The sequence below is a fragment of the Podarcis filfolensis genome (assembly GCF_964270895.1).
Source record: "Podarcis filfolensis genome assembly, chromosome: 7".
Classification (NCBI taxonomy): Eukaryota; Metazoa; Chordata; class Lepidosauria; order Squamata; family Lacertidae; genus Podarcis; species Podarcis filfolensis.
Genome location: NC_139603.1, coordinates 87,315,677 through 87,892,392, shown reverse-complemented (window position 1 = coordinate 87,892,392; position 576,716 = coordinate 87,315,677). Strand labels below are relative to the sequence as shown.

Below are 576,716 nucleotides of genomic sequence, written 5' to 3'. Positions count from 1 at the left end.
TGGGGAAGGGGGGCGGATACTATCCAGAGGCTGTGAATCTGTTCACTTTCTCTCTTCTGGTGTTTCTTCTGCTAGCTGTTCCCCATCCAGTATTTCCCAGCTTCTGCCTTCTGAACTGTGCCCCTCTGCAAACCGCTGTTCCAAATCTACACTGTCCTCCTGCTTCTGGGAAGATTCAGGATCAGGATCGGGGCGGGGGGAAGGATCCCACCATTCTTCCTCAGTGCGGCTCTCCTCAGCACGGTCCCTGACACATAAGGTCACAGAAAAGGCCCCACCCAACACATTGTTCTTTTAATAAAAAAGAAATCTCCAGACTAGCATCACTTAAGGTAAGGTAAAGGGACCCCTGACCATTAGGTCCAGTTGTGGCCAACTCTGGGGTTGTGGCGCTCATCTCACTTTACTGGTTGAGGGAGCTGGGGTACAGCTTCCGGGTCATGTGGCCAGCAGGACTAAGCCACTTCTGGCGAACCAGAGCAGCGCACGGAAACACCGTTTACCTTCCCGCCGGAGCGGTACCTATTTATCTACTTGCACTTTGATGTGCTTTCGAACTGCTAGGTTGGCAGGAGCAGGGACCGAGCAATGGGAGCTCACCCCGTCGCGGGGATTTGAACCGCCGACCTTCTGATTGGCAAATCCTAGGCTCTGTGGTTTAACCCACAGCACCACCCCCATCCCCAGCATCACTTAAAGGCAGTGCTAATTATGAAGGCAGGCAGGCACCATCGAATGTTTTGCACCCAGTGCCCCGGGCAAAGCTGTCTCCCTGCTGGGTGTGTGTTTGGCGCAAGGATTTGTCATTGCCCGAAATCCAAGGTGACTGACCTGAAGAAGCCGAACAAGACAAGCTGGTCAGAGGATAATGCTATTGGAGACAAAGTAGAGAGATCTCAGGTGTAGGCAGACTGTTCCTTGGCTGCTATTGAGAATGGGAACCTTGGCTTCACACAGAGAGAAGGAAATGTCCTTTAGAAGGGACTCGTTCATCAGAAGATGACATTTCCTCCTCCTTATTCCATTCATGTTTCCGCCTCGCCTCCGAGGAACTCAGGTTCTTATCCTCACAATAACCCTATGGATATAGTCAAAACAAAACAAAAAAAAAATTTCCTTCCAGTAGCACCTTAAAGACCAACTAAGTTAGTTCTTGGTATGAGCTTTCGTGTGCATGCACACTTCTTCAGATACACTGAAACAGAAGTTGCCAGATCCTTCTATGTAGTGAGAAGGTGGGGAGGGGTATTACTCAGAAGGGTGGTGGGAATGGGTGATTGGCAGATAGCTGTGATGAGCCTGTTGACGACTCTTAATGACTGCAATAGGTCTTACAGGAAAAAGCAAGGGGTGAGAAGGTGAAAAATGGCTTTGTCATGTATAATGAGATAAGAATCCAATGTCTTTGTTCAGACCAGGTCTCTCCATGGTTTTAAGTTTGGTAATGAGTTGCAATTCATTAACTGGGCCTATGGATATAGGTCAGGCTGAGTGTCTCCCCCAAAGTCACCCAGTGAGTTTCATGAACCACACTGGATCTCTCATGTCTTGGTGTGATGGCCTGGGATTCGGACACGAAACCAGAGGAAGATGAAGCAAAATGGAAGCCCAGAACGAAAGAAGACCCCAACTTTTATTAGTTACTAATCCCCGAAACTACACCCCTAAAACTACATCACAACTACATCATTGATACATCACAAAAAGGAGGAGTTGAGGGAGGAGTTGTGTTGGTAATCTGAGTGTCCTGTCACCTGGCTGGTTCCCCCTTTCCCCCTCCCCATGAGTACTTTCCGGGTGACAAAGGGGAGTTTGCAGTTTCCTGCCCCCAGAGGGAAGAGCTGATCATTGTCCTTTGTTCCAGTCCGTGCTGAATCCACTCCTATATGCAAGTTCTTTGTGACTTTGATGGTCTTCTGTCTAGAACCATCAGGGTTGGCATAGCAACTGGGCAGGGTTCCTGTGTACGTGCTGGTATGCTCAAGGGATTATGGCTGCCCTGTACCAAACCTTCCCCATTTTGTAGTCCTTCGTGGAGTAAAATAAAAGTGGAACGGTGCAGATCCGATGTATCGTTGATTTTCTATGAATTTATAACAGAAGTGTTGCATATGTTGTGTGTGTGTGTCGAGTTTGTACAAACTGAATGATTGGGTGGTGGTGGTTCCTGCGACAGATGCAACAGGAATGTGGGGAAGGAAGGGTTTAGATTTCTTGCGCACTGGGGATGGTTTTGGGGAAAGCCAGCCCTATAGAAAAAGGGGTGGGCTCTACTGGAATGGAACTGGAACCAGACAGCTGGCAGCAGCGGCGGAGCAAGCCAAACAGGTGCCCGGGGCAGCTTGCATGCCCTGCGCCCAGGGGCGGGGCCTGCCACCCATGGGGGCGGGGCTAGCCGCTGCAGGGCAGGCCAGCTGGGGCAGGACCCTCCGTGGGGCCTCGGAGGAGTCTGTCTGCCTCCTGTCACTCAGGCCCCCTACAGCTGAGGGGGAGGCGGCGGGTGGACCGTTTGGGGCAGCCAGAGCCTGTGGGCGCCCAAGCCACCACGTCACTCCCAGGAGAGATAATAATAATAATAATAAAATTCATTTATACCCCGCCCTCCCCGGCCAGAGCAGGGCTGAGGGCGGCTAACACCAGTAAAATTACAGTAAAAACATAATAGTGGGGAAAAACCCCAATTTAAAATACAGGTTAAAATGCAGCCTCATTTTAAAAGTAGCCCATAGATCAAAACCATAAGGGGAAGGAAACATAAGGGTCAGACTGGGTCCAAACCAAAGGCCAGGCAGAACAGCTCTGTCTTGCAGGCCCTGCGGAAAGATGTCAAGTCCCGCAGGGCCCTGGTCTCTTGTGACAGAGCGTTCCACCAAGTCGGGGCCAGTACTGAAAAGGCCCTGGCCCTAGCTGAGTCCAATCTAACCACCTTGCGACCTGGGACCTTCAATGTGTTGTCATTTGTGGACCTTAAGGTCCTGTGCGGGGCATACCAGATGCGTGGCTCGGACACGGACAAAGTGTTGTCGTTTGTGGATCTTAAGGTCTTCCGTGGGGCATACCAGATGCGTGGCTCGGACAAGCTGCAGGCCCGGTGGTGAGTGCTGCCCGACATTTTGTCACCCCACTCAGTGGTGACACCCAGGGTGAACCGCCCCCACCGCCCCCCTTCCTCTGCCCCTGGCTGGCAGTCAAGATCAAAAAGGATGCAGAACAGCTTTTAAATTAATTTCAGGATGAAATGCAACAGGCCACGGAGAGCCTCAGGCTGGCAACTCATCCCTTCGGAATGAGAGCGTCAAGGCCTAAAGTTGTTCTACTAAGGATAGGGTAGAACATGACAATGGGTGTACATGAATATGTGTACCTTGCAAGGGGTGGTTCCACCCACACATGCACACATTTCAAAACTGACACCACATTTTCTGTGTTTAACCACAACAGATGGCATGCTCTACCCAGGGAGGCATGCCTGACACCCTCTTTGCCCAGTTTTTGGTGCTCAACAAAGACTTTTCTCTTTCCCTGGGCTTTTGGTTCTTAATCCGTCTCTTAAGGGCCCTAAGGAAGTCAGACTATCCTCCACCAGGGACAGGGCCTTCTCAGTGATGGCTCCGACCTGGTGGAATGCTCTGTCCCAGGAGATCAGGGCCCTGCAGGATTTAACCTCCTTCCACAGGGCCTGTAAGACAGAGCTATTCCGCCTGGCTTTCAACTTGAACTTAGCCTGATCTTTTATTCCCCTTCCTTCCCTCCCTCTCCCCTTTTTATGAAGATTACCCGCTCTGGGATCCCACAGCTAATTCTCCCCTGGTCTCCTCGCTGGCCCAAATAGGACTAATTTAGCCAGCTAGCCCTGGGGATCATCTAATGTTTATTGGATCGATTTCCCCCCTAAATTGATTTTTGATTTTATTGTTATTCACGTTTCATACTGTATTTTATGCTGTTTTTTGTAGCATCAATTAAGTGTTTAAAATTTGTTGTTAGCCGCCCCGAGCCCGGTTTTCTGAACCGGGAAGGGTGGGGTATAAATAAGAATTTATTATTTATCAGAAGGGTGGTATCGTGGTCTCTCATAGTGGAGCTATAGTGCTGCCTTTGTTCCTTAACTGTATTTTTATCCTCTCTTTGTATTGCTGTGTTAATTAGCTTTTTATTGTTGTTGTGGAACAGTCTCTTTTGGAAGGTTGTGGATTCTCCTTCCTTGGAGGTTTTTAAGCAGAGGCTGGATGGCCATCTGTCATGGATGCTGTAGCTGAGATTCCTGCATTGCAGGGGGTTGGTCTAGATGACCCTAAGGGTCCCTTCCAGCTCTACTATTCTTTAATTCTAACTACAAATCCCATCATCCACCAGGCTAAGGAAGGCTGCCGTGGACTGATCCTTTTGGGAAGAGACTGCTAAACACTGGGAAGAAGGATATTCTATCCCTGTAAGCTGCTCCTTCCTTCAACAGCAGTTGCTAAATGTAGTGATGTATGGAAGTGAGAGCTGGAACATATAGAATGGATGCTTTTGAATTCTGGTGATGGAGGAGACTCTTGAGAGTCCCATGGACTGCAAGAAGATCAAACCTCTCCATTCTGAAGGAAATCAGCCCTGAGTGCTCACTGGAAGGACAGGTCCTGAAGCTGAGGCTCCAAGACTTTGGCCACCTCATGAGAAGAGAAGACTCCCTGGAAAAGACCCTGGGGTTGGGAAAGATGGAGGGCACAAGGAGAAGGGGACGACAGAGAACGAGATGGTTGGACAGTGTTCTCGAAGCCACCAGCATGAGTTTGACCAAACTGTGGGAGGCAGTGGAAGACAGGAGAAGAGAGTCGGACACGACTAAACGACTAAACAACAAGAACAACATGTTAGGCTGAAGGGTCTGTAGTGCAAAACATCTGGACCACTTCCCCTTATTCAGCCCCTCCCATTTTCATCTACCACCCTGAAACCACTTGATTTGTTCCAAAACAAGAGTGTCATTTTCATTTCATTAATGAGGTGGTTCCCATGAGGCACCATGAAGTGATTCTTCCATATTAAGAAAAGCACACACGGAACATTTGCAAATGTGGAATCCAACACAGATACCAGCATATATAATTTCATTCCTTGCATAACCAGTCTCTGGCACATGAAGAACAATTTATCCTCTTATTCGAGGCTGACGTAACCTGTTTGTAGCCATCAAGGCTTCCACTGGTGAGAAAACCAGTTCTGGAACTCTCTGTTTTCCCAACAAGTGAAACTTGGAAATCAGGGAGTCAAATGAATGTGAAGAAACCAGTCCTCACTTCCGGGCTCCAGGACTTCATTGTGGCGTTAAATGTCCAGTTTGTTCCTAGAATTACTTTTAAATGGAAGGATTAGAAAATAGCCACTGTGGTGCAGTGGTCAGCGTATTGAACTATGACCGCAGAGACTCAGATTCAAATCCCTGCTCAGTCAGGAAGCTCGTCTGGGGAATCAGGCATGGTGAGATGGAAGGATCTACTCGGACGTGGTTGTTGTTGTGGTTTAGTCGTTTAGTCGTGTCTGACTCTTTGTGACCCCATGGACCAGAGCACGCCAGGCACTCCTGTCTTCCACTGCCTCCCGCAGTTTGGTCAAACTCATGCTGGTAGCTTTGAGAAAACTGTCCAACCATCTCGTCCTCTGTCGTCCCCTTCTCCTTGTGCCCTCCATCTTTTCCAACATCAGGGTCTTTTCCAGGGAGTCTTCTGTTCTCATGAGGTGGCCAAAGTCTTGGAGCCTCAGCTTCAGGATCTGTCCTTCCAGGGAGCACTCAGGGCTGATTTCCTTAAGAATGGAGAGGTTTGATCTTCTTGCAGTCCATGGGACTCTCTAGAGTCTCCTCCAGCATCAGAATTCAAAAGCATCAATTCTTCGGCGATCAGCCTTCTTTATGGTCCAGCTCTCACTTCCATACATCACTACTGGGAAAACCATAGCTTTAACTATACGGAACTTTGTCGGCAAGGTGATGTCTCTGCTTTTTAAGATGCTGTCTAGGTTTGTCATTGCTTTTCTCCTAAGAAGCAGGTGTCTTTTAATTTCGTGACTGCTATCACCATCTGCAGTGATCATGGAGTCCAAGAAAGTAAAATCTCTCACTGCCTCCTTTTCTTCCCCTTCTGTTTGCCAGGAGGTGATGGGACCAGTGGCCATGATCTTTGTTTTTTTGATGTTGAGCTTCAGACCATATTTTGTGCTCTCCTCTTTCACCCTCATTAAAAGGTTCTTTAATTCCTCCTCACTTTCTGTCATCAAGGTTGTGTCATCTGCATATCTGAGGTTGTTGATATTTCTTCCGACAATCTTAATTCTGGCTAGGGATTCATCCAGCCCAGCCTTTCGCATGATGAATTCTGCATATAAGTTAAATAAGCAGGGAGACAATATACAGCCTTGTTGTACTCCTTTCCCAAATTTGAACCGATCAGTTGTTCCATATCCCGTTCTAACTGTGGCTTCTTGTCCCACATAGAGATTTCTCAGGAGACAGATGAGGTGATCAGGCACTCCCATTTCTTTAAGAACTTGCCATAGTTTGTAGGGCGATCCAAAGTGAATCTGGTCAGGATTATAAATACCTGTGGGCTAACAATGAGAAATAGTGGGAGCACCAGGCACACAATCTAATCACGACACATTGGACCGGAGTTCCCCCAAACTTCTCTGAATTACCTTATATTTGCATTCCTGTAAGGTAAAAGGAAACATCAACAAGAAACATCAACAACCTCACGAAGAGTCGGACAACACCAACAACAACATCAAAAGGTAACAGGCCCTTACTCAGTCCTGATCACCTGGAAGTGGAGATGGGCGAATCTATCAAGCTTCTCATTTTTCCCATCTCAAATTTTGTTCTCCACATTTTCACAGCAGGCTGCTGCTGCTGCTGCTGAAATACAGTCCTCATGACAATTCACAAGCATTTTAGTGTGAATTTTTCCTATTATACACATTTTCATATGTGGTTTTTTCCCCCAGTGTACACAGTTGCACGATGAATTTTCACTATGCATTTTTGTATGTTTTTTTCACACACACCTTACTCTAGTATATTCATTTTAGCACAGAGCTGCATTGCAAAATTCGGGGAAGTGCGAATTTTGAAGGCCATCTCTGTTTCGATTGATATATTCTTTCAGGAAGTGCAAATGAGGTCAATTCTGCTTTAAAGGCAAACGGAACTGAATCCCTCCCGCAGTCCTATAAGTGAGCCTCAGGCGCCTACAGATGTATGTGTGCAGCCCATCTTTGCAAATATACAGTGGTATTTGAGGATGTTCTAAACATACATCGAAATGCCCTAAATTTCTGTGTTTTAGGGTTCTGTATTTTACAATAATGCTGCTCTCCCAATTTCCCTGCTCCCCAAGGCTGGGTATTCCATTTGCTTGTGTGACATTTTGTTCTGTTCTTTACTTGGAGCATTTGTACCCTGCTCTTCAGCCAAGCAGATCCCCCAGAACAGATTACATGCAACCAAAACAAGACAGTCAAGAACAGAGGTTGGCAACCTTAATCGGAGGATGGGCCGACTGACACTCCGTCTGCCGGAGGATGCGCTGGATCGGGTGCGCACGCGCGCTCTTTCGGGTTGGAGGAGTGCCCATGCGCGTGTGCACACGCTATTTTGGGTGCTTCTTTGTCCCACATGTGTGTGCACACACTATTTCTGGCGCACATCCGGGTCGGAGGAGTGCCCGTGTGCATGCGCACAGGTGCCATCAACCCGGAAGTTGGTCTCCGTGCTGCGCCATACCACGGTGCGCCACAGTGCGCTGCGCCGGTAAGAGCAGGTTGGGGTGGGGGGGAGGGGTTGCCATGGGCCGGTTAGACAAACCTCATGGACCGCTACTAGCCCATGGGCCTTAGGTTGCCAATCCCTGGTCAAGAACGTCTACCACTTGGAAGATTGGGAAAGGTTGTGGAAGAAAGGGGTTAAGTTTACTGCATGTACGGTTCTAAAGGAAAACATTATGAAAATGATGTATGTTGTTGTTCTTTAGTCGTTTAGTTGTGTCCAACTCTTTGTGACCCCCTGGACCAGAGCATGCCAGGCACTCCTGTCTTCCACTGCCTCCCGCAGTTTAGTCAAACTCATGCTGGTAGCTTCGAGAACACTGTCCAACCACCTCGTCCTCTGTTGTCCCCTTCTCCTTGTGTCCTCCATCTTTCCCAACATCAGGGTCTTTTCCAGGGAGTCTTCTGTTCTCATGAGGTGGCCAAAGTCTTGGAGCCTCAGCTTCAGGATCTGTCCTTCCAGTGAGCACTCAGGGCTGATTTCCTTCAGAATGGAGAGGTTTGATCTTCTTGCAGTCCATGGGACTCTCAAGAGTCTCCTCCAGCACCAGAATTCAAAAGCATCAATTCTTCGGCGATCAGCCTTCTTTATGGTCCAACTCTCACTTCCATACATCACTACTGATGTATAGATGGTACTTAACCTCAGTAAAATTAGCAAAGATTTACCATATGAGTCATAATTTACATTGGAAATGTAAAGAAAAAGAAGGAACCTTTTACCATATGTGGTGGACGTGTCCAAAGGTGAAAGACTTCTGGGAAAAGATATATAATGAATTGAAAAAAATGTTGAAATATACATTTATTAAGAAACCAGAAGGCTTTCTACTTGGAATAATAGGAATGGAATTACCTAAAAAAGATGTTAGATTGTTTCTGTATGCCACAACCACAGCGAGAATTTTACTTGCCAAAAATTGGAAATCACAGGAAATAGCAACAGTGGAAGATTGGCAGATGAAGATGTTGGTCTTTTTGGAGCTGGCCGACCTTACTGGAAGAATCCGCGATCAGAAAGAGGAGGAACATCAAGAAGAATGGAAGAAATTGAAGGAATATTTAGTAAAATATAACAATATAACATAAGTGGAAATACTTGCGAGTACTAAATTTGGTTTAGGATTAAATTATGTTGAATTGTATAAAATGATGGATTGAGAATATTATGAAAAGAAAGGAAGTTAGTAATTTGAACAAGTTAATTTTATTAGAAAGTGGATATTGGAAAGTTGCTAAAATTAGATTTAATGAAAATCAGTTAGGAAGGATTTGAGGAAGTCACCCAATAATGGAGTGCAATTTGGATTTTTAACTGTAAGAAGCTTTGAATGTATGTATGTTTTTTTATTTGTTTGTTTGTTATTTTGTGTTATGTTAAATTTGGAAAATTAATAAAAACAATTGAAGAAAAAAAAAAAAAGAACGTCTAACGCTGAGAGTTTCCAGGGATCTTCTGCAGGCAGATCTCCTGCTGAGGACCTCAAGCCTCTCCCCTTTGAGGTTGTCACCTACATGTGATCTCCTCCCTCTCTTTCTCTCTCTCCTGCATAATGATGAATTGCCTTTGGTGATCTCACAGGCTCACACCCATTCCCACACTGACCAACTCCTATGCTCATTCCTCAGCCAAGTGTGTCCCTCCCCATCTTCAGCTTCTTGAACCCTAAAATTATTGTGACCATGGCAACAAAAGGCAAACACCTCAGGGGTGTATATAACCATAGTGGCCAGCAGTCTGGGATACAGTTCCACAGATCACTGCAAAGATGAAGACTCTGCTGGTTGCCTTGCTGGTGGCGATCTTATGCGCCGGAAAAGGTAAGGCACATTTCTCACCTTTGCTTAGGAAAAGAGCTGCAGAAAAGGACGGGAGACTTGGAGACTCATAGAATCGCAGGATTGTAGGGTTGGGAAGGATGCAAAGCACCATCTAGTCCAAACCCCTGCAAGCCAGGGGAAGAGCATAAGGTGTAAGCATCAGAGCATTATAATCTCAGGGCTGTGGGTTCAATACTGTGATCTACAATCTAAAAGGGGGACCTAATATATACTGCTCAGACCAGTGACTCGTGTTTAATACTAAATGCCCCATTAAAAAACCCACACCTAAATTTTTAACACCATGGAGAGGTTTCTACTGAAGATTTACAAGGATATGGATGTATAAGAGGAACCCTGCTGGCTCATATCAACGATCCATTTGATCTATCATGCTGTTTCTGTTAGTTCCCAGCCAGATGTTTTCAGGAAAGAGGGCATGAAGGCAACAGCTGTTGTCCTGCCTCAGCCACCGGCATCCTGAGGTATACTGCACTAACTCTGGAGGTTCCATTTGGCCAGTGGAATTGTAGGAATTAATTACCGTAGGCATTGGTGTGAAGAAAAGTCTTCTTTTTTCTTCCCATCTGTCTGATGGTGTGGGATTTAGAGGGCAAGTCAGATGAGGGAAGGTGGAAGGGACTGTGTGAATGAAGGCTTGTGTGAGTAGCCTTTCAGAAACGTCTAAAAGGCGATGGGAGAAGAAGTGACCACATCCCACTCAAACAAAGGATATGCAATAGACTATTGGATTAAATAACAGAAAAGTAGGTTTAGGTTGTCCCTAGCCCAGCTGAATGTTGGAAGATTCTTATCCCTGCAGAAAAGTTTCCTAAGAAAGTTTGGCTCGCCCAGACACGCTTCAGATACACAGGGTGTACCTGTGGCAGGAACAAGTATCTGTCTAATGCGCCATCATGCTCTCCCCTGCCCCGTGCATAGAACATGTTACGTGATCTGACATTAGTGTACGGAAAGCTGTGTATATGAACAATCTGCCTAGGCGTTCCAGCCACCCTGCGGGGGGTTTTTTGCGTCAGAAAGATTGTAAGGGTGGACAATTCACATACAGGTATGGCTCTATGTCTGTGGATGTTGAACGGCACGCATTTTGCACAGTGTGCCGAAAAGTTGCTCAGGAGAATGAAATTTCTCAAGACATGCATAGCCTTCATGCTGGGCCCTTTAGGAGGAAAATGGGGGAAATTAGGGATGTGATATTTTTGGATAATATGTTTTGTTAAATTTCTAATAAAAAAATATTAAAAAAATATATTTGAGGTCCCATCCTCCAAATTACAATCCAATAGGATTGTAAGACTATAGCTGGGAACGGGTGGGGACACATAAGCGGACTAGATTGAAACCAAACAAACAGTAAACAAAGGAAGAGATTTGGGTTGCAAAACTGCCCCTCTGGGCTTCCTGTGCGCCAGGGGATGGACCCCTCTCCCAACATTGCAGGAGAGAGACAGAGATGATCAGATAATGACAGGGGAATTGCATTTTCTGCATTCCTCTTTGGTTGCAAGAGGAATCTGGCTCTCACCTGGTGTCTGGCTGTTTGGCACTCGCTTCCCCATGGAATGCGAGTACAGACAAAGGCACTGGGTGCATGGAGCATTCTGGCTGCCACGACCCCCTGATCCCGTTCCTGGAAGCACAGGTTATCCTACTAATTGGGTTTTTAAAATTGGAGTAAACCACAGGCACGTGCTAGAGATGATGAGATAAGAAACTGCGAAAACAACCCAGCTACAAGGATTTTAAAGGTTTGGCTTGAGAGGGGATTTCATTCGGTGAAAGAGACGATGAGGGGAAGGGAGCACATGGCTTGCTTATATTAAAGTTTTTCTCTACATTTATGATATGGCAACCCTCCCAGGAATGCAAGTTAAAAAACCCCGCATCTGTAAAAGCGAGGGTGGAAGAAATTGGAATATAAATATTTAACAAAACTGGAACTGTGTGTGTGAGAGAAAGGAACTGAGAGAGAAGGGGGGGGGGACATTACGCTTTGAAAATATGGAGCAAAGTTTTCCCTAACGTCCGTTATCCACAAAAGAATGCTTTTTGAGATAAGGATAATTGGCCATAAATCAGTGGCAGGGAAGAAAGGAGTCTACCAGCTGCAGGAATAGAAGCTACGTGAAGTCTGGATTCAGACCATTCTTTCTAGGCTGGGGAAATGGTGAAGATGGCTTGTTTACTGGGAGCCAAATCATGGGATGAAGCAATGCAGTGACTCTGGAAACTGAGATAACCGCTTCACCCGAGGCATGATGGGAACCATTACCACTTGTAGAAATGAAGGCTATAACATCATATATGGATAGGAAAATATCATGGGGTGTGGGAACTATCACATGCAGGAAAGAATAAGGATTACATTTAGAGTTCCTCTCTTGAAACTTTATAAATTACCTACTATACCAGCACAGATGAAACCACAAGATTGGAGCTGTTATATAAGGGATTATTATATCTGAATGGAATGGAATGGAACTTATTTGGAAGGCAGAAAAAATGTAGAAGAACGAAGCCATCAAATGTAGCACATGGAGAGGCCAATTTGATTAAACTGTATAATTTGAACAATTGGCATTAATAATTGTATTAACTGGATAAAACTGGTATTGTTATAATGAGGCTGTTATTGGAAAATCAATGAAAACATATTTAGAAAACGAAAAAGAAAAACCGCCCCTCCATTTTGCCAACATGTCAGGGCTGTGAAACAAACCATTGGTCATATTTGGCTTTGTGACGTCCATCAGATTGCTTACAATATGTCACCAGGAAGCCTATTCAGAATGAAGGCAAAGTTTCCTGCCCTCACTTGGATTTGGCTTCCTTGGTCCATCGTAACTTCTCACAGAATCCTTCAGCTGCAGGGCGGTGTCAAGGTTGCCCCGTACATTTTAATAAAAGCCAGAAAGAATTACAAACTGAGAGCTGTAATCCTGTGGGAACTGAGGTGGGCAGAACCTTGCTCTGTGAACATGTCAATACTTGAGAATAAATATGCAATGAAGTGTGCTTTGTGGGAGTGGCCTGGCCTGTTTGTCTCCTACTTTTCTGCGGTTGTTCGCTGGGTGCATAGAGCAGCCTTTGTCCTGGGTGGGGCTGATGATAGACATAGTACAAAACATCTGGAAGGCACTAGGCTGGAAAAGCCTGCTTTTCTTTATTCTTATAATTCTTATAATCATTATTGCTATTATAATATAATAATAATAATTTATTATTTATACCCCGCCCATCTGGCTGAGTCTCCCCGCCACTCTGGGCGGCTCCCAATCAAGTATTAAAAACAATACAGCGTTAAATATTAAAAACTTCCCTGAACAGGGCTGCCTTCAGATGTCTTTTAATGATAGGATAGCTACTTATTTCCTTGACATCTGAATGAGGGAACCGCCAGAAGGTTATGTCACCCCAGTCAGATGGGTGGGGTACAAATAATAATAATCATAATCGCTGTGGTCTAAACCACTGAGCCTCTTGGGCTTGCTGATCAGAAGGTCGGTGGTTTGAATCCCTGCGACGGGGTGAGCTCCTGTTGCTCGGTCCCAGCTCCTGCCAACCTAGTGGTTCGAAAGCATGTCAAAGTGCAAGTAGATAAATAGGTACTGCTCTGGCGGGAAGGTAAATGGCGTTTCCGTGTGCTGATCTGGTTTCACCAGAAGCGGCTTAGTCATGCTGGCCACATGACATGGAAAAACTGTTTGCGGACAAACGCTGGCTCCCTTGGCCTGTAAAGCAAGATGAGCGCCGCAACCCCAGAGTCATTCGCGACGGGACTTAGCTGTCAGGGGTCCTTTATAATAATAATAATAATATTCAAATAGTCCTCTAACCAGGAAACACCTGCCCCAATAGAACAGTCTGAATTTGGGCTCTGGAAGATCTTCATCCTCTGGTTTGGGTGAACGTCAGGATTCAGAACGTGGGAGCAACCAGTTCTCCATGGGACCTTGAGAAAAACACCTGGGCGTTCTATCCGATGAGGATCTCTTAGCTAATTTTGGAGGTATCCATACCTCTAAGGCGCCAATGTGGAAGCTGTGGTTTTCCAGATGTTGAATGACAGCTCCTGCTATCCCTGACCTTTGACTGTGCTGGCTGGGACTGATGGGAGTTGAGGCGAAACAGTATCTGGAAGAGCAAAGTGTTCCTCGCTCCCTGCTCTAAGGCGTGTTGCTTCGCCCCAGGGTGCTCACAGCCTTGAAGGTCACAGCCAGACTGAGACAAACGTTGATTTATGTTCACCTGGGAAAGAGATGCCTTTGCTTGACTTTTGCTTCTCTGTTTTCTTTCCGCACAGCCCACGCCTTTTTTTGCTACAGGTGCGAAAACGAGCCTTCCAACTGGAACTGTATGAAGGCAGTTAAGTGCGCAGAACAGGACCAGTTCTGTACCACCATCACTTCCACGTCAGGAACGGGTAGGTAGCAAACCTTTATTATATTCTCTCTGAAGCTACAGTCCCTGAGCGTGAGGTGAAGCCCTGTCCCTCAAGGTTGCTAGCCAAGGGCACTGGCAGTATGACAGATCACTCTTCTTCCTAGGCTGGGTGAAAAAAGGGCAAAAACAGGTTACTGACTGGGACAGAGTGACGTTTGCAGCTATTGTTAAAGTTGCAAAAAACAAAGAGCACAGGTCTGAGGGAGGGAGGAATTTTTGTAACAACATTGGTTTTACCAGCTCCGTTCAAGGCATGACGGATAGCAGCAACAACCGAGAAAAGACAGCCACAACATTTTATAAAGACAGGAAGAAAGAATAGGGACGGAATAAATGTCACACACAAGAAGAACAATGATATAGTATGAGGTCTTCACTTATAAATTGTTGAATGTGTTAACACAAATAGAAGTTATATACAGTGGTACCTCGGGTTACATACGCTTCAGGTTACATACGCTTCAGGTTACAGACTCCGCTAAAATATTACCTTGGGTTAAGATCTTTGCTTCAGGATGAGAACAGAAATTGTGCAGCGGCGGCACAGCGGCAGCAGGAGGCCCCATTAGCTACAGTGGTGCTTCAGGTTAAGAACAGTTTCAGGTTAAGAACAGACTTCCAGAACGAATTAAGTTCTTAACCCGAGGTACCACTGTATATTGCAGCTGTTGCATAAGGGATTACTAATGCCCTCCCACCAGATGTCAAAGAGAAGAACAACTACCAGACATTTAGAAGACAACTGAAGGCAGCTCTGTTTAGGGAAGCTTTTAATGTTTGACGGACTACTGTATTTTAATATTTTGTTGGAAGCTGCCCAGAGTGGCTGGGGAAACCCAGGCAGATGGGCAGGGTATAAAATACCCTGAATGCTAATGATGATGACTGGAATGTAAGGGAAATCATTAAGATTTTGGAACGCAGAAACAAAGTAAATAATCAAACCATCAATTCTAGCATTTGGGGGCCACCTAAATTACATAATTGGGCATTTGTATGATTTGTATTAGGAATTGTATTATAATCTGGCAATGTTATAATGAGGCTATTATTGGATTATTGTAATTGGAAAACTAATAAAAATTATAACCCAAAAGAAAGAAAGCTAGCCATCACCTATGGCCCATCTGCAAGCTCCGAACCCAGCTGCCATTGCTCCGTCCCAGCTCCTGCAAACATAACAGTTCGAAAGCACGCCAACACAAGTAGATTAATAGGTACCGCTGCTACGGGAAGGTAAACGGGGTTTCCGTGCACTCTAGTTTCCGTCACAGTGTCCCGTTGTGCCAGAAGCGGTTTAGTCCTGCTGGCCACATGACCCGGAAAGCGGTCTGTGGACAAACACCGGCTCCCTTGGCCTGAAAGCGAGATGAGTGCTGCAACCCCCTAGTTGTCTTTGAGTGGACTTAACCATCCAGGGGTCCTTTACCTTTTACCTAGTAAAGGTAAAGGGGACCCCTGACCACTAGGCCCAGTCGTGGCCGACTTTGGGGTTGCGGCGCTCATCTCGCTTTATTGGCCGAGGGAGTCGGCGTACAGCTTCCGGGTCATATGGCCAGCATGACTAAGCCGTTTCTGGCAAACCAGAGCAGTGCACGGAAACACAGCTTACCTTCCCGCCAGAGTGGTACCTATTTATCTACTTGCACTTTGACGTGCTTTCGAACTGCTAGGTTGGCAGGAGCAGGGACCGAGCAACGGGAGCTCACCCTGTCGCAGGGATTCGAACCACCGGCCTTCTGATCGGCAAGTCCTAGGCTCTGTGGTTTAACCCACAGCACCACGTGCCAAATAAGCAAATAAAATCCCCAAACGACAGTTTGAAATGTCGTGACTTAAAACTCAGGGAGCATCCTCACGGTCTTTATTTTAACGATGGTCTCCAGACATTTTGCTGGGCGTGGAAAGACTCAGCAATGGGAGCTCACCCTGTTGCGGGGATTTGAACCGCCGACCTTCTGATCAGCAAGTCCTAGGCTCTGTGGTTTAACCCACAGCGCCACCTGTGTCCCGTAGCTTTTACCTACCCATGTATAATCGCCCCCTTTCATTCCTGTCCTCCAGGCAAGAACGCCGTGTACCAGCTTAGCAAGAGATGCACCCCGACTTGCACGGAGAACTTCATCGACACAGGCCTGACAAGTGTTTCGACCAAGTGTTGCAGCCATTCCTTCTGCAATATCAGCGGGGCCACCAGTGTCAAAACCAGCAGCCTGCTGATGGCCGTCGGAGTCCTGGCCAGTTTCTTTTACATCTTCCAATCCGTCTTGTGAGGAGGCTCTGCAGAGCAAAGGTCACAGTTCTCCTATCCAAAACTGTCAAATGTCGCTCCCCTTTCCCTTGTTCGAGATCAAGAATCCCGCCGTGGACAGCAAACGCCACCCCACGGAAGCATCGCGGAAGAGCTTGCTCACCTGGATCATTGCCCTGAACGCTAAAATTCTTGACTTCTTGCTTGGTACTGCAGAACGTGGAGTTCTCTCCACCTGCCCAGAAACCTCTTGCTCCTCTTTGGTGCTGCAATGCACCATCTTCTCCTCCCCAGTCCCTCGACAAAGCAGCTGATGAGTCTTCTCCTTCATTTGGCCCCCCCAAAAAGCCTCAGGTCATTCCCAGACAACACCTTTTCTGACTGGTTTGCACAGAGTTCGGTTTGCAAAACCTTTGCCATTCCCAGACAACCCACGTGCAAAATCAGTTTGCACAAAGTTTTCGAGGAAGTTAAATAATATCAACTGTTTGCGTTTGTGGCGGAGGGGAGATCAATTGACGTTGCATCAAGCAAATGCCATCTCATATGTTCCTTTATCATTCCTCGTTGCTTTCCTTATTGAAGGGAGTCCCGGGGGGAGCGGATTGGTTGCAGAAACCGATTTTCATTTTTCTGCCGGAGTTTTCTTTTATGTTAGAAGAGCAAAAGGCTGGAAGAGCCGCAGGTCTTGGTGAGCTCAGAGCAGGTCTGCAGCACCGGCTCAAGCTGGTTCCACGATCACCTTTCCTAATTTCCCCAGGCATTCAAAGAAGTCTATTTTTTCTTAAAAAATGTGTGTATGTATTTTGGGTGGTGGTTGCTAGAGATCTCTAATTTAAAAACAGAGGCTGTGCCAAGCTACAGTTTCTGGGGATTTCATTAGAACTGAGATCTTTTGTTGTAAAAAAACACCTAACAAATAAATTAAATAAAAATAAACCAGCCTCATAGTAACTGGACCAGGCCAGCCCCCATTGATTGGCTGGGCACAAGATCAGAAGTTGGGGTTGGCATTTGTTGGGTGGGGAGGAGGCAGAAGCAAAGGGAGCCATCAGCTGATGGAGGTGGAAGGTACATGCCCCAAACAGGATGTTTTTAAAAGTCTCTCCCACTTTGCACCTTCCTCCACATTTGATGTTCTGTTCTGCGCCTGTGATTTGTAAAGCTGGAGCACATGTTAATAAAGTTTTGCCATTTAAGATCTGCAGCCTCAGTCATCATTGATAATCTGTTTCAGTAGCCATTGCAATATTATAAACTGAAGAATAGAATAATAGAATTGGGTTATTGCTTTTGATCTTGCTGTGAACCAAAAATCTCCAAATGAATCTGAACTTCAGTGTCTAAAATCCCTGATAGAAGACAAGGCTCCTGAGATCACGTTAAAGGCAGCCAAATTCTGTGTGATTGCCATAAAACTTAGTGAACAAGCTGTGCTATCATAATGATTAAGGTTTTAAATGGTAATTTTAGGTTATATGTTAATGACTAAGTTTTAATTTATATATATTTTTAACTGTTGCTATATCTAATTGCAAATTCAAACATATCCCTATCGTGTTTTATGACTTCCTTGGTATTGTATGTGGGCTGGAACTGGTCTGTGACCGAAACAATAAATTCAAATATTCTGTTTCAGTAGCCATAACAATATTATAAACTGAAGAATAGAACAATAGAATTGGGTTATTGTTTTTGGTCTTGCTGTGAACCATTCTGAGACCTCTGGGCATAGGGCGATGTATAAGTTGAAGAAATAAGAAATAATAAAAATAATTGCAGAGTTGAAAGGGATCCCCAAAGGTCATCTAATCCAGCCCCTTCCAATGCAGGGATCACAGCTAAAGAATCCCTGGCAGATGGCCATCCAACCTCTGTTGAAAAAACTCCAGTGAAGGAGAGCCCACCACCTGCTGAGGAAGTCCGTTCCACTGTGGAACAGCTCTCACTGCCCAGAAACTTCTTCCTAATGTTTAGTCGGAATCCCCTTTATTGTAATTTGAACCCGTGACTTGTGTCAGGCGGCGGAGGAAACAACCCCACAGCAGGCTTCCAGGAACGGATAAGGCAAGGAAAAGTCCTTACCACCTGCTTTTTAAATCAATATTTATGGACAGAGGCTTGGAACTCAGCCTCTTGGAATAATGGCGTTGTCCCGAGTGACTCTACACCCCCTTTTACTCCGACTTCCTCGTTCATCATCATCTCCTCTACGGGTGGCGCTGAGGGTCCTCTGCTTCTGAGCCTTTTGCTCTCCTACTTTCAAGGCTCGCCGGTTTCTGGGAGATGGAGGGTCTGGAATGCTTTCTGAAGGGACTGTGTCCATCGGTTGTTGCCCTCCTGGTGGTTCCTCTTCCTCCTCCTCTTCTCCCATTATTTCCCAGCTTTCCCGTCTCCATCTCCATCGTTCTGCCCGGTTGCTGAGGTCCAGCGCCGAGGGCCTTCTGGCGGTTCCTTCCCTGCGAGAAGCCAAGTTACAGGGAACCAGGCAGAGGGCCTTCTCAGTGGTGGCACCTGCCCTGTGGAATGCCCTCCCACCGGATGTCAAAGAGAACAATGAAGGCAGCACTGTTTAGGGAAGCTTTTAATGTTTAACAGACCACTGTATTTTAATACTTTGTTGGAAGCCGCCCAAATTTGGCTGGGGAAACCCAGCCAGATGGGCAGGGTATAAAGAATAAATTATATTATTATTATTATCTGCTTCTGAGCTGTGTGGACCAATCAGACTACTGCATTCTGGGTCCTATTGTTCCAGGACCAATCAGACTGCTGCATTCAGAATCCCATTGTTCTAGGACCAATCAGACTGCTGCCTTTTGGATCCTATTCAACTCAGTACATAACAGAATGTCTGCTGGTGCTACACTACTCTCAATGGGATGTGCATTCCCAACCCCAAGTAGAAAATCTAGAGGAAAGTGCCAGTACTTTTGAAAGGGAAACACCCCCCCCCAAAAAAAATAATTGTGAGGATATCAGAAAGACTCATGGACTTTTCATGACTGCTATTTTTACGTATTATTAGATCCAGTTTCACATGGATCTGTGTGCTCGAATGAGAACCAGAGGGTCCCTCCCCCAACATCATTATTTCTAAGAATTATGGAATAAACATGAAAATACATTTAACGCCTCCTACAAGTAGGGAAGCGTCTCCTCCAGACTGGGGTTTTCATTTGGTATATTTTCTGTAACATCTCATTGACCCATAAACTACTGCATTAAAAAATTAAAGAAAGGGACCCCTGACCATTAGGTCCAGTTGTGACCGACTCTGGTGTTGCGGCGCTCATCTCACTTTATTGGCCGAGGGAGCCGGCGTACCACTCCCGGGTCATGTGGCCAGCATGACTAAGCCGCTTCTGGCGAACCAGAGCAGCGCGCGGAAACGCCATTTACCTTCACACCGGAGCGGTACCTCTTTATCTACTTGCACTTTGAGGTGCTTTTGAACTGCTAGGTTGGCAGGAGCAGGGACCGAGCGACGGGAGCTCACCCTGTCGCAGGGATTCGAACCGCCGACCTTCTGATCGGCATGTCCTAGGCTCTGTGGTTTACCCTACAGCAGCACCCGCGTCCCTATTATAGAGGGTTAATTATAGTGGCAGGTTAATACTGGGCCATTTGCACATCTTTGTGTCTTATTGTATTTTCTGCAGTGCTTCCCCCAGTGTTGTTTCACGATTGCCATTTGCTGGGGCACTTTTGCACGGGAGACCAACAAAAGCGGCACAAGCTTTGCAGTGTGGAAAGTTACAGGATGTCAGCAGAAAGTTATGAGACAAGTGCAGATTGGAAATAGTTACAGAAATTAGGAGGGGTACATCTTTAAAGTTGTTAAAGGTAAAGGTAAAGGTACCCCTGCCCGTACGGGCCAGTCGTGTCCGACTCTGGGGTTGCGTGCTCATCTCGCTCTAAAGGCTGTGAGCCGGCGCCGTCCAAAGACACTTCCGGGTCACGTGGCCAGCATGACGAAGCTGCAGCTGGCGAGCCAGCACCAGCGCAGCACACAGAAACGCCGTTTACCTTCCCCCTATAAAGTGGTCCCTCTTTATCTACTTGCACTTAAGAGTGCTTTCGAACTGCTGGGTGGGCAGGAGCTGGGACCAAACGACGGGAGCTCACCCCAACGCGGGGATTCGAACTGCCGACCATACGATCGGCAAGTCCTAGGCGCTGAGCTTTTACCCACAGCGCCACCCGCGTCCCAGTTAAAGTTGTTAAATGTTACAAATATTATGCATAGATGTATGCTTTCGACTTGACAGCTCAGGGAAGTTATCTAGCTTTAACAATCATATAAAGTCAGCTCCTTTGCCAGTTTCCTCCATTTCAACACTATTTTGCCCTTGGAAAAATGACTCTTTTCCCTGCCACCTCCTCAAGCGTGAGGACATGTATACACACCTCCTACCCCAGGAAGTGCCCAGAGGTGACAATTGCTGAGCTGGTTGTTGGCCAAGGAAAGCCTAATCCCACCACCAGACTTGCAAAGGGATCCAGACATGCAAAGGAAGTTCTATTGTACTTCGGGTGGTGGGACTTCAGAGGTGTTTGCCTGTGAGTCTTGCCCTGACATGTCTGCTTATGCCAATCTTGTACCAAGGACTTGTCTGGACATGTTTGCCCAGGTTAAACTAGTGTAACCCCTGTCTACCCCTCCCCTTTTGTGACAGGTCAGTGATGTAGCAATGATGCTGTACGAACTGTATTCTGGGATATGGTGGAAAAGTTATAAAAGTCCTTGTTACCCCAAAATTCTCTTTGAACCTGTTGCACAATAAACTTTGGTCTACAGCTATTTGCTCCGGTTGGTGGCTGGACTCCTTCCTTTATTCTGCAGGGACCCGCGGGCTCTGCCCAACGAGCTGGGTGACTGAGCAGCCTCGCACCTAGATTTTTCCATAACAGACTGAGCCCCCTAGGTCCACAATCAGTCAGAGATGAATGGATGGAGGCAGGATGCAGTGAAAGCAAAGCAAATTTTATTTTTCTCTTGCAACAGAGTTCCCTCCCCTCCTTGCAAGGAGGCAAGAGAGAGCCGGGACCCAGAAGAAACATCTCTTTTAAGGGTTTTGCATTTTGGAAGTGGAGTAGAAGCCCATCCCCTCTACAAACAGACAGAAATTACATCGCACAGAAGGTGGGGTTACTGTGGCTCAGGCAGGCCAAGGTGTGATATTCCTGAGGATTTAGCAAGTTTTACATTGTTCCAGACACTGTTTATACAAAACATTAGCATTTAATAAGAGAATCAGGATGCACGTCAGACATCCCTCAATGCAGAGTATCTGGGCAAACAATGACAATTAATACAAAGGAGGTTCATAGATATAGGAGAGGAAATCCTGCAGGGACTTCCCCTGATTGCTATCTGCCTACCTGCTCTCAGGCAAGGGGGAATAAGGAGGAAGAGGAAATATTGAGAGCCAAGATGGCTTTTGGATTGCTCTCCTATACTATTTTAGACGTATGGTTTACTGTATGTATGTGTGTTTACCTTGTGCAATTATCAACATTTATTCTATATTTAAAGCCTTAGAATTCCTATAAGAATGTATAACCCCCCTGCCAGGTACCATCGCTGAGTACAAACCATCATGAATCCACAATATATGGCTCCATTTATTCAATGGATTGACGATTTGCCACTTAAGAGCAGTTCGCTTATAGACATGGACCAGGGTTTCCCAAGCTCGGGTGTCCAGCTGTTTCCAGACTACAACTCCCATCATCCCTAGCTAGCAGGACCAGTGGTCAGGGATGATGGGAATTGTAGTCCCAAAAAACAGCCGGAGACCCTGACGTAGACTTTGCATGGACAAATATAACAAAATTTGAAACTCGGCGATACAAAACGCAGTAGGTTAAGAAATCGCTAACAATTGCTGCAGGAATATGCGATTTTATTTTTCTTCTTTCGTTTCTTTTGCTTAAAAAATGCAGAACCTTTCATGTAAAGAAAAGAATTGAATGCATGCTGAACAAGGTGCCTGGAGGAGGCCAATGCTTGCCTGGTGTTGCAGGGTCAAAATGTAGCCAAAAGGGATCATTATACTTTCTTTGCAGAACACAACAGCTGAGCCCAGAGATAGCGGCTTACTTCATGGGCATTCCACACTGGCCCTTCCACTTAGCGTGGACCAGACACTTTTCATTTCGGGGGCCACAGGTTGCACCAGTTGTGTTTGCAGCAGAAGACCGACTTGGGTGCGCTGCTTGAATTATTGCTTTCGGTGGGACATGCCTGGCCACACTTCTTGGTGATGAGAACCTTGGCACTGTCACCTTGAGGCAGGAAGGAAAGGAAAAAGAAAACTCATGTGAAGCCCTTGCCCAATACAGAATCCAAGCCTAATTACAGATACCGACATATTCATTCTCTGCTGTCTCCACAACTGCCAGAACTTAGCTTGTAAGCTCCTTGCAAGCAGGGACCTAGGTGTTTTGGTTGTGGTTCATTTGAGTTTTTGACTGCCTATGTTAGTCTGTAAAAGTGCATTGATGATCCTAGATAAATAATTGCCGTTGTAATGAAGATTTGTCCCGAGGGCAGCATGAATGGGGTGGTGGTGGCCAGGGCCAGATTTTGGTTTGATGAGGCCCTAAGCTACTGAAGGTAATGGGGCCCTTTATATGTCCAGCTGTCCTTTGTCAACAACAAATGGTCACTGTTCTTTGTGTTGAATATATGCCAGCTGGTAATTTATGGACCTAATAGGTATCTAAAGCCATTTGCATGTAACAAAGTATGTATTTTATCATTATAATTGTTGAACTGAAATACAATTAAGAAGTATATTAATAATAATAATAAAAAGGTAAAGGACCCCTGACAGTTAAGTCCAGTTGTGAACGACTCTGGGATTGCGGCGCTCATCTCGCTTTACTGGCTGAGGGAGCCGGTGTTTGTCCGCAGTTTTTCCGGGTCATGTGGCCAGCATGACTAAGCCGCTTCTGGCGAACCAGAGCAGCCCATGGAAACGTCGTTTACCTTCCCGCCGGAGTGGTACCTCTTTATCTACTTGCACTTTTGATGTGCTTTCGAACTGCTAGGTTGGCAGGAGCTGGGACCAAGCAACGGGAGCTCACCCCGTCGCGGGGATTCGAACCGCTGACCTTCCGATCGGCAAGCCCAAGAGTCTCATTGGTTTAGACCACAGCACCACCCGCGTCCCTGTCTTCCCTCTACCCATCCCAGGATCTGTGCATGTGGAAATTGCACAGAATTTCCGTAGGGTTTTTGTTTGTTTGTTTGCTCAAGAGGGCAGGCTGGTCTTGAGATCTGTTCAAATGTGCAGCTAAGCAGCTGACCGCAGGACTCACCTGTTTCGTCAACATCCCTCATTGTTAGACATGCATTTTCATTGTCATTGCAAATAGTCATTTGCAGGCACTGCCAATTAGAGGGCTGTCTTTCGCAAGTGAAACAAATAATCGAATGAGCTGCAAAGCGAAGGGAGAGAGGGAGATAAAACTTTGGGGGCAGGAAGTTCCTGGAGAGCACAATCACTTTAAGTACTTGCTTTTAGCTTTTTAAAAAGCAACAACTGATAACTTCATTGTTTTCTATTTTTTGTAAACTGATTTGAGGATGTGTTTCCCCCTATTTTGGCTTCCTTTTAATAATAATAATAATAATAATAATAATAATAATAATAATAATAATAATAATAATAATTTTATTTATATCCTGTCCTCCCCAGCTGAAGCCGGGCTCAGAGTGGCTAACAACAGTAAAATGATAAAACATTCTAAAATCATTTCATTATAAAATTAATTCCAATCAGGTGAATGGCAACCTCCACCTTAGCCATGACGAAGAGCTGGCCTTGCAGGGTGCAATTTTTTTATTTTTTAAAAAGCCAGCAGGGTGCTCCCCCCAGCCCTCCCAGGCTACCCCCCCCCCGCCATAGCACAACCATATTTTGAAACTCTATAGCGGTTTCGTATTATGTGGCGCCAGTAGGTGGCATCATCTTGCAAAACGATGTTCCAAAGTCCTCCCAGGCACACTGCAAAGGAATTGGATCGTGGTGAAAGCAGTTAGTCAAAACCAGGTCAGCATTTGTGATAGGTCAATGCAAGAAATTCTTGGCTGGGTAAACAGCAAACAGCAGCTCCTTCCGCCTTTGAGGTGTTGCCAATCAAAGGTTGGCTTATTCTTTCAGAGGCTCAGCCAGTCCTCCTCCAGTGAGCACAGTTTCCTCCACCCCGCACTTTCAGGAATAAGCAAAACAGACCCAGTTTGAAATGAATGCCAACACGATTTCCTTATGGATTTAGCATGCTGCATTGCAAGTAAATCCCACTGAAGCTAAGGATAGATTTGTGAATTTGGGTTTCTTTCAGTTCCGATTCTTTCCCAGCTCTCCACATTTCGGCAACAATTTGCCTTTAAAAATGTCCTTGCCATATTTCCTCATCTTTTAAGTGTGAACTTTCCCCAATGTTTTTGCATGCAATTTTGAATGTACGTATTTTTGTGAGCAAGTTTCCATATATTGAATTTCTCTGTGTTATTTCCCCTTAATGTATGCAACAGATTATTTGGTTGGAGAACGGCATTGCAAAATTCAGGGAAGGGTGAATTTTGAAGGACAGCTGTGTTCTGGCCCACGTCTTGTTTTGGGAAGTGCAAACTAATAATAATAATAATAATAATAATAATAATAATAATTATTATTATTATTATTTATGATTTGTACCCCGCACATCTGGCTGGGTTTTCCATGCCACTCTGGGCAGCTTCCAACAAAGACCAAAAATACACTAAAATGTCACACATTAAAAACTTCCCTGAACAGGGCTGCCTTCAGATGTCTTCTGAATGTCAGGTAGTTGTTTATCTCTTTGACATCTGATGGGAGGGCGTTCCACGGGACGGGCGCCACCGAGAAGGCCCTCTGCCTGGTTCCCTGTAGCTTTGCTTCTCACAATGAGGGAACCGCCAGAAGGCCCTCAGATCTGGACCTCAGTGTCCGGGCAGAACGATGGAGGTGGAGACGTTCCTTCAGGTATACTGGGCCAAGGCTGTTTAGGGCTTTAAAGGTCAGCACCAACACTTTGAATTGTGCTCGGAAACATACTGGGAGCCAATGTAGGTCTTTCAAGACTGGTGTTATGCGGTCTCGGCGGCCGCTCCTAGTCACCAGTCTAGCTGCCGCATTCTGTATTAATTGCACTTTCCGAGTCACCTTCAAAGGTAGCCCCACGTAGAGTGCATTGCAGTAGTCCAAGCGGTAGATAACCAGAGCATGCACCACTCTGGCCAGACAGTCTGCAGGCAGGGAGGGTCTCAGCCTGCATACCAGATGGAGCTGGTAGACAGCTGCTCTGGATACAAAATTGACCTGGGCCTCCATGGACAGCTGTGAGTCCAAAATGACTCCCAGGCTGCACACCTGGTCATTCACAGTTACCCCATTCAGGAACTATGCTCTCCTTAAAATGCAAAGCAAACCAACCCCCCCCCCAACTTTGGAATGGAAACCAGCAGCCTTAATTTCCCTGCAAAAACAGCCAGGGTCATTCTATTAAAGCAGGAAGGCTGTCTTCGGTTTCCCAAAGCACCATTCTGCTCTCATGCTTCGGTCAGGGAGGAGGGCAAGAGAGGAGCTTACCTATCTGTGTGCAGACAATCACCGCACCCAACAAGGAGAGGAGATAAGACGCCTTCTTCATTGTCGTTGCTCCAGCCGACTCTGAATGATCAAGTTCTCCTTTGGAGAGGTTATTTATAAAGGGACAAGTCTGCTCTAGAATCCCCAATTATCTGCAACAGGGTGTGAGCTGTTTGGAAGAAATTTTCCATTGTGGTCCAAAGGAAAGCCCAGCAATACACTTGGCACCAGCTTGGCGTCAGGAGTTACGGGAAGCAGGCGTGCAAGATCCTATCCAACTTAGGGACTCCACGCCGGATTTTTGTGGGGTTTAATCCTTGACGCAATGGTTCCCAATGGTGCCCTTGACCAACTACATTCTGTCTGTGGCTCCCCTGTGGGAGCCATGCACAATGGGGTTTCCATTTCAGGACATGTGTGGGTGAGGATTCTCCCGTTCCGCAACTGCTCTACCACTTCCCGGTGGTGGTTTTTGGCGTGTGTGTAAATGGGAGTGCATGTTCTGATGGAAAGCAAAGCAAGGCCACGGCTCTGTAGGGCCAAGTTGGTGAATTCCACCTGGCATTCCCAAGTCTGCCTTTCCCGAAATTAGTGTGTGTGTGTGGAGGTGGAGAAGATCAAGATTAGGATCAGAAGCAGAAGTGTTTTGTTATTGCAGGGAAGGAGAGAAGCACGCATTGCAACACCCTTTCCCGCCAGATAAATGCCAGTGGATGGAGTCCTTAGCATGTTTGCCTGGAAGTGAATTCCACTGAAACCAGTGAGAGTTACTTCCAGGTAAATATGGCCAACTTGCCAACAACCTTGCCAACTTGCCAACAAAGGTCCGTATAGTTAAGGCTATGGTTTTCCCAGGAGTGATGTATGGAAGTGAGAGCTGGTCCATAAAGAAGGCTGATCGACGAAGAATGGATGCTTTTGAATTCTGGTGCTGGAGGAGACTCTTGAGAGTCCCATGGACTGCAAGAAGATCAAACCTATCCATTCTGAAGGAAATCAGCCCTGAGTGCTCACTGGAAGGACAGATCCTGAAGCTGAGGCTCCAAGACTTTGGCCGCCTTATGAGAAGAGAAGACTCCCTGGAAAAGACCCTGATGTTGGGAAAGATTGAGGGCACAAGGAGAAGGGGACGATAGAGGACGAGATGGTTGGACAGTGTTCTTGAAGCTACCAGCATGAGTTTGACCAAACTGTGGGTGGCAGTGGAAGACAGGAGTGCCTGGCATGCTCTGGTCCATGGGGTCATGAAGAGTCGGACACGACTAAACAACTAAACAACAACAAAATATGGCCAGAGTCAAGCTATTAAAGGTAGAACACCTCTGTTTGTCTAAAGTCCTTTATGTACTGCTTTTCATCAATACAACAACAACAACAATTTATTATTTATACCCCGCCGATCTGGCTGAGTTTCCACAGTCACTCTGGGTGGCTCCCAATCGAGTGTTAAAAACAATACAGCATTAAATATTAAAAACATCCCTGAATAGGGCTGCCTTCAGATTTCTTTTAAAGATAAAATGGCTGCTTATTTGCTTCACATCTGATGGGAGGGCGTTCCACAGGACGGGTGCCACTACCAAGAAGGCCCTCTGTCTGGTTCCCTGTAACCTCACTTCTAGCAATGAGGGAACTGCCAGAAGGCCCTCGGCACTGGATCTCAGTGTCCGGGCTGAACGATGGGGGTGGAGATGCTCCTTCAGGTATACAGGACCGAGGCCGTCTAGGGCTTTAAAGGTCAGCACCAGCACTTTGAATTGTGCTCGGAAATGTACTGGGAGCCAGTGCAGGTCTTTCAAGACTGTTGTTATGTGGTCTTGGCTGCTGCTCCCAGTCACCAGTCTAGCTGCCTCATTCTGGATTAATTGCAGTTTCTGGGTCACCTTCAAAGGTAGCCCTACGTAGAGTGCATTGCAGTAGTCCAAGCAGGAGATAACCAGAGCATGCACCACTCTGGTGAGACAGTCTGTGGGCAGGGAGGGTCTCAGTCTGCGTACCAGGTGGAGCTGGTGGACAGCTGCTCTGGACACAGAATTGACCTGCGCCTCCATGGACAGCTGTGAGTCCAAAATGACTGTGTCCTTCAGTGGCACAGTTACCCCATTCACGGTTAGCAAAAATGAAATAAATGCAATCAAATAAGAAACAGCAGCAGCAGTGTAAAACAGTGAGAAAGGATTGTGAGGGTTGCTTTGGATGATGTCTGTGGATTTGGGGTCTGCAAAATGGGAGTCTGCAGTGGAAGGAATGGCTGAAGTAGCCAAGCCGGTCCCTATGTTAATATAATGGACCTGGGTGTGTCTGTTGAGCATCCTCTTACATGACTAAAGTGTTGCCTGCGTTGCCATAGAAACGACGATCTGATGATGCTTCCAGAAGGAGGAAGTAGGCCTTTATCCCTCACCTGTTGGAGGTCACTTTGTCCTAAAGGCAGGAAAACAATAGGGCAGGGGTCAGCAAACTTTTTCAGCAGGGGGCCGGTTCACTGTCCCTCAGACCTTGTGGGGGGGCGGACTATATTTTGGAAAAAAAAAAATGAACAAATTCCTATGCCCCACAAATAACCCAGAGATACATTTTAAATAAAAGCACACATTCTACTCATGTAAAAACATGCTGATTCCTGGACCGTCCGCGGGCCGGATTTAGAAGGTGACTGGGCCGGATGTGGCCCCCAGGCCTTAGTTTGCCTACCCATGCAATAGGGCATTGCCAGTGAAGTGACTGTGCTGTTCTAATCTGCTTTTAATAATGTTTATTTGTTTTTGTCATAGTATTTTTTCGTACGTGTCTTTGGGACTTCTTTGATGGGAAGAGCTGCACAAATCCAACAAGCGAGAGGAAGTTTATGGCACTGGAAACCACAAGATAATAATGCCTTGTTTTAAAGAAGGCGAGAGAGAATAAGTTGTTCTTACATGTGTTTCATATGTCTCTTCCCTCTGATGTGGAAAGCTTGCAGTCAGAGATATTTTGTTGACACCTACACATTGCTACCTCCTTAATGGGGGCACCCGAATCTCCCAGTCTCAGAAATGGTTCATGGATGCTGGCTGAGTCGGAGGGCATGTCTAATCTGTGGAGAAATTTTCTGGGATTTTTGTGCCTTGGGGAAAACCACATGACTGCTGATGAATGTGGGAAAGGAGACAAAAGATTGGATAGAGCACCAGGACGAAATGCGGCAGATCACTTTCTGAATTGGCAAATCACAGGCACTTCCAGTCACCCAACACTTCAGTGAAGTAACAGAGGAGGCTGACATCAGGAGCCTTGTTGCATAATAATAATAATAATAATAATAATAATAATAATAATAATAATAAATTTATTTATATCCCGCCCTCCCCGGCCGAAGCCGGGCTCAGGGCGGCTAACAACACCAAAACAGTGCAACATTATAAAAACATTATAAAAATTAATTAAAATCAAAATTGATGGCAACCATAAACTAAAGTTTTGTAAAGATTGCCAAGGAGGGAGTCAGGCTGCGCCCTGACCAAAGGCCTGGTGGAACAGCTCTGTCTTAGACAATGACAACTTAGTCATTAACGAACCCTGTGATTTAATTACTTCAAACAGGGAGCTGGGAAACAAGGTTGCTAGCATCTAATGGTTAGAATCACTTCTGAGGCTATGTTGCAATTTGAACACATGGTCAGGTTTAAGGTGGCGTGTGCAAAGGAGGAGAGTTTGAGCCAGCGCAACAGAGAAGAAACAGTCCCAGAATTACAAAAGCCATCCCAGATGTGATCCCAGAACATCTCTACTTTCCTCGCCAGTGCTTCTGCCACCAAGCTCAGGAAGGAGGATGAGCAGGTGCTTGTCCCGATTGACAACAGTGGTGGCAACTGTGGCTGCGTGGGAGCATACCCTGGGCTCTCCATGGCCTCTCCATTGCTGCTGTTGCTGGCCTCGTCCCTTGGACAGCTTGTGGAAGAGCAGGCAAGGAGGAAGAGAGGCTGCCATCGGTAGGGCCACCCTGGGCAGGAAGAAAAGGGAAGCAGCATTCACATCTAATCATCTGCTGGTTTCCCTATTTCATCTTATCTTTCCTATATACGACATAAATTTTTCCCATTCTTTTTGAAATGTTTCCTCTCCCTGTTGCCTAATTTTTCCTGTTAATTTGGCTATTTCTGCATATTCCATTACCTTCTGTCTCCATACTTCTACTGTTGGTATTTGCTGTTGTTTAACCTCCTTTACAAGGGACGCGGGTGGCGCTCTGGGTAAAACCGCAGCGTCTAGGACTTGCCGATCGCATGGTCGGCGGTTCGAATCCCCGCGGCGGGGTGAGCTCCCGTCGTTCGGTCCCAGCTCCTGCCCACCTAGCAGTTCGAAAGCACCCTTAATTGCCATAGATAAATAGGTACCGCTTTATAGCGGGAAGGTAAACGGCGTTTCCGTGTGCGGCACTGGTGCTGGCTCGCCAGTTGCAGCTTTGTCACGCTGGCCACGTGACCCGGAAGTGTCTGCGGACAGCGCTGGCTCCCGGCCTCTAGAGTGAGATGAGCGCACAACCCTAGAGTCTGTCAAGACTGGCCCGTACGGGCAGGGGTACCTTTACCTTTACCTTTAACCTCCTCATCTTTAGTATGCCAATCTCGCGTCTAATCTTACTCCTTTCTAGAATTTATATATTGGCGTGTGATCTTCTCTTTGTAAATCTACCAAAGAATAAAACATTTCCACCTCAGCAATGTTGGAGGGTATGCAGCCGTGGTGATGCATTGCTCAGAGGCTGGGTCTGTAGCCCTAGCACCTGAGGCAGTTGAATCACACTGGGTGGGTCAAGGATTGCAGAGGTGTCTGCTTTTCAAAACTGCAGAACAAAACACACCTGTCTTCTGGATTAAACTCTTCCTTATTTGCCCTCATCCAGGCAATCATGGATTCCAGGCGCCTGTTCTGAGCCACACCTGGCGACGGAGCGGACACAGAAAGAGAGCCCTGTGTCATAATGAAGCCACACTCCAAATCCCTGACAACATTGCCTCTGGCCAGGTTGATGCTGCCACACCTGGAAGGAGAGAGAGACGATGGATTCACATGCTCTTTCCTCCTGCACACACTCTCACCATCAGCACAATTTTTGCATTCCCCTGGGTGTGCTTCATCTTCTTCTTTGGCGATCCCTCGTAGCCAAGTAAGATTGTCTTCCATAGACACAGTTTTAACAGGGAGTCCGTAAGTGACTGTGGAAGCCAATTCTGGATCCACACATCCGTCCACAGTGGAGACATAGGTTTCCGGGTGGGAGTTGATCACGGCGAGGGTTTGCCAAGCGTGCCTTCCTCTTAGCGCGTTTCTCCCTTTTGTCCTGAGTTCAAGAGTCTTCAAAGCCCATGACACCTTCGGTAAAGGCTGTTCTCCAGTTGGAGCGCTCACAGGCAAGAGTTTCCCAATTGTTGATGTTTATACTACAGTGGTACCTCAGGTTAAGTACGTAATTCGTTCCGGAGGTCCATTCTTAACCTGAAACTGTTCTTAACCTGAAGCACCACTTTAGCTAATGGGGCCTCCTGCTGCCGCCACGCCGCCAGAGCACAATTTCTGTTCTCATCCTGAAGCAAGGTTCTAAACCCCAGGTACTATTTCTGGGTTAGTGGAGTCTGTAACCTGAAGCGTCTGTAACCTGAAGCGTATGTAACCCGAGGTACCACTGTACTTTTTTTTTTTTTTAGTTTTGCCTTGAGAGAGTCTTTAAACCTCTTTTGTTGACCACCAGCATTACGCTTTCCATTTTTAAGTTCACAATAGAGTAGTTGCTTTGGAAGACGGTCATCAGGCATCCGCTCAACACGACCAGTCCAATGAAGTTGATGTTGAAGAATCATTGCTTCAACACTGGTGATCTTTGCTTCTTCCAGTACACTGTCATTAGTTCGCCTGTCTTCCCAAGTGATGTATAAAATTTTCCGGATACACCGTTGATGGAATCTTTCGAGGAGTTGGAGATGGCGTTTATAAGTGGGAGCCAAACTCACCTGCTCAGCTCAGAGTTACTGGGCGACCCCCTATTCCCCTCTCAGAGCTACAATTCCCAGAGTTCCCCAGGAAGAGGGATTTGCTGTTAAACTCCACTCAGGGAACTGTAGCTCTGCGAAGGGATTAGGGGTCTCCTGACAATTCTCAGAACCCTTAAAAAAAAAACCCCTGTTGAAGGGGCATATTACAATATAATTGTTGTATTATCCCAAAGGGATACACCAGCCAGAGGGACAGGGTTTGTTGCTAAAATGTTACCGTGCAATTGGGCCCCTCATTGGAATGTCTAGCCTGGGCAGTTCGAGATAAAGAACAAGGATTTATTGTCATACCAGGATAAGGGAGGTTGCAGGAAGGAGGGAGGGGAGACCACAACCTTACATGGTAATAGGAACTTATTATAAGTTTCGATTTCCCAGAAATCAGGTGGTTTACAAGAAATCAGCTGGTCTTCTATTCTGCAAAGTATAAAAAGCTGGCTCGCTCAGAATTCGGGGGCAGACCTTGGGTAACACTTCTCTGTACCATTACTTTGTCATGACAAAAAAAAAAAAAAAAACATTTTACTGCTGTCTAATTGACTCTTTGAAGCGATTTCTGATGCTCCAAGATAAAGGAACAAAGAAAAACTTCCAGGTTCCCTTGCTGGAACCATGGCTGTTTAAAGAGGTACCATTGTGCTTCAACTGTATGGTGCAGATACGGCCTTTGTCCTGTGGCCTAGAAAATGTTCCATAGACTTGTGGAAGCTTTTGCCAACACAGCGCTACCAGAGGCTGATGGGAACTGTAGCCTGAATTGTCTTGGGCAAGGCTGGCATTAGGGATTTTGACCACCTCAGCCGGGTTCTGTCCAGCCAACGAGAATATAAAAACTGCTCCCTTCCCTTCCCATCTCTGATGCTGAGGCTGCTATGCAGCCAGGGAGCCCGCTGGCAGGTGATTGGCAGGTGATTTGCATCATCTCTGCCCCCACACAGGGATGCCGAAATCCACGAAGCATGTCAGGGCCCGCTCACCTGCAACCAAAGCCACCCCTGTTTATTTCCACCCCTTCCACGTCCTTGCAACAGGCGAGACTTCTTCATGAACTGGGCTGGAATGCTGGATGCTGGCAGACACTCCGCTTGGGGAGAAAGTTGGCTCAGTTCACACTGAAAGGCAAACTCAGTTCACGTGCCCCTGAACAACAAGCAAAATTCACCCTCCTCTGAATTTTGCAGTGCAGCCCTCCAGCCAAGAAACCTGCCCAAACATGGATTTACTAGGGTAAAGAATGTGAAAAATACATATAATTGTGTGGAGATAATAATAATAATAATAATAATAATAATAGTAACATAATAATAATAAGAAGAAGAAGAAGAAGAAGAAGAAGTAAATAATAAATTAAAAATAATAATACAATTTTATTTATACCCCGCCCTTCCCAATTCAAAAAACCGGGCTCAGGGCGGCTAACAACAAATTTAAAACACTCAATTGATGCAACAAAAAAACAGCATAAAATACAGTATAAAATGTGAATAACAATAAATTCAGAATTCAAAAATCAGTTTAGGGGTAAATCCATCCACTAGACATTAGATGATCCCCAGGGCTAGCTGGCTGAATTAGTCCTATTTGGGGCAGCGAGGAGACCAGGGGAGAATTAGCTGTGGGGTCTCAGAGCGGGTGATCTTCATAAAAGGGGAGGGGGAGGGAAGGAAGGGGAATAAAAGATCAGGCCAAGTTCAAATTGAAAGCCAGGTGGAATGTCTTACAGGCCCTGCGGAAGGAAGTTAAATCCTGCAGGGCCCTGGTCTCATGGGACAGAGCATTCCACCAGGTCGGAGCCATCACTGAGAAGGCCCTGGTCCTGGTGGAGGATAATCTGACTTCCTTAGGGCCCAGGACCTCTAAACTATGGTTATTCATGGACCTTAAGGTCCTCTGCGGGGCATACCAGGAGAGGCAGATTAGGGCAGGGTTGGGGCATCTCAAGCCCAAAGGCTAAGTGTGCCCCTACAGGCCTCTCTGGAAATTGAGTCCTTGGGGTGAAGGAGTTCAGGCTGAACTGCAGGTCACTGAATGCTTAAAATTGATTTTAGGCTGGAAATTACTGCGGGAGAATAAATCAGCTGTTGGAGAACAGATTGCACCAGCTGGGCCTAGAGAAACAGAATGTAAAAAATCCTGGATAACTAATAGAAGCAGGAATTCTCAAAATCACTCCGCACCTCGGTTTCTCCTTACATCATCATCATCAACCTTTTATTCGACCGTCAGTCAGAAAAAAGTACATTTGTCAATACACAGTTAAAACATCCAGGAAGATTTTAGAACTTAGCCAACACTAAAATGGGCTAAACAGATAGCCCCATGGTTTCTCCTTACAGCTTATACATCTACGGGGAAATCCCTTTAGAAATATCTTTGAACAAAGAGTTTTGGATGTTACAACTTCTAGCATTGCAAAGTGGTTGGCATGTGCCAGTTTTCAGTTACTAATGTGAAGGGTACATTTTGTTACCTGTGAGGTTGGCGTATCGAAGGGCTTGCACACGGTTATGTTTTGAACAAATGGATGCGATGATAACATTAGGTAGATTCTGTGGTGTCCCAGCTCAAGAGAGGATGTGTGTTTGCGAGAAACCGGGCAGATTATATGCTTGAATGTCGACTGCATGCAGACATCAGAAATAATAATAATAATAATAATAATAATAATAATAATAATAATAATTTTTTATTTATATCCCGCCCTCCCCAGCCGAAGCCGAGCTCAGAGCGGCTAACAACAGTAAAATGATACAACATTCTAAAATAATTTCATTATAAAATCAGTTCAATTCAGATTAATGGCAACCATTGGGCTAGAGTTCTGTGAGGATTGCCAAAGAAGGGGGTCAGGCTGTGCCCTGGCCAAAGGCCCTGTGGAAAGATGTCAAGTCCCGTAGGGCCCTGGTCTCTTGTGACAGAGCGTTCTATCAGATCGGGGCCACGGCCAAAAAAGCCCTGGCTCTGGTTGAGGCCAGCCTAACCTCCCTGTGGCCCAGGACCTCCAAGATGTTTTTGTTTGAAGACTGTAAGGTCCTCCATGGGACATACCAGGAGAGGCGGTTCTGTAGGTACGAGGGTCCTAGGCCGTATAGGGCTTTAAAGGTTAAAACCAGCACCTTAAACCTGATCCTGTACTCCACCGGGAGCCAGTGCAGCTGGTATAGCACCGGGTGAATGTGATCCTGCAGCGAGGACCCCGTAAGGAGTCTCGCCGCGGCATTCTGCACCCGCTGGAGTTTCTGGGACAGTCTCAAGAGCAGCCCCACGTAGAGCGAGTTACGATAATCCAGTCTTGAGGTGACTGTCGCGTGGATCACAGCGGCAAGGTCAGGGCGAGAGAGGTAAGGAGCCAACTGCTTAGCTTGGCGGAGATGAAAAAATGCCGCCTTCGTTATAGCTGTAATCTGTGCCTCCATGGAAAGGGAGGTGTCGAAGATTACACCCAAACTCTTAACGGACGGTGCTGGCACTAATTGCACCCCCACAAGAGATGGGAGTTGCCCCCCCCATCCCATATCGTCCTGACCCAGCCAAAGGACTTATGGTTACTTAGGTCCCATTTTGTTGGCATCCGTCTGTCTTGGGCGACAATGGAGAGATGTGCATTCAGGGGTGAACTCAGCGCCTGCTGTGGCTGTAGAGACCGATAGGGGAGAGACATGTTTTGTTGCAGCCGGGGCAGATGAAGGCGTCCGGTTGCACTGTAGACAGGATGTCTGCACTCCTCCCAGAGATCATTCGTCCTCTGCTCACTGCTGTGGATATACAACCTGTCAGTCTCCAGGCACTGCGGTCATCTGCAAGGGATTCCCACACAGTGGGGTTGATGTTGTCAGCCTTCGGGTCACTTTTGCCGACATCTTTGTAGCGCAGAGTTGTTCTCTTTTAACCAAACAGCATGAAATCATAAGGGGCAGTGCAAGGTGAATCTCTCAGGGCAGAGAGTTCAACAGTCCAGTGGTTCCCACCGAAAAGGCCCTTTGCATTCTTCCTGCCAAGGGAGGTTCGCTTATGGTAAGATTGGGGATGGATGGATTGGTCCGTTTCAGTTCTCTCTGTTCTCATTTTTCCAATCTTAAGCTCAGTTCTCCACAAGCCCTCATGAGCACCCATCAGCATTTTAGTGCAAATATTTCCCAAACATTAGGAAGGACTTTTTGATAGCAAGAGCTAGAAGGTGATGGATGCTCATTCCATTTTTATATAAGTACATTTTAATAGATTTTTTAAACATATCAGTTCCAATAGTCATACAACATATCTTCTCATCTTATACAATATTTTAGACTTCCCCAACACCTCTGATGCTTTCCCGTTCTTTATCACTTACTCTGCATTTTTTAATTTCTATATTGCATTTAATTGTCCTTAACTAATAATTATTTTCATAGTATTTCTTGTAATATTTCAGATAATTCACCTTACAAAACTTCTTGCAGACCTACTAACGTAATCTGTTCATCACAATTACTTTTCAAATACTGTACTTCATATATTTACTCCAGTCCTCTAAGAATCTCTGATCCTGCAGATTTTGAATCCTTCCTGTTAATTTATCTAATTCTGCATAGTCCATCAACTTCATCCTCCATTCTTCTTTTGTCAGTAATTCTTCTTGCTCCCATTTTTGTGCCAATAATATTCTTGCTGCTGTCTTTGCATATAAAAACAACTTACAAACCTGTCTATTAATATCATCAATTCCAAGTAAAAATGCTTCTGGTTTCTTAATAAATGTATATTTCAACATCTTTTTCATCTCATTATATGTCATTTCCTAGAAGCTTTTCACTTTTTTACACTCCCACCACAAGTGATAAAAAGTTCCTTCCTTATCTTTACATTTCCAACATTTGTTACTTATTTTATACATTTTAGCTAATTTTACAGGGGTAATATACCACTTATACATCATCTTCATCACAGGATGCTCCTTCCTTTTTAAACAAGGGTTGGATAGTCACCTATAGGAGATTCTTTAGCTGACATTCCTGCATTGCAGGGGGTTGGACTAGATGGCCATTGGGACCCCTTGCAACTTTATGACTCTGATTCTAAGTCTGCTCCCCTGAATGCCAGATCCTGTGCATTGCACATGGCTGCTTTGCTCAGGTCCATGTGGTGTAGTGGTTCAGAGCAGTGGACTCGTAATCTGGTGAACCGGGTTCGATTCCCCACTCCTCCACATGCAGCTGCTGGGCGACCTTGGTCCAGTCACACTTCTCTGAAGTCTCTCAGCCCCACTCACCTCACAGAGTGTTTGTTGTGGGGGAGGAAGGGAAAGGAGATTGTTAGCTGCTTTGAGACTCCTTAAAAGGTAAACGGACCCCTGACCATTAGGTCCAGTTGTGGCTGACTCTGGGGTTGCGGCGCTCATCTCGCTTTATTGGCCGAGGGAGCCGGCATACAGCTTCCGGGTCATGTGGCCAGCATGACTAAGCCGCTTCTGGCGAACCAGAGCAGCACACGGAAACGCCATTTACCTTCCCGCTGGAGCGGTACCTATTTATCTACTTGCACTTTGACGTGCTAGGTTGGCAGGAGCAGGGACCGAGCAACGGGAGCTCACCCCGTCACAGGGATTCGAACTGCCAACCTTCTGATCGGCAAGTCCTAGGCTCTGTGGTTTAACCCACAGTGCCACCCGCGTCCCTCTTGAGACTCCTTTGGGTAGTGATAAAGCGGGATATCAAATCTAAACTCTTCTTCTTCTACATTCCCAGACTCCTGAAAACCTTCCGAAAGATGGGTGAGCAATGATGTGTGCACCATCACACCCCTGGCAACCCCTCAGCTGCCTCTGTGTTTTGGTGTTACGGGCAGTTCTGAAAGGATGCAATGACATTGCTTTCTTTAACTGGAATTTCCTGCGAGGAGCCTGCCAGGCAGGCGAGACATTGTCACCTTGCACTATTTTTCAGATACCGTATTTTTCGCTCTATAGGACGCACTTTTCCCCCTCCAAAAATGAAGGGGAAATGTGTGTGCGTCCTATAGGGTGAATGCAGGCTTTCGCTGAAGCCTGCAGAGCGAGAGGGGAGACCCTGCCGCCAGCCCCGCAAGCTCCGGGGACAGTGGGGAGGCGCAGCGCGTCTCCCCGCTGTCCCCGGACCTGATCTGAAGGCGGGTGGCGGGGAGAAGAGCGCTTCTCCCCGCTGCCTGCCCCGCAAGCTCCAGGGACAGCTGGGAGGCGCAGCGCGTCTCCCCGCTGTCCCCGGACCTGGTCTGAGGGCGGGTGGCAGGGAGAAGAGCGCTTCTCCCCGCTGCCTGCCTCGCAAGCTCCGGGGACAGCGGGGAGGCGCAGCGCGTCTTCCCGCTGTCCCCGGACCTGGTCTGAAGGCGGGCTGCGGGGAGAAGAGCGCTTCTCCCCGCTGCCGGCACCACAAGCGCCTGGGGGGGAAATAATTTTTTTCCCCTTTATTTCCCCCCCAAAAAACTTGATGCGTCCTATGGGCCGGTGCGTCCTATGGAGCGAAAAATACGGTAATTCTGCGGGTAATGAAAAAACCCTGCGCTTCCTAGCAGAATAAGGAAGGGAGCCAGCGGAAGCCAATAACTTTGCCTTCCTCCAGGGCATCAGATAGCCAGCCACTGCCAATACACTTCAGGGGATGAACAACCAAGAAACCACCCTTACATTTATTGGAACATCATTGCCACCCTCCCACTCCAAAGTCAGAAGCAAAGGCCTTGAAGCTTCACTCTTCCAGTGGACAACCGATGCAAGGGACAGGAGGGGGAGCGTCGTAGGGCGCAGGGGGTGTCGGTGCTGATGGAGGAGGCGCACTTCAAGGTGTGGGATGAACTAGTGACTAGTGGGGAGAGGAATGCAGCCTGAATGCTCGTCGTCATATAACCTCCCTGCAAGCAAATCAGAACAAAATGCTCAATAAAGACTGGGCATAGACTAACCGTCGTATAAATTTTGTGCAAGCAAAATCTGGCGGAATGCTCAACGAACTGATCAACCGGAGGAGACCTCTGTTGCTTTAAATCTGAATCGTCTGCTTTACTGATGGGACTTGAACTTGTTTATTCATCTCGGCCATTCTGGGGTTAGCTTACAACAGGAATACCTCTAAAGCTGCCAAAGAAGAAATATTAAGATATTAGAAACTTTTATTTGTTAAAACTTTTTATTTATTAATTAAGCCGGAAGGTACTTTATCCTGCCTTTTTCTTCTGGGATCTTTAAGTAGATATCTTCATTGGTTGTTAATAAACTAACAACAGAATCCTATACCTATCTACCCAGAAGAAAGTCCCATTGAGTTCAATGGAGCATATTTTGAGATAAGGACTTGTAGGATTGCAGTCTCAAAAAACTTTAGCTATCTGGCTGACAATCTATTTCTTGTGACGTCATCTTGGGTTGCTACCTGGAATTCAGGTGAAATTTAAGGCTGGATTTCATTTTAGTGATCCCATTGGCATTTCCATATTTCCATTTCTGCCCAGACCATATAACACCTGTCTTGAAAGACCTACATTGGCTCCCAGTACATTTCCGAGCACAATTCAAAGTGTTGGTGCTGACCTTTAAAGCCCTAAATGGCCTCGGTCCAATAGATCTGAAGGAGCGTCTCCATCTCCATCATTCTGCCCGGACACTGAGGTCCAGCTCCGAGGGCCTTCTGGCGGTTCCCTCCCTGCGAGAAGCCAAGTTACAGGGAACCAGGCAGAGGGCCTTCTCGGTAGTGGCACCCGCCCTGTGGAACGCCCTCCCAACAAATGTTAAAGAGAACAACAACTACCAAACTTTAGAAGACGTCTGAAGGCAGCCCTGTTCAGAGAAGCTTTTAATGTTTAATAGACTATTGTATTTTAGTGTTTTGTTGGAAGCCGCCCAGAGTGGCTAGGGAAACCCAGTCAGATGTGCGGGGTATAAATAAATTATTATTATTATTATTATTATTATTATTATTATTATTATTATTATTATTATTTCTCTCTTTCATATTATAAACGAAATTTTTTTTCCCCTTCCAGTAGCACCTTAAAGACCAACTAAGTTAGTTCTTGGTATGAGCTTTCGTGTGCATGCACACTTCTTCAGATACACTGAAACAGAAGTTGCCAGATCCTTCTATATAGTGAGAAGGTGGGGAGGGGTATTACTCAGAAGGGTGGTGGGAATGGGTGATTGGCAGATAGCTGTGATGAGCCTGTTGACGACTCTTAACGACTGCAACAGTTCTTACAGGAAAAAGCAAGGGGTGAGAAGGTGAAAAATGGCTTTGTCATGTATAATGAGATAAGAATCCAATGTCTTTGTTCAGACCAGGTTTCATATTATAGGCATTCTTTCCCTGGCCAAACATGTTTGCATGTGCAGTATTATTTTAAAACTGTGTCTTAATAAAGCCCTGGGAAGGCGTACATGGCCTCGGGCTAAGCAGGAAACCTTCTTGTTCCCTTTTGCTCTTTCAAGGTAAAGGAACCCCTGACCATTAGGTCCAGTCATGGCCGACTCTGGGGTTGAAGCACTCATCTCGCTTTATTGGCCGAGGGAGCCGGCGTACAGCTTCCGGGTCATGTGGCCAGCAGGACTAAGCTGCTTCTGGCGAACCAGAGCAGCGCACGGAAACGCCGTTTACCTTCCTGCCAGAGCGGTACCTATTTATCTACTTGCACTTTGACATGCTTTGAACTGCTAGGTTGGCAGGAGCAGGGACCGAGCAACAGGAGCTCACCCTGTCGTGGGGATTTGAACCGCCGACCTTCTGATTGGCAAGCCCCAGGCTCAGTGGTTTAACCCACAGCACCACCCGCGTCCCCCTTTGCTGTTTCAAAGAGCCCCCCAAACTGAGCCAGATTCCTTCTGAAAATCCGTGTCATTTTGCAACAGATGGAATCCAACAGGCCACGCTGTGTCCTATTAAAAAAAACCTGCATCTATAGCCAAGAAAAGCAGACTGCCATGTGGCACTCAGTTCACATCCCAGGTCACAAGAAAAACAAGCACAGCGGGAATTTCCAGCAAAAAAAAAAACACCTGTGAGCAATCAGATCCTTCTCCCTCTGATGGCACCGCCCAAAATAAGCATCATATAATGTCAGAACTGCCAGCTGTTCCTTTTCAGCTGGTTAAGACCTTGCCAGGATGAAGACTTTCACTGCCGTACTCTTGGTGGTTGCAGCCCTATGTCTGGAGCAAGGTGAGCTTCGCTGGGGTTGACCCAAGGAGAGGTGGGGGGATTTTGAGAAGAGGCCTGGGAAACATATTTGAATAGTTATAGGCATGGAGTGCACCCTTTGTTGTTGAGGTGCTGCAATGGAGAGAGAGAATGCCCACTGCTGAAAACAGGTTTTGGAGCTGCTTTAAATTCTCATCTCTTTGCAGGTAGGGAAGAAATTGACTACTTTGCATTTTAAGAGAAGCCACTCGTTTGCACTTCTAGGACCAATGCGTGGACCAAAGCACAGATTATCCATTGCAATTTGCACTTCTCTGATTTTTGCAGGGTGCAGTTTCCCAGCCAACGAGTGTCAGCATTCGTGTGCATCAAAATGCATACATTTGTGGAAATAACGTGCAAAAATGCTTCATGCTGGGGGAATTGATTGCAAAACTGTGTACACCGGGGCAAAAAGTGTGTTTATTTTTTATTTTGTTTGTTTGTTTTTGTTTTATTTATTTCAAAACCAAAAAAAATTGCAAACATCAGATTCAAAATCCATGTTCATTTTCTAACATAAGCCTATTACATAGATTACCTAAATTGAAATATATCTAATTGCTCTAGGCTTCCCTTTGCTGTATGTGCCGGTAAATACAACGCAATTAACAATTTATATTATAAATGATATTATAGGTTCCCTTATACTGGGGCAAAAAGTGTGTTTATTGGAATAAATTAGCACGAAAAAGGCCAATGAATTTTCATGAGAATCATTCTCAATATTGCTATTTTGCAAATAGCTGCAGATATGTGGAAAGCTGAATTTAAGAATGCAAAGATGAGAGAATCGGATTTGACAGGCTTGTCCATCCTTAAGTGCAACTGTTCTGCTTGGGAGCTCCTGGCTGAAACTTAACATTTCTAACTGAAGAAGAAGCAATCTACCTAAATCTGTTGACAAACCCCGTTACACAGGCTCTTAAAACATCTGCCTTTTAGTGAGTGGGGGTGGTCGATGTTCAACCTCGTCCAGCTTTTTCTATTCCCAGGCAGGCAGCCCTGCTATCTAAGAGTTTTTCACTGGACTTAGGGCTTTTAACCTGCTGTTGTTGTTGTTTAATCATTTAGTCGTGTCCGCCTCTTCGTGACCCCATGGACCAGAGCACGCCAGGCACTCCTGTCTTCCACTGCCTCCCACAGTTTGGTCAAACTCATGCTGGTAGCTTTGAGAACACTGTCCCACCATCTCCTCCGTCGTCCTCTTCTCCTTCTGCCCTCCATCTTTCCCAACATCAGGGTCTTTTCCAGGGAGTCTTCTCTTCTCATGAGGTGGCCAAAGTCTTGGAGCCTCAGCTTCAGGATCTGTCCTTCCAGTGACCACTCAGGGCTGATTTCCTTCAGAATGGATAGATTGGATCTTCTTGCAGTCCATGCAAGACTCTCAAGAGTCTCCTCCAGCACCATAATTCAAAAGCATCCATTCTTTGGCAATCAGCCTTCTTTATGGTCCAGCTCATCCATACATCACTACTGGGAAAACCATAGCTTGAACTATACGGACCTTTGTCGGCAAGGTGGTGTCTCTGCTTTTTAAGATGCTGTCCAAGTTTGTCATTGCTTTTCTCCCAAGAAGCAGGCGTCTTTTAATTTCGTGACTGCTGTCACCATCTGCAGTGATCATGGAGCCTAAGAAAGTAAAATCTCTCCCTGCCTTCATTTCTTCCCCTTCTGTTTGCCAGGAGGTGATGGGCCCAGTGGCCATGATCTTCGTTTTTTTGATGTTGAGCTTCAGACCCTATTTTGCGCTCTCCTCTTTCACCCTCATTAAAAGGTTCTTTAATTCCTCCTCACTTTCTGCCATCAAGGTTGTGTTATCTGCATATTCTTCCGTCAAGTTAAATAAGCAGGGAGACAATATACAGCCTTGTCGTACTCCTTTCCCAATTTTTAACTTGCTAGCTATTGGCTATTTATTGCTACTGAGCAGTGGTTATTCTGTGACTCGCTCAGACTTCAGACAGGTAAGCAGGCAGAGGGCTCTTTGCATCAACCAGTAGCAGCTGCAATTTCCTTACAAAGCGCAAAGGAATATAAGCAAGCGCCAAATAAGCAAATAAAATCCCCAAAGGACAGTTTGAAATGTCGTGACTTAAAACTCCGGGAGCAGCCTCACGGTCCTTATTTTAACGACAGTCTCCAGACATTTTGCTGGGCATGGAAAGATGCTGTGCTTTGCACATTTCTCAATGCTGCTGAATGGAGGAGTGCTGGGAAGGTTTTCTTGCAAACTGGATTATGTAGATTAAAGTTCTACAGGTAAAGGGTGTGGCTTGGAGATCGAGCACCTGCTCTGCATGCAGATGATCCCTAACCCAATCCAATTCAATCCCTGGTGTCTCCAGGTAAGGCTGGGATAAACCCAGGAGGGTCACTGTCAGTCAACGCAATGCTGAGCTAAGATGAACCAGATGGTTCAACTCAGCCTAAGGCAATTTCCTCAGCTCTTCTTAATTGAGGTTCCCACTCCGTGCCCAGATCTTAATTTCCTTTCCCTTGATAAGAGAAAGCTTGGAAAACCTGCTCAGCCCGAGGCTCGAGCTGTTGTGTTCTCTCACACCTTGTGGGTTGTTTGTGATGGTGTGTCAGATGTTGAGTTTGCAGGTCTGTGACTGTCAATGTATGGCTACAAATGGCAGGAATCATGTCTGAAATCCTTTGGGTCTAACTAAAGCTCAATAGTGGTGATGCCCAACAGAACATTCTTCTAAGTATGCTATGCTTCTACATATTCTAAAACAGGGGTCAGCAACCATTTTCAGCCGTGGGCTGGTCCACTGTCCCTCAGACCATGTGGTGGGCCGGACTATATTTTGAAAAATAATATGAATGAATTCCTATGCCCCACAAATAACCAAGAGATGCATTTTAAATAAAAAGACACATTCTACTCATGTAAAAACACGCCGATTCCTGGACCGTCTGCGGGCTGGATTGAGAAGGCGATTGGACCGCATCCGGCCCCTGGGCCTTAGTTTGGCTACCCCTGTTCTAAAACAACATATTAAAATACAGTAATGCATCAAACATTAAAAGCTTCCCTAAACAGGGCTGCCTTCAGATGTCTTCTAAAAGTCTAGTAGTTGTTGTTTCTCTTTAACATTTGTTGGGAGGGCGTTCCACAGGGCGGGTGCCACCACCAAAAAGGCCCTCTGCCTGGTTCCCTGTAACTTGGCTTCTCGCGGCGAGGGAACCACCAGAAGACCATCGGCGCTGGACCTCAGTGTCTGGGCGGAACGATGGAGGTGGAGACGCTCCTTCAGGTATACTGGACCAAGGCCGTTTAGGGCTTTAAAGGTCAGCACCAACACTTTGAATTGTGCTCAGAAACGTACTGGGAGCCAGTGCAGGTCTTTCAAGACCGGTGTTATGGGGTCTCGGCAGCCGCAAGGCAAGAGGTTCATACCTCAACGGAAGCTACAAAGAGGTGCCTGCCGTTGGCACACCTTTCCCACAAAGCGTTTACAGACAAGGTGGGGCGATCTCACCCATCGGACTCTGTCACCCTCTGTTGCGATCACACATTCACACTCTTGTCTGGTGGGTGGATCTCATCCCACCTACGAAGGTGCTGCCTGGCTCTCAGTGACAGGACTATGTCCCGCCCCATCGCCTTCCCCTCTGACTCCACTTCCTCCTGTCCAGCTCCTCCCTCTGGCTGGGCAAAGTGTTCTACCCTCCTCAGTGTGGGTCTGCACTCCACTGGAAGGTCCAAAAAGAGATCTAGAAGATCTGCTTCTCCCTCTCTGACATCTAGAGTCACAAAGGGAGAGCACCTCTCCCTCATCTCTGGGTACCAGCCTTCCAGCCCTCCAATCCCTCCTCCTCTTTCTCCTCCTCCTCTAACGGCAAGGGGTGATGGAAGCTTTAGTCTGGCAATATCTGGAGAGCTAAAGGTTCTCCAGACCTGCTGCAGAGTTTTTCTTCAGCTTAGAAGAAGGATGCTTAAGATGGGGCAATGCCGAGGTGTCTAGAAATATACATGAGTTTGGGTCATAGTTGGAGAAGAGCACTTCTGCCCCTCTTGATACCAGAATCCAGGATCAAGTGGCCAAGCACGATGGGAACTGTGGTCCAGCAATATCTGGAGGGTTGCAGATGTTCTACATCCATTTAGACAGCCTTCATCAACCTGGAGTCTTAGGGTTTTTTGTGTGTTGATTTTATTGAGAACTACTATTATACACCTGTATTAAATGGAAACGGAAGAATGGATGCTTTTGAATTCTGGTGCTGGAGAAGACTCTTGAGAGTCCCATGGACTGCAAGAAGATCAAACCTCTCCATTCTGAAGGAAACCAGCCCTGAGTGCTCACTGAAAGGACAGATCCTGAAGCTGAGGCTCCAATACTTTGGCCACCTCATGAGAAGAGAAGACTCCCTGGAAAAGACCCTGATGCTGGGAAAGATGGAGGGCACAAGGAGAAGGGGACGACAGAGGATGAGATGGTTGGACAGTGTTCTCGAAGCTACCAACATGAGTTTGACCAAACTGCGGGAGGCAGTGGAAGACAGGAGTGTCTGGCGTGCTCTGGTCCATGGGGTCACGAAGAGTCGGACACGACTAAACAACTAAACAACCCATAATTGTGGACCCAATCCTTTGAACTACTCTGCCAACAGACTCCTTTGGCTTTCACTTTTAAGCACCTACTGAGAACCACTTAATTCTGTCTGGCTTACGCAGGCACCTAAGAATGCATCTTTGCACAACAGTTCCCCGCTTTCTGGTTTCAATTTTTTAATAATTTTTTTATTTAACTGTTTCATGAATTTGACCAAACTGCAGGAGGCAGTGGAAGACAGGAGTGCCTGGCGTGCTCTGGTCCATGGGGTCACGAAGAGTCGGACACGACTAAACAACAACAAACCATTCAGTATTCCATTAAAACTTGTTCACACTGTTGACTAAACAACAACAAAATGGAAACACAAATTACCCAGCAATACTCCAGAGCAGACAGAAGGACTACAACTCCCATCATGACTTTCTGGTAGGAGCTGATGGGAATTGTAGTCCAAAACATCCTGAGGGGGCCAGGCTGGTGGCGTCTGCACCAAAATGGCACAGCTGACTCTGGAAGCCCCTGCAAAAGTTGTACTGAGGGCAGGATCAAAGGGTTGCCTGTATGGCACAGCATGTCGAAATATGAAGCAATGCTTGTGGAAGGTCTGGTTGTTCTTGTATCTCAGCGTCTCTTCGTGAGAGTGAAGTTTATGGACTGGTCTCGTGGCTTGGAGTGAGTCAGCTCCACCACTAAACCTCACCCTGCCCTCTCTCTTCCCATAACTCAGGCACCCCGAAGCTCAGGGGCCCCATTGTTTTGAAGTTCTTTCCCATCAAAGAGGCACCTCCCGCCTACTGGCATCACGAGAGCACCCAGTATCACCCTAATAATCTCCGACTTGCCAAACACCCAACTTTAAAAAGGAGGGTGGCGCCCAAAACAGACCGAGTGCCTCACAGGTAAACAACTTTAGGGAACATAAGGGATGGCGCAGCCAAGGGCTTGATGGTGAAGAGATAGGGAGAATTGTTTCACAGAGGGAAAAACTGATGAGTGGTAGAACCAGGACAAATCAGGAAAAGGCCCCCCCTTCTTCCTAATTTGTAACTGCATCTATATAAATCGTTGCCACAAAGCATTCTGTGGCATCAGTAGAAGTATAATGTCTAGAATCAAGCAGTAGTACCGCTCTATTCTGCCTTGGTCAAACCACACCTGGAATAGTGGGTCCAGTTCTGGGCGCCACAATTTAACAAGGATGTTGAAAAGAGGGAACTTGTGTAGAGGAGGGTGACCCAGAAGATCAAGCGTCTGGAAAACAAGCTTTATGAGGGAGCTGGGGATGTTTAGCCTGGAGCAGGGGAGCCTGAGAGGAGATAAGATAGCCATCTTCCAACATCTCAAGGGCTGCCCCATGGAAGCTGGAGGAAGCTTGTTTCCTCCTGCTCTGGAGGGTGGGACTCGAACCCATGGCTTCAAGTTACAAGGAAGGAGATTCAGACTAAACATCAGGAAGAATTCGCTGAGAGTAAGTGGAATAGACTATCTCAGGAGGTTGCTGACTCTCCTTCCTCGAAGCTTTTTAAGCAGAGGTTGAATGGTCATCTGCCATGGATGCTTTACCTGAGATTCCTGCATCAGAAGGGGTTGGACTAGATGCCTCATGGTGTTCCTTCGAACCCTATAGTTCTATGATTCTATGAAAGTGTGGATTTAAAAGGAACTTAGAGAAGTTCATGGCCAGGGGGAGAGTTCTATCAATGGCTATTAGCCATGTGGCTAAATGAGCCTTCAGAGATGGACAGCATATCTCTAAACCTGGGATTAGACTACAACTCCCATCATCCCTGGCCACGACTGATGGGACTTGGAGTGCAGCAACATCTCAAGGACTACAGATTCTCCTATTCAAAGGGTGGCTGGGAATGGCCACTTAGTTTTCCCAAAATGCCCCTCAGCAAGCTGGCATTGGGAGCATTGTTTGGAATTAGAATGGCAGCTGAACCCAGTTACAGATAGGTAGCCGTGTTGGTCTGCCATAGTCAAAACAAAAAAAATTTTTTCCTTCCAGTAGCACCTTAAAGACCAACTAAGTTAGTTCTTGGTATGAGCTTTCGTGTGCATGCACACTTCTTCAGATACACTGAAACAGAAGTTGCCAGATCCTTCTATATAGTGAGAAGGTGGGGAGGGGTATTACTCAGAAGGGTGGTGGGAATGGGTGATTGGCAGATAGCTGTGATGAGCCTGTTGACGACTCTTAACGACTGCAATAGGTCTTACAGGAAAAAGCAAGGGGTGAGAAGGTGAAAAATGGCTGAACCCAGCCGCTCTGAACCCCCGACCAGGAAATATTTTTAATAAAGGGAGTCCCAGGACAGGTGCCAGTAGAGATGTTGTGGTCCTGGCAGTGGCCCAGGGGTCCGCAGTGCTGATGCCAGCCCTGGTGCCCCCCCCACACATCCAAAGAATATTCGGTAGAAATCCTGTAGCTATAGCAACCTAATACCTCCAACTTCCCCACCTCTTTTTTTTGCAGTTTTGTCCTTGCACTGTTACACGTGTGAAAAAGCAAAATCCCACGAGGAATGCAGCAAGAAAAGGTGTTCGGATATGAACAGATATTGCGTGTCATTGGCCCACACAGGTCCTGGTAAGTTTCATGATCTGTTTGCAGGAAGGCAGAGAGAAAAAGGAGCTGTACTCCATCGGCCTGGCTGGCTGGAACTGAAGATTTGATAATAATAATAATAATAATAATAATAATAATAATAATAATAATATTTTTTATTTATATCCCGCCCTCCCCAGCCGAAGCCGGGCTCAGGGCAGCTAACAACAATAAAATAGTACAACATTCTAAAATCATTCCATTATAAAATTAATTCAACTCAAAATGATGGCAACCATTAGGCTAAAGTTCTGTGAAGATTGCCAAAGGAGGGAGTCAGGCTGTGCCTTGGCCAAAGGCCAGGCGGAACAGCTCTGTCTTGCAGGCCCTGCGGAAAGATGTCAAGTCCCGCAGGGCCCTGGTCTCTTGTGACAGAGCGTTCCACCAGATTGGGGCCACGACCAAAAAAGCCCTGGCTCTGGTTGAGGCCAGCCTAACCTCCCTGTGGCCCAGGATCTCCAAGATGTTTTTATTTGAAGACCGTAAGGTCCTCCGTGGGACATCCCAGGAGAGGCGGTCCTGTAGGTACGAGGGTCCTAAGCCGTATAGGGCTTTAAAGGTTAAAACCAGCACCTTAAACCTGATCCTGTACCCCACCGGGAGCCAGTGCAGCTGGTATAGTGGTATAGTATATTGATCAATTAAATTGTCAGTTTTGCATAGTGAGAAAGACAACGTTGACTTTTTAATGACCCTTTAGTCTTATTTGTTTGCGGGAAGGTCGGATGGGATGGGCTATTCCAGGAGATTTCGTTTTGGTTCGTTTGTGGGGAGATTAGATGACGTTGGCCATTTAATGAGCATTTGCACTGATTTGTTTGCATTGCTACCAAGCACATTCCAGCACATTCTATGCATCAAATTCCAGCAAAAAGCCCAGTCTTTTGGGAAAGGGAAACCTCCCAACCGTTTACGATTGCTCAGCCTGAATTTGCTGGCATGTGACTGAATCCCACCTGAACATAGTAGTGTTGTGGAAGTATCTATGGATAGGATTTTAAAAAAATTTATCTCCTTTATTGAAAGATAAAAAAGTACATAATCATAAGTGCACAGAGTAAGATAAGACACAAAGGAAGAAGCAGGAAAAAAAGAAATCGCACCCATGTAGAAAACAAAACAGAACGAGAGGCGGGAACCTGTATACATTACAAAAAAATGCTATTGTCATTTACTAGACCTAAACCTATTACGGTATTTTAATGAATACCAAATTAAATTTGCCCATGGCAAGCCTAGGTTTGTATGCAACTTGTTCGTGTGTAGCGAGTTTGTACATATATTCAGTCCAATCGTGAAGCCTCATTTTTATTTTTCCAGTTCATCGAAACCTGTCTTTGTGCCGTAGTAAGGCCACGGGTGGCGCTGTGGGTTAAACCACAGAGCCTAGGACTTACCGATCAGAAGGTCGGCGGTTCGAATCCCCGCGATGGGGTGAGCTCCCGTTGCTCGGTCCCTGCTCCTGCCCACCTAGCAGTTCGAAAGCACGCCAAAGTGCAAGTAGATAAATAGGTACCACTCCAGCGGGAAGGTGAACGGCGTTTCTGTGCGCTGCTCTGGTTTCGCCAGAAGCGGCTTAGTTATGCTGGCCACATGACCCAGAAGCGAGATGAGCGCCGCAACCCCAGAGTCGGCCACGACTGGACCTAATGGTCAGGGGTCCTTTTACCTTTTTTAAGGCCATGGTCCATTTATAGTGTTTATTTGTTAGATAACCATTCAAAAGGATAATTTCCTCTGCAAATTTAAGATTATTCTGTAAAGTCGTGTTGATTGTCTCTATTACCTTCTGCCAAAAATTTATCAATATGAGACCTTGTACAAACATATGTTTTAGAGAAGAATTATTCCTGTGACATCTCCAGCAGCTAGATGTCTTAGATAACCCTTTCATATAAAAGCATACTGGAGTCCAGTAAATTCTAAATATTATTTTGTGTTATATGGGTCTTAATTTGAGGTGCAGAGAACCCTTGTTATAGAACTTAACAGTTTCCCATTGTTTAGTCGAGACTGAGATCCCCAATTCTTTATCCCATTCCTCTTCTATTTATTTATTTTAATTTATTTTAATTTTTAAAAAGAATATCTTTATTGATTTAAAATAAATACATTTATGGGAAGACAGACAGACAGACAGACAGACAGACAGACAGACAGACAGACAAACAATCAAACAAACAAATAATAGAGAAGTCAAACAAACAACCACAATATAAGAAACAACAAAATTAATATAACTAACATCATTTATATCCATTCCTCTTTTAATAACTGCGTATCAAACTGGTTTGCTACTAATAAACATTTATATAAGACAAAAGTGGGGTTTTTAATAATGATGATGATGATGATGATGATGATGATGATAATAATAATAATAATAATAATAATAATAATAATAATAATAATATAATATTTGTACCCCGCCCATCTGGCTGGGTTTCCCCAGCCACTCTGGGCGGTTTTATTGCTACATAAGAAAGTGGCTGTGGATAGGATTGTGCGGTTTTAAGTCGGTGAAATTAATCTCCAAACAGGGTTGACTATTGCCACTGAACCCCACAGCAATTTCTCATTCTCCCTCCCTTAAATCCTCTTGTTTTGCAGGCAGTGAGTTTTCCGTGAGCAAGTGGTGTGCAGACGTCTGCCCAAGCAACTTTGAGATCAAGGGCGGCCAAACGGGCATCGAGACCAATTGCTGTGTTTCCGATTACTGCAACAGCGGTGCTCCCAGCAGCGTGAAAACCAGCTATGCTCTCATGATCATGGCGATACTCGCCAGCTTTGCCTGTATCTTCCGGACGGGGCTGTGATGGGGCTGGGGGTGGTAGAGATCGCCAAATGTCTTTTTGGAAGCTCATGGGAAGCACTAATCTCCACGTCTTTTTTTTTTACAAGGCCTGATTCTGGCTTCGCTGAGAGCTATGCTACAAACATGATACGGGATGCTATTGCCTTTTTTTGTACGTGATGGAGGCGGGGGGCCGCCATTTTCTGTAACGCTCGCCAATGCGAAAAAATAAAAACCTCTCTGAGTGCCACTAAGGTTTACAACAAAGGGGGGAACCTTTTTTATGGGGGGCCATTCAAAAATACGACCTCCCCTACTGCATTTTGAAGTGGCCCAGTCCAAAATACAACCACCCTGCTTCTGTATAATGGGTTGAGTGACTCTTCGAGACTTCTTGGTCTTTGTGTCCAAAGTCTGTTTCGGGGGCTTAATCTGGCCCCTGTGGCAGTTTATTTCCAGGGATAAAATCCTAAAAAAAACCTTTGGCCCTCACGGCCCTTCACTTCATCAAATCTGGCCCTCTTTGAAAAAAGTTTGGACCCCACTGCTGGCTTAGACAAAACTGATTCTTTGTTTCTGACCTTGTCCTCATTTTCTTCTGAATCTGTGTGTAGACTCAGGTTCCCATGGCCTGTTTTTTTCTCAACACGACACAAATATTCACACAAACACAAACACACACACCCTCTTCTTTTGACATTGCCTTGCAGGGGTACCAACTTGAATAAAATATGGGGGGGGGGGGCAGGTGAGCCTCACCCTGCACAATCGATCACAAGACACAGCACATTCACACCATTTGAATGGCAATGCCCATCAACCGGGAGGGGGGGCAGTCCCCTCCAATAATTTTTCGGTGGAGCGAAAGGGACGAGACCCTTATAGGTCCAATGTTGCTTTGCAGTGGACTTATTATGCTGGCAGCATGTTCCTTTGCCTTACTAATGTCTTCCCTCCACACTGGGAGGGAGAAATTTGTTCAGTTTGCATTTGGATACAAAATTCCTTCATCTGCACCTTCCCAAACCACAAACACATGAACCGAAAACTAGCATCTAGATCAAGGGAAGTAATAGTGCCACTGTATTCTGCTCTGGTCAGACCTCACCTGGAGTACTGTGCCCAGTTCTGGGCACCACAGTTCAAGAAGGACACTGACAAACTGGAACGTGTCCAGAGGAGGGTAACCAAAATCGTCGAAGGCCTGGAAACGATGCCTTATGAGGAACGGCTAAGGGAGCTGGGCATGTTTAGCCTGGAGAAGAGGAGGTTAAGGGGTGATATGATAGCCATGTTCAAATATATAAAAGGATGTCACATAGAGGAGGGAGAAAGGTTGTTTTCTGCTGCTCCAGAGAAGCGGACACGGAGCAATGGATCCAAACTACAAGAAAGAAGATTCCACCTAAACATTAGGAAGAACTTCCTGACAGTAAGAGCTGTTTGACAGTGGAATTTGCTGCCAAGGAGTGTGGTGGAGTCTCCTTCTTTGGAGGTCTTTAAGCAGAGGCTTGACAACCATATGTCAGGAGTGCTCTGATGGTGTTTCCTGCTTGGCAGGGGATTGGACTCGATGGCCCTTGTGGTCTCTTCCAACTCTATGATTCTATGATTCTATGACTATCCTTCAAAACTGGCATATCTCGAAATGTCGCAATGCTGCACAGGCTACGAGAAAAAGGTACAAACAAATTCATGGGTGTATGAAGTGGGGGGCGGAGGGGGCGGGCTGCCCCAGGTGCCACTCTGGGGGGATGACTGTTAGGAGCTCAGCCTACACTTGAGTAGGACCCTGGCAGAGACACATGCCTGACTGGCATGTTCTTTCCCTCCTGGTCTTTCGTTTGGGAGCTTCAAAAGCTTTCTTCAGCCCAAACATCACAGCGACTGATGCCAACAGACACCGGCACACTTAGGGATCCACAGAGTTTGCGCATCATGCGTAACAGACCTCTGCAACTCGGCATTTTGGCTAATCTACTTTATTTACATATAAATACACACGGAGCACTGCAACATGGCTCCCTCTCTCTCTAGCATCAGACAGCAAAGAGAAAAAGAACAAAGGACAATAGTCCCACTTCACGGAACACAGTAGCACAAACATCCTGTCTCCGTTACTTCCCACTCTGTGGAGTCAAAACATACAACATCATGTGAAAGACAACAATCCCATGACTGCAATCACGGAGCAGGAATTCTAACAGTGACAAGATGGCCCCTGCCTTCCCCTAGCTGTAGAGCGGCCGAGGGCGTGCGCAATCAGTATGGGTGCTGCTCGTGCAGCGTCCCTACGGGCTATCGCTTTCGCATGCCATCCATATGGGCATCTATACTGGCTGCCTCTCGCACGGCGACTGTACGGGCTGCCGCTCTTGTGCGTCGTTCATATGGGTGTCCGTACAGGCTTCTTCTTGCACAGCGACCGTACGGGCTGCTGCTCTCGCACACCGTTCATACGGGCGTCCGTATGGGCTGCCTCTCGCACGGCAACTGTACGGGCTACCGTGCATGTGCAGTCCATACAGGATGCTGCACATGTGCACTCCGTACGGGATGCTGCACGGGCACAGCCAGTACGGATGTCGTGCGGGCACCACCGGGCAGTTTGCCCTGCCCCTTGGCGTCCTGCCTTGGGTGCCAGAGAGGGTTCCTCCGCCACTGGACAAATGCATTTGTTGGTGAAAAGAACAGGCAAAATGCATTATCTGTTGGGAAATCGCTTGCCAAAATGTGCCTGTTTGGAGAAAGCTGGACTAAAACGCTGGTGAGGACTTTAAAGCGAAAGCACGAATAGGTGCGGGAATGTGGCAAACTGAATTTGAGATTGGAAAAACGGGGAACTAGTAAGAGCCTTCCTTCTTGCCTTCCTCGTTGGTGGTACCCCACCCTTTAGACATCAGGGAGATTCGGGGCTGATTTTAGCATCACGAACGGACGTGCGAAAACAGTCATAGAATTGTAGAGTCGGAAGGGACCCCAAGGGCCGAACCCCCTAGTCCAGTCCTTGGGATTGTGAGCCTTGACGCTCCAAATCTTGCCTACCCAAAGTGGGACAGGTCATGGCTCCGTGGCAGCGCAGTTGCTTTGCATGCAGAAAGCCCTGGCATTTCCAGATTAGGCTGGGAGAGGCCAGCAAGGTAAGCAAGTGATAATACCATTTGCCCAAGGAAATCATAATGCACATTCCATTGAAGAAAGCTGCCCTCTAATGGGCAAAAACAAAGAGCCGGATTTGGTTGTTTGGAGGAAAAGCCGCCCTGAAAATCAGGCATGGATTTGCTCAGGAATTGGGTCCAGACAAAGTGTTGAGATCCTTTGAATCACACACAACGCTTCTTTTGCGTCAGGCAGGAGCTTACTTAAATCTTCCTGTCCCTGCTCTCCTCTCATAATCTCAGGGCTGGGGCGGGAGAGTGCTAGAGTCCTGTCTAGTCAAGTTGTGTGGGATCAGTACCAAACTGTTACCTCCGAGGATGTGGACAGGCTGCTTGGACGAGTGAACCAACCACCTGTCTCCTTGATCCTTGCCCATCCTGGCTTATAAAAGCCAGGGGGTGGTGGGGTGGTGAATGCTTCTCTCCGTGAGGGAGCCTTCTCAGAGCCGCTGAAAGAGGCGGTTATCAAACCGCTTCTTAAAAAACCATCTTTAGATGCTGCCAATATGGCCAACTATCGCCCAGTCTCAAATCTTCCATTCTTGGGGAAGGTGATTGAGCGAGTGGTTGCTGAACAACTCCAGGCACGCGTGGAAGAAGCGGACCATTTGGATCCCTTCCAGTCGGGATTCAGGCCTCATCATAGGACTGAAACTGCCTTGGTCACACTGGTCAATGATCTCCGGCGGGCTAGGGACAAAGGTGAGAGCTGTTTGCTAGTTCTGCTGGATCTCTCAGCAGCTTTTGACACCATCAACCATAACATCCTTCTGAACCATCTAGAGGGGCTGGGAGCTGGGGGCACTGTCATACAGTGGTTCCGCTCCTTCCTCCTGGGCCGTGTTCAGAAAGTGGTGGTGGGGGATGAGTGTTCAGACCCCTGGACCATCACTTGTGGGGTGCTTCAGGGTTCCATCCTCTCCCCCATGCTTTTCAACATCTACATGCAGCTGCTGGGAGAGATCATCAGGGGGTTTGGGCTGGGTGTTCATCAGTATGCGGATGATACCCAGCTCTACCTCTCTTTCAAATCGGAACCAGTGAAGGCAGTGAAGGTCCTGTGTGAGGGTCTAGAGGCGGTTGGAGGATGGATGGCGGCTAACAGACTGAGGGCACAAGGAGAAGGGGACGACAGAGGACGAGATGGTGGGACAGTGTTCTTGAAGCTACCAGTATGAGTTTGACCAAACTGCGGGAGGCAGTGGAAGACAGGAGTGCCTGGCGTGCTCTGGTCCATGGGGTCACGAAGAGTCGGACACGACTAAACGACTAAACAACAACAATACTTTTTTCTGTGATGTATGTATGTTTCTGGAGGTGGTCTTGGACTCCAGGGCTGGCAATTTAAAGTGTCTATATAAGGGCAGACACACCTTGGTTCTGGGTCCTCCTCCTTTCCTGCATGTGAGTTGCAACAGTTCAGTAAAGATCAGGCTTACTAGCTGCTTTGCTTCTCAATATTCTCTGGTTGGCCTCTGTTCTTTCCTCCGACCGATGGAGAACATACAAAGGACTCTGTAAGGGCTCTTGTGTCCCCCATAAGGGAATAAATTTTCATTTATTACAGGAGTAAACTCTACACAGATCTAAAGTGCAGCCCTTAAGGCAGTTGGGTGGCGCCTTGTACTCCTCCTTCCAACAACTCATACAGCCAAGCTGGTGCCAAAGTCTTGCTCTGAGGCCAAGAGGGGGGAGGGTCCTGTCATCTGGGTAGCCCAGGACCCCCAGACATGCTGCTCAGGCTTGCACCCTGGGGAGGTCACTTCAGTGCTGCTAACACAGTGGTTCACCCCTGGAGGCACACTCCATTGCTTCTCGAGAGAGACGGATCCTGGCAACAGTGATGTCCCCTCTCCCCACCAAAGAATGTCTCACATAGTGTCCTTCTGGGAGAGGCATGGCCATCCAGGAATGTGGTCCGATCAGCAGTCAGGCTTTGTTGTTGTTTTAAATCTCACATTTAATGTTAAGCTAAGGACAGACATTTTACAAAACCCACACAATCTCTATAATCATGGGAGAGGGCACTTTCACGCCACTCCAACTTCCCGAATTCTAATAACTTCATTTGGGCCAAAGTTTGGTCCAGCACCCATCCATTATCCCCTCTCTCCTTGCCAGGAGCTGCTAAGGCTGTAGCCAAGAGCCCACAGCGCCCCCTTGTGATGAACCTCCAGAGTTACAGGTTGGACTTGGAGCATCTCCCTTAAGCCATAAAAGATCCCTGGATCCTGAAGCGGTTCCACCTGGCTGGATTGGCCATTGGCTCACCTCGATGCGAAGGGCTTAAAAGCTTCAGGCTGGGGTTTTGACTGTGCAATGAAGGGGTGGTTTTAGGGCAGTGCAAGACTGGGTGCTGGCCAGCAGGTGGTGCCAAAACAATGTTGTAGAATGGAGCGGGAGAGTCAGGGAGTGCTGAATTTAGGCACTCCTGGCAAATAGAAGGGGAAGAAATGGAGGCAGTGAGAGATTTTACTTTCTTGGGCTCCATGATCACTGCAGATGGTGACAGCAGTCACAAAATTAAAAGACGCCTGCTTCTTGGGAGAAAAGCAATGACAAACCTAGACAGCATCCTAAAAAGCAGAGACATCACCTTGCCAACAAAGGTCTGTATAGTTCAAGCTATGGTTTTCCCAATAGTGATGTATGGAAGTGAGAGCTGGACCATAAAGAAGGCTGATCGCCAAAGAATTGATGCTTTTGAATTCTGGTGCTGCAGGAGACTCTGGAGAGTCCCATGGACTGCAAGAAGATCAAACCTATCCATCCTTAAGGAAATCAGCCTTGAGTGCTCACTGGAAGGACAGATCCTGAAGCTGAGGCTCCAAGACTTTGGCCACCTCATGAGAAGAGAAGACTCCCTAGAAAAGACCCTGATGCTGGGAAAGATGGAGGGCACAAGGAGAAGGGGACAGCAGAGGACAAGGTGGCTGGACAGTGTTCTTGAAGCTACCAGCATGAGTTTGACCAAACTGCGGGAGGCAGTGGAAGACAGGAGTGCCTGGTGTGCTCTGGTCCAGGGGGTCACGAAGAGTCGGATAAAACAGTAACAACAACAAATTTAGGCAGTGCTGAAAGTTGAGTGCCGAAAGTCCGCCACTGGGCAAGGGGAATATTTACTGGGGCTCAACTTGCTTTGTTTTGTTCCCTCTGACTCAGTTCGGAAGGAAGGAAGATGTTGGGAAAACAGGGATTGTTTGAAACTTCAGAACGGTGAAAAGGTCTCGGAATGGGCCCTTTGGAAAATAGTGGGCCCTTTGCTCCTGCCCCCCTAAGTCAGGCACATTAATTTCAATAGGTCTACTCTTAGTAAAACTTTGTTGACTACCATTCCATGTGTCTGGGGCTTCAATCCGCCGCTCTGCTATTGACAGCCATCCAGATCCAAAGTCTTTGTAAAGCTGGAACAACCCTCAGGACAGGCCAACACCCCATAGCGTATCAATATTGCTTAAATAATGCATCTCTTCAGGGCTGTAATTTCCTGACATTTTGGAGCTTGACAGAACATGCAAAGCCCTTCATGCAGCCTGTTAAACTGGGAGATGGTCTGCTTGTTTTGTTAATCAAATTAAAGTCACATCAACACAGTCACATCTGAGTTTTATAAATAGCTCGTGTTTACATCTTCTGAGTTTCGATACAAGGTGTGGCTTTTCCTATTGCAACACTAAAGCGATAGGAAAAGAGCATCTCTGGGGAGAACTGGGACAGTGTTTTGCTGTTCCCAGCACCGCAGGAACAGTCAAACTAGATGATCCTGGAAGCCTCTTATGCAGGGATTGGGCACCAACTATCTCTCACTCTTGCTGCTTAGCCACTGATGTTTAAAGGTAGACTGGTCCTGAATATAATAATAATAATAATTAATTTATACTCCGTCCATTTGGCTGGGTTCCCCCAGCCATTCTGGGTGGCTCCCAACAGAATTAATGATAATAATGATGATGAAAAAGAGATAAAACATCAAACAATAAAAACTTGCCTAAACAGGGCTGCCTTCAGATTTCTTCTAGAAGTCTGGAAGTTGTTTTTCTCTTTGACATCTGGTGGGAGGGCATTCCACAGGGCGGGCACCACCACTGAGAAGGCCCTCTGCCTGGTTCCCTGTAACTTTGCTTCTCGCAGTGAGGGAATCTCCAGAAGGCCCTTGGAGCTGGACCTCAGTGTCCGGGCTGAACGATGGGGGTGGAGATGCTCCTTCAGGAATACTGGACCGAGGCCATTTAGGGTTTTAAAGGTCAGCACCAACACTTTGAATTGTGCTCGGAAACGTACTGGGAGCCAGTGTAGGTCTTTCAAGACCGGTGTTATGTGGTCTTGGCAGCCGCTCCCAGTCGTCAGTCTAGCTGCCGCATTCTGAATTAGTTGCAGTTTCCGGGTCACCTTCAAAGGTAGCCCCATGTAGAGCGCATTGCAGTAATCCAAGCAGGAGATAACTAGAGCATACACCACTCTGGTGAGACAGTCTGTGGGAAGGTAGGGTCTCAGATGGAGCTGGTAAACAGCCTCCCTGGACGCAGAACTGATCTGTGCCTCTATGGACAGCTGTGAGTCCAAAATGACTCCCAGGCTGCGCATCTGGTCCTTCAGGGGCACAGTTACCCCATTCAGGACCAGGGAGTCTCCCACAGTTTGAAGACTGTCGCGATAGGACTCCCACCTGCCTCAAGGTGGAACAAGATGGAAGCTCCGAACAAAAGAGAACCCAAACGTTTAGGAGCTGCTAATCCCCATGTTACCTCATGAAAGGGGAGGTCTGGTGGCAGTAATCTGAGCATCCTGGACCCTGCCCCATGGTTCCCCTTGCCCTCCACCAAACACCCATCAAGTGTAACAAAAAATATATTTACATTTCCCTGTTTCCCAGCCAAGCTAATCACACCCTTTTGTCTTCATCTGGGTTTGTTATTTCTGGAATGGCTACCTGTCTGGCACTCAGGTATCAGGATGCCAGGAATTATCACTCAGGCAGAGGGGCTGCTGAGTAGCTGAGCTCACATGTCTATATGAATTTCTGAAGTTTTCCCAGTGAGCCAGTATATAGATACATTGATCAGTGAATTCTTACATTTGGTATCGTGCAGCAAAGACCCTTTGAATAGATAGAAAGAAACTGTGATGAAGTGTTTTGTGGGGACAAATCACAAAAGTCACAAAAGTGATTGTGCTGATTTTGGTAGTGGGCTGCATGTGCATGATATCTGCTTTGGGGTACAACCCCCCCCCAACCTATACATAAATTCCTGCAACACCCTTAGCCCTCCATGAATTTGTCTAAGCCTCTTTTCAAGCCATCCAAGTTGGTGGCCGCCGCTACCTTCCTGTGGCAGTGAGTTCCGCAGCTGAACTACGTGCAAAGCGTCTCCTTTATTGTGGCCTGAATCTTACCATCTTCGGCCCCTCTGAGGGTGAGTTCAGGACTGTGGAGGGGAGGGAGAGAGGAATTTTCAGGGAGGAAGAAGCAGGTCTTTGGCCCAGGGCCCAGCAAAAAGCAAGCCCAACCAACCCAACTACTCAACCAGCTCGTCCGCCTCTCAGATCAAGGGAAAAGGACTTCCTTCCTGATACAGCTCAACCTGAGCACCTCTAATTTTAGAAATTAAGTCCTGCTTCCTCGCCCTTCCGCTGGGACTCACAAATTGCGAGGTCGCTCCTGGCAGAAAGTGCTGCCTGCCTGCTGTCTCTGTGGGCGGTTGTATCGCCACTTTTGCAATGGGATTGTGTAGGAGGCTTTGGAAACGGTGAGTCACAGTGGCGCGTGCAACACATTGTGCAACACTTCAGCTGCTCCGATCTCAGGGTTGCGAAGCTGCGGTCTGCAGCTCAGGATACAGGTCCTGGGTTCCGCTCATCTTTGAGGGTGTCCGGCACGAACTTACAAATGGAAAGCGTAATGCTGGTGGTCAACAAAAGAGGTTTAAAGACTCCCTCAAGGCAAATCTATACTTTAAAAATGTTATAAAAGCACCGACAATTGGGAAATGCTGGCCTGCAAGCACTCCAATTGGAGAACAGCCTTTACCAAAAGTGTCATGGGCTTTGAAGACACTTGAACTCAGGATGCAAGGGAGAAATGTGCCAAGAGGAAGGCACGCTTGGCAAATCCACACCGTGATCAACTCCTGCCCGGAAACCAATGTCCCCACTGTGGAAGGACGTGTGGATCCAGAATTGGCCTCCACAGTCACTTACGGACTCACTGTTAAGACCGTGTTCATGGAAGACAATTGAGGTTGAATCCAGACAAGATAGAAGTACTGTTTCTGGGGGACAGGAGATGGGTGGGTGTGGAGGACTCCCTGGTTCTGAATGGGGTAACTGTACTCCTGAAGGACCATGTGCGCAGCCTGGGAGTCATTTTGGACTCAAAGCTGTCCATGGAGATGCAGGTCAATTCTGTATCCAGGGCAGCTGTTTACCAGCTCCATCTGGTACGCAGGATGAGACCCTCCCTGCCCGCAGACTGTCTCGCCAGAGTGGTGCATGCTCTGGTTATCTCTCGCGTGGACTACTGCAATGCACTCTACGTGGGGCTACCTTTGAAGGTGACCCGGAAACTACAACTAATCCAGAATGCAGTACATGTCTGACTCTTCGTGACCCCATGGACCAGAGCACGCCAGGCACTCCTGTCTTCCACTGCTTGAAGCCATGGGTTCAGTTTCTACCCTCCAGAGCTGGAGAAAACAAGCTTGCTCCATTAGCCCTTGAGATATTTGAAGATGGCTATCTTATCTCCTCTCAGGCTCCTCTTTTCCAGGCTAAACACACCCAGCTCCTTCAACCATTCCTCATCAGGCTTGGTTTCCAGACCCTTCATAATCTTGGTCACCCTCCTCTGCACACATTCCTGCTTGTTGATATCCTTCTCAAATTGTGGCACCCAGAACTGGACACAGGACTCCAGGTGTGGTCTGTCCAAGACAGAATAGAGCGGTACAATTACTTCCCTTAATCTGGACACTAGACTTCTGTTGATGCAGCCTAGAATAGCATTGCCTTTTTTGCTGCTGCATCACACTGGGGACTCATCTTAAGCTTGTGGCCCACCAAGACCCCTAGATCCATTTCACATGTCAATCTTTTCCACGCATTCGTATGAAGCTTCAGCAATATTGATGGTTTGGCAGTGCATAGCAGAGGGATCCATGCTGCGAAACAGCTTCACTGCAAAAGTGTTTCCACTAATAGGTTCTGCAAGGAAGGAATTGGCCATACCAAGATATTTGCTAAATAGGCAGGTGATTCTTAGGGTGTTGCATGATGCCACGACAAGGACACAGGAAATGTGCAAAGCAACGCAATGCATCTCTTTGGAAAACATTAGGAGGGGACAAAGTTTCCGGGGTGGGAATCTGATTAGAGTCTAAAATGCATGCAAAATGAGCACAGCGGCACACTCCTAGCAACATTAACTGGAAAGGAGACAAGCATCTCAGCGCTGCTGAGTAAATGGCAGGGCAGGAAATTAAACCATTGCCTGTATTTAGACCCACATGAGCAAAACCGAACTTCTGGGTGAGTTGCAGTTCAGTGGTTTCACGCCTGAGTTTGCCTTTGAAGTTTTCCTTGACTTTGGTGAGAATTGGGCACACCCGCATTTTCCTGCGGTAAATGCGTAAGAATGTAAGACACGCCTGCAGGATCAGGCCAATGGCCCATCTAGTCCAGCATCCTGTTCTCACAGGATGCCTATGCGAAACCCGCAAGCAGGATCTGAGAATCAGAGCCCACTCCGCACCTATGGCCGGCAACTAGTATTCAGTGGGAGTGGGGTTATGGGTTTGTTTTTGTTTCATTCTGCATTTTGTGTTCTCATTTTGTGCTATAATAATAGTAAAAATTTATTTATACCCGCCCTTCCTGGTTCAAAAACTGGGCTCAGGGTGGCTAACAACAAATTTGAAACACGTTAAAACACTGAATTATAAAAGCAGCATAAAATACAGTATAAAAACACGAACAACAATAAAATTCAAAACTCAATTAGATAATCCCCAGGGCTAGCTGGCTGAATTGGTCCTACTTGGTCCAGCAAGGAGGCCAGGGGAGAATGAGCTGTGGGGTCTCAGAGCAGGTGATCTTCATCAAAGGGGAGGGGGAGGGAAATAAAAGAACAGGCTGAATTCAAATTAAAGGCCAGGCGGAATAGCTCTGTCTTACAGGTCCGATGGAAGGAGGTTAAATCCTGAAGTCTCATGGGACAGAGCATTCCACCAGGTCGGAGCCATCACTGAAAAGGCCCTGGCCCTGGTGGAGGATACTCTGACTTCCTTAGGGCCCGGGACCTCTAAACTATGATTATTCATGGACCTTAAGGTCCTCTTGGGATGATGGGCAGTTGTTCTGAATGACAGAGCCAAAGGAAGGCTCTGGGCAGGGCTGTCTTAAGCATATGCGGTGCCGGGGTGCAAAGATCCACCTCGCGCCACCCTCCAGTTGCCCAGTCCCAGGCATGTAGGAGGGCGGGGCCGCCTGGCCACCTCAGCGTCTCACTGGCTCGGTCGCCCCCAAACTCGTGGCGTAGAGGAGAAGAGCCCGCCGTGGTGCTCCGACCAACGGGTGGGCTCTTCCCCGGACTCAACTCTCGGGCCACGGACTGGCGCCCGGGTGCCCTGCACCCCTAGCTCCTATGGGTAAGACGGCCGTGGCTCTGGGAGTCACAGTGTCAGGGTCCGGTTCATGGGTGATTGAAGTCCCGGCAGGGGACATCAGGACCATAGCTGTCAACTTACAGATTTGAAAATAAGGGACCACCAGCAGCCTCGAAAATAAGGGATCAGCAGCCAAAATAAGGGATCAACAATTACTTTGATAAAATAATAATAATAATAATAATAATAATAATAATAATAATAATAATAATTTTTATTTATACCCCGCCCTCCCCAGCCAAGGCCGGGCTCAGAGCGGCTTACAAGCAATAATAAAAACAAGATGAATGATTACAACTTAAAAACAAAAATAAAATACAACATTAAAATAATGGAACATTAAAATATTAAAATGTAGCCTCATCGCAGGAGGAGAAGGAAAAGAAAAAAGAAAGAGAGGGAGGGAATCAAATTGGCTCCAAGCCAAAGGCCAGGCGGAACAACTCTGTCTTACAGGCCCTGCGGAAAGAAATCAGATCCTGCAGGGCCCTGGTCTCATGAGGCAGGGCGTTCCACCGGGCCGGAGCCAGTGTTGAAAAGGCCCTGGCTCTGGTTGAAGCCAATCTAACTTCCTTAGAGCCCGGGACCTCTAGGGTGTTGCTATATGTGGACCTTGAGGCTCTCCGTGGGGCATACCAGGAGAGGCGGTCCCGTAGGTACGAGGGTCCTAGGCCGTGAAGGGCTTTAAAGGTCAAAAGCAGCACCTTAAATCTGACCCTGTACTCCACCGGGAGCCAGTGCAGCTTGAAAAGCACTGGGTGAATATGCTCCCATGGCAGAGACCCCGTGAGGAGCCTCGCTGCAGCATTCTGTACCCGCTGGAGTTTCTGGGACAGCTTCAAGGGCAGCCCCGCGTAGAGCGAATTACAGTAGTCAAGCCTGGAGATGACTGTCGCATGGATCACTGTGGCCAGGTCGGGGCGGGAAAGGTAAGGGACCAACTGCTTGATGCGGCGAAGGTGGAAAAATGTTGCCTTGGCTGTTGCTGTAACTTGCGCCTCCATGGAAAGGGAGGCATCAAGGATTACACCCAAACTCTTAACGGAAGGCAATGGCACTAATTGGGCCCCTGCAAGAGAAGGGAGTTGGTCCCTCATCCCCATGCCATCCAGACCTAGCCATAGGACCTCTGTCTTCGAAGGATTTAGTTTCAATCGGCTCCCACGAAACCATCCAGCCACAGCTTCCAAGCATCTGGTCAGTGTGTTCGGGGCCGAGTCGGTGTGGCCATCCATCAGCAGATAGAGCTGAGTGTCATCAGCATATTGGTGACAGCCCAGCCCAAAGCTCCGGATAATCTGGGCAAGGGGGCACATAAAGATGTTAAAAAGCATCGGGGAGAGAATTGCGCCCTGCGGCACTCCACACACCAAGAAGTGGCGTGACGACATTTCCCTCCCTAGTGCCACCCTCTGTCCCCGACCAGAGATAAAAGAGCACAACCAGTTACGGGCTATGCCCTGTATTCCCACATTGGCGAGGCGGTGGTCCAGAAGATCATGATCGACCATGTCAAAGGCTGCTGGCAAATCTAAAAGGATTTTGTTGCATGCAAATGGCTTTAGATACCTATTAGGTCCATAAATTACTATATAGCATATATTCAACACAAAAAGCAACAATTTGTTGTTGACAAAGGACATAGAAAGGGCCCCATTACCTTCAGTAGCTTATTTAAGGTACATCATCAATAAGGGACAGCAGCGGGACATGGCAGTGGGATAAGGGACTGTCCCGCCAAATAAGGGATGCTTGACAGCTATGATCAGGACCGGGGGCAAGATGGCAGGGTGGGAGGAGGAATGGGGGTCCAGAGAGGGAAAGGAAGGAGGAGCTATAATGTCGCAGATGATTAAGGAGAGCCAGAGGCCTGCTAAGATGGACATGAAGGAAAAGAAGAATGAAATTATGAAAATTTGGTTTGAATGGAAGAAGGAGGAATGGAGAGATCTCCTCATGTGGAGATCTGAAGACTTATGGATTACAAACCTGACTAAAGTGGAAGCTGGAGTTACTGGGACATTTGGACTTAAAAGAAGTAAGAAACAAGATTTGGACTACAATTTTAAATATGGAGGTCTGGCTGGAAGAAACATGGACCTTATTGGGACAGAGCTTCTCCGAGATTTGGTGTTTAATATAAAGGACTACCAAAAAAAACCGGCAGAGAGGAAATGAGAGAGACTTAAGAGCCTCGGATGTGAGGTCACCAGGCTGTACAATTATACTTTGTTTTTATATATTTTTGTTTTGTTACTTATATTAAAATGGGGAACTCGTGAAAGGGAATTGGGGTCGACCTTAGAAAAAGATATTAAGAATAAGTACTGATGTATAAAGAATGAGGTTTATGTTAAAATTGGTTAATTAAAAGGATTTAAATATAATAAGGTAAAATTTGGGGATAAGAACTTGCTGAACTAAAAATTGAATTGGAATACAAGAAGGGGAGGTGTGGGGAAGTCAAGGAAATATGTTATTGAAAGAAAGGAATGTAATTATATGTGTGTTTTCTTTTTTCTATTTTTATATTTTTTTCTTTATTTTTTGAAAATTTCAATAAATATCTTAAAAAAAAAAAAAAAGGAATGGGGGCCCAGAAGCCAGGAGTCAGGAAGCCAAGGATCCGAGGGTCAGGAAGCAAGGAGTCACAAAGTCAGGGGTCCAAGGATCAATAAGCAAGGAGTCAAGAAGCCGAGGTTCAAGGATCAGGAAGCAAGGAGTCACGAACTCAAGGGTCCAGGTGTCAAGAAGCAAGGAGTCACAAAGTCAAGGGTCTGAGGATCAAGAAGCAGGGAGTCAAGAAGCCGAGGTTCAAGGATCAGGAAGCAAGAAGCCAAACGCAGCAAGGCAGGAAGCGTGTTGCTGCGGCAAAGAGCCGAAGGGAAATGCTGACCTTATATCCCTTCCCGGCTCTTGCCACCAGGTGCAGTGAGTTACCAATCAGCCTCACCTGTGTGGCCGCGCCTTGCCTCTTCAGAACAAACTTAGGAAGGCCCCAGTCCTGCAAAGTCCTATTGGTCACAGGGCCTGGCTCCTGCACACACTCCTATGTCAGGAGTGCTCTGATGGTGTTTCCTGCTTGGCAGGGGGTTGGACTCGATGGCCCTTGTGGTCTCTTCCAACTCTATGATTCTATGATTCTATGATTCCTGACACACAGGGTGCACAAGTCAGACATCAGAATGGCCAATTCTAATGCTTTATTAAGAGAGGTAAAAACTTGCAACAAGTCAGCCTGCCAGCTCTCCAAGCCTTCTCTGACAGAGACATGGGATGGGCACCACAGCGAGGAGATGGCTTGTCTCCATCCAGGCAAAAATGTGCCCATTCTTTATACACAGAGCAACATAGGTCACATTGCTTGGCTCTTCTCATTGTTCCCCTCAGCGGCGGAGCAAGCCGATCGGGTGCCCAGGGCAGTGTGCATGCCCTGTGCCGGGGGGGGGGGGCAGCTGCCTGTGGGGGCGGGGCTAGCCACTGCAGGGCGGGGCCAGCTGGGGCAGGACACTCCGTGGGGCCTCTGAGGAGTCTGTCTGCCTCCTGTCACTCAGGCCCCCTACAGCTGAGGGGAGGCGGCGGGCGGACCGTTTGGGGCAGCCGGAGCCTGTGGGCACCCAAGCCACCACGTCACTCCCAGGAGAGATAATAATAATAATAATAATAATAATAATAATAATAATAATAATAAATTTTATTTATACCCCGTGCTCAGGGCGGCTGACACCAGTAAAATTACAGTAAAAACATAATGGGGGGGGGGGACTCAATTTAAATTACAGGTTAAAATGCAGTTTAAAATGCAGCCAGGTGGAACAGCTCTGTCCTGCAGGTCCTGCGGAAAGATGTCAAGTCTCGCAGGGCCCTAGTCGCTTGTGACAGAGCGTTCCACCAAGTCGGGGCCAGTACTGAAAAGGCCCCTGGCCCTAGTTGAGACCAATCTAACCACCTTGCGACTTGGGACCTCCAAAATGTTGTCATTTGTGGACCTTAAGGTCCTCCGTGAGGCATACCAGATCCGTGGCTCAGGTGTGCTGCAGGCCCCGCGGTGAGTGCTGCCCGGCATTTCGTCACCCCCCTCAGTGGTGACGCCTGGGGCGCATCCCCCACCGCCCCTTTCCTCCGCCCCTGGTTCCCCTTCCCCGGATAAGAGTCCAGGTGGCAAACACACAAACACTGCAGATAGCTTTCCCTTCTGAGCTCTGAGCCAAGCATCCCAGGCCCACAGAGGGGCAGGGCCAGGGCCTTCTCAGTGATGGCTCCAACCTGGTGGAGTGCTCTGTCCCATGAGACCAGGGTCCTGCAGGATTTAACCTCCTTCCGCAGGGCCTGTAAGACAGAACTATTCCGCCTGGCTTTCAATCTGAACTTAGCCTGATATTTTATTTCCCTTCTCTTCCCTCCCCCTCCCCTTTTTATGAAGATTCCTCGCTCTGGGATCCCACAGCTAATTCTCCCCTGATCTCCTCGCTGGCCCAAATAGGACTAACTTAGCCAGCTAGCCCTGGTGATCATCTAATGTTTATTGGATGGATTTTCCCCCTAAATTGATTTTTCATTTTATTGTTATTTACGCTTTATACTGTATTTTATGCTAGTTTTTTTGTAGCATCAATTAAGTGTTTTAAATTTGTTGTTAGCCGCCCTGAGCCTGGTTTCCTGAACCGGGAAGGGCGGGGTATAAATAAAAATTATTATTATTATTATTATTATTACTTGGGCCTTTTCCAGCAGGCAGGTTGATTTGTGCCACAATGTCACCGAGAGAGAGAGAGAGAGAGAGAGGAAAACACCAACCCCATTGGCATGAGTTGTTTTGCAGAACATCTAGTGCATTTTTCAGCTCCACCCTTTAAAATTAAGATGGCTTATGTAAGATAGCAATAAGGCCCAGGGATTTCCATTAGGCATTTGTTATCTGTTTGGCAACTCCAGATGTACAGTCATCGTCCTGTGAGTTTCTCCACGCCCTGGTGTCAACGGCCAAGAGTGAAGAGCGACGAAAGGAGAGCTTTGCATGCAATTGTGTCATGCAGACCATAAGGATCATAACATTGTTGATCTGGAAGGGATCCAAGGAGCCATCTAGTCCAGCCCCCTGCAATGCAGGAATCATGGTGTTGTATTCTCTGAAAGTTAACACAGAATAGCGAGAAATGGAGCTCTCGTAAGCTCTCATTCCTTCCTAAGAATGCACTTTCTTACTTGTGTGTCTTCAGAACTAGGGCTGAGCAATATCTGGTTTTCAGCACTGCGATATATCACCAACTAAACATTGTGATGTATCATAGGGTTGGCATATGTCTGGAATTTCCCGGACATAGCCTGTATTCATCCCTTGCTAGCAGCGTCCGGGCAGAAATTGCTCAACACCTTTTGTGTCCAGATTTTCACTTTTTGAAATACGGCAACCCTAATATATTGATATTCACTGCTTGGACAAGTGAAACCAACCACCTGTCTCCTTGATCCTTGCCCATCCCGGCTCACAAAAGCGAGCTGGGAAGAGCTGGGCAGTGGGGTCTGTGGGGTGGTGAATGCTTCCCTCTGTGAGGGAGCCTTCCCAGACCCGCTGAAAGAGGCGGTCATTAAACCGCTTCTTAAAAAACCATCTTTAGATGCTGCCAATATGGCCAACTATCGCCCACTCTCAAATCTTCCATTCTTGGGCAAGGTGATTGAGCAAGTGGTTGCTGAACAACTCCAGGCACGCCTGAAGGATGCGGACCATTTGGATCCCTTCCAATTGGGATTCAGGCCTCATCATGGGACTGAAATGGCCTTGGTTGCGCTGGTCAATGATCTCTGGTGGGCTAGGGGCAAAGGTGAGAGCAGTTTCCTAGTTCTGCTGGATCTCTCATGCATCATGATTTGCAATATGTTGCCAGGTCAAAAACGATGAAACCGATTTCAAACCGGTTTGGGACAATATATCAATATATCGCCCAGCCCTATTCAGGACTACTATTGAAATAATGGACTTGAATCCCACAGGCATCTGGTCTGGACTAGATGGCCCACTGGCCTCAACCAGCAAGGCTCTTCTGTTCTTAAGTGAGTTGTCCTTATGTGTGGAAAGGGATGATTAATTCATCATCCTCCATCCACAAGGATTAGGGCGTTGTCCCAGAAACTGAAAGGCCTCGAGGTCACAAGGAGATGGACGTAAATAAATGCACCCACAAATAATAGACTTGCTATGGTACTCCTAGCGAGGAAGGTAATTTTAGGGACTGCACATCTGGAAACATTTAATGATGACTCATGTGCTATGGCTCAATTCATCCCTCCCCATAGCAATCATTCAATAGCTGTGGAAAGAATGAGCTGGATATTTGGAGCAGAACAGGAATTTTCCTGCTTGGGCTCAGCTCCCCAGGAACATGCTCAACTTCGTATGTTCTGGGTAGGCCCAATAATTGTGTCTCTCCGAGGGAATTCTGACCCAGTGGAGCAGTTAGGAGAGGTTAATTGTTATGTACTGAGTTGAATAGGATCCAAAAAGCAGCAGTCTGATTGGTCCTAGAACAATGGGATTCAGAATGCAGCAGTCTGATTGGTCCTAGAACAATAGGATCCAGAATGCAGCAGTCTGATTGGTCCACAGGAGCCACCCAATCCAGCTCCAGGTGGAAGTGAGAGAGACCAGGAGAGGCGGTCCCGTAAGTTCGAGGGCCCTAAGCCATCTAGTCCCGCCTCCTGTTTTCACAGCGGCCAACCAGATGCCCCATTGGGAAGCCCTGCAGCAGGATGCGAGCGCAACAGTGCTGTCCCCTCCTGTGGCTTCCAGGAGGCAAACTGGCATTCAGAGGCAAACTGCCCCCTTCCAACCTTGGAGGCAGAACACAGTCATTGTGGCTGGTAATATACTGTATGCACCGTGCGGATTTCTCCCCGTTTGCATTTTTAAAAATACTTTTGAATAACCACAACAATTTCCTACTGGGCAACAATCGAAACTAGTTCAAACCATCTGTCGCTTGTTGGAATTGCTTCGTGTTTCTGCCAAAAGTGAAAAGAAAGAGATTTCCCACTGCACCGGGCCGGCTTAAGCATATCTGGCGCCGTGGTGCAAAGCACCCTCTGCCCCCCACCATTTCCCAGAGGATAGATAGATAAGATAAAACTTTATTCGCATTAGCTAATGGCCATGTTGTTGTTGTTTCGTCATTTAGTCGTGTCCGACTCTTCGTGACCCCATGGACCAGAGCACGCCAGGCACTCCTGTCTTCCACTGCCTCCCGCAGTTTGGTCAGGCTCATGTTTGTGGCTTCTAGAACACTGTCCAACCATCTCGTCCTCTGCCGTCCCCTTCTCCTTGTGCCCTCCATCTTTCCCAACATCAGGGTCTTTTCCAGGGAGTCTTCTCTTCTCATGAGGTAGCCAAAGTATTGGAGCCTCAGCTTCACAATCTGTCCTTCCAGTGACCACTCAGGGCTGATTTCCTTAAGAATGGATGCGTTTGATCTTCTTGCAGTCCACGGGACTCTCAAGAGTCTCCTCCAGCACCAGAATTCAAAAGCATCCATTCTTTTTTTTTTTTTTTTTTTAATAAATTTTTATTAAGTTTTCGCTTTCCAAATAAGTTCGTACAACCATGTTTACAAATTTCCGATTTTTGAACTTCCACCAACACATCCCTCAATCATCCATTTTTTTTTACCTTCACGCATTTTCTATATGCTATTGCCAATTTTCTATTATCTTACCTCACTATTTCTTTTTTGCAATATACCTTTTACCATCACAAAGCCTCCTTAAAACCCACTAGCGTTGTCTGTTCATCACAGATAGTTTTCAGATAATCAGTAAACTTTCCCCAGTCCTCGATGAATTTGTGGTCTTTCTGGTATCTAATTTTTCCAGTCATTTTGTCCAATTCTGCATAGTCCAAAAGTTTCGTTCTCCACTCATTCAAGGTCGGTAATTCCTCTTGTTTCCATTTTTGGGCCATTAGTATTCTTGCCGCTGTTACTGCATACTGAAAAAGTTTATAATCACTTCTATTAATCTCTCTTCCTGTTATTCCTAGCAGAAAGGCTTCTGGTTTTTTTACGAACGTATATTTAAGCATCTTTTTCAGCTCATTATATATCATTTCCCAGAAACCCTTTACCCTCTTGCATTCCCACCACATATGATAAAATGATCCTTCTTTTTCTTTACATTTCCAACACTTGTTACATGTTTTAAACATTTTTGCTAACTTTACGGGTGTAATATACCATCTATATACCATTTTCATAATATTTTCCTTTAACGCCATGCATGCAGTAAATTTCATATTTTCATTCCATACCTTCTCCCAATCAGCCAACTGTATATTATAACCGAAATCTCTGGCCCAGTGTATCATTACCGACTTAATCTCCTCATCTTTTGTTTGCCACTCCAAAAGTATTTTGTACATTTTTGACATTGTCTTAACATCATTGTCGATTATCTCTGTTTGAAATTTCGATTTTTTCTCTGTATATCCTCTCTCTTTAAAGTCCTTTTTAAACATTTCGTTTACCTGAAGATAATGCAACCAGTCATAAACATGATCTTTAACTTGCTCATATGGCTTCATTTTCCATTTCCCCCCCTCTTTGATTGCTAACTCACCATAGGTAATCCAATTCTCTCTCATATTAGTTTTCTTTACACTCATTACCTCTAGTGGTGACAACCAGTGTGGAACTTTCGGTTCCAATATATTTTTATACCTATCCCATATTTCGATTATGGAGCTCCTGAAAATATGATTATCAAAACCCTTGTGGATTTTCTTCTTCTCCAGCCATAAATAGGCGTGCCAACCAAATCTATTATCAAAACCTTCTAAGTCTAGTAATTTGTTGTCTTTTAATTTTATCCACTCCCTTAACCAACAGAGACAAGACGCTTCATAATATAGTTTCAGATCTGGCAGGGCAAAACCGCCTCTTTCCTTGGCATCTGTTAGTAACTTGAATTGTATTCTAGGCTTTTTGCCCTGCCAGATATATCTTGAAATCATTCTTTGCCACTCTTTGAAGATCTTTGTTCCCCTGATTATAGGGATCATTTGAAACAAAAATGACATCTTTGGAAGCACACACATTTTGATCGTTGATATTCTGCCCCAGAAAGATAATTTCATTCTACTCCAAATTTCTAAGTCTTTCTTAATTCCGTTCCACACCGGTATATAGTTGTTCTGATATAAGTCAATACTTTTTGGGGTTAACCAGATTCCCAAATATTTTATCCTTTTAGCCACTTCAATCCCTGATTCTCTTTGCATTTCTTCTATCATACTCTGGTCCATGTTTTTGACCATTACTTTAGTTTTCCTCTTGTTTAACACAAATCCGGCCACTCTGCCAAATTGATCTATCTCATTTAGCACTTCATTTAAACTGTTTTTGGGGTCTTCTATCGTTATTACCAGGTCATCGGCAAAGGCTTTAACTTTGTATTCATTTTGACCGACTGTCACTCCTTTTATTTTTCCATTATTCCTAATTGAACACAAGAGGACCTCCAGAACCGTTATAAATAACAATGGTGATAGAGGACATCCCTGTCTAGTACCTTTTCGTATCTTAACTTCTTCTGTAAGTATATTATTTACAATCAGTTTCGCTCTTTGTTCTGAATAAATTGCCCTTATTCCATTATAGAAATCACTTCCAACTTCCATCATTTCTAAATTTTTTAGCATAAATTCCCACGATATATTATCAAAGGCCTTCTCCGCGTCCACAAACATTAGTATGGCTTGTTTCTCATTCCTGGCAGTCAAATATTCTATAATATTTATTATATTTCTCACATTGTCCTTCATCTGTCTGCCTGGGAGAAAACCTGCCTGGTCTACATGAATAATTTCCTGCAGAATCTTTTTTAGTCTTTTAGCTAATATTCCAGAAAAAATCTTATAGTCTGTGTTCAGCAATGAGATCGGCCTATAGTTCTTCACTTGTGTCAAATCGGAATCTTGCTTAGGAATAAGTGTAATAAAGGCATCTTTCCACGTTTCCGGAATGTCTTGTTGTTTCAGAATATTATTCATAACTTCCTTCAATGGTACTGTCAAGGTATGCCTCAGTTCTTTATAATAACTAGATGTAAAACCATCCGGTCCTGGTGCCTTTCCTTTTTTCAATTCTTTTATGATCTCAGTTATTTCCTCATTCTCAATTGGAGCATTCAGTCTGTCTTTCTTTTCTGTCGGGATCTTTTGCACCTTTTTTTCTCTTAGAAATCTTTCTATTTTCTTCATGTTATTCTTTTCTCTATTGTTGTATAAATGATTGTAGAAGTCCAAGAATCCTTTCCTAATACCTTTGGGATTTTCTACCTCTTCTCCATCCACTATAATTTTGTTAATAGTACTTTGTTCCTTTCTTTTCTTAATTTGCCATGCAAGCCATTTTCCTGATTTGTTGGCGAACTCAAAATTTCTTTGTCTTAACTTTTTGATATTCCATTCCACCTCTTTGTTTATAATCATTGCGAATTGCGTCTGCAGGGCTTTGATGTTTTGTTTTATTTTCAAATTATTTGGTTTCTTAATTAATTTTTGTTCATTATCCATTATTTGTCTCAGGATTTCCTTCCTTCCTTTCTCTCTATTCTTGTTTTTGATCGCATTCTGTTGGATGAAGAACCCTCTCATTACCGCTTTGCTTGCGTCCCAGACCACGCTCATGTTTGTACCTTTATTCATGTTGTCCAAAAAGTATTCCATCAACTTTTTCCTTGCCTCTTGAATGATTTTTTGGTCATCCAAGAGATAATCGTTAAGTCTCCATCTGAATGATCTTTCTTCATATCCTTTAATCTCCATTTTTATTGGGTTGTGGTCTGAGATTGTTCTTGGCTGAATTTCTATTTGTCGGATTCTTTGCGTTAGTTCGTTAGAGACCCAGATTTGATCGATTCTTGACATTGACTGATTTGGCTCCGAATAAAACGTGAACTGTTTCTCCAATGGGTGTCTAAGTCTCCAGACATCAATTAAATTGCAATTTGTTGTCATAGTAAAGAAAGTCTTAGGTAGTTTTCCTTCCCTACTAACCTCTTTTTCTCTTAATCTATCCATTTCCAAAGAGACTACTCCATTCATATCACCCATAATTATCATTTTTTGATCCATGTACTCAAACAACTTTTCTTCCAAATTTTTGTAAAAATCAGTCTTATTTCCATTAGGTGCATAGATCCCGACAATTATTAATTTTTCGCCCTGCCAATTGACCTGTATTGCAATTATTCTTCCTTCTTCATCTTTAAAGATTTGTTGAGCTTCAATGTTTTTCTTTACATATAATACGACCCCTCTCTTTTTCCCTTTGTCCGAGGATATAAAGTCATTTCCCAATCTATTATTGATCAAAATTTTCCTGTGTTTCTTTGCCACATGAGTTTCTTGGAGACAGATGATGTCCAAATTTTTCTTTTTTAAATATTGTTCAATTTTGTTTCGTTTTTTTCTGTCGTTCATTCCATTAATATTCCAACTCCAGAGTTTAAGAGCCATCTTTTCTTCCTAATTAAAATTAATTTAATTTATTATAATCTGTCCTCTTCTTGGTTTTCTCCATCTGATTCCTCATCCGTCTCTCCGTTCTTTTTCTCCTTTTCTTCCGGAAGCTTCATCCCCAGCGAACCAACTCCTCCTACCGCTCCTTTTTCTTCCTCTTCTTCTTCCATTAATTCCTTGTAGCGCCTCTGAAATTTGCTTGTTTCCTCCGGACTTACAAGTCTATGTCTCTTGCTTTTGTAGACAAAGGAAATCCCCTGAGGGAATTCCCATTTAAATTCGATCTTATTCTTCTTGAGAATTTGGACCAATGGCTTATATGGGTCTCTTCGTTTCAACAGTCTGACTGGAATGTCTTTAAAAATAATTATGTAATTCCCTTCAATATTCAATCTTGTTTCTCTGTTTTTTTGAAGAATTAAGTTTCTCATATCTTTATCTTTAAAAGTAATCAGACAATCTCCAGGCACTTTCCTTGATTTAGTTGTTCTTACTCTCATTCTGAATGCATTCTGAACTGATCTTTCAACTTCTTCCTTTTGCACTTCCAGCCATTGTGCTATCCCTGATACCAATTTCTCTCTAATGTTTTCACCTTGAGTTTCGGGGACAGCTCTCAGCCTAAGATTCACCTCCCGTTGCCTCAATTCGTTCATGGCAATCGCGTCCCTTATTTCCTCCTGTAACTTATTTACTTCCGATAGTCCTGCCTTTATTTTTTCTTCTTCCCGTTTCACATCCTTCATTTCTGCTCTTGTCTTCTTCATTCCTTCCTCCAAGGATTGTGTTCTCTTAGAAACTTCTCTAATTTGGCCTTTCAGTTCTTTTACAGTTTCATCAATTTTTTGATCCATTTTCCCAATTCTCGTGTCTACCTGTTCTATTCTTGTATCCACATGCTCCAGTTTATCCTCCATATTCTTCTCACTTTGTCTAATTTCTGCAAACATTTTCAATATTTCAGCCTTAAAATCTGATTCTGGTTTTGACCCTCTTCTTTCTCCTGGTGTTCCTCCCTCCCCACCCTTTTTCGGTAGATGAGACATTCTCACAAATATCAAAATTTCAAATATCTAAACCCCCCCCCCCACTTCAATCTTATATGGGCTGAACCTCAATACAAATGTGACACTTATAATCAAATTCTGTAATGCGTATAAATCTCACTTTAAATTGTCTTTTTTACGCTTACTTAAGCTTATAAAATTTTTCAGTCCAGTCAATAAATTTGAGGAAAAGTAGTTATCTGGAAACACAAGCCTTTCAAATATATTCTTCTTGCCACCAATTAGGCTAATCCTTTTAAGATGCGAAATATTCCTTTTCTAAATCGATGTTTGTCCCAATTATAATCCAATTATATCGCCAAAAAAAATAAAAATAAAAAAAGAAGAGTTATTTAAATTGTAAGAGTTATAAAGATTCCCCTTTCTTCTGCCACCAATTAGGCTAATCCAGTTAGTGTAAATGCTTGTAATCCAGTTGTAGTCCTGATTGAGTCAAATCCAAATATAGTGAACAAAGTGGAGCACGCGAAAAAAGAGAAAAACAAGTTGTAATTATCCTTCTGTCCACAAGGGGCCCGAAGCCACCAAAAGTTAGGGGATTAAATATGTATGTATTTCCAAATAATAGATTGTTAATCCAATTTACCACTGGCCGTTAAATGCTTAATCCAAAAGGTCTAATATTCGTTGCAAAAAGAGAAAACAACATCAATGAAAAGAGTTCCTTTTTTTAACGAAAGTACAAAAGGGCAAACAAGGCGTCCGACATCGTAAAACAATGGAGTCGTAGACTCCTCTTCTATTGCGCAGTTTTTTATGAAAGTAAAATTGCGATCATTTACTCAGCTTTGCCTTTCACAATTCCAAAGAGGACCCTTGGTGTAACAAATTCAAGTCCTCTGTCTCCCCTTTTAGCTTGGTTTCTTTTTAGAATATTTTGTATCTTCTAAAGAGTTAGTTTTAACAAGTCTAAATGGGGAAAAGAAACAATAGCCGCGAGCGGCAACTCACTTTCACTTTTGACAGCTTTGCATTCCCGATCCGTACGAACTGATTGCGGATAGTAGCCGGTCTCGTAATTGCTTGGTTTTCACCCGAACCTTTCCTTGTAATTCGGGTTATTCTTTTTCATCTAATTTGGGTCCGAATTCCTTGTTCTCGAGAGTTGAGCGCTTCCCCTGCAAGCTCGGGGCTTCGTTTTCCGGAGTTAGCTATGGCTTCCCTTCAGCCCGCTTACCCTCCCCGCCGCTCTCTTCGCTCCTTTTGGGAGTTACCTGGCGGCCGGGTGGTCTGCGTTTCGGCTCTTGCGGGAACCTGAGTGTCTGGACACCCTCCAGACACTACTTCTGGGGGTCACTGCGCCCTGTGACCCCCTCAAACCTCCGAAAAACCCGGGACTCTCCGCTCAGGAAAAATCCCCGCTTGCGCTGGAGTCGCTCTCAACCGGAAGTCCCCCAAAAGCATCCATTCTTTGGCGATCAGCCTTCTTTATGGTCCAGCTCTCACTTCCATACATCACTACTGGGAAAACCATGGCTTGAACTGTACGGACCTTTGTTGGCAAAGTGATGTCTCTGCTTTTTAAGATGCTGTCTAGCTTTGCCATCGCCTTTCTCCCAAGGAGCAGGCGTCTTTTAATTTCGTGACTGCTGTCACCATCTGCAGTGATCATGGAGCCCAAGAAAGTAAAATCTCTCACTGCCTCCATTTCTTCCCCTTCTATTTGCCAGGAGGTGATGGGCCCAGTGGCCAATGGCCATAGCAACAGTAAAACATTACAGTATACGCAGAAAAGGAAATGTGATATAAGAGCACAATTTAAAGTCCTGAATCAGCAGTCAGTTAGTGGCCCTTATTCTGATTGCCCCTGCTATGAACCTAGCAACCTTTGTTTAGGGAAGCTTTTAATGTTTAATAGGTTGTTGTATTTTAGTGTTCTGTTGGAAGCCGCCCAGAGTGGCTGGCGGAACCCAGCCAGATGGGTGGGGTATAAATTATTATTATTATTATTATTATTATTATTATTATTATTATTATTGCTTTGGTAGGGCCCATAGTGAGTAGGCGTTGTGGGGATAGGCCACAAGAGTGAAGGTTTTGATAGACTGTTTTAAGCCAGGCACTTTTATGGGAGTCTTGAAGTACTAGGGATAGTAAACCGGGGGGATTTGAGTTTAAGCGGAGCCAGAAGTTAAGAGCTCTTTGCCAAGTCCGTACTTCTACTAAAGGAAGGCTTGCCTCCAGTTGCAATGATGCGTTTGGGACGCATGGCCATTTTCCAGAGGAGGGTGGTGCTGCCGGCAGAGGCTGGACACGGCGCCTCCTGGCTCAGCTGGACGCTTTGTGCCGCGGTGGCCACGGCAGACGGAGGCTCCGCATGCAGCGCTGCTTTGGCATGGCATGGCGGAGGCGGGCAAGGGCGGCAAGCTGATGCCACGTCCAGCCTCTGCCTCTTCCCTGGCGCCCTCCAGAACTTGGCACCCTGGCACCCGCACCACTAGCCTCTATGGCTCAGACGCCCTTGGCACTGCATTTCGTTAAGGGACACAATGGTTTTAATTTGAATTGGCACCTGAACAACTTTGATGCTATTCCGCATGACGTGGAGCCAATTATTCTTTTTACTATAAATACAGGAGGCGGTTTTGCAACCATTTGCATTGTTTTCCATTGGACAAATGTAGCACATAATTTTGGAGAACTGCGGATCACATATGAGAGCTCTGTTCTGGCCTGTGCCTTATTTCAGGAAGTGTGGATCAGGTAGCTCATCCGATGAACCTCCACCATCCCCCTTCTGTTTGTTTGCCACTTAGCACAACCCTAGGTAACCCCCCCGTCACCCCAGGGGGGCAGTATCACCAACTTTGGGGTCTCCCTATATAAACAGGTTGCCCAGAAGCACCCTGAGAAAGCTTGGATGTGTCAAAGATACCAGGAGTTGATTCCTGAATGTGAACGGAGAGTTCAGTTCTGCTACTGCCAACGCAGTCTTTGGGCTGAGCTAACACAATAACCCCTGACCTAGTATTTCAGGAATTTTGCCAGCCAGTTTTGCGAGTTTCATGCTCGGCTCCCGGATCAGTAGCAATTCTGTCAATCTCAGAGGCAGGGACTGGTCCCCAAGGTCACCCAGCAAGCTTCACGTGGGGAATTCGAACCCAGGTCTCCCAACCTGACACTGTAACCACTACACCACACTGGCTTTTGCACCTAGTGGCAGCTGGTGGAGCCTAGTGCCTCAAGGATTAAAAACAAAACAAAAGTAGACTGCACAAGGCTGAATATTGCCAACATCTGTTTTTAGATTTACTGCTCTGTCTTTTGGTTATCATGCTGTCTCTGAAAAGACATTCGCTTTGGTGTTTTTTAAAAAATGATATAGTGGCATGTACATGCTCTATTAGACTTAATATAAATGGGATTACCTGGCAAAAGCAAGCTCACACCTTTCATTGAGTTTTTATACATACTTAGCATACATATGCAAGAGGGTTGCTTATAATTATATTTTGGGGATGATTCATTTTCTTATTTAGCCGCCTTGTTTAATACTTTCTGGACATCCCATGATCATGTTATAAAGTAGTTGTGTTCTATACTGTGAATCAAAGCACTGCTAAGGGTTGACTCCTTCCGTTTTCCAATGTATTTCTCATCAATAAAAAGTTTGGTTTGTAGCTCGAGCATATTTTAATTCTGGAAGTGTGGCCCAGAGTGGGGGGAAAAGCTTGAGAACCACTGTGTTAAGTGCTTTGCCGTACTAATAGTAACACCTTGAACTTGGCATCGTAGCAAATTGGCAACCGGTTGCAGATCTCTGAGCCACAGGTGTTACATGCTGAGGAGGCCTCACTCCTGTCAGCAATTATGCTGCAGCATTCTGCACTAACTGCAGCTTCCGGGGAAGCCCCACAAATCCACAGACACTCCAGGGACCACCTGAGCAAAGCTAGAGGACCACGGATGATGACCGCTTGCACTTGTAGGTTGCAACAGAACCTCTGGGAGGTGGAGATTGTCTCTGAGTCTTCAATTAACGAAGAGAATATTGTTGTTGTTTAGTTGTTTAGTTGTGTCCGACTCTTCATGACCCCATGGACCAGAGCACGTCAGGCACTTCTGTCTTCCACTGCCTCCCGCAGTTTGGTCAAACTCATGCTGGTAGCTTTGAGAACACAGTCCCACCATCTCCTCCGTCGTCCTCTTCTCCTTCTGCCCTCCATCTTTCCCAACATCAGGGTCTTTTCCAGGGAGTCTTCTATTCTCCTGAGGTGGCCAAAGACTTGGAGCCTCAGCTTCAGGATCTGTCCTTCCAGTGAGCACTCAGGGCTGATTTCCTTCAGAATGGATACGTTTGATCTTCTTGCAGTCCACAGGACTCTCAAGAGTCTCCTCCAGCACCAGAATTCAAAAGCATCCATTCTTCAGCGATCAGCCTTCTTTATGGTCCAGCTCTCACTTCCATACATCACTACTGGGAAAACCATAGCTTGAACTGTACGGACCTTTGTTGGCAAAGTGATGTCTCTGCTGTTTAAGATGCTGTCTAGGTTTGTCATCGCTTTTCTCCCAAGAAGCAGGTGTCTTTTAATTTCGTGACTGCTGTCACCATCTGCATTGATCATGGAGCACAAGAAAGTAAAATGTTTCACTGCCTCCATTTCTTCCCCTTCTATTTGCCAGGAGGTGATGGCGACAAGGCAGTGATCCACGAAGGAGAAAGAGAATATAGAAAGGGTTTAATTTGGAGAATATGATATTAAGGTATAATTAAAAAAAGCAGAAGTGAATATACAACAAACCAGAGGAGGAAAATTGAGGGAAGTAGCAGGGGGGAGGGAGATATTTTGTTTTGTTTTAGATGTTGTTATTCTGATGAAGATAAAAATGTAAAATTCAATAAAAATTATTTTTTTAAAAAAAAGAGATTGTCTGTGTGTCCTTCTGCAATCCTAAGCAGCACAAACGATTAGTACCCAGTATACAGCTTCCCGTCTGGATTGACTTGTTACTCCTGCTGTCTCCCGGAATCTTTTCCCATCACACAAAGTGTGGCTCAACAGGTGTTGAGTCATCCTGTTTATTTGTTGACTTTTCTCTCCCGCAAGACATTCCTCTCCTTCCCCCTTTCACAATCCTAGCGCTGAATCCTGGTTAGTCAGACTAGGGAAAATCCCAGGTCAGCTAAATATAAATCAAAACAATGTGTTTTGGAATTTATGGAAGCGGAACAGTAGACCTCAATGGTTGAGCAAGGAGGGTTCCAAACCAAGGATTAATTTTCGTGGGTAAACAATTGGCGTCAATCCAGTCCTGTTGCACACACTGCCAAAAAGAAGAAAAAAACCCATAACCCATTCCCCCCCCAAAAAAAATCATTTTTGATGTTTGGTTTATTAGCTGCGCAACCAGCAATTATGAACTTTGAGAGCACTATATAAACAAGACGCTATGGAAAAAATTATGATTCTCAAAGGTGAATAATAAATAAATAAATTATACCCCACCCATTTGGCTGGGTTTCCCCATCCACTCTGGGCAGCTCCAAGCAAAATAGTAAAAACACGATAAAAGATCATACATTAAAAACTTCCCTAAATAGGGCTGCCTTCAGATGTCTTCTAAAAGTCAGATAGCTGTTTATTTCCTTGTATCTGATGGGAGGGCATTCCACAGGGCAGGCGCCACCACCGAGAAGGCCCTGTAACCTCACTTCTCATATTGAGGGAACTGCCAGAAGGCCCTTGCGCTGGATCTCAGTGTCAGGGCTGGATGATGGGGTCCTTCAGGTATACTGGACTGAGGCCGTTTAGGGCTTTAAAGGTCAGCACCAACACTTTGAATTGTGCTCAGAAACATACTGGGAGCCAATGTAGGTCTTTCAAGACCAGTGTTGTGTGGTCTCAGCGGCCACTCCCAGTCACCAGTCTAGCTGCCGCATTCTGGACTACAGTAGTTGTAGTTTCCGGATCACCTTCAAAGGTAGCCCCACATAGAGCGCATTGCAGTAGTCCAAGCGAGAGATAACTAGAGCATGGACCACTCTGGTGAGACATTATTTTGAAATATACCCATTGTATGGAACTTGAGTATGGGACAGCGAAAATGGATTCTACATGCCCTAGTGGTGGCCAAGAGACCGATACTGATGAACTGGAAGAACAGAGATCTGAGTCCCCTTTACCAATGGCTTGACAACATGACAATATTAGCAACCTATGAATGAGCTGCTTATAGACACAGACTTCCTTTGGGTAAATACAATGGAATGAGTTTACACAGAATGTATTAGGTTATATTATTAGGTTATAATATTAGGTTATTGACAACTATATGCATATTAGGATAATAAGATTATATGCATCTGTATATTAAATGTAATTTCCCCCTCCTTTTCATTCTCTCACACGTTTCCCCTTTCTTTTCCTTTTGTCACGCTATCTTTTTTAAACATGAAATCCTTCAAATAAAATATTAAATAAATAAAAACTTTGTGAGCTCAATGGAATTTTGGTTAAAAATGGATGGGGATTTTCAAGCCGTTTAAAGGGTCACAATTTTGCAGTCCAGGCTGAAGAAGGAATTCCAAGGGGTTTGATGCTGTTGTAAGAAATTTGGGTTTGGCTTTTGCAGCCCAGCTCCCTGTGAAAATGTTAGGATTCTATGTAGCCAATGCTGGCTGGTGTGGTTAGTGTAAATCACATGAGACGTCTGAGAAGAGTGTGGGAACGGAAGACTGTCTTATGTCTTCAATTTTAGAGTGTTATTGGACTGCACTTTCGCTTTTCCTGTATGCTTTCTGTTTCTGCCAGAACACAGACATGATCGTGGATTCTCTGTATATACAGTGGTACCTCTGGATGCGAACGGGATCCGTTCCAGAGTCCCATTCGCATCCAGAGTAGATCGTAACACGCGACTGCGCATCTGTGTTTGTGTGGATCGTGTTTCACCGCTTCCGTGCATGCGCGTGACATCATTTTGAGCCTCTGAGCATGAGCGAGCGGCGAAACCCAAAAGAAACCCAGAAGCACCCTGAAAACGTTCAACCTGAAGCAAACATAACATGAGGTATGACTGTATATATTATTAATACAGTGGTACCTCTGGTTACGTACTTAATTCGTTCCGGAGGTCCGTTCTTAACCTGAAACTGTTCTTAACCTGAAGCACCACTTTAGCTAATGGGGCCTCCCGCTGCTGCTGCGCCATTGTCGCGCGATTTCTGTTCTCATCCTGAAGCAAAGTTCCTAACCCGAGGTACTATTTCTGGGTTAGCGGAGTCTGTAACCTGAAGCGTCTATAACCCGAGGTACCACTGTAAAACGTAGTTTAGATCTACAGATCTTGCTGTGTGATGCCAGAAGACTTGTGTGCACTTTTCACATGAGAAGTCTCGCAGAGGGGTACTCTGGAATGAAGGGACATGCCATTCCAGAGACGCTCAGAGGTACTGGGGGTCTGCCGGCGCCTCAGGAGCGTTTGCCCCTTGAGGTCCACTATTGGTCAGAGATACAACCTGGTAACAGGAGGTAAAGCTAAAGGGACCCCTGACCATTAGGTCCAGTCGTGGCCGACTGGGGTTGCGGTGCTCATCTCGCTTTATTGGCCGAGGGAGCCGGCGTACAGCTTCCGGGTCATGTGGCCAGCATGACTAAGCCGCTTCTGGCGAACCAGAGCAGCACATGGAAACGCCGTTTACCTTCCCGCCGGAGCGCTACCTATTTATCTACTTGCACTTTGATGTGCTTTCGAACTGCTAGGTTGGCAGGAGCAGGGACCGAGCAACGGGAGCTCACCCCGTCGTGGGGATTCAAACCACCAACCTTCTGATCGGCAAGTCCTAGGCTCTGTGGTTTAACCCACAGTGCCACCTGCGTCCCTTAACAGGACGCAAGGAATTTTTTTGGATCTGTTGCAACACAGTGCCCCCCCCTCACCTTGCAAGGAGGTGAGGAGCAGCCCTGAACAAAGGTGTGTAACATATTTTAAAATCTCAGGAAATCCGTCTCCTTTGACAGAAAGATCATCCCAAAGCATAACATAGGTAAAGGTACCCCTGCCCATACGGGCCAGTCTTGACAGACTCTAGGGTTGTGCGCTCATCTCACTCTAGAGGCTGCGAGCCAGCGCTGTCCGCAGACACTTCCGGGTCACGTGGCCAGCGTGACAAGCTGCATCTGGCGAGCCAGCGCAGCACACGGAACGCCGTTTACCTTCCCGCTATAAAGCGGTACCTATTTATCTACTTGCACTTAAGGGTGCTTTCGAACTGCTAGGTGGGCAGGAGCTGGGACCGAGCGACGGGAGCTCACCCCGCCGCGGGGATTCAAACCGCTGACCATGCGATTGGCAAGTCCTAGGTGCTGAGGTTTTACCCACAGCGCCACCCGCGTCCCTAAAAAGCATAACATAAGCGTCCCCAAAATGTCAGAAGAAGGAGTTACCCAGAGAAATTTGAGGACGTGAATTCCTGCCTGTCAACCAAGATCCCTGTTTATGAATCTTCCCAGTCTGTCTGGTACGTTCACACACAAAGGTGCTCTGTTTGCTTTTGACATACACCTGTCAGACCAGTTTTTCTGATACTTGACCCAGGGAGGAATTCCTGCCTACGTGACTGGAGAGGGTCTTCGAGGTCAACCAGGGTTTAAAACACAGCCACCATATTGCTTTCAGGCCCCCTGTGCTGCTTCAGCCCATGTTTCATTGATAAATCAGTGTCTCTCATTCATAAAAAGAGGCAAAATAATCAAGAGACTCCCCTGCAGGCTGATTGACATATAAATAAAGTTCCATTGTACATCTGCAGGCAGACCCTTGCTGCAGCACCTCTAAGCAGTGCTGGATTTATGTATAAGCTAAACAAGCTATAGCTTGGGGCCCCACTCTCTTGGGAACCCCCCAAAAAAGTAAAGGGGGAAAAACTGGATATACATTTCTAAAATATAAGATAAAAAACAAATAAAATACAGTGGATGCTCGGGTTGCGAACCCGCAGCGTCTGCAACCCGCAGCGGCGCATCTGTGCATGCGCAGGTTGCGATTCGGCACTTCTGCACATGCGCGACTGCCGAAACCCGGAAGTAACCCGTTCCAGTACTTCCGGGTATCGGCAGTCCACAACCCGAAAAAACGCAACCGGAAGCATCTGTAACCCGAGGTATGACTGTAAAATCTACATACAGCAACAGTGTTTTGTGTTGTGTAGGCTCCTATGATGTAAGTCATGGGCCCCACCTGCTAGCCTGCTCCCTAAAATATCACGGGTTTGCTCATTTCTTATATAGGGTGCCTACATTCTGCATGGACTGGTTGCAAGGCAACATGTGCAAGTGGCTTTAGATACCTATTAGGTCCATAACTTACCATATGGCATATATTCAGCACAAAAAAACCCAGCAGCAATTTGTTGTTGACAAAGGACAGCTGGACATAGAAAGGGCCCCATTACCTTCAGTAGCTGAGGGCCTCATCAAACCTAAATCCAGCCCTTCCTCTGAGGGATTAAGGTCTCTTTAAACCTTTCAGAAATCTTGGGTGTGTTCTGCATGCTTCTTAGTGTTTTTGAACTTGTGGGTTATGCACTGATGTGCATGTAGCCTAATATTATTATTTCCTGCAGCTGGGTTTGCTTTGAAGCATTCCGCAGCTGGAGGCAGCCATGATTAGGAATGCCAGATGGGAGGGGAGACTGATCCGCTGCTCGGATCTGCTCGTGGGTTTTCCATGGACGCATCCAGTTGGCCACTGTGAGAAGAGGAGGCCAGATTAGATGAGCCATTGACTGGATCCTGCACACTCGCCTTATGTCCTTAGCATTACAAGGGAAGCAAACTTGCTTTTCAGAACAAGTAATAATTAAAAGAGTTTCAGCGACGTCACAACCCTCCTTCCTGAAACCTCCTCTCTGAGGTTGTGTAGGAAACCAAGCCCTTTGCTAGATTTCTTGGAAGGTTGTGTGGCCTTTTCCGGTGGTTCCAGAACTTGTGGACATCCAAGAAAACCGAATGTGGGAAGATTCAGGACAGAGAAAAGGGCATCATTTAACTATGGAACTCACTTCCCCATGAGATGGCTTTAAAACCAACTTGGAAGGTTTTAAAAAAATATTATTTGATTTTACAAGTGTAAAATTATAACAATACCAAATACATATCCATATTTAGAGATTTCTCTGAATCTCCAGACTTCCCAACATCCCCTCTATGAGTCCTTTTGTCAACCTTTTCAACTGCATATTATTCCACAATCTGTGTTTTATCTTTCTCCATATTGTCCATGATAAATGCTACATTACAAGTGTTATTAAAGGGTAAAGGGACCCCTGACCATTAGGTCTGGTCGTGGCCGACTCTGGGGTTGTGGCGCTCATCTCGCTTTATTGGCCGAGGGAGCTGGCGTACAGCTTCCGGGTCATGTGGCCAGCATGACTAAGCCGCTCCTGGCGAACCAGAGCAGCACACGGAAACGCCGTTTACCTATTTATCTACTTGCACTTTGACGAGGGAGCCGGCGTACAGCTTCTGGGTCATGTGGCCAGCATGACTAAGCCACTTCTGGCGAACCAGAGCAGTGCACGGAAACGCCGTTTACCTTCCTGCCGGAGCGGTACCTATTTATCTACTTGCACTTTGACGTGCTTTTGAACTGCTAGGTTGGTAGGAGCAGGGACCGAGCGACGGGAGCTCACCCCGTTGCGGGGATTCGAACCACTGACCTTCTGATCGGCAAGTCCTAGGCTCTTTGGTTTAACCCACAGCGCCACCCGCATTCCTTACAAGTGTTATTAAAAACCTGCTAACGTTTTCATCTGCTTACAGTGGTCTCTTAAATAATTCCCTCCCCCCCATTCTTTATTGAAGTTTTTGTTTTCTTGGCTCCTGAGCTTTCCGGTCAGTTTTGCCATTTCGGAGTAGTCTTAACAGCTTGGTTTGCCATTCCTCTCTGGTAGGGACTTTGTCCTCTTTCCACCTGAGCAAAGCTAGAGGACCACGGATTATGACCGCTTGCACTTGGAGGTTGCAATTGTTAAGCTCTAACTTAAAATGGTTTTTTATTCATAACAAACTTAATAATGCAAACACATTGGCATTTGGCAATAGCAAAAATTCCTTTAGACTCATAATGAGCAAACCAGTGATATATTAGGGAGCAGGCTAACAGGCGGGGAGCCCATTACTTTCATCATAGGATCCTACACAACACAAAACACTGTTGCAGTATGTAAGTTTCATTTTATTTATTTTTTATCTTATATTTTGGAAATGTACATCCAAGGTTTTTTTCCCTTTAATTTTTTTTGGGGCCCCCAACAGAGTAAGGCCCTAAGCTATACAGTGGACACTCGGGTTGCGAATGTGATCCGTGCTGGAAGCACGTTTGCAACCCGCAGCACCCGGAACCCGCAGCACCGCGTCTGTGCACACGCGGGTTGCAATTTGGTGCTTCTGTTCCGGTACTTTCAGGTTTGGCGCGGTGCGCAACCCGAAGCATCTGTAACCTGAGGTATGACTGTACAGTGGTACCTCGGATTACAAACACTTCGGGTTACAGACTCCGCTAACCCAGAAATAGTACCTCTGGTTAAGAACTTTGCCCCAGGATGAGAACGGAAATTGCATGACAGCAGCAGCAGTGGGAGGCCCTATTAGCTAAAGCGGTACCTCAGGTTAAGAATGGTTTCAGGTTAAGGACTGACCTCCGGAATTAAAGTTCGTAACCAGAGGTACCACTGTAGCTTGTTTTTGTTGTTGTTTAGTCGTTTAGTCGTGTCCGACTCTTCGTGACCCCATGGACCAGAGCATGCCAGGCCCTCTTGTCTTCCACTGCCTCCCGCAGTTTGGTCAAACTCATGCTAGTAGCTTTGAGAACACTGTCCAACCATCTCATCCTCTGTCGTCCCCTTCTCCTTGTGCCCTCCATCTTTCCCAACATCAGGGTCTTTTCCAGGGAGTCTTCTCTTCTCATGAGGTGGCCAAAGTCTTGGAGCCTCAGCTTCAGGATCTGTCCTTCCAGTGAGCACTCAGGGCTGATTTCCTTCAGAATGGAGAGGTTTGATCTTCTTGCAGTCCATGGGACTCTCAAGAGTCTCCTCCAGCACCAGAATTCAAAAGCATCAATTCTTCAGCGATCAGCCTTCTTTATGGTCCAGCTCTCACTTCCATACATCACTACTGGGAAAACCATAGCTTGAACTATACGGACCTTTGTCGGCAAGGTGATGTCTCTGCTGTTTAAGATGCTGTCTAGGTTTCTCATTGCTTGTTTAGCTTATATGTAAATCTGGCACTGGCTATTAGCCACGATGGCTCTGCTCCGCCTCCACAACGTCAGAGGCATCAATGCTTTTGAAAACCACAGGAGGGGAGAGGACTCTTGTGGTCGGATTCTCCTTGCTGGTTTCCCATAATGGGTATCTGGTTGCCGACTGAGAGAACAGGATGTTGGACTAAGATGACCCATTGACCTGATCCAAAAGGCTCTTATGTTCTTATGGTTGTTCAGCTGATCTGCCCCCCCCCCCCGCTATGATTACTCTCATTTGAATTCTCTTTTCTGCTTTTTTTGTTGCTTTGAAAACCCTCACTTATACAGTGGTACCTCTGGTTGTGAACGGGATCCGTTCTGGAGGCCCATTTGCAACATGAAAAGAGCGCAACCTGCAGCAGCGCTTCTGCACATGTGCATGATGTCATTTTGCATGTCTGCGCATGCACGAGCTGCGAAACCCGGAAGTAACCCTTTCCGGTACTTCCGGGTCGCCGTGGGACGTAACCTGAAAGAACGTAACATGAAGCGGACGTAACATGAGGTATGACCGTAAATACTCTTGTTCTAGGATTGCATCTTCTGTTCTTATAACAGGCCAGGAGATTACAGGTAGTCACTTGAATCTTTTCCCAACTAATGGGCAGTTTGTTTTTTCAGGCTCTGCTTGTGATAGGAGGTCCATAGCTTAGAGCAGGGGCCAGCAAACCTTTTCAGCAGGGGGCCGGTCCACTGTCCCTCAGACCTTGTGGGGGGCTGGACTATATTTTTTTGGGGGGGGGGAAATGAACGAATTTCTATGCCCCACAAATAACCCAGAGATGCATTTTAAATAAAAGGACACATTCTACTCATGCAAAAACACGCTGATTCCCGGACCGTCCGCAGGCCGGATTGAGAAGGCAATTGGGTCGCATCCGACCCACGGTCCTTAGGTTGCCTACCCCTGGTTTAGAGGCAGGGAATTTGCCTTGAACGCAAAGGACTCAGGTGCAATTCTTGACATTTCCAGCTGGGATGGGGGAGAATCCCTACCTGAAAACCTCCTGCCAGTTAGTATCTCAGCTTACATACACTTCAGGTTACAGACTCCGCTAACCCAGAAATAGTACCTTGGGTTAAGAACTTTGCCCCAGGTTGAGAACAGAAATCGTGTGCCAGCAGCGCAGCAGCAGCAGGAGGCCCCATTAGCTAAAGTGGTGCTTCAGGTGAAGAACAGACCTCCAGAACGAATTAAGTTCTTAACCCGAGGTACCACTGTATTGCAGAGAGAGAGAGAGAGAGGGAGGGAGGGGGGGAGAGAGAAGGAATACTGAGCCAAATGACACCAGTGGAATAAGGCACTTTCCTGTAATCCTGTTCTGATTTTGATTTTTTTTTAAAGAGAAAGGCAGTGTGGTGTAATCGTTAAAGTGGCAGACTCTGATCCAAGAGACCCAGGTTTCAATCTCCACTGCCCTGCAGCCTAACCTGCCTCACAGGGTTTTTGTGAGGGTAAAACAGGAGCAGAGAACCACGTACGTCACCTTGAGCTCTTGAGTATTGTTATGTACTGAGTTGAATAGGATCCAAACTGCAGCAGTCTGATTGGTCCTAGAACAATAGGATTCAGAATGCAGCAGTCAGATTGGTCCTAGAACAATGCAGCAATATGATTGGTTGGCAGGAACCACCCAATCATGCTCCAGATAGAAGTGAATCCACAACCTGATTGGCTTACAGTAGAATTCCGGAATTAGCCAATCATGTGCAGCCCATTGTGTAAATAATGTATATAAAGCAGATACCTTGAGGGGACATTCATTCATTCCTCCTCACCACTATGAGCTGAATAAAGAGCATGAAATCACCTTGCGACTCTGAGCATATTTCACTGGCGACGAAGGTGGGATCCCGCTGAGCTGACTGCCACACACAGCACCGCAGCACCGCCACCTGCCGCACCGCTGCCTCGCACCGTGTATCCAGGCTTCAGCTCCGGGACACAAGGAACTCAGAATGGCAACCGACAGCAGCTTCTCGCCGTTCAACCCAGCATCTGGAGACTGGGAAGCGTATGCCTCCCGTTTCACCTTCCTCCTAGAAGCCAAAGGGGTCACCGATGAAGAGGACGCCAAGAAGAGGGCGATATTCTTCAGCGTCTGCGGAGAGGAGACGTTTGAAATCGCCCGGGCTCTCCTTGCACCCGAAGACGTCGCTACTGTTCCATACAAAACAATAATGGAACAGCTGAAGGGGCACTTTTCGCCACAGCCCTCTGTGGTGGCTCGTCGAAATGCCTTCTATGCAAAGCGGCAAGCCCCTGGGGAAACCATAACTGGGTTTGTGACCTCTCTCCGCCAAGCTGCCCGGTTCTGCAACTTCTCAGAGCTGGAGAACATGCTTTGTGACCGCCTCGTCGGTGGCCTGAAGGATGAGAAGCTGCAACGACGCCTCTACACTAAGAAGGACCTAACGTTCCAGGTCGCTCTGGAGGAGGCCCTGGCAACGGAAGCTGCCGAGAGGTCGACGCAAGAGGCACGGCCGAGCCAGCCGTCCCAACCGAGGGTCCACCACGAAGACCTCACCGACGACTCAGGACCCAACAGGGAGGAGGTGCACCGAGTACAGCAGCGCACTCAAGCAGCCCACATACCACAGCTGCCTCGACGAGAAGCAGGGAACTGTGCAAGCTGTGGAGACAGTCACGAGAGGAGGACCTGCCGTTTCCGCAACGCAGAGTGCAGGCAGTGCAGAAAATTGGGACACATCGCCCGGGTGTGTCGAGCTCGGCCCACCCGACGCCAGGCATCAGATGACCAATCCAAGAGCCCCAGGTCCCGGGGCCCAACACACCAAGGCAACTCAACGGAGCTCACGGACTTCCAGGTATACCAGTTGCCCCACCCCAACGTAGAGAAAATTTATGTAGAGGTACAGATAGAGGGGGCCCCATGCCGCATGGAGCTTGACACGGGTTCAACTCTATCCATAATCTCGGCAAGGACCTTAAGGAAACTGTGTCCTACTGGGGGTCCCAAACTCAGGCCGGCCCCATTCACCCTCCGGGACTTCCAGAAACGTAAGGTCCCCACAATGGGGGTGGGGACCTTCAGGGTGCAATACCGAGGGCGGACGCGGCAACTGGACTTGCTTGTGGTCAAGGGCCCCTACATTAGCTTACTGGGATTGGCATGGTTTGGACCACTGGGGCTAGCCGTCACCGGGGTGAACCACACGAGCTTACAAGTGGACGTGGACGCCATATGCAAGGAATTTCCGGGGGTTTTTGATGGGAAATTGGGACAGTATACGGGCCCCCCCATTGCTCTACAGCTTGACCCCGCAGTACGACCAGTCAGGCTCAAGGCCCGCCGGGTCCCGTTCGCCCTGAAACCCCGTATAGACGAGGAATTGGACCGACTCGTGGAGCAAGGCGTGCTGGAGCCGGTGCCTAATGCCCCCTGGGAAACCCCAATCGTCACACCCGTCAAGCCAAATGGTTCGGTCCGCATCTGCGCAGACTACAAATGTACCATAAACAAGGCCCTCACGGCCCATGCATACCCAGTGCCAGTGGTCAGCCATGTCCTTGCCACCCTGGCTGGGTCGAAAATTTTTGGCAAGCTGGACTTGGCCCAAGCATATCAACAACTGCCAGTAGATGAGGCCACAGCAGAGGCACAGACGATTGTGACGCACAGAGGAGCGTTCAGGGTAAAGCGGCTGCAATTCGGTGTCAGCGTGGCACCAGGCATATTCCAGAATCTAATGGACTCTCTCCTTAAAGGGATTCCTGGCGTCACCCCCTTCTTCGATGATGTGTTGATTGCCGGGCCCACACCAGAGGAGTTTGAGGACCGCCTCCGCACCGTTCTGCACCGTTTCCAGACGGCGGGTCTCAAGGTGAAGCGGGAAAAATGTCTACTAGGAGTGCCTCAGGTGGACTTTCTGGGATTTATGGTGGACGCAGAAGGGGTCCACCCGACTGGGGACAAGGTACGGGCCATTTGTGATGCCCCAGCGCCCAAGAACAAGACTGAACTTCAGGCCTTCTTGGGACTATTGAACTTTTACCATTCCTTCCTTCCCCACAAGGCGGCGGTAGCGGAGCCCCTACACAGACTCCTGGACAAGCGGGCCCCTTGGGTGTGGGGCCAGCGCCAGGAGGCCGCATTCCAGGCAGTCAAGGACTTGCTTGTCTCAAACTCGGTCTTGGCACACTTCGACGAGAGGCTGCCGGTGGTGCTAGCATGCGACGCCTCACCCTATGGCATTGGCGCTGTCCTGGGACACCAACTCCCGGATGGAAGAGAGGTACCGGTGGCATACTTTTCCCAGACACTCAACGCAACCGAGCGGAACTACTCGCAAATCGACAAGGAGGGTCTGGCAATCGTGAAGGGAGTAAAAAAATTCCATGATTTCTTGTACGGGCGGCCCTTCACCGTGGTGACTGACCACAAGCCCTTGCTTGGCTTGTTTGCCTCCGAAAAGCAGACCCCCCAAGTGCTGTCTCCTCGTGTCCTCAGGTGGTCAATTTTCCTTGCCAGCTACCAGTATGCACTGATTCACCGCCCTGGGAAGGCGATGGGCCATGCGGACGCCCTCAGCAGGCTACCACTACCGGAAACAGGCCCCGACCCAGCACCTGCACAAGAGGTTATGAGCCTGGAGCTGCTTCCCGACCGCCCCATTCAGGCACAAGAAGTTGCACACCATTCCAAGAAAGATAGGGTCATCTCCCGCGTCCTGGACTGGGTGTGGAGGGGATGGCCCAGCAGCAGCCCCGGGCCAGAATTCGCCGGCTACACAACCCGCAAACATGAACTGTCAGCCCACAAGGGGTGCCTGTTATGGGGAAGCAGGGTCGTTATTCCCCAGCCCCTCCGCAAAAGGGTCCTCACAGCCCTACACGAGACACACCCAGGGGTAGTAAGAATGAAGGCCCTTGCCAGGAGTTATGTGTGGTGGCCGGGGATCGACGGAGAGATAGAGGCCTGGGTCAAACACTGCCAGGCCTGCCAAGAATCCCGCCCAGATCCCCCAAGGGCCCCAGTCCAGTCCTGGGAGTCCGCCCGAGCACCATGGTCACGCCTGCATGTGGACTTCGCTGGCCCCTTTCAGGGGAAAACATTCTTCATAGTGGTGGACTCCTACACCAAATGGCTGGAAGTCGCACTGGTACCGTCCACTTCTACGTCCGCAGCCATCCGGGTACTACGCAGGCTGTTTGCAACCCACGGGCTCCCTGACACTCTCGTCTCAGACAACGGGACTGCATTTACGTCAGGAGAATTCCAAACCTTCACAGCGCAGAACGCCATCCGCCACATCCGTTCGGCGCCATTCCACCCTGCCACCAATGGCCAAGCAGAACGCATGGTGCGGACCACCAAGGACACCCTTCGCCGCATGACGCAAGGGGATTGGGAGTACCGCCTTGCCACATTCCTCCTAGCACAACACAGCACCCCCAGCTCAACGACTGGCCGGAGCCCCGCTGAACTACTAATGGGTCGGCGCCTTGCAATCAGATTGGACCGCCTTCACCCCGATAGAGCTCAGGATGAGGTAGTGGTGGGGGAAGGCAGGAACCCCCGGACCTTCGAGGCCCAGGACCCAGTGTACGCAAAGAATTTTGGGGCAGGCCCAGCATGGGTACCCGCCACAGTCACCAGGGTCACTGGTCCCGTGTCGTACGAGGTGCTAACGGATGGGGGGCAATGCTGGCGCCGCCACTGCGACCAGATACGGCGACGATTCCCGGGAGAAAACCAGGAGGAGGAAAGGTCAGAGGAGTCCCAAGGGAACAGAGGGGCAGTGAGGCCCATAGAGCAGGAGGGGCCAGCAGGAGAGGCAGAATCAGTAAATACAGAGAGGACCCGCGAAGCCAAAAGGACACCGGAACCAGAACCACGACTGAGCGAGCCGGTTGCACCAGACCAGACAGGCCCATCACAGCCAGCATCCTTGGAACATGAGCCAGAACCTGAACCCCGGACCAGGGAACACCCCAGGCCGCAACGCACACGTAGGCCACCGGCGTACCTCGAGGACTATGAATGCGACCTCCCGGGCAGGACTGGAACTTAGAGGGGAGGGGTGTTATGTACTGAGTTGAATAGGATCCAAACTGCAGCAGTCTGATTGGTCCTAGAACAATAGGATTCAGAATGCAGCAGTCAGATTGGTCCTAGAACAATGCAGCAATATGATTGGTTGGCAGGAACCACCCAATCATGCTCCAGATAGAAGTGAATCCACAACCTGATTGGCTTACAGTAGAATTCCGGAATTAGCCAATCATGTGCAGCCCATTGTGTAAATAATGTATATAAAGCAGATACCTTGAGGGGACATTCATTCATTCCTCCTCACCACTATGAGCTGAATAAAGAGCATGAAATCACCTTGCGACTCTGAGCATATTTCAAGTATAAATAAAGGTAAAGGTAAAGGGACCCCTGACCATTAGGTCCAGTTGTGGCCAACTCTGGGGTTGCAGCGCTCATCTCGCTTTACTGGCCGAGGGAGCCGGCGTACAGCTTCCGGGTCATGTGGCCAGCAGGACTAAGCCACTTCTGGCAAACCAGAGCAGCGCAAGGAAACGCCGTTTACCTTCCCGCCGGAGCGGTACCTATTTATCTACTTGCACTTGACGTGCTTTCGAACTGCTAGGTTGGCAGGAGCAGGGACTGAGCAACGGGAGCTCACCCCGTCACAGGGATTCGAACTGCTGACCTTCTGATCGGCAAGTCCTAGGCTCTGTGGTTTAACCCACAGCGCCACCTGTGTCCCTGAGTATAAATAAATGCATAGTAAATAAATAACCCCCCCCCCAATGACCTGAGGACAGGGTAGCTTTTGAAGCCCCTCCTAACATACCTAACATACTCCTAACATAAAGCCCTGCTTTATGTTCTCTTGCCATTCAACATAACCGTGGGATTCTGGCAGGGATTCCTCAGCTGCGGGCTGAACTAGATGAGCTTTGGGGGTCCCTTCCAACTCTACATTTCTATGGTCCTGTGGCCTTGGAAAAAGTGGCAGACTCTCCTTCGTCGGAGGCCTTTCAGCAGAGGTTGGCTGGCCGCCTGCCTGGGTTTCCGGAGCCGTGGTTGCAAGGGGGTTGGGCTGGATGACCTTTGGGGGTCCCGGCCAAGCCTGCCATTCCGTGAGCTTGTGCGCATTTGCTCTCCCGCTGCGCTGCCAGAGCCCTCCTGCCCTTTCCCCTTCTCTGTGCCTCCTTGCAAAGCCACGCAACGCGTTTGGCCACACACCACCTTTTGAAATCCTGGAGCGAATGCGCTCTCTCTCTCTCTCTCCAGCCCTGAATACAGACAAAATGAGGACCAGAGCTAGAAGGAGTGTGCGCCTCTCCCCGTCTCCTTTGTTCCTTCCCCCATTGGCTGAATGTCCTACTGTTTTCGCCCTCATCTGCATTCTTTTCATCGTCTGCGAAAGAACTGGAGCAAAGCGCAGCCGCTTGGAATGTCCCTTTGGAGAGCTTTTGCGCCCTCCTCCTCCCTGTGGTTGATCCGGGATCCCGGAGAGTGGTGAGTGGCTGCAGAAACCTCCTCCTCAAACCCACACCTCCCTGACCCCTCCCCTGCCACCGAGCCCTTATACAGCACCCTCGACGCGAGCAGGCAGCTCCTAGCGCCGTTCCTCTGACCCGGAGAGAAGTCCTTTCTGCTCACCTGCCCGCCGGGACCGCAAAGCGCATCATCACCAAGGATGAAGGCTTCCTTCGCCGCGCTGCTGGCAGTTCTGCTCTGCGTGGAGAGAGGTAAGACTTCTTTCTCCTTTTTGTAGGTTTGCCTAGCTCAGTACGGTCTGCACTGGCTGGCAGCAGCAGCCCAGGGCCTCAGGTGGGGGCCGTACAAGACCCACACCGCATCTGGAAGAGCTCAGCCGTTTTAGAGTGGCGGCAACTTTGGAACTCCCTGCCTATAGATATCAGGCAGGTTTCTCCCCTGTTTTCTTTCCACCTATATTCTTTTCTTCGCCTGCCAAAGACATTCTTTTTTGAGACAAGCCACGCCAGAAGATGTTTAGGAAGCTGGTATGAGTTTTGTTTTCGTCTGTTGCAGTTTTAACTTTCGGCATGTTTGGAATCACGGCTGTAATTTTTTTCCCTGGGATGGTTTAATTGCTTTGCCTATTTTTTTTCCCCTGAACCACCTTGAGGCTTTCCCCTACAGTCAAGCGGTGTGCAAGTTTTATGAAATAAATAAATAACCCGGAGATGCCAGAAACTGAACTTGAGACCTTCTGCATGCAAAGCAGATACACTCTGGCACTTTGTCCACTAAACAGACAAGATTCTAGTCCTCATGGGATTCATTTACAGTCCATCTGACTGTGTTGCTCCATCCACTCTGAGCAGCTTCCAGTTAATTAAAACAGGGCTGGTAGCTATAGACTCATAGACAAAGAATTGTAGAGTTGGAAAGGGACCACAAGGATTATCTAGTCCAACCCCCTGCACTGCAGGAATCTTTTTGCCCAATGTGAGACTCGAACCCACAACCATGAGGAGTATGCTCTACCTACCGAGCTGATATGTAGGACTATGTAGGAAGATACCTTATGCCAAGTCATACCATTACGCCCAGCGTGGTCTCAACTGACGAGCAGCGCCAATTGAACCAGGGACCATCTGCATGGGGTTGGACTAGATGATCCCCAGGTGTCCCTTCCAACAATTCTGTGATTCCATTCAGAGCAAAAGGGTATGGCCCTTCCCAGATAGGAGCTCGGGAAGCTGCATTGCACTGAGCCTGGGAACCTTTGTCCCTCTAGCTCCGTATGGGAGCCTCTCACTTGGATTTCATCTCAAGCCCCACCTAGAGGTCTCCAACCTGGGATCTTATACAGCTGTTTGGCCATTGCCCTTCCCTTCATCATTTTCCTAGCCAGGTCTAGATGAAAACTGGCGGAGAGGCTGCCGTTTCGTATTGTGTTGCTTATTCGTTACTATGATCTCATTCGTTAAATTTATGTGCTCGAAGATCACGGATGCGTTTATATCTCACTATTTTCACTGAAATCATAGAATCATTAAGGGAACCCTCCTGCAATTCAGGAACAGGCTGTCCCATGCGGGGAATCGAACCTGCAACCTTGGCGTTATCAGTACCACGCTCTAGCCAACTGAGCTATCCAGGCTGATATTAATTTCTCCAGGGAGCTTGAGGTGGTGTTCATGGTTCTCTGCCACCCGCCGCTCCTCATTTAATCACCACAACAACCTTGTGGGGTAGGGTTCAGGACACAACACCCATGTGCCCCCTTCACTCTAAAAAGCAGCTCTGATAGCACCCCACAGAGGTCCACACACCCCTTCTTCACCCCTCCCGCCTCCTTGAAAGTCTCTCTCTCAGGCTACACAGTGTCCTTGAATGTCCACAACGCCTCCTGATTGTCCAGATAAGAGAGGGGCGTGTGTCGAAACCCGAAGGATGAACCAGAGGGAGAATTGGCATGCATTTTGCCCCTGGCCCTGCCCAACGCCAGCATGCAGCCTTCAAAAGGTTTTCCAGAGGCAAATGTGGGCTCCGGGTTGCAAAAGGGGCCCCAGCCCTGTCACTGGGAACAGGATAAGCTCAAACAAAGGGGTCAGCTGTGGCTGCAGGCAGCTCAAGCCTCTGGAAGACAATAATGCCACACCCTGGATTGTCCTTTGTTGTCCGAGGAAGAGGAGAGATGACTAAGAGGTGCCTGTTTTCAGCTGGGAGTTATGAGGTCAGCTGAGACATCAGCAGCAATGGGGAGGGGGTTTTCTCTGCCATTATGCCGGCAGTATTTTTCCTGGCTTGCAATGAGCTCATTGCTTGTAGCTTCAGGGCTTGGCAAGGATGGTTGGCTTGGCTTGGGTGGTTTGGGGGTGCAGGGAGAATGCAAAGTCCTCGACTGAGCGCACAGAAACATCATTCCCTTCCTTTTCCATGCATGTACTTTTCGGGACCACAGATCCTCCGCTAAACAGCTCGCGGCGAAAGAATCTCAGCCAAGCCGTATAACATAGATTGCACATTAAAAAAAGATTCATAAAATCTATCTGCAGCTTGATCATAGGAAAAAGCCTCAGATAGACCTCTATGAAGTTATCACTAAAAGAATCAGCAACCATAATTTAAAGCACAGAGGAAGTTTAAACCACAATGGAATAGATTGAAACAAATTAAAAGGGAGTGCAAACTTTCTAAACATCTCGGTAGGCTGGTCTCAATGCAAATGTCTTCAGCCGAAAAGAGAACATTGGAGTCTGCCTGATATCAATAGGCAGGGGGTTCCAAAGTTGCCACACTGAGTTCAGGTGGGGCAATGCGTGAAATTGATTCCAGCTTGTTTAATAAGCCTAAGGCCTGTGAAATATACTCAGAGTCGCAAAGTGATTTCATGCTCTTTATTCAGCTCATAGTGGTGAGGAGGAATGAATGAATGTCCCCTCAAAGTATCTGCTTTATATACATTATTTACACAATGGGCTGCACATGATTGGCTAATTCCGGAATTCTACTGTAAGCCAATCAGGTTGTGGATTCACTTCTATCTGGAGCATGATTGGGTGGTTCCTGCCAACCAATCATACTGCTGCATTGTTCTAGGACCAATCAGACTGCTGCATTCTGAATCCTATTGTTCTAGGACCAATCAGACTGCTGCCTTTTGGATCCTATTGTTCTAGGACCAATCAGACTGCTGCGGTTTGGATCCTATTCAACTCAGTACGTAACAGCCTGGCTGAAGAGGAATATTTTCGCCTGGCGTCTAAACATATGCAAAGAAGGCACCAGGTGAGCTTCCACGGGGAGATCATTCCACAAATGAGGAGCCACCACGGAAAAGACCAGTACTCTTTTTGCCACCCTCTTCTGAAGGAGGCACATGAAGAAGGGTCTTGGAGGATGATCTTAGGGTTTGGGTAGGTTCATATGGAAAGAGGCAGTCCTTGAGGGATTGCCGTCCTGAGCCGTTTAATTTTTTTTTTTAAAGATATTTATTGAAGTTTTACAAAAACATAAGTTTACAAAATGAAAAAAGGTCATATAAAAAGAAAAAGATACAAAAAAAAGAACATAGAAAAATACATGAAAAAGAAAAAAAGGAATAAAAATACAAAATACAAAAGACAAATAACTAAAAAAGAATTAAAAACAAATCCGTTTTTTGTAACTTTGAACTCATTAACTTATTTCCTTGGCCTCCTCACACCTCCCCTTTTTGTATTCCCATTTAAATAATCAAATCAGCAAATCCTTACCCTCTTTCGTTTATCTTAACTCTGTATCTTAACATATTATAACTCTATATTTTCATCCATTATCAATTCATTTTTGCATATTCTTATTAACTTTGTTGCTAATGCCACTTATTTTCAATCCAACATCATTTTAACATTCATTAATTTTACAGTATTTCTGAAGATAGTCTTTAAATTTCTTCCAGTCTTCTTCCACCACGTCCTGAGCCGTTTAAGGCTTTATAGGTCAAAACGAGCACTTTGAATTGGGCCCGGAAACTAATGGGCAGCCAGTGCAGCCAGACCAGGATCAGTATTATATGTTCAAACCATCTTTCCTCCGTGAGCAACCTGGCTGCCAAATTCTGCCCCAGCTGAACCGTCTTCAGAGGCAGCCCCATGTATAACACATTGCAGTAATCCAACCTGCAGGTTACCAGAGCATAGATGACAGGAATTAGGCTGTCTCTGTCCAGATAGGGATGTGGGTGGCGCTGTGGTCTAAACCACTGAGCCTCTTGGGCTTGCTGATCGGAAGGTTGGTGGTTCGAATCCTCGCGACGGGGTGAACTCCCGTTGCTCGGTCCCTGCTCCTGCCAACCTAGCAGTTCGAAAGCATGCGGTGCAAGTAGATAAATAGGTACCGCTGTGGCGGGAAATTAAACGGCGTTTCCATGTGCTCTGCCACCTGTCATTGTCCTCTGTGTCTGCAGACACGAAGTGCAAGTAGATAAATAGGTACCGCTCCAGCGGGAAGGTAAACGGCGTTTCCGTGCGCTGCTCTGGTTCGCCAGAAGCCGCTTAGTCCTCCTGACCACATGACCCGGAAGCTGTACGCCGGCTCCCTCGGCCAGTAAAGCGAGATGAGCGCTGCAACCCCAGAGTTGGCCACGACTGGACCTCATGGTCAGGGGTCCCTTTACCTTTACCCATCTGACTGGGTTTCCCCAGCCACTCTGGGCAGCTTCCAACCTATACGAAAACATAGTAAAGCATCAAACATTAAAAACGTCCCCGTACAGGGCTGTCTTCAGATGTCTTCTAAAGGTTGTATAATTACTTCTCTCCTTGGCAACTGATGGGAGGGTGTTCCACAAGGTGGGTGCCACTATCGAGAATGCCCTCCCTGCTTGAGAGTTTCAGGTGGCATATGCTATGCCCCACATGCCCTTCAACTCCTCCTTGCTGCTTCTTATCACCAAACCTCTCTCTATCTCTCTCTCCCACTCTGTTCTCATGCACACCAGTTGTTGTTGTTTTGACATCTCCCCAGCACCAGCCTCCAAACAGGTGCTCGTTAAGTCCCGCAATCGCCGTCTGAGGTGTGCTTCTTGCAAAAACATCTGCCCACAGAACTCTCCTGCCCGGAGCAGGCTTGCTGATTGAGCAAAGACATCGCTCTTGTTTTGGCTGTCTTCGACGAACGACGTTGGGGAAATAGTTTGTTTGGAAGCCAGTCTAGGAAAGTGAGGCCTACTCAAGAGGGACCCTGCTAACAGCTGTGTTGTATGGCTTCACACTTCCTTGGGAGGTCAGATGAGAATTCTCAGTTTATAGGATACTTTTCTCCCGGGGGAAAGCAGTGTTCGATATTGGCCAGGCACATTGGCCAGATAAAGCAGTTGGTCCCTTACCTTTCCTGCCCTGACCTGGCCACAGTGATCCATACGACGGTCACCTCCAGGCTTGACTACTGTAGTTTGCTCTACATGGGGCTGCCCTTGAAACTGTCCCAGAAACTCCAGTGGATGGAAAATCCTTTTACCACCTTACAATTCCACCACATATGATAAAAGGTGCCTTCTTTTTCCTTACATTTCCAGCATACATTTGAGCATGTTTTATACATTTTTGCTAATTTACTAGGAATTAAATACCATCGGTACCTCATTATCATATAATTTTCTTTCAACGTATAACATTCCGTGAACTTTACGTCCCATTTCCATAACTTTTCCCAAGCTATAAGCTGTATATTATACCTTAAGTCTCTTGCTCACTGATTTATTTTTTCAGGGGTGAAAACAACTTTGATCCTAGGGCAACTGGGTGCAATACAAAGTGGCGTTCTGGTGAGGCGCCTGACACCTGTCTTTTTAATTTTCCCAGAGGCACTCACCTGAGTTTTAATACAAACAACAGCAACAGTTCACCCCAAATCTCAGAATAAGCTCTGATAGGGATGGGGGAGAAATTTGAGTCACTTTGCATTTAAAGATTAAAGCACATAAATTGCACATTGCAAAATACAAATGTGGATAACGTGCACATGTCAGTGAAAATAGCATATGGAAAGACACTATATCAGAGAAAATTGCTTTGCAAAATAGCTAAATTAGGCAAAGCCGCATACACAAATATGCACATTAGGAGAAATTTGCACTTAAAATGCTGATGAATTTTCATGAAGGCTTTAAAGAAAAACAGTCTAATAGTTTTCTGATGTGAACTCCCGAAAGCCTGGATTTGCATCTATCCATATGAATGAGCATATTTGGGTCAAGGGCCTGTTTAAGTACCTTGCAACACCCCTTGTATGTAGCAAGGCCGGCACAGCGCCGTGGCAAGTCAGGGCAAACTGGATGGGCCAGAGATGTTCCCCTGGTCTGATGGAAACTGAGGCAGCTTCTTGTGCTAATGTGCTTCGGAGGAAGAGCAACTGCCTAGAAAAAAAGGGCTTGGAGGCGCTGGATAGTTTTCACTATCCTTTGGTAAAAACAAAACAAAACAGGACTGATGTGAGAGCAGAGAGCGAGTTAAACTGTGGAACTCACTGCCACAGGAAGCAGTCATGGCCGCCGATTTGGATGGCTTTGGACAAATCCATGGATGGGGAGAGGGCTACTGATGGCTACTAGCCAGGATGCCTATGCCCTGCCAGTTGGAAGCAGCGATGCTTCTGAACAGGGCCGGATTGAGGTTTGATGAGGCCCTCAGCTACTGAAGGTAATGGGGCCCTTTAGATGTCCAGCTGTCCTTTGTCAACAACAAATTGTCACTGTTTTTTGTGTTGAATATATGCTATATGGGAATTTATGGACTTAAGGTAAAGGGACCCCTGACCGTTAGGTCCAGTTGCAGACGACTCTGGGGTTGTGGTGCTCATCTCGCTTTACTGGCCAAGGGAGCCGATGTACAGCTTCCGGGTCATGTGGCCAGCATGACTAAGCCACTTTTGGCGAGCCAGAGCAGTGCATGGAAACACCTTTTACCTTCCCGCCGGAGCGGTACCTATTTATCTACTTGCACTTTGACATGCTTTTGAACTGCTAGGTGGGCAGGAGCAAGGACCGAGCAACGGGAGCTCACCCATCGCAGGGATTCGAACCACTGACCTTCCAATCAGCAAGCCCTAGGCTCTGTGGTTTAGACTACAGCGCCACCCGCTTCCCTCATTTATGGACTTAATAGGTATCTAAAGCCATTTGCACATGTTTCCATGCAACCAGTCCGTGCAGTATGTAGGCACCCTATATATAAAGGTAAAGGGACCCCTGACAATTAAGTCCAGTCAGAACGACTCTGGGGTTGCGGCGCTCATCTCGCTGAGGGGGCGGCCGTTTGTCCGCTTCTGCAGACAGTTTTTCCAGGTCATGTGGCCAGCATGACTAAGCCGCTTCTGGCGAACCAGAGCAGCGCACAGAAATGCCGTTTACCTTCCCGCCGGAGCGGTACCTATTTATCTACTTGCACTTTGACGTGCTTTCGAACTGCTAGGTGGGCAGGAGCAGGGACCGAGCAACGGGAGCTCACCCCGTCGCGGGGATTCGAACTGCTGACCTTCTGATCGGCAAGCCCAAGCAGCACAGTTGTTTAACCCACAGCGCCACCCGCATCCCATCCTAACATGGGGGTTGAGGTCAAGGCGGCGGCCGCCCCTCTGCCACCGCCATCACTGCAGCATCAACGTCCCAAACATGTATTGTTTGTTTATTTAAAGTGTCCCCGGATTCATTGGAAAAAATCTGGTACCCCTAGACTAGGTGGTCCATTGGTCTGATCCTGCAGCTGCTTCTCATGTTATTATAACTCTCAAAAACGACAAGGAGGCATAGGTATTCTTACAAAGCACAAACCAAAGGACAGTGTTTTCTTTCCCTCCCTGAGCTTTTGGAAACAAATGATGCTCCTTCGCTTCATGCAGAGTTACAGCAAATCTAATCTAATCCCCTGTGAGAATTTGTCAGTGTGGCATGTAAACTTCTGAGTTACACAAGACCATTCCGCAGAGAGCATGGCGCCCGACCTCTTTTAACTTGTTTAAACATTCAGCCCTGCATAGGATGGTGTGTGATTCGAAAGTTCACGCACCACATTTCAAAACCTGGTTTGTCTTAATTAATAGATCTGTTTCGCATCCCTGTGGGTTTTGTCCTAATCGCGTTGCATCCACACCCTTGCACAATTACCAAGTGATGGTGCCGACATCCAATGATGAATTGCAGTTGCGGAATGACCATCAGAGCTCAAACAACTTGTACCGTGGTTGCAGATTGCATCAACTGCTCTCGACTGCCATGCTTTTCTTTCTTTTTTAAAAAATATATTTTTATTGAACAGTTTAAGAAACAGCTCCCCTCTCTGGTTTCTTAGCACATATTGTGCTCTGCATATTATAAAATTGTACATACCATTGCCTTATCTGTCATGTTTTTAACTAAAAAATTGTGGATGTTTATTCAAAACCTGCCAAGGAGTCCAAATCATTTTGTTGTCTGCCATGCTTTTCAATGAGGGACATTCTGTGTGAATTGTCCTGTGAAGAGCCCTCAAGTGAAATAGACGGGGCATTGTTAGAGGAAAAAAGAGTGAGCTAAATTAAATTTAACTAGCTAAATGAACTACTTGACTCTTACCTTACCAGGAAGTCCTGATAACTAGATTTCCTCCAGAAAGAAATTACCGTATTTTTTGCACCATAACACTCACTTTTTTCCCTCCCAGAAAGTAAGGGGAAATGAAACACAAAGAGGGAAAGGATTTGCTGAATTAACCATGTGAATTGGAATACAAAAAAGGGAGGTGTGAGGAGGTCAGGAAACAAGTAATTGAAATATAAGATACGAAAAGATTTATTTGTTTTTTAATTGTTTTTTATTTCCTCATGTATTTTTCTTTGCATTTTTGTATCTTTTTTCTTTTTCTTTTTCTTTTCTTATTCTGTAATTCTCTTTTGTCTGTAAAATTTCAATAAATATTTTTTTTAAAAAAAAAGAAAGTAAGGGGAAATGTCTGTGCGTGTTATGGAGGGAATGCCTACGGGTGGCATGCCTACGGATTTTCCTCCTCTAAAAACTACGTGCGTGTTATGGTCGGGTGCGTGTTATAGAGCGAAAAATACGGTAATCTTTAAAGAATAATAGAATCACCTCTACTCATGACCACAATCCGTTCCAGAGGCCCATCCTTATGGCAAATGTATATACTGTGTGTGTGTGTTAAAAAGTTTATACAGTATACAGTGGATGCTCGGGTTGCAAACGTGATCTGTGTGGGATGCACATTCACAACTCGCAGCGTTTGCAACCCGTGTCTGCGCATCTGCACACACGCGGGTTGCGATTCGGCACTTCTGTGCATAGCACGATTTAGTGCTTCCGCACATGTGTGACCACCGTAACCCATTCCGGTACTTCCGGGTTTCAGCAGTCCGCAACCCTAAAAAAACGCAACATTCGCCATAAGGAATATACTTTACATTGAAATGTACATTACATTATTTTACATTAAAATGTAACACTTTTATTATTTTTTGGTATATTTTAATGTAAAATATATTTTGGCTGGTGTTTTTTTTTTTTTTAAATAAAATGTTGTATTAGTATATGTATTATTTCTGTGGTTGATGTGTGCAGGATCCTTGAAACGACAGCAATGAACAAACAGTGATCGGCGTACTGGGAATCAGGGAAGCATTTTCTCTCAGCCAGATTGGCTAGTAGCCTTGGCAGCAGGTCAGGTTATTTCAGAGAAGACGCCAGGCCCAAGTGGTTTCATAATCGTTGAAGAGCATTACTGCCAAATGACATTCTAGAACAGCAGCGTGATTCACTGTCTAGGTTGGACACGCTGCCACCTGCAGTTGGAATAGCAGTATTACAGCTAACTCTACACACAGCCTGAGGATTGGCTCTGTTCCTTGAGCCATCTGAAAGTAGTTGATTTGAGGGCAACTTACTGTCAACCTTCTCTTTGCATGTGGTATCATGCATCATATGTTTTACTGGGGTGGTGGAGAGAGAGAGAGAGAGAGAGATGGACTGTGATTAAATAAGGTTCTACTTAAGGGTCCATCGTTCAGTTACAAATCCTCCATTATTTCCTCGATGAAAATAGGGATGTCCTATTTAATAATAATAATAATAATACCATGTCCATCTGTCTGGGGTGGGGTGTGGCTTCCAACATATATATAACATTAAGCATTTTGTGCGACATGGGTGGCACTGTGGGTTAAACCACAGAGCCTAGGGCTTGCCGATCAGAAGGTCGGTGGTTTGAATCCCCATGACAGGGTGAGCTCGCATTGCTCGGTCCCAGCTCCTGCCAACCTAGCAGTTCGAAAGCACATCAAAGTGCAAGTAGATAAATAGGTACCACTCTGGTGGGAAGGTAAATGGCGTTTCCATGCGCTGCTCTGGTTCTCCAGAATCGGCTTAGTCATGCTGGCCACATGATCCGGAAGCTGTACGCCGGCTCCCTCGGCCAGTAAAGCGAGATGAGCGCCGCAACCCCAGAGTCGTCTGCGACTGGACCTAACGGTCAGGGGTCCCTTTACCTTTTAAGCATTTTAAAACTTCCTTCTACAGGGTTGCCTTCAGGTGTCTTCTAAAAGTTGTATAGTTACTTATCTCCTTGGCTCTGAGGTCACATAGCCTCCAACATTTCTCCAATGAAAATACAGGCGTCCCCTCCAACATTTTTCAGGTGAAAACAGGAACGTCCTACCATACCCTCCAACGTTTCTCCGATGAAAATAGGGGAAATGTGGGACATTCCAGGATCAACTCAGAAACCGGCTTCTGTAAATCCGGGACTGTCCCTGGAAAATAGGGTCTGCGGTTACAGCTTGCTGGTATAATAAAGGACACCTCACGGTTTATACAATGCTTTCTGAGCGTTCAAACACAGGGCACGCATAATGACAGTAATCATTCCTTACCAGAACCCTGTAACGTAGGACAGTATCATTATCCTCACATTTATGCATAGGGAGTGCACATCAAGCAGTATTTATATGTCCCAATTTAGCAATGACGAAGTGTTAAAAGGTTTTGGGATTTGTAGGCATCACATGCGGGCAATGCCCAACCACCAGCGCTATGAAGTCATGAGGACAAGTATGTTTCACTCAAAAGGAAAGAAGGAAAGCAAGCAAGCAAGCAAGCCGAAAATGGACCTCGGTTTCAATAAGCCTGAGAATTTTGTGAGCATTTAGTTGCACCATCCCCATCTCAATTTAGCTCCCATAAGGGATGAGTAAGACAGGAATGCCTGGCATGCTCTGGTCCATGGGGTCATGAGTCGGACAAGACTAAATGACAACAAAATGAATTCATTGGGAAGTAGTTTTTATTAGAATTTTCCCAGTGTGTTTCCCTCTATATATGTTAAAGCTATGGTTTTCCCAGTAGTGATGTATGGTAGTGATGTATGGAAGTGAGAGCTGGACCATAAAGAAGGCTGATCGCCAAAGAATGGATGCTTTTGAATTATGGTGCTGCAGGAGAGTCTTGAGAGTCCCATGGACTGCAAGAAGATCAAACCTCTCCATTCTGAAGGAAATCAGCCCTGAGTGCTCACTGGAAGGACAGATCCTGAAGCTGAGGCTCCAAGACTTTGGCCACCTCATGAGAAGAGAAGACTCCCTGGAAAAGACCCTGATGTTGGGAAAGATGGAGGGCACAAGGAGAAGGGGACGACAGAGGACGAGATGGTGGGACAGTGTTCTCGAAGCTACCAGCATGAGTTTGACCAAACTGCGGGAGGCAGTGGAAGACAGGAGTGCCTGGTGTGCTCTGGTCCATGGGGTCATGAAGAGTCGAACACGACTAAACGACTAAACAACAACAACAACAACAATGTCTTAGCTTGCTTGCCTGTGTCTCCCCTTATTCTCTTCCTTACAATCAACATTAAGAAGAGCTTTTTGACAGCAAGAGCTGCTAGATTGCGGAATGAATGACCTCGGAAGGTGGTAGACACTTCTTCCTTGGTGGTTTTTAAGCAGAGTTTGGGTGGCCATCTCTGCCAAGCTAAGGAGTTGGCTCCTTTCCTCTCTCGCCCTGACCTTGCCACTGTGATCCATGTGACGGTCACCTCCAGACTGGATTATTGTAACTCGCTCTACGTGGGGCTGCCCTTGAGACTAACCCAGAAACTCCAGCGGGTGCAGAATGCCGCGGCGAGACTCCTTACGGGGTCCTCGCTGTGGGAGCACATTCACCCAGTGCTCTACCAGCTGCATTGGCTCCCGGTGGAGTACAGGGTCAGGTTCAAGGTGCTGGTTTTAACCTTTAAAGCCCTATACGGCCTAGGACCCTCGTACCTACAGGACCGCCTCTCCTGGTATGTCCCACAGAGGACCTTATGGTCTTCAAACAAAAACATCTTGGAGGTCCCGGGCCACAGTGAGGTTAGGCTGGCCTCAACCAGAGCCAGGGCTTTTTCAGCTGTGGCCCCTCTGGTGGAACGCTCTGTCACAAGACACTAGGGCCCTGCGGGACTTGACATCTTTCCGCAGGGTCTGCAAGACAGAGCTGTTCCACCAATCCTTTGGCCAAGGCACAGTCTGACCCCCTCCTTCTGTAATCCTCATAGAACTCTAGCCCAATGGTTGTCATTAATTTGATTCTGAATTGATTTTAGAATGTATTTTAATTCATAGATTGTGATTTTATGTAAACTGTGTTACTTTTACTGTTGTTAGCTGCTCTGAGCCCGGCTTTGGCTGGGGAGGGCGGGATATAAATAAATTATTATTGTTATTGTTATTATCTTTAGCTGAGATTCCTGTGATTTCTGGGGGTTGGACTAGATGACCCTCAGTGGCCCCTTCCAACTCCAAGCTTCTATGATTCCTGCCCCTGCTTTGCGGTCTGTACCTAAGGAGCGTGTTTTGTGTTCCATTCACAGTGGCATCGCTGACCTGCTTCCACTGTGAGAACGAGGAAAACAATTGGAACTGCCTGAAGCCAAAGACCTGCGGCGACTCGGACAAGTACTGCGTCACAAAGTATTTCGGTGGAGGCGTCGGTGAGTGCCGCGTAGCTTCGTCAACTTCTACCATTCTTGCCTTTCCTCTAAATTGAAATGTCCCAAAGGCGGCAACCTTTTGATTACTTTTACCTGGCCTATCTGAGTGAATTGCCTAGGGCACAGACCTCAGAGGGGTGCGGTACTGACCTTTGAGGGGGCCAGTTTTATGCAGGTCCGATTTTGTTCTCTCTTGCAAATTCCTGATATATTTTACTTTCATTTTGAAAAATTTTGTCATTTCTATCAGTTTTTGCAAATTGAAAATTGGAGCTGTCCAGAGTGGCTGGGGACATCCAGCCAGATGGGTGGGGTATGATGATGATGAAGAAGAAGAAGTTAGAGTGTGTGTGTGTGCGTGAGCAAGCAAGCAATCTTCAATCTTTAAATTAAATCATCCAGTTAAATCTTTGCCATTCGCTATATCGGTGGCACTGTGGGTTAAACCACAGAGCCTAGGGCTTGCTGATCAGAAGGTCGGCGGTTTGAATCCCCGCGACGGGGTGAGCTCCCGTTGCTCGGTTCCTGCTCCTGCCAACCTAGCAGTTCGAAAGCATGTCAAAGTGCAAGTAGATAAATAGGTACCACTCTGGCGGGAAGGTAAACGGCGTTTCCATGCACTGCTCTGGTTTGCCAGAAGCGGCTTAGTCATGCTGGCCACATGACCCGGAAGCTGTACGCTGGCTCCCTCGGCCAATATAGCGAGATGAGCACCGCAGCCCCAGAGTCGGTCACGACCGGACCTAATGGTCAGGGGTCCCTTTACCTTTATATCAACCTCAATAAAAAATTCTTTGAGGAGTAACAGCTGTTTGGCAGCCGTTTGACTCCCTAAGGGAGGTGTGGCCCCTCCTTCCTTAGAGGTGTGTGTGTGTTTGTTTGTGTGTGTGTGCAAGCAATTAACCTTGTTTGGGGCATAAAATAGTGTTTCACCAGCCCAAGTCACACCTGTGCATTACAGTAGTATCAGCAGGCTCCCTCGGGCTTTAAAGTGACATGAGCGTCACAACCCCAGAGTCGTCTGCGACTGGACTTAATGGTCAGGGGTCCCTTTACCTTTACCTTTGGTCATAATGGCTGTGGTCCTCTGAATAGCAGCCGCTGGGAACCACAGGAGGGGAGAGGGATCTTGGGTTCGAATCGCGGGTTTCCCATGGGGGGCATCTGGTTAGCCACTGTGAGAATAGGATGCTGGACTAAATGGCCACTGGCCTGATCCAGTAGACTCTCCTTATACAGTGGTACCTCAGGTTAAGTACTTAATTCGTTCTGGAGGTCCATTCTTAACCTGAAACTGTTCTTAACTTGAGGTACCACTTTAGCTAATCGAGTATTAAAAACAATACAGCATTAAATATTAAAAACTTCCCTAAACAGGGCTGCCTTCAGATGTCTTTTGAAGATAAGATAGCTGCTTATTTCCTTCACATCTGAAGGGAGGGTGTTCCACAGGGCAGGTGCCACTACCGAGAAGGCCCTCTGCCTGGTTCCCTGTAAATTGTCTTCTCGCAGCGAGGGAACCCCCAGAAGGCTCTTGGCGCTGGACCTCAGTGTCCGGGCAGAATGAAGGAGGTGGAGATGCTCCTTCAGGTATGCTGGACCGAGGCCATTTAGCATGAATGATGCCACACTGTAAAGGAGTTTTTAAATATTCTGACTGTTTGAACTGTCTCCTTGGGCCATCTTTTTTTTATATATAAAAATAACTGGACCTCTTTCTTTCCTTCCTTCCTTCCAGGTGACAACAAGAAGCAGTCCATCAGCAAATACTGCTCTCCCATGTGCCCCCAAGGAGGGATCGACCTTGGCGTCATGGCCTTTTCCATCAAATGCTGCGAGTCCGAGCTGTGCAACTTAAGCGGGGCTGTCGGCGTGAAAAGCAGCTCCCTGATCGTGGTTGCGGGCACCTTGGCCAGTCTGCTGTACATCTTTGGAGCCAAGTTGTAGATGCAGAAGGCGGGAAGGACTTCACCTCCAGGGAGAAACCCAACCTTTCCCCCCACGTGCAAAACTGTGCTTTATAATGCATGCCTGTTAACTTCATTCTCTGCCCAGAGCTGTCTTTCCCTCTGGTCTCCTCAAGCTGGAAAGATGAGCTGCAGTTCAATGAGGAACATGGGTGGGTCGGTGGGTGCTTCCTACTCACGAGTAGGCCCACTTGCGGGGGGGGGAGGCAACCCAGCCTCTCACTAGAAACCGGGGCAGTGAGTAAAGCAGCTTGTGGGCTTTACCTACAAGTTGGTTTACTCCAGAGTAAACAGCCATCGCATGCCAAGCTTGCAAGGATGATACGCCACATAATTATTAATCTGTATTTTTACTGTTGGAAACGGCTTGGGGGACAGTTAGCGAAAAGTGGTCTAAAAATCTAATAAATAACTTAACGTACACATATAGATGGCAGGAACATTGTATGTTTTTTTGGGGGGTGGGGAGGGTTGGGGGAAGTGCTAGAAAACCTTTTCGCTGGAACATATCCTGAGAAAAATTGCTAATATGGACATCACACAGACTCCAGGAAGGATTTTTGGGGTTAGCTTGGGAAGGGTAAATATCTTCCCTGAACAGTTCTGCCCTCTTGAGGCTGTGTTTATACATGCACAGCTTGGTGGGAAATAAAGAGATTGTGAAATAAATACATATAAATCCCTCTTGGGCAAAGTGTAGGCAGTCAACCTCAAATAAAAAAAAATCAAAGCATCTCTAATTCTTTTATTTTCTGTCTTTCTTTTTTTTAAAAAAACCCTTGCACCATTAATTTTGCTTTGTATCAAACCAGGAATGTTTGCAGGGCAATCCTAAATAGGTTTACTCAGAAGTAAGTCCTGCAGCTTTCAATGTGGACCAGGTTTGGCTGCTTAGGAAAAGTTGTTTATCTCCATGGTGACCTGAGGACACACAGACACACTTGGCCCAAGGGAGAATCATGTTATTCAAGGAAATTATTCTCCTCTGGCATTTTATATTCTATACTGTTATGGAAAAATATAGGAGCGAGGCTGCTCAGTCACTCAGCTGGTCGGGCAGAGCCTGTGGAATAAAGGAAGGAGTCCAGCCACCAACCGGAGCAAATAGCTGTAGACCAAAATTTATTGTGCAACAGGTTCAAAGAGGAATTTTGAACCCCGAGGATGGAGTGACAAGGACTTTTAAAAGTTTCTATCTTATCCCAGCATACAGTTCATTAAGCATCACTACATCATTGCAACATCAGAAAAGGGAAGGGTTATACATGGGACGCAGGTGGTGCTGTGGGTTAAACCACAGAGCCTAGGACTTGCCGATCAGAAGATCGGTGGTTCAAATCCCCACAATGGGGTGAGCTCCCGTTGCTCAGTCCCTGCTCCTGCCAACCTAGCACTTCGAAAGCACGTCAAAGTGCAAGTAGATAAATAGGTAACGCTCCAGCGGGAAGGTAAACGGCGTTTCCGTGCACTGCTCTGGTTCGCCAGAAGCGGCTTAGTCATGCTGGCCACATGACCCGGAAGCTGTACACCGGCTCCCTTGGCCAATAAAGCGAGATGAGCGCCACAACCCCAGAGTCATCGGCAATTGGACCTAATGGTCAGGGGTACCTTTACCTTATACATGATTAACATAGGAGAAATGTGTTCGGGCAACAGGTGGATACAGGATATGTATTGGGAAGTACATTCTAAGCACCTACTACAAAGGGACAATAGAACTTTGGTTTTCATAGTCCGCCACCTGGGCAAGTTCGGAGGAGTGCCTTTGCTCAGCGATTGACACCTATGAGTACGTGACCTCCCGCTTGAGGGATTATGGCAGGGACCGAGTGGTTTCCAAGTCCTTGGCCAATGAAGCAAATTGGCGGTGGAATGAAGGAAACTGGGAAAGGAATTGATTTTATGTGGTTTTTAAAGCTAGGTAACTTCCCTGAGCAGTCAAGTCGAAAGGATACATTTATGCACAATATTTGTAACATCTAACAACTTTAAAGCTGTGCCCCCGCCTGTAATTTCCATAAAAACACTCTCCTCTTTATGAAGTGTATATTTTTTGCACAAAGCTCTCTGAACCTGAATAAAAACAACAATAAACGACCCAAACCGCACATGCAATTTATCTGTGTTTTTTGGTGGATTTACATATGCAGTTTATTTTCACGAGGGTTTGATTTTGCAAGCATTAAAAATATTCTTGCACACGACCCCAACTCCTAGGGTTCGGCTTCCTTGGAATGAGGCTAGCGGAGAGCATGGCCCCTTTCGGATAGATCATTTTATTTATCATGATAAAGTAAAGGTAAAGGGACCCCTGACCATTAGGTCCAGTCGTGGACGACTCTGGGGTTGCGGCACTCATCTCGCTTTGCTGGCCGAGGGAGCTTCCGGGTCATGTGGCCAGCATGACTAAGCTGCTTCTGGCAAACCAGAGCAGCGCAACGAAACACGGTTTACCTTCCCGCAGGAGTGGTACCTATTTATCTTTGACGTGCATTCGAACTGCTAGGTTGGCAGGAGCAGGGTCCAAGCAATGGGAGCTCACCCCATCACGGAGATTCGGACCACCGACCTTCTGACCAGCAACTCTTAGGCTCTGTGGTTTAACCCACAGCGCCACCCGCGTCCCTATAATTTTTATCATGATAACACAGTATAAAAACAAAGGAACAAAAAACGGTAACAGCAAAATTAATGTTGCCAACATTAAATCTTGGCCCCAACAAAACCACCTAAACAATATCGCCCCATAAGAGTCTATAGGGTTCCTGAGAAGTAGGGATGGTCTCTGCCCTCTTCAGCAGCCTCGGTAATTGCAGCTGGAATCAATCAATCAATCAAACAATCAATCAATCAATCAGAGCCTCGCCCTCCCCAACAAGGTAGAAGGAGGCTAGCAAAACAGGAAGCTGGTCTTGCAGGACTCACAGTCAAGATGGTGTCTTTACATTTATATACAATCCCAACCTGTCCTCAGCTCTCACCTGTGGCTCCAAGAAGCTGTCAGCACCTGACAGCTGCCACACCCTGGAAACGGCTTCAAATGATCAGCTAAACCAGTTGAGGGGAGCTAATAATAATAATAATAATAATAATAATAATAATAATAATAATGTATTATTTGTACTCCACCCATCTGGCTGGGTTTCCCCAGCCACTCTGGGCGGTTCCCAACAGAATTACAGTGGTATCTCGGGTTACAGATGCTTCAGGTTACAGACGCTTCAGGTTACGGACTCCACTAACACAGAAATAGTACCTCGGGTTAAGAACTTTGCTTCAGGATGAGAACAGAAATCGTGCTTCAGGGCGCAGCGGCAGCGGGAGGCCCCATTAGCTAAAGTGGTACCTCAAGTTAAGAACAGTTTCAGGTTAAGAACGGACCTCCAGAATGAATTAAGTCCTTAACCTGAGGTACCACTCTAATGATAACAAAAATTAAAAAGTGATAAGACACCAGACATTAAAAACTTCCCTAAACAGGGCTGCTTTCAGATATTTTCTAAAAGTCATATAGTTGACATCTGATGGGAGGGTGTTTCACAGGGCAGGTGCCACCACTGAGAAGGCCCTCTGCCTGGTTCCCTGCAACCTCACTTCTCTCAAGGAGGGAACCGCCAGAAGGCCCTCGGAGGAGGACCTCAGTGTCCGGCCAGAACGATGGAGATGGAGACGCTCCTTCAGGTATACTGGGCCGAGGCCATTTAGGGCTTGAAAGATCAGCACCAACACTTTGAATTGTGCTCGGAAACGTACTGGGAGCCAATGTAGGTCTTTCAAGACCGGTGTTATATGGTCTCGGCGGCCACTCCCAGTCACCAGTCTAGCTGCCGCGTTCTGGATTAGTTGTAGTTTCCGGGTCACCTTCAAAGGTAGCCCCACGTAGAGCGCATTGCAGTAGTCCAAGCGGGAGATAACCAGAGCATGCACCACTCTGGCGAGACAGTCTGCAGGCAGATAGGGTCTCAGCCTACGTACCAGATGGAGTTGGTAAACAGCTGCCCTGGATACAGATTTGGCCTGTGCCTCCATGGACAGCTGTGAGTCCAAAATGACTCCCAGGCTGCGCACCTGGTCCTTCAGGGGCACAATTACCCCATTCAGGACCAGGGAGTTCTCGACACCTGCCCGCCTCCTGTCCCCCCAAAACAGTACTTCTGTCTTGTCAGGATTCAACCTCAATCTGTTAGCTGCCATCCATCCTCTAACAGCCTCCAGACACTCACACAGGACCTTCACCGCCTTCACTGGTTCTGATTTAAAAGAGAGGTAGAGCTGGGTTTCATCCGCATACTGATGAACACCCAGCCCAAACCTCCTGATGATCTCTCCCAGCGGCTGCATGTAAATGTTGAAAAGCATGGGGGAGAGGACAGAACCCTGAGGCACCCCACAAGTGAGAGCCCAGGGGTCTGAACACTCATCCCCCACCACCACTTTCTGAACACGGCCCAGGAGGAAGGAGCGGAACCACTGTATGACAGTGCCCCCAGCTCCCAGCCCCTCTAGACGGTCCAGAAGGATGTTATGGTCGATGGTATCAAAGGCCGCTGAGAGATCCAGCAGAACTAGGAAACAGCTCTCACCTTTGTCCCTAGCCAGCCGGAGATCATCAACCAGTGCGACCAAGGCAGTTTCAGTCCCATGATGAGGCCTGAATCCCGACTGGAAGGGATCCAAATGGTCCGCTTCTTCCGGGTGTGCCTGGAGTTGTTCAGCAACCATGGTGCCTTGTATGCCTCCTGGCAAGTCTTGCAGCCAAGCTGGTGCCAAATGTCCTGCTCTGCTTTCCTTTGGACCACATTAGCGAGGCTGAGGGGTGTGTGTGTTGCCATCTGGGCAGCCCAGGGCCTCCAGACACACTGCCCAGGCTTGCGCCCCCAGAGTGGTCACTTGGGTGCTGCTAAAGCAGAGGTTTGGCTTCACCCCCGGAGGCGCACTCCACTGTTTCTCTAGAGAGAAAGGTGCCAACTGCATTCTGCATGGGGTGAAGGAGTTCAGGGCGTTAACACCACAACAGATCTTGCTTCTTCGGTTAGTCAGAGCAAGTCTGCAGCTTCTGGCATTCACCCACACAGCTCTGTCCCAGCCTATTGCGGGCACATGCCCTAACCCTGTCTGTGGTGCCTACCCCTTTACCCCAAATGATGAGACAAGAGACCAGAGTATGGGTTCAAATGGGCCACAACTTTATTGAGCTTCAGAAGTGGGAAACTTGGCACAGGCCTTGGCAGGTAACCCTCTCAGCCCGCCTGGCTGAGGATATGCAGGCAGATAATAATAATAATAATAATAATAATAATAATAATAATAATGATTTATTTATTATTTATACCCCGCCCATCTGGCTGGGCCTCCCCAGCCACTCTGGGCGGCTTCCATAAAAACCAAAAATACAGTAAAATATCACACGTTAAAAACTTCCCTGAACAGGGCTGCCTTAAGATGTCTTCTGAATGTCAGGTAGTTGTTTATCGCTTTGACATCTGCTGGAAGGGCGTTCCACAGGGTGGGCGCCACTACCGAGAAGGCCCTCTGCCTGGTTCCCTGTAGCTTTGCTTCTCGCAATGAGGGAACCGCCAGAAGGCCCTCGGCGCTGGACCTCAGCGTCCGGGCAGAACGATGGGGGAGGAGACGCTCCTTCAGGTATACTGGACTGAGGCTGTTTAGGGCTTTAAAGGTCAGCACCAACACTTTGAATTGTGCTCGGAAACGTACTGGGAGCCAATCTAGGTCTTTCAAGACCGGTGTTATATGGTCTCGGCGGCCGCCCCCAGTCACCAGTCTAGCTGCCGCATTCTGGATTAGTTGTAGTTTCCGAGTCACCTTCAAAGGTAGCCCCACGTAGAGTGCATTGCAGTAGTCCAAGCGGGAGATAACCAGAGATGAGGTCCAGCGAGAGGAGACTGCAAAGCGCAAACTTACACAGCATGCCCTTCCACCGACCTCGTCCCAGGAGTTTGACCTACATGCCGCCGCTCTAGGGCCAGGGACTCCCGGTTTTTGCCCTTTAACGGGCCCTGCAAACGTCGCCACATGGGGAGGGAGCATGAATGCATCCCCCCCAACTTGATGTTAGACTAAAGGATACCTTGCTAAGGCCTAAAAACCGCCAAAGTTATGACAAAATTGCTACGGGGAAGGCGAAACCTGCCAATGCAGGGAAAATTCGTTCCCGGTTCTGAATACCGTGGTACCTCAGGTTAAGTACTTAATTCGTTCCGGAGGTCCGTTCTCAACCTGAAACTGTTCTTAACCTGAAGCACCACTTTAGCTAATGGGGGCCTCCTGCTGCCGCCGCGTGGCCGGAGCACGATTTCTGTTCTCATCCTGAAGCAAAGTTCTTAACTTGAAGCACTATTTCTGGGTTAGCAGCATCTGTAACCTGAAGCGTATGTAACCTGAGGTACCACTGTACAGCAACCATCTTACGACTGCAGCAGCGCCCGCTGACCTGGAACGCAAAGTATTAGTCTGTAAGGAAAGAGTCATTAACTTGAAGATCGTTGACCTAGGATAAAATTATGGAAGCAAGAAATTATTAATTTGAGGGAGGGTGATCCTGGAAGAAAGAACAGCAAAAGAGGCTTGAGCTATGGAGTCATCCTCTTTTCTTTTGGCCTTAGACCCACCCCTGGCCGGCTGCCCATTGTCTTCCCTGGCCGAGGGCAGGTCAAAGGCCGGCCCAAGCAGGTGGGTGGCACCTGCCCAGGTGAGCCTCGCTCGGTGCCGCAAACCCCGCCCACCTGTGGGGAAGGGAGGGCGGATATTGCTTTCCATCAGGTCTTGCAGCCAAGCTCATCTTTTGAGATGCGGATCAGAGCATTGCCGAGGTCATTGTCCTACAAAGAAACTTGTCTGACTGGTTTCACAGCCTCTTCTGTTAGATTCAAACCCTTCCTGGTCCAGCACAGAGCTACCTTACTTAAGCATCTCTCTTTGCTCTTCCAGCTGACTCGCCCACAGCAATTCTCCCCATTTCCCCCTTGGTGTCGTTTCTCAACTAATTGCTAATTGGAACCCAGCTCAGCCCTTTGAAGGGAGGTACAGAGATGAATAATTTTTATTTATACCCCGCCCTCCCCAGCCAAGGTCGGGCTCAGGGCGGCTAACAAGCAATAATAAAAACAAATTGAATGAATACAACTTAAAAACAAGATTAAAATACACCATTAAAATATTGAAACAGTAGAATATTAAAATGTTAAAATGCAGCCTCATCCCAGGAGGAGAAAGGAAAAAGAAAGGAATCAAATTGGCTCCAAGCCAAAGGCCAGGCGGACCAACTCTGTCTTACAGGCCCTGTGGAAAGAAATCAGATCCTGCAGGGCCCTGGTCTCATGAGACTGAGAGTTCCCCCAGGCCGGGGCCAGTGCTGAAAAGGCCCTGGCTCTGGTTGAGGCTAATCTGACTTCCTTAGGGCCCGGGACCTCTAGGATATTGCTATTTATGGACCTTGAGGCTCTCCGTGGGGCAGACCGGGAGAGGCGCTCCCGTAGGTACGAGGGTCCTAGGCCGTGAATGTGGCCCCCCCTGGTCTTCCTCTGCAAAGGAATGAGGCATCTGATCATAGCCTGCATTTTTAATCAAGGCTTATATTTTGATCAGATTCCTGTATTCTAAAAATGACCTTAAAGAAATATATATTTGTAAATGTTTGTATCTCTCATGCCAGGCAGAAACCATACTCTGGCAGCTGTTTATCTTCTTGATCAAGGGCCCCCCTGATCTATAGCAGTGTCTCAGGGTTGTAAAAGGAAATTAAAGCCTGGGAACAAAAGGTCACACTGACCATACAAATTATAGAATACAATCAAGGTTGCAAAAATAGTAATTAATTATTGAGCCTCCCATTAAACTTGAGCCACATCTTCCTGGGGTTGAAGAGGCAAGAGCTGGTGCAAGCAGCGGCTGGCTGGGGAAGAGGCCTCTCTCTCTCTCTGGAGCTGCTTTAAAGCTTCAGAGAATTTAGAAAACTTAGCTTAGCTTTTACTAAGTTCCCTTTCTTCTAAAAAAAAAAACTATATATGTATGAAATATATTGGCTTAAATGTAATTATGCAAAGGATTTAGAAAGTAAGAAATCATAGAATCATAGAATCATAGAAGAGTTGGAATAGACCATGAGGGCCATTGGGTCCGGACCCCTGCCAGACAGAGAGACGCCATCGGAGCACTCCTGACATATGGTTGTCAAGTCTCTGCTTAATGACCTCCAAAGAAGGAGATCTTTCATTGATAATGTGTGGAAAGATGAAATGTTAGTTAAGGCGCCTAGTCTAGGGCAAAAGGTTATCTGGTAATTAAGGTGCCTTGTAGAGGTTAATGGCTGTTTGCCAATTATAAATAGAAGGAAATATAGCTCTTTGTCTCCCATAAAAGGTAATAGGAAATGGGTGTATCTTTTATGATTGGTTCTAGCGAACAGCCAATAGGAATTTTAACCAGGCTGATTGGACAGAGGCAGCCAAAGGAGGAGCAAGGGGGCTGAGCTGAGGGAATATAAGTGCTGGCCATAATGACAGGAGGCCAGGCCAGAGCTTGGTAACCATATACCACTGTGCCTCACATTTATTTGTCTGACAAATAAATTATTATTTTAATTTCTCTATTGCTGCGTTGAATATTTCATTCCAGCTAAGCGTTAACCACAAGCAGGGTGCTACAGGAGCTTGCTTAGGCAGTTCTCCAATCCTCTCCAATAACAATATGAAAGGATTGCAAGAGATGAAAAGCAACATCTCTAGGTCATGACTGCAAACTCTGTGTTTGTGTGTGTGTGTGTGTGTGTGTGTGTGTGTGCGCGCGCACACACACACACACACACACACACACTTAGAATCATAGGTACCTAAGGGTCATCTAGTCCAGGGGTCAGCAAACTTTTTCAGCAGGGGGCCAGTCCACTGTCCCTCAGACCTCGTGGGGGGCCAGACTATATTTTTTTTTGGGGGTGGGGGGAATGAAGGAATTGCTATGCCCCACAAATAACCCAGAGATGCATTTTAAATAAAAGGGCACATTCTACTCATTCTAAAAACATGCTGATTCCCGGACCGTCCACGTGTGAGTGTGGATTTTAATCCCATTCACCACATTGTCGGTTTCCTTTCTCTTTGCGGCCCCAGGCACCTGTTTCCTGTTTTCTTGTCCTGAGTAGAGATAAGCGTGGTGTCAGTTCCCTAAAAAAAAGGTTGACAACTCTGGGGAACTCTTCCTTAAAAAAGATCAACAATATTGAGGTTTCTTCCCCTAAAGAAAGGTCAACAACTCTGGGCAACCTGGGGTGTGTGTGTGTGTCGGGCGGATATTTGCACCCCGGCACCGTATTTGCTTAAGACGGCCCTGTTTGCAGAGTTGCATCAGTTTCCCAGAAAGCAAACAACATCCACTTTTTTTTAGCATGGAAAGAAATGCATTGGGGGGGGGGGCGCGGAAATACCCCAACTCTTAGCAGTGCTTGATTTATAACATAGAACACAACTACTTTGTAATACGATCGTGGGACATCCAGAAAGTATAAAACAATCCAGCTACATGAGAATCACCCCCAAAATATAATCACAAACAAGCTTCTTACATATGTACCTTAAGCATGTATACAAATGCAGTGAGGCATGAGATTCCTTATATGGGTAATCTCATTTATATTTGTTCTAATTTGAGACAAAACAATTACTCATCTCTTCCATCAACACCAAGATGACTTTCTCTTTTCTGATCTTTCATATTTGTCAGAGTCGAAAATCCCTGTTCACAACAATATATCATTGAGAAGAGCCAGTGCTCTTGAAGAGAGGCATAGGTACTGTTTCTGGTTATATAGCTAATAATAATAATAATAATAATAATAATAATAATAATAATAATAAACTATACTACACTACACTGAAATGTTTCTTTGATTGTCCTTGAATCTTGTGAAATATATATAAATCTAATAAATGAATAAAATCAAGAAAATATATTGGCCTTATTTTCAGCTCTCCTACTCCCCTATATAGCTCACATAACCCCTCAATTCTCACTTTTGTCCTCCTTGCTATCTGCGGGTTGAGGGAGAGCTATTTGCCCCTTTGTTCTCTTGACACCTCACTAGGCTAGCCTGACTTGATGAGGTTTTAACACTTGCTGTATCCAGAGAATCGCAGTGCCTGGCACTCAGCTTAACACCCTAAGTCTCAATTAAATTCTAACACTAACTGGATCCAGGAATTTGGAGAGGTCCAGCACCCCTGAACCTGTAGCAACATCATCATTTAAACTGTCATTCCAAAAATGTAAAAACAAAAGCAATCCCTCAATAACTATTTTGTTTCTTATTGTAGCACCCTGCTTGTGGTTAACGCTTAGCTGGAATGAAATATTCAACGCAGCAATAGAGAAATTAAAATAATAATTTATTTGTCAGACAAATAAATGAGAGACACAGTGGTATATAGTTACCAAAGCTCTGCCCACTCCAGCCCTGATGGCCAGCACTTATATTTCCTCAGCCCAGCCCCCTTGCTCCTCCTTTGGCTGCCTCTGTCCAATCAGCCTGGTTGAAATTCCTATTGGCTGTTTGCTAGAACCAATCATAAAAGATACACCCATTTCCTATTACCTTTTATGGGAGACAAAGAGCTATATTTCCTTCTATCTATAAATGGCAAACAAGTAGCCATACATCTTACATTTGCCTCAACAAGGCACCTTAATTACCAGATCACCTTTTGCCCTTATTACCCTATTGCCCTATTGCCCTATTCACTCCAAAACAGATGGCTAAAAGAGATGGCTCATTCTGTCTTAAACAGATCTCGGGTTCACATTCTCACACACCATCAATGAAATAAGAATCTAACATAAGAACCTAACATTTCTTACTTTCTAAATCCTTTGCATAATTACATTTAAGCCAATATATTTCATACATAACATATATAGATTTTTAGAAGCAAAGGCCTTTTCAAAGTAAAAAGGAACTGAGTAAAAACACTTTCCAAAAGCAACCCCTTAAATTTACACCCCCCTTTCAAGCCAGCTGCTGTTTCTATTAGCTCTTGCCCTTTAACCTTAGGAAAATGTGGCTAAAGCCTAATGGGAGGCACATGGTATTATTTTCTGTTAAACAATAAATCCTACTATTTACTAACTCTTAATTAGTGTTTTTGCAGCTTGATTGTATTCTGTAATATGTGGGGTCAGTGTAACCTTTTTGCTCCCAGCCTATAATTCCCTTTTACAACTTTGAGAATTTTGGCTCCTGCTATAAATCAGGGGGGCCCTTGTCCAGGAGGATAAACATCTGCCAAAATCCTTAGCCAGCTGGTCTTCTGCCTGGCATAAAAACACACAAGCATCTGCAAATATATTTTTTAAGCTCATTTTAAAATACAGGCCTTGATCATATGCCTCATTATTACATATGGCGTTTCTCCCATATCATTAAGATTAAGTAAAGGGACCCCTGACCATTAGGTCCAGTCGTGGCCGACTCTGGGGTTGTGGTGCTCATCTCGCTTTACAGGCCGAGGAAGACAGTTTTTTCTGGGTCATGTGGCCAGCATGGTGAACCAGAGCAGTGCATGGAAATGCCGTTTACCTTCCTGCCGGAGTGGAACCTATTTATCTACTTGCACTTTGACGTGCTTTTGAACTGCTAGGTTGGCAGGAGCAGGGACTGAGCAACGGGAGCTCACCCCGTTGCGGGGATTCGAACCGCCGACCTTCTGATCAGCAAGTCCTAGGCTCTGTGGTTTAACCCACAGCACCACCCACGTCCCTCCATTAAGATTACGTAATCAGTGGCAAATCAGTATCAACACCTTCAGAATAAGTATCTAAAGGAAACTCGGAATATTGCAGCCAATACTTGTTCAAATAATATTCAACACTTACGTAAGAAGGGTTTTTATAACCATTCCGAAAGGCCAAAGCATTTCTGATCTCCAGTCCCGATTTGGACCAAATGCTCTGTGCCCCCAGATAGGGCGTTGCTTGCTTCCCTATAGCATCTCCCTGGCAGGACCAGATTTAGGTTTGATGAGGCCCTAAGCTACTGGAGGTAATGGGGCCCTTTATATGTGATATTTTAGGGAGCAGGCTAGCAGGCGGGGCCCGTGACTTACATCAGGGGTCAGCAAACTTTTCCAGCAGGGGGCTGGTCCACTGACCCTCAGACCTTGTGTGAGGGTCGGACTATATTTTGAAAAAAATATATGAACGAATTCCTACGCCCCACAAATAACCCAGAGATGCATTTTAAATAAAAGCACACATTCTACTCATGTAAAAACACCAGGCAGGCCCCACAAATAACCCAGAGGTGCATTTTAATAAAAGGACACATTCTGCTCGTGTAAAAACATGCTGATTCCCGGACAGTCCGCTGGCCGGATTTAGAAGGCGATTGGGCCAGATCCGGCCCCCGGGGCCTTAGTTTGCCTACCCATGACTTACATAATAGGAGCCAACACAACACAAAACACCGTTGCTGTATGTAGGTTTCATTTTATCTGTTTTTTAATTGTAGGAGGTGAGGACAGGTGACCCCACCTAGGCCCGAAGTCCCCCCCCAACCAGGCCTCAAAACTGTCCAAAATTCCTTTTGTCTTCTAAAAACGCTCAGAGAAACGCAAGAAAACTTGGGAGCATTCCATTATCTAAGATGCATGTCGAAAAAGAAACATAAAAGAATTAAATGATACAGACTTCCAACAGATTTATAGTCCTCAAAAAACCGAGCTGAAGAAGGCGTTTACTCCGAAACAGGGCCCTGTCCTGGTCACCACTACTGAGTCGTACATCTGATTCACACTCCGGATACTCCTTTTCGGCCCTATTTGATTCTTTATTCCTTATTCTGATTCTATATAATATGGACTTCTTTTGATTGCCATTGAGACTTGTACAAAATAATTGTTGTGTACTGGTATTTCATGTACCTCTATATTATATCACTACATATTTGAAACTACATTATTCCTGTATTTAAACGTTTTACCTTAAAACTATCGTACTTACACGTTGTGTTTAAATTTACTATCAGCTTCAAACTGTTATTCTTAGCAGAATATACACGTTTTTCTTTTCAACTCTCGAGTAGGAATTATTCCTTATATTGAAACTTGTGGCCTGAGCTCTTGGCATATCCTTTTAAGTGTATTTCTAAAAATCCAAAACAGCTTTTCTCTGCTCTTCTCTGCTTTTCTCACAAGATGCTGTGGCAAGGGCAAACCGTTACTTTTTATCAGTACAAAAAGGCTTCAAAAAGCTAATGAATAGACTCTGCTCAAAGCAGGCCTGAGAACTGACTTTTATCTCATTCTAGTTGCAACTTCTTGGACATGCTGAACTGTTCTCATTCCCCTTTCCTGGGAAGAGTCCCAAGACAGGAGCTTTCTGTTCATGCTCAGAGGAACTCATGGTCAGGACTCCTGAGGGAGGAGAAAGGGGAGGGAACTAGAAGGGGAATATATACTCTGTGCATATGACTGTGAACTTGTGCATGCTTTTTGTGAACTATCACACTTGCTCCTTCTACCAGTTCATGGGTGGTAGAAATAAAAGCTTTTTCCCTGAACCTATTCCTTGAGTGTCTGTTGACTCCCACTTCCCTTTCCCAGGCGCAATATTTTTCCCACCCGAGGGCAAAGCCTCATAAGGCTACATCATCTTATATTTGGAAATGTACATCCAGTTTTCCTCCCCTTTACTTTTTTTTGGCCCCCAAGAGAGTGGGGCCCCAAGCTATAGCTTGTTTAGGTTATTGCATTTTAGTGTTCTGTTGGAAGCAGACCAGAGTGGCTGGGGAATAAATAATAAATTATTATTATTATTATATCTCATGCGTAAAACGGCACTGCGCCCAGGGCGCATTTTGGAAAGCTTTCGTTTCTGGTGAAAGGGCACCTCGGCAGCAAGAAACGAAAGAGAGATGCGAAGCCCAGGAGGTGGGTTTGGGGTGGAACAACAAAATTTGAAAAAAGCTTTGCAGCCTCCGCCAAGCCGCCTTGGATTTGAGGAGAAGCTACACGTGGGTTGATCTCATCCGGCCCCTCCGGCGGTTTATAAGCAGCTTGCGCCTAAATTGCTGCGCGCTGGGCAGCTGCTGCAAGACGGCAGTGTCGCTTGGTCCGCTGTTTTCATTTTATATTTTTGCAACCCAGCGCAAGAGTTTTCGCCGCTCCTCCACCCCGGAGGTGAGATCCCTTTTTTGCAAAAAAAGATAAGGGGAAAAAAGGAAGCGCGGACAAGACTGCATCCAAGATGAAGGCGTCTTTTGCAATCCTGCTGGCCGCCTGTCTCTGCGTGCAAAGAGGTGAGGCCTTTGCATTTTCACGAGACAGGACGCGTTTAGGGTTTCTGACCCCCCCACAATACAAAATCAAGTTTTTCTCCCCCCCCCGTCTCCCCGCCCAATATCAATTTAGGTTATTTTTAAGGGTGCCCGTTAGCTGCTAGCATGCGTAGCTGCCGCTTCTGCCTTTATCTCTGCAAAGCGGGGGGAGGATAGCTTGCTTTTGCGGCCGCCCTGAGTCTGGTTTGCGAAAATGGGCGTTGCAGGGGCACGTTAGAAGAGCGCAACGTGCGCCGCGATCCTAAACCTCTGGGAGGAAGCGCCGCTGGATTGCACAGGAATTTCTTCTGGGTAGGCGTGGCTTAGGGTTGCGCTCAATCCTAAGGGTGCCGCCCTGACCCCATTTGCCTGGGATTGTTCTGCGGTTCTGTGCACGAGGTAAATGAGAAAGGAGGCCCACCGGGCACACCTGGGTCTGCTTTCGAGTCAATGTGCGCTTCATACAGGGTGGCGTAGTGGTTAGAGTGGTGGGTTAGGATCCTGGAGACCAGAGTTGGGGAGGAAGGGTGGGATGCGGATTGGGCCGGAAGCAAAAGATTAGGCAGGAAAAGCCCCCTCTGACGTCAGACACGTCTACCTGTGGTGATGAGCAGGGAGGCACTCAGCACATGCTCAGAGACGTTCTCGGTACAAGGGCTTTGCAAGAGTCGGGGGAGGGGCGGTTGCTGGGAATGGTACCAGGAACCCCCCCCCCAAAAAACCCCATGGCACTCCTGGAATGTCATTTTTGGATGGAGATGGAGAAGGGGCTGAGTTAATTTTAATCTCGTGTATTCTTTTGAAACATACAGAATTTAAAAGTATGGATGTGAGTTTTTCTTGATTTTCTTGCTTTATTTTTCTGTAAACTCTTGCATGCATGGGATCAGGGCCGGGAAGAGAAGGTGGCAACCCCTACAGAGTGCCAAAAAAATCCGGGAATGGGGGGAAGGGGGAAGCAGTCCACGAGGTCTTTCCCACCCCCTTTGTCTGAGGGTCTGGATCTTTGCCAGGGCCTCTTGCAAGCTCTAAGGGCCTCTTGCAAGCTCTGGAAGAGAACTCCGGGTTTTGTGGTCGCTCCCATTGTGTGGTACTGTGGAATTTTTCCGGGATGATGTAAAAGCTGGGATGGTACAGAATGGGAAGGAATGCCTTCCAGCTGTTTTGGGACTACAACTCCCATGATCCCTAGCTAACAGGACCAGTGGTCAGGAATGCTGGGAATTGTAGTCTGTCATTTGAATTAAACGGATGTGCCAGAGATGCATCGGAGCAATATTTTAGAGCGGAAACATTTATGGTTTTTTCTTCTTCCTGGAATGCCGGTTCCAGGATTCTGTAGCTCAGTGCCTGTCCCAGCTAGTCCTTTGCAACGGGTAAAATTCTGCAGATCCTTTTTGGGCTGCTGGCACCATCCCTTTCCCTCTCCGTGAATATCCCTTCCCCATCCCCCACGTGATTTATGCCCTATTCAAAACAGCATTGTAAAAAACCCAGAGAGCATGAAAACCAAGCCTGTACTTCCCACAAGCCCTGACCTGCCTTTTCCTACTGTTAAAAAGCTTTTGCGTTTCAATAACCCAATTACCTGTAGTCCTTCAGTCATTCTGGTCCTTCCTGGTGGAGAGGATACAGATGGCTAGCAGTAGCCACTATGGCTTACCTGCTTACAGGTTTTTCCACAGGCATCTGCATGGCCATTGTGAGAACAGGATCCTGGAGTCCAGGAGGGGGCAGTGGCCGGATCCAGCAGGCTCTGCTTACATTCTTACATTCCGTAATTGAATGAACAGCTGCAGAGTTGTATCTCAAGAGGAATCGGGTTCCTCTGGCGAACAATGGAAGTATTCTGTATTTATTTTACTTGTTATAATGGAGGTCAGGTCCTGGCAAGCCCGCCTCTCTCGCTTTACACGGAAGGCAGAAGAGGCCTTTTGGAAACTGCATTTCTTAACCAGGCAAAGGGGATGAAGATGGGGATCCAGCTGTTTCTTTGGGGAGATTACCCACCATCACTTACCTGCTCATTGAGGAACACCAGGTTCCCTATGAAATTACCGTATTTTTCACTCTATAGGGCGCACCGGGTCATAGGGTGCACCTAGTTTTTTTGGGGGGGGGGGGAATAAAGAGAAAAAAATTTATTCCCCCCCCCCCCCGAGCCCCAAGAGCAAAGAAGCCATGACAGCGAGCGGGATGGATCCCGCTAGCTGTCTTGGCTTCGTTTTTAGCCTCGGGGCTGGGGCGGGGGAAGCCCCCCAGAACAGGTCCGGGAGCAAAGGCAAGGTTACACTCAACCTCGCCATCGCTCCCGGAGTTTGCTGCTATCCGAAGCCCGGGGAGTGTGGCTCTGTAGCCCGCTGCGCACCCCAGGCTTAGGGCAGCTACCTGCAAGCCTGCGGCGCCCGGCGGGAACTCCCGCTGGGCTCCCAAGACTTGCGGATAGATGCCCGAAGACCGGGGTGCGTGGCGCTGCACTCCCCGGGTTTCGGGCTGCAGGCTGCTGTCCGCAAGCCTTGGGCGCCTGGCGGGAGCGAAAGCCTGCATTTGCTCCATAGGCCGCACACACATTTCCCCTTCATTTTTGGAGGGGAAAAAGTGTGCCCTATAGAGCGAAAAATACGGTAGTTTGAGATTATGTCCCACCGTTCCTTCCAAGGGTGCCCAGAGCTTCAGGTCTCTTAATTTTGATCTGTGATCAGGAAAGTGATTCACAGATGGTTTTTAACTCTGGAGTAGGCTTGCTAAAAGGAACCATGGAAAGAGAAGAAGGGAAGTCATTCATATATTGAGGATGTAAAAAGAGTATTTTAAATTGTAAAATAGAATGTGTGTGTGAAAGTGAAACAAGAGGAAAGCACTGGTGTGGTATAATAATAATAATAATAATAATAATAATAATAATAATAATAATAATAATAATAATTTAATTATTATTTGTACCCCACCCATCTGGCTGGGTTTCCCCAGCCACTCTGGGCGGCTTCGAACAAAGACCAAAAATACACTAAAATGTCACACATTAAAAACTTCCCTGAACTTCCCTGATGTCTTCTAAAAGTCAGATAGGTGACATCTGGTGGGAGGGTGTTCCACAGGGTGGGTGCCACCACCAAGAAGGCCCTCTGCCTGGTTCCCTACAACCTCACTTCTCGCAGGGAAGGAACCGCCAGAAGGCCCTCGGCGCTGGACCTCAATGTCTGAGCAGAATGATGGGGGTGGAGACGCTCCTTCAGGTATACAGGACCGAGGACATTTAGGGCTTGAAAGATCAGCACCAACACTTTGAATTGTGCTTGGAAACAATGTAAATCTTTCAAGACCGGTGTTTTGTGGTCTTGGCGGCCGCTCCCAGTCACCAGTTTAGCTGCTGCATTCTGGATTAGTTGTAGTTTTGGGTCACTTTCAAAGGTAGCCCCACGCAGAGCACATGGCAGTAGTCCAAGCGGGAGTTAACTAGAGCGTTCACCACTCTGGAGAGACAGTCTGCGGGCAGGTAGGGTCTCATCCTGGGTACCAGATGGAGCTGGGAGACAGCTGCCCTGGACACAGAATTGACCTGTGTAAAGAACGTCAGGGCTTGATGGCGCATGGGGCGTAGTTTTGGACACCAGTCACATGCCGCGGGCACCTTCTTCCCCCGAGACAGTTTAGCAGAACTGGGAGGAAATAAGGGGGGAGTATAATAGTTTACTAGGCAGAGTAGAAAACACAGAAGCAGCACCTGAGCTGCCTGCCAGATGTTGCTGAAATTCCTCCCATCATCCCTGCCCATGCTAGGAGTCTACAGTATCTGGGGGGCAAGCTCCGGGAGCGGAGGCAAGGCTGCCTGAAACCCCCTGAGTGTGGGGGGCTACTAGGTGGCGCATCGGAAGATGGCTGACTATAACATCTCTCCGACCCACACGAGGTAATTTGGAGGCTATGATGGGGGTAATTAGCCTCCTTAACCCCCCCAGGATTGTGGGGGGGACGGCCCTTGCCTGCTGTGCCCTATACCACCCCCGAATTTGTGGGGGTGGGGGCACTAGGCACAAAGCCCTCCTGTGGGATTTCGGCACTCCTGGACGCCGTCCCTGATTCGCGCCGCTAGTTTGCAAGAATCTTCAAAAGAAACAATTTGGACGAGATAAATTGCACCTGCTTCAAGGAAAAAGGGGAGTAAAGAATGCTGATAGAAGAGATCTCTGATAACAGGACAAAAATAAAATATGAGAAGATACGTCAAGATACGGTATGACTGAGGGGGGAGGGGGGGAAAACCTGCCTTCCTTTTTCTTATGTGATTTAACAAGAATCCCCTCCCCTAATGAGTCAGAAACTAAGGACTTAAGCTGTGGATTTAAGGCTGTGTGGAGATAAACTTTCGAACCAAAGCAATGTTTCAAGATGAAGCTGGAAAGCTAAGAGTTTTGGAATGACGCAGTTAAAAATGCAGTCGCCATTTTGGGAGGCATTGTTGGAGCTCTTGGGTCTGGGAGGAGAAAGAGAGAAATAGAGTTGTTTACATATCGTGGATCAACTCCTCGGTGGGACTTAAGAGCGACAAATGCCAAATTCATGATGGAAAGAGCGATGCTATCTACGAAGGAGATATATGGAAACCATCTGGACTTAGTGGAGGAACGGGAAATCCACACAGGATTATTATTTTGCTTATCGGCTTAAGGAGACTAACAGAAGAGATCGTAAAGGAAAAATGGAAATTATATGAACAAGATATGATGTGGAAACACCAAGATAAGACTGGATAGAATTATGAATTTTGTCTGGACTGATTGGGACTGATTTGGACATTAACGCAGTAATAAGAAGATGATCTGAATCCCCCTTTGGATCTTGAAGTATGGGTTCCCCCAACAAAATTTAAAAATTTGGCTTTGTAATTTGGAATTTATGTGATGTGATTTAATTTGATGTGATTGGCCAGTTAATAAAATATATATTTTTTTTAAAAAAATGAAACCCCCTGAGTGTAGCGGCAGTTCGCGCTGCGCTCAGGGGGCTTCAGGCAGCTATCCGCAAACCTTTGGAGAGCAGCGGGCGTTCTCGCTGTGCTCAGAAATGGAAGGGGCTCCGTTTCTCCTGCCGCTTCGCTGAAGGGGCGTTGGAGCAGAGAGGGTGAGAAATCCCACCCCCACCTCCGTTCTCCCCCTCCTATGGTCCGGTGCGTTGTATAGAGCGAAAAATACGGTATGTACTCCTTGGAGAAAAATGCAGTGGGAGATAAATGCAGTGAATAAGCTCTTCTGCTTACCTGCCTAAGAAAACTGGAGGGACCAGCCACAATTGGACCCACACCAGTTGCAAAATGCACCTGGCTAATTTTGAACGCTGCTTGTGGGTCAGTGGTGCATTTCTGGTGATATACTTTGGCAATCAGGGTGGGTAAAAATCAATGATTTTTTTTTTAAATTAAATTGGATTTTTCCTAATTTAAATTGGATTTTTAAAATAAAATGCTTTTGGAGGAAAAATCTTCCTAAAGATAGTTTTCTGTTTAAGTTACATTATAGTCCAAAGGCTATTCATTAGGAAATAAGGATTTGTTTTAAGTTTTTCATGTATGTTAAAGTTCCGTCTGTTTTTTTTTAATTGTTTAACCACATCACTTAACAAACATGGATACTATAATGTTATTGTTTTAGTTAAATAAATTGTTTAGATTCTCATTAAGGAAATGATTATTTTTCTCCTCCCATTAAAGCACAGCAGAAAAGTTGTCCAAACGCAAAGTTATTAAACCTCACAATAATTTCCTAATTATCTGTCTATGTATTTATAATAGTATAACCAAATCAGTAACTTTTGATAGAACTGCAAAAACTACTCTGAAAATTTATTCTTCCAAAAACGAAACCTTCATCTGGTTGTAAATATTAAGACGATACCAGCAAGAATGAATCTTTCTGTAAAAAAATGATTTAAACCAAGTCTTATGGACTAGTGATTTAAATAGATTTGATTTAAATCAAATCCACCTTGGCTGGAAGGGGAAGTTAAAAAGGTGTATAAACGTCAAAACAGTTGAGTGAGTTGTGGGATGAGTGAAAGCGCCTACAGCAGGCATAGGCAAACCCCGGCCCTCCAGATGTTTTGGGACTACAACTCCCATCATCCCTAGCTAGCAGGACCAGTGGTCAGGGATGATGGGAATTGTAGTCCCAAACATCTGGAGGGCCAGAGTTTAGCTGTGACTGGCCTACAGTTTCATCGTGGGTTTGCTTACTCAGACGTAAGCCCTGGCAACAAGAGGATATGGCCGAGTTGGAAGTGGGAAACTGTTGCATCTAATTTCGGGAATGGTTTTAACTGTTTTTCAGCTTCGTCGCTGGTGTGCTGGTACTGCGAAGGAGCAGAATCGAACTGGGGCTGCTGGAGATGGCAGATTTGCTCGGATTCAGAAACCTCTTGTGCCACTGTCTACGTTGGTGCAGGACTGGGTAGGTGTATTTTAAAATAGGGGCGCTAGGGTTGCTTTACCAGGCAAGGAGATTCTTGGGTTAATAGGCTGTGGGGTTTTCTGTCTTTTGCTACAATCAGCCTTCATCACTTGATGGATAGGCAAGACTTTCCCGATGGAGACTTAAAGCCCGTCTAGTCCTGGATAGGGGTCTTGGTTTATTTTGGCTGGCAGGCTGGAGTCCCCACTTCTCATGGGCCGACCTGTCAAGTCCAAGGGATGCGGGTCTAAACCACGGAGCCTCTTGGGCTTGCTGATCGGAAGGTTGGCGGTTCGAGTCCCCACGATGAAGTGAGCTCCCATTGCTCTGTCCCAGCTCCTGCCAACATAGCAATTCGAAAGCACACCAGTGCAAGTAGATACCGTATTTTTTGCCCTATAGGACGCACTTTTTCCCCTCCAAAAATGAAGGGGAAATCTGTGTGCATCCTATGGGGCGAATGCAGGCTTTCGCTGAAGCTTGGAGAGCGAGAGGGGTCAGTGCGCACCGACCCCTCTCACTCTCCAGGCTTCAGGAAGCTATCGGCAAGCCTGGGGAACCCGCGGAAGTTCCCGCAGGGCTCCCTAGGCTGCGGATAGCAGCCTGCTGCCCGGAGCGCGGGGCACGCTGAAGCAGAGCGCCCTGCGCTTCGGGCAGAAATCCGCAGCCTGCTGCCCGGAGTGCGGGGAGCGCTGAAACAGAGCGCCCCACGCTTCGGGCAGACATCGGGCAGCCCCACAAGCTCGGGGGACAGCGGGGAGGCGCAGCGCCGCCATCCCGCTGTTCCCCGACCTGGTTTGGAGGCTGGCGCAGGAGAGACGCGCGCTTCTTCCCAGCGCCAGCCCCACAAGCTCGGGGGACAGCGGGGAGGCGGAGCACCGCCATACCGCTGTTCCCCGACCTGGTTTGGATTCCCCAACCTGGTTTTGGGGGTGAAATAAAGGGGAAAAAATTCCCTTTATTCCCCCCCCCAAAAAAAACTAGGTGCATCCTATGGGACAAAAAATACGGTAAATAGGTATTGCTGCAGAGGGAAGGTAAAAGGCGTTTCTGTGCACTCTGGTTTAAGCCACAGTGTTCTGTTGTGCCAGAAGCAGTTTAGTCCTGCTGGCCACATGACCCGGAAAGCTGTCTGTGAACAAACGCCGGCTCCCTCGGCCTGAAAGCGAGATGAGCGCCGCAACCCCATAGTCTCCTTTGACTGGACTTAACAGTCCACGGGTCCTTTACCTTTTACCTGTCAAGCACCCCACATGTTGTGGGGTGACAGTTCAGCCTGTGCCAGAAACTCAGATATACAATCTAATTGCCAAATGGCACCTTATACCTGGGTTACGGTTGCCACAATGGATTGTCTAGGTGGCACCTTTTCCCAATGAAGCTGCTTCTTCTTAAAAACTTCCCTAAACAGGGCCGCCTTCAGTTGTCTTTTAAAAGTAAAATAGTTGTTTATTGCCTTGACATCTGCTGGGAGGGTGTTCCACAGGGCAGGCGCCACCACCGAGAAGGCCCTCTGCCTGGTTCCTGTAGCTGTGCTTCTCACAGTGAGGGAACTGCTAGAAGGCCGTCGGAGCTGGACCTCATGACCTGGAAGCTGTACCAATAAAGTACAATAAAGCGAGATGAGCGCCACAACCCCAGAGTCGGCCACGACTGGACCTAATGGTCAGGGGTCCCTTTACCTTTATCCTATCTCCTCCCAGCCTCCTCTTTTCCAGGCTAAACATACCCAACCCCTTCAACCATTCCTCATAAGGCTTAGATTCCAGACCCTTCATAATCTTGGTCACCCTCCTCTGCACACATTCCAGATTGCCAATATCCTTCTCAAATTGTGGCACACAGAACTGGATCCAGGACTCCAGATGTGGTCTGTCCAAGACAGAATAGAGTGGGACTGTGACGTCCCTTGATCTAGACACTAGGCTTCTATTGATGCAGTCTAGGATAGCGCTAACTTTTGCTGCTGCTGCTTCTGCATCACACTGCTGACTCACGTTAGGCTTGTGGTCCACCAAGACCCCTAGATCCTTTTCACATGCACTGCTAGTAAGCCAAGTGCCCCCCATCTTATATTTGCGCAGCTGGTTCTTCCTGCCTAAGTGCAGAACCTGACATTTGCCCCTACTGAAATTCGTTTTGTTGGCTACGGCGCAGCTGTCCAATCTTGAATCCCAATCATGTCCTCCCTGCTATTAGCTACCCCACCCAGTTTGCTGACTCTCCTGGTATGCCCCACGGAAGACCTTATGGTCTTCCAACAAAACCATCTTGGAGGTCCCGGGCCACAGGGAGGTCAGACTGGCCTCAACAAGAGACTAGGGCCCTGCGGGACTTGACATCTTTCCGCAGGGCCTGCAAGACAGAGCTGTTCCACCAGGCCTTTGGCCAAGGCACAGTCTGACCCCCTCCTTCGGTAATCCACACAGAACTCTAGCCCAATGGTTGCCATTAATTTGATTCTGAATTGATTTTAGAATGCATTTCAATTAATTGATTGTAATTTTATGTAAACAGTGTTACTTTTACTGTTATCCGCTCTGAGCCCGGCTCAGCTGGGGAGGGTGGGATATAAATAAAATATTATTATTATTATTACTGATGGGCATCCTCTGTTGTCTCGATTTCTTCCTTCCAGCTGGTTATTCGTCACAGTCCATCACCAAAGGCTGTGTTGCGGTTTGCCCACAAATGGGGGTCAACCTTGGCTTCGCAGCCACATCCGTCAGCTGCTGTTCGTCTTTCTTATGCAACATCAACGGAGCCAGCAGCGTCAAAACAAACCACCTGATCTTGGCTGCTGGGATCGCCGCCAGCTTCTTCTACCTCTTTGGACCCAGGCTGTGATTTTTTTGAGAAATATTTGCACGCAGAAGGAGTCTGCTCAGCCTTCTCTGCCGAGAAGCCCGAAAATAATGTGTTTTTCAATGGCATATAATTCCATTGCTTTTTAACCCAAATGAATCTGTGTCTCTGCACTTCGTATTGGTCTTAAGAGGAGAGAGACCTTTTCACTTCTCTTTTTTTGGGGGCGGGGAAGGGAGTGGGGGGGGGGAATGAGATGTTTTGTATGGCAACACTGCCCCCTTGAGGCTGCTGGGATTTTTGCACACCCTGGTGAGGAGCTGCAGTTTGTTGGGGAAATAATTTTGCACGAAATAGAAGCCAAAAACTCCGCTGAACAAAACATTCCTAATCCCTATGGGGGGCTTTAAACAGGGGCCTTAAACTGTGTTTTCCGCTTGGTGGTTCACCAGGAGGCAAAATCGACTGGAGGCGGGGGTGGGAAAACACCTCTGATGAAATCATTTTTTTTTTTGTATATTCTGAATTTAGATCCAGTTTTTTGCTTGTCACATTTCACATAAAGAGCAATGTGACATGCACAAAGTGTTTGGATTTGGAGCAGGGATTTGGTTATTTTTTTGTTTTGTTTTGCCTGTTAAAATTTTACATTAAAAAGTGAACACTGTCTAGACAATTTTGCAAGCTATGTGGGTTTTCGACACACGGTTCTCTTGTGCTTTCTGAACTTTAATAAATACATTTTGGTTTTTACCTTACTTCATTTCTCTCCCTTCTGTTTTCCTGTCACAGCATGCCTCCAGTTGCATGTAGTGTGTTTTCCTGAAATAACTTATGTTATTAATTACTCACCCTTAGGTTCCAGGGTGGATTACAACATCAACGTACGGTTTTGAAAACCATCACAAAAATAAGTTGGGTCCTAAAAATAATGCACCTCAAGTGTCAAAAGCCATGATCTCCCACATTTCATAGAACCAGAATTGTAGAGTTGGAACAGGCAAGCAGCAAGGATCCTCTGTTCAAACTCCTTGCCATGAAGGAATCTCAACTAGATCATTAGGAAGAACTTTGAAATTGGGGTCTGGCAATATCTTAGGACCAACCAAATGTCACAACATGGTTGCCAGCTATTGCCTTGTGTGTTTGTGTGTGTGTGTGTGAGAGAGAAAGCTACACGCTGAAGTCAGCCTTATAATCAAGATTGTCCACTGTAGAGAAGATTGATTCAGTTCTTTAAAAAAGAGGACTAAAAACTTGCGTTTTAGCTGTAGTGCAACGAAGGAAGCGGGGCTAGTTTTGTGCTCACTTGCAACCTTTTTGAGTTGGGGAGTAGAACAGGGGTTGGCAACCCAAGGCCCATTGGCCAATAGCGGCCATTTTAATAATGGCTTTTTATTATACTTTTTCATGTACAGTTCCCGAGAACTCTTTTGATGTTTTCTTTATGAGGAAGCGGCTTAGAGAACCTTTGTTGTTTAGTCGCTTAGTCGTGTCCGACTCCTCGTGACCCCATGGACCAGAGCACGCCAGGCACTCCTGTCTACAAAAGTAAATAAATATAACCTATCGGTGTTTCAGGAGATAACAGAAATCACTGGGTTAAGGCTGACCAAAAGTCCAGAGGTAGTATTAGTATCAATTTACAATGGGTGTGGAAGGTTCGCAGGCTATGAAGGACTTGCTCCCAAATTTATTGACAGCTGCACGAAGTATTATAAGCCAGGAATTGGAAGGGGCAAGAAGAATATAAAATGGAAGAATGGTATAAAGAGGTGTGGGGTATAGCTATTAATGATAAATTAACATGTGCCATTAAGGTAAGACAGGGAATATGCAGGAGAAGTGATTTTGAGGAGATAATGGAGAATGTTTGTAGAATTTTGTACTGTTAAAAACGGAAAGGCGTCAAACCATCGCAAGAGGTGGTCAAATTTTGGGAGGTTGGGTAGTTCCAATGGAATGGTCTCAGTGGAGGGGTGCACATTTTTATTCTTTATTTATGATGATTTGTCAAAATAAATAAAAACTGAATCTATTGGGGATCTTTTCCTCTGACGTTTCCTCACTGAGGTCGGCTGCTCCTGACAACATTCGTTCCAAACATTCCACCAACTATAGTTCCATCTCCATTGTGACACCCTTGTGCTTCTCCCACTGTGCCTCAGCATCTTGCAACGATGGCAGGAGGGTATTGTTCGCCTTGCGCTTTCATTCTCCAGGATGCTAAAACACACACATAGTTGGAACAGGCAGAGCTTTTCTTACCGTCCCCCCGGTTCCAGCAGGACGTTAGCTGCCAAGTCCTGTTCCGGGGCGTCTTGGCGGTGGCTGTCTTCAGAAAAGACACGGCTGATTGACAGGTAAGAGGGCTGGGGTGGGAGCAGAGGCAATCCTGGCAGATTTCAACCTGTCTGTAGGTTGATCTCTGGCTACAGATTTTAATATATTTGTTGTTTAGTCGTTTAGTCGTGTCCGACTTCGTGACCCCCTGGACCAGAGCACGCCAGGCCCTCCTGTCTTCCACTGCCTCCCGCAGTTTGGTCAAACTCATGCTGGTAGCTTCGAGAACACTGTCCAGCCATCTCATCCTGTCCAACCTCATCTCATGCTTGTGACCTCCATCTTTCCCAGCATCAGGGTCTTTTCCAAGGAGTCTTCTCTTCTCATGAGGTGGCCAAAATCTTGGAGCCTCAGCTTCAGGATCTGTCCTTCCAGTGAGCGCTCAGGGCTTATTTCCTTCAGAATGGATCGGTTTGATCTTGCAGTCCATGGGACTCTCAAGAGTCTCCTCCAGCACCATAATTCAAAAGCATCAATTCTTTGGCGATCAGCCTTTTTTATGGTCCAGCTCTCACTTCCATACATCACTACTGGGAAAACCATAGCTTTTACTATATGGACCTTTGTTGGCAAGGTGATTTCTCAACTTTTAATATTATAATATGTTATAATATTATATACCAACTTTTTTTTATATTGGAACTTGTAGTCTACCTTCAATCCAATTGTCACAGCAGCTTAGAACTGGAGCATTTCTGTTAAAACTGGAGGCACAGCATAGCCATCTTAGCTGGTGGCTATTGAAAGCCTTCTGTTCCACGATTTTGTCCAATCCTCTTTGAAAGCTGTCCTAGTGGGTGTGCTCCAGTGGCAGGGAGTTCCATAGTTTAAGCCCTTTTCTTTTTCCTGCCCTGAATCTTCTAAACATGCAGCTTCACTGGATGTCTTCAAGAGAGCGAGAAGAAGTTTTCTCTTTCCACAAGAGAGTGATTTTGTAAAGGAATAAAATTCTGCGTAATTTTTGTAAAGGAATACTTCTGAATATTAAAGGAATATTCTGTAGCAGAATTTGTGCCTGTGAAGAACTCTCCAAAGGGACCACTAGGTGGGGTTGTTGTTTGACTAAAAGGTAGTTTTCGGGTATCCACTGTTAATTCAGAATATGCAATTGTCTGTTCCCACTTCTTATGCGCTGACTCTGCCCAGGGATTGGCAGGGAGACTTAGAAGTAGGGGCTTGATGGAAATATCCACCCCTTTTGGTGTTTGCAGCAACTGGTAATCTCCAATAAAAATTATTGTGATGCATTGGAAGCAGGAAAACAGGCAGGGAGGTGGTCAGACTTTTGAATGACGAGGGAATTTAAGGTGTGCTAAAAGAGGGAACGCGGGTGGTGCTGTGGGTTAAACCACAGAGCCTAGGACTTGCCGATCAGAAGGTCGGCAGTTCGAAACCCCGCGACGGGGTGAGCTCCTGTTGCTCGGTCCCTGCTCCCGCCAACCTAGCAGTTTGAAAGCACACCAGCGCAAGTAGATAAATAGGTACCGTTCCGGCGGGGAAGTAAACGGTGTTTCCATGCGCTGCTCTGGTTTGCCAGAAGCGGCTTAGTCATGCTGGCCACATGACCCGGAAGCTGTACGTCTGCTCCCTTGGCCAATAAAGCGAGATGAGCGCCAGAACCCCAGAGTTGGTCACGACTGGACCTAAAGGTCAGGGGTCCCTTTACCTTTAAAAGAGGGAAAGGGGGATTGCAAAGAAACTGAAGCTGCATAATAAGAACAGACAAAACGAAGCAGCAACAATGTGATACAGCGTTCACCTGCAGTGATGAAGGCAATGCTTCTGTGGGAATGTTCAGGGTGGCAGGAGAGGATATATTGTTTATTAATATCCTTCCTAACTTGTGCTAGCAAGTTCCTTTACTTAGTAGAGTTTACATGCCCCTTTTACATTCACAGCAGATAGCTGGTTGCAGGCTCGTGTGAGCCTCTCACAATTATACAGTTCAGTCTGTCTCCAATTGAATTGTACGTTCCTGGTAAGTTCCCTTGAATCCCTCTTAAAAGAATAAATACATCACAATCTTATTCTAAGTCAGTAAAAGAAGTTTACTTACATCAGATCACAGTTGGATTCCGGAAGGCAGATTTAGTTAGAAATATGTACATGTGGTACATATCAAAGCTAGAGAGTTCCAGAAAGACATCTACTTTTGCTTCATTGACTATGCAAAAGCCTTTGACTGTGTCGACCACAGCAAACTATGGCAAGTTCTTAAAGAAATGGGAGTGCCTGATCACCTCATCTGTCTCCTGAGAAATCTCTATGTGGGACAAGAAGCTACAGTTAGAACTGGATATGGAACAGCTGATTGGTTCAAAATTGGGAAAGGAGTACGGCAAGGCTGTATATTGTCTCCCTGGTTATTTAACTTATATGCAGAATTCATCATGCGAAAGGCTGGGCTGGATGAATCCCAAGCTGGAATTAAGATTGCTGGAAGAAATATCAACAACCTCAGATATGCAGATGACACAACCTTGATGCCCGAAAGTGAGGAGGAATTAAAGAACCTTTTAATGAGGGTGAAAGAGGAGAGCGCAAAATATGGTCTGAAGCTCAACATCAAAAAAACGAAGATCATGGCCACTGGGCCCATCACCTCCTGGCAAATAGAAGGGGAAGAATTGGAGGCAGTGAGAGATTTTACTTTCTTGGGCTCCATGATCACTGCAGATGGTGACAGCAGTCACGAAATTAAAAGACGCCTGCTCCTTGGGAGAAAGGCGATGGCAAACCTAGACAGCATCTTAAAAAGCAGAGACATCACCTTGCCAACAAAGGTCCGTATAGTTAAAGCCATGGTTTTCCCAGTAGTGATGTATGGAAGTGAGAGCTGGACCATAAAGAAGGCTGATTGCCGAAGAATTGATGCTTTTGAATTATGGTGCTGGAGGAGACTCTTGAGAGTCCCATGGACTGCAGGAAGATCAAACACATCCATTCTTAAGGAAATCAGCCCTGAGTGCTCACTGGAAGGACAGATCGTGAAGCTGAGGCTCCAATACTTTGGCCACCTTATGAGAAGAGAAGACTCCCTGGAAAAGACCCTGATGTTGGGAAAGATGGAGGGCACAAGGAGAAGGGGACGACAGAGGACGAGATGGTTGGACAGTGTTCTTGAAGCCACAAACATGAGTCTGACCAAACTGCGGGAGGCAGTGGAAGACAGGAGTGCCTGGCGTGCTCTGGTCCATGGGGTCACAAAGAGTCGGACACGACTAAACGACTAAAGAACAACAAACGTATATGTGGATCTACTCCATGTGGGGGAATAATCCCAGTGCTTCTGCTAGCTGAGATCTAGCAGAGCAGTCCTAGCTAAAAACTGGTCAAACGAAGAAGGAAGTCAAAAAGAGGGAGGTGCGCTGCGTGACTCGTCCTTTTGTTACCTGGACAGGTTAAGTCATGCCCACCTTCTATCACATGCAAAAGGAAGGATGCTCCAGCCAGGAGGAACAGGAAGTTTCAAATGGTGGGACTAAACATTCCCTCGCCTGTCTTCTCTAGCATTACAAGGAATGTTGGACTTGACTGCCTCTCATGGATCACATCCCACAGCTTCTGAATCTCTGTTGCTGGGGGGTGGGGGTGGAGTAGAGGTTGGGAGAGAGCACTTTTGCATTGTTGGGCTTCCCAAGCGCCCCCAGTTGACACTGCAAGACGTGATTAGCTTTTGGTCTGATGGTAGAATTAGACCCAAGTCCCATCTGCCTCAGCATCCTGCTCTCAGCAGAATGTTTTTAAATGGTACCATCTCCTTTTGCATTCCAACCGTCCTGGCTGCATGAATCACAAAGGAGAGAACTGTGTACAGTGGTACCGCGAGTTAAGTACTTAATTCGTTCTGGAGGTCCGTTCTTAACCTGAAACTGTTCTTAACCTGAAGCACCACTTTAGCTAATGGGGCCTCCTGCTGCTGCTGCACCACCACCGCACGATTTCTGTTCTCATCCTGAAGCAAAGTTCTTAACCCGAGGTACTATTTCTGGGTTAGCGGAGTCTGTAACCTGAAGCGTATGTAACCCGAGGTACCACTGTACAGTCATAGCTTGGATCCCGAACACCTTGGCTCCTGAACGGCGCAAACCTGGAAGCGAGTGTTCTGGTTTGTGAACGTACTTTGGAACCCGAACATCTGCCCCTGCTTCTGACTAGCTGCAGGAGCTTCCTGCAGCCAATCAGAAACCATGCCTTGGTTTCCCACCGTTTTGGAAGTTGAACGGACTTCCGGAACAGATTCCGTTCAACTTCTAATGTACCACTGTACAGTCATACCTCTTGTTATGTTTGCTTCAGGTTAAATCTTTTCAGGTTGTGTCCCGCGGAGACCTGGAAGTACCAGAAAGGGTTACTTCCGGGTTTCGCCACTCGCACATGCGCAGACGCTCAAAATGACATCATGCGCATGCGCAGAAGCGTCAAATTGCGACCTGCGCACGTGTAGACACGGGTTGTGTTCTGCTCATGTTGCGAATGGGGCTCCAGAACGGATCCTGTTTGCAACCAGAGGTACCACTGTATTTACTGGCTTAATTGTTGACATTATTATTTTATGCACCAAAAGAGACTCCTCAAGGCAGGCTGCTTCATCCTAGCGGCGGAGGGAGAAGCAAAATGATGAAGGTTCTTCCTGTCCTACTGTTGACCACCATCTTGTGGACTAAAACGGGTGAGTCTTTGACATGACGGTCATTTACTCCTGGAACAGCCTCCTTAGCTTGGAGAGGAGAAGACTGAGAGGTGAAAGGATGGCAACCTTCAAGTATCTGAAGGGCTTTTCACGTGGAAGATGGAGCAAGCTTGTTTTCTGCTGCTCCAGAGGGAAGGACCTGAATCAATGGATTCAAATTACAAGAAAGAACATTTCAACTAAGCATTGGGAAGAACTTTCCGAGGGTAAGAGCTATTCGACAGAGGGATGGACCAGCTCAGAAAGCGGTGCACTGTCCATTATTTGAGGTTTTTAACTTTGGAGAAGCCATCTGCCACTAATAATAATAATAATTATTATTATTATTATTATTATTATTATTTTATACCCCGCATATCTGGCTGGGTTTCCCCAGCCACTCTGGGTCACTTACAACACATATAAAAACATAGTAAAATTTCAAATGTTAAAAACCTCCCAATACAGGGCTGCCTTCAGAAGTCTTCTAAAAGTCAGGTAGTTGTTTATCTCCTTGACATCTGATGGGAGAGTGCCATCACTGAGAAGGCCCTCTGCCTGGTTCCCTGTAGCTTTGCTTCTCACAATGAGGGAACCGCCAGAAGGCCCTCAGCGCTGGACCTCAGCGTCCGGGCAGAACGATGGGGGTGGAGACACTCCTTCAGGTATAGTGGGTTGAGGCCGTTTAGGGCTTTCAAGGTCAGCACCAACACTTTGAATTGTGCTTCGAAACATACTGGGAGCCAATGTAGGTCTTTCAAGACCGTTGTTATGTTGTCTCGGTCCAGAATTCTTTGGCCCCGATTCCTGCATTGCAGGAGGTTGCACTAGATGAGCCTTGGGGGTTCCCTTCCAACTCTACAATTCTGTGATTTTTGTGGGCATCTTGGAAAGGAGCACAAGGACATGGTTTGGCCCAGCAGCCCATGGTTGGTTGCTCAGATGCCCTCTTAAGAGACCTACTGGGGAGAGACCTGGGGATCCCTGGTCACCGTATTTTTCGCTCCATAAGACGCACCTGATCATAAGACACACCTAGTTTTTAGAGGAGGAAAGCAAGAAAAAAAAATATTCTGAATGAAACAGTGGATGTATGATTCTTGTGGTTCATGCTGTGGCCACAGACATGTGATTTGATGGTGAATTTGGGGTGACCCAATGCAAAGATCCTGAGGATCCATGTGGATCTGTGCTTTGTAACCACATTTTTGCACCATTGCAGCCCCAGGAAACAGTGGATACGTGATTTTTTTTGGTGCAGGCTGTAGCCATGGACATCGTATTGTGTCGTAAAATCTTTATTGGCATCACATGCAGCATCCAAAACAAATCAATACAGAATTACCACTTCCCCAGTGGCACAAAATATTTGCTAAAAGAAAGGAGGCATTCGCTCCATAAGACGCAGACATTTCCCCTTACTTTTTAGGAAGAAAAAAGTGCGTCTTATGGAGCGAAAAGTACGGTAGGTTGTTCTGGTACTTAGCCTGCTTCATTTGAAAGTCCTAGCAAAGACAGACTTCTCCCCCATCTTTACTGTGTGTGTTTTATTTTATTTTAAAAAGTTGCTTCTTCCTTGCAGCTTCTTCCCTGGAATGTTATACCTGCAATGAAACGAAATATTCTGGTTGTGACACTGTTGTGAACTGTTCTACAACAGATCGCTTCTGCACGCGTTACACTGGTACGTATGGGGAGGCTGAGTGCAGCCATTGTGCCTAGTAGCCATCAGTAGCCCTCTCCTCCATGAATTTGTCTAATTCTTTTTCAAAGCCATCCAAGTTGGTAGCCATCACTGCTTCATGGGGAAGTGAGTTCCATAGTTTAACTATGGATGCATGAAAAAGTATGTTATTTATTTGGCCCTTAGTTTTCCAGCGTTCATCTTCCCTGGATGCCCATGGTTAGGAGAGTGGGGAAAAAACTGTCTCTCTCCACTTTCTCCAGGTTATGCATTATTATGTTGCCTTTTGCTTGCCTTTTCTCGAAAGTCAGTGAAACAATAAAATTGTAGCTTTCTGTGGGTTAAACCCACAGAGCCTAGGACTTGCGGATCAGAAGGTCGGCGGTTCGACCTACTGCTCTGGCGGGAAGGTAAACGGCGTTTCCGTGCGCTGCTCTGGTTCGCCAGAAGCGGCTTAGTCATGCTGGCCACATGACCCGGAAGCTGTACGCCGGCTCCCTCGGCCAGTAAAGCAAGATGAGCGCCGCAACCCCAGAGTCAGCCACGATTGGACCTAATGGTCAGGGGTCCCTTTACCTTTAGCTTTAACCATGGCCCACGCGGGTGGTGCTGTGGGTTAAACCACAGAGCCTAGGACTTGTTGATCAGAAGGTCGGCAGTTCGAATCCCTGCGACGGGGTGAGCTCCCGTTGCTCGGTCCCTGCTCCTGCCAACCTAGCAGTTCGAAAGCACGACAAAGTGCAAGTAGATAAATAGGTACCGCTCCAGCAGGAAGGTACACGCCGTTTCCGTGCGCTGCTCTGGTTCGCCAGAAGCGGCTTAGTCATGCTGGCCACATGACCCGGAAGCTGTATGCCGGCTCCCTCGGCCAATAAAGTGAGATGAGCACCGCAACCCCAGGATTGTCCGCGACTGGACCTAATGGTCAGGGGTCCCTTTACCTTTACCTTTAACCATGGCCCTTTCCCATCCTCTCCCTTTTAGAAACAACCTCTTCCACCGGCTATGCTGTGGAGCAACGCTGCTCCAACACTTGCTTGATTGCCAAGGTTAGTTGGCCATCACTGTTTACTTTCACCTGCTGTCAAGAGGACAGGTGCAACGGCACAGCGAATGTAAGGTTTGGCATGTTTATGCTGGTGGTGCTGGTTGTCATCAGAGCTTTGATTTGACCAGGAACTGAGACCCCAGGTGGGCAGAACGGAACTAAGGCAAAGCCCCTGCCCAGAAAGCAAGTCGTCTATCTCGGCGGCCAGTTTTAGCCAAGGCGCACAGAGTAATCCCACCACCAAAAAGGCCCTGTACCTTATTTTTTTTATTACTGCTGTTTTGCCTTCTGGACACTCTATTTCAGGGAGTAAAGTCTAGTACCACCAGTGTCAGACTAATGTACCAAAAGCTGGACTTCTGGGACAGTTTGGAGGCTTGGGTCAGCTTGTGGCCATTACCTCATGTCTGATAGCTCATGCCAAAAGAAAAAAGAGTAATGAAAAGACTGAACCCCTTCCAGGGAGATTTTAATCGTTATTCAGAAGAAAGGAGAGTTAAATGACAAACATCCCCAAGCAAAAGTTACATGGCTCAGTAGCTGAGCTTTGTGGGGATCACTGGACCTTCGGGAAATGAATGGACACTAAACAGCAGCAAACTCTTCTAGAGCCAGCGTCGCCTTTTTGTACTTTTAAATGATGTGTGAGTTTTTCAGAAACTGCTAATAAAAGCTTTTTGTCCCATATATCTGAGGGGCTTCTTTTTGCTTCTTCCCAGTTCTGAATTCTGAGTGGTCTTGCGGCTACGGACATAATAATAATAATAATAATAATAATAATAATAATAATAATAATAATTTATTTATACCCCGCCCATCTGGCTGAGTTTCCCCAGCCACTCTGGGTGGCTTCCAATCGAGTGTTAAAAATAATACAGCATTAAATATTAAAAACTTCCCTAAATAGGGCTGCCTTCAGATGTCTTTTAAAGATAAGATAGCTACTTATTTCCTTCACATCTGAAGGGAGGGCGTTCCACAGGGCGGGCGCCACTACCGAGAAGGCCCTCTGTCTGGTTCCCTGTAACCTCACTTCTCGCAATGAGGGAACTGCCAGAAGGCCCTCGGCGCTGGATCTCAGTGTCTGAGGTGGATGGTGGGGTGGAGACACTCCTTCAGGTATACAGGACCGAGGCCATTTAGGGCTTTAAAGGTCAGCACCAACACTTTGAATTGTGCTCGGAAACGGACTGGGAACCAATGCAGATCTCTCAGGACCAGTGTTATGTGGTCCCGGCGGCCGCTCCCAGTCACCAGTCTAGCTGCCACGTTCTGGATTAGTACGGTGGTACCTTGGGTTAAGTACTTAATTCGTTCTGGAGATCCGTTCTGGAGAACCTGAAACTGTTCTTAACCTGAAGCACCACTGGAGCACAATTTCTGTTCTCATCCTGAAGCAAAGTTCTTAACCCGATGTAATATTGCTGGGTTAGCGGAGTCTGTAACCTGAAGCGTCTGTAACCTGAAGCGTATGTAACCTGAGGTACCACTGTGTTTTCGAACAGTCACTGTTGGTTTTTGGATCCCTGTACCACACTTGAATCAGTGCCTGAATGAGCTTCTCCATAGTCGTACAGTCTACAGCACAGAGGCGACTTTTGCATATAGTCCACAAATTCTCATTGGGATTTACGTCCGGGGAATTCCCTGGCCAATAAAGTACCTGCGTTTGCTGCTCTGTCATGAATTCCTTCACCACTTTCGATGTGTGACAGGGGGCTAGGTCCTGTTGCAATATCCCAGTACCATCAGGACACCTCTTTTCCAGCTCTAGAATAACTCTCTTTCGTAGAACCTCAATATATTGTGGTGAGCGCATCACTCCTATTGGCTGCAGGCTTCTGACACCATAATGATCAACTGACTTTTCGTGTTTGTTTTGAGCACAGGATGACGAGTAGGAGAGAAAATACGCTTTGTTTCAATTAATTTGCACAAGGATATAGGATATAAGTAATGGGCCCCGCCTGCTAGCCTGCTCCCTAAAATACCACTGGTTTGCTCATTTCTATATATAGGGTGCCTACATTCTGCATGTGCAAATGACTTTAGATACTTTTTAGGTCCATAAATTACCATATAGCCTATATTCAACACAAAAAAGTGGCAATTTGTTGTTGACAAAGGACAGCTGGACATATAAAGGGTCCCATTACCTTCCATAGCTTAGGATCTCATCAAACCCCAATCCGGCCCTGACCACGATACCACTTTAAACTGTCATGGCTTCCCCCAAAGAATTCTGGGATCTGTAGTTTGTTCAGGGTGTTCAGAGTCCTTACGGGAGTTCCATTCCCTTCAAGGAGGCTCCATTCCTGGAGTAGTTCTACAATCAACCTGTCTTCACAGGGAACTCTGGGAATTGTTCGTTTTTTGCCCAGGTGTCTCCACCTTGCTTATTGTATTTAATCGCAAGCGAGAGGAGTAAAGCTCCTGTCAATCAGAAGAGAAAAAGAACAGCAGGTCTGCAAAGGGGAAAAAAGAAAAAGGAATTCATCGTTCAGCCGGTTTCAGGTAAGTTGCATTGTGGGAGTCATAAAGCCATGGCAGAGGCTTGTAATATTGCAGGGTGCCCCCAACCTCGGCTGACTCACACTCTGTGCCTTACAATGTATTAGAATGTATTGACCTTATATGGTGATGGGCGTAGCAAAAGCCATGACCGGATGAGGTAACGTGAGACATTGGCAAACGGCCATGCAGCTGGGGAGAACAAAGGAGAATAAAATCGGGGGAGAGCGGACGAGGGAGCTGCTCTTAGCATCCTGAAAATATAGCTGGCTCTCTGTGTCTTTTTTCTATGCTGTGCACCATCTCGTGACGGCTGGACTTCCGTCATTGCATGAAACCGCCCAAGTCTTAACATTATCGTATTGTTCTGGGTAATTCAATACGAGAAAAATACCCCAACCGCCCATGTCAGTTCGCACTGTTGGTAAAAGAAAATGACAGCAGAGATGCTGTTTTCGTGGGCCTTCTAAAGCTCTGCGGGCGAATTTGCCTGTCATCTCTGTGGAAAGGTGTGTTCAGAATAGTGGTTTGTTTGTTTTTTGAGGATTTTAACAAAAAGGTTATTACAAAAGAAAAGGTCATCAGGCAACATATATGAATATAATCAGGTGACTGGGGATTGGAAAATTCATCAGCCAGCTCTATGAATAGCAAGAAGCCTTGCACTTTCCTTCATCGGGGTAGTGAGCAGTCGTAGGTCAAAAATACTTGTAAATGATAAGAAGATGCTATTAGCCAATAAGGCTAATAGGGACCAGCAGCCAAAATAAGGGACCTGCAGCCTCACCTGTCCTGCAATCTGGTCCAACTCATGCTGGTAGCTTCGAGAATACTGCCCAACCAACTTTGTAACCAGAGGTTCAACTGAATAGAATCTGAATCACATGCACCACATGGCCTATGCAGCCTCAGCTTCAGATGGCTCCCCGGCCTGGCTTTGCACTGCAAAGTTTGCAGCAGCACGTGCAACAAAATGGCGTCCAGCGTTCAAAAACCCCCTCAGCTTGCATTAACTAGCCACACACAAGGCTTGCAAGCTCCACCCCCACAGTCGTTCTTAGACTTCTTATTGGGTGAGCAACACAGACAAGCAACACAGTTGGAGCCTCCCTCCTCCCTGGCCGGCAGGGAGGGAGGAAGAGGAGCTGCTTCCTTTGAAATTTAAGGGACATCCTTTAAGGGACATTTAAGGGACATCCATCAATAAGGGACAGCAGCGGGACATGGCGCTGGAATAAGGGACTGTCCCTTCAAATAAGGGACACTTGACAGCTATGCTGCTGACATCCTATTATTTGCCAGTGATTAGGGGGTTCCTCAGCACCACAATGACTGAATCTCCACGCAGGAACATCTTGGAGATGTAGCGGTCCTTGTTGACAGGTTTCAATTTCTTCTTGCCTTTCCCACTCTTGGGCACCTCTCTCCACATCTCCTTAACGTTTTCCAACACCATGTTGCAGTGCCTGTCAAAGGCTTTGACCCGGCCAAGCGGTTTCTTGTTGTTTCGACAGTTGATTAGCACCTGAGTATTGTTTTTTACGGACTGGGTGAGAACAGAAAGGGGCCCCGTGTTGAACTCTTCCTCCTCCCTCTTCTGCAGCTCCTCTGGGGTCATCTCACTCTTGGGCTTGTTTAAAAGGCTCAGGGCTGGGCCCTTCTCATCTTCCTAGCCATCGACTCACGCGGTGAACTGCTCCGTCGCGGGTTTGCAAATGTGAGCGCCTTCCCAGGCTTCCGCTTCCGGGGCATTTCCAAACCTGCCCGGCCGGCCCTTCGTGTTCAGAACAGTTGACACGGACCGTATCCTAGATGGTGTCTTGGACTAATATCTGGATTTTCATTGCAAGAAAACAAAGCCCAAATCAAAGAGGTCCTCACACTGGCTTACTAGTAGCACAGGTGAAAAAGATCTATGGGTCTTAGCAGACCACAAACTGAACAGGAGTCAGCAGAGTGATGCAGCAACAAAAAAAGTGAATGCTATTCTAGCCTGCATCAACAGAAGTACAGTGTCCAGGTCAAGGGAACTCATCGCACTACTCTATTCTGCCTTGGTCAGACCTCACCTGGAGTTTTGTGGACATCACAGTCTAAGAAAAATATTGACAAGCTGGAAGTCGTGCAAGGTATGGGAATGTTCAGGGAGGCAGGAGAGGATATATTGTTAATATCCTTCCTAACTTGTACTAGCAAGTGCCTTTTCTTAGAAGAGTTTCACATTCCCCAGCGAATAACTGGTTGCAGGCTTGCGTAAATCTCTAACTATTAGGTTCCTGGTAAGTTCCCTTTTATCCCTCTTAAAAGAATAAACACGCCACAATCTTGTTTAAAGTATAGAAAAGAAGTTTACTCACATTCAGTTCACATTTGGATCCCTGAAGGCAGACTTAGTTACAAAGTATATAAATGTGGATCTATCCCATATGGAGATAATCTCAGTGTCCTCTGTTAGAAGCCAACAGAGCATCTCTAGCTAAAAAGCTGCTCCAATGATGGAGGAAGTCAAAGAGAGAGAGAGGGAGCTACATGCCTCGTGCTTTTGTTACCTGGACAGGTAAGGTCACGCCCACCTCTAGTCACATGCAAAGGAAGTATATCCCAGCCAGGAGGAAACAGGAAGTTTTCGACTGGCTGGACCAAACATTCCCCCGCATGTCCACTCTAGGAAAACAAGGAATGTTGTACTTGACTGCTACTTATGTATCACATCCCACACAGGGAAGGTGACCAAGATGGTGAAGGGACTGGAAACCAAGCCTGATGAGGAATGGTTGAGGGAATTGGGGATGCTTATGTCACGGCTAAAAATTGGCCACTATTTCTGTAATGCTAAAAGAACTACCGTAAGTCAGCATGAGTCAGCGGCCTACAATCACTCATGCAACCTTTCACCAAATTGTACCTGTATATATGGAGTGGTCGGTGTTAGTGTTGGGTGTGGGTTGGTTGGATGGTAGAAAGCTGGTTGTGTTTGGTGTGTGTAAAAGCTGTCGGTCATGGTTGGAGAAGAAGACTTTTTAAGAATAAAAGCAGCAATACTCTGCAAAAATACACTTTCGAAAAGACTCTTTTGTGCCAACTAAGGTCCGAGGACTAGGCAAAGGAGTAAAAAGGAGGTCAGAACCTTTTCTTTTTCAAACACTGGCAGCTTAGCCAGGCGACGTGATAGCCATTTTCAAATCTCTGAAGGGCTGTCACATGGAAGATGGAGCACTTCTTCTCCTCCTCCTTCTCCTCCTTCTCCTCCTTCTTCTCCTTCTCCTCCTCCTTCTTCTCCTTCTCCTTCTCCTCCTCCTCCTTCTCCTTCTTCTTCTTCTTCTTCTTCTTCTTCTTCTTCTTCTTCTTCTTCTTCTTCTTCTTCCTCCTCCTCCTCCTCCTCCTCCTCCTCCTCCTCCTCCTCCTCCTCCTCCTCCTCCTCCTCCTCCTCCTCCTCCTCTTCTTCTTCTTCTTCTTCTTCTTCTTCTTCTTCTGTACCAGAGGGTAGGACCTGAACCAACAGATTCAAATCCTAAGAAAGGAGATTCCAATTCAACATTAGGAAGAACTTTCTGACAGCAAGAGCTCTTCGATGGCAGTGGAACGAACAATCTTGGAAATCTTGGAAGGTGGTGGACTCTCCTTCATTGGAGGTTTTCTTTTTTTTAATATAATATATTTATTAAGGTTTAGGAATTTATATAAAACAGAAAAAACAGAACAATAAAAAACAAAAACAATAAAAATACATACAATCCAAACAGAACACATACAAAACAAGTATAATTTCCATCCCTTATATTCATAAAACTTACTTTCCCGACCTCCTCATAACCTCCCCTTTCTGTATTCCATTCTCTAATTAAGTCAATTCAGCAAATCCTTTCCCTAATTTCTATATAATTTTTAGCCTTTCTTTTCTTAATCACATAATCATTACAGCTTTTAACCCCTTAATTTCTGAATCAACATCGTTCTAGCCTTCAGTAATTTTGCAATGTTTTTTAAGATAGTCCTTAAATTTCTTCCAATCTTCTTCCGCCGTCTCTTTTCCCTGGTCTCGAATTCTGCCGGTCCATTGGAGGTTTTCAAAGAGAGGTTGGATGACCATCTGCCAGGGATGCTTCAGTTATGATTCCTGCATTGCAGGGGGTTGGACTAGATGACCCTTGGGGTCCCTTTCAACTCTACAATTCTATGATTCTCTATGATATTCCACATTGTCTATGAGGTAGCGGGCTTGGTGCTTATGAATGGACTTGTGGATTATTGCGTAAATTTCTCTGGTTATAATGCTAGCCCCAGGCTGTAACGTTCCTCTTAAACTGCATGACCTTCTTTGTTACAGAACTGCTGCAGTTTATTTTATCTGATCCTGTTGTAAACCACTTTGATCTATGCCACCGTATCACAAAAATATGAGTATTTAAGTAAATGAATAAAAACAAAAACAAATAAAGAACAATTTCGATAGAAAGAGCAACAAAAACAGCCAAAGTGTACGGCACAAAGCTTTGCATCAAATCTCAATAAATAAACCAGGGATCAATAAATCCCTCTGCAAAATTTGAAGCTCTGTTTGCACTGGGAAGCCACTGATCCGCTCTGATCTTTCCGTACCACCTCAGTAAAAATGATTCGTCGTATCCGCTAACAGGATTCCAGGAAGCTATCGCTGGGCATGAGATGCAGCAAAGCAGCTTTACACTGTGAGGCACTATTCCCAAACCGTGGATACACAGGATAAAAGCTTTAGGCGAAATGTTATGAAACCATGATCGCAGTGCAGCAAAAAGCTGCCCTCTGGCAGTTGCAGAACAAGAAAGGCCAATCTCTGAAAATTCTCAGTAAAGGCACAGGAGATTTAGGCTGACTCAGCCAGAGAAGGAAACATTTTTCAACCCTGAAAGAGTAGGGTTGCCAGACCTCCCCTCTAGGGCCGAACTGATGCCCCCAGGTAGCAGCGGGAGGGCTTGAATCCCCAGGTAGAAGAGAACACATTGTATTTCTTTGGTTTTTTTAAAAAAATAAGAAGACAGTGCCCGAAGCTTTCAAGCTTCAGACAGGCAGGAGCTGGCATCAAATTACTGCCTAGTGTCAAGAACTGAAGCCTCCATCTTTGCCTGGCTCCCTCCTGGCAAGTGGAGGGTTAAATATCCAGGTGAGCGAGGCAGCCTTTAACAATAAAAACAGTTAACAAGAAGATTGTGCATGTAGCTTGCAAGTTTTAGTTTGGCAAGAACCAGCAGAAAATTTTATATATATAAAATTCTTATCATGGCGTGTGGATTATGGAGGTGTTTGGTATGTCTTTTTCTCTTCTTACCATCTACAATTGGTTTTCATTGACAAGCCTCATTAAGAAACTTGTCTTTTTTTAAAAAAAAAAGAGTACAGATGGACTTCTATTTATAATTAAGTATTCAACTGCACAGCTTTACTTAGACTTGAAAGACAAAAGAAGAAACAAAGATGGCGCTTGTTAATATGACGCAGCACAGAAAAATGAGAATTCCTCCCTTTTCGAGAGAAGCAGGAAATATTTGCTGGCTGACTTTGTAATGACTGGAGATAACAGTTTAGGACAACGTATAGTGCAGCTGTTTGCAGAAGTTTTTCATTATGAGCAAGAGAGAAGGCTGAATGGATGTCTAGCAGCCCCCCCCTCTAGGGCCCGGAGGGGGGATTGTGCGGTCTCTGAGAGGCTGATCGATCGCCAAATGACTTATATCTGTGGAATACAGCTCATTTACATTGCATTATTGCAAACAGTATGCTTAACAATTTACAGTAATAACTTAACAATGTGGAAGCTACTATGTTATTAAATCTCAGATGAAAAGCTTGGACAACAGCTCGGATTGGAAGATTGGAATGGAGTTAGGGAAAGCTGCGCTGGCAAATAGACAGTTGAAAAAATATACCGTATTTTTTTTGCTCTATAAGACTCACTTTTTCCCTCCTAAAAAGTATGGGGAAATGTGTGTGCGTCTTATGGAGCGAATGCAGGCTGCGCAGCTATCCCAGAAGCCAGAACAGCAAGAGGGATTGCTGCTTTCACTGCACAACGATCCCTCTTGCTGTTCTGGCTTCTGAGATTCAGAATATTTTTTTTCTTGTTTTCCTCCTCCAAAAACTAGGTGCGTCTTGTGGTCTGGTGCGTCTTATAGAGCGAAAAATATGGTATATACACAAATAAAGCTGTATTCGACAGACAAAAGGATATATGATTTCTGCCATTACTGAGAATTGTAGAGCCAGGGACGGAGAACTTTAAAGCGTTAAGATCAGAAAGCGGATAATATGAAAACAATGAGAAGAGGCCGGAATGAAGATTTGGAGATATGCTTCAAAGGTCCAGACTATGGGGAGCCCGGAAAAAATAATAATGACAATTTGGACTATAATTGGTCATCATTATTATTTTTTTAAATAGTTTATTATTTTTAATTGGATTATGATTCAGATATGTTGATTGGCTGTTTTTATTGGGAAATCAATAAAAATGATTTTAAAAAACAAAACAAAACAAAACAGATTAGCTGGTTTGCAGAAGCCAGCCTAGGGATTCCTTGTTTGGCACAGTTCTGCAGGTTGTACATTCATCCATATCCCAGCTAGTCAAAATCCTACCATTAATTAATTTCTAGGGTTTGGGGGGAAGTCCCCCAATCTATAACTATATCTTCTTTCTCCACAGTTGGAGGTAGTGATGCTCCAGTTTTTTACAAAAGAGAGTTCGTTGTATATTATATCCCCAAATTCCCTTATTTTCCTCTTAAAATTAATAAAGCAAATGGGGGGGGGGGGAATTATCAAAGCATAAAACAAATGTCTGTGTGGATCACCGAAAGGCAAAGAAACCAAGGCCCCAAGGCGGAGCAGGAATTCAGAGAGACCCCTGACGGGTTAGGTAGCAGATTCCTAGCAGATGTGGGGCAGAATAAACCAGGCAGGTGTGTTTGCTTTTGGTTTCAGGTAGCGTAATCCTCTCCAGACTGAAAGGGAACTTGTTTTTTTTCGGCACAATATTATTTCAGAGAGGAGGGACATGATAGGTTGGGGAAAAAACAGCAACAACCCACCATTGCCGAGAGAGTAAAAGGCAGAGAATCAAAAGTCTGCCTTTGTCCGGGCTGTCGACCGGCAAAACTGGAATGCTGAGATCGTGAGGCATTGCTCAAGAAGCAGGATGAAGGTGTTTCTTACTGCATTGCTGGCTACTCTTTGGTGTGCTGAGTTTGGTAAGGCCCCTTTTATTTACGCAGATCCATTTTTTGATGTTTCAGTTGGCTGAGAGTTAAATTGAGGGATGTTTAGCCCTGGAGAAGAGGAGACGGAGAGGTGTTAGGAGAGCCATCTTCAAATATCTGAAGGGCTGTCCCATGGAAGATGGAGAAAGCTTGCTTTCTCTTGTTCTGGAGGGCAGGACCTGAACCAATGGCTTCGAATCGTAGGAAAGGAGACTCAGACTAAACACCAGGAGGAGTTTTCTGAGGGTAAGAGTTGCGGAACAGACTCCCTCACAAGGCAGTGGGCTCTCATTGGAAGAAGAGCCAGTCTGCATTCCCTTGGAACTTTGTTGTTTAGTGGTTTAGAGTCCCATTAAGTTAAATAGGGTTTGCAGACCGATCCTATACAGTGGTACCTCGGGTTAAGAACTTAATTCGTTCTGGAGGTCTGTTCTTAACCTGAAACTGTTCTTAACCTGAAGCACCACTTTAGCTAATGGGCCCTCCTGCTGCTGCCCCTGTGCACGATTTCTGTTCTCATCCTGAAGCAAAGTTCTTAACCCGAGGTATTATTTCTGGGTTAGGGGAATGTCAGAAGTGTAGATTTTGGTGAATTTTCTTAAAAATAGGTCAAAAACTTCAATGGCTTTTGATTGAGAGTTTGCAAAAAAACAAAAAAAGCTCAACAACTTTGGGCAACAACAACAACAACTTTTGCGCCTGGATATTCACTTTTTGGAATATGGGAATCCTCGGCTAAGAGGAGGAAAGCCTTTTCTTTCTGGTTCACCTCTGGCAGCAAAATGTCTTGATCTGGCCCTGCAGATCCCTTAGTGTTTTCATAGAGGCAAGACAATATCTCTCTGCTGCTGCTCTGAACGGAGATTGCATCTACTCTGCTGAGATTGTTTTAGTAGGCAGAGCAGACTATTGGTGATTTTGAACGTGGGACCCTTCTGCATTTGAGGAAGATGCTCTCATTACCACTCAGCTACAGCCCTTTCTTTTTATTTTTAATTTTTGCCTCAAATCAGAAACTCTGTGAATCCGGGACTGTCCCTGGAAAATAGGGGCACTAGGAGGGTCTGTAAATGTGAACTGAAATGCAAGTTCCCCCTCCTGCTTAGCACTGAGTTAAGTTGTTTTATGCTGCATTTTGTGTGAGATTTGGCTAGCCTTTTCCTTTGACGTTCTTAGGAGTCTCCGATTCATCCAGTGTGCAAGGAAGCTTACGGAACAATTAAAACCAGCAGAGTAATAAAATCCTGCCCACACAAACCACAAACTAAGCAGCTCTAACGATCTGATTCAGAGCTTGGCACACAGATTTTCTGCTGGGTGTCAGCTGTTACGTAAATCTTCAAGGAACCATTGGGTTGCACAGGTGCTGTGGACAGAGTTGGCCAGCTGGAAATCCTCACTAAGGCGGCCAAGAAACACCTGATCTCTCCGCAATACCTTTAGATGCGATGGAATGCTAAAAGAAAGTTTGTTTTTAACAATATCCAAACCATACCCGGGCCCAGTTAAGCTAAGTTTCATCTGTGTCCACCTTACGGGGTCTTGGTGTTCAGAACAAGGGAGGGATTCATTTGGTCCAATCCAATGCTCCGAAATGTGCTTGTGGACAAGAATGCAACTTGCAGTCAAGTTATGCATTTCTCTGGATTTTGCAGTGCACGTACAGTGCTCAAAAAGCATGCACAAAAAGAGTATCTTACACAACAGGTGTGCATAAAATGTGCATTTCATTAGCGAACCATAGCTGTCAACTTACAGATTTGAAAATAAGGGACCAGTCGTGGCCAACTCTGGGGTTGGAGCGCTCATCTCGCTTTATTGGCCGAGGGAGCCGGCGCACAGCTTCCAGGTCATGTGGCCAGCATGACTAAGCCACTTCTGGCGAACCAGAGCAGCGCACGGAAACACCGTTTACCTTCCAGCCGGAGCGGTACCTATTTATCTACTTGCACTTTGACGTGCTTTTGAATTGCTAGGTTGGCAGGAGCAGGGACTGAGCAACGGGAGCTCACCCCATCGTGGGGACTCGAACCGCCGACCTTCTGATTGGCAAGCTCAAGAGGCTCAGTGGTTTAACCCACAGCGCCACCCACGTCCCTCCCTTGTCTTACCTTGGTCCTGTTGCACCCCTTCCCCAAACACTTATCTTGAAATAGAAGAAAACTGCACAATTAAAGGGACCTCTAAGCCGGCTCTCAGCTTTTCAAAATTGGAAACAGGTTTGAGCATTGAGCAAGAAAGTAGACCTGCAGGCAACTCGTGTTAGTAAAGATTTTTCTGTCGCCCTTTCCCCTACAGCCCAGGCTTTGCGGTGTTATTCTTGCCAGGAGCCGATAACGGCTGTAAAATGCATGAAGGTGGACAACTGTTTGCAGAATGAGACCATGTGCAAGACTACCATGTACTCGCGTGAAGAAGGTGAGAGACTTGGCTGCGTTCTCCTTCCACTCTCTGAGAGAGCCTGCCTCTGAACACCTGGGCTGGGGTCCCCAAATGGGAGAGCATGGTTGAACTCAGGTCCTGTTTGTGGAGTTCTCATGTTGGCATTTGGCTAGAAACATAAGAAGAGTCTGATGGAACAGTGCAATGGCTCACTCAGTCCAGCATCCTGTTCTCACAGGGGCTGAGCAAATGCCCGTGATAAACCCGCAAGCAGGATTCGAACACATAACAAAATATAATTTTTTATTTATACCCCGCCCTTCCTGGTTCAGAAAACCGGGCTCAGCGCTGCTAACAACAAATTTAAAACACTTAATTAATGCAACAAAATACACTCTAAAACATGAATAACAATAAATTCAGAATTCAAAAATCAATTTACGGGTGAAATCTATCCAATAACCATTAGATGATCACCAGGGCTAGCTGGCTAAGTTAGTCGTATTTGGGCCAGCGAGGAGACCAGGGGAGAATTAGCTGTGGGATCCCAGAGCGGGGAATCTTCATGAAAAGGGGAGGGGGAGGGAAGGAAGGGGAATAAAAGATCAGGCTAAGTTCAAGGTGAAAGCCAGGCGGAATAGCTCTGTCTTACAGGCCCTGTGGAAGGAGGTTAAATCCTGCAGGGCCCTGGTCTCATGGGACAGAGCATTCCACCAGGTCAGAGCCATCACTGAGAAGGCCCTGGCCCTGGTGGAGGATAATCTTGACTTTCTTAGGGCCCAGGACCTCTAAACTATGATTATTCATGGACCTTAAGGTCCTCTGCGGGGCAGACCAGGAGAGGTGGTCTCATAAATACGAGGGCCCAAAGTCACACATGAGTAATCTACCCTCCTGCAGTTCCCAGCGAGTGGTAATCAGAAGCATTGCTGCCTCCAGCTGTGGAGGCAGGACATTGGCATCATGGTTAGTAGTCATCAACAGCCCTTTCCTCCATGACGTGGTTGGCGCTGTGGTCTAAACCACTGAGCCTCTTGGGCTTGCCAATCGGAATGTTGGCGGTTCGAATCCCTGCGACGGGGTGAGCTCCCGTTCCTCTGTCCCAGCTCCTGCCAACCTAGCAGTTTGAAAGCACACCAGTGCAAGTAGATAAATAGGTACCTCTCCGGTGGGAAGGTAAACGGCGTTTCCGTGCGCTCCGGTTTCTGTCACGGTGTCCTGTTGCACCAGAAGCGGTTTAGTCCTGCTGGCCACATGACCCGGAAAGCTGTCTGTAGACAAACACCGGCTCCCTCGGCCTGAAAGTGAGATGAGCGCCGCAACCCCATAGTCACCTTGACTGGACGTAACCATCCAGGGGTCCCTTACCTTTATCTTAATCTCCATGAATTTGCCGAATCCATTTTTAAAGCCATCTAGTTTGGTGACCATCACTGCCTCCTGTGGGAAGAGTTCCATAGTTTGTGCTGTGTGCAGAAGGACCTTCTGTTATCTGCCCTGAATCTTCCAACATTCAGCTGTGCTGGACTGGGGGCGGGGGCGGATCTTGGCCACATCCAGCAGTTTTCTTCTTATATAAATGGTCTAGATATAAGGCTATCGACAGGGAAGGACATGGTGGACCTAGAATCATCTGGTGCAGGATATCAGTAGCTACTAGCCACAAAGGCCTACCTTGACTATTGGAGCTAGTATTACCAGCTGTGAGGAATGAGGATGGGGGTCTGCGTTGCTGTTGTGCTCAGCTCCTGCGCTTCTCATACAGTCTTCTAATTCCCAACATACCCACCCAGCCTCCAAACCACCTCCTTGCTGGTGCACAGTCTGAAGAGGTGCTTTCTTATCTCTGCAAGAGTTGGGTTAGATCTCCAGGTCTTTCCCCAGAGAATCCTAGCACTGCAGAGTTGGAAGTTGCATTGCATGATTTTAAGATTCTGAACCCCCTTGTTCCCTTACCCCATTGGCAGGGTATCCACAGCCTCCACCTCCCAGTTGTGCAAAAATTCACAACTGCACAGGGGAGGCATAGAGGACCGTGTACCTGCTGCACTGTAGTAGATTTTGGAGAGGGGTAGACGGCAGGGGCTGATCTGTCTTGCCACTTGCATTTGCAGTGTACCCATTCCAGGGCGATTCAACCGTCACGCGGTCTTGTTCTTCGAGGTGCATTCCGTCCGACGTGGATGGGATTGGCTTGACTCGCCCGGTGACCTGCTGCAACACGGATCTCTGCAACCACGATGGGGCAGCCAGCGTGCAGATCAGCTACATCACGGTGGGGACCTCAGCTGCTTCCTTCTTCATCCTCCTCCGACCTGGACTGTGATTCAGATGGCAAAGGCAGAAGATCTTGGGGTGTGTGTATGTGTGTGTGCAAACGACAACAACTCCTTGATCAAACCCCGCTTGGCTTTGCTATCTCAGTCGGGCTGTGTACCTCTCTCTTCTCCTGCAATGGCAGTCTCCTCTTCTCATCAGGCGAAGAAAAGGGGGGGGGGTGAAAATGCTTTGCGCTATGAAAAATCCTGGCTGGCCTGCTCCTCCTGGCTGAAAAGAGAATCAGAGACCTGATGCTTAAGTATTTTGGTGGTGCCAGTCAGCCCTTTGCTCAGCTCATTGTCTCTGATTCTGCCTTTCGTGGCTCACCCCATGTTTAGAAAACACAGTTCCAAGCAGTTTCCCCCTTGCCCCACTCCTTTCCCAGGGAAAACCTGCTCTTTAGCTCTAAATCAGAACAAACAGCAATTCATGGAAAACCCAAATGGCTTTTGTCTCTGATTGAGGACTAAAGAGCAGTTTTCCCCAGGGAAAGGCAACGAGACTTTCACATGACTTGTATTTTTATCATATTGTTTTCAAGTTAATTACCCCCGGATCTGAGAGCTTTTCTCATTGTTCCATGACTGTGCCTTGTGAAAACCCTATCTTGCCCACTGCACTGAAGCTCCTTTAGCAGCAAAACCCTTCTTTGGATTTCCTGTGCATCCGATAAGATTAAGGTCAGAGTTTCGCAAGGCCCAGCTGCGGAGCATCGAGAAAATCTCCCGGACTTGGGGAAAGGAATCGCTACAGAATGCAATAAAAATGCAGGTCAAGCGGAGGTGTGGCTGAACAATTAGTTTTAAAGATGTGCCTTTATGCGCACCTGATCACGGCTCCCAATAGCCAGGCAGGATTCTGAGAGCAGCCACCAGAACTCATCTTAAAATTCCCTTAAAATCTTCCTTCTCAATGTGAGGCTGTCTGAAATGGATCCGTTGCATGTAGAGACATTGGGGACGGGCTTTGCATGATTCTCTTTTTATGCATGAAGTACCCTTCCAGAAACCCTCTCCTCTTTATCAATCATTTATCCTAACTTGTTGCATGACGCTTATGCTGAAATTATACGATGCCCCCGTTTTTGTCGAACGCCTACCGCGATCTGTTTGCAGGCAGCTTATACAACAATGAGCAATCCATCCTGATTTACTTGTGTAGATAGATTATATGTCTCCTTCGGGAGGTAGGGCAGGATGTAAACCGAATAAATAATAAAAAATTCCCATTGATCAGTAAATTATCCCACACTGTTTCATGCGTGATTTCATCAGTTTCCTAACTACAAAATCTTTTTTTATATGTAAAAGTGGACTGGATAGAATTGTAGAGAATTTAATAGAATTGTAATAGAGGGACCTCTGAGGGCCATCTAGTCCAACCCCAGCAATCTCAGCTAGAGCATCCAGGACACATTGGCATCCAACCTCTGTTTAGAAACCTCCAAGGAAGGAGAGTCCACAGCCTCCCAAGGGAGACTGTTCCGCTGTCAAACAGCTCTTGCTGTCAGAAAGCTTTTCCGTATGTTTAGTCAGAATCTCCTTTCACTTGAAGCCATGGGTTCGAATCCTACCCTCCAGAGCAGGAGAAAACCAGCTTGCTCCATCTTCCATGGGACAGCCCTTGAGATATTTGAAGATGGCTGGCGTATAGATGGATTTGTTGCATCAGAGAACAATCACCCACTTTAATTGCAGAGAACTTCATTCCCAGATCAAGATTTAATCCATCGCGCAAAACACTGACAGTCCAGAGGCGATCTAAGTTTCGTGTTTTGTGATGTCCTTCACAGTTTTCACTTTTGCGATGGCTCAGTTGCTGCCCTCTGAGCTTTCCTTACTGAGCCTATACCAGGTGTTTCGGCAGGGGGCCAGTCCACTGTCCCTCAGACCTTGTTGGGGGCCGGAGTATTTTTTTTTTTGGGGGGGGGGGGGAAGAATGAACGAATTCCTATGCCCCACAAATAACCCAGAGATGCATTTTAAATAAAAGCACACGTTCTACTCATGTAAAAACATGCTGATTCCTGGACCGTCCGCAGGCCGGATTGAGAAGGCGATTGGGCCGGCACCCGTGTGTGGGTTGAACATAAACTGAGCAGAGTTTAAATTCCCATCTGTAGCAGAAAAATGGAAAGTATATAGAAATAGGCTGTGTAGCCTTCCTTAAAGTAACTCCAGCTGCAACTCATGCTGGCTCCCTCTTTTCTTGCCTCGCTTAACAAAGAATCAGGCAACAGACTGCGAAGTAAGTTTAAATTATGATTTACTTACTGATAATCATGCATTGGTTCTCATGCATTCTCATGCATTGGCCTAGGACCCACGTACCTACGGGACCGCCTCTCCTGGTATGCCCCGCAGAGGACCTTAAGGTCCACAAATGACAACATTTTGGAGGTCCCAAGTCACAAGGAGGTTAGATTGGTCGCAACTAGGGCCAGGGCCTTTTCAGCACTGGCCCCCACTTGGTGGAACGCTCTGTCACAAGAGACCAGGGCCCTGCGGGACTTGACATCTTTCCACAGGGACTGCAAGACAGAGCTGTTCCGCCTGGCCTTTGGTTTGGACTCAGTCTGACCCTTATGTCTTCCCGCCCCTTATGGTTTTCATCTATCGGCTACTTTTAAAATGAGGCTGCATTTTAAATTGCATTTTAACCTGTATTTTAATCCGCCCCCCAATTATGTTTTTACTGTGATTTTATTGGTGTTAGCTGCCCTGAGCCCGGCTCTGGCCGGGGAGGGCGGGGTATAAATAAAATTTATTATTATTATTAACAGCAACAGCAGAAAATTAAATGGAGACAAAATACTTATATTTACAGTATAAGCTGTTCAGGCATGTGCCTGAGACTGGAGCAGGTATCTGCTCCCATAGCTGGTAAAAGAGAGCGAGGAAAGAGGAACAGTAATTTCTTATCTGATTCCTTCCGCTCAAGATAGGAGGGGAAATGACATCACACAGAGCCCTCTCTACCAACGACATTTCTATGGTCAGAGTGCCTGCCTATCAGCAACACAGATCTTTTGTCTTAACCCCTTCTCATGCTAACTAGGAAAAATATGCATTGTTAGATTGGGCTGCTAATCTCCCACAAAAATGCTTAAGGTACTTCCCGGCCATTGAGAAAGCTGTTATTTGGTTTGAATGAAGTCCAAGACAGCAGGATTACCAAGAAAGCCTGAAATTAGATATCTGTACAGAGTTGATGAGATGAGATTTCCATTGTAATAGATCCACTGGGAATGTCCGCTGTCTGTAATCCTGGAGAGCAGCTGCCAGTCAGTTCTGGATGGAGCAGTACTTTGACTTGGTATAAGGGAACTTACTCTATTTAATCCTATGTTGCATCTCCATAAGGTTAATGTGAGCCAGAGTTGCAATAAAGAAGGTATCATGGCAGCGGGTTGGACTGGATGACCCTTTAAGGTCCCTTTTACAATTCTTTAATTCAATAGGTTAGTTGCCTGTAAACTGCTGTTCAGCTCTGACAAGATGCCGTTGTCTGCTTTGCACCGAAGAACTGATGACCTGGGACAGATCAGTTGGTAGAGCATAAGACTCTTAATCACAGGGTTGTGGCAAAAGATTCCTGCATTGCAGGATGATGATGATGATGATAATAATAATAATAATAATAATAATAATAATAATAATAATAATAAAAAATAATTTATTATTTATACCTGCCAACCTAGCAGTTCGAAAGCACATCAAAGTGCAAGTAGATAAATAGGTACCACTCCGGTGGGAAGGTAAACGGCATTTCCGTGCGCTGCTCTGGTTTGCCAGAAGCGGCTTAGTCATGCTGGCCACATGACCTGGAAGCTGTACGCCGGCTCCCTCGGCCAATAAAGCGAGATGAGCACTCCAACCCCAGAGTCAGCCACGACTGGACCTAATGGTCAGGGGTCCCTTTACCTTTTACACACACACACACACATATAATAAATGTTCATAAATGTACCAAGCAAACACGTACATAAATATATAAACCACATGTCTGAAGCAGAACAGGAAAACAGCCCTGAAACCATTTTGTCTCTCAAACTGACCAAATGATTTCTCTGCAAGGTCAAGGAAAATGGAAAAGCCTCCCCATTGTCTTTTCATTCACAAATCCTGTCTTAAGGGTATGTCTGTGTATGAAAAGGGTGAGCCTGTGACCTGGCTCAGGAACTAAGTATTTACTCAGGCTCCCCAAGGTATCCAATCAAGTAAGCATTAACAGGTAACCTGCCAGACAGGAGGTAAACAACGCACTCAGATTTCTGTTGTAGACCGCCCTTTCTGTGATGTATGTATGATGTTTCTGGGGGTGGTCTTGGACTCCAGGGTGGGCAATTTAAAATGTCTATATAAGGGCGGGCACACCTTTGTTCGGGGTCGTCCTCCTTCTCCTGTGTGTGAAGGGGGCACCCTGTTCCAACACTTTAATAAAGACCAGACTTACTAGCTGCTTTGCTTCTCAATATTCTCTGACTGGCCTCTGTTATTTTCTTTGACCGATGGAGAACCTGCAAAGGACTCCACAAGGGCTCTTGTGTCCCCCATGAGGGAATAAGGGCAGATTTCCGTTTATTACAGCAATTATTCTTGCTGCCTCAAGCATGTCGTTCTCACCCTCTGCTAAGCCTTCTTTTATAACCGTCCTTTTGGTAGTCCCAGCTCTTCCTCCGGTGTCTAATGACAGAAGTATGTGCATTTAAATCCACCGGATTAAGCATTGTGAAAGAGCACCTGCGCATTTGTGGACCAACCTGCTATTTACATTGCTTGGTCTGACAGACTGTCCCACCTGCAAGAGCTCAGGTAAGGGCAGTGAACATTTGAGGGTGCAGAAAAGCTTCCTTGTTAAGACGTTTATTTATCGGGACAGAGCAACTTTTGCAACCGTTGCTAAAGTTCTCGGTGCAAAACAACGAAGCACGGGATCAGGGCCAGACTGAGGTTTGGTGCAGCCCCCAGCTCCTGAAGGTAATGGGGCCCTTTGTATGTCCAGCTGTCCTTTGTCTACAGCAAATTGTCGCTGTTTTTTTGTGTTGAATATATGCTATATGGTAATTTATGGACTTAATAGGTATCTAAAGCCATTTGCACATAATACGTATTTGTCAGGGGCTCGGGAGCAAGAGCACAGGGGAGAGAGGAAATGGAGAGCGAAGGGGAAGAATCCGAGGGCAGCGTAGGGGAGTATGACAGTGGCCCGAGAGATTCCATGAGCTTCTCCAGCGAATCAGAAGATTCCCAGAAGGGGGCGCCTATGGTCAGGGCAAGGGGGGTCCCAGGGGGGACGCACCAGAAACAAGGAGCCAGCGGGGAACCCCGAAGCAGCAGCGGGGGATCAGGACCAGTTTCCCCACCAGAGCGTAGTGGGGGGGAAGAGTCACATGTGTCAGGACCAGCGTCTCCTCCAGCGGGGAGAGAAGATGAGTCAGGGCTGACCACGCCTCCATCGGAGAGTGGGGGAACGGAGGGGAGGTCAGTTGCAGCTAGCCTCCCCGAAGGGGGAAGCAGTGACAGCAGCAGTGAAACGGTCAGGAGGAAAGTTGCTGGCTGGGCGCGCGCGCCAAGTTCAAATGTACAGGCGCGAGGGACAGCAGGAGACCCGGATGGGGAACCAGCTCCTAAAGCCCGCCGGAGGGAGGGGGAAGGCTCAGGGGATTCAGCGTCAGAAGAGTCTAGAAAGGGCGAGACCCCGACGGACAGGCGGAACCAGAGGCGGAAAGAACAGAGGAAGAGGTGGAGCAAGGCTAGAGTCTTAAACTGGTGTCTGGGGGGAGGAGACTCAGACGGAGCATCAGCGGTCTGAAGTTTGAGACGTAGAGCTGCACGCTGCGGCTCTGGAAGTGAAACTGAACTTCAATAAAGACTTCCTTACTTAACAACGAAGCGGCGTTGGTCCTTTGTGAGCTGGGACCTCGGGCAGCTCTGACAGTATTTTATCAAAGTAATTGTTGAACTGAAATACAATTAAGAAGAAGTATATTAATAGTGAAATACAATTAAGAAGACGTATATTAATAGTGAAATAATTATTAAGCTCTAACTTACAATGATTGGGGGCCCATGACTTACATCATAGGAGCCTACACAACACAAAACACGGTTGACTGTATGTAGGTTTTATTTTACCTGGTTTTCATCTTATATTTTGGAAATATACACCCAGTTTTTTCCCCTTTAATTTTTTGGGGGGCCTTTAGGTGCCAGGCAAAAGCGTTCCTTTTTAACCAGGCCTTTGGTTGATGCCCTTTTCAAAATGTGGGGTTTTTTTTGGGGGGGTCGTTATTGGGTTGTTGTTTTTGATTCTATATTTTGTGGTTTTATATTTTGATTTTGTTCTGTGAACTGCCTTGAGAACTCCAGGTATAGGGCGGTATATAAATCCAACTATTATTATTATTATTATTATTATTATTATTATTATTATTATTATTAATTTCTGCAGCATCTTGCACTAACTGCAGTTTCCAGATCAAATACAGTGGAAACCCCACTAAGAGCACATTGGAAATGCAGGATGTGTTTCTGGACTCACCCAAACAACCAATTTATTGAGCATTTATCCTGCTCTGCTTGCACAAAACTTACATGGAGGTGAGACTACACCTTTGCTGAGCATCTGTTTGCGGTTATGGGCAGGTTATACAACACTGAGCTTTCACCCTGATTTCCTTGTGCTGTGTTTATACATCTTCCCACGTATGATGTTATCTGTTCCTCTCAAGCTTCTCAGGGCATTTCAGTCACTTTTCTAGCTGCAGAAAAGTCCTTTGAAAAAGCGGATTTGTTGCACTAAGCTGACACAAGCCACCTCTGTGACGCAAAACGAATTTTCCAGTTGTGCGCTTGGATCACTCCTGCAAAAGCAGCAATGTCTTGCACCTTTTGCTCAATCTCAGAAACCCGTTAGAGTTCATGCGAGAAATCAATAATCCTGGCTCTTCACATTTAGGCTGTGTCTACATGAGTGGCTTCAAATGCTGTGTCTACATGAGTGCGCATTCCTGTACACGCCAGAGAGGGGGTGCAGAGGTCTCTGGCATTCAAACTGCGGCTGCGAGTTTCTTCCTCTAGTGGTTACTGGGCTGCAAAGCGCAGAGCTCAGCTCCCCTAAAGAGCACAAGTAGCTTAGGCAGCGAGTTCTCCAAGTTATCATTGCAATCAAATTAATGCAGCACCATGGGGCTTTGCAGAGCACGTCTGAGCCACACTTTCTCCCCAAAAACTTTCCCTGCCCTATTAATTTACAGTGGTACCTCAGGTTACAGACGCTTCAGGTTACAGACTCCGCTAACCCAGAAATAGTACCTTGGGTTAAGAACTTTGCTTCAGGATGAGAACAAAAACTGTGTGGTGGCAGTGGGAGGCCCCATTAGCTAAAGTGGTGCTTCAGGTTAAGAACAGTTTCAGGTTAGGAACGGACCTCCAGAACGAATTAAGTACTTAACCCGAGGTACCACTGTACCTCATTTAGACCATGGGTAGGCAAACTAAGGCCCGGGGGCCAGATCCGGCCCAACTGCCTTCTAAATCCGGCCCACGGACAGTCCAGGAATCAGCGTGTTTTTATATGAGTAGAATGTGTGCCTTTATTTAGAATGCATCTCTGGGTTATTTGTGGGGCATAGGAATTCATTCACCCCCCTCCCCAATAGTCTGGCTCACATGGTCTGAGGGACAGTGGACCGGCCCCCTACTGAAAAAGTTTTCTGACCCCTGAACTAAGGCATGGGTAGGCGAACTAAGACCCGGGGGCCGGATATGGCCCAATCGCCTTCTAAATCTGGCCCACAGACAGTCCGGGAATCAGGTTGTTTTTACATGAGTAGAATGTGTGCTTTTATTTAAAATGCAATGACAGCCCTCTCTCCACCTGTGTTTCCCCAGTAACCAGGACTCGGAGGCATATGGTCGCCATCTGCGGAGGCAAAGAATAAAAATCATAGCTAGTAGGCACTTGTTATTTATTTTAATTGGTGTACCCCACTTCTCACCACTTGAGTCTCAAAGCAGCCCTTTCCATCTATTGCCACAAATGGTTTATTTCCCTTCTAAAGCCACCCAAGCTATCCTATGGTTGCAAATTCCATACAGTGGCGAAGCTAGCTTCATCGGCGCCCGGAGCGGCAGCCATGCCGTGCACCTGGTGTGTGTGGGGGGGAGTGTCTCCACCCCCATCATTCTGCCCGGACACTGAGGTCCAGCTCTGAGGGCCTTCTGGCAGTTCCCTCACTGTGAGAAGCCAAGTTACAGGGAACCAGGCAGAGGGCCTTCTTGGTGGTGGCACCCGCCCTGTGGAACGCCCTCCCACCAGATGTCAAAGAGAAGAACAACTACCAGACTTTTAGAAGACATCTGAAGGCAGCCCTTCAATAGTAGTCACCCCCTGGATGACACCTGGAGCGGACCCCCCCCCCCGCCCTCTGCCAACGTGGTCCAAAGGAAAGCAGAGCAAGACGTCTGGTGCCAGTTTGGCTGCTGGATTTGCCCAAAGTACAAGGTTGGACTTTGGATATGTTCTAATCCTCTTTTAAAGCCACCCACGCCGGGGGGCCCCACCACTGTATCCTGTGGGAGGGAGTTCCATAGTTTAACTCCACAAACCTGATGAGAAGCAAAAAGGTGCAAATGGGTGAAACATGGTGGAATTTGCCCCGGAAACCCCCCAAAATAGGAACAAAGAAGACAAACACGGTAGCACCAGCCCATATTTATTTAGCTGCGTTTACGTTACATGTAAAATTTACCACTGTTCGTTGAAGGTACCACAGTAAGAGGGAGACTGGCAAGGAACCTTTTTAAAAATGGAATACTTTTTTGTGGGGAGATCTCAGGTCATTTGCAAGTCAACTGAAGATATGCTTGGGAGAACATGCCTGAAGTTGTATCTTCTAACTCAGCTGTACCAAACTGTGTCCCCTGGTATTGCTCCAAACTCCCATCAGCCCCCAGCCAACATGGCGGCTGGACAGGAGTGATGGGGAGTTATAGCGCAATATCTGCAGGGCAACGACATTAGCCATCCTTGGTGTAACTTGCTGCCTAAATTTACCCTCCCACATAATCTATGCAGGTGAGACTTCTCCAACTGCAATTTCACCCCCCTCCTCCCAAATCTGGCTCCCTCTGTGGTCAGTAGGGAATTGATTAAATTGTGCAGGAAATGGTACCCGATTTTTATCATGTTCCTCTCTGTTTTCCTCCCTCTGCTGGGCTGAGAGCTCTCGCTTCAAGACTGCAAACCGCCTCAAACGGAAAAAAGCAACGTATCAGTGCAAAAGAAAATAAGTTAAATAAATAAGACTTGAAGACAGTGCTGATTCCCTCCTGTGCAAAATGGTTGATCCTTCTATTCCACTAGATTAACTTTTTAAAAAAACAACCCCTTTTGAAAACCACCAATCAATCTTCAGCACCGAATAATTAAATACAGTAACAATAAAGAACAAACAACAATTTTTCCTCAAAGCTATTTTAAACCACGCTGGTTTCCTCCTGGTTCACCAGAAGTACGGGGAAAAAATCTCTCTGGAACAGAAGAACCATGTAGAATGAAATAAGTCTGTGCCTGTTTTGTATATTTGGTGCTGTGAACATCAAACCCTGATTGTCTCTGCTGTATTAAACTGGTGCTAGCTCATGCAAGGCTGTGGGAATCAGATGTGCTACACGGAATTCCCTTTCAGCTAAGTCAGGCTTCCTCAAACTCGGCCCTCCAGATGTTCTGAGACTACAATTCCCATCATCCCTGACCACTGGTCCTGCTAGCTAGGGATCATGGGAGTTGTAGGCCAAAAAAACATCTGGAGGGCCGAGTTTGAGGAAGCCTGAGCCAAGTCCTAATACTGGAATGTCCCCCACTTCAAGAAAAATCAGCTGGCCACGGGTGGGGCCGGCCTGGCACAACTCTTTCTGCTAGGAGGCCTACAAGACCTTCCAGCAGAAAGAGTTGAAGGTCTTGTGTGGTCCACCTGGACTCTGATGGATGTACACCTGTTTCCATTAAACACTGGAGGGATGTGGAACCTGTGACCTTCCAGATCTTGTTTGGAGCTCCAACTCCCATCCGCCCCAGCCACAATGGCCTGGGATGATGGGAGATGTAGTCCCAGGAACATCTGGAGGGCCACAGGTCCCCCACCTCCGATTTCAAGCGTTTGCATGAAGCCAGCCGTGTGCGAATGCGAAATGGCAGCAGATCCGTCACAGTAGATTGGGGTAGCCAAAACGATGCTCTGCAGATGTTGTGGACCCTCATCAGCCTCAGCCAACGAGGTGTGCTTTAGTTCAACAACATCTGGAGAGCAACGTCGCTGGCTCCAGTTTGTAAGCAGATGACAACCCAGGCTTCCCCGCAAGACTTAGGTTGCCCATTTATACTTTGGTTTCTGCAGAGCCCTGGATCTGTGGTGATCTCAAATCAAGACGTCAACTGGGTTCCCCTTTCTTAGACCCAAAACACATCTCTCCTAGGTTTTCTGGGCCATGATGGTCACCACAGAACTATCAGGGCTGGCTTTCGTAAACAAGAACAGGTTAAGAACAGGGGGACGGCATTCCTGTTCTCGAGTAATGCCCAGTGGATGAGGACAGGATCGCGACTAAATCCAGTGCTATACTATGGTTGGGTTGGCGTGACTTTATTTCCCTGTGCACGGCTGCTGACAGGGTAGAACCATAAGATTGCTCCATGTGGTCCCAATCCTTTGGGTCTGATTATCAAATTGGCTGGCTTTGTTGCTGCTGCAGTGCAAGAACTTTGTATTTCTCACGGTAGCTGTAAAGGGAGTCTTAATAATCCTCGGCGATTCCGCAGGAAGGATCCCGCACCGAGGTCATAACGGGTTTGAGGTATCCCATTACTCTTCCTTGTTGTTTTCCTGCAAATCGCTCTCTGCCCGTAACTTTTGGCTGTTGACTTCATTGTATTTCAACCAGTGTAGTATTTCCTCAGGAAGTTCAGGAGACTCCACCTATAAGAGCAGAGAAAGAAGGGGATATTATGCCATCTATATAACATCTTCGTGATGTTCTGCCTAAGGTTATAGCGTGCTGTGAATTTACCGCCTTGAAACTAGCGAAAATGCATAAAGTAGGGTCACCGATTTGTTGGAGATGTAAAATAGATGTGGGGTCATACTACCAGACGTGGTGGACTTATGCAATCATTAGGGAATTCTGGGATAATACAGTGGTGCCTCGCAAGACGAAAAGAATCCGTTCCGTGAGTCTCTTCGTCGGTTTTTTCGTCTTGTGAAGCAAGCCCATTAGCGGATTAGCGCTATTAGCGGCTTAGCGGATCAGCTGATAAGCGGCTTAGCGGATCAGCTGATAAGCGGCTTAGCGGCTTGGGAAAAAGGGGGGGGAAAGGGAAAAAAACCCGCAGGAACTCGCAAGACATTTTCGTCTTGCGAAGCAAGCCCATAGGAAATTCGTTTTGCGAAGCACCTACAAAACGGAAAACCCTTTCGTCTAGCGGGTTTTCCGTCTTGCGAGGCATTCGTCTTGCGGGGCACCACTGTATCTATAATGAATTTAAGAAATTATTCAGACTTACCTTTAAACCCCCCCCCCCGAGATATTTCTTTTAGGCATTTTACCATTAGAAATTAAAAAGGACATAAGACCACTGTTCATGTATGCCACAAAAGCAGCAAGAATTCTTGTGGCGAGGAAGCGGAAAAATGAAACAGTACCAACAATTACAGATTGGCAGATACTCATGTTAGAATATTTACAACTAGCAAAACTGACGGGAAGAGTTAGAGGAGTATTGAACCAGAAAATATTTGGAGAATGGAGAATATTTAAGGATTATGTAAGATCATATTGTACCAATCACACCATATTAGCAGAACTTGAGTGATATTAGCAGAACTTGAGGAGTAGACGGGAACAATATTAAAGAATATAAAACTGTGCGGAAAAAACGACAGTATAAACAGTACAATGAGAATTTATAGCTGTCAACTTTTCCCTTTTCTTGCGAGGAATCCTATTCAGAATAAGGGAATTTTCCTTAAAAAACGGGAAACGTTGACAGCTATGCGAGTGATTGGAAGACTCGTTTTGTCAGAAGTCTTTTTTAGTTAAGTGTTTAATTAAGTATTAATTAGGAAGATTAAGGGGTTTTTTATGTATGTAAATTTGCTTTTTCTATTCTTTTCTCTTAATTGTTTCTTCTTTAATTTTCTTTTTGTAGTGTGAGATTGTAAATTCTTTGTATAAGTGTGTAATTTAAATTAATAAAGATTATTTTTTTTAAAAAAAAAAGAGCAGAGAAAGAAGATGAAATAGGCCTAGGGGGCAAGGGGTGGCGGAATCCAATATGAATCCGAGGAACAAAAGCTGGTTTTCATGTGGGAGGGGGGAAAAAGACACAGCAATCCAGTTCTCAAAATCTGATTTCTAAACGTGAAAAAAGAGCCAAATTTGGTAACGAAATCGGAATGACTGCCACGGCACTTTCAGATATCTGAAATTTTTGAAAAACCCTTTGTACATGTTTCATCTGTTGTGTAATGATACTAACGACCAGGTTGGGCGCGGTTGTGGGATGGGGACATAGATTTCCCCTGGATCTGGCCGTTGTGCTGAAGGCGAGGGGTTTTCTCGGGCTGGGGGGGGGGACCCTTTCCAGCTTCCCCAGGCCCAGGATCACAGCTTGCCTGTCTATATAATAATAATAATAATAATAATAATAATAATAATAATAATAATAATAATAATTTTTATTTATACCCTCCCCGGCCAGAGCCGGGCTCAGGGCAGCTAACACCAATAAAATCACAGTAAAAAACATGGTAGGGGGAACCCCCCCCCCAATTTAAAATACAGGTTAAAATGCAATTTAAAATACAGCCTCATTTTAAAAGTAGCCGATAAATCAAGACCATAAGGGGAGGAAAACATAAGGGTCAGACTGAGTCCAAACCAAAGGCCAGGCGGAACATCTTTGTCTTGCAGGCCCTGTAGAAAGATGTCAAGTCCCGCAGGGCCCTAGTCTCTTGTGACAGAGCGTTCCACCAAGTCGGGGCCAGTACTGAAAAGGCCCTGGCCCTAGCTGAGACCAATCTAACCACCTTGCGACTTGGGACCTCCAAAATGTTATTATTTGTGGACCTTAAGGTCCTCCGCGGGGCATACAAGGATTTGGCCAATGTTGTCGGACGTAGGTAGAAATATAGATACATAAAAGAATGCAAATTTGGCACTGTATCTCTCTGTTTGTTTGCTTAAAGAAGGCCGATTTCCAGGGGGGCGCCGAGCAATTTTTTTCTGGAAACGTGGCAGGAGGCCAAATAATTTTGGGAACCTCTGCTCTAACCACTGCACCACAGGAGCCACTCACTAATTTTTTGCAACTCACTGCCGTACAGCTCAAGATTTCCTCATTTATATACCTGCCAGCTAAGAGATCACTTCAAGAAACTGACAAGGCAGGCTTGAGTCCACCAACATTTTAACTAAGTAGTAAACCTCATAACAGGGTGGATAAAAATAAATGATTTAAAATTTAATTTTTTTTATTTTTTATTTTATCTTTTTTAAAAAATCTTTTTTTTTATTTAAATCAGATTTTAAAAATAAAATGCTTTTGGAGGAAAAATCTTTCTAAAGATAGTTTTCTATTTAAGTTACATTATAGTCCAAAGGCTATTCATCAGGAAATAAGGGTTTATTTTAAGTTTTTCATGTGTACTAAAACTCAGTCTAATTTTTTTTTAATTGTTTAACCGCATCAGTTAACAAACATGGATACATCTATTATAATGTTATTGCTTTAGTTAAATAAATTGCTCAATTTTTTTTTTAAGGAAATGATTATTTTCCCCCTTCCAATAAAGTTCAGCAGAAAAGTTGCCCATATATAAATGGTTGACTTTTTAAATCTCACAATAATTTCATAATTACCTGTCTATGTATTTCTAATAGTATAACCAAATCTGTAACTTTTGATAGAACTGTAAAAACTACTCTGAAAGTTTATTATTCCAAAAATGAAACATTCATTGGTTTGTTAAATATTAAGATTACACCAGCAAGAATGAGTCTTTCTGGGGGGGAAAAGAGATTAAAATAAAGTCTTACTGACTAGTGATTTAAATCAAGCCTTACTGACTAGTGTTTCAAATCTTGATCTAAATCGTGATTTAAATTGATTTGATTTAAATCAAATCCACCCTGCCTGTTAAGTCTTTAAGGTGTAGTAAGACTGTTTGCTGTTGTCTTTGTCCATGGAGTTTTCTTGGCAGGGATACTGGAGTGGCTTGCCGGTTCCTCCTCCAGGTGGATCACATTTGGTCAAAACTCTCCACTATGACCTGTTCATTTTGGGCCGAAGAATTGATGCTTTTGAATTATGGTACTGGAGAAGACTCTTGAGAGTCCCATAGACTGCAAGAAGATCAAACCTATCCATTCTTAAGGAAATCAGCCCTGAGTGCTCACTGGAAGGACAGATCCTGAAGCTGAGGCTCCAAGACTTTGGCCACCTCATGAGAAGAGAAGACACCCTGGAAAAGACCCTGGGAAAGATGGAGGGCACAAGGAGAAGAGGATGACAGAGGACGAGATGGTTGGACAGTGTTCTCGAAGCTACAAACATGAGTCTGACCAAACTGCGGGAGGCAGTGGAAGACAGGAGTGCCTGGCGTGCTCTGGTCCAGGGGGTCACGAAGTGTCGGACACGACTAAACAACTAAACAACAACAACAAGAAGAAGACTGTTTACTGTTTCTATAATCCTATGTTGCAGACTTCTGGCAATCCACTGGGACACAGCAACTTACACATGGGTAGAACGGGGACATGCGCATAAGAGTGAGCATGCAATGGTATTCTCCCCTGAGCATCTTCCAAGAGCCTTATTAATGCAATTTCTCCTTGCCAGAAGCTTTGTAAATTACATAGCTGGCTCATTCGTAACTACTGGTAATTAGAAGGTTGTTTGTCTTCTCCTATGAATTCTGCTTCTCTGCTCATGGTGATATCTGGGAGCTCACGGTTTGTCCCTGACATGCTAGCTTTCTAGGTGAAAGGCATTTGCGGGTGGTGGTATTTTAATCTTTAATTATACAGGATTTATGCAATGCATCGTCATCAAAAGGAGAGTCTGTAAAAGAACATTGTTCATGTACGGAATAACGGCGGCCAGAATTTTAGCAGCAAGAAATTGGAAAAACACGGAAGATTGCCAAATCCTAATGGTAGAATATCTGCAGCTAGAGAAAGCGACAGGAAGGCTAAGAGGCCAACCAAAACAAAAAGTCTTTAAGGACTGGAGAATCTTTAAAGAATATTTAGAAAATTATGGAATAAAAGGAAACATCTTAGCAGAATTAGGCTGGTCCCTGTATTGTATAAATATAAGTTTGCAGGTAAGTAAAAACAAACTATATAAGAAATATGTAACTGTGTGCTTTAAAGTAATGGATAGATAAAGTACAGTGAGATTAATTGGAAGTCATTTTTAATTTTCTTCTCTATAAGTTTTATAATTGTTTTCAGTACCAGGAGTATACATGATGATATGATGATAGTTATATTAATCTTATAGTGTGGTGGTTTGTTTGATTCTTCTGTTATTTGTTTGTTTGATTGCATGTTTGTTTACTTGTTTGTCCGTCTGTTTTTTCATAAATGTATTTATTTTAAATATATATATATATATATGCGCGCAGAGGTCAGCAACCTAAGGCCCATGGGCCGGAAGAAGCCCCTGAACTGCCCGCTCAGTGAGTCCCCGCGTGCTGCACTAAACTGTTGCAGCGTGGTGTGGGTGCTCTCTTCCGTGGCTCCAGAAATCGCTTCTGCACATGCCCAGACGCCGAAAATTGCTTCTGCGCAGGGCAAGATTTCAGGCGTCTGGGCATGCGCAGAAGCAATTTCCTGGCCCATGGACGATCTCCACGGGAGTGATCCGGCCCATGCCCGGTAAGCCTTGCCGACCCCTGATCAAAACCTCGAAGCTGTTACACAAAACGTTAATACGTGCGTTATAAATGCTGATGGAATCAGGTGTCTAGAACATGCTTCCCTGAAAATGTTCCAATTAAAAATCAGCAGTTTTAGAAGGACCTTGGATCGTCTTGGGAGTCGAAGGTTTTGGCTCACAAACACCGCAAACCCGGAAGTGGCTGTTCTGGTTTGCGAACGTTTTTTGGAACCCGAACGACCGACGGGGCTTCTGATTGACTGCGGGAGCCTCCTGCAGCCAATCGGAAGCCGCGCTTTGGTTTCCGAACGTTTTGGAAGTCGAACGGACTTCCGAAACGGATTCCGTGCGACTTCCTTTAAATATATTTTTTATTAACATATAAAACACATACATATACATTTACACAATACACATACACAACACACCACCTAATTTTCATAACATAAAACATACCTACATTACTCTATATAACACCTACCTATACTGTACATTTCAACATACCTACACACCTATCCCACACGGACACCCACCAAGTGACTTGACTTCCAGCCGTTCTTGTTACGCTACTTTATTTTTCCAACTAGCTTAAACGCATTTCATTATTTCTTTAATCTCTTCTTTTATCTTAACTTTACTCTCCTTTCACTCTAATCCTTTTCTGGATTCACTCAAGATCTGTCAAAAATTCTACTTTTTCCACACAAATTTTGATGTATTCCTTAAAGATAGCCCACTCCTTATTCACTTTTTGTACCATATCTCCTCTTATCCTCCCTGTTTAGTTCGGCAATATGGAAGTATTCCATCATTTTAGTCTGTTTTAGTTGGGACGCTGCTGCTTTTCCAATTTTTGGCAATCAATAACCTTGGTGCCATAGTTGCATACATAAATATTCTGTTCGACTTCCAATATACGACTGTATACATTAAAAAAAAGGCCAGCAGGATTTTGGCATGTTTGGATCCTAATGGTGCAGCCGTACTTGTCAATAGTGGGTATAATTATGGCCTCTCTACCCTTCCCACTGGGGACACAGGTGGTGCTGTGGGTTAAACCACGGAGCCTAGGACTTGCTGATCAGAAGGTCGGCGGTTTGAATCCCCGCGACGGGGTGAGCTCCCATTGTTCGGTCCCAGCTCCTGCCCACTGTAGAGGAATCAACACAAAGTGTTCCCATAGTTTTATCTATGGAACACCCTGCCACAAGAGACAATGCTGGCCACCAGCTTTTAAAAGAGGGCTAGACAAATTCACAGAAAAGAATTCTTATGTCCCCATGCATGTTGAATTGTCTGAGGAGATCGATGGAAACTTTAAATTAGACAGTCCGTATTTCTGCCCTGGCTCAGCTGAATTTGCTCGCACATACCTTTCGAATTGGTGGCATAATAATAATAATAATAATAATAATAATAATAATAATAATAATAATATATTATTTATACCCCGCCCATCTGGCTGAGTTTCCCCAGCCACTCTGGGCGGCTGAGATTTCCATAGATCAACCATACTTGGAGTACCTCCTCTTGTCTACCCTGAACCTTATTTAATTCCATTTATGACTCCCTTTCCATAAAATATCTGGAGGCAGTTTCGCAATAAAAAGCATCAGCAGTAAAAGACGATTACCCGGTTCCACAATTAGAACAATTAAGAATGCTTTCATATGTAAAAATAAAAGTAATTTAAAATCCAGTTCGGAAGCCAACCGAGATAAAGGTCTTCCAACATTCAGCTTCGTCGGAGGCAGCAAGGCTCCTGAATACGAGTCGTTGGTCACGGGAGGAGAGAAAATGCTTTTGTGCTTGAATCCTGCTTGCAGGTTTCCCTTTGGGGCAGGTGGTTGGGCAGTGTGAGAACAGGATCAAAGAGAGGCCACTGTCTTCCAATGGGATGGGTAAAGGTAAAAGGTACCCCTGACCATTAGGTCCAGTCGTGGCCGACTCTGGGGTTGCGGCGCTCATCTCGCTTTACTGGCCGAGAGAGCCGGCGTACAGCTTGCGGGTCATGTGGCCAGCATGACTAAGCCACTTCTGGCGAACCAGAGCAGCGCACGGAAACGCTGTTTACCTTCCCGCTGGAGTGGTACCTATTGATCTACTTGCACTTTGACGTGCTAGGTTGGCAGGAGCAGGGACCGAGCAACGGGAGCTCACCCCGTCGCGGGGATTCGAACCGCCGACCTTCTGATCGGCAAGTCCTAGGCTCTGTGGTTTAACCCACAGCGCCACCCGCGTCCCTTAGAGACTAACTTAAACTGCATGTAAAACCAAAATCGCATTTGGATAGAAACTGTTTCTCAGGCGGCTAGTCCAATCTTTATAACCCTGTACCTTCTTCCAGAAGGCAGAAGCTGAAAGAGATCATTTCCGGGGTGCAGACTATCCTGCGCTATCTCTGCAGCTTTCTTATGGCATCTGGAAGCGTAGATTTGATCCAAGGTGGGAAGAGTGCACCCAATTATTCTCTCCGCAGTCTTTACAACCCTGGACAGCATATGTCGGAGGATATGGAGTTATGCAGTGCTTTTTTTCTTAAAAAAAAGGTTAAGGGGTACTCTCATTTTCCTACTCATATTGAAATACTGCCCCTCAATGAGGCCAAACTTATTAGATTCACAAAATGTTTAGGGGTATGCGTACCCCTGCGTCCCACCAGAAAAAAAGCACTGGAGTTATGTGACCCCCCTGAGCCAAGGACATAAGTAGCTCTACAATCTTTAGAAAACATCTAGAAAACATTATACAGTAATGAAGCCAGGCAAAAGCATTCACCTTTAACCAGGCCTTTGGTCAACTGTTATCCAACGCCCCTTGTTAAATGTGTCGGGGAAGGGGAGAGTTATCAGGTTGCTTTTATTTTGTGTATTTTGTGTTTTTATACTGTGCTTTTATCCTGTGAACTGCACCTGAGACCTGCAGACATAGGGCGGTGTACAAATTTAATAAATAATAAAAAATAATAACATTATGTTTTTATGTTAAGTTGGAAGCCGCCCCAAGTGGTAATCTTTCGTAATATGGTGCTCTGTGGGAGGCCAAAATTTGTCACCTCAAAGGGATCTTCTGAATCATAGAAACGTACCGACCGACATTTATCTGATGAAAATTGGGACATCCTATTTCATAATAATAATAATAATTTTATTATTTATAACCCGCCCCCATCTGACGAGCCACTCTGGGCGGCTTCCAACATACCGTATTTTTTGCTCTATAAGACTCACTTTTTCCCTCCTAAAAAGTAAGGGGAAATGTGTGTGCGTCTTATGGAGCGAATGCAGGCTGTGCAGCTATCCCAGAAGCCAGAACAGCAAGAGGGATTGCTGCTTTCACTGCGTAGCGATACCTCTTGCTGTTCTGGCTTCTGAGATTCAGAATATTTTTTTTCTTGTTTTCCTCCTCCAAAAACTAGGTGCGTCTTGTGGTCTGGTGCGTCTTATAGAGCGAAAAATACGGTATTTAATTTTTAATGTTTTGTTATGTTTTTATATAACTTCCCTGAACAGGGAAGATTGTATTGTTATCTCCTTGACTCAGGGGTTGCATAATTCCATACCCTCCAACATTTTCTCTGATAAAAATAGGGACATCCTAAGGAAAAGCAGGACATTTTGGGATCAAATCAGGAACCGGGATGGCTTCTGTAAATCCAGGACTGTCCCTGGAAAATAGGGACACTTGGAGGGTCTGTAAAAACCATTTCAACTGGCCTACTATTCCCTGGGTCTTCCTGAATAGTGAATTTGTAGGGGCCTGCAATATACTTCTTCAGATGCGTCAAAGCACAGACCAAGTGGAGCAGCTTAAGAAATTAGGAATGTGCTGATTTCCCTACCATTGTAATGCACTGCTTCAGATGTTGTACGATTTCTAATCACACTTCCATTTCTTATGTATTGCACTGTATCGTATTGCGGTTTGCACTCCACAGAATCCCAAATTGCAATACGGTATAATTCAATATAAAAAAACAAATGAAACAATGGAAATACTGCGGCAGAACTACTGCAAGGCATTATACGTAGGGCTGCCTCTGAAGACAGTTTGGAAACTTCAGCTGGCGCAGAATTCAGCGGCCAGGTTGCTCACCGGACTGGCAAGACGGTTTGAGCATATTACACTGATCCTGGCCCGACTGCACTGGCTACCAATTAGTTTCCAGGCCCAATTCAAAGTGCTGGTTTTGACCTATAAAGCCTTAAACGGCTCAGGACCGCAATACCTCAAGGACTGCCTCTTTCCTATGAACTTACCCGGACCCTGAGATCATCTTCTGAGGCCCTTCTTCGTGTGCCTCCTCCTCGAGAGGTCCGGAGGGTGGCAACACGAGAACGGGGCCTTCTTTGCAGTGGCTCCCTGCCTGTGGAATGCTCTCTCCAGGGAAGTTCACCTGACACCCTCATTATACACCTTTAGGCCTTAGGCAAAACATTCCTTTCTAAGCAGGACTTTGGTTGATCCGATTTACATCCTTCGCCTTTTTAAAATGTGTGTGTTTTTTAATGGGGGAGTGCTATTGGGTTGTTGTTTTTATTTTTATTAGGTATTTTATGGTTTTATATCTTGATCTTATTCTGTGAACTGCCCTGAGACCCCCTGGGGGGAAAGGGTGGTATATAAATTCAATAAGACAAACAAACAAACAAATAACGGTGCTAAATGTTTGTTTTTAGTGAATTATTAGGATCTGAAGAACAATTTTGCACCCACTCGGCCTGCCCTAGCCCATGGACGTAGCCAGAATTTCTAATTTGGGGGGGGGAGGGGGTTGTAGAATTTTGTTTGGGGGGCAGATCCACAAATATCACTGAAAAGCACTCCATTATCTGAGGTTCAGGGAAGCGGGTGGCGCTGTGGGTTAAACCACAGAGCCTAGGGCTTGCTGATCAGAAGGTTGGTGGTTCGAATCCCCGTGAAGGGGTGAGCTCCTGTTGCTCGGTTTCTGCGCCTGCCAACCTAGCAGTTCGAAAGCACGAAGTAAAGGTAAAGGGACCCCTGACCATTAGGTCCAGTCGTGACCGACTCTAGGGTTGCGCGCTCATCTCGCTCTATAGGCTGAGGGAGCCGGCGTTTGTCCGCAGACAGCTTCCGGGTCATGTGGCCAGCATGACTAAGCCGCTTCTGGCGAACCAGAGCAGCACACGGAAACGCCGTTTACCTTCCCGCTGGAGTGGTACCTATTTATCTACTTGCACTTTGACGTGCTTTCGAACTGCTAGGTTGGCAGGAGCTGGGACAGAGCAATGGGAACTCACCCCGTCGTGGGGATTCGAACTGCCGGCCTTCTGATTGGCAAGTCCTAGGCTCTGTGGTCCCTAGCGTCACCCGCGTCCCACGAAGTGCAGGTAGATAAATAGGTACCACTCCTGCGGGAAGGTAAACGGCATTTCTGTGTGCTGCTCTGGTTCGCCAGAAGCGGCTTAGTCATGCTGGCCACATGACCCAGAAGCTGTACACCAGCTCCCTCGGCCAATAAAGCGAGATGAGCGCCGCAACCCCAGAGCCGTCCGCGACTGGACCTAATGTTCAGGGGTCCCTTTACCTTTAGGTTCTGCCCCAACCCCAAAAGCAGCTCAGCAACTTTGGCTGCCCCCCAGTAACCCAAATCCTGGCTAAGCTCATTCCCCCGCCCGGTTCCGACTCACCTTCCTGCGGCAGAGGATCTCGACGGCTTGCGCAGGGCTGGCCCCCACCACGTGCAGCCGGACGTGGAGCACGGCGCACACGAATCCGTCCCGTGCGCGCACGAAGCGCTGCTCCAGGACGAAGGCGCGCGCATCCCAGCCCAGCAGCCTGGTGCGCACGTCGAAGCGCTCGAGCAGGTGCAGCGAGCGGCGGTAGCGGCACGTCGAGGCGGCCAGCACCGTGTGCGCGCCTAAGCCCCGGACGGCGCGCAGCAGCCCGCAGCGGGTGAGGTGCGCCAGGCGCGCCAGGTCCGCCTCGCGCGGGTAGCGCGCGTTGTTCATGTGCACCAGGCAGTCCAGGTCCGACGGCAGCACCCGGCTGGCGAAGCTCTGCTCCTCCAGCAAGTCCCACACCGTCGGCAGCGCCCAGCGCGCGTACAGCAGCGTCACGGGCACCCGCAGCAGGTACCAGCCGTCCAGCAGGGCGAACAGGGCGGCCAAGGCCCCCAGAGCCCACGCCAGCTCCGCCATGGCGCAAAGGAAAGAGCTGGGCGCGCCGTCGAGGCGGTGCTTGCAGAGGAAACCGGCTGCGCGCGTGGGAAGCTGCGCTTGCAGCCGTCTTGCGAAGCCGGCGCTGGGGAGCGAAGGTCACCGGCGGGGATCCTCCTCCTCTTCCTTCCGCCGTCTTCCGCCCTCCTCCTCCATTGCGCGCGGAGCCGCCTCTCCGGCTTCCTGCGCAGGTTCAGCGTCTTCCTCGGCCGGCCTTATGTAACGATGATGCTGCTTGCTCGCTTGCACGAGTCTGCTGGACAGCTCCCCCTTGCGCGCCGCCAGCTCTCTGCAAAATTATTATTTTTATTTTTTCAACAGTTAAATGCCATGCAAAGAGACACCTTCCAGGAGTTTTATAATATGTGAAACTTATCATATGCCTTTTCTTGCGGTTGTGCTGTTTAGCCATTTTTTAATTAGGTTGTTAATAGAAAGTGATTGTTTTACTACCCAGACACTGAGATCTTCTTTTTTAAAAATCATTTTTTATGGATTTTCCAGTAAAAACAGCCAATCAACATATCCACATCAATATCCAATTAAAAACAAGAAACTAAAATTAAAAAAAGACCAAATTGTAATCCAAATTGTAATTATTGATTTTTCAGGAATCCCCATAGTCTGGACCTCTGAAGCGTATTTCCAAGTCTTCAGTCCTGCCTCTTCTCGTTGTTTTCATATTTTCAACCTTCTGGTCTTAATGCTTTAAAGTTTTCAACCCTGAGTTCATCTTTTGAGGCCCTTCTTCGTGTGCCTCCTCCTCGAGAGGTCCGGAGGGTGGCAACACAAGAGCAGGGCCTTTTCTGTGGTGGCTCCCTGTCTGTGGAATGCTCTCCCCAGGGAAGTTCGCCTGGTGCCTTCTTTATACACCTTTAGGCTCCAGGCAAAAGAGTTCCTTTTTAACCAGGCCTTCAGTTGACCTGATTGACATCCTATACCCTTTTAAAACGTGGCACATTTTGGGGGGATGTTATTAGGTTATTGTTTTTATTCTGATTTTTTATATTGCAATATTTTCTGTGAACTGCCCTGAGACGTCTGGGTACAGGGCGGTATATAAATTCAACAAACAAATAATAAAAATAAATAACTGATGATTCTTGTCATTGTTTTACTGATGATTTGTTAATTGTTTTATATGATTTATGTTGTGATGTGCTACGATGTTATCATTCATTGTATGTAAGCTGCTTTGTGACTCGTGTGAGTGAAAATCAGCATAGAAATAGAATCAACCAACCAGTTTATTACGGTCAGAATCCAGCAGTTTAAAAATAGCTAAAAATACAACAATTTACAAGTTACAATAATTATAAGAATAAGCCAGAATAAGATCAGGGAGACAAGAGTCGCTGAACAGCACGTTAAAACAACTAGAATTATAAGTATTACTAAAGCAATCCTGTTGAAGACTGGGGAAGAAGAAACACAAGATTTCATAAACGGAATAGTAATTGTGCCTCTATAAGGTTTGCATAGAAATATAAGCATTCAAATGAAATGAAGAAACATGGACCCCGTTCTTTAACGATGTTAGTGACCAAAATCAAGACCTTGTTATATCAATAGCTCCATCTTCTCAGTGGAGGTTACATTAAGTAATATGTTTGAATGTTGAATGCGTTGTGTGTGTGTGTGTGATGATGGATACAGAACATAATGTGATCGACAGACGGGATTCTTTAAAAAACACTTTTATTTAAATCCTTAAAACAGCCAATTCTAACAAATAAGGTAGACTAAAACATCGGTTTACAGATGCTAACAGCATTGCAACAAGAAAGGGGCAAGTGCTGTAGGAGCAGAAATATATTTATTTATTCGCAAACCGTTCTCAGTTTTCAAGCACCGCTCGTCTCCCGAGTGATCCCTCTTACGCTGTACTTGAGGCGCTCAGACCCCACTTGCGGTTCAGGGGTCCTGCCATCTCAAGCCCACCCTGTAAAACAATTTTCCCATGTCTTTTCAGGGACACCTGGAGCGTCCCTGTCACAACCTATTTCAGAAATCCTTCTCTTCCAGAAATCAGATTGCAAAAGGTCGTTTCCTTCCATTGATATTTAAATCACACAACTTGGTTAGGGAGGAAGCAAATTTATATCCATATCACCACCCTTGTTTATTTATTGCTAAGGACATCTAGCACTCTACGCATGCAAAACGGTTTTGCAATCCTGATCTGGCCCGTCCTTGCAACAAGGGCAGGGTAGGCCTTAAAATAATTTTTAGCGTTTTTAACTGCTAAGCAGGTTACAGGCTGAAGGTGTGCTGGGTGGTGATTATACAGCCCTGATATCCACTCTCTTGTGCAATTATTTCCCCGAAGTTTTCTTGACCCCTTGATGTCTGTTTGAAGGGAGAACGTCAACAAACCTTTGGAAACAGCCTGGAAATTGCTGAAGTTTTCCTGCTCTAGATTATATGGCCAAGGTTTTTTTTTTCTCCTTCCCCTCTTCTGTTTCGTGGCCGATGTTCCTCCAAAATCCACCCGCCCTCTTCCTGAAGCCTTACAGTCTGGTCCACAGGAGGCCGAAAGCGAGGGTAGCTATAAAAGCCGTGGCAGAGATTGCGGCTCTGGCCTGTTGCCCGGAGCCAACGTTGCAGAGGTCGGTGTCACAACAGTAGACCGGGCGAGTTTCACCGATCCCATCTGGCTCCGAAGGCACGCACTTTTTGGCGCAGGATTTGGTGACGGTGATGTTTCCGAAAAAGGGGTATCCTGGAGGGAGAATGAGAGAAGGTGGAGAAGGGAGGCTTTTCAGTGATGCTGTTCTTCAAAGCAAGGTAGCTCAGTCGGTAGAGCATGAGACTCTCAATCTCAGGGACATGGGTTCGAGACTCACGTTGGGCAAAAATATCCCTGCACTGCAGAGGGTTGGGCTGGATGACCCGTGGGGTCCCTTCCAACTCTACAATTCTGTGATTTTATTGTAATTGATGTTGGGAGGCTGTTCTTTGTTTAGCCGACGGCTTGCCAAATGTCCCGGATGACCTATCCGAGGTCAGTTAATAAACAGGAGCTAATAAACAGGAGATGCATTCCTGATGGCTAGAAATCTCTCTGCAACCTTGGAATGCAATGCGCACCACAGTTTGGGACGGGAATGGGGAGGCAGAGAAAGACTGAGATAAGGGTGCGTTGGCGAAAGCATCCCAGGTGCGCGCTGGCTCAGTTGTCAAGGCCATGTGTGCCTAGCTTGAATATTAGGGGGTGCAAATCACAAGTGGGCTTAAAATATATAAATGGATTAATTAATCACTTAGAGCTTCTTACACCCCTCTTATGAGCTCCTGTAGTGCGCCAGTCTCGTAATTTTTTTTATATTTATGATTTTCAGTTTTATACATTTCAAGAATTTTACCTTCATTTTAACATTTTAGAACTTGACTTCCCTCTTTCTGCGGTTCCTTAAATTTATTTTTAATATTTCCCGCATATCCAAATTAACTTAATTTGACCGTTTATTCATCTGCTTTAAATATATAATAACTGCAGGTTATTACAATAATCCTGCCCATGTGCTTATCTGTTTACAGGTTGTTGTTTGTTTTTTGTAAATATTCAATAAACCATTTCCCATTTCTTTTATAAAAAGCTTGCCGTCTTGACTTCTTATTTAACCAGTGTCGTAATGAACATTATTAGATTTATATCACAACTCTCCTCCAAGGTAGGCTAAGCTGAGAGACAGTGAGTGGGTCACCCAGTGAGTGGGGATTTGAACCCTTGCCTCCCAGGTCCCAGTCCGACACTCTAACCACTACACCCCACTGCCTTCAATGGAGGGAGGCAACACAGTTTGTGAAACTGCCCTCTTCTGTTGAGATGAACAGATCCTGCCCAGAGTGGATCACTTGCATGCAGCCAGTGGCTGCAGGATCAAGGAAGATACCCCGAGCACCAGTGGTTTTGAATGCAAATCATCAAAGTGATTCTTTAACTGTGCTTGGAGTGGGTTGGGCTAGATGAGCTTTGGAGGTCCCTTCCAACTCTACGATTCTATAAAAGGCCAGTGCAGGAACAGAGGAAAGGGTCACTTTAGGCCAGCCTTTGCCAACTCGGCGCCCCTTCCGCAGGGTTCTGGGCTACAACTCGCAACAGCCGGCGCAACCAATGGCCAAATGGGATTTGAGGTCCGAAACCAGGGTGCCCCTGGTTGGCGGAGGGCTGATCCAGGGTTTGGGTTGTGTCCCCACGTCCTTACCTGAATCCACCGAGTGCACCGTTATCTTGCAGTGTGTGCTGTCTGCGGAGCAGTTGACGAAAGTCAGGCAGTTGCTGAAGTCGGTGGGTTCTTGGCAGCTATAACACTGCAAACAGAGCCCTGTAAGAGGAGGAAAGGGAATTGGCGCGCCAGACTTGGAGCTGCGTTTTCACCTCCGGCGGAGGGGCTTTGGTTCTGTCTGCACTAAACCATTGAATGTGCCAAATCGCTGCAAGGACTGTCAGAAACTGCCATACACTGAGTCAAACCACATTGCTGCATCAAGTTCAATATTTCCTACACTGGCTGGCAGCTGCTCTCCATGGTGTCAGGAAGGTTTCTATTCCCTGTGCTACCTAGAAATTCAGGGGAATGAACCCAGGAATTTCTGCATTTAAAGCAGCTGCTCCACCACTGAGCTATAAATCTATCTAGGTCAGTGTTTCTCAACCTTGGGTCCCCAGATGTTGTTGGACTACAACTCCCATCATCCCTGAACTCTGGCCTTGTTAGCTAGGGATGATGGGAGTTGTAGTCCCAAAACATCTGGGGACCCAAGGTTGAGAAAGACTGATCTAAGTAAAGGTAAAGGACCCCTGGATGGTTAAGTCCAGTCAAAGGCGACTATGGGGTTGCGGCGCTCATCTTGCTTTCAGGCCGAGGGAGCCGGCGTTTGTCCACAGACAGCTTTCCAGGTGATGTGGCCAGCAGGACTAAACCGCTTCTGGCGCAAAAGAACACTGTGACGTAAGCCAGAGCACACAGAAATGCCATTTACTTTCCCACCACAGTGGTATCTATTTATCTACTTGCACTGGCGTGCTTTCGAACTGCTAGGTTGGCAGGAGCTGGGGCAGAGCAACGGGAACTCACTCTGTCGCGGGGATTCGAAATGCCGACCTTCCGATCAGGAAGCCCAAGAGGCTCAGTGGTTTAGATCGCAGCGCCACCTGCGTCCTGGACAGATCTATCTAGTGAGCCCTGATTCATGAGTCGTAAGTTGAAGCTTTCCTTTGTCTTTCATCCTGAGACATCAAGCACCAAGAAACCATGGGTTCATGCCATGGAGGCTTACTCAGATTAGAACCACTGAAACTAATAATTCCAGGTGGATCACGTCCATTAATGCCAATGGGTCTACTCTGAGTAGGACTAACACCGGCTACAACCCCATGTTCTTTCCCTCTATCAAATCACAGACTGAAAGTTCTTATTATTACTAATAATTAATTCCGTTAATTCCCCTGTCACGGAAGCCAATCAAGAACTTACTTATGAGGAACCCACAGCTTCACAAAAAAGGCTGAGCCCTATCAATTCTATTGTTGTTGTTATTATTAATATTATTAATATTATTAATATTATTTGTATTATTTGTATATCTGTAGATCTCAGATATACAACAGATCAACAGAAATACAAGATAAAAAACACAAAATACATAATGAAAACAAGGACGGGACGAAACCAGTAACCAACCCACCCCTCCCACTTTAGTTGTGATTTCAGCACCGAAGGTGCCTGGGCTGCATTTTAAATTGCATTTTAACCTGTATTTTAAATTGGTTCCCCCCCCATTATGTTTTTATTGTAATTTTACTGATGTTAGCTGCCCTGAGCCCAGCTCTGGCAGGGAGGGCGGGGTATAAATAAAAAATATTATTATTATTAGGCTAAAACAGGGGTAGGCAACCTAAGGCCTGTGGGCCAGATGTGGCCCAATTGTTTTCTCAATCCAGCCCACGGACGGTCCGGGAATCAGCGTGTTTTCAAATGAGTAGAATGTGTCCTTTTATTTAAAATGCATCTCTGGGTTATTTGTGGGGCATAGGAATTTGTTCATATATTTCCCCCAAAATACTGATTAGTCCGGCCCACCACATGGTCTGAGGCACGGTGGACCGGCTCCCTGCTGAAAAAAGTTGCTGACCCCTGGGCTAGAAGACCCGTTGGTTCCCTTCCAATTCTACAATTCCACGATTTCTAAGAAATCGTAAAGGTAAAGGTAAAGACCATTAGTTCCAGTCGTGGCCGACTCTGGGGTTGTGGCGCTCATCTCGCTTTACTGGCAGAGGGAGCCGGCGTACAGCTTCGGGGTCATGTGGCCAGCATGACTAAGCCGCTTCTGGTGAAACCAGAGCAGCGCATGGAAACACCATTTAAGAAATCGCAAAGCACCCCTGAGATTGTACAGAGTGCAGCTCCAGATTCTCAATTCTTGGGTGGCCACGACACCTCCTTGAGGGCAGGGTTCAGCCTCTCTTTCCTTCACACCACCATCCCAGTTTCACAGCCAAGCCGCCGGGAGCACCCCTAGATAGAAATGAATCTTACCAAGTTGTAAGGATGCCAGAAAGGCCAGCCCAACAGCCAGGAATGCTTTCATCCTTGCAGGCAAACTCTGGAGGGCTTCTGAACACTCCCAGGCGGCTCCTCTGCGCCCGTTCCCAGTCCCTGCCGGGCTCTGCTGGGACCTTATTATATACCTGGCCACAGCCCTTTTCCTGTCCTGCGCTCAGCTGTGCTGTCAAGGAGAAAGGGCTCTCTCAGTCGCTGAGAAGAAGATATGCCTTTGTTTGCAGCCACACCTCCTCCACCCTCCACCCTATTCTTCTAGGGACATGCCCAGGAGCGAACAAGAGGGAACAGAGAGGTGTCAGTCAGTCAGAAAAGAAAAGAAAAAAGCACACAGGCTTGATCTGGGACAGAAGTAGACCTGAAGGGTTACCTGGAGCTCATTGTTGGAAATCTGGGCAGACAGTCCTCTCTGAGTCCCATAGCTGTCAACTTTTCCCTCTTGCGATGAATCCTATTCGTAATAAGGGAATTTCCCTTAAAAAATGGGAAACATTGACAGCTATATCTCTGACGCACCTTCTTGTCTGCTGGGTTCTTGGGCCTCTGACGGTGCAAAAGCCATTTGTGGTGAGGGTTATCAATACCGGTGAATTTTTCACCTTTCCACTTCCCCAAATGAGGGGTGCGAAAAACTGGTAGCATGACTTTGGCCTATTTTGGTCAAATCAATGCAATTTCGTTTTGCTTGGTATGTAAAATTGCACCGATACCATTAAAAATGATTGCCCCAGTACTTGCAGTTATGTATTGTTACTGATTGATTGATTGATCGATATTTAGGATTTTGCCTGACATTTTAGGAGGGAAAAGTAAAAGTCTTTCGTTTTGTGAAAGCTGTTTCTGTGTGTCTTCGTCAAACGTAGACTCACCAAACTAGATATTGTGCAATCATCAAAAAATAAAAGCAGATTTGAATTCCTCAAACCCCCAAAGCATATTTTGCAAGAAGAAATTTGCAAATGCTAAGTTTCGGCCCCTGAAATGAGACACTCTATTAATGCAGCCTTGTTAATGCTGCGTAGAGGCGATATTCTGAAAATATTGGCCCGTTAAGATTATTATTCCATCACTGTGTTCAAGGTGGTGAATGCGGATGGGTCAGTTTCGTACAAAATCAGAGCCCATGGAGACTTCATACAGTAGACGAGTCTCGAGGGATGGAAATGTGGAGATGAGGGTTTGGCGAGCAGAGGTGGGCTTTTGGTGGCAGAAGTATCTCGAGGGGATGAATGCAACACCCAGGCAGGACAATTCAGTATAAAATCAGAGCCTGTGTACATAAGAACACAAGAGGAGCTGTCTCCTGTTCTCACAGCGGCTAGCCAGATGAGGAAACCCCCAAGCAAAATTCAAGCACAAAAGCATCTGTCAGCTCTTCTGCATTCCAGAAACTGGGGTTCCCTGTTCTTTTCTTTTCCTTTTTATAAATACATCTTTATTGGTTTAAAATACAATCTTACAATAAAGGTAAGCACAACAAAATTAAGCACAGAAAATAAAAAGAAGAAGAAAAAAGAAAGGAGGGGGAAAAAGAGAGAGAATTCTCCACATCAAAAAGTACAGAAAGTTTAAAAGTAACTAGAAAAGAAAAAGAAAATAACAACTAAAAGCACCAGATATTTATACAACATCATGTCTTATCCAATAAAGTCTTCCAATCGTTCTCATTATACTTTTTCTATTGTCTTGATTTAATTACACAGTTTGTTTTATATCTTTTCCCATCAGAAACTGGGATTCCAAAGTATTGCTACCTCCTTCTGTGGAGGCAGAGCATAGCCATTGGGGCTGCTAGCCATCAATCACAGAATTGTAGAGTTGGAAGGGACACCGAGGGTCATCTAGTCCAACCCCTTGCAATAGTCCCCTCCCCCTCCGTGAATTCACCAAATCCTCTTTTAAAGCCTTCCAGCTTGGTGACCGTTTTTTGCATGTGTACAGAACCTAGCAATCTGCTGGTAAACCAGGAGAAATTTTCATTGGCAAGTTCCCACTGTGGCAGAGGCAGCTCAGACCTGCGGGTATAGGGCACTATAGAAATTCAATAAACAACAGCAGCAGCAACAACAACAACAATAACAACATACTTATCCTGGTATGTCCCACGGAGGACCTTACGGTCTTCAAACAAAAACACCTTGGAGGTCCCGGGCCACAGGGAGGTTAGGCTGGCCTCAACCAGAGCCAGGGCCTTTTCGGTTGTGGCCACGATCTGGTGGAACGCTCTGTCACAAGAGACTAGGGCCCTACGGGACTTGACGTCTTTCCGCAGGGCCTGCAAGACAGAGCTGTTCCACCAGGCCTTTGGCCAAGGCACAGCCTGACCCCCTCCTTCTGTAATCCTCACGGAACTCTAGCCCAGTGGTTGCCATCAATTTTATTTGAACTGATTTTATAATGAATTGATTTTAGAATGCTGTATTATTTTACTGTTGTTAGCCACTCTGAGCCCGGCTTCGGCTGGGGACAGCAGGATATAAATAAAATTTTATTATTACAGTGGTACCTCTGATTACGTACTTAATTTGTTCCGGAGGTCCGTTCTTAACCTGAAACTGTTCTTAACCTGAAGCACCACTTTAGCTAATGGGGCCTCCTGCTGCCACCGCGCCACCGCTGCGCGATTTCTGTTCTCATCCTGAAGCAAAGTTCTTAACCCAAGGTATTATTTCTGAGTTAGTGGAGTCTGTAACCTGAAGTTTATGTAACCTGAAGCGTATGTAACCTGAGGTAACACTGAATGATTATTAACAATAACAACGTGGGTGTACGCGGCATGCTCCTAGGTGTAACTAAGACTGCAGCCTTAAGCACACCAGACTTTTTATTCCATTTCCCCAGGGCCTTCAAACTCTGCTGGTGCTTTATATTTTTTCGCTGCTCGTTTTTCCCAGCCTGGTTGTACGGTAATAAATCACTCCATCCTAAGCACTAGTCAATCTTTTGGGCCGAGATGGGGAGACGGTGGGAATAAAAAGAAAAGTACTCTTCGCTCTTGGCTGAGTTTCTCTCGAAATGTTTTGTCTCGAAACGACACACCTTCCTAGGCCTCAGGCCAGAAAAAACTCCTTTTTTTGGGTACATTTTTGTCAGGGCAGGGTGATGTGGAGAGATAGAGGATAAGGGCCCCACCTGAGAGGGACACACCTCTCTCACAAATACCTGTCCTTTTGTCAAGGCTTTGGTGCTCATCTGCTGTGAACGGCCTCTCCTAAACCCAAAGCGACATGCCGCTACGAGGACAATGATTCACTAGGTTCAATATTTTTACAAGTGCTTCTGGGTGACCTCGTAAAACGCCTAATTTTGTGCCGATTCACGGTGATTCATGTCCCCAAAAGCAACAGGTAATAGGCTCAGGGTGCAGCAGACTGGAGTCCGCAGCAAGTTCTTATGCCGATTCACGGTGATTCATGTCCCCAAAAGCAACAGGCAATTGGCTCTGGGTGTAGCAGACTGGAGTCTGCAGCAAGTTCTTATGCCGATTCACGGTGATTCGTGTCCCCAAAAGCAAGAGGTAATTGCTTCAGGGTGCCCCAGACTGGAGTCCGCAGCAAGTTCTTATGCCGATTCACGGTGATTCAGGTCCCCAAAAGCAAGAGGTAATTGGCTCTGGGTGCAGCAGACTGGAGTCCGCAGCAAGTTCTTATCCAATCTCCACCGAAAATATGCAGAGCAGCAAAGAGCCTGCAATAATTTTTTAAAATTTTCATTACAAATTTAATTGTTTTGGTAGGAAAGTGGGAATATCTAAATTAATGGTTCTTATTAGTCTGAGTAGCACCGAGTTAAAAACAAAAGAGGAATGTAAATGGGCAAAATGGATGGTAACTGCAGCCAGACAGGTTATACCAAGTAGGGGTGAGTTAGGGGTGAACCAATGGAGGAAAAAAACTGAATAATATTATAATTTTAGAATATCTAACTGTGAAGATACACAGAATGAAAGGGATTAAGGTCAGTGAGAAAGAGGAGGATTGGTTTGAGAAGATATTGAATTGTTTGGGTAGGTGTGAATAATTTGGGGTAATTAAAATGTTAAAAGTTAAATAAACCTTGTGGAGGGAGAAGTGTTAACGTATATAAAATTGTACATATGGTTGATTTGACTATGTTATTATTGATTATGTATACCCAATGTATCAGCTGCCTGGGGGGTGGTGGTTCACTGTTTGTGTTTTGGTTGTTGATAAAAAATAAAAATTTTAAAAAACAAACAAACTTTATTTTAAAAATAAAAATAAAAAAGAGCAACCAAGTGTTGTCTTCTGGGAGGAATGCATGTACAGATGTTAAGTCTTGCATGCAGTCGTACACACGGCATCAAAATGGGCTTGGGAAATACTTTACGGTACAGATTCAAGTCACATCCATGCAAGGTCTGCTTCAGTTCAAAGTGTTAAGATCATTTCTCCATATGCCTTTAGCATATGCGGCACCAGAGTGCAAAAAACTGCCCGGTGCCCCCAATTTTTTTTTTTTTTGGGGGAGGCCAAAGTTGTTGAGCGTCTTTTAGGGGGGCAGCTCAGAGTTGTTTGGGGGGAGGCACACAACCAAGAGAACATCTTAAAAAGCAGAGACATCACCTTGCCAACAAAGTCCATATAGTTCAAGCTATGGTTTTCCCAGTAGTGATGTGTGGAAGTGAGAGCTGGACCATAAAGAAGGCTGATTGCCGAAGAATTGATGCTTTAGAATTCTGGTGCTGGAGGAGACTCTTGAGAGTCCCATGGACTGCAAGAAGATCAAACCTCTCCATTCTGAAGGAAATCAGCCCTGAGTGCTCCCTGGAAGGACAGATCCTGAAGCTGAGACTCCAAGACTTTGGCCACCTCATGAGAAAAGAAGACTCCCTGGAAAGACTCCCTCTCTTTTAAATCAGAACCAGTGAGGGCGGCGAAGGTCCTGTGTGAGTGTCTGGAAGCGGTTGGAGGATGGATGGCGGCTAACAGATTGAGGTTGAATCCTGACAAGACAGAAGTACTGTTTTTGGGGGACAGGAGGCAGGCAGGTGTGGAGGATTCCCTGGTCTGAATGGGGTAACTGTGCCCCTGAAGGACCAGGTGCGCAGCCTGGGAGTCATTTTGGACTCACAGCTGTCCATGGAGGCACAGGTCAAATCTGTGTCCAGGGCAGCTGTTTACCAGCTCCATCTGGTACGTAGGCTGAGACCCTATCTGCCTGCGGACTGTCTTGCCAGAGTGGTGCATGCTCTGGTTATCTCCCGCTTGGACTACTGCAATGCGCTCTACGTGGGGCTACCTTTGAAGGTGACTCGGAAACTACAACTAATCCAGAATGCGGCAGCTAGACTGGTGACTGGGGGCGGCCGCCGAGACCATATAACACCGGTCTTGAAAGACCTACATTGGCTCCCAGTACGTTTCTGAGCACAATTCAAAGTGTTGGTGCTGACCTTTAAAGCCCTAAACGGCCTCGGTCCAGTATACCTGAAGGAGCGTCTCCACCCCCATCATTCTGCCCGGACGCTGAGGTCCAGCGCCGAGGGCCTTCTGGCGGTTCCCTCATTGCGAGAAGCAAAGCTACAGGGAACCAGGCAGAGGGCCTTCTCGGTAGTGGCGCCCGCCCTGTGGAACGCCCTTCCAGCAGATGTCAAAGCGATAAACAACTACCTGACATTCAGAAGACATCTTAAGGCAGCCCTGTTCAGGGAAGTTTTTAACGTGTGATATTTTACTGTATTTTTGGTTTCTATGGAAGCCGCCCAGAGTGGCTGGGGAGGCCCAGCCAGATGGGCGGGGTATAAATAATAAATTATTATTATTATTATTATTATTATTATTATTATTATTATTATTATTATTATTATTATAAAAGACCCTGATGCTGGGAAAGATGGAGGGCAGAAGGAGAAGGGGACGACAGAGGACGAGATGGTTGGACAGTGTTCTCGAAGCTACCAGCATGAGTTTGACCAAACTGCCGGAGGCAGTGGAAGACAGGAGGGCCTGGCGTGCTCTGGTCCAGGGGGTCACGAAGAGTCGGACACGACTAAACGACTAAACAACAACAACAACGCAACACTCTCCCATGCCGCTACGGGTGGAGAGCAATCCCTGCAGAGGCTTGGGAGGGAAGCTGCGTGCCTCGTGTGAGCAGCATGCGTGTGCTGGGCGGGCCTTTCGACGGTCAGCCAATCCCAGGCGCGCAGGAGGGCGGAGCTGGCCGGCGGCCTCAGTGCCCGCAGCAGAAAAGCCTGCGCCGTTCTGATGGGCTCTGCGCAGCTCGGCAGCGGCTGTCGGCTGGCCTGGCTCTTCATCCCTGGACTCCAAATCTTGGCCCCGGACTCTCAGTCTGGCGCCCCTGAGAGCCCGACGTCTGGGTGTCCCTCACCCCTAGCACCTATGGGTAAGTTGGCCCTGTTGGCTGCTGTGACTGAGGTAGAAGGGAAATTACTGCACTACAGTGGTACCTCTGGTTGCGAACAGGATCCGTTCCAGAGGCTCATTTGCAACATGAAAAGAACGCAACATGCAGCGGTGCGTCTGCGCACACATGGGTTGCGATTCGCCACTTCTGTGCATGCGCGTGACGTCATTTTGTGCATCTGCGCATGCGCGAGTGGCGAAACCCGGAAGTAACCCTTTCTGGTACTTCCAGATCGCCACGGGACGTAACGTTAAAGAACGTAACATGAAGCGGACGTAAAATGAGGCATGACTGTACTGTGAATAATCAATATAAATCGAGACCCTATGGAGCCTGCAGGAATTTATCTTAGCTATTGCGCAGTGGTAAGTGCAAGCCGCATGGAGAGTGCTCTTGAGTTCAAATCCTGCTTGCTGGTTTCCCCAAAGAGGTATCTGGTCGGCCATTGTGAGAACAGGATACTGGACTAGATGGCCCATTGGCCTGATCCAACAAACTCTTACTGCATTCTTGAGATTAATTAGATCCTTCTGTATCCAGCACTTTTCATGGCTTCCACCCCGCTCACATTTCCCTGCCCTGATATGCTGTTATATCCCTGCCTCTGACCTTCACTCAGGGGCATAGCTAGTTGCTCTCGCACCCGGAGCGGTGAGGGAGGGGCGAGTCGCCCACAGGCGTGAGCAACCCCCCCATGGGGGCTCCATGGTGCTTCGTGCTCCAGGGTGCTACGACGATCCGGGCATTGGGGTGCCATGGTGCTCCGCCCAGAGGGGCAAGGCGGCAAACTGCCCATGGAGTCCGCCTGGCCACCATTTCACTCCCAGGAGAGATGTGTGGCTCGGGCGCACTGCAGGCCAGGCCCTGCGGTAAGTGCCGACCCCTGCGGTGTACCATTTTGTCACCCCCCTCAAGGATGACACCTGGGGTGGACCACACTCCACTTCCTACGCCCCTGCCTTCATTCCTCCAACTCAACCATCATCAGAAAACTGGAAGAACCTCTGTTTAAAGCCCTTTATGGCGTAGGACCCTCGTACCTACAGGACTGCCTCTCCCTCCCACGGAGGACCTTACGGTCTTCAAACAAAAACATCTTGGAGGTCCTGGCCACAGGGAGGTTAGGCTGGCCTCAACCAGAGCCAGGGCTTTCTCGGCTGTGGCCCCGATCTGGTGGAACGCTCTGCCCCAAGAGACCAGGGCCCTGCAAGACTTGACATCTTTCTGCAGGGCTTGAAAGACGGAGCTGTTCCACCAGGCCTTTGGCCAGGGCACAGTCTGACCCCCTCCTTTGGTAATCCTCACAGAACTCTAGCCCAACTGTTGCCATTAATTTGACTCTGAATTGATTTTAGAATGAATTTATTTTAGAATGTATTTCAATTAATTGATTGTGATTTTATGTAAATTTTGTTATTTTTACTGTTGTTAGCCGCTCTGAGCCCGGCTTTGGCTGGGGAGGGCGGGTTATAAATAAATTATTATTATTATTATTATTATTATTATTATTATTATTATTATTATTATTATTATTTTCTGATACCACACCTCCCATTCTCCCTTGCTGACCCCTAATCCTGAAGCTACCTCCTAAGACTTTGACCTCTTTCTCTTCCTTCAAATCATTCAAATGCACGATTCATCCTCCGGTAACCTCAAGGCTGGATTTCTGCAATGGGCTCTGTGTGGGTCCCCTCTTGGAGACTACAGCTGCTGCAAAACACTGTGGCTAGATTGTTGATGGGGGCAGACAGCATAATACACAACTGTCCCATTTTAAGGGGGCAATCTGGATTGACAGAAGCCTCCCCGGCTTAGGATGGCAATCCCAGAGGTTGCATTTGGGCTCCCATGCTCGGACTGCACCAAGGCGCAGGACCAAAAGTCAGGTGTTTTCTCATACAGACTTGTGGTGCAAGTCAGTTGGCTCACATCAGAGTGCAAGACCAAATGTTAGGGTGTGAGACCGGTTCTGAAATGTTTCCACGGGCTGCCCATATGCTACCTGGCCCAGTTTAAGGGTCTTGTATTAATTTGTAATAAATAAATTAATTAAGGGACACGGGTGGTGCTGTGGGTTAAACCACAGAGCCTAGGACTTGCCGATCAGAAGATTGGCAGTTCGAATCCTCACGATGGAGTGAGCTCCCGTTGCTCGGTCCCTGCTCCTGCCAACCTAGCAGTTCGAAAGCACATCAAAGTGCAAGTAGATAGATAGGTACCACTCCGGCGGGAAGGTAAACAGCATTTCCGTGCGCTGCTCTGGTTCACCAGAAGTGGCTTAGTCATGGTGGCCACATGACCCGGAAGCTGTACGCCGGCTCCCTCGGCCAATAAAGCAAGATGAGCGCCGCAACCCCAGAGTTGGTCACGACTGGACCTAATGGTCAGGGGTCCCTTTACCTTTACCTATTAATTCGCAAGGTCCTTAGCAACTTTGATCTGGGATAGCTCAAAGACTGCTTCCCATCACTGCTTGATCACGGAGGTTGAAATGAATAAAACCCACTTCTTCTGCTTGAGCCGTTCACTAAACCCTTTAATCCAGGGTTGGGGAGACTGGATCTGGGCAGTGACCCAGATCTTTACCTTCTCCACCCACTCCACCCAATGGACCACATTTGACAGGTGGGTGGACACATTCGTGAATAGGCCATAATTCCTACCAAACCAAGAACAAGTCAGAAGATAACATCCAGTATACAGTCAGCTAAAAGGTATGTTTGCACCCATCACATTTTGTGCAGTTTGATGGTTCTGTTGTGCCACAACAACACTTTTGAGTGCCTGTTGCTGGAAACCACAGGAAGGTGATTGCTGCTCTCAGGTTAGAATCCTGCGTGCTGGTTTCCCACGCAAGCACCTGGTTGTTCACTTTGAGAACAGGAAGCTGGCCTGATCTGACAGGCTCTTCTCGGAAAATTAGAATATTGTGGAAAAGTTCATTTATTTCAGTAATTCAACTTAAAAGGTGAAACTAATATATGAGATAGACTCATGACATGCAAAGCGAGATATGTCAAGCCTTTATTTGTTATAATTGTGATGATCATGGCATACAGCTGATAAAGCAATATTGGAATGCAATGCAGAAGAGCTGAAGGCTGCTATTGAAGCATCCTGGTCTTCCATAACACCTCAGCAGTGCCACAGGCTGATAGCATCCATGCCACGCCGCATTGAGGCAGTAATTGATGCAAAAGGTGCCCAAACCAAGTACTGACTACATATGCATGCTTCTACCTCTCAGAGGTCCAATATTTCTCTATTTGCAATCCTTGTTTTGCTGATTCATTTAATATTCTAATTTTCTGAGATTGTTAATTTGGGGTTTTCATCAGCATGTTCATCACAATTATAACAAATAAAGGCTTGGCATATCTCGCTTTGCATGTCATGAGTCTATCTCATATATTAGTTTCACCTTTTAAGTTGAATTACTGAAATAAATGAACTTTTCCACAATATTCTAATTTTCTGAGTTTCGCCTGTATGTTGAGCGTTGAGCAGGCGATCCAAACACAGAATGCAAGCGGCTCCTGTAAAGATTTGGTGATGGAAATCGCGTAAACCCTGTCTTCTGGGGGGAAAAAACCACCCTCCTGCATTATCAGAGGTAATAATTTCCCAGGTCCTGGGGTCCTGAAACGCCTGCCTTATCTCAGCAGCCTTGAGGGAAAGTTATGAAACAGGTCCATTAAACTCAGGTCAGTCCGTGGTTTATGGATTGGAGAAGTCCAGCTAGTGTTTTTCCAGAGCCGAATGTCCCCTTCAGCCCCAATACTTGTCAATTGGGAAGGGATGATGATGGGAACAGCATCCATGGTTGACCTAAGTCTCACCAGCTTTTTAAGCTATAAAACCATGCTCTAATGTGGATTGCTCCCGCCTGACGTTCCAGTCAGTCAGCCCTACCCACTGCCAGGATACTCCATTGCAACCCCCTTCCCACCTGCATTTCTGTGCTGCCAACATCTCCTGTACTTGTGCCCGAACCTTGGAAGAAAAAGGAATGACAATGACACATTTCTGTCTCTCTGTGTGTGGGAATATAAGGCAGTGGCTTCGAGGGAAAGGCATAATCTTCCACTTTGGGGGTTTTGAAGGTTGCTCATAATTTTGAAGGTGGGCCTCGGGTGATGGTGGGTGGACAGGGAGAGAGAGGTGAAAAGATCTATTACTACTACTACTAGTAATAATAATAATAATAATAATAATAATAATAATAATAATAATAATAATATATTTATACTCCACCCATCTGGTTGGGTTTCCCCAGCCACTCTGGGTGGCTCCCAACAGAATATTAAAAGCACAATCAAACATTTAAAACTTCCCTAAACAGGTCTGCCTTCAGATGTCTTCTAAAAGTAAGATAGTTGTTTATTTCCTTGACATCTGGTGGGAGGGTGTTCCACAGGGCGGGCACCACCACCGAGAAGGCCATCTACCTAGTTCCTGGTAACTTCACTTTTCGCAGTGAGGGAACTGCCAGAAGGCCCTCGGCGCTGGACCTCAGTGTCCGGGCAGAACGATGGGGGTGGAGATGCTCCTTCAGGTCTACTGGGCCAAAGCCGTTTAGGGCTGTAAAGGTCAGCACCAACACTTTGAATTGTGCTCAGAAACATACTGGGAGCCAATGTAGGTCTTCCAGGACTGGTGTTATGTGGTCTCGGCGGCCGCTCCCAGTCACCAGTCTAGCTGCCGCATTCTGGATTAGTTGTAGTTTCCGGGTCACCTTCAAAGGTAGCCCCACGTAGAGCGCATTGCAGTAGCCCAAGCAGGAGATAACTAGAGCAATTGTTGGCAGCCGTCTGACTCAAAATGGAGTGCATCACCGAGGGCGAAGCCTGGGCAGAGTGTGTGTGTGTGGGGGGTCCTGGGCTGCCAAGGCGATAAACACCCACCCCTCTCTGCCTCGCTGTTGTGGTCCAAAGGAAAGCAGAGCGAAATGTTTGGCACCAGCTTGGCTGCAGGAGTTGCTGGAAGGAGACGTACAAGGTGGCATCCAGCCTTAAGGACTCCACTCTGGATGTGTACAGCGTTTACTCCTTAGCCTTTCCTTCTCCTGAAGATACCCTACAATGCAGCAGAGGTTGAGGACCAGAGTTCTCCTTCTTCTAGATGGGCTCCTTTTCCCAGGTTGACAAGCTCCACCTGCCCCTCACCTCCCTCCATAGCTGTGCTGGGCCCGGGGGTAACCCATGAAATGTGGTCCAGGATGGGTCCAGAATCTGAAGGTTCTGCTAGGAGTCAGTCCGACAGGGCCAAGGCAGGACACAAGGCAGGTACAGGTACAGAATCTCAGGCAAGATCTAGCATACAGCAATGTTGCTCCCGCAACCTGGGGCGAGGTCCGACAGCCTTTTATCTTTGTTTGGGTAGCGGCCGGTCCTGATCCCCCGGTGACTCACCTCTCTGTCTCGCCCGAAGGCGAGCACTCCCCCTGCGAGTACTCAGGTCTCTCCTTCTCTCAGACCTGAGTCTCTGCAGCTCGGGAGATGTCAGTGGGTTACTAGACCCAGAGGCCGCCTCACCCTCTCCTGACCCAATCGGTAGTGGAGCAGCTGTGAGTGATGGCCCAGCTGAAGGCAACGAGGTCATCCCCGCATCTGGAGCCAGGGCAAGCTCAGGCCCCTGACACGGCCCAGCTGGGGTTTGCTGTGCAGACTGGGACTCTTCAGGATCAGGCCCCAGACTTGGTTCAGATGATGCCTGAGGCAAAGGTTCCGGTGCAGACTGAGACTCCTCTAGCTCCAAGTCCGAGCCCGAGTCCCAGGCCATCACAATAGCACATGCAGAAACCGCTTTCTTGACCGTTTGGCCAGCTCTTGGCCTTGTCCGCTCAATGCAGTGATATTTCTGCGATCTCTTTATGTGAACTTGGAAAGTGCCTTAATCAGTGCTATTTTTCTAGAAAAAGAGGTGCAAGAACTCTCTATGAACGCTTCCCTTGATCTCTTACAATGACAATGGTGCGTACCTTGACAGGTGCCAGAACTGAGTTCTGGTGAGTTCCGGCTGGGGGAAAACAAAGCTCTGGACTTAATGTTCCCTCTGGGGGTATTAATGTTTGCATTCTTGAGTGCTTTGGTTTCGTAACGAAAGGGCAGGGCTCTCTTTTCACCAGGCGCTCATAAAACAGCTCTCGGTTTCTGCCAGGGAGAATTAAGCGGAACAATAGAACCTTCTTCTTCTTGTCTGGGTGACGAGGCAGGGGCCACGATACAGTCCCTGGGGCAGGGTGTTGCAGGCCGGCTGGTGTTTTTCCAAGCCGCCCAGGCAGAATGTCGCCTCTCCCTTTGCATCGCCACCCATGAACGCCTGCAGCACCCTGCACTTGCGTAAGACCGTCTGCTGAGACTCTGCACCAGGCGGCAAAGTCACTGGACCCCGGAGTCTTGATCCAGGGTGTCTGCGTGACTAATCAAGAGCCAGGGGGAAATGTTAAAGGGTAACAAGCCGTATGAAATAACATCTTGCTTTGACAGGTAAGATAAATTTGGCTGCAACGAAGGAAGGCTGCCTTATGCAAGGTCAGAGCCTTTGTCTCTCACAGAATCACAGGGCTGGAAGGGACACCTGTAATCATCTAGTCCAACCCCTTGCAGTGCAGCATCAGTATCGACTACCGCCGCCAGCATTTTGAAGCCAAAATCCGGGACACCATCTTCCTGGGCGCCATCTTCCCGTTTTTTATCACGAGAACATGGCGGCCATTTGGGTTGCTGTGATCTTGCACTGTGCTTCCTCCCCCCCCTCCAAGTGTTTTTTTTTGGGGGGGGCATAATGCTCAAGAACGCACATTTTGGGGGAAACTCATGAGATTAGGTAAAGGGTAAAGGGAACCTAGACAGCATCTTAAAAAGTCACCTTGAGACATCACCTTGCCAACAAAGGTCCGTATAGTAAAAGCTATGGTTTTCCCAGTAGTGATGTATGGAAGAGAGAGGTGGACAATAAAGAAGGCTGATCACTGAAGAATGGATGCTTTTGAATTCTGATGCTGGAGGAGACTCTTGAGAGTCCCATGGACTGCAAGAAGATCCAACCTATCCATTCTGAAGGAAATCAGCCCTGAGTGCTCACTGGAAGGACAGATCGTGAAGCTGAGGGTCCAATACTTTGGCCACCTCATGAGAAGAGAAGACTCCCTGGAAAAGACCCTGATGTTGGGAAAGATGGAGGGCACAAGGAGAAGGGGATGACAGAGGATGAGATGGTTGGATGGTGTTCTTGAAGCTACCAGCATGAGTTTGATCAAACTGCGGGAGGCAGTGGAGGACAGAAGTGCCTGGTGGGCTCTGGTCCATGGGGTCACGAAGAGTCGGACACGACTAAACAACTAAAGAACAACAAAAGGGACCCCTGACTGTTAGGTCCAGTTTCGAATGACTCTGGGGTTGCGGCGCTCATCTCGCTTTATTGGCCTAGGGAGCCGGCATAAAGCTTCTGGGTCATGTGGCCAGCAGGACTAAGCCGCTTCTGGAGAACCAGAGGAGTGCACGGAAACGCCATTTAACAGGTGATGATATATGGAAACCATCTTGATTTGAGGATTGGAAGAACGGAAAAATTCACACAGGATTATTATTGGTGTTTATCGGCTTAAGGAGACTATCAGAAGAGATCATAAAGAAAAAAGAGAAAATATATGAACAAGATGTGATATGATGTGGAAACAGCAAGATAAGACTGGATAGAATTATGAACTCTGTTTGGACTGATTTGGATTGATTTGGACATTAACGCAGTAGCAAGAAGATGATCAGAATCCCCCTTCGGATCTTGAAATATGGGTCCCCCCAACAAAATTTAAAATTCGGCTTTGTAATTTGGAATTTATGTGATGTGATGTGTAATTTGATTTGATTGGCCGGTTAATAAAAATTATTAAAAAAAAGAAGAAGAAAAAAAGAAACGCCATTTACCTTCCCGCTGGAGTGGTACCTATTTATCTACTTGCACTTTGACATGCTTTCAGACTGCTAGGTTGGCAGGAGCAGGGACCGAGCAACGGGAGCTCATCCCGTCGCGGGGATTCGAACTGCCGGCCTTCTGATGGGCAAGCCCTAGGCTCAGTGTGGTTTAGACCACAGTGCCACCCACATCCCTTTTTTGGGGCACCGCTTGAGATTGCAGCCCCCCCAAGCTTTCCTTGGGGAGGAATTACGTCACGAAATCGTGCGAAATCGTGGCAAGCAAAATGGCAGCCGTTCTCTTGTGGTGAAATATGGGATGTTTTAGGCAAAGATCACAAGACGACCTGGCTGGTGGCCAGATTCTGCGCCCAGATTTGTAGGCACAGATCATCCTCTAGAATAAAATAGCTTACTAGGGAAATGCTGAAGTCGCCTTTTGGGGTGCCTCAGGGTCAATTTTCATGGTAGCCCAAATCTCAGTTGTACAGGTGTATGTATATATCCCAATTTTAACTCATGAACTATTGCTGCAGTCTGCTCCGATTGTATATTTTATCTTTATGAACGCTGTTTTCATTGTGTTATGAGAGCTGGTCTTTGACCGTAATAAATTATCTATCTATGGGATGTCCTGGTTTTCCTGGGGAACTTGGGGACTTTGCAGTGGTAGAACCTGCTTTGTATGCAGAAGATCGGAGGTTGCATCTCCAGCCTGAATCCCAGTGGGAGGGTCTCACCAGCTACCAGTCACGGTGGCTATTCTCTGCCTCCATGGTTGGAGGCTGGAGCACTTCTGAATCCCAGTTGCAGGAAGTTACAGGAGGAGAAAGTGGCTCTTCCACTTAGGACCTGCTTGAGGGTTACCTATTAGAGAGGCAGTGTGGTGTAGTGGTTAAGAGCGGTGGACTCGTAATCTGGTGAACCAGGTTCGCGTCTCCGCTCCTCCACATGCAGCTGCAGGGTGATCTTGGGCCAGTCACACTTCTCTGAAGTCTCTCAGCCCCACTCACCTCACAGAGTGTTTGTTGTGGGGGAGGAAGGAAAAGGAGAATGTTAGCCGCTTTGAGACTCCTGAAAGGTAAAGGGACCCCTCACCATTAGGTCCAGTCGTGACCGACTCTGGGGTTGCAGCGCTCATCTCGCTTTACTGGCCGAGGGAGCCGGCGTACAGCTTCCGGGTCATGTGGCCAGCATAACTAAGCCGCTTCTGGTGACACCAGAGCAGCGCACGGAAACACCGTTTACCTTCCTGCCGGAGCGGTACCTATTTATCTACTTGCACTTTGACGTGCTTTCGAACTGCTAGGTTGGCAGGAGCAGGGACCAAGCAACGGGAGCTCACCCCGTCGCGGGGATTCAAACCGCCGACCTTCTGATCGGCAAGTCCTAAGCTCTGTGGTTGAACCCACAGCGCCACCCGTGTCCACAAATAACCCAGAGATGCATTTTAAATAAAAGGACACATTCTAGTCATGTAAAAACACGCTGATTCCTGGACTGTCCATGGGCCGGATTTAGAAGGTGATTGGGCCGGATCTGGCCCCCGGGCCTTAGTTTGCCTACCCATGTGTAAAACCCTTGGCTGACAGGTCACCCCTACTACTTTTAATCTCTGCTGCATAAGAAATTCCTCTTGTCCATTCTTCACATGCTTGTGTGATTTTATCCTTTTGTTGCTTGCGTTAAGCTGCGTGGACGTATCTTTCAACAGCCATAAAGCTTGTGTCAACCATGACTTCCTTTGTTTCGAATGCATTATACACCCGGCAAGAGACACACTTCTAAGAACCAGTAAAATAAGGGATGTTTTGCGGAGCTTCCAGATCAAACTCTGGAACCCAGTGCAAGGGTCCTAACATTAAATTCCTGCAATAGGAAGGTTGCTGACCCAGTGACCTCAAGGAGAACATCTTGGTCTCCTGGAACATACTCCCCCAATCCACCCTCATTTGCAGCTATTTATGATCACAGGCCAAATGGTTTTATGGCTGCTAGATGGCCATCCTTTCAAAGGTCAATTGCTTGATAACAGCTGATGGTTCATCAATGGGAGTTAATGGTAGGAGACAGTCTTCAGATAGCCAGGAATGTCTCTCTAACTATTAGTCTCATCACACTGTGTCAGTGCTGGGAACTTCTAGCTAGGGCAGGGGTCAGCAAACTTTTTCAGCACTGTCCCTCAGACCTTGTGGGGGGCCGGACTATATTTTGGGGGAAAATAAATAAATGAACGAATTCTTATGCCCCACAAGTTACCCAGAGATGCATTTTAAATAAAAGGACACATTCTACTCATGTAAAAACATGCTGATTCCCGGACCATCCACAGGCCGGATTTAGAAGGCGATTGGGCCGGATCCGGCCCCTGGGCCTTAGTTTGCTTACCTATGAGCTAGGGAGAAGATAGTGAGATTGCTCAAAGCAAACTTTTGAATTTGTAGGAAAGCCGTGAAAGTTTTGGGTGCAGTGAGTTGGTTGAAGAGTGTGCATCTTAGGGATACGTTGGAGGAAAACAGTCACGACTTTCAGTGTGTAGAGATCCTTCGAAATCTTATTCTTTATTACTTTTTTAAATAAAGGTTTTCTACGCCGCTCATAAAGGTAGGATGCTTTTGGGTAGTTTGCAACTAAGAATACAAATGCAAAGAAGAAGGAAACACAACACAGGATCAACCGTAAAGTCTGAGCAGGGAGTCAAAGCCCTGATACTATGAAAACTGCTTAATTTCTTCTTATTCCTTATCTAGGGTGGCCTGTTTGTTTCGGGGAGAGGTTGCCAAAAGGGTGCAAGGAAGCCCACCATGCTGTGGGGATAGCAGTTAATCTTTCAATTTCGCTTTCTCCCGCTTTCTCGTTTTCCCAATCTTAAACCCAACTATACAATTAATTCCTCATGAAAATTCACAAGCCTTTTTAGTGTGACTTTCACGTGTTTGCAGAACAATTTTCACAACCTTGTGATTTTGTAAGTTATTTTCACCAGCAGACGCATTTCTATCCACATCTCACCCCATTTATATTAATCCCAGTACAACATTGCTGAGCTAGACACCCACTTTGCAAAATCCAGCAAAGTGCTCCCTTTGAAGGCTGGCTGTATTTCAGCTCCTATATTGTTCCAAAAAGGGCAAATTACACATGTTTGCCTTGAAATCCAGAATGAATTGAATTCGTCTCCCATCCCTAATCACACCTCCTTTTTTTATTCCCCTCCTTCCCTCCCTGCCTTGCCTGTTTCCTTCCCAGACTCCCCGCTGCCTGAAACCCTCCACCCCATCACCACCGCTGTGAAATATTGATTCCCAGTTTTCCCTTTCTACCCCATTCTGGGAATTCCCTTGGGACTCAGGAGTCCTGAGCCTTTGCTAGCAGCTGCAATAGCTGTTGCTCTGCATAGAGATAGCAATGCATTACAACACCAGTTGAGTGTTGATCTTATGCTCAGATCTTGCTTCTGGGTTTCCCAATAGAGGCATCTGCTTGGTCACTGTGAGAACAAGATGGTGGACTAAATGGACCACTGGCCTGATGTTCTTAATTCTCATCCTCCATGAAGGGGCATTTCCGTGAGGAGTCCCAGAGCTTACAGGGTTAATAACTCAAGGGAAATAATGTCCTATTCCCACGATTGTGAACTTACTTTCACTTTCTGTTTTGGCTGCAAAGGAAAGGCAACATGTCGTCGCTCTCACCTGGCTGACTTATTGTTTTGCTGCTGTCCATTAAAGCTTCGCAGAATAGAAGAAGCTGTGTACGAGAGTTTTACAGTCATACCTCGGGTTGAATATGCTTCAGGTTGAGCGTTTTCGGGTTGCGCTCCGCAGCGACCCGGAAGCAATGGAACGTGTTACTTCCGGGTTTTGCCGCTCGCGCATGCGCAGACGCTCAAAATGACGTCACGCGCATGCGCGGAAGCGGCAAATCACGACCTGCGCACGCGGGTTGCGTTTGCTTCTGGATGTGAACGGGGCTCCGGAACGGATCCCGTTCACATCCAGAAGTACCACTGTACTGCCGTGCTGATAAATCCTTACACACAGACACACGGCTGCTGAAGAAACTCTGCTATAGCCGGGAGAAGCGGAACGACTCAGCACTGCGCAGCGAAAGCGTGCTGGGCGCCATTGCATTTCCTAAAGAGGATGGATCCGACACTCAAAACAGACAAGTCAGTTCCCAGTTTCACTCAACAATTTCAACATCTAGCTTCCTGCAGTCTGAAGCGGCAGAGATCACGCACGAATGAGTTTACTACCCTAATGCTATTGGGAACTTTGCTAGAGAGGAGCGTATTCCAAATATTTTAGAGCTCAGAGCCGCAACATCTAGGTATGATGATTTGCTTCCTAGGCTGTTGGGAGTTTTTTTAGAAGACGTTTTAAAAATCCAGCTTTTGACAGAGCTCTGTCGCTGGACCACATGCTCACTCACAAGGTGAGCAGAAGGTAAGATCATCTCTGCCCAAGTGAAAGGTAGGTTCTCAAATACTCCTGTCTGTCAACATCACTCAGAAGTGGCATTTAACTTGATTGCACAACCCCTAGCTTTTGAGCCTGCGGAGGGTTGGGGACAGCTTGTTATAGAAAACTGGGACATCATCAGCCAAAATCTATTTAAATATAGTATGATCACCATCTTCAAAAATCTATGGGGCGGTCATAGGGAAGATGCAGCAAGCTTGTTTTCTGCTGCTCTGGAGTGTAGGACTCAAACGAATGGATTCAAATTGCAATTAAAGGAGATTTTCAACTAAATACGAGGAATAACTTTCTGACAGAGCTGTCTGACGGTGGAATGGATCTCAGGAGGTGATGGACTTTCCTTCGTTGAAGGTTTCCAAACAGAGGGGTTCTTTAGCTGTGATTCCTGCATTGAAGAGGGTTGAATTAGATGACCCTCCAACTCTACAATTCTATTTTCTAATACTTTGCTAGGACACCTGAAGAATCATCAAGTTGGCTAACATCTACGCCCTACATCGGAATGGGGTTTGGGTGTGCCCAGCAACTCCCATAATCCCTACTAAGAAACTCTAGAAAGAAATCCACGTTCGCAGCAGCAGAGACTCGTCAGTGCCGTTCAACAGATCTATAAGGTTTCGAATGTCACTTTAGTGGGAAAGAATCTAGATTTGGTTTCTCTTCTGTACAGCTACACACACAGCCCTCTCCTCAGAGCCTGCTTCTGAGAAGGATGCAGGCAAGACTGGCGGAAAGAGCTAAGGCCACTTGGACGTAACCCATCTTGAAGTCAGAGGCTCCGTTGATGTTGCAGAGGTCAGTGGAACAGCAGGAGACATTCCTTCTTCCCACCTTGAAGTCGCTGAAGTAAGGATCACAGGACGCGGTACATTCTTTGGAGATGACGTTGAAAAGGCCCACGACACCTGGGAAGAAGAGCGGGAGCAACAGCAGCAAGAATGTTATTGGCACAAAAATGGAAGCAAGAAGAATCACCGAACGAAAGAAGAATGGCAAATGAAATTAATGGACGATGCAGAATTAGATAAATTTAGAGGAAGGATTCGAAACCTGTGGGATCAGAGATTCATAGGTGTTATGTACTGAGTTGAAAAGGATCCAAAATGCAGCAGTCTGATTGGTCCTAGAACAATAGGATCCAGAATGCAGCAGTCTGATTGGTCCTAGAACAATAGGATCCAGAATGCAGCAGTCCGATTGGTCCTAGAACAACAGGATTCAGAATGCAGCAGTCTGATTGGCCTTAGAACAATGCAGCAGTATGATCGGTCCGCAGGAGCTACCCAATCCAGCTCCAGATGGAAGTGAATCCACAACCTGATTGGCCTACAGGAGAATCCCGGAATTGGCCAATCACGTGGGGCCCATTGTGTAAATAATGTATATGAAGCAGATATTTTGGGGAAACTTTCTTTCCTCCTCACTACTATGAGCTGAATAAAGAGCATGAAATCCACTCTCGACTCCGAGTATATTTCAATAGAGGACTGGAGTAAATACTTGAACTATCTGAAAAGCAGTTGTGATAAACAGATTACGCTAGTAGGACTGCAAGAAGTTCTGTAAGGAGGACTTTGTGAAATATTGCAAGGAAGACTTTGAAGAGAATGATTAGTTAAGGAGAATTTAAAGTGATAGAGAAATTAAGAAATGCAGAATAAGTGATAAAGAATGGAAAATCTTCAGAGGTTGTTGACGGAAGTCTAAAATACTGTATAAGATAAGAAGTTATGTTAACTGGTTGTTGGAATTTATATGTTAAAAAATTTATAAAAATAATAATAAGAAAAATAGTAATAAATCCTGTTCTCACCAAACAGTGGGAAACCTGCAAGCATAGGGTTGCCATAGTCCAAAAAGTAAAAAAAAGGACACCCTGAAATCACCCGATTATTTTTTTTAGGAAATCCCAAAAATGTTGAACTTTTTTTTAATACATTTTTTTAAACATATCATTTCCAACAGTTATTTAAGCCAGCGTACAGCTTCCAGGTCATGTGGCCAGCATGACTAAGCTGCTTCTGTCGAACGAGAGCAGCACACGGAAATGCTGTTTACCTTCCTGCCGGAGTGGTACCTGTTTATCTACTTGTACTCTGACATGCTTTCGAACTGCTAGGTTGGCAGGAGCAGGGAACGAGCAACAGGAGCTCACCCCGTTGCGGGGATTCGAACCACTGACCTTCTGATCGGCAAGTCCTAGGCTCAGTGGTTTAGACCCCAGCGCCACCCGTGTCTATATATATATATTTGCGAAAATAAGAATAGCGAAAATCAAAGGACACAGAGAAAGAATTGCCTTTCTTGCCGCTTTTGTATTAAAAAGGGGGCATAAAGGTTTATTTTGAAAGCAGGATTTTTAACAGCTTGGTTCTCATATTTGAGGAATTGAGGAAGTTATAACAAACCCAACAGAAGAAGGGCACCTAAGAAATGGTCTTACCAATGACATCTGTTTTGCATACTTGTCCAATTCCATCACAGTTTTGCTGTCCTTTGCAGTTATTGTTGTTGACCTGGGTGTTGCAGGTGTAACACTTCAGTGAACCAGCTATAAGAGAGGGAAACGGTTTAATGGGGGGGAAGGAACAAAGTGAAGAAGCTACACTTCCTGCCTATTAATAGCAAAAACAAACCCCTGTGTTGCAATAAGAACCTTGAATCTTGAATTTTATTATTTCAGTCACAGACCAGTTCCAGCCCACATATAATATCAAGGAAGTAATCAAACACAATAGGGATACATTTGAATTTGCAATCAGGTATAACAGGGACAATACAGATATAGCAACAGTCAAAAAATGTATAAATTAAAACTTAGTCACTAACATATAACCTAAAATTATCATTTAAAACCTTAAGCATTATGATAGCACAGCTTGTTCCCTAAGTTTTATGGCAATCACACAGAATTTGGCTACCCTTAACGTGATCTCAGGATCCTGATCCTCTACCAGGGATTTTAGACATTGAAGTTCGGATTCCTTTGGAGATTTTTGCATGAGAGACAGTTTCTACCTCCATCAATCCGCAGGGGCAGACTCATTCCGCGTATTATGGTTTACCCTCGAATCTGCCCTGCAATAAGGCAGATGGCAGCACGTTGAATCTAGCGAGGGTAAATGACCGTCTGTATTTGGGTATTTGTAATTTTGACAAGAACCAATCACAACAATACAAACACAACACATAGGCTAATCGTTAGTTGAGAATATATAATCGAATAATGATATCATTCAAATTATAGGAATAAGCCAATCAGAGTTCATATGCACAATATAACAGAGTGGTAGCGTGGACCGCTAAGCCGTGTGCTCAAAACAGATGTCTAAGGACAATCTCACAATAGTCTTTCGAAAGTTTCCAAAGTCTCTCAAGAGTCTTTCAACAGTTTCAGCGGAAGACGTCTCAAAAGCCTCAAAAGGACAGTGTCTCCGGAATGATACTACTGTTTCGTAAGAGTCTTTGTCAGCTGATATTTTTCAACAGAATATGTAAGTAAGATTCATGCTAGGGATCTGTGCTCACTAATAATACCAGGCAAGTACCTTCACTGTACTCTTTTTGAAACCTGTTAAAAACTTTTTTTGTTTAGGCAAGTCCAGTGCTTTTTTTCTAAAAAAAAAGTAAAAAAAAAAGTTTAGGGGTACTCTCCTTTTCCTACTCATATTGAAATACTGCCCCTTAAATGAGGCCAAAGTTAGATTCACAAAATGTTTAAGGGTATGCGTACCCCTGCGTCCCCCCCCAGAAAAAAAGCGCTGGGCAAGTCTACCAGAGGTTTAGGAAACTGGTGCAAATTTTAAGCTGTTTTCCCCTCTATTGTTATGTTCACTTTTCAAAAGTCTTCAATTACTGTTGTCAATTTTTCTTAATGATTGTTTTATCCCCCTTTTTTTGTAAACTGTTTTAAGGTTACGGGCCATCAAAATCAGACCGCTGTCAGTTTCCATATCTGATATGTTGGAGAGAGTTCAAGAACAATCTTACATCCTCCCTGGCACCTTAGTATTTATTAATTGATACATAGCCTATCAGTGTTCACAGTGCTTTGCGTGAGTACAAGAGGATAGGAGTGTCCCTTGACAATCTTATAATCAAAAAATAAACCAAGGGAAAACGACACAGTTAAGGGGAAGCAGGGTTAAATCAGTCGACAGGTTCTTTGGCTTGGCTCCTGTGTGTTTGGGCACTGGACGTCTCTGCCAAAATATGCACATTTCACAATGCAATTTTAAACCCAGCACACGTAGGTTTTCAAACCAATTGCCCCCAATAGAATGAATGTCTGAATATCACTTCCCTCTATACTATGTTTGCACTAGATCGTTGTCATGCTGTAATGACAGTCTGAGCCACCAGGAGGGGCAAGAGGCAAGGGCTGAGCTGAGACTTAGAAGCAAGGTCTTGCAAGGATATACCTCAGAGCTTGAATGGGTCAACTCGGGAGGAAGAAGAGGTGCGGCTCTGACCAGCTAGAAGGGGGGCTCTCCTCCCTCTCTTTCTCCTGGTACTGAGGAAGGCTTGTGTGTGTGTGTGTGTGTGTGTGTGTGTGTGTGTGTGAGAGAGAGAGAGAGAGAGAGAGAGAGAGAGAGAGGGACTGCAGACATCATTGTCCTTGGGGAAAACTCTGGGTGGGAGAGAGGGTGGCCAGAGGGTGAGGCTAGGGAAGATATCAGAACCCTTTGTGGGTTCAGAAGTTGAGGAGAAGAGATACAATTGTCATTTTTGAGGGGAGCTGTTGGTGAGAGAAAGGGAGGCCTGGGGTGGGTGGGGAGATATTGTGGCATGCAGAGCAAGCAGGATAGCACAATCCTCTCTCCCAGATTCCTGTATATATCCATTTTTATGCACACCTAACCCTAGTCTGGTTTTTTTTTTTTAAACGTATTGTTTGGCTGGAGAACAGCATTTCAAAATCTGGAGCCATGTAGATTTTGAAGGACGGCTCTATTTCCGTCCACAGATTGCTTCAGAAAGTGCAAATTAGTTAGGTTCTCCTTTCAGTGTGAAGCGAATTGAATTCTTACCCCATGTCTGGTGCCTAGCATTTAACGCAGTAATTTCAAATGACAGTATGTGGCATGCCAAATATCAAAGACCGTAACATGCAAAATTCCATTGCACGCCAACGATAAAACTCTGGCAAATATTGACATTTGAGGCATTTGTAAAATTCCCGTCTCGAAGGTTTGATTAAGAGTCCAAGTTTCAGAGAATGCTTGGGGAATGTTAACAGGAAATAACCCTAATAAGGGCTGTGGGAGCAAACTCGTCTAAGTTATGTTTTGGAGGTCTTTACCTTCCAAGCACCAGAGACCAGAGTTTCAATCCTTACTTGGGCATTGTGAAACTCACTGGGTGACCTTGGATTCCAGTCTGTGTCTCCCAACCGAAATCACTTCACAGAATTGCTGTGGGCATTAAATGGGGAGGTTGAGAACCATTTTTGCCACTTTGATCTCCTTGGAGAACAAAAAAGATGGGATATAAATGCAATGCAATCGATCAATCAATTGATCAATCCATTTATTTATTGCACTTATATCCTACCTTTTCCTCCAAGGAGTTCATTTAATCTCCGCAACAACCCTGTGAGGTAGGTTAGGCCGAGAGGCAGTGACCGGCCAAGGTCACCCACTGAGCTTCATGGCAGACTGAGGATTTGAACCCTGGTCTCCCAGGTGAGAGCTGGACCATAATGGAGGCAGTGAGAGATTTTACTTTCTTGGGCTCCATGATCACTGCAGATGGTGACAGCAGCCACGAAATTAAAAGACGCCTGCTTCTTGGGAGAAAAGCAATGACAAACCTAGACAGCATCTTAAAAAGCAGAGACATCACCTTGCCGACAAAGGTCCGTAGAGTTAAAGCTATGGTTTTCCCAGTAGTGATGTATGGAAGTGAAGAGCTGGACCATAAAGAAGGCTGATCGCTGAAGAATTGATGCTTTTGAATTCTGGTGCTGGAGGAGACTCTTGAGAGTCCCATGGACTGCAAGAAGATCAAACCTCTCCATTCTGAAGGAAATCAGCCCTGAGTGCTCACTGGAAGGACAGATCCTGAAGCTGAGGCTCCAAGACTTTGGCCACCTCATGAGAAAAGAAGACTTCCTGGAAAAGACCCTGATGTTGGGAAAGATGGAGGGCACAAGGAGAAGGGGACGACAGAGGGCAAGATGGTTGGACAGTGTTCTCGAAGCTACCAGCATGAGTTTGACCAAACTGCGGGAGGCAGTGGAAGACAGGAGTGCCTGGCGTGCTCTGGTCCAGGGGGTCATGAAGAGTTGGACACGACTAAACAACTAAACAACAACAACTCCCAGGTCTTAGTCTGACGCTTTAACTACTCCGCTCTACTCCACTGGCTCTGGTTGGCTTCTGAAGGATGAATTAAGGTTTTGACAGCTCACAGAGCTGAGTTTCCTAGAAGAAATACACTCAGAATGCAGAAAGACACCTGAAAGACTTACTTGGCTGCATGAAGAAGCTTCCAGCCACCACGAAGATCAGAAGGGCCTTCATCGCTGGCGGATGTCCTCGTCACGCGGGGAACGGAACATCCTCACTTCTTGGGGCTGCTTTATATACTCTGAAAAGTAACTATTGGCCCACATGAGACTGGGAGGGTCATGTCCAGCTTCTGGCAGGACCAATGGGGCTTCTTCTCACCAGGAATGTGAGGCATCACCAACCCTCCTCTCCAAACAGAAGTTCCCTGCCTGCCCTTGCGGTGCCCTTAGGCAACTCAGAGCACAGCAGTGGAACTAAGTAGATGAAAAATGAGGTGGGCATAGGGTGCGGTGGGTGTTTTTTTTGGCAAATGGTCCCTTCCCTCCTTGATCAGGGTGGATGAGATTTCTCCTGCTCACATGTCTAAGCGATGACACTCGATTTATCCACCCAGACCTGCATACCTTGGTCTGTTGGCTTTCATAGATGCCAATTATGAGCTGCCGAATTCAATCTGGGCTTAGGGTTGGAGGATGCCTGAGGGCATCTAAGTCAGAACAGGTTAAGCTTTATCTATACCTGAAAGCTATTTCCACACCTTAAGACACCTTCAAGCAGTGCAAAGTCCACAGGCCTTGCTGCTAACATGCTGCCACCAGGAGTTGGTATCCAAAGGAGACAGAGCTGTTTGGACCCAAGAGGAGGATTGCATACAGTCGTAGGACGGTAGAGTTGGAGGGAACTTCAGGGGTCATCTAGTCCAACCCCTGCAATGCCCAGCTGAAGACTCCCTGTCACAAACCATGTGGAATCACGGCATGTTTGCCACGACGCCACACACACTGAAAAAGCCACAGGATTTGAGCCAGGGGTCAGCTGCTGCAGAATGGCTGTTTTCAGACTTTCTTTTTCTCCTTTAAAGAAATCAAGTTTATAGTAGGGGTACCTTGGTTGTCTAACATCTTGGAAGCCAAACGTTTCGGTTTTCGAATGCCGAAAACCTGGAAGTAAATGCTTCTGTTTTCCAACGTGCCCCGGAAGTCGAACGGCTTCTGCTGAAGTCGTCCCCCCACCCCAAATTTTCTCCTCTGAATTTGCAGACCGCCTTTTGTGCCTCGGTATCTGAACATTTCAGAAGTCGAAGGGTCTTCCGGAATGGATTATATTCAAAAACTGAGGTACCACTGTACTTGAGGAAAGGAGCAACTGTGCAGATATTTAATGGAGGGGCTTGGTAAAACTTTATGATGAAGTTGCTTTCCCCCTGATCTGGTGGAACGCTCTGTCACAAGAGACTAGGGCCCTGTGGGACTTGACATCTTTCTGCAGGGCCTGCAAGACAGAGCTGTTCCACCAGGCCTTTGGCCAAGGCACAGTCTGACCCCTTCCTCACAGAACTCTAGCCCAATGGTTGCCATGAATTTGATTTTGAATTGATTTTAGAATGAATTGATTTTAGAATGCTGTGTTACTTTTATTGTTGTTAGCCATTCTGAGCCCGGCTTTGGCTGGGGAGGGCGGGATATAAATAAAATTTTATTATTATTATTATTAAGGTTGGGGAAATATGGTTGGAAGTGTTTTGGAATCTTAGAAAGAAAGAGTGCATGGTTCAACTATGGAGCTCACTTCTGCAGGCGGCAGAAATCGCCACCAACTTATACGGCTTTAAAAGACAAATTAAAAGATAGCGATGGGCTACCAAAGGCTGCTAGTCGTGATGCTAACATGCTCTGACTTCCACCGTCGAAGGAAGCAAGGCTTGTGAATTCCGGTTGCTGGAAATCAGAGGAAGAGAAAGGGCTTTTGTGCTTGAATCCTGTTTGTGGGTTTTCCAACAGAGGCATATGCTTGGCCCCTGTGAGGACAGGAGGCTGGACTAGATGGGCCATGGACCTGATCCAGCAAGCTCTTTATGTTCTTAAGCAATGCTCTATAACAACATGTAGCAGATGAGACCAAGGGTTCCTTTAGGGCACCGTCCTAACCTATCCCTGCTTAGCAGCAAGACCTGCTTGTTCCAGCTCTACATAGTCTGGCATAGGTAAAGGGACCCATGACCACTAGGTCCAGTCGTGGCCGACTCTGGGGTTGCGGCGCTCATCTCGCTTTACTGGCCGAGGGAGCCGGTGTACAGCTTCCAGGTCATGTGGCCTGGCGAACCAGAGCAGCGCACGGAAATGCTGTTTACCTTCCCGCCGGAGTGGTACCTATTTATCTACTTGCACTTTGACGTGCTTTCAAACTGCTAGGTGGGCAGGAGTAGGGACCAAGCAACGGGAGCTCATCCCGTCGTGGGGATTCGAACCGCCGACCTTCTGATTGGCAAGTCCTAGGATCTGTGGTTTAACCCACAGCGCCACCCGCGTCCTGCCATAGTCTGGCATAAGGTTGTTGTTTTTGTTGTTGTTGTTGTTGAATTGCTCTGTTACTCTAGCATTGACAGTGCAATTCTATGCAGGTCTACTCACGTTTCCAAGCACAATTCAAAGGGTTGGTGTTGATCTTTAAAGCCCTAAACAGCCTTGGCCCAGTATACCTGAAGGAGCATCTCCATCCCCATCGTTCTGCCCGGACACTGAGGTCCAGCTCTGAGTGCCTTCTGGCGGTTCCCTTGCTGCGAGAAGCAAAGCTACAGGGAACCAGGCAGAGGGCCTTATCGGTAGTGGCACCTGCCCTGTAGAACACCCTCCCATCAGATGTCAAAGAGATAAACAACTACCTGACATTTAGAAGACATCTGAAGGCAGCCCTGTTCAGGGAAGTTTTTAATGTGTGACATTTTGATGTATTTTTAATCTTTGTTGGAAGCCGCCCAGAGTGGCTGGGGAAGCCCAGCCAGATGGGTGGGCTACAAATAAATTATTATTATTATTATTATTATTATTATTATTATTATTATTATTATTATTTAATTGCTCTGCTACTCTAGCATTGACAGTGCAATTCTATGCAGGTCTACTCTTGTTCCCAGCCTTTCATGATCACTGAGGTTACCCATAGAAGCTGAATGAATGTTGCAAATTTGTCGAGAAAATTACGCGAAATGAGTGAAATTATCCACATTCACTCAATTTGCATGTGTTACGGAGATCCTTTTTTTTTTCTTGCTGCCAAATTTGGGTCTCCTTTGGTGAAGGATTCTGACGACGTTCTAAGCTCATAGTTTTAAACACCACTTTGGCTTTTGAGAACACAGAGTCCATATTTATGCAATGCAAACGACAATAGAGGCAGTAATAGTCCTTCTGTTGCAGCTGCTCTTGTGTGTGGCTCTACTGATGGCAGCAGACCAGTGTGGATGAGCTATCATCACCATCAACAGCATCAATCACCATAGCCTATTTCAAATCTCTACCCACCCATTACGTTTTGCAACAGAGCCCTGTAAATTTGGCAACGCTGCGTCTATTTTACAGATGGAAGGCTGAGGCTCGTGAGGTAAGATTTGAACCGGGGGCTTCCTGAACTCACACCCAGACTTGGAGGTTGCTGCAGCTGCCTGTAACTCAGAACAGCAACGCAGAGAGAACAGGAAAGCAAGTTTTACAAGACGGCCCCTTATACTATCCTCCTTTGGTGAGCCAGAGAAGGTTTTTTTTCTGGCCCTGATCCTTGAACTCGAGAGACAAGGGATTCAGCCACAGACCATCCACATGGAGAAGCAGGGACTCTACCACTGAACTACGGCTGAATCCGGCCAACTTACTGGGCACACATTGGATGGCTTGTCTGTCTTGCAAAGGAGGGTCCTTCTTGGGCTCTGAGTCCTATTGGTTCAGCAGCCTGCTAGGATTTGACATCAGCGCTGGGTGAAGTGTCATAAATACTTTCTACCTGGATCATCAGCCAGTCAGGGCACAGGTGCTGCCCGATTAGCGTGGTCCACTTTTTACTGTGTGCAAGAGTGTGAATCTATGACAAAGCGTGTTCTCCATCACGGAGAGCACGTGTTGCGGTTGGGGACGACAAGACACCTTGCTGTTTCTGGGCAGGTGGTTTGGCCAGCTCTTAAGCAGGGGCGGGCTGTTACTGGGGAAATTTAGATGTTGCCATTTAGTGATTGACAGCCCTATTTGTTAAATACAAGGCACACAGCAACGGACATCCTCTTCCGCTGCGTGCTTCGGATCACCCGCCCTCCCTTCCCTAATGTTAGGCTGTTTGCTTGACCTTGCTATGCCTGTCATGGGGTCGTCTGCTTTGGGGCAGCGGCCCGGTAGGAATTTTGTCCATTTGGCTGATTATTGTGTGCCATTTGGGTTTTGCCTACTGCGTAGCAAATCGTCACAACTTGTAAGGTTGCGGTTAGGCATTGGTCTGGAATTGGTTGCTGTAGGGGTATGGAGTCGGCTGTGCCTGCCCCCCCAAATGCTGCTGCTGCTGCTGAAGGGTTTTACCGTTAAAGGAACCCAGGGGCTCCCCATGCTTTTGTCCGAAACCCCCTGGCAAGGGGCTAGGGCCACGCAAGCCCCTGGGAGCATCTTGGGGAGAGGTGAGGCATGGTTCCCAGTCCCGTCTCTCTCCCCAGGTGACTTACCCTTGCTGACTTCGCAGGGGGTGCGAATGTCAGAGCTGTCCCCGTGTAGGGGCAGCTAGTGCTACCAGTGCCTATGCAACCACTCACATTGCTGTATTTGAATAAAGTTGTGGCCAAAATTATGCCAAAAAAATTTAAACAAAAATTAAGTGTCAATTGTGTTTTTCTTTGGGGTGTATTGGGGACCTCGACACGCAACACCAACACTGAGTCACCCCCAATTCCGTAGTTCTTTGTTTGGCCCGGTATTAAATTTCTCTGCTTTTCTCAAAAAAGGAAAGAAAAAAAGAATTAAGCAGCAGAGCAGCATTCAAAATGAGACAGTGGCGTAGCGTGGGTTGTCAGCACCCGGGGCAAGGCAAGTAATTTGCGCCCCCTAACCCGTGGATTTGCGCCCCCTAACCCGTGGATTTGCACCCCCTAACCCGTGGATTTGCGCCCCCTAACCCTAACCCCCAGATGTTGCACCCGGTGCGGCCGGCCCCCCCCTGCACCCCCCACGCTACGCCACTGAAATGAGATATGTTTTCCTGTCTCTCTGGAGAAGTTTCACTGCTTCAGGTAAAGTCACTTCCGCCTTAGGAGGAGGTGGGGTTGTGCGCTTCACGGCCCCTCCATGCGCACGGTGGGTGGAGGCCAGCCCCAAGCGATTGGTGGAATCCCTGGCCGCGTCACCCCCTGGCCGGCCAATCGGCTGGCTCTGGGGGGCGTGGCCTGCCCTATTTAAGGCAGGATGCGCCAGGGATCTCCCTCTTTGCCGCCCACCAGCTGTTCCTGCTTTTCCCACCCTCCCACCCTATAATGTTTTCGTTCCTGGACCTTGCTATGGACGTCAGTTGGTCGCCATTGAGGGGCCTGGTAGGAATTTTTCCACTTGGCAAATTGGCACCAGCCACTTGGTTTTCGCCTACCTCGTAGCAAATCGTCACAACTTTCTTGGTATTGGTGGTTAGGCATTGGTATTGCTCTGTAGATGGAAGAGGGGACGTAGCGCCATCACCTGCCCCGCATATTGAAGGGTAGTCCGTTAAAGGATTCTGAGGGGTGTGGCCCTGTCCGAAGCCAATGGAGGTGAGGGCCTAAGGCACGCCCCCTAGCAGTGACCCCGGGGGAGTTCCTAGTGATGTTCATCAGCAGGACTCCCCTACTGGTGGTTAACCCTTCCCAGACTTCCCGGACGGGCTGGAGTCGGATATAGTCGGTTAGGACCAATGCCTAAGCCAGTACTGCTCATCACCTGTAACCAATAAAGTTGTGGCCTTATTTAGCCCATTAACCTTAATAATTGTGTCATGTGTCATTATTTCCACCTTGGGGGTGGGGTGGGAACTCGCCATGCAAAAGATTAGGTGGGAGCTATTGCGATATCTATTCTCTTTGCTTAATCTCTTTGAGGTCCTGTTTGTTTGACTAGGCTATTTGGATAAATTGGGTATTCTAACTGTTGTTTAGTTTAGTTTTTTTTAAAGCTTAGTTTTATTGATGGGGTTGTCTTGTTTTTGTCTCACTTTTTCTTAGCTCTTGTTCCTCAAGATTCTTAGGAGTATCTTTCTTCTTGGATTCTGTAAAATTGGATTCTGTAATTTGGGCATATTCTGAATTCAGTAATGGACAAGCCAAATGGTCAAAGCACTTTCCTCTATGTGGAAAGATGGTAGCACTTGGGAGTTCCTAGTTCAGAGAAAATATGAGGAAGAAGTGACATGACAGAAGTCTATAAAAGTGACATGATAGATGTCTATAAAACTTTGCATGGCCAAGCTGCGGCTGTAGAGACCAATACGAAAGAGACACTTTGACTTTCAGTAGTATGACTGTACCCTCAAAGGTGCTCTCCTCTCCCGCCTCCTGAGACAGACGGGTGCCAACAACATTGTTTAATTTCTATGCTGCTTCATAGCTTTCTATACAGCTTAATCTATTAAAAATATTTCTAAGCGGTGTGCGAAAAAACTGAAGCGTCCGCAGACGACTTAAACAAAATACCACAAAAACCGCAGTTACATATAAAAATGTTACTTTAGAAGTGGTGGAGATTCATTGAAGCTGAACGCTGAGAGAAAAAGAAAGGACATCTTCACACAGCGCAGAGTTAAACTGTGGAACTCGCTGCCACAGGAGGCAGTAGTACGACTCATGCAACACGTTGGCGACTAATATACACACAGTAATTACCAAAATAATTATACATTCTTTATCAATCTTCTGAGAAAAATACAAAAGCTTGTGCAGAGCCACAGAGACTTGTGAACTACCCAACCTAAGATGAATTTATAATGTCTGGTTTCAATGGGTTTTTCAAGTGCATAACTCAGTCTTTTGTTTTCTTTATCTTTTTAGGTAAGTTCATGAAGATACCAACAAAAGGTAAGTTCGGTGTTGTTCACAATACTGAGAGATGCTAGTGAAGTTGTAGATGGATTTTTTTTCCAAATAATATTTATTATTTTCAGTAGATAAACATAGTAAAAAAGAAAAAGATTAACAATAATAAAACCAAACAAAGAATAAAAGAAAAAGAGAAAAAAGAAAAAAAGATACATACAGCATACTACCACTTAATTAATTAAAATTAAGTACCATCCATCTTCATAAACATAGTATTTGACTTCCTCGAATCTCTTCCATCTGAATTTCTTAGTAATTATATGTAGCAGTTTCCAATATCAGTGTTTCAAAAGACCATATCACAGTCCTAATCATATTACATAACTTTCCTTATCGTATATTTTCTTATTTATAAATTTAATTCCAGTTTAATCCTAGGCCTAATTGATTCTTTCAAGTGGTTACATATCTTTAATATTACAATATTTATTCAAATAATCTTTAAATTTCTTCCAGTCTTCTTGATGTTCCTCTTCTTTCTGGTCGCGGATTCTCCCGGTGAGATCAGCCAGCTCCATAAACTCCATCATCTTCATCTGCCATTCTTCTACCGTTGGTAGTTCTTGTGTTTTCCATTTTTTTGGCTAATAAAATCCGTGCAGCAGTTGTGGCATACATGTAGATGGATGTTAATGAAGTTGTAGAAAGGGTGCCGGCATTTTGCACCTGTTTCGCCCTGGCAGTCCAAGTAATCAAGATGCACACTTAAGCTTAAGCCAAGAAATAGTATTCTCTATGAAATTGAATATCAATATACGCATCAAGGCTTCAAGATTAGAAGAAGCCTGGAAAACTACCTTGGGAATGTGCTACCTGCACACCCCAGTGAAAGGGCCCCATCAGGGGCGAACAGCGGCCTCTTGATTACTTGGACTGCCAGGGTGAAACAGGAGCAAAATGAGTCATTCAGATGTGACATGTGGCTCTAGTTTCCCCCCTGAACTGTCTCTGAGGTCCTGTGTCCATCAAGGCTGCAACTCTGAGGTTGGCTTTTGAGATTCCTCTGCCAGAATCTTCATAATAATAATAATAATAATAATAATAATAATAATAATAATAATAATTTATTATTTGTACCCCGCCCATCTGGCTGGGTTTCCCCAGCCACTCTGGGCGGCTTCCATAGAAACCAAAAATACACTAAAATATCACAGATTAAAAACTTCCCTGAACAGGGATTAACAGCCTTAAGATGTCTTCTGAATGTCAGGTAGTTATTTATCGCTTTGACATCTGATGTGAGGGCGTTCCACAGGGCAGGCACCACTACCGAGAAGGCCCTCTGCCTGGTTCCCTGTAGCTTTGCTTCTCGCAATGAGGGGACCGCCAGAAGGCCCTCGGCGCTGGACCTCAGCATCCGGGCAGAACGATGGGGGTGGAGACGCTCCTTCAGGTATACTGGGCCGAGGCCGTTTAGGGCTTTAAAGGTCAACACCAGCACTTTGGACTGTGCTCGGAAACGTACTGGGAGCCAATGTAGGTCTTTCAAGACCGGTGTTATATGGTCTCGGCGGCTGCTCCCAGTCACCAGTCTAGCTGCTGCATTCTGGATTAGTTGTAGTTTCCGAGTCACCTTCAAAGGTAGCCCCACGTAGAGCGCATTGCAGTAGTCCAAGCGGGAGATAACCAGAGCATGCACCACTCTGGCGAGACAGTCCGCGGGCAGGTAGGGTCTCAGCCTGCGTACCAGGTGGAGTTGGTAGACAGCTGCCCTGGACACAGAATTGACCTGCGCCTCCATGGACAGCTGTGAGTCCAAAATGACTCCCAGGCTGCGCACCTGGTCCTTCAGGGGCACAGTTACCCTATTCAGGACCAGGGAGTCCTCCACACCAGCCCGCCCCCTGTCCCCCAAAAACAGTACTTCTGTCTTGTCAGGATTCAACCTCAATCCATTAGCCGCCATCCATCCTCCAACTGCCTCCAGGCACTCACACAGGACCTTCACCGCCTTCACTGGTTCTGATTTGATGCAGAACCCTTGATGCAAAACAATATAAACACCTGCTGCTTGCTGTTCCAGAATGTTCAGTCTTCTCAGCTTCTGCCCGACATCAGCTCAGCAAGTTTCTATGGTGACAGCCCTAGCATTGTGTCCTCAGACCCAGTCATAGGGACAGAGACTTCAACTGCTCCTATGTCTTTCTTCTTTGGCGATCCTTCATAGCCGAGTATGATTGTCTTCCATAAACATGGTTTTAAAAACGAGTCTGTAAGTGACTGTGGAGGCCAATTCTGGATCCACACATCCTTCCACAGTGGGGACATTGGTTTCTGGGCAGGAGCTGATCACGGTGTGGATTTGCCAAGTGTGCCTTCCTCTTAGCACGTTTCTCCCTTGTGTCCTGAGTTCGAATGTCTTCAAAGCCCATGACAGCTTTGGTAAAGCCTGTTCTCCAACTGGAGCGCTCAGAGGCCAGTGTTTCCCAGTTGTCAGTGTTTATACTACATTTTTAAAGATTTGCCTTGAGACAGTCTTTAAAGCTCTTTTGTTGACCACCAGCATTACGCTTTCCATTTTTAAGTTGGGAATAGAGTAGTTGCTTTGGAAGACGATCATCAGGCATCCGCACAACGTGACCAGTCCAACGATGTTGATGTTTGAAGAATCATTGCTTCAACATTGGTGATCTTTTCTTCTTCCAGTACACTGGTATTAGTTCGCCTGTCTTCCCAAGTGATGTGTAAAATTTTTCGGAGACACCGTTGATGGAATCTTTTGAGGAGTTGGAGATGGCGTTTATAAGTGGTCCATGTTTCACAAGCATATAGTAAGGTTGGTAGTACAGTAGCTTTGTAAACAAACATTTTGGTTTCCCTGTCCTCAAACACTCTGCACTTCAGTCAGGAGAAAGCCGCACTCGCAGAGCTCAGGCGATGCTGGATTTCGGCATCAATGTTGGCCCTTGTGGAAAGATACTTCAGCTGCTCCTATGTATCCTATGCTGCCCTTGCTTTCTGGTACCCACTGACCCTATTTGACTATTGGGGAGAATCTGGGGATCCTGTTGTAAAGGTTTTTCCAATGTGGGTGAAAGATGGTCTAGCTTCTCCCACCAGAACTGGTTGTTCAGAAGGTGAGCACTGTTGAGGAGGTCTGGCATGCAGCCGTTCTATTTTAAGTCTAACCAAATCCACTGTGAAGATTAAATGCAATACACACTATTAAGAACTCTTAAATTGAGAGAGAGAGAGAGAGAGAGAGAGAGAGAGAGAGAGAGAGAGAGAGGCACAACGTAACACTCTTAAATGGAATTTATTACAACCGTAGAATTGTAGAATTGTAAGGGACCATGAGGGAATCTTTTTGCCCAAAGTGGGACTCAAACTCACAACCTTGAGATTAAGAGTCTCATCATCATCATCATCACTTTTAATTTGTATACCGTCTTTCTATCTTACAATACCCAAGGTGGTTTGCAAGCTGAAGAAGCAAAGAATGTACACCTCATAACAATCTAATGCAATACAAAAAATGTGATAATAAAACATAATAAGCAACCTACCGGTACATAAGATAAAGTAACATTCAACAATCATTAGAATAGTATAGAATAATGTTAAAAAGCAGCATATACAAATTAAACAGAAATCCACGCTTAACAATTACAGTTATACTTCTTGTTGCGTTTGCTCCAGGTTCTGCATTTTCAGGTTGTGTTCCACAGCGACCCGGAAGTACCGGAAAGGGTTACTTCCGGGTTTTGCCGCTCGTGCATGCACCAGATGTGCAAAGTGACATCATGCGCATGCGCAGAAGTGGCGAATTGCGACCCACGCACGAGCAGATGCGGGATGCGTTTTGCTCATGTTGCGAACGGGGCTCCATAACGGATCCCATTCGCAGCCAGAGGTACCACTGTACATTAAATAATTTCTAAACTACAATCAATAAAAGAACGGCAAGCCATGGTGCATAAAAGAATACAATACAAATTGAGAAGGCAGATGGAAGAAGGCCTTGCCTGATTAAGTTTCTCCATTCAAAGTTCTTCCTCCACAGTCTCATGCTCTACTGACTGAGCTATATATATATATCCAGTATATTTGATAAGAACACGTACTCTAGAGCAACAGTGTTTTAATCCACCTGAATTGTGCAAGCCTAAATTTCTGGTGTGTGCTTGGATCCTTCCTGCTAAATACTGATCATCTGGATGTTCTCAGAAGAACAAAAGAGCAGCCTGCTGGAACCGGCAAATGGTCCATCTAGCCTGTTCTTGCAGTGACCTGTCAGATACCTATGGGAAATCTGCAAGCAGCATTCAGATACAAGAGCTCTCTCCCCTCCTGTGCAGGGCCAGATTTATGTATAAGCTAAACAAGCTATAGCTTAGGGCCCCACTCTCTTGGGGGCCCCAAAAAAATTTCAAGGAAAAAAACCTGGATGTACATTTCCAAAATATAAGATAAAAAACAAAATAAAATGTACATGCAGCAACAGTGTTTTGTGTTGTGTTGGCTCCTATGATGTAAGTCACGGGCCCCGCCTGCTAGCCTGCTCCCTAAAATATCACTGGTTTGCTCATTTTTATATATAGGGTGCCTACATTCTGCATGGACTGGTCGCATGGCAATATGTAGCATGCAGTTGCAGACTGCAGTGCAGCACAGTTGAATGTAGGTCAAGGTGTTGTACCTGTTATCTAATATTAAAGAGTGCTTGCTTTTGCATCATATATCACCTATTATTATTTCATGTTATAGCAAGTTTATAGAGACTAGATTATGAGTCCTTGTAAACTGCGTTTCTAAAGGAACTTTTGTTATTGCCAAATGCCAATGTGTTTGCATTATTAAGTTTGTTTTGAATTAAAAAAAATAATTAAGTTTGTTGTTGTTGTTTAGTCATTTAGTCGTGTCTGACTCTTCGTGACCCCATGGACCAGAGCACGCCAGGCACTCTTGTCTTCCACTGCCTCCTGCAGTTTGGTCAAACTCATGTTCGTAGCTTCCAGAACATGGTCCATTTTAAGTTAGTGCTTAATCATTATTTCACCATTAATATACTTCTTAATTGTCTTTCACTATTAATATACTTCTTCTTGATTGTATTCCAGTTCAGCAATTACTTTGATAAAATACATATTTTGTTATGTGCAAATGGCTTGAGATACCTGTTAGGTCCATAAATTACCATATAGCACATATTCAACACGGGTCGCGGGTGGCGCTGTGGGTTAAACCACAGAGCCTAGGACTTGCCGATCAGAAGGTTGGCGGTTCGAATACCCGCGATGGGGTGAGCTCCCGTTGCTCGGTCCCTGCTCCTGCCAACCTAGCAGTTCGAAAGCACGTTAAAGTGCAAGTAGATAAATAGGTACCGCTCCGGTAGGAAGGTAAATGGTGTTTCCGTGCACTGCTCTGGTTTGCCAGAAGCGGCTTAGTCATGCTGGCCACATGACCCGGAAGCTGTACGCCGGCTCCCTTGGCCAGTAAAGTGAGATGAGCGCCACAACCCCAGAGTCGGTCATGACTGGACCTAATGGTCAGGGGTCCCTTTACCTTTTACATATTCAACACACAAAAAAAAAACCAGCAGCAATTTGTTGTTGACAAAGGACAGCTGGACATAGAAAGGGCCCCATTACATTCATAAGCTGAAGGCATCATCAAACCTAAATGTGGCCTTGGTTCTGAGGCTTCCAGCAACTGGAGTTTAGAAGCATTGGTGCCTACAACACACCCTCAACAACTTATGGGCAGCGGAGTAACTGCAAAAAAATGGCAGTGTAATAATCTCTTGATTCCTCAAGATGTCCCCACTGTACCGTTTTAAATTCTAGAAGGCTACACTTCACTGCAGCTATGCACAGATACCCACTCCTCTCCTTCCCATCCTTTCCAATTATTGGTATGCTCTGCTGAGTCGAACGGCAAGCTTGTCTCCCCTCCTTCTCAGGGTCAGACGCTTCTACAAATCACTCTGGCTTAGAGTTCAGTTGTGGTTTGTATCAGTTCTGTGCTTTGAGAAGCGCAGCATCTCTCTTTGGCTTGGTCGAAATGCACACGTGCATTTGCACGCTCAACCTGAACATGCATATGGGATTGCCAAAGAAACTGAGTCATTGTGCATCACTGGGGAAAGGCACCCTGTTCACAAGAATCTGGGAGCTCAGTGCCTTTCCAAAGGAATAACAGGAGCGGTTTATTAGAATTAAAAGACAGAAGACGAAACAGTTTATTTAGGGTGCCAAAATGGAAACGTGGCATTTGCAGAGCTAGAGAAAATGCCCTTCTCGCATGTATGTGTAAAAGCAGAAGAGCAGAACACGCAGTGTGTGGTTTCTTTGGCAACAGGGTATGCAGCCTAGTATAGAGGAAGAAATCTTAGTGGGTGATGGATGCAAAGGAAATTCACTTAGGGTACCACCAGATTAGCAGGATTTCGCAGGAGGGAGTCAACTGTATACTAGGAAATTCATGTTAGCACAGGGTGGATAAAAGCTCCCTCTCAGCCTTTGGCAACCAATTCATTTTAAAATAGGTGAACTTTTTGCAGTTAGTGACAGGATAATGCAATGATGGCTGCTAGCCTGGACTTTTACATGGTTAATTCCTATGAATCATGACATTACTACAGCTGGCATATGTTTAATATAAAATATACCCCCTGATGGGATGCGGGTGGCGCTGTGGGTTAAACCACAGAGCCTAGGACTTGCCAATCAGAAGGTTGGTGGTTCGAATCCCCGCGACGGGGTGAGCTCCCATCGCTCGGTCCCTGCTCCTGCCAACCTAGCAGTTCGAAAGCACGTCAAAGTGCAAGTAGATAATTAGGTACCGCTCCGGCGGGAAGGTGAACGGTGTTTCCGTGCGCTGCTCTGGTTCGCCAGAAGCGGCTTAGTCATGCTGGCCACATGACCCGGAAGCTGTACGCCGGCTCCCTCGGCCAATAAAGCGAGATGAGCACCACAAGCCCAGAGTTGGTCACAGCTGGACCTAATGGTCAGGGGTCCCTTTACCCTTTACCTTTTTATACCCCCTGATGAGCTATTTGTACTCTGCTACAGCTGTTATTTCACAAGTGACCTGGAAGAAAGCGCTAACATCCTGACCCTAACAGTTACAGAAAAGATCAGAGCACTCATTCTTGTATTTACCAGGAAGATCTGGCTATCAACTCCTGCAAGCAGGGACCAGACTTAACGCAGACAATGAAGATTTCTCTTTTAATTTATGATTCATGAACTCTTAAGATGAAGATGTGGTCCTCCCAAAATTAAGGGCTGTTTGTTTTCCTTGCAGGTCTCCTTTGCCTCTTTTCTGCTTTGCACTGCACAATGGCCCAGTCCAAGCTGGGCAATGTGCCCTTTTCGCAAATGCTGAGCACAGGTGTAGTGTCAGCTTTGACTACTCTCCGTTTCTTATATTTCAAGTTTTAAGTTCCATCCTCTGCCTCCATTTAATTTTTTTTGTTGCAAAAAAAAAATCAGCCTCCCAAAATTTCATCCGCATTTTAGTGTTAGATTTCTCCTTTGCTATTCACAGGCCGAGTATACAATTTTGCATAATATGCACATCGTTGCAAAGCAATTTCCCCCTAAACATCATGCATTTTTGTTTGCACCATTATATGCAATTTTATGCACGCTTTAGTGTATGCACTGTTGCACACCTTGCTTGCCATTGCAAAATTTGAGGAAGTGCAAATTTGGGAGGATGTCTGTCTTTTGGGTTGCCTGTTGTCTTGGCAAGTGCCCATTAGTTAGATTTGCCTTTAAATGTGACCTGAATTGAATTTCCCCCCTCCTCCCATGTCATTAACATGATGTATCCCTTACACTTTGCAGGTTCAATCTCATTTTTCTCCCTCCTTGATGTGGGAAGGCTCATTATGACACACTTTGGGAGCCCTTTGATTTGGTGACTTTTGATCTTAAGAACTCATGATTTTTGCATTCGCACCTTGCGGTGACAATCATCTTTCTGTCGATCCAGAGAGAAGGGTGCAGGATCGGTGCTTCCCCAAGAGGTGGTGCTGTTGCACTTTCACCTGCCCCTTCGGAGCCCTTCCTGGGCCAGCTGCGATCCAGAACAGCAAAACGGGTTTTCTTAAAGCCCTGGCAGCAACAGCGCATCAAAAAGACATTTGACATTTTTTGCCGTTTTGCTAATTAGCTGCGCTCCTTTCGGTTGCCAAAAGAAAGGGAGGAAGGAGGGGTGGGGGGTGGGAAATCTGTTTGCAGGATCTCAGCCAGCCTCTGCTAGGCCTGCCCCCGTGATATTTGCATCTTTTTCTTTTAATGTACTCTCGTTCAAAAGCAGACATGCCTCTCTTTAAGGGAACACGGGGGAAATGCAAACTTGTTAAGTTAAAGGTCTGCAGCTGCTGCCACCAAAATGATGCTCTCTAGAAGTTTTGGACTACAAATCCCATCAGCCCCAGCCAGAAGAGGCTGCTGCCCGGGGCTGGCATACCTGTGAAGCAAGATGAGGTCACTGCCTCAGGCGGCAAGATCCACAGGGGCAGAAGACCTCTCTCCGGAGGAATACATCACCTGCTGCTGCTGCTGCTACCTTGCTAGCAGCAAAAGCTACGGCACACACGAAGTCAGAAATGCCAGCTCCTTGGCAGCCATCCATCAATGCCGCCTCTACAATGGTCTCTTTCTGAACAGGAGGGGCTGCTGTTCTCCCTCCATCCTTTGTTCCCAACGCAGATCTTTATTTCTGCAAAAATAAAATGAGGCTGCATTTTAAATTGCATTTTAACTTGTATTTTAAATTGTTTTCTTCTTCTTTTCTTATGTTTTTACTGAAACTTTATTGGTGTTAGCTGCCCTGAGCCTGACTCTGGCAGGGGAGGGCTGGGTATAAATAAATTAATAACAGTGTAGGCCGAGCTCCTGATACTTCCTTCAACCATTCCTCATAAGGATTGGTTTCCGGACCCTTGATCATCTTGCTTGCCCGCACATTCCAGCTTGTCAACATCGTTCTCAAATTGTGGTGCCCAGAACTGGACACAGGGAAATGTAATGTGGTCAGGGAAATGCAAAAAGGATTTTTGTTCGACTCCATCTCAACCAGCTTGCACAAAGTGTGTGGAATGCCTCAGCAGACATCTGGTCGAGGCTGAAGGATCTAGAGATTTGAAGGCTGCGCAGTTGATGCAGAAGGAGAAGAAAAACTTAGAGCAGTCACTGTAAATCAGAAGAGCTAATGGCTTTACAGATTCATCTGAATTCCAGTAATTGATCTCTCCATCTCATAATATTCAGGAGAATAAGCTCTGGCAAATGCATACATCACTGGAACAACTGAATGCATGGAAATGCTGATGGATAGCCGAGTCGAGGCTCACAGCTCTTGCAATGCCACGCACTGAGTTGGGATGAGTTCCAGCTGGGGGGTGTCAGAGCTCGTCCTACTCTTGAGTAGGACCCTCCCTCCTGGTCGATCGTTCAGGAGATTCAAAAGCTTTCTTCAGCCCGAACATCACAGCGACCGATTCCAACAGACATCGGCACACTTAGGGATCTGCACAATCTTCACAGCTTGTGTAACAGACCTCAGCAACTCAGCATTTTGGCTAATTTTCTTTATTTACATATAAACACACACGGAGCACTGCAACATGGCTCCCTTTCTCTCTAGCATCAGACAGCAAAGAGAAAGAACAAAGGACAATAGTCCCACTTCACGGAACACAGTAACACAAACATCTTGTCTCCGTCACTTCCCACTCTGTGTAGTCAAAACATACACCGTCATGTGATAGACAGCAATCCCATGACTGCAATCACGGAGCAGGAATTCTAACAGGGGGCACCTAAAGTTCACCCACTCCAACCCAGTGAATATTAATAGGCCCAGTTATGCCCAATACTTCTGCCAAGTTTGTTTGTGGTACTGTAAGAAGGGTAAGGTAAAGGACGCTTGGACGGTTAAGTCCAGTCAAAGGCAACTATGGGGTGTGGTGTTAATATTGCTTTCAGGCCGAGGGAGCCGGCGTTTGTCCACAGACAACTTTCCGGGTCATGTAGCCAGCAGGACTAAACCGCTTCTGGCACAACAGAACACTCTGATCAGTGCCAGAGCTCACAGAAATGCCATTTACCTTCCTGCCACAGCGGTACCTATTTATCTACATGTACTGGCGTGCTTTCGAACTGCTAGGTTGGCAGGAGCTGGGACAGAGCAACAGGAGCTCATTCCGTTGCGGGGATTCGAACCGCCGACTTTCCTACCAGCAAGCCCAAGAAGCTCAGTGGTTTAGACCACAGCACCACCCGCTCCCCTGGTACTGTAATAGGAGCACAAAGCCAGGGCTGATGTGCATCATGGGGAAATGTCCTGTGCTTTTTGAAAGGGTCTGCACTAGAACATGGAGCACGTAAGCATCTGTGTAGGAATTTATTCATTGTATTTCCTCCCTGCTCTTCACCAGAAAGTCTCGGGGCACGTTGCAGCGGACAGAAACACAATTAAAACCGTGAAGGACAGTCCCATCGATAGCCACAAAACCAACCCTCAATACATTTCAGAGAAGACACAAAAATAGATTCTTCGGTTTGCAAAGGGCAGGGTAAAGTGAAGCCTTGTCAGCATCTGTCAGAAGATGGAAGCAGGCTCAACACTTTGATGAAGGAGTTTCACATAACAGGGGTCCTCACCAAAAAGTACTCTAATGAGCTGGGTCCTGAACTACTTCTTCTTTTTATTGGTTTTTACAAGAACAAATTTAAAATAGTGAAGAAAAAAAACTTTTAACAGATCCATACATGAGATTCTCTGAATCTTGTGACTTGCCCCCATCTCTTACATGGGTCCTTAAAATAATTTTTCTAAAACTACATATCATTACAGTGGTACCTCGGGTTAAGTACTTAATTCGTTCCGGAGGTCCGTTCTTAACCTGAAACTGTTCTTACCCCTGAAGCACCACTTTAGCTAATGGGGCCTCCTGCTGCTGCCGCGCCGCTGGAGCACAATTTCTCTTCCTCATGCTGAAGCAAGGTTCTTAACCTGAAGCACTATTTCTGGGTTAGCAGAGTCCGTAACCTGAAGCGTATGTAACCTGAGGTACCACTGAACATTCTCCACAGTTTTCATTTCTCTAAATTATCCATGTCTTTCGTTTCTTTACAAGTTATTTTTAAAGTCCAGCTAACGTTTTTATTTGTTTACAACAGTCTAAGTTATGAATTTCCCCCATTCTTTTTAAAAGTCTTTTATCTTCTTGATTCCTGAGTTTCCTGGTCAGTTTTGCCATTTCAGCATAGTCCAGCGGTTTGGCTTGCCATTCGGGACTTTTGGTTCTTTCCATCTTTGGGCTAGTAGCATCCTTGCAGGGCACTGCACTTCGAAGAGTGCTGTTTAGTAGTGTAATAGCATTAAATATAACCCATTGATTGATTGATTGATTGATTGTAGTTATGCCTGAACTCCCCCCCCCCCCGGAACGTCAAGGTGCTGTACATGGTTCTCCCTCTCCTCATTTAATCCCCACAATAACCCTGTGAGGTAGGCTGAGAGGCAGTGAATGGCCCAAGGTCCCCCAGCGAGTTTCATGCACAAATGGGGATTTGAACCCTGGGCTCGATCTCGACACATCAAAGAAGCGTTTCACTTAAATGCGTTGCATGGGAAATCAGGTTAGCAAAAACGGAACCCCACAGCGCCATCTGGTGCCACAGTGTTAGAATGCACAAACAACACACATAAAGTGTTTTTTCTTTGCTAGTGTAGCCGAGTCCTTGGTCTCTCAGGTCCTAGTCTAGCACTCTAACCACTACACCACCCTGACTGTGATGGCCTGGGATTCGGACTCGGAGGCTGAACCTGAGGAATCCCAGTCTGCACAGGATTCCCCGCCTCCAGAACCAGCTGAGCCGGGGCTGGGGCTTGAGCCTGAAGGGTCCTCACCTGTGCTGGGTCCTCAGGTGCAGGCACCAGCTGAGTCTGCTCTGGCTCCTGAGGTGATGGAGGCCCCATTGCCTGCAGGTGCTCCACTCTCAGCCCCATCAGGGGAAGCTGAGGTTGCCTCTGGGTCCGGTAACCCTCCAGCCTCTCCTGAGCTGCAGAGGCTCAGGGCAGAGAGGCGGAGGGAACTAAGTTCCTGCAGGAGGAGTGCTCGCCTCCAGGCCAGGAGAGGCGACTCACCAGAGGATCGGGGCCGCCCTATGCCTCGGGGCAGATAAAAGCTAGCCAGTCCCAGTCCCAAGTTGCGGGAGCAACATTGTTGTTAGCCTGCTCCTGCCTGCACCCTGTCCTGCTCTTCTGCCAGAGTTCCTGACCTCACCCGACTCCCTGCCTCGGACCCCGCTTCAGCTTTGACGGACACCCTCCTTGACCTCGGACTGGACACGGACCTCGCCGCACAGTTAACCTTCGGGACCTGCACACTGACTCTCATTCTTATGCATTTAGCTCCACTGTATTTATGGACATGGTTACATTTATGGAGGTGCATGAGCAAACCCCCCTCCGCCCCAAAGGACTGTGCACAGGACCCCACAGACCGCAAATCCTCCGATGTCCCGAGGGGTCCTGGATTTGGCTGTTTCTTGGCACGCCATGCTGCGCCTCTCCACCAATGCTCAATCTGTGTATTTGCAAATAAACTCTGATATTACAAAATGCCAATAAACCCCTGGCGGCTTCCTTCCGAAGCTGGGTAAGCGTTGCTGCTCCCCGGGAGCCCCTCTCTGCTGGGAGAAGCGGGGCGCCGGATTAACAATATGAACAATTTGCAAATAATCAAGCTTTTCCTGCCCCCCTGGTCGTGTCATCGATTTTCTTGGGGAATATTTCTTGGCACATCCTTCCGAGGCCTCCCAGCTATGAGAGAGAAGCAGAAGTAATTGGATCCAAAGAGGTTGGAGGTGATCAATAACAGGGGGTCTTTGTTCAACTGATACTTTTAACACCAGGAAGCATATTGAATAACTCCACAGGGCAGGGCAGACATCTGGCTGCGTTAGTAAAGTATGACTGGCAGGGGCACGGAGGAGCAGGGGACATTCGCTTCTCAGCTTCCAGGCTGGTTTGCCCAAATCCCAGCTTGTGACATGACAGGCAGGCGCAGTAGAAGAAGAAGAGTTTGGATTTGATATCCCGCTTTATCACTACCCTAAGGAGTCTCAAAGCGGCTAACAATCTCCTTTCCCTTCCTCTCCCACAACAAACACTCTGTGAGGCTGAGAGACTTCAGAGAAGTGTGACTAGCCCAAGGTCACCCAGCAGCTGCTTGTGGAGGAGCAGGGAAGCGAACCTGGTTCACCAGATTACGAGTCTGCCACTCTTAACCACTACACCATGCTGGCTCTTAGATCCTTAGATCCTTTGGCTGGGTTGGGACGATATGGGATTTGGGGGGGGGGCAACTCCCATCTCTTGCGGGGGTGCAATTAGTGCCAGCACCATCCGTTAAGAGTTTGGGTGTAATCTTCAACACCTCCCTTTCCATGGAGGCGCAGATTGCAGCTATAACAAAGGCAGCATTTTTTCATCTCTGCCAAGCTAAGCAGTTGGCTCCTTACCTCTCTCGCCCTGACCTAGCCATTGTGATCCATGAGATGGTCACCTCCAGACTGGATTATTATAACTCGCTCTACATTGGGCTGCCCTTGAGATTGACCCAGAAACTCCAGCGGGTGAGACTCCTTATGGGGTCCTCGCCACAGGATCACATTCACTCAGTGCTATACCAGCTGCACTGGCTCCCGGTGGAGTATAGGATCAGGTTTAAGGTGCTGGTTTTAACCTTTAAAGCCCTCTATGGCCTAGGACCCTCGTACCTACAGGACCGCCTCTCCTGGTATGTCCCATGGAGGACCTTATGGTCTTCAAACAAAAACATCTTGGAGGTCCCGGGCCACAGAGAGGTTAGGCTGGCCTCAACCAGAGTCAGGGCTTTTTCGGCTGTGACCCCGATCTGGTGGAACGCTCTGTCCCAAGAGACTAGGGCCCTGTGGCACATGACATCTTTCCGCAGGGCCTGCAAGACAGAGCTGTTCCACCAAACCTTTGGCCAAGGCACAGTCTGACCCCCTCCTTTGGCAATCCTCACAGAACTCTAGCCCAATGGTTGCCATCAATTTGATTTGAACTGATTTTTATAATGAATTGATTTTAGTGAGTTTCATGGCTAAGTGGTGATTTTTTTATTTCTGTATAAGAACAAGCATTAAAGAGACCTCCTAGCCCACTCACAGGTCCTTTATAAGACCAGTGGTAACAGTTGGCCCTGGAGAATATTAACCATTCTCAGTTTTACCCGTGGACTGCCATCTGTCCAGATTTTAATTTGCTCTGAACTAATTTTAAGACGTACTTTAATTAATTGATTGCCTGTTTTTATGTTCTTTGTATACCTGTGTTAGTTTTATGATATTGGCTGCCCTAAGCCTACCTCTGGCCGGGGAGGCCAGGGTACAAATAAAAATTGATGGATGGATGGATGGATGGATGGATGGATTATTATATAGACTGGGATGGTGAGCTTTATGGAAAAGTCAACGTATTTTTAAAAACGCTTTAAAAAAGCATTTTCAGAGCGTTTTTTAAATGTGTGTAGATTCCAGCTCAGTTTTGCTCACACGCAGCAAAACGTTGTAGGCCGGCCCTGATGGCAGAGGTACAAAACGCTATTTTCCCTGCAGACCAGTGAGAAGTGTGGATCTAGATCCTTTGCAAAAGGACAATCGGATTCACTGAACTTGCCTGTTCTTGGGGTCAAGAATAGGTAAATGTAAAGGGACCCCTGACCATTAGGTCCAGTCGTGACCGACTCTGGGGTTGCGGCGCTCATCTCACTTTATTGGCCAAGGGAGCCGGCGTACAGCTTCCGGGTCATGTGGCCAGCATGACTAAGCCGCTTCTGGTGAACCAGAGCAGCACACGGAAACGCCGTTTACCTTCCCACCAGAGCGGTACCTATTTATCTACTTGCACTTTGACGTGCTTTCGAACTGCTAGGTTGGCAGGAGCAGGGACCGAGCAACGGGAGCTCACCCGTCGCGGGGATTCGAACTGCCGACCTTCTGATTGGCATGCCCTAGGCTCTGTGGTTTAACCCACAGCGCCACCCGCGTCCCGGGGTCAAGAATGCCACTTACCAATTCCGTTTCTTGCAGGAGAAGATAAATGCATTTGGTATTTGTGGGATGGAGTGCTCTGAAGTATTTCTTCTGTTGCATATAAGCTCTCCGGCTCCATACAAGCACACACCCAAAGGCAGGCAAAGCTGTACGTAGGAGGGAGCAGGCACAGTTCAAACTGTGAATAATAGAAAACAGATAATAGAGAAGGGGCAAAGGTGTCGTTTTCCTGCCTCTCCACAAAAGTCCTCTTGTGACTTAAGAAGCAGGGAAGAACAGCCAGCCTGGTGATCAGAATACTACTCAGGCAAACTGAAGCTTTTTTATTATTAAACTGCCCCCCATATATATATATTTAAAAGCAAAAACGTGTGGTTGGAACCTTTTTTATTATTATTATAATTTTTACTGAGTTTTGCTTTACATACATCCGCAGAAAGATTCCATCCAAAGTTCAAACTGAAACTGACAATAAACAAATACATAAAAATACATAATAACTAAATATCTTTTCCCCAACCACCAATTACCCATGATGATTATTCTGAATTATCAAACCTAAGTGCTCTGGTCTTTTGAGTTGACTGCCGTCTACTGCCTCAATTTGAGTCATTCTTTCCTTTCCTTAATTGTCTTCTTTAGATTTTTTTCTTTTTCATTTCTTGGTATTAACTTATTTAATTACAGTAACTGTTTTGTCTTTTGCAAAAATTAATCAAAGCATAGTAAAGGTTTTATCTGAGAACAATGTTTTTCTAGGTGATTTTTAGAACACTCTCATTCCTTACTGAACTTTTGGCTTGTTGAGTTCCTAACCATTTCTGTCATTTTAGCCAGCTCAATGTATTCAAATAATAATAATTTATTATTTGTACCCCACCCATCTGGTTGGGCTTCCCTAGCCACTGTGGGCAGCGTCCAACAAATATTAAAAATACATTATAATGTCACAAATTAAAATGTTCCCTGAACACGGCTGCCTTCAAATAAATGACTTTATTTGCCACTCACCCTGTGTTGAAATCCCTTCCCCCTTCCATTTTCTGGCAATAAGCATTCTTGCTGCTGTAGCGGCATATAAAAATATCCTTCTTTTCTCGTTTGGTTGTAACCTTTCAACGAATGTGCCAACAATGCAGTTGTGACGATTTGCTACAAGGTAGGTGAAAACCAAGTGGCTGGTGCCAATTTGCCAAGTGGAAAAATTCCTACCAGGCCCCTCAATGGCGATCAACCGAGGTCCATAGCAAGGTCAAGGAACGAAAACCTTATAGGGCGGGAGGATGGGAAAAGCAGGAACAGCTGGTGGGCGGCAAAAGTGGGAGATCCCCAGCCGCGTCCTGCTTTAATAGGGCAGGCCACACCCCCAGAGCCAGCCGATTGGCTGGCCAGGGGATGATGCGGCTGGGAATCCCCCAATCTCATGGGGCTGGACTCCAGCCGCCGTGCGCATGGTGGGACCGTGAAGCCTGCAACTCCACCTCCTTTGAAGGGCAGAAGTGGCTATGCTGGACTAGATGGGCTATTGGCCTGATCCAGCAGGCTGGTCTTAGATTCTTATGAACTTCAGGGGAAGGACTGTAGCCCAGGGGGAGAAGGTCTCAGGTCCAATTCTCATTGGTATCTCCATTACTGAGCTTGAGGGACCAATGGCTGGATTCGGCATAAGGCAACTTCCTGTGTGATTCTCACACTTGGGCTCACGCGGAAATGCTGAACTGGTGGCAACTGACCAGGCGTGAGACCTTGGGTTGTAGTCAGTGGGTCAGTGAAGATGCTAATCCAGGGTGTGGACAAATTCATCAAGGAGAAGGAGCTCCATAGCTACTAGTCATGTGTACTGTTACCTCCAGAACCAGAGTCGTATTCTTCTGAATGCTAGTTGTTGGAAACAGCAAGAGAGGTGAGCGCTGTTGCATTCAGGTCATGCTTTCAGACTGGCCTTTGTGAATATGGGATGCTGGACGAGATGGGTCCTTGGTCTGTTGCAACTGCAAGGCTCCTTATTCTGTTCTTTTAACTACAAAACAGCTGGGGAAAAATAGAGGGCACTCGCAAGCCTGAATATGAAAAGCAAATTATATCATGGAAGGTAAATATGTGTGCCTTGCTGCAGGAACTAATTTGTGCCACCCCCCCCACCTTTATCAGATCGGCACAGCAGGGTCTCTTCTAGCTGGCTCCCTGGGGATGTCTTTGCAGCGACGGATTGCTCCCTGAGTCAGCAAACAGACTAAATGCAGAAAATGACAATATGAATGAGCTGAAGAGGGGAGCTCATTAAACAGGGGACGGCAGGAGAGAAGCATTGACTTTCTCCGCAATATTGCAAAATGATTCACATCGTCCAACAGGAAATGGTGGCCAATGGGATAAAGATGAAGGCATTTTATGATTTGGAGGACAACCTGCTCTCTCTCTCTCTCTTTCTCTCTCTCTCTCTCTCTCTCTCTCTCTCTCTCTCTCTCTCTCTCTCTCTCTCCTCTGTCGCCTGCATGAGTTCTATAGAAAGAATTCACCCTCACATGAATGCCCAGGCACTCAGTAGGAATACAAGGAGCTGACTGACACAGAGTCAGACCCACATGCCTCTGGCTGACCACTATAAATCATGGCGCTGCACCAGGTGAGCCACTGCAGACTATTCTTATGTTCTTAAGACCTTTGTTCCATCTAACTCAGTATTGTCAACACTGACTGGTAGCAGGTCTCCTGGATTTCAGACTGGGGGTGCAGCTATGTCACCCGATGCATTATGTGGTTTGGTGTACATGGATGTGTGTTGGGGGCATGTGGGCAGTCAGAAGGTCCTGAAGCCAAGCTAGATGGGGAAGCTGGTGTTGCAGGAGCAAACATGGTGTCAGGGATCAGGGCCTGTACCTCACACTGTATCCAGTTTGAGCTCTGTCTCTCCTCAGCCAAAGCACAATGCACTGTGAGAAGGAAGAGGAACCAAGGTTGAGTGGAGCTATTGACTCCTTTGGCAAGAGTAATTTGTCATGGGCTGACCGAGTCAGGAGAATGCAGATGGAGGGTTAGCTGAGAACACAGGAGGGCACCAGCAGCATATAGGACCCACCCACTGGGAGTCAGGGAATCTGCCAGAAAAGTTCTGGAAAGGGAGGACTTCCTCAACCTGTTCTGTCCGGCCTTTGGATGGAAGCTACCCACACTGTCTTTCTCTGTCCCTGCCTTGCTCTCCAGGCTTGGCAGAGCCGTTCTGGAACACACCCACTCTACCACTATATCAGGTGTGTGTGCAGGAGCCAGGCCCTGTAACCAATAGGACTGCAGGACTGGGGCCTTCCTAAGTTTGTTCTGAAGAGGCAAGGCGGGGCCTCACAGGTGAGGCTGATTGGTAACTCACAGCACCTGGTGGCAAGAGCTGGGAAGGGATATAAGGTCAGCATTTCCCTTTGGCTCTTTGCCACAGCAACACGCTTTCTGCGTTTGGCTTCTTGCTTCCTGATCCTTGAACCTCAGCTTCTTGACTCCCTGCTTCTTGATCCTTGGACCCTTGACTTCATGACTCCTTGCTTCCTGACCCTCAGACCCTTGGCTTCTTGACTCCCGGCTCTCTGACCCTCGGACTCTTGGCTCCTGACTCCTGGCTTCTGGACCCTTGTTCCTGCTCCCACCCTGCCATCATGCCCCTGGTCCTGACGTCCCCTGCCAGGACTTTGATGGCCTGTGAACCGGACCGTGACACACTATTGGAGACTGGGTGTAGCTCTGTCAGCTCAGAAGGGGATGTTTCACTGGTCCTGGCCACCTCGCAGGAACTGGAGAAACTTTCCCCATAGCCTAGGTCTAGGACAGTGGTGTCCAAACTTTTTTCAAGGAGGGCCAGATTTGATGAAGTGAAGGGCCATGGGGGCCGACCAAAGGGCCATGGGGGCCGACCAAAGGATTGAAGTTGTTGTTGAGGGTTTTTTTAGGATGTTACCCTAAGAAATGACCTGCCACAGGGGCTGGATTAAACCGACTGACGGGCCAGATTAGGCCCCCGAAACGAACTTTGGACATGCCTGGTCTAGGAGGAGCCAAAAGAGAAGGGACTCAGCCCATGAGGAGGAGCGAGAGTGAGGGGCTGCAGAAATGCTCACAGCCTTTGTAAAGCCCCGTCCTTAGTTAATGAATGGGCGGAGAGTGTACCAGCTTTGGAGCAACTTCTACTAGGGCTTCTGGCCAGTTAGAGCCCTTGCCTTTGTGTGGGTATGTATAGGATTAACCATGTCTACTGCCTGAATGGCAAAAAACCTGCAGAGGTACCACAGTATGATAAACTTTAAAGCCTTTGGAAGGACCTCATCACCTCATCATATTTGGCAACTGGAAGCCAAGCCACAGCTGATGGCACCTGGAGTGAGGGTCACATCAAAATTCAATCTGGCCAGGCAGGGATCTCACGTCTAGGATAGGCTCTTTCTGAGAAAAGGTGCCTTCAGCGCTGGACAGCTCCTTCACAGTTTGTGGTCTTCTGGTAATTCCACCCAACCAAGCTGACTCATCTCTGCTTCAAAAGGATGGAGAGGTTTTGCATGGTGAAGAGAGAAGATTATACCAAGAGAGGTTGCAGCAGGAATCAGGAACCTGAGGCCCTCTATTTGTTACTGGGCTGTAACTCCGACCATCTCTAAGCATTGGCCATGAGAATTGCAGTCCAGCAATATCTGGAGGGTTACAGGTTTCCAACTCCTGATAAAGGGATATCCAGACACTGTGGTGCACTGTGGTGCAGAGTGTCAGACCTGGGAGACCAGGTGTGATGGCCTGGGACTCGGACTTGGAACCAGAGGAGTCTCAGTCCGCACCGGAGCCTTTGCCTCAGGCGGCATCTGAACCTAGTCTGGGGCCTGATCCTGAAGAGTCCCAGTCTGCACAGGTTCCCCTGCAACAAACACCAGCTGGGCCGAGTCAGGGGCCTGAGCCTGCCCTGGCTCCAGATGCGCGGATTACCCCCTTGCCTCCAGCTGGACCATCACTCACAGCTGCTCCACTACCGGTTGGGTCAGGGGAGGCTGAGGCGGCCTCTGGGTCTAGTCACCCACCGATGTCTCCCGAGCTGCAGAGACTGAGGTCTGAGAGAAGGAGAGACCTGAGTACTCGCAGGAGGAGTGCTCACCTTCGGGCGAGACAGGGAGGTGAGTTGCCGGGGGATCAGGACCGGCCGCTACTTCGACAAAGATAAAAGGCTGTTGGGCCCCGCCCCAGGTTGCAGGAGCAACATTGCTGTTTGCTAGAACTTGCCTGAGGCCCTGTGCCTGATCTTGCCTGGTTCCCTGCCTTGTGACCTGCCTTGGCCCTGTCGGACAGACGCCTTGCAGAACCCTTGGATTCAGGACCGACTCTGGACCTGTTGCTCGGGTTTACCCCCAGGTCCAGCACACCAGGGTTCAAATCCCCACTGGGTGACCTTGGGCCAGTCACTGTCTCTCTGCCTAACCTACCTCACAGGGTTGTCGTGCAGGGTGAAATGAGGAGGGAGAGAACCTCGTACAGTGGTACCTCGGGTTACATACGCTTCAGGTTACAGACTCCGCTAACCCAGAAATAGTGCTTCAGGTTAAGAACTTTGCTTCAGGATGAGAACAGAAATCGTGCTCCGGCGGCGCGCCAGCAGCAGGAGGCCCCATTAGCTAAAGTGGTGCTTCAGGTTAAGAACAGTTTCAGGTTAAGAACAGACCTCCGGAACGAATTAAGTACTTAACCCGAGATACCACTGTACAGCGCTTCAAGCTCCTGAGAAAAGAGGTATGACATAAACGCAGTAAATGAAAATATGATCTGTTTTCCCCTTCCCAAATGGAGAGCCTTCTGGTTTACCTATCCTGAATTCTACAGTGCGATGGAGGGCACATCTGTCTCCTTAATCAATGCTTTGAGAGAGAAGGAGGTGTTTAGGGGCCAGGGGCATGAAATATTGTGTCTGTGGGGGAAGCAGAAACCTAGTGATTGTTCTTTTCTGGGACAAGCAGGGTGATTTAGTCAAACAGCCTGCTAGCACTGCGGATGCAAACACCCCCCTTGACAATTAAACTTGCTCTAAAAAACGCAGCACAGCAAACAGCTTCCTCTGCAATTACTGGAGAGGTGTGCAGGAGAGAACCCATCGCTTTCAAGAACTTTCATTCCTTATGAGCGAGGAAACGAGGAGATGAAATATCTGTGCCTGTTAAAAAGAAGACATTTGCTTGCGTTTTTTTGGTAGGGCGGGGGGTGAGAACGAACCACCATATTCTCCGAACAGGTTTCTTAATAGTGTGCTTAGACTAAAATTACAATCTCACTCACTTGTTCCTCTTTCTTCTAAACAGAAGAATGGAAATGAAGGCCTCGCAGGCTATTAGGATAAATCAAGAGCAGTTAGGCCCGGTGAGGTATTTACAAGGGGTGCGTAATAGATTTCTTTTTTTGGGGGGGGCTCGAAGGCAGTGTAATTACCTAGCAGACCCAGGGCTGGGAATGGAAGGGGCGGGGGGAAGCACTGGGAGGGAAGGGGACAGGAAGGGGAAAGGCACATTGATGCACATCAAAGAAAACAGTATTTGGCTCCGAAAAGGTTTCGGTCCAGCCACCCAGCTCCTTGCCACCCTCACACCCATTCTGCTGACAATTTAATGGGCTTGCAGGTGCCTGGGAGTTGGGGAAAGAGCTTTGTTAGTGGGGAAGCCCAGCCAGATGGGCGTGGTATTATTATTATTATTATTATAGGTGGAAGTAGATGCTGAAGGCCTAGGACCCACGTACCTATGGGACTGCCTCTCCTGGTATGCCCCACAGAGGACCTTAAGGTCCACAAATAACAACACTTTTTTTTTTTAATAAGATTTTTATTAAAGTTTTGCAAAAAAGAAAAATAGAAATTCACAGAATAAAAAACCATAAATTACAGAAAAAAGAAACACACAAAAGAAAAAAAAATACAGATAGAAAAACACAACTAATTAAGAAAAATTACATTTAAACAAGGAGAAAATAAAACCATTCCATTTTTCCAATAACCTCAATTTCATATGCTTATGTTCTTGACCTCCTCGCACCTTCCCCTTTTTGTATTCCCATTCAAATATTTAATTCAGCAAATTCTTACCCTTTATCAAATGTTTAAACTTTGTACCATAACATATACTATATCCCTATTTTTCAACCAATTATCAATACCTTTTTTGCATAATCTTAATAGCTTTTATCACTAATTACCACTTATTACCCATCCAAGCACAATTTTAACACTCATTAATTTTATAATATTTCTGAAGATAGTCTTTGAATTTCTTCCAGTCTTCTTCCACCAACTCTTCTCCCAGGTCTCGGATTCTGTCAGTCATTTCCGCCAATTCCATATAGTCTATCAGCTTCATCTGCCATTCTTCCAGGGTGGGTAGCTCTTGTGTCTTCCAATACTTTGCGATGAGAATTCTTGCTGCTGTTGTTGCGTACATAAAGAAATTTCTATCTTTCTTTGGCACCAATTGGCCCACCATGCCCAAGAGAAAGGCCTCTGGCTTCTTAAGGAATGTATATCTAAAGATTTTTTTCATTTCGTTATATATCATCTCCCAGAAAGCCTTAATCTTTGGGCATGTCCACCAAAGGTGAAAGAATGTTCCTTCACTTTCTTTACACTTCCAACATTTATTGTCAGGCAAATGGTAGATTTTTGCAAGCTTGACTGGTGTCATGTACCACCTGTATATCATTTTCATAATATTCTCTCTTAGGGCATTACATGCCGTAAATTTCATACCTGTGGTCCACAACCGTTCCCAGTCAGCAAACATGATGTTATGACCAACATCTTGTGCCCATTTAATCATAGCAGATTTAACTGTTTCATCCTGCGTATTCCATTTTAGCAGCAAGTTATACATTCTTGAAAGTGTTTTAGTTTTGGGTTCTAACAACTCAGTTTCCAATTTTGATTTTTCCACCTGGAAACCTATTTTTTTATCCATGTTATAGGCTTCTCTTATTTGAAAATAGTGCAGCCAATCTCGCACCTTATCTTTTAATTTCTCAAAACTCTGCAATTTCAATTTATCTCCTTCTTGTTCCAGTATTTCCCAATATTTCGGCCATTTGGCCTCCATATTGGACTTTTTAAGTGCCTTTGCCTCCATTGGTGACAACCACCTTGGGGTTTTGTTCTCCAGTAAGTCTTTATATCTTAACCAGACGTTAAACAATGCTTTCCTGACAATATGGTTTTTAAATGCTTTATGAGCTTTGACCTTGTCGTACCACAGATATGCATGCCACCCAAAGACGTTATTAAAACCTTCTAAATCCAAAATGTCTGTGTTTTCAAGAAGCAGCCATTCTTTCAGCCAGCAAAATGCGGCCGATTCATAATAGAGTTTCAGGTCTGGCAGGGCGAAACCACCTCTTTCTCTTACATCGGTTAATATTTTAAATTTTATTCTAGGCTTCTTGCCCTGCCAGACAAATCTAGAAATATCCTTCTGCCACTTCTTGAAACAGTCCATCTTGTCCACAATTTGCAAAGATTGAAACAAAAATAACATCCTTGGCAATACATTCATCTTTATAGCCACAATTCTTCCCAACAAGGAAAGCTTCAAGTTTGACCATATCTCTAGATCTTTCTTCACTTCTAGCCAACATTTCTCATAGTTATCTTTAAACAAGTTTAAGTTCTTAGCAGTCATATTAACCCCCAAATATTTAACCTTCTTTACTATTGTTAGGCCTGTCTCCTTCTGAAACCTGTCTTTCTCAATCGGTGTTAAATTTTTCTCAAGAACTTTTGTTTTAGATTTATTCAGCTTAAAACCAGCCATCTGCCCAAATTCTTGGATCACTTCCAAAACTCTTTTCGAACTAGATTCTGGCTCCTGTAATGTTAAAACTAAATCATCTGCAAAAGCTTTCAATTTATATTGCTTAGCTCCGACCTGAATGCCTTTTATCAAACGGTCCCTTCTAATCATATTCAATAATACCTCCAGGACTGTGATGAATAACAATGGGGAAATTGGGCAGCCTTGTCGTGTGCCTTTCTCTATCTTAAATCCCTCTGTCACCATATTATTCACAATTAATTTAGCCTTTTGTTCTGAGTAAATTGCACTTATACCATTTTCAAACCCTTGACCCACCCCCATCCCCTGAAGATTTTTCTTCATAAAACTCCAAGAAATGTTGTCAAAGGCTTTCTCCGCATCTATAAAGATTAAGACTGCTTTGGTGTTTATATTCACTTGCAACTTCTCCAAGATGTTAATTATGTTCCTTGTATTGTCCGACAAGTGTCTACCCGGGAGAAAGCCCGCTTGGTCCTTATGAATCTCTTCCAATAGTACTTTCTTTAATCTATTTGCCAAAATGTCCGCAAATATTTTGTAATCCACATTAAGAAGGGATATGGGGCGGTAGTTCTTAAGTTGCGTCTTTTCAGACTCAGTTTTTGGTATAAGTGTAATATAAGCTTCCTGCCACGACTCCGGCGCCTTTTTCCCCTCTAGTATCTCATTGCATACCTCCATTAGTGGTCGAATTAACCAATCTTTCAAGACTCTATAGTATTTGGAGGTTAAGCCGTCTGGTCCTGGAGATTTGCCCAACTGCATGTTCCGAATGGCACCCTCCACTTCCTGTTCTGTAATTTTGTCACTCAACATTATCCTCTTTTCTTGAGAGATTTTTTGTAATCCGTTTTTCCTCAGAAATTGGTCTAATTCGACCTCTTCACAAATAACAACACTTTGGAGGTCCCGAGCCTCAAGGAGGTTAGGTTGGTCACAACTAGGGCTAGGGCCTTTTCAGTACTGGCCCCGACTTGGTGGAACGCTCTGTCACAAGAGACTAAGGCCATGCAGGACTTGACATCTTTCCGCAGGGCCTGCAAGACAGAGCTGTTCCACCTGGCCTTTGGTTTGGACTCAGTCTGACCTTTGTTTCCTTCCCCTTTTGGTTTTGATCTATGGGCTACTATTAAAATGAGGCTGCATTTTAAATTGTATTTTAACCTGTATTTTAAATTGTTTTTTTTTTTTTAATTCTTATTGTAATTTTACTGGTGTTAGCCGCCCTGAGGGTGAGGGTATAAATAAAATTTATTATTATTCTGTTGTTGTTGTCTCAGGCCATGCTGGTATTGAATGATCTCAAATGATCTTTAATTTCATCCCAAAGGGGCTTCTGAAAATAAGGAGGAAAAGCAAAGGGGATCAAAGATGGGGTTTTTTTGAAACTCAGTGGGTAAGAGAAAACGATGTGTTTGTGTGTGTGTGTGGGGGAAGGTACCTACTGTCTGTACCTTGCTGTCTGTGCAAGTGTGCAAATGCACAGACCTGAGTAAAAAATAAAATAAAAAATCAAACAACATGTAGATCCTCACACTTTTGCTTGGACTTCCCAGTGGCATGTAGCATACACTTGTATTATAAACAGCCGATCAGAAGGTCGGCAGTTCGAATCCCCGCAACGGGGTGAGCTCCCGTTGCTTTCTCCCTGCTCCTGCCAACCTAGCAGTTCGAAAGTACGTCAAAGTGCAAGTAGATAAATAGGTAACGCTCCGGCAGGAAGGTAAACGGCGTTTCCGTGCACTGCTCTGGTTGGCCAGAAGAGGCTTAGTCCTGCTGGCCACATGACCCAGAAGCTGTATGCCGGCTCCCTTGGCCAATAAAGCGAGATGAGCGCCGCAACCCCAGAGTCGGCCACAACTGGACCTAATGGTCAGGGGTCCCTTTACCTTTACCTTACAATGTGCTCCACGAGCAGAAATGCGCCACTTGCGAAAACCGACAAATTTGCAATTTGCAAAAAAACACCCCAGCCCGGTGCTGTCTTGCAAATGCAAGGGGCTATGCTATGGATTTAGCTTGATGCTGGAGAGGTTGCCTGGGGCACCCCAAATCTAGACTGCATTCCAGAATGGGGGCCAAAGATTCAATAGCTTCAGGAAATAAAATCTGGGTCTGCAAATGCAAATCTTTCAGCCTGGAACTTCTCTAACTGCTCACCGATGTGCTCCATTGTCACAGGACAATCGGAGGACGTATGCACCACGTTGTCTGCACGCCACTGGTAATTGCATTGAGATCTATTTAATGCCCGCTGTCACAGGGACAATGCTCTTTTTTTTTTAAAGAAATATTTATTGAAGTTTTACAAAAACAAATATGCAAGAACACATAATAAAATAAAAAATAAAAATACAACATATAAAAACACAGAAAAAATAAGAAAAATTAAAAACAATTCCATTTTTCATAACTTAAAACTCATTTGCTTGTTTCTTTGACCTCCTCACACCTCCCCTTCTTGTATTCCCATTTAAATAATCAAATCAGCAAATCCTTACCCTGGCTCAGTGCCAGCTATATATCTCCATTTTTATGTGATCCGCTGCTGTGACACTGGTAGACCTACCAAGGTGATAAAGTGACTGAATAAGATTCACCATTGTCAAGCGAGTGAGTGACTCTGTGTAGATTTGGGCTGCGGCTGATTTTCCCGTGCTCTGATAAGTTTTATAACACTTACCTGTCACTCGCAGCAAAGGGTTGTGAAGCGGGGGACTCAACCACCTTGACACTGTCTCCTTTAAGTTCCTTCCAAGAGATGGAAAGGGAAGATGTGCCCCATAAGCGCTCCTCTCACACCTTCTCCAGGTGTTAATGAGAAATGTCAGGCAAGAGATTCCCCTACTGGAAAGGCACTGGCAACTGAAGTTTTGAGCTGCAAACACTTCCCCACCTTCCCAACTGCTTGTTTGAAGATCGTGTGAGATGGAGCAGCTCCCCTGCTATGGGCAAGAGGGGACATGATAGAAATGAATGTATGTTATGTGTGACATGGAGAAAGTACATAGAGAAAAGTTATTTTCTGCTTCGCACTGGAACTTGGGGGCGTCCATTGAAGCTGAATATTCAGAACAGAAAGGGTAGGGGCCCTGAACGTATGGAGATTGACCTTTGGGTCCAAATTGTTGGAAATAGATACACCTGTATATAATAACAATAATAATAATAATAATAAAAAAATTTTATTTATACCCTGCTCTTCCTGGTTCAGAAAACCGGGCTCAGGGCGGCTAACAACAAATTTAAAACACTTAATTATAAAAGCAGCATTAATACAGTATAAAAACATGAATAACAATAAGATTCAAAAATCAAAAGTCAATTAGATAATCCCCAGGGCTAGCTGGCTGAATTGGTCCTACTTGGGCCAGCGAGGAGGCCAGGGGAGAATTAGCTGTGGGGTCTCAGAGCGGGTGATCTTCATAAAAGGGGAGGGGGAGGAAAGAGAAGGGAAATAAAAGATCAGGCTGAATTCAAATTAAAGGACAGGCGGAATAGCTCTGTCTTACAGGCCCGACGGAAGGAGGTTAAATCCTGCAGGGCCCTGGTCTCATGGGACAGAGCATTCCACCAGGTTGGAGCCATCACTGAGAAGGCCCTGGCCCTGGGGGAGGATAATTTGATTTCCTTAGGGCCCAGGACCTCTAAACTATGATTCATGGACCTTAAGGACCTTAAGGTCCTCTGCGGGGCAGACCAGGAGAGACGGTCCCGTAAATATATACATACATACACACACACACACACATTATATATAGGCATATCTATATTCCAATTAATATACATTCACATCGTCATTATCCACATTACTGCCCTGGCTCCTTAGAGCCTATCGACTTCCTTCCCTCCCACCTCATGGCTTTCGTAATTAACCTTTGTATCATTGCATTTTGTATGTTTTCCAATTCTAATTACACTCAATAAAGAAACAGCTCAAAATTTAAATAAATATAGAAAGGTAGAAAAATTCTCATTACAAATCTTCAGACAACCCTGCTAGTGATGTTAACTGATTACAATAATCTTTCAGATATCGTATAAATTTACCCCAGTCCTTTTGGAATACTTGATCTTGTTGGTTTCAGATTTTTCCTGCCAGGTTCGCCAGTTCTGCAAAGTCCATCATCTTCATCTGCCACTCTTCTATCATTGGTACTTCGGAAATAGATATACCTGAAGCAGGTGGATTTTTTTTGTATACTGCTTTTTACTTTCTGTGTTAGGCACCATTATTTCTCTTGCTTAGAATTAGGTTAGTTTATATGCATTATTTTATACAAACTGGTATTGATTGATGTTTATTTTTTTTAAAGCCATGCAAGGTATGAAAGCCACACAAAGAAAATGTTTGTTCTGCTTTCCTGGCCAGAAGCAAATCTTGCACTCAGCACTGAAAGCAAAGCCCTGCACTCAGGAATGCTAAGCGTGAAACTTTCAACACGCAAATCACATTCTCCGCCACTCAGCTATGACCCTTTGCCATTCTGAATGAGATATGTATGAGTGTGTTGGGGGAGAACTGGGCCCAAACTAACAAAATGAATTTCAACAGGGACAAATGTAAGGTTCTGCACTTAGGCAGGAAGAAGCAAATGTACCAGTTTAAGATGGGGGACATCTGGCTTGCCAGTAGTACATGTGAAAAGGAGATAGGGGTCTTAGTAGACAACAAGATGCTTAGCATGAGTCAACGGTGTGATGCAGCACCCCCCCCCAGTCTATTCTAGACTGCATCCAGTGAAGTATGGTGTCCTTATCAAGGGAAGTAACAGTACCACTCTATTCTACATGGGTCAGACCACACCTGGAATACTGTGTCCAGTTCTGGGCACCACAATTTAAGAAGGATGTTGACATGCTGGAAGGTGTGCAGAGGACAGCAACCAAGATGATTTTTTTTTTTAACAGAATAAAACTTTTTTTAGAGTTCAACAACAACAAAGGGGAAAAAAACCACCACAGTAGTTGCAACGTCAAATCATTACAATTAACCAATTTTAACATTTTATAAATACTAATAAAGAAATTATACAACATCACTTTTAACTTGCTGAGGTTTCCATAACACACTTTCCTCTCTTCATCTTTTTCTTAACGTATCAAAAAAGGGAAAACCAAGAAAGGAAACTCAAAAAGGAAAAAAAGAAGGAGAAGAGGAAGGGAGGGGGGAGAAGTGAAGGGAAGGGGGGAAAGAAAGAAAAGAAAAGAGGAAGAAAAATTCAAAGCAAGACAAGCATGTTTAACTTCTAATTAGACTCATTGTATTATTATTTCTACAATTTTTTCACACACAGTTCCAAGTTATTATATTTCTTTCTTTGTTCTCATTGGATATATAAATAAATTATGTTTGTTGTTTTACAAGGTTCATTTTATTTGTGCCAGGAGATATTTGTTATTGTAATAGTTTTCCAAATATTCTTAAAATATTTTCCATTCTTTCTGTACTTTCTGTTCTATTCTATCCTAGACTGCATCCACTGAAGTATGGTGTCCAGATCAAGGGAAGTAACAGTACCACTCTATTCTGCATGGTTCAGACCACACCTGGAATACTGTGTCCAGTTCTGGGCACCGCAATTTAAGAAGGATGTTGACAAGTTGGAAGGTTTGCAGAGGAGGGCAACCAAGATGATCAAGGGTCTGGAAACCAAGCCTTATGAGGAACAGTTGAAGGAGCTGGGTATGTTTAGTCTAGAAAAGAGGAGACTGAGAGGAGATATGATAGCCATCTTCAAATATCTCAAAGGCTGTCCCATGGAAGAGGGAGCAAGTTTGTTTTCTCCTGCTCTGGATTGCAGGACTCGAACCAATGGATTCAAGTTGCAAAAAAGGAGATTCTGACTAAACATCAGGAAAAACTTTCAGATGGCAAGAACTGTTCATTTGTGAACAGATTACCTTGGAAGGTGGTGAATTGTCCTTCATTGTAGGTTTTTAAACAGAGCTTGGGTGGCCATCTATCCTGGATGCTTTAGCTGAGATTCCTGCATTGCATTTGGCTGGACTAGGTGATTCTCAGGATCTCTCCCAGCTCTATGATTCTGTGTGTATTTGTTTGGTTCACACCAAGATCCAGAGGCTATGAAATTCACTGTTTTCATGGGGCAATGAAGGGCCAGAAAGGAAGGGAACAGTCCAAAATTTGGGACCATTTGTGGTTAAGCATTTTCTTCAGGTGAGACACCTTTTTGCTTCTTTTCTATCTAGCGCCGCTCGCTGTCCCCATTTCGCTCTTCTTCCGTTTGAACTCTTTCCCTTTCTTTTCCTGTCCGTGATTGATTTTAATTGTCGGAATTGTCTCTGTGGGAGGCTGGGCTTCTCGCTGTGAGTGAATGCCAACGAGTAGGAGGGAAGCCTACTCAAACAGGCACTTTCTCTGCACCACTTCCAAACCGTTCTCATATGAGATTTCCTGCAAAATTTCATCGAAACTCATCCGCCTCAAAAGCCTGAGGTTGACTCAGCTGATGCTGATTCCTGGCCTGCCCCACCCATGTGGTGGGAAATAAATGTGCATCTTCTGGTCCCATCCACTGACCAGTCTTATCCCCGGAATTTCTTGCAGGGGCATAATTTTCTAATGGGACTTAGATTCCGGCAGCCATCAGGTTCTTCTTAGGATTCTGTTGGAAACTCACGTTTGCTGCTGGAGCTGTCCGGGGCCAATGATGGCTAGAGATGCAGTAAGAGAACTCTCTTTTCTGGCACTGTCAAAGAGACAAATCACAGGAGGCTGTCAAAAACCATGTCAGGCTATTGGCAGCGACAGTTCTTCCAGGGTTCTTCCAGCTCTACAAGGAAATTCCAGGGACCGAACCCTGGACTTTCAAATGCAAAGCAACTGCTCTGGCCTATGGCCCCTTCCCAAACCTAAACTGAATTGTTTACCTGTATACAGCTCTCTACAGGGACACAGATGGCGCTGTGGGTTAAACCACAGAGCCTAGGGGTTGACGATCAGAAGGTTGGTGGTTCGAATCCCCGCGACGGGGTGAGCTCCCGTTGCTCGGTCCCTGCTCCTGCCGACCTAGCAGTTCGAAAGCACGTCAAAGTGCAAGTAGATAAACAGGTACCGCTCAGGCGGGAAGGCAAACGGCGTTTCTGTGCGCTGCTCTGGTTCGCCAGAAGCAGCTTAGTCATGCTGGCCACATGACCCGGAAGCTGTACGCCACCTCCCTCGGCCAATAAAGCGAGATGAGCGCTGGAACCCCAGAGTCGGCCACGACTGGACCTAATGGTCAGGGGTCCCTTTACCTTTACCTTTATACAGCTCTCTACAGGTCTGAGACCTCCTGAGCCAGTGTGGTGTAGTGGTTAAGAGCGGTAGTCTTGTAATCTGGGGAACCGGGTTTGCGTCTCCGCTCCTCCACATGCAGCTGCTGGGTGACCTTGGGCTAGTCACACTTCTTTGAAGTCTCTCAGCCCCACTCACCTCACAGAGTGTTTGTTGTGGGGGAGGAAGGGAAAGGAGAATGTTAGCCGCTTTGAGACTCCTTAAAGGGAGTGAAAGGCGGGATATCAAATCCAAACTCTTCTTCTTCTTCTTCTCCTTCTCCCTGCAGGCAAATCCTGCTGCTGTTAGCTCCCAGTTCCCTTCAGCATCCTGCGGCCACCCAGGCTGGCTGGCTTTTAGGTCCCAGACATCTTGTGGGTTACATGAAACCAAAATGGAATGTCTTTTACTAACGAACACTGGGAAACTCTGCAAAGAAAAGTCTCAAGCTCTGAAACAGCATTTCATGCCTCTTGATCTGGAGCTGAGTGGGGTCTTGTGGGTTGCCAGTCTTGAGTGAATCCTGTGTACTTTGCTGCTTCTGTCTTTTGCTGTTGTGCTGAAGTACGTTATTGTATGGGCAAGCTTTCCAGGCTGAACTATTGCACATACAATGACATATTAATTAATTATCTAAATTAATTAAAAGCACAATGCAAATCTTCTTTAAGGATTTTCTAGAAGAGAGCCAGTGGATTAAAACTGTTTATTTTAAAGTGAATAGAAGGGAACGTTAGATAGAATAGAGCTGCTGCTGCTTCTTTTCTTAATGCATCCTGCTGTTCAGCTAAGGCTTTTGCAAAAAAAAAGTCTTCAATAAATGCCAAAGAAATGGATTATACAAAGGATGAGATACAGTGTTAGACTCACCGACAGAAAATCATAATCCTGAACTGGGCAAATTTCTTGGGCAGTTTTTCAAACAGGGCCCCCATGTTAAAAGGAACGCTTCTGGAAGCCATTGCTGATATTATTCCAAAACAATTTGTTTAAATTTGGGGGCACATTTTGAATCCAGACTGGGCTGTATTCCAGGTGATCTTGGTGGAAGTTTGATAGATCACAGGGGTCTTCCCCATTCCCTGCCATTAGTCTCCATCACCAGCCAGCCCATTCCCCTTTTCCAAGGGAGCTGCTAGTTGGGTGTTCCTTGCAGGATCAGTGCTCCTTGTCTTTTGCTGCATCCACACAAGGTCGTTGTCAACAAAACGCCAACCTGTATCTCTCCCCTCCTCCCCCACAATTGAGTGCCTCTCCGGACTGATGTTTTATTGTGGTTGTATTCAACTTGTTCTTTCTGCAATGCTTAGTTAAACTGTGGACCTTGTTCCAGCAGGAGGCAATGATGGCCACCAACACGGGTAGCTTAAAAAAAATTCATGGAGGAGAGGGCTATTGATGGCTACTAGCAGTCACGAAATTAAAAGATGCCTGCTTCTTGGGAGAAAAGCAATGATAAACCTAGACAGCATCTTTAAAAGCAGAGACATCACCTTGCCGACAAAGGTCCGTATAGTTCAAGCTATGGTTTTCCCAGTAGTGATGTATGGAAGTGAGAGCTGGACCATAAAGAAGGCTGATCGCCGAAGAATTTATGCTTTTGAATTCTGGTGCTGGAGGAGACTCTTGAGAGTCCCATGGACTGCAAGAAGATCAAACCTCTCCATTCTGAAGGAAATCAGCCCTGAGTGCTCCCTGGAAGGACAGATCCTGAAGCTGAGGCTCCAAGACTTTGGCCACCTCATGAGAAGAGAAGACTCCCTGGATGCTGGGAAAGCTGGAGGGCACAAGGAGAAGGGCACGAGAGAGGACGAGATGGTTAGACAGTGTTCTCAAAGCTACCAGCATGAGTTTGACCAAACTGCGGGAGGCAGTGGAAGACAGGAGTGCCTGGTGTGCTCTGGTCCATGGGGTCACAAAGAGTCGGACACAGCTAAACGACTAAACAACAACAACAATAACAACAACAACAACAACAGCCATAAAGGCTAAGCTCTGCCTCCACAGTTGGAGGCATCGATGTTTCTGAATGCTAGTTGCTGGAAATCGCAGGAGGGTGTGTGTGTTCTTATGCCCAGGTCCCGCTCTCTGGTTTCCCATTGGTATTTGGTCAGCCACTGGGAGCACAAGATGCGGCTCTTGGTTTGGAGTCACTTTCAATATCCCAAGACTTCTCACACCATTCCGTGATGTGTGTGTGTGTGATTCTGGATGGAAGCAGCTTGTAACAATGATTGGAATCATGGGCGCCTGGAGTCATGATTAAATTTGGGGCTTTGGGGTTTGCTGGAGGGAATTCTGAATACTGCGGTAAAGGATTCATCCTCTCCTTCTTGCTTTCAACCAGGGGTAGCAGTGACTACAGGGACATGGGTGGCGCTGTGGGTTAAACCACAGAGCCTAGGACTTGCCGATCAGAAGGTTGGCGGTTCAAATCCCTGCAACAGGGTGAGCTCCCCTTGCTCGGTCCCTGCTCCTGCCAACCTAGCAGTTCGAAAGCACATCAAAGTGCAAGTAGATAAATAGGTACCGCTCCGGCCGGAAGGTAAATGGCGTTTCCGTGTGCTGCTCTGGTTCGCCAGAAGCAGCTTAGTCATGCTGGCCACATGACCCGGAAGCTCTACGCTGGCTTCCTCGGACAATAAAGCGAAATGAGCTCCGCAACCCTAGAGTCGGTCACGACTGGACCTAATGGTCAGGGGTCCCTTTACATTTACCTTTAGCAGTGACTACATTATTACATGAGCACTGTTCCACAGCATTTGATATTTTCATTTACATTCATTCATTCAAAATAAGATGGGGTATGTACCCTTTTTCATTACTGTTTGTATTATAGTTTATAATTTTTGTAAAGTGATATGTGCACACAGATCATCGTCTGTAAAATTTTATTTTCAGTTTATGAAGCAATTCTATATCCTCCAACCACGCTGACGAAACAGTAGTCTTTATCCGGAATCACTGTTCAGTGTTGGACATCATATCTGCTGAATACACAAAGCTTCACAGCTTGTCTGTCATCGTACAAAGTCTGGTACCTCACTTCATTTAAAGATTTTTCAGAGGCTTTGAGACTAAAGATTTCATTTTGGACTTGTTTTGGTTTGAAGGAATTCTATAAAATATTGTTTATTGCATATGTACATGGTCATTGTGCTGCCTAGACATTGCTGACGTTCTCTTTGCAACACAGGGGTTTGTTTGGTTACTTAGACCAGGGGTAGGCAACCTAAGGCCCGTGGGCTGGATCTGGCCCACTTGCCTTCTAAATCTGGCCCGCGGATGGTCCGGGAATCAGCGTGTTTTTACATGAGTAGAATGTTTAAAAATGCATCTCTGGGTTATTTGTAGGGCATAGAAATTCGTTTATTTTTCCCCTCCCCAAAATATAGTCCGGCCCACCACATGGTCTGAGGGACGGTGGACCGGCCCACAGCTGAAAAAGGTTGCTGACCCCTGCTTTAGACAAATGAGGGGAAACTAGAGTTGAGTAGCACAATTATAGGCAGGCTTTAAATTTGAAAGGGATGGTTGCTTCTTTTGGGTCTGATAGTCCCTCCCAATTATTCAGGATTAATTAAACTAGGGAAGAATTCCTGCAACCATTAGGAGATGCTTGTGAAGGGAGAAAAAAGGAGGGGATGACAGAGACTTGGATCTTGGCACAAAACCTTTCAGCTGATCTCCAAAGTGCTGAAAGGCAGTTAGCAATGACTTTAATTGCTCTCTTCAAAGGGTTAACCAAAGGGGTGGATGGAAGCCAATAGATCTCTGTCAGGGACTATTTGAGACTCCTGCTAAGTGCCTGGAATGCTAAAAGGTGAAGGATAATTGGGGAGAACCACATGGGCGATGGAATACTTTTGGCACTGTTTTGTGAAAATGTTGTTGTTGTTGTTGTTTAGTCGTTTAGTCGTGTCCGACTCTTCGTGACCCCATGGACCAGAGCACGCCAGGCACCTCTGTCCTCCACTACCTCCCGCAGTTTAGTCAAACTCATGCTGGTAACCTCGAAAACACTATCCAACCATCTCATCCTCTGTCGCCCCCTTCTCCTTGTGCCCTCCATCTTTCCCAGCATCAGTGTCTTCTCCAGGGAGTCTTCTCTTCTCATGAGGTGGCCAAAGTACTGGAGCCTCAGCTTCACAATCTGTCCTTCCAGTGAGCACTCAGGGCTGATTTCATTAAGAATGGATGCATTTGATCTTCTTGCAGTCCATGGGACTCTCAAGAGTCTTCTCCAGCACCATAATTCAAAAGCATCAATTCTTCGGCGATCAGCCTTCTTTACATCACTACTGGGAAAACCATGGCTTTAACTATACGGACCTTTGTTGGCAAGGTGACGTCTCTACTTCTCAAGATGCTGTCTAGGCCTGTCATTGCCCTTCTCCCAAGAAGCAGGCGTCTTTTAATTTCGTGGCTGCTGTCACCATCTGCAGTGATCATGGAGCCCAAGAAAGTAAAATCTCTCACTGCCTCCATTTCTTCCCCTTCTATTTGCCAGGAGGTGATGGGACCAGTGGCCATGATCTTCGTTTTTTTGATGTTGAGCTTCAGACCATATTTTGCACTCTCCTCTTTCACCCTCATTAAAAGGTTCTTTAATTCCTCCTCACTTTCTGCCATCAAGGTTGTGTCATCTGCATATCTGAGGTTGTTGATATTTCTTCCGGCAATCTTAATTCCAGCTTGGGATTCATCCAGCCCAGCCTTTCGCATGATGTATTCTGCGTATAAATTAAATAAGCAGGGAGACAAAATACAGCCTTGTCGTACGCCTTTCCCAATTTTGAACCAATCAGTTGTTCCATATCCAGTTCTAACTGTAGCTTCTTGTCCCACATAGAGATTTCTCAGGAGACAGATGAGGTGATCAGGCACTCCCATTTCTTTAAGAACTTGCCATAGTTTGCTGTGGTCGACACAGTCAAAGGCTTTTGCATAGTCAATGAAGCAGAAGTAGATGTCTTTCTGGAACTCTCTAGCTTTCTCCATAATCCAGCGCATGTTTGCAATTTGGTCTCTGGTTCCTCTGCCTCTTCTAAATCCAGCTTGGACTTCTGGGAGTTCTCGATCCACATACTGTTTGAGCCTTCCTTGTAGAATTTTAAGCATAACCTTGCTAGCGTGTGAAATGAGTGCAATTGTGCGGTAGTTGGAGCATTCTTTGGCACTGCCCTTCTTTGGGATTGGGATGTAGACTGATCTTCTCCAATCTTCTGGCCACTGCTGAGTTTTCCAAATTTGCTGGCATATTGAGTGTAGCACCTTAACAGCATCATCTTTTAAAATTTTAAATAGTTCAGCTGGAATACCATCACTTCCACTGGCCTTGTTATTTGCAGTGCTTTCTAAGGCCCATTTGACTTCACTTTCCAGGATGTCTGGCTCAAGGTCAGCAACCACACTACCTGGGGTGTACGAGACATCCATATCTTTCTGGTATAATTCCTCTGTGTATTCTTGCCACCTCTTCTTGATGTCTTCTGCTTCTGTTAGGTCCTTACCACTTTTGTCCTTTATTATGGTAATCTTTGTACGAAATGTTCCTTTCATATCTCCAATTTTCTTGAACAGATCTCTGGTTCTTCCCATTCTGTTGTTTTCCTCTATTTGTTTGCACTGCTCGTTTAAGAAGGCCTTCTTGTCTCTCCTTGCTATTCTTTGGAAATCTGCATTCAATTTCCTGTATCTTTCACTATCTCCCTCGCATTTTGCTTGCCTTCTCTCCTCCGCTATTTGTAAGGCCTCGTTGGACAGCCACTTTGCTTTCTTGCATTTCCTTTTCATTGGGATGGTTTTCGTTGCTGCCTCCTGTACAATGTTACGAGCCTCCATCCATAGTTCTTCAGGCACTCTGTCCAGCAAATCTAAATCCTTAAACCTGTTCCTCACTTCCACTGTGTATTCATAAGGGATTTGACTTAGATTGTATCTTACCGGCCCAGTGGTTTTTCCTACTTTCTTCAGTTTAAGCTTGAATTTTGCTATAAGAAGCTGATGATCTGAGCCACAGTCAGCTCCAGGTCTTGTTTTTGCTGACTGTATAGAGCTTCTCCATCTTTGGCTGCAGAGAATATAATCAATCTGATTTCGATACTGCCCATCTGGTGATGTCCATGTGTAGAGACGTCTCTTGTGTTGTTGGAAAAGCGTGTTTGTGATGACCAGCTTGTTCTCTTGACAGAACTCTATTAGCCTTTGCCCTGCTTCGTTTTGATCTCCAAGGCCAAACTTGCCAGTTGTTCCTTTTATCTCTTGATTCCCTACTTTAGCATTCCAATCCCCTATAATGAGAAGAACATCCTTCTTTGGTGTCACTTCTATAAGGTCTTGTAAGTCTTCATAAAATTGGTCTATTTCAGTTTCTTCAGCACCAGTGGTTGGTGCATAAACTTGGATTACTGTGATGTTAAAAGGTCTGCCTTGGATTCGTATCGAGATCATTCTATCATTTTTGAGATTGCATCCCAGTACAGCTTTCGCCACTCTTTTGTTGACTATGAGGGCCACTCCATTTCTTTTACGGGTTTCTTGCCCACAGTAGTAGATGTGATGGTCATCCGAACTGAATTCGCCCATTCCCGTCCATTTTAGTTCACTGATGCCCAGGATGTCAATATTTATTCTTGCCATCTCATTTTTGACCACCTCCAACTTACCTAGGTTCATGGTTCTTACATTCCAGGTTCCTATGCAATATTTTTCTTTACAGCATTGGACTTTCCTTTCGCTTTTTGTGAAAATAGTTTCACTATTTGTGAAAATAGTTCTGAGTTTTTATAGTTAGAGCATCATGTGGGTTTGGTTCTTTTTTGTGTATCCCACACGGCACTAGTTGTTTGTCTTACAACTCACTCATGGAAAAATGCCTCCGATTAGCAGCCTTTGGAGGATTCTGCCTTGATAAAAGGTCTTCTCATCTAGGTGGTCTGTCTTGGCTTTCTCCTCCTGTTGCTTGGTTGTGTAAAAACTAATTCTTTCCTTAAACAGAAGTGGAATGATTCCTGTTATGTACTGAGTTGAATAGGATTCAGAATGCAGCAGTCTGATTGGTCCTAGAACAATAGGATTCAGAATGCAGCAGTCTGATTGGTCCACAGGAGCCACCCAATCCAGCTCCAGGTCAAAGTGAATCCGCAACCTGATTGGCCTACAGGTGAATCCTGGAATAGCCAATCACGTGGGGCCCATTGTGTAAATAATGTATATAAAGCAGACATTCTGGGGGAACTTCCATTCCTCCTCACCACTATGAGCTGAATAAAGAGCGTGAAATCCACTTTCGACTCCGAGTATATTTCAATTCCTTTCTCCCCTTCCTAGAAAACAAAGGAAGAACACGCCAAGCAAATGCTTAACTTTGCTACCAAGAACTGACGTAATGTTGTAGGCTGTGCAAATAGCACATTACTGACATCTTGTGACAGATTACAGGTATTGCAGGCTCAACCTATTGACACTCCGGAGGCCTCTAAATATGCAGGACACAGCCTAAGGCAGTCCAATGATGCCTTTAGGCCATGCTGGCTGGGGCTGATGGGAGCTGTAGTTCGGCAACATTTGGAAGGTCAGAGATCCTCCACCCTTGCTCTAGAACAGCCTTTCTCAGCCTGTGGGTCCCCAGATGTTGTTGAACTACAACTCCCATCACCCCTAGCTAGCAAGGCCAGAGCTCAGGGATGATGGGAGTTGTAGTCCAACCACATCTGGGGACCCACAGGCTCTAGACTCTGGAACACCTGCATTGAGCTGGGTGGGGGTGGATTAGATGCCTGGCAAGGCCACTTCCAACTCCAAGCATTTGGACCTATTTAGCTTAGAGAAAAGGTAAGTTAAGAGGTAACATGATAGGAAATTTTAAATGATGCATTTAAAAAAGTGAAGTGCGTGTAGAAAAAAGTCACCATGCCCTTCTCCAAACACTGGAATTTGTGGAGTGCAATGAAGTGGAATGCTGGAAGATTGTTGTTGTTGTTTAGTTGTGTCCGACTCTTTGTGACCCCGTGGACCAGAGCACGCCAGGCCCTCCTGTCTTCCACTGCCTCCCGCAGTTTGGTCAAACTGTAGCTTCGAGAACACTGTCCAACCATCTCATCCTCTGTCGTCCCCTTCTCCTTGTGCCCTCCATCTTTCCCAACATCAGGGTCTTTTCCAGGGAGTCTTCTCTTCTCATGAGGTGGCCAAAGTCTTGGAGCCTCAGCTTCAGGATCTGTCCTTCCAGTGAGCACTCAGGGCTGATTTCCTTAAGAATGGGTAGGTTTGATCTTCTTGTAGTCCATGGGACTCTCGAGAGTCTTCTCCAGCATCAGAATTCAAAAGCATCAATTCTTTGGCGATCAGCCTTCTTTATGGTCCAGCTCTCACTTCCATACATCACTACTGGGAAAACCATAGCTTTAGCTATACAGACTTTGTCGGCAAGGTGATGTCTCTGCTTTTTAAGATGCTGTCTAGGTTTGTCATCGCCTTTCTCCCAAGGAGCAGGCATCTTTTAATTTCGTGACTGCTGTCACCATCTGCAGTGATCATGGAGCCCAAGAAAGTAAAATCTCTCACTGCCTCCATTTCGCTGGAAGATTAATGACGAATGAAAGAAAGTACTTCTTCATGTATTGCATATAGTTAATCTGCGGAACTCACTGCCACTGGAGAAGAGGGCTAATTCTTCTTCCTCTTCCGTCTTGAGCCCCAACATATCTCTTTTTGGAAACAGGCAGATGCAGATTAGAGGTTTTAAAAGTTAGCCCTAGGCCAGCTGATATACCGGTCAGTCCTTGACACCAAGAAGGATGGTGGGAGTTGGGGAGGGAGAATAGAGCAATGGGGGAGGCAGTCATCATCATTTGCAGCCAGAATGCAAACGATTCCCCTTGTCTTTAATTGCTTTGTTTATTCCTCTCCTCTCTCTTTTAACTTGAATGCCAATTGATTTTTCCATTGTCAAGAATAACTCGATTCCAGCAGTTAGGGAGTCTTGAATGCTAAGCTGCTTTAATTTTTATACAAGGCTCTGGAACAATGTTCACATTTAAAATGTTATCGGTCTTGCTGAAACACATAACAGGCTTGAAATGAACAGTTCAGTGCTACGAGTTCCTTCTTCCCATCATTGCCGCCGACTCTCCCTTTGCAGATTTAATTTAAATTACAAATGCTTATGATAAAAATTTGCACTCAGTGGCACTTATATTATATGCGATTATTTCCAGTGTGCAGGAGAGGCATATTGGACTGAATTGCTCTCCCTCTTCAGTTATTCTTTAAAGGAACAAGAGCAGAATATGTGCACTCTGTACAGCAGCGATGGGCAGCCAGGAGTTCAGGGACCAAACATGTTCTCCAGTTATAAGAAAGAGAGATTGCATGCATCGATGCATCTGCTTACTTTTGGGGATGCAACGTTTATATAAGAGGTAAGTATTTCTAATCTTAAGGGACGCGGGTGGCGCTGTGGGTTAAGCCCCAGAGCCTAGGACTTGCCAATCAGAAGCTCGGCGGTTCGAATCCCCGTGACGGGGTGAGCTCCCGTTGCTCGGTCCCTGCTCCTGCCAACCTAGCAGTTCAAAAGCACGTCAAAGTGCAAGTAAATAAATAGGTACCACTCCGGCGGGAAGGTAAACGGCGTTTCCGTGCGCTGCTCTGGTTCGCCAGAAGCGGCTTAGTCATGCTGGCCACATGACCCGGAAGCTGTATGCCGACTCCCTCAGCCAATAAAGCGAGATGAGCGCCGCAACCCCAGAGTCAGCCACGACTGGACCTAATGGTCAGGCGTCCCTTTACCCTTTATTTCTAATCTTGTGTAACAATTTGCCTAGCTGCAGATATGGCATAACTCAGAATCCACGGTTGCATGAATCTCAGATAATGTAAAATATATTACTGAATCCCAGATTTCTGCTTGGATAAAGAGAGCAGCCCCTGAGAATGTTGATATTAACCCTAGATGGTATTGTAAGAGTATTAGCTAAATTCACAGCACGGAAGGTTATCAATGGCCATTAGCTACAAAGGGCTCTGCTCTGCTTCTGAATAAAGTGGTATCTCGGATTATAGACACTTCAGGTTACAGGCGCTTCAAGTTACAGACTCCACTTACCCAGAAATAGTTCCTCGGGTTAAGAACTTTGCTTCAGGATGAGAACAGAAATCGGGCTCCGGCGGCGCGGCAGCAGCAGGAGGCCCCATTAGCTAAAGTGGTGCTTCAGGTTAAGAACAGTTTCAGGTTAAGAACGGACCTCCAGAATGAAGTACTTAACCCGAGGTACCACTGTACCTGTTACTGGAAGCTGCAAGAGGGGAGAGGGAACTTCTGTTCAGGTCCTGATTCCTGGTTTCCCATAATGGGCGTCTGGTTGGCCACTGTGAGAACAGGATTCTGGGCTTGATGGACTGTGGGCCGGATGCAGCAGGCTCTTTTTATGATTTTTTTTTTTAATAAAATATTTATTGAAGTTTTCAATAAATTTAAAGAAAAACAAAACACACACAAAAAAAGAAAAAAACCAAAAACAAACATATACCTTTCAATAACATTTTTCCTTGACTTCCCCACATCTCCCCTTCTTGTATTCCAATTCAATTTTTAATTCAACAAGTTCCTATCCCCAAATTTTACCTTATTATATTTAAATCCTTTTTGTTTAACCAATTTTAACATAAATCTCAATCTTGATACCTCAAATCATATTCTTAATACCTTTTTCTAAAGTCAACCCCAATTCCATTTCACGATTTCCCCATTTTAATATAGAATAGCAAAACAAATTATTTACAAGAAAGAAAGAAAAAAGAATATATTTGTACCGCCTTTGGATACCCAAAACCCCACTCCCCGCTTTTCCCGGTTTCAATCTCCAACCAATGTCCATCAATCCATCTGGTATCAGCCTGGTGATCTCACATCCGAGGCCCTTAAGTCTCTCTCCTTTCCTCTCTGCCGGTTTTTTTGATAGTCCTTTATGTTAAACGCCAAATCTCGGAGAAGCTCTGTCCCCATAAGGTCCATACTTCTTCCTGCCAGGCCTCCATATTTAAAATTGTAATCCAAATCTTGTTTTTTACTTCTTTTAAGTCCAAATGTCCCAGAGACTCCTGCTTCCACTTTGATCAGATTTGTCTTTTCCTTTAAATCCATCTTTACAGGCCTTTGGCCTGCCAGGTCTCCATATTTATGATTGTAATTCAAATCTTGTTTTTTGCTTCTTTCTTTAATCCTCTGCTGCATTATAGCTCCTCCTTCCTTTCCCTCTAAATTGTCATGTGTAGCTTCTTCAAATTACTCAAATTCCTTTTCTTGTTCAGCTGCAAGAGTTTTTAGTTCAAGGGCACAGTCTTTTTGTTCTGGTACAGAGACTTGAGTCAAGTGCCTTCCAATTTCCGCAGGTTTGTTTGCTTTTTCATTCAATATTGTAACATTTCTAGCCAAAACAGTGCTTTGTTCTTGAAGTTTTCCCAGGCTACGAAATATCTTCTCAAGTGCCGTCTGTATTTTTCCACTTACAGCCATTCTGTAATGTCCCAGAGCCCCCTCTAGGGGAGTACTGGTTACTTAGTGTTCCTTCCAGTTGTAAATCCAAAAGTCCTTTATTTTCCTTGATTTTCGACAATTTGTTACCTAAATGTAACAAATATGACCAGCCGAGGCAATAGAAACCAAGTTCTCTCTCTTTTTTTCCCCTCTCAGCTTTGACAGCTAGTTTGACAGCTGTCAAAGTCTTTTAAATCTCTCCAACAGGCTCCCTCGCGGATCGCTCCCGGGTCCTGGGGGAGGGGTAACAATCCACTTTCAGAATTAACTCTTATCCTCCAGCACATTCACTTATACTGCCAAAACGTGAAATTAGTTACTTTTGACTTCTCACGAAGAAGATGTTCTTTTCAACCTTAGTTATCTAGTCCTTGCTTTAAAATGTTTACAAGAGGGGGAGACGGACTTCCTCTTTGCGCCTTCCCCGCTCGTGCCAAAACAATAAAGGGGATTTTTAATATCCAATTTCCGTAATACTCACGGGTTGTTACTTTTAGTCCAAATTTCAAAGGAAGAAGTCAGCGCTCTACAACCATGGCATGTGGCTTCACTTCGCGGAGACGGGTAGACAGCTCTCAGCTCCGCGCCGCTCACCCCCGGTATGTTCCGGAGCCTTTAAAAAGGCTCCTTTGCAGCGGGGGGGGGGACGCAAATGGAGCCCGCCGAGCCTTCAGTTCACAGGCTTCCCCGCCTGTGATTTTTTTCGGGTCCCCGCTTCGCCGTAGCGGTAGAACCCTGGCTCCACGAAGCAGATTTCCTCCGGAGATCGGAGGAAATCCGCCATTACAGTTGCTGGCGCTGACCGGAAGTCTCTTTTTATGATTTTATGTCATCATCATCACCATCATAAATTTTTATTTATATCCCGCTCTTCCCAGCCGAAGCCAGGCTCAGAGTGGTTAACAACAGTAAAAGTAACACAGTTTACATAAAATCACAATCAGTTAATTGAAATACATTCTAAAATCAGTTCATTCTAAAATCACTTCGGAATCAAAATAACGGCAACCATTGGGCTAGAGTTCTGCGAGGATTACCGAAGGAGGGGGTCAGGCTGTGCTTTGGTCAAAGGCCTGGTGGAAGAGCTCTGTCTTGCAGGTCCGCTCTGTCTTGTCAAGTCCCGCAGGGCCCTAGTCTCTTGTGGCAGAACGTTCCACCAGATCGGGACTGCAGGAAAATAAAACCTATCCATTCTTAAGGAATTCAGCCATGAGTGCTCACTGGGAGGACAGATCGTGAAGCTGAGGCTCCAAGACTTTGGCCACCTCATGAGAAGAGAAGACTCCCTGGAAAAGACCCTGATGTTGGGAAAGATGGAGGGCACAAGGAGAAGGGGACGTCAGAGGATGAGATGGTTGGACAGTGTTCTCGAAGCTACCAGCATGAGTTTGACCAAACTGCGGGAGGCAGTGGAAGTCAGGAGTGCCTGGCGTGCTCTGGTCCAGGGGGTCACAAAGAGTTGGACACGACTAAACAACAACAAATCCTGATTGCCCTGCTATGAACCTAGCCACCTTTGCTGTTATCTGCTCATTTTGATCTGATAGAAGAAAGGACCTTGTGGCAGTTGCTGAGCGCCCTGGGATGGTGAGTACGAGTGGGGTGATGATCTCATTCCTCAGGTCTTCGTAGAGAGTACAGGACAGGAGGACGTGTGCCGCTGTTTTGTTGCTACCGTCTCCACAGGGGCAAAGGCGTATCTCAGGCGGGATCTTTTGGAATCGACCCTCAAGTACCGCAGATGGCAAAACATCCAGTCTTGCAAGTGTAAAAGCACGTCTGTATTTTGGGATAATAAGTTTGTGCAGATATGGGGCCAGAGAATCAAAATGGAGAGGTGGAAAATGAACATACCAAGGGCAGGATTTCCTTATAGTGGCCAGGTTGTTCTGATGTTCAATATCTTTTAGACGTTGACCAGTTAGACTGTTTGCTTTAGTAGGGCCCATAGTGAGTAGGTGTTGTGGGGATAGGCCACAAGAATGAAGGTTTTGATAGACGGTTTTAAGGGCATCAGAGGAGGGAAGGAAGGAAAGAGGAACAGAGGCCAGTGTTGCCCCCGGCACCCCTGACCGTCATTCAAGGCACCCCAGGGTGCCATGGTGCATTGGTTGAAAACCACTGCCCTACAGGTCCTGTTGGACTACGAGTCCCATGATCCTTCACCATTGGCCATGCTGACTGAGGCTGATGGGAGTCGAAGCCCTATAAATTTAAATACAGCTGAAACAATCCTTTTCTTGTTCCTTTTCCCACTTGAATCTCTTCCAAACTTTTGAGGACATTTCAGCACAATGTCTGGCTGGTTTCCTTCCATTCTTCTACTTCTGAAGCTCAGCTCTTTAAAACGACGAGAAAAGGCTTAAGGCGACAGAGACATCGTTTCGTCTCGGCAATAATATTTAAAACGGCACTGCGGGTCTTTGTAGCCTGTGCACCAAATCACATCATATTAACTTGCTTATAAAGGGAAAATCCAATCGGCTTTATCACGTGAAAGCAAAATTGTTGCATGGAAAGCGTTTCGAAATATGGGAGAGTTTCAAATTGTGCTGCTGAGTGTTCCATTTAAGGAGCCAAGGAATCAATGAACACACTTGAAATTTAATAGCCGGTGTAACAAATGGAACTAATTTTTTTTCATTTGGAAAATCTATATATCATTCCAACCGAATTGGTGGTTTCTTTAAAAACCTGAAATTGAGCTCCGCTGTAATCAGTGGGGCGTTGGACAAATTCATGGAGGAGGCGGCTATTGGTGGCTACTAGCTGTGCTTGGGCCCCATAGATTAAGGCACCAATGCTTCTGCATACCAGTTGTAGGAAACCTCAGAAGGGGAGAAGGCTCTTGTGTTCGAATCCTGCTTGCAAGGCTCTTGTATTCGAATCCTGCTTGCTGGTTTCCTTTTTTTTTTAAATAAATATTTATTAGAGTTTTCAATTTTATACAAACAAAAAAGAGAAAGAAAAAAAATATTAAAAACAAATCAATTTCGATACCAAATTTTCAATAACATATTTCCTTGACTTCCTCATACCTCCCCTTCTTGTTTTCTAGTTCAAATTATTTATCCAGCAAATCCTAATCTCTTAGCATTCCATTTAGCTAACACCTTATTTTCCAATCAACTTCTTAAATTTTGTAACTTAAACAATATTTATACCAATTCTTTTTACCATAACAGCTAGAGACCACATAAATTCAATCCAGCATCTTTCAAAGTTCATTAATTTTGCAATGTTTCTGTAAATAGTCCTTAAATTTCTTCCAATCTTCTTCTGCCGACTCTTCTCCCTGGTCTCAGATTCTGCCGGTCATTTCTGCCAGTCCCATACAGTCAATCAACTTCATCTGCCATTCTTCCAGAGTGGGTAGATCTTGCGTCTTCCAGTGCTTTGCTATAAGTATTCTTGCTGCCGTTGTAGCATACATAAAAAAAGTTCTATCCTTCTTTGGCACCAAATGGCCGACCATGCCCAGGAGAAAGGCCTCTGGTTTCTTCACAAAGGTATATTTAAATACCTTTTTCAATTCATTATAAATCATTTCCCAGAAAGCCTTAATCCTAGGGCACGTCCACCAAAGGTGAAAGAATGTACCTTCAACCTCCTTACATTCCCAACCTGCTTGCTGGTTTCCTATTGAGGCATCTGGCTGGCCCCCGTGAGAACAGGATCCTGGGCTAGGTAGGCCATTGGTCTGATCCAGCAACCAGCTCTTCTTATGTTCTCAGGGTCTTTCCAATGACACAAATAAAAATGGCTTAGTGTATTCTAAGTCACAGCAAAAAGGAAGGAATAGTATAAAAAGCAAATGGTCTTCCCAAGGGTGCTCCCGGACTGTTGCTATTTTTGAGCAGGATTCAGTCCCAGGCTGGCAAAACCAGATGGTGCAATTAAAGTTGATTTAGATCTCATTCACAGCAAACTGTGAATTCCCCCAAAGTTGGGATATGTTGCAATAATGGAAGTGATGGGAAAAGGCACTGGAGAACGCAGAATAGCATGCATATGCCACAAACTACTACAACCAAATCAGGGTGAGTAAACAAGTCATCTAGAAATGACCTTGGTCTGAGCAGGCAAATTGTATAGCCAATCTGCCCTTTGCATTTGAGCAAGCCGGGAGGAGCTAGCGTAAGAGTCTTTCATTAGCCTGTCCATTTTAAGGACTTCTTTAATTGCTAAATTGCAGGATCTTGTAGTTGTAGGGAAATCGTTTAAGAAGACAATTGTTGGGATATAAGTACTACGCAGCTGCGAACAAGCTGCTGGATATTTACATGAAATATACTCAGAGTCGCAAAGTGATTTCATGCTCTTTATTCAGCTCATAGTGGTGAGGAGGAATGAATGAAAGTCCCCTCAAAGTATCTGCTTTATATACATTATTTACACAATGGGCTGCACATGATTGGCTAATTCCGGAATTCTACTGTAAGCCAATCAGGTTGTGGATTCACTTCTATCTGGAGCATGATTGGGTGGTTCCTGCTAACCAATCATACTGCTGCATTGTTCTAGGACCAATCAGACTGCTGCATTCTGAATCCTATTGTTCTAGGACCAATCAGACTGCTGCCTTTTGGATCCTATTGTTCTAGGACCAATCAGACTGCTGCAGTTTGGATCCTATTCAACTCAGTACATAACATTACATCACATGATGGAGCTGACCGTGGGACAGGATGTTCCAGGGATTTCTCAGAGATTTGTTCTCAGTGTAATATGAGACCTTCCTGTTGCTTGTGTGAAGGAAGTCTGATGTAGTTGCTCGGAGAAGTCTGAGTGAACGGACATGCTTTTGTACAGTTGTAAAGTCAGAAATAAAGTAGAGATGTAATAGACTTTCTGACTATCTTCTTTCTCCTGCTGGTATGCAAGGGGGAAGGGGGTGTGCACCTTTCAAGCAGGGAGGTGTCACCTATCAAGATCTTCCTGGACTGCCAGGATGCCAGCCAGGGTAGATCACCGGCAAACAAACCCTGGGAGCCGGGGAGAGGGGCCAGCCTCTCCCGAGGGGGCTAGTTTTCCAACAATTACCTCCACCCTAAATTACAGGTGCGGGAGCCCAGGGAAAAAAAAACCTGGAAAAAGTAGGGCTACGTGTTTATGTACACTGAAAGAGCACAAAAGTTTAAATTGTGCCCTCTGTATATACCTGTGAAGAGAAAACAGCTATAGGGTTGTTCCTTGGTAAATCCCGGCAAGAGCTCTGTCATGGCTGGCAGCAAAGGTCTAGCAAATTACTCCTCCAAGGCTGCATTTTGTGATTGGTGTAATTCACATGCCTGAGTGTGAGAACTGGATACAGTCCTATCTGTATGTACTTTGTAAGGTACAGTGGTACCTCAGGTTACATACGCTTCAGGTTACAGACTCCACTAACCCAGAAATCCTGCTTCAGGTTAAGAACTTTGCTTCAGGATGAGAACAGAATTTGGGCTCCGGCGGCACGGCAGCAGCAGGAGGCCCCATTAGCTGAAGTGATGCTTCAGGTTAAGAACAGTTTCAGGTTAAGAACGGACCTCCGGAACGAATTAAGTACTTAACCTGAGGTGCCACTGTACTTTCACTTTTGCCTGCCGGTTCTCTCTCGGAGCTGGATGAGAGAGCGCGTCATGGTTCTGTGTCTGTATATAGTGTAAATAAAACATTGTTTAGATCTACGGATGGTTCATTCTTCTTGCTGTGCAATGCCAGAAGATTAGTGTGCATAAATCAAGCTGGTTTATGTCGCTGAAGGGCACACTGGAATAAGGGGACATGCCATTCCAGAGTTGTGCTTACCAGGAGGACGCTCAGAAAGGTCAGTGGGACTGAGAGGGTCTCCGGGCGACCCCAGAGCGTTGTAAATCCGAACAGTTCACAATCACCATCCCCACCAGGCATAGACCATGCCATCTGTACACAGACTTTTCAAGTTTCCCCATCATTCCTATCCATTAGCCTGGAGAAGAGGAGGTTAAGGGGTGATATGATAGCCATGTTCAAATACATAAAAGGATGTCACATAGAGGAGGGAGAAAGGTTGTTTTCTGCTGCTCCAGAGAAGCGGACACGGAGCAATGGATCCAAACTACAAGAAAGAAGATTCCACCTAAACATTAGGAAGAACTTCCTGACAGTAAGAGCTGTTTGACAGTGGAATTTGCTGCCAAGGAGTGTGGTGGAGTCTCCTTCTTTCGAGGTCTTTAAGCAGAGGCTTGACAACCATATGTCAGGAGAGCTCTGATGGTGTTTCCTGCTTGGCAGGGGGTTGGACTCGATGGCCCTTGTGGTCTCTTCCAACTATGATTCTATGATTCATTCTTCCCCAGCGTTGGGTTCTGTTCTCTCTGCCACTGTAACCATTTCCCCCAAAAGTTCAGGGAAATGAGATGTGTGTGCCAAGCACTCTCTCTCTCTCTCTCTCTCTCTCTCTCTCTCTCTCTCTCTCTGTGTGTGTGTGTGTGTTTTGTGTGCCATCCCCAAACACAGGGTGGCTTAAAATTCACTGCACTACACTGCCTGGCCAAAGACTTGGGACCACCATCAAGATGCTCTCCATATTTCCCTTTTGACACGATTCAAGGTTTTTCTCTGTTGGGGATTGAATGATAGCAAATGAGGTGTAATTCCCCTACCCCCCCACCCCGCTGCAAGATGACACCATCTGGCAGATGAACCTCCAGTGAAAATGTCAATAAAGGAAGGAAGGAGGGGAGAGAATGCGGGAGGCAATAATTAAAGTGGAAGATTTAGAGAGGTTGTGAGCTAATAGACAAGCAACAAGCTCCCAGGGGCTCAGCCGTCAAACGCATCTGAGTTCCCCCAGGAACGAGGTGGAACTTAATAATAAAGCTAGTTTCAGGTGGAACAGAGGAGAAGGAGGGTGGGTATTATCTCCAAAATAGTTAGACTAGCAGATTAGATGTCAGCTCGCTCATAATCTAAGAATCTATGGCCTGAACGCCCAGAGGTACTATAATGTAGATGGATCACTGGGGGGGAAGCTCTAAAAATAGAAGCCATTTCACATAAATCTCGCTGCACAGAAATCACCAAACACTGGAAGAGAGTTCCCGGGACTGTGCCAGAATGAATCGCTTTGGTTAACTCTTGAGAGTTCACTGTAACAAACATCTACACGATGTTCAGTCAGTGAAATATTTTTTAAAAATTATTATTATTATTATTAATTTATTTATACCCCGCCCATCTGGCTGGGCTTCCCCAGCCACTCTGGGCGGCTTCCAACAAAATATTAAAATACTGTAATGCATCAAACATTAAAAGCTTCCCTAAACAGGGCTGCCTTCAGATGTCTTCTAAAAGTCTGGTAGTTATTGTTCTCTTTGACATCTGGTGGGAGGGCGTTCCACAGGGTGGGTGCCACTACCGAGAAGGCCCTCTGCCTGGTTCCCTGTAACTTGACTTCTCACAGTGAGGGAACCGCCAGAAGGCCCTCAGCGCTGGACCCCAGTGTCCGGGCAGAACGATGGGGATGGAGACGCTTCTTCAGGTATACTGGGCCAAGGCCGTTTAGGGCTTTCGAGGTCAGCACCAACACTTTGAATTGTGCCCGGAAACGTACTGGGAGCCAGTGTAGGTCTTTCAAGACCGGTGTTATGTGGTTTCGGCGGCTGCTCTCAGTCACCAGTCTAGCTGCCGCATTCTGGATTAGTTGCAGTTTCCAGGTCACCTTCAAAGGTGACCACATAGAGCGCATTGCAGTAGTCCAAGCGGGAGATAACCAGAGCATGCACCACTCTGGCGAGACAGTCTGCTGGCAGGTAGGGTCTCAGCCTGTGTACCAGATGGAGCTGGTAGACAGCTGCCCTGGACACAGAATTAACCTGCGCCTTCATGGACAGCTGTGAGTCCAAAATGACTCCCAAGCTGTGCACCTGGTCCTTCAGGGGCACAGTGACCCTATTCAGGACCAGGGAGTCCCCCACACCTGCCCGCCTCCTGTCCCCCAAGAACAGTACTTCTGTCTTGTTAGGATTCAACCTCAATCAACCTCAATAAAGTTCAAGACAGCAAGACAGTTGGTATGGATGACTTTGTGGGCAACACATCTCCACCTCCCTTCTCTAGGGGGTCGCCAATTGACAGTTGCTGTAGCTTAGCGGTAGAGGGTCTACTCTGTACACAGAAGGTTTCAGGTTTAAATTCCAGGAAGGGCTGGATCTGAAACCCTGGAGAGCTTCTGCTAGTCAGTGTAGACAGCAGAACGGTTGTCATGGGCATTGCAGAAGCACCTGGCTATTATTGTTAGCGCAGGGCTCCCCTATTTTTTTGCACCACCTTTTAAAATCTAGTGGGAGTTTGAATGGCTCTCTGACAAAGCTACTTCTGTAGTGTTCACCTCTGCAGCTTCCTCTTGTTTAAATGATGCTGAATGTCACTAATGAGTTTTAAAAGCCAGCAAGTCTGAGGGAATGTGGAATGATGTGTACAGGGAGGAATTTTTGGCCTGGAATCTCAAGCAATGATTGTTGCAAGACAAAGACACACACTCACTCACACACCTTGTTCCAAGCACCAAATAGTGAGGTTCATGCATGATTCTACTTACCCAGTAAGTAGCCAGTGTGGTGTAGTGTGGTGTAGTGATTAAGTGCAGTGGACTCGTAATCTGGTGAACCGGGTTCGTGTCTCCGCTCCTCCACATGCAGCTGCTGGGTGACCTTGGGCTAGTCACACTTCTCTGAAGTCTTTCAGCCTCACTCACCTCACAGAGTGTTTGTTGTGGGGGAGGAAGGGAAAGGAGACTGTTAGCCGCTTTGAGACTCCTTAGGGTAGTGATAAAGCAGGATATCAAATCCAAACACCTCTTCTTCTTCTTCTACCCAAGACTATGTGACCCAGCCTAGAAGACAGGCGAACTAATGCCAGTGTATTGGAAGAAACAAAGATCACCAGTGTTGAAGCAATGATTCTTCAATGTCAACTTCGTTGGACTGGTCATGTTGTGTGGATGCCTGATTATCGTCTTCCAAAGCAACTACAGTGGTACCTCGGGTTACAGACACTTCAGGTTGCATACGCTTCAGGTTACAGACTCCGCTAACCCAGAAATAGTACCTCGGGTTAAGAACAGGATGAGAACAGAAATTGTGCTCTGGCGGCATGGCAGCAGCAGGAGGCCCCATTAGCTAAAGTGGTGCCTCAGGTTAAGAACAGTTTCAGGTTAAGAATGGACCTCCGGAACGAATTAAGTACTTAACCTGAGGTACCACTGTACTCTATTCCAAACTTAAAAATGGAAAGCGTAATGCTGGTGGTCAGCAAAAGAGGTTCAAAGACTCTCTCAAGGCAAATCTAAAAAAATGTAATATAAACACTAACAACTGGAAAACACTGACCTGTGAGTGCTCCAGTTGGAGAACAGCCTTTACCAAAGGTGTCATGGACTTTGAAGATGCTCAAACTCCGGATGAAAGAGAGAAACGTGCTAAGGCATGCTTGGCAAACCTTCACCGTGATCAACTCCTGCCTGGGAACCAATGTCTCCACTGCAGAAGGACGTGTGGATCCAGAATTGGCCTCTACAGCAACTTACGGACTCACTGTTAAGACCGTGTTTATGGAAGATAATCTTACTTGGCTATGAGGGATGGCCAAAGAAGAAGAAGAAGAGAATAAGACTTCAATATATCATGGACCGTTCTGGTTGCCTCACCTCCAAAAGGATATTGCAGAGCTGGAAAAGTTCAGAAATGGACAGGTGAACAAGGGAGTGGAGCAACTCCCTTATGAAGAAAGATTGCAATGTTTGGGACTTTTTAGATTAGAGAAAAGACAAGTAAGAGGTGTTGCGATAGAAATTTGTAAAATGATGCACGGAATGGGGAAAGCAGATAGAGAAATTTTCTGTTCCACCTTCCTTCCTTCCATCGTGGAAGGCTGTCCCCCATCCACACACCGACCAGACTTAGAACGAACTTTGTAAGGTGAATGGTATTTGTTTGTGTGTGTATGGAGTCCTATCCAATTCCCTAAGTTTTCGATGAGGTAAAATACGTTGATTTTCTCAGAACGTGCCATTTGACTCATTCCTTTCTCGCTTGGTAAAAGCCCATAACAGGATGGAAATATTGATTTAGTAAAAGAAGTGGGATTGTAGCACTAATGAGTCTTTAAATGGAAGCACCTGTACAGAGTGCTGTTACTGCTATTAACAGCCCTTTCATCCTAGTACCACGGGAAGTGCTTTCTGTGCGAATTCCAGAAATACCTTGAGTGTGTTTTCTTTCCTTCAGGGCTGGGGTAATTCATTTGTGGGTAATTTATTTGTGTTCATGTCTGCTTCGCTTCCCTTTTGGCATTTTGCTTCTGAGCTGGAAAATGGCTGTCATTGAGCAAACCCTGGGCCCACAAACATGCAACTTGATTAAAGCATTTACTGGAGAGCAAGACCCATTTAATGAAGTGGGGATTTTGAGCAGACATGAGTAGGGTTGAGTCACACGGATCTCAGGAGAGGACAAGTGGGCCTTTTCACACTTTGAAGCTTAATGTGTTTTTGAGTGTGCGTGCACCAGGTTGTAAACTGTAACACTGAAAATACACCGTATTTTTCTGTGTATAACACGCCCCCATGTATAAGACAACCCTTATTTTGGGGGGCCCTAAATTAAGGAAATGGGAAATTGCCCAAGGTTGTTGAGCTTTTTTTTGGGGGGGGGGAATTGCCAATGATCATCACTCGCCCACCTATATGCCAATGACTATTGTACACCTCGCAAAACACAACCAATCGTATGCCCGCCAAAAGCCCACCCAATTGCCACAGCAGCAGCCAATCATCAGCAGGCATTGCCGCAGCCACCAATCACCTGCCCAATAGCCGCTCACAATCTCCTGCTCGCGCCTGGCAACAATTGCCCGACCCCCCTATGCACTATCCGTGTTTAAATAGAGCCCCAGTTTATAGCATTTTTCCATAATAAAAAACCATTGCCTTATACACGGAAAAATACGGTATATTGAGAAAGGCGGCACGTATGAACTACATGTTAGGATACAGTTCCGTTCCACCCTAAGAGGAACAGATATGTGGGTTGTTGTGTGTCACGTGTCTGTTTACATTCCAGCACAGTCTGCTGGGTACTTCCATTTGTGTATTGCTTTTCCTTTGTGCTTCCTGCTGCTGCTTGGACACGAAGGGAAGCAGACATGTTTTTCCTTTGTCCTGCTGTTGAATAAATGCTTACATATGCCTCTGTCCATGGAATATACTCAGAGTCGCAAAGTGATTTCATGCTCTTTATTCAGCTCATAGTGGTGAGGAGGAATGAATGAAAGTCCCCTCAAGGTATCTGCTTTATATACCTTATTTACACAATGGCCTGCACATGATTGGCTAATTCCGGAATTCTACTGTAAGCCAATCAGGTTGTGGATTCACTTCTATCTGGAGCATGATTGGGTGGTTCCTGCCAACCAATCATACTGCTGCATTGTTCTAGGACCAATCAGACTGCTGCATTCTGAATCCTATTGTTCTAGGACCAGTCAGACTGCTGCCTTTTGGATCCTATTGTTCTAGGACCAATCAGACTGCTGCAGTTTGGATCCTATTCAACTCAGTACATAACACTCCACCACTTGTGTTGTGAAGAGTTATTCACTCTGCTGATTAGAGCGTACTCAAGTTTCTGAAGCCCTCTGAAGCTATGAGTCGCTGATTGATGCTGTTCCAAGGGAGACTGGAGTTCGCCTGGCTGGCGGCCGGAGGGCTGGAGCCAGCTGGGGGCCTGCCAAATGCCCCCGTCTCCCCGGACGCATCCCAACACTACAGATACCATACTCTCCCCCCCACTACCCATGAAACATGGGGAACGTGGCATTTGCAGTTCAAATGTCCTTTTCAACATGAGTGACTTTCAAAGATGATGGTCAAACTCATAAAGCTTTCAATGGCTATTAGCCACAATGTCCATGCTCTGCCCCCATAGTCCAGCATCCTGTCCCCACAGAGGCCAACCAGATGCCTGTGGGAATTCAGCAAGCAAGATTTGAGCACAGGAGCCCGCTCCCATCTTGTGGTTTCCAGAAACTGGTATTCTAGAAGTATTTCTGTCTCCAACCGTGTTGACAGAGTAGAGCCATCCTGACTGGTAGCCCTCAATAGCCCTCCATGAATTTGTCCAATTCTCTTTTAAAGCCATCCAAGTTGGTGGCCATCTAATTTTTCCTGCTCTGATGGCCAGCTGCCCTCCATGGTCTGGGGAGCAGAGATGGCTCTTCCCCATCACCAGCTACCTGACTTCCCTCTGAAGAAAACCCTCAAAAGCCTGGGGGATGTTAGAGCACCCTATCCCCAACCTGGCAACCTTCAGATGTTTTGAACTGGAACTCCCAGCATCCCTGATCACTGGTCATTCTGACTTGGGCTGATGGGAGTCTGGAGTTCAAAATATCTGGAAGGCACCAAGTTGGCGGAGGCTGTTTTAGACACCACCCATGTTGTCTGCTAGGGACGCGGGTGGCGCTGTGGGTTAAACCACAGAGCCTAGGACTTGCCGATCAGAAGGTCAGCGGTTCGAATCCCCACGACGGGGTGAGCTCCTGTTGCTCGGTCCCAGCTCCTGCCAACCTAGCAGTTCGAAAGCATGTCAAAGTGCAAGTAGATAAATAGGTACCACTCCGGTGGGAAGGTAAACGGCATTTCCATGTGCTGCTCTGGTTTGCCAGTAGCGGCTTAGTCATGCTGGCCACATGACCCGGAAGCTGTACGCCAGCTCCCTTGGCCAATAAAGCGAGATGAGCGCTGCAACCCCAGAGTTGGCCACGACTGGACCTAATGGTCAGGGGTACCTTTACCTTTTATGTTGTCTGCTGCATGCAGAGTCTGAAGCTTTTCCCACCAACAGCAGCTGTGCACAAGTTCCCTTGCAGTGGACTCCTATAGCTCAGAAGTGCTAAAACTTCCACGCCTCCTTCATCCTCATCTCACAGTAAAAAGGACCCCTGACAGTTAAGTCCAGTCACGAACCACTCTGGAGTTGCAGCGCTCATCTTGCTTTACAGGCCGAGGGAGCCAACGTTTGTCCACAGACAGTTTTTTCTGAGTCATGTGGCCAGCATGACTAAGCCGCTTCTGACGAAACTAGAGCAGCACACAGAAACACCGTTTACCTTCCCACCAGAGTGGTACCTATTTATCTACTTGCACTTTGACGTGCTTTCGAACTGCTAGGTTGGCAGGAGCAGGGACCGAGCAACGGGAGCTCACCCTATCGTGGGGATTCGAACCACCAACCTTCTGATTGTCAAGTCCTACTCATCTCAGAGTAGAGGAATGCTATTATTTCGGGGACTTATTGCTTGCCATATTTTAAATTTCACTCTCCACTCCTCCCTCTCTCACACTCCCTCCTCTTGCCCAAACTTTTTTTATATATATAAAAAACCCAACCCAGATTAATTTACGAGCCAGAAATAACATCTAAGCCTTGGCCACCTGTGACTGGAGACAAGGAAATTGATTTTCTGGCTTCCTCCCCTCTCTTCCTCCCCCCTTCGGCTCAGCCTTCTGATTTATGGCATTATTATTACAGACAAATACGTTTTTCACAATTACTGTTTCAAAAACATATTGATTCCGTCTTAGACCCACCTTCCGGACTCCGTGCTGGCTGAGTTTATTATTTTGATGTGTGTATTCTTAACGTGATGCTTCACTGCCACGTGAGCTCTTGGGCTTGATAGCAGTGTTAATGGCGGTGTCAGCAATGCAGTGATCAATGGGGAGAAACAGAGGCAACGAAGGAAATGATAGAGCCCCATGCGTAAATCAGAGGTTCCTTGCAGTCCTGAATGGTTATGTTTTACTTCCACTTCAGGCCAATAGCCTATCTAGTCCAGCATCCTGTTCTTACAGCAGCCAAACAGATACTTATGGGAAACCCAGAAGGAGTATCTGAGCACAAAAGTCCTCTTTCTTCTTTTGGTTTCCAGCAACTGGTATTTCATAGAATCTTGGAAGGGACCCCGTGGGTCATCTAGTCCAACCCCCTGAAAAGTAGGAATCTCAGCTAAAGCATCCATGGCAGATGGCCATCCAACCTCTGCTTAAAAACCTCCATGGAGGTTAAAATGCCCTCCAACATTTCTCCAATGAAAATAGGGACGGTTTGCATGGGGGCAAGGTGGGTGGAAGTGGCAGTGAGTTGCTAGAGAACAAGTTTGTGGCCTGTGGCCGGCCATCTAAGTCACATCCTCCAACATTTCTCTGATGAAAATAGGGACGTCCTATATAATAATAATAATAATAATAATAATAATAATAATAATAATATCCTGCCCATCTGACTGGATTGCCCCAGCCACTCTAGGCAGCCTCCAACACATATAGAAACATAAAACATTAAACATTAAAAAGTTTCCCTATACAGGGCTGCCTTCAGATGTCTTCTAAAGGTTGTATAGTTCCTTATCTCCTTGGCTTGGGGGCGGGTCACAAGACTCCATACCCTGCAATATTTCTCTGATGAAAATTGTTGTTGTTGTTTAGTCGTGTCCGACTCTTTGTGACCCCATGGACCAGAGCACGCCAGGCACTCCTGTCTTCCACTGCCTCCCGCAGTTTGGTCAGACTCATGCTGGTAGCTTTGACAACACTGTCCCACCATCTCGTCCTCTGTCGTCCCCTTCTCCTTGTGCCCTCCATCTTTCCCAAAATCAGGGTCTTTTCCTGGGAGTTTTCTCTTCTTATGAGGTGGCCAAAGTCTTGGAGCCTCAGCTTCAGGATCTGTCCTTCCAGTGAGCACTCAGGGCTCATTTCCTTCAGAATTGAGAGGTTTGATCTTCTTGCAGTCCATGGGACTCTCAAGAGTCTCCTCCAGTACCAGAATTCAAAAGCATCCATTCTTCAGCGATCAGCCTTCTTTATGGTCCAGCTCTCACTTCCATACATCACTACTGGGAAAGTCATAGCTTTGACTATATGGACCTTTGTTGGCAAGGTGATGTCTCTGCTTTTTAAGATGAAAATAGGGATGTCCTAAGGAAAAATGGGGCATTCTCGGATCAAATCAGAAAGCTGGACGGCTTCTATAAATCTAGGACTGTTCCTGGAACACAGGGACACTTGGAGGTCTGGCGTTGCTGTCTCCAACTGTGGAGGCTGAGCCTAGTCACCATGGTTGGTGGCCATCAGTAGTCTTCTCCTCAATGAATTTGTCGAACCCTCTTGTAAAGCTACCCCAGATGCTGGCCATCACTGGCTCTGGTTGGACTAATGGGCCCCTGGTCTGATCCTGCAGCCAAGCTCTTACATTCCTTAATTAACGGGAGAGATCCACCTTGAGCTGGCTCCACAACAGCAAACCGTACATTTTAATGTGCTTGGTCTTTGTCACTTGCGTACACGCTCTCCCCCTGCCTCTTAATAGGTAATACTATTTTTATATATTTTTTGGCCTCATGTAATGTGTGCCGAGCTTTAATCTATATGCAAGATTAATTCCGGAAAGTTATGAGAATCATGATGAGATTAAAAACAACGGATGATCAAAGGAGCCGGCAGAAAGGAGAACAAAAGCCCCAGCAAACCGTCATCTTTCCATTTAGCAAGCACTATGCTAATTAATTTCCCAGGCTTCTGCCAAAGAGACATTAACACCAATACATCATCATTAAACACAATGTAAATCAAATCGCTTCTGCATCCAGTGGGGAAGCGGCGGAGGAAAGGAAGAAAAATGAACTTCGGATGCAGCAAGTGCGACAACAAATATTTTCTCTTCTGCTTACACACACACACACTAACACAAAAAAACACGGGATGCCGGCTCATAATTCTGAGGCAATCCAGGGCCAGCTGAGGACATGTCACTGCAAGAGGTTGTGAATATAAGAAGAGCCTGCAGGATCAGGCCAGTGGCCCATCTAGTCCAGCGTCCTGTTCTCACAGTGGCCAAACAGATGCCTGTGAGAAACACACAAGCAGGATTTGAGCACAAGAGAAACTCTCCACTCCTGTGGCTTCCAGAAACTGGTGTTCAGAAGCATTGCTGCCTCCAGCTTTAGAGACAGGCCATAGTCTTCAGGGCTAGAAGCCACCGATAGCCCTTTCCTCCATGAATTTGCCTAGTCGTCCTTTGAAGCCATCTAGGATGGAGGCCAAAGGGACGAGGGTGGCGCTGTGGGTTAAACAACAGAGCCTAGGGCTTGCCGATTAGAAGGTTGGCGGTTTGAATCCCTGCGACGGAGTGAGCTCCCGTTGCTCGGTCTCTGCTCCTGCCAATTTAGCAGTTTGAAAGCACATCAAAGTGCAAGTAGACAAATAGGTACCGCTCCGGAGGGAAGGTAAACGGCATTTCCGTGCGCTGCTCTGGTTCGCCAGAAGCGGCTTAGTCATGCTGGCCACATGACCCAGAAGCTGTACGCTGGCTCCCTCAGCCAGTAAAGCGAGATGAGCGCTTTATCCTCTCTGGGGATATCCCCAATCTGTCACAAACTGTGTCTCTGCACAACCAATCACTGCGCTGCTCTTTTCATTTCTCTGCATGTTTTAGGAGACCAAGGGGGAGGGGAGCTGGTCACCACAGAGGGGGAGACTCCCTGGCTTCTTCACCAGCCTATCTCAGCTCTGCTTCTTGGCCAACCTCCTCTCCAGCCTCTGCTTCAGCCTTGGAGTCTGAACAGCTCTCTGCCACAGCCTCTTCCTGCTCACTAAACCCTGTTATCTCTTCTGCTTCCAACCCCTCCTCCTCCCAGTCTTCTCCCTCTTCTTTGAAAGTGACCCAGAAACTACAACTAATCCAGAATGCGGCAGCTAGACTGGTGACTGGGGGCGGCCGCTGAGATCACATAACACCGGTCTTGAAAGACCTACACTGGCTCCCAGTACGTTTCCAAGCACAGTTCAAAGTGTTGACCTTTAAAGCCCTAAACTGCCTCGGCCCAGTATACCTGAGGGAGTGTCTCCACCCCCATCATTCAGCCCGGATGCTAAGGTCCAGTGCCAAGGGCCTTCTGGCGGTTCCCTCACTGCGAGAATCCATGTTACAGGGAACCAGGCAGAGGGCCTTCTTGGTAGTGGCACCCGCCCTGTGGAACACCCTCCCATCAGATGTCAAGGAAATAAAACAACTACCTGACATTTAGAAGACATCTTCAGGGAAGTTTTTAATGTGTGACATTTTAATGTATTTTTAATTTTCGTTGGAAGCTGCCCAGAGTGGCTGGAGAAACCCAGCCAGATGGGCGAGGTACAAATAAATTCTTCTTCTTCTTCTTCTTCTTCTTCTTCTTCTTCTTCTTCTTCTTCTTCTTCTTCTTCTTCTTCTTCTTCATCTTCCTCTTCTTCCTCTTCTTCCTCTTCTTCCTCTTCTTCCTCCTCTGACCTCCCGTCGCCATCCCACCACCAATCCCCTGGCTCTGAGCCTTCTTCCCCTGGGCATTCCCCAGCTGCTTTCTCCCCCCCCCCAGTCTTCTGCATCCAGCCAGTCCATGACATCTGCCAAGAGATCCTGCAAATTGAACCCGGGACCCTCTGGCCTACCAATGAGCTTCTGGGTTATGTCTTCTGCTGCCAACACCTCCTCCTCCCAGTCTGCTCCTCCTCCTTCTGGCCACTCATCATTGTCCCACCACCAATGCCCTGGCTCTAAGCCTTCTTTGTCAGGTGTGCGTGCAGGAGCCAGGCCCTGTGACCGGTAGGGCTTCGCAGGACTGGGGCTTTCCTAAGTTTGTTCCCAAGAGGCAAGGTGCAGCCACACAGGTGAGGCTGATTGGTAACTCACAGCACCTGGTGGCAAGAGCTGGGAAGGGATATAAGGTCAGCATTTCCCTTTGGCTCTTTACCACAGCAACATGCTTCCTGCGTTTGGCTTCTTGACTCCTTGCTTCCTGATCTTCAGACGCTTGGCTTCTTGACTCCTTGCTTCCTGATCCTCAGACCCTTGGCTTCTTGACTCCTTGCTTCCTGATCCTCGGACCCTTGGCTTCTTGACTCCTTGCTTCCTGATCTTCGAACCCTTGGCTTCTTGACTCCTTGCTTCCTGTTCCTCGGACCTTTGGCTTCTTGACTCCTTGCTTCCTGATCCTCGGACCCTTGACTCCTTGACTCCTGATCCTTGCACCCTTGGCTTCTTGACTCCTACTTCCTGATCCTTGGACCCTTGGCTTCCTGACTCCTGACTCTTGTTCCTGCTCCCACCCCGTCTTGCCCCCGTCCCGATGTCCTCCACCAGGACTTCAACCGCCCGTAAACCGGACCATGACATTCTTCCCCTGGAGATTTCTTTGGTGGTTCCCCATCTTGTTTGCTCCCACCGGTCCTCTGTATCCAGCCAGGCCATGACAGTATCCTGCCCGTGAGATGGAGAGGTTCAAGAAAGTTGCAGAGAGCTCCCACGGTCTCTCTCTCTCTCTCCCCCTGTTCTACTTTGCAAAGAGAACCAGAAGGCCTGCCTGGGTAGCGCTACGCAAACGTCCAATCAATTAGGCCCATCTTCCATGAAAGGTAGCAGCTTTTAAAAATTTAATCTACCCAGCTTCCTTTAATCTCATGCGTGGATGCAAATTAGGCTTTAATTGCTCACTAGCCGCAATGATCAGCGAAGCTGCTGCAAATTGCATGTTGCTGTGATGATCCAGCCCAGCTCCTTGCTGTAAAAGGGAGAGACAGAAGACGCGATTTGGCTCTTCCAGAACACTCTCCCCATTCATGCATTGTTGCATGTGCTGAGCACACTCATCTCATTATCGTCAATGCCGAAACACGTTTTGCACAGCAACCTAGCTCCTAGTGCGGATGATTCGAATTTAGTTGACCAGCCATATTCAGGGCTATATAGTTGCATCACCCCTGCCTATTTATAATAACAATAATTTATTATTTATACCCTGCCCATCTGGCTGGGTTTCCCCAGCCACTCTGGGTGGCTTCCAACAAAATATTAAAATACAATAGTCTATTAAACATTAAAAGCTTCCCTAAACAGGGCTGCATTCAGATGTCTTCTAAAAGTCTGGTAGCTGTTTTTCTCTTTGACATCTGGTGGGAGGGTGTTCCAAAGGGCAGGTGCCACTACTGAGAAGGCCCTCTACCTGCTTCCCTGTAACTTCGCTTCTTGCAGGGAAGGAACCGCCAAAAGGCCCTCGGAGCTGGACCTCAGTGTCCAGGCAAAGTGATGGGGGTGGAGACACTCCTTCAGGTATACTGGGCCGAGGCCCTTTAGGGCTTTCAAGGTCAGCACCAACACCTTGAATTGTGCTCGGAAACGTACTGTGATCTTCAGATGAAGGGCAGTATAGAAATTTTATAAATAATAAAATAATAATAAAAATAAATAAGAGGCTGAATTTATTTATTTGCAAAAATATGGTTCACTGAACTGAAAGACTGGGGAACCAAGAAATGGAGAGAAAATGAAATTCACAAGCTTGTCCGCTCCTGATTTTTTTTTTTTTGCCAAACGTTTCTGCCAGAGCCGGCCTGTTTTGTGACTTCTGAATGGCATAAAATTGTTTCGAGTGACACTGTAGAGTACGTCAGACACTTTGTAAAGAAAAACAATTGATTTCATGTCCAGAAAATCCATGTGTTGTTACAGAAGACTATCAATAAATCTTTAGGCAGTGACAAAGTTTGGCACACTTTCCCTAGCACCTGCCATGTTGAGCTTCAGCTTCATATATAAATGAAGACAACCCGTGAAAAAAGTGTCCAGCTCAGGGGATACTGGATTTGGTTTGAGATATCACCTGCATGTGATATCTCAAATATTTAAAGAGGGCTATCACACTACATGGGACACAGGTGGTGCTGTGGGTTAAACCACAGAACCTAGGACTTGCCAATCAGAAGGTCGATTGTTCGAATCCCTGCGACGGGGTGAGCTCCCATTTCTCGGTCCCTGCTCCTGCCAACGTAGCAGTTCGAAAGCACGTCAAAGTATAACTAGATAAATAGGTACCACTCTGGCAGGAAGGAAAACAGCATTTCCATGCGCTGCTCTGGTTTGCCAGAAGCGGCTTAGTCATGCTGGCCACATGACCAGGAAGCTCCCTTGGCCAATAAAGTGAGATGAGTGCCGCAATCCCAGATTTGGTCAGAACTGGACCTAATGGTCAGGGGTCCCTTTACCTTTATCACACCACCTCTCAGTCTTCTCTTCTCCAGAATAAACATACCCAGCTCCCTCAAGTGTTCCTCATAAGGCTTGGTCTCCAGATCATTGAACATCTTGGTCACCCTCCTCTGCACACCTTCCAGTTTGTCAATATCCTCCTTAAACTGTGATCCCCAAAACTGGACACAGGACTCCAGGTGGGTTCTGATCAAGGCAGAATAGAGTAGTACTATTCCTTCCCTTGATCTGGATGTTAGACTTCTGTTGAAGCATCCTAGAACAGCATTAGCTATTTTTGCTGCTGCATCACATTGTTGACTACTGGAAAATGCCCTGGGGTGCTCCTGCAGCCCCCGAACTCTGAGCATCCTCCGGTATGCGTAGCTCTGGAAAAGGCTTTTCCCTTCTTCTACAGTGTGCTTCAGCGACATATATCAAATGATATATGCACACTAATCTTCTAGCATAACACAGCAAGAAGCATGAGACATCCTAGAGCTAATCTATGTATTTATTTACACACTATGTACTGACAAAGTAGTCATGGCATCCTCTCTCTCTCTAGCTCTGAGAGAAAAACAGGAACAAGTAAAACCAAAAGTACAGTACAATAGTACATACAGAGGAAGAGATAAGACTCTCTTCCGTTCCCACACTCTTCCCAGACAGGCATGTGATTTACACCAATCTCAAATGCAGCATCGGAGAAGTGAAATGCTAACAGACTCATGTTCAGCTTGTGGTCCACCAAACCCCTAGATCAGTGGTTCCCAACCTTTTTTTTGGCCATGCCCCACCTAAAGGTAAAGGTACCCCTGCCCCCATGCCCCACCTAAGCCTCTCTAAAATCCCGATGTCCCTTCCCCGTGACATATAATTCTTATTATTCAAAAAGTGAACTCATATTCACATGGAGGAAGGCTAAAAGGCCATTAACTGTTAATAACTCATTCTTGAATTGCCCCCCTTGAAAATCAAATTGGCATGGGAACCATGGCCCTAGATCCTTTTCACATGTACTGCCGCCGTCAGGTGGGCACCCGGTTATTCCTGCGTAAGTGTAGAACCATGCATTTGCCCCTATTGAAATTAATTAATTAACCCACAGACTTAATTAACCGGCAGACTAAGCCACCTTTCTTTGTTCAGTCTGGACACTATACTTCTGCTGATGCAGCCTTGTCTTTTTTTGCTTCTGCATCACACTTGCAAGACAGATGGCGATAGAACCAGCCCTGTCTGAGGCCTGTCAATCCTGAGCTGGTAGTGTACTTAGTGGTGTGTGGTTGGGTCGGTGGAACTTACCTGAGCTCCTGTCATCAGCCTTTCTGTGGCTTACTGGGAGGGAAAGGGACGAGGCGGTGGTGGAAAGGTCAGTGTGGCGCATATGCACCAGCAGAACCAATAGACTCCTGCCTGTGTGCTTGCACTGCACTGACCTTGCTCCCAACTACATTCTTTCTGCAGCACCCCTGTGGGGATCAGGAGCCCAGTTATGTCACCTGTTGCCTGTAGAGATGACAGCCTCTCACCCTTTTTTGAATACACTCCCTTGTGGAGTGTTCCTTCAGCCACTTCTCCTCTCCCCTCTCCTTCGTCTTACTATCAGTATATTGTTGTTGTTGTTTAGACATTTAGTCGTGTCCGACTCTTCGTGACCCCATGGACTAGAGCATGCCAGACACTCCTGTCTTCCACTGCCTCCTGCAGTTTGGTCAAACTCATGCTGGTACCTTCGAGAACACTGTCCAACCATCTCGTCCTCTGCCGTCCCCTTCTCCTTGTGCCCTCCATCTTTCCCAACATCAGGGTCTTTTCCAGGGAGCCTTCTCTTCTCATGAGGTGGCCAAAGTCTTGGAGCCTCAGCTTCATGATCTGTCCTTCCAGTGAGCACTCAGGGCTGATTTCCTTCAGAATGGATAGGTTTGATCTTCTTGCAGTCCATGGGACTCTCAAGAGTCTCCTCCAGCACCATAATTCAAAAGAATCAATTCTTCGGCGATCAGCCTTCTTTATGGTCCAGCTCTCACTTCCATACATCCCTACTGGGAAAACCATAGCTTTGACTATAAGGACCTTTGTTGGTAAGGTGATGTCTCTGCATTTTAAGATGCTGTCTAGGTTTAAGCCCTTAATACAGAGGTTTTCAACCTTTTTGAGTCCATGGCTCCCTTAACCAACTAGTTGCTTTCCGCTCTTGTTATGGACTTTCAGCTTATGAACGCGGCAAACCCGGAAGTGTTTACTTCTGGGTTCACCATGCCCGCATGCACAGAAGCAATCTGCACACTTCATGCATGCTCAGAGGCTCTTGCGCACATGCGCGGAAGAGGTGCTCTAGTTGCGGACTTTTCAGGGATGCAGGTAATGGTGTGTGTGTGGGGGGGGGGTCCAGTCAGGTGAATGCCACCCTGCCACTGAGTGTACAGAATTCATGCAGAGGTCCTTCGCTCACATCCTGCTCAGAAATCTCATCTCCTTTTCTTTTGTCTCAAGGGAGACAAAAGCAAAGCACTGACTGTTTCTGAATTCCGAGCTCCTGCAGCAGATGAGGATGGTGTGGAGGCGCAGAGTCAATTCAGATGCCGTGTTACGGTGGCACATGGAGAATGGTTCAATGATCTGCGAAAATTAATTTCGTATTAATTTTTTTTAATATATATTTTTTTAAAGCGCGCCCTCCCAGCGTCACACGCTGTTGTGGGTGAGCAATTGCCTTTCTCTGCCAGGAAATAATTTTGGCATTTCATTTGGAAAGGGGGAGGGAAAAAAAAGTAATTAACTGCATGGGCATGCTTAGTTGAGTAAGTCATTACAATCTCTGACTTATGCAAATGAGGCGCTCGCGTTATAATTCAGATGGAGATAATGCACCGAGATAGATTAAATTTTAATTTGCGTGAATCCGCGGGAATATTTCCATGCAAACAAAAGATGCTTATGGGTTAATTCACAAAGTGCAGATGCATAATCAGTTCGTGGTTGGAGCGATGGAACGCTAAGAGCAGGGGAGGGGCGCCTGCGTCACCGGCAGATGATTGTACCATTGAAGATGCCAGTGGACTTTGAAGCTCTGAGGTTGTTTGTTTTACCTCTGTGCTTCAACAAGATTAACACTCCTTCTATATACCCTCTGCTGAGGGATGTGCATGAATGGCAATTCCTTTGCAGAAAATCCCCCAATCTTAATTAGAAGATCTCCTTTCAATATTGGCTGTCCGTGACCAGGCTCCGCCATTGAGAGAAATAACCACATTAATAGCTCATTGGGGGAGATCAGCCATATGTTGATTGCCATACCCTTTCCTTCAGGGCTCTAATAAATCTTTGCCCTAAAAAACCCCCAGGCATTTCCAAAATGTGTAGGGGTTGGGGAGAAATCTAGGAGCCCACTGTGGGTCAAGCTCAAAGGCTGATTTTCTGCATCCTGTTCTGTTTGTGTTAGTGAGGTTGCTTTGTGATGCGATGTGTCGTGTAATAAATGGAAATCTGACCTTATTCCCTTGTGGGGTACACAAGAGCCCCTTTGCAGATTCTCCATCGGTCAGAGAAAAATAACAGAGGCCAATCAGAGAATATTGAGAAGCAAAGCAGCTTGTAAGCCTGATCTTTATCGAACTGTTGCAACAGGGTGCCCCCTTCACACGCAGGAGAAGGAGGACGACTCAGAACCCAGGTGTGCCCACCCTTATATAGACATTTTAAATTGCCCACCCTGGAGTTCAAGACCACCCCCAGAAACATCATACATACATCACAGAAGGGGCTTAGCTCAAGACCATCCCCCAGACACATCATACCTACATCACAGAAAAGGCAGTCTACACCAGAAATCTGAGTGCGTTGTTTATCTCCTGTCTGGCAGGTTACCTGTTAATGCTTACTTGATTGGATTACCTGGGGAGCCTGGCCAGTTTTTTGTAATGATAAATACTTAGTTCCTGAGCCAGGTCACAGGCTCACACCCTATTCATATCTTAAATGTACCCTTAAGACAGGATTTGCGAGGAAAGAGACAATGGGGAGGTTTCCCACTTTGACCTTGCAGAGAAATATTTGAGGTCAATTTGTTCAGGACTTTTTTCTGTGGGGTTTCAGACATGTGGTTTATATATTTATGTATGTGTTTGCTTGGTACATTTATGAACATTTATTATATATCTAAGACCTAAAAATTCTTATAGCAGTAGCAATAGCTCTCCTTTAGGCTTTGGTATCAAAGGGTTATCTAGTTCACCCCCTGTAATGATTTGGGACCAGGGATGCTATTGGACAGCTTTTGAACTATGAATCAGACTCACCTGCCAGGATAATGATTTGCTTGCAGAACTAGCACTGGGCTGAAAATTTATTATATTTCCCCCTCTTTAAACCAGGTGTGGGGAACCTCTGGCCCACCAGAGGTTGCTGAATGACAATTTCCATCAGCATGCATGGCCAATGGCCAGGGATGATGGGAGTTGTAGGTCAGTGACATCCAGAGAGCCAGAGGTTGCCCACATCTGCTTTAAACCACCCCCATTGACTTGTGGAATCATAGAATTGGAGAGTTGGAGGGTACCTTGGTGGTCATCTAATCTTGCCCCCTGAAATGCTGGACTTGGGAGAACTGGGTTCAAATCCCCACTCAGCCATGAAGCTCACTGGTTGGCCTCAGTCTCTCAGCTTCACCTACCTCACAAAGTTGTTATAAAATGAGAAGAGAGCTATACAGTGGTACCTCGGGTTACATACGCTTCAGGTTACAGACTCTGCTAACCCAGAAATAGTACCTTGGGTTAAGAACTTTGCTTCAGGATAAGAACAGAAATTATGCTGCGGTGGCGTGGTGGCAGCAGGAGGCCCCATTAGCTAAAGTGGTGCTTCAGGTTAAGAACAGCTTCAGGTTAAGAACGGACCTCCGGAACGAATTAAGTACTTAACCCGAGGTACCACTGTATATACCACACAGAGCTCCTTGGAAGAAAGATGGACTGAAAATGCAATAAAATAAAATACGTGAGTTTCCTTGTGTCTTAGATGTGGACAGGGAAAGCCGTCTTCCAAGTGGAGTTCATTGCACATCAAAGCACAGATGTGTGTGTTGGCCATACAGCTGGCAGGACGGATAACCCCAGATAACTCTGAGCAGCTTATTTGTGCTTCTCCATCGCGCCTCTACAACTTGGAGAGCTAGGGTCGAATCAGTTCCATCAAGCCAACCCAGGCAACTCTTGTCTGATTGGCTGGCGTAAGCTTTCACAAAGATGAAGACACAGAATTGTTAACTTGGGGGGGGGGGAGAGAGGGAGAACACCCCTTTCTCCAGCAGCAAGGGTAGTTACGATGCATGAATCATTGGTCTCTCAAGGAGTAATTTGGTGGGCCTGAATAATTTACTGGTGCAATGTAATCAGCGAGTAGAAGTAATCTGCTCCTCTTGACTGATGAACATAATTTCTGATGAACAGACCAGGGCTCTGTTGACACCGGAGGAGGAGTGGGGAGGGCAGAATCTCTATGGAAGTTTGACGGGAGAAGTTTCGAAGCTTTAGGAATGCAGGGATGATTATTCTGGGACAGACGAAGTTCAACAGAGTCCTCTGAGTTATAAGCACCTTTCAAGTGTTGCCCCCCCTCGCCCCCATCCATATAGAAAATGTATGGAATGTGGCACACAATGCACTGAACTTCTGCCCAAGCCCTATGCATCAAGTGGAATTATTGTAATAATAATTATATACCACTTTTGTGCCAAATACGGACGCGGGTGGCGCTGTGGTCTAAACCACTGAGTCTCTTGGGCTTGCCGATCAGAAGGTTGGCGGTTCAAATCTCCGTGACGGGGTGAGCCCCTGTTGCTCTGTCCCTGCTCCTGCCAACCTAGCAGTTCAAAAGCACGCCAAAAAGTGCAAGTAGATAAATAGGTACCACTCTGGCGGGAAGGTAAATGGTGTTTCCGTGCGCTGCTCTGGTTTCGGTGTTCCGTTGTGCCAGAAGCGGCTTAGTCATGCTGGCCACATGACCCGGAAAAACTGTTTGTGGACAAACACCGGATCCCACGGCCTGTAAAGCAAGATGAGCGCCGCAACCCCAGAGTCGTCTGCGACTGGACTTAACTGTCAGGGGTCCTTCACCTTTACTTTTTTTGGTGCCAAAATGGCTTCTAGTGATGTACAAGTATAAAATCAGTGGCAAAATCTGCACATAAAATATGCACCAACAATTGCACCAGAGCACTAAAGCACCTGTAATTGATCTATACACTGACACGAGCCAGTTAAAAAGCATGACAATTCAAACAACTTTTTAAAAAAGGAACAGTTAATACAATAAGATCGCAAGGGCCGGGGAACCTGGTGGGATGCCAATACAGATGAGACTTTTCTTATTTCAGCAGGGAGGGCATACCAGAACACTAGAGCCACCAGTGAAAAACCCCACCTCCATGTTACTACAGTGGTATCTCAGGTTACATACGCTTCAGGTTACAGACACTTTAGGTTACAGACTCCACTAATCCAGAAATAGTACCTCGGGTTAAGAACTTTGCTTCAGGATGAGAACAGAAATTGTGCTCCGGTGGTGCAGTGGCAGCGGGAGGCCCCATTAGCTAAAGTGGTGCTTCAGGTTAAGAACAGTTTCAGGTGAAGAACGGACCTCCAGAACAAATTAAGTTCTTAACCCGAGGTACCACTGTATAAGCCAATAATCATCTGGCCTTGGTGAAAATAACCGGGTTCCCCTTGCTGATTGTAATGCCCTGGGTGTCTGAGGCACAAAATTTCAACACCTGCTGCTGCCTCAATACAGCTGCGCGCTTCTGTTACTGGACTTTGCTGAACTAGGAAGTGACATCTCCAGAAAGTGGAATGACTCTTCTTTTCTTATCTATGTGGCTCCGATCTTCTGGGCAACGCAGACACCTTAGGCAGTTGAATGTGTATGTGTACTCCATCCATTTTCCTCCCTCCCACCACTTCCTTCCGGACACTGGCAACCCATGCTACACCACTGTCCTGCACAATCAGGTGATCAGATTGCATGGAGTGCCTTTGCATGTACAAGTGACAGGACACTGAGTCAGGTTATTGGTCCATCCAGATTATTATTGTCTATTCTGACTGGCGGTGGCTCTCCAGGACTTCACGGCAGACCCTGTACCACTGAGCTATATCCCTTGTGGTGTGCAGGCCCCCCATTTCAGACATCCCTCTCAGGTGTGGGGGGAAAGCAGGATGCACTGGCATGGGGGGTGAGGTCAGCAGGTTTTGGACCCACCCCCTCAATGCATTTAGTGGAAGATGGAAGAGAGTGAACAGATAATCATAGCTGTCAACTGTCCCTTATTTGGCGGGACAGTCCCTTATCCTAGCGCTGTGTCCCACTGCTGTCCCTTATTGATGATGTCCCTTAAATTTCTCGGGTTTCAAAGGAAGCAGCTCCTCTCCCTCCCTCCCTGCCAGCCAGGGGGGAGGGAGGCTCCAACTGTGTTGCTTGGCTGCGTTGCTCACCCAATAAGGAGTCTAAGAACGACTGGGGGGTGGAGCTTGCATGCCTTGTGCCGATCAAATTGGCCGCGTTGCCTGGGGACTCGCCTTTGCTCAGCGCTTCCCAGCGGAGAGGTGATGGTGGTTTTCCTTGCTGCATCCCCTTTGCCGGGTTGCTGCGCTGTGGGAACCACCGCTTGAGGCTTCGTTTGGCTGCTGGCTGGGCTTTCTTCCTTTGGCTTAGAGGGGCTCAGAAGTTGAAGATACCTGTGCTTTGAAAATCCTTATTTTGGCTGCTGATCCCTTATTTTCGAGGCTGCTGGTCCCTTATTTTCAAATCTGTAAGCTGACAGCTATGCAGATAATTGAACAGCTATGGGAAACTTCACCAAGCTGGTACCCACTAGATCACAGAATCACAGAACTGTAGAGTTGGAAAGGACCTCAAGGATCTTCTAGTCCAACCTCCTGAAGTCCAGGAATGCTTTCACCCAACATGGGGTTTGACCCCACAACCCTGAAGAATCTCTTCATCTACCAATTGAGTTATCTCAGTGTTTTGCAATACCAGCTCCCATCACTTTTAGCCAGCACAGCTTCAGAAGCAAAGAGGGGCCAGTTCTTGGAGGTGAAAAGTTCTGAGATCTGGATTTGTGCCTTTAATTGCCTGACTTGCAGGAGGTCTAGAGACGCTTTGCAAGATTTTCCCAGTCCCGCTTGCAAAGCGAATTTAATTGCAAGGAGCCAGAAGCACCGGGCATCTGAGTCAAGGTCATAACCAGGACTGCTGCTGCTTTAATAAACACCTCCAGTCCTCGCTGATTAATTCTAAATACATCAGAGGCCAGCCTGGCGCACACATGATCTCTGATTCCCAGCGATTGCTGTTGACACCCGAAGTGGCTCAAAGATTAAGGGGAGCGAGGTGATGAGCAATGGAGAGAGATTAGAAACACTTCTCCGAGAAGATCTGGCTGGTGGCAGAAGAGACAGCGACATCGTTGGCAATGCCTGCAAAGCAAGGATAATGGATGAGAGTTTTAGGGAGAGGACTGGAGATAGTAGTCCCAGATCCAGCCACTTGCTTGGAAGATTGGGGTAAAGAGGGAAGGGAGGAGGAAAATCAGATGCTTTATTTGTGCACATTCCACTTCCACTTTTTAAACACAAAATACTGTACCTGCCCAGAATAGATGATTTTCCAGGGATGAATATTTGCGGAAAAAAATCCTGCGTCCAGTCAGGCTTCCCTGCGTGGCTCTGCTTGGGAGCTGACCTAGCAGGAGAGCAGAGTAGCAGCGGTCCTGCGTCCGCTTGAGATGAGGGATAAAACAAGTCCAGAGACAGTTCGGTTCTTATCTCTAGAAGCGTTCTAGAGAAGCACCAGTGACAACACTAGTGATAGTACAAAATCATAGACTTGTTGGAAGGCAACTTGAGGGTTATCTAGTACAACTGTAATGCTGTAATGTTTTTAACACCTGATTGGAAGCTGCCCAGAGCGGCTGGGGAAACTCAGCCAGATGGGCGGGGTATAAATAATAAATTATTATTATTATTCTAACCCCTTGTGAACATTTACTATATTTTTGAACCTATATCTTATATCTATCCCATTTTTTCCGTAATTTTTTGTTTTGAATTGCCTCTTAGGCTATTTGACAACTGCGCCATTTCAGCAAATTATTGTAGTTTATTATACCAGTCCATTATTGTCGGGGCTTCTTCTTCATAGCTGTCAACTTTTCCCTTTTTTTAAAGGGAAATCCCCTTATCCCGAATAGGATTCCTCGCAAGAAAAGGGAAAAGTTGACAGCTATGTTCTTCTTCCTTCCACTGCCAGGCAAAACGATCCTAATAATATATGACTCTTTGTATTGGCCCTATTATTGAAAATGGGGTGGGGAAAGAACTCATCTCGGAAAAACTTAAAAGATTTTCACAGTCTATGCTGGCATCGGGAATATGATGTCCTGGGAGGATGGGATGGAGGCAGATGGACCAGTTCCAGTTCTTTTCTCGAAAGCAGCCTGAAGAAACAGCCTGGATTTGCGAGGGAAATTTAAAAAAAGGGGCAAATCATCAATCATAGCGAGGCAGCCGAGTTGCAGGGAGGACACTGGAAACAGATAGCAGAACAGAAGGAAATATTGTCACATGCATAAATAGCTCTTAATAAATAATCGCCAAACAGGAATGGGCATAGCAGGCTTCTGAGTCGGAGATAATGGCAGCTGAAAGCGTCTCGGTACTTGTTTGAAATTCTCCTGCATACTCAATTGCAGGACCTGGAGCTGGCTGGCTGCTATGAATGTAGAATGTGTTCTTCACCCTCCCCTCTGTTAAGTACTGAGTTGAATAGGATTCAGAATGCAGCATTCTGATTGGTCCTAGAACAATAGGACCCAGAATGCAGCAGTCTGATTGGTCCACAGGAGCCACCCAATCCAGCTCCAGGTGGAAGTGAATCGGCAACCTGATTGGCCTACAGGAGAATCCCGGAATTCGCCAATCACTTGCGGCCCGTTGTGTAAATAATGTATATAAAGCAGACATTCTGGGGGAACTTCCATTCCTCCTCACCACTATGAGCTGAATAAAGAGCATGAAATCCACTCTCGACTCCGAGTATATTTCACCCGCCTTGGTGTGTGGGCTGGCATCACCCTGGCCAGAACACCATTTCTTAGGTATTCGTTAAGAAAAGGAGACGGAGGGGTGGGTGAGGAATCCATTCTCATTCCACAATCCCTAATTTGCACTTTTTGAAGCAAAACACCTTTTGAAATGTGCGCTTTTCTAAATTTTGCAATGCAGTTCTGCAGCCAGAGAATGTCGGTGAAAATGTACGCCTTAAGGGGAAAGCATGCATGAAAGTTCACACTTTCTAACATTTCATGTCATAGGATGACCAACAAATACCCAAATTCCATTATTATGAGAGAGGGTAAAGAACTTATCTCCATCTACTTTCTCCTCACCACAAAAAGCACACCCACCCATTTCACAAATTTAGAGCTACCTTTGCATCACCTCCTGGCAAATCAGTGGCGTAGCATGGGGGGTACAGGGGGGGCCGGCCGCACCGGGTGCAACATCTGGGGTTAGGGCAAATCCATGGGTTAGGGGGCGCAAATCCACGGGTTAGGGGGCGCAAATTACTTGCCTTGCCCCGGGTGCTGACAACCCACGCTACGCCACTGTGGCAAATAGAAGGGGAAGAAATGGAGGCAGTGAGAGATTTTACTTTCCTGGCCTCCATGATCAATGCAGATGGTGGCAGCAGCCATGAAATTAAAAGACGCCTGCTTCTTGGGAGAAAAGCAATGACAAACCTAGACAGCACCTTAAAAAGTAGAGACATCACCTTGCCGACAAAGGTCCGTATAGTTAAAGCTATGGTTTTCCCAGGAGTGATGTATGGAAGTGAGAGCTGGACCGTAAAGAAGGCTGATCGCCGAAGAATTGATGCTTTTGAATTATGGTGCTGGAGGAGACTCTTGAGAGTCCCATGGACTGCAAACCTATCCATTCTGAAGGAAATCAGCCCTGAGTGCTCACTGGAAGCTCAGATCCTGAAGCTGAGGCTCCAAGACTTTGGCCACCTCAGGAGAAGAGAAGACTCCCTGGAAAAGACCCTGATGTTGGGAAAGATGGAGGGCACAAGGAGAAGGGGACGACAGAGGACAAGATGGTTGGACAGTGTTCTCAAAGCTACCAACATGAGTTTGACCAAACTGCGGGAGGCAGTGGAAGACAGAAGTGCCTGGCGTGCTCTGGTCCAGGGGGTCACCAAGAGTCGGACACGACTAAACAACAAATTGCTTCTCTCAAAAATTATTAGAAGAGTCACTGAAGGTCAATCTTCCTCATTTGCTCTGAATTCCTTGCTAGGGAATGTAACTTTTTTTTTTTTAAATTGACAGTCTGCGTTGCCTAAAACTGAGATTTTAGCCTTAGGGAGCCAGGCTGAAATTAAATTCCAAAATCCCTTACCTATCACAGATCCCATTCCACATGATAAGGATGAATACCAATTTCAACAAGAGATGCATGACAGCAACAAATGCTTTTCGGAGACAATAAACGGGAGGATGGCATCGCTGTCGTTTTTCGCACCTGCTACCCTCCTGGTGCGGGTGCTGACATTAGCATGCCGATGCATAATCATAAAAGCAAGGAGCCTAGGTACCAATGGGGGCCATATAAAACCATGCAGAAATTATGGCATATGCGTCCCTGCCTCCACGCTATTTGTTTTCTTCATTCTGTAGAGGAGCACAATTATAGATGCGTAAAAGCAAGTGAGATCTGAGCTGCTAGGGAAATTGCACCCATGTTTAATAAGCCATAGGCTCATGGAGAAAAGACTGTAAATTTGCATTACTTAGGAGGATACTGTAGGCCACATCTCAATCTCTAAGCGGCGAGAGACTCCAGGGGTTCAACCCAGGGTTCAATTTCATTGCAAGGAAGGTCGTTGCAGACTCTGCTGTCTTTAGGATGTAGGATTTTTATTTACAGCTATTTGCAACTTGAACATAATAATAATAATAACAACAACAACAATTTATTATTTGTACCCTGCCCATCTGGCTGGGTTTCTCCAGCCACTCTGGGCGGTTTCCAACAAAGATTAAAAGTACATTAAAATGTCACACATTCCCTGAACAGGGCTGCCTTCAGATGTCTTCTAAATGTCAGGTAGTTGTTTATCTCTTTGGCATCTGATGGGAGGGCGCTCCAGAGGGTGGGTGTCACTACTGAGAAGGCCCTCTGCCTGGTTCCTTGTAGCTTTGCTTCTCACAGCGAGGGAACCACCAGAAGGCCCTTGGCGCTGGACCTCAGTGTCCGGGCAGAATGATGGGGGTGGAGACGCTCCTTCAGGTATACTGGGCCGAGGCCATTTAGGGCTTTAAAGGTCAACACCAACACTTTGAATTGTGCATGGAAATGTACTCTGAGCCAATGTAGATCTTTCAAGACTGGCGTTATATGGTCTTGGTGGCCGCTCCCAGTCACCAGTCTAGCTGCTGCATTCTGTATTAGTTATAGTTTCTGGGTCACCTTCAAAGGAAGCCCCACATACAGTACATTGCAGTAATCCAAGCGAGAGATAACCAGAGCATGCACCACTCTGGCGAGACAGTCTGCGGGCAGGTAGGGTCTCAGCCTGCATACCAGATGGAGCTGATAAACAGCTGCCCTGGATACAGATTTGACCTGCACCTCCATGGACAGCTGTGAGTCCAGAATGACTCCCAGGCTGCGCACCTGGTCCTTCAGGGGCACAGTTACCCCATTCAGGACCAGGGAGTCCCCCACACCAGCCCGTCCCCTGTCCCCCAGAAACAGTACTTCTGTCTTGTCAGGATTCAACCTCAATCCATTAGCCACCATCCATCCTCCAACCACCTCCAGACACTCACACAGGACCTTCACCTCCTTCACCGGTTCTGATTTGAAAGAGAGGTAGAGAATAGGATGGAGGGGCTCCGCACATTAACACACCAACAGATTTTGCCTCCAAACATCCCATTCTCATCGTGGCCAACCAGTTGCCTGCGAAAACCACAAACAGGATCAGAGCACAAGAGCAATTCTCCCCGCTTGTGGTTTCCAGCGACTGGCATTCGGAAGCCTCACGGAAGAAGAGCACAACCATCGTGAACAGAAGCCACCAAGATATTATGGGCTGTTGCATGGATCTGCTGGATGAAACAACTTAAGAACGTTGCCTCAGGAGAGTGAGGAAAATTCTCAGGGATGATTCACACCCTGGCCGGCACTTTCTTGATCTCCTGCCCTCGGGCAGAAGATACAGAAGCATGATTAGTCACAGCAACAGGGTAAAGAACAGCTTCTATCCCTGGGCTGTTAGGCTGCTGAATGAAAATACAACAGGGTAGCTGACCTTCGGGTTTGGTGGGTGTGCGTCAGTAAACGAGGGGAATTAAGACTAAGAGAGCTGAGCGGGGCAGGGTGCTCATGTAATCTCACTGTATACAAGTAGTACAAGTGAGAATAAAGTATTTCAATTTGCCATCAACCTGGGCTAGAAGACCTGGCCTCTACTGAACATGCGTTTTAAGCTGTGCCTTGGCAACTCTCCCTGCAAAGGACTGTGGCGCTCGATAATTCCTGAGTCTCTCATCCAAGCCAGCCCTCTCCCTCCCCGCCACAAGTGCAATTTGCTCGATGACAGGATTCGTTTTTGATTCAGAGGGTGACTCGTCAGATGAGAGTTTCATTAGTGACTTGACGTTTCCTTATGGAAATGACACACGGCACCCCTCTCTCTGCCATCTCTATTGTTTCTTCCTGGCATTCCTGCCACCTCGCCTTTCTGGCATGGCCTCATAGACAGATGGGCCACCCGTGTCTCTATGGGTCCTTTTATCTCTCCTATTACTTTGGCACTATTAATTTGAAGCAAGAAACGGGGGGTGGGGTGGTAAACTCCAAAGACTTGTCCGACGAAATAAATAATATTAAAACGACACTGTTGGAGAAAGAGCCAGCATCCAGCTTCCTTTTCTCCCACTTCCCCCCACTTTTGATGGGCAATTTCCCCCCGCCCTCCCGGTTGGCTTCTCATGGCGTATTCATGAGGATGGATTTACTACCATAATTATGTTACCTACAGCCGATTCGTGGGAATTTATGTCTTTGCAAGGAATGCGAGAGCCAGAAGGGGGTGTTTGTGCACTAGAAATAAAATGCATTTCTTTTGGGGAGCAGGGATTTCTTGTAGGGTTTTTCCTTTTCTTTTCTGTCTTGTCTTTGATGGCAAGGCTTTATGGCAGTACAATGGTGATGACAGGAAAGTGGTTAATTTATCGGGAAAGGGAGACAGTCTTGCTTGAAAGCAGCTTTATTGGATTCTGGAAGGCTGAGGCGAGTGGCAGAGAGAAATCCCAGAGTGGGTGCGGAGAGCAAGGTTTTAACAGTCCACCCCTCATTTCCCAGGGAATTCTGGGAACTGTCGCTCTGTGTGGGCAATAGGGGGGTCTCGCTAACAACTCTTTGCTTCTGGGCACCCCAGTTTAAGAAGAATATTGGCAAGCTATTCTTGTCATGAATCCCATGGAAGTGTTATGGAAGGGAAGTTTAGATCCCAATAAGGAATAGGGAGAGCTCTGGCAACTAGAGCTAAATATCCCAGTTCTGATATAAACTAGACAGCATCTTAAAAAGGTCCGTATAGTTAAAGCTATGGTTTTCCCAGTAGTGATGTGTGGAAGTGAGAGCTGGACCGTAAAGAAGGCTGATCGCTGAAGAATTGATGCTTCTGAATTCTGGTGCTGGAGGAGACTCTTGAGAGTCCCATGGACTGCAAGAAGATCAAACCGGTCCATTCTGAAGGAAATCAGCCCTGAGGGCTCACTGGAAGGACAGATCCTGAAGCTGAGGCTCCAAGACTTTGGCCACCTCATGAGAAGAGAAGACTCCCTGGAAAAGACCCTGATGTTGGGAAAGACTGAGGGCACAAAGAGAAGGGGATGACAGAGGACGAGATGGTTGGACAGTGTTCTCAAAGCTACCAACATGAGTTTGACCAAACTGCAGGAGGCAGTGGAAGACAAGAGTGCCTGGCGGGCTCTGGTCCATGGGGTCATGAAGAGTAGGACACAACTAAACGAATAAACAATTCCAGTTCTGGGCACCACAACTTAAGAAGGAGGTTGACAAGCTGGAAGGTGTGCAGAGGAGGGCAACCAAGATGATCAAGGATCTGGAAACCAAGCCTGATGAGGAACAGTTGAAGGAGCTGGGTATGTTTAGCCTGGAAAAGAGGCAACTGAGAGGATATATGATAGCCATCTTCAAATATCTTAAGGACTGTCACATGGGAAATGGAGCAAGATTGTTTTCTGCTGCTCTAGAGGGCAGAACCCAAACCAATGGATTCAAAATACAATAAAGGAAATTCTGACTAAACTTTAGGAGAACTTTCTGACAGTTTTTCGACAGTGGGATGGAGGACATCAGAAGGCGGTGGACTCTCCTTCACTGGAGGTTTTTAAGCAGAGGTTGAATGTCCACCTGTCTGGGATTCTTCACCTGTAATTCCTGCATTGCAGAGAGTTGGACTAAACGCATTTCATTATTTCTTTAATCTCTTATTCTATCTTGACTTTACTCTCCTTTCACTCCAATCATTTTCTGGATTCACTCAACATCTGTCAGAAATTCTACTTTTTCCACATAAATTTTGATGTATTCCTTGAGGATAGCCCACTCCTTATTCACTTTTTGTACCATATCTCCTCTTATCCTCCCTTGTTCCATCATTTTAGATAACCAGTCTGTTTTAGTTGGGACGCTGCTGCTTTTCCAATTTTTGGCAATCAATAACCTTGCCGCCGTAGTTGCATACATAAATATTGGTCTGACCGTTCTTTTTATTTCCTCTGACATGATACCTAGGAGAAAGGATTCTGGGTTTTTTTCAAATGAAAATCTAAACATCTTTTTCAGTTTGTTATAGATATTTTCCCAGAATCCCACTATCTCTTTGCACTCCCACCACATATGTAGAAAGGTTCCTGCCCCATTGTTGCATCTCCAACAGACATCACTACAGTTTTTATACATTTTTGCCAGTCTGACCGGGGTCAGGTACCATCTGTATCTGTATCTGTATCTGTATCTGTATCTGTATCTGTATCTGTATCTGTATCTGTATCTGTATCTGTATCTGTATCTATCTGTATCTGTATCTGAGCTCCCTATTCTTCCACTGGAATTAAAGGAGGATTCTTCCTTTGCAGCTGTGGCTTCAAGTTTAAATCCCCTGGAACCAGGTGATGTCAGGTGATTGACAGGTGGGTGGCCCCACTCACCTCTCAAAGTGGCCCAAGGAGGGTTGACCCCTCTGGATCAGGCTCTCTGGCTGCAACCACATCCTCACCGAGTTTCATAAGCTGTACCTGCCCAGGGTTTCAAAAGGTTAACCCAGGAAATTGAAACCTGGGAAGCAGGAAGAGAAAATAAAGTTACTATGGTAACCAGAAACTTTTCAAAATCCTAATACCCTTCTAAGCAGTTGGGTGGGAGAGTTGGAGCAGCGTCCATAGAAGAAACAGGCAAGCAGAAAGAAGAAGCTACTAGAGATCAGAACGTGGAGCAATGTTATTATTCGGAGCTGAGCAGAAGAGAGAGTGGGTTGCTTAAAGCAGGTGTGTCCAAAGCCTGTTTCAGGGGCCTAATTCGGGCCCCTGTGGCAGTTTATTTCCTGAACAACTTCAGTCCTAAAAAAAGCTCAACAACTTCTTCTTTTTTTTGCAAGTTTCTTTTTTTGTTTTTTTTTATTCAAAATTATAACAAGACATATTATCCAAAAACATATCATCCTTGTTTCCCCCCCATTTTTCCTCCCTCTCCCCCCTCCCACACAAAACCCACCCACCCCATAGCTTATATGTCAGTTTTGCCAGTTCTGCATAGTCCATCAATTTTTCTTGCCATGATTCGTTAGTTGAGGTTTCTTCAGTCTTCCATCCTTGTGCTACCAGAACTCTCGCGGCCGTTGTCGCATACATGAAGATGTTTTCCAACTTTTTTGGGCAGGTCTTTCCCTATAATTCCCAACAAAAATGCCTCGGGTTTTTTAACAAACATTTCCTAAAAGCTCAACAACTTCAATCCTAAAAAAAGGTTAACAACTTTGGTCGGCTCTTCACTTCATCAAATCTGACCCTCTCTGAAAAAAGTTTGGACACCACTGGTGAAAGCAACTTTCCCACAGCTGGTCTCTCCAAATGTTGGCACACTCTATCTCCCACCATCCCTGACCCTTCTCTGAATTAGCTGAGTCTGGTGGGAGTTGTAGTTCTACAGCATCTGCAGGTCAGCCAATGCTTGGAAGGCTGGTCTGAGGGTGTTGCCTTCTGAATTTATTGAAGATTTATTTATTGAAAATTTGAACTCTGGCCGGCGGAGGAAGGGTTGCTCTGATTCACACTTTTCTAGCCATTATACTAAGGATGGGTGACCTGCTGGACTCTCAGAGGACAAGTGAAAGTATATCGGTTTGCAGTCCCAGCCCGGACAGCCCAAGATCAGGGATAATGGGATTTTGCAGCAACATTTGGACTGCCACAGGTTCTGCACTCCTTGCACACTGTTCCAAGAGAAAAGTTAGATTTCAGACCCCAAAACATAAGAAGAGCCTGCTGGATTGTGGGAATGTTCAGGGATGCAAGAGAGGATATATGGTTTGATTATAGCCTTTCCAACTTGTGTTAACAACTTCACAATTTAGCAGAGTAACATTCCCTTTTTTAAACTCACAGGCTCGCTAAAGCCTCGACGATAACTGTTCTGCTTCTTAATAGAAGCTTCTGGAGGGGAGAGTGCTTTTGTGCTCAAATGCTGCTTGTGGGCCTCCCAGGGGCATCTGGATCAGGCATAGGCAAACTCCGGCCTCCAGATGTTTGGGACTACAATTCCCATCATCCCTGACTGCTGGTCCTGTTAGCTAGGGATGATGGGTATTGTAGTCCCAAACATCTGGAGGGCCGGAGTTTGCCTATGCCTGATCTGGATGGATGGGCCATTGGTTTGATGCAGCAGATTCTGCTTATATTCTTATGGAATGCAAGGAGGAGACGTAGACCCTTTCTCTTGCATACGTCCGCATGCCAACCCTTGGCAGAAATGCTTGCAATCCGTAGTGTCTCATTTAAAAGTTATGTTTTTGCCTCTGCCCAGACCAGCATCCAAAAAGTTTGAAAACCGCAGAAGTGGCACACCCCAAGGACTTTTCAGCAGCTGACACACTACCTCCAATTTGCGACGAATTTTTAAAATCTCATTATGGAGGGGGTGGAGAGGAAGGTTTTTGTTTTTTCTGAACTGTGCTTGTGCAGGTATCCACTGTTAATATAACAAAAGTGAAGGCAGCTGCCTTACCTTATCTCTGGAGAGAGTTCCCAGGATGAAAAGTCCAAGTGCCTGGCCCCTCGTTTCTTTGCAGCTTGCAGAGCGCGGAGCAGGCAATCCTGTCTTCTGACAAGAAATGATGTTCTTTGCTCTTCTGAAGCCTGCGCTGCATATTCATGAGTCAAGATTGGGGAGAAAAGTTCCTCGGATGCAGGTGCAGCAATTAGAGAGCTGTAGATGGATTGAGGGCAGCTGGAGACGGTAGGAAGGGAAGGAAGGGAGTGGATTCAGTTTACCACCACATCTGCAAATAACCATCACCAGGACTGCTGCTTCTACTGAAGTCAAGACAAAGGTCAGATTACTCACAGCATCAGGAGATGTTGGTAGGGCAGTGGGGCTTACGTAAGTACATACGAAGAGCCTGCTGGGTCAGGCTAATGGTCCAGCTAGCCCAGAATCGTGTTCTCACAATGGTCAACCAGATGTCTTTAGGGAACAGGCAAGCAGGACCTGAGAACAACAGCAACTGTCCCTTCCTGTGATGTCCAGGACCTGGTACTTGAAAGCATTCCTGCCTCCAGCTTTGGAGGGCAGAGCATAGCAAAGTCTCATGAAATCACAGAATCATAGAAATACATGCAAGTATTTGGGCTCATGTTCACATCTTTGTGAACATAAGTGTGCACAGAACAATTTATTAAACTGTTTAACATGTACATATGCACTCTCCTTAAGGGCAGGGGGGTGTTAACTCTTGCCCTCCCAGAGTCCTCCTCCAAGATCTTGTAGCTCAGCCAATGTCCTTTCCGAGCACAATTCAAAGTGTTGGTGCTGACCTTTAAAGCCCTAAATGGTGTCGGTCCAGTATACCTGAAAGAGCATCTCCACCCCCATCGTTCTGCCTGGACGCTGAGGTTCAGCGCCGAGGGCCTTCTGGCGGTTCCCTGCGAGAAGTCAAGTTAAAGGGAACTAGGCAGAGGGCCTTCTTGGTAGTGGCACCCGCCCTGTGGAACGCCCTCCCATCGGATGTCAAAGACAAGAACAACTACCAGACTTTTAGAAGACATCTGAAGGCAGCCCTGTTTAGGGAAGCTTTTAATGTTTAATACATTATTATATTTTAATATTCCATTGGAAGCCACCCAGAGTGGCTGGGGAAGCCCAGCCAGATGGGTGGGGGTATAAATAATAAATTATTGTTATTATTATTATTCAGTCGCAAGGGAAGGGACTTATACAGTATGTAACTAGTTTAAGATGCTGCTCTGTTGTGATTCTCTGTTGCAGACTAGCTTAGCTGTGTGGCTTAGATCTGGGTCTAATACACTAGAAAAATTTCTTGGGTTACTGTAAATGAAAAAACCAAACCAAAAACCCTAGACATTTTGCCAAATTTTAGAAATCCACTCGGACAGACATTTTAACCCTGAAAAAGAGGACATGTCTGGGAAAAAGAGGACATACGACATCTCTACCTATGAAGGAAAGATTGCAGTGTTTGGGACTTTTTAGAGAAAAGGTGAGTGAGAGGTGACATGACAGAAGTTTATAAAATTATGCATGGCAGAGTGAAAGTGGATAGAGGAAAGTTTTTCTCTTCTTATCTCATCACACTTGGGACTGTGGACATCCAATGCAGTTGAATGGATGCAGGGAGGGCCCCATCCTCACTGCTCCTTGAGCTATATCTTCCTCTCTCTTTGTTGGCCCTCCTTCTCTGAAAGTCTTTCCCTCCTGCCCTTGATATTCTCAAGCAGGGAGTTCTGGTGTAGTGAGGCACCTGGCCTCATCCAGCAAAGCAGTTCGTAGGTTCCTTGCTATTTTTAGAAATAATTTTGCCTTTGCTCTTTTATTAAAGAAGAAAATGAAATAATGATTTTGATGAGATTCACTTGATGAAAAATTAAAGATTAAAACCATGCAGCCAAAAAAGATTAAAGCACTGAACGTTTCTCTGGAATTAAGTATTTCCATCTCATGGAGAGATCCAACCGGGTCCGTTGAATCGAACTCGCAGAATTGTAGAGGTGGAAGGGACACCAAAGGTCATCTAGTCCAACCCCCGCAATGCAGGAATCTCAGCTAAAGCATCTATGTACCCAGCCTCTACAGTCATACCTCTTGTTACGTTTGCTTCAAGTTACATCTTTTCAGGTTGCATCCCACAGCCACCCGGAAGGACTGGAAAGGGTTACTTCCGGGTTTTGCCGCTCGCGCATGTGCAGATGCACAAAATGACATCATGCACACGCGCGGAAGCGGTGAATCGCGACCCGCGCACACACAGATGCGGGTTGCATTCCTTTCAGGTTGTGAACGGGGCTCCGGAACGGATCCCGTTTGCAACCAGAGGTACCACTGTACTTAAAAACCTCCGCGGAAGGAGAGTCCACTGTTGGGATGCGTCCGGGGAGACAGGGGCATTTGGCAGGCCACCGGCTGGCAGCCGGGCGAACTCCGGTTCTCGGAACAGCATCAAAAACTGCGACACAAGCCTCGGAAGCCTTCAAAAGCTTAGCACGCAAGCCAGCAGAGATAAGAACTCTTTGCAACAGAAGAGGCGGACAGAGGCGTATTTTTTTTTAAATAATAATTTGTATTCAAATTTAACATATAAATTATAGTACATACCTCAAAACTTCATCTTTTATACAATCCTTTTTGGACTTCCATCAGCTCACCGTTTTAACCACTTCTTATGCATTTCTTAAAATCATATTACCTTTCAATGTCTTCACTAACCATCCTCCCCCTTATCCATTTTTGCAATAATCCTCACAAAACTTATTGCAATCCTACAAACGTCGTCTGATCATCACAAATAATTTTCAAATAGTCTGTAAATTTACTCCAGTCTTCCGTGAATTTCTGGTCCCGCCGATTTCGAATCCTTCCTGTTAATTTATCGAGTTCTGCATAGTCCATTAATTTCACTCTCCATTCTTCTTTCGTCGGAAATTCTTTTTGCTTCCATTTTTGGGCCAATAACATTCTTGCTGCTGTTGTTGCGTATAAAAACAGCTAACATTCCTTTCTATTTATATCACTTCCTACAATGCCCAGTAAAAAATGCTTCTGGTTTCTTTATAAATGTATATTTCAACATTTTTTTTCATCTCATTATATATCATCTCCCAGAAGCTTTTCACCTGGCATATGTAAGCATTTTTACAAGTGTTTATTCAGCAGCAGGACAAAGGAAAAACATGTCTGCTTCCCTTTGTGTCCTAGCAAAAAAAACAGGAAGCACAAAGCAAAAGCAATACACAAACGGAAGTTGCCAGCAAGCTGTGCTGGAATGTAAACAGACATGTGACATCTATCAGCTCCACACATCTGTTTAGGTGGAACGGTACATCATAATCCTAACATCCACAACCTCCCATGGGAGACCGCTCCACTGTCACACAAGATGAATCTTAATTCTTTCTTTTTTATAGAGTTACAAGCTTAGTAGATCTGGGAATGCTGAAGATTCTACAGCAGGAGGCGCCCCTTGAACATTCTGCAGAGAAGAAAACAACACAGGCAACCCAAGCTTATTTTGGCACTTGGCAGATGCCTTAAAGATAATTTTTAGAAACCCACCATTAACAATAATCACATATCTGTCTGAGCATGAGCTGTGTAGTGTTCCTTTTTGGGGAGGGTCTCAGCTGACAGGCTGGAGTTATGCTGCTATGCTTGTGAGATGTGGAATATTTTTTATTTAGTCTGCCTGGTGTCTCTCCCCTCTTTCAGAAGGAGAACCACACTCTCGTTGCCAGTACTATTAATAATTCTTTTTGTTTGTTTTCTTTTTTTTTACAAAACAGCTTGATCAAGTCACGAGGGTTGTTTGTAGTTCTGTTGCAGATACTAGCTAAGGAGCAGGGATGCTTGCAAACTTCATCCCCATTCAAATTTCAGAAACTTGATTTGTAGGTTCCAAGTCACTTCATTTTGCCTCTGGAGCAGCGATGCCAAGAGATCGGTCATTCTTCTTGATGTCAAGGTTGTCTTCAAAATCCAGGCTTCTGTCCTATTAGGCATGGTGGCTATGCTGTGTCTCCACGGCTGGAGCCAGCAATGTTTCTGAAAACCAGTTGCTGGAAACCACAGGAGGTGGTTGGAGGATGGATGGCGGCTAACAGATTGAGGTTGAATCCTGACAAGACAGAAGTACTGTTTTGGGGGGACAGGAGGCGGGCAGGTGTGGAGGACTCCCTGGTCCTGAATGGGGTAACTGTGCCCCTGAAGGACCAGGTGTGCAGCCTGGGAGTCATTCTGGACTCACAGCTGTCCATGGAGGCACAGGTCAATTCTGTGTCCAGGGCAGCTGTTTACCAGCTCCATCTGGTACGCAGGCTGAGACCCTACCTGCCCGCGGACTGTCTCGCCAGAGTGGTACATGCTCTGGTTATCTCTTGCTTGGACTACTGCAGTGCGCTCTATGTGGGGCTACCTTTGAAGGTGACCCGGAAACTACAACTAATCCAGAATGTGGCAGCTAGACTGGTGACTGGGAGCGGCCGCCAAGACCATATAACACTGGTCTTGAAAGACCTACACTGGCTCCCAGTACGTTTCCGAGCACAATTCACAGTGTTGGTGCTGACCTTGAAACGGCCTCGGTCCAGTATGCCTGAAGGAGCGTCTCCACCTCCATCATTCTGCCTGGACACTGAGGTCCAGTGCTGAGGGCCTTCTGACGGTTCCCTCGCTGCGAGAAGCCAAGTTACAGGGACCCAGGCAGAGGGCCTTCTCGGTAGTGGCACCTGCCCTGTGGAACACTCTCCCACCAGATGTCAAAGAGAAAAATAACTACCAAACTTTTAGAAGACATCTAAAGGCAGCCCTGTTTAGGGAAGCTTTTAATGTTTAATAGGTTACTGTATTTTAGTGTTTGTTGGAAGCCGCCCAGAGTGGCTGGGGAAACCCAGCCAGATGGGTGGGGTATAAATAATAAATTATTATTATTATTATTATTATTATTATTATTATTACAGGAGGGAAAAGGGCTCTTGGTCTCAAATTCTGCTTGGAGCTTTCCCATTAAGGCACTTGGTTGACCACTGTGATGACAGGATGCTGGACTAGTTCGGCCATTGGCCTGCTCCAGCAGTCCAGCTCTTATGTTCTTGTGTTTGCCACAAATTTCAGTGTGCAGCTTTGTTTTATTTCCTTACAAGTTACTAATGTATGATTACAAGACGTCCCCGTTCCTCGGGTACAGTCCCTGGATTTACAAATCTGTCCCCGGACAAAAATCCATCCCCGGAATGTCCTAGGATTTCATTTAATGTCCCTGGATTTATATTTTAAGTGTTGTAGATTTATTATAGGATGCGGGTGGCGCTGTGGGTAAAACCTCAGTGCCTAGGACTTGCCGATCGTATGGTCGGCGGTTCGAATCCCCGTGGCGGGGTGAGCTCCCGTTGTTCGGTCCCAGCTCCTGCCCACCTAGCAGTTCGAAAGCACTCTTAAGTGCAAGTAGATAAATAGGTACCGCTTTATAGCAGGAAGGTAAACGGCGTTTCCGTGTGCTGCGCTGGTGCTGGCTCGCCAGCTGCAGCTTCGTCACACTGGCTGTGTGACCCGGAAGTGTCTTCGGACGGCGCCGGCTCACGGCCTCTAGAACGAGATGAGCACGCAACCCTAGAGTCGGACACGACTGGGCCGTACGGGCAGGGGTACCTTTACCTTTACTAGATTTATTAGTAGGGAATGAATGTTGCGTGATTGGTTCAACGGCACAAGACACATCATATGGGGACTTCCGGTGAGGCAAAATGGCAGGCGCCATGGCAGTGAGCAGCTCCTGAAGCCAGCCAGAGCCAACTGCGCTACCAGGCTGGCTCCGGGCTGCTGAGACTCCCACTGCCACTGTCGAGGGGGAAGCAGGGATGCCCAGTGCGTCAACTGGGGGAACACTGACCCCCCCATGCGACCCAAATTAGGCTGGGAGTGAAAGCGCCTGGCCACCTGGCTGACTGCCAAGTGGAGCTCTGGAGCCAGGAAATGCCCCCGAGCTGACGCAGGGAGGAGGAGGGGAGGAGAAGGAGAAGGAAGAGAGAGAAAGAGGAAGGAGAAAAAAAGAGGGGAGACCCAACCTTGCCGAGCTGAGGAGGAGAGGTAGGAGAGCACCGGGAGGGCAAGGACATGTGGCCGAGCCCAGGCCCGACCCGAGCCTACCCCACTGTTATGTACTGAGTTGAATAGGATCCAAACTGCAGCAGTCTGATTGGTCCTAGAACAATAGGATCCAAAAGGCAGCAGTCTGATTGGTCCTAGAACAATACAGCAGTATGATTGGTTGGCAGGAACCACCCAATCATGCTCCAGATAGAAGTGAATCCACAACCTGATTGGCTTACAGTAGAATTCCGGAATTAGCCAATCATGTGCAGCCCATTGTGTAAATAATGTATATAAAGCAGATACTTTGAGGGGACATTCATTCATTCCTCCTCACCACTATGAGCTGAATAAAGAGCATGAAATCACTTTGCGACTCTGAGTATATTTCACCCACGGTGGCTAGCGCTCCAAGAGAGCAGGCCGGGGCCCAGAGGAAGGCTGCGTGACAGAGAAAACCACAGAAGAGAAGATATTACTTCTTTTTTAAAAAAAATATTTTAATAACTTTTTTTTTCTCTTTTCAAAAAATAAATAAATGTCCCTGGATTCTTTGAAAAAAATCTGGTAACCTTATACTAATGCACACCAGCACATATGCATATCAGTTAAATCACAGGAGAAAACAGGAACCTGGAAACGATTGCATGCCGATTCATCCTTTTCACGCTGATTTAATCAATCCATGCTGACGTGCACCGAGAACCTGTTTTGTGTGTGTAGGAAGGCACAGACTAAAAATTGCCGCGAAGTGTGCATGCACCAATTCCAAAATTAATTCTGGGAATTACTTAAGTAAAGCTAGAAGGCAGGTGGGGAAGAATGCAAGGTCGAGTAAGCCTGTTGGACAATAACAGAACTCAGCCGGAGAAACTTTCTCATCTCTCCTAAGGGTCTCTGAATTATGCATCATTTGGATGTATGTTACTCTGCTGACCCAAGAGAAGGAGGCATAATGAAACAGGAAGGTGGTGACTTTGTCAGACCAGCCAGAGGCAGGCAGCAATTGCTCTAATAATTCCATAGGCAATTCCACTCTTATTCAGGATCCTTATTTACAAAAGCAGAAATGTGACTTCTGCAAGAAATATCAAAATCATGACTCATGGAGATAATTGCACCTTATGTTCCCCATGGAAAAGCAGAGGCATCTCTATAAGCGGTAAAACACAGATCAGAATAAGTGGCGCTGCGAAATGAATCCATTGAATTCACACCCCAACATATCCTTGGTTCCAGTCACTATTTTACCAAAGGTAAGAGATTCAATAAGAGGTTCAGATCTCATGGCAAATTTCCATGAGGGCATAATTAAAGGAATAAATTTGCAAGCTGGTGTGGCAATGTGGAGAAGTGAATTTAACTTGGAGAAATGTGAAACTGAGAGACACCAAAATGGACAGATTTCTCCATTCCTGGTCTCTAAGCCCCTTTGTATGATCAGTGGTTCAGAAAGAAGACCAGAGTGATGCTGAAGTATAGGGACGTGGGTGGCGCTGTGGTCTAAACCATGGAGCCTCTTGGGCTTGCTGATTGGAAGCTTGGCGGTTTGAATCCCCACGACGGAGTGAGCTCCCATTGCTGTGTCCCAGCTCCTGCCAACCTAGCAGTTCAAAAGCACACCAGCGCAAGTAGATAAAAGGTACCACTGTGGTGGGAAGGTAAATGGTGTTTTCATGAGCTCTGGCACTCGTCATGGTGTCCTGTTGTGCCAGAAGTGGTTTAGTCCTGCTGGCCACATGACCTGGAAAGCTGTCTGTGGACAAATGCCAGTTCCCTTGGCCTGAAAGCGAGATGAGCGCCGCAACACCATAGTTCCCATTCGTGGGACTTAACGGTCCAGGGGTCCTTTATCTTTACCTTGATTTCATCCATTGTGTCCTGACTGATTTGGGCCATTGCTATAATAATAATAATAATAATAATAATAATAATAATAATAATAATAATAATAATTATTAATACCCCAACCATCTGGCTGGGTTTCCCTAGCCACTCTGGGCGGCTTCCAACTGAATATTAAAAACAATACAGCATCAGACATTAAAAACTTCCCTAAACAGGGCTGCCTTCAGTTGTCTTTTAAAAGTAAAATACAGTGGTACCTGGGTTACATAGGCTTCAGGTTACAAACTCCACTAACCCAGAAATAGTACCTCGGGTTAAAAACTTTGCTTCAGGATGAGAACAGAAATCGTGTGGCGGCAGCGGGAGGCCCCATTAGCTAAAGTGATGCTTCAGGTTAAGAACAGTTTTGGGTTAAGAACGGACCTCTGGAACGAATTAGGTACGTAACCAGAGTTACCACTGTAGTTGTTTACTGCCTTGACATCTGCTGGGAGGGTGTTCCACAAGGCAGGGGCCACTACCGAGAAGGCCCTCTGCCTGGTTCCCTGTAACTTGGCTTCTTGCAGCGAGGGAACCGCCAGAAGGCCCTCGGCGCTGGATCTCAGTTTCCGGGCTGAATGATGGGGGTTGAGACACTCCTTCAGATATACAGGACCGAGGCCGTTTAGGGCTTTAAAGGTGAACACCAACACTTTGAATTGCGCTCGGAAACATCCTAGATCCTCCATGGAAATGAAGGGTCCACCTCCTACTATATTCATTGCAAAAACTGAATTGAGCCAAGGCAGGGACACATTCAAGCCGTAGACTCCCTCTTCCTAATACACACACACACTTGGGAAAGATGTTACACATCGTAAATCCCTCTACTGCCGCTGCCGCAATACAGCTGTGCCTGAAGATTTATGGATCCAGGGACCCTCATTTGGTTTATGTTTTGTCTGGGGAGAAACACAGCTGCATGCTGCTACTTTGTCAAGTAAATGTCACATCACACTTAATTGCCCAATAACAAATGGCAATGGGGGAACAATATAGACATAACATTGCCACACACTCCTTCTCCACCTGCCCCCCCACGCCTCCCCAGTCCCTGGCGTTGCCCTTGAGCAAACACATTCACCATACATAATCCAAAGTCTCTGAGCCTTGGATCTGAAGCAGCAATGGGGGGTGTTTCAATGGGAATCATAGCCTCTGGGGCAGGACAGACCCAATGCTTTCTGGCACTAGCGGAGAAAGGTGGGGTTGGGTGGACCCGGGTGCCATCCCTGGGGGGTGGTGACATCACCGTGGGCGGCACCCCCCTTGGACGTTTGCAGCCGCACCCCCATGGGCAGCTAGCCCCGCCCCCGTGGGACGCTCCGGGTGCCGGAGCAACTATAATAATAATAATAATTTATTATTTGTACCCCGCCCATCTGGCTGGGTTTCCCCAGCCACTCTAGGCAGCTTCCAACAAAGATTAAGAATACATTAAAATGTCACACATTAAAAACTTCCCTGAACAGGACTGCCTTCAGATGTCTTCTAAATGTCAGGTTTATCACTTTGACATCTGGTGGGAGGGCGTTCCACAGGGTGGATGCCACCACCGAGAAGGCCCTCTGCCTGGTTCCCTGTAACTTGGCTTCTTGCACTGAGGGAACTGCCAGAAGGCCCTCGGTGCTGGACCTCAGTGTCCAGGAAGAACGATGGGGGTGGAGACGCTCCTTCAGGTCTACTGGGCCGAGGCCGTTTAGGGCTTTCAAGGTCAGCACCAACACTTTGAATTGGGCTCAGAAACGTACTGGGAGCCAATGTAGGTCTTTCATGACCGGTGTTATGTGGTCTCGGCAGCCTCTCCCAGTCACCAGTCTAGCTGCCACATTCTGGTTTAGTTCAAAGGTAGCCCCACATAGAGTGCCTTGCAGTAGTCCAAGTGGGAGATAACTAGAGCATGCACCTCTCTCAGCCTACATACCAGATGGAGCTGGTAAACTGCTGCCCTGGACACAGAATTGACCTGCGGCTCCATGGACAGCTGTGAGTCCAGAATGACTCCCAGGCTGCGCACCTGGTCCTTCAGGGACACAGTTACCCCATTCAGGACCAGGGTGTCCCCCACATCAGCCCACTCCCTGTCCCCCAAGAACAGTACTTCTGTCTTGTCAGGATTCAACCTCAATACATTAGCCATCATCCATCCTCCAACCACCTCCAGACACTCACACAGGACATTCACCGCCTTCACTGATTCTGGGTATCATCTGCATATTGATGGACACCTATTCCAAACCCCCTGATGATCTCTCCCAGCAGCTTCATGTAGATGTTAAAAAGCATGGGGGAGAGGACAGAACCCTGAGGCACCCCACAAGTGAGGGCCCAGGGGTCTGAACACTCATCTCCCACCACCACTTTCTGGACACGACCCACGAGGAAGGAGCGGAACCACTGTATAACAGTGCCCCCAGCTCCCAGCCCCTCTAGACGGTCCAGAACTAGCTCCGCCTCTGCTTTCTGGCACCTGAGGTGAACTACAAATGCCACCCCTCTCCCCACTAGGTAAGGAGGAGTGGGTGAAGGTCTATATCAGGAATGGGGAGGGGGATAGATTGACATCAGGACCTGCTGTCTCTGTGGATCCTGCTGCCCAGTGGTAGGGGTGGTTGCCCCGGTTGCAGAATTCTTAGGGGTGCAAAATTTCAACACCAGCTGATGCTCAATCCAGCTGTGTGCTTCCATCTCTGGGCTCCGTTGAAAATGGCTTCTCTATGCAAACCAGGAAGTTATCTCTCCAGACAACAGAATGACTATTCTTATCTCCGTGGCTGTGATCTCCTGGATGATGTGGACCCTGTTAGGCAGTCGAATGTGCATGCATATGCTGTCTGTTTCTCTCCCATCCTCACCTTGCCCCGGGCACTAGCAACCCACGCTACACCACTGCTGCTGCCTGAGGCAGTTCCCTCACCTTGCCTCATGGGTGGGCTGGCCCGGCCTAGCTTGGGGGAGAAGATTGAGCCAAGGAATGTCTAGGGGTACTTCCAGGTTTCATTTTGCAAAATGTGGCTGTTGTTTCATGCTTTCTCAGGGAATTATCCTGTCACTTTTCTAACTCCAGAAAGTCTGATTAAAAAAAAAGTGGGAGAGACTGTTGCTGAAAAGTGCATGTGTGCAGTCACTGACTGGCAATGCCATATAACCACCATGCAATGAATGCTCAGACCACTGATCCATCTAGCTCAGTATTGTTTACACTATCTGGCAGCAGCTCTCCAGGGTTTTAGACCCAGTGTCTCTCCCAGGCCTGCTGTCAGGAGCCAAAGTCAAGCATAAAGGTAAAGGGGTAAAGGGACCCCTGGCCATTAGGTCCAGTCATGGCCGACTCTGGGGTTGCGGTGCTCATCTCACTTTATTGGCCGAGGGAGCCGGCATGCAGCTTCGGGTCATGTGGCCAGCATGACTGAGCCGCTTCTGGCGAACCACAGCAGCGCACGGAAACGCCGTTTACTTTCCCGCCGGAGCGGTACCTATTTATCTACTTGCATTGGTATGCTTTCGAACTGCTAGGTTGGCAGGAGCAATGGGAGCTCACTCCGTCGCAGGGATTTGAACTGCCAGCCTTCTGATTGGCAAGTCCTAGGCTTTGTGGTTTAACCCACAGCGCCACCCGTGTCCCTAAGTCAAGCATCGGTCAGCAATAAAAAAAAGACATGGTGTTGGTGTAGTTACCTCATTTATTCAAAGAAACAGTGCAGGCCTAGTGATCCCAGAAACTTCCCGGTAGGTCTTGTTTCTCCTCTCCAGCATCTTTCCTAATCAAACTGCATCTGCGCACAACCAAGTTCTGCTCTGCTCTTTTCATTTTTCTCTGTGTTCTAGGAGACATGTGGGGAGGGGAGCTGGTAGCAACAGAGGGGGAGACTCCCTGGCTTCTTCTGCAGCCTATCTCAACTCTGCCTCTTGACCAAGCTACTCTGCAGCCTCCGCTTCAGCCTCGGAGTCTGAACTGCTCTCTGCCACTGCTTCTTCCTGCTCACTAAACCCTGTTATCTCTTCTGCTTCCAACAACTCCTCCTCCCAGTCTTCTCCCTCTGACCACCCATCACCATCCCACCATCCCAATCCTCTGGCTCAGAGCCTTTGTCACAGTCCGAGTCAAAGTCCCAGCTGAGGATGTCGAGACTGGGGGCAAGATGGCAGGGTGGGAGCAGGAATGAGAGTCCAGAAGCCAGAAAGCCAAGAGTCCAAGGGTCAGGAAGCAAGGAGTCAGGAAGTCAAGGGTCTGAGGATCAAGAAGCAAGGAGTCACAAAGTCAAGGGTCTGAAGATCAAGAAGCAAGGAGTCAAGGAGCCAACTGCAGCAAGGCAGGGAACGTGTTGCTGTGTCAAAGAGCCAAAGGGAAATGCTGACCTTATATCCCTTCCCAGCGCTTGCCACCAGGTGCTGTGAGTTACCAAGCGGCCTCACCTGTGAGGCCACGCCTTGCCTCCTCAGAACAAACTTAGGAAGGCCCCAGCCCTGCAAAGTCCTACTGGTCACGGGGCCTGGCTCCTGCATGCACTCCTGACAGCCTTCTTCCCCTGGGCATTCCCCAGCTGCTTCCTCCCACCAGTCTTCTGCATCCAGCCAGTCCACGACATCTGCCGAGAGATGCTGCAAATTGAACCTGTGACCTTCTGCCCTACCAATGAGCTTCTGAGGGAGCTGAGCAGATAGTTTGATGGACAGTCTTCATGTCTCATCTCACACTGCCCTCTATTGAGGCTGACCCTTGAGTTCATTTTAATTATGCTCCTCCTATAATTTTTAATTATCAGGGCAGGGGACTAGCTTGGCTTTCTTCAAACCATGATATTGGTAGCCTCTGGAGGAGTTCCAGCAAGTCCCTGTGTGTGACCCATGCAATGGCAGATAACTGCTGTTTGCAAACAGCAACATCGGATTTCACAGTTCATTTTTGGTAGGATTTCCAGACTGGGCATTCAGTCTTCTCACCTGCTCTGAAATGGTAAAGGTAAAGGTAAAGGGACCCCTGACCATTAGGTCCAGTCATGGCCGACTCTGGGGTTGCGGCGCTCATCTCGCTCTATTGGCCAAGGGAGCCGGCATACAGCTTCCGGGTTATGTGGCCAGCATGACTAAGCCACTTCTGGCGAACCAGAGCAGCGCACGGAAACGCCGTTTACCTTCCTGCCGGAGAGGTATCTATTTAACTACTTGCACTTTGACGTGCTTTTGAACTGCTAGGTTTTCATGAGCAGGGAACGAGCAACGGGAGCATATAAAAGTTATGACGCTGGAAGATGAGCCCCTCAGGTCGGAAGGCCTCCAACATGCTACTGAGGAAGAGCGGAGGACAAGTACAAGTGGATTCAGAGCTGATGAAGTGGCTGGGCCAAAGCCGAAAGGTCGCTCAGTTGCGGATATGCCTGGAAGCAAAAGGAAAGTCCAATGCTGTAAAGAAAAATATTGCATAGGAACCTGGAATGTAAGAACCATGAACCTTGGTAAGCTGAATGTGGTCAAAAATGAGGTGGCAAGAATAAATATTGACATCCTGGGCATCAGTGAACTAAGCAGAGGCTCCAATACTTTGGCCACCTTATGAGAAGAGAAGACTCCCTGGAAAAGACCCTGATGTTGGGAAAGATGGAGGGCACAAGGAGAAGGGGACGACAGAGGATGAGATGGTTGGACAGTGTTCTCGAAGCTACTAACATGAGTTTGACCAAACTGCGGGAGGCAGTGGAAGACAGGAGGGCCTGGCATGCTCTGGTCCAGGGGGTCACGAAGAGTCAGACACGACTAAACGACTCAACAACAACAACAGGTCAAAACCAGCACTTTGAATTGGGCCCAGAAACTAATTGGCAGTCAGTGCACAATGGTGGAGCATATGCTTGCGCTTCCCAGGGCAGGTGCGCTCCCGAGGGGGCAGGGCACAGAGGGTGCCCTCCCAGGCACGGGATAGCCGTGTGCACCCACGATCCTGCTTCTTTCCTTCCCGCTCGCCTGCCACCTTCCCATCCTCTCCCCTGCCTACCTGCTTCCTCCAGCCGGGAGCACAGGGCAATGGTGTGCCGCCTGCCCGTGACTCCCACGCCTACTGCCAGCCATCGGGCGAAGGGGGGAGCTGCTGTGCCATGCTCCGGGCTGGAGGAGGCAGGCAGGGGCGAGGACAGGAAGGAGGCAGGCCAGCAGGAAGGGGAGAGGAAGGAACCGGCAAAGTGGCAAAGTGGCGCAGCAGCTCCCCCCTTCCTCTGACGGCTCGCGGTAGGTGTGGGAGTCCGAGTTGTTGAGAATTCCATTCCACTTTAAGGGACAGACGTGGGGAATTGTTGCATGTCACTTGTCTGTTTACATTCCAGCACAGTATGCTGGGAACTTCCGTTTGTGTATACAATGGTGCCTCGCAAGACGAAATTAATTCGTTCCGCAAGTTTTTTCTTCTTGCGAGTTTTTCGTCTTGCAAAGCACGGTTTCCCATAGGAATGCATTGAAAATCAATTAATGCGTTCCTATGGAGACCGCTTGCCAGGCTGGCGGTGCGGAGAAGGGCTTTTCTCCCCACTGCAAGCCTTCAGGACAGGTACGGGAACAGAGGGGAAGGCGCGCAGCGCTTCTCCTCTGTTCCCGGGGCTTGCGGTGGGAGGAGGGTTTTTCCTCCCCACCGCCAACATTCAGAACAGCATTCTGAATGTTGGCGGTGGGAAGGAAAACCCTCCTCCCACCGCAAGTTTTCAGGACAGCCATCCGAAGGCTGGCACGGGGAGAAGGTCTCTCCGCCCCACCGCCAGCCTTCGGAGGAGGTCCGAGGACAGTGGGGAAGACGCGCTGCGCTTCCCCGCTGTCCTGGAGATTTCCCTATGGGCTTTCGTCTTGCGAAGGAAGCCCATAGGGAAATTCGTTTTGCGAAGCGCCTCCAAAACGGAAAACCCTTTCGTCTAGCGGGTTTTTCGTCTTGCGAGGCGTTCGTCTTGCGGGGCACCACTGTAGTTTTCTGTTTTGCTTTGGACACGAAGGAGGTCAGACATGTTTTCCTTTTGTCCTGATCTACGCTGAATAAACCTGCTTGTAAATATGCTCACACAACCTCTCATGCCAGATTCTGGTTGTGCAGCGTTTTCTCTGCTGAATAGCGTGCTCAGTCTTTTGAAGCCTGTGTTGCAGATTTATGCTGCACCAAGGACCGGAGTTCGCCCGACACACCGGCCAATGGCCTGGATCCAGCTGGGGGCGGGCCAATTGCCCCCGTTTCCTTGGGTGCATGCCAACATGAGTTGCAGGCGGGTGGCATGCCGAATGTCACCCCCCTCAGGGATGACACCCAGGGCGATGTGCCCCCCTGCACCCACCTTCCTCCACCAGTGCCAATGCAGTCTGACCAGGATTGGGGTTATATGTCCAAACTCCCGTGAGCAACTTGGCTGCCAAATTCTGCACCAGCTGAAGTTTCTGAACCACCTTCAGAGGCAGCCCGGTGTAAAACATGTCGTTGGGGAAGCTGACCTTATTTCTCAGGAAACTGGGATAATAAATACCGTATTTCTGCTCCATAAGACGCACCTATTTTTTAGAGGGGGAATGCAAGAAAAAAAAAATTCTTTAAAGGGAGCGCTGAGCAGAGCCTTTTTTTTAATAAGATATTTATTAAAATTTTTAGAGGTACAAAAAGAAAAAACAAAAGACATCATTTTAAGCAAAAAAAGATAAAATACAAAAAGAAAAAATAAAAATAAAAAAGAGAGAGCAAAGAATTAAACTCCATTAAGCAAAAAGAAAAAAACAAGGAAAAATACAACAAATCTTCCCATTACTTATCTTTCATTAGCTTATTTCCCTGACCTCCTCACACCTCCCTTTTTTGTATTCTAGGTCAATTATCCATTTCAGCAAATCCTTTCCCTCTTTTCAAATTTTTGTCCTGTAATTTATCTTGATATTAATATAGTTTTACTTTCCCTCCTTTCACCAATTAACAGTCTGTTTTTTTCCCTAAATCTTTATAACATTTCTGCTAAAGTCACATAAGTTCATTCCAACATCCTTCTAACATTCATTAATTTTGCAATGTTTCTGTAAATAGTCTTTAAATTTCTTCCAATCTTCCTCCACCGACTCTTCTCCCTGGTCTCGGATTCTGCCAGTCATTTCCGCCAGTTCCATGTAGTCCATCACCTTCATCTGCCATTCTTCCCGGGTGGGTAGATCTTGTGTCTTCCAATACTTTGCAATAAGTATTCTTGCTGCTGTTGTAGCATACATACATGCTGTTGTATGCACCCCAGGCTCTGCTCAGCGCTCCCTTTCACGAGCCGCGTGGAGCTCTTGGGGACTTTTCCTGAGGAGGAAGAAGGGACTGACGGGCTGTCCTTCTCCCTCCTCGGGGAAAAGCCCCCAAGAGCCGCATACACGCTCCACATGGCTCTTTAAAGGGAGCGCTGAGCCGAGCCTCCACCCTGCATTTGCTCCATAAGACACCCACACATTTCCCCTTACTTTTTAGGAGGGGGAAAGTGCGTCTTATGGAGCAAAAAATACGGTATATCAGGACCTTGTTTATAATTTACTGGAATAATAATTTTATATATAAGATACCCACACCCCAGCTGCACAGCTGCTGATAATTGGTCCCATGTTAGCACAGAACTGCTCTCGCTCACCCCTGGGCCTCCAGACCAAAGCCATATAAAGGAAGTAACACTTCCTTTGTCTTCTCCGACTTGTTAAAAACTTGGCAGTCACGCGAGTTTATAATCTGCCTGGCGAGGATCCTGCTTCTTCCCTTCTCCTAATGAGAAACCTGTCAAGGCGGTCTTATTCTGAGTACCTCTTCTGTGACAGCTCTGCAAAACCTCGTGCCTTTTCTTTTAATTGGTGCCAGATGTTTCGGTGGCAGCAGTGCTACCCAGACACACAACGTGTGTGCGTATTTGTGTGTATGTGCCTGTGCACGCACACATTTCTTGGAGAAAGTGAAGTATTTCCTCTTACTATCACGTTCCTCCTTTGCCTTTTATATATATTTCAAACGATGAGCCTATGATCTATTATTGCTGTGTTCCTGTTGCAGACAGGCAAAAAAGTCATTCTCTGGCTTTCTGACTGGCGCATCCTCTGAGCCTTTCTTAGCCCTGTGTATCAACATAAAATAAATAAATAAATAATAATAATAATAATAATAATAATAATAAATATTTATATCCCGTCCATCTGGCTGGGTTTCCCCAGCCACTCTGGGCAGCTTCCAACAAAAGATTAAAAATACATTAAAACATCAGTCATTAAAAACTTCCCTAAACAGGGCTGCCTTCAGATGTCTTCTAAAAGTCTGGTAGTTGTTGTTCTCTTTGACATCTGGTGGGAGGGCGTTCCACAAGGCAGGAGCCACCACCGAGAAGGCCTTCTGTCTGGTTCCCTGTAACTTCGCTTCTCGCAATGAGGGAACCGCTAGAAGGCCATCAGAGCTGGACCTCAGTGTCCAGGCTGAACGATGGGGGTGGAGATGCTCCTTCAGGTATACTGGGCGGAAGCTGTTTAGGACTTTCAAGGTCCGCATCAACGCTTTGATTTGTGCTCGGAAACATACTGGGAGCCAATGTAGGTCTTTCAAGACCGGTGTTATGTGGTCTCGGCGGCTGCTCCCAGTCACCAGTCTAGCTGCCACATTCTGGATTAGTTGCAGTTTCTGAGTCACCTTAAAGGGTAGCCCCACGTCGAGCGCATTGCAGTAGTCCAAGTGGGAGATAACTAGAGCATGCACCATCACACTAACCAAAGTGTGATGGTTAAAGCTCCTAACCAGTTTCTCTTTTTTTGCACGGGCAATTAAGGTTGGAAACTCTGGCTCCTTCTGCTATTGTCTTACCGCCTCATGCCAGGAGAATCTTCCTTGGCGAAGGTATCCGATGGGAATATCTCTGACTCCTTCAGGGAAACTGCCAAGGAAAGGCAGATATTTGCATGATAGTACAAATTAATCTAGTCCTCAGTGCCGTAGCAGCAGTAGAAATGAACGTTTCTGGCACAGCGTTCAAAGTGAGGGCTCAGGGTTGAAACAAAGGGAGCTTCCTAAAGGCAACAATCAGATCCGGAGTTTCGTTACCACGCCAAAGAAGTTGACACAAATGCGCAGCTTTTCTGAAGCAGCAAGAGCACACAACATTATTTCCCCATTGCATCAGATGAAGTTTGCAAATCCAAGTAGGTTGGTTGACCAGGCTTCGGTCAGGGGACATCTTCTAACCAGCAAGGACTAGTTTTAATAAGCTGGACACAGAATTAAGCTCATGTCGGTTTCTGAGGCCATTTTGGTAATATCGGTAAGATGGATCACATCAAGGTCTAACTCACTGAGAAAACCCTCTCTCTCTTTTATACTTTAAAAAGAATTTTTAGAACATAGCTGTCAAGCGTCCCTTATTTGGTGGGACAGTCCCTTATCCCAGCGCCGTGTCCCGCTGCTGTCCCTTATTGATGATGTCCCTTAAATTTCCCGGGTTTCAAAGGAAGCAGCTCCTCTCCCTCCCTCCCTGCCGGCCAGGGAGGAGAGACGCTCCAACTGTGTTGCTTGGCTGCGTTGCTCACCCAATAAGGAGTCTAAGAACGACTGGGGGGTGGAGCTTGCATGCCTTGTGCTGATCAATTGGCTGTGTTGCCTGGGGACTCGCCTTTGCTCAGCGCTTCCCAGCGGAGAGATGACGGTGGTTTTCCTTGAGGCTTGAGGCTTTGTTTGGCTGCTGGCTGGGCTTTCTGCCTTTGGCTCGGAGGGGCTCAGAAGTTGAACATACCTATGCCGGGGAAATCACTTATTTTGGCTGCCGATCCCTTATTTTTGAGGCTGCTGGTCCCTTATTTTCAAATCTGTAAGTTGACAGCAATGTTTTAGAAACCCTCCATTATCAATAATACTATATCTGACTGAGCCTTGGCACTGGAGAGGGCATGGGCTGATATGGGCAGTGTGACTCAGTGAGTAGAGCTAGGAATGTGCCCTGCCTGGAGCCCTGGACGGCTTCTGCCGGTCAGTGTAGATGATATTTAGCTAGAATGAACCGACAGTCTGACTTGATAGAAAGTTGCTTCATATATTCCTATTTATACTGCAATGCCTGCGAGATGTGGAATATGTTTTATTCAACCTGCCTTCAATCTCTATCCTCTTTCACATTCTCTTTGCTAGTGCTATTATTATTAATCCTTCCCCCGTTGTTTTTGTTTTCCTTTTCCATTTTTACAAATGGTTAGTATTTAACAGCATAATTAAGCAGCGGCGGTTGTTTTTACTTCTGCTGCAAATGCCGCAGACCATAGTGGTTCCCTCAGTGACGGTTAATTTCCCGCCAAACAGATGGGTTCTGCAGGGTTTCTCAGAGCTTAACAACTTCCGTCTCCTTTGCTGAAAGCAAAAAGAAAAAACCCCGCACACAACTCTTTATAATACCCTTGGTGCACCTAGCTTGCTAGCAGGATGAGTGCCATAAAGCATAGCAGCTGGAGGCTCCCCCAAATTAGGACTTTGAGATTAATAAACTAAGGATTTGCATAATCAGCAAGAAAATAAACGCCTCCTTTGTCCTATATCCAGGAGTCCTTCAAAGATGGACTTTGAAACCAAGACAACAACACAGTTCTAGCAAGTGATCCTATAGGCCTCCCAGCCGGGACGCAATGAGCTACACACACAACAGGGCTTCTCGGCAACTTCATTTTCACTGTGGCAATTTTTTTGTCCTCCTGAAAAGCCAGTCCGGAAAGTCAGGTTCCTCCTTTGGAAAGCCTCTGGTGGAACTGTTATGTCCTGAGTTGAATAGGATCCAAAAGGCAGCAGTCTGATTGGTCCTAGAACAATAGGATTCAGAATGCAGCAGTCTGATTGGTCCTAGAACAATAGGGTCCAGAATGCAGTAGTCTGATTGGTCCACAGGAGCCACCCAATCCAGCTCCAGGTGGAAGTGAATCCGCAACCTGATTGGCCTACAGGAGAATCCCGGAATTAGCCAATCACGTGGGGCCCATTGTGTAAATAATGTATATAAAGCAGACATTCTGGGGGAACTTCCACTCCTCCTCATCACTATGAGCTGAATAAAGAGCATGAAATTCATTCTCGACTCAGAGTATATTTCAGGAACATGAAAAAGTACCAGAATATCAGCTCTTTGCCACTCTAGGAAACCTGCTGGGTGCCATCGTGAAGCTATCTCCCTGCTACCATGGAAGGAGGTGGTGTTTTCGACTCCCCAAGGCCTTCCATAGTGATTCCTCAGGTACTGACCCTTCCCAAGCCATGGCTGTCCAAATAAACAAATACGTTATTGCTGGAACTATCTGAGAATGGCGAGGGAGAAGATTCGGAATTAGAGTTGTGATTTGCCTCCCTTCCCAGACAAGCTCCTGAGAATGATCATCTGCTAACAGGAGCCAGGTGGTTTGAGAAACGCACCTGGAGGGAGGTTTGGGAGGGTGATGAATCACAGCTTCGATGAGTGTTAGTGCTGTGGGGAGGCCTTGAAGTGACAAGGGAGGAAGCCAGCCCTTTCTGCGGCTTCCATGACAGCTGTTGCCTTTCTTTCACACACCGTTTTCAGGTGCAACAAAATAGCGTGGAATTGTAAGGCAAGATCCATCCCAGAGCTAACATTGTGTTCCTGGAGGCGGCTGGCATTCGTTTTCCAAAAGACTCAGCTGCTAGGATGTTGTTCTAGAAAACACACACCGTATTCTAGCGCCGTTAATTAACTTTCTGGTGCTTTGGAGAATGAGGTATAGACAGACCCTTAGAACTGTAGAGTCATAGAATTTGAGAGTTGGAGGGGAAACCAATTCTCACTTAGTCGAACCCCTTGGAAAGCAAGAATCACAACTAAAGAACCTCTGACAAATGGACACCCAACCTCTATAAAAACCGCCAATGAACAGTCTACCACTTTCCGAGGTAGTTCATTCCACTGTCAAACAACTCCTACCACCAGAAAGTAATTCCTAAAGTTTACTTGGAATATCCTTTCTTCCTAATGTTTCGTCAGTATCTCCTCATGCACACAATCTGGACCCCTGAGCTACTCACGGAAAGGCATTATGGGAAAGGACAGTTCGAACCAGAAAAGGGAGTCAATAGAATAATAGAATCTTGGAATTCCTGCTCCGTGATTGCAGTCATGGGATTGTTGTCTATCACATGACAGTGTATGTTTTGACTCCACAGAGTGGGAAGTGACGGAGACAGGATGTTTGCGTTACTGTCTTCCTCGAAGTGGGACTATTGTCCTTTGTTTTTTCTCTTTGCTGTCTGATGCTAGAGAGAGAGGGAGCCATGTTGCAGTGCTCCGTGTGTGTTTATATGTAAATAAAGTAGATTAGCCATAACAACAACAACAACAACTTATTTATACCCTGCCCATCTGGCTGGGTTTCCCCAGCCACTCTGGGCGGCTTCCAACAAAATATTAAAATACAGTAATGCATCAAACATTAAAAGCTTCCCTAAACAGGGCTGCCTTCAGATGTCTTCTAAAAGTCTGGTAGTTCTTCTCTTTGACATCTGGTGGGAGGGCATTTCACAGGGCGGGTGCCACTACCGAGAAGGCCCTCTGCCTGGCTCCCTGTAACTTGGCTTCTCGCAGTGAGGGAACCGCCAGAAGGCCCTTGGAGCTGGACCTCAGTGTCTGGGCAGAACGATGGGGGTGGAGATGCATGTACTGCTAGTAAGCCAGGTATCCCCCATGCTCTATTTGTGCATTTGGTTTTTCCTTCCTAAGTGCAGAATCTTGCATTTGTCCCCACTGAAATTCATTTTGCTAGCTTGCTCCGAGTTCTCCAATCTATCGCGTTCATTTTGAATTCTGATTCTGTATTCCACAGCAGTTTGGTGTCATCTGCAAATTGGATGAGCACCCCCTCAATTTCTTCATCCAAGTCATTTATAAAGACGTTAAAGAACAATGGACCCAGGACAGAACCCTGCAGCTCCCCACAGGTGAAAGTGATATTTGTCCCATCAGTCCCTGTTTGTGATATCATCCCACGTATGATTGCATGGAGATTGATGTTCACTCCTGCATGTTGAGAAAACACCCTGCAAAGAGAATCTTGATGCAGCGGAATCTACAGTCCTATCAAGTTTTGTTTTCTCTCTATCTATGCAGAGGAGCCTACATCATTAATGCAATCATGTACGCAATCACACCAAGTGGCTTTTATATATTTTTTTGCCGTGTTTTTGTCAATATGCGTGGAACACTAGCAATGTCGGAAAGGAGAGAGAAGCCCATGCAAATGAACTGGAGGAGCCCAATGCTTCATAAAATCCACTTTTCTTTTCTAAAAATGGAATCCTGGAGAATTTCCAGTGCATCTACTCCACTGGAAAAGGCTGAGTTTTGGAAAATCTATTATTGCATGCTACCTCAATCTTTGAGCGGTGAGAGATTCCAGCAGTTCCAAACACTTCTAGGTTTGGTTTCCTTGGAACGAAGGTCAGCGGAAACTGTGGTGTCTTTAGGATATATCATTTTTATTTTCACATAAATGCAACTTGAGCATAAGATGGAGGTGCTCACACCATTAACACCCCATTAGCGGGTGGCACTGTGGGTTAAACCACAGAGCCTAGGACTTGCCGATCAGAAGGTCGGCGGTTCGAATCCCTGCGATGGGGTGAGCTCCCGTTGCTCGGTCCCTCCTCCTGCCAACCTAGCAATTCGAAAGCACAAAGTGCAAGTAGAGAGATAGGTACCACTCCGGCGGGAAGGTAAACAGTGTTTCCGTGCGCTGCTCTGGTTCGCCAGAAGTGGCTTAGTCATGCTGGCCACATGACCCGGAAGCTGTACGCCGGCTCCCTCATCCAATAAAGCAAGATGAGCGCCGCAACCCCAGAGTCGGCCATGACTGGACTTAATGGTCAGGGGTCCCTTTACCTTTACTAGCTTGGGGAACTCAGGTTAACTTGGAGAGCAGCGGATAACCCTAAGGCTTTTGCCAAAGATTTCAAGTTAATTTGTGTGTTTTGCCGAAATAAGCTTTGGATAACTTCCCCATTTCAAGTGGAATAAATGTGTGGTCCGGATGTGACCTGCTAGCTGCAGATCACTGGCTTATAGGCTTTCTGGGGGAAAAGAAAATATCCAAATGTGTGCAGCTGTTGCATGATGAATTACTTTGTCTTAACCGCCCCCTCCCCCCGCCAATTGCCAGGAATCGCTTTGCTTTGTCTTTTCATTAGAGAGCCTTGTAATCAGGCTGAGTGCTGGATAGCAGCTTCCCATTGGCTGAACAGCCAAGGCTTCTGTTTGCAAGTGTTATTGTGGAGACAGTGATGAATGGGCTGCCAACAGAAACATCATGCTCTCGGGGAGTAGCCCTGCCTCTGTGGCAGGGGGAGTTTTCCCTTTGCGAGTCTTCCCTCCCTTCTCCCTGCAAAGCAAAAGGAGCTCTGGCAGGAATCAAAGAAAGAACGCGCAGGTGTCAAGAGAGAGAATGATGGAGAGCATAGACTAGCCAGGATGCAGGGCAATTAATAAACTGCATCCTCTGCTGGAGTCCACAACCTTAAATCAGCCCAGGTGGATAAAAAGTGCTGCCCACGATAGGGTCGTCACTTGGTAAGGGATGGGGGCCGGCCCTAACATTTGGCAAAGTGAGGTGGCTTCCTCAGGTGGATGCAGCAGCAACCCACTGGCTGATCATTCTACCCCCCAGCTAATCCCTTCTGTAGGAAGAGAAAACTGCGAATGCTGTATAGTTTGTCCTAGCTCAACCAAGCTAATCTGCTGCATTCATGTTTAGCCTGAAAAAAGAGGAGACTGAGAGGTGACTGTCAGGACTTTAGCCTACACTTGAGTAGGACCCTGGCAGAGACACATTCCCAGCTGGCATGTTCTCTCCCTCCTGGTCGATCGTTCGGGAGCTTCAAAAGCTTTCTTCAGCCCGACCATCACAGCAACAGATGCCAACCGACACCGGCACACTTAGGAATCTGCAGAGTTTGTGCCGCTTGCGCAACAGACCTCAGCAACTCAGCATTTTGGCTAATCTGCTTTATTTACATATAAACATACAAGGAGCACTGCAATGTGGCTCCCTCTCTCTCTAGCATCAGACAGCAGAGAGAAAAAGAACAAAGGACAACAGTCCCACTTCATGGAACACAGTAACACAAACATCCTGTCTCTGTCACTTCCCACTCTGTGGAGTCAAAACATATACCGTCATGTGAAAGACAACAATCCCATGACTGCAATCATGGAGCAGGAATTCTAACACTGACAACATGATAACCATCTTCCAATATCTCAAGGGCTGTCCCATGGAAGAGAGTGCAAGCTTGTTTTCTCCTGCTCTGGAGGGTAGGACTCGAACCCATGGCTTCAAGTTACGAGAAAGGAGATTCTAACTAAAAATATGGAAAAACTTTCTGATAGTAAGAGCTGTTTGACAGTGGAATGGTGGACACGGGAGGTGGTGGACTCCCCTTCCTTGGAGGTTTTTAAGCAGAGGTTGGACGGTCATCTGTCATGGATGCTTTAGGTGAGATTCCTCCATTGCAAGGGGGCTGGACTAGATGACCCTCTAGGTCCCTTCCAACTCTGTAATGCTGTGATCTGCATAGTCCTTCAGTATGGAGGGAAAACATTCTGTGCATGCTTAAAGTCTGTGAGCACCCAGAAAGGAATGCTGTGATCACCAATAGTCAGCATGGATTTCTGAAAAATAAGTCATGTCAGACTAACCTGATCTCGTTTTTTGACAGAATTACAAGCCTGGTAGATGAAGGGAACGCAGTGGATGTAGCCTACCTTGATTTCAGCAAGGCATTTGACAAGGTGCCCCATGATATTCTTGTAAAGAAGCTGGTAAAATGCGGTCTTGACTATGCTACCACTCAGTGGATTTGTAACTGGCTGACTGACCGAACCCAAAGGGTGCTCATCAATGGTTCCTCTTCATCCGGGAGAAGAGTGACTAGTGGGGTGCCACAGGGTTCTGTCTTGGGCCCGGTCTTATTCAACATCTTTATCAACGACTTGGATGATGGACTCAAGGGCATCCTGATCAAATTTGCAGATGACACCAAACTGGGAGGGGTGGCTAACACCCCAGAGGACAGGATCACACTCCAAAACGACCTTGACAGATTAGAGAACTGGGCCAAAACAAACAAGATGAATTTTAACAGGGAGAAATGTAAAGTATTGCACTTGGGCAAAAAAAATGAGAGGCACAAATACAAGATGGGTGACACCTGGCTTGAGAGCAGTACATGTGAAAAGGATCTAGGAGTCTTGGTTGACCACAAACTTGACATGAGCCAACAGTGTGACGCGGCAGCTCAAAAAGCCAATGCAATTCTGGGCTGCATCAATAGGAGTATAGCATCTAGATCAAGGGAAGTAATAGTGCCACTGTATTCTGCTCTGGTCAGACCTCACCTGGAGTACTGTGTCCAGTTCTGGGCACCACAGTTCAAGAAGGACACTGACAAACTGGAACGTGTCCAGAGGAGGGCAACCAAAATGGTCAAAGGCCTGGAAACGATGCCTTATGAGGAACGGCTAAGGGAGCTGGGCATGTTTAGCCTGGAGAAGAGGAGGTTAAGGGGTGATATGATAGCCATGTTCAAATATATAAAAGGATGTCACATAGAGGAGGGAGAAAGGTTGTTTTCTGCTGCTCCAGAGAAGCGGACACGGAGCAATGGATCCAAACTACAAGAAAGAAGATTCCACCTAAACATTAGGAAGAACTTCCTGACAGTAAGAGCTGTTTGACAGTGGAATTTGCTGCCAAGGAGTGTGGTGGAGTCTCCTTCTTTGGAGGTCTTTAAGCAGAGGCTTGACAACCATATGTCAGGAGTGCTCTGATGGTGTTTCCTGCTTGGCAGGGGGTTGGACTCGATGGCCCTTGTGGTCTCTTCCAACTCTATGATTCTATGATTCTATGAAAGGCACTCTCATAATTTGCCTGCTTGCAATGAAAACTGTCACTCATAAGTCTGGCTTATCTTAAGGCTTGTGGTTCTGGACTCATTGGTGGGAGATGCAAATGCCACACTCCCTAGTTACCCAGGAGAGTGACTGTGTCTCAGGTGGTGAGCAGGAGGTGGAAAGATGTGTTTGAGGTCAGGGGAAGGATGACAAGGTAGCTGCACTCTCTTGTATTTCCATCTCTTGCAGCGCCAGACCTTTGGGGTTTCTGAAAGTGGTTTGTAATTGCAGAGGTGGCGTAATAACAGAGCCCAGTCAATTGCCGTCTCAGGCGGGCCATGAATCGATGGATGGATGGATGGTTTTTGCCTGCTCCACTCAGTGCCTTACAAAGAGCAGGAAAGGATACTTTTACCTCTTCAAACGTCAACACATAACATAAGTGGATAGATAGAATTTCTGTGGGTTTAAGGGACACGTCTCTTTGAGCCAGCATTCGGGGACTGGAGGGAAATGATTAAATCTTCAGATGGCTTTCCTGTCTATTTGCAAGCAACAAGAACAACCCATTTCTTTGGAAGGGGGGCAATGGACTCCTGACCCCAGGTTTTTGGAGGTGACTGCACCACTAAGCAGCAGTAGGTAAGGTAAAGGTAAAGGACCCCTGGACAGTTAAGTCCAGTCAAAGGTGACTACAGTGTTACCTCGGGTTACAGACGCTTCAGGTTACAGACGCTTCAGGTTACAGACTCCGCTAACCCAGAAATAGTACCTTGGGTACTTCAGGATGAACTTCAGGATGAGAACAGAAAATGTACGGTGGCAGCGCAGCAGCAGCAGGATGCCCCATTAGCTAAAGTGGTACCTCAGGTTAAGAACAGTTTCAGGTTAAGAGCGGACCTATAGAACGAATTAAGTTCTTAACCTGAGGTACCACTGTATGGGGCTGTGGTGCTCATCTCGCTTTCAGGACGAGGGAGCCGGCATTTGCCCACAGCTTTCCTGGTCATGTGGCCAGCATGACTAAACCGCTTCTGGTGCAATGGGACACCGTGATGGAAACCAGAGCACATGGAAACGCCATTTACCTTCCTGCCACAGAGGTACCTGTTTATCTCCTTGCACTGGTGTGCTTTCGAACTGCTAGGTTGGCAGGAGCTGGGACAGAGCAACGGGAGCTCACCCGTCACGGGGATTCGAACCGCCGACCTTTTGATCGGCAAGCCCAAGAGGCTCAGTGGTTTAGACCAAAGCGCCACCCGCGTCCCTTAAGAAGCAGTAATGCTGTACTTGATTCCCAAAACACTGCCGGTCAAAGTCCAAGGGACAAAGACACTTGATGATAGAGATTACGTACAAGTGTTTGGATGCCAATGATAGAAGGTTCCAAGCCAAGAGAAGAGAAGTGAGTGAATTTGCAGGATCCCCTCTGCATCCCTTTAAAAAAATAATAATGTGTTACTTTAGTCGCTTTCTTGTCCTTGGATATGGAGGTTGATTTGAGGGATAAGTTACATATTTTTGTAGGATAATCAGCAATTTCACATTTGAGTCCTTCAAGAACTCTCAAGTGGATGTCGCCTGGACTTGGTGATTTGTCAGTTTTTATTTTTGTCTGTTAGGCATAGAATTTCATCTCCTCATTGGTGAAATTCATGGAGGAGAAGGCTATCAAGGAATATTAGCCATGATGACTATGCCCTGCCTCCACAATTGGAGGCAGCAATGCTTCCGAATGCTACCAAAATGCTTGTTTACAAAGGTATTGTACTACCAATGGAAATTATAATGTGGGTGGTTAACAAAAGAGGTCAACAAAGACTCTCTCAAGGCAAATCTTAAAAAAAAAATGCAGTATAAACACCAACAACTAGGAAACACTGGCCTGCGAGAGCTCCAATTGGGGAACAGCCTTTATCAAAGGTGTAATGGACTTTGAAGACACTTGAACTCAGGACGAAAGGGAGAAACGTGCTAAGAGGAAGGCACGCTTGGCAAATCCACACCGTGATCAACTCCCGTCCAGAAACCTATGTCCCCACTGTGGAAGGACGTTGGATCCAGAATTGGCCTCCACAGTCACTTACGGACTCACTGTTAAGACTCTGTTCGTGGAAAACAATCTTACTCGGCTACAAGTGATTGTCAAAGAAAAAAAGAAGCAGCATCTGAATCCCAGTTGGGAGGGAAGCGGTCTCTTCTGCTCAGACCCTGTGTGCTGGTTTCCCACTGGGGCGTCTGGGCAGCTGCTGTGAAAACAGGGTACCATAGATGAGATCTGAAATATACTCGGAGTTGAGAGTGAATTTCATGCTCTTTATTCAGCTCATAGTGGTGAGGAGGAATGGAAGTTCCCCCAGAATGTCTGCTTTATATACATTATTTACACAACGGGCCCCACGTGATTGGCTAATTCTGGATTATCCTGTAGGCCAATCAGGTTGCAGATTCACTTCCACCTGGAGCTGGATTGGGTGGCTTCTGTGTACCAATCAGACTGCTGCATTCTGGACCTTATTGTTCTAGGACCAATTAGACTGCTGCCTTTTGGATCCTATTCAACTCAGTACATAACAAGACCATTGGCCAAATCTAGCAGTATCTTCTTATGTTCTTATTCCATAAACATTCAGTACAATTGATGCATGTGTTCCTTTGGAACTTTTTGGAACTGTGAAATCAGGGGGACAATAACGTTCCAATTTTCACATTACTCCAAGAGGTGCAGATCAGCTTGTTTTCTATCCATATTAGCGAAGATCAAATGCCTTGAGGAGCTCTAATCGCAGGGGTGGATCACAAAAGGACATTTCCAGGACTGCTCCAGGTGTTAGGATAGCTTGGCTTGCCAAAGAGGGTGGAAGTACAGTGGTACCTTGGGTTACAGACGCTTCAGGTTACAGACTCTGCTAACCCAGAAATAGTACCTTGGGTTGAGAACTTTGCTTCAGGATGAGAACAGAAATCGCGTGGCGGTGGCAGGAGGCCCCATTAGCTAAAGTGGTGTTTCAGGTTAAGAACAGTTTCAGGTTAAGAACAGACCTCCAGAACGAATTAAGTTCTTAATCCAAGGTACCACGTATTGGTCTGCTCCCAGTGCTTTAAAAATAAATCCTGCATTGGCGATATACCTCCGTCATCAATCTGCTCGTAATCAGTTATTTGCCCTGGGAGTGTGGAGTTAAACAGGAATGAATATTTACCTTTTAATAATTGCACCACATTAATCCTCTGTGTCTCCATCGCCTCAGGAACTTTAATTTCCACTCTGCTCTGCTGCAGCGTAATGATTTTTAAAATGATTTCAGAATTGCGACTGGAATAGCCGTGCAATTTGGTTATTAATTGCAAGGCGGCTTCTCCTTTACATGCTGTTTGAAATGGTAAAACAACTAGCCTGGAGTGATTTATATTTTGAAAACAGGAATGACTTACAAAAGAAATGTGTGCAAAGCAAAAGAAAAGCTTTCCTCCTGTGGGACAGATTCACATTCCTGTGTGGTAAACACGTCAAATAATCTCTCATTAGCTGACAGTGAGTCCTACTCAGTTTCTAAAGATGTTTTGACCCAAGGCAATGAAAAATGTGGTGTTCTCACATGGCTGTGTAAACACCATGCATTTAAAATACACCCCACCTTGTTCAAAAACCATGGGAACTGTAGTTTACTCCCCAGTGCCCTTTAGAAAACTGCAGTTCCCAGGATTATTTTAGGGAGGGGGATGCACTGATAATGTATGGTGCATACCCGCGGAATGTCTTGCCAGAGTGGTGCATGCTCTAGTTATCCCCTGCTTGGACTACTGCAATGCGCTCTACGTGGGGCTACCTTTGAAGGTGTCCTGGAAACTGCAATTAATCCAGTATGCGGCAGCTAGACTGGTGACTGGGGGCGGCTGCCGGGACCACATAACGCCGGTCCTGAGAGATCTGCATTGGCTCCCAGTACGTTTCCGAGCACAATTCAAAGTGTTGGTGCTGACCTTGAAAGCCCTAAACGGCCTCGGTCCAGTATACCTGAAGGAGCGTCTCCACCCCCATCGTTCAGCCCGGACACTGAGATCCAGCACTGAGGGAGGGCCTTCTGGCAGTTCCCTCATTGCGAGAAGGGAGGTTACAGGGAACCAGACAGAGGGCCTTCTCGGTGGCGGCGCCCGCCCTGTGGAATACCCTCCCTTCAGATGTGAAGGAAATAAGCAGCTATCCTATCTTTAAAAGACATCTGAAGGCAGCCCTGTTTAGGGAAGTTTTTAATATTTAATGCTGTACTGTTTTTAACACTTGATTGGGAGCCGCCCAGAGTGGCTGGAGAAACTCAGCCAGATGGGTGGGGTATAAATAATAAATAATTATTATTATTATTATTATTATTATTATTATTATTATTATTATTATTATTATTATATACAGAGTCTATGTAAACCAAGCTCCACAAGAACACTATTGTCCATTTCAGTGTGGGTATGCTCAGCAGGAAGATGAGGAACCTGTAGCCTCTCCATATATTATTGGACTACAACTCCCATTATCCCTGACATGCTGGGGCTGATGGGAGCTGGAGTCTGACATCATCCAGAGTCCCACAGATTTTCCCCATCCTTGTGCAGATGCATCGGGCCCCATATATAAAACATCCCCACTACAAGTGGCAGGCAGCATTTGGGTTATTGGGGAGTTGGGGAACTGTTCCATAAATACCACAGAGCTGAATTTTTCAACTGATATAACCAAGATTTTTCCCGTTCCAGATTTTAAGTTAAAATTTGATGTTTGGAATTCCAGAATTAAGGCTTGACAAGAAAAGATGAGAGCCCGCTGGACCAGGCTGATGCCCTACCAAGTCCAGCATCCTGTTGTGATGGCCTGGGACTCGGGCTCTAACTTGGAACCAGAGGAGCCTCAGTCTGCACCGGATCCTCTGCCTCAGGCAGCATCTGAACCAAGTTTGTGCCTGATCCTGAAGAGTCCCAGTCTGCACAGGTTCCCCTGCAACAAACACCAGCTGGGCCGAATCAGGGGCCTGAGCCTGCCCTGGCTCCAGATGGGGGGGTTCGCTCATTGCCTCCAGCTGGGCCATCACTTACAGCTGCTCCACTACCAGTTGGGTCAGGAGAAGCTGAGGTGGCCTCTGGGTCTAGTAACCCACCAACATCTCCCGAGCTGCAGAGACTGAGGTCTGAGAGAAGGAGAGACCTGAGTACTTGCAGGAGGAGTGCTCGCCTTTGGGCAAAACAGGGAGGTGAGTCACTGGGGGATCAGGACCGGCCATTACCCCGACAGAGATAAAAGGCTGTCGGACCCCGCCCTAGGTTGTGGGAGCAACACTGCCGTATGCCAGAACCTGCCTGTGATCCTGTGCCTGACCTTGCCTGGTTTCCTGCCTTTGTGTCCTGACTTGGCCCTGTTGGACAGATTCTTCATGGAACCCTTGGATTCAGGACCGGACCTGGATCACGGTGCTCGGGTTTACCCCTGGGCCCAGCACACCTGTTCTCACAGTGGCCACCCAGATGCCCCTATGGAAAACCCGTAACCAGGATCCGAGCGCAAGAGCCCTCTCCTTTCCCGTGGTTTCCAGCAACTGGTATTCAGAAGCATTGCTGCCTCTGACCATGGAAACAGAGTATTACCATCCTGGCAAGTAGCCCTTGATAGTCCTCTCCACTATGAATATGTTCAATCTTCTTTTAAAGCTATCTAGGACAGTAGTCATCCCTACCTCCTGTTGGGAACAATGTACGAATGCTATTTCTTTTTTTTTTAAATGATATTTATTCAAAATTTCATGAATACATAAACACGAAAAAAAGAAACAAGAAAAACAAAAAATATATAGCAAAAAATAAAACAAAAAGAAAAAACCAAAAAAGAAGAAAAATACAAATCTCAGATTACAACTTTTCATTTGCTTATTTCTTGAACCTCCTCACACCTCCCTTTTTGTATTCTGATTTAATTCGTTATTCCAGCAAATTCTTCCCATATTTCTCAATTTTAATTTAAATAATTAATCTTCACGATCTATCTTATTTATTAATTCAACATATCCTTTCCATCTTTTAATATAATCTGTTATTCAATTTACCTTAATCTCTTTAACCTTATCTTATCTTAAAAATCTTAAGATTTCAAAATTTAAATCATATTCATACATATCTCCTTAAATCATTTCTGCTAAAGCCAATTTAGTTCCTTTCCAGCATATTCCCTGATATTTCATTAATGTTGCACTAATTCCAAAATTAACTAAAGAATTTCCCTTGATATCTCTAATTTTTATCCAACGTCCCTTCTTCCTGGTTTCGGGTTATGTCAGTCCTTTTTGTCCATTACATCCAGTCCATCAATCTGGTGTTCTTATGTCCGAGGCCCTTAAGTCTCTTCTAGGCCCCTTCTGCAGATTTTCTTGTTCTTGTTTGTGCTTACGCACTTCTTTGTCTATTATTGGTTTCTTGGGGAGTGGGTCTCCGGAGGGTTCCATCCGGTAATAATTTCCATTTTCCTTCGTCAGACTGGCCCCTTCCCCCCAGTCCCAGTCCCTGTCGTCATCTTTGTAATCCAAAAAATATTTATCCAAAAGATAATTGTTCACCTGTTTCATAGTCCCACTAGAGTTAAGAGCTTCCTTGACTTCAAACACTTCCAAGCACTCTCCAAGTTCAATCTTCCAACTCTGAGGGCCTTCTGGCTTTTGTTCCTGCAGGACTTTGGATCTCTCCATTTGTGTTGTTTGAGGAGTAATCACTGCCTCTTCCTTCCTCATCTGCCCTTGGACTTGCCTTGTCAAACCAGATTCCTGAATTGGTCGCTGTATAACTTCTTTATCCTTATCCCCTGTTAAATCATATTCACTGGCCACAGCACTCATCAAGTCCAACTTTTCATGCATCAAGTTCATTTTCTCATGCAGCTGCTCCAGCAAAGCATTTGTCATGCCAAGGGCAGACACCAAACCTTCCTTCCAACACATTTCTATTCAAGGTCAAACGGCTGGTCCCACGATCCCAATCTCGCAGCTGTAGAGTCTCCAAGTAAGCTGCAATAACAAACTGACAGGCTCCCTCTAGGGGACACAATTTCTATTTGTATCCATTTTTAAAATGTATCCAACAAAGAAGATTACTTTCAATTTCAAATCCTTTCGATTTTCAGATACTTTGTTTCTTTAAAATTCAGAAATGCAGAAAGTAGTGTTGAAGTTAATTTGTTTCTCTTTTTTTTTAACTATCTGTCAAAGTACTCCACTTTCAATCAATGGACGTCTTGAACAATTTCTGTCCCGACACCCCGTCCCCAGGTTTGGGACGATGGAAACTTAAATTCCTTTACTCTCCTCCTGCAGGATTAAACAGTCAAGTCCCCCCCCCCCTTTTCTCCTGCTTCCAAGGGGGTTTTATTGGTTATGGATGCAGGAAATTTCCAACTTTAAAACAGTTTTCTAGGCTATTAGGTTGCAAGGTCTTTGCTTCAGTCTATATACAAAAAGCGGAAGGTGGACTTCCTGTTTAAACCTTCCCGCTTCGTGCCTAATTCATAAATTTTGCAGATTTCTTGATCCAATTCTCCGTTTTTACTCACGGGTACTTGATTTAGAGTCCAAATGTCATCAGGAAAAAGTCAGCGCTCTCCAGCGATGGCTGTGCGGCTTCCCTCCATGGAAATAGCGATCGGTTCGCAGCACCGCACTGCTCACCCCACTTCACTCCGGAGCCCCGAAAAGGGGTTTCCTCGTGAGTAGGGGAGGTGCTCTTGGTGCTCTGTCGAACCCCACGTTCCCAGGCTTCTCCGCCTGGGATTTCTAGCGGGCCACCGCCTTCGCCGCGGCGGGAAGACCCAATTTCCACAGAGCCCGTTCCTCCGATCGGAGGAACTCCGCCATTCGTCGTTGGCGCTAACCCAGAAGTCTTGTACAAATGCTATATCACACACACACACACATGGACTATAAATGATGCTTTAAAAATTAGCCCATATACTTGGTTTTCCTTGTGGTAGACCACACTTCACCAGTTTTGGGTGTGAAAGGTTCTTTATTGTGTACGCGGGTAAAATAGGCACACATTTAAACAAGGCACATCTTTTCTCATAAGGGCGTAGGTTGGGTCCTTAGGCAGGTAGACGCACATCTAGGTTCAGACATACACATGTAATGTGTCATGTCATGTGCTGACATTTAAAGCCCCAAATGGCCTTGGTCCAGTATACCTGAAGGAGTGTCTCCACCCCCATCGTTCTACCCGGACACTGAGGTCCAGCTCTGAGAGCCTTCTGGCGGTTCCCTCACTGCGAGAAGCCAAGTTACAGGGAACCAGGCAGAGGGCCTTCTCAGTAGTGGCACCCACCCTGTTGAACGCCCTCCCACCAGATGTCAAAGAGAACAACAACTACCAGACTTTTAGAAGACATCTAAAGGCAGCCCTGTTTAGGGAAGCTTTTAATGTTTGGTGCATTACTGTATTTTAATATTTTGTTGGAAGCCACCCAAAGTGGCTGGGGAAGCACAGCCAGATGGGCGGGGTATAAATAAATTATTATTATTATTATTATTATTATTATTATTATTATTATGTTTGTAAGTCTCTGTGGCTTTGCACAAGGTTTTGTATTTTTCTCAGAAGATTGATAAAGAATGTATTGGTGCTGACCTTTAAAGCCCTAAATGGCCTCGGTCCAGTATACCTGAAGGAGCGTCTCCACCTCCATCATTCTGCCTGGACACTGAGGTCCAGCCCTGAGGGCCTTCTGGCTGTTCCCTCACTGCAAGAAGCCAAGTTACAGGGAACCAGGCAGAGGGCCTTCTCAGTGGTGGCACCCGCCCTGTGGAACGCCCTCCCACCAGATGTCAAAGAGAAAAACAACTACCAGACTTTTAGAAGACATCTGAAGGCAGCCCTCTTTAGGGAAGCGTTTAATGTTTAATAGGTTATTGTATTTTAGTGTTCTGTTGGAAGCTGCCCAGAGTGGCTGGGGAGGCCCAGCCAGATGGGCGGGGTATAAATAAAATATTATTATTATTATTATTATTATTATTATTATTATTATTATTAATTTAATTATTGTGTGTAAGTTAGTCGCCAACGTGTTGCATGAGTCGTACTATTCTATGGTGTCTAGCATGCTCACAAACAAAGAAGGGGACCCAAGTTACAAGGAAGGAGATTCCGACTAAATATGAGGAAGAACTTTCTGGCAGTAAGAGCAGTAAGAGCTTTCTGGCAGTATAGTGGAACGGTCTCCTCCGTAGGTTGTGTACTTTCCTACTCTGGAGGTTGGATGGCCATCTGTCATGGATGCTTTAGTTGAGATTCCTACATTGCAGGGGGTTGGACTAGATGACCCTCGGGGTCCCTTCCAACTCGACAATTCTATGATTCTATTTTTTTTATAAAATATTTATTAAGGTTTTAAAAGTTTAAATAAAATAGAAAAAACAAAACAAAAAACAAAAACAGTAAAAATACATACAAAACATACAAAACACATACAACAAGTATAATTTCAATCCCTTATATTCATAAAACTTACTTTCCCGACCTCCTCATACCTCCCCTTTCTGTATTCCAATCTCTAATTAATTCAATTCAGCAAATCCTTCCCCTAATTTCTGTATAATTTTTAACCTTTCTTTCCTTGATCACATAATCATTACAGCTTATAACCACTTAATTTCTGAGTCAACATCGTTCTAACCTTCAATAATTTTACAATGTTTCCTAAGATAGTCCTTAAATTTCTTCCAATCTTCTTCCGCCGTCTCTTTTCCCTGGTCTCGGATTCTGCCGGTCATTTCTGCCAGTCCCATATAGTCTATAACCTTCATCTGCCATTCTTCCACGGTGCGTAGATCTTCTGTCTTCCAATACTTTGCAATGAGTATTCTTGCTGCTGTTGTAGCATACATAAAAAAAGTTATATCCGTCTTTGACACCAATTGGCCAACCATGCCCAGGAGAAAGGCCTCTGGTTTCTTCAGGAAGGTATATTTAAATACCTTTTTCATTTCATTATAGATCATTTCCCAGAAAGCCTTGATCCTTGGGCATGTCCACCAAAGGTGAAAGAATGTACCTTCAGTCTCTTTACATTTCCAACACTTATTATCAGACAAGTGGTAAATTTTTGCGAGCTTGACTGGAGTCATGTACCACCTATAAATCATTTTCATAATATTTTCTTTTAAGGCATTACATGCCGTAAATTTTATACCGGTGGTGAGAATTCTATGATTCTATAGCCTCCTGCTCCTCCACATGCTGTTGGGTACCAACTCTGATCAGTCTCATGTAAAAAATGATGGCTCCGGAACGTTTAATCAAATTTACCCATCTCATTTCCCTGTTCCTGCCCAAAAGCAGCCTGCTGTTCTCTTTTTCTGTTGTTGGCAGTGTTGTGTCTCATTCAGGCCTCGGAGCCCTCCTGAATCACCCTTTCAACCGTACGATGGGATGGCACAATAATAAAGATTATCATCCCCGTCGTCAAAGAGAAAAAGAGGGAAGGGAAAGAAGAGAGACAAAGTGGGAGCTTTTGCCGTTACAAATTACAAGAGAATTAAATATGGTTAAACTTGAATCTGTTCTGGCAAAGCGCAGCAGTAAAAGGCCATTAAGCGACTTGCCCATTTACAGAAAACATAACAGATAAAATTCATTTTTAATGGACTGTTTCCATGGCAACGTTCCTGAGCCAGACACGTTTTATAGCGCATCGAACAGCGCGGGTGCTTAAGATAATTGCAGCAGTCACTGTGCTGGGGACACTGTGGTTTGTGATATGTGTGTGTGCATGTGTGTAGTGTGTGTAAAAAACAGAATCTCAGAATATTGCCAACTGGTCTAAAGCTGTTTTATTGTACATGGGTTTTTCAGAGATTTTATCTGGCCACAGAGGAAAGTAGAGCCTTAAAGGATGGGCCATGTCAACCAAGGCTCCGTCCCTTAACAATAACAATAACAATAATAATAATTTGTACCCCACCCATCTGCCTGGGCTTCCCCAGCCACTCTGGGTGGCTTCCAAAAAAATATTAAAATACTGTAATATATCAAACATTAAAAGCTTCCCTAAACAGGGCTGCCTTCAGTTGTCTTCTAAAAGTCTGGTAGTTGTTGTTCTCTTTGACATCTGGTGGGAGGGCGTTCCACAGGGAGGGCGCCACCACCGAGAAGGCGCTCTGCCTGGTTCCCTGTAACTTGGCGTCTCGCAGTGAGGGAACGGCCAGAATGCCCTCGGTTCTGGACCTCAGTGTCCGGGCAGAACGATGGGGGTGGAGACGCTCCTTCAGATATACTGGACTGAGGCCGTTTAGGGCTTTAAAGGTCAGCACCAACACTTTGAATTGGGCTCAGAAACGTACTCAAACCTATCAGCCCTGAGTGCTCACTAGAGCTGAGGCTCCAAGACTTTGGCCACCTCATGAGAAGAGAAGACTCCCTGGAAAAGACCCTGATGTTGGGAAAGATGGAGGGCACAAGGAGAAGGGGACGACAGAGGACAAGATGGTGGGACAGTGTTCTCGAAGCTACCAGCATGAGTTTGACCAAGCTTCCAGTTGTATTCGCATCAGCAAGCTCCTACCATTGGTTGTTAACCCTGATATGACTCCCGGCTGTGCGGGGTGGAGTCTTGTATTGCTGTTTCTTTTCTTTCTTTTTTTTAAGATATTTATTGGAGTTTTACAAAAACATAAATTTAAAAGATCATATAAAAAGAAAGAAATACAATAAAAGAAACATAGAAAAATACATAAAATAAGAAAAAGAAGAATAAAAACAAATCCATTTTTGTAACCCTAACTCATTATCTTATTTCCTTGGCCTCCTCACACCTCCCCTTTTTGTATCCCCATTTAAATAATCAAATCAGCAAATCCTTACCCTCTTTCGTTTATCTTAACTCTATATCTTAACATACTATAACTCTATATTTTCATCCATTTTCAGTTCAATTTTGCATACTCTTGTTAACTTTGTTGCTAATGCCACTTATTTTCAATCCAACATCATTTTAACATTCGTTAATTTTACAGTGTTTCTGCAGATAGTCTTTAAATTTCTTCCAGTCTTCTTCCACCAACTCTTCTCCCAGGTCTCGGATTCTGCCAGTCATTTCCACCAGTTCCATATAGTCCATCACCTTCATCTGCCACTCTTCCAGGGTGGGTAAATCCTGTGTCTTCCAATACTTTGCAATAAGTATTCTTGTTGCTGTTGTTGCATACATAAAGAAAGTTCTGTCCTTCTTTGGCACCAATTGGTCGACCATGCCCAGGAGAAAGGCCTCTGGTTTCTTCAAGAAGGTATATTTAAATACCTTTTTTATTTCGTTATAGATCATCTCCCAGAAAGCCTTAATCTTTGGGCACGTCCACCAAAGGTGAAAAAATGTACCTTCATTTTCTTTACATTTCCAACATTTGTTATGATTGCATTGTATTGCTGTTTCATCCAATGCCTAAGCCAATACTACTTACAAGCTGTAACCAATAAAAGTTGTGGCCTAATTTTGCCTATTAACCTAAAATAATGTGTCTTTGTGTCTTATGATAATCCTATGCGGGTGGTGGGTCCTCGACTCACAAAAAGTTCTGAGGATGTTGAGGAATCAAGGGCCTCCGGCTACACGCCACATTTGACTTTTCTTGAGAGGAGGACTTTGAAAGGGTTGCTCTCCCCGAAGGCTTCTGAGCAATCAGCGGGAGGTGAGCGCCAAGCCAGGCTCCTGGTTAGCGAAAGGTCATCGGCGTTCACCCACGTGGCCTGGCGCTTCGGCTTTTGTCCGGCTGACACAACGCAGTGGCGGAAGGGAGTTGCTCTAATGCAAAGCGACAGCTTGGAACTGAGAAAATTTCCTCCTGTCAGGGAGACTAAGTGGTCAGGCTGCGCCTTCAGGCTTGGCTGGGCCGAAATGCTGGCAGAGTTATTAGTTTTCAAAGATGGCTCGCGGAAAACGGTCAGCTTCGCTTTCTGCTTTCTCTGTGATCATGGATACATGATCTGTCTCTTCGTGACGGATCTGCTCCTACTCTACCCCCAGCCCAGAGCTGTTCGACTGCCTTTTTAGGGTCAGTTTCTTGGGGGTGGCTGAGCACTGGAGACGTAATATTGGGAATGTTCAGGGATGCAGGAGAGGCTATATTGTTTGATTATAGCCTTTCCAACTTGTGTTAACAAGTTCACAATTTAGCAGAGTAACATTCCCCCTTTTTAAACTTGCAGCGGATGCGTTTGCTCAGGCTCGCTAAAGCCTCTATAATAACTGTTGTAGTATTTCCCCCCTTTTTCCCTCATAAAAGATAAGACACGACACAGTCCTCTATAAAAGTATAAAAAGGTTTACTCACACATCATTCTGTTCACAATAGGATCCCAGAAGGCAGACTCAGCTTAGAAAAGTAACATACTCCTAGAAACTATCTCATAAGGAGACAGTTCCTTTGTCCCTTGGCTGGAGGCCAAGAGAGCATCTGTGGCTAAGCAGATGTTGCTTCTTTGATGGATGTAGTCAGAGAGAGAGAAGGATGGCTGCCCTGCCCTGTGCTTTTGTCATTACCTGCACAGGTGAGGCCACGCCCACCTCTAGTCACATGCAGAGGAAGTCTGTCCCAGCCCAGAGGAAACAGGAAGTTTACTTGCTGGCTGGACAAACATTCCTCCCATGTGTAGACATGTTCACTCTAGGAATGTTGTACTTGACTGCTCTTGTTTTTCACATCCCACAGTAATGGAGTCTTCATGCAAGGGGCAGTGAACCTTTTCATCCCAAGAGAGCCACATTCCCTCCTGGACAGTCTTTTGAGGGCCGCATGGCTTTGCTGGGTGGGGCCAGAGGCAAAAGTGGGTGGAGCAATGCTTTTTAAAAAAACCATCCCAATTGGTTCTTGATAATACGGAATGAGAAAGTCCGTGGATTCCTGCTTGGCTTGTGGATGCCATCCAATTCCAACCTGAAAAGAATTACCTTATTTTCTTACGGCAGACAGTCTCAGTCTCAAACTTCCTGAGCTGTGTCATTTTCAAGTGGTCACAATTGCATGGCAGAAACTGGATCCCTGGCAGAGAATTCAACATTCTTTGTAAAAAAAACCCTGCTCATTTTCATTTGTTTTTAAAAATTAAAAAGTCAAGTCAGAGAATGGGATTAAGACCAGCATGGAGGGAATGTTGGAGAGTCAAAGTTTAAAGAGAAACGTAGAACAAATTAGAAATCTGGAATTTATATGTAAATATTTTAAGATTTAATTAAAAAATTGACAATCGGGGGAGAAAAAGTCAAGTTGGTGCTGACCTTTAAAGCCTTAAATGGACTCAGTCCAGTATACTTGAGGGAGCGTCTCCACCACCATCGTTCTACTCGGACACTGAGGTCCAACACCGATGGCCTTCTGGCAGTTCCCTCACTGCGAGAAGCCAAGTTACAGGGAACCAGGCAGAGGGCCTTCTCGGTAGTGGCGCCTGCCCTGTGGAACACCCTCCCAGCAGATGTCAAGGCAATAAACAACTATCTGACTTTTAGAAGACAACTGAAGGGAGCCCTGTTTAGGGAAGCTTTTACTGTTTGATGCATTACTGTATTTTAATATTTTGTTGGAAGCTGCCCAGAGTGGCAGTCCATCTTGGGTGGCCCTGCACGGCATAGCTTCTCTGAGTTATTCTCTGAGTTATTCAAGCCCCTTCACCACGGCAACACAGTGATCCATAAAATCTCTCACTGCCTCCATTTCTTCCCCCTCTATTTCCCAGGAGGTGATGGGACCAGTGGTCATGGGTATCCTGAAGGGGAAGAAATGGAGGCAGTGAGAGATTTTACTTTCTTGGGCTCCATGATCACTGCAGATGGTGACAGCAGTCACAAAATTAAAAGACGCCTGCTTCTTGGGAGAAAGGCGATGACAAACCTAGACAGCATCTTAAAAAGCCAGAGATATCACCTTGCCAACAACGGTCCGTATAGTTAAAGCCATGGTTTTCCCAGTAGTGATATATGGAAGTGAGAGCTGGACCATCAAGAAGGCTGATCGCTGAAGAATTGATGCTTTTGAAGACTGGTGCTGGAGGAGACTCTTGAGAGTCCCATGGACTGCAAGAAGATCAAACCTATCAATTCTTAAGGAAATCAGCCCTGAGTGCTCACTGGAAGGACAGATCCTGAAGCTGAGGCTCCAAGACTTTGGCCACCTCATGAGAAGAGAAGACTCCCTGGAAAAGACCCTGATGTTGGGAAAGATGGAGGGCACAAGGAGAAGGGGATGACAGAGAACGAGATGGTTGGACAGTGTTCTTGAAGCTACAAACATGAGTTTGACCAAACTGCGGGAGGCAGTGGAAGACAGGAGTGCCTGGCGTGCTCTGGTCCAGGGGTCACGAAGAGTCAGACACGACTAAATGACTAAACAACAACAAGTGTGCATGTGACACAGAGTACACCCAGCTTTTGGGCTCAGGTTTTGCTTCCGGGCTTCCCAGGAGAGGCATCTGGTCGGGCTGCTGTGAGAACAGGATGCTGGACTATTGGCCTGATCCAGCCACCAGACACTTTTTACGTTCTTTACATACCTGCTTCTTCTATATGCTGTTCCCACTAAGACAGAGAGTGTGCTAGAGTGGAGGGGGGACAAGGAAAGTCTTATGCAAAGGAGACCTGGAGCCACGCAGCAGGGCTACCGGAATACAGATTGCCTGAGTTTATTTTTAGCTGGCAGCTCTAAAGAGCAGCCGGCAGCATTTCTGCAGGGAGGCAGATACTGGGCAGACAAAAGGAGGAGCAAACTCTTACAATCCCCCCTGCAGGTAGAAGTTGAAAAGTTGAGCATCGGGATGCAGGCTTCAGCGGGAAGCCTGGGCGATGCTCAGATCCCAGAGCCTTGCTCATCCATCTGCTGTCGTCTTTACTGCAACCCTCGGTGCTGGAGGGCAACTGAGAGACGTCTTTCACTTTATGGAACACAAACAATGGGGGCGTCTCTGGGGGGAGCTTTGGATGTTGCAACAATCAGGAACTCGCGAGAGGCTCATTCATTTTGACGGATCAAGGGGTTGTTTCTAGTGGCAAGGGGACAAATTGTACAGCTGCTGCAACCAAAACACATACCTGTGCCCTCCCCCTGTGCTCTCCTTCCTCCTAAAGCTTGTTAATGCCACAGGACATATTGGCTTTTTAAAAAAGAAACACACACATATACTACAAGTTCAGGGAGAGAGAGAGATTTCTTTCACAGCATTTTCCTCGGAATAACGGAAGCTGCCTGAACCTGACTCAGGCTCTTGGTCATAAGTGTGGGAATGTTCAAGGTGGCAGGAGAGGATATATTGTTTATTAATATCCTTGGAAAAGCATTACAATAACAAATATCTCCTGGCAGAAACAGAACGATCCTTGAAAAACGACAAACTTAATGTTTTTTGATATCTGACGGAAACAAAGAAAGAAAGAGAATGATTTGGAACTGTGTGTGAAAAAATTGTAGAAATAATACAATGAGTCTAATCGGAAGCCAAATGTGTTTGGTTTGGTTTGTGTTATTTTTCTTTTTTCCTCTCTCCCCTCCCCTCACTCCCTCCCTCTTCTCCTCCTCCTTCTTTCTCTCCCTTTCTCTCCCTTTGTCTTTCTCTTTTTGATATGTTAAGAAAGAGATAAAGAGATAAAAGTGTAATATGAAAACCTCAGTAAGTTAAAAGTGATATGTAATTTTTTTATTACTATTTATATATTGTTAAAATTGGTTAATTGGAAAGGAATTGATGTAGCAACTACTGTGGTTTTTTTCTTTGTTAATGTTGAATTCTAAATAAAATATCATATCATCTAAAATAATAATAATAATAATAATAATAATAATAATAATAACATCCTTCCTAACCTGCGCTTGCAAGTTCCTTTACTTAGCAGAGTGTGCATTCCCCTTCTCATGCACAGCAGAAAACTAGTTGCAAACTTGTGTGAGTTTCTTAAGACAATACACAATTCAATCTGGCTTGCCCAGTGTTATGTACTGAGTTGAATAGGATCCAAACTGCAGCAGTCTGATTGGTCCTAGAACAATAGGATCCAAAAGGCAGCAGTCTGATTGGTCCTAGAACAATAGGATTCAGAATGCAGCAGTCTGATTGGTCCTAGAACAATGCAGCAGTATGATTGGTTGGCAGGAACCACCCAATCATGCTCCAGATAGAAGTGAATCCACAACTTGATTGGCTTACAGTAGAATTCCGGAATTAGCCAATCATGTGCAGCCCATTGTGTAAATAATGTATATAAAGCAGATACTTTGAGGGGACGTTCATTCATTCATTCCTCCTCACCACTGAGGTGAATAAAGAGCATGAAATCACTTTGCGACTCTGAGTATATTTCACCCAGATTGATATGTGTTCTAATATTTTCCTGGTAATACCTCTTGAATCCTTCCTAAAAGAATAAAGACACCACATAATCAATAAAAAGGAAGTTTGCTCATGATCAGGCAGAGCACAGTGTGACCCCGAAGGCAGGCTCTAGGCTTAAAGTTTCAAACAGGTTTACCCCATAAGGGACTGCTTGGCTGGCAGCCAGCAGTTCATTCCAGGAAGTTTGCAGGACAAAAGGAAGATGGAAGAGAGAGAGAGTGGCAGCATGCCTTGTCCTTTTGTTACCTGGACAGGTAAGGTCACGCCCTCCCACTAGTCTCATGCAAGGAAGGAGGCGTCTTTTAATTTCGTGACAGCTGTCGCCATCTGCAGTGATCATGGAGCCCAAGAAAGTAAAATCTCTCACTGCCTCCATTTCTTCCCCTTCTATTTGTCAGGATGTGATGGGACACAGACATGGGTGAAACCAGTGGCGTAGCATGGGTTGTCAGCACCCGGGGCAAGGCAAGTAATTTGCGCCCCCTAACCCGTGGATTTGCGCCCCCTAACCTGTGGATTTGCGCTCCCTAACCCATGGATTTGCCCTAACCCCAGATGTTGTGCCCGGTGCGGCCGGCCCCCCCTGCACCCCCCACGCTACGCCACTGGGTGAAACTAAAACTTTCCCAAACTTATTCACACAGCCTAGCAAATGCTGCTTGGGGTACTTATCTGCAAAAGCAGGTATGCTGTTTTAGCCTGGTGGATCTGAATCGCCGCTGCGTATTATTAATTGCTTACAATAGGCTTCAAAGTCTTCATAGCACTGTAATGCAGAGCTCAATATTTGTTAATATTGGAGGTGGGGTACATTGGCACAACTTTGCCAAAGTAACCGGGTTTGCCTGATAAAACTCGTGGTCCAGAGATTCCTCATCCCTTATCGAGCTGCTGAGGTTCTTCTGAAATAGCAGCTTCATCACCTTGCAAACAGGCCCAGGAATTTGCAGAGGAATGCTGTACTGTGCTTGTCATTTTATTTCATAGAATGTATACACTGCTTGATGGGACACGGGTGGCGCTGTGGGTTAAACCACCAAGCCTAGGACTTGCCAATCAGAAGGTCGGCGGTTTGAATCCCCGCGACGGGGTGAGCTCCTGTTGTTTGGTCCCTGCTCCTGCCAACCTAGCAGTTCGAAAGCACGTCAAAGTGCAAGTAGATAAATAGGTACCACTCCAGCGGGAAGGTAAACGGCATTTCCGTGCACTGCTCTGGTTCGCCAGAAGCGGCTTAGTCCTGCTGGCCACATGACCCGGAAGCTGTACGCCGTCTCCCTTGGCCAATAAAGCAAGATGAGCGCCGCAACCCCAGAGTCGGCCACGACTGGACCTAATGGTCAGGGGTCCCTTTACCTTTATACACCACTTGAGTTACAAAAAAAGAAGATGAAACAACAAAACTATCACTCAGAAAAATTAACAACAATATTGTAAGACCTTTAAAAAGTTTAACTAACCATGGACCAAAAACCGATTGAAATTCACATCAGTCTTCTTAACATCTAGGTAGGTTTGTCTAAACAAGAATACTTTTTAGCAGGAGCTGAAAAGAGTACAGGGATGGCACCTGCTTGATATCACTAGGCAGGGAGTTCCAAAGGTGCTGTCACACTAAAAGATTGATTTCTTACCAATGCAGAATGGATATTATGTGGCACCTGTAGTGGTGCCAATTCTGCGGATCAAAGTGGCCAAGTGGGCCCATATGGGGTAAGGTGATCTCATGAGTAAACGGATCCTGAGTTTGTTACCTTGATCTGGCAAACACCAGCCTTGAAATGGCTACCTGTTCCCAACAGCACTGTGAGGAAGACAATGGCAGCAATGGAAGTATGGAGTTTCTGGCAGACGAAATTGATGGAAAATGCAGAACTGGCCAAAACTGGCGGGGAAGATCAGAAACCAAGAAGATCAAGTATCTGTTAAGAGACTGGAGTAAATTTGTAGTTTATTTAAAAAACCATTGTAAACAGATAAAATCATTGGTAGCGTTGTAGTGACATTTGTAATGTGAAATTGATTATGACAACATTTTGGAGGTCCCAGGTTGAAAGGTGGTTAGATTCGTCTCAACTGGGGCCAGGGCCTTTTCAGTACTGGCCCCGACCTGGTGGAACGCTCTGTCACAAGAGACCAGGGCCCTGTGGGACTTGACATCTTTCCGCAGGGCCTGCAAGACAGAGTTGTTCCACCTGGCCTTTGGTTTGGACTCAGTCTGACCCTTATGTTTCCCTCCCCTTATGGTTTTGATCTATGGGCTACTTGTAAAATGAGGCTGCATTTTAAATTGCATTTTAACCTGTATTTTAAATTAGGTTTTTTTTCATCTATTATGTTTTTACTGTAATTTTTACTGGTGTTAGCTGCCCTGAGCCTGGCTCTGGCTGGGGAGGGCGGGGTATAAATAAATTATTATGATGATGATGATGATGATGATATATAACAACTGGAAAAAGTATAAGATGCAAAAAATTCATTTTATAATATATGAACCCAGGGGAGGGAGGGGAGGAAGTCTGAAGGTTCAGAGAACCTTGTAATTTGATATATGAATTGGTTAGAGCTAAAATGTATAAAAATGTGAAAACTAATAAAAATTTATATCCGAAAGGAAGGATGGAGTTTTTCCATTGTTTTGGCAGCCTGAGACCCAGACACTCTTTATCCTACAAGCTGCTGCCTGAACATAGCAGGGATCAGGATCCGTTTGCTCTTCTGCTTTTGTCTTTAGGGAGTCGAACCTTTCAACTTCCCGAATGATAAAACATTCATGTTGACATGCAATCACATAAATATTGAACGTTTCCCCCCCTCCCTTCAAAGACTTTGTCTGGCACATGTGTTACTGCGTCACAACCAAGACTTTGGAATACGGGCAGAAATGCGCTGCTTGTCACGCAAGCTAGAATCATAGAATTATAGTTAGAAAGGGCCCTCAGGGGGCATCTAGTCTGACCCGCCTGCAATGCAGGAATCACAGCTGAAGGATTCCTGACAGTCATCCAACCTCTATTTGAAAAGAGGGAGAGTCCACCACCTGCCGATGGAGTCCGTTCCACTGTAGAACAGCTCTTACCCTCAGAGAGTTCTTCCTGATGTTTAGCCGCAATCTCCTCCTTACCTGTGAGTAAGACTCCTAGGGACGCGGGTGGCACTGTGGGTTAATCCACAGAGCCTAGGGCTTGCCGATCAGAAGGTCGGTGGTTCGAATCCCCACGATGGGGTGAGCTCCTGTTGCTCGGTCCCTGCTCCTGCCAACCTAGCAGTTCGAAAGCATGTCAAAGTAAAGGTAAAGGTAAAGGGACCCCTGACCATTAGGTCCACTCGTGACCGACTCTGGGGTTGCGGTGCTCATCTCGCTTTATTGGCCGAGGGAGCCGGCATACAGCTTCCGGGTCATGTGGCCAGCATGACTAAGCCGCTTCTGGCGAACCAGAGCAGCACACGGAAATGCCGTTTACCTTCCCGCCAGAGCGGTACCTATTTATCTACTTGCTTTCGAACTGCTAGGTTGGCAGGAGCAGGGACCGAGCAATGGGAGCTCACCCCGTTGTGGGGTACAAGTAGATAAATAGGTACCGCTCCAGCGGGAAGGTAAACGGCATTTCCGTGCGCTGCTCTGGTTCACCAGAAGCGGCTTAGTCATGCTGGCCACATGACCCGGAAGCTGTACGCTGGCTCCCTTGGCCAATAAAGCGAGATGAGCGCCAACCCCAGAGTCGGTCACGACTGGACCTAATGGTCAGGGGTCCCTTTACCCTTTAAGACTCCTTCATTGCCAGAAGCTGTGGCCTGGGTGTGGTTTAGGAGACCAGAGCATATAGGCTCTCAGTTGCTGGCAAAGGCGGTTAGGAGTTGGAGTCAAAAACATCTGGAAGCGACCAGATGCTTGGAAGTTTGGTCTACACCAGTGATGGCCAAACTTGGCCCTCTAGCTGTTTTGGGACTACAATTCCCATCATCGCTATCTAACAGGACCAGTGGTCAGGGATGATGGGAATTGTAGTCCCAAAACAGCTGGAGGGCCAAGTTTGGCCATCACTGGTCTACACTGACTGCCAGTGGTACTACAGGGTTTCCGACAAAGAGTCTTTCCCAGTCCGACCTGGTGATGCTCAGGATTGAACCTTTTGTATGCAAAGCAAGCCCTTTCCATCTGAAACTTCTCTCTGCTAGTTTTCCCCCCATGTGTATTTTGGGGCTTCGGAAAGTGTCATAAAAGTTTCCCATCAGCGAAATTGCAGTGCCTGGCAGTAAGATCTGATTAGTTCTTTAAATGTGTGTGTTGAATACTATCTGTTTCCTTCATTTGCCAGTCAAGACAGCACCCCACATCGGGAGAAATCAGGCTGATTTGCTTACGGAAAGCGATCAGGCAGAAGTTTAGGATACTTTTTAACAACTGATTGCTCTACAACATAAAAACTTGGCTGCCTTCTTCAAATAAATTTGCAAAGAGATTAAAAGACTTGAGCAGGTGGACATGTGGTTCAGAATGAACTTGCTTCTTGCAAACTTCTCCTGTCTGGACAGATGGAGATTATTCTTTGAATTTCATGGTTAGGAAGCTGCCAGTATTAAAATAAAAAATAAAAAAAAACATTTATTTGCCTTTGTCAATGTTTAACTAATTAGTAGCTTGGAGGCAATTTTTGACTGCTTGCTTACACCCCCCCGCCTTAATTTTTCCTCCTCCTCAATTTCTTTGCCTCTTTAACTGGGAGAATGATTGTTTAAATAGCAGCAGTATTTTAAAAACATTGCCTTGTGCATCTTAGTGCCTTAGCAGTGCCAAAATAGGAGCATATTTAGCCACCTGGAATCTGGAGGTTGTTGCCTCAGGGTAGTCACCATGAGATAACAACCCCTTGTCTCCACAACTGGAATAAAGCCAGGATAGCCATCGTGTGACCCTCTAGATCTTTTTGGACTCCCAGCTCCCATCAGCCCCAGACAGCATGACCAATGGTCAGAGGCAATAGGTAATCCAACAGTGTCCAGAGCACATGACATCCAGTGCCCCTGGGATGGAGGTCTGGGTCAGGGCTGTCTTAAGCATATGTGGCACCGAGGTGCAAAGATCCACCCGGCACCCCCCCAGGTTGCCCAGTCCCAGGTGCGCAGGAGGGCGGAGCCGGCCGGCTGCCTCAGTATCTCGCTGGCTCGGTCGCCCCCTGTGATGGCCTGGGATTTGGATTTGGAGGCTGAACCTGAGGAATCCCAGCCTGCAGAGGATTCCCTGCCTCCAGAACCAGCTGAGCTGGGGCTGGGGCTTGAGCCTGAAGGGTCCTCACTTGTTCTGGATCCTCAGGTGAAGGCACCAGCTGAGTCTGCTCTGGCTCCTGAGGTGATGGAGGACCCATTGCCTGTAGGTGCTCCACTCTCAGCCCCATCAGAGGAAGCTGAGGTTGCCTCTGGGTCCGGTAACCCTCCAGCCTCTCCTGAGCTGCAGAGGCTCAGGGCAGAGAGGCGTAGGGAACTAAGTTCCCGCAGGAGGAGTGCTCGCCTCCAGGCCAGGAGAGGTGAGTCACCTGTGGACCGTGGCAGCCCTATGCCTCGGGGCAGATAAAAGCCAGCCAGCCCCAGCCCCAAGTTGCGGGAGCAACATTGTTGGAAGCCAGTTCCTGCCTGAACCCTGTCCTGCTTTTCTGCCGGAGCTCCTGACCTCACCTGACTCCCTGCCTTGGACCCAGCTTCAGCTTTGACGGACTGCCTCCATCCTGCACCCTCGACCTCGGACTGGACTAGGACCTTGCCTCACGGTTAACCCACGGGACCAGCACACCCTCAAACTCGCAACACAGAGCCTGCCGCAGCAGAAGAGCTCGCTGCAGTGCTCTGACTGATGGGTGGGCTCTTCCCCAGACTCAACTCTTGGGCTGCGGACTCTCGGCCTGGCACCCCTGAGAGCCCAGCACCCGGGTGTCCCGCACCCCTAGCACCTATGGGTGAGACGGCCCGGGTTACAAAGCAATGGGCACAATCTGCTAAATACCGTATTTTTCGCTCGATAACACACACCTGACCATAACACGCTCATAGTTTTTAGAGGAGGAAAACAAGAAAAAAAAAATTCTGAATGAAACAGTGGATGTATCATTTTTGTGCTTCATGCTGTGGCCACAGACATGTGATTTGACAGTGAATTTGGGGTAGCCCAATGCAAAAATCCTGAGAATCCATGTGGATCTGTGCTTTGTAACCACGTTTTTGCACCATTGTGGCCTCAGGCTACAGTGGGTGCGTGATTTTTTTGGTGCAGGCTGTAGCCATGGACATGCTATGTGATCTGATGGTGAATTTGGGGTGACCCAATGCAAAGATCCTGAGGATCCATGTGGATCCGTGCTTTGTAACCACATTTTAAGTAGGGAGGGAAGGAAAAACACAGAAGGGACAAGGAGCACGAGAGGGGTGTGCGGAGAAGCAGCTGGCTAACAATGCAGGAGAGGGGTTTAACGGGAGGGATGAAAGGAAGGCAAAAGTTTTCCCCCACCCAGCCACCCAAGCCAGCCCTCCCTCTCTCACTCTCTCTCTCTCTCCCACCTGCATTTTCTGGCTGCCTGCGATGCTGGACGCAGCAGCAGCAGCAGCAGCAGCAGCAGTGGAGCACGGAGAGGAGGAGGTGGTGGCTGTCGGCTGCGCTCCTAGCCAGGAGGGCAGGGGATTTCCCTGCTCTTTGTTACATTTGAGCAAACACAGCAACCGAAAACAGTGGGCAGTAAGACCCCGAGGAAGAATGCAGGAAAGCAGCAACCTCCTCTCTTTAGCCTTCCCTCCTCCGCGATCTGATTTTTGCCTGATTTTTGCCCCTGTACTCGGGCCAGTCGGCTCCAGGGACCACACATTCGCTCAATAACACGCACAGACATTTCCCCTTACTTTTTAGGAGAAAAAATGTGAGTGTTATAGAGAGAAAAATACGGTACATATTTTCCAGATTTAGTTGCTAATCTAGATATCACTCTAGTTCATGTACGACTAGACCGCTTGGTAAATCTACTCTTACCTCTCAGATCCCCTTCAATAACTTTATTCACATATATGTGTATTTATATGTACAGTGGTACCTCGGGTTACATACGCTTCAGGTTACATCCGCTTTAGGTTACAGACTCTGCTAACCCAGAAATAGTGCTTCAGGTTAAGAACTTTGCTTCAGGATGAGAACAGAAATCGTGCTCCAGCGGCGCAGTGGTAGCGGGAGGTCCCATTAGCTAAAGTGGTGCTTCAGGTTAAAAACAGTTTCAGGTTAAGAACAGACCTCTGGAACGAATTAAGTTCTTAACCTGAGGTACCACTGTACAGTGGTACCTCTGGTTGTGAATGGGATCCATTCCGGAGGCCCATTTGCAACCTGAACAGAACGCAACCCACGTCTGCGTGGGTCGCGGTTTGCTGCTTCTGCGCATGCTCATGACGTCATTTTGTGCGCCTACGCATGCGCGAGCAGCGAAACCCGGAAGTAACCCATTCCGTTACTTCCGGGTCACAGCGGGACGCAACCTGAAAATGCTCAACCTGAAGCAAACATAACATGAGGTATGACTGTATAGCTTTTTAAGCACCATTGTTATATATTTGCTTTGTGGGCCTCGGATCCTGCGCTTAAAATTTTCTGTTTTCAGCTCAGCCGGCTACACAGATACCCAGGGAAGATAGTCTATAATTTGCCGCAATAATCGCCGTCCTCTTCTCTCTGTCTGTGAAAACATTCCCTGGATCTAAAGCCTGATTGGCTTTTATCTCTCATCTTTCCCCCCACCCTGGGAGGGGGAAAAAAAAGTGCCATTGACAAAGCCTAGAAAATTGATTTGGAAGAATGGAAGAGGGGGAGGGGAACCATTATGGCGCACTTAATCATGGCTAAGTAATGGACCGGAGGCGGTGAATAGCACTTCAAAGCATCGGGGGAAGTGATCTGGGTGAGAAGGGGCTTTCAATACAACCCGCAACCCCTTTCAGACTCAAAACACTGAACAAGGAAGCAAACAAACAGCTGAATAGGAGCAGGGTCTTATGTGTTTTCTCCATTGAGGTAGCTCCTCTATAGCTAAACTTCTCTTCCCCTGCGGGCTGTTTCTCTTCTCTCCTTGTTATCAGAAGGATCTGTTTCTGGTAAATTTCCTAGCCCCTCAGCCTAAGTAGAGATAGCAATATTTTCTTCTTCAAATTCACCATTGGAGGTTTATTTTTTATTTTTTCGGATTTAGCTGCCCGCTCCCCGGCTCCAGAGTGTTCCAGATCAGAGGCACTGAGTTGCGCACAACATTGGAGGGAGGGGGCCATTGTGCCTCCAATGGTGGAGGGGCTCCCTCAGAAGGTGGTGGGCTCTCCTTCTTTGGAGGTCAGATGGTCATCTGTTGGGGATTCTTTCATTGTGATTCCTGCATGCCGAGGATGGACTTGGCATCCCCTTGGCATCCCTTTCCAAGTCTACGATTCTAGGATTCAGTGAAGAGAGATTGACCGTTAAGCCACTCTGGAAATTGCAGGGGCCTCTTAACAAGTGTCAGGGACGCGGGTGGCGCTGTGGTCTAAACCACTGATCCTTGGGCTTGCCGATTGGATCGGTAGGTCGGTGGTTTGAATCCCCGCGACGGGGTGTGCTCCCGTTGCTCGGTCCCTGCTCCTGCTCACCTAGCAGTTCGAAAGCACATCAAAGTGCAAGTAGATAAATAGGTACCGCTCCAGTGGGAAGGTAAACGGTGTTTCCGTGCACTGCTCTGGTTTGCCAGAAGCAGCTTAGTCATGCTGGCCACATGACCTGGAAGCTGTACGCCGGCTCCCTCAGCCAGTAAAGCGAGATGAGCGCTGCAACCCCAGAGTTGGTCACAACTGGACCTAATGGTCAGGGGTCCCTTTACCTTTACCTTAACAAGTGTCAGTATCCTGAATAAACTACAGTTCCCAGAATTAATTGGGGGAAGCTGCAACTGTTTAAAGGGATACAGTGGATGCTCGGGTTGCGAACGTGATCTGTGTGGGAAGCACGTTCGCAACTCGCAGCGCCGTGTTTGCACATGCATGGGTCACGATTCAGTGCTTCTGTGCATGTGCAAAGTGCAATTTAGTGCTTCTGTGCATGCACAAGCACTGAAACCCAGAAGTAACCCGTTCCAGTACTTCCGGGTTCGGCACGGTGTGCAACCCAAAATCGCACAACCTGAAACGTCTGTAACCCGAGGTATGACTGTATTGTGGTGCTTTAAAAGTATGCAATGAATGTGGCCAACGTTTCTCTCTCTCTCTCTCTCTCTCTCTCTCTCTCTCTCTCACACACACACACACACACACACACACACATTACTCAATTGTGAAATGTCTTCCTACCAGCTCCCTCTATTCTTCCGCAGCTGGGGTGACAGACTAAGGGCTGCATTGGGGGAGACCCACCCTTCTGAGCGCCAGCAGTGGGTGTGGGCAATGTAGACCCTTCCCCAAGGCAATCGCAACACATTAGCTGAGCGCCTGAAAAGTTCCCGTTTTCTGACAGCATTAACAACAAGAAGAAAGTGTGTGTTTGTGTGTGCGTGTGTGTTTTACAGGAGGGGAAATTGCATTTCAGTGGATGACTCTGTGAAAGGAGCAAAGCCCTTTGTTTCCACCAAGCCCCCACCTCAAAGCAACAGACCGCCCCAGCCCTCCACACAGGAGTCCCTGACTGCAAGATGCAAGATGGCAGTCAGGGCTGATGTCGGAGGGAAGGGCTGGGGATCAAAGTTCCTTTCAGCGAGATAGCAAAGAACAAGAGAACGATTGTAAAGGAAACGAAAAACCTTATCTTCTCCCTGCCTGTTCCCCCACTGCCGCTGGGATTATGCAAATCAACCATTCAAGTACATTTCCCTGGTAATTAAAAACTCTGCTCTTTTTAATTAAACTTTCCCTCCAGACTGATTTCTCCCCCCCCACCCCCCAGGGAGACTAATTCTTCCCATGCTTCTTTATGGATCTGTTCTCGTCTCTCTCTTGCCACCCCCCACCCAACCCCATCCCATAGTTTCTTCTAAATTGACACGTCCTACCATCGCAGAGAGTCGCAGTCTAACTTTCTGAAGAAGGTGCCTCTCAGACCTGTCGTCATAGCTCTCAACATTTCCCTTTTTAAAAGGGAAATTCTCTTATTCCGAATAGGATTCCTCGCAAGAAAAGGGAAAAGTTGACAGCTTTGCCTATCTCCAATATAAAAGGATGGAGGAAGATGGAGGGAGGAGGGAGGGATGGGAGCGGAAGGAGAGAAGCGAAGGGGAAGGAAGAGGTGGAAGAGAGGAAAACAAGCAGGAAGAGAGGGTCTCGTTGGTGTCACTGTCTATGTGGCAATGCTATTTGGCGTTTCTTTGTGGTTGGAAAGATGATGTCAGAGACCAGTCTGAGGAGTACAGCTCTGGTGAGGAATGGTGGGAGACTCACCCTCGCCCTGATCCTGACCACGATCCTGAAGCTGCCCAGGAACGGTGGAGCAGTATAGATTTAGAACAGTGGTTTGCAGAGGGGCATAGTTCAGAAGACAAAAGTTGGGAAGAACTGGGGGGTGAACAGCAAAGCGAAGAAGAACAGGAAGAGTGAGAGAGCTAACAGACTCTCTCTTATACTGGAAAGTATTCAGTATATCAGTCCAAGGTCACTTCGCACAGATAAGGTGGCTGCACAAAAAGCACAATGGTTGGAGATCAGGTTGCGAGATGGAAATGACGAGGGGGGAAGTGGGTGAAATCCTTAATTGGGAACACCTTCATTCCTAGAATAGATGTTTGTTCTTTTGCTGTGATCATTAAAGACTCTTTAAATGGTAAGGGACTCTTTTCGCTTTGTCCTGCTTAAAGGTAAAGGTAAAGGGACCCCTGACCATTAGGTCCAGTCGTGGCCGGCTCTGGGGTTGCGGCGCTCATCTCGCTTTACTGGCTGAGGAAGCCGGTGTACAGCTTCTGGGTCATGTGGCCAGCATGACTAAGCCGCTCCTGGCGAACCAGAGCAGTGCACGGAAACGCCGTTTACCTTCCCGCCTGGGTGGTACCTATTTATCTACTTGCACCTTGACGTGCTTTCGAATTGCTAGGTTGGCAGGAGCAGGGACCGAGCAACGGGAGCTCACCCCGTTGCGGAGATTCAAACCGCTGACCTTCTGATCGGCGAGTCCTAGGCTCAGTGGTTTAACCCACAGCGCCACTCGTGTCCCTATATCTACTGCTTATCTACTTCTCCTGCCTATCTACGGCCAAAGGGGAGAAGAAGCTGAGTCCCCAGAGCCTGACAGATGTCCCTCATAGGACAGGCAAGGAGTGGAAGTTGTTTCGGGAAGGAAGTGGGTGTGTTGGGAGGAGGTGGGAGCAGAGAGATTTTTGTTCTCCCATCTTATAATACTTGAACCCAGGGTCATCTAATGATGCAACTGTTGGAAGATTGCAGAATAAACAAGAGGAAAGACTTCCCTTGATCCAGACATGGTGCTTCCCTTGATTCAGCCTAGAATTGCATTACAGTGGTACCCTGGGTTAAGAACTTAATTTGTTCTGGAGGTCCATTCTTAACCTGAAACCGTTCTTAACCTGAGGTACCACTTTAGCTAATGGGGCCTCCCGCTGCCGCCACACTGCCATTTTGCAGTTTTCTGTTCTCATCCTGAAGCAAAGTTCTTAACCCGAGGTACTATTTCTGAGTTTGCAGAGTCTGTAACCTGAAGCACCTGTAACCTGGAAGACACAAGAGCTACCCACACTGGAAGAATGGCAGACCAAGGTGATCGACTACATGGGACTGGCGGAGATGACTGGCAGAATCCGTGACCAAGGGAAAGAGACGGTGGAAGAAGACTGGAAGAAATTTAAAGTTTATCTTAAGAATTGTTGCAAAATTAATGAATGTTAAAATGTCTTGGGTAATGCAAAATAGAATTGCAGTGATAAACAATTGGATATGAGAAAAAAGATTTAAAGAAAGTGCTATAAGAAATTGAAATTAGGGGTTGCTGGAATGATTTAAAACAGGGATGCAGAAAGGGGAGGTATGGGGAAGTCGCTGAAAGAAGGTTTCAAGAAAGAAAGATCAAGAAATTATACGTGTTTATATGTTTGTCTGTTTATGTATTGTGTTGTATTGTCTTTAATATGTGTTGAAAAACCAATAAAAAATTTATAAAAAAAAAGAAGCACCTGTAACCTGAAGCATCTGTAACCCGAGGTACCACTGTAGTTTTAATCACGTTCGATGATGGTGTTCTATGCAAAACTCTTCTGCATGTTCATAGATGGTTTGACATGCGCTGCCTTAGCAATCCTCCTGTAACCACCTTGTGAGATACTCTGATATGATTATCCTCATTTTACAGGTTGCTCTTAGGCCAAGAATGCTTGGCTTAAGGCCATCTTGTTAGGTCATACGAAAAGTGAAATTTTGAAGCTTGGTTTGACAGCTCAGTATCGTTAAGATGCACTACATTAGCTACCATTTGCCCCTTATGTTTTCGTAGTGGATTTGGGGAAGTGAGGTAAAGGTGAAGGACCCCTGGATTCTTAAGTCCAGTCAAAGGTGACTATGGGGTTGTGGTGCTCATCTTGCTTTCAGGCCGAGGGAGTCGGCATTCGTCCGCAGCTTTCTGAGTCATGTGGGCAGCAGGATTAAACCGCTTCTGGCGCAATGGAACACCGTGTCAGAAACCAGCCACTTACCTTCCCACCTCAGTGGTACCTATTTATCTACTTGCACTGGCGTGCTTTTGAACTGCTAGGTAGGCAGAAGCTGGGACAGAGCAACAGGAGCTCACTCCATTACGGGGATTCGAACCGCCGACCTTCCAATTGGCAAGTCCAAGAGGCTCAGTGGTTTAGACCACAGTGCCACCCGCGTCCTATGGGGAAGTGAACTGGAAACTATCACAGTCGTAGGATGAAAGGTAGGAGAGAAACATTTATTCACATCTCCCGATGCTGGGTGTTCTCCCCAAGGAGGTTCGGCTGGTGCCTGCATTGTACACCTTTTGGTGTCAGGCAAAAACATTCCTCTTCAACCATGCTTTTGGCTGATCGACATGTGATGCTTTTTAAAATGTGTTGTGGGAGCGGGATGATTATCGGTTTTATGTTGTTCTTATTTTTATTACATATTTTGTGATTTCTCTGTTGTGATTTCGCGTTGTGAACCACCCAGAGACTTGTGGCTGAAGGACACTATACAAATTCAATAAATAAAACATATAAGGGCATTTAAAATTTGCACTTCTCTGAATTTTGCAATGCAGTTCTCTAGCCAAGTAATGTATACGGAAATGAATATCCCGGGACAAAATGTGCCTAAGAATGTATTTTGTTTGTTTGTTTGCATATGTTAGTGAAAATAGCATACAGAAATGCATTCTGTTTGAGGAAATCGCTTTGCAAAAGTGTGTATATTCAGATAAATCGTGCAGAAAAACAAGTATATTGGGATAAATTCCCACTAAGATGCTGATACATATATTTTTAAAAAAACCAGGATTTAGAAAAAGAATATGAAGTGATGTGGAAATGTGGACTAATATTGGAAAGGTGAGAGAGCAAAACTGAAGGATTTCTTCTTTGTTGCTAAAGCATCGCCATACGCAACGCTCTGAGTGTACCTGTGTGATATCACCAAGCACATGATGAGGATAGCAATCACTGCGAGTCACTCTGAGATCGCTTTTAATAGCTCGCTAAGGCACTAAATATAGTGCCACCGGAAGGAATGACTGAGCAAGAGAAAAAGAGGTTTCTTTTCCACCTCCCCTCTCATTGCATCATCCCCATCGCATCATTTCCTGCACCAAGAAAGAAAAATCTGGAAATGAGACAGGCTGAAGAGGCGGTGCTGCCCTTAAACAGTGCCCTGCAGAGCAAGGGCAGGCATTGAAATCATACCATTTTACCTCAGATTAAGCAGGGCCACATTCTACTTTGGTATTTAAGCAGACCTGACCTAGACAAAACACTACCAAACACTTTGTCATGTAAATGTAGTAGTGATGTATGGAAGTGAGAGCTGGACCATAAAGAAGGCTGATCGCTGAAGAATGGATGCTTTTGAATTCTGGTGCTGGAGGAGACTCTTGAGAGTCCCATGGACTACAAGAAGATCAAACCTATCCATTCTGAAGGAAATCAGCCCTGAGTGCTCCCTGGAAGGACAGGATATGCAGCAGAGATTCAGACCCCCCAAGCTAAAACAGCACACCTGCTTTTGCAGATAAGTACCCCAAACAGCATTTGTTAGGCTGTGTGAATAAGTGTGGGAATGTTTTGGTTTCACCCATGTCTGTGTCCCATCACCTCCTGGCAAATAGAAGGGGGAAAGTGGAGGCCGTGAGAGATTTTACTTTCTTGGGCTCCATGATCACTGCAGATGGTGACAGCAGTCACGAAATTAAAAGATGCCTGCTCCTTGGGAGAAAAGCGGTGACAAACCTAGACAGCATCTTTAAAAAGCAGAGACATCACCTTGCCAACAAAGGTCCGTATAGTTCAAGCTATGCTTTTCCCAGTAGTGATGTATGGAAGTGAGAGCTGGATCATAAAGAAGGCTGATCGCCAAAGAATGGATGCTATTGAATTCTGGTGCTGGAGGAGACTCTTGAGAGTCCCATGGACTGCAAGAAGATCCAACCTCTCCATTCTGAAGGAAATCAGCCGAGTGCTCACTGGAAGGACAGGTCCTGAAGCTGAGACTTCAGCTGAGACTTTGGCCACCTCATGAGAAGAGAAGACTCCCTGGAAAAGACCCTGATGCTGGGAAAGATGGAGGGCACAAGGAGAAGGGGACGACAGAGGACGAGATGGTGGGACAGTGTTCTCGAAGCTACCAGTATGAGTTTGTCCAAACTGCGGGAGGCAGTGGAAGACAGGAGGGCCTGGCGTGCTCTGGTCCAGGGGGTCACGAAGCGCTGGACACGACTAAACAACAACAACATGCAGATCAAAGGCACCACTTTACATAGCAAGGTGCAGTGAAAGAAAGAACAGTCTTCTAGATAGCTAGTAAAATGGGGGGGGGGGATTTTGTAGATGAAAAGTGAGTGGATGGGATCTTAATAATTTCTTAGCTTCATCCCCTCCATCACCTGCAAAATTTGCGGGGATAGCACTTCTTCTTCTCTTATCCATGAGCTAGAGGCATATTGGATATATCAACCCTATGCTGAAGAGACAAGCCACTTTTCAGAAGCCGCTTGCTTCTTCAGCAGTATTTAAGTAGATTCAAAGAAACATTTTTTCACTGGAATTATTAGAAACACCAATAATTAGACCTGGGACCTTCTCCATGCAAAGCCTCTACGACACATTTTCGCATGCAATTTCCCCCAAAATACATATTTTTGCAGAGCAATGCCCCCCAATATAATGCATTTTTGTGCATAATAATTTCACCAATATAAGCATTTTCATGTACATTTCTTGGCTGCTTGACAAAATTCAGAGGGGGTGAATTTCAAAGTTTGGCTGCATTTTGGTTTGCATCCTTTTAGGGAAGCATTAGACAGGTTTGTCTTTAAATGCAAGCTGAGTCAAATATCTCCCACATTTCCGCACTCCTGGCGGGTGATCCCTTTGCAATGCCATTCCCGATTCTTGTAGACAGAGACGTCACAGCTTCAAGTTCTTTTCTGTGCTGCTCTTTGTTTGAAGGTATCAGCTGCCTCTCGGGAGGTTCTTTCTATTTTCCGATTTTGTCAAAACTAAATAGAAAGAATATTAAAAACACAATAATCAGGCACCTACATGAAAGAGCCAGCTTCGGTGGCTCAGCATAAATGAAAATCATTAAAATCTCAGCCAACTGGAGGGAAAGGTTTCTGAAAACACAAAGCTTTCCCCAAAGGCTGTGAAGTAGAGAAATAAATCTGGCAGTGTGGTGTAGTGGTTAGAGCAGTGGTGGCCAAACTTGGCCCTCCAGCTGTTTTGGGACTACAATTCCCATCATTCCTGACTGCTGGTCCTGTTAGCTAGGGATGATGGGAGTTGTAGTCCCAAAATAGCTGGAGGGCCAAGTTTGGCCACCACTGGGTTAGAGTACCAGACTAGGATCTGGGAGAGACTAGGGTTCAGATCCCCACAAATGTCCAGTCATTGCCGCCCTAACCCACCTTCACAGAGTGGTTGTGGGGATTAAATGAAGAGGGGCTGGGGGGAGAACCATGAACATCACCTCAAGCTCCTTGAAGAAGGTGGGATTTAAATGCAATAGGTAAATAAATGGACAGCATTAGTGGGGAAAGCAAAGGTAAAGGTAAAGAGGGACGCGGGTGGCACTGTGGGTTACACCACAGAGCCTAGGACTTGCCGATCAGAAGGTCGGCGGTTTGAATCCCTGCGACGGGGTGAGCTCTCATTGCTTGGTCCCTGCTCCTGCCAACCTAGCAGTTTGAAAGCACGTCAAAGTGCAAGTAGATAAATAGGTACCACTCCGGCGGGAAGGTAAACGGCGTTTCCGTGCACTACTCTGGTTTGCCAGAAGCGGCTTAGTCATGCTGGCCACATGACCCGGAAGTGGTACGCTGGTTCCCTCGGCCAATAAAGCAAGATGAGCGCCGCAACCCCAGAGTCGGTCACGACTGGACCTAATGGTCAGGGGTCCCTTTACCCTTTTTAAAGGTAAAGAACCCCTGGACAGTTAAGTCCAGTCAAAGGCGACTATGGGGTTGTGGCGCTCATCTCACTTTCAGGCCAAGGGAGCTGGCGTTTGTCCACAGACAGCTTTCCAGGTCATGTGGCCAGCAGGACGATACCGCTTCTGGTGCAACAGGACACCGCGATGGAAGCCAGAGCGCATGGAAATGCCATTTACCTTCCTGCCGCAGTGGTACCTATTTATCTACTTGCACTGGTGTGCTTTCGAACTGCTGGGTTGGCAGGAGCTGGGACTGAGCAATGGGAGCTCACCCAGTTGCAGGGATTCAAACTGCCGACCTTCCAATCGGCAAGCCCAAGAGGCTCAGTGGTTTATACCACAGCGCCACCCAGAGGCGGGAGCATTCCATCATTGCAAATGGTTGTTAAGTTTGGAGGAAACCTTCCTTGGTCCCCGAGACATGGAAAAGACAAGGCATGTGAACTAGGAGTAACGTGGAAATACCACCGGGGTTCATGACAAGTGACACACCCTTTGTTCCTTAAGAAAGGCTGCGGACCTCAAGTAGGGTGGGAGATGCTGCCTCTTCCCAAGGGGGATGGAGTAGTTGACTCTTGGGGTTCTCTTTCAATTCGACAATGTCACAATTCCACGATTCTAAGCATTGAAATAAGATCAGCTGTGATCCTTGGAAGGTGCTGGTGGGGTAATCCTGTCCTTTATCCAGGCAGGAAAATGTTTGGGCCATCCCTTATATTTGGATAAAGATAAACCCAGTGCTGTAATCAGGGCTGGATTTAGGCTTGATGAGGACCTAAGCTACTGAAGGTAGTGGGGTCCTTTATACAGTGGTACCTCGGGTTACAGACGCTTCAGGTTACAGATGCTTCAGGTTACAGACTCCTGTACCTTGGGTTAAGAACTTTGCTTCAGGATGAGAACAGAAATTGTGCAGCGGCGGCACAGCGGCAGTGGGAGGCCCCATTAGCTAAAGTGGTACCTCAGGTTAAGAACAATTTCAGGTTAAGAATGGACCTCTGGAACGAATTAAGTTCTTAACCCGAGGTACCACTGTATGTCCAGCTGTCAATAACAAATTGTCGCTGTTTTTTGTGTCGAATATATGCTATATGGTCATCGATGGACCTAATATAGGGGTCAGCAAACTTTTTCAGCAGGGGGCCGGTCCACTGTCCCTCAGACCTTGTGGGGGGCTGGACTATAGATTTTTTTTGGGGGGGGGGATGAAATAATTCCTATGCCCCACAAATAACCCAGAGATGCATTTTAAATAAAAGGACACATTCTACTCATGTAAAAACACTCTGATTCCTGGACCATCTGTGGGCCAGATTTAGAAGGTGATTGGGCTGGATCCAGCCCCCGGGCCTTAGTTTGCCTACCCATGACCTAATAGGTATCTCAAACCATTTGCACATGTTGCCATGCAACCAGTCCATGCAGAAAGTAGGCACCCTATATATAGAAATGAGCAAACCAGTGATATTTTAGGGGCCGGGGCCCATGACTTGCATCATAGGAGCCTACACAACACAAAACACTGTTGCTGTATGTAGGTTTTATTTTATTTGTTTTTTATCTCATATTTTGGAAACGTACATCCAGTTTTTCCCCCTTTAATTTTTTGGGGGCCCCCAAGAGAGTGGGGCCCTAAGCTATAGCTTGTTTAGCTTATACGTAAATCCAGCACTGGCTGTAATTGCGGAAGAGGGTTAGAGGCAAGGAGATTGTGGAAAACATACAGAACCCCCTCCTCTTTCTGACTCTTACAGAATCTTTCTGCCTTGGCTCCTGAACAAGAGTTAACAACCCCAGACTCTAAAAAATATCGCACAGCGGGCTTTGCATCGAAGCGTTCGGCATCGTTAATGCACTGCAGCCATTACTTAATCTCTCCATCTATCCGAGGGCCCCGTTTCCATAATATGAGCGAAGGAGATAAGTGGAGGACAATTGAATATTGTTTCTCTCGCAGCCTTTTGAAAGCAAGGCACGCTTTCATGTGCAGACACCCATTCGCAGAGGAATACAATAAGCGTAGAAAGTCAGACGGCAACACATTAAGAATTGGCTTAGTGGAACAGGCCAAGGATTCATCTTTAACAGCGACGGACTGCATGTTTGTTGGGATCTCTCCAAAGACAAGCTGATGACAATCATGCTCTGCATTGGTCATCTAGCTGCCAACGGTAGACTGCCCCTGAGGGTGGGGGTTCCATTACTGGCTATTTCTGCCAATAGCTATTGACAAGCCTGTCCTCACTGAATTAGTCTCAAAGCCACTGGGTATGTATATCGGCCAAAAAGATCCTGGGGAAGGAAGTTCTAACGAATACTCCTTCCTGATAAAAGTCTCTCCAAACTGTTCTCTCAGGCTGGATCTTATTGTGGTTTTAGTCGTGTCCGACTCTTCGTGACCCCCTGGACCAGAGCACGCCAGGCACTTCTGTCTTCCACTGCCTCCCGCAGTTTGGTCAAACTCATGCTGGTCGCTTCAAGAACACTGTCCCGCCATCTCATCCTCTGTCGTCCCCTTCTCCTTGTGCCCTCCATCTTTCCCAACATCAGGGTCTTTTCCAGGGAGTCTTCTCTTCTCATGAGGTGGCCAAAGTCTTGGAGCCTCAGCTTCAGGATCTGTCCTTCCAGTGAGCACTCAGGGCTGATTTCCTTCAGAATGGAGAGGTTGGATCTTCTTGCGGTCCATGGGACTCTTAAGAGTCTCCTCCACCACCTGGAGTAGGAACCAGCAAGCCACTCCAGTATCCCTGCCAAGGAAACTCCATGGACAAAGACAACAGGCTGGATCGAGACACACAAACAAAAAAGTGTTTTGGGGAAATGCGTTGTAAACCTCCCAGTGGGAAATCACATTGGTGAAAGATGGGACTCCCCAGCGCCACCTGGTGTCACAGTGCTAGAATGCATACAAAACGCTTTTTCTTTAGTATTGTTGTTTAGTATTGTTTAATGTTGTTTCTTTAGTATTGTTTAGCTGTATTGTTTTTAACACTCCATTGGGAGCCGTCCAGAGTGGCTGGGGAAACTCAGCCAGATGGGTGGGGTATAAATAAATAATTATTATTATTATTATTATTATTATTATTATTATTATTATTATTATTATTTTGTAGCTGAGTCTTTAGTCTCTGCATGAACGACACAATAGAAGTCAAGAGCACTGGCTCTGACCCCTCAGTCCCTTTCTCACAATACTAGAATTTGTGGACATCCCATGCAGCTTAATGCTGGAAGATAAGGACAGAGAAAACAAAGTACCATATTTTCCCATGTATAACACGCACCCACCCGTGCATAAGATGCTCCCTATTTTTGGGAACACTAAGAAAATGGGGGGAGAAAATGCCCCCGTGTATAAGACTACCCCCCCTTTTAAACAATTTTTTAGTAAAAAAAACCTAGTCTTATACACGGAAAAGTATGGTAATTCTTCACGCAGTACACTGTTAAACTATGGAACTCCCTGCCTCAGGATTAAGTCAGGGAAGCCAACTTGGATGGCTTTAAAAGAGGGTTGGAAAGTGTGATGGGATGTTGAGCTGCTTGTGCGTAAAGTTCCTAGTCCCTCAGTGTTTGGCTAAGTCCACAAACCACTGTCTGTAACGGAGCGCCATAAGCATGGCTCCGTCAGTCGCTGGCAGAATCCGACAGTGGGCGTTTACGGAATTTCTTCCAGCATAACAGCTCCTTAACGGAAACACGTCTTCTGGACTCTCTACGTGACAATTTCCGGCGAGGAGTGGGTGTCCCTATAGGAGGTCCTGAAACCTCCTCGCTGTTCTCGCTGGAATTGTCTCTGAGCCATTCTTCTGACTCGCTTTCCCTTGGAGCTCTTTCTCGCCCCCTGCTGGTTCCCTCCTCCGCTGATAAGTCTCTCTCAACCTCCGGGAGCCCTTGCACCACCTGTTCTTCCGATGACAGTTCCCTGACAGAAAGCAATGTCTGGGTGGCCATGGGTGCGCTAAGAGGGTTTATGGGACCCCACCATGGTGGGAAAGTTACATACTGGCCTCGTCTCAGTGGCCACCATGGATCATGCTTGCTAGAAAGTGTTGTTGCCTCTCAAGACCCCTTTTCCTCCCATTCATAAACAGCTCAAGCTTGGAAGCCAATATTTTACAAGGGGCTGATTGATCACCGTGCATTTACCAAGTGTCACTTAAAATAACTCACAGAAAATAGGTGTTGTGTGTTTTCATAAAGCCGTTGGAATGACTTACAGATGATTGCTTGGGTATGAGATACAAATGACAGGCATTTAATGGAACAACAGCTTTAAATCTGTTAACCTTTTTTTCTTTTTCTTTTTTTTTAGATAAAAAATATATTATTGCCTTGTGCTTTCAAGGAAAGCTAAATTAATATGAAGTGCTCAAACAAGATGTTTTGTTTCCTCCTCGGGAGGAATGATCATGTAGCAAGGAAGAGGAGGCAGGTCTGTTAATTTAAAACCAGAGAGGATTTTGCTATTGTCATATGTTCCAAACCTGCCCACCCATAGGAGAAGTTCAGCAAGCGGGTTTTCCAGGCAAGGAAAGGGGTGCAACTAGGGTGAGTTTGTTAAAAAATGAATTGGGTTTTAAAAATGAATCAATTTCAGTTTATAGCAGAACTGCAGGCTTATTGGATTTGATATCCCGCTTTATCACTACCCGAAGGAGTCTCAAAGCGGCTAACATTCTCCTTTCCCTTCCTCCCCCACAACAAACACTCTGTGAGGTGAGTGGGGCTGAGAGACTTCAGAGAAGTGTTACAGATAGGTAGCCGTGTTGGTCTGCCATAGTCAAAACAAAAAAAAAAAATTCCTTCCAGTAGCACCTTAAAGACCAACTAAGTTAGTTCTTGGTATGAGCTTTCGTGTGCATGCACACTTCTTCAGATACACTGAAACAGAAGTTGCCAGATCCTTCTATATAGTGAGAAGGTGGGGAGGGGTATTACTCAGAAGGGTGGTGGGAATGGGTGATTGGCAGATAGCTGTGATGAGCCTGTTGACGACTCTTAACGACTGCAATAGGTCTGACAGGAAGTGTGACTGGCCCAAGGTCACCCAGCAGCTGCATGTGGAGGAGTGGGGACGAGAACCCGGTTCACCAGATTACGAGTCTATCGCTCTCAACCATTACACCACACTGGCTCTCTGTTCCCCATCCTTTTCCTAGCTGGCCCTACCCTCTGGCATTGTAATGAGTTTCACCTAGCCAGGCAGGAAGTGCTTTTGTTCCGAGTTCCAGGTCCTCTTCATTATTGCATTTCATATCTCATCTTTTTGCTTCATGGTGCTCACGGTTCTCCCCTTTCTTATTTAATCCCCTCAACAACCCTTCGAGGTAGGTTTGGCTGAGAGGCAGTGACCAGCCCAAGGTCACCCAGCGAGCTTTATCGCCAAGTGGGCATTCAAACCCTGCTATCCCCGGTCCTAGTCCAACACTCTAACCACTACACCACACTGTCTGGCAAACTGGATCTACCCAGCACCCCCCTCATTCTGTCTCATTCACACATCGCTAGCATTTTGACCCCAGTTATAAGAAAAAAACTCATTTATCCCTTATGAGTACCCAAAAGCCTGTATATTGAAATTGAAATCCTTTATTGTCACTTGTACAACTTGTATACAGTGAGATTACACAAGCACCCCCCACTCAGCTCTCTTAGTCTTAATTCCCCTCGTTTACTGACGCACACCCACCAAACCCAAAAGTCAGTTGCCCTGTTGTTATCTTTTCATTCAGCAGCCTAACAGCCCATGGATAGAAGCTGTTCTTTACCCTGTTGGCGTGACTAATCGTGCTTCTATATCTTCTGCCCGAGGGCAGGAGATCAAGAAAGTGGCGGCCAGGGTGGGAATCATCCCTGAGAATTTTCCTCACTCTCCCGAGGCAACGTTCTTCCACAATGTCATCCAGTAGATTCACAGGACAGCCCATAATATCTTGTGCTGTATTCACCACCCTCTATCAGCATTTCCTATCAGTTGATGCCAAACCAGCGTACCACACCATGATGCAGTATGAAAGGACACTTTCTATTGTGGACCGGTAGAAGGAGATAATCAAATGTTGATTGACATTGTTCTTCCGCAATACTCTGAGGAGATGGAGCCTCTGTTGGGCTTTCTTAAACGCCTGGGTATAGAGTCCTTATGTAGGTTTTCTATCGGTAGGAGAAAATAACATAGGCCAACCAGAGAATATTGAGAAGCAAAATGGCTAGTAAGCCTGATCTTTATTAAACTGTTGCAACAGGGTCCCCACTCATCACACACAAGAGGAGGGAGGAGAAACCCAGAACAATGGTATGCAAGCCAATATATAGACTTTTGAAATAGCCCACCCTGTAGCTTAAGGTAAAGGTAAAGGGACCCCTGACCATTAGGTCCAGTCGTGGCCAACTCTGGGGTTGCGGCGCTCATCTCGCTTTACTGGCCGAGGGAGCCAGCGTACAGCTTCTGGTCACCCAGCAGCTGCATGTGGAGGAGCAGGGAATCGACTACCGCTCTTAACCACTACACCACCACTGGCTCTTAATAGCACAAGGATGGAAGACTGAAGAAATTCCAACTAAAGAATCATGGCAAGAAAACCTGATGGACTATGCACATAAGCTACGAGACAAGCATAACTGTGACTTTAAAAATGAATGGGAACCCTTTACAAACCCTTTACAAAATATTTGAAGACGCAACAAAGTGAATTGGACTCCTTGGCAGGTTTTGAATAAACATTCACAAACTTTTTATTGACAATAATTAGCCAAATAATTTAAGGATTTATAGAACTTTGTAACATGCAGAAAACAGCATTCACAAAGAAACCAAAGACTGGAACTGAGGGAAGTCGGGGGGGGGGGTGTTCTGTGTGGGAGGGTGGAGGGAGGGGAGGAAAACAGGGGGGGAAATTAAGGATGATATGTTTTGGATAATATGTTTTGTTTAAATTTTCAATAAAAATTATTTATTTTAAAAAATGGATACAGGACCTTTTTTGGGGGGAGGGGAGTGTATTCGAACTCTGACACAGTTTTATGATCTCTGCGATTTTGCGACTGTCTGAAAGCCAGCCTGTCTTCCGGTCCCAATGAATCACAGCTGCTTATAATTGAAGCAAAGGCGCGTTGGGGAAAATGTAGTTCAAATGGGTGAAAGAAATAGCCTTGATTGGAAATAATATAATTGATCTAAATGTGTCTCGGATGCTAATGGCTCTTCATGTGGGAACATTAATTTCAAGAGGCTCCCACCCTTTTTAAGTTCGACAAGAGGAATCGGGTAAGTTCAGGGCCCCGGAAATTTGCTGTTGTTGCTGACAGTAGAAAGTCGTTCATGTCTGCATTCAGCTTCTCCTTTGATGCTACAGCAAATGGTGAATTAAGTGCTAAAACTGTCTCCAAAAGTTGAACTCACTCCATTACTATGGCAACCAGTACAAATAGTATTATTATGAGTAGTAATAGTAGTATCACAGGTGAAATCTTCAGCATGGAGTGCTTGGGGTTCTAGCTTGCCAGCCTTGTCCTCTGCCAGGATGTTGTTGTTGTTTAGTCATTTAGTCGTGTCCGACTCTTCGTGACCCCCTGGACCAGAGCATGCCAGGCACTCCTGTCTTCCACTGCCTCCCGCAGTTTAGTCAAATTCATGTTTGTAGCTTTGAGAACACTGTCCCACCATCTCGTCCTCTGTCGTCTCCTTCTCCTTGTGCCCTCCATCTTTCCCAACACCAGGGTCTTTTCCAGGGAGTCTTCTCTTCTCATGAGGTGGCCAAAGTCTTGGAGCCTCAGCTTGAGGATCTGTCCTTCCAGTGAGCACTCAGGGCTGATTTCCTTCAGAATGGAGAGGTTTGATCTTCTTGCAGTCCATGGGACTCTCAAGAGTCTCCTCCAGCACCATAATTCAAAAGCATCCATTCTTCGGCGATCAGCCTTCTTGATGGTCCAGCTCTCACTTCCGTACATCACTACTGGGAAAACCATAGCTTGAACTATACGGACCTTTGTTGGCAAGGTGATGTCTCTGTCAGGATAACCAGTCTTCATTTTCCCACCTTTGAAATATCAGTCACCATGCCATTTACCACGAAGCATGCTCAGTCCTTGTTGGGTTGTTTTGGGTTTCCATCATCATTCCTCCAAACACCCAGTTCTGCAAACCTTGGCGTCCCCCCCTGAAGTCGCTGATACCTCCCTCTGGTCCCATTCTGGCTATATGAGGATTTATGTACAGAGCTGTGCAAGAGATTAAAAAACCAAAAATTCTGCAGAAAAGCTCATGCCTTGCCAGAGTCGGCTGGGAAAGGAATTCGGAAGGTGTCAGGGCGGGAGCCTGGTTAGCAATGAAGGAAGCAGATCTCTGTTGCCAGCGAAGTTGCCAGTGATCTCAGCAATCCTTCCTAGTAAGTCTTGTCCCTGTGGAGCAGTTTCCAAGACTGAGGTAAAAAAGGTAAAGGTAAAGGACCTCTGGACGGTTAAGTCCAGTCAAAGGTGACTAGGGGGTTGCGGCGCTCATCTCGCCTTCAGGCCAAGGGAGCCAGCGTTTGTCCACAGACAGCTTTCCGGGTCATGTAGCGAGCAGGACTAAAGTGCTTCTGGCACAACGGGACACTGTGATGGAAGCCAGAGCTCACGGAAATGCCATTTATCTTCCTGCCACAGTGGTACCTATTTATCTACTTGAACTGGCATGCTTTCGAACTGCTAGGTTGGCAGGAGCTGGGATGGAGCAACGGGAGCTCACTCTGTCGCTGGGATTCGAACCGCCGACCTTCTGATCGGCAAGCCCAAGAGGCTCAGTGGTTTAGACCAAAGCGCCACCCGCGTCCCTTCCACCCAGAACTGAAGGTCCCCACCTTCCCCACCTCTCTAAGGCTTCTCCTCTCCGGAATGTTTCCCAATAGCCTCAAACTGCCACTGTGTACCTCTGGCCTCTGTTCTGCCCTCTTCATTTTCCTGCGCATTCTTGGAGACCAGGGGAGAGGGGAGCTTGCCACAGCAGGAGAGGAAGACTCCCTGGATTCTTCCACCATCTCTTGACCTCCCTCTGCTTCCTCCTTGGAGTCTGAACTGCTGTCACAGGCTCCTCCTGCTCACTAAAACCTATTGCTGTTTCAGCACCCGATAAAGGTACCCCTGACCGTTAGGTCCAGCCACGGACAACTCTGGGGTTGTGGCACCCATCTCACTTTATTGGCCAAGGGAGCAGAAAGCTTTCCAGGTCGTGTGGCCAGCATGACTAAGCCGCTTCTGGCGAACCAGAGCAGCACATGGAAATGCCGTTTACCTTCCCGCCAGAGCGGTACCTATTTATCTACTTGCACTTTGACGTGCTTTCGAACTGCTAGGTTGGCAGGAGCAGGGACCGAGCAACGGGAGCTCACCCCGTCGCGGGGATCCGAACCGCCGACCTTCTGATTGTCAAGTCCTAGGCTCTGTGGTTTAACCCACAGCGCCACCTGCGTACCTCCTCCCAAATCCCTCCCTCTGACCTCCACCAGTGTGGTGTAGTGGTTAAGAGTGGTGGACTTGTAATCTGGTGAACCGGGTTCGATTCCCTGCTCCTCCACATGCAGCTGCTGGGTGACCTTGGGCTAGTCACACTTCTCAGAAGTCTCTCAGCCCCACTCACCTCACAGAGTGTTTGTTGTGGGGGAGGAAGGGAAAGGAGAATGTTAGCTGCTTTGAGACTTCCTAGGGTAGTGATAAAGCGGGATATCAAATCCAAACTCTTCTTCTTCTCTCCTCTGTGTTCCACCACCAATGCCCTGGCTCTGAGACTTCCACCTCTGGTGTTTCCCTTGGGGGTGGGTGGTCTCCCTGGCTGTAGTCTTCCACCACTCCTCTATATCCAGCCAGTCCATGACAGCACCTGCTACACCAGCCTCTGCCAACTTTATGCCCTCCATCAGTTTTGGACTACAAATCCCATTGGCCGCAGCCTGTGTCTGATGGGAGTTGTAGTCCAGTGCACCTGGAGGACAGCAGGCTGGCAAAGATTGAGCTCCGCTTTCAACAGGTGAAATAGATACTCTAGCAGCACCCCCCTCCTATTTCTTGCCTGCAAATTAGAGTGAGAAGCTTTTAGGGAAGCTTTTAATGTTTGATGCATTGCTGTATTTTAATATTTTGTTGGAAGCCGCCCAGAGTGGCAGGGGAAGCCCAGCCAGATGGGTGGGGTATAAATAATAAATTATATTTGTTGTTGTTGTTGTTGTTGTTGTTTAGTCGTTTAGTCATGTCTGACTCTCCGTGACCCCCTGGACCAGAGCACACCAGGCACTCCTGTCTTCCACTGCCTCCCGCAGTTTGGTCAAACTCAGGCTGGTAGCTTCGAGAGCACTGTCCCACCATCTTGTCCTCTGTCGTCCCCTTCTCCTTGTGCCCTCCATCTTTCCCAACATCAGGGTCTTTTCCAGGAAGTCTTCTCTTCTCATGAGGTGGCCAAAGTCTTGGAGCCTCAGCTTCACGATCTGTCCTTCCAGTGAGCACTCAGGGCAGATTTCCTTCAGAATGGATCAGTTTCATCTTCTTGCAGTCCATGGGACTCTCAAGAGTCTCCTCCAGCACCAGAATTCAAAAGCATCAATTCTTCGGCAATCAGCCTTCTTTATGGTCCAGCTCTCACTTCCATACATCACTACTGGGAAAAACCATATGGTTTTAACTATACGAACCTTTGTTGGCAAAGTGTTGTCTCTGCTTCCTTTTCTGAAGGTTGTCTGCTCTCTGGGTGACCAAATCCGGGTTTTCAAAATGCCTAGATGCTTTGTTCCTTTCAACACCAGTGCATTCTTATTTTAATTTTGATTTCCCCTCCTCCCCAATTAGTTTCAGTTTCACTCAGCAGCAAAAAAACCCAAAAACCTCCCCCGAAACCACTTCCCTTGTCAGATACCAGTAGCATTTCCAGAAGCTGATCTTATTCACTGAAACCGGGGAGCCAGCAGGAAAGAGGCCACTTGAAGGACAACTTTGCTGGACTGGTTCCTCCCTAAGCTAAGCTCGGTCCTTTTCTCCCTGGGCCTTGGGAGGGTGGAGGTGGGGGTGGGGGATTAGCTTTCCTTTCTAGACTGTTCCTGGGGGCTACGTCAAGGTTAGCTAATCTCCAGCGCGTCTTAATTCCCTTTTTTTGCTGATTTGAAGGACGAAAATGCATCCTAAGAAAGGAGTATTGGTTGGAAGTTCCCTCCTTTCGCCACTAGGGGGCACTGCTCTTCCATCTACATGGAAGGACGCAGCCGCTGATACGCCAGTGGTTAAATAAAGTAAAATAACGAGGCACCGAACGGAAAATAACAAGCAAGGAAAGTGCATGTCAGGCACAGGGAGTTTTGCTCCTGCCGAGTGTAGAAACCGGGGAGGGAAAAAGATTGCATGCATTTTGAATTCCACCGTTTTGCTAAATCCGCAAACATCAAAGCCTTCTCTGGTTCCCTCTGTTGGATCCAGTCTGTTGGATCCACCTGAGGCTCCAATCTTGTCATATTCAGAGCTCTTTGCCTCTCCTTATCCTTTATCTTTCCCCTTGTATTTCTGCCGAAGACCTTTGTTCCTCCAATTCTACCAGCTGCTCAAAAAACCCAGGGGTGGGATTTGCTGTTTTCCTCTTAAGGAGTGTCAAGCATTGAAATATAAGGAGAGGTTGCTGGACCAGCCAACCAGGTGCCCCAGTGGGAAACCCGCAATCAGGATTCGAACACAGGACTCGGGAACACAGGAAGCAACCTTACACTGAGTCCCATCTAGCTCACGATTGTCTACACTGAGTGACAGTGGCTGTCTGGGATTTAAGGCAGGAGTCTCTTCCCAACCTTACCTGGAGATGCCAGGTGGGGATTGAACCTGCAGACCTTCTGCTTGCGATCCAGGGGCTCTACCACTGAGCTGCGGCCCTTCCTGTGATTTCCAGCAGCTGGGACTTAGAAGCATTGCTGTTTCCAACAGTGGAGGCAGAGCTTCTTCTTTCTTTATTTCTTCTTCTTTGGCTGTCACTCGTAGCCGAGTAAGATGGTCTTCCATGAACATGGTTTTAACAGTGAGTCCGTCTGCCTCGCCAGAGTGGTGCATGCTCTAGTTATCTCCCGCTTGGACTACTGCAAGGCGCTCTACGTGGGGCTACCTTTGAAGGTGACTCGGAAACTACAACTAATCCAGAATGCGGCAGCTAGACTGGTGACTGGGAGTGGCCGCCGAGACCACATAACACCGGTCTTGAAAGACCTACTTTGGCTCCCAGTATGTTTCCGAGCACAATTCAAAGTGTTGCTGCTGACTTTTAAAGCCCTAAGCGGACTGAAGGTCCCAGCCTTCCCACCACTGTCTCTGAGGCTCATCCTCGCTGGGGTTATCCTGAAGCAGCCACAAACTGTGTCTGTGCACAACCAATCTCTGTGCTGCTCTTTTCCTTTCTTTGCATGTTTTAGGAGACCAGGGGGAAGGGGAGCTGGTCACCACAGAGGGGAAGACTCCCTGGCTTCTTCAGCAGCCTGTCTCAGCTCTGCCTCTTGGCCAACCTCCTCTCCAGCCTCCACTTTAGCCTCAAAGTCTGAACTGCTCTCTGCCACAGCCTCTTCCTGCTCACTAAACCCTGTTATCTCTTCTGCTTCCAACCCCTCCTCCTCCCAGTCTTCTACCTGTTCTTTGAAGGTGACCCAGAAACTACAACTAATCCAGAATGCGGCAGCTAGACTGGTGACTGGGGGTGGCCACTGAGACCACATAACACCTGTCTTGAAAGACCTACATTGGCTCTCAGTACGTTTCTGAGCACAATTGTTGGTGCTGACCTTGAAAGCCCTAAATGGCCTTGCCCAGTATACCTACTAAAAAGTAGAGACATCACCTTGCCAACAAAGGTCCGTATAGTAAAAGCTATGGTTTTCCCAGTAGTGATGTATGGAAGTGAGAGCTGGACCATAAAGAAGGCTGATCGTCGAAGAATTGATGCTTTTGAATTCTGGTGCTGGAGGAGACTCTTAAGAGTCCCATGGACTGCAAGAAGATCAAACGTATCCATTCTTCAGGAAATCAGCCCTGAGTGCTCACTGGAAGGACAGATCGTGAAGCTGAGGCTCCAATACTTTGGCCACCTCATGAGAAGAGAAGACTTCCTGGAAAAGACCCTGATGTTGGGAAAGATGGAGGGCACAAGGAGAAGGGGACGACAGAGGACGAGATGGTTGGATAGTGTCTTCGAAGCTACAAACATGAGTCTGACTAAACTGCGGGAAGCAGTGGAAGACAGAAGTGCCTGGCGTGCTCTGGTCCATGGGGTCACGAAGAGTCGGACACGACTAAACGACTAAACAACAACAAAAGTATACCTGAAGGATATACTCCACCCCCATCATTCTGCCTGGACACTGAGGTCCAGCGCCGAGGGCCTTCTGGCGGTTCCCTCGCTGTGAGAAGTGAGGTTACAGGGAACCAGGCAGAGGGCCTTCTCGGTGGTGGCGCCTGCCCTGTGGAACACCCTCTCAGCAGATGTCGAGGCAATAAACAACTATTTTACTTTTAAAAGACAACTGAAGGCAGCCCTGTTTAGGGATGTTTTGAATGTCTGATGCTGTATTGTTTTTAATATTCAGTTGGAAGCTGCCCAGAGTGACTGGGGAAACCCAGCCAGATGGGCGGGGTATAAACAATAAATTATTATTATTATTATTATTATTATTATTATTATTATTATTATTATTATTATCCGTAAGTGACTGTGGAGGCCAATTCCGGATCCACACATCCTTCTACAGTGGGGACATTGGTTTCCGGGTGGGAGTTGATCACAATGAGAGTTTGCCAAGCGTGCCTCCCTCTTAGCACATTTCTCCCTTGCGTCCTGAGTTCGAGTGTCTTCAAAGCCCACGGCACCTTTGTTGAAGGCTATTCTCCAACTGGAGCGCTCACAGGCCAGTGTTTCCCAATTGTCGGTCTTTATACTACATTTTTTAAAGATTTGCCTTGAGAGAGGCTTTGAATCTCTTTTGTTGACCACCAGCATTGCGCTTTCCATTTTTAAGTTGGGAATAGAGTAGTTCCTTTGGAAGACAATCATCAGGCATTCACACAACATGACCAGTCCAACGAAGTTGATGTTGAAGAACATTTGCTTCATCACTGGAGATCTTTGTTTCTTCCAGTACACTGGCATGCATCGCTCCCGTGGCTTGTGACCATCGATAGCCCTCTCTCCTCCATGAATTTATCCAATCCACCCAAGTTGGTGGTCATCACTGCTTCTGGTTGGCCATTGTGGGAACAGCAGGTTGGACCAGATGGACCACTGACCTGATCCAGCACCAGGCTCTTACATTCTAGAGGCATCAGCAGATCCACCTTGAGCTGATCCACTTTTAATCCATCTAGGTGGGTGGCCATTGCTGTCTCCTGTGGGAGTGAGTTCCATAGCTGATATATGAACTGCATGAAGAAGTCTTTTCTTGTACCTATCCTGCCTGTGGATGGTTTTTTCACCTGTGGAGGGGGACCAGGAAGATCAAGGGTCTGGAAACCAAGCCTTATGAGGAATGGTTGAGGGAACTGGGTCTGTTTAACCTGGAGAAGGTGATAGGATAGCCATTTCCAAATATCTGTCCCATGGAAGATGGAGCAAGCCTGTTTTCTGCAGGACCCAAACAAATGGATTCAAGTTACAAGAAAGGACTTTCAGCTGGTGAGAGCTGTTTCAAAGTTTTCTCCAATGTTATTCCTAATTACTAGTCCCAGCCTCATCCAAGACCAGTCTTTGAATGTCAGCTGTCACTCAAACTCAGCCGAATTGCAAATAGTATTCCTAAAGGACTCTGTTTTTAGGAAGTTCAAATTGTAGGGGTTTTTTTTGGGGGGGGCGGATGCTGTATAAGTTGTGATGTCTGAAAGCTACCAAAATTTTATCTGGAGGTTGAAGGCATTAAACAAAATCACAAGTTTTTTTCTTTAAAATACTTTCCATCAAAATGGCAAAGATGAACAATATTTTATTTCTACTCTTTTAGAACATTGGTTTCCATATGACCAGTGTGTTTGCTGGAGGTTGGTGGAAGGAATATTTAAGGCAGTTCAGCCTCTGAGAAGCAGGGACGTGTGGCACTGCAGTGATTAAAATGCTAGCTGGTCGCTTTGGAGAGATGAATTCTGCTACTTGATCTGCGGCATGGAACTTTCCCTGACCTTGGAGAATCAGCCAGCTCTCAGAAAAGATACATTGACTATTGCAGAAGAAGAACGGCGTGCAGTTTAGGATGGACTCAGCCCCTCACCCCAAAAAAATGGCTGATCATTTAATTATCTCACATATGCTCTACTTTTTCCCCATCCTGGAGCTCAGATCAGCTTATAAATGGTTCCCAAAAGGTCTCCCATTCAGGCAGCTTGAAAAGTGAGCCCTGCTTATTTTTAGCAGCAAAACTCTGCCGGGTGCCTCCAAATCTCTCTCTCTCACGCACACAAATGCCAGCCACTAAATAGCAAGGGAGCCATCTTTTATTTGGGGAGGGGATATTAAAAATCTAGAGCTGGATAGGCCCCACTGTGATTCACACCATCAATATCTTTTGTTAATGTGAAAGGAGACTCTACCTATCCTAGAATCACAGATTTGTAGAGTTGGAGGGGACACCCAGTATACCTGAAGGAGCGTCTCCACCCCCATCGTTCAGCCTGGACCCTGAGGTCCAGCGCCGAGGGCCTTCTGGCGGTTCCCTCACTGCGAGAAGCAAAGCTACAGGGAACCAGGCAGAGGGCCTTCTCGGTGGTGGCTCCTGCCCTGTGGAACGCCCTCCCATCAGATGTCAAAGAGAGAAACAACTACCTGACATTCAGAAGACATCTGAAGGCAGCCCTGTTCAGGGAAGTTTTTAATGTATGACATTTTGATGTATTTTTAATCTTTGTTGGAAGCCGCCCAGAGTGGCTGGGGAAGCCCAGCCAGATGGTTGGGGTACAAATAAATTATTATTATTATTATTATTATTATTCAGGAAAAGCAGCTAAATAATCCCTGACCAAAGGCCACCCGGCCTCTGCTTCCAGGGAAAGAGAGTCGACCACCTTCCATCCAACCTTTAAACAGCTCTTATTGATAGAGCTTGGCTCTGTAATCGATAACTTTTTGGGTAATTTACAGCAGGGGGTGTTGTAAATTCAGGTTGGGGGGTTCATTCTGGGGACTGGCTGCAGTATTCCTGGCACCTCTCACTCGGCTTTGGGGTGCTAGCCAGGCAACAACCTTCACTGGCCTTGCTCCACACCTTCCGTAAATGTGTGGGAATGTTCAGGGGAGCAGGAGAGGATATATTATGCTTCTTGGGTGAAAAGTGATGACAAACCTAGACAGCATCTTTAAAAGCAGAGACCTCACCTTGCTGACAAAGGCCCGTAGAGTTAAAGGTATGGTATTCCCAGTAGTGATGTATGGAAGTGAGAGCTGGACCACAAAGAAGGCTGATCGCCGAAGAATTGATGCTTTTGAATTCTGGTGCTGGAGGAGACTCTTGAGAGTCCCATGGACTGCAAGAAGATCAAACCGATTTATTCTGAAGGAAATCAGCCCTGAGTGCTCACTGGAAGGACAGATCCTCAAGCTGAGGCTCCAAGACTTTGGCCACCTCATGAGAAGAGAAGACTCCCTGGAAAAGACCCTGATGTTGGGAAAGATGGAGGGCACAAGGAGAAGGGGACGACACAGTCAGAAAAACCAAACAAAAAAGAGCCGCAAAAACAGAAATGCAAAATAAATAGCAAAAACGAGAAGTGTAGCACTCAAATCGGAAGCATAACACTCAAAACGGAGCATGTTCAGCTTCCAAAAAAAGTTTTCAAACTGGAACACTTACTTCCGGGTTTCCAGTGTTTGGCTTCCAAGTTGTTTGAGTCCCAAGGCATTTGAGAACCAAGGTACCACTGTATGTTAGATTAATTCTGTAATCTTAATTATACTTTATTGTCATATTGTTATTGTTTTCCTCTGCCTTTTAAAATGTTTTAATTTATGTTTTCTTTTTCTTTCTCTTTCTTTACTTTAACTCATTGCAATATTCTTAATAACATTTTTTTAAAAATCAAAAGATGGTCATGCACTGTTTGAGAAAGCGGGAATTGGTTAGATTCACTTTGAAACATGGATTGAATTTAATTTCACTCCCACCCCTACTCAGAAGTAAGTCCCTTGATCTCTCAGTGAGGCTTACTCCCAGGTAAGTGGGTATAGGTTTGCAGCCTCAGGCCTCTAAATATTAACTGAGACTGAAAAGGCAGGGCAGGGATGCAAGTGCCGGTCGATATTAGAGCTTGAGTTCAGGTATTATTTGAATCTGTGCTGGCTGTGGTGAGTAGTTCAGGCTGCATGCAAGCCAACAATTAGAAAATCAATGCTGAGGAGGAAGTGAATAGGAACATGCAAGACAGATGGGGAAATTCTATTCTGCCTTTGACAGGCAAGTATATCATGGTAGCTTATTCGGATATAACTGACATTCTTCATCAAAGATTCTTCCAAGGTCCTAAGCTATCTGTCACAGAATGTGCTGGGGCTCTGTTCTGCTCGGGGGTATAAATCTGCTGGGATAAAAGAAGCCATTGCTGTTGGTGGAGCACATCAAGACTGGAGGGGTTTGTATATCGGGGCCGCTTCCTTAACCTTGAAGTGGGGTGTGTGTGTGTCTGTGTGTGTGTCTCTCTCTCTCTGTGTGTGTGCAATTGCTTACTTTTCAAAATGAGAAATGGCACTTCCATCTGCGCAGAAACTAAACACAACCAGTGCCAGATTTATGTATAAGCTAAGCAAGCTATAGCTTAGGGCCCCACTCACTTGAGGGTCCCCAAATAATAATAATAATAATAATAATAATAATAATAATAATAATAATAATAATAATTTATTATTTATACACTGCCCATCTGGCTGGGTTTCTCCAGCCACTCTGGGCGGCTTCCAACAGAATATTAAAATACAATAGTCTATTAAGCATTAAAAGCTTCCCTAAACAGGGCTGCCTTCAGATGTCTTCTAAAAGTCTGGTAGTTGTTTTTCTCTTTGACATCTGGTGGGAGGGCCTTCCACAGGGCAGGTGCCACTACCGAGAAGGCCCTCTGCCTGGTTCTCTGTAGCTTTGCTTCTCGCAGTGAGGGAACCGCCAGAAAACCCTTGGAGCTGTACCTCAGTGTCCGAGCAGAATGATGGGGGTGGAGACGCTCCTTGAGGTATACTGGATCAAGGCCATTTAGGGGTTTAAAGGTCAGCACCAATGCTTTGAATTGTGCTCAAGAAAATACTGGGAGCCAATGTAGGTCTTTCAAGACCGGTGTTATGTGGTCTTGGCAGCCGCTCCCAGTCACCAGTCTAGCTGCTGCATTCTGGATTAGTTGTAGTTTCTGGGTCACCTTCAAAGGTAGCCCCACATAGAGCGCATTGCAGTAGTCCAAGCGGGAGATAACCAGAGCATGCACCACTCTGGCGAGACAGTCTGCTGGCAGGGAGGGTCTCAGCCTGCGTACCAGATGGAGCTGATAAACAGCTGCCCTGGACACAGATCTGACCTGTGCCTCCATGTGCTGCTGTGAATCCAGAGTGACTCCCAGGTTGCGCACCTCGTCCTTTAGGGGCACAGTTACCCCATTCAGGACCAGAGAGTCCTCCACACCTACCTGCCTCCTGTCCCCCAAAAAATTTAAAGGAAAAAAACCCCTGGATGTACTTTTCCAAAATATAAGATAAAAAAGAAATAAAATAAAATGCACATCACCAACAATGTTGTGTGTTGTGTAGGCTCCTATGAAGTAAGTCATGGGCCCCGCCTGCTAGCCTGCTCCCTAAAATATCACTGGTTTGCTCCTTTCTATATATAGGGTGCCTACATTCTGCATGGACTTGTCGCATGGCAATATGTAGCATGCAGTTGCAGACTGCAGTGCAGCCCAGTTGAATGTAGGTCAAGCTGTTGTACCTGTTATCTAATATTAAAGAGTGCTTGTAGGCAGTATAGACTAAGGGTATGAGCATATATTCAACACAAAAAATCAGTCACAATTTGTTGTTGACAAAGGACAGCTGGACATATAAAGGGCCCCATTACCTTCAGTAGCTTAGGGCCTCATCAAACCTAAATCCAGCCCTGGACACACCCCAAACTCAGGATCTTGCCCAGGTGTGAGAGGACTAGCAATGTTAGGGACGCTTCTGGGTTTATCTCCATCCAGGTTCAATTGTACAGGATGCACAATTTCAACTATATATTCAACTTTATGAAGGCGCCCTAAAGACGTTAATGCAAAGATTATGGGATAATACACACAGTGACTTGCGATCTCGATCACACGCAGCCTGTAGTCCGCTGGCAGTAGGAGTACAATATGGGCATGTCTTTAAGTTAACACCTTACATTAAAATCCTGACAGTACCAAATTATTGAAGGTTATTCACCAAAGCCAGACTAAACGTCTTTCCTTCTGCAGTGTTGGATGGCAGGTTGAGAGGAGTTCCCTACCAGGACAGACTTTGCCTGTGCGCTCAAGACATCGATTCTATAAAACATATTTTGCTGCATTGTGCAAAATATGAGCAAGCCAGGGCTGAACTGATACTGTGGTACCTCGGGTTACAAACGCTTCAGGTTACACACTCCACTAAGCCAGAAATAGTGCTTCAGGTTAAGAACTTTGCTTCAGGATGAGAACAGAAATTGTGCTCTGGCGGTGCAGCAGCAGCAGCAGGAGGCCCCATTAGCTAAAGTGGTGCTTCAGGTTAAGAACAGTTTCAGGTTAAGTACGGACCTCCGGAATGAATTAAGTACTTAACCCAAGGTACCACTGTATTACCCTTGCTGGTACCTTTCCCAGGAAAATCAGAGGCTCACTATGTCAGGTTCCTATTGGAAGACCGGACAAACGCTAGAACATTAGCAGTGGCGAAGTTTTTATCGGTGGTTGCAAGAACCGATGATCCCTATCTTTAAATCTGAACAAAATGCTTGTTTAACCTGGAGGTAGGCTGTCTGAATTGTGCATTGCGTTGTAACGATTTGTTGAGTCTCTGGACCGTAATAAAGACTGATTGATTGATCGATTCAACTATATTCAGGTCTGGTGGGGATGCTCTCATTCAGGAAGTCGGATTGTGCCATGAGATCTCTCCAGAGCAACCCTAACTCTCCTAGAGCCCACAAGCAACACCAAGAGCTTAGAAGCTTTTTTTGCAAGCTGATAGCCCAGTTGGTAAAGCATGAGACTGTTCATATCAAGGTCATGGGTTTGAGCCCCATGTTGCATGAAGGATTCCTGATTGCAAGGTGTTGGACAAGATGATCGTTGTGGTCCCTTCCAGCTTTCCAGTTCTATGATTCTATGAACACTAGGTGTTCAATAGGTCTACTCTGAGTATTTCTAACACCAGATATAATCCTTTGCTTCTGCCAGTTGCTTTCAATGCACTCTAAATGCACCTGACTTGGTCTAGATTAAAATCACACCCATTGCATTTTATTCACCAAGCTCCAGTTTCTCCTGAGAGCATCTCGTTTCACTGCAGAAGTCAGCTAGAAGACAAGCTCTTCCCATAATGTTTCTTCTTCATTTTCCTTTCTCTTTTTTTTTGGTCTTGTGTCAGTTTGGTTAATTAGTCAGACTAATGAAACCAGTGGAGCCTGAGAAAAGGTCAACGAGAGCTCCAATTTTGGAGCAAAATTAGAAGTGGGCGATTAAAATAGAGCTGGATCAAAGGATCTGTGGCATTTGACAACGAACAAAAAGACAAAGGGCTTATCCACACTTTCTTTTGTGCTGTGTTTCTCGGCGCAGCTCTGGGCTTTAAAGTTACATGTCCAAATATTTTTTTGTCTGGTACATTCCCGCGTCATGGGACGTGGGTGGCGCTGTGGGTTAAACCACAGAGCCTAGGACTTGCCGATCAGAAGGTCGGCGGTTCGAATCCCCGTGACGGGGTGAGCTCCCGTTGCTCGGTCCCTGCTCCTGCCAACCTAGCAGTTCGAAAGCACGTCAAAGTTCAAGTAGATAAATAGGTACCGCTCCGGTGGGAAGGTAAAGGGCGTTTCCGTGCACTGCCCTGGTTCGCCAGAAGCGGCTTAGTCATGCTGGCCACATGACCCGGAAGCTGTACACCGGCTCCCTCGGCCAATAAAGCGAGATGAGCGCCGCAACCCCAGAGTTGGTCATGACTGGACCTAATGGTCAGGGGTCCCTTTACCTTTACTTTCCCAGGAAAACCCACGGTTTACCACTGAAGCAGAGCAAACAGCCAAACATGGAAAACCAGATTGCCATTTGCTCCAATTCAGCAGTAAAAGGTGAGCTTTCCCAGAGAAAGCACTGCAACATAAAAATGTTTGGATACAGAGCAGGGGTCAGCAAACATTTTCAGCAGGGGGCCGGTCCACTGTCCCTCAGACCTTGTGGGGGGCCGGCCTATATTTTGAAGGGGAAAAAAATGAACGAATTTCTATGCCCCACAAATAACCCAGAGGTGCATTTTAAATAAAAGGACACATTCTACTCATGTAAAAACACGCTGATTCCTGGACCGTCCACGGGCCAGATTGAGAGGGCGATTGGGCCAGATCCGGCCCCAGAGCCTTAGTTTGCCTACCCATGATACAGAGCTTTAAAGCTCAGACCTAGATAATGCGCCATGAAAGTTAGTCTGGATGAGCCAGAAGAGGCTGGAAGTTTAACTCCTTTTGGCAGTCGCACCCAGGAGCAAATAGCACCCCCCCACACTCAAAAGAAAACACCCTGAAAACTCTCCTGTGTACAGGTCCTCTGTGTGATTCTGCCTGCCCACCAGCCTACCATATGTGATCATGTAAGGAACAGCAGAAGTATGACCTGTAGCTCTAGTGACTTCATCAATTGCTGGACGTCTGTATTATTGTTATTATTATTTTTTATATCCTGCTTTGCTCCCAACCTGGGATTCAGGGTGGCTTACAAATCATTGATCATAGAATCTAATAGTTGGAAGGGACACCAGAGATCATTTAGTCCAACCCGCTGTCTTGCAAAAATCTTGCCCACAGAAAAAAGACAAGAAGCTGAAAACATATAAGTGATAATTGTTAAAAGTTATTAAGCTCCAGTAAAAACAAAATAAAACCAATCTATTAAAATACAGAGAGTAAAACAGTCAAGAACTATTTTATTTTTAAGGAAAGGGCTTTACTTAGACCAGTGTTTCTCAACCTGTGGGTCCCCAGATGCTATTGGACTACAACTCCCATCATTCCTAACCAGTATGATCAGTGGTCAGGGATGATGGGAGTTGTAGTCCAACAACATCTGGAGACCCACAGGTTGAGAACTGCTAATTTATGCAACAACAGCAGCAAGAATTCTCATCGCAAAGTATTGGAAGACACAAGAGCTACCCACCCTGGAAGAGTGGCAGATGAAGCTGATGGATTATATGGAATTAGCGGAAATGACTGGCAGAATCCGAGACCTGGGAGAAGAGTTGGTGGAAGAAGACTGGAAGAAATTTAAAGACTATCTTCAGAAATACTATAAAATTAATGAATGTTAAAATTATGCTTGGATTGGTAATAAGTGGTAATTAGTGACAAAAGTTAATAAGATTATGTAAAAAAGGTATTGATAAATGGTTAAAAATATCGATGTATAATATGTTATGGTATAAAGTTAAAATATTTGAAAAAGGGTAAGAATTTGCTGAATCAAGTATGTAAACGGGAATACAAAAGGGGGGAGGTGTGAGGAGGTCAAGAACATAAGCACATGAATTTGAGGATACTGGGAAAAATGGATTTGTTTTATTTCTTTTTCCAAATTTAGCTTTTCTTAATTAGCTGTTGTTTTTCTTTTGTGTATTTTTTGTGTTTTCTTTTTTGTAATGTTTACTTTTATCTATGGCTTCTTATTCTGTGAATTTTTCTTTTTTTCTTTTGTAAAACTCCAATAAAAAATTTATTTTTTTTAAAAAAAGAGAACTGCTAATTTAGACTAACTTATTTTTTTCAAGTTAGTACCCCATAGCCTGTTGGGATAAGAAAGTATTCGACTGCTGGCGGAAGGACCGCAAGGAGCGAGCCAGTCTAGCTCCTCTAGGAAGGAAGTTCCCAAGTCTGGGAGGAACCACCACTGAGAAGGCCCTCTCCCCATCCCTACCAAGGATGTCTAAGAGGGTAGTGGGACTGAAAGAGGGGCCTCCCCCAACCAGAGGCCCATGGGAAACCCACAAGTAGGATTTAAGCACAACAGCATCCTTCCTCCCTGTGGTTTCCAGCAACTGGTGCCCAGAAGCATAACTACCTCCAGCTGTGAAGGCCACCGTGTGTCAGACTTCAAGGGAATCCAGTTGCCCTGCCTCAGGACTGGATGCCAGACTTTCTTACCCATGTATTTATTCAAGATTCACAGAGAAATATGGAGGGTGCAGCCACTCAGGTAATAGTGTTGCTCCAACTGGGCTCCTCCCTTCTCCCTTCTTAGCAACAACATTTCCCTTTATGGTTGCTGCCAGGGGTTAATCGTCTCTGAGTCTTTTGCTCTTGCACTTTCAATGCACACCAGGTTCTGGGAGAAGGGGGATCGGGAATGCTTTTTAGTGATAACGTGTTAGCTGGCTGCTCTGTCTCTGTCTCCTCTCCCCCTCTTCTCCCAACTCTTCTGTTCACCTGTCTTTGAACTGTGACCTTCCTCAAACCACTGCTGCAAATCAATACTGCCTTCCTGCTCTCTGGAAGGTTCAAGAGGCGGGAGAGTGGTCTCCACCATTCCTCATCAGTCCAGTCTCCTTCAGTGCAGTCCCTGATATTGTGTCTACCAGCCATCAATATGAATGGGAGGCGACCTTGACCATCATCTCAGACTGCAAAAATATCTGGCCCTAACTCTTCTTGCAGTGCCATTTCATTACATTCCTATTAGGTGTTGTCAGGTGTGTGTGCAGGAGCCAGGCCCTGTGACCAATAGGACTTTGCAGGTCTGGCGCCTTCCTAAGTTTGTTCTGAAGAGGCAAGGTGCGGCCTCACAGGTGAGGCTGATTGGTAACTCACAGCACCTGGTGGCAAGAGCTGGGAAGGGATATAAGGTCAGCATTTCCCTTCGGCTCTTTGCCACAGCAACATGCTTCCTGCCTTGAGCTTCTTGCTTCCTGATCCTTGAACCTCGGCTTCTTGACTCCTTGCTTCTTGATCCTCGGACCCTTGGCTTGTTGAATCCCGGCTCTCTGACCCTCGGACTCTTGGCCTCCTGGCTTCTGGACCCCCGTTCCTGCTCCCCCCCATCTTGCCCCTGGTCCTGACGTCCCCTGCCGGGACTTCGATTGCCCATGAACCGGAGCATGACAGGTGTCTGATGAAGCAGCCAGTATTGGAAACCCATCCTGGAGATGCTGTAGCCATGTCCTTAGGGTGCAACAAGGCAATCACATCTCCTCTTCTGTATATTGAATCCTAGCATCACAGAGCTGTAGAGTTTGAAGGGACTCCAAAGGTCATCTGCCCCAACCCCTTGCAATGCAGGAACCACAGTTCAGGAACCACAAGGAGAACAGCGTGTGCATGTTGACTGCATCAACTTGCTGGTTTGTTCTGCTGAGCATGACTGATATTTTCTCTTGTGGAGACACTGGGGAAATACTAACTGCCCTCATCTGTCAGCCCCTTCTGAAGGTGACGGAGTCTCTTGCGTGCATCCCTCTCTGTTGCTCTTGCGTCTGAGTGTGTAGGCATAGAGGGAAGACTCCCCTTTCGAGGAAGACACAACAAGGAGGCAGTTGTGTGGAACCAAAGTAACAAAACATAAACAGCATGTGGGATGCGGAAAGCAGGAAGATCTGCTGGTCCCGTGAATCACACATTCGTGTCAAGGAGGAAGAGAAGCAGCACTGACAAACACACCCAAGCAATGACTAAGAAGGAACAATAGACTAGTGCAGTCTAAAGAGACCCCAGGGGTCATCTAGTCCAACCATCTGCAGTGCAGGAATCTCAGAGAAAGCATCCATGACAGATGGACATCCAGCCTCTGCTAAAAAAACCTTCAAGTAAGGAGAGTCCACCATCTCCTTAGGGAGTCCATTCCACTGTCGAACAGCTCTTACAGCCAGAAAGTTCTCCCTGATGTTTAGTCAGAATCTCCTTTCTTGTAACTTAAATCCCGTGGTGGCCTGGGACGCGGGCTCAGACTCGGAGCCAGAGGAGTCTCGGTCCGCACTGGTTCCTTTGCCTCAGGCATCATCTGAACCAAGTCTGGGGCCTGATTCTGAAGAGTCCCAGTCTGCATAGGTTTCCCTGCAACAAACACCAGCTAGGCCGAGTCAGGAGCCTGAGCCTGCCCTGGCTCCAGATGCGGGGATTCTCTCGTTGCCTTCAGCTGGGCCATCACTTACAGCTGCTCCACTACTGGTTGGGTCAGAGGAGGCTGAGGTGGCCCCTGGGTCTAGTAACCCACCGACATCTCCTGAGTTGCAGAGACTAAGGTCTGAGAGAAGGAGAGACCTGAGTACTCACAGGAGGAGTGCTCGCCTTTGGGCGAGACAGGGAGGTGAGTCGCCAGGGGATCAGGACCGGCTGTTACCCCGACAGAGATAAAAGGCTGCTGGACCCCGCCCCAGGTTGCGGGAGCAATGGTGCTGTTTGCCAGAACCTGCCTGTGATCCTGTTCCTGACCTTGCCTGGTCTCCTGCCTCTGCCTTGTCGGACTGACTCCTTGCGAAACCCTTGGATTCGAGACTGGACCTGGACCGTGTTGCTTCGGTTACCCCCCTGGGCCCAGCGCAAATCCATTGGTATACCCATAGGGGTTTCCCTTTAGCTTTGGTCCCTATCACACATTCCCTGGGTTCACATTCCTGATCTCCATTCTGCAGTGAGGAAAAGCATATTTGCGCTGCTTCATTCCCGTGTGAAGCGAGTTGCGGGCTGCCACGGTGCAACACGCTTCCTGTATTATAATAGCAAGAATCCCAGGGGTGCTTTGTAGCCGTTGTGTTGCAAAATGCAGAGGAGGAAACAAATGGATCTGCACAATGCGGACCCAACTGTTCCAACAAAGGAAACTCGAGCATTCTCCCAGCTTTCAATCTCTGCTTGTATACAATGCTATTTTACTTTTCTCTCATACAGATTTAGCACTTTCAAAATCTATCTATCTATCTATATGCATGTAAAGACAGTCAGTAGGTGGTTTGGCCAAGAGGCCAGGCAGGAGATCTATTGAGTCGCTTGTCAGGAGATGTGGACTATTGTTCCTTACCTGCAGGAGAGGCAATTTTTTCTACCTTCTTGAACACAGCTCTGGCCCTTATATAACTTCAGTTTTTTTAGGAAGAGTCAAGGATACGTCATCCAGCATTCTGCCATCTCACGAGAAGCCTTGCTTCTAATTTCAACTTTTGCCGTCGTTGACCAAAACTAGAGAGGGAAGTAGATGCCATGCACAGAATCCACTTGGTATTGTCAAGCAAATCTAGGGCAAAGCCAAAGGGGACTCACTGAAACTTTCATCGTGCTTCTGATTCCCAGCTGAATGGGCAGGGCGGACAAAAGAAAGTACTTTTTTACACAGTGCCAAATTAAACTATGGAAATTGCTCCACCAACAGCCACCAACTTTGAAGAGGACTAGACATATTCATAGAGGGTAAGGATATTGGTGCGCTGCTCTGGTTCGCCAGAAGCTGCTTAGTCCTGCTGGCCACATGACCCGGAAGCTGTGCGCCGGCTTCCTCTGCCAATAAAGCGAGATGAGCGCCGCAACCCCAGAGTCGTCCGTGACTGGACCAGATGGTCAGGGGTCCCTTTACCCTTTACCTTCCTCAACATTCCATTCTTCCCCCCCTTTTTAAATTCAAAATTATAACAAGACATATTATCCAAAAACATATCATCCTTGTTCCCCCCCATTTTTCCTCCCTCCCCCCTCCCACACAGAACCCACCCCAACCCACCCCCGCCCCCACCCCACCCCCCGACTTCCCTCTGTTCCAGTCTTTGGTTTCTTCAATAATGCTGTTTTCTGCATGTTATAAATTTGTATATATCCTCAAACTATTTAGCTGATTATTATCAATAAAAAAATTGTGAATGTTTATTCAAAGCCTGCCAAGGAGTCCAGTTCGCTTTGTTGCGTTTTCCGATACTTTGTAAAGGGTTCCCATTCATACTTAAAGTCACAGTTAGCCTTGTCCCATAGCTTGTATGTGAGTTTTGCCAGTTCTGCATAGTACGTCAATTTTTCTTGCCATGATTCTTTAGTTGGGGTTTCTTCAGTCTTCCATCCTTGTGCTACCAGAACTCTCGCGGCCGTTGTCACATACATGAAGATGTTTTTCAACTTTTTTGGCAGGTCTTTCTCTACAGTCCCCAACAAAAATGTCTCGGGTTTTTTAACAAATGTTAAATGGAACATTTTCTTCAGTTCATTGTATATATTTCCCAAAATTTTTTAATTACCTTACAATCCCACCACATATGATAAAATGTCCCCTCCTTTTCCTTACACTTCCAACATATATTTGAACTAGTTTTGTACATTTTCCCTAACTGCACTGGTGTTGTGTACCATCTGTGTACAATACTTTCCTCAACATTTCCACCATAAGCACATCACATTCGGTAAACGGTGTTTCCCTGTGCTGCTCTGGTTCGCCAGAAGCGGCTTAGTCCTGCTGGCCACATGACCCGGAAGCTGTACGCTGGCTCCCTCGGCCAATAAAGTGAGATGAGCGCCGCAACCCCAGAGTCGGCCACGACTGGACCTAACGGTCAGGGGTCCCTTTACCTTTACCTTTAAGCCAATACCACTCACATGCTGTAATCAATAAAGTTGTGGCCTTTTTTTAGCCCATTAACCTAATATACTGCGTCCTTGTGTCTTATCATCAAGCAGGTGGTGGGTCCTCAACTCACAATAGCTGCATCACCGTGGAATTGGTGATTGATCCTGCTCCACAAGAGAACTTCCTGTACTGTCCAAAATGCCAGCCCACTCAGGTCACCAGGCACCTCTCCCCTCCACTTCCACTTTACATCCTATTCTGTGGAGTGCTAGCAGTAAATCTGGGATGGAGTGATTCATCCCCCCACTCAGAACCCCAAGGAAAATGAGCTGAAAACCAATATTGAACAAAATGTTGGTCCATGGCAGCCTTGCATTAAGTGGCTCTGAGCTGGCATATAAATGAGTCACTTAAAAAAAAAAATGAAGAAAAAGGACTGAAAATTATAACCTGGAATATGAATCACTTGCTGAAACCATCAGGACAGGACTGGAGATAAGTGGAAAGTATGGGGGATTTGAGCGATTTCCACCAGAAAAATATAATTAAAGGCACAATTTCTGGTAAAATGGACTCTATTTTTTATTGGGGGCGTAATCTACCATCTGTACCCCTATAGTCCCAGAACTTTAATCTGATGGGTATCAAATGTAATGAGCACAAGTAAATTGATTAGTGGGTTCAAAAATACATTGAGGAAAATGCAAGATAAGTGATAACAGTGAATCACTTCATAGGGAATGCTCATCTCGACCATGTTTCCACGGAATCTTGCAAGAAGTTCTCTTCAGGGTCTTATTCGGTGTGGTAATGCCATCCTCCTTCCTGTAGAAATGTAGGAAAATTCATAGTGTTGTAGAGATTGTGCTTTATTGGCTTGGTGTGAAGAAAATAGAACGAGGAAAAAAAAAGTCATTAACAGTAAAGGTAAAGGGACCCCTGACCATTAGGTCCAGTCATGGCTGACTCTGGGGTTGCAGCGCTCATCTCACTTTACTGGCCGAGGGAGCCAGCATACAGCTTTCGGGTCATGTGGCCAGCATGACTAAGCCACTTCTGGTGAACCAGAGCAGCGCACGGAAACGCCGTTTACCTTCCCGCTGGAGCGGTACCTATTCATCTACTTGCACCTTGATGTGCTTTTGAACTGCTAGGTTGGCAGGAGCAGGGAGCAAACAATGGGAGCTCACTCTGTCAGGGGGATTCGAACCGCCAACCTTCTGATCGGCAAGTCTTAGGCTCTGTGGTTTAACCCACAGCGCCACCCGCGTCCCTCACAGTGGAGGTCACCAAATAACATTGCTTTGTTGATAGGCAGTTGATTCCAGACACACAAATGAAAGGATGTCTTCACACACTGCACAATTGACATGAGAATCGTCGTTACTCATAGTGGTGGCTAAATTACATGATACATTAGCTACGTATGATCTGTGCTCTGAAGTGCAGGATATTTTGCACAAATTCCCAGTGTGAGGGCTGTTCCAGATTGGGACCTGATTGTGTGTGTGGCGGGGTAGGGAGACCTGAATGCTTTGATTCCCAATCTGGATCAGGCCCGCTGCAATTGCACTTTGCATCCATAGGAGTCCTTGTACTACATCTCCCATCTTATACTACAACTCCCATCAGCCCCAGCCAACGTTGTCCTGGTCCTCACCGCTGGACGAAGAGCAACAGATTCAGTTTCTGCCCATGGTGTCAGCTGCCATGTAATGTCAAAGATCTCCTGACAAACTTCAAATATTGAAATAAAGTATCCTCTGCTTTCACGTCGAGAATGCAATGACTATTCAGTAAATATTGGGAGAAAGTAATTGTGAATATATTATAACGGCGAATTTGAAAGAGAGATTTTGGAAGAGAGCCATTCAGTCCCATCTTTGGCTGGGAAGCAAAAATGTAAGAAGAGCCCTGTTGGATCAGACTAAAAGGCCAGTTGAAGCTGCCCCCTCCCCTGTTTCCCACAGTGGCCAACCAGACACCCCCATGAGGGTCACCTACAAACATGGACCTGAATGTAGTAATCCTCCTCCAATTAAGGGGCAGTTGTGGGTTTGAGGGAGGTCAGTCTGGATGATGGGACAGGGGTGGCGCTGTGGGTTAAACCACAGAGCCTAGGACTTGCTGATCAGAAGGTTGGTGGTTCGAATCCCCGCGACGGGGTGAGCTCCCGTTGCTCGGTCCCTGCTGCTGCCAACCTAGCAGTTCGAAAGCACGACAAAGTGCAAGTAGATAAAAAGGTACCACTCCAGCGGGAAGAAGAGTTTGGATTTGATATCCCGCTTTATCACTACCCAAAGGAGTCTCAAAGCGGCTAACATTCTCCTTTCCCTTCCTCCTGCACAACAAACACTCTGTGAGGTGAGTGGGGCTGGGAGACTTCAAAGAAGTGTGACTAGCCCAAGGTCACCCAGCAGCTGCATGTGGAGGAGCGGAGACACAAACCCAGTTCCCCAGATTACGAGACTACCACTCTTAACCACTACACCACACGGCGTTTCCGTGCACTGCTCTGGTTTGACAGAAGTGGCTTAGTCATGCTGGCCACATGACCCGGAAGCTGTACGTCAGCTCTCTTGGCCAATAAAGTGAGATGAGCGCCACAACCCCAGAGTCAGTTATGACTGGACCTAATGGTCAGGGGTCCCTTTACCTTTACCTTTAGTCTGGATGATATTCCGAGTCCCTTCTAATCCTTGGGGTCCTCTTCCCAGTTAGACTTAGAATCTAATATAGATGGTTCTGTTTCTGAAGTAGTCACACAAGTTTCTTGGTGAAGCAATGACCTTAGCTGGCCGTTCAAGTGTCTTCATCAGCATCACAAAAGAAAGAGCTAAGTTGCAAGAATTGCACTTGAGTGATGATGCCGATGGCCTTCTGGCGGTTCCCTCACTGCGAGAAGCCAAGTTACAGGGAACCAGGCAGAGGGCCTTCTCGGTAGTGGCACCCGCCCTGTGGAACGCCCTCCCACCAGATATCAAAGAGAAAAATAACTACCAGACTTTTAGAAGACATCTGAAGGCAGCCCTGTTTAGGGAAGCTTTTAATGTTTAATAGACTATTGTATTGTAATATTCTGTTGGAAGCCACCCAGAGTGACTGGGAAAGCCCAACCAGATGGGTGGGGTATAAACAAACAAACAAACAAACAAACAAATAATAATAAATTATTCTTACTGGCTCATAGTGCCAGTATTTTTACTGGCCTTTTCTCCACCTGCCTCACCTAGATACTAGCTAGGAGAACAATTGCCAAAGGGTTATGTGTGAGCTGAGCTGGAACCAGGCTGGAAGCTGGAGACACAGAGACCTGCTTGCTCTGTGCTGGACCCAAAGTTGCAACTAATGGAGAAGCCATATATTTTGCGAGGTGTTAATGCTGTGAGCCCCTCCACCTTACGCTTAGGTTGGGCATAGTTGTAAATAAGGCATATATCCTAAAGCCTGGAACCCACAGAGTCTCTCACCTCTCAGAGATTGGGGTGGTGTGTAGCAGCCAGGGATTGTAAACAATGGGCTCACTCGGAAAGGGAGGTTTTTAAGTAGAGGTTGGTCCTTTCCAACTCTGCAATTCTATGGTTTTATGATTCTATGCCTTGATACATGGAGTTTTCTATGGGAGTGTGAAGGTGCACAAGGAAAGGTGTGGCCTGAGAAGAGTTCTGAAGGCCAGCTAAAGAGTCCCAGAAGGTCAAATGTGACACTGATATCTGGGGTTCTACACCCTGCAGTTCTTTGAGAAGGTTGGACAGCCCGGGTAAAAACATAGGGACATAATACGGAGTCAGGCCATTGGTCCATTTAGCTCAATGTTGCCTACACGGACCAGCAGCTATGGCTCTCCCACATTTGAGAGGGAGGGGACACTGAGCCACAAACTGGGATGCTTGTTATTCCTTTGGGTCCTTTGAACGCAACGGTGGCGTCAGAAGCTGCCAAGCCTCCATCGATTTGTCACAGCGAGGAGATCACATCAGTTGATTGCTCATGATCCAATATTCAAGATGAGCTCCAATTCCGGAGCAGCGGTAGCGATGACAAAATACAATCTCCCAGCATAAATATATGACTATTTCAATTTAAGTATGTTTTAGCATTCTAACTGCTCTGTCCCATAAGCTTGCGAGAAGTTATAGCTGCTTGGAATTCCATAGGACTGTTGGAAGACTTAATAAAACTGTCTCAGGGACTAATGAATTATTTAAAGACTGCATAAAGAAAATGTAACCTATGCATTTAAAGTAGGAAAATCCACTTTAACTCATCACTCCTGCCGTCTTTATCAATCTCACCAGTTTCTTGTTTCTTTTTCTTTTTTCTTTAAAAAGGGAGGGGGGGGGGAATAATATATCAGTATTTTGTTTGTCCAAACCGAATAAATTCAGAATGGAAAGTATTGTCATTTAATTTGGCTCGATCCTTTTCTCTGCATAAATTTATATTGATAAAAAAGGCATTATGTATTCCCTATAGCTTTATTAAGTCATAAAGAAATTCGGAAAAAAGAATTTATTTGGCGAAGGGCTGGGAAGCTGCTCTCTGCAGAAAGAGACTGAGGCAGGGTCTTTGAAGGATAAATGGGGCGTTTTCTCCCCGCAAGCCATGACCTTCAACGTGACTGTTTAGGGATGCATTCCCGCCCCTCCACTTTCCCCAGTAGCAACAGATTAGCCAGATAAAAATGCAATTCAATTCTTGATATTTGCAAAGTGTAATATAACAGCTCATGCCCCATGATCTCGCTCCCCTTGACAATTCAGATGCTAGAAGGAGCGGTCTCATCTGTTCTTCCCCCAGTTCATGTTTAAAAGACATGATGGCAGCAAAAGATTTTAAATTAAGTGAAGCTGCAGCCCATGAGATAAAAGGCAGCTTGGAGAACATGGGAATGTGGGTTAAGATCCCCTTTCTCCAGTTAGGATCCTGCTGTTGAATGGCTAAACACAATATTCTCCAATGGGTTCAAATTGCAAGTAAGGAGATTCTGGGGGTGTGAGATGTTTGGCAGTGGAATGGACTCCCTTGGGGGGGGGGCGTTAAACAGAGGTTGGGTGGCCATGTGTCAGGGGCTCTTTAGCAGGGATTCCCGCATTACAGTGAATCAGGACTTGGACGGCTTTAGAAGAAGATTAGACAAATTTGTGAAAGGTAAGGCTGTTCATGGCTACTAACTACAATGGCTACTAGCCCCTGTTGAAGGCAGTATGCCTCTGAATACAATGGTAAACGTAAAGGGACCCCTGACCATTAGGTCCAGTCATAACCGACTCTGGGGTTGCAGCACTCATCTCGCTTTATTGGCCGAGGGAACCAGCGTACAGCTTCCGGGTCATGTGGCCAGCATGACTAAGCCACTTCTGGCGAACCAGAGTAGTACACGGAAATGCCGTTTACCTTCCCGCTGGAGCGGGAGCTCACCCCATCACACACCTCGGGTTAAGTAATTAATTCATTCCGGAGGTCCGTTCTTAACCTGAGCACCACTTTAGCTAATGTGGCCTCCTGCTGCCACTGCACCGCCGCTGCGCAGTTTCTGTTCTCATCCTGAAGCAAAGTTCTTAACCCGAAGTACTATTTCTGGGTTAGCAGAGTCTGTAACATGAAATGTCTGTAACCTGAAGCGTATGTAACCCGAGGTACCACTGTACTAGTTGCAGGAAACCATAAGTTGAAAGGAGTGTTGAGGCCCTCAGGTCCTGCTTCTGGGCTTCGTAGAGGCATCTAGTTGGCCATTGTGGGGATAGGAAGCTGGACTACCTGAAACTTTGGCCTGATCCAACAAAGCTTTTTAAAATTTATTTTAAAGTCATAGTTTCTACACACACACACACACACACACACACACACACACACACACCATTCAGACAAGCAAGAGGCATTACCAGATTTCAGGGACAGATTCCAGCCAGGCAAAAACACTCAATGTTGTAAATACAGAGCAGGGATGATAAGCAGCATGACCTAAGGACAATCCAGGGGTATAGAGAGAGGACTGGGAAGCTTTTACTGAGCCTGCCAACCTGAGGACCCCAGATCTGTGTATGGGAAATGCATGGATGACACGTTGTGACCACGTGGAGACAGTGGGATTTCAACTGGTCATCTGCCCAAGGCCTTAGGCATAGCCATCATATTAACCAGAAACTGCTTAGCTAAGAGAACCCTTTAAGGCTGTGTCCTTTAAGGAGTCAATTGTGCAGAAATGTATGATGTCACAGGAAAGGGCTGTGATCTTCTGTTGTAATCTTCAAAGCCATATCAGTCAGAGGAATTTGGCACTCTCCAGGTGCCCGGCTTTGATTCCATGTTGACCTCCCCGTCAGCTACTCCCGGCAAGACAAGGCGAGGTCTCTATCGGCCGATCCTCCTCACGAACGTGAGAAGAACACAACCATCCCTCCTCCCTCACTCCCTGCCATCCCCAGGGAGGGGAAAGAGACAGACAGAAATGTCTTTACATGCCTTTATTAAAAGAACATGTCTGCACTCCTCAGCAGCAACAGCAGAGAGGGAATAACTCCACCCATGTACTTCTGGTACAGGGTCATGTGACACTCTGAGCTAACATCCGGTGCTCAGAGCACATAATAGACTGTTCCTTGTTCCCACGGTACAGTCCCATAACATCAACATCCTGTTTGGCTTTCCAGCCATCTGGAGCACTCAGCAGCATTGCTCCTTTTTCGTAACAACCTCCCCCAAAAGAATCAATGCGTGTTGCGGCAAGCAAAGCGTGATCCAGAGAAGAAAACAAACAGTTGTTATACACATAACACTCCCCTGTTGTTTCAGTTCCACCCTTGGAACTACCCGCCACTGGTTTCCCCAGTGTACCTCTCTGGTTGTCTGGCTTCCAAGGAATTAGTGCATCTGCATTACCTTGGCTAGCAACTCTCTGTTGTGTCTTTGTCTCTGACTTAGACACAGCTCCAACCTGTCCTCGGTTGTTTGCAACAGCAACACATGCAACAGCTAAGTTAGCAAACTCTTCTGAGTACCTTTTGGGTGGTTCACCCTTTGTAGCTCTCTCAGACCTGCGTATGAGGAAAATCACCTGCAAGAGAAATCAAGTTAGACTCAGAATTACATTCCATGTAATCACTTTGCTCAAAAGTCAACAAATACAGTCCATCTTTCTCCTTGGCAGAAAGATACAACTCTCCATCTTTGAAGATCTTGCAGCTCTCAGCATCATAGGACAGTTTCAGTCCTTTCTTTGCAATCTGCGAAACACTCAGCAGATTGAACTTCAATTCAGGAACCAAGTAAACATCGTGTATAGTCAGGTTCAGACTCCTGAGATACACAGTTCCAATCCCGGTCGCTTCCAGCTTCTGACCGTTGGCTTGTTCCACAGCGAAGCTTTGCTTCTTAAACGTTGAAAAGAGCGCCTTGTGTGGGGACATATGAAAATTACAGCCTGTATCTATGATAAAAGAGTGTCCAACATCTGGCGTGGTTCCTTTCGCCATCAGGGCTTTTGCAGGCTTCACCGAAGACTTGGTATGACCTTTGCCTGCTGCCTCAGGCTTTGCTGAGCGGCCCTTCGCTCCCTTCGGCTGGCATGGCTTCTTGCAGTTCCGCTGAAGATGCCCAGCCTGTCCACTATTGTAACATCGAACAACGTTCAAAGCTACAGCATCCTCTCCAGTAGCTACATCAGTGGGGGAATTAGAACTCCGTTCTTCCCTCCCCCTGTCCTTCACCTCCAGTGCAGCAAGCCTGTCGTGTTCATTCAAAACAACGGCAGACACCCTCTCCGCGGTCAATTCGTTTGCCGGAAGGGAACCCAGCTGACTGGCAACCGTTTTGTAAGTCCGATTTAAGCTGTTTATCATCATGAAGCAAAACACTTCCTCCTGTAGACGGAAATTGCGTTCCACCATCTGTTGGCGCAGATATTTCATTTCCGTCAGGTGCGCTTGAACATCTCCATCAGGCGCAAGCCTCAGATTGGTCAGCTTCTCAAAATACAGCAACGCTGAAGAACCAGCATCTCTCTGATGTGTTCTACGCAGCGTTTCCCAAATCTCACGCGCATATTCCAAATCCTGAATATGCACAAGTTGATCATCCGAGACACACAGAATTATAGCCGTCCTGGCCTTCACATTCTGTGATTCCCAACCTCGCGTTGGTGCTTGAGGGATGGGGTTTTCAATCACCCCAAAAATCCTCTGATTCTGCAGCAGGGCCTTCATCTTTACAGACCAAGATGAATAATTGTCATTAGTCAGGGGAGGCGGGTAAGGCAAGCCTCCCCCCTTTTTGGCATCCATTTTTGAAGCCAAGTCTCAGCTCTCACACTCGAGCTAGTAAAATCCAAAAGCTCTTTTGAGCTGTTTTTCTGCCCCTCTCAGGCAGGCAATCTCCAAGCTGTCTCACTGTCCTTGCAAAGAAGCGAAGTCAAAACAACTTTCGCTTCCCCATTGCTCTGACTGAGCCAGCCCCAGGTGTCAGTAACTTTCCAAGCCGACTGACCGTCGTTGCTTAGCAACTGTGCATACTTCTCTTTCTTATCTCGCCACAAGTATGCCTGGTATGCAAGCCTAGGCTCTCAGAGCTGTTTTTCCAAACGCAGCTCTCCTGTGAACCAGAGAATCAATCTGCATTCACACTTTTAGCCCGATTTTCAGCATACCTTTCCGGGGCTCCGATGCTTGGAAAACACCCCCTCTCGGTGTCCAGCCGTCTGTTCAGCTTCTGGCTGCAATGCAGACGTTATCTTCTTTCCTTGGTGCAGAGGATGGCACACGATCCATCAACCTCTCACCTCTCATGCTGATTCCCATGGATCAGATAACCAGCAGCTTATGCTACCATATGTTGTAATCTTCAAAGCCATATCAGTCAGAGGAATTTGGCACTCTCCAGGTGCCCGGCTTTGATTCCATGTTGACCTCCCCGTCAGCGACTCCCGGCAAGACAAGGCGAGGTCTCTATCGGCCGATTCTTCTTCAAACGTGAGAAGAACACAACCATCCCTCCTCCCTCACTCCCAGGGAGGGGAGAGAGACAGACAGAAATATATTTACATGCCTTTATTTCTGTCTTTCCAGTAGTGCAGAGAAACGTGTCTGCACCCTCTCACATCAGCAGCCAGAGAGAGAATAACTCCACCCATGTACTTCCAGTACAGGGTCATGTGACACTCTGAGCTAACATCCGGTGCTCAGTGCACATAATAGACTGTCCCTTGTTCCCACGGTACAGTCCCATAACATCAACATCCTGTTTGGCTTTCCAGCCATCTGGAGCACTCAGCAGCATTGCTCCTTTTTCGTAACAGCCACATCATGAGAACTGTGCAGTCACAAAGATGGTGGGCTTCCCTTCAATGCTATAAATGCTGTGTTTTGTTTTGTTTTGTTTTGCTTGCACCCGTCTGCCTTGGGAGACAATGGAGGAGTTTGCCTTGGGGTGAAGTTGAACCATTGGAAAGTTGCAGTACTTGCTGTGGCTGTAGAGACCAATACAGGAGAGACATGTTTTGTTGTAGCTGGGGCAGATGAAGGCGTCTGGTTGTGCTGCCTCAGATGCACCATGCTGTTTTTTCTCTCTGCTCTCCTCCCAGCGGTCATTCCTCCTCTGGTCACTGCTATGGATGCACAATCTGACTGTTTGCCTCCAGGCACTGCGGTCCATAGCTGTCAACTTACAGATTTGAAAATAAGGGACCAGCAGCCAAAATAAGGGACCTGCAGCCTCACCTGTTCCAGGCACTCCAGTCTTCCTGTCCTCCTGCAGTCTGGTCAAACTCATGCTGGTAGCTTCGAGAACACTGTCCAACCAACTTTGTAACCAGAGATTCAATTGAATAGAATCTGAATCACATGCACCACAAGGCCTATGCAGCCTCAACTTAGAATAGCTCCCCGGCCTGGCTTTGCACTGCAAAGTTTGCAGCAGCACGTGCAACAAAATGGCGTCCAGCATTCAAAACCCCCTTCAGCTTGCATTAACTAGCCACACACAAGGCATGCAAGCTCCACCCCCCAGTCATCCTTAGACATCTTACTGGGTGAGCAACACAGCCAAGCAACACAGTTGGAGCCTCCCTCCTCCCTGGCCGGCAGGGAGGGAGGGAGAGAAGCTGCTTCCTTTGAAATTTAAGGGATATCATTTAAGGGACATTTAAGGGACATCCATCAGTAAGGGACAGCAGCGGGACACGGCGCTGGAATAAGGGACTGTCCCTTCAAATAAGGGACACTTGACAGCTATGCTGTGGTCGTCTGCAAGGGATTAGCCTTCAGGTAATGTTTGCAGACACCCTTGTAGTTGAAAGGCAATGAGTGGATGAATGAATGAATGAATAGCTAGCCAGCTGGTTGGAATCCCTCTGACTGATGGATCTAAAGTGAGGACATGATTTACAAATTTTGCGCCTTGGTACCTACATTTTTGCACCCACTTCCAGGGTCAAGGTGTTAGAGGCGCACTTGAAATGACAGTGACATTGAGCAGGGATGGTTGATTAGATCGACCTCCGTATGAACTAGGAGCACAGGGGCTGACCTCTACCCATACTTTGGTCTGCCTAGCTCTGTGATCGCATGAGTTTGAACAAGCTGCGGGAGGCAGTGGAAGACAGGAGTGCCTGGCGTGTTCTGGTCCATGGGGTCACGAAGAGTTGAACACAACTAAGGGACGCGGGTGGCACTGTGGGTTAAACCACAGAGCCTAGGACTTGCCGATCAGAAGGTCGGCGGTTTGAATCCCCACAATGACGGGGTGAGCTCCCGTTGCTCAGTCCCTGCTCCTGCCAACCTAGCAGTTCGAAAGCACATCAAAGTGCAAGTAGATAAATAGGTACCACTCCAGCGGGAAGGTAAACGGTGTTTCTGTGCGCTGCTCTGGTTCGCCAGAAGCGGCTTAGTCATGCTGGCCACATGACCCGGAAGCTGTACACCGGCTTCCTCAGCCAATAAAGCGAGATGAGCACCCCAACCCCAGAGTCATTCATGACTGGACCTAATGGTCAGGGGTCCCTTTACCTTTACCTTTAAATGACTAAACAACAACAACAACAACAATAACAACAAAGCAGCTCTGTATTGTCTACACTGGCTGGCAGTGGCTCTTTGAGTTTCAGGTAGGGGATATTCCCAGCCCTACCTGGATGTTGCTTCCAGCGATTGAACCCGTGATCTTCTAAATCCACGTCAGATGCTCTACCACCGAGCTACAGCTTAGCAGGGAACTGTTGACAAACCAATCAGTCCTAAGTTCTTGACACATTACATAAAGCTTTCTTTCTCAGAAGAAGAGATGAACAATAATGGCTAGAAATCTCAGCGAAACAGCTTCAGAGCTATTAGACAAAGAGCTGATCTTTGAGAGGGGGGACTTCTGGGAGAGATCTTGGGAATTGCTGCCATTAGCAGCTACTCAGCCCCAATCCCATCCTTTGCCGTTGTTTGTGTTTGTATATCTCATGGCAAACAATGTGTCAGATTTCTCCTTGCAGCAATCCACTTTTCTCTCATCTACAATTCTTCTTCGCTTTGCTGGCTCAAATCTGCTTTTGCCTGCTTTTCAAATTGCACTTAACTGCAACTGCAAAGTATGCTACCACTCCAGCTCTTGTCAAAGGGACAACATGAAAGGTGGCGTTGTGTGGGTGTGCATGCGCATACGTTTTGGTATCGCCTGTCTGGGGAGCTGTTTTTATTTTTTAAGAGACAGAAGGAAAACAACAACCGAGCAGTTATGTACTTTTGACGTGCTCAGGTCTAGGGATGGTCCAATAATTTTTGCCACCTGAGGAGAACCAGAAAATGGCGCCCCCCACCATGTCTCAATCCTACAAGAAAACAACACTTTGTTCCACATGTGGTGGGACTGTCCAAAGATTGTTGTCAGGAATTGGCTGGATGAAGAGGAGTGGTGGGCGGCACCAGCTGGTGAACCTCCAAAAGAAGGAAGGCTCAGAGCCAGAGCATTGGTGGTGGGACACAGGAGAGGTCAGAGGGAGAAGATTGGTGGGATGTTGGAGGGGCAACAGGGTTTAGTGAGCAGGAGGAGCCTGTGACAGAGAGCAGTGCAGAGACGGAGGCTGATGTGGGAATGTTCAGGGTGGCAGGAGAGGATATATTGTTTATTAATATCCTTCCTAATTTGCACTAGAAAGTTTCTTTACTTAGCAGAGTTTACATTCCCCTTTTACATGCACAGCAGATAGCTGGTTGCAAGCTCGCGTGAGCTTCTCACTATTAAGCAATTCAGTCTGTATCAGATTGAATTGTACGTTCCTGGTAAGATCACTTGAATCCCTCTTAAAAGAATATAGATGCCACAATCTTATTCGAAGTCAATAAAAGAAGTTTACTCACATCAGTTCACAGTTGGATCCCTGAAGGCAGACTTAGTTACAAATATGTACATGTGGATCTACCCCATACGGTGGAATAATTCCACTATCTCAGGAGTCCTGGCTAAAAGCTGGTCAAACGAAGAAGGAAGTCCAAAAAAGAGGGAGAGAGTGCTGCGTGACTTGTCCTTTTGTTACCTGGACAGGTTAGGTCATGCCCACCTTCTGTCACATGCAAAAGGAAGGATGCTCCAGCCAGGAGGAACAGGAAGTTTCGACTGACTGGACCAAACATTCCGTTGCATGTCTTCTCTAGCATTTCAAGGAATGTTGTACTTGACTGCCTCTCATGGATCACATCCCACAGCTGAAGCAGAGGTGGGCAGTCAAGAAACTGCTGAAGAATCCAGGGAGCCTCTGTCTCCTGCTGTCACAAGCTCCCCTCTCCCCTGGTCTCCAAGAATATACAGAATAATGAGGAGGGCAGAACAGAGACCAGAGGTGCACAGACACAGTTTGAGACTGCTTGGTAAACATCTGGGAGAGGAGGAGCCTTAGAAAAGGTGGAAGACAGGGACCTTCAGTCCTGGCAACTGCTCCAGAGGGGGAAGACCTGCTGGGTAGGTTTGCTGAGTTGTATGCCATTTCCTTGAAGAAAGAGTTAACTTCACTGACATCTTTCATGCCAACCTGTGTCTGACTCCAACCCTGACAAATATCTCCTTCTGGACCGAGGTTCTTCAACTGATAAGCCAGAACACCAAACCATCTGTCTCACCTGAACCTAAAGTGGCTTTACTTTCCAACTTTTCATGATAGTTCTGGATTTGTTTCACACAAATCTTATTGCTCAGCTGTTAATAACTCCTAAACTTGTAGTAGCCAGATATTGGAGAACTCTCAATACGGACCTTTTTGAAGCACAGTTGTCACAGATATGAGACATATCGTATTTACTCAAATCTAATGTGCACCTTTTCTTTGCCAAATTACGTTGCGGAAATTAGGGTGCACATTAGCTTCGATGCCACATTTACATTCACCAGCAAATATCTTTTTTTGGTTTGAAGGTTCTAAAAATTGAGGCATGCATTAGATTTGATGGCGCATTAGACTCAAGTAAATACAGTAATTCTTGTGGGATGTAAAACACAGGAGCAGTCAATTACAACATTCCTAGAGTGTACATGTTTAAACATGGGGAGGGATGTCTGTCCAGCCAGCAGGTAAACTTCCTGGGACAGACTTCCTCCGCATGTGACCAGAGGTGGGTGTGGCCTCACCTGTGCAGGTAATGCACAGGGCAGGGCAGCCATCTCTCTCTCTCTGCCATCTTCCTTCGAAGAAGTAACATCTGCTAAAGATGCTCTCTTGGCTCCCAGCCAAGAGAGGACAAAGGGACTATCTTCCTATAAGATAGATTCTAAATGTATATTACCTTATTAAGTCTGTCTGCCTTCTGGGATCCTATTGTGAACAGAACGTGAGTAAACTCTTTTTATACTTTTATAAAAGACTGTGTTGTGTCTTGTATTTTAAGAGGAAACAAAGGGGAAATTACCAGAGTGATTATTATAGAGGTTCTAGCGAACCTGAGCACACATTACCGTTGCGAACTTAAATAAAGGGGAATGTCTTACTCTGCTGATATTTTGGGAACTTGTTAGCACAAGTTGGATAAGCAGTGGCGTAGCGTGGGTTGTCAGCACCCGGGGCAAGGCAAGTAATTTGCGCCCCCTAACCCATGGATTTGCGCCCCCTAACCCGTGTATTTGCGCCCCTTAACCCTAACCCCCAGATGTTGCACCCGGTGCGGCCGGCCCCCCCTGCACCCCCCACGCTACGCCACTGTGGATAAGGATATAATCTCACAATATATCCTCTCCTGCATCCCTGAACAATTCTTATGGCTAAGCTAACAGCATCCTAAGGAGAACACTGTACAGTCGTACCTTGGAAGTCGAACGGAATCCATTCGACTTCCAAAACATTCAGAAACCAAAGTGTGACTTCTGATTGGCTGAAGGAAGCTCCTGCAGCCAATCAGAAGTTGCAGAAGCCCCTTCAGACGTTCGGGTTCCAAAGAACGTTCGCAAACTGGAACACTCACTTCCGGGTTTGCGGCATTCAGGAGCCAAAACGTCCAAGTACCAAGGCGTTCAGGATCCAAGGTATAACTGTACCGTGGGGGAGAGAAAAGAAACAGAGCTTTCTATATGAAAGTTCAGTTTTGGAGGAAGCAGCTTTGTGGCAGCTGTTGGGCACCAAAACATTTCCATTGTACAACCTGAATTTGGCTGTTACGTGATTGAATCCCATGTGGAGCTAGCAGCTGTCATGCTCATCACATACTCTGGATAGTGCCTAACTCAAGTCCATCGATTTCAGTGTGTCTACTTGGGGGAGATCAGCCTAACAATAACTAATCTTGGATACAGTCAGCCTTTCTGACAAGCTAGTCTGAAAGAACCGCAGGAGAACCAGCCTCTTTTGCACTGCACACTTCAAACTTTGGCTTCTCCAGGGACCAAAGTCCAGTTTCCCAGGGCATCAAAATTCATAAGCACTGCACGGCTCTCAGGAATCTATTTCGATATCCATTTTTCTTCCTTTTGCAAAATTTCAATTTAGCAATAAAAAGCAGCATGATGTATCTGCCTCGCTCGCTGTGCGAGGGCTTTGAAAGGCTCTCAGAAATATATAATGAATTCATCAAAGGCGTAGCACTCAATATCAGTAATCCAAGCCATAAAATGTATTGCCATAAAATATGATAACCACTTACAGTCAGGACTAAATTAGCCAAGTGCTATGAGCTGCCTGGGCAGCCAGCTCCATTTTTAACCTGACTTGGCAATGGGACACAAATTTCACTTCCAATTTAAACACACCAGACATCTGTAATTCATATTCAATTTACTTCTAACAGAAAAAGAGAAATATGTATATATAAAGAAATAACGAAGAGGAACTGTCAGAGTGATGGCGGCAGTGGGGGGTAACTTAGCACAGATTCCTGTTGAGGGGAATCGGAGTGTGTTTTGCTCCTGAAGTAGACACTGCAGGCCGCTTCTTGTAACATGAGATGGATATGATAACTTAAGATGTCACGAATCTCCCAGGATGAAGTCCATCATCATCCATTTCCTCTGCCCAAGGCAATTTCCAGCAAAACATCTATTTATGTTTTGTATTTTGGCATGCTGTCTTACTCTTTATTTGATTCAGTTATAGGCCTTGTATATGTTCTGCATACATTTATTTCCCTTGCAGTGAACGCTGCACCATGGGTCTTGTAGTTTCTTTTTTTTAAAAATAATTTTTTATTAAAGGTTTTTATAACAATAACAAACATATAACAAATACATAAACAGACAAAAACAAAAACAAAACAAAAAATATGTACCATTTCATATCTTAATTTCTTATACCTTTCTTCCCCGACTTCCTCATGCCTCCCTTTTCTGTATTCCAAATTCTTATCAATTACTCAGCAAATCTTCCCTTATTTTAATTTAAATTTAATCTAATCTTCCTTATTCTCCTTGTCTTAACCCTTGCTAATAGTAACCATTTACTTTCCAATCCAACATCATTCTAACTTTCATTAATTTTGTAATATTTCTTTAAATAGTCCTTGAACTTTCTCCATTCTTCTTGTGCTGCTTCTCCTCCCTGGTTTCGGATTCTGCTCGTCATTTCTGCCAGGCCCATATAGTCTATCACCTTCATCTGCCATTCTTCCAGTGTGGGTAGTTCTTGTGTCTTCCAGTACTTCGCAATAAGCATTCTAGCTGCTGTTGTAGCGTACAAAAAGAAAGTTATATCCATCTTTAACACCCCCTGTCCGACAATACCCAAGAGAAAGGCCTCTGGTTTCTTAGGGAAAGTATATTTAAATACCTTTTTAAGTTCATTGTAGATCATTTCCCAGAATGCCTTAATCTTCAGGCACGTCCACCAAAGGTGAAAAAATGTACCCTCCTTTTCTTTACATTTCCAACATTTATTATCAGGCAAGTGGTAAATCTTTGCAAGCTTGACTGGGGTTGTGTACCACCTATATATCATTTTCATAATGTTTTCTCTTAGAGCATTACATGCCGTAAATTTCATCCCGTTGGTCCACAACTTTTCCCAATCAGCAAACAAGATATTATGACCAATGTCCTGAGCCCATTTAATCATAGCTGATTTAACCGTTTCGTCTTGTGTATTCCATTTCAGCAGCAAGTTGTACATTTTTGACAAATTCTTAGTACTGGGTTCTAACAATTCTGTCTCCAATTTTGATTTTTCCACCTGGAAGCCAATTTTACTGTCAAATTGGGTCTTGTAGTTTCAAGACTGCATGATCGTACAGTCTTCATATGGGTTGGGTATTTTGCTCAAAGCCACAATCTGTTGTGGGGTTTGTGGTCTTACAGTTGCAAAGGGTATCAGCAGAAGTTCTTGTTAACAGACTATGCTCCCAGAACAGGGTTTTGAGCACCTGTTTCAATGCATCATGCATTTTGTAGTCTTAGGTAAAGGTAAAGGGACCCTGGACCATTAGGTCCAGTTGTGACTGACTCTGGGGTTGTGGCGCTCATCTCGCTTTATTGGCCGAGGGAGCCGGCGTACAGCTTCCGGGTCATGTGGCCAGCAGGACTAAGCCGCTTCTGGCGAACCAGAGCAGCGCAAGGAGATGCCGTTTACCTTCCTGCCGGAGTGGTACCTATTTATCTACTTGCACTTTGACGTGCTTTCAAACTGCTAGGTTGGTAGGAGCAGGGACCGAGCAATGGGAGCTCACCCCGTCGTTGGGATTCGAACCACCAACCTTCTGATCGGCAAGTCCTAGGCTCTGTGGTTTAACCCACAGCACCACCCGCATCCCCACGATTGGGGATAAGATGGTCTTAAAACATCCTTTTCTTTCCCCCTGCACACTCTGTTTTCTCCTTTGAAAAACAACAACTCAGGGCTGATTGCCATAAATTACACAAAGGCCACACTTCATCATCCCAGGGCAGGCATTGTCATTTATGGCTGAAGCCATGAAATGTTTGCACGTTGTAAAGAGGGCATAACGGCATGTTGTCTTTCCTTAATCATATCAGCCAAACAATTTGCTACTAAGTGCCATAATGGATTTTTAATTAATGCGATTATCGCCATCCCTGCTTACAGCTCTTGACCCTGCAGATATATTGCGAAGGTTGAACTTGGTGGGAATCCCTCCCAAGCACCACTGCGGGGGCCGAGAGACGAGGAGGAGGAGGAGGAGGAGAAGGAGGCATCATTGACCAGTGAGGATGTGGAACTCGGAACAAAAGCACTTCCAGCCTGGCTAGGTGAAACTCATTACAATGCCAGAGGGTAGGGCCAGCTAGGACAAGGATGGGGAACAGAGAGCCAGTGTGGTGTAATGGTTGAGAGCGATAGACTCGTAATCTGGTGAACCGGGTTCGCTTCCCCACTCCTCCACATGCAGCTGCTGGGTGACCTTGGGCCAGTCACACTTCTCTGAAGTCTCTCAGCCCCACTCACCTCACAGAGTGTTTGTTGTGGGGGAGGAAGGCAAAGGAGAATGTGAGCCGCTTTGAGACTCCTTCGGGTAGTGATAAAGCGGGATATCAAATCCAAACTCTTCATCCTCTTCATCCAGATATTAGAATCGCAGAACTGTAGTATTGGAAGGGACCCCAAGTGCCATCTAGTCCCATCCTTTGCAATGGAAAAATCGCAGCTAAAAAACCCAAGAATCCCAGGCAGAAAACTACCCAACCACTATTACCCTGTTTTCCGAAAAATAAGACAGTGTCTTATTTTAATTTTTGCTCCCAAAAATGCGCTAGGTCTTATTTTCAGGGGATGTCTTACTTTTCCATGAAGAAGAATACGGTACACATTTATTGTCTAATTGTGAGTCAGCCAGACTCCGTTAGGGCAGAGTGAGCATCAGGCGGCAGCTTGTCTTGGTGGCTGTGCGGTGGCACCCGCCGCTACGGTCCAGAGGTGTCAGACGCCTTACAGTAGTTTTGGGGTCCTTATATTCCAGGGAGGCCTTATTATTAAGGAGGTCTTATTTTCGGGGGGATGCCTTATATTACAGCGAGAGGCAAAATTGGAAGTAGGTCTTATTTTGGGGGGGATGTCTTACTTTCGGGGAAAGACTGTAAAAAACCTTCAATGAAGGATAGTCCATCACCTTCTAAGGCCCTCCGTTCTACTGTCAAACAGCTCCTACTGTCAGAAAGTTTTTCCTAATGTTTAGGTGGAATCTCCTTTCTTGTCATTTTAAGCCATTGCTTCGAGTCCGCCCCTCTGGAGCAGCAGAAAACAAGCTCTCTCCATCTTCCTTGTGACAGCTCTTCAGATATTGGAGGATGGCTACCTGTGGCTTCTTGGACTTCTCTTCTCCAGGCTGAGCATCCCCAACTCCCTGTGCTATTCTTCAAAAGGCTTGGTGTCCAGACCCTTAATCATCTTGGTCGCCCTCCTCTGCACACCGTCCAGTCTGCAAATATCCTTCTTAAATTGTGGTGCCCAGAACTGGACACAGTACTCCAGGTCCGGTCTGGCCAAAGCAGAACAGAGGAGGACTATTACTTGTTTGACGGTCAGGGATGATGGGAATTGTAGTCCAGTTACATCTGGAGGGCCACAGTTTTTCTACCCTTATTCTACATTACTGATTGCTTCATAGGACATTGAATGCAATCCTCCTGTCCCCCTGCTTCTAAAAAAGAGGTGAGTGGGTTCAGAACAGACTGTTGTGGTTGTGGTTCTGCTACTATGATGGTAGAGTGGTACCTCGAGTTACAGACGTTTCAGGTTACGGACTCCTCTAACCCAGAAATAGTACCTTGGGTTAAGAACTTTGCTTCAGGAAGAGAACAGAAATCGTGCTCCGGTGGCATGGCAGCAGCAGGAGGCCCCATTAGCTAAAGTGGTGCTTCAGGTTAAGAACAGTTTCAGGTTAAGAACGGACCTCCAGCACTTTAAACCTGACCTTGTACTCCACCGGGAGCCAGTGCAGTTGGCTTTCAACACTGCTGCCCTAAACTTCTCGCAGCTGACCCAAGGTAGGGGCACAGAACAGCCGAATGCCGAGAGAATCAAATCCTGCACCCCACCGCACCCAAAAGGAAGTGAATAAAAATGAGCTGTAATTGCCAGGACTGTTTTAATCCCAGGCTGGCTGGATGAATGAAAGAATAGGAAATGAGCCAATGCCATGTAAGCTGGTGAATCAAACACTTTTTCCAGCTGATTTTTTCTCTCTCTTTCTCAATCCCCCACGCCACTGCCTGACTGTGTAAAGGCCACAGGTTATGGTTACAGCGGAAACATGTTCAGAGGAGAGCCTACGACAACTGCTCTGAAGTATCCCCAGATGGTTCCTTGTATAATTTCCTTTGACCTTTACTCAAAAGAGCTGTCTCTTTCCTCCCAGAAAACAATCCTTTAGCTAATAGGCACTTGGGACTCTGCCACAGACAGGGGATTTTGCTGACTCACATTTTGCTCTACTGCAGAATGGGAGCATCGGGGCAAATTCTTTGCCCTGGGGCTAAACAAATACCCATCACCCCTTCCTTTCAAATCCCAGTCCTCCTCCACACATCTCCATGGCAAATATTTCCTGGGTACCCTCTCTGGGCGCAAAAGCCTACCGCGAAGATTCAGTATCGGCATTGGATGTCTGAACTACTTGACAAGATTTGACACCTGACATTCAGCAGGAGAACATCGCTTTCGTGAGAAGAAGTCAACATTTGGGCTGGCGTTGATATGTTAGCACCGTCGTTATATCACTGGTATACAGAGAGCTGTGCAGAATTTCAAAATAGGTAGCGGGTGGAATTCATTATGTTCCTTCCCCCCTTTTGCAGGAAATTAAACAAGATTTCTTGTGGATCACACCACAACTTGCATCCAGACTGAGAAGAAGAGAAGAAGAGTTTGGATTTGCTATCCCACTTTATCACTACCCTAAGGAGTCTCAAAGTGGCTAACATTCTCCTTTCCCTCCCTCCCCCACAACAAACACTCTGTGAGGTGAGTGAGGCTGAGAGACTTCAAAGAAGTGTGACTGGCCCAAGGTCACCCAGCATCTTCATGTGGAAGAGCGGGGAATCGAACCCGGTTCCCCAGATTACAAGTCCACAACTCTTAACCACTACACCACACTGGCTCTCGGTGAGAAAAGAAATGACTTATTCACACAGCAAATAAACTGTGGACCTCATTTGCACAGTAGGTAGGGATGGCTACCAAACTAGATCTCGTCCAACATCCTCTTCTCATAGTGGCCAACCAGATGCCTGTAGCAAAAAAGCAGGATTCGAACACAAGAGCACTCTTCCTCTACTTATGGTTTCCGGCAGCTGGTATTCAGAAGCATCGCTGCCTCCAACCGTGGAGACAGAGAACAGCCACCATGACTAGGAGCCATCAATAACCCTCTCCATGAATTTGTCTAATCCTCTTGTAAAGCTGTCTAGTGGCCACCACACTCTCCTGAGGGAGCAAGTTCCACAGATTAACTGTGTGTTGCATGAAGAAGCCCTCTCTCTTATCTGTCCTGATCAATTGTTACTAAAAGCTGTACCTACAAACTGGTCCTTCAGAGGGCGGCGAGGAAACCTGGCCAAATGCTTCAGTCCTTGTTCAAGCGACAGCCCTGATGCACAGCAATATCCAATGATGCTGAGGACATTTGTTTGTGCCTCTGCTAATTTGCCTTTAATTGGCATTTCAGCAATTGGTTGCTACAATTTCCTTTGATGCAGCAAAATAGCGTCTCGGAGGGAGGCTGTAAGAAATCTCTTTGCCTGGAGGTGAAAGCGTTGCAGTGTTTGAGCCAGACCAGTCTCCTTGGGGGTAGGAATTTCACCAGCAGGGTGCTGACTCCTTTGGCATGGCAATTTCCTGAGCTCCACTACAGGCAGTCCAGATGAACCAGCTGGCATGTGACCATGAAGATATGCCTAACACATATCTCATCTCTCTGCGTGCCACTGTGAACTTCAAGGCAGGGGGACCGGTAGTGGCAAGAGTCTGCTGTGTCGGAGACAACAGAGTCTGCTCTGTGTGCCAAGTGACACTTTCTTCCTGCTGTAAGCCAGAAAATAGCTTATCTCCTGAGTTTATGCCAATAAAACTCAGAAACGTGAGGAGTTAGGAGTCCAATGTTGTTTATTGCAAAGCAATGGGTTACATTCGGATCATTCTGCAAAACTGCAACCCCGCCCAGTGGTCCGGGCAGTGGTATTTATAAATTTTCAAGCAAAGCATTTCAGTTTTCACCAATCATATACATCATTACCTCATTTCATGTTTAATGCACAATAAGCATCTTAAAAAGCAGAGACATCACCTTGCCAACAAAGGTGCCCAGAGGTGATGATGTTCTTCCATTATTTGTCCCCACAACAGCTGGCACTCAGAAGTGTCCAATTTATGAACATGGAGATTCCATTAAGCTGTATTGACTAATATCCATTGGCATGCGTATCCTCTATAAATTTAATCCTTATTGAAATATATCTTATGGCAGTGAACCCCACAAGTTTATTTTATGTTGAGTCACTCATCCCTGTTTTGAACCTAAGGACCTCCTCCTCATACAGCTGTTTGCAGACAGAACCCTTTGAGATGGACCTTCTGAGGTTTGTCCCAGCTAGGCATGAGGATGGTATTTGCATCAATTGTGCTTTTGAAAATAATACATGAACTGAAAAGCAGCCTTCCTTCAGAATTCATATTTCTCTGAATTTTGCAGTACTGTTCTTCAACCAAAAGCAAGGGAAAAACGCGCACAAAAATATGTATATTGGGGGAACTGTGCATTAAAATGTGTATTTATTAGTGACAACAAAAATGCATTTATACTGGGGGAAATCGCTTGCAAAAATGTGCATATTAGGAGAAATGTGCAGAAAAATGTTACCAAAAGAATTTTTTAAAAGATTCACAAACGGATGCAAAAATATGGCAAAGTCAACTTAGCACGGCAAAAAAAATGAGAAATGGAAATGGACAGATTCATCCATCTCTAGTTCCCAGCCCAATTTGACGAAGAGGGAGGCGTGTGAAGTCCAATTCCCATGCATCCCAGAAGTAATGAAGACTGGAGCAACAAGTTTCCTAAGGGAGCAGGGGAAGCAGCTTGGAAAAACCAAATTAATTATGAGATGAGCCAGAGAAAGCTCTCCAATCACTACACCCGTTTAATAATGTATTTGTGTTTGCATCTGGCTCCGAATGCAATCAGCTGCAGAAGGACAGGCATAGGAAGCAATAGAAAGGAACTGAGAAGAAGAAGAGGAGGAGGAGGAGTTTGGATTTGATATCCCATTTTATCACTACCCTAAGGAGTCTAAAAGGGATGTGGGTGGTGCTGCGGGTTAAACCACAGAGCCTAGGACTTGCCAATCAGAAGGTCAGCAGTTTGAATCCCCGCGATGGGGTGAGCTCCCGTTGCTCGGTCCCTGCTCCTGCCAACCTAGCAGTTCGAAAGCACGTCAAAGTGCAAGTAGATAAATAGGTACCACTCTGGCGGGAAGGTAAACAGCGTTTCCGTGCACTGCTCTGGTTCGCCAGAAGCAGCTTAGTCATGCTGGCCACATGACCCGGAAGCTTTACGCCAGCTCCCTTGGCCAGTAAAGCGAGATGAGCGCCGCAACCCCAGAGTCAGTCACGACTGGACCTAATGGTCCTTTACCTTTACCTCTCTTCACCCAAAGTTCACAGGGTGGTTCACAGCATAAAAATAAGCTAGAACTGGGAATGCCCTTTATCTGGAACCCTAGAGAGTTGCTCTCAGTTGCTGTAGGCAATGCTGAGCTACGGTACAAGGCCACTTTCCGCATTCCTAGAGCGCATGATGTCAAAGATGCTGCAAATACTTTTTTTGTGATGGTTACAGATCACACGACATGATCTGCTTTGATGGGATTGTCCCCAAAGCCCTGCTAAGACAATTGCTAAGGGTAGAGATTATGCTTGAATGTAGTGTTTTGGTTTCTTTTTTTTAAAAGAGAGAGAAAGGGGAACAGAGAGAGAAAAAAACTATGTCAAAAGCAGCTTCAGCCGGAAATTAAATACCCCACCATTTCTGTGAATGATAGCTGTGGATGAGCTGGCTAGAGCAATAACACAACAAAACAAATAGCAATCTATGTATTTGTGGGAGGGGGGGTGGAACCGGGTGCCGGGAGCTCAAAGCAATCAGAAAATCTATCACTGGGACCAGTTTCTCATCTCGGCTTGTCTCTCTGAATGTGGAAAGCTCATATTTCTCTTGCTTGGTGTGACATCATATTTAGCTACCCAGACACGGAAGAACTGAAAAGCCCATTTTTAGAATCTCTCTTTCTCCCTCCTCCTTCCATGCAGGCTGATTTTGAGATTCAGCAGTGGATTTCTCCTGAGTTAATTTCTCTTTCAGCAAGCCTCATCTTCCCCCTATCCCACCCAAAAGACAAAAGGGCATAGCTTCAGAAGTGTTACTTGGAGGGAGCCATAGGGATTCCTGTTCTGGTTGCAGACTGAATAAAGGCAAAGAAGAAGAAGAAGAAGAAGAAGAAGAAGAAGAAGAAGAAGAAGAAGAAGAAGAAGGAGAAGGAGAAAAGGCTTTAAGGCTCACACCAGATAGTGGCAGTTTTTTAATCAATGATGAGCCACGTGGCATATGTCTGCTTTCCAGTTTGGAATAGCAGGATGGGTTTTCAATGTAGTGGATGAAAAGCCGGATTCTGATTTGCGCAGAGGCTTGGTGTGGGCAGCACACCAAGCAAGGAGGATTCTTTTTCCTGTGGCCTGATGCAATGAAAGTTCAGATGGCACCCACCCAAGAATTCTTAATCAACCCAAATGTGAAATTGCTGACCTGCCTAGAGACAAATTACAGGCCATTTATAGTTAAAGCTATGGTTTTCCCAGTAGGGATGTATGGAAGTGAGAGCTGGACCATAAAAAAAGCTGATCGCCGAAGAATTGATCCTGAAGCTGAGGCTCCAAGACTTTGGCCACCTCATGAGAAGAGAAGACTCCCTGGAAAAGACCCTGATGTTGGGAAAGATGGAGGGCACAAGGAGAAGGGGACGACAGAGGACGAGATGGTGGGACAGTGTTCTCGAAGATACGAACATGAGTTTGACCAAACTGCGGGAGGCAGTGGAAGACAGGAGTGCCTGGCGTGCTCTGGTCCATGGGGTCACGAAGAGTCAGACACGACTAAATGACTAAACAACAACAACAACAAAGATGCAGGAAGCTGAAAGTAGGAATAAATGGGGTTCTCCCAATGGAGGAATGAAGAAAGAGGAGCTCTTCAATAATCAGTATTGATACCTGTATTTTCCAACTTGTTCATAAATAACCCAGAGTTAGGGGAGAGCAGTGAGGGGGCCAAGTTTGCTGATGACACCCAATCATGCAGAGTGGTAAGAGCAAAAAGGGATTGCAAGAATGTCCAAAGAGACTTCTTTGAACTGGGAGCATGGGCAATAAAATGGGAAAGACAATTCAATGCAAGCTTTAAGTGTTGCACACTCAGGAGCGGGAGGATCCTAAGATCACATGATAAGGTCTGGAATGTCCACGACTGAACAGGATTGAGACCTTGGGGTTGTAGTGGACAGCTTGATGAAGACTGGAGAGTATTTAAACACACACACACACACACACACACTTCCCATAGGCATTTGGTTGGCCATGGTGGGAACAGGTTGACGGACTAGATGTTCTCTTCATCTCACCCAGCAGCCAATGTCTTCTTAGTCCATGTAAGTGTGAACCATACTGGAGCCTATTTTTATTGTCCCAGATCCATCATTCAGTGGTGTCCTAGTTTGCCCTGAATCCAAATTTGGCGTTAAGAAATGTGGGCTGTTTGCAACATAGTGCTCAGGAGATCTCTCCACCAGCACGAACATTTTTGCTTGTCTGACAGAACAACCTCACCTCTCCTTCTCCCATGCGCTGTTCTGTGGTTTCTCTGGACCCTTCAGAGAAGATTTGGGGGGTACGGCAGGAGAAAAGGGGGAAAGCCCCATTGCGCTATCATGAACCATTGTGTGGTCTTCTGCCAGTGCAACGATTTGCACGTTTACAAAACAAGTATCCCCTTCCTCTTTTCCCCCCAAGAGCTGTAATTAACATGGTGCCCAACTACCCAGCATGCAACACTCATTCCTAGGAAAGCCCAGCCCCACACCCAAAGCCTTTGCCCTTTGATCTGAGTTAAGACCTGTCTTCTTCCCTTCCAAGTGAGTCTGACTGCCCCACTGAGAACACAGTGGGTCTGGTCAATTTACAAATGATCTAGGAATCCCAAGGATTCGTTTCTCAATTTCTTCCCTAACCCAAGAAATGCACCTACTTTCCCTGAATTAATTTCAAACGGATGCATTTTTGACCTAGCCAGAGACATTAAGGGAAAAGTGGAAATCCCAGATGTTCCTCCAGCAGTCTCCCCTAATCTCATTTTCCGGGGTTCCCACCAGCACGTTAAGCATCACTAGCCATTTCAGCACCAACCTGAAGAAATGAGAAAAAACACACAAAACGCTTTCCCTGGGTCACTTGCAGGAAATCCAGGCAGATTCATCTGGTTACATGATTATTTTCTGCTTGTCCCTTCATGGATCTTGCTAAGCCAACACAGATGGCCGATTGTAGATTACTCCCTTTACAAGAGAAGGAGGCAGGTTTTTCTTCCAGGTATTGATTCGGAACAGAGGATTAGACAAAGCATTACAGCCATCGGGAGAACGGTGTTGTCGTGAGCAAACGGGTTGGGATGCAGCAAACAGGTCTCTGGGAAATTTCCCTGGAAACCTGCCAGCAGCAAGCTTGACGTATCTGAGGTCCTAGGCTTGTGTGGTTTATAGAAAGATGCTATCATCCTTAGCAGAGGGTATATCACCTTTGTTTCAGACAGGGTGACATTCAGTTGAAATTGGGACTGGGTGAACAACAAAGCCTCCCACCCAAAAAACCCAACGGCAACTGGGCAGTGTGGTGTAGTGGTTAGAGTGTTGGACTAGGACCTGGGAGACCTGGGTTCAAAACACTCAGCCATGAAGCTCACTAGGTGGCCTTGGGACAGTCACTGCCTCTCAGCCTAGTCAACATCACAGGGTCGTTGTGGGGATTAAAGGAGGAGGGAAGAACCATAATACATCAAACATTAAGAGCTTCCCTAAACAGGGCTGCCTTCAGATGTCTTCTAAAAGTCTGGTAGTTGTTGTTCTCTTTGACATCTGGTGGGAGAGTGTTCCACAGGGTGGGTGCCACTACCGAGAAGGCTCTCTGCCTGGTTCCCTGTAACTTGGCTTCTTGCAGTGAGGGAACCACCAGAAGGCCCTGTGGCGTTTGCCCTCCTAGGTGACATCATGTTGGGTCATAAGGAAAGGGTTAAATGAGTGTGAAGTGATTGGCAAGTGGGAACCCAAGGGGAGGAGTTAGAGTTAGAGTTACTGGGTGTTAGAGAAGAGAGAGGGAGGATAAGTCTGTGGGTTGGGGTAGTTTGATGGGAGAGAGTGAGAGAATCTGTTAAGAGGAGTCAGATAGACGATTGGGATAATCAGTTAGAAGTTATTAGGAAGGTATAGGCCGGTAAAGAAACTAAGATTAAGAAACTGACAAGAAAAATTATCTGAAACTATAAACTTGTTAATGCTTATAAAACAAACTTGTTTATTTGGTTTAATGATAACAACTGTCTGGACTCCGTGTGTACCCGAGAGAAACGGGTTGGTGGCAGCGGGGAAGCAATCACAGTGTTGGCACAGGGATCAATAGACCGTCAAACGTCCGGGGACCCTGTGTGATCGCCACAGGCCCTCAGCACTGGACCTCAGTGTCCGGGTAGAACGACGGGGGTGGAGACACTCCTTCAGATATACTGGACCGAGGCCATTTCCAAGCACTTTGAATTGTGCTTGGAAATGAGTAAGATTGTCTCCCATGAACACGGTTTTAAAAGTGAGTCCGTAAGTGACTGTGGAGGCCAATTCTGGATCCACACGTCCTTCCACAGTGGGGACATTGGTTTCTGGGCAGTAGTTGATCACCGCGTGGATTTGCCAAGCGTGCCTTCCTCTTAGCGTGTTTCTCCCTTTCGTCACGAGTTCGAGTGTCTTCCAAGCCCATGACACCTTTGGTAAAGGCTGTTCTCTAATTGGAGCACTCACAGGCAAGAGTTTCCCAATTGTTGCTGTTTATACTTCATTTTATAAGATTTACCTTGAGAGAGAGTCTTTAAACCTCTTTTGTTGACTACCAGCATTATGCTTTCCATTTTTAAGTTCAGAATAGAGTAGTTGCTTTAGAAGACGATCATCAGGCATCTGCACAACATGACCAGTCCAACAAAGTTGATGTTGAAGAATCATTGCTTTGACACTGGTGATCTTTGCTTCTTCCAGTACAGTGGTACCTCGGGTTACATACGCTTCAGGTTACATACACTTCAGGTTACAGACTCCGCTAACCCAGAAATAGTACCTCAGGTTAAGAACTTTGCTTCAGGATGAGAACAGAAATTGTGCTCTGGCGGCACGGCAGCAGCAGGAGGCCCCATTAGCTAAAGTGGTGCTTCAGGTTAAGAACAGTTTCAGGTTAAGAACAGACCTCCGGAACGAATTAAGTACTTAACCCGAGGTACTACTGTATACTGGTATTAGTTCGTCTGTTTTCCCAAGTGATGTGTAAAAAATTTTCAGAGACACCGTTGATGGAATCTTTCGAGGAGTTGGCGTTTATAAATGGTCCATGTTTCACAAGCATACAGTAAGGTTGATAGTACAATAGCTTTGTAAACAAGCATTTTTGTTTCCCTGCGAATGTCCCAGTCCTCAAACACTCTGCACTTCAATCGGAAGAAAGCCGCACTTGCAGAGCTCAGGCGATGCTGGATTTCGGCATCAATGTCGGCCCTAGTGGAAAGATAACTGCCCATGTAGGAGAAGTGATCAGCATTTTCCAACGTTACACCATTGAGTTGGATTGGGTTAAGTGACAAGTGACAGAGGGCTCCCATCTGCAGGGGTTGGATTCTCCTTCATTGTAGGTTTCTAAGGAGAGGGTGGATGGTTATCTGTTGGGGATTCTTTAGCTGCAACCCTCTCCTGCTCTTGAGGGTAGGACTCAAACCCATGGCTTTATTCCACCTAAACATTAGGAAGAACTTCCTGACAGTAAGAGCTGTTCGACAGTGGAATTTGCTGCCAAGGAGTGTGGTGGAGTCTCCTTCTTTGGAGGTCTTTAAGCAGAGGCTTGACAACCATATGTCAGGAGTGCTCTGATGGTGTTTCCTGCTTGGCAGGGGGTTGGACTCGATGGCCCTTGTGGTCTCTTCCAACTCTATGATTCTATGATTCTAAGGCTTCAGGTTACACGAAAGGAGATTCCGACTAAACATTCGGAAAAACTTTCTGACAGCAAGAGCTGTTTGGCAGTGGAACAGACTCCCACAAGAGATGGTGGACTCTCCTTCCTTGGAGGTTTTTAAGCAGAAGTTGGATGGCCATCTGTCATGGATGCTTTAGCTGAGATTCCTGAATTGCAGGGGGTTGGACTAGATGACCCACAGGGTCCAATTCGGCAATGATATGATTCTAAACTTTTTTTCTGCAATGAGCTCACAACAAAACAATAGGCATTTGCACCACTCAGTTAAAACCTTGCAGTAAATGTTAAGTCCCAGAGGAAGCGGAGAAATTGAAGCTGCATCTTCTTGGTGGTGCATCTAGAGACGTTTCGATTGCTCATAAGGCAGAGCTGTTCTGACATTTGAAACGGCACTCTCTCAATTGCCTGCTTGCTGTTTGCTGTTTGCAAGTCCCCCACAGGTGTTATAATTACAAAAAATGCTTGCAATCAGGCTGGGGCAAGGAGGCCTTAGGAGAGGGTCAGGCTCCCCCAGGAGGCCAATGAAAAAGTCTTTAAATGCTTGAGATTTCTTTCTGCCACACCAAAAGAGGTTATAATTCACAAGGAATTGCTCAGAGAAAGGAAATGGTGCACTGAGAGATTTACCGGTACTTCCTTGGCTTTCTTTGCAATATTAGAAGCAGGAAAGTTTGAAGAGGGGCGAGAAAGCCTTTTAAGCCCAAGGGCCACATTCGCTTCTGCGAAGCCTTCTAGGAACCACATGCCTGTCACGAAATTCAAGCCCTTCTCAGGAGAAGCTGGCAGCAATCCCAGGCACCCGGCTTGATTCCCTGTTGACCTCCCTGGCTACATTCCCCAGCAAGCGCAGGCAAGGTCTCGATCGGCGATTCTTCTCAAACGTGAGAAGAACACACCCCTCTTTCCTGCCCCCCCCCAGGCAGGGGAAAGAGATAGACAGAAACGTATTTACATGCTTTTATTTCTGTCTTTGCAGCGTTACAAAAAACATGACTGCTCTCTCTATACTCCAGCAGTGTTGTGACAAACACTTCCTGTACATCCCGGACAGGAATAAACGGAAGAGCTCATATTTCACTCTGAGCTAATTCCGGTGCTTCACACTGTGAATTGACTGTCCCTCTTTTTCCCACGAACAGTCCCAACATTCCCATCATGTTTACTTTTCAAGCTAGGACTTTGCAGCAGCATTGCTTCATTATCGTAACAATGCCAACGGTGTTTCTAGAGGGATAAGAACCCAAAATGGGCTGAGCATCGAATATGAATTTTACCTATGTACAATAGGGCTGAAGGGCCTTCTTCCCTTCCCTTATTGGGACCCTGGAGCACAGAGTCACACAAAGAGGCAAAATACCATGCAGGGTAAGGTAAAGGTAAAGGGACCCCCTGACCACTAGGTCCAGTCGTGACCGATTCTGGGGTTGCGGCGCTCATCTCGCTTTATTGGCCGAGGGAGCCAGCATACAGCTTCTGGGTCATGTGGCCAGCATGACTAAGCCGCTTCTGGCGAACCAGAGCAGCACATGGAAACGCCGTTTACCTTCCCGCTGGAGCAGTACCTATTTATCTACTTGCACTTTCGAACTGCTAGGTTGGCAGGAGCAGGGACCGAGCAATGGGAGCTCACCCCGTCGCGGGGATTCGAACCGCCGACCTTCTGATCGGCAAGTCCTAGGCTCTGTGGTTTAACCCACAGCGCCACCCACGTCCCATACCATGCAGGGTACAACAGGTTTTATTTGAAATACATATGTATTGCAGAGGTGCAGCGCAATAAGCTTGCAGTCTGCATGCCCGATCCTGAGTGTGCCAGCCTTTTATACACTTGAACAAACACTACCACCTGATTTCTTGTAAAGCACCTGATTTCTGGGAAATCGTAAGTTTCTGTTCACAGTAAGTTTCTGTTTCCTTATATGGGCATATCCTGATTATACTCGAGCATGAATTGCCCCTTACTATAGTAATGGTGGGCTCTGACCTTCCTTTGGGTCTTCCTTATCTCTACCATGCATACTTGGCCTCTCCCTTTCTTAGGCCTCTGGGCCTCTCCCTCTGTTTGAGAGACCTCCCGATCCCTGTTATCCTTCTGGACCTTTCCTTGCTCAAAAAGGCCATTGGTGTGGGGCATCCTTATGGCCCTTCAGGGCTAGTTTCAACACACACTGAAGCACTCCTATCTACCTTCCATCCAGGCAAGGAAGAAGCATTGTCAAATGCATTGCAGCCATGCAAAAATGCTCAAGGAGGGTGCAAAGCAAGGCCACTGAAGTGTATTCCCTGGACAAAGTCCCAAGGGCGAGATATAGTGCGCTAGAGGGCCGCATTGGACCTGTGAGCCTGAGATTCCCCCATCCTTGATTTAAATGTTTTATGCAGTGCTATTTCTCTAGAAGAAAAGGTGCTGGAACTCACTGTGAATGTCTACCTTGTTCGCTTATGATTGGCAATGATATCCACCTGAGAGGTGTCGGAACTGAGTTCCAGCAAGTTCAAGCTGAAAGAAAGCCCTGGTTTTATGTATGAATGGGAGGGGGTGTGTGGACCAAGCAAGAAGTAAGTGGCTTATCTAAACAAATAAATCCCTTCTGCAAAACCATGACAGTCTGGAAGCACCCTAAATGCAGCACAGGGCTGGTCAGCCTGTGGAGGCCTTCATCGACACCCTCAAGCAAGGGCATGAAACTCTTAGCTTTTTCTTTCTTTTTCTCTTTTAAGGAAGAAGAAGAAGAAGAAGAGTTTGGATTTGATATCCCACTTTATCACTCCCCTAAGGAGTCTCAAAGCGGCTCACATTCTCCTTTCCCTTCCTCCCCCACAACAAACACTCTGTGAGGTGAGTGGGGCTGAGAGACTTCAGAGAAGTGTGACTAGCCCAAGGTCACCCAGCAGCTGCATGTGGAGGAGCAGGGAAGCGAACCCAGTTCACCAGATTACGAGTCTATCGTTCTTAACCACTACACCGCACTGGCTCTCAACTTTCATAGCTGTCAACTTTCGGATTTGAAAATAAGGGATCAGCAGCCTCACCTGTCCTGGGGACAGTCTACGGGATATCTAACAATCCGGGATAGCAGCAGCACAAAACGGCGCTGAAATAAGGGAATTTCCCACAAAAAAAGGGAAGGTTGACAGCTATGTCTCTAGCCTTCCTGGAAATAAAGTTATGAAGGAAAATATGCAAATGTGTGTGTGTGAAATGAGCAAGCCTGGTTGCTCCTGCCTGGTGCTGTTTTTTTTTTTTTTTTTTTTTTTTTTGCCAGGGAGTTAAGTCAGAGCTGTGATTGATAAGTGAGTTGTGTGTGCTTTTCCTGCTTCCGTCTTCTCTTCTATGCAGAAATTCAACATGTTCAGCCCTTTCTTAAGCAGAAACATGATTATGGAAAAAGCATAGGTTGTACTCTCTCTGTTGTGCCATGGCATTCCCCAGAAAACAGCCAAATTGTGTTGCGCCATGGCCGCCATGTTGTGGCTGGCATTCTAGCACAAAATGGGGCACCTGGTCCAAAACATGGAGTGCCCTTTGGTCTATTGCTAGGCAGATGTCAGAGGGGGCAAACTGAAGATAGAGAAAGGCACACGACAAGGCTGCCCAATTTCCCCATTGTTATTCATCACAGTCCTGGAGGTATTATTGAATATGATTAGAAGGGACCGTCTGATAAAAGGCATTCAGGTCGGAGCTAAGCAATATAAATTGAAAGCTTTTGCAGATGACTTAGTTTTAACATTACAGGAGCCAGAATCTAGTTCGAAAAGAGTTTTGGAAGTGATCCAAGAATTTGGGCAGATGGCTGGTTTTAAGCTGAATAAATCTAAAACTAAAGTTCTTGAGAAAAATTTAACACCGATTGAGAAAGACAGGTTTCAGAAGGAGACAGGCCTAACAATAGTAAAGAAGGTTAAATATTTGGGGGTTAATATGACTGCTAAGAACCTAAACTTGTTTAAAGATAACTATGAGAAATGTTGGCTAGAAGTGAAGAAAGATCTAGAGATATGGTCAAACCTGAAGCTTTCCTTGTTGGGAAGAATTGCGGCTATAAAGATGAATGTATTGCCAAGGATGTTATTTTTGTTTCAATCTTTGCAAATTGTGGACAAGATGGACTGTTTCAAGAAGTGGCAGAAGGATATTTCTAGATTTGTCTGGCAGGGCAAGAAGCCCAGAATAAAATTTAAAATACTAACCGATGTAAGAGAAAGAGGTGGTTTCGCCCTGCCAGACCTGAAACTCTATTATGAATCGGCCGCATTTTGTTGGCTGAAAGAATGGCTGCTTCTTGAAAACACAGACATTTTGGATTTAGAAGGTTTTAACAATGTTTTTGGGTGGCATGCATATTTGTGGTATGACAAGGTTAAAGCTCATAAGGCATTTAAAAATCATATTGTCAGGAAAGCATTGTTTAATGTCTGGTTAAGATATAAAGACTTATTGGAGAATAAAACCCCAAGGTGGTTGTCACCAATGGAAGCAAGGGCATTGAAAAAGTCCAATATGGAGGCCAAATGGCCGAAATATTGGGAAATATTGGAACAGGAAGGAGATAAATTGAAACTGCAGAGTTTTGAGAAACTAAAAGATAAAGTGCGAGATTGGCTGCACTATTTTCAAATAAGAGAAGCCTATAACTTGGATAAAAAAATAGGTTTCCAGGTGGAAAAATCTAAATTGGAAACTGAGTTGTTAGAATCCAAAACTAAAACACTTTCAAGAATGTATAACTTGCTGCTAAAATGGAATACGCAGGATGAAACAGTTAAATCTGCTATGATTAAAAGGGCACAAGATGTTGGTCATAACATCATGTTTGCTGACTGGGAACGGTTGTGGACCACAGGTATGAAATTTACGGCATGTAATGCCCTAAGAGAGAATATTATGAAAATGATATACAGGTGGTACATGACACCAGTCAAGCTTGCAAAAATCTACCATTTGCCTGACAATAAATGTTGGAAGTGTAAAGAAAGTGAAGGAACATTCTTTCACCTTTGGTGGACATGCCCAAAGATTAAGGCTTTCTGGGAGATGATATATAATTAAATGAAAAAAAATTTTAGATATACATTCCTTAAGAAGCCAGAGGCCTTTCTCTTGGGCATGGTGGGCCAATTGGTGCCAAAGAAAGATAGAAATTTCTTTATGTACGCAACAACAGCAGCAAGAATTCTCATCGCAAAGTATTGGAAGACACAAGAGCTACCCACCCTGGAAGAATGGCAGATGAAGCTGATAGACTATATGGAACTGGCGGAAATGACTGACAGAATCCGAGACCTGGGAGAAGAGTTGGTGGAAGAAGACTGGAAGAAATTCAAAGACTATCTTCAGAAATACTATAAAATTAATGAGTGTTAAAATTGTGCTTGGATTGGTAATAAGTGGTAATTAGTGATAAAAGTTATTAAGATTATGCAAAAAAGGTATTGATAATTGGTTGAAAAATATGGATATAGTATATGTTATGGTACAAAGTTTAAACATTTGATAAAGGGTAAGAATTTGCTGAATTAAATATTTGAATGGGAATACAAAAAGGGGAAGGTGCGAGGAGGTCAAGAACATAAGCATATGAAATTGAGGTTATTGGAAAAATGGAGTGGTTTTATTTTTTCTTTGTTTAAATTTAATCTTTCTTAATTAGTTGTGTTTTTCTTTCTGTATTTTTTTTCTTTTGTGTGTTTCTTTTTTCTGTAATTTATGGTTTTTTATTCTGTGAATCTCTACTTTTCTTTTTTGTAAAACTTCATTAAAAATCTTTAAAAAACAAAAAAAAAAAAACAGAGGGGGCAAACTGAGGTGCTCTCCCCCTGACACACTTTCTTCCATTTTGCAAAATTTTGGAAATATACTGAAAGAATTGCAGATTTCAAGGTTGAGTTCCACTCTGCAAAACATTTACGATACTGTGAAGTCTTGAAATCAATGTGTAGGTTGTGTCAGTGTCCTCAGGGAGGTGTCTTAATGTTTTGGCTTGAGTTTGATTGGACTCCAAGGATGTGTGACAGTCGTGAAAAAGTGGAGGAAATTGTTAACTCAATATCTCCTCTCCAACCCAAGATCCAAGGGACCACATACTTCTTAGTAAGATTAACAGTGTCATCTTTCACATATGTTCTCAAAAGCAAACCTCCTGAGTTCTCTGGAGTTCATTGCCCCAGGTACAGCATTTCATAGACAATTCCAGAACTGAACCCCCTCCATAATTCATGACAAACTTTTTTTATATATAAATATTTATTGAATTTTCCAATTTTATACAAACACAAAAAGAAAAAGAAAAATATTAAAAACAAATCAGTTTCAATGACAGTTTTTCAATAACATGTTTCTTTGACTTCCTCATACCTCCCCTTCTTGTTTTCTAGTTCAAGTTGTTAATCCAGCAAATCCTAATCTCTTAACATTCCTTTTAACTAACACCTTATTTTCCAATCAACTTTTTAAATTTTATGACTTAAACCATATTAATCCCAGTTATTTTTATTATAACAGCTAGAGACCACATAAGTTCAATCCAGCATCTTTCAAAGTTCATTAATTTTGTAGTATTTTTGTAAATAGTCCTTGAATTTCTTCCAATCTTCTTCTGCCGACTCTTCTCCCTGGTCGCGGATTCTGCCAGTCATTTCTGCCAGTCCCATACAGTCAATCAACTTCATCTGCCATTCTTCCAGAGTGGGTAGATCTTGCGTCTTCCAGTGCTTTGCTATAAGTATTCTTGCTGCCGTTGTACATAATTCATGACAAACTAAGGAGTTGGAAACTTCAGCTAATCAATATATTATCTCACTTCACTTGGAATTGCAAAACCGTTCACGGCTCATATTTCTAATTAAAAAAAATTACTCATCGGCTGGACAAATTTATGCTAAGTGAAAGCTTGCTTCGAGTGGCATTCTTACCTTATAAAAATAATACTAACGTTTGTGTTCCAGCTGAGAACTTGTTGGAAGAAGAAAAAAAAAAGGGAGGCTAATGTAATTGGAGTGAAATTATTTCTTTCAATTAAGTCACTCATGATTAGGTATTTTAACTTCATCGCTTCCCCCTCTCCCACAACACTCGTCTTTCAGATTTCCATGCTCCCTTTGTGGCTGAAGGGTGACTGTGTTGTGCAATAGCAATGAGCCATCCTATCTGTCACCGCGGTGAGTAATTCTTTGTAATTAGAACAATGGAAAGGTACGTGAGGTGGGCGTGTGTTTGCTCATGATGAACTCTCAAAGCTTAAGAGGTCCCGCTGGAGTCAGGACCCCAAAAGCCCTCCAGAAAATACAAACCAGAGGTGGGAAACCTTTTTGCAGTCTGGGGGGGGGGGGCACGTCAGCTTCTTGGGAACCTCTTGAGGGCCACATGACCATGGGAGGCAGGGACAGAGGCCCAAGTGGGCAAAACGATGAACGCAAATGTTACCTTTGGGGAATGGTCTGGTCTGTTCGCACAGAGCCAGTGTGGTATAGTGGTTAATAGTGGTGGACTCGTAATCTGGTGAACTGGGTTCGATTCCCTGCTCCTCCACATGCAGTTGCTGGATGACCTTGGGCCAGTCACACTTCTCTGAAGTCTCTCAGCCCCACTCACCTCACAGAGTGTTTGTTGTGGGGGAGGAAGGGAAAGGAGAATGTTAGCTGCTTTGAGACACCTTAGGGTAGTGATAAAGCGGGATATCAAATCCAAAATCTTCTTCTTCTTCTCCTCCTCTGTATTTTTCATCCAATGAAACAATAATCATTGTGGAGAATCAAGTCAAGCAGAAACACTGGGGGGGGGGGAGGGCAAAGCAGAGCTTTTGGCTGTGGGGATGTTCAGGGAGGCAGGAGAGGATATGTTGTTGTTGTTTCGTCGTTCAGTCGTGTCCGACTCTTCGTGACCCCCTGGACCAGAGCACGCCAGGCACTCCTGTCTTCCACTGCCTCCCACAGTTTGGTCAAACTCATGCTGGTAGCTTCGAGAACACTGTCCAACCATCTCGTCCTCTGTCGTCCCCTTCTCCTTGTGCCCTCCATCTTTCCCAACATCAGGGTCTTTTCCAGGGAGTCTTCTCTTCTCATGAGGTGGCCAAAGTCTTGGAGCCTCAGCATCAGGTTCTGTCCTTCCAGTGAGCACTCAGGGCTGATTTCCTTCGGAATAGAGAGGTTTGATCTTCTTGCAGTCCATGGGACTCTCAGGAGTCTCCTCCAACACCATAATTCAAAAGCATCAATTCTTCAGCGATCAGCCTTCTTTATAGTCCAGCTCTCACTTCCATACATCACTACTGGGAAAGCCATAGTTTTAACTATATGGACCTTTGTTGGCAAGGTTATGTCTCTGCTTTTTAAGATGCTGTCTAGGTTTGTCATTGCTTTTCTCCCAAGAAGAGGAGAGGATATATTGTGTATTAATATCCTTCCTAACTTGTGCTAGCAAGTTCTATAACTTAGCAGAGTTTTAAACATTCCCCTTTTAAGGGCACAGCAGGTAGCTGGTTGCAAGCTTGTTTAAGCTTCTCAATGTAGATTCCTATTAAGTTCCCTTATATCCCCCTTAAAAGAATAAACATGCTACAATCTTATTTAAGATATATAAAAGTAGTTTACTCACAGCATCATCAGTTCACAGAAGGATCCCTGAAGGCAGACTTACATGCATATATATACTGTACATGTGAGTCTATCCCATATGGAGATAGTTTCTTTATCTTCTGTTGGCTGAAAGCCAACAGACATCTCTAGCTAAAAGATGTTGCTCCAATGACAAAGTCAAAAAGAGAGAGAGAGAGAGAGTGAGAGTGCAGCGTGCCTTGTCTTTTTGTGTTACCTGCACAGGTGAGGTCATGCCCACCTCTTGTCACATGCAAAGGAAGTATGTCCCAGCCAGGAGGAAACAGCAAGTTTGCGACTGGCTGGACCAAACATTCCCTCGCATGTCTACTCTAGGAAAACAAGGAATGTTGTACTTGACTGCTACTTATGAATCACATCCCACATTGGCTTGGGGAAATAGAGAGCCAGACAGCGGCTCCCCATACAAGAGCATTCAGAGAGCCTTGGTGCATCATGCCAATGGCATACTCTCCAACGTTCTGGGAGGGCAAAGTCATGGACACCTCATGATCCCACCTGCCCCATCTTCACACTCCTTCACCCACCAATCTTGGTGTTTTTTGCCTGCCCCAGCTCTGCTCTGGCAGGTCCCCAGCTCTGCCTCCAGCACAGTAACTTTGTCCTGCAGGGTCACCACCTCAGCGCCCAGTGGTCCCAGAGCTTGGGGCATCCTTCAGCTTCTACTGCCTCCTTCTCCTCCACCTCCTCCTCCTCATGCCAGAGCACGGGTGCAGAGACAGCAACTGACTGACTGAGGAGTGAGGAAACAGTGAAATACTTTCTTTGGGGCGTTCAAGTGACCCAGATCTGTCTTCGTAAAAACAGGAAGTGACGCCATATTGAGTGTGGAGGGAAGGATGCAGGAGGCATAGAGCTAAGAAATGTTCTAGAGGGACTCACGGATCTGAATTTTCATTGACACGTTGAAGCACTCTACTGAAGAGAAGACCCCTCAGGAATTCGGGATTCAGCATGACAAAGTGATGGCTTAAGAGTTTTCATGATTGTTCCAGCATTTTCAGGGCAGCTGGAGACTATGGTAGGAAGCTGCCTTATAGAGAGTCAGACTATTGGCTAATATATCTCAGTGTTGTTGTCCCTGACTGGCAACAGCTCTCAGAGTTCCATGAACCTGGGACCTTCTGCATTGAAGGCAAGTGCTTTACCATTGAGCTATGACTTCTCCACAAACCTCTCCCATGTCACCCCTTAAACTGTCCCCTTTCTAAGCTAAAGGGCCCCAGTGTTCTAGTCACTCTTTATTAGAAAAAGGCAGAAAGTTCAACCACGACCCTATCACGATTACAATACTTCCATTGTTTTCCCTGATCACTGGATGTACCACCTAAAATCATGGCTTGTAGAGCACCGCCAGAGAGAGCCGCCGGTGCCTTTTACCACTTAAAATGACACCTACCAAACTACTCTATCGCTCTTGTCTTCTCTGTTATTTTGCTGCTTAAGCGACTCAATAAACATGTGATTTTCTGCTTCTCTGCTTAGAACATAAGCCCGGAGACAGAACAAAGGCTATAAAGAGCCTGCAAGCTATAAACAACTCCAGAGGCACAGTAAGCCATAAACAACTTCGTACAGACGGCTGGGTTTATTTCGCAGCTGAGGGTGGGGAAGGCAGGATTTGTGAGGGACAAACTTCCTTTCTTCCTTTCCGTGTGAAGCCCAAAACCTCTGAAAGTGGTTGCAGATTCCAGCTAGCTAGCTAGCTAGCTGAGAAGATGTATCCAACCTCCAAACATTTCCAACCTCCTTTGTGAAAACATCCTCATTGATTGCGATAGCTGTAGCCAAGCGACAGCAGCCGCTGGGTTTGTTTGGCCCGAAATGGTGTTGATGTCCTCAAGGCTGTGGGAAAAAAATGTGTGTTGGTTTGCCTAAAAATGCAGGGACCCACACTTCCCGAAACAACATGCAAAGCAAAATGCAGCCACCCTTCTAAAGTCACACTTTTCCTAATTTTGCGATGCAGTTCTCCAGTTAGAAATGGGTGCGCTAAGGGGACGTGTACATGAAAACGTATGTTGCTGTTGAAATTGTGGTTTGCACCCATCACCTTTTCCCCTGACAGGGACTCGAGGTGGCAGCTAAATAGGAACAGCTAAATATATAGGATATATATAGGATATAAATATATGTATAGAATTGCAACTACACATCAATATAAAATATCTATTAAAAACACACAGTTAAAGACAGCATGGCACCAACTGTTCCATCAAAAGCAGTCCCCAAAAGCCACTTGGCAGAGCTGCCCATGGAAGAACAACAAGGAGGGAGCCAATTGAGTTCTTTTGGAAGGGAGTTTCCATACCTTCCATCTTTTTCTAAATAAAATCTGGGATACTGTCAGGATGCTGTCAGCGGCTCCCAGTTGATTGCCCAGGAAAGTATAAAGACAAGGAAAGGTTTCTTGCACTCCTTTTTTATTTCAATCTTTACAGAGAGAGGCTGTAGAACCCAGCCTCTTGGATAATGGCATTGTCCTGAGTGCATCTCCACCCCCTGTCTCTCCCACTTCTTTATTTGTCACCATCATAATCTCCTCTACGGGTGCTGCTAAGCGACCTCTGTCTTTGAGCTCTTTGCTCTCCTACTTCTAAAGCTCGCCGGGTTCTGGGAGATGGAGAGTCTGGAATGCTTTCTAATGACAACTTGTGAGATGGGTGTTGTTCAGGTTCTTCCTTGATTTCCCACATTTCCCCCTCATCTGCCTCTGAGCTGTGACCTCCCTCAAACTCCTGTTGTAAATCTATGCTACCTTCCTCTTCCTCCTCCCTGGAAGGGTCAGGTTGGGGAGGTGGTCTCCACCGTTCCTCCTCTGCCTAGTCCCTGATACCAGCTCCTTCAACCGTTCCTCATAAGGCTTGGTTTCCAGACACTTGATCATCTTGGTTGTCCTCTTCTGAACACTTATACAGCTTCTCAATATCCTTCTTCAATTGTGGTGCCCAGAGGTGATGACGTTCTCCCATTATTTGTCCCCACAACAGCTGGTGCTCAGAAGTGTCCGATTTATGAACATAGAGATTCCATTAAGCTGTATTGACTAATATCCATTGGCATGCGTATCCTCCATAAATTTAAGCATTATTGAAATATATCTTATGGCAGTGAACCTCACAAGTTAATTTTATGTTGAGTCACTCATCCCTGTTTTGAACCTAAGGAACTCCTCCTCATACAGCTGTTTGCAGACAGAACCCTTTGAGATGGACATTCTGAGGTTTGTCCCAGCTAAGCATGATGATGGAATTTGCATCAATTGTGCTTTTGAACATAATACATGAACTGAAAAGCAGCCTTCCTTCAGAATTCATATACTGTCAGCTGGGTGTCAGCCGGGTGTTGTCCCAACTTTTCCCCTCATCTGCCTCTGAGCTGTGACCTCCCTCAAACCTCTGTTGTAAATCTGTACTGTCTTCCTCTTCCTCCTCTCCGGAAGAGACAGGATGGGGAGGCGGTCTCCACCATTCTTTGTCCTCTGCCCAGCCCCTGACAGATACCCCCCATGATGCCCCCTGCCCTCACTGCTTACCCTCCCCATGCATCACTCTCCCTCCCTGCCCTCCCCACCTGCTTGTGCCACTCACACTCTCTGCCCTCTCCCTTGCCTGCCTCCGCCACTTGCCCTCAATCGTGGCACTCTCCTCTGGCATTCTGGCAACCAGCAGAGTTGCACCAGAGTGCTGGACAAGAATGCACTTTGGTGTGAAGACACTGACGATCACCAGAGTGAACATCTTTGAGTCCAGCGCTGGACCAAAAATGGGACATTCCAGGATCAAAACAGAAGCCGGGATTGGTTTCCATGATCTGGGATATCCCGCTTAGCAGGGGATATTTGCCTGATCTGAGTTCCAATGTTGCCTGGGAGCAGCTACCACAGAGACCAGAAGCCAAACATGGGCCAGCAGGGTGATGCAGCTGCAAAAACGAGAGAGCCTTATGTGATTACACAGTGAGCAACTCCACTTTCATCTGCATTAGTTCAGAATTCATCTTGAGGACTTTCCCAGTTCTGGAGGCACCATGTTCTGGACACCATGTTCTGGAGTTCTGGAGGCACCCAGTTCTGGACACCATGGAGTCAACTCTGAGGGAGGTCTAGAGAAGGAATGAATGAGTCCAGCTCTTGCCCAGGCACCCTCTGGGTAGGAAATTGCACCTGCATAAAAAAGGCAACCACCCATCAGTACTAGAGAGGATGAGCACTACTAACAACTCCAGAACCATACAAGCAAATATTTGGTGTGTTGTGGGTGTGTTGTGAGGGTTGTGTGATTTTGTGAAATCTTCCTCCCAACAGTCACTTCCAGCTGGAGAGATCTGGCAAATTACTTTTGGTTCCTGTTCGACTTAGCTCTCCTCCACCAGTCTCTACGCCATCCTGTTAGGTTGTACGTGATTTTGCGGGGAGGGGGGGGCTTTTCCACAGGCTCTGGCTGCGAGCAACAAAAGCAAGGAAAATGCAGAAAATGTGCCTCTTGTCAAGCTCCACGCGAGATGGCAACACTGCCAGCGAATTAGTGATTCTGGGCCATGGTTTCTGTTCCAAATCAAGTGTCCACCTACACCATCGTGGGCAGTGATGTCCTTGGGGAATGATGTTTTGTGTACTTTCGCATCATTGACAAGTGGCATGCTAAGCATGAGAATTAGTAGCAAAGCTTTGCAATCCATCTACTCACAGCCATCGTCCTGCCAACAACATTTTGCTCCAGTTGGGGAAACTCCACCTCAGGTCTGGTTAAGCTATTAACCTCCAAGACAGGAAAATGCAGGTCATGTCTAGGGAAGGAGTTTCCTCGTAGAATCAAACAGATGGAAGGGGAGGCTGTTGTTGTTGTTGTCTAGTCGTTTAGTCGTGTCCGACTCTTCATGACCCCCTGGACCAGAGCACGCCAGGCACTCCTGTCTTCCACTGCCTCCTGCAGTTTGGTCAAACTCATGCTGATAGCTTCGAGAACACTGTCCCACCATCTCGTCCTCTGTCGTCCCCTTCTCCTTGTGCCCTCCATCTTTCCCAACATCAGGGTCTTTTCCAGGGAGTCTTCTCTTCTCATGAGGTGGCCAAAGTCTTGGAGCCTCAGCTTCAGGATCTGTCCTTCCAGTGAGCACCATCCTTCAGAATGGATAGGTTTGATCTTCTTGCAGTCCATGGGACTCTCATGAGTCTCCTCCGGCACCAGAATTCAAAAGCATCTATTCTTCGGCGATCAGTCTTCTTTATGGTCCAGCTCTCACTTCCATACATCACTACTGGACTTCCATACATCACTACTGGGGAAGGGGAGGCACTCTGCAGCAACTCCTAGGCTTGGCACCCAGTATGGCGGAACTGGTTGCAATGCCCTAAATCCACTTCTGATCTAGTCCAACCAGCTGCTTGAGGAAGGTAATCTAGAGCTGGACCAACTGCAACAGAGATCCTGCCACCACTCTGGACAATTGACTGCTCTGGTCACTCACTGGAACCTCACTGTTGCATGCTCTAGTTATCTCTCGCTTGGACTACTGCAATGCCCTCTACATGGGGCTACCTTTGAAGGTGACCTGGAAACTACAACTAATCCAGAATGCGGCAGCTAGACTGGTGTCTGGGAGCGGCCGCCGAGACCGTATAACACCGGTCTTGAAAGACCTACATTGGCTCCCTGTACGTTTCCGAGCACAATTCAAAGTGTTGGCATTGACTTTTAAAGCCCTACAGCCCAACAGCCTTGGCCCAGTATACCTGAAGGAGCGTCTCCATCCCCATCGTTCTACCCAGATGCTGAGGTCCAGCGCCGAGGGCCTTCTGGTGGTTCCCTTGCTACAAGAAGCCAGGTTACAGGGAACCTGGCAGAGGGCCTTCTCGGTGGTGGCGCCCGCTCTGTGGAACGCCCTCCCACCAGATGTCAAAGAGAAAAACAACTACCTGACATTGAGAAGACATCTGAAGGCAGCCCTGTTCAGGAAGTTTTTTATGTGTTACATTTTAATGTATTTTTAATCTTTGTTGGAAGCCGCCCAGAGTGGCTGGGGAAACCCAGCCAGATGGGCGGGGTACAAATAAATTATTATTATTATTATTATTATTATTATTATTAATATTAATAATAATAATAATATTCTTTAGCCAATTGACTCTCCACACAGATAGATTGAGGCAAGCGAAAGGTAAGGGGGGGGGGGAGAACCTTTTCGAAGCTGTATTCATGTCACTCGCTCACAAGCAGATAAAGTTTGCTGTTGTTAAAATTATTTGGAAGTCTGTCGTAATGGAGAAGACCGGGCGGGGCGAGGGGAAAGAAAAACCCACATCAACATGCAGAACTGTTCATCATTCATTTCAGCATTTCCCAGGCAGCCCCTAATAAATCGTCTGGTCAGCAAGCGTGACATGAAAGTGCCAGAAAATATGATGGGAAGTCAGCAAAGTACAGCGGAGTGTGTGGGATTTTTTTGGGGGGGGAGGAGGGGGAAACAACCTGTGTCACCCCAGTTTTGAAGACAGATCCTCAATATGTGCATAATTCAGATTGTGCTTTGCAGAGATGGAAAAACAACAAGAACCCAGGAAAGATTTATGGATTGGACTCAGAGGCAGAATTCATATCAGTGTACTAGGAGGACACATTTATTTAGGCGTAGCTATGTCAGAGATGGCTGCCCAAGGACAGGCAAAATACCTTGTGAAAAACAGGCTGATGGCATCCATTGAGCAGGCAGAAATCACACAGGTAAAAGCAGTAGATTGGGAGCACAGCAGCCAGGGCCGTCTTATCCATAGGCGCTAGGGGTGTGGGGCAAACGGGCGCAGGTTTCTCAGGGGTGCCAGGAGAGTTGAGTCCAAGGAAGAGTCCGCCCGTCGGTCAGAGCACCATGGCGGGCTCTTCTGTTGCGGGTGGCTCTCCAATCCAACCCCTTGAGAGCCAGTGTGGTGTAGTGGTTAAGAGCGGTGGACTCGTAATCTGGGGAACCGGGTTCGCGTCTCCGCTCCTCCACATGCAGCTGCTGGGTGACCTTGGGCCAGTCACACTTCTCTGAAGTCTCTCAGCCCCACTCACCTCACAGAGTGTTTGTTGTGGGGGAGGAAGGGAAAGGAGAATGTGAGCCGCTTTGAGACTCCTTAAAGGGAGTGAAAGGCGGGATATCAAATCCAAACTCTTCTTCTTCTTCTTGCCCTCCTTCCCAGCGTCTGATGGTGGAGTCGTCATCAAAGTCTTAAGGTGCTGCGGTGCCATGGGACGAAAGCTAGTGGGCGCTCTGTGTCTCCGGATGGACTTTTGTGAGCCACCCACAGAGGCTTGCCACTTGGGTGCCCGGTGGCCACCAGCCTTAACTTTCCTCCTTCTCTTTCTCTGCCTCCCAAATTTTAGGCACCTTGCTGAAAACGGAGGGCAACATGTGAGCAGGGAGGGCAACGCAGGCGACAAAGAAATCGGCTCGGCAGAGTCCCTGGCCATTTTATTTTATACAACGGCCTCAGTCCAGTATCCCTGAAGGAGCGTCTTCACCCCCATCGTTCTGCCTGGACACTGAGGTCCAGCACCGAGGGCCTTCTGGTGGTTCCCTCACTGTGAGAAGCAAAGCTACAGGGAATCAGGCAGAGGGCCTTCTTGGTAGTGGCACCTGCCCCATGGAACGCCCTCCCACCAGATGTCAAAGAGAAGAACAACTACCTGACATTTAGAAGACATCTGAAGGCAGCCCTGTTCAGGGAAGCTTTTAATGTGTGACATTTTAATTTATTTTTAATCTTTGTTGGAAGCTGCCCAGAGTGGCTGGGGAAACCCAGCCAGATGGGCGGGGTACAAATAAATAATAATAATAATAATAATAATAATAATAATAATAATAATAATAATATTTTAAACCCCCTCCCTGTTGCCAACACCCAGCATCTGACCGAGATCCAGCCACAGCAGCACTGTCCAGAGGCCGGCGGGGGGGGGGGGGCAGGGAGGATTTTTACACCCCAGAGCCGCATATACTTAAGACAGCCCTGACAGCAGCACAGAAGTGGAACTTGGGTTCCCAGTTTGTTGTCGTTCTTTTAATCGTTTGTTCGTTACATTTTTATCCCATCTTTCTGGCCAAAAGATCCCAAGTGGCAAACAGCCAAGGAGCATAATATTCAAAGAAATGCTCAAAGGAAACCGGTCACCTGGAATTGAAAGTAATTCCACAAGGAGCTTCTCCACCCCCTTCGTCCAGTCCAGGCACTGAGGTCCAGCTCCGAGGGCCTTCTGGTGGTTCCCTCATTGCGAGAGGTGAGGTTACAAGGAACGAGGCAGAGGGCCTTCTCCGTAGTGCCGCCCGCCCTGTGGAACGCCTTCCCGTCAGATGTCAAGGAGATAAACAGTTGTGTGATTTTTAAAAGGCACCTGAAGGCAGCCCACACACATAGTGTGTGATGTTGTGTTGTGTTTTTACTATTTTTTGTTGGGAGCTGCCCAGAGTGGCTGGGGCAACCCAGGCAGATGGATGGCATATAAATCATCATCATCATCATCATCATCATCATCATCATCATCATCATCATTATCTCTCCCCATATGAACTGACATAGACCCTGTGCTCATCCTCTGAGGCCCTTTTTGTGTGTGCCTCCTCTGTGTGAGGTTCAGAGGGTGACAACTTGAGAATGGTCCTTTTCTGCGATGGCTACCTGTTGGTGGAATGTTCTCCCCAGGGAAGTTTGCCTGGTGTCTTCGTTACATATCTTTTGGCACCAGGTGAAAACATTTCTCTATAGCCAGGCCTTTATAACATTAAATGGCTTTTTAAATGTGCTTGTGGGAGGGGGAGGGGTTATTTGTTTGTTTTTGTTCTTGTTATTTATTATTTTGTGTGGGTGGCCCTATGATCTTTGGATGAAAGGTAGTATACAGAGTTAGCTAGCTAGCTAGATGATATAGATATAGATGATGATTGATGATAGATAGATAGATAGACAGACAGATGGATATAGATGATAGATAGATAGAGATAGATGATAGATAGATGATATAGATATACATGATGATAGATGATAGGTAGATAGATAGATAGATGATGATAGATGATATAGATAGATAGATAGATAGATAGATAGATAGATGGATGATAGATAGATAGATGATAGATGATAGATGATAGATGATAGATGATAGATGATAGATAGATGATAGATAGACAGATAGATGATATAGATATAGATGATAGATGGATAGATGATGATAAATAGATGATATAGATGATGATGGAAGATATAGATAGATATAGATAGATAGATAGATAGATAGATAGATAGATAGATGATAGATAGAAGATAGATAGATATAGATGATAGATAGATAGATAGATGATAGATAGAAGATAGATAGATATAGATGATAGATAGATAGATAGATAGATAGATGATAGATAGATAGATAGATAGATAGATAGATAGATGATATAGAAAGATACATGATAGATAGATGATAGATATAGATAGATAGATGTAAGTTGGCAAGGGTTCAGAAAAGGGCCACAAAAATTTTCAAGGAGATGGAGCAATCCAACTACAAAGAAAGCTTGCAGTTTTTGGGGCTTTTTAATTTGGAGAAAAAGCGAGTAAGAGGAGAAATGATAGGTTTTATAAAGCTATGCCTGGCATGGAGAAAGCAGGTAGAGAAAAGTTTTCCTCCTTCATAACGCTAGAACTCATGGGCACCCAATGAAGCTGAATGTTGGGAGTTTCAGGATAGATAAAAGAAAGCCCTTCTTCGCTCAGCACATAGTTAAACTATGGAACTCCCTGCCACAGGAAGCAGTGATGGTTGAAACCTAGATGGTTTCAAAACAGAATTAGACAAATACATGGAGGAGTGGGGATGTCAGTGGCTATTAGTCATGATGGCTATGCTCTGATGGGTTGCTGGACTGGAAGGGACACTGGCCTGATCCACCAGGCTCTTCTTATATTCTTAGCTTCCTTCACTTTGGAGGACAGTGATGTATGGAAGTGAGAGACAGACCATCAAGAAGGCTGGTTGCCGAAGAATTGATGCTTTTGAATTCTGGTGCTGGAGGAGACTCTTGAGAGTCCCATGGACTGCAAGAAGATCAAACCTCTCCATTCTGAAGGAAATCAGCCCTGAGTGCTCACTGGAAGGACAGATCCTGAAGCTGAGGCTCCAAGACTTTGGCCACCTCATGAGAAGAGAGGACTCCCTGGAAAAGACCCTGGTGTTGGGAAAGATGGAGGGCACAAGGAGAAGGGGACGACAGAGGACGAGATGGTGGGACAGTGTTCTCAAAGCTACCAGCATGAGTTTGACCAAACTGCAGGAGGCAGTGGAAGACAGGAGTGCCTGGCTTGCTCTGGTCCAGGGGGTCACGAAGAGTTGGACGTGACTAAAGGACTAAACAACAACAACAACAACAACAAATTTATTAAACTCAACAATTGGTACCTATCACCCTCTAACAGATGCCTGGGACATGTTTTTTTGTGAAACATGATAAACACAACAGAATCAATCCTGCTAATAGGAGGAAATACTGATCACACAACATTTCAAACTGAGAAGAAAAGAGCTACTGTTTCTGTGATGTATGATTTGTTTTCCCATGCAATGCTAAATTGTTAAATATTTGTCTAATGGGGGCATCTCCATTCACTGAACATCTTTCAAGTTATCCAGTTAGTCAGTGTCTACCTCTTGAAAGTCAGGCCTGTTTCCCAGGTACTTAAAGCAGTTGGAGATGATGAGGGAGAGAGAGAGAGAGATCCAGGTTTTGACTCAGTACAATAAAACAACAACTAACAAAACGGCATATTTAAGAAATGGAAATGAAGAGTGTGCGTTGCATAATTACACTAAAGATGACAGGATTGTTGTGCTCAGGAAAAATGCCTGGAGGTGATTTCTTAAATGTAGTTTAAGGTGATTTAAAGCTTGTTTAAACATTGTGCCGAAGCATCTGTGATTACAAGCAAAGTAAACAGAAAGTTTCTCATTTTGCGTTGCTGGATAGTTTCAGAATATGTTGCACTGGGGAAAAGTTCCAAGAGCAGGTAACTTGCAGCAGCTATGGATTCTTCTGGATGACGGAGACAGGGGGAAATTGCAGACCAATGATGGGTGGGGGAATCTAACACTTTCTATTTTACTTTGAGCTTCCAGATGGATGTTCATATCCACCCTCTGGAACTGTGGAATGGAAGGAACAGAGTGCTCAACGGAACATATGGTAGTGTTCCATTTAAAATGATAAGGATTTCATAACTACCTTGCTGGATCAGCTTCTGTCTCAAGGGAGTTTGTGTTAAGTATTAGGCCTGCCAGGTCAGAAGCATCCTAGACCCTGAGATTTCAGTGCTCAAATCCCAGACCTAGGAACAGACCCGGGTGATGCCACAGAGTTAGGTCCTGGAGACGGAGGTTAATTGGGAGAGAACATTCAATTACATCTTCAGTCTCTGTATTTATATTGTTTTGTAATATACTACTCAAAAATAAAATAAAAAGGGGCACCCTGTTTACAGCAGTGGCTAGTCAGCTGCATCTTGCAAGCTCAGAAGCAAAGGTGTTGCTGGCCTTTCTTGTTCATATTTCTACCTCAAGGTATGTAGAGATAGACTTGCAATAAATATGTATGAAGAGTGGTCACTGCCCACTTTTTTATGGTTGCTGTCACCCTCCCCACAAAGAATGTCACTTGGAATGGGACATTTTGGGAGAAAAGAACATAAGAAGAGACTGCTGAATCAGGCCAGTTGGCCAGCTAGCCCTGCATCCCATTCTCACAGTGGCCAAATAGATGCCTGTGGAGAACCTGCAAGCAGGATTCAAGCACAAGAGAAACTCCCCCATCCTGTGGCTTCCAGCAACTGGTATTTGGGAAGCATCGCTGCCTCCAACTCTGGAGGCAGAACATTAGCATGTAGCCATCAAAAACCCTCTCCTCCATGAATTTGTCCAATCCTCTTTTAAAGCCACCTAGGTTGGTGGCTATCATTGCTTCCTGCAGGAATGAGTTCCATAGTTTTAGGCAGCTATAATCTAGACATTACCTTGCCAACAAAGGTCCGTATAGTTAAAGCTATGGTTTTCCCAGTAGTGATGTATGGTTTTCCCAGTAGTGATGTGAGAGCTGGACCATAAAGAAGGCTGATCACCCAAGAATGGATGCTTTTGAATTCTGGTGCCGGAGGAGACTCTTGAGAGTCCCATGGACTGCAAGAAGATCAAACCTCTCCATTCTGAAGGAAATCAGCCCTGAGTGCTCACTGGAAGGACAGATCCTGAAGCTGAGGCTCCAAGACTTTGACCACCTCATGAGAAGAGAAGACTCCCTGGAAAAGACCCTGATGTTGGGAAAGATGGAGGGCATAAGGAGAAGGGGACGACAGAGGACGAGATGGTTGGACAGTGTTCTCGAAGCTACCAGCATGAGTTTGACCAAACTGTGGGAGGCAGTGGAAGACAGGAGGGCCTGGCGTGCTCTGGTCCAGGGGGTCACGAAGAGTCAGACACCACTAAACAACAACAAAATCTACTCAGAGGGAGGTGCTGTGGTCTAAACCACTGAGCCTCTTGGGCTTGCTGACCGGAAGGTCAGTGGTTCGAATCCCCACAACACGGTGAGCTCCCATTGCTCTGTTCCAGCTCCTGCCAACCTAGCAGTTTGAAAGCACGTCAGTGCAAGTAGATAAATAGGTACTGCTGCAGCAGGAAGGTAAAAGGTGTTTCCGTGTGCTCTAGTTTCCATCATCGTGTTCCGTTGCGCCAGAAGCGGTTTAGTCCTGCTGACCACATGACCTGGAAAGCTGTCTGTGGACAAACGCCGGCTCCCTTGGCCTGAAAGCGAGATGAGCGCCTCAACGCCATAGTCGCCTTTCTCTGGACTTAACCGCCCAGGGGTCATTTACCTTTTTACCTAATCTGCTCAGAACTATGGAGTTATTTGTCCCCACAATTTTGTGGATTAAGCTGAAAATGGAGTTATTTGTCCCCACAATTAAGCTGAAAAATCAGTGTGGGGTGAGGATGGGGGAGAATCTCAGACCGTCCCAGAATCCCTGAGCTGTGTGTGTTGAGTGTCAGTTCTTGGATTAAAGTTATGTGTATTATTTACTAAATTTGTATACTACCCTTCATCTGAAGATCACACAGTGGTTCACAGCATGAAAAATAATAAACGAGAACACAAAAGACATAATTAAACAAAAACAAACTAATACCCCCTGCCCCCACATCCTCTCCCACAAACCTAGCTGCAGACGTTGTTCCTTGCATAAGATGTTTCTTGTCTCTTGGGTCTGTGTGCAAAAGGCTGTCATTTATGGTGTAGTCGAAGTCATCTGAGGATGCTTTGCTCCCTGCTGAGGCGTGAATTGTTGTACCTACACATTTCAGAGGGAACAGAAGGAAGTTTAACTTTAGGGGCCGCATCCTTGTGCTGGACTCTTGTCTGCTGTCAGTTTCACTCCCCAAGAGGTTGAGCAAGCAATTAAGGCAATAGCATGCCTCAAAAAAGGGCTACAACTTAATAGCCAGTCTGGCATCTAAGGTACATTACCAGCCCCTGCTCCAGTCCTCGCTTCTTGAACTAGGTTGAAATTAAAAACGCATTAAGGAGCAATGGAAGGTGACATCTCAAAAAATGGTTCTGTCAAGGGATAGGATGGAGGATGCTAAAAGAATCCTTTGAGGGCATGTGGAGAGCCTGACTTGAAAGGCTTCATAGCTCAGGTTATATCAAGGAAAGTCAGTTTGCTGCCCGGGTGGGACATAGTCACTTTGGAAACATGGAACTGTAGAGTTGGAAGGGACCCCAAGGGTCATCTAGTCCAACCCGCTGCAATGCAGGAATCACAACTAAAGAACTGGGCAAATACATTGGTCCAAAGGTTACCCTGCACACAATGCCATGTTCTCATGCAAAAGAGAGACAGTGTGGCATAGTGGCTAGAGTGCTGCACTAAGACCTTGACAGATTAGAGAACTGGGCCAAAACAAACAAGATGAATTTTAACAGGGAGAAATGTAAAGTATTGCACTTGGGCACAAAAAATGAGAGGCACAAATACAAGATGGGTGACACCTGGCTTGAGAGCAGTACATGTGAAAAGGATCTAGGATCTAGGAGTCTTGGTTGACCACAAACTTGACATGAGCCAACAGTGTGACGCGGCAGCTAAAAAAGCCAATGCAATTCTGGGCTGCATCAATAGGAGTATAGCATCTAGATCAAGGGAAGTAATAGTGCCACTGTATTCTGCTCTGGTCAGACCTCACCTGGAGTACTGTGTCCAGTTCTGGGCACCACCGTTCAAGAAGGACACTGACAAACTGGAACGTGTCCAGAGGAGGGCAACCAAAATGGTCAAAGGCCTGGAAACGATGCCTTATGAGGAACGGCTAAGGGAGCTGGGCATGTTTAGCCTGGAGAAGAGGAGGTTAAGGGGTGATATGATAGCCATGTTCAAATATATAAAAGGATGTCACATAGAGGAGGGAGAAAGGTTGTTTTCTGCTGCTCCAGAGAAGCGGACACGGAGCAATGGATCCAAACTACAAGAAAGAAGATTCCACCTAAACATTAGGAAGAACTTCCTGACAGTAAGAGCTGTTCGACAGTGGAATTTGCTGCCAAGGAGTGTGGTGGAGACTCCTTCTTTGGAGGTCTTTAAGCAGAGGCTTGACAACCATATGTCAGGAGTGCTCTGATGGTGTTTCCTGCTTGGCAGGGGGTTGGACTCGATGGCCCTTGTGGTCTCTTCCAACTCTATGATTCTAAGACCTTAGAGACCAGGGTTTAAATCCCCACTGGGTGACCTTAGGCCAGTCACTCACCCTAACCCTAACCTACCTCATAGAATAGGGATTAAAATAAGGAGCAGAAAAAACATGTTTGCCACCATGAGCTCCCTGGAGACAGAATTGGGCTATACATCCGATAAAATAAATTAAAATAAATAATAAAACGGAACTTATGCTGCCAAGGATGGGCAAATCTATCAAATGCAGTTTCTCTCATTTTCCCAATCTGAATTCCTAAGTAACAGGTAAATTTGTTAGCATGTTAGTACTAATTTATCCAAATGTACACATTTTTGCATGCATGTTTGACTAACATACACACTTTATAAGCAATTTCCCTCAGTAAAATCCATTTCTGCATGCTGTTTTCACAAATATCTGCATGTATTTATTTATTCCTCGTAACCTATGCATTTTTCTACTCATTTTTTGCTTGGAGGACTGCATTGCAAAATTCAGGAAAGTGTGAGGTTTTCTAAGGCTTTGGGTTTACATGTTGGTTCAAGAATCACCTAGTTTCTCCTCAAAATGGAAACAGAATCCCATTTCTCCTCCCATTTCCACTTCTGCAAAATAGGGGGGGAGGGATTATGTGAATGGGTACACATTACATATAAAATGCAGAATTCAGCATCTTAAACCTTTAAATGCACAGAACGCCCATAGGCTTGTCCCTCCCAGAGGCATTAGGATTGAAATGAAATAAATTGGTGGTGGTCGGGAATCTGTGGCTCTCCAAAAAATATTGATTTATTTTTACATTTATACTCCACCATTACTCACGTGCCCAAGAATCAAGGCTTTCTGGGAGATCATATATAATGAAATGAAAAAGGTATTTAAATATACCTTCCTGAAGAAACCAGAGGCCTTCCTTCTGGGCATTGTCGGCCAACTGGTGCCAAAGAAGGACAGAACTTTCTTTATGTACACTACAACAGCAGCAAGAATACTTATTGCAAAGTATTGGAAGACACAAGATTTACCCACTTTGGAAGAATGGCAGATGAAGATGATGGACTATATGGGATTGGCAGAAATGACTGGCAGAATCCGGGATCAGGGAGAAGAGGCGGTGGAAGAAGATTGGAAGAAATTTAAAGACTATCTACAGAAATATTGTAAAATTAATGAATGTTAGAATGATGTTGGATAGAAATTAAGTGGTTTCCAGCTGTAATGCTTTAAGAATATGGAAGAAGAGCATAAATAGGTAAAAAAAAATAACTAAAATGGTGTTGGATTGGAAATAAGTGGTATTAGTAACAAAGTTAATAAGAATATGCAAAAATGAATTGATAATGGGTGAAAATACTGAGTTATAAAATGTTAAGTTATAGAGATAAGATAAATGAAAGAGGGTAAGGATTTGCTGATTTGATTATTTAAATGGGAATACAAGAAGGGAAGGTGTGAGGAAGTCAAAGAAACAAGCAAATGAGTTTTAAATTATGAAAAAGAATTTAATTTTTTGTATTTTTTGTGTGTGTGTTTACTCTTATTTTTTCTTGTTTTTTTTTATTATTATGTGTTTTTGTATATCTGTTTTTTGTAAAATCTTAATAAATATTTCATATATATATATATATATATATATATATATATATATATATATACTCCACCATTACTCCATAGAACCCAAAACATGCATGAATAATTTTCTTCCTCCCCATTTTATCCTGACAACAACCCTGTGAAGTAGGTTAGACTAAGAGACATTGACTAAGGTAATGCTGTGAGCTTCATGGTCAAGTAGGAATTTGAACCCTGGTCTCCCAGGTCTAAGCCCAACACTCTAACCACTACACCACCACTGAGCCATGTTGGGGCTGCCGCTCCCATCATGCTGGTTTATTGGCTAGGCTAAGGTTACCAGATTTTTTTCAATGAATCCGGGGACACTTTAAATAAACAAATAATACACGTTCGGGACGTTGATGCTGTAGCGATGGCGGTGGCAGAGGGGTGGCCGCTGCCTTGACCTCAACCGCCATGTTTCCCCTTCCTCTGAGGCTTCTATCTCCTTTCTCCATGAGCCTGGGCAGCCCCATAGTTGTTGGTTCTTCGATGGTGGTGGTGGGGAAGTGGTGCACGGTGGGTCAGACATGGAAGGCGGAGAAGGAAGGCCGAGAGTGGCGGCGGTGGTGAGGCTCGGGCAGCTCAATGCCTCCCTTCCCATCGGAGCAGCCCCAATCCCATTCCTACTTGCGTGAAAGCAGGAGGGGGCGGGGAGCCCTCAGCTGGGAAGGGAGACTTCACACTGCCTTTCGGAGCAGCCCCATCCCAACTCCTACTTGCGTGCAAGCAGGAGGGGGCAGGGATCTCCCAGACAGCGTAATGCCTCCCTTCCCATCAGAGCAGCCCCAATCCCATTCCTACCTGCGTGCCAGCAGGAGGGGGCGGGGATCCCTCAGCTGGGAAGGGAGGCTTCCCGTTCCCTAACTGAGCGATCCCTGCCCCCTCCTGCTTGCACGCAAGCTCTGATAGGCAGCATGAAGCCTCCCTTCACAGCTTAGTTGATGGGGTCAGGGAAGGTGGAGGCAGCCCAGAAGCTGCATCTTGGAGCCCCTGCACCACCACCATATGGGGACTTCTGAGCAGCTCCTGAAGCCAGCCAGAGCCAACTGCTCCAGGCTGCTGAGAGACTGCCACTGCTGCGTTTCCCGGGGACATTAGATGAAATCTGGGGACATTCCGGGGATGGAATTTGTCCAGGGACTTATTCGCAAATCCAGGGACTGTCCCTGGGAAACGAGGACATCTGGTAACCCTAGGCTAGGCTGGCTGGGCCTGAAGGGATACCTGGAATTCCCCCAGTCCTACTGTACACTCTTTACCTGGACCTCATGGGAAAATGCAGCCAGATGGGTGGGGTATAAATAAATAAATTATTATTATTATTACATTTGAGTAGACACGTATAGCATCACAGTGTCAAAAAGACTGTTGTCCCAGGAACTCTGAAGTCTCTTGAGAAGACGGGTGTCTAGCAGACATTTCGGAGAGGTTAGGAAACCCGCAATATGTGTTGCTGGTTATTATCCCAAGGCAGATGAGCGCCTCGCTGGGAATTAATGGGCTGAACCTCATTTATGTCTCCTTTCTCCCCTTTGCCCTTATGTTAAACTGTTTCCCTGCCATGAAATTATTCATGCTCCTTTCATCTTGCCATCTCGCGGGTTCGCAGCGGCGGGAAGAAAAAAAGAAAACCTCTCGAGAAAAGCCGCCGTCAGCACACCTGCAGCTCGGATGACCTGCACTTTCTTCCAGGGTGAACTCTGAAGATCATTCACTCTGGTTGTTCCTGAAAGGAGGGAGGAAGAAAAAAGACTTGAGGCTGTTTAATGGGAAAGAGCGTGAGCACACTCCCCCTGCTTTCACAGTGCCTGTGAACTAGAGTTGTCCCTGCTTTAGATGTTGCCCGAGCCGCAAACTAAGAACATGAGGAGGAGGAGGAGGAGGAGAAGACTATGCTTCTGAATTTCAGCTAGAATACTGTAGAATTTGTGGGGATGTTCAGGGATGCAAGAGAGGATATATTGTTTGATTATAGCCTTTCCAACTTGTGTTAACAAGTGCACAATTTAGCAGAGTAACATTCCCCCTTTTAAACTCACAGCGGATGCGTTTGCTCAGGCTCGCTAAAGCCTCTATAATAACTGTTCAGGTATTTTCCCCTTATTCCCTCATAAAAGGTAAGACATGACACAGTCTTCTATAAAAGTATAAAAAGAGTTTACTCATATTCTGTTCACAATCGGATCCCAGAAGGCAGACTTAGCTTAGAAAAGTAACATACTCCTGGAAACTATCTCATAAGGAGACAGTCCCTTTGTCCTCTCTTGGCTGGAGGCCAAGAGAGCATCTTTGGCTAAGCGGATGTTGCTTCTTCGATGCATGTAGTCAAAAAGAGAGAGATGGCTGCCCTGCCCTCTGCTTTTGTCGTTACCTGCACAGGTGAGGCCACACCCACCTCTAGTCACATGCAGAGGAAATCTGTCCCAGCCCAGAAGGAAACAGGAAGTTTACCTGCTGACTGGACAAACATTTCTCCCCATGTGTAAACATGTCCACTCTAGGAATGTTGTATTTGACTGCACTTGTGTTTCACTTCCCACAGAATTGTAGAGTTGGAAGGGACAGCAAGGGTCATCTAGCTCAACCCTCTGCAATGCAAGAATCACAACTAAAGCGTGTGGCCTTCCATTCGCTGCTTAAAACCTCCTATGAAGGAGAGTCCGCAACATTCTGAGGTCATCCACCCCACTCTCGAATGGAAGATAAGCAAGGTTGTTTTCTCCTGCTCCAGAGGGAAGGATATGAACCAATGGATTCAAGTTCCAAGAAGGGAGATTCCAACTCAACATCAGGAAGAACTTTCTGGCAGTAAGAGCTGTTCAACAGAGGAACAGTCTCTCTTGGGAGATGGTGGCCTGTCCTTCCTTGGAGGTTTTTAAGCAGAGCTTGGATGGCCATCTGTCAGGGATGCTTTACTTGAGATTCCTGCATTCCAGGGTGTTGGACGAGATGCCTCTTGGGTTCCCTTCCAATTCTATGATTCTATGAAAATGGCATGGTGTTATGTACTGAGTTGAATAGAATCCAAAATGCAGCAGTCTGATTGGTCCTAGAACAATCGGATTCAGAATGCAGCATTCTGATTGGTCCTAGAACAGTAGGATTCAGAATGCAGCATTCTGATTGGTCCTAGAACAATAGGACCCAGAATGCAGCAGTCTGATTGGTCCACAGGAGCCACCCAATCCAGCTCCAGGTGGAAGTGAATCCGAAACCTGATTGGCCTACAGGAGAATCCCGGAATTCGCCAATCACGTGGAGCCCATTGTGTAAATAATGTATATAATGCAGACATTCTGGGTGAAGTTCCATTCCTCCTCACCACTATGAGCTGAATAAAGAGCATGAAATATCCACTCTCGACTCCGAGTATATTTCACATGGGATGATCCTCTCAGTTGCAAGGGGTTTTGCCTCCCTCTCACCAAGCCCCAAGCCCCAAGCCCCAATATTTCAGGGCAACCTTCTCCCAGAATGACTTTCAGCTCAGCATTCTCTGCCATGCTGTGTCGTTGTCACAGACAGCTGTAGCTTTGGAGGGATCATGCACAGATGTTTAATTACTTAGGGACCTCTCTTACGAGAGATCAGGAGCCAGCAAGGAGTCTCACTTTCTGGGGCTCGTCTCTAACCCCTGCGTCACTTTCCTCCCCAATTTGTTCCCACGCCTCCTCATTTACACATCAGTTGTCTTGAGGAATAGACAGAGGCCCTGGGAGAAGTGTGTGTGTGTGCGGGAAAGCTTCACTTAAAGCGAGATGATAAAATAATCACCTGGGAACAAGATGACAGGCTTGGCAATTTGTTCCTGCCTACTGCTGTTATTATTTGTTATTACGAGAAATTACAGGGCAGTGTCTCGCAGCTTTTGGGAAACGTGGCAAAAGTGATTGCTGGCAGCCTTTATGAGAACATTATTGCCCACTTCTCAAACCTCTGCCTCTCTCTCCCTCTCTCTCCTGGTTTATATACTTACCCAGAAGAGAGCTGATGTAGCACCAACCAGATTGAGCCAAAAAGCCTCTGCTTTGCATTTTCCCATCAACACCAGGGCCGGCTCTATCAGGAGGCAGAAACTGGGGGCGGCAACAGCCACTACCCAAAATCTTTCTCTGTGAGCTGCCTGTCGTGTCACCTGCCCTGCAGTCCCATAACTAGCTTGGCACCCTTGCGTGAAATGGAGGCCGCTATCCTATTTCCAGAATTACAGTATGATTCAGCTGTCAGGCAGGTCAGCTTACACGTCTTACAAAAGTTGGGACGCAGGTGGCGCTGTGGTCTAAACCAATGAGCCACTTGGGTTTGCTGATCGGAAGGTCGGCAGTTCGAATCCGCACAACGGATGGGCTCCCGTTGCTCTGTCCCAGCTCCTGCCAACCTAGCAGTTCAAACCTAGCAGCGCAAGTAGATAAATAGGTACAGCTGTGGTAGGAAGGTAAACGGCGTTTCCATCCACTCTGGTTTCCACCACGGTGTTCTGTTGCACCAGAAGCGGTTTAGTCCTGCTGGCCACATGACCCAGAAAGCTGTCTGTGAACAAACAATACGATACGATAATCTTTATTGTCATTGTCCCATACAGAACAACGAAATTGAAAAATCTACGTAAGACATTCAAAACCCAACAAGCCTGCTATCCCAACCTGGTTAGCCCCTAAAAACTCTGATGCCCCATTTTAAAATACAATATACTCCCATACAGACTCCTTACAATGCGTTTAAAACCAAAATCGCATTTGGGTAGAAACTGTTTCTCAGGTGGCTAGTCCTAGTCTTTATAAGCCTGTACCTTCTCCCAGAAGGCAGAAGTTGAAAGAGATCATTTCTGGGGTGCGCACTATCCTGCACTATCTCTGCAGCTTTCTTATGGCACCTGGAAGCATGGATTTGACCCAAGGTGGGAAGAGTGCATCCAATTATTCTCTCCGCAGTCTTTACAACCCTGGACAGCATTGTTTTTCCCCTGACCAAGCAGCTTGGCCTGAAAGCGAGATGAGTGCCTCAACCCCATAGTCGCCTTTGACTAGGCTTAACCGTCCAGGGATCCTTTACATTTTACAAAAGTTGGGTGTCTTCTCCTCTCTCCGCTGAGCAGTGTCAAGAGCCCATGGGGTTCCAGGTACTCACCCAGAAGAACTGAGACATGGCGGAGACTGTCGTAGCTTTGAGAAATATGGTTTATTCGCCTGTTTGCACCTTCAGTCTGCATGGAGGGAGTCCAGATCTTGCAGCATGATCATTTCAAGAAGGGCTCGTTCCCCACTGCTGTGCAGCCCTGGCATCCAAAGCATCTCTCCCAGCCAGCCTTCAGCCATCCTGCCCAAGATGGATCTCAGTCTTCTTTCCTCCTCCTCCTTCCCAGCAACCCTTGCTAAAGACTCTCTTTTCCTGTCGCCTCAAACGCACACCCCATCATCTTGGCAACCTCTGTCTCCCCAGGCCAAAAGATTCCTCTCAGATGGGCCATTAACCCCTTTTGTCGTGTTAACAGATTTGCTTTTCACTAAGCCAGTTCTTGTACTTTTATCCTTATCCCAATTAACCAAAACCCTACCATTTATTAATTTCCAGGGTTTGGCCTCCCCCTGAAAATATCTAGAACACATGAAGCAACTGAGCTGCCATCCTTTGCCGCTGTTTGGTTAAATGTTCTGGGCCAACACATTGACTTCTGGTGTGGGGAGGCTAAGGGGAAAGATGTTGGTTTGATGTGTATGATTTTGGTGGATTTGTTAATTAGTGGGCCTGAGCATTGCTTTGTTTATTATTTGAGTATTTTTTTTAAAAAAATGGATGTTATGTTATATGAAATTCCGGTAGGTAGCCGTGTTGGTCTGACCCAGTCACAATAAAAAATAATAGTAACAAAAAATGTCCAGTAGCACCTTAGAGACCAACTAAGTTTGTTCTGGGTATAAGCTTTTGTGTACATGCACACTTCTTCAGATACGCATCCAGTCCTAAATTCAGTTCTCCACATTTTGCAGCAATTTGATTAAAACAAACAAACAAACAAACAAACAAACAAACAAACAAACAAACAAACACCTTATGGAAATTCAACAGCATATTAGTGTGAATTTCTCCCAATAAACAAATCTTTATATGCAGTTTTGAATAATGTACATTTTTTTTTACAAGTAATTCCCTCCAATATAATGCATTTTTTAAATGTCATTTTCGGCGATGTCTTCATTTCTGCACACACTTTCTCCAAATATATGCATCTTTAGAAATGTTGGTCATCAAAACTTCATTGCAAAATTCGGATAGGTGCAAATTTCAAAAGATAGCTCTGTTTTGGTTTTCATATGGATTCTGAAAGTGCAAATTTGATAGATTTGACTTTAAATGAATGAGGATCCTCCATCCCAAAAATAATTGAACGGGAATTGTATAAGCCTTGCTTTCTTAAAAGAAGAAGATTTGATCTGTATCACTGCATTTATGAGACATTGGTGAATGCTGTTAATGAGGGGGATTCTCAGAAAGCAGGGAGAAAGGAGACCAAAATATCTTTAAGGAGACCTTGAAATCTGCACGTCTCATAGCAACCTATTGGGACGCCTGTTGAATTACACTTTGTGTGTGGGCCAAGAAATTCCAGCGGGGTAGCCATTAATTACTCTGTTACAGAACCTTAAAAGCGGATCATTTTTGCTCCACTAGATGGCACCTCTGGTTTTCATAAAAGTCTTCTTGGGTGTTCATTCATGGTAAGGTCTGGGTCAGGCACTAGCCATTCATCCATCTATATCTCTATCATCTATCTCTATCTATCTATCTATCTATCTATCTATCTATCTATCATCTATCATCTATCATCTATCATCTATCATCTATCATCTATCATCTATCATCTATCATCTATCTATCTAATCTATCTAATCTATCTAATCTATCTATCATCTATCTATCTATCTATCTATCTATCTATCTATCTATCTATCATCTATCTATCTATCTATCTATCTATCATCTATCATCTATCTATCTATCTATATCTATCATCTATCTATCTATCTATCATCTATCTATCTATCATCTATCTATCTATCTATCTATCTATCTATCTATCTATCTATCATCTATCTATCTATCTATCTATCATCTATCTAATCTATCTAATCTCTCTATTTGTCTCAAATGCACTGGATTATTTGGCATAGGATAGCCTAAAGGACAGGGCAGTTTTAATAGCCGTGTAGAAGAGGGAATTATGTTAGGTGTAGCTGGCTGTGTACAAACCACACCTGCTGAAATTCCCTTTTAATTTTACACAACTATGAAAGCAGCAGGAGCCCTGTTTTTTTACCCTCCTGGCCACCCTAATTTGGGCAATTTGGACCATTCATCTGCTGTGTCAACAACATTAGGAAATAATATGATTTGCTCTATCTTCAAACAGGGATAAACAAATCAATTTTCTATTTTCTCAGTGCCTCATTTTTCCATTCTTCAGTTCAGTTCTCCACATTTATGCACCAGTTTGCAATAGGCACATTTTTCTGTGCAATTTTGCCTACAACATACATGGCTGCAAGCCATTCCCCCTAATATAATGCATTTTGTATGTTATTTTCACTAATATATGCATTTCAAGGCACACATTCCCCTACCATGCACTTTTTATTGTTCTTGAGAAGTATGTTTTTGCTGTGACTCAATGAGACTGATTGGTATTTGATGCTAGAGAGCCACAAACCTCCTTCCATTCTCCCTGAGAGGAAGTTGATTTTCCCATGTGGGTTAGGGAGAGGAATGCAAGGAACTGCTTATATGCCCTTGGTCCATCTAGCTATGTCCAGATCCAGATCCATGCTTGGCCTCCCCTGCCCCCTCAACATTGGGGGGGGGGGAGCAGCGCACCCTCCCAAAAGATATTCAGGGGCCACAAAACAGCTCAGCCCCCGTGAGTTGGCGTCTCTGTCCTGGTCCTTTTGCAAGAACCAGTATCTTATTTCTTGCAACATCAACACTCAGGGCAGACAGACACCAGTCCATTTTTCACAGAACATGTACAGTAATTAAGGGACACAATTTACTGCCTCTTGGTGGTAGCTATACACAGTTACTTAGGAGGCTACAAAAAGGGATTAGGCAAATCCACGGAGAAGGACGGGTCGATCATGCTTGTAAAAGAGGTTCAGTGAATTTTTGCCCAGCAGCACCACTTGCTAGTGGGACGCGGGTGGCGCTGTGAGTTAGGAATTGCCGATCAGAAGGTCGGCGGTTTGAATCCCTGCGACAGGGTGAGCTCCCGTTGCTCAGTCCCTGCTCCTGCCAACCTAGCAGTTCAAAAGCACGTCAAAGTGCAAGTAGATAAATAGGTACCGCTCCGGTGGGAAGGTAAACGGTGTTTCCGTGTGCTGCTCTGGTTCGCCAGAAGTGGCTTAGTCATGCTGGCCACATGATCCAGAAGCTGTACGCCGGCTCCCTTGGCCAATAAGGCGAGATGAGCGCCGCAACCCCAGAGTTGGCCACAACTGGACCTAATGGTCAGGGGCCCCTTTACCTTTACCACTTGCTAGTATGGAAATGAGAGAGGACAGTCGCTGCCATCATGCTGCTTGCACAAATTTTCATGCAGATTTATTTTTTATTTTTGAAGAAAATGCAGATTAATGGAGAAACGAGATGGAATGAACAGGGTCACAATGAAACCAGAAATAGACTGGGCTGGCCATCTTTATTTGCAGCCCTGATTATCCAGGTTTGTGAAAGGAACCTTTATGCACAGAGAAAGATGCCCCCAGAGATGACAGAAGCAGGAAAATAAACACCAGGGAGTTCAGGGAGTTTAGTATGGAGAAGAGAAGACTGAGAGGGGATGTGACAGCCATCTTCAGATATCAAAAGGTCTGGCGCAGGGAAGATGGAGCAAGGGTGGACTCGAACCCATGGCTTCAAGTTCCAAATAAGGGGATTCTGTGATTCTTGCACTGCAGTGGGTTGGACTAAATGACCACTGGGGTTGTCTTTCAATTCTCTGACTCTATGAAATTCTGAGAAGGCAGCAAAATCCATGCTGGGGGGTGGTGCATCTTAGACAAGCACCATGAGTTTCTAGGAGACCAGCATGCATGATGAATTTGTGGTGGTTAATACGTCTGTGGTGAATACAAGACCCCATCTTATTTCTGTCTGATCTCCGTAATGCTGACTTCTGAGTCAAGCATCTGTAGGCTTTTAAAAGAAACCCCCCAGTGCATAATTATACTTTTGAGCGGTCAAGTTAGCCTGGCTTCCTTGCAAACATCTTGGTTGCATTGATCTTGGAGTCCTGGAGGATAGGAAGTATGAAGCTGCCGACGGCATAGCTGATGAGGGAGCCTTCGTTTGGAATCCCTGGCTGTTTTGCTAACCACTCCTTCATGGTTCCGAGTTCCCATGTCATATTCCTACTTTTCCAGCCTATTGGAAATGCTTCTAACCCGGGTTCAAATACCCCCATGGAGAAAGTATGGAGGAAATGTGGTTAAGTCCTAAATCCACATTCAGGTTGTGCCTGTAAAAAGCACAGTAAATTATGTTTGTCCTCTTTAAAAAAAAAAAAAAAGGTGTTGGTGAAAGATATATGAAATTCACTTAAATCCAAGGTTGGATGTCTGGCTGGACAGGAATGGTTATTACCTTCAGGAAATTTACGAGCTTGTAGCCCGTGATACTCATGCCTTCTCAAACTGCCTGCTTTCTCCTGCTCTGGGGAACTTTCTGAGAGGTGACTTTCAGATTGATAAAAAAACTTCAGTGCTGGAAGGATGGCTCGATGGCATCCAGATTTATGAGCTGGTGTGAATTCAGTTGGGGTGGTAGGAGCCCGTCTGCTTGTGGGCTTTCCAGACGCATCTTGCAGGCCACCATAAAAGCATCATAATGCACTTGATGGCTATTTGACCTGACCCTGCAAAACCCTACTTATGCAGTTCTGGTCTTTAACTTGAAGCATTTGACCATCCTCTGAGGCTGGGAGAAGACTGCAGTAATCAGGTCCACCTAAGAACATAAGAAGATCTCTTTTGGATCAAGTCAATGGTTGACTTATCTCTTCCAAGCTCTTTGTTGTTGTTTAGTTGTCTCCAACTCTTCATGACCTCATGGACCAGAGCACTCCAGGCACTCCTGTCTTCCACTGCCTCCCACAGTTTGGTCAAACTCCTGCTGGTAGCTTCAAGAACACTGCCCAACCATCTCGTCCTCGTCCTCTGTCATCCCCTTCTCTTTGTGCCCTCCATCTTTCCCAGCATCAGGGTCTTTTCCAGGGAGTCTTCTCTTCTCATGAGGTGGCCAAAGTATTGGAGCCTCAGCTTCAGGATCTGTCCTTCCAGTGAGCACTCAGGGCTGATTTCCTTCAGAATGGATAGGTTTGATCTTCTTGCAGTCCATGGCACTCTCAAGAGTCTCCTCCAGCTTGTTGTTGTTGTTTAGTCGTTTAGTCGTGTCCGACTCTTCGTGACCCCATGAACCAGAGCACGCCAGGCACTCCTGTCTTCCACTGCCTCCCACAGTTTGGTCAAACTCCTGCTGGTAGCTTCGAGAACACTGTCCAACCATCTCGTCCTCTGTCGTCCCCTTCTCCTTGTACCCTCAATCTTTCCCAACATCAGGGTCTTTTCCAGGGAGTCTTCTCTTCTCATGAGGTGGCCAAAGTATTGGAGCCTCAGCTTCAGGATCTGTCCTTCCAGTGAGCTCTCCTCCAGCACCAGAATTCAAAAGCATCAATTCTTCAGTGATCAGCCTTCTTGATGGTCTAGCTCTCACTTCCATACATCACTACTGGGACATCCATAGCTTCCAAGTGCTACAATTCTATAATTCTTTCCGTGCTTTTCTACACACAGAAACACACACTCACACTCACAGAGCACTTTGGGCTTCTCATTCCAGACTCCCTCTTCCTCTGATGTGGCTTGACTTAATGAGTTGTGAGCGAGCTGCCTTGGCACTGCCACCCTGTGCCAGTTCTTCTGCTGCCACCTCAGAAATGTCATCGGCATCTGCTGTGTGAAAAGATTGAAAGAAAAGAGATGCCAGCAGGTTTCCTCACCCTTCCTTTCTCTCTTTCTCTAGAGGACTAAAGTGGAGAGGTGCCACAAAAACATCTCACAAGCCTGTCAGCTCTGGACAAATTTGGACCAAAGCCCAGACATCAAACAGGAATTGCACACCTGATTAGAATAGGTCAACGACCCTGTATTCCTCTCCAGTTAAACATCTCCAAGTTATGGAAGCTGATGCTTCCGTAGGGCAAAGGGGTCAAGAAGATTAGAAGATTTGTAACTCACTCTACGTGGGGCTGCCCTTGAGACCGACCCAGAAACTCTAGCGGGTGAAGAATACCACGGTGAGACTCCTTATGGGGTCCTCGCCATGGGATCACATTCACCCGGTTCTATACCAGCTGTACTGGCTCCCGATGGAGTACAGGATCAGGTTCAAGGTGCTGGTTTTAACCTTTAAAGCCCCATATGGCCTAGGACCCTCATAGCTACAGGACCACTTCTCCTGGTATGTCCCACAGAGGACCCTACAGTCTTCAAACAAAAACATCTTGGAGATCCCGCGCCACAGAGAGGTTAGGCTGGACTCAACCAGAGCCAAAGCTTTTTCGGCCGTGACCCCGATCTGGTGGAACGCTCTGTCACAAGAGTCTAGGGCCCTGCTGGACTTGACATCTTTCCACAGGGCCTGCAAGACAGAGCTGTTTCACCAGGCCTTTGGCCAAGGGACAGTCTGACCCCCTCCTTTGGTGATCCTCACAGAACTCTAGCTCAATGGTTGCCATTAATTTGACTCCAAATTGATTTTAAATGAATTGATTTTAGAATGTATTTCAATTAATTGATTGTGATTTTATGCAAACTGTATTATTTTTACTGTTGTTAGCTGTTCTGAGCCTGGCTTTGGCTGGGGAGGGCAGGATAATAATAAAATTGTATGATGGTGATGATGATGATGATGAATCAGTCCAATGTCCCATCTTGCCCAGCATCTTGTACTCACAGTGGCCAACCAGATGTCCATTAAGGAAAAGCAACAAGCAGGACCTGAGAACAGGAGCATTCTCCCCTCCTGAGGTTTCTGTCACGAACTGGCTAGATGCATAGGAGCAGTGGGTGGGAGGCAGCAGCTGGGGAACCCACAAGGGAACTCCCAAGGGAAGAAGGCTCAGAGCCAGGACCTTGGTGGTGGGATTATGATGAGTGGTCAGAAGGAGCAGAGTGGTAAGAGGAGGTGTCAGAAGGAGGAGGAGAAGGAAGCCCTATTTAGGGAAGTTTTTCATGTTTGATGTTTTATTGTGCTATTAATTCTGTTGGGAGCTGCCCAGAGTGGCTGGGGAAACCCAGCCAGATGGGTGGGGTATCGGGGTATAAAAAATAAATGATGATGATAATGATAATTGTCAGAGCTGCCCGAGGTCCCAGCTCACAAAGGACCAACGCCGCTTCGTTGTTAAGTACGAAAGTCTTTATTGAAGTTCAGTTTCACTTCCAGAGCCGCAGCGTGCAGCTCTACGTCTCAAACTCTAGATCGCTGATGCTCCGTCTGAATCTCCTCCCCCCAGACACCAGTTTAAGACTCTAGCCTTGCTCCACCTCTTCCTCTGTTCTTTCCGCCTCTGGTTCCGCCTGTCCGTCGGGGTCTCGCCCTTTCTAGACTCTTCTGACGCTGAATCCCCTGAGCCTTCCCCCTCCCTCCGGCGGGCTTTAGGAGCTGGTTCCCCATCCGGGTCTCCTGCTGTCCCCCGCGCCTGTACATTTGAACTTGGCGCGCGCGCCCAGCCAGCAACTTTCCTCCTGACCGTTTCACTGCTGCTGTCACTGCTTCCCCCTTCGGGGAGGCTAGCTGTAACTGACCTCCCCTCCGTTCCCCCACTCTCCGATGGAGGCGTGGTCAGCCCTGACTCATCTTCTCTCCCCGCTGGAGGAGACGGTGGTCCTGACACATGTGACTCCCCCCCCACTACGCTCTGGTGGGGAAACTGGTCCTGATCCCCCGCTGCTGCTTTGGGGTTCCCCTCTGGCTCCTTGTTTCTGGTGCGTCCCCCCTGGGACCCCCCTTGCCCTGACCATCGACGCCCCCTTCTGGGAATCTTCTGATTCGCTGGAGAAGCTCATGGAATCTCTCGGGTCACTGTCATACTCCCCTACGCTGCCCTCGGATTCTTCCCCTTCGCTCTCCATTTCCTCTCTCCCCTGTGCTCCTGCTCCCGAGCCCCTGACAATAATGATGATAATAATAATAATAATAATAATAATAATAATAATAATAATTATTATTATTATTATTATTATTATTGCCTGGGAATTGCAGCATTCGCAAAGCTACAATTCCCAGCAGCCTTAACAAACCACAGTTCTCAGGATTCTTTTTTTGTGGGGAATCATTAGGTCTGTGCATGCCCTATCCCCTGGATAGGGGAAAATTCACTTTGTGCTACCTTAGGGAACCGCCTGCCCCCAAGCAATTTGCAGGGGAAAGAATGCAACCCTACATGGTGGCTTCTTCACAAATGGTTCCTGTCATGGGCTGGCTGGATGCAGAGGAGTGGTGGAAAGCAGCAGCTGGGGAACCACCAAAGGCACGCCCAGGAGAAGAAAGTTCAGAGCCAGGGGATGGGGGGGGGGCAACAATGCATGCTCAGAGGGAGAAGGAGGAGCAGACTGGGAGGAGCAGGTGTCGGAAGCTAAAGAGGCAACAGGGTTTAGTGAGCAGGAAGAGGCTATGGCAGAGAGCAGTCCAGAATCAGAGGCAGAAGCAAAGACTGGAGGGGGACAAAGAGGAAGAGATCAGGCAGGCAGAGGAAGATGCCAGGGGGCTGAGACCAGCTCTCCTCCCCGCTGGTCTCCCAGGACCAGAAGAGGTATGAAGAGGGCAGAGCAGAGACAGATGCATCAACGGAGTCTCAGATTGCTTGGAAAGGGCCAGGGGGCAGGCAAGTAGGCTTAGGCAACTGGGGGAAGTTAGGGACCTTCAGTCCTACAAGTGCCCCATTCTGACAAGATCTACCAGGAAGTGTTGCTGTGGTCACTAGGCCTGGCCTGCTGAGCTGCTTGTTTCTTTGAATGAAGAGTTATCTTCATTGGCACCATGTAAGATATTAATGACCTGGCACCCACCCCTGACAGTTTCCAGCATCTGGCATTCAGAAGCATTGCTGGCCCCATCTGTGGAGGCAGGGCACGGCCGTCAACAGCCCTCTCCTCAATGAATTTTTCTGATGGTCTTTTAAAGCAGTGCAGGTTGGTGGCCATCACTGCATCACAGAAACATAGACTCTTAGATTATGAAGGGACCCCAAGGGTCATCTAGTCCAACCCCCTGCAGTGTGGTCATGTGGGAGAGAGTTCCATAGTTTAACAACGTGCTGTGTGAAGTGTTGACCCACTGGGAGTCCCTACCATATTTTGTTCAGGGTCGGTATTATCACTGGCAGAGCGAGACGGGCACCTCAAGAAGCAGATTCCAAGGCATGGTGGTGAAGTGAAGGACAGAGCTATATGCGGTAAAGGTATAGGTGAAGGTGCCCCTGAACGTTAGGTCCAGTCGCGGACAACTCTGGGGTTGCACGCTCATCTCATTCTATAGCCCGAGCGAGCTGGCATTTCTCCACAGACAGCTTCCGGGTCATGTGGCCAGCATGACTAAGCTGCTTCTGGTGAACCAGAGCAGGGCACAGAAACACAGTTTACCTTCCCGCTGGAGCAGTACCTATTTATCTACTTGCACTGGCGTGCTTTCAAACTGCTAGGTGGGCAGGAGCAGGGACCGAGCAACAGGAGCTCACCCCATGACGGGGATTCGAACCACTGACCTTCTGACCGGGAAGCCCTAGGCTCTGTGGTTTAGACCACAGCGCCACCCTCGTCCCTATTTATTTACTCTCAATATCAACCATTTCTCTTCTAGGGCAATTGTATTTTTTTTTTTTTAGATGGGGTTAATATTATCAAATATATTCCCCACCCTTCTGTTGTGCCCTTTTGAGGTTTGCTGCCCCAGGCTGCTTTGGAGTTGGATGGGAATCTGATAATAATAATAATAATAATAAAAATTGTCCAAAGTTAGCCTGCTCTCCTCAAATGTGCTGGAGGGTGCTGTCTCTTTTCTGGTGCTGAAGGAAGAGTAAGCTACTGTCCTGGCTGGTTTGCAGGAAGATGAGTCAGCATTTGGTGCTGCACCTTGCTCAGCAGAATACCTTGTGGGACTCCCCAATCAACCCTGATCAGATTGGCATCACACATGTCAAGGAGCGTGGAAAGTGTGAAATCAACAACGTGATAGAATTTGTAGCTGGAGGAGAGGGAGGGGAGCTACTAGTGATAACTTTTGTTCGGTAGCAAAGGAAGCTTGGTTGGCATGATGGATGGCACGCCTGCTTTGAACTTCCCTTGTCCCCCCTTATGAATTAAAGATACGTTACGTTTGTCCTTCACTACCCTTGAATCACATGCAGATCCACAGCTTGGCACAGCATTTCCCAGAAGCTACCGGTAATGTTCAAAGTCCCTCTGCTGGAAAAAGAGAAAGGAAGAAAAAAACACACACAACCGGTTCTCCTCTCCGGCACAATCTGCGAGGCTGCATCATCATGAGCAGAGCTCCTGAAATAAATTTCCGCTTCCCTGCCAGCGACCATCTGAGTATCCCAGCTTCGCTGTGGCGCTTGGCATCGCTTCAGTGCCCTTTTATGGTAGGGCTGTTTCTCGTGGGATGTAGCGCCAAGAAAGACACCTCACAGGAAAGCGGCTCCTTTCCTCTGGCACAGACGTCTTCAAACTTCTCTGTTGTCAGGGAACCCTTTTCGCATCGATTCCATTAACCCCTCTGCGCCAGGCACGAAAATCCAGCTCATTTTTTTAAAAAATGTTTTTATTAAAGATTTCCTTGCATTACAAAAGAACACACACTGTCTCTGCTTTCCGATCATAAAGTCCTTTCCTAGATTGGTTACAGTACAGTGGTACCTCGGGTTAAGAACTTAATTCGTTCTGGAGGTCTGTTCTTAACCTGAAACTGTTCTTAACCTGAAGCACCACTTTAGCTAGTGGGGCCTCCCGCTGCCGCTGCGCACCTGCTGCACAATTTCTGTTCTCATCCTGAAGCAAAGTTCTTAACCTTAGGTACTATTTCTGGGTTAGCGGAGTCTGTGACCTGAAGCGTCTGTAACCGGAGGTACCACTGTATAAGGTTGGGGGGCAGTGCTATTTTTCTAGCAAAAGAGCTGCTGGAACTCACCACAAACACCTCCCTCGTTCTCTTAGAATGGCAATGGCGCTCACCTGACAGGTACTGGAACTGAGTTCCAGTGAGTTACCCCTGACAAAAGCCCTGGTTAGTTTTAATTGGCATTGAGAGAGGTTGGGAGGCCCAGGGAGTGGTTGGTTGCCTTCAGTGGACTGCAGTGAATTTTGATTGCGTGTGTGACGGGGAAGAGTGTCAGGAGTGCTGCAGGAGCCAGGCCCTGTGACCAATAGCGCTTCACAGGACTGGGGCCTTCCTAAGTTTGTTCTGGAGAGACAAGGCGCGGCTGCACAGGTGAGGCCGATTGGTAACTCACAGCACCTGGTGGCAAGAGCTGGGAAGGGATATAAGGTCAGCATTTCCCTTTGGCATCTTCTGGGAGGGCATTCCACAGGGCGGGTACCACTACCGAGAAGGCCCTCTGCCTGGTTCCCTGTAACTTGGCTTCTCGAAGTGAGGGAACCGCCAGAAGGCCCTCGGAGCTGGACCTCAGTGTCCTTGCAGAACGATGGGGGTGGAGACGCTCCTTCAGATATACTGGATCGAGGCTGTTTAGGGCTTTAAAGGTCAGCACCAACACTTTGAATTGTGCTCAGAAATGTACTGGGAGCCAATGTAGGTCTTTCAGGACCAGAGTTATGTGGTCTCGGCGGCCGCTCCCAGTCACCAGTCTAGCTGCTGCATTCTGGATTAGTTGTAGTTTCCGGATCACCTTCAAAGGTAGCCCCACATAGAGCACATTGCAGTAGTCCAAGTGAGAGATAACCAGGGCATGCACCACTCCGGCAAGACAGTCTGTCAGCACATAGGGTCTCAGGCTGCGTACCAGGTGGAGCTTGTAAACAGCTGCCCTGGACACAGAATTTGTGAAGATGTGGCAAGGGGGCGGCACTGGGACTCACTCTGGATTCATACAGGGTGCTGCAAAGGTGCATTTCTGTCTCTCACACACTTGCAAATCTCTCTCTCCTCTCTCCAGTCAAGCAAGAGTCATTTGAGGAATCCAAGGATGCCTTTCAGCCAGGCAAAAACACAAAAGCATAAAGGAGCCTGGTGGATCAGTCCAATGACCCACCTAGTTTCTCATCCTGTTGCCACAGTGGCTCACCAGATGCCCCACAACGGGAACCCTACAAGCAGAACCAGAGCGCAACAGCCACACTCTCTCTACCTGCAGTTCGCTGAAACTGGTATTCAGAGGAAAACTGGCCTCGACAGTGGAGGGGGAACACCATCATCGTGGCTAGTCCTCATGGCAAAGAATGCTGTGATGGCCTGGGATTCGGACTCGGAGGCTGAACCTGAGGAATCCCAGTCTGCACAGGATTCCCCGCCTCCAGAACCAGCTGAGCCGGGGCTGGGGCTTGAGCCTGAAGGGTCCTCACCTGTGCTGGGTCCTCAGGTGCAGGCACCAGCTGAGTCTGCTCTGGCTCCTGAGGTGATGGAGGACCCATTGCCTGCAGGTGCTCCACTCTCAGCCCTGCCAGGGGAAACTGAGGTTGCCTCTGGGTCCTGTAACCCTCCAGCCTCTCCTGAGCTGCAGAGGCTCAGGGCAGAGAGGCGGAGGAAACTAAGTTCCTGCAGGAGGAGTGCTTGCCTCCAGTCCAGGAGAAGCGAGTCACCTGAGGATCGGGTCCGCCCTATGCCTCGGGGCAGATAAAAGCCAGCCAGCCTCAGTCACAGGTTGCAGAAGCAACATCGTTGGTTGCTAGTTCCTTCCTGAACCCTGTCCTGCTTTTCTGCCAGAGCTCCTGACCTCACCTGATGCCCTGCCCTGCACCCAGCTTCAACTTCTATGAATTGCCTTCATTTTGCACCATCGACCTCGGACTGGACTCGGACCTCGCCTCTCGATTAGCCCCCGGGACCAGCACAAATGCAAACTAGGGACACCACCTGGGGAGAGTTCCAAGGGCCATATAGAAAGACCCAGGGGGCCACATTTGGCTCCTGTGCCTGAGTCCCTCCACTGCCACATTTTAGAGGGGGGGGGAATCTTGGGGGGGGGGAATTGCTGCAAACATTTAAAACAGGAACGTTCTCTTAAAGCTAATCTGCAAAGGCCTTTATGTGCGAACACCCTACAGTGATGTGTGATATCTATATATGGAGAGAGAAGTAAGCTTAAAAGTCACATTCCAAGCTTGTCTCCAACTTACTCAGTTTGTAACATGTTCCCCCAACATCCCCCCAAAGTGCCACGGGGAGGTGGGGGCTGGCGGTGGGTGGACAAGGGTGTTCTGCTGAGCCATCGCATTTCCCCAGAAGTGACAGCTCAACTCGCCCCGCTCCCAGAAAAAGAGATAGAAGAACGAGGAATAGAAATAACTAGTAACACATTTTCCGGAGCTCTGCTACCCGCCCACTCAAACTCCCGGCTGCAACCAGCCAAGGCAGACCCACTTGCCAGGGAGTGAGCCTGATAGGACCAGAGAAAGGGGAGGAGAAGGAATGGGGGTGAAGGCGTGTGTGTATGTGTGTGTGTGCACGCAGGGAGGGGGAATCACACTGGAAAGCAATGCAAGCAGCTTTTTGCAGAGGCGTGAGTGGGGGATCCTGCTGACAGTCTCGTGGCAAAATAGGAGCAGTGGAGCAACCTCAGAGACGAAGGCCTTGCTCTCTCCAGGATCAGAAGTGGGGCACTGAGCTTGCCACTGGACTGAGCAGCTTTCGGCATCAGGTGGACATGGGCCTGGCTCCTGAGATCAAATGCTTCTCCTGTAACCTGCACGGAGAAAACTAGTGGGTTGAGGAGGAGGCTCCTTACGGGGTCCTCGCTGTGGGATCACATTCATCCAGTGCTTTACCAACTGCACTGGCTCCTGGTGGAGTACAGGGTCAGGTTTAAGGGGCTAGTTTTGACCTTTAAAGCCCTATGTGACCTAGGACCCACATACCTACGGGACCGCCTCTCCTGGTATGTCCCACGGAGGACCTTACGGTCTTCAAACAAAAACACCTTGGAGGTTCTGGGCCACAGGGAGGTCAGGCTGGCCTCAACCAGATCCAGGGCTTTTTCGGTTGTGGCCCCAATCTGGTGGAACGTTCTATCACAAGAGACTAGGGCCCTGCGGGACTTGACATCTTTCTGCAGGGCCTGCAAGACGGAGCTGTTCCGCCTGGCCTTTGGCCAGGGCACAGCCTGACCCCCCCTCCTTTGGCAATCCTCACAGAACTCTAGCTCAATGGTTGCCATTCATTTGACTCTGAATTTATTTTAGAATGTATTCCAATTAATTGATTGTGATTTTATGTAAACTGTGTTATTTTTACTGTTGTTAGCCGCTCTGAGCCCAGCTTTGGCTGGGGAGGGTGGGATATAAATAAAAATTTATGATGATGATGATGATGATGATGATTCCAGGAAGGTCCACATCACATGCCCCTCCCCCCGCCAAAAAAGGCCCAACATGGTTCAAGATTTGGGCCTCGGACTAATCCAGTTCTCAGCCCTACATTCATAGAATCATAGAATCATAGAATCATAGAATCATAGAATCATAGAGTTGGAAGAGACCACAAGGGCCATCGAGTCCAACCCCCTGCCAAGCAGGAAACACCATCAGAGCACTCCTGACATATGGTTGTCAAGCCTCTGCTTAAAGACCTCCAAAGAAGGAGACTCCACCACACTCCTTGGCAGCAAATTCCACTGTCGAACAGCTCTTACTGTTAGGAAAATCTTCCTAATGTTTAGGTGTACAATTCTTGTTTACTCTGCCATTTAGACTCCACAAACCACAGCATAATTCCCAACTTACTCGGCCCAACTGACTGCCATGGAAAAGATATTTACAGAATATATTCAAGTTGTAAGACACGCTGAGCTTCGACAAAAGATGTGTAGCTAGCTGGAGTACAATCTCGTCCTTGGTGACAGTTCCTGAAATGTGTTCTTTGTCATTATCTTGTCTGCATTGAATCAGTTTATTTGATTCTATTGCTCAGAGCTTATTTGTGGTTTTTATTATGTGAGACACTGATGGCTTGATGGGAGGGGGAAACGGTATATGATACTTGTAATGAATTAATATAAAAATGTTTACCTATTAATTAGAAAGGCAAAAAAAAATATATTGCAAAGAAGTGTTCGGGATGAAGCAACAACCCCATCAAAGAAAAAGAAAGAAGCGTTATTTCCTTGGATATGCCGTATTGGCCCGAATATAAGCCACAACCACAAATAAGCCCCACCTTTAAAATTGAAGGGGGGGGGAACAGAAAAATACAAAGCCGGGCTGCTTCCTGGGGGGGGGGGGTGAGCCACGCCGCTTTGGTGGCAGCGTACGGTTGCAATTATATATATTTTTAATTTTTTTTAAATAATATTTATTACTTTTATAGATTACAAAAAAGGAAAAGGAAAAAAAAGAAGACAAAGGAGAAAAAGCAAAAGCAAAAAACCCCCAATACAATACAGTATATAGACAATGCAAAACACAACCTAAACCCAAAAGTAAACACATTAAACTAAACTAAACAAAACCCACTCCCTAACCCTAACCCTAAATAAAACAAAACAAAAACAATTTAAAAACATACATCATCCCTTTTCCATACTCTATCTTTTATTCCCTTGTTTCCTCGACTTCCTCTCACCTCCCTTTTTGTATTCCACTTCTATTAATTGTTTCAGCAAATCCTTTCCATCTTTCTCCATTTTCTATCATATTGTAAATAACATATTTTTTAACCTTATTTTCCATTGACACTAAAATACTTATATATGCTTAACTCCTTATAACATTTCTGCTAAGCCCATAAAATATCATTCCACCATTTTTCTATCACTCATTAATTTTACCATATGTCTATATATAAACTTTAAATTTTCCAATCTTCTTCCACCATCTCCTCTCCCTGGTTTCGGATTCTGCCAGTCCTTTCCGTCAACTCCATATAGTCCATCAACCTGGTGATCTTATGTCCGAGGCTCTTAACTCTTTTCCAAGTCCCTTCTGCAGGTCTTCTTCATTTTCTTTAATGCTAAAGAGCAAATCTCGGGGAAACCCCAACCTAACAATACTTTTCTTCCTTCTGGACAGGTCAGCCAAGTTTCCATAGTTGAAGCTAAGGTCCAGAAAGTATTTCAGGACATATTTCAAGATTCCTCCAAATCCAAAGGCCCCCAAAACTTCAATCTCCTCCAAGCCCAAGTCCATGTCCCAGAAGTCAGTTAATCCCTGCATAGAGGGATCTTTCCAACTTTCCTTCTTCAGTCCAAGCCAGGATCCAATCCTCAAAGTCTGACTTTTTCTAGATTCAATCATACAAGGCCTCAACTTATAGTCCTCAATTTGCTTCTGTAAAGCCAAGGATCCCGCTTGTTTTACTTTATGTTCAACAACAGCAGTTTCTCCTTCTCCTCCTTCTCCTCCACCATTTGTCCTGCCAAAGTGGATTCCTGTACCAAATCCTGAATTATTTCTGTGTTGGTGTTCGCTTTTTGACTCAAATTAATCACTTTCTGTTCCAAATTATCAACTTTAAAAGTCATGTCATCCAACTTCTTATGAAGCTGTCCCAGCGAACAGCTTATCTTACATAAAACAGTCACAATGGCCTCTCCTGTCAACATTTTTAAATGGTCCAAGGTCAATCTCTGGTTCTCAGAATCCTTATCTTGCAGCTGGAAATCCCCCAGTTACACTCCTGTAACAATTTCAAAAGCTCCCTCTAGAGGGAAACAGTCTCCACTTGTATCAGTTCTTTCAGGCACAACTCAAGCATTAAAGATAGTTTCAATTTTCAGTTACTTTTCCTCCTTTTTAAACGCAGAAGAGGACAATGGAAACAGTATCTTACTCTTATTTAGCTAGCTGTCAAATCCGTTCTGTCAATGAACTCTCCCCAAACGTCATCTGGCAGCCCGTTCCCAGGTTCAGAGCAGTGGTAATTTGATTTTTCACTCTCTCTTGCTGGCTCACTAGGTCCAAATTTTCCCCCTCTTCTCCTGCTTCCAAGGGGGGTTTTGTATTTTAAACCGATGGAAATTTAATCCTTTGCCAAAAGCTTTCAAAGACTTTAGCTTGTAACGTCTTTGCTTCAGTCTATTTACAAAAGCGGAAGGCGGACTTCCTGTTTACGACCTTCCAGCTTCAGTGCCAAATTAAGGTATTTAAAGATCCAATTTTCCGTTCTACTCACGGGTAGTTGTTTAAAATCCAATTGTCCACAGGAAAAAGTCAGCGCTCTCCGGCAACAGCAATGCGGCTTCACTCCGTGAAAGAAGCAGTCGATTCAAAGCACCGCGCCACTCACCCCACATCGCTCCGGATCCCCAAAACAGGGTTTCCCTGCGAGTAGGGGAGGCGCAAAAGGTGCCAGCCGAATCCCAGGTTCACAAGCTTCTCCCGCTTGTGATTTCAATGGGTCTCCGCCTTCGCCGTGGCGGTCAGACCCTGTTTTTCACGGAGCAAGTTCCTCCCGATTGGAGGAGCTCCGCCATTGCCGGAGGCGCCAACCCAGAAGTCCCGTACGGTTGCAATTATAAGCCACACTTTAACTTTTCACAGTCAGATTTTTTTTGGGGGGGGGGGGAGTGTGGCTTATATTCAGGCCAATACGGTATGGTTGATGGGATAGATTCCTCCCTTCTTGACTTTCCCTATGATATTTTGCTACAATTAAATCTGATTGCCTCACCGTGAAAGCCAGCACCTTTTTTCAGAGGGGCCAACCAGATGTCCCAGTGGGAACCCCCAAGCAATAATAATAATAATAATAATAATAATAATAATAATAATAATAATTAATTTATACCCCGCCCATCTGGCTGGGTTTCCCCAGCCACTCTGGGTAGCTTCCAACAAAGTATTAAAATACAGTGGTCTGTTAAACATTAAAAGCTTCCCTAAACAGGGCTGCCTCCAGAGGTCTTCTAAAAGTCTGGTACAGTGGTAACTCGGGTTAAGTACTTAATTCGTTCTGGAGGTCCGTTCTTAACCTGAAACTGTTCTTAACCTGAAGCACCACTTTAGCTAATGGGGCCTCCTGCTGCCGCCACGCCGCCAGAGCACGATTTCTGTTCTCATCCTGAAGCAAAGTTCTTAACCTGAAGCATTATTTCTGGGTTAGCGGAGTCTGTAACCTGAAGCGTATGTAACCTGAAGCGTATGTAACCCGAGGTACCACTGTAGTTGTTCTTCTCTTTGACATTTGGTTGGGAGGGCATTCCACAGGGCGGGTGCCACTACCGAGAAGGCCCTCTGCCTGGTTCCCTGTAACTTGGCTTCTCGCAGGGAGGGAACCACCAGAAGGCCCTCGGAGTTGGACCTCAGTGTCCGGGCAGAACGATGGGGGTGGAGACGCTCCTTCAGGTATACTGGACCGAGGCCGTTTAGGGCTTTAAAGGTCAGCACCAACACTTGGAATTGTGCTTGGAAACTTAAGCAAGATCTGAGCATATGAGGCCCTACCCCATGCTGTGGTTTCCAGCAATTGGTGTTCATGGAGGAAGAGCATAGCCGTTGTACCTAGCAGCAATTGATAGCCTTCTCCTCCATAAATTTGTCCAATTCTCTTTTAAAGCCATCTAAGTTGGTGGCCCTTGCTTTGGGAGGGAGTTCCACAGTTTAATTGTAGTTTCAACACCCTCCGTACATGAATTATAGAACTTTCTGCTGGATAATGATGTGCTTAAAGCCTGGGCTGCAGTTGCCTTTAATTCCTGCTCCTTTTCACCTGAAGTTAGGGAAACTCCTCGAGTTGTTTTCCATTCGAGGCATCTGCTGCGAGTTATTTTCACCACCAGACTTGCTATGTGGGTGTTTTCTCGCTCTGATTTCCCAGCAGAAGTTCTTCAAGATTAGGTGGGGGAGGGCATACTAGTGGAGGGGAGGGGAGACAAAGAAGAAGAAAGAAGGCATTAAATTTGCTTTCCCAAAGTGATATGAAATGTAGCACAGGGAACGACGGCAGCTGAGTTTTGTTATTATGAAAATTTGGGATGTTGATTTGTCTGTGGGCAGAAGCAGACATTATCTCAGCAAGCATGGGTTCCTGAAACTTTGTTTGCCAGAGTGAATGTAGGCTGGGAGCAGCGTTCATCCCTCCATGTCACACAAGGATAATGCTGAGTGAGTTAAGGATTCAAGAAGAGCTCTGCTAAATCAGCACAAAGGCCCATCTAGACCAACCAGATGCCTATATGATGCCCTTGAAGCCGGACCTGAGTGCAACAGGTCTTTGCCGCTTTTGTTATAGCTGCAATCTACACCTCCATGGAAAGGGAGGTGTTGAAGATTACACCCTCAATCAGGTTGAGACAGACCTGTATCTTCTGGCAGAACCAACCCAATATATTTTGGAACCTGGGGCGAACCACAAAATGGCACCCCCGCCAGGCGAGAAGGGATGAGTTCTGAACTGCTCTCTGTCATAGCCTCTTCCTGCTCACTAAGCCCTGTTGCCTCTTCAGCTTCCGACACCTCCTCTTCCCAGTCTGTTCTGCCTTCACAGTTGGGGCCAGCAATGCTTCTGAACGCCAGATGCTGGAAACGGTCAGGGGTGAGTGCCAAGAGCAGGTCATTAATATCTTACATGGTGTCAATGAAGATAAGTCTTCATTCAAAGAAACAAGCAGCTCAGCAGGCCAGGCCTAGTGATCACAGCAACTCTTCCTGGTAGATCTTGTCAGAATGGAGCACTTGTAGGACTGAAGGTCCCTGCCTTCCTCCAGTTGCCTAAGCCTACTTGCCTGCCGTATAGTAAAAGCTATGGTTTTCCCAGTAGTGATGTATGGAAGTGAGAGCTGGACCATAAAGAAGGCTGGTCGCCGAAGAATTGATGCTTTTGAATCATGGTGCTGGAGGAGACTCTTGAGAGTACCATGGACTGCAAGAAGATCAAACCTCTCCATTCTGAAGGAAATCAGCCTTGAGTGCTCACTGGAAGGACAGATCCTGAAGCTGAGGCTCCAATCCTTTGGCCACCTCATGAGAAGAGAAGACTCCCTGGAAAAGACCCTGATGTTGGGAAAGATGGAGGGCACAAGGAGAAGGGGACGACAGAGGACGAGATGGTGGGACAGTGTTCTCAAAGCTACCAGCATGAGTTTGACCAAACTGCAGGAGGCAGTGGAAGACAGGAGTGCCTGGCTTGCTCTGGTCCAGGGGGTCACGAAGAGTCGGACGTGACTAAACGACTAAACAACAACAACAACAACTTGCCTGCCCCCTGGCCCTTTCCAAGCAATCTGAGACTCCGTTGATGCATCTGACTCTGCTCTGCCCTCTTCATACCTCTTCTGGTCCTGGGAGACCAGCGGGGAGGAGAGCTGGTCTCAGCCCCCTGGCATCATCTGCCTGCCTGATCTCTTCCTTTTTGGCTCCCTCCAGTCTTTGCTTCTGACTCTGATTCTGGACTGCTCTCTGCCACAGCCTTTTCCTGCTCACTAAACCCTGTTGCCTCTTTAGCTTCCGACACCTTTTCCTCCCAGTCTGCTCCTCCTTCTCCCTCTGACCATGCATCGTTGGTCCCCCCCAATCCCCTGGCTCTGAACTTTCTTCTCCTGGGAGTGCCTTTGGTGGTTCCCCAGCTGCTGCTTTCCACCACTCCTCTGCATCCAGCCAGCCCATGACAGGAAACCATTTGTGAAGAAACCACCATGTAGGGTCGGATTCTTTCCCCTGCAAATTGCTTTGGGGATGGATCGAGGGTGGGGCAGGAAGCTCCTCAAGGCAGCACAAAGTGAATTTTCCCCTATCCAGGGGATAGGGCATGCACAGACCTAATGATTCCCCGCAAAAAAAGAATCCTGACAACTGTGGTTTGTTAAGGCTGCTGGGAATTGTAGCTTTGTGAATGCTGCAATTCCCAGGCCAGAGATAGGGTGATGGGTGGAGGTTAGGGATGTGGAAGGAAAAAAATGGATTCAATTCACATTTCAGGGAGAACCTTCCTAATTCACAGTGCTTGAACCATCATCATCATCATCTTTTATTTATATCCCGCCCTCCCCAGCCAAAGTCAGGCTCAGGGCAGCTAATATCAGATATATAACATCGGTACAAAATCAAACAATAATTAAATTGCCTCCTAAAAACAGGTCAAAATCAAATTAAAATCTAATTAGACGGCTTTCCACAGGGTTAGGGTTGGGAAGAGGAAGTGCTCATCGGCCCAAATGTTCACGCTGATCTTATATGGGCGTGTGAGGATGCTGGGAGTCCTCTTTCATATTAGTTCTTATACAAAAAGAAAAGGGGAGTCAGGCTGAGCCCTGACCAAAGGCCTGGCAGAACAACTTTGTCTTGCAGGCCCTGCGGAAAGATGTCAAAGCCCACAGGGCCCTGATCTCTTGTGGCAGAGCGTTCCACCAGGCCGGGGCCAAGGCTGAAAAGGCCATGGCCCTGGTCGGGGCCAGTCTAATCTCTCTGAGGCCTGGGATCTCCAAGGTGTTATTATCTGCAGACCGTGGGACATACCAGGAGAGGCGGTCCCATATGTACAAGGGTATATTTTATACCCCGTCCATCTTGCTGGGTTTCCCCAGCCACACTGGGCAACTCCCAACAGAATATTAAAATACAACAAAACATGAAACATTAAAAACTTCCCTAAACAGGGCTGCCTTCAGAGGTCTTCTAAAAGTCAGATAGTTGTTTATTTCCTTGACATCTGGTGGGAGGGCGTTCCACAGGGTGGGTGCCACCACTGAAAAGGCCCTCTGCCTGGTTTCCTGTAACTTCACTTCTCGCAGGGAGAGAACTGTTAGAATTCCTGAACTATGATTGCAGTCATGGGATTTTTGTCTTTCACATGACGGTATATGTTTTGACTCCACAGAGTGGGAAGTAACGGAGACAGGATGTTTGTGTTACTGTGTTCCATGATGTGGGTCTATTGTCCTTTGTTCTTTTCTCCCTGCTGTCTGATGGTAGAAAGAGAGGTAGCCATCTTGCAGTGCTCCGTGTGTGTTTATATGTAAATAAAGTAGATTAGCCAAAACGCTGAGGTCTGTTACGCAACTGCGCACGCTCTGTTGATCCCAAAGTGTGCCGGTGTCGGTTGGCATCGGTCACTGTGATGTTCGGGCTGAAGAAAACTTTTGAAGCTCCTGAACAATCGATCAGGAGGGAGAGAACATGTCAGTCGGGCATGTGTCTCTGCCAGGGTCCTACTCGAGTGTAGGCTGAACTCCTGACAACAACCGCCAGAAGGCCCTCAGCGCTGGACCTCAGTGGACCTCAATTACAGCCTGCCGTAGGAAGGTGAGATTTGCATCCATTCCCCCATTCCGTTCACCCTCTGACCCCACCCACCACCGCCATGTGGCCCTTGCAAGTCTGCCTAGAAGGAATGGATACCCTCTGGTTGTCAACAGTGAGGACAGGATGCCACTGGCCTGATCCTGCAGGGCTTCCCTTAGTTCTTATGAGAGATAATTCTGGGAGAGAGCAATCGGTGAAGCCGCAGGGAGCGAAGGAAGAGGCTGCGACCGGGTTAGTGGGGAAAGGGTGGGGGGAAACACACATAAGGGAATCTTCTGTCAAGAGTGAGCTGCCTTGACAGCAGATTGTGGGGGATCCGAAATAGCAATTCTGAGCTGGCAAGAGGAGAATGCTGTCAGCACCGTGTGTGTGGGCTGAACGTCAGGGGAGGTATTGGCCGTCAGGAGGAGTGAAGCACGCTGAGTCTGTGTGTGTGAGGGGGGGGGGGTGATTCTGCAAGCCACCTCCACCCCCGTGCTTCTTCCCACCCTCTGCTACTAATTCTGCCCTCTGGCTGTTCCCTTTCCTGCAGAGCTGTGTGTGAGTCAGGGAATAGAATAGGGTGGCATCAGGGTCCTGGGGGGTGAAGGCTGCTGTACTCCCACTTCTACCCAGAATCACGATTTCCTCCCCACCTCCCCCGTTCAGGAGCCACTGTGAACTAGAGAGATAACACCCATTGCAAAATTCCCAAACAGTGGTACCTCGGGTTAAGAACTTAGTTCGTTTCGGAGGTCCGTTCTTAACCTGAAACTGTTCTTAACCTGAAGCACCACTTTAGCTAATGGGGCCTCCCGCTGCCGCCGTGCAATTTCTGTTCTCATCCTGAAGCAAAGGTCTTAACCCAAGGTACTATTTCTGGGTTAGCGGAGTCTGTAACCTGAAGCGTCTGTAACCCGAGGTACCACTTTAGTTGCTTTGGAAGACGAAAATCAGGCATCTGCACAACATGACCAGTCTAACGAAATTGATGTTGAAGAATCATCACTTCGGCACTGGTGATCTTTGCTTCTTCCAGTACACTGACATTTGTTCGCCTGTCTTACCAGTTGATGTGTAAATTTTTTCAGTGACACCATTTATGGAATCTTTCGAGGAGTTGAAGATGGCGTTTATAAGTGGTCCATGTTTCACAAGCGTACAGTAAGGATTCAGGGATATATGACATGATAAGGCTGGGGTGGCGGAGGAGAGAATCTGAGCATGCAAAAAGTGTTTTTCGGTCCCTGCAGAGTACCTCAGGGCCTCACACATCAAGGAGAAGAGAAGACTGAGAGGTGATATGATAACCATCTTCAGATATCTGAAGAGCTGTCACAAGGAAGAGGCGGCAAGCATGTTTTCTGTTGCTCCACAGGGCGGGATCCTGACCAATGGATTCAATTCACAAGAAAGGAGATCCCACTTAAACTAGGGTTACCAGGGTGTGGCTGCTGCTCGGTTTCGCCATTGTGCTCCTCGACTTGCAAGCAGAGGCTTAGCTTGTCGGGCCGTCATTGGCCATTGTGGACGAGAGGTGAGCAGGAGACAAGCTGATCCGGCCCAAGCACACCTCCTCCCGCTCGCTCGCTGCCAGCTCTTCCCCAGACCCACTGACTGGGCGCACCACACTGCGGATTGGCGGTCGCTGGACAATTCCTGTGCAGGAGACGCCCACACAGGCGGGCAGGAGAGCAGCAGGAGGAGGGGGTTTCTGCTAACGCTTACTCTCTAGTAAGCCTGTAGGGGATCACAGTGCAAGGAGGGAGAGGGAGGGAGGGAGAGGGGAAGCACGGCTAGTGCTCCAAGAAAGGCCGGGGCCCAGAGGAAGGCCACGCAACAGAGGAGACCACAGAAGAGAAGATATTACTTCTTTATTTTTAATAACTTTTTCCCTCTCTTTTTAATAAAAAAATTATTTATTTTATTTTATTTTATTTTATTTTATTTTATTTTATTTTATTTTATTTTATTTTATTTTATTTTATTTTATTTTATTTTATTTTATTTTATTTTATTTCTCTGTATGTGTGTGAGTGTGTGTCCCCGGATTCATTGAAAACCTGGATTCATTGAAAAAAATCTGGTAACCTTAGGAAACCTTAGGAAGACGAGCAGTTTCACAGTGCAGCGGACTCCCTCAGGAGCTGGTGGGCTCTCCTTCCTTGGAGGATTTGAAACAGAGGTTAGCTGGCCTTCTGTCATGGATTCTTTAGTTGTGAATCCTGCATTGCAGGGGGTTGGACTGGATGACACTTGGGGTCCCTGCTAATTCTATGATTCAGGGGTTTAGTGGTCAATAGAGATATCCAGTGAAAGTTTTGATTCTGGACCTTTGCGTTTTATTTGGACTTTAAATGCAGTCCCATGCATACCTATTTGGAATTAAAGGTAAAGGTAAAGGTACCCCTGCCTGTACGGGCCAGTCTTGACAGACTCTAGGGTTGTGTGCTCATCTCACTCTAGAGGCCGGGAGCCAGCGCTGTCCGCAGACACTTCCGGGTCACGTGGCCAGCGTGACGAAGCTGCTCTGGCGAACCGGCACCAGAGCAGCACACGGAACGCCGTTTACCTTCCTGCTAGAAAGCGGTACCTATTTATCTACTTGCACTTAATTGTGCTTTCGAACTGCTAGGTGGGCAGGAGCTGGGACCGAACGACGGGAGCTCACCCCGCCGCGGGGATTTGAACCGCCGACCATGCGATCGGCAAGTCCTAGGTGCTGAGGTTTTACCCACAGCGCCACCCGCGCCCCTATTTGGAATTAAGCCACACTAATTTCAAAGGGACGCGGGTTGCACTGTGGGTTAAACCACTGAGCCTCTTGGCTCTGGGGCTTGCCGATCAGTAGGTCGGAGGTTTGAATCCCCACGACGAGGTGAGCTCCTGTTGCTTGGTCCCTGCTCCTGCCAACCTAGCAGTTCAAAAGCACTTCAAAGTGCAAGTAGATAAATAGGTACCGCTCCGGCGGGAAGGTAAATGGCGTTTCCGTGTGCTGCTCTGGTTTGGCAGAAGCGGCTTAGTCATGCTGGCCACATGACACAGAAGCTGTACACCGGCTCCCTCAGCCAATAAAGCGGGATGAGCGCCGCAACCCCTGAGTCGTCCACGACTAGACCTAACAATCAGGGGTTCCTTTACCTTTACCTTTAATTTCAATGAGGGTTATTCCCGGGACCTGGAGTATAGGGTTTCACTTTAGCTTAAGTCTACAATCCTAATAAAAGCAAGCCGGGAAGGGCTGGGCGATGGGCTCTGCGGGGTGGTGAATGCTTCCCTCTGTGAGGGAACATTCCCAGATCCGCTGAAAGAGGCGGTCATTAAACCCGGCCAGTATGGCCAACTATCGCCCAGTCTCAAATCTTCCATTCTTGGGCAAGGTGATTGAGCGCGTGGTTGCTGAACAACTCCAGGCACGCCTGGAGGATGCGGACCATTTGGATCCCTTCCAATCAGGATTCAGGCCTCATCATGGGACTGAAACTGCCTTGGTCGCGCTGGTTGATGATCTCCGGCGAGCTAGGGACAAAGGTGAGAGTTGTTTCCTAGTTCTGCTGGATCTCTCAGCGGCCTTTGATACAATCGACCATAACATCCTTCTGGACCGTCTAGAGGGGCTGGGAGCTGGGGGCACTGTTATGCAGTGGTTTCGCTCCTTCCTCCTGGGCCGTGTTCAGAAAGTGGTGGTGGGGGATGAGTGCTCAGACCCCTGGGCCCTCACTTGTGGGGTGCCTCAGGGTTCCGTCCTCTCCCCCATGCTTTTTAACATCTATATGAAGCCACTGGGAGAGATCATCAGGGGGTTTGGACTGGGTGTCCATCAATATGCAGATGATACCCAGCTCTATCTCTCTTTCAAATCAGAACCAGTGAAGGCGGTGAAGGTCCTGTGTGAGTGCCTGGAGGCAGTTGGAGGATGGATGGCGGCTAATGGATTGAGGTTGAATCCTGACAAGACAGAAGTTCTGTTTTTGGGGGACAGGGGGCGGGCTGGTGTGGAGGACTCCCTGGTCCTGAATGGGGTAACTGGGACTCATTTTGGACTCACAGCTGTCCATGGAGGTGCAGGTCAATTCTGTGTCCAGGGCAGCTGTCTACCAACTCCACCTGGTACGCAGGCTGAGACCCTACCTGCCCGCGGACTGTCTCGCCAGAGTGGTGCATGCTCTGGTTATCTCCTGCTTGGACTACTGCAATGCGCTCTACGTGGGGCTACCTTTGAAGGTGACTCGGAAACTACAACTAATCCAGAATGCGGCAGCTAGACTGGTGACTGGGGGCGGCCGCTGAGACCACATAACACCGGTCTTGAAAGACCTACATTGGCTCCCAGTACGTTTCCGAGCACAATTCAAAGTGCTGGTGTTGACCTTTAAAGCCCTAAACGGCCTCGGCCCAGTATACCTGAAGGAGCGTCTCCACCCCCATCGTTCTGCCCGGATGCTGAGGTCCAGCGCCGAGGGCCTTCTGGCGGTTCCCTCATTACGAGAAGCAAAGCTACAGGGAACCAGGCAGAGGTCCTTCTCGGTAGTGCCGCCTGCCCTGTGGAACGCCCTCCCATCGGATGTCAAAGCGATAAATAACTACCTGACATTCAGAAGACATCTTAAGGCAGCCCTGTTCAGGGAAGTTTTTAATCTGTGATATTTTAGTGTATTTTTGGTTTTCTATGGAAGCCGCCCAGAGTGGCTGGGGAAACCCAGCCAGATGGGCGAGGTACAAATAATAAATTATTATTATTATTATTATTATTATTATTATTATTATTATTATTATTATACACACTTTCCTGTAGGAGTTTTCCCATTGAAATCAATGCGCCTTAAGTCTGAGCAAACGTGTATAGTGGCACGCTGATATTTGCGGAATTAGAGGGCAAAAGCTTCATCAACTAAAAACTGTTTTATTACTAAAAAAAGAGAGGTAAGAATGCAAGAGAAACAGCTGGATCAGGCTGAAGACCCACCATGTCCATGTTCTCACTATGGCCAACAGAAAGCCCACTGACATGTCGTGAGCGCAATAGCTCTCTCTCCTAACTTGTGATTCCCTAAAACTGGTGTTTGGGGGAATATGACCCAGAAAGAAAATGCAAAACCTTGACCTCAAAAGGTATGCTAAGGCAAAAGTTGGGTATAAGCAAAAGGATCATAGAATCATATAATGTTAGAGTTGGAAACGCCCTTGAGGGTCATTTGGTCCACCCCTAAACTTTGTTGTTGTTTAGTCATTTAGTCGTGTCCGACTCTTCGTGACCCCATGGACCAGAGCATGCTAGGCACTCCTGTCTTCCACTGTCTCCCGCAGTTTGGTCAAACTCATGCTGGTAGCTTCGAGAACACTGTCCCACCATCTCGTCCTCTATCGTCCCCTTCTCCTTGTGCCCTCCATCTTTCCCAACATCAGGGTCTTTTCCAGGGAGTCTTCTCTTCTCATGAGGTGGCCCAAGCACTGCAGCCTCAGCTTCAGGATCTGTCCTTCCAGTGAGCACTCAGGGCTGATTTCCTTAAGAACGGATAGGTTTGATCTTCTTGCAGTCCATGGGACTCTCAAGCGTCTCCTCCAGCACCAAAATGTGATTCTTCTGGGAGAGTGCAACCTCTTCTGTCCTTTGACAGACAAATTATCTGAGCAATGGGCTCACCCACACATCTGTTTGTTTTGTGATTTTCAGGTACAAGTCCAGGAGGTTTCTCATCTCACCATTTCCCCCAGGAAAAGCTGCGGTTTACAGATCCTCCCCTTGCAACCAGGTTTTCTACGGATTGACACTTGTTCTGATGCAGCCGTGAACAGCGGGTTTCCCTGGGAAAAGCGTTGGGACAAAATAAAAACCTCCTGGACCATCTCTTAGAAATCCTGGGACAAACTGAAGAAATCATGGGGCAAAGGCAAGTGTGGATATAGAGGCAGCGTCATATATTTGAATTCAGACACTCAAACTGCAGGTGAATGTGCCTAGGTGCCGTGGTTCAGTAGCAGACCAGCAGACAGACTGAGCATTACTGAGACTGAACATTCATAGCTCTCTGGCTTTGGCAATTATTTGGAATTGCCCAGTGAAATACAATGGGACTTGTGAGCAATACTTATTTTTTTGTGTGAGTGATGGTGGGGAACCCGCCTTAGAAAAACGCTTGCCGATTTAGTCATATGAGGCACGCGGTGCCTTTGATGAGCAGTCACCCCATCACATCAAAAAGCGCAGAGCGCAGGAGCATAGAATTTGACAACCGACTTTGTTCCATTATGCCTTTTAATTCAGATGTTTAAATTGCTTTTGCAGGCGTTGGAGACGGCGATCGGAAATGCAGAGAGCACTTTGCGTTCAAATGCAAGGGGGCTCTAAAGCTTTCTCTCAAGTACTCCATTTGTCTCTCCTGCTGGAATTCCAAAGCAGAGAACTTGGACCAGAACCAACCGTTAATAGTTTAAAATGGAGATGGGCAAATGTTTATGTTTTTAAGGGCAGCTCTCCTTTCCAGGCAGTGGTCTGAGGGTCATGTTGCTACTAGGGATGTGGGAAAGGGAACATAGGAACATTGGGAGATGCTTACACTGAGTCAGGACACTGTTACATCTAACTCGACATTGTCTACTGACTGGCAGTGGCTCTCCAGGATTTAAGGCAGGCATCTCTCCCAAACATACCTGGATATGCCATTAGGGATTGAACCTTGGAACTTTTCCATTCAAAGCAGATGCTATACCACTGAGCTATGACCCTTGTGCTGGGCCTGGGGGTAACCCATGAAACATGGTCCAGGACCCTTGACTTCTTGACTCCTTGCTTCTTGATCCTTGGACCCTTGACTTCGTGACTCCTTGCTTCCAGACCCTTGGCTTTTTGACTCCTGGCTCTCTGACCCTCGGACTCCTGGCTTCCTGACTCCTGGCTTCTGGACCCCCGTTTCTGCTCCCACCCTGTCATCTTGCCCCCGGTCCTGACTGTCGGATCTCCGCTCGGCCAAGCTGATAAAGCTCATCTTCCGCAATCGCCCTTCCGAAAAATAATTAATGACCTGAGCCTTTGATGAGGCTCCAAGGCACGTTCCCCCATTCAGCAGAGTTTCCAGCAGCATGCAGAAGGATGAGATAGTATGAGCTACATGGCTATTATCTTCTACGCAGACAGCAAAGAAAAATACATCCTCTCTCTATGAAAGCAGATAGCAACTGAAACAAAGGAACAAAGGAACAGGAAACCAGTAACGTCACATCCATCTCCTCTCCCGTGAGACTTCCAATAGGATGGCATGTGTCTGGAATGTAAACAGAGTCCTGTGACTCTAAGCAGCCGCACAGTGGCAAACAGAAACTAACACTGACGTCCCCTGCCAGGACTTCGATCGCCCGTGAACTGGACCATGACAAAAGGACAGCTGGACATATAAAGGGCCCCATTACCTTCAGTAGCTGAGGGCCTCATCAAACCTAAATCTGGCCCTGCTTAGGCAGAGCTGCAAGAGGCAGCCTCCTTGAGAGAAGAATGGATTCTGTTGCATCTCTGCATGGGAAGTGGTTCAGTGATCACCATACCTTACGTAGGCACAAGACAGAATTACTGCTGGGTTGGAACATAAGAAGAGTCTGACGGATCAGGCCAATGGCTCATCTAGCCCAGCACCTGATCTCACAGTGGCCAACCAGATGCTCGTGGGAAACCCAAGCACAAGAGCACTTTTTCCTTCCATGATTTCCAGCAAATGACCGGATGGAGGAGACAATGCAGTGATGAAGTAACCAGACTCTGGCTTTTGGGGGTCACAGAAACCTCAACTGATTTACGATGCAATCTTATGCATGTCTATATTGAAGTAAGTCCCACTGAGCTCAATGGGCCCTACTCCCAAGTAAATGTGAATACAATTACCTCCTTATTTCATCCATCTGCCTTGGCAGTTCTAGGGGAGCAAATTAAGAGTCCCTTCTCTCCAGCTTGTCATTTGGAAGCTATTGGCTTCTCCGTTACATCACCAGCATATGTCCCAACGCAGCAGGGTTGCTACACTTAATCCTGCCAATGGCATTGTGTCAAAATTTAGAAGCGCACACGTCTTATGCATGCAGCATGAACTTTCCTACAGCATGTATTTTTAAAGAAAGACCTGCTTCCAAGATGCTTGTTTTTCTACCCTTCCTGATTTTTCATTCTCAGAGCTAATCAACTGGAAAGCATGTTCAGTGATTATCTCCATTCTCCCTTGCTACTTTGTTTAGCTCTCGCCTGTCCTTCCCCAGAGTCTCCTGAAGGAGATCTCATTAAGGGCTTTTCTTTGAGAAAAGGTCCCTCGGGTCCCTCCCCCCTTTTATTTTAAAAAAAGTCTTCTTTAAAAGGTCACCCAGCTTGAGACAAAATTATTCTCTATGCTCCCATCCTCCTGGTGACTAAGAGACTTGCATAAGCTCTTTAAGCTGGAATGTGGGGCCTGGTGGGGAGTAGACTATACAATTTATTCTGCCTTTTTTTTTTTTTTGGCACCAAAATACTTACAGGTGTGTTCCAAAGAGGCTGCATTTTGCTGGCCCATTAATGGTCCCTCTGTTAAAACATTTAGCAATCTGCGATTATAGTTACTTAACGCTAAAATGTTTTGGAGAGCCACACTTCCCCCCAGTCTTGCAGACACTGAAATAAATATTCAGAAGGGCTGAAGAATGTCAATCGTATGCACCGGAGTGAAGGTGGAGATCTTGTCAGTTCCAGAGAAGCTTTAAATGGAAACGAGCGGTGTTAATTGACATTTGTAAAATGTGAATCCTAAATTTGGTAGGCATTTCATTCTGCTGTGTAGCTTTCCACCTCTCTTTCCTTGTCACTCAGCTTCTCTTTGCAACGTTTGGCTGAAAGGTCTGATGTGATCTGCTTCCAAGAGCGGTTCTTTGAGTGAGAGCTGAGACAACAATCAAAACAGAGCATCGTCTTGAAAACTTTGGAGTTGCAAAGTTAGCATTTTCTTCCACTTTCGATTTCTGTGCCTATTCCTGATACGCCAATGTTTAGGCACACTTGCAGACATGTATGAGGAGAAATTCAATGGCTTGTCTCCAGGTCATCCTATTAACACAAGGACTTCTGGGTACGCCAAAAGCTTCTTCTCCTCTCCCCACATGCCCTTGTGCCCTTCCCAGATCTGCTCTGGAGGGTTGGGAGACCAGCCCAGAACAGATTTTTTTGGGGTGAGCAGGGGGCATGCGAGGAGAGGAGATGAAGTTTGGTTGCACAGGTAGGTCCTTGCAGTCACAGGATGGCTTTGTTATAGGCAACATGTAGGTTTCAAGAACCCATCAAGACCTTTCACACTGTTGTTGTTGTTCTTTAGTCATTTAGTCATGTCCGACTCTTTGTGACCCCATGGACCAGAGTATGCCAGGCACTCCTGTCTTCCACTGCCTCCCGCAGTTTGGTCAAACTCATGCTGGTAGCTTTGAGAACACTGTCCAACCATCTCGTCCTCTGTCATCCCCTTCTCCTTGTGCCCTCCATCTTTCCCAACATCAGGGTGTTTTCCAGGGAGTCTTCTCTTCTCATGAGGTGGCCAAAGTACTGGAGCCTCAGCTTCAGGATCTGTCCTTCCAATGAGCACTCAGGGCTGATTTCCTTCAGAATGGAGAGGTTTGATCTTCTTGCAGTCCACGGGACTCTCAAGAGTCTCCTCTAGCACCAGAATTCAAAAGCATCAATTTTTCGGCGATCAGCCTTCTTTATGGTCCAGCTCTCACTTCCATACATCACTACTGGGAAAACCATAGCTTGAACTATACAGACCTTTGTCGGCAAGGTGATGTCTCTGCTTTTTAAGATGCTGTCTAGGTTTGTCATCGCTTTTCTCCCAAGAAGCGGGAGTCTTTTAATTTTGTGACTGCTGTCACCATCTGCAGTGATCATGGAGCCCAATAAAGTAAAATCTCTCACTGCCTCCATTTCTTCCCCTTCTGTTTGCCAGGAGGTGATGGGACCAGTGGCCATGATCTCAGTTTCTTTTTTTTTATGTTGAGCTTCAGACCATATTTTGCACTCTCCTCTTTCACCCTCATTAAGAGGTTCTTTAATTCCTCCTCACTTTCTGCCTTTTCTACTGCACCACTACTGCAGAGGAAGAAGAATCACCTTAAGGTATTCCATCTCTTTCTCAACAGGAACCCCACGTGCCACACCATTGAGGTGCAAGATGACAGGAAGAGTTAAAAGCAGGCAATTAACCAGCCATCGATTGGCAGAATCCAAAGTGCTCCGATCCTTTTTGAAAACAACAATAATAACAGGCAGAGGATGATTATTTGAATGCCAATGACTTTTGGATGCATAAATGGCTTTGAGTTACTTAGCGGCAGTGATTCATGCCCAAGAGCAAGACGTCTGCCAGGAAAGAGATTTCCTTCCTGGCTGTGAATGGGAAGACATTTATAGAGGAAAGCAAGTGGCCAGCCAATTTGCTGTGTGTGCCATTAGCTGCATCCTAGTTTGGCAGTTGCAAGTGGTCATCAGCTGCCCTGACTACAAGCATGTCAATAAAATTCCCCGACACAAACAGGTAAACAACAGCACTTGGTTGCACCTGTTGTCCAAAATCTCCCAAAGCAGGGGTAGAAAACCTGTGGCCTTCTATAGGTTGGCTGAATTATCCCATCTTTTTCTGGGCAGGCTGGGTCTGATGTGCACCTCATGCATCTGGAGGGACAAAGATACCCCACCATGGTTGTGATGGGTCTAGAAGCCTTTCGCAAGGAATACCGCTGCTCACTCAGATATATTTACAGTCTTTATTTACATAAAAAGGGAAAGGGACCCCTGACCATTATGTCCAGCTGTGACTGACTCTGGGGTTGTGGCGCTCATCTTGCTTTATTGGCCAAGGGAGCCGGCGTTTGTCCGCGGACAGCTTCCGGGTCATGTGGCCAGCATGACTAAGCCGCTTCTGGCGAACCAGAGCAGCACATGGAAACGCCGTTTACCTTCCTGCTGGAGCGGTACGTATTTATCTACTTGCACTTTGTGCTTTCGAACTGCTAGGTTGGCAGGAGCAGGGACCGAACAATGGGAGCTCACCCCGTCACAGGGATTCGAACCGCCGACCTTCTGATCGGCAAGTCTGTGGTTTAACCCACAGTGATTTACATACATGTTTACAAAGGTACAGAACATAGCTTCATGCGTCCGAATCCTCAGTGGCAGATCCAGGAAGTGGGAGCTTTCTGCTTCTCCATCAGAGGAGCTTGGGAAGCCCTAAACGCCTTCTTTGTTCCCTACGTTTTAACCCCCTCCTGTCCTGTGCTGAAGAACACTGAGTCTCCCTCTGTCCCTGAACTAGTAGAGTGGTGTTGCTGCTCTCCAGCATCCGGGGGCGTCCTTGTCACTTGAGTTCCTTCCGCTTGCTTGTCCTCCTCTCCCTTTCCTGTCTTTTCTAAAGGCTCCTGTTCTCCCCCCTCCCTCAGCTCTCGGGCATTCCCTGGCAGCCCCGTGACAATGGTCCCACAGCTGGTGCCAGCATCCTCTGTTCCACCAATCCTTTCCAGTATTCTACTCTCTCTCTCTCATCTGTGCCTCCAAGGCTGGATGCATCTGGGCAAGGGTGTCTGCATCAAGGGTGGGGGACCTTCAGAGGACCACATGCCAGTGGTGGGCAGGGCCAAGGGGAAAGGGGTGGGGCAAGGGAGGAGACTCTTGCCTTTCTGCAGCAGGCTACACTCCAGCCGCGTGGAGGCCAGAGAATTACATGCACACGCCTGCATCAAGGCAAGCAAAGAGACATGAGGATAGTTGAAGGACACATTGCAGCAAGGCAAAGGCACCTAAGGAGAACATCAAGTAGGTCCCCCCTACCAGACCCAGGTTACCAACTCTGATGCCTCCTTTCTGATATAATGCCCCTCTGAGCCTCCAAATACCAGTTTCTGGCCATCACAAGTGGGGAGCTCAGACCTTGCTTGATGGTTTCCCATGGGTTCTAGCTGACCACTGTGAGCACAGGATCCTGGAGTACATGGGCCACTGGCCTGATCCAGCAGGCTCTCCTTATGTTTTGGAGTACTGTGGTACCTCAGGTCAAGTACTTAATTAATTCCAGAGGTCTATTCTTAACCTGAAACTGTTCTTAACCTGAAGCACCACTTTAGCTAATGGGGCCTCCTGCTGCTGCCGCAGCGCCGCCAGAACATGATGTCTGTTCTCATCCTGAAGCAAAGCTCCTAACCTGAGGTACTATTTCTGGGTTAGCGGAGTCTGTAACCTGAAGAGTATGTAACCCAAGGTACCACTGTACTTGGTTTCCCTCCCACTACCCTTAAGCTACTCTGTTAAGTGTCATGAACTTTGATGGCACTTAAAATAGAAATAAATAAAATGTAGATATCATTATCTCATTCATAGATTCATAGAACTGTAGAGTTGAAAGGGACCCTGTGAGTCATTTATTCCAACCCCTTGCAATGCAGGAATCTCAACTAAAGCATTCAAGGCCCTATGCGGCCTAGGACCCACATACCTATGGGACCGCCTCTCTTGGTATGCCCCGTGGAGGACCTTAAGGTCCACAAATGACAACACTTTGGAGGTCCCAAGTCGCAAGGTGGTTAGATTGGTCTCAACTAGGGCCAGGGACTTTTCAGTACTGGCCCCGACTTGGTGGAACACTCTGTCAGAAGAGACTAGGGCCCTGCGGGACTTGACATCTTTCCGCAGGGCCTGCAAGACAGAGCTGTTCTGCCTGGCCTTTGGTTTGGACTCAGTCTGACCCTTATGTTTCCCTCCCCTTATGGTTTTGATCTGTGGGCTACTTTTAAAATGAGCCTGCATTTTAAATTGCATTTTAACTTGTATTTTAAATTGGTTTTCCCCCCCCTGTTATGTTTTTACTGTAATTTTACTGGTGTTCGCCACCCTGAGCCCAGCTCTGGCTGGGGAGGGCGGGGTATAAATAAAATTTATTATTACTATTATTATTATTATTATTATTATTATTATTATTATTATTATTATTATTCCTCTTGGGTCAAGTAAGTGGCAAACCTAAATAAGGCAGCGGAAGATCAGTAGGTGTTGCTGGCTCTGTCTGCATGCCTCCACCCCACTTTCTGTGTTTCTAAATAGCAGCATATTCTGCTGAACAATTCCTTTGCACTAAGCCGCCTTCCAGCCCCCCGGAAGGAAGGAGAGTTCCAGAAAGCAGGAAGGAAAAAAAGAGAGAGTCAACAAAGGAAGGAGGAGGAGAGACTTAATTGAGATAATTTTAGCTCTTTGGAACAGCACAGGCAATCTGCAGAGCCATTTGGAAAGGAAAGAGGAGAATGGAACAACTTTAGCGCAGGGCGCCGGATGCGCCAAATAAGGAGAAAAAGGATGAGAGGAGGAAGGAAAAACCCCAGGCCTAAGAACTTGGTGGGTGGATGAATAAAACCTTCATTATATAACGCTAAAATTACTTAGTCATTTCCTAGAACGTTCTGTGCGCAGATCTATGCAGGTCGTGGTCAACCTGAGGTCTTATGATTATGGTGGTCAGTTTTCTGAGCCTTAGCCCTTAGCACACACATTCTAATCCTGTGCATGTTGGTCGTTGTTTAGTCATTTATTCGTGTCCGACTCTTCGTGACTCCCTGGACCAGAGCACGCCAGGCACTCCTGTCTTCCACTACTTCCCACAGTTTGGTCAAACTCATGCTGGAAGCTTTGAGAAAACTGTCCCACCATCTCATCCTCTGTCGTCCCCTTCTCCTTGTGCCCCCCATCTTTCCCAACATCAGGGCCTTTTCCAGGGAGTCTTCTCTTCTCATGAGGTGGCCAAAGTCTTGGAGCCTCAGCTTCAGGATCTGACCTTCCAGTGAACACTCAGGGCTGATTTCCTTCAGAATGGAGAGGTTTGATCTTCTTGCAGTCCATGGGACTCTCAAGAGTCTCCTCCAACACCAGAATTCAAAAGTTATGGGGTAAAAAGAGAGATCTTGGACTTGAAGCTTTAAAGTGTGGACAGCAGGGAGGGAAGGCAAGTGCTGATTAGCTCTCAGTGATGTTCTTGTTTATCCATACCGTCCTCAGCTTCTTCCTTCTAAATCATCACACCCTCCTCTGCTACTTTTTAATGAATATTTATTTCAAGTTGTTCCATGTTAGCTCGACACGCTTACGATCCTCCCCTCCTATTCTGCCTGGTGCATTCCGAGCTGTTTGATTTTCCTGTGTTTGTGTCCTCTGAGCATTCCTTTCCCATTATAAATGTTTGATTTTTCCACCTAACTTTTTAAACCGTGCTCTGCTTTTCATTACAGTCAAATTACGATCTCTAACTGCATTTGCTTCCCATTTGATCTCCCTTCTTACATCTTCACTTTTAAATTAATATTTTACAGGTCTCTGAAGGCTATTATTACAGAATCTATTTGATGTTGTACCACCGCAATCAATTCCATTATATTGGATCGCTACGGGCTGTGCCCCGGCTTGATCTAATCTCAGTGGCCCATCTGGTCTGGCATAGCCACTTCCGCCCTTCAGACGAGGTGGCGTTGTGGGCTTCACGGCCCCACCATGTGCGCGGCGGCTGGAACCCAGCCCCTGCGTGACTGGGGAGATTCCCAGCTGCGTCACCTCCTGGCAAGCCAATCGGCTGGCTCTGGGGGCGTGGCCTGCCCTATTTATGGCAGGAGCGGCTGGGGATCTCTCTCTTTTGCCGCCTACCAGCTGTTCCTGTTTCCCACCCTCCCACCCTTTAAGGTTTTCGTTCTTTGACCTTGCTATGGACCTTGGTTGGTCGCCATTGAGGGGCCTGGTAGGAATTTTTCCACTTGGCAAATTGGCACCAGCCACTTGGTTTTCGCCTACCTCATAGCAAATCGTCACAACTTCCTTGGTATTGGCGGGTTAGGCATTGGTATTGTACTGTAGATGGAAGAGGGGAGGAAGCGCCATCACCTGCCCCACATATTGAAGGGTAGTCCGATAAAGGATTCGGGGGGGGGGGCATGGCCCTGTCCAAAGCCTGGGGTGGTGAGGGCCTAAGGCACGCCCCCTAGCAGTGACCCCGGGGGAGTTCCTAGTTGATGTGCATCAGCAGGACTCCCCCTACTGGTGGTTAACCCTTCCTGGACTTCAACCGGACGGGCTGAAGTCGGATATAGTTGGTTAGGACCAATGCCTAAGCCAATACCGCTCATCAGCTGTAACCAATAAAGCTGTGGCCTTATTTAGCCCATTAACCTTAATAATTGTGTCATGTGTCTTTATTTCCATGGGGGGGGGGACGACTCGCCACTCAGCCAGTTCTCACAGTGGCCAACCAGAAGCCTATGGGAAACCACCAAGCAGCACCCAAACCTGAAGACTCTCCCCTCTTGTGGTTTCCATCAGCTGGTATTCAGAAGCATTGATTCCTCTTACCATGGCGGCAGAACATAGCAATCAGGACTAGGAGCCATGGATAGCTTTGTCCCCCATGAATTTGTCCTATGCTCTGTTAAAGCAATCTATGTTGGTGTCATGGGGCTGCCAAGGAATGCCTTTGAGTCGGGGGGAGGAGAAGAGTCAGAGCGGGAACAGTCAGAAGGAGACAGGGAGTAAGTGATGGAAGGGGAAGAGGTAGAGAGCCAGGAGGCGGGAAGGCTCTCTGATGCTGAAGCAGAGCCCCAGCACCGCACCGAGTGCCTATGCCTTTCTACACAGGAAAGGAGAGGAACTTTTCTACATATGTGGTGGGAGTGCAAAGAGATACAATGGTACCTCAGGTTAAGTACTTAATTTGTTCTGGAGGTCCGTTCTTAACCTGAAACTGTTTTTAACCTGAAGCACCACTTTAGCTAATGGGGCTTCCCGCTGCCGCCACTGTACAATTTCTGTTCTCATCCTGAAGCAAAGTTCTTAACCCAAGGTACTATTTCTGGGTTAGTGGAGTCTGTAACCTGAAGTGTCTGTAACCTGAAGCGCATGTAACCCGAGATACCACTGCATTACAATACAGGGAACCAGACAAAGGGCCTTCTTGGTAGTGGCGCCTGCCCTGTGGAACATCCTCCCATTAGATGTCAAAGAAATAAACAACTATCTGATGTTTAGAAGACATCTGAAGGCAGCCCTGTTTAGGGAAGTTTTTAATGACTGATGTTTTAATGTATTTTTAATCTTTTGCTGGAAGCTGCCCAGAGTGGCTGGGGAAACCCAGCCAGATGGGCGGGGTATAAATGATAAATTATTATTATTATTATTTATTATTATTATATTGCAGGAGTTCAGTGGTGCAGAGGTTGATGGAAACCTTCCACATTCCTCTGATAGGTAAGGGAACTGACCGTTAGGTCCAGTTGTGGCTGACTCTGGGGTTGCGGCGCTCATCTCGTTTTATTGGCCGAGGGAGCCGGTGTACAGCTTCCGGGTCATGTGGCCAGCATGACTAAGCCGCTTCTGACGAAACCAGAGCAGCACACGGAAACACCGTTTACCTTCCCTGCCGGAGAGGTACCTATTTATCTACTTGCACTTTGACGTGCTTTCAAACTGCTAGGTTGGTAGGAGCAGGGACCGAGCAACGGGAGCTCACCCCGTCGCCGGGATTCGAACCGCCGACCTTCCGATCGACAAGTCCTAGGCTCTGTAGTTTAGCCCACAGTGCCACCCACATCCCTCTGCTACTCTTGTTCAATTCATCTAAGTATAACCAAGCAAGGCTACCACTGAATCATGCCTGACAATGCAAGAACAACATCAGCAGCAACAACCACCACCACCAGAGCAGTTTCAAATGAGGGCTTCATATCTGTTTCCATTTCAAAGGGGCTATTTTATGTCCAGTGAGATGGCAGAATGTCCGTATGTAGAAAGTCATTAAATAGTCAAGAGAACAAAGGAATAAGAGCTCATCATGGACACTGGATTTCTGCATAGTCTGCTTTAAAGCTCATCAGACACAGAATCAAGTCCTTATTTCAACTCAGGCTGCCATTGGGAAAAATTGTGAGAAATCACTGCATGCCACCAAGCCTGTTATTAGATGGAAAGCTTTAGATCTGGGTATTGGGTGACTGTTTTTTTCTCATCCCTAAGCCTTCTAATTAAATGGCATTTAAGTGTGAGAAGTGGTTCATACAGAGAGCGTCAAGAACACTTAGCCGAATGTATAGCTTTGTAGTATTGAATTTGCTCTCCTCAAATGCAATAGACGTTTCAGGACAACAAGAACTAGTCTGGGCTGATGGGAAGATGAAGATGTGAAAAGTACAGACATTTGCAGTGTATGCGTTCTCTGGAACTAGGCAGTAAATTATAGTATTTTTTTACAAGGGCACCCTTTTCAGACATACAATGGACATAAATGTATGCTATGACAAAAGCTGTCCCTGCCATTTCTTGAATTTCTTTCCTCCAGTTCTTACCTTCATTAGAATTCCAGTGTATGTGTCTGAGCTTGCCTGATCATTGCAAGGTGCTTGAGACTGCTGTGGGTTCCCCTCCTATTCGTTAAACACATTTATATCTCACCTTCCCCCCTCCCCCGACAGCTCAAGGTGGCATATTATTGGCAAAACCTATTGGTGTTTTGCAACTCTCTGACTAGTTGCAGGACCTTAGCCAGACCTAGCAGAGTAAACGCAGAATTTACGAAAGCAATTGGCAACTTGGCTGCAGACAGGATGGACGAAGCAGGAACCAGGAACTTGTAGTTAGGTGTTTAATATATACAGGGAACTATTTACAGGAACAGAACAGAACACAGATCTTTAGATAACTCTCTCATACATGACTCACAACTCTCAACCTCCAACACATACACTTTCCAGTTAGTAGGCCATTAAACATTATTCCCGTGAGAGAGCTTGACCAATCATGGAGCTGTTTCCATGCCTCTGTATCACCAGGCAGACTTACTCCTTCACATTGCTTTGGCTGTCTGCCAAACTCTAATTGACTCTGTGTGAGTAGGTGCACGTATTCAGATTCCCAACACATATATGGTTTCCTGCAATTAATCCCCAAAACAACCCTGTGAGGTAGGTTAGGCTAAGTGATGGTGACTAGCCCAAGGTCACCCAGCGAGCTTCATGACAAAGTCAGGATTTGATCCCTGGTCTCCTGGGCTTTAGTCTGGTACTCTAACTATTATGCCACACTGTTCTTCCTGCACTGTGCAGTCTCCCTGGCTGCTTCCACTTCCTGATCCAAAAGAGCCTCATGGGAGGAGACAACCTCTTGATATCTTCCTCCTAGGTTTTAACTGAATCCTTCAGGAACTGACTCCAAAGGACCTGAGATCGATGTGCTTCCTGTATTTCTTTTTAAGTGAAGTCATATATATATATATATATATATATATATATATATATATATATATATGCATGGTTGCCTTTGAAAGACGAAAATAAAAAGTCCTAACTTTTTAAAGAGACGAATGAACGGCTGTCAGCAGCTTTCCCTGCCTCTTCACTTTAGTGGAAAGAGCAGCCCAAGATGCAATGGGAAGTGTGGGCACCCAGGGAGGCTGCAGGCTGCAGGCCACAAAAAAGAGGTCATTTGGTCATTTGTAGAATGCTGAAAAAGGACACTTACAAACACCTTCCATACATCTTGAATGTAAGACAAGTGTAACAAAAATCCAGCACCCTGCCCTAGAACAATTTCCCCAGAATTTCTCTCCCTTTTCGATAAATTTGGAATTGACAATAAAACTGTGAATATCAAAATACCTTTATACAAATCTATGGTGTGACCACATTTGGAATACAGTGGTATCTTGGTACTCAAATGCCTTGGATCCCAAACGCCGAAAACCCAGAATTAAGTGTTCTGGTTTTCTAATGTCTTTCGGAAGCCGAATGTCCAATGCGGCTGTCGGGGCGCCTGCACCAATTAGAAGCTGCGCCTTGGTTTTCAAACATTTTGGAAATCAAATGAACTTCTGGAGCGGATTAAGTTTGGCGCTTTTGTTTTTTCTATTTATTTTGCATTTTTGTTTTTGAGGCTTTTTCGGTTCATTTGTTTTTGTGACTGTGTGGAACCCAGTTACAGATAGGTAGCCGTGTTGGTCTGCCATAGTCAAAACAAAAAAAAATTTTTTTTTTCCTTCCAGTAGCACCTTAAAGACCAACTAAGTTAGTTCTTGGTATGAGCTTTCGTGTGCATGCACACTTGTGTATCTGAAGAAGTGTGCATGCACACGAAAGCTCATACCAAGAACTAACTTAGTTGGTCTTTAAGGTGCTACTGGAAGGAAAAAAAAAAAATTTTGTTTTGTGTGGAACCCAGTTCAACTACTGATTGATTGCTCGATTGTGTGACTGAGGAAATGGATAAAAGCCCCCCCATCCAAACAATAACTATCATCAGTGCAGGTAAGAAAAAATAATAATTTTAATTTTCATCATCTACAATACTGTCTTATTTATTTTATAGTACAGTGCATGGATTAATGCTTTCATTTTATGGATCAATGGTCTTGTTAGATAGCAAAATTCATGTTAAATTGCTGTTTTAGGGGTTGTTTTTAAAGTCTGGAACAGATTAATACGTTCTGCATTACTTTCTATGGGAAAGAGCACCTTGGTTTTGGAACGCTTTGGTTTGGGAATGGACTTCTGGAACGGAGTAAGTTTGAGAACCAAGGTGCCACTGTACTGTGTACAAGGTGCCAGTGTGGTGTAGTGGTTAAGAGCGGTAGAGTCGTAATCTGGATTCGCGTCTCCGCTCCTCCACATGCAGCTGCTGGGTGACCTTGGGCCAGTCACACTTCTCTGAAATCTCTCAGCCTCACTCACCTCACAGAGTGTTTGTTGTGAGGGACGAAGGGAAAGGAGAATGTTAGCCGCTTTGAGACTTCTTCGGGTAGTGATAAAGCGGGATATCAAATCCAAACTCCTCTTCTTCTGCTGCTGCTAGAGGATTGTGAAGGGATCAAGTGAAAGCTCTTCTGCTAACTGTCAGGCGGTTGTGCTGGAGGCATGGGTGCTGACTGGCTAGTGACTGTGTTGTGGGTGGCTTAGTTCAGCAGAGGTTATTAGCACATGTACGGTCGTGGTTCCAAATGAGCCACCCTGAGGCTTTTACCACTCTGCCCTGACAGCTGCTGGTAAGGTCAGTCGTCCCCAACAATTTGCCCTGCAGCAATGATGGGCAGTCAGTCCCTGCTAGAGATCCATTCTCCCTCCCTCCCTCCCCTCCCCTCCCCACCCTGCCTGAGCCACTGCTTAAGCTCAGCACCACAACTTTTCCTTCCACCGTCTTCCCTCCCACTCCATTATTAGCAGAGTGCTGCAGGAGATTTCCTTCACCCAAATTCAACCCACAGAAAACCCTGCCTTTCCCTTGTTGGAAAATTAGCAGGCGAGTAGAGGATTCAGTGGGGGGGGGGAGCATGGATTTTGTGCTGAACCCAGCAGGCAGCAAACATTGCAGCAACATTCTTCCATCTGTCTTGCATTCTTTTTAAAAATCCATATTTCTTTGCTCCCAACCCCTTACTTTCAGCTGGGCTACAGAACTGGGCTACAGTTTATATAAAGTTTTGGTTCTCCATAGCTTCTCATTCTTGGTTCTCCACATTTCCAGATCAGTTTACTAAAGAAGGAGGAGGAGGAGGAGGTCCTAATGAAAATTCAATCTTTTCGGCCGAATGTCCCATAATATATACATTTTTGTATGCAATTTCCCCTAAGATAAACATATTTTTGCCAAAGCAATTTCCCCTAATAAAAAGTGCTTTTGTATTGTAATACAGTGGTATCTCGGGTTACATGCGCTTCAGGTTACAGACACTTCAGGTTACAGACTCCGCTAACCCAGAAATGTTACCTCGGGTTAAGAACTTTGCTTCAGGATAAGAACAGAAATCGTGCTCCGGCGGTGCGGCAGCAGCAGGAGGCCCCATTAGCTAAAGTTGTGCTTCAGGTTAAGAACAGTTTCAGGTTAAGAATGGACCCCTGGAACGAATTAAGTTCTTAACCTGAGGTGCCACTGCATTGTAATTATTTTATTTGCATTATTCATTATTATTATTGGCACTGCTATTTGACTCCATATGGCCCAGGGCTGTTCGCCACATGGCCCAGGGCGGTTCACAACACTGTAAAATGCAACATTAAATGCAGCATTAAAAACAGTTTAAAACAAATTACAATCAGAAGTAGGGTGGGTCCTAAAATCCATATATGTGCACACTTCACCCTGGAATGCGCATGGATTATTCTGCACATTTTTTGGCTGGAGAAGTGTATCCCAAGATTCGGACAAGTGCAAATTTTCAAAGAATGGCTGTGTTTTGGTTCCTATATTGTTTCAGTAGGGATCAGCTGAATACGTTTGCTTTTAAATGTGAACTGAATTTCTCTCCCATCTCTCTGATTACCCTACATCCCTTTCTGTATATGTGTGTGTATATACATAAACATACTAGGGACTGCCACCTTCGCCACCCTCGCCTACCCACCAAAACTTTTGCCATCCCCACTTCCCACACAGAAAGCTGTTTCCTGAAACACCTCCCTGACCCCTGCTAAACAGCTCGCTTGGGCCACCAGCACCCCATCCTGCTCACTCAGTTGCTTGCCTGCCAGCATGCAGTTACATAAGCTGCAGTGTGATAACAGCCTTACGTTTTTATGTATATAGGAAGATAGGTTCATGCATAGATATAGACACACACACTGGATTTCCACCAGACAGTACCTTTCCTCAGAAATTTTGTTGTTGTTTGTTGTAATTTCAATACTTTATTATGAAGTTAAAATAACAGCCCAGTAGGAAATACTGAATGTTTTTATACTGCTTTGCCCCTTTTTTTCTTTATTTTATATTTCCAACAGCGTTGTCGTTTTAACTTCATAATAAAGACATGCTTTTTTCTTAGAATGTTCTTTTTATTTAAATAATGTACTTCAATTACCGATATTTCTGTTGGTCCCCAAGTGGGAGGATAATAAGCTCTCTGCTTTTCCCCTTTTCTCTCTCTCCATATTCCCACTCACCTTCTCCATCTCCAAAAACTGAGGGATGGGATGAAGAGAGAGAGGGAGAGAGAGAGGCTGCTAGCATATAAAAAGAGGAGGCTAAGAAACAGTGGAGTCCGTCTGTCTTTCCCTCACACCCATAAACACATCCCACGCTGTCTGCTCCCTTCCATTCTCACATCTCTTCCCCAGACTTAATAATTCAACTTCTTCCCTCTTTACCTCCCCTCTCCTTCCACCCTCCTTTGAAAAGGAAAAAGCTCAGGCCATCTTTTCTTTCCTTTTAAAAATGTGTTTATTCAATACAACAGAACACAGAGGCGTTACCACAAATCAAAGAAACACTGGGTTGCTTCGCTTCTAAACCAAGAGGGGCAGGAGGCTGCAGTATATAGCCTGTCAGCTGGAAGCCCCAGGCCCTGACCCCAATTGTTCCAAGGGAGGCATATAAAATTCTCTTGATCTCAATTCTTTTCATCTGAAGTCCCTGATCTTGTTTGCAAAACAGCACGAAGGTGTTCGCAGCACAGCAGTCTTTCCTAACTGACGTAGAGATTTTGTTCAGGCAGCTTCATGTGTTTGGTCCATTAGGTTTTTGGTCCATATCTATTTTCCCTCCCTTGTTCTCTTTACAGGTCACAAAAGCACAAGGAAGGAGTCTGGGTTAATGGCGCAGCCATGTGCACGCATTATCTCCCCTCCCTCTTTCTTTGCACTGCAATTTAATCATTGCACGTGCAGCACAGAAAAGTGTGATCGTGTGATCACACCAATTTGTGTGTTGTTGTTTTAAAAACCAGTGTTTGCGCGTATGAGCTAGGGGTGGGTCGAGAAGTTGAAGCAAGGATGCTTGGATCGACGAGCATCCCTGCTCAAATTATTCTGAGCGGAATTGAGGCGGGCACAGCTTGCTGAAAGCAAACCCCCACTCACCCATCTCATCACCGCCTTGATTCTGCTCACACACTTCAACACATAAGAACTAAGAGGGGCCTGCTAGATCTGGTCAATGGCTCATCTAGTCCAGCATCCTGTTCTCACAGTGGCCAAGGGGAAATTCGCAAGCAGGATCTGAGCACAAGAGTTCTCTCCCCTCCTGTAGTTTCCAGCAAGTGGTACTCAGAGCACAGCAATTGTGGTTAGCAGACATTGGTAGCCTTCTCTTCCATGAATTTGCCAAGTCCTCTTTTAAAGCCATCCAAGTTGGTGGCTATCACTGCCTCCTGTGCGAGTGAGTTCCAACCAGGATCACCGAAGCCCCCTGTTAAATCTCCCATGTGTCACCCCACTCACATACATCCTGATTCAGATGGCTGGTCATTCACCCAACAATGCAAAGGTGAACTACGTGGCCAGCATCATGTTTCATTTGGCAGGAAGCCTGTTCCACAATTTCTCACTGTGTGATAGATAATAGCAGAGCTTATTTAATTTCATAGCAGCAGAGGACGCTGCTGTATACTGAGTCAGGCTGCTACTGCATCTAGCTCAGTAGTGACAACACAGACTGGCAGGGTCTCTGCAGGGGTTCAGGCCAAAGCTGTCCCTTTTTTAAAAGGGAAATTCCCTTATTCCGAATAGGATTCCTCACAAGAAAAGGGAAAAGTTGACAGCTATGAACTTCAGGCAGGGAGCAACCCCAGCCCAACATGGAGACATTGTTGGGGCTGAACCTTCTGGATGCAAAACAGAGCTTCTTCTTCTTCTTCAGCGATCAATCGTAGCCAAGTAAGAAAGTCTTCCATAAACACGGTTTTAACAATGAGTTCGTAAGTGACTGTGGAGGCCCATTCTGGATCCACAGCTCCTTCCACAGTGGGGACATTGGTTTCCGGGCGGGAGTTGATCACTGTGTGGATTTGCCAAGCGTGCCTTTCTCTTAGCACGTTTCTCCCTTGCGTCCTGAGTTTGAGTGTCTTCAAAGCCCTTTAGTAAAGACTGTTCTCCAATTGGAGCGCTCACAGCCAAGTGTTTCCCAATTGTTTGTGTTCCTTAAAAGAAAGGTGCTACAGCAAAACACCATCTGTAACAGGAGCCCCCTGATCTTTTGGCCATTCTCCTTTTATTGCAATTCCCAGGTCTCATTACTCTCATTACTCACTGCTCCAGGCCAGGCATTCTGTACATGGTCAGAGGTGCACACCTCCAATGTGAATGCTGGCAAATCCCAGCGACCCAATTAAACCCTGGAGAGAGGTAGCCAAAAAGCACATCCAGGAAAGGTTTAATAAATGGAACACAGTCTCACTCTAATTATAAGGGAGTTTGTTTGTTTGTTTGCTTGCTTTTTAAAAAAATGAGACTTCTTGAGCATTGTGCTCAGCCAGCAGAGTCTGCGGGGAGGTTACCTGGGCAGAGGAACCCACTGTTTAGTTGACAAAAGCAAGGCGAACAATGGATTAAAATGTTTACTGTCTGGACAGCGGAGATAAATCACAGAGGGAGAGGATACAAAAGAAGGAGGGCAGAGGTGTGGGGTTATGGATCCCCAGCAAGCTACATAATCATTCCCCACAGAGCACTCTAAATACTTGGCTGTTTAGTCACAGAGTTTATGCAACCGGTCTCAGGACCAACCTGAAAAGCCACCTCTCAGGGGTAAATCATCTGCCTTGCGTGCAAAAGCTTGCAGGTCCAACCCCCCGCACCTGAAGAGAAGACTGGGAGAGACTCCTTGCCTGAAACCCTGGAGAGCTGCTGCCAGTCTGTGTAGAGTAGACAATGCTGAGCCAGTGCTCTCACTCAGTATACAGCAGCTTCCTATTGTCCTGTGATCTTAGCCTCAGAAACACTGGCAATGGACAGCATGCAATGTGCCCCACATGCTGCAACAGAATGTTGCAGCCGATGAAACAGAACCCCCAAACAGTCATCTGCTGGCACATTGAGAAACCTTTTGTTAAGAATTTGCTCCCCTTTCCCCAGGAATAAAGGGACGCGGGTGGCGCTGTGGGTTAAACCACAGAGCCTAGGACTTGCCAATCAGAAGGTTGGTGGTTCGAATCCCCGCGACGGGGTGAGCTCCTGTTGCTCGGTTCCTGCTCCTGCCAACCTAGCCGTTCGAAAGCACATCAAAGTGCAAGTAGATAAATAGGTACCGCTCTGGCGGGAAGGTAAACGGCATTTCCGTGCGCTGCTCTGGTTCTCCAGAAGCGGCTTAGTCATGCTGGCCACATGACCCAGAAGCTGTACACCGGCTCCCTCGGCCAATAAAGCGAGATGAGCACCGCAACCCCAGAGTCGGACACGACTGGACCTAATGGTCAGGGGTCCCTTTACCTTTTACCCCTGGAAGAAGAAGAATTTGTCCTGATATAATGGGGTGACATTTTCTCCCAAATATTTTTCTTTCTGCTATTTTCTTCTGAATAGACATTCAGAAGTTTATATTTGACAGACAGACCATCACTTTGATAGTGCTGACAGAAGACACAGGGATAAATTCCTCCTGATTCACAGCATATGTTCCTGGGCCTCTTGAACACCCGAGAAGTTGGGAATATGCATTCCCTAAAACCTTGGCATTTGAGCAAACAGCCAAGGGAGAACATTTCATCCAACTGTATTCGGAATAGCTACAGGAGTTTGGAAACCCAAAGGCTGCAATTATCTTTGTTGATTTCATCTGATTGAGGGGGTGGGAAAGAACTGTCAAAATCCATCCCATCACTGTACACACACAACCAATATGCATGTTCCAAAAAAAGAAAAGAAATCAAATCTAATGTATCAACAGAAGTATAATATCCCAATCAATGGAAGTAATAGCACCACTTTATTCTGCTTTGGTCAGACCACACCTGGAGTCCTGTGTACAGTTCTGGGTAGTGCAGTTTCAGAAGGATATTGACAGTCTGGACGCAGGAAGGCAACCAATATGATCAAGGGTCTGGAAACCAAGCCTTATGAGGAGCGGTTGAGGTAATTGGGTATACTCAGACTGGAAAAGAGGTGATTGAGAGAAGATAGGATAGCCATCTTCAAACATCTCAAGAACAGTCCCATGGAAGATGGAGCAAACTTGTTTTCTCCTGATCTGGAGGGCAGGACTTGAACCAATGACTTCAAGCTCCAAGACAGGAGATTCTGACTAAACATCAGGAAGAACTTTCTGATAGTATGAGCTGTTCAGGCAACATGACGTCCATGTACACACGCAATAAGGAATCTTCAAACCATAACAAGTACAAAATGAAATCCTTAGACTCAAAATCTCTGAAAATCTTTAAAGGAAGCGAGGTACCAGACTTTGTACAATGAAAGACAAGCTGTGAAGCTTTGTGTATTCAGCAAATATGATGTCCAACAGTGAACAGTGATTCTGGATATTGACTACTGTTTCGTGGAATTCTTCGTCAGCGTGGTGGGAGGATATAGAATTGCTTCATAAACCCATCTTATTTTGAATGAATGTATGTAAATGAAAATATCATATGCTGTGGAACAGTGCTCATGTAATAATGTAGTCACTGTTTGAAGGAATTCTATAAAAGATTGTCTATTGCGTATGTACATGGTCATTGTGTTACCTAGACATTGCTGACATTCTCTTTGCAACACAGGGGTTTGTTTGGTTACCTAGTATGAGTTGTTCGACAGTGGCCTGGTCTCCCTTGGGAGGTTGTGGACTTCCTTTTCTTGGAGGTTTTTAAGCAGAGGTTGGATGGACATCTGTCTTGGATGCCTCAGCTGAGATTCCTGCATTGCAGTGGGTTGGACTAGATGACCCTCAGGCTCCCTTCTAACTCTACAGTTCTACGATTCTATGATTCTATTTGCCTTCAGAATGGAGAAATGGCAGGAAGTCAAGAGAATGATTTGGGAAAGGAGATTCAAGCAGAAAGGGGGTGGGCTGGAGAGAATACTTTGCACAGAGACACAGTGAAGGATTGGGTTTGAATACCCTATGACTCCAGGATGTTGAAGGGCAGGGGAAGTGAAAAAATGCATTGTCAGCGGGGAGACAATTCACAAGTTTGACTTCAATAAAGTGACTCAACCTTTCTCTGCAGATTGCAAATTATAATCCTCTTTCTCCAAGACAGATCTACTCCTGTAGTTTTCAATAGGTTGGGAAAAAAAAGAAGGCTTTCAGTTGACAAAATTAAATTTTAGAACCAAGGTTTTGCATTGATAAGAGGTTTTGTTTCCCAAAGTATTTGTTTCTGTCAAGATCTCAGCCTTGATTCTATGTGGAGTTGCTGCTACGCACGTTCTCAGGAGGTCTCTGTGCTTTACTGTGAATAAAACGATGAGTGGCAAAGTTAAAGTTTGAGCTGCTTTACAGTGATGGGCGGCGCCCTTCAGTTTTTGGAGGGCAACTCCAACCATGCTGCCTTGAAACAAATGGAAGTGATGGCCACCAACTTAGTTGGCTTTAAAAGAAGATTAGATAAATTCATGTAGGAGAGGGCTATTGATGGCTACTAGCCACAATGGCTGTGCTCTGCCTCCACAGTTCTAAATACCAGCTGCTAGAAACCAGAGGAGGGGAGAGGGCTCCCGTGCTTGAATCCTGCTTTCAGGTTTCTCACAGACACCTCCTTGGCCACTGTGAGAAAAGGATGCTGGACTAGATCAGCCATTGGTTAGATCCAGCAGGCTCTTCTCAAGTTCTTAGGTTATTATCACAACTTCCTAAAGGTAAAGGTAAAGGGACCCCTGACCATTAGGTCCAGTCGTGGCCGACTCTGGGGTTGCGGCGCTCATCTCGCTTTATTGGCCGAGGGAGCCGGCGTACAGCTTCCGGGTCATGTGGCCAGCATGACTAAGCTGCTTCTGGCGAACCAGAGCAGCGCACGGAAACGCCATTTACCTTCCCGCTGTAGCGGCACCTATTTATCTACTTGCACTTTGACGTGCTTTCAAACTGCTAGGTTGGCAGGAGCAGGGACTGAGCAACGGGAGCTCACCCCGTCATTGTGGGGATTCAAACCGCCGACCTTCTGATTGGCAAGTCCTAGGCTCTGTGGTTTAACCCACAGCTCCACCTGCATCCACCACAACTTCTAGCCATCAACAATTAAATAATCTATTTTTCAGTATGAAGTAGCTTCTAGAGTAGGGATTGAGATGAAGGTGAGATGGCTTTACCCATTTCCCACAACCAGACCCTACTTACCACCCATGGGAGCTTTCCTTCTGATGCAAACAGCAGCCATGGGAGCCTTAAAGCACTTGGGGGGCTGGTGAAAGCGAAGAATTGAGTTCCCTGCCCTCTCCCAAGCCTGGGCAGTGTGTATGGAGGCCCCCGGCTGCCCAGGCAATAATGTCTTGCTGATATGGACCAAAGAAAAGCGGAGCAATACATCTGGCACCAGCTTGGCTGCAAACCTTGCCAGAAGAAGGTGTACAAGATGCCATTCAACCATCTTAGAGACTCCACTCTGGATTTGGGTAGGGCTGTCTCCTTAGCTTTTTCTTCTCCTGCTAGGTGGCAGCTATGGATTGTACCTCAAAGCTTTCTCCCAAAGCCTTTCTCACACATGAGTACAGTCATACCTCATGTTACGTTTGCTTTATGTTACGTTTTTTCAGGTTGTGTCCCGCAGTGACCCGGAAGTACCAGAAAAGGTTACTTCCGGGTTTCGCCGCTCGTGCATGTGCAGAAGCACTAAATCACGCTTCGCGCATGCGCACAAGCGCCAATTCGTGCCACGCACCTATGCAGATATGGCACTTCAGGTTGCGGGCTTTTCATGTTACGAGCGGACCTCCAGAACGGATCCCGTTTGCAACCAGAGGTACCACTGTTTAGCCATTAGACATCAGAGGTTTAGGATCAGAGTTCCTGCACCTCCTATTTACTTTTAAGGATGTGTGTGCAGAAGCAGTCATATGGCATTGAGTAGGAACACTAGTATGGAAGTGAGAGCTGGACCATAAAGAAGGCTGATCGCCAAAGAATGGATGCTTTTGAATTCTTGTGCTGGAGGAGACTCTTGAGAGTCCCATGGACTGCAAGAAGATCAAACCTCTCCATTCTTAAGGAAATCAGCCCTGAGTGCTCACTGGAAGGACAGATCCTGAAGCTGAGGCTCCAAGACTTTGGCCACCTCAGGAGAAGAGAAGACTCCCTGGAAAAGACCCTGATGTTGGGAAAGATGGAGGGCACAAGGAGAAGGGGACGACAGAGGACGAGATGGTTGGACAGTGTTCTCGAAGCTACCAGCATGAGTCTGACCAAACTGCGGGAGGCAGTGGAAGACAGGAGTGCCTGGCGTGCTCTGGTCCAGGGGGTCACAAAGAGTCAGACACGACTAAATGACTAAACAACAACAACAAAGGGCACTAGTAGCATCTTCCCAGTACTCACTGAATCTGAAACTCTACTGTAAGGTGTTCCCATGGTTGAGTACCTGGAAGACCTTTGCTGATCCATCTTTCTGTGCCAAGTCTCAAATAGCCACCATGTTTCTTCATCTGGTGAAGTAAAATGGTGGAAGAGTCAGGACAGAGAAAACAATGTCCTTCTTTACAGTGAAGCTACGGAAGTCTTTGCTACAAGGTGTAGTAATAGACTCCACCTTGGACAACTTTAAAAGGTGGTTAGACCAATTATTGGAGAATAAGGCTATCAATGCCCGGTCACTGCAATGGCTACGGTCTGTCTCCATTGTCAGAGGCTGTATGGCTCTGGATGACAATTGCTGGGAATCACAGAGTTCTGTTGCACTCTGCTGGACTTCCCATAGGACTTTGATGGCGTCAACTACCTGATTTGGTTATTGGATGTTGAAAGCATAGTATGATGTAGCAACGGAGCTTTTTCAAACAACCAACAATAGCATCATTGAAGCAGGTGTGTGTGTGTGGGGGGGTCTTCATATATTTGTAGGAAGCCCACTAGACACACAAGTGTAGGGCGAGAGTCATCGGTGGGTGAAAAAATGAATGTAAATTTTGCCTTTGTACAGTAGACTGGTTTCTGCCTTCACCCACACACTTCTCTGTTCCCTCCATCTAGGCAAGCACAAGGCATTGTCCCATTTCAAGGACACATTCTAGCCAGGCAAAAGCACTCAAGAACAGTAAAAAAAAGTATGGTGAGAAGGTGATCTGGAGAGAGGGGGTGTACTGTATAGCTGAGAAGGAGGTAAAGTCTAAGGGGAGTCATAGAGGATAGTTACAGAGGCTTGGAAGCCGATTTTTGGCTCCAAGGCCCGATTTAAAATATTCATATTCTGTCATTTGGTGTGTGCTAATGCACCTGGTCAGACCTCACCTGGAGTACTGTGTCCAGTTCTGGGCACCACCGTTCAAGAAGGACACTGACAAACTGAAACGTGTCCAGAGGAGTGCAACCAAAATGGTCAAAGGCCTGGAAACGATGCCTTATGAGGAACGGCTAAGGGAGCTGGGCATGTTTAGCCTGGAGAAGAGGAGGTTAAGGGGTGATATGATAGCCATGTTCAAATATATAAAAGGATGTCACATAGAGGAGGGAGAAAGGTTGTTTTCTGCTGCTCCAGAGAAGCGGACAAGGAGCAATGGATCCAAACTACAAGAAAGAAGATTCCACCTAAACATTAGGAAGAACTTCCTGACAGTAAGAGCTGTTCGACAGTGGAATTTGCTGCCAAGGAGTGTGGTGGAGTCTCCTTCTTTGGAGGTCTTTAAGCAGAGGCTTGACAACCATATGTCAGGAGTGCTCTGATGGTGTTTCCTGCTTGGCAGGGCGTTGGACTCGATGGCCCTTGTGGTCTCTTCCAACTCTATGATTCTACCTTACAGAAAAACTCCAAAAACAGGTGTTGAAATCCCAAATCAGCAAAAGAGCATCCCACTTCTGCAAAAGCAGCAGAAGACTACATTTGTTTCGTAAACAGAACGAACCATAATTCAATCCCTGCCTTTTGCATTAAAATAAAGTGTTCTCGCAAATGCAAATATTCTAGGCTAATGCACTCTGCATGTGATGGTACATTTCTATTACTGAATTAATACCCTCATTTTATTACCGTGCAATCTCTGGGTTCAAGTCACTCCACCAGAGAGAGAGAGAGAGAGAGGCACAAAGCTAATAAGGAAAATTGGTTTGTTGCTTCTCTTGATTAAACCTCCCTTGGCTTGAGCACGGCAGGCAAGTGATTATAAGTGGATCATAATCAATAGCTCATTAATATTATCCCTGCCCACTCGTCCGCCCGCTGCGAAAATTAGGAGATGGCAAATTTCAATGGACCGAGGGGAGAATTTCTTAAAGGGGAAAACAGTCTCGGGGGTGTTAGAAATGTTTGCTCCGAAACCCTTGAAATAAAAGTGTGTGATGGAGAGCAACTTTGGAGCTGCCATTCATCTGCGCTGCGCCAATAGCAACCATAACAATGAATGTAAATCATAGCTGCTCTCAGCCATCATGTTTAAGCTCAGCCTCTGAGCTCTGCACCCACTCATCTCTCAGGTAGACCCCTGCCTGGAAGGTGTGGGTGTCTGACAATGAGGGACAATAGGCCACTTGCATCTCGAAGACAGAAGTGGAACAAATATCAGCATGGGTTAAACTTTTGAGTGGCGCAAGCCAAAGAAAACATTCTATGGCCTAAGACATTCTGAACTGTATTTCTGGTCTATAACTCAAAAGGGGTTGTTATTGTTGGTTTTTTATTATTAAATATTATAGCCACCTATGCATTTTCTTAGCCTCATGCCTTACCCGCTATTCCATGACATTTACCCTCCACAAAAGCATTGCTTGAGAGTGTACAGTTAGCTTGCCTAATTGACACTGTGAGCTATTTTGGGTCAAGTTTTCTTTCAGTTTCCAGGTGACAATTGCAGAACTACTAGCATGTGGGACGTACCCCTTTGTGAAAACTATTCCTTTGGCAGCGGAGATTTTGTCCTTCGGAGCCAAAATTGTGTTTACGGAGGAGGAAAGTGTAAGCTCTTGGGGAGGTGAAAATGTACATGTGGTGCATAATCTATGAGAGCCGAGTTCAAGTTTTGCATCCGCCACGAAATCACTGTGTGATCCTGGAGAGAACAATAAGACTGTGACAGAGAGACAGTGTGGCACAATGATTAGAGTGTTGGACTATAATCTGGGAGATCAGGGTTCGAATCCACACTATGCCATGAAGCTCACCTTGGACCAGTCACCATCTCTTAGCCTAACCTACCTCACAGGGTCGTTGTGAGGATGAAATGGGGAGGAGGAGAACCATGTGCACTACCTTGAACTCCTTGGAAGATAAAGTTGGTCTATAAATGTAATAAATGTGCACATAACAAATAAGACAACAGAGTTCAGAGCACCCTACATATAAATTACTGCAATCCTTAGAGCCACCATGTGAGATAACTCAGTGTTACTGTCTCTATGTTGCAGATTAAAGACTGAAAACATGACTTCTCTAAGACCACCATATGGAGGCACCTAGGGGTGGTGACACTTTGGCCACCTCATGAGAAGAGAAGACTCCCTGGAAAAGACCCTGATGTTGGGAAAGATGGAGGGCACAAGGAGAAGGGGACGACAGAGGACGAGATGGTGGGACAGTGTTCTCGAAGCTACCAGCATGAGTTTGACCAAACTGCGGGAGGCAGTGGAAGACAGAAGTGCCTGGCGTGCTCTGGTCCGTGGGGTCATGAAAAGTCGGACATGACTAAACAACAACAACAACAGGGGTGGTGACAGGGATGTGAAAGGGAGTGGCAGAGTTTTCCCCATTCTCCATCTCATACAATGGTAATTAAAGGAATACAGTGACACTAGAAATTGGTGAAACTGTCAATTTTGGCTTCTTGGTTTTACTTCCCGCCCAGTCCTATGTTCATTTTCAACACTGGTTTCTAATTCCTTCTCCGCCGAAAAAAATCCTCATGGAAATTACTCAGTATTTTAGTGAAAATTTCACCTGATGTTCAGATGTCGACTGGCTGGCTCAGTTGGCTAGAGCATGGGGCTGATAACACCAAGGTTGCAGGTTCAATCCCCGTATGGGAGAGTTGCATATTCTGCATTACACGGGGTTGGACTGGATGATCCTCAGGGTCCCTTCCAATATACACCTATTTGCAAAACTATTTCCCTTAACATAATTGTCAGGGAATCAGGAGCAGGAGCAATGGGGAGAGAGGAAATGGAGAGCGAAGGGGAAGAATCCGAGGGCAGCGTAGGGGAGTATGACAGTGGCCCGAGAGATTCCATGAGCTTCTCCAGCGAATCAGAAGATTCCCAGAAGGGGGCGCCGATGGTCAGGGCAAGGGGGGTCCCAGGGGGGACGCACCAGAAACAAGGAGCCAGAGGGGAACCCCAAAACAGCAGTGGAGGATCGGGACCAGTTTCCCCACCAGAGCGTAGTGGGGGGGAAGAGTCACATGTGTCAGGGCCAGCGTCTCCTCCAGAGAGGGAGTCAGGGCTGACCACGCCTCCATCGGAGAGTGGAGGAACGGAAGGGAGGTCAGTTGCAGCTAGCCCACCCGAAGGGGGAAGCAGTGACAGCAGCAGTGAAACGGTCAGGAGGAAAGCTGCTGGCTGGGCGCGCGCGCCAAGTTCAAATGTGCAGGCGCGCGGAACAGCAGGAGACCCGGATGGGGAACCAGCTCCTAAAGCCCGCCGGAGGGAGGGAGACGGCTCAGGGGAATCAGCCTCAGAGGAGGCTAGAAGGGGCGAGACCCCGGCGGGCAGGCGGACCCAGAGGAGGAAAGAGCAGCGGAAAAGGTGGAGCAAGGCTAGAATCTTAAATTGGTGTCAAGGGGGAGGAGACTCAGACGGAGCATCAGCGGTCTGACAGTTGAGACGTAGAGCTGTGCGCTGCGGCTCTGGAAGTGAAACTGAACTTCAATAAAGACTTTTGTACTTAACAACGAAGCAGCGTTGGTCCTTTGTGAGCTGGGACCTAGGGTAGCTCTGACAATAATGATTTCTGTATATTATTTTCACTAGCATATGCATTTTCATGCACACGTTGTCCTCAGCATGTTTTTCTTTCTTTTTCGTACATGTTACTTGGCTGGGGAACTATATTGCAAAATTTGGATAGTAGTGCAATTTTCATGTTTCGACTCTTGTATTGTCTAGTTGTCTCCCGCTTGGACTACTGCCATGCGATCTACGTGGGGCTACCTTTGAAGGTGGCCCGGAAACTACAACTAATCCAGAATGTGGCAGCTAGACTGGTGACTGCGAGTGGCCGCTGAGACCATGTAACACCGGTCTTGAAAGACCTACCTTGGCTTCCAGTACGTTCCCGAGCACAATTCAAGTGTTGGTGCTGACCTTTAAAGCCCTAAACGGCCTCGGTCTAGTATCCCTGAAGGAGCATCTCCACCCCCATCGTTCAGCCCAGACACTGATGTCCAGCGCCGAGAGCCTTCTGGCGGTTTAGCGGAAGTTAAAGGTCTTGATAGGCACCCTATGATTTGTAATTGACCGATACCATTTATGAAACCACACGCTTGTTAAACTGTAATAAATAAACAGAAGTTTATGTTCCAATTTAACTCTGACTGGACTCAGTATTGTACCAGGTAGGGCCTGGGTGGTGGCAGCAAGAAATAAAGTGGTGGCACAGGGATCAATAGATGGTGAAACGTCCGGGGACCCTGTGTGATTGCCACACCGCCCCCCTCTTTTCCTGAAGCTTCCCAGGAAGAGGAGAACAGTATAAATTTAGAACAGTGGTTTGCAGAAGGTCACAGTTTAGAGGCTGTAGAGGGGAGAAGCTGGGGAATATTGGAAGAGGAACAGCAGGAAGAAGACACACCGGGGGAGAGACAGCTGACAGACTCAGTTTATTTGGAAAGCATTACTGACACCCCCCTCCCAGGACCAGGCGTGCATTGAGAGTAGTAGAACAAATAGTATCAGACTAGGACCTGGGAGACCACGGCAGTGGCATTGCGTGGGTTGCCAGAGCTCGGGGCTGCACAGAGGGGGTGGGAGGGAAATGGACAGAGTATGCATGCACATTCACACCCAACTGCATCTGTGTCACCCAGGAGACTGCAGTCACAGAGACAGGAGAAGAAGAGTTGTTGTGTTGTCTGGAGCGGTCACTTCCTGGTTCACATGGAAGCACCGTTTTCAACGGAGCTCAACGATGGAAGCACACGGCTGTATTGCGGCAGTACTGGGTGTCGAAATTTTGCGCCCCCTAACAATTTTCCACCGGGGGCAACTGCCCCATGCTACACCACTGGACCAGAGTTCAAGTTCTCACTCACTGGGTGACCTTGGGCCAGTCACTGCATCCCTCAGTCTCACCTACCTCACAGGGCTGTTGTGGAGCTGAAAGGATGAGGGGCAGAACTGTGTAAACCACCTTACGCCCCTTGGAGGAGAAGGTGTGTGTGTGGGGGGGTGTTGAATGCAATAAATAAAATAAATCATTTTTAATTGCTCCCGTTGCCCTGTTTTCAGTTTTTCTGAGCCAGCTTCCATCTGCCTGCCCCACTTCTCTTTCCACACTCTCTGCAACCCGTCTATTTCCCTCCAGCTTTTCTCTGTCAATCTGCCATCTGCCTTTCTCTTCCCTTCCTGGTACTTCCGGCTCCTCCATCCATCTCCATTTCTGTCTCCCTCACCTTCCTTTTATTAGAAGCGCTGGAGGAACAGTTGCCATGGTATCAGCCAGATATTCCCCAGGAAACCCAAAAGGAAAGCCCTCTTCCATTTGCGGTCTCTCCCCCTTTGAGAGACAAAAGCAGCATGCGAGAGAAAGGGGTTGGAATGGCGCCAAAACTGGTAGAGGAAGGAGGATGGGCAAAAGTGAAAGAATTGAGGATTCCTAAATTATCCCTAACAGGTGGTCATCGGACCTCTGTTTAAAAACCTCCAATGAAGGAGAACCCACAACCTCTTGAGGGAGTCCACTGTTGAACAGCTCTTACTGTCAGAAAGTTATTCCTAATATATAGTTGGAATCTCCTTTCTTGTAATAGGAATCTATTGGTTCTGGGTTTACCCTCGGGGAGCAGCAGAAAACAAGCCTGCTCCTTCTGTCATGTGACACAGCCGCTTCCGCCCTGCAGAGGAGGTGGTGTTGTGGGCGATTGAGGGAATCCCCGGCCGTGTCACCCCCTGGCCAGCCAATCGGCTGGCTCTGGGGGCATGGCCTGCCCTATTTAACGCAGGCATGGCCGGGGATCTCCCTCTTTTGCCGCCTCCAGCTGTTCCTGTTTCCCACCCTCCAGCCCTATAAGGTTTTCGTTCCTTGACCTTACTATGGACCTTGGTTGGTCGCCGTTGAGGGGCCTGGTAGGAATTTTTCCCACTTGGCAAATTGGCACCAGCCACTTGGTTTTCGCCTACCTCGTAGCAAATCGTCACAACTTTCTTGGTATTGGCGGTTAGGCATTGGTATTGTTCTGTAGATGGACGAGGGGAGGTAGTGCCATCACCTGCCCCACATATTGAAGGGTAGTCCGGTAAAGGATTCCAGGGGGTGTGGCCCTGTCCGAAGCCTATGGAGGTGAGGGCCTAAGGCACGCCCCCTATCCGTGACCCCAGGGGAGTTGATGTGCATCAGCAGAACTCCCCCTACTGGTGGTTAACCCTTCCCAGACTTCAAGAAGACGGGCTGGAGTCAGTATAGTTGGTTAGGACCAATGCCTAAGCCAATACCGCTCATCACCTGTAACCAATAAAGTTGTGGCCTTATTTAGCCCATTACCCTGAAATAATTGTGTCACATGTCTTTATTTCAACTGGAGGGAGATGGGAACTCGCCACGCAACCCTTTCAGTGCGGGAAGATGGCCATCATATTACCTCTCCGTCTTCTTTCTGAGATGGTCCTCAAGAAGAGATAGCAAATCTCAGTTGAGTTGGGACACAGGCAGTGGAGTCATCAATTTAAATGCTATGTCAACTGTGAATGGATTTGACCGCTCTTAGGGAAGTCACTCACTATAAACCTCAGTTTTCCCTGCCTGTGCAATGGGCGCAACATTAGCCAGCATCACACAGTTAAGGTAAGCAGAGGCTCAACTGTATGTTTCAGGGTTTGCACCCATTTCAGGATTTGAAGGCTCTCATTTGGACCAATCTATTTTCAATCCAGTTTTTCTTTCACACCTGTTCTTACACCAGTCTCTGAAACCTGTTTTATTTTGAAATCTGCATTAGGAGTCACAGATATGTATGTGGTTCAAAGCACCACTCAACCATGAAGCCCACTGGGTGACCTTTAATGAGTCACTTACTCTCAGTTCAACCTACTTCACAGGGTTGCTGTGAGTATAAAATGTGGTTAAGGATAACCTTGAGCTCCATGGAGGAGTTTTCTATGTGCAATTAACAAATATGCACATTGATGCAAAAGACTGAATCAGCTCATGTCATACTGGAATTCACAAACACTGGATTCCTGAAGCTCCCTGGTCTCAGACAAGAGTCCACAGTTGACTTGTTAGAAAAGAACATAAGGTTTTCTTTTCTTGGAGGTTTCTGAGCATAATAATAATAATAATAATAATAATAATAATAATTTATTATTTGTACACCCCCCTCATCTGGCTGGGTTTCCCCAGCCACTCTGGGCGGCTTCCAACAAAGATTAAAAAGACATTAAAATGTCACACATTAAAAACTTCCCTGAACAGGGCTGCCTTCAAATGCCTTCTAAATGTCAGGTAGTTTTTTATCTCTTTGACATCTGGTGGGAGGGCATTCCATAGGGCGGGTGCCACCACCGAGAAGGCCCTCTGCCTAGTTCCCTGTAGCTTTGCTTCTCACAATGAGGGAACTGCCAGAAGGCCCTCAGCGCTGGACATCAGCGTCCAGGCAGAACGATGGGGGGTGGAGATGCTCCTTCAGAGGCTGTTTAGGGCTTTAAAGATCAGCACCAACACTTTGAATTGTGCTTGGAAACGTACTCGGAGCCAATGTAGGTCTTTCAGGACCAGTGTTATGTGGTCTCAGCGGTCGCTCCCAGTCACCAGGTCAGCTGCCGCATTCTGGATCAGTTGTAGTTTCTGGGTCACCTTCAAAGGTAGCCCCACCGTAGAGCGCATTGCAGTAATGCAAGTGGGAGATAACTAGAGCATGCACCACTCTGGCAAGGCAGTCCGTGGGCAGGTAGGGTCTCAGCCTGCTTACCAGGTGGAGCTGATAATCAGCTGTCCTGGATAGACATCTGTCATGGATGCTTTAACTGAGATTCCTGCATTGAAGGGGATTAGACTGGATGATCCTTGGGATCCCTCTACAATTCTATGATTCTAAGCGCCTGCTGTATCAAGCCAATGGCCCATCTAGTCCAACATCCTGTTCTCATGGTGAACAACCAGATGCCCCAAATCAGGATTCAAGCTCAAGAGCCCTCTCTCCCTCCTGTGGTTTCTAACAACTTGTATTCAGAAGTATTGCTGCCTCCAAAGTGATCTGTCCAGCAACCACTGAGGTGCACATCTGGAATAAATCCCTATGGCATTTTAAAACTGGGTGAATTGATCCATTTCACTAGGTGTGTTCACCTGATCTATTTTGCTGCCCCTTTAAGGAGTCTCAATTCTGTAACACGAAGGGGTTTAGCCGAGTCAGCTAATGTTCCTGGGACTCTTGAGAGTCCCATGGACTGCAAGAAGATCAAACCGATCCTTTCTGAAGGAAATCAGCCCTGAGTGCTCACTGGAAGGACAGATCCTGAAGCTGAGGCTCCAAGACTTTGGCCACCTCATGAGAAGAGAAGGCTCCCTGGAAAAGACCCTGATGTTGGGAAAGATGGAGGGCACAAGGAGAAGGGGACAACAGAGGACGAGATGGCTGGACAGTGTTCTCAAAGCTACCAGCATGAGTTTGACCAAACTGCGGGAGGCAGTGGAAGACAGGAGTGCCTGGCGTGCTCTGGTCCATGGGGTCACGAAGAGTCGGACACGACTAAATGACTAAACAACAACAAAAGTAATGGCACAAATGCAGAATTCATAACTGAGCTCCTAAGCTGTGTTGGGTGTTCTTCCTTCCACAAAATTAGCAGCACGTGGAGATAGAATGGGACCGTTCACACCCAGCCTGGTCCTAGGGTGTCTATGAGACATTAGGAGCATATTTGCAGCAGAGGGGAAGCATGCTGAATGCACATAAGCTAGAAATCTGTCCACTCAGGGTTCCAGATTATAGGGGCCCGTGCGCTGCTCTGGTTAGTCAGAAGCAGCTTAGTCATGCTGGCCACATGACCCGGAAGCTGTCTGCGGACAAACACTAGCCAATCTGAAAGCTGGCGGTTCGAATCCCCGTGATGGGGTGAGCTCCCGTTGCTCAGTCCCTGCTCCTGCCAACCTAGCAGTTTGAAAGCACGTCAAAGTGCAAGTAGATAAATAGGTACCACTCTGCCGGGAAGGTAAATGGCGTTTCTGAGCGCTGCTCTGGTTGTCCAGAAGCGGCTTAGTCATGCTGGCCACATGACCCAGAAGCTGTACACCGGCTCCCTTGGCCAATAAAGCGAGCTGAGCGCCGCAACCCCAGAGTCAGCCATGACTGGACCTAATGGTCAGGGGTCCCTTTACCTTTGACTGGGTTTCCTTCTGCAGATTTGGGTTTGTAGCCGGTGTGGGATGTGATGTCTCTCCCTGTCTTCTCTCCCTCCGATGTTAATTCATCACTCTCTTCACATGCGAACTGTGTATTCGGGGAAGGGCTTTAACTCGGTTGAAGAGCACCTGCTTGGCATTCAGAATGTTCCAGGTTCAATTCCTGGCATAGGAACCCACCTCTGACCCACCACATAGTCCACCTCCCTCTCAAAAGCCCCAGGGAATAAAAATCACATTTTCAGAGACCCCTACAAAACAAAAACAAAAACACAGAGAGAGGGACCTGGAATTCAGTTAAACTCTACAGAATAATCCTTCACTCCAACACCCCTTCCCCAAATCAGATGTTGCATGCCTAAGAGTCTATCGCAAAGGGCACAACCTGTATCGAAAATTCGCAAAGCAGAAATTGCCAGGTTCAGTTCCCTAGCAAACCTAGGCCACCTGTCACCCCACAACCAGACCACCCTAGATAAAAGAGACTCTGTGCTCCTCCAGGGGCACCTGAAAGACCCAATGCAAATTCAGCTGTGTGGTTATTTTTGATCGACTGATTCCATCCAGAACAGAGGCTAAGCAAATCGTGCATTTTGGGGAGTGGGTAGGAGGGAGGGGGTGTCCTGGTAAGTACTCACCAAGTTACATAACCCTCCAACCTTGCTTAGTAAGTTCCAGGGAGCAGCCCCCCAATCCTAAAAATGTATCATCACCACCCTGTCATCCCAGCCCGGCATCTGAATGACGGGCTGGAGTTCCGGAGGGGAAGCACACACACACTCTGCCTCAATCTCCTTTTCCAGAAAGGGAATCTCTTTATCTCCTGGTTATATAAACCCCCGGTGTCCTTTTATGGTTCGGCTTCCTGCTTCATCAACGAGTGTGAGCTTCATCTGCGTCTGTGGGCTGCACCGTGTGATTAAGCTACTGATTCAAGCTTAGTAACTGGAAAGCTTTGCGATGGGTGGACTTAATTGGTTGGAAACCCTGAAAGGGTAGGACTCCCCTCCCCCCGGTTTTAACCTGCAGCATATTGACAGCTCTCCCCCCTCCAACCCCCCCCCATATATGGTTACGATTGCATAACAGAAAACGGCTGGAGGAAAAATTCCCACCTCCCATTTGGAAAATAAAACCATGTCCCTTTCCACTTTGCCCAGCCATTGACCCCTTAGCCTCTAATAATGAGGGGTTGCACAGGTGTGGGTGAGTGTGTCATGTGTGGGGGCAGGTGGGTGAGCAACTCACAGCTGGCCAGCAGAGCGTATGTGACACAGGGAGCTTTTAAGCCATCTCCCTCGTGTCATGGGGTCTTTCGGGGTCTGAGGACCTTTGCAAAAAGGGCCTTTCTGGATAAAGGGTCGGGAGATGAATAAGACCTTTTCTTTTGGGGCGGAGTGGAGAGGGGGAGAAAGGGGGAGCTGAGGGGTGATGAGAAAAAGGTAGGAATTACTCATCCATCCATCCAACTGTCTCCAGAACCTTTAAAGTGATTCTCGCCTCAAGTCTGGGGGTGTGTGGAAGGGGGTGGGAGAAGCTAAAGGGAGCCGGGGAGGGCGAGGGAGAGAGAGATGCTTGCCAGGAGCTGTGTTTTCCACTGAATCTTTCTCCTCCAATCAGCAGCAAGATGCCGATGAGCACAGAGGCTTGGCTACACCCACATAGGGAGGTGTGTGGTGTATAAGTATAGGGATCCGTCTGAGCTAGTGGCACATCACAGAGAGAAAGCAAATAGCTCTCTGTTTTCCAGCTAAGCAGAGGAGAGAGAGAGATTCAGACACTTGTTAGTGTGAAGTTCTAGGAAGACTCAAAAGCAAGGAAGCAGCAGCAGGAACGACACAGGCAACAGCGGAGAGCATCACCGCTTGCTGGGGAAGTTCTCAACAGCTCAGCTCGGGGATTAAGGATTCCTGGGAGACGGAGGAAGGACCAGACACTGAAGAGAACTTTTTTTGTCCTCGACTTTGGCTGTAGCACAAGGGCAGTTGGACGGCAAGACTTCCCAGGGTGATTTTCTTGATTTGGTTGTGTTTGTAATTTGCAGGGGAAACAGGGAGTCCATTTCTGGACTGGGTGGTTGCGACTTTTGGAGAGAGTCTGTCAAAGGGGCGAAAGCTTGATTACCCACAGCTAGGAAACATGCAGTTGGACAACATCAACCAGGTGAACCTCCACTCTTTCCAGGGCCACCGCGGCGTGGCCAATAACAACAAGCCCAATGTGATCCTCCAGATAGGGAAGTGCAGGGCGGAGATGCTAGACCACGTCAGGAGGACCCACCGGCACCTCCTGACCGAGGTGTCAAAGCAGGTGGAGCGGGAGCTGAAAGGCCTGCAGAAGTCGGTGGGGAAACTTGAGAACAACCTTGAGGACCATGTCCCTTCGGCTGCTGAGAACCAGAGGTGGAAGAAGTCCATCAAGGCCTGCCTGTCTAGATGCCAGGAGACCATTGCTCACTTGGAGAGGTGGGTCAAGAGAGAGATGAATGTCTGGAAGGAAGTGTTCTTCCGCCTGGAGAAGTGGGCTGACCGGCTCGAGTCTGGTGGGGCAAAGTACTGCCATGGAGACAACCACAGGCAGACTGTCTCAGTAGGGGTGGGAGGCCCAGAGATCAGGCCCAGTGAAGGGGAGATTTATGATTATGCCCTAGACATGAGCCAGATGTATGCCCTGACACCTCCTCCTACTGGGGATGTCCCTATCGTGCCTCAGTCCCATGATTCCTACCAGTGGGTCTCTGTCTCAGAAGATACTCCACCTTCCCCAGTGGAGACCCAGATTTTTGAGGACCCCAGGGAGTTCCTGACTCACTTGGAGGACTATCTGAAGCAGGTGGGTGGCACTGAGGAGTACTGGCTTTCTCAGATTGAGAACCACATGAACGGGCCGGCCAAAAAGTGGTGGGAGTACAAGCAGGACTCCGTCAAGAATTGGCTGGAGTTCAAGAAGGAGTTCCTTCAGTATAGCGAGGGCACCCTGACCAGGGATGCCATTAAGAGAGAGCTGGATCTCCCTCAGAAGGATGGAGAGCCCCTAGATCAGTTCCTCTGGCGCAAAAGGGACCTGTACCAGACCCTCTACGTTGATGCTGAGGAGGAGGAGGTCATCCAGTACGTGGTAGGGACCCTCCAGCCCAAACTCAAACGCTTCCTCAGCCACCCTTACCCCAAAACTTTAGAACAACTGATTCAGAGGGGCAAGGAAGTTGAGGTCAACTTTGACAACTCTGAGGAGCCCAGTCCCCAGAGGACCCCTGAGTTAAGGGACTCGTTGGAAAGCCTCCCTCCCTCCACCACTGCCAGCCCAATTGCTAGTGATGGAACTCAACCCGAGGTTTCCGTCCCGACCACAGTGATATGAACAGAGTAGTGTGAAACAGGTATGACAAAGAAGGGGGTTGGTGGATTATTTAGGAAGGCAGTTTCCTTTCATCTGAGAACTTCAGCCATGGTGGGTCTGAAGATACACTCAGCCTAATGACCGGTAGGAGGAAAATCTAATTTTCTTCAAGATCAACCATGCTGAGAGCGTGGCTAGCCTGAATCACTCAAGATGGTTCAAGCTGGATAATGGATGGCTCTTTTGAGGATTTCTTTTTAAAAAGCCATTGCAAGGACTGGACTATGTCAGAAAGACAAACCAGCCTCTTCGTCGTGGCAGAGGCAGCCACACCTCCTGGGGCACAGCTTCCCAGGGAATTTCATCGGGCGTGACAGAAGGATTTCTTTCTCGCTCACATCAGTCCTTTCCTTCAAGGTGCTTTTCCTTCCAGACATTCTCCTCCCCGCTTCTGGGAACCATCAGTGGACTTTCACTAACTCTCTTGAAAGCTATTGGTTTCCCCTCTTTCTCCTGCTTCTTCCAACTTTTCAGCTGAGCTCCAAACAGATTGGGGAAGGGAACTTTTAGCAAGTTTGGGGAGGTCCTGAAGGACTTCAGCAGGAATTTCAGCCATCAAATTAACCCATTCCCTGCTCTCACCCAACTCTCATGTTTCCATCTCCAAGTGGACCTCTGGATTCTCTTTGGCTTTGACTTGGGCACTCAGGTCTTTCAGCTCCAGAAGGATCATCGGCCACACATTCAAGAGTGGCCATGAACCTGATGCTTTGCTCCTCTACATTCTAGATTTTGGGAAGATAGGGCTTTGCAAGGGTGAGATTTTGGGAAGATAGGGCTTTGCATCAAGATCCTAAAGAGAAAGAACAAAAAGCACTCTAAAGTTGTACAGGGGTTAGTTTCCTATTTATTTAAAAAAAAATAGTTGTATACAAACACAACTTGAATTAAGAAGTCATGCCACCTTAATCTCTACACCAAGAAGATAGAGATGGCACATCCATTGAACACCTTTGAGAATTTTTTTTAAATAATGAAAGTTAAACGGCTTTCCCCAATGCTGAGAAGCAAAAGACAGGCAACTTTGAGAAACTTTGGTAGTTGGAGAGAGGGAAAAAACGAAACATGAAGCATGAAGTCTCTGCTACAGAAAGTCTGCGCCCTCTACAGTCATAGAACTGAAGGAAGGAACCAGCTGTAGCCTTTTAGAATGGCTTGCTAGTCCATATGTCTAGAAGAAGGCAGAACTCGCACAGAGACCTGCTCCTGGTTCCACTGATGCAAGAGAAGCAGTGAAGAGCAAGATATCACCCCAACCGTTCTGAGAGCCTTCAGGGTGCGACTTCTTCCCACAGGCTACAGGTAAGATACAAATCTCCCCAGCTCATTGACTTTATGCCAGTAGGGTTGACAAATATAGCCTTCAAACTTAGAGAAACAAAGTTCAGCTGTATCAAAGTCAGATATGGGTGGGTAGGGATAATTAGGGAAGTGGAAAGATGCCATTTCCAAATGGGACTTATGAACTGTGGTCCATGTCAATTTGCAGAAGAGATGCTTAAATCTAGGACTGATGTTGCTAGGAGAAAGCAAATATCTTTAGAGAGGATGTATGGACTTGGGTTAGTGAAATCTCTCTCCCGCCCCCCCAGCCATCAGCAGGAGTAGTCAACATGGTGCCCTCTAGATGTTGCTGGACTTGATGGGGTTGATGGGAGTTGTAGTCCAATAACATCTGGAGGGCACCTTGTTGGATGCCCCTGTTTTACAAGACAGAGTTAGAAGAAACCCCAGCAGTTGCCTAACCTAATCTCCCTATCCGTATTCTTGAGAGTTGACTTATCACTCTGCCTTTCATGTTCTGGATAGGGGAAGCCTCTCTCTCTTTTAGCACCCTATCAGCTTCCAAGTATGATTCCTCCCGCACCCTTCCCCAGGATCATTTGAGTGGTTTGCAGAAAGCAAAAAGAGTCAGTTCTTCCAGTTTCTGAAAGAGCCAAAAGCAAAATAGGGAGCATTCATTCCTAGAGAACAGGCAGATCTCCAGCTGCCATGCATAAGCGTATGCCCAGCTATGGACAGTCTGCTGTCAGAGTGATGCTCATTCAGACAAAGAATTGCTGCTGGAGCTCACAGAGGGAAGGAGAACAATAGCTAATGCAAAGGTACATTGTGTTGCTGAAGCTGATCTGGCTCACAGCTCATGTTCCGCTTTCTGTTGGTTTTTTTTTGCAGTGACTCATTCAAAAGCGGTTGGGAGTGAAGCACTTCTTGAATTGCATGTGGAGCAGAGATGGAGGCAGAAGGGCGGCTTAGAAAGTCCCATCATGCAGTCGGGCTGGATGGACGTCAGATTCCGAAAAGCTCCTGCAGCTCCTGTTCGGAGATCACTTGGAGAAGGTAAATAGCTGTCTGCAATCACGGCTTAATTCTAGTCCAACCCCAGCAGACGCCAACTTCTGAATGCCCATTATACCTATTAATCCCTAATGAGTCCTCCCCACTCAAAGGATACATTTAGTTTCCTGTGTTCTGAAACGCTGCTTTGCAACTATGACGTTGCAAATCCCCCTTTGTTTGGCGATTGTTCAGCACTCTGTTTCCATAGTGGCCAAAGAGATGGCCATGGGAAGTTCACAAGCAGAACCTGAGTGCAGCAGCTTCTCAACCACCTGCCATTCCCAGAAGCTGTTATTTCAAAGTCTACTTCCTCTGACAGCCCAAACCCCTGTAGATCTTCTCTCCATTTTCCTAACTCACCATCTAACCTTCACATCCCTTTGTTGCAGGAAGTTGTTGTCCTTCTGAAGATAGACAGAGTCAGCTCCTTGATTGCTTGAGTCATCACTCCCATGTTGGCAAGCAGCTGGCACCTATGAAAGTGCATCTCAGAAAGATCAACATCTGGAAGAAAATGCCAACCGTGCCAACGTGCCAGAAAAGATGCTTCAGCTACGAGGGCAGAGAAAAGGCACATCTATACATGATGCAACCAGCAAAGGGGGAAAATGTGTTCCAGGGACCACGCTCATTGCTGAAACTGCAAAGACTCAAAGTGAGAACTATAGCAATATGATTTATGGGACTGGGGGCATGAAGGGTGGCTGAAGGTCTGAAGAACTTGAATGCAAGACCTCACTAAGGAAGGGGATACTGTAACTGGGGTGTTGCTTATTGATTGTAACTGTGGGTGACAATGAGGGTTTTGTGGGGCAGGGCAGGGAGGTAAGGTAAAAATTCATTTCCTGTTCAGATTATCTAAGAGCTCAGTCTACTATATCCTGAGAACTCTACTGGCCAAAGAGAACTCCACTGTCCATGGAGCTTGGGCAGTCAAAGCTGAAGATTTTTTGAACACTTTTATGTTCAGAAAAGCACATTGGAATCAAATATGTTTGGCTGAATGGCCAGGTGGGTGCAGTAGCCTTAGGACAGCTGGCAATCAGGTACGAGATGAATGGGCATGTCCAGCATCTCACACAGGCCAGAAGAACCACAAAGAAGTCCATTTCTTTGGCTGCTCGGCTGCTCCCCTTTTTCTTTCTTTCTTGAGCTAACTAGGAAGCGAAGACATGCACACCATTGTATGCAGTGTGCATTGAACCAAAACTTTTTTTGATGTTCAAAGAAGTTTCACTTCATATTCCACCTGTCAAACAGGTTGGGTTGGAGATGGTTTTGGATTTTGTTTCTTCTTTCTTCCAAAACTACTTGGCCTACAGCTCTTGTGTAGGTTCTGGCTGTCTATAAATGTATGTCAATGTGCCAAATCATCTCATATTGCCATATTCTGATATCTTCCAGCTCACAGCTAAGAAGGCGCTAAACACCTTCAGCTGTCTAAAGAAGACTATTCAGGGACAGGACAATTACATTTAAAAAAAAAAAAAGTGAATGCTATCCTGAAGAAGATGGTGGACTTTCAGAGAGTCCTAAATATCATTTTCTTCTATCTCCTGACCAGCACCCCACTAACTCTTCAGGCATTAATTGAAATGACACCTATGTGACATTATAGTTCTGGGGTTCTTTAGGGAGTGGACCAATAAGATCGCTGTCCTTTTCACTCCACCAATGGCTTCTAACCAATGGGAGCTTGCTAATTCACCATCAAGTTCTCATTGAGAGATTTGATTGTGTTCCTCTTGCGAGGGAGAGTCGGGGGCAGGGTTATGTGTGCGAAATATGTATGTAGAACCAAAAGCTAATCTTGTTCATTGTGTTCCATTATTCCAAAAAAGCTGTTTTCTATTTCTGGTTTTATTTTCACTATTGAGCATTCATCAGTTCGCTGTGGGTTGCACAGAAGGTGAACTTACTGATGCATTATGAATTGTGTCGATAAATGGGCTTGGGGATTCAATATTCAACGTATGCCCAAACCACTTGACTCTCTTCTGATTGTACGAGGCCACTTATTCCTTATGGTATCACTTTGGTGGTGAAACATAAGAGGCTGTGTCAGCCCCTGCTTTTGATAGAAATGAATAAAAATAAAACAAAGACAGCGTTCTTCAGCTGCAAAGCAATTGTAGCAAAGTCTGTTCATAGCAAGAAAATGTTTGGTTCTTCTTTTTTTGTAGATTTCTATAATAAAACATTGTGATAACTGACTAAAACAACCCCAGTCTTGACTCTCATTCATCCTTGCCCGCCCACCCACACAATTGCTGTTGAAAGCTTGGGATTATAAGGGCACAGGTTGCAAGCTTTAGACCAGCTTGCTTTTCCTGTATCTGAAGAAGTGTGCATGCACACAAAAGCTCATACCAGTAGCAAACTTAGTTGGTCTCTAAGGTGCTACTGGAAGGATTTTTTTTATTTTGTTCTGACTACGGCAGACCAACACGGCTACCTACCTGTAACTCTTCCTGTGCAGTTTAGCTTGGGCTTACAGCAAAGGCATACCTAGGGGCAGTGAATCTGGACCCAGGTGGGGGTGCAGGCATGAAGGCAAGGGCAAAAATCACTTGTCAGGCTATGAATAAGTGCATGACTTATATGTGTGCAGTGCTGCAGCAATGCTGTCATGGCGAGATCAAATGTGAGAGAAGCTTTCTACCCTTCCTGTCCACCTTGTCCTCCCTCTGGATGCTTCGAGTCCTAGCTTGTAGTAATTTCTAATGTGGCTATTGCAGTAAAGTGATTTATTCTCTAGGAGGTGCTGCCCTTGTCAAGAGCACAAGGGGCTCTAGGCTACTGGCTCGCTTTGCTCATGCAGTCAGCAGAAGGTTCAATTCTTGGCAGTGTGTCCAGTTTTTAAAAAATCAGGTAGCAACAGGTGATGGGGAAGATTCATTCTCTGCCTGACACTGGGGAAACCACTGCCAGTCGAAGCAGATTGGAGTGAGGAACCTTTTCTTGAGATTAAGGGTTGCATTGCTTTCTGGGCAACTTCCTGAGCTGTGAGGGGGTCACAGGCAAAAGTGGATGGAGCAATGAACATATTTCCTTTGTAGACACACACACAAACCTCTCTGTATTCTCCATCCAGACACACAAACAACACTATCAGAGCTCAGGGACACAACCCAGCTAGCCAAAACTGCACTAGGAGGGTGTGAAGGTAGCTCACGGGCTCCCTCAATCTTCTTAAGAAGATGGCGCCTCTAATTTGTAGTGCAGTGGTGGACTACACTGCAGAGCTGACTTGGGGGCGTGGAAAGAAGTACCCAAGTACCCTATTCTTGTGGAGTGGTTGACTAGATGGCTTGACTTTGTATCTGGGTATTATGATCCTATTAACAACTCTTGCTACAATTGACCACCAGGACAGAGAAGAGAAAGCCCATATCTCTGCAGTAGATAGTTAAACTATGGAACTCACTCCCACAGGGGGGAGCGAACATTGCCATCTTGGATGGCTTTGAGAGACGTTTGGACAAATTTGTGGAGGAATAAGGCGAGTGGCACTGTGGGTTAAACCACAGAGTCTAGGACTTGCCGATCAGAAGGTTGGTAGTTTGAATCCCCACGATGGGGTGAGCTCCCGTTGCTCGGTCCCTGCTCCTGCCAACCTAGCAGTTCGAAAGCACGTCAAAGTGCAAGTAGATAAATAGGTACTGCTCCAGTGGGAAGGTAAACGGTGTTTCCGTGAGCTGCTCTGGTTCGCCAGAACTTAGTCATGCTGGCCACATGACCCGGAAGCTGTACGCCGGCTCCCTCGGCCAATAAAGCGAGATGAGCGCCGCAACCCCAGAGTCGGTAATGACTGGACCTAGTGGTCAGGGGTCCCTTTACCTTTACCTAAGGGTATTGATGGTTACTAGCCATGATGGCTCCTAGCCATGATACCTCCATGGTTGAAAGCAGAAATACTTATGAATACCAGTTGCTGGAAACTACAGGAGATGAGATTGCTTTTGTGCTCAGGTCCAGCTTCACAACTTCCCACTGGCATTTGTTTGACCATTGTGAGAGCAGGATGGTGACTAGATGGACCACTGATGTGGTCAAGCAGGGTTTTTCTTATGCTCAGTGGGCACATGTTATCAATTCTTATTCCTCCTGGGACTCCTGAGCTTTACTCGAGTTCTTTAACAGATGGCATTTGAACTTAAGGCCTGATCTGTGAACATATGGAACTGCCTTATGCCAAATTAGAACTTTGCTTTATCTAACCCTGTACTGTTTGGGGGGACGGGGGGCAGGTGTGGGGGACTCCCTGGTCCTGAATGGGGTAACTCTGCCCCGAAGGATGAGGTATGCAGCTTGGGAGTTGTTTTGGACTCACAGCTGTCCATGGAGGCACAGGCCAATTCTGTGTCCAGGGCAGCTATCTACCAGCTCCACCTGGTATGCAGGATGAGACCCTCCCTGCCCACAGACTGTCTCGCCAGAGTGGTGCATGCTCTGGTTATCTCCCGCTTGGACTACTGCAATGTGCTGTACGTGGGGCTACCTTTGAAGGTGACCCAGAAACTACAACTAATCCAGAATGCGGCAGCTAGACTGGTGACTTGGAGCGGCCACTGAGACCATATAACACTGGTCTTGAAAGACCTACACTGGCTCCCAGTACGTTTCCAAGCACAATTCAAAGTGTTGGTGCTGACCTTTAAAGCCCTAAACAGCCTTGGCCCAGTATACCTGAAGGAGCGTCTCCACCCCCATCGTTCAGCCCGGACACTGAGGTCCAGCTCCGAGGGCCTTCTGGCAGTTCCCTCACTATGAGAAATGAGGGGATGCTAAGGTCTGACTGTTAAGTGTGTGGCTCTACATGAAGCTACAGCCCCCTTCACACTATATAAACAAAACCTTCAGCCTTCCTCCTCTGCCGCCCCTCAGCTGAGTTGTCGCATCTGTTGAATCATAAATCTACTACAAGCAGAAAGGTCTGCGATCTCCAGTTCTTCTGCCATCTGTGGAGGACCCGTTGGTGGGAGGGATCCATCTGGTTCTGATTCACTGAAATTAGCCATGCTCAAGATGCACTTTCTGCCCTTCTGTATCCAGTCCCCTTCCCTCCTTCTCTTGCCCTCTGTTGAAATCTTGTTCTTGGCAACATCTCCCAATCCCAGATTGGCCATCCCTTTGCTATAGCGGCTGCCGCTGGGCTACTATTTTTATTTGTTTTGTGGTAATCCTACCCATTGGAGTGATCAGGATCTGGCATGGAATAATAGGCAGCCAAAACAACACAGAACCAGACCTTAATCTGAAGGATTGGTGCACAGTTTAATATGAGTTTTAAACAGTGCCGTTATTCTAAAAAAAAGAGGTGCCAGAACTCAACATGAACACTTCCCTTGTTCATGATAATAATAATAATATTTTTTTATTTTTTATTTTATTTTTTATTTTTTATTTTTTATTTTTTATTTTTTATTTTTTATTTTTTATTTTTTATTTTTTATTTTTTATTTTTTATTTTTTATTTTTTATTTTTTATTTTTTATTTTTTATTTTTTATTTTTTATTTTTTATTTTTTATTTTTTAGTTTATTTTTTATTTTTTATACCCTGCCCATCGGGCTGGGCTTCCCCAGCCACTCTGGGTGGCTTCCAACAAAATATTAAAATACAGTAATGCATCAAACATTAAAAGCTTCCCTAAACAGGGCTGCTTTCAGATGTCTTCTAAAAGTCTGGTAGTTGTTGTTCTCTTTGACATCTGGTGGGAGGGCGTTCCACAGGACGGGTGCCACTACCAAGAAGGCCCTCTGCCTGGTTCCCTGTAACTTGGCTTCTCACAGTGAGGGAACCGCCAGGAGGTCCTAAGAGCTGGACCTCAGTTTCTGGGTAGAACGATGGGGGTGGAGACGCTCCTTCAGGTATACAGGGCCGAGGCCGTTTAGTGCTTTAAAGGTCAGCACCAACACTTTGAATTGTGGCAATGGAGTCCACCTGAGAGGTGCTGGGACTGAGTTCCGACAAGTCCTGGCTGGAAACAAGCCTTGGTTTTAAACCTTAATTAAACATATGGTTTAAGGAGAGGAAAGGAGACTCCCATAGGCTGACTGCATAAATCTCCTTCTCCCCGCTCTGCTTGCTGCCAGACCACCACCATCTTTTGACAGTCTCAGGTTGCTCTAGGTGGACCTGATCTGTGTTGGGTCTACCTCAACCCAATTCAGCTGAAACCTGGGTTGGCATCTGTAACGGCTTTAGGGGTTGCTTGTGCGTAAGTTACCGCCGCTCTGGGCTAGGTTCCCTGGTTAAACCGTTTCTGTCTGGACAGCCATCCACTCCGTGGCTGTTCAGTCGCTAGCAGAATCCGTCAGTGGGCGTTTCTTGAACCTCTTCCAGCAAAGAAGTTCTTTGACGCCAAGTCGCCGCCTACTTTCCCTGCGTGGAAGTCTTCTGCACAGGGTGGGTGTGGGCAGCGGAGGACCTGTGCTCTCCTCGCTGGTCTCCTGCGAAGAGTCCTGGAGCCTCCTCTCTGCTTCCCTCATCGGCCCCCCTCTATCCCTGGTGTTGCGCTGATTTTCTTCCCCAGCCGGAGACCTGCCTCTCTCCCTGCTTGGCCCCTCTCCAGCATCGCTGTGGAGCCTCGCCTCCTCCTCTAGTTCCGATGGCAGTTCCCTGACAGCATCAATTCAATTTGGTTCTGTATTGAGGTTTTGGATGGGGAACCCAATGTGCAGCCCTCATCATGTGTACTGAACACCTGAACCAGGTATGAGTCATGAACTCTGTAATTGTCATACAGAAATCAGCGTGAACTGGTCAGTTCCCAGCGGGGGACTCCTTGGGAAGGCCAGAGAAACCCAGGGTTGTGAAAAGTAAGTAATTTGTCAGCTCTGATTCTGCAAGCAGAGGTCGGTAGAATAGTTTTGATTAGTAAGCCATGGACGTCACTCTCCTTCACTGCTGACTCTTTTAATTATCCTAATAATACGGTGCTCTTTTGACATTCTGTGAACCATATGGGAATTGGTTTATCCACATGCATCTCCTGTGTGCCTCAGAGAATGTTTATACAGCTCTGTCACGTGCCAGAACTATATCTTTCCCACACAGTTCTAATGCCGGTTCTGCAAGAAACTGACCATGTGATCAGAAGGAATACTTGGGTTCACCTTGGGTCTGGAAACCAAATCTTCTAAGGCAGGCATGTCCAACAGGTAGATTGTGATCTACAGGTAGATCGCAGGGGTGTCCCAGGTAGATCACGATATGAAGTTTAGTGACCAGCTTTGGCCAACCTTCCCCTAAAAAAAGCTCAACAATGACAATGGGTAGATCACAGCTGGTCTTTTTATACTGTGAGTAGATCGCAGGCTCTTGGGAGTTGGACGTGTTTGTTCTAAGGAATGATTGAGGGAGTTGGGTATGCTTAGCTTGGAGAAGAGAAGACTGAGAGGTGCTGTGATAAAGGTAAAGGTAAAGGGACCCCTGACCATTAGGTCCACTCGTGACTGACTCTGGGGTTGCGGTGCTCATCTCGCTTTATTGGCTGAGGGAGCCGGCGTACAGCTTCTGGGTCATGTGGCCAGCATGACTAAGCCACTTCTGGCGAACCAGAGCAGTGCACGGAAATGCCGTTTACCTTCCCACCAGAGCGGTACCTATTTATCTACTTGCACTTTGACGTGCTTTCGAACTGCTAGGTTGGCAAGAGCAGGAACCGAACAATGAGAGCTCACCCCGTCGTGGGGATTCGAACCGCCAACCTTCTGATCGGCAAGCCCTAGGCTCTGTGGTTTAACCCACAGCGCCACCCACGTCCATGATAGTGGTCTTCAAATATTTGAAGACCTGTCACGTGGGAGATGGAGGAAGCTTGGTTTTTTTGCTGCTCCATAGGGTAGGATCCAAACCAATGGATTCAAATAACAAGAAATGAGATTTTGACTAAATATTAGGAAGAACTTTCTGCTCAACAGTTGCACAGACTACATTGGATGGTGGACTCTCCTTCAATGGAGGCTTTTGAGCAGAGGTTGGATGGCAATCTGTCGGGGATTCTTTAGCTGTGATTCCTGCATTGAAGGGAATTGGGCCAGATGACCTCTGGAATCCCTTCTAACTCTACAGTTCTATGATTCCATGACTGATCTCTGTGATCAGTCTGGTGGGCCGGATTCAGCTTGGTGGGTCACTGCAGGCCTGGGCCAAAGGCAGATCTAAGGAAGTGCAACCATTTTGTACACACTGGACACAGAGCTACTGGGATGCTGCAGCAGGCGCCACAACTATAATGTCCAATGGAAGGTAAGGGGAGGAGAGATTTTGGTGTTGCACAGGGCACCACTGAAATTTGAGATGCCTAGGTCCTCCACTTGATGCTTTTGAATTCTGGTGCTGGAGGAGACTCTTGAGAGTCCCATGGACTGCAAGAAGATCCAACCTCTCCATTCGGAAGGAAATCAGCCCTGAGTGCTCACTGGAAGGACAGATTGTGAAGCTGAGGCTCCAAGACTTTGGCCACCTCAGGAAAAGAGAAGACTCCCTGGAAAAGACCCTGATGTTGGGAAAGATGGAGGGCACAAGGAGAAGGGGACAACAGAGGGCGAGATGGTTGGACAGTGTTCTCGAAGCTACCAGCATGAGTTTGACCAAACTGCGGGAGGCAGTGGAAGACAGGAGTGCCTGGCGTGCTCTGGTCCATGGGGTCACGACGAGACGGACACGACTAAACGACTAAACAACAACAACAAAAGGTCCTCCACTACTTGGGCTGTCCAAAGAAGAATGTTGGATCATGGAAGCTTTCTTCTGCTGAGGCAGACTGACAGGTACATCTCTCTCAACTCTACTTGGAGATGATGGGGACTGAACACACAGCTTTTTGCTTTGGTGTGAGAAGCAGATGTTCTACGCTGAGCTGTGGCCTTCCCCCTTGAGGAACACTCATCTCTCACTAACTCATGCACACACGCACACACACTTTTTTATCTGAAATACTAGCGTTTCTGCTGACAAACACCCACCGCGTGGGATATTCACACCCCTGCATGTGATTCACCAGGCAGGTAACATGAGTTGTCACAGCACAGCTCGGAAGCAAAATCACTACTCACATTCCTTTCTTCCCCAAGAGACACACTACCATTCTATCAGTCGCCTGAGCCACAGACCAGCTGTCTAGTTCTGCTGAAAGGGTGGACAGAAATCTAACTGAGCTTCTTTAAAATCCTTCCTGTGCACCAGCAGCTCACTGCATCATCTGTATTCTCTCTGCCCACCGTCCGCCACTCCCAGTTTTGAAAATGACAACCAATCAGCCGCTTTTGTCTCCCCATCCGCCCACGATCCACCCACTCACCCATTATCCCAGCCGAAGCTTGGACATTTGCTTGCCAGGTACCTTTCTGACGGGATGAAAACAAAGATGCCCGGGTTTGCCACCCTGTCCTTCCGGCTGGCACACACGCACACACACACACAAAAGGATTCAGGAAATAAAGGCAACCACACAGTCTCTCTCGGTGCCTCTCTCATCCGCTTCTGGTTCCCTGCTGGAAAGTGGGTTTTGTTCACAGCCATAGTTCTGGTTTCTATGACACCAGGGGCTTTTCCCCACAAAAGGTGTGAGGTGTCAGTCAAGCCTGCCCCAACTGCTTGGAGCGCAAGTCTCCATGGAAACAGGATGCAGGTTACTAGGTTACCAGATGAGATGCCCTCTCCTCTGCCTTCCCCTTTCACTGGAGGCTCTGAAGGAATCCATCTCAGTGCTGAGTTTGCTGATCCCAGCTGGGAGGTCCCCTCCGCCCTTGAATTTGTCGCTGAAAATAAATGATGTTGATTTTTCTTATTCCTCATATTTTTTTGAGAAATGAATTTTTTTGGGGAGGGTTTTTTAAAAATGCTTTTTACCTATGCTGTAAGAAGAGAGACGAGTCACTCATTCAGACTTTTGACAAGTATCTGGATGGCCACCATGAGAACAGGAGGCTGGGCTGAATGGGCCATTGGCTTGATCCTGCAGGCTCTTCTTATGTGTCTCCCCCCCCCCCCAATGAAGAAGACTAGACTAAAATAGATCCATTAGAATGGAAATATATCCTCGTCCAAATGAAATCTCGTTGTAGGTGAAATCCCTGCATGTGGAAGACTAACATTTGGAAAGAGAGCAAATTTAACATCCTGGTTGTGCAACCAACATCATGGATGCTTGGAAAGCTGACATCTATGGCTTCATGGTGTTCATGGAAGCTTGTGCGAGTGCCCCTCCCAACACACGTAGGCTTCCCCACTGCAGATGTCCACAACCCATTCTGCAGGTGTTGTGATTTCGGCCATCAGGACACTCGACTGTGATGGCCTGGGATTCAGACTCAGAGGCTGAACCTGAGGAATCCCAGCCTGCACAGGAGTGCCCGCTTCCAGAACCAGCTGAGCCGGGGCTGGGGCATGAGCCTGAAGGGTCCTCACCTGTGCTGGATCCTCAGGTGCAGGCATCAGCTGAGTCTGCTCTTGCTCCTGGGGTGATGGAGGACCCATTGCCTGCAAGTGCTCTACTCTCAGCCCCGTCAGAGGAAGCTGAGGTTGCCTCTGGGTCCGGTAACCCTCCAGCCTCTCCTGAGCTGCAGAGGCTCAGGGCAGAGAGGTGGAAGGAACTAAGTTCCCGCAGGAGGAGTGCTCGCCTCCAGGCCAGGAGAGGCGAGTCACCAGAGGATTGGGGCTGGCCTATGCCTCGGGGCAGATAAAAGCCGGCCAGCCCCAGTCTCAAGTTGCAGGAGCAACATTGTTGGTTGCTAGTTCCTGCCTGAACCGTGTCCTGCTTTCCTTCCTGAGCTCCTGACCCGCCCTGGCTCCCTGCTTGCAAGCCTGTTCCTGACTTCACCCAGCTCTCTGCCCTGCACCCAGCTTCAGCTACTACAGACTGCCTCCACGTTGCACCTTTGACCACGGCCCGGACTTGGACCTTGTCTCTCGGGTAACCCACGGGACCAGCACACTTGGAAAGCTGACATCTATGGCTTCATGGTGTTCATGGAAGCTTGTGCGAGCACCCCTCCCAACACACGTAGGCTTCCCCACTGCAGATGTCCACAACCCATTCTGCAGGTGTTGTGATTTTGGCCATCAGGACACTTGACACAGAGTGCAAGGCACAGAGATGTGGTTGGTCTTCATGTGTAAGGAGAACGTCTGCAAAGGGTTCAGTTAAAGTAATCAAGTTCCATGCACATACCAGTTGGCTACTGTCTTTGCCTCCGGCTCGGTCTGATGAATGTCATCTGCAGGAAAGTGGAACATCACTTCGAAATACATCTCGCTGTTATTGATGACTAGTGTAAGAGTTTCAGAATAAGAGAGTCCAGCCTGCAAAAATTCATTTAATGAGCCTGTGGTTTGTGGAATGCATCAGCATCACTGGACAGCAAGCAGGAAGTCTCCAAGAAACTGATGCAGGAAGGCACCGTTCACTTGGCGTTCTTCAGGTCAATGCCCATGCAGTCAGGAAATGTTATTGCGACAATCTTTGGCTGGAGCACCATCCAAACAATTTTGCACTGAAATGTCACTCTAGGGGAATTTCTGTGTCATTTCAGGCACAGCCAGGAGATGTATGCCATGGCATTGAAGAAATTCCACCCAATGGATAAACTAATGAATGGCTGGTTCTGGGCTGTAGGAGTGGGGATCCCAGATGGCAAGGTGTAGAAGGAGGCAGGAGGGAAATGCTCAGAAGACCCTCATTAAAGGAAATGCAGCTCATTAGCTTGCAAACATCCGAGTTAATTAACATGGAAGGACGATCCAGTCTGTTCTGGTCAGCGTCACTTCCACATGTGTTCAATCAGAAGTCTATGACATCCTGTTTTTGCATTTGCCTTCATTAAAAAATAAAAATAAATCTTTGTGGAGAGTTTTAGATGTAGTAAAATAAAAGAATGCACACAGGAAAAAGCTCCAGACAAACAGATGCTGCAGGGAAAGCAAAGACCGAGATGTGATATGATAGCCATCTGCAATGACCGCTCCCCACATTAAATGGGAGGTGCCCTTTGCATGGTCATGCGCAGCCCCCTGGACCTTAAGCGGCACCATTAGCACAGGCTTGGCTTCGCCTTCCTCTGGTGGGATACCTAGAGGTGATCAGGCCAGGTAGGGGGAGGAACCACCCCGCCCACACAATAGGGAGAGGATCTTACCTGTGAATCATCAGTTGGCTCCAGAACTTCTCCCACCCTACCCACCCTCAGTTAAGACTTATTTTGCAGGTTAACCTTTTCTCCACAGGCACTCGGGCGCTGCTATGTCAAGGTCGCTGTTGAAGGGCCGGAAAGGAATTCTCCTGCATTGGCAGGTTAGCCTTTCCCGTAGCAAAACGTCGCAACTTTGGCGGTATCAGGCCTTGGGCGGAATCCTTTAGTCTATCTTCCCTAAATGGGGTGGGCGTGTAGCGGGGACCCACGCCCCCCTTCTTTTTGCAGCAGCGATACCAGGGTTCCCTGTTAAAGGGGTTGTTTTGAGGGAAGGCTTTCGCCGTACGCCTAGAGGTTGTCATTGCTCTCCCCTGCGAAGGTGGCGTAACGGGGGCGGGTTCTCTCTGCTTGAACATATGTTCTCCAGAGCCAACCCAATCCCCACACACACTTTGGTTAACCCTGATGTTCCCCAGACCCCCGGCAGGGGACTGGGAAGGATAAACACCCAATGCCTGGACCAAGGTCTACCCACATCTGAAACATAATAAAGTTGTGGCCAATTTTAATGCCATAGCACGTTGTCTTAAGTCGTTATTCCACACGGGGGCCACCCAGGGTTTGGGGGACTCTGCCTGTTCACACAAATATCTTCCATGGAAGATGGAGCAAGCTTGTTTTCTCCTGTTCTCGCTTCAAGTTACAAGAAAGGAGATTCCAACTGAACTTCAAGAAGAACTGTCTGGGGGTGAGACCTATTCAAAAGTGGAATTGACTCCCTCAGAAGGTGGTGGAGTCTCCTTCCCTGGAAGTTTGTAAGCAGTGGTTGGCTGGTCGCCTGTCAGGGATATTCCGTAGCTCTGATTCCTGGATTGCAGGAGTTCAGACTAGATGCCCCCTGTTCAACTCTACAATTCAATGATTCTATGGAAAGAAGGAAGAATTTGAGGCATCCTCAAACTTTAAATAGCAGAAACTTCAAATGACACAAACATATCTCTGAGTAAGAGAGAAAGAAAACACATTATGTTGGGAAGAAATCAGAGACCCTAATACAGGCTCCCTCAACCTCAGCCCTCCAGATGTTTTGAGACTACAATTCCCAACATCCCTGACCACTGGTCCTGCTAGTTAGGGATCATGGGAGTTGTAGGCCAAAAACATCTGGAGGGCCAAGTTTGAGGAAGCCTGTCCTTATAGAACATAGGCAAAATCCATTTTTACTGCCCAGAACTCACTATACCTATTTACTCAGTGCCAGAACTTTCCTGCCATGCTCCTGGATGTTAGCATACTTAATAAAAGGGAACCTTATGGCCATAAATTGTTCTCTCTTTCTATGTCGCCTCAGAACTGGCAATTTGTGTGGGGTGCATACAGTATTCTGCTAGAATGGGAAACAAAAGATGAGGAGGTGAACTTAGTCATGATCAAATGGGCACAAGATATAGGCCATAATATACTATTTGAAGACTGGGAAAGACTGTGGAAAACAGACTTAAAATTTACAGACTGCTCTCTTTTGAAAGAAAACTATATGAAAATGATGTATAGATGGTATATAACACCAGTACAGATTGCAAGAATGTATAAAACTGGTCAAATGTATGTTGGAAATGTAAGGAAAAAGAAGGGACCTTTTATCATATGTGGTGGGAATGCAGAGAAATTAAAAAATTCTGGGAAATGATATATAATGAGCTGAAGAAAATGTTCAAATTAACATTTGCAAAAAAGCCAGAAACATTTTTGTTAGGGATTGTAGGAAAAGACCTGCCAATTGTATGCGACAATGGCGGCCAGAGTCTTAATAGCACAAGAATGGAAGAATGAAGAAAACCCAACAAAAGATCAGTGGCAAGGGAAATTGATGGACTATGCGGAACTGGCGAAACTGACGTACAAATTGCGTGACAAGGACAACTGTGACTTTAAAGAGGAATGGGAACCTTTTACAAACTACTTAAAAAAACACCAAAATGAACTGGACTCCTTGGGAGGTTTTGAATAAATATACACAAACTTATTCTTGCTAATATAATAGATGGATAACTTGAGGATCTTTACATTTTTATAACATGCAGAGAACAATATGTGTTAAAAAACCAGAGAGAGGAGCTGAGGGAAGTCGTAGGGGGGAGGGAGGGAGGGTATGGGGGAGGGGGGAGGGGAAAAATGGGGAAAATATAATGAAGATGATTTGCTGGAATAACTTGTTATGTGAAAACAGTCAATAATTAAAAAAAAAGAAGAACTGGCAATTTGTGTGAAAGCTTTTCTAAGAGGGCTATATTCCAAATCTTTCAATACCAGCAATCTAGGTCAGTGTGTTTGAAGTTTTTCCAGAATGCTGTCGATCCAAAAGCATAGCTATCACAAAGAGGTGCCTTCCATGTGTTTCTGGGCAAAAAAAATCTGTATGGCTGACATTCCAATGTTTGTTGCTATGTTGTTGTTGATATGGGGGCAATTCCAGCCTCTGTATAGGATGAAGTAAGGCTATTGAATATCAGTCCTCCCTGCCTTCTGAGCATGCTCAAAGCTGTTTCCTTGAAAGCTACATCTCCAAACAGCTCAAAGCACAGTCTTTGTAGATAGCCAGGAGGTGGCTGAAATTTCTAGTTTGAGCAACTTGGTTTTGATTAATATTTGTTTAAAAAGAGTGGTGGCGAACAGGGTGTGAGTCTCTAATATGTGTATGTGTATCATTTGCATTTATTTTTTGGAATATGGGAGGAAGACTGGGAAGAGAAATAGCGGGTGGATTCTCTGTGTGTTGCAACTTTCAACAATTACTGGTAAGTGTGTGTGTGTGTGTGTGTGTGTGTGTGTGTGAGAGAGAGAGAGAGAGAGAGAGAGAGAGACTTGAGGTTTTGTAGGGGTATGGAAGTTTTGCATGGTTAGCAGATGAAAGCATCTCTCTCCCCCCCTGTGCTACCAGTCTTTCTTCGTTTACTGGTTCCAGCTTGGAGTTTGGCAGAGGCTCCAAATTGTGCCCAGCACTGGGAGGCCCCACCATGTATGCATGACATCATGTCTGTTCACGCATCACAAGTGTTTGACATCATAGAATCATAGAATAGAATCATAGAATCATAGAATCATAGAGTTGGAAGAGACCACAAGGGCCATCGAGTCCAACCCCCTGCCAAGAAGGAAACACCATCAGAGCACTCCTGACATATGGTTGTCAAGCCTCTGCTTGAAGACCTCCAAAGAAGGAGACTCCACCACACTCCTTGGCAGCAAATTCCACTGTCGAACAGCTCTTACTGTCAGGAAGTTCTTCCTAATGTTTAGGTGGAATCTTCTTTCTTGTAGTTTGGATCCATTGCTCCGTGTCCGCTTCTCTGGAGCAGCAGAAAACAACCTTTCTCCCTCCTCTATGTGACATCCTTTTATATATTTGAACATGGCTATCATATCACCCCTTACCCTCCTCTTCTCCCGGCTAAACATGCCCAGCTCCCTTAGCCGTTCCTCATAAGGCATCGTTTCCAGGCCTTTGACCATTTTGGTTGCCCTCCTCTGGACACTTTCCAGTTTGTCAGTGTCCTTCTTGAACTGTGGTGCCCAGAACTTGACACAGTACTCCAGGTGAGGTCTGACCAGAGCAGAATACAGTGGCACTATTACTTCCCTTGATCTAGATGCTATACTCCTATTGATGCAGCCCAGAATTGCATTGGCTTTTTTAGCTGCCGCGTCACACTGTTGGCTCATGTCAAGTTTGTGGTCAACCAAGACTCCTAGATCCTTTTCACATGTACTGCTCTCAAGCCAGGTGTCACCCATCCTGTATTTGTGCCTCTCATTTTTTTTTTTGCCCAAGTGCAATACTTTACATTTCTCCCTGTTAAAATTCATCTTGTTTGTTTTTGCCCAGTTCTCTAATCTGTCAAGGTCGTTTTGAAGTGTGATCCTGTCCTCTGGGGTGTTAGCCACCCCTCCCAGTTTGGTGTCATCTGCAAATTTGATCAGGATGCCCTTGAGTCCATCATCCAAGTCGTTGATAAAGGTGTTGAATAAGACCGGGCCCAAGACAGAACCCTGTGGCACCCCACTAGTCACTCTTCTCCAGGATGAAGAGGAACCATTGATGAGCACCCTTTGGGTTCGGTCAGTCAGCCAGTTACAAATCCACTGAGTGGTAGCATAGTCAAGACCGCATTTTACCAGCTTCTTTACAAGAATATCATGGGGCACCTTGTCAAATGCCTTGCTGAAATCAAGGTAGGCTACATCCACTGCGTTCCCTTCATCTACCAGGCTTGTAATTCTGTCAAAAAATGAGATCAGGTTCGTCTGACATGACTTATTTTTCAGAAATCCATGCTGACTATTGGTGATCACAGCATTCCTTTCTAGGTGCTCACAGACTGTTTGCTTAATGATCTGCTCCAGAATCTTCCCTGGTATTGATGTCAGACTGACTGGGCGGTAATTATTTGGGTCCTCTCTTTTCCCCTTTTTGAAAATAGGGACAACATTTGCCCTCCTCCAGTCTGCCGGGACTTCGCCTGTTCTCCAGGAATTCTCAAAGATGACTGCCAGTGGTTCTGAGATCACATCTGCCAGTTCTTTTAATACTCTTGGATGCAGTTCATCTGGCCCTGGAGACTTGAATACATCTAAACTAGCCAAGTATTCTTGTACTATCTCCTTAGTTATTCTGGGCTGTGTTTCCTCTGCTGAATCATTTTCTCCAAATTCTTCATGTGTGTTTCGTATGCGGGACGAAGTGGGTCATGCACACGACTGGAGGACGCTGACCATTGGAAAGTCTGAACTTTGCTCTGTGCATCCCTTTGATGATCGGGAAAGTGCGCCAGTGATGTCAAAGGGATGTGCCATGGTGAACTCTGACATGGTGACTGGTGACTGGGGGCTGCCACAAAGACCATATAACACTGGTCTTGAAAGACCTACATTGGCTCCCAGTACGTTTCCAGGCACAATTCAAAGTGTTGGTGCTGACCTTTAAAGCCCTAAACGGCCTCGGTCCAGTATACCTGAAGGAGCGTCTCCACCACCATCGTTCTGCCCGGACACTGAGGTCCACTGCCAAGGGCCTTCTGGCGGTTCCCTTGCTGCGAGATGTGAGGTACAGGGAACCAGGCAGAGGGCTTTCTCCGTAGTGGCACCCGCCCTGTGGAACGCCCTCCCACCGGATGTCAAAGAGAACAACAACTACCAGACTTTTAGAAGACATCTGAAGGCAGCCCTGTTCAGGGAAGCTTTTAATGTTTGATGCATTACTGTGTTTTGATATTTTGTTGGGGGCCGCCCAGAGTGGCTGGGGTGGGGTATAAATAATAAATTATTATTATTATTATTATGGAGGGGTATTGGTCCCCTGCCCACAAATAATGAGGGGGCCAAAGACACCTCTGCATCATGGAGTTGGCACGCCTGGAGTTTGATTGTGAGTCCTTCTGACTGTGAGTAGCTTTCTAATGGAAATAAAACTCTCTGCACAACAGAACTGGTCTTGACTTTGGATAATATATTATTATTATTATTATTATTATTATTATTATTATTATTATTATTACCCCACCCATCTGGCTAGGTTCCCTGAGTCACTCTGGGCGGCTTCCAACATAACATTTAAAACACAATAAAGCATCAAACTTTAAAAACGTCTCTAAACAGGACTGCTTTCAGATGTCTTCTAAAAGTCAGATAGTTGTTTATTTCCTTGACATATGATGGGAGGGTGTTCCGCAACACGGGCACCACCACCGAGAAGGCCCTCTGCCTGGTTCCCTGTAACTTGGCTTCTCGCAGTGAGGGAACTGCCAGAAGGCCCTCGGAGCTGGACCTCAGTGTCCGGGCTGAATGATGGGGGTGGAGACGCTCCTTCACGTATACTGGGCCGAGGTATACTGTGGACACTATCAGTAACTTAGATGTTCCAGCCCGCCTAGCCTATCAGAATGTCCAGGGAAAGCTACCAGGGCATGAGTGTGTTGAAAAGCTTTTTATACAGAAGTGCTTCCATGGTTACTGTCACTAAGGAGACGGGAAGCTTTCTTGCTGCCTGTGATAATCAGCGCATCTAGTGTGTGTCTTCTCCATTGACATTTCGAAGCATCCCAAACCCTGCAATTTCATCAGAAGAGCAACCTCCCAAACACCACTCCTGTGTGCTTTATTAGTTTATAAATATACTCTGTTTCCCCATACAATTCTTAGGTGTGTTTTTGTGCCTGCTCTGACTTTAACTGAAGTTTCAGTTATTTCACTTTTTAAACTACTTGTCTCTTGTTCTTTCAGAAGAATGTTGTATATTGCACACAGGTGGGAAAAAAGCGAATTAAAAAATGGAAAATATTCTAAAGAAAAGTTCAGTTTCACCTTATAACCCTGCCCTATCACTGAGATCTTTCAGGGAGTCTCTGTAGGTGAAACACCACCCCCAATTGCTCAAATGCATGGTTCATAAACTAGTAGAAGCCATTCATTCTGTGTTGTGGGCTGAAGCCTGTGTAACTCCCTGTGGCGTTTGCCCTTCTAGGTGTGTGACATCATACAGGGTTCATAAGGAAAGGGTTAATTAAGTGTAAAATGATTATCCAATAGGAACCCAAGGGGAGGAATTAGAGTTAGAGTTGCTAAGAAGTCAGTCTGGAGTTATAGAAGGGAGAGGGAGGATAAGTCTGTGGGTTGGGCTAGTTTGATGTGAGAGAGTGAGAGAATCTGTTAAAAAGGAGCCAGTTAAACAGTTGGGATAATCAGTTAGAAGGTATTAGGAAGGTATAGGCTGGTAAAGAAACTAAGGTTAAGAAACTGACAAGAAAAATTATCTGAAACCATAAACTTGTTAATGCTTATAAAATAAACTTGTTTATTTGGTTTAATGTTAACAACAGTCTGGACTCAGTGTGTACCCGAGAGAAACGGGTTGGTGGCAGCGGGGAAGCGATCACAGTGGTGCATAGCTGTCAAGCGTCCCTTATTTGGCGGGACAGTCCCTTATCTCAGCACCATGTCCTGCTAAATTTCCCGGGTTTCAAAGGAAGCAGCTCCTCTCCCTCCTTCCCTCCCTGCTGGCCAGGGAGGAGGGAGGCTCCAACTGTGTTGCTTGGCTGCGTTGCTCACCCAATAAGGAGTCTAAGAACGACTGGGGGGGGGTGGAGCTTGCATGCCTTGTGCCAATCAAATCGGCCGCGTTGCCTGGGGACTCGCCTTTGCTCAGCGCTTCCCAGTGGAGAGGTGACGGTGGTTTTCCTTGCTGCATCCCCTTTGCTGGGTTGCTGCACTATGGGAACCACCACTTGAGGCTTCGTTTGGCTGCTGGTTGACTAAAATACCTTATTTTGGCTGCTGATCCCTTATTTTCGAGGCTGCTGGTCCCTTATTTTCAAATCTGTAAGCTGACAGCTATGCAGTGGTGGCACAGGGATCAATAGACCGTCAAATATCCGGGGACCCTGTGTGATCGCTACACTCCCACCTCAGATTATACTGAATTTCAGGTGTACGACATAGACTTTCTTATTCCTGGGGTCCTTTGAAGGTAGTGTTCAGGTTTCCATTTGGCTGTTTGATGTTTTTTGGTTGTTTTGTTCTCCATGTGGTTTGTTGTATACCACTTAGAAATGTGAATAATTAAGAGGTGTATAAATATCTTAAATAAATGAGAAACTTCCAAAGAGAACCTTTTCAACAGTATTGATGATAACACCTCTCCGCCTCTATTCTTTATTTTCTTATTATTTATTTACTAGGTTATTGCTGCTGTTATTAATTCTTCATGCAATAATTTATTAACTTCTGGAGTGCACGAGCATGGATATCTTAAAAAGGAAAGGAAAGCACAAGCATCGTACTAACTAATTGTGCAACCTAAGTCATTAATAATAATAATAATAATAATAATAATAATAATAATAATAATTTATTATTTATACCCCGCCCATCTGGCTGAGTTTCCCCAGCCGCTCTGGGCGGCTCCCAATCAAGTGTTAAAAACAGTACAGCATTAAATATTAAAAACTTCCCTGAACAGGGCTGCCTTCAGATGTCTTTTAAAGATAGGATAGCTGCTTATTTCCTTCACATCTGAAGGAAGGGTGTTCCACAGGGTGGGCGCCACTACCGAGAAGGCCCTCTGCCTGGTTCCCTGTAACCTCACTTCTCGCAATGAGGGAACCGCCAGAAGGCCCTCGGCGCTGGAGCTCAGTGTCCAGGCTGAACGATGTGGGTGGAGACGCTCCTTCAGGTATACAGGACCGAGGCCGTTTAGGGATTTAAAGGTCAGCACCAAGACTTTGAATTGTGCTCGGAAATGTACTGGGAGCCAATGCAGATCTCTCAGGACCGGTGTTATGTGGTCCCGGCGGCCGCTCCCAGTCACCAGTCTAGCTGCCGCATTATGGATTAATTGCAGTTTCTGGATCACCTTCAAAGGTAGCCCCACATAGAGTGCATTGCAATAGTCCAAGCGGGAGATAACTAGAGCATGCACCACTCTGGCGAGACAGTCTGCAGGCAGGGAGGGTCTTAGCCTGCATACCAGATGGAGCTGGTAGACAGCCCCCTGGACACAGAATTAACCTGCGCCTCCATGGACAGCTGTGAGTTCAGAATGACTCCCAGGCTGCGCACCTGGTCCTTCAGGAGCACAGTGACCCCATTCAGGACCAGGGAGTCCCCCACACCTGCCTGCCCCTTTCCCCCCAAAACAGTTCCTCTGTCATGTCAGGATTCAACCTCAATCTGTTAGCCACCGTCCATCCTCCAACCGCTATGAGTTATGAATTACAGAATGGCACAAGGGTCAGAGGGCCAGATTAGGAACTGGGAAGTCAGGGTTCGTGGTTCAAGTCACCCTATATAAATCTACCAACAGTAGAAGAATGGCGACAGAAGGTAATGGAATATACAGAAATAGCCAAATTAACAGGGAAAATTCGACAACAGGGCGAGGAAACATTTCAAAATGAATGGGTAAAATTTATGTTGTATATAGGAAAGATAAGGTGAAATAGTAAAACCTGTAGAATTGGAAACAAACCTCATAAACGGGAAAGATTAAGAAAAGTGATGGATAATGAAAATAATAAAAAGCAAAATGTGTAAGGAAACTAATATAACTAAAAGTAGTTGTAAATGAATACAGACAGACAACAAGAATTGTATAAACAGGAGGATTTGTTTGTTTATGGATACACTATGGACAAATATGGAAAATGAATAACAATATATAAAATGGAAGAAAATAATGAGATAAAATTATATGTGATATAAAAAACCAGAAGAAGGAAGGAGGGAAGTCAGTTCTGAAGAGCAAGTATAAATGTAAAATGTAATACAATATGTGTATGTGGAGTATCTAATTGAAAAACTAAGATTATTTGAAAAACATGTATAAATCAAAGCTCTTTGTTCCCCTTTCACTATAATGGAGAATCTGAAACTGCTATAACCTTTTTGGACAAAGTGGATAAAATTTACTCTCCAGAGTAAATTAAGTTCGTCAAATTGCAGTGAAATAGGTATAGGGTGGCTTTTGGTTTACTTTTGTTTTTTGGAGTAAAGCAAAAAGGATTCAAATTACAGTCATACCTCGGGTTAAATACGCTTTGAGCTGAGCGTGTTCAAGTTGCGTTCTGCGGCAACCCCGAAGTAACGTAGCGCGTTACTTCCGGGTTTTGCCACTTGCGCATGCGCAGACGTTCAAAATGACGTCACGCGCATGCGCAGAAGCGGCGAAAAGCTACACGTGCATGTGCAGACGTACCATCACTAGATACGTTTACCTCTAGATGCGAACGGAGCTCCGGAACGGATCCCGTTCGTATCTAGAGGTACCACTGTATAAGAAGCAAATGGATTATAGTGTCAAGAAAGGAGATTCTAAATAAACATTAGGAAGAACGTTCTGATGGTAAGAGCTGTTCAACAGTGGAATGCATTGCTTTAGAAGGTGACCAGCTCACCATCCTTGGATGTTTTTCAGCAGAGTTTGGATGGCCGTTTGTTGAGCATTGTTTAGCTGTGACTACTGCATTGCAGGGAACCATGGACTAGGATGGCTGGGGAAACCCAGCCAGATGAATGGGGTATAAAAATTATTATTATTATTATTATTATTATTATTATTATTATTATTATTATTACATACAGGGTCAGGTTTAAGGTGCTGGTTTTGACCTTTAAAGCCCTATGTGGCCTAGGACCCTCGTACCTATGGGACTGCCTCTCCTGGTATGCCCCATGGAGGACCTTAAGATCCACAAATAACAACATTCAGGAGATCACAAGGTGGTTAGATTGGTCTCACCTATTGCCAGGGTCTTTTCAGTACTGGCCCCGATCTGGTGGAACGCTCTGTCACAAGAGACTAGGGCCCTGCGGGACTTGACATCTTTCCGCAGGGCTGCAAGACAGAGCTGTTCCGTCTGGCCTTTGGTTTGGACTCAGTCTGACCCTTATGTTTCCCTCCCCTTACGGTCTTGATCTATGGGCTACTTTTAAAATGAAGCTGCATTTTAAATTGTATTGTAACCTGTATTTTAAATTGGTCCCCCCCCCCATCATTTTTTAGTTGTAATTTTACTGGTGTTAGCCGCCCTGAGCCCGGCTCTGGCCGGGGAGGGCGGGGTATAAATAAAAATTATTATTATCATTAGCCCCTTCCAAATCCACAGTCCTGTGATTCTATTATTCCTCCCCAATCCATATCATGTTTCTGGGGAGGGCGTGGGTGTTTATCTGTTATTCTTCCTTGCTTTAAAGAAACTAAGAGGAGGACAAATGGTATGTTTTCTTGCGCATGCATACATATATTTATATATATATGGCCGTTCCACACTGTCTTTTCCAGTGCTAGACCAGATAGGCTTTAAATCACAAGGCTGCCCGCGGAGTTCTGAAGAGCTCTGATCCTTATATATGTGTTAAAGAAGAGCAAAATAGGATTACTATTATTATTATTATTATTATTATTATTCTAAAAACCCTTAAATGATGCTTTAAACATTTCAAAAACACCATCTACTACTATGTTTTAATCAAAACAGTCACATCCTGGAGTTCTTCAGTTCTCCACAGGCAACATATTACATAGTTTCACTGCCAAGATTTTTCTAGAGACATATGTAGAGATCTATGTGAAAACACAGAGCCATTTGGGATAAGAAAATCAGAAACCCCAGAGGGAAATGAGGCATTGAGAAGACCCTGATGTGGATCTGGCCATATTGACATCACACACTGGCTCAGGACGCATTGACTCACCCATTGGCAACTTCACATAATGACAGGTCGAAGGAAGATGGACAAGTTTTTGGCAGACCAGACTTTGTTTATTGATTTTAACCTGTAAGAAGAGTGCCAGCTACCTCTAGAACGGTTTGGTCTTTTGAAGTGAAATTAGTGTCAACCGAAGAAGCGGCAGATTAACTACGAAAAACGAAATATGGATCTAATTAATGGAGTTCTCTGTTTTGATTATAGGGTATGGAAAAAAGGTGAATGTTGGAAAGCAAAAAAAACAAAAAAAAGGTGTCATATGCTATCGTAGATCAAATATTATATGCTAAAAAGATTCTTAATCCTATTAGTAGAAAGCCACTTCCGCCCTTCGGAGGAGGTGGAGATGCGGGCTTCGCGGCCCCAGCCCCCACGTGATTGGGGGGATTCTCGGCCGCGTCACCTCCTGGCCAGCCAATCAGCTGGCTCTGGGGGTGCGGCCTGCCTTATTTAAAGCAGGACGCGGCCGGAGATCTCCCTCTTTGCCGCATATTGAAGGGTAGTCTGATAAAGGATTCCGGGGGGCGTGGCCCTCTCTGAAGCCTATGGAGGTCAGGGCCTAAGGCACACCCCCTGTTGGTGACCCCGGGGGAGTTCCTAGTTGATGTGCATCAGCAGGACTCCCCCTACTGGTGGTTAACCCTTCCCGGACTTCAAGCGGATGGGCTGGAGTCGGATATAGTCGGTTAGGACCAATGCCTAAGCCAGTACCGCTCATCACCTGTAACCAATAAAGTTGTGGCTTTATTTAGCCCATTAACCTTAATAATTGTGTCATGTGTCTTTATTTCCACTGGGGGGTGGGGCGGGAACTCACCACCCAACTGAGCTCTTTTGAGAAAGGGCACACGCCACACCTTAAATGCACATTTAGAGCACATAAGGTAAAGGTAAAGGGACCCCTGACCATTAGGTCCAGTCGTGGCTGACTCTGGGGTTGCGGCGCTCATCTCGCTTTATTGGCCAAGGGAGCCGGCGTACAGCTTCCGGGTCATGTGGCCAGCATGACTAAGCCGCTTCTGGCAAAACCAGAGCAGCGCACCGAAACGCCATTTACCTTCCCGCCAGAGCAGTACCTATTTATCTACTTGTACTTTAACGTGCTTTCGAACTGCTAGGTTGGCAGGAGCAGGGACCGAGCAACAGGAGCTCACCCTGTCACGGGGATTCAAACCGCCGACCTTCTGATCGGCAAGCCCTAGGCTCTGTGGTTTAACCCACAGCACCACCTGTGTCCCAGATGGTTTTCCCACCAGATGTGTGTCCCACATGGTTTTCCTCAAAGAATCCTGGGAGCTGTAGTTTGTGAACAGGGGGGCCGGCAGTCCCTGGCATTCTTTGGGGGAAAGTCCCTGGCTTTAAACACGCATCAAATGTACTTCAAATGTATCGTACAGATCATTGTGGTAGGAAAGCAAAAGGGGGCAGGGAGAAAGAAAGAAGGTAAAAGCAAGGGCGGCGAATGGAAAAAGGTGGAGGGAGCTGAACAGTGAGTATAGCACGGGGGCAAGCATGAGCAAATGTGGCTGTGTGAGTTTAGAAAGCAGCATCTCTGATGCAGCCGAGGAGAGTACTAAATGGAAACATGAAGCCCCATTATTCATTTGCATCACTTGTTGTACGTGCAAAAGAGCTTGTTTGCTTATAGCGAACTCTTTGTCAGTACAAAAGCTCCTGCGAGAGGTCTGTGCCGCGTCTCGGTGCGAACAAGAGACGTCCTGCTGAGCTTGTTCTCAGATCTCGAGTGGAGAGGCAATTCCTGTCACCGAATGACCTTGAGAAAGTTGCAACTTTGGAGTCAGAATTTGGTGGAAACAAAGCATGGAATAACAGATGAACAGCAAAAAAAAAAAGACATGAGTTCAACCAAAGCATCAAATGGTCTTCAGAATGGAAGTTCCTCGTGCAGATGTATGCCAATGAATGGAAACTAAGCGAGATCATGCAATCTGTTCCAAGCAGGAAAAGTTTTTTAAAAATAAATAAAAGAAGGTGGGAATGCCAAGCGAGAGTCTAAGATCTGCATATATTTTGGACGGGTAATCATTGTACCATTCTTGAAACTGTCCAATCCAAATTTTTAAGGCAGATTTTTTTCTGTATCACCTTGTGTCCCAAATGCAGCATAATGGCTGGAATCAAGTCTTCCCTCTGTAGAACCCGGTCCTGGCAAAGAACTCTTAATTATTGGCTCTGTCTAAATCTAAATCCTCCCGGTCTACTGCCCTTAGTGACACAAGACCCCCATAAAACTGCGCGGTCTAAAATTGTGCACCAAGAATTCCTCTCCTGTGGACTCCACCCACATCAGCTTCTCACAATGCACTTTATTAAAGCAAAAAGGCTAATTGGACAGACTCTGAAGGACTTAGAGCAACAGAACAATCTGGCCATTATAAAGAAACACTGTCCTTGGTATGCCCTTTCCCCCCTTCTTAGTTTGATTCCCTGACACCATAACTATCCCAAAATACAGACGTGCTTTCACACTGGCCAGATTGGATGTGATGCTCTCTGCTGTACTTGAGGGCAGGTACCAAAAGATTCCAACTGAGAAACGACTCTGCCCATGTGGAGATGGCAATCTGGAAACAGTGGCTCATGTTCTCCTGTCCTGCCCCTTTATAAAGATATGAGGAACGAGATCATCACCCCACTCCTACTCACCATCCCAGGCCGCCCATCTGCGGCCACATTGTTCTTTCTTTTATCAGATCAAAATGATCAGACAACACCAAAGGTTGCTAGGTTTATCGAGGGTGCAATGAGATTAAGGGCCACTATCTGAACAATAATCTTGGTCATTTGATTGCCCTTTTTACCCATTGTTGTCTTTTTAATTATATATATTGTTTGTTTTATGTTGCTATGGCTGTTGGCTAATGCGAATAAAGTTTATCTTATCTTATCTGCATATATTTGTGTCAATCATGTGTTTCTTCTGAGCTCTCTTTGGATGTTGTGGTTGGAAAACTCGCCCCCTCGGGAGAGGCTGGCCCCTCTCCCCAGCTCCCAGGGTTTGTTTGCCGGTGATCTACCCTGGCTGGCATCCCCACAGTCCAGGAAGATCTTGATAGGCGACATCTCCCAGCATGGAAGATGCACACCCCCTTCCCCCTTGCATACCAGCAGGAGAAAGAAGAAAGTCAGAAAGTCTGTTTCATCTACGGTTTATTTCTGTCTGTACATCTGTACAAAAACATGTCCGTTCAGTTCAGTCTCCTCCAAGCAACTGCGAGAGACTTCCTTCACAAAAGCAACAGGAAGGTCTCATATTACGCAAAGAACAAATCCCTGTGAATCGCCCTGTGAACTCCCTGAAACATCCTGTCCCACGGTCACCGAGCTGCTAGTTTGCAGCTGCGTAGTACTCATATCCCAATAGTTGTCCATACATGTGATCCTTGTCATGTGAGGAGTGGAGAGAGAGGGTGTGGTCCCTGGCCTCATCCCTAACATCATGTCACTGTCATTGATACTCCCCCTTTGTTGAGAGGCTGAGCATTCCTGCTCATGAGCCAGTTACTTCAAGACTGGACTACTGCAGTGAGCTCCACGTGGTGCTTTCTTTGCACGTGCTCTAGAAGCTGTAATTAGGGCAGAATGCTGCAGCAAGATTGCTGAAAGGAGACTTTCTAAGCATACAAAACCTGCTCTCAGAGACCTTGACAGATTGGAGAACTGGGAGCAAACAGAGAAAATGAATTTCAGTAGGGACAAATGTATGGTTCTGCACTTAGGCAGGAAGAACCAGATGCACAGATATAAGATGGGGCACACCTGGCTGATTAGCAGTACGTGAGTCAGCCATGTGATGCAGCAGCAAAAAAAGCTAATGCTATTCTAGGCTGCATCAACAACAAGAAGAAGAGTTTGGATTTGATATCCCGCTTTATCACTACCCTAAGGAGTCTCAAAGCGGCTAACATTCTCCTTTCCCTTCCTCCCCCACAACAAACACTCTGTGAGGTGAGTGGGGCTGAGAGACTTCAAAGAAGTGTGACTAGCCCAAGGTCACCCAGCAGCTGCATGTGGAGGAACGGAGACGCGAACCCGGTTCACCAGATTACGAGTCTACCACTCTTAACCACTACACCACACTGGCTCTCAAAAGTCTTCTTCTTTGGCGATCACTCGTAGCTGAGTTAGATTGTCTTCCATAAACACGGTTTTAACAGTGAGTCCGTAACTGACTGTGGAGGCCAATTCTGGATCCACACGTCCTTCCACGGTGGAGACATTGGTTTCCGGGTGGGAGTTGATCATGGTGTGGATTTGCCAAGCGTGCCTTCCTCTTAGCACATTTCTCCCTTGCGTCCTGAGTTTGAGTGTCTTCAAAGCCCATGACACCTTTGATAAAGGCTGTTCTCCAACTGGAGTGCGCGCAGGCCAGTGTTTCCCAATTGTTGGAGTTTATACTACACAGCAAAGAGGGAGAGTCTTTAAACCTCTTTTGTTTACCACCAGCATTACACTTTCCATTTTTAAGTGGGGAATAGAGTAGTTGCTTTGGAAGACGATCATCAGGCATCCGCACAACATGACCAGTCCAATGAAGTTGATGTTGAAGAATCACCGCTTCAGCACTGGTGATCTTTGTTTCTACCAGTACACTGATAGTAGTTCGCCTGTCTTCCCAAGTGATGTGTAAAATTTTTCAGAGACACCGTTGATGGAATCTTTCAAGGAGTTGGAGATGGTGTTTATAAGTGGTCTATGTTTCAGAAGCATACAGTAAGGTTGGTAGTACAATAGCTTTGTAAACAAGCATTTTGGTTTCCCTGTCCTCAAACACTCTGCACTTCAATCGGGAGAAAGCTGCACTCACAGAGCTCAGGCGATGCTGGATTTTGACATCAATGTTGGCCCTGGTGGAAAGATAACTGCCTAGATAGGAGAAGTGATCGACATTTTCCAATGTTACACCATTGAGTTGAATTTGGGGCGCTGCAGAGGGGTTATTTTGTACTTGTTGGTGCAGCACTTTGGTTTTTTGGATGTTGAGTGATAGGCCAAGGTTTTTGTAAGCTTCTACAAAGATATTTAGGATGGTTTGGAGGTCATCCTCTGAGCGTGTGCACACTACGTTGTCATCAGCATACTGAAGCTCTAGGACGGAAGTTACGGTAACCTTACTCTTTGCTTTCAGCCTGCTCAGATTGAAGAGCTTTCCATCTGTTCGATATATGATATGTACTCCGGTGGGGAGTTTCCCTTCGACAAAGTGTAGGATCATGATGATCAACAAAAGTATACTAGCCTACCTTGATTTCAGCAAGGCATTTGACAAGGTGCCCCATGATATTCTTGTAAAGAAGCTGGTAAAATGCGGTCTTGACTATGCTACCACTCAGTGGATTTGTAACTGGCTGACTGACCGAACCCAAAGGGTGCTCATCAATGGTTCCTCTTCATCCTGGAGAAGAGTGACTAGTGGGGTGCCACAGGGTTCTGTCTTGGGCCCGGTCTTATTCAACATCTTTATCAACGACTTGGATGATGGACTCAAGGGCATCCTGATCAAATTTGCAGATGACACCAAACTGGGAGGGGTGGCTAACACCCCAGAGGACAGGATCACACTTCAAAATGACCTTGACAGATTAGAGAACTGGGCCAAAACAAACAAGATGAATTTTAACAGGGAGAAATGTAAAGTATTGCACTTGGGCAAAAAAAAAATGAGAGGCACAAATACAAGATGGGTGACACCTGGCTTGAGAACAGTACATGTGAAAAGGATCTAGGAGTCTTGGTTGACCACAAACTTGACATGAGCCAACAGTGTGACGCGGCAGCTAAAAAAGCCAATGCAATTCTGGGCTGCATCAATAGGAGTATAGCATCTAGATCAAGGGAAGTAATAGTGCCACTGTATTCTGCTCTGGTCAGACCTCACCTGGAGTACTGTGTCCAGTTCTGGGCACCACAGTTCAAGAAGGACACTGACAAACTGGAACGTGTCCAGAGGAGGGCAACCAAAATGGTCAAAGGCCTGGAAACGATGCCTTATGAGGAACGGCTAAGGGAGCTGGGCATGTTTAGCCGGGAGAAGAGGAGGTTAAGGGGTGATATGATAGCCATGTTCAAATATATAAAAGGATGTCACATAGAGGAGGGAGAAAGGTTGTTTTCTGCTGCTCCAGAGAAGCGGACACAGAGCAATGGATCCAAACTACAAGAAAGAAGATTCCACCTAAACATTAGGAAGAACTTCCTGACAGTAAGAGCTGTTCGACAGTGGAATTTGCTGCCAAGGAGTGTGGTGGAGTCTCCTTCTTTGGAGGTCTTTAAGCAGAGGCTTGACAACCATATGTCAGGAGTGCTCTGATGGTGTTTCCTGCTTGGCAGGGGGTTGGACTCGATGGCCCTTGTGGTCTCTTCCAACTCTATGATTCTATGATTCTATGATCCAGATCAAGGGAAATCATAGTCCCACTCTATCCTGCCTTGATCATCACTTGGAATACTGTGTCCAATTCTGTTTAAGAAGGATGTTGACAAGCTGGAAGGTGTGCAGAGGAGGGCGACCAGGATGATCAAGGGGCTGGAAACCAAGCCTTATGAGAAACGGTTGAAGGAGCTGGGTGTCCTTAGCTTGGAAAAGAGGAGACTGAGTGGTGATATGATAGCCATCTGCAAATATCTTACATGGAAGAGGGAACAAGCTTGTTTTCTCCTGTTCTGGAGGGTAGGATCAAACCAATGGCTTCAAGAAAAGAGATTTGACTAAACATCAGGAATAACTTTCTGACAGTAAGAGCTGTTTGGTGGTGAAACGGTCTCCCTTGGGTGGTGGTGGACTCTCCTTCCCAACCAGAGGTTGGATGGCCATCTATCATGGATGTTTGAGCTGAGATTCCTGCACTGCAGGGGGGTTGGACTAGATGACCCTTGGGGCCTTTCCAGCTCTAAGAGTCTATGATTCTATTGACTCCCTTTTCTGGTTTGAACTGTCCTTTCCCATAATAATAAAATAATAAAATTTTATTTATGTCCTGCCCTCCCCAGCTGAAGCCAGGCTCAGAGCGGCTAACAACAGTAAAAGTAACACAGTTTACATAAAATCACAATCAATTAATTGAAATACATTCTAAAATCAATTCAAAATCAAATTAATGGCAACCATTGGGCTAGAGTTCTGTGTGGATTATCAAAGGAGGGGGTCAGACTGTGCCTTGGCCAAAGGCCTGGTGGAACAGCTCTGTCTTGCAGGCCCTGCGGAAAAATGTCAAGTCCCACAGGGCCCTAGTCTCTTGTGACAGAGCGTTCCACCAGATCGCGGCCACAGCCAAAAAGGCCCTGGCTCTGGTTGAGGCCAGCCTAACCTCCCTGTGGCCCAGGACCTCCAATGTGTTTTTGTTTGAAGACTTTCTGTGCTTTTTTGTGACTAGCTCAGGGGTCCAGATTGTGTGCATGAGGAGATTCTGACAAAACATTAGGATGAAAGGATATTCCAACTAAACTTTAGGAATTACTTTCTCTTGGTAGGAGTTGTTCGACAGTGGAATGAACTACCTCGGAAAGTGGTGGACTATTCTGTTGGAATCTGCAAGCCTTCAGTCAGAGGAATTGGCCACTCTCCAGGTGCCCGGCTTGGATTCCTTGTTGATCTCCCCCGTCTCGGCTCCCGGCAAGACAAGGCCAGATCTCTATCGGCCGATCCTTCTCAAACGTGAGAAGAACACAACCACTCCTCCCCCCCTTTTCCCCAGGGAGGGGAGAGAGACAGACAGAAATGTATTTACATGCCTTTATTTCTGTCTTTCCAGCAGTGCAGAGAAATCATGTCTGCACTCTCTTTACATCAACAGCAGAGAGAGAATAACTCCACCCATGTACTTCTGGTACAGGGTCATGTGACACTCTGAGCTAACATCCAGTGCTCAGTGCACATAATAGACTGTTCCTTGTTCCCACGGTACAGTCCCATAACATCAACATCCTGTTTGGCTTTCCAGCCATCTGGAGCACTCAGCAGCATTGCTCCTTTTTCGTAACACTATTCGTCCAGGAGGTTTTTATACAGAGGTTGGGTCTCCACTTGTCAGAGATTCTTTAGTTGTGATTCTTGCTTTCGAGGGGGTTGGACTCTCTTTCCTTGGAGGTTTTTAAGCAGAGGTGAGATGGCCATCTGTCATGGATGTTTTAGCTGAGATTCCTGAATTGCAGGGGGTTGGACTAGATGGCCCTCGGGGGTGGGGTCCCTTCCAACTCTACAGTTCTGCGGAGAAAACAGCAAAGACCTGATGAAGAGAGCACAGCAGAGGTGATATTTTCTGAGAATCCTCCGGAAAAACAATCTCCCAAAGGACCTGTTGATGGCATTTTACCATTGTACTGTGGAGAGTGTATTAACTTATGGTCTGTGCGTGTGGTTTGGGAGCTGCACAGTCAGGGAAAAAACAATGCTGTCCAGGGTTGTAAAGACTTCGGAGAGAATAATTGGGTGCACTTTTCCCACCTTGGATCACATCTACGCTTCAAGGTGCCATAAGAAAGCTGCAGAGATAGTGCAGGATAGTGCGCACCCCAGAAATGATCTCTTTTAGCTTCTGCCTTCTGGAAGAAGGTACAGGGTTATAAAGACTAGGACTAGTCGCCTGACAAACAGTTTCTACCCAAATGCGATTTTGGTTTTAAGCACAGTGTAGGGGATGTGGGTGGCGCTGTGGGTTAAAACCACAGAGCCTAGGACTTGCCGATCAGAGGTCGTGGTTCGGACCCCCGTTATGGGGTCAGCTCCTGTTGTTCGGTCCCCACGACTGGACCTAACAGTCAGAGGTCTCTTTACCTTTAAAGAGTCTCTATGGGAGCATATTGTATTTAAAAATGGGGTATCAGAGTTTTTAGGGAGTTAACCAGGATGGGATGGCTGGGATAGCAGGCTTGTTGGTTTTTGAATGTCTTATGTAGATTTTTCAATTTCGTTGTTCTGTATGGGGCAATGACAATAAAGATTATCGTATTGTATCGTATCGTATCGTATCTATTTTTCTGTGCATCAAACTGAGCATGTGCAAAGACCTCTTAGCCTGGAATGAAGTCTGCAAGCTGCAATCTCACTCCAGATGGCACAGAATGAATGCATTTTGCTCTCTACTAAAACGTTGCAGAGCGCAACCACTCAGTCACACCTGCCTCATGAGTTTCTAAACATTTCAATCATGGTATAGTCACCCTCTGGTCAGTATGATGCATCCAATTTCAAGTCTAGTTATTGAATCTGGAGCTGCATCTTCATCTAAGCAGGCCAAAGAATTTCTCCTCCCAGTCCCTTCTACCCCGCCTTTCTTTCCCCCGAAATATCTCGTGCAAAAAAAAGAGATCCCTGATGAATATGTATAACCACATTGAATGCTCATAAACAATAAAATGAGACTACAAAACTTGTTAGCAGCTGTTACTGAGCCAAATACATGCCTGTCTCTATAATTATGTCGGGATGTGAGTTATACCCAAAGATGCCTCACTCCCCCATTCAATGAGCCGGGCTCAGAGTTCTAGCTCATAAAAGGAGGATTTTAGTTATCATCGCCGCCTATATTGCAGATTTGATTTTTGCATTGGGTAGGAAAGGGAATTGCAATTTATTTTTATCTTGCGTTATTGCTCACACAATTCAGTAGTCACTGGGGTTTGATCTGAGGAGGAGGCAGAAATATCCTCAGACCAGCGCAACATTTTAAGAAGATTAAACTCCCTCCAGGACACCAATGGTCCCATTTGAACACCATTTGTGGCTTTTCCCAAATAATTCTGGGAACTGTAGTTCATTAAGGGTGTTACGAGCTGGGTGTAGGAGAGCCCCTGGTCCCCTCCCAGACTTACATTTCCCAGAGTTCCCCAGGAAGAGGAACTGATTGTTAAAACCACTCTGGGAGAGGAATAGGAGGTCGACTCGTAACAACTCTCTCTCTCTCTCTCTCTCTCTCTTGAAAATAATATTTATTAAAGTTTTAAAAGTTACAAAAAGAAAAAGTAAAAACACCATATTAAACAAAAACAAAACAGCACCTCACAATAAGGAAAAAAGAAGAAAAAGAAAAAGAACAGAAAAAGCCACTCCCGAATTTAGGAGGGGGGGGGTGTTGCGGGCTCATGACCCCGCCCACACGCACTCTCGCGGGGCTGGTGCCAGCCCCGCGGGAACCAGGGATTCCCTTTTATTATTCATCTCCTGCAGCCTCAGCCAATCGGCTGGCAGCAGGGGCGGGCCGACCTAGGGGCACTTAAGGTCGGGGCAGCCCTTGGCTCGCCCCTTTTCCTCCTTCGCAGCAGCTGTGTTTTCCCACCCACCCGCCCTTTAGGTTTAGCATTCAGACTTTGCTATGGGCTTCGGCTGGTCGCCGCAAGGGGCCTGGTAGGAGTTTTTCCATTTGGCTAATTGGCTGGAATTTTGAAGCCACTTGGTTTTTTCGCCTACCTCGTAGCAAACGTCACAACTTCTTGGTCTTGGCAGTTAGGCATTGGCCGGGGTATTGTTATGCAAATGAGATCGGGGGGGAGGAACGCCATCACCTCCCCCACTTCTTGAAGGGTAGTTCGTTAAAGGACTCCGAGGGGCGTCGCCTCGTCCGAAACCTACGGAGGCTAGGGCCTAAAGCGCGCTCCCGAGCGGTAACCCCTCGGGGAGCGCCTAGGGATGTGCATCTCGGGGGCTCCCCCTGCTGGTGTTTAACCCTTCCCGGTTAGAACCGGATAGTGTGTTAGGGCCAATGCCTAAGCCAATACCGCTCTTTCCTGTAATCAATAAAGTTGTGGCCATTTTTCGCCCATTAACCTAAAATCTGGTGTCCTGTGTCTTTATTTACTCCATCTGTGGGAGGGGGAGGGAATAGCCACGCAAATAGAAACAATTAAAAAACACATCAAACCTTCCCATAACTTATCTTTCATTTGCTTGCTTCCTTGACCTCCTCACACCTCCCTTTTTTGTATTCTAGTTCGGTTAACTATTTCAGCAAATCCTTTCCATCTTTTCCAATTTTTGTCCTGTAATTTATCTTAATATAATGTAACTTTACTTTCCCTCCTTTCACCAATTAACAGTCTGTTTTTTCCTAAACCTTTATAACATTTCTGCTAAAACCACATAACTTCATTCCAACATCCTAACATTCATTAATTTTACAATGTTTCTGCAAATAGTCTTTAAATTTCTTCCAATCTTCCTCCACCGACTCTTCTCCCTGGTCTCGGATACTGCCGGTCATTTCCGCCAGTTCCATGTAGTCCATCACTTTCATCTGCCATTCTTCCAGGGTGGGTAGATCTTGTGTCTTCCAATACTTTGCGATGAGTATTCTTGCTGCTGTTGTTGCATACATAAAAAAAGTTCTGTCCTTCTTTGGCACCAATTGGCCGACCATGCCCAGGAGAAAGGCCTCTGGTTTCTTCAGAAAGGTATATTTAAATACCCTTTTCATTTCGTTATAGATCATCTCCCAGAAAGCCCTACAGCTGGGGGGGAGGAGAGACAGTGGGCAGACCGTTTGGGCAGCCCAGAGCCTGCGTGCATCCAAGCCATTGCGTCTCTTCCAGGAGAGACAAGTGGCCCGAGCGCGCTGCAGGCCCCGTGGTGAGTGCCGCCCGGCATTCTGTCACCCCCCTCAGTGGTGACTGTTAGCATGAAACCAAGGAAACGATGGGCATTTGGCAGGCCCCCAGCTGGCTCCAGAAGCCAGGGCATGCTGCACAGGAGATTAAATGCTTTGCAACAAAAGTAGCAGGAGAGGCTGTGTGAGCATATTTAATGGTAAAGGTAAAGGGATCCCTGACCATTAGGTCCAGTCGTGGCCGACTCTGGGGTTACAGTGCTCATCTCGCTTTATTGGCCGAGGGAGCCGGCGTACAGCTTCCGGGTCATGTGGCCAGCAGGACTAAGCCGCTTCTGGCGAACCAGAGCAGCGCACGGAAACGCCGTTTACCTTCCTGCCAGAGCGGTACCTACCGTATTTTTTGCTCCATAAGACGTACCTTTTCCCACCTAAAAAGTAAGGGGAAATGTGTGTGCGTCTTATGGAGCGAATGCAGAGGGGAGGCAGGCAGGAAAAGCCCCCAAGAGCCACACACAGAAGCTCCACGCGGCTCTTGTGGGCTTTTCCCAGTCAGTACCTTCTCCCTCCTTGTAGAAAGTCCAGCTGGGAGACGCTGCACGCGGCTAAAGAAGCCATAGGTGCGCGCAGCCTCTCCCCACCGGAGAGGTTGCGCATGGCTAAAGAGGAAGCCAAGACAGCCAGCGGGATGGATCTCACTCACTGTCTTGGCTTCTTTGCTCTTTGGGGCTGGGGAGGGGGGAATAAGGTTTTTTTTCTTGATTTCCCCCTCTAAAAACTAGGTGCGCCTTATGGTCCGGTGCGCCTTATGGTCCGGTGCACCTTATGGAGCGAAAAATATGGTATTTATCTACTTGCACTTTGACGTGCTTTCCAACTGCTAGGTTGGCAGGAGCAGGGACTGAGCAACGGGACCTCACCCCATTGCAGGGATTCGAACCGCCGACCTTCTGATCGGCAAGCCCTAGGCTCAGTGGTTTAACCCACAGCGCCACCCGCGTCCCTGTGAGCATATTTACAAGCAGTTTATTCAGCATAGGTAAAGGTAAAGGGACCCCTGACCATTAGGTCTAGTCGTGGCCGACTCTGGGGTTGCGGTGCTCATCTTGCTTTACTGGCCGAGGGAGCCATGGGTCATGTGGCCAGCATGACTTTTCATACATAGCATGACTTTTAGCTTACATAGCATGATGCATAGCATGATGTATGCTATTCAGCATACGTCAGGACAAAAGGAAACATGTCTGATCTCCTTCGCGTCCAAAGCAAGACAGCAAAAGCAAAAGCTATAGACAAACGGAAGTTCCCAGCAAGCTGTGCTGGAGTGTAAACAGACATGTGACATACAGCAATTCCACATGTCTGTTCTTAAGGTGGAACGGAATATCCCAACAGTGAGACCCGGGGCGACCACACCCACGGCACTGCCCTTCCTTCGTCCCTGCACAGAGGGTGCCTGGTTCTGCACTGCGCTGCCTCCAGTGGCGTAGCGTGGGGGGTGCAGGGGGGGCCGGCCGCACCGGGCGCAACATCTGGGGTTAGGGCAAATGCATGGGTTAGGGGGCGCAAATCCACGGGTTAGGGGGCGCAAATCCACGGTTTAGGGGGCGCAAATTACTTGCCTTGCCCCGGGTGCTGACAACCCACGCTACGCCACTGGCTGCCTCTCCATCTGCTCACACGGGTGGAATCCTGGCTGACAGCCATGGCCCTTGGCAGGAACATTTCCCCAACGCTGGCAAGGTGGCCATTCAGCAAGGGGGCCAGGGGCATGGCGGCAAGGCCAGGCCAGGTTCTGGGTCCCAAAAACCCTCAGTGGCAGACAGGACGGGGTTCCCTGCGTGGGGGCACCTGCATCGCGCCCCCTCAAAATCATGCGCCTGGCCCTCCCCATGCTACATCCCGGCTTAGGTAGCTCAGAAAAGGCACATACAGCTCTGTCCACTTCCTGCCCCTCAGTATCTGCTGCCTGAGGCCACAACCTCATTCTGCCTCATGGAAGGGTTGGCCGTGGTTGCATTACCAGGGCATTATGATAGTATTGCAATCCCTTTCTTAATGATCCCTAGCATTAAATTCACTTTTCACAAACCTGTTGATACAGATTTCTTGTTTGCGGGTTCAGTGGTACCTTGATTCTCAAACCCCTTGGTACTCAAACGCCTTGGTTCCCAAACCCAAAAACCCGGTAGTAAGTTTTCTGGTTTTTGAACATTTTTCGGAACCCGAATGTCCGATGAGGCTGTCGGTTATTGTTTCCGGGGCGCCTGCACCAATCAGAAGCTATACCTTGCTTCTTGAACATTTCAGAAGTCAAACAGATTACTGGAACGGATTAAATTTGGCGCTTTTGTTTTTGCTATTTATTTTGCGTTTTTGTTTTTGAGGCTTTTTCGGTTCATTTGTTTTTGTGACTGTGTGGAACCCAGTTCAGCTACTGATTGATTGATTGTGTGATTGAGGAAATGGATAAAAGCCCCCCATTCAAACAATGACTATCATCAGTGCAGATAAGAAAAAAATAATAATTTTAATTTTCATCATCTACAATACTGTCTTATTTATTTTATAGCACAGTACATGGATTAATGCTTTCATTTTATGGATCAACGGTCTCGTTAGATAGTAAAATCCCTGTTAAATTGCTGTTTTAGGGGTTGTTTTTAAAAGTCTGGAATGGATTAATCCGTTTAGCATTACTTTCTATGGGAAAGCGTGCAAACACTTTGGTTTTGGAACGGACTTCTGGAATGAATTATGTTTGAGAACCAAGGTACCACTGTACTGCTGTTTCTCTCTCTCTGTCTCTCTGTCTCTGTCTCTGTCTCTGTCTCTGTCTCTGTCTCTCTCTCTCTTTCTCTTTCTCTCTCTCTCTCTCTCTCACACACACACACTCCTATTTTCCACCTTCTTTAAGTAGGCAAACCACTTTGACAGTTCCCATCAGAGAAAAATTGTCAGTTTCTCTGAAAGGCAGCGAGAAGCAAAATAAAACCAAATCAGACGTTTAGCTCTCTCTGATTTGATCCATCCCTCATTGTGTTTTATCTTAAATGCTCAGAAATTAAGCGTGGAGTCAAATCAGCAAAAACAATCTTCTTGAGTCAGACAAATATTACAAAAACATCCCACTCTAAGCTAATATTAATTGGATCAGATTAATGGATGTTAGAAAGGAGGTGTGTAGGAACTCACAAAAATAATTTAATTGCATTGCAATTGCATGGCATTATAGGTTTATATATTAGATGGCTTTATTGAAACATTGATTTTTTTAAAAAAATGGAATATTATTAATACATTTCTTGGCATGACAAGATTTTTAATAAACTTTCTGAAAGTGTAAAAGTAATAGGACAAGACATTTGGAGAGTATAGGTGAAAACACCTAAAATTTAACCTAGGGGTGAGGATTTTTTTCCAAGCTACATTCTGTTAGAAATCATAGAGTTGAAAGGGATCCCAAGGATCCTCTAGTCCAACCCCTGCAATGCAGGGGGTTCTTGGGGACCTCCTGAGATTCACAGGCTAGTGGCAGGTGGGAGTTGTTTTTCACTGTAACATTCACCCATTAGGTTGCTGCTTAAATGGTTCCGGCCAGTTTTGCAGTCAAGCCACACACTTGCATACACCACACTGCCCTTGCTGATAATGAGTTTTACAGAAATTATATGCCACTACACAACCTTGAATGTTATTGTTGTGTCTTTCCTCCACAGTGGAACCCAAGACAGCACTCATCCAGGCAATGCCGCTACCCAGGCCTGCTTCGCTTCAGCAAGGAGGTGACCCCATGTGCCTTCAGACCATGCCTTGAACTGGGATGCTAAGAAGAGGAGAGGAGAGGGGAAGGGAGGTGAAGAGGCGAAGAGGCGAAGTGTGATGGCCTGGGATTCAGATTCGGATGCTGAACCTGAGGAATCCCAGCCTGCACAGGATTCCCCGCCTCCAGAACCACCTGAGCCGGGGCAGGGGCTTGAGCCTGAAGGGTCCTCACCTGTGCTGGATCCTCAGGTGCAGGCACCAGCTGAGTCTGCTCTGGCTCCTGAGGTGATGGAGGACCCATTGCCTGCAGGTGCTCCACTCTCAGCCCCGTCGGGGGAAGAGGAGGTTGCCTCTGGGTCCGGTAACCCTCCAGCCTCTCCTGAGCTGCAGAGGCTCAGGGCAGAGAGGCGGAGGGAACTAAGTTCCCACAGGAGGAGTGCTCGCCTCCAGGCCAGGATAGGTGAGTCACCTGTGGATCGGGGCCACCCTGTGCCTCAGGGCAGATAAAAGCCAGTCAGCCTCAGTCTCAAGTTGTGAGAGCAACATTGTTGGTTGTCAGTTCCTGCCTGAACCCTGTCCTGCTATCCTGCTCCTGACTTCATCCGCCTACCCGCCCTGCATCCAGTTTCAACTTCTTTGGACTGCCTCCATAGAGCACCTTTGACCTTGGACCGGACTCCCTGGTCCACTCAAATTTGCCCCCAAGGAATCTCACAGGATAGATGCGTCCCAATCATTCAAGCAAATAAGGAGAAGACAAAAAACAAAGACATTCCAAGGCTTCTAGCCAGTCTTGTCTAGAGGGATAATACAGCCCCAGTCGAGGCCAATTTACTCATGGTTGTTGTTGAAGTGTATAAGTTATTCATATAACTTATACACTGCTTGGTTGTAAAAAACAATAACAATAAAACCTCCAGGTGGTTTAGAAGAAATATAAAACAATAAGAGAAATTAACAGCAAGCGATCTAAGACTTTCAAAAAGTTAAAATATCGATAGACTAAAAGCAGATTAAAACTTGCATCAACATTATACATATCTGGGAAGGCTTATCTAAAGAAAGAAAAAAGAGATTTTTAAAGTGACGTGTTTCGGCTAAAGTGTGGCATTTTGATTCCACCAGACTACATCTGAAATCTTTTCCAGAGTGAAGATGGAGAGAAGAGGTTGGAACAGGCAAGTGGAATTCCAAACTGGCCTAGAAGTGCCATTACACTATGGTAAGACCATCAGAATGTAGGAAAATCCTGCTGGATTAGGCCAATGGCCCACCATATGTCTGTGGGAAGCCTCAAACGAAGACTTGAGTGCAACAGAACTCTGCCCACCTGTGATTCCAAGCATTTAGAGGCATCCTGCCTTTGACAAAAAAAATATATATGTGATTTTCTATATATGAACCATGAAGCCATAAACAAAAGAAGCTGCTTCGTATCTAGTCACAGCATTGGTCCAACAGGCTCATTATTGTCCACATTTGCTATCAGCACCTCTCCAGGATTTCAGATAGCGGACAATTCCAGGCCAACCTGCGGATGCCAGCGATTGAATTCGGTACCTGATGCATCCAAAGCAGATCCTCGACTTCCCTTTAGCATTTGCATGAAGATAAGAAGAGCATGCTGGATCTGGCCAATGCCCCATCTAGACCAGCATGATGTCCTAACAGTGGCCAACCAGATGGTTATAGGTAGCCCGTAACCTGAGCACAACAGCACTCTGTCCATCAACTGGCATTCAGAGACAACACATCCTCTGCCAGTGGGGGGAGAACGTAGCCATCGTGGCTAGCAGCCAGTGGTAGTCTTCTCCAAAGTGCTTGCCTTGCCTGCAGATGGACTGGGGTTCAATCCCTGGGGTCTCCAGGTAAAGGCTGGGGAAAATAACCTGAGACCCTGAAGAGCTGCTGCCAATCTCGTAGGGAAAGACCTGCCAAAAAAGCTGAAAAACATCTTCATGTATGCGACAACAGCCGCAAGAGTTCTGGTAGCACAAGGATGGAAGACTGAAGAAACCCCAACTAAAGAATCATGGCAAGAAAAATTGACGGACTATGCAGAACTGGCAAAACTCACATACAAGCTACGGGACAAGGATAACTGTGACTTTAAAGATGACACCAAACTGGGAGGGTTGGCTAACACCCCAGAGGACAGGATCACACTTCAAAACAACCTTGACAGATTAGAGAACTGGGCCAAAACAAACAAGATGAATTTTAACAGGGAGAAATGTAAAGTATTGCACTTGGGCAAAAAAAATGAGAGGCACAAATACAAGATGGGTGACACCTGGCTTGAGAGCACTACATGTGAAAAGGATCTAGGAGTCTTGGTTGACCACAAACTTGACATGAGCCAACAGTGTGACGCGGCAGCTAAAAAAGCCAATGCAATTCTGGGCTGCATCAATAGGAGTATAGCATCTAGATCAAGGGAAGTAATAGTGCCACTGTATTCTGCTCTGGTCAGACCTCACCTGGAGTACTGTGTCCAGTTCTGGGCACCACAGTTCAAGAAGGACACTGACAAACTGGAACGTGTCCAGAGGAGGGCAACCAAAATGGTCAAAGGCCTGGAAACGATGCCTTATGAGGAACGGCTAAGGGAGCTGGGCATGTTTAGCCTGGAGAAGAGGAGGTTAAGGGGTGATATGATAGCCATGTTCAAATATATAAAAGGATGTCACATAGAGGAGGGAGAAAGGTTGTTTTCTGCTGCTCCAGAGAAGCGGACACGGAGCAATGGATCCAAACTACAAGAAAGAAGATTCCACCTAAACATTAGGAAGAACTTCCTGACAGTAAGAGCTGTTTGACAGTGGAATTTGCTGCCAAGGAGTGTGGTGGAGTCTCCTTCTTTGGAGGTCTTTAAGCAGAGGCTTGACAACCATATGTCAGGAGTGCTCTGATGGTGTTTCCTGCTTGGCAGGGGGTTGGACTCGATGGCCCTTGTGGTCTCTTCCAACTCTATGATTCTATGATTCTATGAATGGGAACCCTTTACAAAGTATTTGAAGACGCAACAAAGCGAACTGGACTCCTTGGCAGGTTTTGAATAAACATTCACAAACTTTTAATTGATAATAATCAGCTAAACAGTTTGAGGATCTATACAACTTTGTAACATACAGAAAATAGCAGTCTCAGAGAAACCAAAGACTGGAACTGAGGGAAGTCAGGGGGTGGGGTGGGTTTTGTGTGGGAGGGTGGGGGGAGGGAGGAGAAATGGGGGAAAAACAAGGATGATGTGTTTTTGGATAATATGTTTTGTTTTAATTTTGAATAAAAAAAAACTTTAAAAAAGAGCTGCTGCCAATTAATGTTGACAATAGTGGTGATCCAACCAGTGGCATAGGAAGGGGGTGTGTGGAGGGGGGGTCTGCCCCAGTTGCCACTCTGTGGTGTGTGTTTTTTTGCTTTTTATTAGTTTTTCATTTAATACAGACAAACAAAATACAATAAAATTCAACAGTCATTTACCCACATTCTTTCCCAACACTCTGCCGAACATTGACTTCCCTCCCTCTCTCCAACAGGTTTTCTTTATTCAGTTCCATTTCCACAGTTTCTTATTATATCCAGTCCTGTCTACGTCGTAAGATTTATTTCCGTCCTGCCAGAGTCTTCAGATTTCTACAACTGTTATTTATGTAATCCATAAATTTACTCCCTTCTCTTTGGAATTTTGTTTCCTCCTGATTTCGGATCCTACAGGTCAGTTTTGCTAGTTCCGCATAATCAAACATCTTTGTCTGCCACTCCTCTATTGTTGGTAACTCTGGTTCTGGGTGCCACTCTGGGAGGGGTGACAAGATGGCCCCTGCCTCCCCCCAGCTGTAGAGCAGCCGAGGGCGCCCACAGTCCGTATGGGTGCTGCTCACGTGGTGTCCATACAAGCTGCCACTCTCACGAGCCATCAATACGGGCGTCTGTACAGGCTGCCTCTTGCACGGCAACCGTACAGGTTGCAGAGCGAGCAGCATCCTGTACGGACTGCGCATGTGCGGCCTCCCGTGTGGTCGCCACACATGCGCGCAGTCCATACAGGATGCCGCTCACATGGCAGCCTGTACAGTTGTACTCTGTACTCTGAGGAGATGGCGTCTCTGTTGGGCTTTCTTAACCACCTGGGTAGTATTGATTTTCCAAGTGACGTCTTCACTGAGATAAACTCCTAGGAATTTAATATGGAATTTGCCATATCTCATTGGCAGAGCATTTGCCTTGCATAAAGAAGGTCCCATTTTCAATCTCCAGGTAGGGCTGGGAATGTCCCCTGTCTGAAACCCTAGATCGCCCAATGGTCTGACTCTGTATACAGCAGCTTCAAACGTTCCTGTTTTCCTAAAGCATTTGTTATTCCACGGAAGGCTGTGCTACTCAGGGAACCCACTAGGTGGTAGTGTTGCGCAGCCATGAAAGGTCTTTTACGTTTGCAGGTCTTATCAGATATTATCCTTTGTGATGTACCTGACGAGACACACTGTTCCGTGCTTTAAAAGAAGGAGGTTTTGTTCTTCCCTGTGCTAGGGGTGGGAAGGAACTCGTTGGGTCTTTTCACAGTGAGCCAACCGGGTCTGACATGCCCAAGCTTGCTTGTACATTGGTACACAACTCTTTGATTTTTGCAATGCCTTTTTGGTTCGCAAAAAGGGAGCGTAGAAATGCAGATTTTAAGTAAAGGATAGGCGCAAAATGCACATTTCACTGGTGAATGCAATGAAAGCGTGCATTTTATGCAAAAAAGGTGTGTGTGTATTTTATTTTTAAAGTGCATACAGTGGGATAGATCAGCATGCAATGCCGCACAACGGGGTGGAAGTGATTGACGACTGAGTGCTGGCAAAACTGCCATCATAGTCAGTAGCCATTGATAGTCCTCTCCTCCATGAAACTGTCTAATCCTCTTTTAAAGCCATCCAAGTTGATGTGGCATGTGGCAGGGAGTTCCATAGTCTAACTATGCAGTGTGTGAAGAACTTTCTTTGACCTGTCGTGAATCTTCCGACATTCAAATACATGGCAATGCAATGAGATCGATTAGGCTGAGAGACAGTGATGGATTTACTGTAAGATAAGGTTACCAGATTTTTTTCAAAGAATCCGGGGACACTTTTTTTTTTAAAGGAGGAAAAAAAGTTATTTTTTAAAAAAAGTTATTATTATTATTATTTAAAAAGAAGTGACATCTTCTCTTCTGTGGTCTCCTCTGTTGCTTGGCCTTCCTCTGGAGCGCTAGCCACAGTGGAGTAGGCTCGGTGAAATATACTCAGAGTCGCAAAGTGATTTCATGCTCTTTATTGAGCTCACAGTGGTGAGGAGGAATGAATCAAAGTCCCCTCAAAGTATCTGCTTTATATACATTATTTACACAATGGGCTGCACATGATTGGCTAATTCCGGAATTCTACTGTAAGCCAATCAGGTTGTGGATTCACTTCTATCTGGAGCATGATTGGGTGGTTCCTGCCAACCAATCATACTGCTGCATTGTTCTAGGACCAATCAGACTGCTGCATTCTGAATCCTATTGTTCTAGGACCAATCAGACTGCTGCCTTTTGGATCCTATTGTTCTAGGACCAATCAGACTGCTGCAGTTTGGATCCTAGTCAACTCAGTACATAACACTCGGGTCGGGCCCCGGCTCGGCGACATGTCCTTGCCCTCCCAACACTCTCCTACCTCTCCTCCTCAGTGGCGGTAGTGGTGCAGCAAGGTCAGGGCTCTCCTTTTTTCTCTCCTTCCTCTTCCTCTCTCTCTCTTCCCTCTCCTTCTCCTCTCCTCCTTCTCCCTGCATCGGCTCTGGGGTTTTCCTGGCCCCAGAGCACCACTGGGCAGTCAGCCAGGATGCTAGGTGCTCTCACTCCGGCTCGATTTGGGTCACGGGGTGGAGGTCAGCGGTTCCCCCAGTTGACGCGCCGGGTGCCCCCGGTTCTCCCTCAATGGTGGCGGTGGCAGCGGCAGTCTCAGTGGCTCAGAGCCAGCCTGGTAGTGCAGTTGGCTCTGGCTGGCTTCAGGAGCTGCTTGCTGCCGTGGCGCCCACCATTTTGCCTCGCCGGAAGTCCCCATATGATGTCTTTTGTTTTTTTTTTAAATACATGTTTATTAAAGTTTTACAAAACAAAGAATTCATCATTTCAAAATGTATCATTTCCATACATAAAGCTCAAGAAAAACAACAATATGTAACAGAGAAAAAAAGAAAGAAGAAAAATAGAAAAACAGAAAAAAAAACACTCTTTCTTAAATTTATAAAGTTCCATGCCCCTCTGTCTTGACCTCCTCACATCCCCCTTTTTTGTGTTCCACTTTACTCCAATCAGATTCAGCAAATTCAAAACCTTGTTTCAACCATACTTAATGTTATATTCTAATTATTATGTCCCCATTTTCCATTATTTTAATCCGTACCTCATCTTATAAAATATGACATAATATTGTTCTGTTCATAACCCCTTATCCTTTTTTTCTTAGATTCTTCTTTTCACACACCTTTGGCCAAAGTCACACAAACCCTGTTGCTTTTACTTCTCACATCCTATTGACACTCAAAGATTTTACAGTGTTTTTGTAGATAGTCCTTAAACTTTTTCCAGTCCTGTTCCATCGATTCTTCTCCCTGGTCACGGATTCTGCCAGTCATTTCAGCCATCTCCATGTAGTCTATCACTTGCGTCTGCCATTCCTCCACGGTGGGTAGATCCTGTGTCTTCCAATATTTAGCTAACCCATATGATGTCTTTTGTGCCGTTGAACCAATCATGCAACATTCATTCCCTACTAATAAATCTACAACACTTAAAATATAGATATCATGGTGTAAATCCTCACTAATGCAATTTTGGGTTGTTAATAATAATGTTCTGCCCGGACACTGAGGTCCAGCTCCGAGGGCTTTCTGGTGGTTCCCTTGCTGCGAGAAGCCGAGTTACAGGGAACCAGGCAGAGGGCCTTCTTGGTAGTGGCACCCACCCTGTGGAACGCCCTCCCATCAGATGTCAAAGAGAAGAACAACTACCAGACTTTTAGAAGACATCTGAAGGCAGCCCTGTTTAGGGAAGCTTTTAATGTTTGATGGACTACTGTATTTTAATATTTTGCTGGAAGCTGCCCAGAGTGGCTGGGGAAACCCAGCCAGATGAGCGGGGTATATTATTATTATTATTATTATTATTATTATTATTATTATTATTATTATTATATTAGGAAGAGGAAGAGTCAATAAAGGGGCACAATCCCACTCTCCCAACCATCCCAGTAAAACAAGACGTTGAGATGGGAGGACCCTAATTCAGTGGTAGAAGACCTGCTTTTTATTCAGGAGTTCCCAGGGTTCAGTCCCAAACTGGACCTCCAGGAAGGGCAAGGAGAGACCCTAGTCTGAAACCCTGCCAGTCAGTGTAGACCAGAGCTTTCCAGAGTGTGTAGGTGTGTCACACAAATGCTCCCTGTGCTCCTTCTGGGGCTGGAAAGAGCCTTGTTTCTTCTTCTTCCTTTGGCGATCCCTTGCAGCCGAGTAAGATTGTCTTCCATAAACACAGCTTTATCAGTGAGTCCGTAAGTGACTGTGGAGACCAATTCTGGATGCACAGGTCCTTCCATTGTGGGGACATGGGTTTCCAGGCAGGAGTTGATCACGGTGAGGGTTTGCCAAGTGTGCCTTCCTCTTAGCACGTTTCTTTTCTTTTCTTTTTCCCCCAAATAATATTTATTACTTTTCCAACAATTTAAACACTACAAAAAATTAAAAAAAGATGAACAATACAATACAATACAAAAACACTACATAACACTAACACTTAAACCAACGAAACAAAACAAAGACAATTTAAAACACATCAAACAATTTAAATATCTTATCTTTCATTCACTTATTTCAACGACCTCCTCACACCTCCCTTTTTGTATTCCACTTCTATTAATTGTTTCAGCAATTCCTTTCCATCTTACCTCTGTTTTCTATCCTTTAATTATCTTAACATATTCTAACCTTATTTTTCCTTTAATACTCTAATAATCTATTTATACTTAATTCCTTATAAGATTTCTACTAAAGCCATATAACTTCATTCCCACATTTTTCTAACATTCATTAATTTTACAGTATTTCTGTAAATAATCTTTAAACTTTTTCCAATCTTCTTCCACCGACACTTCTCCCTGGTCTCGGATTCTGCCAGTCATTTCTGCCAGTTCCATATAGTCCATCAACTTCATCTGCCATTCTTCCCGGGTGGGTAAATCTTGAGTCTTCCAATATTTCGCAATAAGTATTCTTGCTGCTGTTGTTGCATACATACTTCTTTGGCACCAATTGACCAACCATGCCCAGGAGAAAGGCCTCTGGTTTCTTCAGGAAGGTATATTTGAATACCCTTTTCATTTCGTTATAAATCATCTCCCAGAATGTCTTAATCCTTAGGCATGTTCACCAAAGGTGAAAGAATGTACCTTCAGTCTCATTACATTTCCAACATTTATTATCGGGCAAATGGTAAATTTTTGAAAGCTTGACTGGTGTCATGTACCACCTATAAATCATTTTCATTAAATTTTCTCTTAGGGCATTACATGCCGTGAATTTCATACCTGTGGTCCATAACTGTTCCCAGTCAGCCATCATTATGTTATGTCCAACGTCTTGTGCCCATTTAATCATAGCTGATTTCACCATTTCATCCTGGGTGTTCCATTTCAACAGCAAGTTATACATTCTTGATAAATTCTTGATTTTTGAATCTAACAATTCTGTTTCCAATTTTGATTTTTCCACCTGGAAACCAACTTTTTTGTCCAAATTGTATGGCTCCATTATTTGGTAATAATGGAGCCAATCTCGCACTTTGTTTTCCAATTTTTCGAAGCTCTGCAGTTTTATTCTGTCTCCATCTTGTTCCAGAATTTCCCAATATTTCAGCCATTTGGCCTCCATATTGAGGCCAACCCCCCCAAAAAAACCCTCAAAAAAAACCCCTCTTAGCACGTTTCTCCCTTGTGTCCTGAGTTTGAGTGTCTTCAAAGCCCATGACACCTTTGGTAACGGCTGTTCTCCAACTGGAGCGCTCGCAGGCCAGCGTTTCCCAGTTATCGGTGTTTATACTACATTTTCTTAGAACTGCCTTGAGAGAGTCTTTGAACCTCTTTTGTTGACCACCAGCATTATGCTTACCAGGGGCTAGCTTAGCCTCCGGTTTGCTAGCAAAACTGAATTACCGTATTGCAAAAAGATGCACGCCTAAAAAGTGTGTCGCCAACATGAAAAGTCCAGGAAGCTCTGGTGCAGACAATAATGAGCCACATGGACCAATGACCTATTTCAGTATCGGGCAACTTCCTAGGTTCTTGTTGTTGTTTAGTCGTTTAGTCGTGTCCGACTCTTCGTGACCCCATGGACCAGAGCACGCCAGGCACTCCTGTCTTCCGCTGCCTCCTGCAGTTTGGTCAAACTCATGTTTGTAGCTTCGGGAACACTGTCCAACCATCTCGTCCTCTGTCGTCCCCTTCTCCTTGTGCCCTCCATCTTTCCCAACATCAGGGTCTTTTCCAGGGAGTCTTTTCTTCTCATGAGGTGGCCAAAGTCTTGGAGCCTGAGCTTCAGGACCTGTCCTTCCAGTGAGCACTCGGGGCTGATTTCCTTAAGAATGGAGAGGTTTGATCTTCTTGCAGTCCATGGGACTCTCAAGAGTCTCCTCCAGTACCAGCTTCCTAGGTTCCTAGAGAGCAGACATAATATTAACCAGTGCTAGCAAAGCAAACACGTAAAAAGCTTGAGGTGGTCCAGAGATTTCTCAATTTTGATGCAATGTGGTCTTCAGCTGCTGCCAGGAGGCTATGAGCTATGATCCTCTGAGCTATGATCCTCCTCCGTTGTCCTCCTCTGGCAGACACTTATGGAGGGAGGGGTGATGCAGACATATAGCCCAAACCATGGATGTGAAGCCAGTTCAGGGATGGGGAGGAGACTGTGGCTGCCATGACACAGATCCAAGGGGGCTCTTTTAGACATTTCCATTTCAAGCATGCACGTATTAGTGACGTACATTCCATTGAAAAAAACGAATGAATAACAAAATCAATGAGCTGCATTCATTTCACTCTTTTCAGTTTCAGAAATGAATGGGCGTTGGAACAAATGAATGAAAATCCGCTTGTTCCTCGCTCGTCTCAATTGGGGCTCCACTGGAACAGTCTGTACATGCTGCAGAAAGGTCACAAAGAGGAGAGGCTGTAAGAAAGAGGATTTGGGGCTGTGTTTTCCTGGCTTTTAAATGGCCACTAAAATGGGGGGCCCTTCAATTCATCTATCTGAAATTTGGCAGATCTGAATCTTTTCAAGAGGTAGTAAAAAATTTGCCAGAGGGAAAACCACATCAAGATACAGCTATTGGGTTATGAGGAGGTATGTTCATGACGGCATGGGCTCTGACCAATAGGCACTCATCCCAGCCAGTTTTCCCAAGCTTTGAAGCCTGGATAGCCTTTCTCTAGAACTTGCTCTAGGATGTGAAAACCATCACCGTTGCTGAAAACATTGCTTCTGCTTTCATCTGAAAGGGTAGAATCACCTTACCGTTATAAACACACACTTACAACTGACGTCTCCACTTTCCCTTGTACAACAAATGAGTGGAGTTTACAGGAACCAGAGATTACAACATGCATTTTAGCGCTGTCCTATTAGGATAATGTTGCTGTTTCATCATTTCTGTTAATGTGACATAAAGGCCATTTGTAACTTTGAAGAAAGACTATTAGCAGTGACAGCAGGAAAAGATGAAGAAAAACACTTATTTGTGTAATGTCCCAATAACCATGTCTCTCTCTCTCTCTCTCTCTCTCTCTCTCTCTCTCTCTCTGTGTGTGTGTCTCTCTCTCTCTCTCCCCCACCTCTCTCCTGCTCAGACATTCAGAAGATATGTTCCTTTGGAGGCTGTTGGAGGAATTCTCTGCAGAGCTCCCGTCCTAATTAATGAACTTTAAAAATGCTTCCAATGGAACAATTTTAACGTTGATCCATAAAACTGACAGCAAAAGGAGATGTTTATTAGCAGTGACGCTTGGAGGCAGCTCAGCCACGACATTCCCCAGAGCATCTCTCTCTGAAATGCTAGGCAGATGCAGAAAGAAAGTTGTTGCAACATTTAACTTTGATTCCGCAGGTAACTGCCTCTTGAAAAACACTTACCATGGTGCATTATATCTCAGCTCACACAGAAGCCAGCAGACGAGTCTCCGTATGGTGAGAATTCTCCTGCAGCAGCCACGAGGAGTGATAGTGGTGATAGAAGACTATAGGTGAGCAAAGGCATACCTAATGGAATACTCTTAGGGTAGTCCAGAAAGCAACCTGGATGCTGTATAAAGGAATCTGGCTGAGTGCAAAGGAAACAGGAGGATGGTAAAATAAAAAAAGCTGTCCGCAGCAGAGTTGATGGGATGAGGTGGAATCTAGGAGAATTCCATCTTCTCCCTAGAATGTCCTCTCTGTGGACAGCACCATCTTGGGTTTCTTTAAGATGGCTTCACTCAGTGGTTGTCAGGATGCTGTCAGCGGCTCCTGGCTGGTTGTCTAGGAAAGTATAAAGGCAAGGAAAAGTTTATTATGGTCCTTTTTTATTTCAATCTTTATAGAGAGAGGCTCTAGAACCCAGCTTCTGGTGGTGTTGTCCCGAGTGAATCTCCACCACCGTCTCTCCCACTTCCTCATTCATCATCATCATCATCATCTCCTCTACGGGTGGCGCTGAGGGTCCTCTGCTTCTGAGTCCTTTGCTCTCCTACTTTTAAGGCTCGCCGGGTTCTCGGAGATGGAGGGTCTGGAATGCTTTCTAATGACAACGTGTCAGCCGGGTGTTGTTCTGGCTCTCCTGTGATTTCCCAGCTTTCCCCCTCATCTGCCTCTGAGCTGTGACCTCCTTCAAACCCCTGTTGTAAATCTACACTGTCTTCCTTTTCCTCCTCCCTGGAAGGGCCAGGATGGGGAGGCGGTCTCCACCATTCCTTCTCTGCCCAGTCTCTGACGGTGGTAGAACATCTGCTTTGCATTCAGAAGATCCCAAGTCCATCTCTCAGTACCCGCAGGTTTGACTGGGAGAGGCCCCTGTCACAAACCCTGGAGAGCTGCTGTCACTCAGTGTAGGGAATATGGACCTAGATTGACCAGTGGTTCGTGAAGATTCACCAGCATTTTAATGCAATAAAAAAATAAATCTTAAGATGCATGTTTCTGTAGGTAATTTTACCCAATATTCACATCCCCCCAAACAATTCCCCCCGAAATGACATATTTTTCTATGTTATTGTCCTGAATAGATGCATTTTAGACACACTTTACTGCAGTATATGCAGTTTTGTAGCCATTACTTGGTTCGAAAACTGCACTGAGAATTTCAGAGGAGTGTGAACTTCAAAGGATGAGTGTGTTTCAATTTGTGCACTATTTAAATGCAAAACTGAATGAATCCCTTCCCCATACCTGGGTGGAATATTACTGGGCGTTTTTTAAAATCCATCTATGGAGATTTCCCAAACCGTTCTGATTTTCCATTATGTGTGACAACTGCTAGCACATCTCTCTCTCTCTCTCTCTCTCTCTCTCTCTCTCTCTCTCTCTCTCTCACACACACACACACACACACACAGAGAGAGAGAGAGAGAGAGATTCAGTGATCTCCATCAAACCCAAGTTCTTCTGTTTTCATAGTGCCTGCAGCTGGACACCACATGTGAAATTGTACCATATGGTTGAATTTTGTTTTTGCTTTAAAAAAACAACAACCCTGGATAAATTGATTTAATCAGTATCCTTAATCATCTGAAAATGTTGAATTGCTTAACATTCCTAATTGCCCTATATGAAGAAGCGAGGTGCAGTTCTCCGCTGACAAGTGTGTAAAGGCGTCCAGGTATCCACAGCAGAGTTACACAAATACACAAAGCAATATTGTGAAATGACGACATTCGTGTGTTTGTCTGTGTGTGCTTTGAAGTCCTCTTTTCCCTATCAGATTAACGTATTAATTTTCTAATGAGAAGTGATTCTTTGCAGCAGCGGCAGCAGCAGCATTGACTAATGCCCCCATAAAACGGTAGAGCTAATATGCCTAGTCCAAAATCACTTTTGTGCATTGCTGCTCTCCCTTGTGGCCTGATGCAAATTCTATTGAATTTACAAAAAGACAGGGACCTAGTAATTCAGTGAGGTAATTCTCACAACCCAGGAGAATTAAGCGAGTAACACACACACACACACACACACACACACACAGAGCATTGCTACTTGTGGATATTGGAATTGTCTGTAGCTTAGGCTGCTATAGTGAATCATACTAAGGACTGGTTTAGTGTGTGAAGGAACAGGGTTACTACTCAGAACTAGAGCGTGTGATGTGTACTGTGTATACAACACCTGAAGTTCAAACCCTGGTATCATTACTCTCTACTCAATCCCTTCCCCTCAGCTCAGAGAAAGTCTAAGAGGTGGAAGAACTTTCACCACACACTCTAGGATCTTCCAGGATATAGAAGAATGCATTTCCTGATTCCACAGAGGGTCCCCAATACAGTTCCAACATAAGAACATTTAATTTTTTATTATTCTATTTATTAAATTTCTATGCCATCCTTCATCCAAGGATCTCAAAGGGGTTTACAGTATAAAAACACAACAATATATGCCATAGAAACAAAGAAAAATAATACCGCCCCCCTCCCAGTTAAAAAGGCCAACAATTTTTAATAATAATAATAATAATAATAATAATAATAATAATTATTATTATTATTATTATTATTATTATTATTATTATTATTATTATTTATTTGTACCCCGCCCATCTGGCTGGGCTTCCCCAGCCACTCTGGGCGGCTTCCAAAAAAATATTAAAATCCTCTAATACATCAAACATTAAAAGCTTCCCTAAAGAGGGCTGCCTTCAGATGTCTTCTAAAAGTCTGATAGTTGTTGTTCTCTTTGACATCTGGTGGGAGGGCGTTCCACAGGGAGGGCGCCACTACCGAGAAGGCCCTCTGCCTGGTTCCCTGTAACTTGGCTTCTCGCAGTGAGGGAACCGCCAGAAGGCCCTCGGCGCTGGATCTCAGTGTCCGGGCAGAACGATGGGGGTGGAGACGCACCTTTAGGTATACTGGGCCGAGGCCGTTTAGGGCTTTAAAGGTCAGCACCAACACTTTGAATTGTGCTTGGAAACGTACAGGGAGCCAATGTAGGTCTTTTAAGACCGGTGTTATGTGGCCTCGGCAGCCGCTCCCAGTCACCAGTCTAGCTGCCGCGTTCTGGATTAGTTGTAGTTTCCGGGTCACCTTCAAAGGTAGCCCCACGTAGAGCGCATTGCAGTAGTCCAAGCGGGAGATAACCAGAGCATGCACCACTCTGGCAAGACAGTCCGCAGGCAGATAGGGTCTCAGCCTGCGTACCAGATGGAGCTGGTAAACAGCTGCCCTGGACACAGATTTAACCTGTGCCTCCATGGACAGCTGCGAGTCCAAAATGACTCCCAGGCTGCGCACCTGGTCCTTCAGGGGCACAGTTACCCCATTCAGGACCAGGGAATCCTCCACACCTGCCCGCCTCCTGTCCCCCAAGAACAGTACTTCTGTCTTGTCAGGATTCAACCTCAATCTGTTAGCCGCCATCCAACCTCCAACCGCCTCCAGGCACTCACACAGGACCTTCACCGCCTTCACTGGTTCTGATTTGAAAGAGAGGTAGAGCTGGGTATCATCCGCATACTGATGAACACCCAGCCCAAACCTCCTGATGATCTCTCCCAGCGGCTGCATATAGATGTTGAAAAGCATGGGGGAGAGGACAGAACCCTGAGGCACCCCGCAAGTGAGAGCCCAGGGGTCTGAACACTCATCCCCCACCACCACTTTCTGAACACGGCCCAGGAGGAAGGAGCGGAACCACTGTTTTAAGCCAGCAAAGGCCTGGGAAAAGATGTATCTTTTTGTCTGGTGCCTAAATGGAAGTAATGAAGGTGCCTAGCCCTCATTACTTTGAGAGAGCATTCTACAAACAGGGAGTCACCATAGAAATGGTCCATTCTTGTGTTGCCACCCTCCAGACTTCCCACGGAGGAGGCATGTGAAAAAGGGTCTCAGACTATGATTGCGAGGTCTGGGTTTCTTCATAAAAGGAGAGGTAATCGTTGAGGTCTTGTAGTCTTGAGCCGTTTAACATAGGAATTGGGCTCAGCTAGCCCAGCACGACAAGGCTCTATCTTGTCGCCCTGCTTATTTAATTTATATGCAGAATTCATCATGCAAAAGGCTGGGCTGGATGAATCCCAGGCCGGAATTAAGATTGCCGGAAGAAATATCAACAACCTCAGATATGCAGATGACACAACCTTGATGGCAGAAAGTGAGGAGGAATTAAAGAACCTTTTCATGAGGGTGAAAGAGGAGAGTGCAAAATGTGGTTTGAAGCTCGACATAAAAAAAATGAAGATCATGGCCACTGGGCCCATCACCTCCTGGCAAATAGAAGGGGAAGAAATGGAGGCAGTGAGAGATTTCACTTTCTTGGGCTCCATGATCACTGCAGATGGTGACAGCAGCTATGAAATTAAAAGACGCCTGCTTCTTGGGAGAAAAGCAATGACAAATCTAGACAGCATCTTAAAAAGCAGAGACATCACCTTGCCAACAAAGGTCCATATAGTCAAAGCTATGGTTTTCCCAGTAGTGATGTATGGAAGTGAGAGCTGGATCATAAAGAAGGCTGATCGCCAAAGATTTGATGCTTTTGAATTCTGGTGCTGGAGGAGACTCTTGAGAGTCCCATGGACTGCAAGAAGATCAAACCTCTCCATTCTGAAGGAAATCAGCCCTGAGTGCTCACTGGAAGGACAGATCCTGAAGCTGAGGCTCCAAGACTTTGGCCACCTCATGAGAAGAGAAGACTCCCTGGAAAAGACCCTGATGTTGGGAAAGATGGAGGGCCCAAGGAGAAGGGGACGACAGCGGACGAGATGGTTGGACAGTGTTCTCGAAGCTACCAGCATGAGTTTGACCAAACTGCGGGAGGCAGTGGAAAACAGGAGTGCCTGGCGTGCTTTGGTCCAGGGGGTCATGAAGAGTCGGACATGACTAAACAAATAAACAACAACAACAATAAGCCCAGCACCCTGTTCTCACAGAGGCCAATGAGATGACAGAGGCAGTGTGCCTCTGAATATCAGTTATTAGGAATCACAAGTGAATAGAGGGCTCTTACATTCAGGGCTTGCTTGTGTTCTTCCTATAGTCGTGTGGTTGGCCACTGTGAGAGAACAGGATATAAGACTTGTTGGGCTGCTATGTTTTTATTTGGACTGAGTGATGAAAAAATTTATTGGCTGCCCTCTAACCTCGGTCTTTCCCGGATTTTCCCTCTACTGTAGCTGAAGCCAGCTCTCCCAGCAGAACCCCTGATGGCAGGAATCTGGGAAACTTATTTAGCAGCAAAGGATTCTGGTAGTTGTGTCAGGCGCCATCATTAGGCGCAGCCCTGTATAGCAACATTTGCCTTCTGCAGCTGCTGGATGAAAAAGCCGTAGGCAAGGCATATTTTAATAGATCAACTGGGATAAGGGGAAATAGCCGCCTTGGGATTGATTTGTCTCCTCCTGGCTTGTAATTAAAATTTGAAAAATCTCTCCTGGGTAATGAGCAGAAGATACTCTGGGGATGTCACTTACACACACTGCCATTAAGGAGTCCATCTCCGTTACAAGAAACCATTATCTGATATTAATGCAAAATGTCGAGGAACTACACTGGAAGTGGAATCTTCCCCTTAAAGCCAGAGAGGGAGACAGAGACTAGCCCTCCCTTCTCTGTTTGCCGGCAGACTCAAGTATTAATATCTAGTCTGATCTTTCTTCTAGCAAGAGGGCAGTGACTAAAAATAATGTGGAAAGGTCGTGGAGGGCAAAACTGTTGGTAATAAGAAGCAACATCCTAATTTCATTCCTGTTTAAGACAAGGCTTGTTATTAAAGTCTTGCTTTAGAACTAGCATATTAGGTGTGGAGCGGGTGGCGCTGTGGTCTAAACCACTGAGCCTCTTGGGCTTGTTGATCGGAAGGTTGTTAGTTTGAATTTGTGCGATGGAGTGAGCTCCTGTTGCTCTGTCCAAGCTCCTGCCAATCTAGCAGTTCAAAAGCACAACAGTGCAAGTAGATAAATAGGCACCACTGTGGTGGGAAGGTAAACAGTGTTTCCATGCGCTTTGGTTTTCATCATGGTGTCCCATTGTGCCAGAAGCAGTTTAGTCCTGCTGGCCACATGACCCGTAAAGCTGTCTGTGGACCAACACCATCTCCCTCGGCCTGAAAGCAAGACGAGCGACGGAACCCCATAGTCACCTTTGACAAGACTTAACCATCCAGGGGTCCTTTAACTTTACCTTTTATCAGGTGTAGGAGATCTCAACCCTGGAGAAGAGAAGGAACTAAGATCCCTCCTTTCTTCACTCCTACAGGTTCGGCCTGTCCACTCCTTTCCCCTTTTGCTGGAGCCACCCCTACCTCAAACCCTCACTGTCCACCTCTCCATCTAGCCACATCCACCCAACTTTGTCCACACTCACAGCTAGGAAGTGACTGCATACTGGAGCCAGGCGCCAAGCCAGGGAAATTCTCCTGTGAGCCTCCCCTAACAATCCATAATTCAGCTCCTTTCCACTTATAACAGGCATGGCTAACTTGCGGACCTCCTTCAGGTGTTCCTAGACTCCACCAGTCCCATCCAGCATGGCTAGTGCTCACGGATGGTGGTAACTGTAGTCCAACAACCTCGGAAGGACCACAGGTCAATCTGAAATGATACCATGAAGTAAGAAGACTCACAAGAAGGCAACAGGGGAGAGATTGCTAGAACCACCAAGGGGAAAGTTTTTCCACCTGCTTTGCCCCACCTCTATATTATAAGGTGGAGTTGCTGCTTAAGGTGGAGTTCCTTGCTCTTTTAAACTTTGTTGTTGTTGGCAAGAAGATGAATGTATTTAGAATCAAAGAATCCAAGTTCTGACCCCTGGGTTTGGCATTTGTTTTCTTTGGGCTGTTCCTATTTTTAATGGGTTTTGTTTTCTCTTCTGTCTACACAATGTTCTTCCCTAGTTCCGGATTCTGCAAGAATTTGATCCTGCGTGGACAGAAAAGACTCCCAGTTACTCGCAATGGAGACATTCCATAAACTGGTTTTTATAAAAGCTTCACTGCAGTGCCCACTGTACCATTGAATTTGCTTCTAGTTAAATGTGTGTAACACTGCAGCATTGACATTATTTTTCAGCATCCTATTAAACCAGGTAGGCATTTGAGACTCCCCTCTCTGCATCAGTATTCTGTCTGTCGAGCAGCAATTATGAGTCAGAGTTCCCATTGGGGAGCTTCAGGTCAGGTAATCAATCAAGTTCTTTGTGATGTATACATGCACTCTTTGCTGACCTCACTTTGATGGATGCAGAAATTGATCTCTTTCTGGCACCAGACAAATTCTATTTCTGGGTTGCAAATGTGCCATCTAGTGCCTCTTTAGCCATCTGAATATCTGGTGCTCATTTTTGATTGTCTCCGAGATGCTCAGGCAATGAGACCTCTGGCATCCTAGCTTATAGAGATGGACAAGCACTTGATTACTTAGGCAAAAGCTTTTTGCAGGCTCAGAGAAAGTTGAGATCAAAATAACCGTTGAAATAACTCTACCATTTTCAGGGCTTAAAGTGGGGGAAAATATTTCTCTAATAGATTTGGGCTTCATGCATCTTTCCCTGTTTGTAAAAGTTGCAACACAGGCAAAGAAGGAGCAAATAAAGCAGAGAGTGAAATTTTAAGTATGTAGGCAGGATCAGACCAAATGCCTCTCTAGCCTCTTCTCCTGTTCTTTACAAGTGACCAGCCAGACACTCTAGTGGGAAGCCTGTCTGATTGTCCACTGTTTGAAACGTGAGGCTGGACTAAAGTGACCTTTGGTCTTTTCTAGCAGAAAGTCTACTGAAGGTAGACTGAAGTCTATTGAAAAGGTAGCCAACTTGGTACCCTCCAAATGTTGTTGGACTGCAACTCCCATCAACCCCAGCAAGCCTGGCCAATAGTCAGGGGCAATGGGAGTTGTAGTTCAATGATAACTGGAAGGCATGTTGGCTTCCCCTAGTTCACTGTGTTGGTGATGCCTTTGGAACCAGGTAATGCCATCCTGATTCCTACATAGTCCCTGGTTTGTCTTCACCCAAAGCCATGACCTTGTCACTGAATTCATATTTTTCTTAAAAATATAAAGTGGTGATCTTTGTTTTCATGCGTGAGTGGGGTGGGTGGGTGTTTTGGATCAGGTTAGCCATATTGATTTGTATGCTGTTGGTGGATTATTGTCATTGTCTTGTTGGGCTGTGTATTTGATAAAGGGGAGCCATACTGGGGTAAAGGCGTCTTCTTCTGTTTGTCCCCATGTCAGTTTCAGTTTATTGGTTAATTTTTCTAGTAGGGCTGTTTCCCATACTATTTGGTACCATTGGTCCATGCTTACTCCTGACAGATCTCTCCAGTGTCTGGTTATGGTGTTTCTGGCTGCTGAAAGTAGGTGGACGCTGACACCAAACCCTATATACATTAAGCATAGCAGAAACATCACCACCCCCATCCATCTTCCCTCCCTCCACCCCTTCTTTTTTCCCCTTCTCCTCCTAATGTCTCAACAAATGAAACGGATTTGTAAAAATGTTACATGGAAAAAATATGAGAGACATTACACTTACTTCTGTAAAACAAGAAAATCTTTAATAATTTTTTTAAAAAATAAAAATATATAAAGTGGTATAGAAATGAAAGTAATAATAATAATTCCATTGGCATGTGAATTCAGATTCCTCCCTAATCCATAAGTGCACTAATTTATGGAAGATACATGTTGCTTTTCAATTCAACACCTTAATAGCTTGTGGCTGCATCTGCGCTGGGTTGACTCATCTTCTTTTCCTCTTATGGCTAATTGTCCTAATTACTCTGATTGCTAAAGTTTGGTTTCTTTGCTGCGGAACTGGGAATGTTTTGCAAGGTTCAGAGTTCCAACTGCACTTAATTACTACCGACTCTGAAAGCCCTAACTATACTCAGGGCTTGGAACTAGGTAGAGGCAACTATTGTATATATACAATAGAAGTCCTGAGGAAGACATTCAAATGCCGCCCACACCGTCCTTTTACAATCCCAAGCACCCACCTGTTCAATTATCCTTAAAGACAGGCTTGAGTTGCAAAACAGAGCTCTGAATGCCATGCCTCTGGAGGCTGCTTCTGATCTGTTGACTCTGAACGGGTAAGCTGAAATCAAGAATGGACCAGACAAAATGAAAATTGAATGAGCGTTGGCAATCGAGTTACTGATCGCAAAATTTCCATTGTCCCTGTGGCTTTTCAGAGAGGTACTGATAATGGGCTGGTTATGATGGTTGATGTGTGCCCACCACTAAGGAGCAAACCCTAGACAAGTCCATAGTCGGGTCCCTAAACTCCTACAGCCAAGCTGGCACCAAATGTATTGATTGGATTTGCATCCATAGCAGTGTCCGGAGGAGGAATGACTGCTGGAAGGAGCACAGAGAGAAGAAACGCCATGGTTGCATCTGCAGCAGCACAACAGGACGCCTTCATCTGTCCCAGTTGCAACAAAACATGTCTCTCCCATATTGGTCTCCACAGCCACAACAGGTGCTGTAACCCTCCAGTGGTTTGACTTCACCCCCGGAGGCCCATTGTTCCATTGTCTCTGAAGACAGACGAATGGCAACAGCAAGTCCTCCACACTGTGGCCTGCAGTCACCTCCTCTCCCCAATCCTGGTGACATTCAGTGGAAGAAAATGTGCTCAGAGACATCATCTCATGACAAGGAAATGATGCACTTTTTGGTGAATAAGAGGTGATGATAGAGGTTTCTAGAATGACGCAGGGCATGGAGAAAGCAGATAGAGGAAACTTTTCTCCCCTACTCATAACTTTGGAACTCATGGCCATGGAATGAAGCGGAACGTTGGAAAATTCGGGACAGATAAAAGGAAGTCCTTATTCATGCAGCACATCATTAAACTATGGTTACCAGATGTCCCTGTTTCCCAGGGAAAGTCCCCGGATTTACAAATCTGTCCCCGGACAAAATTCGTCCCCGGAATGTCCCCGGATTTCATTTAATGTCCCCGGATTTATATTTTAAATGTTGTAGATTTATTAGTAGGGAATGAATGTTGTGTGATTGGTTCAACAGCACAAGACACATCATATGGGGACTTCTGGCGAGGCAAAATGGCGGGTGCCATGGCAGCGAGCAGCTTCTGAAGCTAGCCAGAGCCAACTGCACTACCAGGCTGGCTCTGGGCTGCTGAGGCTGTCACTGCCACCGCCACTGTTGGGGGGGAACTGGGGACGCCTGGTGCGTCAACTGGGGGAACCGCTGACTCCCCCATGACCCAAATTGAGCTGGGAGCGAGAGCACCTGGCCACCCAGCCGACTGCCTAGTGGCACTCCAGGGCCAGAAAAACTCAGGAGCTGACGCAGGGAGAAGGAGGAGAGGAGAAGGAGAAGGAAGAGAGAGAAAGAGGAAGGAGGGAAAAAGAGATGAGCCCCGATCTTGCTGCTCCACTCCCGCCACTCAGGAAGAGAGGTAGAAGAGCACTGGGAGAGCAAGGACATGTGGCCGAGCCCAGGCCCCACCCCAGCCTACTCCATGGTGGCTAGCACTCCAAGAGAGCAGGCCAGGGCCCAGAGGAAGGCCGCGCGACAGAGGAGACCACTGAAGAGAAGATATTACTTCCTTTTTAAAACAACAACTTTTTTTTACTTTTTTTTTAAGTGTCCCCCGGATTCTTTGAAAAAAATCTGGTAACCTTACATTAAACTGTGGAACTCACTCCCACAGGAGGCAATGATGGTCATCGACTTGGGAGGCTTTAAAAGAGAATTGGAGATATTCATGGAGATTAAGGCATTTTAAGGCATTTAGGAGATTAAGTCGTTCGTAGCCACGATGGCTATGCTCTGCACCCATGGCTGGAGGCAGCAAAGCTTCTGAATATCAGTGACTGGGAACTACAGGAGGGGTATATAGTTCAGGAGCATCTTCTTTGCATGCAATTGGTCCCAGGCTCAGTCCTCAGGATCTCTGCAAAGGACTGGGAGATTCTCCCTGCCTGAAAGTCCAGAGGGCCGCTGCCTGTCAGTGTAGACAACACTGGACTGACTCAGTATCAGGCAGCTTTCTGAGTTCTCTTGGATCTTCCATCTTTCCATTCTGCCTCCTCTCCCGTGCCTCGCTGCTCCCCTCCCCGGAGAGGAAAGCCACCCCTGCAGTTTTTCGGATGAGTCAGGCATCTCTAGAGGCCAGGCGCGTTGGACTTTCTTGGCAGAATCCGGAGCCATCTGAAGGTGGGTGGACAGAAATGTCAGCAAAAAGTACTGCATAGCATTAATTGACTACAGCTGGCAACCATTGCACCACCTCACCTTCTTTGCATGCCAGGGAATCCCCACAGGGTAACCTCTGCATATTTGGACCGCTTGCTGATGACATAAAGAGCAGGCGTGGGTTTTTTTGGGAATAACAACCCTCTCTTCCTTCCCTCCTTCCATTCCTTTTAAGGCATGTTGCCCTATCCTTGGTGACTAGTGCTCTTGTCTGACTGTTTTCCAAACCAATGACGTAGAGTTACAACCAACTGAATTGCATAAGTACTTATGCACATGTTGAGCTGCTTCCAGGATTCTCCTCGTCTGAGTTTCTCCTCAGGTTCTGAAATTCTGGATGAATCTTACCTGGCCTCCAAAGAGAAATGGGAGTGTAAGGTGGTAAGACAATTTTGGGATGAGATACCTGAGGAGATCAAAAAGATCCTCAGGAGCTCTATTTCAAAAAAACCAAAGTCATACTTATTGAGTTTATTAACAAACGACATAAGGTAAAGGGACGACTGACCATTAGGTCCGGTCGTGGCCAACTCTGGGGTTGCGGTGCTCATCTCGCTTTATATGCCGAGGGAGCCGGTGTACAGCTTCCGGGTCATGTGGCCAGCATGACTAAGCCGCTTCTGGCCAACCAGAGCAGTATACGGAAACACTGTTTACCTTCCCACCAGAGCGGTACCTATTTATCTACTTGCACTTTGACGTGCTTTCAAACTGCTAGGTTGGCTCAGGTGGTATATATGCGTAAAAAAGGGATGTGGGAGGCACTGTGGTCTAAACCATTGAGCCTCTTGCCGATCGGAAGGTCGGTGGTTTGAATCCCCGTGATGGAATGAGCTCCCATTGCTCTGTCCCAGCTTCTGCCAACCTAGCAGTTCGAAAGCATGCCAGTGCAAGTAGACAAATAGGTACTGTAGTGGAATTACAAAATGAGACCCTGGCGTACTGAGCATGCCCAAAGAATTTGGTAAAGGCGATCAATCGCATGATGCTCCCTTTGTTTGGGTATTGGCCAATTACACGACGCTCTCCGGGATGCTCACGACTGTATTGTGTTTTTAATGTTTGGTTGGGAGCCACCCAGAGTGGCTGGGGAAACCAAGCCAGATGGGTGGGGTACAAACAAACAAACAAATAATGCAAGTAGGATCTGAACTGTGAGCAGCACTAATAAACAATTAGGATACTGAGCAGAGAGAAAGAGGGCTGTTAAAGAGGACATGCAACATAACAAGGAGGAATTGGGAAACCATGGAAGGAAGAGGGAGGAGGAATCCAGATGTATTAGATAGATAAAGGTAACTAAAATTTGTATTCGAAATATATATATAAAATAAATAAATTGTCCTGTAGCACCTTAGAGACCAACTAAGTTTGTTCTTGGTATAAGCTTTTGTGTGCATGCACACTTCTTCAGATTGTTGTTGTTGTTGTTGTTTAGTCATTTAGTCATGTCTGACTCTTCGTGACCCCATGGACCAGAGCACGCCAGGAACTCCTGTCTTCCACTGCCTCCCGCAGTTTGGTCAAATTCATGCTGGTAGCTTCGAGAACACTGTCCAACCATCTCGTCCTCTGTCGTCCCCTTCTCCTTGTGCCCTCCATCTTTCCCAACATCAGGGTCTTTTCCAGGGAGTCTTCTCTTCTCATGAGGTGGCCAAAGTCTTGGAGCCTC

General features: G+C 46.4%; 11 protein-coding genes and 4 long non-coding RNA genes across 15 annotated transcripts; 7 read left to right on the top strand and 8 right to left on the bottom strand.

The window, feature by feature from the left end:
- Window positions 1–9,466: 9,466 nt before the first annotated feature.
- On the top strand, window positions 9,467–17,544 carry LOC310766268 (lymphocyte antigen 6E-like). The gene is made up of 3 exons (XM_083622380.1): window positions 9,467–9,627; window positions 13,955–14,074; window positions 16,159–17,544. Exons 1-3 carry the CDS (start codon window positions 9,576–9,578, stop codon window positions 16,365–16,367), a joined length of 381 nt encoding a protein of 126 aa, XP_083478506.1. The 5' UTR covers window positions 9,467–9,575; the 3' UTR covers window positions 16,368–17,544.
- A 3,767-nt stretch (window positions 17,545–21,311) lies between these two features.
- LOC310766277 (lymphocyte antigen 6E-like) lies at window positions 21,312–26,269 on the bottom strand. The gene is made up of 3 exons (XM_083622390.1): window positions 25,972–26,269; window positions 23,675–23,794; window positions 21,312–22,636 (listed from the first exon to the last, which is right to left on the bottom strand). The coding sequence occupies exons 1-3, from the start codon at window positions 26,030–26,032 to the stop codon at window positions 22,503–22,505; spliced, it is 315 nt and encodes a 104-aa protein (XP_083478516.1). The 5' UTR covers window positions 26,033–26,269; the 3' UTR covers window positions 21,312–22,502.
- Window positions 26,270–41,009: 14,740 nt separating this feature from the next.
- On the top strand, window positions 41,010–51,405 carry LOC310766271 (lymphocyte antigen 6E-like). The gene is made up of 3 exons (XM_083622383.1): window positions 41,010–41,161; window positions 48,230–48,343; window positions 50,972–51,405. Exons 1-3 carry the CDS (start codon window positions 41,107–41,109, stop codon window positions 51,175–51,177), a joined length of 375 nt encoding a protein of 124 aa, XP_083478509.1. The 5' UTR covers window positions 41,010–41,106; the 3' UTR covers window positions 51,178–51,405.
- A 43,816-nt stretch (window positions 51,406–95,221) lies between these two features.
- LOC310766269 (lymphocyte antigen 6E-like) lies at window positions 95,222–110,291 on the top strand. Its single transcript, XM_083622381.1, has 3 exons — window positions 95,222–95,536; window positions 108,131–108,250; window positions 109,989–110,291. Exons 1-3 carry the CDS (start codon window positions 95,485–95,487, stop codon window positions 110,195–110,197), a joined length of 381 nt encoding a protein of 126 aa, XP_083478507.1. The 5' UTR covers window positions 95,222–95,484; the 3' UTR covers window positions 110,198–110,291.
- LOC310766309 lies at window positions 100,565–102,217 on the bottom strand. The gene is made up of 2 exons (XR_014550048.1): window positions 101,351–102,217; window positions 100,565–100,753 (listed from the first exon to the last, which is right to left on the bottom strand). It is a non-coding gene; the product is annotated as an uncharacterized lncRNA (long non-coding RNA).
- Window positions 110,292–110,972: 681 nt separating the features above from the next.
- LOC310766291 lies at window positions 110,973–239,598 on the bottom strand. The gene is made up of 2 exons (XR_014550023.1): window positions 239,380–239,598; window positions 110,973–111,913 (listed from the first exon to the last, which is right to left on the bottom strand). It is a non-coding gene; the product is annotated as an uncharacterized lncRNA (long non-coding RNA).
- ARC (activity regulated cytoskeleton associated protein) lies at window positions 118,845–512,267 on the top strand. Its single transcript, XM_083622178.1, has 2 exons — window positions 118,845–118,857; window positions 509,874–512,267. The coding sequence occupies exon 2, from the start codon at window positions 510,255–510,257 to the stop codon at window positions 511,473–511,475; it is 1,221 nt and encodes a 406-aa protein (XP_083478304.1). The 5' UTR covers window positions 118,845–118,857; window positions 509,874–510,254; the 3' UTR covers window positions 511,476–512,267.
- On the top strand, window positions 124,252–134,543 carry LOC310766270 (lymphocyte antigen 6E-like). The gene is made up of 3 exons (XM_083622382.1): window positions 124,252–124,519; window positions 130,861–130,980; window positions 133,619–134,543. Exons 1-3 carry the CDS (start codon window positions 124,468–124,470, stop codon window positions 133,825–133,827), a joined length of 381 nt encoding a protein of 126 aa, XP_083478508.1. The 5' UTR covers window positions 124,252–124,467; the 3' UTR covers window positions 133,828–134,543.
- Window positions 132,951–189,085, bottom strand: LOC310766324. The gene is made up of 2 exons (XR_014550064.1): window positions 188,754–189,085; window positions 132,951–133,200 (listed from the first exon to the last, which is right to left on the bottom strand). It is a non-coding gene; the product is annotated as an uncharacterized lncRNA (long non-coding RNA).
- On the bottom strand, window positions 147,303–147,771 carry LOC310766344 (small nuclear ribonucleoprotein Sm D2-like). Its single transcript, XM_083622394.1, has one exon. It carries the CDS (start codon window positions 147,659–147,661, stop codon window positions 147,335–147,337), a length of 327 nt encoding a protein of 108 aa, XP_083478520.1. The 5' UTR covers window positions 147,662–147,771; the 3' UTR covers window positions 147,303–147,334.
- LOC310766265 (ly6/PLAUR domain-containing protein 2-like) lies at window positions 152,963–159,219 on the top strand. Its single transcript, XM_083622378.1, has 3 exons — window positions 152,963–153,266; window positions 155,574–155,693; window positions 157,772–159,219. The coding sequence occupies exons 1-3, from the start codon at window positions 153,215–153,217 to the stop codon at window positions 157,981–157,983; spliced, it is 384 nt and encodes a 127-aa protein (XP_083478504.1). The 5' UTR covers window positions 152,963–153,214; the 3' UTR covers window positions 157,984–159,219.
- On the bottom strand, window positions 166,680–180,359 carry THEM6 (thioesterase superfamily member 6). Its single transcript, XM_083622351.1, has 2 exons — window positions 179,573–180,359; window positions 166,680–168,957 (listed from the first exon to the last, which is right to left on the bottom strand). Exons 1-2 carry the CDS (start codon window positions 180,080–180,082, stop codon window positions 168,844–168,846), a joined length of 624 nt encoding a protein of 207 aa, XP_083478477.1. The 5' UTR covers window positions 180,083–180,359; the 3' UTR covers window positions 166,680–168,843.
- LOC310766267 (ly6/PLAUR domain-containing protein 2-like) lies at window positions 182,553–186,858 on the bottom strand. Its single transcript, XM_083622379.1, has 3 exons — window positions 186,643–186,858; window positions 184,309–184,428; window positions 182,553–182,822 (listed from the first exon to the last, which is right to left on the bottom strand). The coding sequence occupies exons 1-3, from the start codon at window positions 186,692–186,694 to the stop codon at window positions 182,611–182,613; spliced, it is 384 nt and encodes a 127-aa protein (XP_083478505.1). The 5' UTR covers window positions 186,695–186,858; the 3' UTR covers window positions 182,553–182,610.
- Window positions 206,070–215,743, bottom strand: PSCA (prostate stem cell antigen). The gene is made up of 4 exons (XM_083622384.1): window positions 215,621–215,743; window positions 211,932–212,061; window positions 207,903–208,010; window positions 206,070–206,364 (listed from the first exon to the last, which is right to left on the bottom strand). Exons 2-4 carry the CDS (start codon window positions 211,981–211,983, stop codon window positions 206,150–206,152), a joined length of 375 nt encoding a protein of 124 aa, XP_083478510.1. The 5' UTR covers window positions 211,984–212,061; window positions 215,621–215,743; the 3' UTR covers window positions 206,070–206,149.
- A 36-nt stretch (window positions 512,268–512,303) lies between the features above and the next one.
- LOC310766283 lies at window positions 512,304–516,062 on the top strand. The gene is made up of 3 exons (XR_014550011.1): window positions 512,304–512,816; window positions 513,690–513,854; window positions 514,244–516,062. It is a non-coding gene; the product is annotated as an uncharacterized lncRNA (long non-coding RNA).
- Window positions 516,063–576,716: the final 60,654 nt, after the last annotated feature.

Bases quoted from the DNA above. Each gene is read 5' to 3' on its own strand.
- LOC310766268 (XM_083622380.1), top strand. From the start codon at position 9,576: ATGAAGACTCTGCTGGTTGCCTTGCTGGTGGCGATCTTATGCGCCGGA. The intron at 9,628-13,954 runs GTAAGGCACATT...CTTTCCGCACAG, and splicing joins GATCTTATGCGCCGGAAAAG to CCCACGCCTTTTTTTGCTAC. The intron at 14,075-16,158 runs GTAGGTAGCAAA...CCTGTCCTCCAG, and splicing joins CACTTCCACGTCAGGAACGG to GCAAGAACGCCGTGTACCAG.
- LOC310766277 (XM_083622390.1), bottom strand. From the start codon at position 26,032: ATGAAGAAGGCGTCTTATCTCCTCTCCTTGTTGGGTGCGGTGATTGTC. The intron at 23,795-25,971 runs GTAAGCTCCTCT...TTCGCTTTGCAG, and splicing joins GATTGTCTGCACACAGATAG to CTCATTCGATTATTTGTTTC. The intron at 22,637-23,674 runs GTGAGTCCTGCG...TCCTGCCTCAAG, and splicing joins GAGGGATGTTGACGAAACAG to GTGACAGTGCCAAGGTTCTC.
- LOC310766271 (XM_083622383.1), top strand. From the start codon at position 41,107: ATGAAGACTTTCACTGCCGTACTCTTGGTGGTTGCAGCCCTATGTCTG. The intron at 41,162-48,229 runs GTGAGCTTCGCT...TTTTTTTTGCAG, and splicing joins AGCCCTATGTCTGGAGCAAG to TTTTGTCCTTGCACTGTTAC. The intron at 48,344-50,971 runs GTAAGTTTCATG...CTTGTTTTGCAG, and splicing joins ATTGGCCCACACAGGTCCTG to GCAGTGAGTTTTCCGTGAGC.
- LOC310766269 (XM_083622381.1), top strand. From the start codon at position 95,485: ATGAAGGCTTCCTTCGCCGCGCTGCTGGCAGTTCTGCTCTGCGTGGAG. The intron at 95,537-108,130 runs GTAAGACTTCTT...TTCCATTCACAG, and splicing joins TCTGCTCTGCGTGGAGAGAG to TGGCATCGCTGACCTGCTTC. The intron at 108,251-109,988 runs GTGAGTGCCGCG...CCTTCCTTCCAG, and splicing joins GTATTTCGGTGGAGGCGTCG to GTGACAACAAGAAGCAGTCC.
- LOC310766270 (XM_083622382.1), top strand. From the start codon at position 124,468: ATGAAGGCGTCTTTTGCAATCCTGCTGGCCGCCTGTCTCTGCGTGCAA. The intron at 124,520-130,860 runs GTGAGGCCTTTG...ACTGTTTTTCAG, and splicing joins CTGTCTCTGCGTGCAAAGAG to CTTCGTCGCTGGTGTGCTGG. The intron at 130,981-133,618 runs GTAGGTGTATTT...TCTTCCTTCCAG, and splicing joins CTACGTTGGTGCAGGACTGG to CTGGTTATTCGTCACAGTCC.
- LOC310766344 (XM_083622394.1), bottom strand. From the start codon at position 147,661: ATGACCCCAGAGGAGCTGCAGAAGAGGGAGGAGGAAGAGTTCAACACG.
- LOC310766265 (XM_083622378.1), top strand. From the start codon at position 153,215: ATGAAGGTGTTTCTTACTGCATTGCTGGCTACTCTTTGGTGTGCTGAG. The intron at 153,267-155,573 runs GTAAGGCCCCTT...TTTCCCCTACAG, and splicing joins TCTTTGGTGTGCTGAGTTTG to CCCAGGCTTTGCGGTGTTAT. The intron at 155,694-157,771 runs GTGAGAGACTTG...TTGCATTTGCAG, and splicing joins CATGTACTCGCGTGAAGAAG to TGTACCCATTCCAGGGCGAT.
- THEM6 (XM_083622351.1), bottom strand. From the start codon at position 180,082: ATGGCGGAGCTGGCGTGGGCTCTGGGGGCCTTGGCCGCCCTGTTCGCC. The intron at 168,958-179,572 runs GTGAGTCGGAAC...CTGCTCTTATAG, and splicing joins AGATCCTCTGCCGCAGGAAG to GTGGAGTCTCCTGAACTTCC.
- LOC310766267 (XM_083622379.1), bottom strand. From the start codon at position 186,694: ATGAAAGCATTCCTGGCTGTTGGGCTGGCCTTTCTGGCATCCTTACAA. The intron at 184,429-186,642 runs GTAAGATTCATT...CTCCTCTTACAG, and splicing joins TCTGGCATCCTTACAACTTG to GGCTCTGTTTGCAGTGTTAT. The intron at 182,823-184,308 runs GTAAGGACGTGG...TTCTCCCTCCAG, and splicing joins GGTGCACTCGGTGGATTCAG to GATACCCCTTTTTCGGAAAC.
- PSCA (XM_083622384.1), bottom strand. From the start codon at position 211,983: ATGAAGGCCCTTCTGATCTTCGTGGTGGCTGGAAGCTTCTTCATGCAG. The intron at 208,011-211,931 runs GTAAGTCTTTCA...CCTCTCTTATAG, and splicing joins AAGCTTCTTCATGCAGCCAA to CTGGTTCACTGAAGTGTTAC. The intron at 206,365-207,902 runs GTAAGACCATTT...TCTTCTTCCCAG, and splicing joins ATGCAAAACAGATGTCATTG to GTGTCGTGGGCCTTTTCAAC.
- ARC (XM_083622178.1), top strand. From the start codon at position 510,255: ATGCAGTTGGACAACATCAACCAGGTGAACCTCCACTCTTTCCAGGGC.